The sequence below is a fragment of the Mustela erminea genome, chromosome X, assembly GCF_009829155.1.
Source record: "Mustela erminea isolate mMusErm1 chromosome X, mMusErm1.Pri, whole genome shotgun sequence".
NCBI classification, from domain to species: Eukaryota; Metazoa; Chordata; class Mammalia; order Carnivora; family Mustelidae; genus Mustela; species Mustela erminea.
This window is the reverse complement of record NC_045635.1, coordinates 13,210,604-13,695,297: the sequence shown is the minus strand read 5'-3', so window position 1 is coordinate 13,695,297 and position 484,694 is coordinate 13,210,604. Positions and strand designations below refer to the sequence as shown.

At 46.1% G+C, this 484,694-nt stretch overlaps 3 protein-coding genes, 2 long non-coding RNA genes and 1 pseudogene across 15 annotated transcripts; 2 read left to right on the top strand and 4 right to left on the bottom strand.

Moving 5' to 3' along the window:
- Positions 1-21,382: 21,382 nt before the first annotated feature.
- On the bottom strand, positions 21,383-34,865 carry SCML1 (Scm polycomb group protein like 1). Of its 5 annotated transcripts, none has more exons than XM_032331765.1 (8): positions 31,653-34,865; positions 30,658-30,806; positions 29,336-29,416; positions 28,779-28,853; positions 25,757-25,861; positions 24,817-25,357; positions 24,517-24,668; positions 21,383-23,062 (listed from the first exon to the last, which is right to left on the bottom strand). In XM_032331765.1, exons 1-8 carry the CDS (start codon positions 31,675-31,677, stop codon positions 22,928-22,930), a joined length of 1,263 nt encoding a protein of 420 aa, XP_032187656.1. In that variant the 5' UTR covers positions 31,678-34,865; the 3' UTR covers positions 21,383-22,927. The 5 variants fall into 5 exon arrangements, with proteins under 5 accessions (XP_032187656.1, XP_032187655.1, XP_032187659.1 ...); XM_032331764.1 differs by having other exon boundaries at positions 28,779-28,856; positions 31,653-34,864; XM_032331768.1 differs by having other exon boundaries at positions 28,779-28,856; positions 34,248-34,860.
- A 1,145-nt stretch (positions 34,866-36,010) lies between these two features.
- Positions 36,011-371,161, bottom strand: NHS (NHS actin remodeling regulator). Of its 6 annotated transcripts, none has more exons than XM_032331757.1 (9): positions 370,043-371,161; positions 91,461-91,613; positions 86,879-87,012; positions 52,886-52,948; positions 50,696-50,888; positions 47,896-48,027; positions 43,921-46,902; positions 43,283-43,409; positions 36,011-40,125 (listed from the first exon to the last, which is right to left on the bottom strand). In XM_032331757.1, exons 1-9 carry the CDS (start codon positions 370,590-370,592, stop codon positions 39,516-39,518), a joined length of 4,944 nt encoding a protein of 1,647 aa, XP_032187648.1. In that variant the 5' UTR covers positions 370,593-371,161; the 3' UTR covers positions 36,011-39,515. The 6 variants fall into 6 exon arrangements, with proteins under 6 accessions (XP_032187648.1, XP_032187652.1, XP_032187651.1 ...); XM_032331761.1 differs by lacking the exon at positions 370,043-371,161 and adding an exon at positions 142,175-142,783; XM_032331760.1 differs by lacking the exon at positions 370,043-371,161 and adding an exon at positions 142,067-142,168.
- On the top strand, positions 58,664-65,291 carry LOC116583451 (annotated as a pseudogene).
- LOC116583662 (elongation factor 1-alpha 1-like) lies at positions 79,240-80,743 on the bottom strand. Its single transcript, XM_032331763.1, has one exon. It carries the CDS (start codon positions 80,683-80,685, stop codon positions 79,297-79,299), a length of 1,389 nt encoding a protein of 462 aa, XP_032187654.1. The 5' UTR covers positions 80,686-80,743; the 3' UTR covers positions 79,240-79,296.
- Positions 108,103-121,155, top strand: LOC116583665. The gene is made up of 4 exons (XR_004282828.1): positions 108,103-108,332; positions 111,291-111,485; positions 112,982-113,095; positions 118,002-121,155. It is a non-coding gene; the product is annotated as an uncharacterized LOC116583665 (long non-coding RNA).
- Positions 371,162-393,587: 22,426 nt separating the features above from the next.
- On the bottom strand, positions 393,588-462,360 carry LOC116583296. 2 transcript variants are annotated; one of them, XR_004282672.1, is made up of 4 exons: positions 462,232-462,360; positions 400,146-400,273; positions 397,252-397,347; positions 393,588-395,171 (listed from the first exon to the last, which is right to left on the bottom strand). It is a non-coding gene; the product is annotated as an uncharacterized LOC116583296 (long non-coding RNA). The 2 variants fall into 2 exon arrangements; XR_004282671.1 differs by lacking the exon at positions 462,232-462,360 and adding an exon at positions 402,333-402,477.
- Between the last annotated feature and the right edge of the window lie 22,334 nt (positions 462,361-484,694).

Below are 484,694 nucleotides of genomic sequence, written 5' to 3'. Positions count from 1 at the left end.
CGAACACGAACAGGAGGAAAAGCAGTTGCGAGACTGTTCTTTTATTACCAGGCTCGCCGTGGATAGAGTTACCGTTTCAGCGGGTCCTGGGCTCTACCCCTAGAATGGATTTTGTTTTTCCTGCTCTTTTCCCGCGCTGTTAAACTTGACTTTTCCAGGCGCACCGTGGTGGTAAGGGGCAAATAGATGCTGCTCGCCGGGCTTGACTGGTCCTGTTCGTGGCCCTGGCTACACCCCGTCCCTTCGGCCTCCACACAGGGTGCTCCTTTTCCCCACTTGTACTGCCGTGCTGGTTTCTGGCCACGTTTCCTGAGCCTGTGTGTTCTGGTCTCGGAAACGACAATCCAAATGTGCCCAGGGACTTGCTGATGTCTGTTCCCCGTGTTCGCGCAGAACAGAATTCTCAGTCTGGCCTATAGAAGGAGCAGGTGCCTGAAGCCGAGTGATATACAGGGCATGACTGGGGGGCCTTTGGGGAGAGGCGCCATGGCATGGAAAGGCCTGCCTCCTGAGGTCTGTGAGGCCTACACAGAGTGTTGTCTAGTGACCAGGCTCAGGGTAGTGCTAGGGGGACAGTGACACCCTCTGCCTGCCCCCATTTCCAGCCTGTGATGGAAACTGGAATCCACTTGGCTGCCCGCAGGCCAGGGGATGAGAACAAAGGGCTTGTTGCTGTGGCCAGTGTGAGCCTTCCCACTCGGAAGTTTACAGCCTTTCACACAACCTGATGTAGGAGTTATCAGCCTGGGACCACAGTTCCTAGCCTGAGGCATGTGACCCCCACCAGGTCATGGAGGGGGCCACTGGCCACGTCAGGTCCCTTAATTTTTCTGCTTGATTCAGAGAGCTGCGGTCACTTACTCGCCCACCCCTCCCAGCTGTCTCCAGCTCACCTGCTTTCAGGTTTCAGCAGGATTTGTATCAGACTCTTTCTCGTGACTTAATTTCCCATTTCTTCTCAAAAAAAAAAAAAAAAAAAAAGTTTGGGCCAACCAGCCAAAAGAATAGCTTCTCAGAGTCTTTTAGGAAATAAGGTTAGTCCCCAGGAATGTTGATATTTGCTCAGACTTGTCAAGATGGCTTCAGCTGGCTTCAGTTCAGAAATGATAAAAAATTGGAACAAATCACAAAGATCCATATTTGGGGGTAGTTATCCTCCTGGCAAAACAAAAACTGGATGGAAAATGAGAGACTTAAAGATGATACAGTGACTAGCCTAGCCAAGGAGGTCCTTCCCAGTGAGTAGACAAGTCTAAAGAGAGGTCAGAGATTTGTTTAGATTCAGATGCAAAAGTCTCATAGTTTAAGCATGAAAACCATTTGTCTGCGAGGGTGAAAACTCCAAACAAAAGGAGGGAGGAGGGGGTTAGAGGGAAGGAAGGTAAGAAGGAATGGAGGGAGGGAATGGTAGCCAATTACCGAGAGGGTATGTCAATACAGTGATTATCTTCATAAATGCCATAATTAATAGAGCAGGAAAGGATTTAGATTCCATTTTATAAGTGAGGAAATTGAGGCTCAGAAGAGTTTTCTGTTTTCAGTTTTTAAGCATCAACCACTTAAAAAATATGTACTTTGCAATGATTCTTAAATATTGGGTTTGAAGCCCAATGAACCCACAGGAATTTGGATCCTTTGGGGGCAAAAGCCAGTGTGAATTAGTGACGAGTTCTGAATTACAGAATTTTTTTCAATTATTTTTGAAACCATTCCAATTAACTGGAATGGCCAGAGCACTCGGTACAATTATAAAGGGGTGATTTCAAGCTGAAGGGTGGCAATGCCAGGCCTTTAAAACCCACACTCAAAAGCTGCTAAGCTGAAAACTTTAACAGCAGGGAAAAAAGCGTTAGAGGTCATTCTGGCTGACTTTACTCCTCATTAAATAAAAAAGGCAATTTTCCAGAACAGCTCACTACCACCAGGTCAAATAACTGACCTCCCACATCAGCGAAACAAAATAGGGTGTATTTGAGGTCCTGAGGGTGCCATTTTAATAAATTGGTATTTATTTTAATTAACGTATTGGTTGATTTTATAGTAAGTAGCATATATGAGCGCTGGAAAGAACTAGTTCCAAACCATTGCAAATAATCCATCTGCAGCTGTTATGAGACCAGGGGATTTCTAAGCAAAGTGAGATTGTAGTAATGCCCTGCTGAAACTGCACGAACAAGGAACAAGTTCAAGTTAAAGGAGATGAACTCGTGAGGTTTACTGTATTAACCCAACTTGTAGGTTATCTTCTGTCCGGCTAGGTTCTGGACACTCAAAAGTACTCACTCTGCTTGATAAAGATGGCAGGTCACCTGGAAATGGTCCTCCTGCTAAATAAATTTTTTTAAGTCTAAGGTTTGGTAACCCAGTCAATTAGTAAGAATGTGACGAACCCTTTACACCAGCAGTCCCCATGCTCTCAGTCCCCAACGGTACTGGGAATTCAGTTTTATATATAATCGTTTCAAATAAGGAACTTGGAGAGTTTCTGTAAATGCAGAAGTTTTCATGAGGTCACATTTCAAGCCATATTAAGAAACACTACAATGATCAGACTTAATTCTTCAAAAACAGGGAACGAACCCTATTTCTTGACCTCAAGGTTTCTCCACTTTGGCTGGATTCTCTGGATTCTCTGTTGTAGGGTGCTGTCCTGGGCACTGTACAATGTTTAGCAGCACCTCTGGTCTTTCCCATGAGATGCCAGCAGCATCCCTCCCGCCTGCCCCCCATTACCCTCGCTGGGACGAGAAAAATGTCCACAGGCTTTGCCAAGAGCCCCCTGGGAAGCAAAGTCACCCCTGGTTGAGAACCACTGCTTTATTCCCAGGGTTTGTCTTCCTGTACCTGTTCCCCAGCAAGAGCTCAAAAACTCTGAAGAATGAATTAAATCAAGAGACAGGAAGAGAGAGCTGTAGCTGTGGTCTCTGGTACCCCACTCATACCTTCTGGCTTATCACCACGTGCTTGATCTGACCGGGAAACTATCATTTGGAAACTTCATTCATCCGTCCAAAGGGCCATCACTCATCTAGCATGTAACAGGGCCCTCTAGAAACTTCTCCCGAGAAAACCAGGTTCAGCAAACCTAGTCCACCTCACAGAAAGGGCAGGCACTCAGCCAGTTCTGAAGGGATGCCTCGTATTTTACCAGCACCATGAAGCTGGAAGGACCCGTTACTCAAACCCTGCCCACCCCCCCATGATGGCATTCATCAGCCTTATTTGCAAGGGCAGCATAACCCAGGAGTTTACAAATATTGCCAGGAAGTTGGGTATGGTTTTTCTTCCTTGTGTTTGACCTCAGTCCTTCTTGATGGGCTTGAGCCTAGTTTTTTAGTTGGTCCTTAATGGAAACAAAGGCCGAATCTCCTCCTCCTAGCAGTTCCCTATTTAAATACCAGATCTTTCCGCAGCCTCCTTCCCTTGGACTCAAGAGTCCCATCTCCTCTCGTGCTCTTTTGTCACCTTGGTTGCTCTTCTCCCAGTTTCTCCATCTACTTTGTAGAGTCAGTAGCTCCAGGTAGGTGATGGAAATATTGTGAAATCGATTGTGGCAGTGATGATTGTCCAACTGTGACCATACTTAAAATTAAAAAAAGTAATTGTATACTTTAAATGGTTTAATTGTACAGTATATGGATTTTATCTCATTTATTGAGCTGTATGCTGTTATCTTTTTTAAAAAAATAATGGAAGAACTCCAGATAGAAATTGGGAACCAACTGTGGGTTCCAGCAAAGCGTCCTAGAACTCAGTAGTTCCTTCCCATCTTTGGTCAGTTATATATTTCTGGTAACATATCTCCAATTCCCAATGGGGCCTGACATCTTTGATTCGTTATTTCCTTTTTCTACATCCTCACTTCCCTTTGGACCCAACCTATCTGACTCTCCCAAGTTTCTCTTTACGGTCAGAATTTTCCTTGGAGCCTCATCAACCCATGTCTTATTTCTTTGAATCCGGAATCCCTTCTTCCAACTGATTTGCCCTGAATAGGCCTCCCTAGGCCTTTGGCTTGGTCCTCACCAATTCTCTCCCAAATTATATTTGGCTACAGCCTCTTAATTCACACAAAATCACACAAAGAGGACCAGAGTGTGTGTGCGTGCGTGTGCGTGCATGCGTGCGTGCGTGCGTGTGTGTGTGTGTGTGTGTGTATAAAATCACACGACAGCAGCCTCTCTGCTCTGGACTCCCACCCTCCTGCCCCCGGCCCTGCAGGGCCTGCCTGCACGATTGAGGAAAAGCTGCTCCACGGTGGTGGCGCTGGACTGGCCCAAGCACTGTAGCTGTTGCCCCCACACCACCACCACCACTGCGGCCGAGTCTTCTCCACCAGATCTCTGAATGACAGGGCAGTGTGCCTTCTACTCTCTCATCTTAATCTTCTCCATGAGTAGAGGGGACATTCAGGGCACACGTGGTCCAATGAATGACCGGTGAGCTCAGAATTAGGAGACCAGGTTCCTGATGATGGTTCCCTCCTCCAGGAGTGGGGCAGGGTACCGGTGCCAGAGAAGCAGTCAAGGACCCAACCACTGTCCTCTCAAAGCAAACACTCATCCCCTGATTACAGGTTGTCCGCAGGTATCAGTCCCTGAGGCAGCCACAATGGCAATGGAGACAATGGAAATGCCCTCAGGAATTCAGTCTTCCTTGAGGCGAGGCCAGCGTACAGAGTGCAAAGTTGGTTGTTAACAAGTGATGTTTGTTTGAATGCGGCTTTATGATCTCAAGTACCAGACGGATGCAAACCAGCTAACAAGGCCTTACCTGGCAGAAGTGCTTGGGCAAATCTTGTTAATACTGGGATAGCATTATTGGTAAGAGCTATCAGCGATTTGCTAGTGAATGGGTACTTCTGAGGTCCTTGAGGGTGGATGAGAACAGTGTGTTTTCTTTGTGTGGCTGGGGAATGAGCCTAGGCAGGCAGTGGGAGAGCCACGAAATGGAGGGCTCATTCTTTAAGCTCTGAGACCTTTTTACTGCCACTGTTTTCAATGGGAATCTTTTCAAAATGCATCAAGCACCCGGCAGGGGAAACCCCTCCTTGACTCTGTCATTGTTCCGGCCATTGGTGACTGGCCTGAGCTGGAATGACATGATGCCTTACAGGGTGCCCAGGGTCAAGGGCTGGCTTTGGCTGTCCTGTCCCCAGTACCCACTCCATACTGGTGACTTTCTTCTTCATTTTCTTGAAAATCTCTTCCAGTCATGTCCCCTCTTTTCTTCCATGACAGAAGGTCATGCCTGCACGGCCATCACTGGCCAGCAGGCTCTTGCCCAGAACCTGGCCCACAGCGTGACGTGGTCCCCTCTCCCCTGGCAAGGGCCTTCGGTCCATGGCCCACAGTGCAGAGGAGCTCAGAAAGCTTCAACAGTTGCTTATCGACATGAAACACAGCGTGCTGTCTTTACTTCCTCATTTATCACCTCTTGGCTGTGCTGGGCCCTGCCCTGGACTCGGCCACTGATGGGCCCTACTGCTTTGGGCCGATTCCAGACCCCAGTCTCGCGTGACCCGCGCAAGCATCAGATGAACCTGACACTGTAGCTTAGAACCTTCCCTTGGGGCCCGCCCGTCCTATTTAGTTACTCTTCAGACCCCATGTTGCCACCATGAAGGTTAAAATTCAGCAGAATCCCTTTGAAAATTTGCAAATTTCCAGAGTAATGAAATTTTAATCGACGTTTTATTGAAGTAAGTTCCTTCCTCCCTCCCTCCCCGTCTTTCTTTCTTTCTTTTTTTTTTCTTTTTTGTAACATCTAGAAGTTCTGCTACTGTTTCATGTTCCAAGTGACAGTAATTCCCTGGGGAGCCATGACACCTCTCAAGCCCATGTGGCCGACCGCGCGGGGTGCTTCTACCCCCGCCCCCCAGCTTTCCTGGCCCGCCTCTCGCCGCGTTCTTCCATCTCCTGACTGTGGCATCCTGTGCCCTCCCTGGACAACGGTGCTGATGTTCCACTGCTCACCCACATGGCCTAAAACTTCACTCAGCATCCCCCTTCCCCACCCGGGCCCCAGACCCAACTGTGTCGCACCCTCTCTACAGCTGCCTCCTTCCGCATCGCCCAAGCAAGAAATGTGAGGCTGTTGTCCATGGCTCCGCCCCCTCCTTCTCCTCCCACATCCCATCTTGTTCACTTCGCCTCCTTGATGCTCCCCAAATCCACCATTCCTTTCCTCCACACTTACTGTTCGCCACCCAGGCCGCATCCTCCTTTGCCTAGACGGTTAAAATGGGCTCAGCGCTGGCTGGGGACCGTGCCTCCCTTTGTAGCCACCCCCTCCGACCTCCTTTCTAGTCTTCCACCAGAACAGTTTTGGTAAAAGTCGAGCCTTACCATGTTCTGCTGCTGCACAAAAGCTCCCGGTGTTGGCTATATCCTTAGACCCTGAAGAGGCATCCTGCCTCTGGCCTTCTGAGATCAGAGTGTGGACCACCTCTGTGACGGGAGCTGCCCCCTTCACCCCCATATGCAAGCTCCAGGAATAGAGAAGGTTAACAGTTCCCAGCATAAGCTTCTGTGGGTCTACTCTTCAGGCCCTGACACCCCCTCCCCACCTTCTTACTCTGGCTAATGCTTCAAGATTTAGCTTAAAATAACATTGCCTCCAGAAAGCTTTCCGGGATGAGCCCAGCATAAGCCGCGAGTTCTGCGTCCGGCCCTCCCATGGCAGTGTGCACACCTATGTCATTTTGTCAACCTCCTTCGTTTGCAAGTATGACTCTGTCCATCCTACCATACCATAAATTGCTCTAGGGCCAAGGTTAAGGTCATTGTATCTCTCACATCCAGCATACTCTATGGCATTTAGGGAGCCCTCCGGGTGGCTAGGGACTCTGGGTAGAGAAGTTAGGAGAGCCAAATTTAGAGCTGCAGAGTCTGGATTCAGGCAAGTCACTCCCATCTCTCTGCTAACCCTCACCTGGAAAATGGGAGTAATAAGACATCCATGAATACATGACGTGATGCATTTGGGGCACCAAGGACGGAGCGCTCAATAAATTAGTTTGTGTTATACTTTGTTTATGGCTAGTGATAGAGACCAAGGCCACCAGGGCTCACCGAAATTCCCCATTTTATAAAGCATTTCATGGTAGCTGGCATATTTGGGGGTTCTGCTTTGTTCCACAAAGGGAGGTTTCAAGCCAAGACCCGTGAGGGCCTCCTGCAGACTACTGACTAATAGTTGAAGCGGCTAACGTGTCCTCTCATGCTCCATCGTAGCCTGAGACAGGACCGATCGCTTGGCCATCAACAGGAAAAGGGACTAGTTCGGAAAGGAGACCAAGAGTCCCAGGTGGGGAGGAACAAACCTCAAAGGCAAGATTGGCCATGGAACCAGAGCGGTGCACGTTCTTAAACTTCACTCTCCCTGAGTTTTCTCATCTGGGGAACCATGACTCAGCTGCCTTGCTGTGGGGATTGATGACATAAGGCATAAGCCCGGGGGGCCTGCCGGGACAAAGCACGCACGGGCCACCATTCCCTTCCTCTCCTGTGGCAGATAGGCTCCCCCTGTCCAGAGGCCACTGCTCAGCCCCATGGCCCATTGAAGGCCGTGGCCCAGGAGAGGCTCTAGAGTGGCGCTGGGGGCTGTGCAGCCCCAGAAGCCTGCTGTCTGGTGGACAGGGCCATGGGGTCTTCCTCTGAGGTAGACATGTAGAGCCATTCTCCCATTTATCAAACGCTTCTCGTGGCTTAGAGCAGCTAAACCTTTATTTGAATTAGATATATAAATTCATGAGGTTCCTGGGTGACTCAGTCAGTTAAGCATCTGCCTTTGGCCCAGGTCATGATCCCAGGGTGCCGGGATCAAGCCCTGCATGGGGCTCCCTGCTCAGCGGGGAGCCTGCTTCTCCCTCTTCCTTGGCCTGCCGCTCCCCCTGGCTGTGCTCTCTCTTTCTTGCAAATAAGTAAATAAAATCTTGCAAATAAAATATGTGTATGTATATATATATACATATTTTTTTCGCTGTTCGAGAGATAAAGCAATTTCTTTTTCCAGTAAGAGAGCTTTCTTGGGTGCCCTTTAAACAAGCTCTAAAGTGTGGGCAGCCTCCCAGGAACACAGCTACTAGACAAATTGAGGGCAACTGTATTTCAAAGAACTACAGAAAAGGGTTGGTGAGGTTAGTGCTGAAAAGGAATCCCTCACTCCTCCTGTGTAAGAGCTGCTGACCCCTCCACCACGGAAACAGGAGCCTTTGCAGTTAATGGGTTTTCAAAAAGTCAGAACAGCCAGTGCTTCTCCGCAGTCCTGCTGGAGAGAAAGCACCACATCCCCACGACCCCACTCTGTCTGCGCCCGGAGGACAGCGCCGCCTGCTGGCAGCCACCGCCACAACCACACGGCGCTCACGCCCGCCGTGGTCCTGACACCCGCACCTGGCTAGTGACGTTCTTCTGGAAGCAGCTACTCTGTGAGCATCCTAGGACATCCGGGGGAAGGATTCACATGGAAAATCCCCAGGACCCCAAGTTCTCAGGAAGGCGCCACCTCCCCCTTTAGTAACGGATGGAAAACGTCATTTCGGCAAAGCTGGGGAGGGAGGCTGAACTGCAAGCTGGGGAGGACCGCACGGGCTGGGAGCACATGGAGCCCAAGTGACAACCCCACCTTCGAGGGGAGGAGAGAAATCCAGCAGGTGTGGGGCGGTGGGGCTCTCAGAAGGCAACAGGGAAGGGCAGAAGGTGAGGTCTCCAAGAGAGCACAGGCCCCAACCTCGAGCCACTGCACTCGAGGGAAGGGGACAAGAAAGCCACCCATGTCACAGCTGTCACAGGTAGCTCCTCTGAGTGCCCCTTCATCACACTGCCCGCACGCGGATCCACCAGGGGAGCTGTGCAAACGGCTGGGGCCCAGGCCCGGGCCCTGGACGTTCCCCCGGCACTGGTCAGGGGAACTGGGGTGCTGGGCTCCGTGGGGCTGGGGTGTCTCACGGGCATCAGGCCGAGGGGTGCTGCTCTGTACGCTTTGTGGAACCGGTCCCGGGATTGTGGCACTCGACTCGCGTCTCTCAGGCAGGCTCACATCCCAGGCCTGGTTTCTAGGCAACAGGAGAGGGCAGGCCATGGCCACGGCAAGGAAGAGGGTGTGAAGTGACCGTAAACGTGACCTACGGGACCATGACCCACTCTGCCCATGAGACAGAAGGGGTGCGACACTCACAGAGCAGCACGACTGTCCTGCAACGCAGGACATTCTGCCGGTTTCATTCAGCTCCGTGAAAAGTGCTGCCACGGGCTGGACTCACGAGGCGCGATGGATGACGGGTTGCCACTCCAAGAGGGGGTGCACAGGGACGGGTCTGTGTGTGCAAGTGAGAGAGAGTGGGGGTGAGGTACAGAATGTGTGAGAGACACAGGGAAACACGCAGAGATGGGGGGGAAGTGGGGCTTTGGTGGCGGCAGAGACTAGGAAAGAGACTCGCCAGAGGTCCGTAAATACAAGGGGACACGTCCCCATTGCTGTGGGAGTCTGACCACAACCAGTCTGCCTTCCAGGCCGAGTCTGGCCTCAGAGCCCTGGGAGGCTCCCACCAGGGAGCGCTGGGGACAGCAGGCTGGCGCTGCTCTGGGGAACACCATGGCACAACCTCCCCACACCACCCTGCTCCGGGCTGATACCTTGTCCTAACCAGAGGCCACGCGGTGGCCACCCGCTGCAGAAGTCAGAACCTCTCCTCTCTTGCCTTTTTTCCGGTGCTGACGCCAGCCCCACATTGTCGCCTGGCTGTGGTCCCAGACCTCGAGCAGCCTGAACGTGATTCCGTCTCCCATTCTAAAGACAGAGGTGGTTGTGCCTGACCGTTTGTGGCTATCACAAGCCCAACGACTCGGGCCATCCTCAGAGGGACACCTCCTCCTCTAACAACAGCCCAGAAAAAGGTTACCATGAAATTGTTGGAGTGGCCGCCCCAAAGCATACCAGAATGGGATTCCGTCAAGGACGCTGTGCACGCTGGAGGATGGATTCTGTTCACTGAGAGCTCGCCCCTGACCCCCAACAGCTGCCAGAACGATCTGTCCAGAATGCCCACAATGCTGGTCTTCTGTGTGACACCCACCCCCGTTCAGAACTCCTTAACTGCTTCCCTTGGACCTTAAGACGCCATCCGGAGGTGACCCAAGGGCCTTCCTGTCCAGGCCTCGTTCAGCTCTCCAAGTTCGTAATGACTCCCCAGTGTCCAGCCCACGCTGTGGTCTCTCTCAACACTCGTGGTTTACCAGATGCCTCGGGATCACACAGCCTGGCAATGACCTGGGCAGAATAAGGGACTCTGTCCTCCTTCACGTGTGGCCCCAAGTGCCCCTGTGGCCGGCTGAGCAGGGATTGTGGTCAACACGGAGGATGTGAACGGGAACCAAGGTGGACAGAGAGAATGAATGCTCACAGGCAGAGCCAAGATTCTTCTTGGAAATGTGGGGTCAGCTTTACCTCCCAGAGGAGTAGAGGGCTGGCCACTCGAGATCCCAAGCTCTGAGACCAAAGGGCTAACAAACTACACTGACAACACAGAGGTCACATTAGGCCCGCGTCATACACATTTTATCTGGCCTGGGTTTTCGTATACTTAGGCGTCCGTCTTACAGTTGGGAGATTTCCCATGAAAACCTGTATTTCTACTTGCTTTGGAAAAACTGGAAGGTCTGGGGTGTAAGACTCAAAAGTTTGCATGTCCACAACTGCCAGGACGACTACTCTCCTTGGGGGCAACAGGCAGGCTCCAGCCAGACTCAGTCTCCTGCCACCCCCCCCCCGTCACCTGTGCACACATCGGAACTGCACCCCTACCTTCTCAGTGAGGCCGCCAACCCGGCCCAGCTCCAACGCCATCTGCCATCACCCTCACCTGGAAACACAGGAGGCACAGCCTCGTGGAAGAAACGATGCTACATGTTGTCCAAGCCTTCCGTTTCCCTCTTCTTTTTTTTTAATGACTCAAAATATTTATTGATAGAAAGATTATGATGTAAGTTTTTGAATATTAAAAAAAACCCTAGAAATAATTTGGGCAGGAATGATCCCTCTTCTTGAGAAAACCACTCTCTCCCTTGAGTGGGGACACATGCTCGTCTTACCAGTGAGCCCTGAGAACTACCACGGGTCACCTCTGGGCTGAGGCGATGAAAAGATCCTTGCAGGGGCACCTGGGTGGCTCAGTGGGTTAAGCCTCTGCCTTCGGCTCAGGTCATGATCCCAGAGTCCTGGGATCAAGCCCCGCATTGGGCTCTCTGCTCAGCGGGGAACCTGCTTCCTCCTTTCTCTGCCTGCCTCTCTGCCTACTTGTGATTTCTCTCTCTCTGTCAAATAAATAAATAAAAATCTTAAAAAAAAAAAAAAGATCCTGCAGGCCACATGTTCTAGGAGCAGCGGAAAGACGTAGCGGCAAGGGAGCATCAGACCTCGCCTGGGAGAAAGGGAGGAAAAGCAAAGGCACGGAGCTGTCGGGGTCTGTTTGTTACTGCAGCAGAGCCTGGGGTACTCGGACCAATCTGAGCACAGTGACCAAAACCACATCTGCCTCAGGCAGTTTGCTTAGTATGACATAATAACACAGCTGAAGATTCTCAGCACTGTTGTCATCAGTATGTCCAGTTAGCAGGCAGTCCAGACATCTGGCGGCGTCCACAGTGGAACGCAGGGCTGACTGCCAACCCTCCCCGCTCTGATCAGTGTCTCTCCACAGTCCGCTGACACTTTCAGGAAAGGGGTGCACTGGAGCACTTTCCTGACCAGAATCGTGTCTTGTGTACCAGCACTTTTCCTAATGGCACTATTGCTTTCACTTTTGCCAGCTTTCATGCTAACTTCTGAAATATATTAGTGCATAAATTAATACAGAAAGGTGCAGCGACTCCTGGGTGGCTCATTCGGTTGTGCGTCTGACTTCTCAGGTTGCGATTCCAGGGTCCTGGATTGAGCCCCTTGTCAGGCTCTCTGTTTAGCGAGGAGTCTGCTTCTCCCTCTGCCCCAACCCCTGCTCCTGCTCTCTTTCTCTCTCTCACTCTCTCAAAGAAATAAATCTTCTTAAAAGACGCTGCAAATTAGAAGCAAGGAATTCTCACTCGGTGACTATTTCCAAATGGCGACAGTCATATGCTGATTATACGTTCTAAATACATCTCCCATATAGAATGACATACAGACTCCTTGTTTTTCAAGACCCTGCACACCGTCCTCTTCGGAAGGAAGTCTCTGCATGGCCCACACTAGGGCGTGGGCAGCGGGGCTCCACCCCCTGGAGTGAGAATCTGCATGACTTGGGCTTCTTCTGCACAGGTGTGTCTATTGTCCCCCATCTCTTCATTCCTTCCGTCACTTGCTCACAGCAGTTTGCTCTCATGGGGGGTTATTTTACGCTTTGGGATCTGACCCAATACTACTTTACTTACTGTTCAAATTGTTCCAGGCTGAAGCACCGGGAGCCCTTCTGGTCGGCTCCCTTGTCCCTGTGAATTGCCCCATCCTTGCGCTTTTTAGAGCACATCCTTCTGATACGACAAGATGCTCCAGACTCATCTGGAATTTTCCCTGCCCTGGTCCTAGAATGAGACATTTCTCCAAGAAGCCCTGGTTCCTGTCATTAGAGAACAGTGTCAGAGACACTGTCAAGCATGACAGCAGTATGGTTCCTTTAAAAAAAAAAAGTTTCTTTATCCTTTATGCATACTGACCTATTTAGGTTAAATGATCATTCGTATCTGCTTCAAGACAACATGGAAATGGGGGGTGTGGGTGCGTGTATGGACGCAACAAGATTGGCCGTGAGTTCGTAATGACTGAAGCTGGATGATAGGTCCGAGCTTCCTTTCACAAGTCTGTTTTTGCAGGAACAAATGTACTATCACAGAGCTTTTTAAAAACATAGTCACCTGTGATCAACAGAATAACCAGCCCCTAAAAAGGAAGTAAGTCACTGAAGGTGTTATCAGTGGAGACGTTAAAGGGACTGGTTAGCTTCCTGTAAGAGACCAACCCTAGAGGCCCTCGTTGACAGCCCTGTCGGGACCCCTCTCACTCTTGAGACCTTTTTCTGTGTCTTCACTGAATAAACTTCAATCGCTTTACTCAAAAAATAAATAAATAAACTAATTAATTAATTAATCTTACAAAAGAAAGGAACATTTGGCAAAGCCAGTGGAAACAGGTGTTTTATGGGAAATATGGGCAGCAAGAACAACTTTGACCTTCGATTTTTTAAATTATTTTTTAAGACTTATTTATTTATTTATTTGAGAGAGAGCCAGAACAAGTCAGAGGAGCAGGAGGCAGAGGGAGAGGAAGAAGCAGGCCCCCCCTGTGCAGGGAGCCTGGTACGCGACTCGATCCCATGACCCTGAGATCATGACCTGAGCCAAAGGTAGATGCTTAACCAACTGAACCCCCCAGGTGCCCATATATTTTTATTTTTAAATTCCAATTGCAAAGCACGAAAAATGTAGCCTCTAAATTGTGGAGAAAAGTATTAGCCTGACTCAAGAAAAAAACGGCATCAAACCAGCCTTTGGTTTGGAGATACAAGATATAAATTGTAGGGTATAGGACAGAAGCTCAGTGTTTACAGGCCATAGTTAGATCTTCAAATCCTAGTTACACACGCACACACACACTTCCGCTTACACATGCACACCCAAAACACTTTTTTTGTTGTTGTTAAAAAAAACACACCATTTTTTTTTAACGCGCTTGGTTTTTGTCTTAGACAAATCGTTCCGTATGTGCACACAAGGTCAGGACTTCAGTTCTCCTGCAAGCACTGTCTGCCTTTGCCACAAGAATCCCTGGGATTATTCGTCCTTCATCACTATTCAAACACCTGTGAGATGTGTTATGGTCGGTGGGGGGGGGGGACTGCGTGGATTAGTCAGGTACAAACATCCATAAAAATGAGGGTTTTGTTAAACTGGCAGATGTACTGGAAATGGATATGTTTTTCAGAAGAAAGTCTGCTTTTGTTTATTCAACCAACGTTTATGTATCTCTTACGCAGGCGATACTGAGCTAACCCCAGAGAACCCCAAATAAAGTGTCAGCCGTGGAAGTGCTCCTGGGGCAGAAATTTAACTGACATGACCTCTGGCAGCCAGCTCAGGGAATGACAGACCGGGGGACCCAGACGACCAGAGGGCTGTGGGAGGCGGGATGTGCGGGAGCTGGTGACCTCAAGGCTGGCGGATAGTGGCTGCCACCCCGTCAGGGGCCTGGCCGCGAGGGCAGGTGACATGCTGTCAAGGATGCAGGACTGCAGAGGGCTAGATTGGCAAAACGGAGACGGGGAAAGATTTAGGTGTGACGAGTAGGAGATGGGCCTAGGGGCTAGCAGGTGCAGGCACCCTTACCCGCGGCGGATACTTTCCGAGACACCTAACGGGCGCCTGAAACTGCAGAGAAGACCCCACACTACATGCACCATGATTTTCCTGTACATACATGTCCCTGATACGGTTTCGTGCATGGATGAGGCACAGTAAGAGATGAACAATGGTCACTAACGAGAAAATAGAGCAATGACAGCAGAGTACTGTAGTGACAGTTCTGTGAACGTGGTCTCACTCTCGAATATCTTAGTGACCTGTACTGACCTTCTCCTTCCTGTGATGACGTGAGCTGGCCACGTGCTGAGATTAGGGCAGTGAAAGACGTAGGCGTCGTGACGCAGCATCAGACTACTCTGGATGTGATGATGCGTCAGGAGGATCATCTGCTTCCAGAGCTGGGCTGACCTCAGGGAACCAAAGTTCATGGATGAGGGGAGATGACTAGATAGGCCTAGTACTCAAGGAGAATGTTCAGGAAAGAAGCTGTACCTAGAAAGGTGGGGACGATTATTGTTTTCATTATTAGGGTTTCAGAACTGTCCCCTTAACCTCTAATTTTGTCTCAGCCTGTAGCCTCTACTAACTTTGCTTTGTGTAATTCAGAGGGTACTTTGTACATTAGGATGGACTCGATTTTGTGAAAGTTCCATAGATTCCTGAATTCTCTTTCCAATCTGACGTCTGTTCCTAACACTTTTTTCATTATATCAATACCTGCCCTTAATTTTGTTTACTTATGTCAAAGGCTAAAAGATACAGAGAAGTCTTTTTTTTCCTATTGGATTTCTAGTAAATCATCTGTATGGTCTATCAGATGTGGCTTTTTACTTGTTGATTCTGTGTCATTGGTTATCTGTTCCAGTCCACGGTCTCTCTCCCCTGTACTCAAATCTCTCACCATATAAGGACTCCTGATGCGTTGACTGCTTTTTGTGTGTGATTCTATGGTGCAGGGATCGATAGATTCACTGGGTCCTACTTTTGGTTCATCTGCAGATCCCTTTCTCTCTAGCCCTTTATTTTTAAAGTTGAAAACAAGTGACAAGGTAGGTAAAAGCATGTAATTGTTTTTAGAATCCATCTTTGAATTTTTAAAAATATGGATGTTTAATCTGTTTTGACATGCCATTACCTTAAGGTGGCCTTCTCACACAGGTGATGCATTTTTCTTACGGTTTTGCTGCTTCTGCCTCCCGGTACGTGGCAATGTGTTACTTCCTTTTATCTTCCACCAGTGATTTGAACATGCTATGGCCTGTGTTTTTGTAATGAAACAATCATTATAAAAGCAATATGCTGTAGCAAGATCAGAAAGTAAAGATAAGCAAAATGAAATGAAACAGACCCTGAATCCCACCTACCCAGAGACGCCCACTCTAAGCATGTTTCTATCTATCTTCCGTAATGTCTTCTAGATATGTAAACACATCTGTGTATAAACACACAATAGAATCTGCCGAGGATGTTAGGCTACATGTCTGCTTCCGTGACCTACTTGGATCGACATATAACACATGACTTCCCATGTGAATAAATCTCCACTTAATTTTGAAAATCCCCTTGTCGTGGACCCAGTCAGGCTTCTTACAGATATTTTCAAACTGCCCTTTGGATAAGTTTGTACCAAATTTGCTTCTCGTCAGCATGAATAATTAATTCTGTTTTTCATCTTCACTGGTTTGATAAAAGGGAAGGAATAACACGCATCCTGTTTTCATTAGGGCTAGTTTCATCCCTAGGCAAGTTGCGCGTTTTCAGGTTTTCTTAGCATTTCTTCATCAGGATTTAATAGAGGGCGAAGGTGATTTTTTGGAACCCATTGGGAAGGGAAGCAGTGTTCAGCAAATGATGTGGGAACCACTGATTTACCATGAGGACAAAAGCTAAAGGTCCTTGATAAAATGCTCACCAGGTATATTTATGATGTCTTCAAAAGAGCCACAGATCTCCTAGAAGAGACATGGGTATGCTTCTAGCAGTTTACCCCTGCTCGCTGTCGCTGGCCTAAAAAGCCCACTGCCCTGCACCCCTCCCCACCACCCCACCCCGCCCCTCCCTCATCCTTCTGGGCTGGGCTACAGCGACCCTTCCTCCGGCAGGGGCTCCTCCTCCACCCAGCAGGCAAACATCATCTGGTGTATCTCCTGCCTGCTTGAGCTTTGCCACATGTACGTTTCTAAGGGACCCAAGTCTCTGGAGCTTTCTCATGCTCTCTTCCCGCATAGGCGGGAAGGTGCCTCAGGTCAGGGATCTCGCCTCTTCCCTTCACTCTTCCACGCCCAGGAGGCTGCCTGTCGTTTACCCCCCTTCTGGGGGTGCTTCCTCCCACCTCCACTTTTTAAAAGACTCATTAGAATTTACCAGAAATTGCCAGGGCTCTTCCTGTTTTGGCTTCCACCTGCAGTGCTCGGCCTATGGGGTCTTCCGCAGCCCCCTCCCCAAAGAGCGCCGCTCCTCTCCGCCTCCTTCCTGACCACGGTGCACTGGCTGTTTGGGAATGGATCGAAGTGAAGGGAAAAGCAAGGGTAGAGCGTGGTAGAGCCTCGAAGGCCCGTGCTCGGTGAGCTCTGCCTCTGCCCTGGGTTGTAACGCGCGCCCAGAAGCCAGACACGCACACGTGTCTGGGCCAGGGGATGAAGGATGTGTGGAAATGGAAGTCACAGGGATTTTCTTACAGACCTTAGAGTGAGTAGGAATACTTCCCAAGCCCCAGCCGGTGCAAGCCTACCCATCTTTGTTTTCAGGGCCAGTGTGTATTTTCCTCATTTTCATTTCCTTACAGATATTTCGTAGGAAGGCAAGCACGAGGGACTCAGGGCTGCTAGAGAAATGCCATGTTAAATTAGATAACTGCTTGGGAATTTCAGTGTTTCACTCTCTTCAGAGGCACACTGTTCTCCAGTAACTCACTCTTTCTCCCTGGGCTTCCAGTGCTTGGCACTAGGTATGTAAAACCAACCGGAAAATGATTTAAAGGCCAAATGCATTTTATAGTACTAACTACCTGGGGGAAAAGGCTCGGGGTGAATTTGGTGCCAAGAAAATTCAAGCCAAACTTGATTCCCCAGGGGGAGGAGTCAGTCCACAAACAGCGGGGCCGTACTTCCGGTCAAGGGCCCTTCAGGACAGACACTGCTGACGCACGAAACAAGCGAGTGAGGCTCACTGTCCTTAATGGAGAGCTCCTTCCGGTGGGGAAGACAGCCAGGGCACAAATAAATAAGATGTCAGCAAGGGCCTTGGTTACATTCCACCCTATTTTTGAGCCGCGGTACTGAGTCCCCCAGACCCAGGACACTGTGCACATTGACTTCTTAGGGACACTCTCTGCAGGAGGCACGGCATGGCCTGGCCCCACCCCACAGGCCTTCTTGCTCCAGAAGCTGGTCTGAAGATGCAGCCCCTGGGTGGCATGCGCTGGGCTTGCAGCAGAGGGGAATGAGAGAGACAGATGACCGAGAAGCCACCGGAGAGCTTCTGCTGGGCCTTGATGTGCCTTTGGGCCACTTGTGTGTCAGCTAGAGCAAGGTTCAGGGCCAACAGGGGCACAGGCAGTAGGTTTTGCCTGTAAGACTGCCTGTAAGACGGAACCGTAAGCCCATGCCGATAGAGGAAACGCAAGATCCTATTACAGGCAAAGTTGGAGGCAAGGACTAGGAACGATAATATAACCAACCCCACGTGTAAGGGCTACGGAGAAGTCAGGGGAGCCAGGTGTGTGAGTGGAATGCGGGGAGGGGGGGATCCAGGAAGACCAAGACCAAGGAGGTCTTGAGTGTCTTAGGTTTTGCCATTAGGATCACGATATATGGTTGAGACTGCTGGCTATTTATCAGAGATCCAATTTTTGGTCTTCTTGGGCACAGACATTTCTGGTCACCATCAGTCTGCTGTGACCACATTGTCCTAAAGGAATAACTCTTTACACTCATCTAATATCCACTGGGTACCTGCCTTTCCCGGACTGACTCATACACGCCTTTTTTACTGTTGGCTTCTCTTAGGCCAGATCTAAACAGGATCCATGCACGACATGTGGATGACATGTCTTTAAGACTGTGTTCATCTACGATCGTGGCCACTTCCTCTTTCTTTTCTTTGGTGGGTGCAAGGAAATTGTTAAATGACCTGCTAAATGTGACGGCTTCTGTCCGGCATCAGCTGATGCCTAAAGACAAAACAGACGCTCGTGGCAAGAGCTTCTGCTTATGCTGTTGGCTACACTTTCACATTTCAGAGTCCCGAGAATTGCAAATTTCCGGCAGATCTGATTAGGTTGCTCCGTTTTCATTTGTGCTGTGGTTGTTACTGAGCTCAGACCAGGGCTGCCCTTTCTCGCTGGGCACTGGGCTCACGTGATCAGTCTTGAGTTCTCTGCTTCTTTGCTTTATCCTTTTCAAATAACCTGTTCAGCTTTTGAGAGCTAAAATTTTATGCCTTAACCCACTCACTTCTCCCCACCTCCTAATATCTATGGAATTAGTGACAGGGATGCCCATGGCATCTGATTGAATAGGCCACCTTCTTCTCTCCCATTTGGTCCATTAAATGACGGCCGGTCTTATCGCCAAAGGAGGCTCAGATCTGATTACATAAGGCCCTTCACTGTGGAACTTCTACTCCTCCCTCCCAACAGTGGACAGCTTCTCTGGGGCAACCCGCTGAAGGAGGTAGACAAGTCCGGGTTTTAGAGGGCATATGCAACGTCCTACGTCTTCAGAACAGAAGTGGTTGGGTACAGAACCAGAAGCTCCTGCAGTCACTGGAGGGCAGGGGGCCAGGGCAATAGACGTGGCTCCCAGAGATCCAGGCGTGCAAGGGTTGCCAGGAAGCACCCCTGTGGTTTCAGCCTCCTGTGTGCCTGACATGGGGAGGTCTCCAGATGACATCTGGTGGCCACTGGCCAAATGCACATCTGCCTTCTGCTGTGCCAAAGGCCTGTCCTGAGTAGCCACCAGAGGAAAACTGCTTCTGTTTACTCTCTGCCTTCTCCCTGGTGGGGGACTCTAACCCCCACTGCTGGCAAGGGGGCCTGGGAAATGCGGCCTCCAGGTCACAAAGGGGAGAACTCAGCAAGGCCGGGGCTGCGGGGCGTGTCAACACCAGCCAGCGCTCCAGAACACTGCATGTTGGTCAGTCCGTACATTCAAGGTGAAGGAGCTTCATTTCTCTCACCTTCTCTAAACATAAAAAAGGTGTAATATATTCTTCCCTCTCTGACTGGATTGACTGCTGTGCCTTAGGGAGTCTACAGACCCCAGCCCCTGACATCAGTGAACTTGAGCGCCACAGGCCCACCAAAGGCAAGTGCAACAGTGAGGCCAAAGGTGGGGTGGGGCTTCCTAGGACCGTAGCCTGCCTTGCCTGCCCCTTGCCCCTGAGGGATTAGTTCTGCGAACAAACAAGCTTAGTTAAGTGCTTTGGTTCTTTAGCTGAAGCGCAGGACACAGTCACTGGAGTGTTAGGACACTGAGCACTCGCAGTCGCCAGGAACTGGCTCACGTGCGCTATCATGAGCTTCCCGAGGCTCCTTTCCACGAACGCTGGGTCACCAACGTATGGTGGAAGCAGCTTGCGGCAAGGAGTAGGTCTCTTGCTCCTTATGGCGCACCCCCCCCCCGGGGTTGCCAAAGCCCCTGGAGCCGAAGCAGGTGGTCCCGTGTGTCCGGAGTTGCCTCTAGAAGAGCAAGGAGAGTGGGGACGCTCGGGCTGAGGACTCTCCGTGGAGAGCTGCTTTCAAGGTTCAGTTTCATCAACCTTCAGGACAAAATGGGAAACGTCGGGGGGTCGAGGACGGAACCCCGTCTGCCATGCACTCTGAACGTAGGCCCCGGGCCGCACGTCTCCTGTGCCCGAGAGCCCTCCCTGGTTCGCTCCCTCGTTCCCTGGATCAGCCTCAGAGGACTGCGAAATACAAGCGAGTCCCAGCATCCCAGCGAACCAGCAGCCCCGGAAGTTCAAACGTACTTCACTCACTCAGCCGACTGTGAATGCGACCCCTTCGTGGCTTGGAAAGCGGGGCTTTTCCTCCCAACTACATCGTTCCTCGTCATGAGGTTCAGTTCTTTTCTAGTCGTATTACAGAAGGGCATGTCTTTTTCATGCCTACAGAGGGGGCCTGGGTTTCAGTCTGGGAAGTCCCACCCTGGACACACACTCCGGAGCCGCCGCAACGATAGGAAATCACGCAAAGACTAAAGCAAACGCTCCATGCGCCCAGAGGGCTGCCACAGTCAGCTTGCAGAATTCCGCCCGCTGGTGTTGGAAGGATGGCCTGAGAGGCAGAACCAGAGGAAAGATCATTTTAAAAGCCCGGAGAGTTCCCGAGAGCCTAACGCGTTAGACGGTCCCTGGACTATAAGTTGACAAACCGGATGGCCGAGAGCAAGCGGGTCTGAATCACCCAAGTCCCAGACAAGCACAGTGACACCCTATTCCCGCCACTAGAGCATCAGCCCTGGAGGCTCGGTGGGGACCGTGTCAACCGGCAGACGTGCTGCTGCAGTGGGAGGAGTTTGTGGGCCTGAAGGCGTGGAGCAGAAGCTCCTGGCATAGCCGAGAGGGGCAAGGGGTCAGGTGCCGAAGGCGACGCAGCCCCCATCCTGAGCCTCTAAGGCTTTTGCACCCCGTAAGCTGGGAGAGCTGAAGGCAGAAAGGCAGTGTGGCTCCTGGCCTCCGGTGACAGAAGAGCAGCCAGACCACCAGGCAGACGTAGGAGCTCGGGTACGGGGACAAGATGTGCGGGGGCCCTGGCCTCTTCTAGTGCACTCGCATCCTCAGTACCACTGCGAGCGGCAAGTGCTGAGCACAGACACAGCTCGTGGATGGAACTCCCCTGGGGGCTTGTTTAAGGTCCTACAGGAGATCAGCCCTTCGCTGCTAGCGACCTGCTTACCTGTAGAATGAGGGCAAGTGTTAACACTCGACTATCTGGATGTGCACATAGACAACCCACAAGCTTGGTATAGCGTTTCTTTATCAACTCTAATACATTCGTACATTAATGTCATGTAGTGAAAGCAAACAAAATCAAATCTGAGGCTTTAACATTATTGTGGTTTTAAAACTTTATTGTATTTTAAAATCTGAAAACTGTAAAACATAGTATTCATATAAACACCTGAGGACTGTTCAACTGGGCACAGCATCTTCACACAATTTGAGAGAAGATCAAGTTGAAAATAGAATCTTGTCTTACAAGAAACAACATAAATGAGTAACATAAATAAAAGCACCTTTTAACAAGATGCTTTTAAGTCACATATGCCCAGTAAAGAATTGCATTTGTTTATAAAGCACACTTGGTTTTTGAAAAGGAAGATGTATATTTTTGCCCCTGGTGAACATTTTATTGGCATTTATAACAAATGGTTAATACACTTAGCACCAATTCTCACAGCTTATAAATATTATATCAAATGTTATATAACATAAAAAGGTAATAAATAAGAAAACAATGAACAGGTTTCACTTGAACATTCTAATTTTCTAATTCTTAAAATAAAGTCCAAAATGACAAATCAGAGCTAATGTAGTTTTCAAAGTTTAGTAGGATAAATGGCTCAGAAAGCAAATGAACTAGAAACATTGCACAGGACAGAGAGCTTCCCTGTATGGAAACGCTGAAGAGTCAGCTGAGAGGTACTAGTGATGGCAGATGATGTGAATATTTTTAACAGAATAAAAAGATCTCACTGGATATAGTTCATCTTTACCTCTGTGAAGTGCAAAGTGCTATCCTTAAATTCAAAAAGAAGACTTACTTGTGTGTATACTTCAGCTATAGAATAAAATATAAATATGAAACAGTATCATTATGAACACAGACAATAAAATTTTATCTTTCAAAAATTTGGACATAGGCATCTTTATAGAGAGATGGGAACAATGAGTGCCTAGTGAAATGTCCAAGCTTAGGTAAAATATGTTAAGTTGTAAACTAAGTATCTCTTGCATAAAATAACCGTTCTAACAATTTATCTAAAATTTGGTAAAAATACTTTAAGAAAGCTTGTAAGGTTGCCTTTTTTTTTCTTTAAATAGAAACAAATACAACATATATAGAAATAATAACAGAAAGGAAAATACTTTATATGGCTTTCCCTTTTGGGAAGCTGGTAGAATATGAATAGAAGCTTGCAGTAACAAACATAAAAGATTTTAGAAAGATGCTATCTATAGCTGCATCTTTAAGTTTTCTTCTAAGGAAAATCCATGGACTTATTAGAGAACTTTTCAGGCCCTGACATTTTCTCTTTGGGATTCAGCTGTTTTGGTTCCTTAGATAAAGATGAACAGAAATTAGAGGTGTTTCTGTTTCCTGTGTGAAGTACAATTGTAAACTATGCAATAAAAATAATAAAAAGATATAAAGAAAAAACTCCCAATCTAACAAACTTCCAACACTCACATGTTAAATGGCTTCTGAAAGAGTAGACCAAACTATAGTGGAGTTCTGAAATTCTGGACAGAACATAGTTTTAGAAGAACCTTCTACACAACAAAAACTTCTAAGGGCAGAAAAATGATTTTACACCAAGATGGCACTGGTCTCCCCTGAATGAAGATAGAGCTAAATTGACACAAACATGTTTTCAGTTGACAAAGAATTTTTCTTCTTTAAGCTTATCAATGTAGTGGCACAACTTCACGGCTGTCCCCAGCTTCAGCCCCATGTACTTAATCATCATGTCACTCTTAAGCAGTAGCAGAGCCTTTCCGTCAATGTCCTACAGACAGAAGGAGAAGACAGTGATTAGTTGATAGGTTCATATTTTATCAGAATGGTCCTTTCTTCGTATTATATGAACATGTGATACCAATAATAGAGCAGCTCCTTCCAGATGTATATTCTCTGAGTATACACCTGCTTGAAGGAAACTATTAAAAATATAATTTGTACAATGAAGCATGGTTTGATCATTTATAAATTTACCTTGAATTTTAGGAAGAAAATTTAACCTAATATCTTTTAAAAAATGTATATATTTATTTGAGAGAGAGAGGGTAAGCACAAAGTAAGGGGGGGCAGAGGGAGAGCAAGAAGGGGAGCCAGACACAAGGCTTGATCCCAGGACCCTGGGATCATGACCTGAGCCGAAGGAAGACACTTAACCAACTGAGCCACCCAGGCGCCCCTAACCTAAAATCTTAAAAATGTCCTAAGCATCAAACTACCTACCTTTAAATATTGTGTTGAATAAAATACTGCATATCTATGACAGATTAAAAACTGTGAATGGTAGAAATGGATTTCAGATGGCCATTAGTTATCTTAGAACAGCCTGGAATACGAGGGTGTTAGCATCCATACGAACTATATGAGTGCTATAGAGTGCTGTCTTGATGTTGAAAGCTAATCAGTTAGCTGTCTGAAGTTGATTAGATGCTTAAAAACTATTTTCTTGCCATATCAAAGAGGGTATGGCTACTAATTTTATTCATCAGGAAACACTACAAAAATATGATTTCATAGTCACAAGGCATCCTCCTCAAGTTCTTTACTAATAGTCTGACTGATGTTGCTGAAACATATTACTTCGTTTTTACAAGTTCTGGTCTAAAAATAAAACTGTACTATCTGAAAAGACCTGAAACCCCTTACAGTGCTGCCTTTCTCAGGCACTTTCTGTACTTTTCCTACTAAGTACAATAAAAATTAGAACTTATAAAAAATGTAACCCATGATGTTACTTTGTAAATGGCATGAGGCTATCAGCACCCCAAACCATCAACAACCATATAAGGTTAACAGAATTGAGCCAAACGGGATCAGTTGCTGGCTTCATTGGGCATCATAACAAAGAGGACACCCTGTCACACTGTTCCTATTTAAATCCAGCCTCTACCATTTAAGGAGCTAAAGGTTACTTGGGCCAAGTAACCTTTCTCACACATGGAAAATCGGTTGCTAGGGTTCCCCTACCATCCACACTAATCGGTACCCAACTGAAGGGCCTGCACAGAGGTCATTCAAAAGCATTATGGCACGGGCACCTGGCTGGCTCAGTCCTACAGCATGCGACTCTTGACCTTGGGGTTGTGAGTTCAAGCCTCCCACTGGGTGTAGAGCTTACTGAAAGAAAGAAAGAAAGAAAGAAAGAAAGAAAGAAAGGAAGCAAGCAAGCAAGCAAGCAAGCAAGCAAGCATTATGGCAGGAAAACCAAATCAAAATATACATTACATGTTGCCTGAAAAGGTCAGCAATGGGGTTGAGTGTCTGAGGATCTGTTTGTTTCAGAAACTGGATCACTTCCTCCACAGACCAGGTTGAAGGGTCATCCGAGAAGCTTTGTTTTAGGATACCTGGCTCAGTTCCAATTGGTGAACTTGTAGCTTCAATGGGAGAAAAAGACAAATCAAAATTGACCTGATCATTATCCCAAAAGAAGAGATGTTAGGTAGGGAGAAATGCCCTTGCATCAAGGACGTTGAGGATTATAGATCAAATAGTGCTACTTGTCATGTGTCATTTCACACTCACCAAAGTTGGGCGGGATACAAAGAGATGAGGCAGTATGGCCGAGGCACTTATTTTCCATTAGAGCTGGGTAAGTCATCATCTCAGGGTTATGCGTCGGACTGGGCTCACCTTGACCCAGAATGGATCCGGGTGCTACTGTACAAGCTCGAGTAGGTGAGAACATGTGGCTGGTATTGGGCCCTGGGCTGGGATAGTAGGGCACAATGGTAGAGGAGCCCTGAATTGGATCATCAGGTGTGAAATATGGCTGGTATGAGTGTGATGAATACACGGAGGGAAGTGTTGGACTCTGGCTCAGATTCGGCTCCTGCTCCTGGAGGTATGACTCTGGATCCCGTTCTGGGGACCCCACCTCTGAATGGTAGGGTGATCCTATAGGATTGCTCGGGGAATCATTTGGGGGCCTTTCCACCGGCATAGTTGGGCTATAACTTTCAGGGTAAGAGAATGAAGAAGGAGGTTCCTTCTTCCTCATTTTCTGCAATCTGATCTTTCTGGAAAGCAGGTAATTATAATTTTTATAAGCATATCCAAGTGGCTTCTGAAATGACACAAACCCAGCATAAACTAACTGTCAGTGAGTAAAAAAGGAAATAAAATAAGTAGTAAATATAAATTTTTTTCAGGAAATACTGCTTTACATTACTAAATATATATGCTCTATTTTGATTATATGATTTTTGTTCCTCTTCAACCCTACATTTTAACTGAATTTTATACATTGTGCTTATAAACATAAAACTATTCACTGTCATACACTTCTCAAACCTAAACTTAAGCATTTTCCCAACAAGTTTCAGTCTCCCATCTGCTGCTACAGCAAGAATCATTTGGCCTTGCTAATCTCATAGTTAATAGTTCTCTCTCATTTCTAACTCAATGGCATCTTTAGAAGCAAGAGGTCTATTGCAGTTGTGAAAATATTTTTGTTAATACTCACGCGATTCTGCCACAGTGATTTCACACGAAAGCGGTGGATTTTTGAAACTTTTCCATGAATGACATCAAATTTCTTATCCAGGTTTTGAATAGCATCATAGATGACCTATTATAATATAAGCTATTAATAATTTCTATTCTAAAAGTAACATAAGAATACCAATAAGCCAAATTTTGACTGCTAGAAACAAAGAACAGTTCTCAAGCTGTCAGAACCAGATGCCTGGTTTTGGTGACACAGAGCGGAGCTGATGGAGATAAGGAGCCCAACCTCCTACTCAACAACTCCAGGCCATACAGGCATTTTAAAAAGCTTTAATACTGGAAAGTCAATGTACCACCATTCTTATAAGCCACCATATTTATGAGGGAGTCATTTTATATCAAGGAAGGGGCTATTTTAGGAAAGAAAGCTTCAAATCTGCTAAAAAGGCCAAAGAGCCTCTTTCCATGTAACCATGGTGAGAACTCAGAGGCAGTGGGCATTCTGTGCTGGAAAGAACAGTGAGCCAAATAGAACAGACGTGACTTTTGGCTTCAAAGTATTTCAAAGGTAATCAACAATTAACCTTATAAAATCTTCCAGTATATGTTCCCTATTGGCCAACCAGGTATGTGGCTAAAAAAACCCGAGAATTTTTCAAATACACAGAAATTTTATTCAGGCCAAAAATACACTTAAGCAGGAGGCCAGGACCATTTCCTTATTCATTCACTCAAACATTTATTGAGGGCCTACTTACTACCTCTTGGAACTACTTTGCTAGGTGCTGGGACTGTGGACAGAAAGGAAAACAGGAAAACAACGAGAGCCTGCCCTAAGGAACAGCCAGGTGAGTCAGGGAGAGAGGATTTCAATAAAGTGATGGGCAGCCTAAAGCAGTGGTTTTCAAAGTGTGGTCTTGGACCAGTAGCATCCATGTCTCCTACTGGCTTGTCGGAAATGCCCCATCACCCACACCACACCTGCTAAATTGGGAACTCTGAGAGCAGGGGCAGCGATCTGCTTTCACGAGCCCTCCAGGTGGTTCTGGTGCATGATCAAGTGACCCAATGACCGACAGCACTGAGGTGAACCGTGCAGGCTTTAGGGGAACACGCCTGGGTGCAAGGACTAGCGTTCTGCAGCTTATCAGCTGTATGACCTTGGGCGAGTCACTTAACTTCTCTGTGCCTTAATTTCCTCATGTATAGAATCCAGATGAGAATCTCAGAGTTCTCTCAAGGACAAAGTGAGGCGCTGTGGTGTGTTAGTACTCCCATCCTAACAACAATACTACATGACAACGCACCCAGTAGTGCTCAACCATCCATCAATAGTCATATTATTGCTGTGACTCTGATGGCTACGACACAGGTAAGAATGGGAGGCCACGTGTGCACAGAACAGGAAGACCTAACCCAGGCTACCGGTCGTGGCAGTGTTGTCAGAGGAGATGTCCCCATTGAGGACTAAAAGACGAGACGGTGTTCACCAGGAAAGATGCACGGAAGGGCAGAGAGGGCAGAAGGAACAGTACATTCAAAATACCCAGAGAGAACACAGAAGTCAGATGTGTAGACAGTGAACATAAATGACGTTCAAAGAGCCGGGTGTCCTAAGGGAAGGAGAGAGAAGGCGTGACCGAAAGAGGGACCGGAGGCCCCACGCGGACGTGAAGCTGTGGGAGGGATGCGGAGAGTGACGGAGACGGAAGCCGAAGGGCCAGCACGGGGCCACTGACCAAGGGAAGCGTCCCGGCACAGGGAAAGAGGCTCAGAGGCAGAAAACTGCACCGCCTTCGCCTTATAGAGGGAGATGCCCGAAGGACAGATCCCAGCCTAGTGGCTGGCTGTGGGGAGAGGAATTGCGACTCAGAGGGATTTGGGCCTCACGCTCCACCCCACCTTGGCCTCCCTGAAATAAGCAGCGAGGGCCGGGCCCTCCGGGGCTTGCGGGGGACGGAGAGGGAGCTGACCAGAGTGCTGGCGAAGGGCCACGGGACAGTGGAGGGATCCCGGCAGGCGCCCCCTCTGCTTCCCAGCCTGCACAGGGCTGGAATCTTCCTGAAGAGGACACTGGGCAAGGACAGAAGAAGAAAAGACAGAAGTGTACAGCGACCGGTCTCGACCGGTAAGGGAAAGGGTTGAAGAAAGGAGAGAGCTCGCACGCCGGGAGAAACGGGGAGGATCCCCGATGGTCCGTTTCGGAGCTGGGATGGGACACTGGGCACTTCTCCTCCTCCACGTTCTAGCTCACCACATCTGGCACCATCGCTCAGAAAGAAGGCCCTGGCAGAGCAGTGGCAGCCCGGGGGTCGTGGGTGCTTACATGAGGCAGGCCGGGAATGGCCCCCCTGGAAATCCGAACCCCCCCCCACCGCCCACCCTCCATACCTCCTTCCCCAAAGACCTGCTATGTTCCTTTGAAGCAGTCCACTTCTGCTCTCAGCAACAGTGATAAAGACTCACCTAAACATGCTTTACTTAGGTGGGGTAGCTCATCTTAATCCAACAAACTTTGTATGTTAACCACTTTTTAAAAAATAAACTTCCATTACCTCTAGAGGATGCAGCTCACAAAATCCTTGATAATTACCCCCATCAATCTCTACCAGCACGCTAACTTTTAAAAAATCCCCTCAAAACTACGTAAGATATACTCTTTAAAAAACAACAGTATGCTGCCATTTTTTCAATTGAGAAATCTCAACAATGTATTTAGACACATACTAATTTTTTTCTATATCAATTTCTTTCAAAGATTTTGTAAGGAAAATTAGTCAATATCAAATAATATAACACACATTTCTTCAGTTAATGGCTTTTAAAACAAAGCTATAAAACGTACATATTGGTATTTCAAAATTGTCACCTGGAGGTGCTATTCTAACTAGAAATTATTAAAAATTATTACAATGAAGGGATAATGTTAGGTAATTTGATACAGCAAAATTTCAATTAATTGTATACTTTTACATGAGATAAAGGGAATTTTAACTTAGTATTTCAGTAAACTACATTTGAGAAACAGAATTTTGTACCTGACAATGGTTGAGGACATCCATAATAGTTTTTTGTTGTTCTTCATTGTAGGATGTGTCAGACATCACGGTTTCCTGCTAATATTTTAAAAGTTAAGTAGTTAATGCTTTACTTTTATAAGAGCCAAATTCAACACCAGGAGGAAAGAAACACTTTACATTTATTTATTTAAATTGTTTTTATTTGTCACCAACTTTTCAAAAGGATCCAGAAGTCTTAATCTCAAGCAGAAACAAAATAAAGCTCACATTAATACGAAAACGAAAATGACAACTGCTAATTGAGAGAGGAAATAAGAATTGATTATATCAGAAGGACCTAGGTTTCAAATTTTGTACTAAAAATGAGTATAAGCTGCTCTGAACTTCCTACTACCTAAGGAAAAGGGAAGTAAAATGGTTATATGGTTACTGTCTAGTGAAAGGAAGCAGACAAGTTCAGGAGAGACCTGGGTTTGAGTTTAGAAGAACTCCACAGTATATGAAGAATTTAAACCTTTTTCTTTAAAATGGTTAAGTGTTAATATATCTGGCAAGTGGCAATTAACATTACTTACATTATTGACATATGCAGTATTTGGTTCATATGCATAAAGAACAGTGTTATCATCATCATAAGCAGGTATTCGTGTTCTTATCTAAGGAAGATGTATTAACAAATTAAAAGGAAAGATGAAAGATAGAACTGAAAGAAAAACTGAGGACTTCAATTTCACTTCTAAGATGCTCCAAAAGCTATTGGTGAATATCAAAGGACCTTCGTCCACTGTAAATACTATGACTACATGAAAAGATGTACTTGCAAAACTGTTTTCTCATTATCTAAACTTAAGGGATCACTGAAGATATCATTTACATTTAAGATACCATTTTCTATTGAGCTTAGCCTCTTGTGTAACTCAGGGTTGAAAGACTAGTCTAGGAACCTGGCAAGAGAACTGCTGCAAACCTAAGTATTTTTAACCATGAACAAGGAAGCAGGTTACATGGCTTTTGATTTTTAAATAATCCAACAGTGCCACTCTGTGGACAGAAGAAGAAACACTTAAGCATCTACTTTTCTTGATAAATTAATCACCTTAAAACTTTTTTAATAGGACAGTTTATAAATAAATGAATATACAACAAGTAAGAATTAGATTTCATTTAAATACAGTGTTCTAAGAATGAATTATAAACTATAGGAATAATGTTAAAATAAAGACAGAAGCTATGTAGTCTTTGTTTCAAAAAGGATAACCAAAACAATATGGAAAGGGCTATAGATTAGTTCTATTACCATGTATATTGGTATATGCCAACACTATACAAGTTGATAAATGCCAACATGTATAGTGCCTTATGCTTTTCAAACTTCTTTCACATACTTATGTCAGAAAGCAATTCTCAATAGGCAGTTAACATTATGTCCAAAAATGAAAAGATACTGGGGCTGACAGAAGTTCAGAGAATTGCCCACAGCACTTAGGTGGCATTAATAACCACATCCTTATTTAAGTAAAGAAATGCTTTTTCTGGTAAGCCAAATTATATATAGTTTAATAATCTGTATTTTTACTTACCTTCAGGAATCAAGAAACAACAGAATGTGACAGAATTATACAACAGCACAATCAAACACAATCAAACAAACAAACAGCACTGTTTGGCAAGATTTTCATAGAGTTACTTAAATTAACCCTATGAGCTAGCAGAGCAGCTCCTGATAGAAATGCTAGTTCACAAAAAACTTGTACATGAATGTTTGTCACAGCTTTATAGATCACTGTCAAAGCTCATGAAGTTATTTCTGAATTCCACTCAATGAAATTAAATTCCATTTAGAAAAGAAATAGAGGACAGCGAAAAGAACAAAGACAGATTTATTTGAAATACAAACCACATCAGCTTCACTGGAGCCGCTAGACATCTTTTTTGAGCAACAGCAGCATTCCACCTCCTCGGAGTGGGCCCTACTTGTATTTAAACTTGCTGGTGGGTTTATTTGTGAAATTGCCTGGTCACCCAGGGCTGGTAAACCACCTACTCCTAAAAAGCAAGACATAAAAAAGTTACTTCGCACATTACCATCCTCAACTTAATAGGGATATGTTCTCCAAATGCCAACTCAAACTGAACCGGAGTCTTGGCTGAATTTTAGAGTAACTCTTCCAGGAGTGACTTAGAATAAACCTTTAAAAACTGAAGAGCTATGTTGTCACACCTAGATATAAGGATCAAGATCACGCATAAATTCTAAATTGTGAAGTAAATACTTTACAACTGAAAGGCTACAGAGTAAATGCTGGAAAAAATGAACAAGAGAGCACAATTCCTAACTGCTTTTTGCAAGGCACTGAGGGGCACTCGGGTGGCTCACTCAATTGAGTGTTGGACCCTTGGTTTCAGTTCAGGTCATGATCTCAGAGTTGTGAGACTTGAGTCCCGTATCTGCTTGGGCTTCTAGTGCGTTGCCCCTCCCCCCGCTAGTGCTGTCTGTCTCTCTCCCTCAGATAACTAAATCTTTAAAATTTAAAAAATATTCTCTTTCTTTCTCTCCCCCCCCCCACATTTATGCTCTCTCTCAAAAAAAAAAACAACAACCCCAAAACCTCCAATTTCAGGTATAACTTCAATTTTTGTTTCTTAAATCATTTGTTTTATTCTGATTATAAGATTAATAATAAATAATGAAACTGTTGTGTTTTCATACAAAGGAAGCCTACAGAGCAATGAGAACGAACCAACTCTTGCTACACATGAGGAGAATCTCACAACCATAAACATGCGTAAAAGTCAGACACAAAAGAGAACATACTATATGATTCCATTGATCTAAAGCTCAAAAACAGGCAAAAATAATCAATGGTGGGATAAGTCTTCCCAAACCAATACCTTTAGATATACTGTAGTCACTCATCTCGTTTTCTATCTTGCAGATGGGCCATGATCTACGTAAGCAGTCCCCAGTTAACAGATATCTACAAAGAACACTGTGGAGCAGTCTCGCACCTCTACCTGAACTCTCAAGGAGTAAGAATATTGAATTCAAATTTCCCAACTCTGATACTATTTCCTATAATCTCATTGTATTTCTAACAATTTTGTTTGATATTTTATACGTGTAATTTTTCATTACATATGTTTTACTATAGAAAATTTAGAATATACCACAAGGTACAGATAGTAATACCGAACAGATTTTATAGCCAACCCTGTGCCAGGCAAGGTTCTAAGCACTTGTTAACTCATTAGTATTCCTGACAACCTTGTGGGGCAGGCTCTGTTATTTTATCCCCATTTTTCTTAAGAGAAAATTGAGGCTAAGCAAATTTAAATAATTTATCCAGGTCTCATAGCTAGTAACTGGTACCGTTTGGCTCCAGAATCAATAGGCTTTACTTACTCATTATTAAAACCACCTGGAATCCCTTCTCTAACATTATCAAAATAAAACCCGAACTCCTACAATAGCCTCCATGGTCCTTACACAGTCAGAAGTCTCCACACCTTCAAGTGAGATCACCTTATACCACTTGTCCCCTTGTTCTTAGCCTAAAATATTTACTTTCTGGCCTTTTATAGACAAAGTTTGCCACCACCGTTATAGACTCTTAAAATCAGACAATTCTCTACTGGATAATTACACTGCAGCCCAAACTTGGCTGTAGTTAGACACAGATGCAGCAGTCATTGAATCCACGACTAGACTCCAGACATTTCTACCTCTGTGGCACATTTATAAATCACCAATGTTGCACTCTTTGAACCTCTCACTCCTGTCATGACCTCTACCCACAATACCCTGCTGGTTCTCCACCTAGGAAAACCTATTCAACTTCAAAGCTCAACTCAAGGTCCATCTCCACAAAGCAAAGGTGCTAAGTCATCCCATCCAAAAGTGACACTGCTTTCCCCAAAGTACCAGAACACTCACACAGTAATGCTTTTGAGGTCATCGTTACTGAAAAGGAAACATCAAACAGCCTAAAGACCTTAGGTTTGGGGCCAGAATACCTCAGTTTTAGATCCCAGCTCCTCCACTTATCAGTTACGTGACTTCCCTGTGCTTTTTTTTTTTTTTTAAATCTGTAAAATGGCGATAATAGTACAGACCTCACACGGAGTTATGAGGATTAAATGAATTAATACACGTCAAGCGCTCACCATCACGACCGGCATAGCAAAGGCACCCACTGTTCGCAACTGTTATTTCATTATTTGGGTATTCATAACCTCCTCCCAAAAGAACTATTTGTCATGGAGCACACGGACAATAAATACTCAGGGTCAAAACATGTAATTTTCATTCACATTGCACCTGTATACTGCAGATACACAACAATTTCTAGTAAACAAATTTTAAACACCAGGACATAATGCAAAGTACTGGACTTTAAAAATACTTTAATCCATATCCAAATTGCAAATTTTGCTATTTTGCTTCAAGCAGGTATTTAACCTCTCTGTTCCTCAATTTCTAAACTCGTGAAGTTGGAATAATTTCGACTTCACAGAGCTGTTTAAGAACAAATCATACAGTTAAGCACTGAGTATCATGTCTGGTTCACAGCAAGCACAGCATCAATTTTAGTTCCTTTCCCTTCTTTTCATAAAAAAGTTTCTGCAACAATTTCTTAGAGCCCAATCATGACTGGATTATGCAAAACTAATTAAAATAACTCATTAAACTCAAAATCCCGCAAAATGAGTTTACTTAAAATGAAGCTCGTTTGTATTTTATCACAGAAAACCTAAACTCTTGATAACATAAGAACAAGAAGCCATCTGATTTTTAAAAAGGCTTTTAAAAAGGCATTTTTAAAGGCATCTCAAAGGCTTTTTAAAAGGCATTTTTAAAAAGGCATTTCAAAGGCATTTTTCAAAAAAGTCATTTGAAGATTCAGCTTCCAAAGTTCCAAAGCATTCACTTATCTCATCAACTGACTGAAAATGTTAAGGCTTCAAAAACAGCGTTTCACCCGACAACTACTCTACTGTCCGTATCGAACTTAAGCGACCACAAAGTTGCCCGATGGAAGATAATGCCGCCCAAACTGTATCCCATCACCCAGCACTGAATCGAGACCATATCCTGTTTTTATGGAACGCCATGAAGAAAAACTGCTTGTAAAGTCACTGTTTGTAAATATTAACGTAGTTTAAAACTCTAGAGCAGTCCTAATTTGGGGAGAGCGAGAGGAGGGAACGAAGCGATCACTAACGAAGTTATCAAACAATCATGCCTTTACTTTCTTTTGCCTCGGCGTTTATACATATATATTCTATATGCAATAAACCAGGAAGACTGCACGGTCATTGATCAAACGAGGTTACCAACAAAGCCTCAAAATCAACGTTTCAATCTCAAAAAAATGTTCCAACGAATCAACTCGCTAGTTCATCAGTTCTTTAAACTCAAAATTCTATATAAAGTCTCAAAGTCTTGGTAGTTCCTCGCTCCGCGCCCCGCGCCCCCGCCCAACACACCTTCGCTGAGGCAGCGAACGGACGGAAAACGAACTACTTCTCTCAGAAAGTCAGCACAAAGTACTCAAAAAGCCGCCAAATCTCAAAAGCACATAACCGTGGCTCTCCGGGACAGGAGGTGGGAACCACCCCGAACCACCCCCTCACCGCGATCCCGAAAATCAAGTTCTTTTCCTTCCCTCAGGACAAATCCTGTCCGGCCCCGCCCCCCCTTCCCCGCTCCGCCCCGGAGCTTCCCAACCGTCAAACCAAACCGTATCTCAGCGGTTTTTCGCGCACAACCGAGGGGCAAGAAAGTTCAAGGGAGGAAAAAGTGCCACTACACAGACCTGTTCTGTCATCAGCACCTGCCACACTGCCCGCCGAAGGGCCCGAGGCCCGATTAATGTCAGCCAGCTTTCCGGAGTATCAACGGCCTAAGACCGTTAACTTCCACAGCTTCACCAACCGTCCTCCCACCGGAAGTCGCGCTCGACCATATGAGGCGCTTGCCTCGAGGACCCCGGAAGCTCCGGAATACGCGCGCATCCGGGAGCACGCGGCACGCTTCGTGCTATTCACACGGCTCTTAACCAATCCGGCAAGCGCCTGCGCAAAGTTGGGGGTTGGGGGGAAAAAGGAACGTTGCTAGGGAGACAGCCGAGGGGCGGGGCTTCGCTTCCCATTGCGCGTCCAGCAGTGCCCGCCCCTGAACGTCTGTAGCTGGGCGTGCCAGTTCAGATTTCCGCCCGCAAAAGCTGGTGGGATTGGGACCCGGCACTAGAGCAGAGGCGCGAGCCTCCGACGCTGAGAGGTGTTTCTGCGGCTGCGCAGGGGTGTTGGCGCGCAGGCGCGGGCTTTTCCTTCCAGCGCTGGAGAAGCTTCGTGCAGAAGGCTTTGCGGCGTGAGGCTGCCGGTTGCCTGGCCTGCCCACTGTCATTGGTTGGTTTTCGAAAATTTTGTTTTTTTAAATGTAATTCTGTCTCTCTCCTTACCATCACAGATGTCGACTTTGGCTCTGTCTTAGGTGTTCTTGTCTTTGCTGGAATTCGAAGGAGACGGGCTGGGGCTTTAGTTGTGGAGGCTTGGTACAAACGGGGGAAAGTTATTTTAAAAAGTTGTTACCTCGTGGAGAGGTAACATAGACCCTGGAGCCAGATTTCCATGGCTTTGGGAGAGTCAGGTAACCGCTCTGAGCTTGCGTTTCCCCGTCTGTAAAATGGGCACAATGTGGGGAGTACATGAGTTTGAGTAAGCAAAGCACTTAGCACACTATCCAGGACAATAAATTTGCTATATAATAAAAGGCACATGACATTTATTTAGTGGCGTATTGTAATATGTATATCGAGGCTGCCCATCTTCGGAACAAGGCACAGTCTTGAGTAATTATTAGAAGCAAAGCAGGTGAGTGTTGTAAAGTAAAGCCATAAATTTTTTCCTGGCTCACAGAGGAGCTACAAGGAAAGTATAGTAGCTATTGGAAATTTATTCTTCTCTCAAATACAAAACGAGATTAGAGAGGCACTTGGCTGGCTCAGTCAGTAGAGCGTGTGTGATCTCGGTTGTGAGTTAGAGCCCCACATTGGGTGTCGAGATTACTTTTTAAAAAATCTAAAAAAACCCAAAACCCAAAATGAGATTAGAGCTCATTATACATTATTTATTATTTTTTCCACCTACTTTTGCTATAGCAGTTACCTTCCTTTATGTCCAGTTCCCTATAAAACACTTGCTGTTTGCGAAACCCCAAGAATACAATTACATAATCCAAGAGAAACTGGTTGTTTAATTGCAGTCACGTTTATTTGCAGTTTCTATACACACTTTCTAGGTAATCAAACTTTTCTGGTACATTTTTTTGAGAGGGGTTCACAATGAAACTGTCACCATTTTTACTAAAAATAAATACAAGACTTAAAGTGTTGCACAGCTCTAAAATATACAAAGGCTTGAATTGAATGTAAACGTTGAAAACATCTTACAAAAGAAACCATTTCTGCAACAATTTAAAAAGTTCATATTTACAAATATTACAAAAATACAAAATGGATGCAAGTCCATAAACCATTGTCTTTTTGGCCAGCACGAACTGGTTCTAGTACCAAAATAGTTACACTGTAACCTTCTTTATAGTTTTAAATCTTTGTCATGATCTAATTCTCTAAGTCTGCCATCTCTGCAGCAAATGTACTCACTCACTGACCTTTGGCAAGAGCAAACAGTGTGTTTTGTTTGCTACAACTAGTCCATGTCCTCTACTTAGCCAAAAACAAAAAAAACCCCAAAACACAAACAAAAAGGAAAAAAATTTTCCCCCACACAACATAGACATGTTGCATAAACATAAAAGAACAAAAAATTAGCATCAGTGCAAACAACAGAAGAAAAGTTTGGATTGATGTTTTTCACAATACCTAATGTGTGTACCCTGCTTCAAAACGGCAGTGATGTTGAGGACAGCCCTCTAATTCTTGGTCTTATATGCTATGTAATAAAGCCATGTAGAATATTCCAGATTAATAAGGAATTCCTTACTTTTTCTTTCCTTTTTTTTTTTTACTCAGTTTGTTACTCAATACTCTTAACACAGTGAATTTAAAATCCATCATTACTTGGGTTTTTTCTTAAATCTATGAAATATAAAATAGAGAAACTCTGCTATAGATTTTTAGAGTAAACAAAATAAGTAAAACTATATTATAAGGGTTAGTTCTGTGATCATTACATATAGAAGGAATCTTATTGCCTCACAATTCAAGTCAGTATGTATTTTAAAAAATATATGGTACCATTACTTAAATTGATGTCAATAATAAAAAGGTGACATATTTATTAAAGCCAATTCATGTGTTTCCTATTCAAGATTTAGAATCACTTTAAAGCCCACATACCTTTCTTTACGCTTAAAAAACCCCTAACTACACAAAAGCCATACTGCAAACGAACTGCTTTTATGAAAATTACAAAAGATCACCTATTGTGACTGGAAATGACGGTTTCTTACCGCATTTGTCTAAAAACTTTCTTTTAAAATTTTGCCAAGTGTACTTTTCAAAGCATGAGAAAAAGTTATTCATGTTCCCATGTGTCAAACCATGCTGGTTTTCTTGACTAATGGGTTCCAATGAGAAATGATGGTCCATTTTTTTCAAACCCCCAAACATTTTTCTTTTAATAAAAAGTATAACACTTTGTAAATGTTCAAATGTACCCTTTACCAGGTAGCTTATCTATCCCAGCACAAGCACCCACACACACACACACACACTCACATCCACACACGCACGTTCTCCCTCTACCCCACCACCCCCAGCACATATTTTACATACAAGGATGACAAATTAAGAAATACAATTTGATAGTGAAAACAAATAGTAGGAGACAGACATTTTTTTTCTTTACAAACAAAAACCCAACAGCAATCAGATTCTCTAATTCTCAATCTATAACACCTTAGAAAGTGTTTCTATTGAAAGACAGCATCCTCTTAGACCAGGCTTTCTCCTTCATATGGTATGAATTAAACCAAAGCCACAACCCCCCTTTCACACATCCTACTTTCCCAAATACCACTTGCATAAACTTAAAGCCAGCTGCTTATCAATTTCTTGGTAACTCTGGTCTGTTCTATCATTCTAATCACATTCTATTCTTTTATAGGCCATATCCCTTCTTAGTTCTCTCTACTTTCTACCTTGTCCCATTCAAGACATATTTTAAGTACATAGCTGCTTATATTTCTGACATATTTCAAACATTAGTATCAGTTCACGTTAAAATCAGAGGTGTAAGAATCATTTACAGATTTCAACTTGTAACTACTTTTTTTTTCAGTTTTAAGACAAGAAAATTCAAGTAATTTCAAGTAATTCAGCTTGTTTCCCTGCCTTCATTGTATCAGAGCACTCACCCTGACATTTCCTTTCCCACCCACCACCCTCCCCTTTTGCCATCAAGCAGATATAGTAAAATCAGACAAAAACTCATTTGTATGTAGCATTGTGAACCAGAGCTGTTCCCCATTCCCAGTTTAACAGTGAATATAAATAATGCCTATACACATACCTATTTCCCAACTATATTGTTCACAGTGTCATTTCTGTTACTTTTTTTTAGGTAGCATGAATCTCATCAGCACAGAGAGAAAGCTTCACTGAAAACTCATTGCAGGTACTTACTGATAAATCAATAGCTCTGTGGCATGCTTATGTTTTATTTTTGTTAGTTAAAGACACTGGAGCTAATTACTAAACTGTTTAAGGAGTTTATAGTCATTAGATGATGACTGTTTATGTCCCCAGTAGCCTAATATAAAACATAACCTAAATTAACTATTGTTTTCCCTATTCATTCTCTTTAAAGCAATCCACTGAAAAATTAAAAATCTAAAAGACACTGTCAGATGTTCTTCAGGGCTTTGTGTTGAGAATGTTGATTTTTCTCATTGATTAAAAAAAATCAAAAGCATGCTTTTCATTCTGTCCAAATTACCACATGGCAAATCATAGCCATGTGTTACTATTCACTTGTTTGGTGCTGCAATTTGTCACAAAAATGGCTAGGTCTGAATTCATTATTTTAAATTAATCACATTTCAGTATATGACCTCAAGATTTTCTTTATTTCACCAGTTTAAAATTCATAATTGAGGTTTATCTATCACTCAGAAAATCATATTGGTGGACATTCAAATATGGTATTTTATATGAAAATGGTATTCACAGAATACAGTTATTACACTTTATTTGTTGTGTTCTATAAACAGTTGGTGTGTGGTAGATAATTGGCCACATGTCCACTCGTCATTGATAAATCTATTTACACATTTTTATCAAAAATATGGTATTTACATGTGTGTAGTTCTTTCTTCTGAATTTTGCTTTAGTTCATTTTAATGTAAAAAAATACCAAACCTCCAGAGTAATTTCATCTTCTTAAGAATTATGACAGTGAGGGCTTTGTTTTCTGAATAGGCAGCTCTGGGAAAACTTTGTCTAGGTTTCATGAAAAGCAGACATTTTCAAATTCTATATTATCAAAAGGAATGAGATTGGGTAAATCAAACTAAGCTAAAGAAAAATATGAAAGACAGTGCAGCTACTTAAAAATGTGGAAAATAATCAAGAAGGACCATCTTCCATTTCCCCAGCCAATATTTAGGAATTCGTTGGTAAGCGGTGATGGTACCCCACGGTGTGCTGACTTCTCCTCAGTCCTCTCTTCTGTTCCTACATCCTCATACGACTAAGGGTTTTGGCCTTGGACAGCCAGCCTGGCCCGGGCCACCTATGTTGAGCTCTGGGAGGATCGGTCGTCATGTGGGCTCCCATCAGAATTTTCTGTCTCGCCCTCAGAGATGGCCTGCATGGGCGCATTGTACAGCCTGCAGCGGACGCTGTAGCGACTGCTGCTGGCCGCAGGGGGTGCTCGGGAGCGGCCAACCCTCGAGGAGGCCGAGGTGGCAAAGTTCTTTGAGGAAAACCCTTCCGCATTAACTCTCGGGGAGCAGGGAGAGAGTGGGGACAGGGCCTCGGCCCCGGGGGCCCCCTGATGAGCCTCATGGGTGCTTTGTGGGGACTCAGCTGTGAGCTCTCCAGGAGGTTTGGGCAGGATGGGACTCTTGAGGATCTCAGTAGCAGACATGCGGTAACTAGAATCCGAGCGACTTCCTTTCTTGAGGAGTAACAGCTTAAACTCTTCGTTGGACGTGTTGGACTTTTTGGCATTTCGGTAGATGAGGCCCGGGGACCTCTGGCTGTTTGGGGTGGTCACGTTGCTGTTGGGCGAAGTACCAGAACCAGCGCTGCTGCTGCTACTGCTGCCAAGAGAAGCCCTCGATTTGCTTCGAGCTGACATATCCCCGGAGTCTTTTCTTCCAAGGACTTTTCTCTTAGACCTTTCAAGAAAAGGAAAAGCCTCAGTCCACACACATTTTTCTGAAACTGGAAGTGTTAAGTCACATTCATGCATTGTCCTTGAAGAGCAGTTTGGTGTGCCCTATCTGATTGGCTAGGTGGCATTAGGACACTGGAGGTGAGGAGGGAGATACATTCCTTGCCCTTATAGCACTCACGGCCCGAGGGAAATTCTCCAATAACCAGTGGACTGAAATTAGGTTCTGTAAATGACCTTCTCACATAATGACTCATGTGGAGGCTGGAGCTAAGAGAGGAGGACTTACTGGGATGTTTTACAAGAGCATGAGAAGATATTGCTGTCTGACTTCTGGTTAGAGCGTAGGCAGTGAAGAACTGTAGCTTTCTCGTATTAAATCTGTCTCCGTATTACCTATTAAATGCTCTGATGTGTGGGGTCAGCTTCCAGTGAGTACCAGAAGAGCAAAGCGGATAGAGGTGTGGATGGGGCAGGATTAGCCGTAGGTTGATGGTGGACAGGCTTGGGTAACGGATATGTGTGTCTGGGGAGGTGTGTTATACTATTCTGTCAACTTTTTAAATTTCTCCCTATAAAAAAAATTCTTACATGACTTTTTAAATCAGTCAATCCATTTTTGGCTGTAAAGACAATTTTCTGTAGCTGCTTAGTAACAGCAGTGTTATCACTCAGTAAATCAACTTTCTGTGAGAAGCTAAAAACCTAGACTGCCTCTGGAGCTCTTAAAGCTCTCTGTATTGTAAACCCTCAAGAAAACAAGGTAAAAAAAAAAGTGTCATACACACACACACACACAAAGGCAAGGTCATTTTTGTCACTGTGCTACACATAAATAAATCCTATACAAATGCAAATCGAAGATTACCAAGCTCTGTAAGTCCACCAAACATAGGGATCCATCATCATATTATTTCTTTTGATAAGTATATAGGTGTAAACTTAGTGAATCTTTGCATGATTCAGTATGTTGATAAATATTGGCAGCATGCTCTTTCACCAACCTAAAAGTCCATAGAGTAGAGAAAATTTCAGCTTTGCAGTTGGAGACCAGCCTCATTTTGGTTCACCGAAACCTTTGTGGTTAGATCACATAGGCCAGTGTCTGGCACTCCAGTAAGGTAGGAATTCCAAACCAGCATTTGCTTTTAACATCTACCATATTCTAGACACTAAAATGTTATTTTAGCATCAAAATGGAATATGTGAGTATAGGTATTTCCACTAACAGTCAGGGAATGGGTAGAGAGGTTTTAACTGACAAGACTGGATACGAAGTGGCAGCACTGAGATTCAATTCCAGATGATTCTGACTCCACTACTTAGGTTCTGTCCACTATTCCAGATACTGGCATTTGGTCCTTTGGGGTAAGGACTTGACTCTTTAACTTAGGTAGCATTTTAGTAACTTGTCCTAAGATAAAGTGGGGTGTGGGAAGTATAATTGGATCTTAGACTACACACAGAGCAAAGAAAAAAGTAAACTGATTCTTCACTCTCTGAGTGGCGAGGTGTGCCTGGTAAGGTATGTACACACAGAAAGGGTTTCTCATGGAGTCTTTTAAAAAAAGCTGTTGAAGAGCTGTGCTCCTTCTTTATGTTTATGTGGAAAACCACATCAACAGAAAATGCAAGTTCCCTTTAAAAGTAGAATTCCAGGGCGCCTGGGTGGCTCAGTTGGTTAAACAGCTGTTTAACCTGGCTCGGGTGATGACCTCAGGGTCCTGGGATCGAGCCCTGTGTTGGGCTTCCCGCTCAGCAGGGGGTCTGCTTCTCCTTCTCTCTCTGCTCCTCCCTCCGCTCTTGCTCTCTCCCTCACTCAAATAGATAAATAAATAGATCTAAAAAGAAAAAAAAAAGTAGCATTCCAGGAAAAATGGCAAAGTTCTTGCAAAAAACTTGCTTCAAAAAAGTATAACTTCAGGGGTCCTGGGTGGTTCAGTTGGTTAACCGTCTGTCTTCAACTCAGGTCATGATCCCAGCGTCTCCCTGCTCAGTGGGAGTCTGCTTCTCCCTCTCCCTTTGCCCCTGCCCATATGCACACGTGCTCTCTATCTCTCTCTTGCTCTCTCAAATGAATAAATAAAGTCTTTTTTAAAAAGTATAACTTTGCGGGGCGCCTGGGTGGCTCAGTGGGTTAAAGCCTCTGCCTTCAGCTCAGGTCATGATCTCAGGGTCCTGGGATCGAGCCCCGCATCGGGCTCTCTGCTCAGCAGGGAGCCTGCCTCCCCCTCTCTCTCTGCCTGCCTCTCTGCCTGCTTGTGATTTCTGTCTGTCAAATAAATAAATTTTTAAAAAAAGTATAACTTCGTAAGGTAGAAAAGGCAGTTTGCAAGTTGTGTCCCTTGGGAATCCCATGTAGGTCCAAGGCCTAGTGGAAGAAGGTAGTCGTGGTAGTGAAAGGAGCAGGCACAGCACGGTTGGCTAGCTCAGTGCAGTCTGGGTTCGCCTCTGTGCGAGTTCCTGCTCTGTTTGTCAGTCACACACTGCAAGGAGGATGTGCTCTTGCAGACATGGCCCTTGATCGCAGGGGGCAGGTGAGAGAATGTGAGTGGGCAGCCTGGACACCACAGTGTCCTGCAAAAACAGCGCAGAGGACATCCTCTGTTTGTGGGATTTGGAGTACTAATTTTAGAGAGGACCAGTGTTATTAAAGAAGTTTAAGTTTTAGGACGGGCAGGGGGAGCCCTGAAACGGGCAGGTTCCTACACTGTCTTGTCTCAAACTTGGGCTCTGACTGTTCAGTGAAGCAGCTTGCATCTCTGCTAGTGGAGGATTACGGCTGTGAGCAGATTTTTTTTTTCCTTTGGTTCAAGAAATTATTTCCGTCAGAGGTTACAACAGACTCTGAGCTTTCACTCTAAGTTACTTAACCATAAATTGTTTTCAAACGGAAACTTGTTCCAGGATGTCTTTCCTGTGGGAAACCCCCGTCCGTTCCGCAGTTCTTACGGAAGGCCCTCCCTCAGGTGAGGTTGAGCTACATAGAAAGGCTCACATAGCTACATAGAAAGGCTCAGTTTGATTCGGAAAACAAGGTTGGTTGGTTTGTTTGTTTTTGCTTTTTTGCTGAACGCACCCCAAGTACCCAAGGCTTTCCCGCATTTGCATTTGATGAGACGCATGGAAAGAAGCGAAGCGTTTGGTATTAATTGCCTCACCTGTGAATGACTGCAAACAAATCCTCAGTTGTACGAGGTTTGTTTGGAGACACGAACACACCTTCTGCTTCGGCCTGAGAGTCTTCACTGAGCGGTGAAATCATAGAGTCATCACTCGGTGACGATTCTTAAATGGAGAACAGAAGCATCTTTAGGAAGAAGTTAGCAGGCACACCGCTGCCTTGCACTGGCTTGCGGCAGCAACAATCAACAGATACCTTACTGCTGTTTTTAAGAAGAGAGATTATCGGGGTGCCTGGGGGGCTCAGTGGGTTAAAGCCTCTGCCTTTGGCTCAGGTCATGGTCTTGGGGTCGTGGGATCGAGCCCCGCATCGGGCTCTCCGCTCAGCGGGGAGCCTACTTCCCCCCCTCTCTCTGTCTACTTGTGATCTCTCTCTCTATCAAATAAATAAATAAAATCTTTAAAAAAAGAAGAAGAGAGATTATCTGTCGCAGCTCAGTCAGTCCCTCAAAAACAAAAACTGTTATCTCACTCGTTTTAATAAGTGGGAAAAAAAGGGGGAGAGGAGGGAAACTGACACCCAGGGCTGCACTGTGTTACGGGGAACATAAGAAAAAAACGTAGTGAAGTGCCGTGAGACACCTCTCTACTTATGACAAAGCCATCAACAACTGACCTTTCAGTGAAACCTCATCCACGCTTCCTTGGGTCTCCTCTGCTTCGCTGTTGTCAGAGGCACTTTTGGCGGAAACACCTGAAGCGGTATTTTCCTGCTCAGAACATTTTTCAGGGCATGAATTTGCAGTTGATAGCTCCGCTTCACAGCTGGTATTCCCAGGCACTTTGTCATGGTGGCGGCTCATCCCAGGTTGAGGCTTGAGTGGATTGCTTATGTCTGTGGGTCTGGTTGGCGAGTCTGACTGAGCCGCGAGCGCATCGAGAGACTCGGGGTACGCAGCTTCCTCCCAATCTGCAGAGGATGGCTTCTGCACCTGTGCCAGGGCCCCGTCTGGACCCGCTCCATATTGTCGTACTTTGCCATCCAGCTCATTTGGGCGGGCACCAGAGACCCTCTGAAATCCCTCTGTGGGAAAGTCAAAATTCTTACTTGCCGTACTTTCCGGAACAGGCTCATTCTCCGTATGTTTTTGGTCTTTTGTGACACTCGAATCTAGAAGATTGCTACCAGCTGAGGTCACCGTTTCTGGGTCACAATGGTTCTTTACATCAAAAGTACGTTTTTTCTCTAACTGTAGTTTATCTGGTCCCATCTCGACTGCAGAGGAGTCTAAGAAGGACAGTATGGTGTCTTCAGCGGAGTACTGACGTGATACTGATTTCTTAGCCGCATGTGGCTTAATCTTACCTGGAGACAGGGCAGCCATTGCGAGAGTGCTATCCTCTAAGTAGGGGAGATCTGTATTGTTGCCCTCTTTCTGCTTCACTTCTTCAGACTTGCTGATGGACCTCAGGTTAACAGATTTCAGGACTGTTGGTGTAATCGCAAGGGACGGTGGAGGGTTGGACCGCAGTGTTTCTCCTACTGGGTTCTGCTTACTATGAGCAAAAACATGCAGTGGGTGACGGTGGTGGAATGGTTTATTCAAGACACTATGAAGAGCACTTAGGTCAAGATGGGTAGGAGGTATAATTGGAAGTTCAAGGTCTTTGCTCAGTGACAGAGCTCCATCTTTTAAAGAGGGTTGCTGTAGTGAGGATTTCCTTTCTGGGACTTTTGGTTTTCTTTTGCTACCTCCAGGAGACAGCGGGCCAGAAAAGAAAGCTGTAGGGAAAGAGGAAGTTGGTGTTTCAGACTGGCTTGAGTAGCCACTTGATGGAGATGCCAAGCCGGCCAGCTTTTCTGGTGAGGCCAATTTAAACTCATTGTCAACAGAAGGAAGGGATGGGGTGGTCGCTCTTGATTCTGACTGGGATGTTTGGGATTCAGAGCTCTCTGGAGATTTGATGCATTCAATAACTGTGGTACCCGTAGCAGTGCTGGAATTAGATAAAGATCTGTAAGGATCATTTGTTTTCAAGTCATTCAGAAGCCAGAGATCTGCATAGTGAGCTGATTCAGCACCTTCATCTTTGAATGGCGGAATATCTGGAGTGTCTAACTGAGGCTCCTTAATACCATGCTCACTCTGGTTCATCCAAGAAGATTCTTGCTTGGTGGGAAGGTTGGCATTTTCCATTCGAGAAGGTGTGTTGGAGAAATCTAGAGGCAGCTTCATTTCCCTGGAACTGTGAGGCAGGAGCTGGCCGCTGCTTATCTTTGGTTCTTTCTTCTCAGAAATGTCTGCATTTCCATCGGACTTCCTCAGTGATGAACTACGTTTAGGTGGGGTCGGCTTTGCCTTTGGTTTCCTGAAAGAGATGCTTGGTCTCCCCTGCCTCCTGTGGTCTAAGTAGTCCTGCCAGGCACAGTCGGGAAGAGTAGGAGGAACCCCAATGCCCTGGCCATTCTCTGGGCCCAGGGCTGCATAGTGACAGACGTAACTCTTACTGCCTTTGAGACCACAGTCAAAGTGCATGGAAGTGTAGTATCCTTCTGTGTCCACTGAGAAGTGAGAGCTAGTGTCTGCTTTGTCTGATGGAGACTTTTCCAGAAAGCTGTCATAAGTGGCCATGCTTGTGAAGCTTGCGCAGCCCAGGCTGTCTGCCTTGGGGCGCTCAGGACTAAAATCCTGGCGGCAGGAGGCATCGTGATGGTGGTGTAGGTAGTTCCACTCACTGTCACTGGTGTTGCTGTTGTTGGGGTCATCCAGCAGATCTGCCACAGTGGACGTAAAGGAGTTTGCCCGGTGGCCTCTCACTTTATCCAGGTGGTCATTGTACTGCTCTGTCACGAAGACATTGGCATCCTCATTAGCATGAGGGGCTGTGTTGAGTGACAACTCCGAGTCACAGTGTGAAGAGCCAGTTAGGGGAGGAGAAGCCGCAGGAGGGATTGTCTCTGAGGTCTGTGAGGGGCATGTGGAGCTGCTCCCACTCCAGTTGCCACTGGATGATTGGTGGTCATCTTTCTGGTCCATGTGGCTGCTGAGGAGGACACCAGCTGTGGAGATGCAGTGGATGGGGCTCCCAAAGGTGTCTGAGTTGGAGGAGATGTCACAGCTGCCAGAGTCGGCAGCCACTCGGGACAGGCGTGACCTCCCTCTCTCATTTAACTTGTGCTGAGGGCTGTGAAGATGTTGAGAACAAGCCAGGCCCAGAGCAGGCTGGTGTTCCTGTGCACTTGGGCTGCTGGGGGCCTCACTGCAATCATTTGACGATCTTTCTCGGTCGCCCATGAAGGGCTCCCCCTCTTCATATGCTGAGGGTTTAGCACCAACTTTGGGCTCAGCATCCCCACCTCTGTTGCCCTCCCGGGGAAGGCTCCGAGATCTTGTACGGCTGCTCACTGCAGTGGTAAACATGGTGTCGCCTTTGTCTGCCAATGCAGAGATGTTGCCAGCGGAGTGAGAAAGGGAAGCTGCGATGCTTTGACCCCTTTGAGCTCTGATTCTCCTTCTGGATGGAGCAGCAATCAGAATATCTTCAGTTTGGCACTCGGAGTCCCTGGTTCCAGACCTCCTATTCACAGTGTTGGAAGGGTCTGGATTTGTGTGCACGATCACATTCCTTTCCCTGGCCACAGGGGATTCGTCAGAATCTAGGGCACATGGAAAGCATAGTGAGATATTTCATACATCAGCAGACTAACAGACATTCTGAGAGATATCCACAAATCTGGTGGTAGCATGTTGGATCTTTGAGGAAAAAAAAATCAGTGTATAAAATTAGGAGAAAGTTAAAATGCTTTAGGGAATCTGTCCCTTTGCTGCTCTGTCTCTGTCTCTACACACACACACATATCCACAGGTGCACATGTGTGTGTGAGTATGTGTGTGGATATTAAGAGAAGATGTTTTTAGATCTTCTGTGAATTTTCTCTCTTCACTATCAAATTACTTTGCCCCAATAAGTGACTACTATTTTTTAAAATTAAAGTGCATTTTGTCTTCTTGGCCACTATTCTTTTTTATTTTGTAATATATGCTCAGCAAAATGAAACTTAAAATTCATTATAAGTAATGAACGAGATGCTATAGTAATAGTAATAAGAATAAGAATAAGAAAACAGGAAGAGATTCCTAAACACATGGAACAGAAAAAAATGGGAAAATAGTCATATAAAGGGTAACATGTTATCAATATTCAATATTTAATTGAATATGCTTAAAATTTACCTTTTTAAAATAATTAATGCCATAAAAGTATATCTGTCTTTAAGTAAGGGTATAATTTTCTAAAAATAATCTTTCATTGAATCTTGTTACTTTTTTTTCCATCTTAATAAAACTTTAAAAATTTACTTACTTCCATCTTAATAAAACTTTAAAAAATTTCCAAAATATTACATTTCAGCCATAAGACCTGAACATGTATACCTAAATCCCTAAAGTTAAATCTTCACAGTCAAAAACAGAGATTCAAAAAGTAATACCACCCGGCCTGCTGAACACAGAACAAGTACATGCCATTTCAAAACCTTTACAAGTTACAACACTGTCTTTAAGGAAGCTGATGAAAAGGCCAACTTCCATTTCATCTCCTTCTAATTGACACCCAACAGAATGTTAACCATTAACAGTTTATACTACACCTATTTCTTGTTGGACTCTTCTGGGGATACCCGAGATGGTTTTCCTCCTCCTCAGTTTTCGTCTCCGCTGTAGTACGGATTGTGAATGAACAAGGGAGCAGCGTATACTAGCCTCTCTGTCAAAACCAACTCCTGCAACCCACAAATAGGTCTCATTAGCCTTTAGAAATGGCAAACAAATTTTCATTTGCTTGGAACACAGTGATATTTATTGATTGGAAGTAAAGGAAGAGTTTGGATTAAGCCTGTGAATAAATATAAGGGAGCCCTTATTCAGCTCCTATTTAAATTACTCTGCAGTACATTAAGCTTTACTTCTAAATGCAGCTCTGCACGACAGCTTGCAGTGCCAAGAGTAACAAGCAAAGAAGGAAAATCAAAAGAAAGAGGAGAGAAAAATAACATCAAAGAATCACTCTCGCACAGAAACAGCTCCTGAAGGACTTACAGCCTTTAGTTACTACTATCTACCGGTCTATTTCTGGGCTCTCTGAAGCTGTCTTTGCATAGTAGATCCAGAGCCAAGATATTAACCTGAATTAGTTCAGCTAACATATCCTGACCTGTTCTTCATTAAAAACATCTTTGTGAGGTTTTTTTCTCTCTCCATTACACCCCAACCCACAACACAACACAACACAACACTCTCTCTCTCACACACACACACACACTCTCTCTCTCTCTCTCCCTCTCTCTCTCCCCCGTGAAGAGAAAATAGCCTAGAGATTTGTTTTTAAATGAACATGTAACTCTTTCTACTTTCTTCTGCTGACTCAGTCGGACACTTCTTGGTATGGCACCAGTGTCTTATCAATATAAAATAAAAATACAAGGCAGTCCTCAGTTCTCTACTTAAGTGGATCTACCTTCACTATCAGCTATGAATGAAGCTGGAATTCCCAGTCTTTACAATGCGTGTCTGTTTGCTTTTATAAATATAGGGGCCAAACCATGATGCTTGCTTGTTTCTCTCTCCATAATCACATTACTGATACACTACATGCAGTCTTATCAAAACTAGAATGGCGAGGAAGGAGGTGAGGAACTCACACCCCTGTCTGGCACAGGCATGTGCCATGGATTTTTCAGATTGAGCTTTGCCTCAAAATCAGGATGCCAAAAGTGCATTGGAATCTGGTTGCCTTATCTATCCTGACTGTTATACACAGAATAGGTTGGCCTGTTAAAACCTTGACTTAGCTATAAAACGAAGCAGTTTGAGTTCTGCTTATCATCAGAGTGACAACAGTTTCTAGAACTCACGTTAAAAAAATCTGTGAGATATCACATGATGAATAATTATAATATTATTGGAGAATTCATACTAATGGAATTTTCCTTTATTAGCTCCAACCAAAAATTAAGATCTTTCATTCTACTCATAATAATTACAGAACACATGGCACACAGACACACTTATGTTATATGGACAAAATTAGCTTTCTCATTAAAGCTCTTGAAATCAACATATAATCTGGGCTTTAGTCTGAGAGTTCCTGAAATAAAGCAGAAGGAAAGATCTTCCCTTTTCCTGAATCACAAGACCCATAATCAAAGAACTAAATTTAAAAACAAAATTTACTTACAGTGCTGTGAAGAAAGCAGGTGCTGCTTATAATCAAATGTTCCCAGAAGGGAAAGTTAGTTTAAGAGGATGCCAAAATGATACATTTTGACATCTACCAACCCCAGCCCATTTAGATTATGGAGATCAGATAAAGTATGCATCCTTAGAATAATTTCTTCTGCAAGTTGAATAGGTCATCAGGAAAACTTCTCCTAGCTCATAACCAGCTGATCAACCAGAACTCCTGTTTTTCAGGAAGGAAATAATATCTATACCAGATATCTGGTCATCATTTGCTCCCCACTGTATGTGAGAGAAATCTGAGTGGGATTAATAATAGCCATGTCCAAAATGCATCTCGAGTGACATGCCATCTTTAGTCACATGGTACCAGGATAAAAGTAATAACATGGCCATTGTGACATTTTCAATATACAAATAAATCAAAACATAACTATCAGAGCTGTTTAAAGAAAGCTCAATGGATAGATTATTTTCTGTGTATCTTTGAAAGTGAGAATATTTCATAACATTATTTCACTTGCAGCTAAGATTAGTAGATCGTTTCCTGGCATCTACGGTCACTACAGATAAACTTTTCAAGAAAAGTCTGGACAGGCTTGCGTTCAACCTAGGCTAACATTTAAACCCTCAGTACACAAGAAGAGGAAGGCAGAGAGGAATGTAAGCCAGGCTGGCTAGATTAGAATAGAATTCAGCTTTCATCTTTGAATCTGCATATTTTTAGGTCAGAAATTGCCAAAATCAATGCGGAAATCTAAACGATCTTTGAAACAAGCCTACCTTCATCCAAAGAAGCCTGAAAACAGATTTTATAGTTGGTCTACAGGATCATTACTTGGCAGTTTGAGAGACCTGGGGTTTGCTGTTTTCTTTTTTGCTGTGCCATGCATCATTATCATGTGACTAATCACTGCCGCTTTCTCCATTATTTCAGTCGGCTATGACCAAAGAGCTATTTGGTGACTTTTTTCAAAAAGAAACTGTCCATCATTTACATAACAAGCAGCCTAGCAGAACATATGCAAATGGATGTTCAAAACCTGACAAAAGCATATTGAACATCTTCTGGGTTGTATTTTGATGAAAAAGGTATTGCTTGTTTACAAAGCGGTATTCTTAACTGGCCCGCCCAGCAGCGCAGGTTTTGAACATATTTAAAACACAGAATATTGTGACCCGACTGCCCGTAAGAAAAGAACAGAACGGTACCAGTGACATTGATGGGAATAATGCAAGAAGAAATCACTTGGGCGTCTTGTTTCATCTTTTCCTCTGGTGTTGGGAGAGGCAGTGCTTTGCTCCAGTTGGTCTGCTTGTCCAGTGTCGAGGGGATATTGTGTACTGGGTTTTTTGGCCTCTGCCCTAACATGACATCTGTATCTTCATCCTCCGGGGGATGGGACTGCAAATGAAGTACATTCAGACTTAGCCAGCATGGTTTATATGTAAGCAACATATCAAGGAATTTCACAGTTGAGTTAAGAACAGTGAGGTCAGAAATAAGCTTTTAGGTCAAAGGAAGAATTCCTAGAAATAGTTAGTGAGCACCACTAATTGAAAGTTACAATTTCAATAGTCAAGCGACACAAAAGAAAAAATGGACTTAAGGAGCATGCTTTTCAGGTTAAATGGAATTAAGAGGAGAGACAGGGTAGCCATGGGTTCCCCCTGCTTGAAAGTGAAGGAAAATCTTAGTTTCTAACCCAGTGACAGGTAGATTCTGGATATCTATCTCCCTGTATATTCCTAATGAAAGGCTTGAGAGCCCTACATGACTGGAATCAAAGGGAGCAGATGATTTAGATGCCTATGAAAGGTTCAGAAAATGTGCCAGAAAACCTAGAGTCAGGAAACATTCCAGAACATATCACCCGAAGGACAAGCCTATCTACTCTGAGAGGCTGGATGAAATCACAAGGAGTTAATTTTACTGTAGAACTGTGGCATTTGTGAATAACATTTCAAAAATGCAGTTTCATCAACACTGTGTGCACACGGAAAAGCAGCCCATCTCCCCCGCTTACTATAGTGGAAAACACAAAAGCAGTTAATGGGGAAAAAGATCCAAGAGGTTTTCTTTTTCAAATTCGGAAGAGTAAAGGATCTTAGTTTCTTTCAGCTTTTGCAGTGGGAAGCTTTTCTTCTAGCTGTGGAGTTAGAGGCCTTGACTTTGGTATGACATTTGAAACTTCTCCATCCCAGCCCTTGAGAGATATTAGTATTGTCTACCTTTTATTTCAGGGCTGGGCTCCTAACCCAGGTTATTAAAAAGGCTCCACTCCGATTTTGATTTCGGGGTTGGGCTTCTAAACCAGATTATTAAAAGACCCAGTTTTCACCACTGACCCTAGTTTTCTTTCTTTCCATAATTTGGAGGAAAGTGAATGTTTGTATAAAATAAATACTTTCCCTTCTTATTCCAATTAAGTTTTAATAATATTCTGTCCTAAAATCATGAAAAAAAATTTCTCATCCTCACATTTGGAAGCATCATGTCCTGCTGACTCGGAATTCACATATTGTCAAACTGTTCTCAGGTCCTCGTAAAGAGAAGATTCTAGAGCCATTTGTTTAAGTTAAGCCCCCAGCATTTGCTTACCTTGTCAGAGGTATCTGCAAAGCCCCCCAACACACCCAACAGGATATGACTCCCCCCACCTTGAGAAAAATGTGTTCGGCATGAACATTTTAGTAAAACATAGCAACCTTCTTTTCTCTTCAGCTTTTGTGCAGATTCCCAGCGAAGCGAATAGCTCAAATAAAGTTGGAGCACAAAAGACTTTGTTTCCTAGGTAACTTCCAAAAAGAAAAAAAAAAAGTTTGGTGCATTCGAAAAGAGAGACAGAAAAAGAGGGAGAAAGAGCAAGAGCTGGAGAGAAACCCCCACCACCAGAGGCCACATTTTGTAGGCGATTCCTTCCTTGAATAACAATGGACTGGGAAACAAAGACAGAATAGTGACCTGACTATAGGCTCTGACCAGCAGCCAAAAGCCTGTTTTATTTAATGGCGACAGGGACAACTGGCTGCCAGAGAATCCTTTTGTCCTGTTCTCTTTTTTGATTTGAGAAGCTGAATCTTTACAGTTCTGATAAATACAGGGCAAACTGGAAATTTCTCTCCTTCGAAGTCTAAGGTCCAGGAGTGGCATTAGGTGATGTCCGTCTTGAACAGAGCCTTCGTTGTAATTTAGAGGGGGAAGGTAAGTGAGAAGGAAAGTCAATGACAGGGCTGTCTAAATCACATTTTATTTAATTCAAGTTAGGAAAATATCACTCTTGAAGTGGACTTAAAAGAATACCTGTTAGTTAGAAAGAACAGTTTGCCATAGTTAAAAGAGAGAAGAAAGTCTGGAGAGAATGGGATAGGGCTGTGATGTAATGTTCTCAGAACCAGTACCTTTCTACTCCATGGGGTCATGTGGCAACACTCAGTGGGGGAGGGCGAACGGGTGCTGTTAAACTATGAACATGAAATGCAAAAAAAGCAAAAATTAAAAACATGCACACAACACACAGTATACCCTGGTTAAGTCAAATCTAAGATAGTAATGAATGAGTATACCAGGATGACTCCCTCCCTTCCTTCCCTCCATATATGTCTTGATTTCAAGGACAGATTAAGAGCACAAACTTTGGAGCTATACTGTCTGACTTCAAATCCTGGTTCTACCATTTATTCACTGTGTGACCAGGGACAATTAATGACTCAGCCTTTCTAAGGTCGGTTTCCTCATCTGTAAGATAGGGAAATAATAGCATCTATCTGCCCTCCAGGGCTGTTTTGAGGATTAAATGAGCAGTAAGTTGACAGAATTGACTGTGAAAAATGGTGGCACTTAATAAGGTCTGTACATCTGTCAGCTGCTACCCGTGCTACTGCTACTGTCATTATTACATAACCTTACCGTGTAGCTGTGCCGTATCTGTGACATCGACTTTGCAAATGGTAACTTTCTTTTAGAGCCCAGTCCCATTTGTTAATTTGGAAAAGACAGAATTCTTTTCTTTCCTCAGAGTGAGTTTATTTTCCGGTGAACTACTTGGAAGAAAATTCCCTGTGTGCACTTTCTTCATCCAGGCTGCTTAAAATCTGCCTCTTCCCCATATTCACAGACTGTATTTGAAGACAGGGTCAGGTTTAAGGGCATGTGACAGGGTCCCGCACTCAGAAGGACACCATGCTTTTTTGAGTAAGGGGCCCTGCGTCTTCATTTTACTGGGCCCCACAAATCATGTAGCCAGTCGTGTTTGGAGAATAATCAGGTAATTAGAATCCCCTTTTCAGGATCTACTGAGTAGGACATTGAAACTCTCTTAAACTCTAAACCATGTCAGCTTTAGATTCAGTTAGGCCTCTATTACAGCACTTTCCCTATAGCATTGCTTTAACGTAACCTGAATTCTTCCTGGATGTGTCTTTTTCTTCTATTAGGTTATAAATTCTTAGGGGTTAGAAGCCACATTTGATTTTCTTTTCAGTCTTCCATGATGCCAGCAAAGTGGCTCCTCCTTGTAGGAACTCAAAAAATTATTGGTACACTTGAATGATATGAGCCTTGTGTGTTTTAATAGTGATGAGAAACTCCAAAAGAGTAAGGTTTGTGGTCAAGATCTCAGGAGGAAGCAGGCACCATAGAATCCAAGGGCACTGATCATTTTAGTGCAAGTAGGTGAAAAAAATAGAGGAAACCACAAGCCGTGTTTGGTTCCATCAGAGGCTCAGTATTCCAGTTCTGATTTTTCTTAAGCCTATGGCAGACCTCTGTTTTGGAGGTGGAGCACTCCAGGTCTGATTCTCTTCTGAGTTTCTAAATTTTAAGTGACAGGGTTGCTCATTAATTTTTAAGCAAAGCAAATGCCATCTCCTCAGGCCCAGTTAACTTTGATCTGGATGTTACTTAAGACAAAGGATTTCATAGGGTCTGTGGCTCCTCACTGAAAATGATCATTTTGACAGATGTGCTGTATGTGGCCTGAGTTCAGACGTTACCCCGCTTCTCTCCTAGCCTCCATCACAGATAGTGATGTGTAGGTCTCAAGTAAGACCCCAGGGTATGCCAAGTAGAGAGCAAAATCATGGAAGCAGGAGAAAGGGAGCCTGAAAACAAAGCCTGTATGGCGAAGGAACCCGTTTCCAAGAAACCAAAGGCTCTGGTGTCTCATGAAAGAATTTAAAGAATTACACAGCAGAAAACTGCAGGGAATAAAACATATTAATGATATTAATATATTAATTCTGGTAGTTTGTCTTTAACCTTCTAAGTCAGCTCTCCTACTGAGTGTTTTTTCCAGGAGTGACGGATGAGGAGTGGTTTTTAGTTTTCATCAGTTTGAGAACCCGCCTTGCCCCCACCATGCCATTAAATAAGTATGAGGTAACATTTGGAAATGACTAAGGACTCCAAGTCCAGAGAGAGACTTTTCTGTTTTGGTCAACCATCGTTAGGTCAGGGTCTCTGCAGGTTACACTCCACTGAAGATTCCTTCTCAACTGATCCGCCTCTCCGCTGTTTTGATAGGAGCTCAAGCCTCCAGCTCGTTAGGCCTGAAAGTAGGTGCTCTGGAGCTTGTGTGTGGAAGGACTTTGTTCTTTGGTTCTGATTATTTCTGATTCGACTTTTATATGGTGATATAATCAGGTCATAGGATTTTTTTTTCTAAAACTACCTAAGAAATAAAATGAAACTGAAAGAGCACTGTTGCCTCTGGGCATCTCTGTCCAGCCCAGCATGCCGGTCCTTAACCCTTGCGCACGGATAAGGTGAGGAAAAGCTGCATGCTGGCCAGACTTGTATGGATTAAATTATCCTTTAAGGACTCTATTTAAATGAATCCTTCTGCTTATTCTTAGTAAGACCTACAAGGGCAGAAACCATTTTTTGTTCATAACTGTATTCCTACTGCCTTGGTAATGCTTAAGTAAAATCTGTTGCACTGCTAGCTAGCACCCCCATGTGCCTGGCCCAAGCAAACAAAAATCCTCTCAAAAGAAAGAATATCAGATTACCTCCACATACAATTTTGCATTACCACATCCAACACAAAGTCAAAGATAACAAGGTAAGGAGGAGACAAGACAGCATGAGCAAGAAGCATCCAGAACGGTAGGCAGAACAGAAGCAGAGCCATACGGTGTCCTGTTTTTGGAATTACCACCCCATGCAGGAGTAGCAGTGAACAACCTTGGCTTCCCTGGAATATGTGGGAAGCCTCTTAGACCACTCATTGATTCATTCAAGAACATTTCTTGAAGGTCAAAGATAGCACCCGGGGAACCAAAGTGTCACCTGAAAAATGATCTCTCTCTCATCACTATACAGTTCTTTTGACTTTTCTTTTTTTAAAATTTTTTTATTAGCATATAATATATTATTTGCTTCAGGGGTACAGGTCTGTGAGTCGTGAGGCTTACACATTTCACAGCACTCACCATAGCACACACCCTCCCCAGTGTCCATCACCAACCACCCTCTCCCTGCCCCCCTTCTTTTGACTTTTCTGTACTTTCAGATTTTTTCATAATGTTGGACAAACACACACACATAAAAGTGTCTCTTTCTTTTTCCAGGCTCCCATTCTGGCCCTCTTACCCCTGATTTTAAGAGGCCTTAGACTCCGAGATGAGACCATTTTAAAATCAGCCACTACTGGTCTTGCCCATCCTGTCACTGACAAAATATGCCTCTTTGATGCTTTCACCCCATTTCTGTCCCTGCTGGCCCATAATTTACACTCTCAGATCCTTTCCCTACCTGCCCATGAAACTGCTTCAATGAAAGTTAGAGCTACATACTTAGGGTCAGTGCTCAGAACAAGAAATAATAGACACTATTCATTTCTTCAGTTTTGTGGCTGTGAACAAGCATTTCTCCAAACATCTCAAGATTTTCCCCAACCTTTCTCTTACTGCCAAAAGAAAAATATAATCCCTCCGCATTTTACTTTCTTTGGGGTTTTATTTTATATGCTGATGGGAGCTTATTTTGCCTCTAGACTCTCCAAAAGACATCTGTTAAAATGTTGTGGGTATTTCAGCAGAAAATGTTTTGAAAATTCGGCTTTAGTGTGTGATCTGATAACACATGGCATTTATAGCAGCTGACTTTCAGAGCTGATTCATTACTATCATGCTGTCTTAAACATGAGAAATATTCACTAGAGAATGGATGCTGTGGTATGCTTGAATATAGGAATAAAACCTTAGAGCGAAGATGCCCATTACAAGCCACATGGGTTCCTAGTCAGGGGATCTGGGACCTTACTTTCATTTCACCCTGGGGCCCATTTGTCCTTAGACCAGGTCCCTGCAATTCTGCACAAGGTTACGGCCTATCTAGGAGACGGAGGGGACCTTGTCTGCCTCAGATTTTTCTTACTGGAGTGTGTGAATGTGTTGCACATAAACAGAAAGTGCCTCGATCTTTCTGGAAGGCTTAAAGGAAGCTGGTGATACCTTCTTCACTCAGCACTCTTCCTGCTGCAGTTACATAGCACTTTCTTTCCATGACACTGTCCCAGAGCCTCCTATTGGCTGGCATTGTGCTCTTCCAAACATGCTTAATAACATCGTTTCTGACTCATTCTGTGCTTCTCCCTTTTCTATCTCCTCAACTCCAACATTTACCAAAGTGAATAGCTGTGGGAAAACAGAATGAAGTAAGTAAAAGTTTAGGGTCTTCCTGTGTCTCTCTCTCCTAAGCCTTTCTTCCCTTTCCTGGTGTTGCCTTTTCTACCACTCCCCCAGGAAAGCCAGGGCCTTCATGCTTTCCCCAGAGGGCCTGAACGCAGCACCCCCAAGTGCCCAAACCCTTCCCACTGCACCCCCAGCCAGCTGTGAGGCTTGACAGAAGCCCACAGATGCATTCATGTTAATGTGCTGAGAACTCCTAGTGAGAAGCCCAAAGGAACACATCTCTGAGGCAGAATTATGGATAGTGGTTATAGGCCGGGAGGGAGATATTCAGGAACAAGTGCCAACTGAGTTCTTTTAACCACTTTATATATTACTGTCTATTTAAAACACCAAAATGCAGAAATATTCAGATCTGGGAAAAGTGGCCTTATCATTGATAAGTCTGTTTTTCCAAATCATACCTTTATTTCTCTTCCCTGCCAGATATTGCCACCACCACTTCCTCAATTCTCCTGAGAAGCACTTGGCTAAAGGAAATATACAAAAGGCCAATAAGGATATGCAAAATCCCTCAACATCATTTCTCATTGGGAGAATTCAAATGAAAATCCCAGTCACATACTGCTGTGTACTGGAGGGGCTAAACTTAAAAAGGTCAATAATAACAAGTGCTGGCGCAGAGGAAGAGCAACTAGAACTCTCATAAATTGATGGGGTGCATGTAAAATGGTCTAGCCACTTCAGAGACTGGCATTATCTAACAAACCTAAGCAGATGTCTGCCTTCTAATTCCCTCTCAGGTATATGGAGGTAAGAAGAATGAGTATGTCCACAAAAAGCCTTGCACAAAAATATTCATAGCAACTTAACTTGTAAAAGACCCCCCCCAAAGTCCTCACAACTAGAAACACCTCCATTATCTACCAACAAGAGAATGGATAAACAAATTGGGGACTACCATATTCATATAACGCAGTATTACCCAGTCATAAAAAAGAACACGGTATTGATACATGCAACATTGACCTCAAAAAAGTATGTGGAGTGAAAGAAGCCAAACACAAAAGAATATGTGCTCATTCACTCAAAAGTGAATCCCACCCTCTTGATGGTCTGATAATGTCTTGGGTATGAGATTGGCCCCTAGTGAGCAGAACTTGAATGCAGTGGCAATGGTGCAGTTTCCACCGCGAGAGAGTCTTTGTGAAAGACAGCATGTAGCCGCCAAGAATCTCTCTCTCCGTTTGATCTCAGCTGGAACCAAAGGAAAATTCTTTGGGTGATGGAATGCAAAATGATTTTATGTATTTTAAAGTTCAGGAACACTTTGTTTAATGGTGTTCTATTAATGAAGTGATTTAAATGTGCTGAGCATAACAGAATTCTACTTTGAAGCCTGTGTGGACGGTAGTCCCCATGTGAATGGAAAAGAGGGCTCCAGGGAGACCAGGAGCGAGACCACTTCCTGCTGCTGCTCAGTCATTTATTCACAGGAATTGCTCTGGACTGTCAAGGAGAACACAAAACAAGGCCCACTGGACCATGATCAGTGTGATGTTGATGCCAGTGAGTGTCTTATTCATCCCCTGTGGCCAGCTTTGCCAATTAGTGGGGTCACTGCCAAGGGCCATTCAGTATCAGTCCTCAAAGGTCGCTAGCACCAAATAAAAGACATGAGTGGGAAAAAGGCAGGCCAGGCTTTGAAGTGGAGGGAAGAAGGAAGCTTTGAACTGCTGCAGATGGCACAAATACCCTCACCCAAATCACAGGAGCAGGCAGCGTGAGTCCCACAATGGCCCATCGGTGCGGGGAGAGTTCCTCCCTTGCCCACCTGCCTTGCCCTCAGCTGGAGGCTCCAAGGTGTGCAGTAACTGAAGACATGTACATTTGGCCTCACTCCAAGGGACACTTTTCCCTTGTAACTCACGCCAGTTGTGGCAAGAGCTCAGTAGGGTCCTACTTAACCTTACCACAGCAAAGTTTTCAAAAAATAAGAAAAGATAAAACCTTCCTATGCACAAGCCATGCATGTTCCACCTTTATTTTTTACCTTTTCCCCCCTTTTTAATTGACTCCTTTTTTAGTATAGCTCTATGAGTGTTATCACACGCCTAGACTCATGTAACCCTGCCACTATTAGGATTCAGAACATTTCCATTACCTCAAAAAGGTCCCCTGTGCTATCCCTTTAGAGTCATACCCGCCCCCCCTTAGCCCCTGGCAACCAAGAACCTGTTGTCCATCACTATGGTTTTGTCTTTTTGAAAGTGTCATATAAATGGAATCATACCTTTTGATACTGGCTTCTTTCACTCAGCATAATGCCTCTGAGATCCATCCAAGTTGTTGTGTGTGTCAGTAATTCATTCTGTCTTATTGTGAGTGCTAGTCCATTGTCTGCTTTTACTTAGAGCAGCGGAATGTCTCAGGTGTGCAAGAAAACGTGAACCTGAGCATATTCTGGAATGATGTGTACAAAGCAGTAATTTTATTCACTGTTCCACAGCCAGGCCCATGTTTTCAAAAGAAAGAATTCCAAAACTAAACTCTGCAGTAAGGAGTTTTCTTTATTTCTCACAGTATTTGATATTAACGGGGCTCGTGGGCTAAGGCTGTCATTAGCTATTGTGCTGCCTGTTCGGCTGTCGTCTGTCAGCTGCACATCTATTCTTCCGCACTCTGCCCGGACTCTGAAAGTAACATTTCTCTCTCACCAGCTGCTCCCTGTTCGGTTCTGTCCTAGGTGTGTCAGCTCCTTTCTGCACTTACTGTCTCTGTTGCCTCTGATTCCCGTTTGCTACGTCCGTTTTGCAGTACCTTCCCGGTACTGAGTTCTGTCTGTTAAAATAACTGCTGTGGATCAGTCTGTGTTCCTGGCTGGACCCTGACTGCTGAAGTGTGTGGTACCAGGCTTCCACCCCTGGCTTGCTTGTGTCTAAGGCATCTAAAGTACTTGCTACCTATGCTTCCTCACTTCCTGAGGAAAACAGGAACCAGTGTGATGGTCCGTGGGACGTCAAGGTCATAATGATGCCTGCATCTTATGGCGGGGAACAGGAGAACTGGTGGCGTCTCAAAAGCAAACTGCTTCTGGTGATTCTCGAAAATGGGTATAGAGGGGGAGAACTATCTGCCAGGGTCAGTAGCTGTATAGTTGCATGTCGTAGGTGCTGTGCTGACTTGTCCCAAGGATAGTCCCATATCAGAACAGCAGCTACAAGTAAAGTCACAAGTTACTTAACAGCCAGTCTGTGAGAGCTGACAGCTGAGTTAAATGGAGCATGTGGCAGGCCTCACCACTCCTGTAGTCTTACATTTGAAACTAATGTCAGGCTCTTCCAACCCTACTATACCAAGAAGAAACCTCTAGAAATTGAGGAAGTTAACCCTATACACACATGGCGTGGTATCTTCATAAAGCACTGGTCTTTCTGACCATGTTATTTCTGTGCTCAGAACTCTTCTAATTTCCCGTGTCTGTGTAACAGATTCATACGTTTTAGTCTGACATTCAAGGTCCTTCAAGATCCGGTCTACTGGAGCACTGCAGCCAAACCAAAATATTTGAATTTATGTATATGCACTTCATTTTTTCCTGCCTGTGTAAGCTTGCTCTCATGGTTTCCTCAGCTTATAATCCCTTTCCTCCCAGTTTACACATGGAAATTCTACCCCATCCTTCAAGGCCTTTTCAGATGCTCCCTTTACCATGAAGTTTAATCCTAACATCCAGTCCTATTCTAACACCACATACCAGTTAGGTGCTAAAACCTTATACTTAATAACATACAATTTTCTCTACTATCCCATGTACTCTATATGGTAGAAATTATGTCTCTCATTTTTGTGTCAGTTAATTTTCTTCAAAATGAATAAATAAGAGGCCACAGTGGGAGAGAGGGCATTCCAAGTGGAGATATTGTTTTGAGAGTGCAGGATATTTTCTCAAGAAGCACATGTAGTTTGGTTAGGCTGAGGTCTAGGTCTGTGCAACGGATTTGTGGGCAGTCCATCTGGAAAGGTATGTTAGGACCAGATCATATAGAGGCTGGAGAGTTGGGCTAAGGATTTGAACTTACTTCTTTAGGCAGAATGAAGGAATTGAAGGTTTCAGGATTAGGGGAGAATTTTTATGTCAAAGATTCTCATACCTATGTTAGAATTTTTGGTAATTGATTTAAAGGAGCAAACTGGATGAGATAAAGGAAAGCACTTAGACTGAAGCAAGAGAGACTTAATTGGATGGATAGAACCATTTTGAGATGGGCCATAAAACAACAGAATATTTCTGAGAGAGCTTGCAAAACTATGAAGATATTTTAGAAAACCAAAACACGACCTGTCTAGGACACTGTGGTATGTGTAATTCTTTTACAACAAAGGAAAGGCTTGGTCAGCATTTCTCAGTCTCGGTCTTGTAAACCAACAGAATTATCAGAAATCTCCAGTGAGGACTCATGGAGAAAGAAGGAGGGGAGAGGCTGGATGAGAGGAGACAGAACCGGGGATGGGAGAGAGACTGAGGCAGTGAGAAGGTCTTTATCCCAGGGCAGGTCAAATACAGCTGAAATGCCCCTCCTGCCAGCTCTAGTCTTTAAGCCCTCTCTTGGCTCAGAACTCCACTGCTAGACTTGTCATTCTTCTGTAAGACAGTTTCGTTGTTCTCAGAAGCTGCTTTCCCATAAAACCTATTTTCTTCTTGATAGAAAATGGAAGCGTGAACGTGGTCATTGTTTATAGCTCTGGACTAAGACCAAGGGGGTCTGGGTCTTCGTTTGAGTGATTGCCTTCATTTACTTCCCAGTAAGGCCATTGGAGTGTCCCGTCTTTCAGATGCACCTCCTCGGTAAGAAGAAAAGTATGATTTGACAGACTTTTACTTTAAAATCCCTGGATGCATAGTGTGATAAGTTAGAAAACTACTATCAGGCTATGAAATGACAAAGAATACCTGATATTCTTCCCAGGCTAATTTTATGAAGCCTGACACAGAGGATAACTGTTAACACCATATGGTGGAATGAATTAACTGTCAGTCCTGAAGGTCAGGATTTAGGCTTCGGTGTTCCTCGGGAACCTGATCAACCTTTGCCACAGCGCTGCATCTCATGTCAAGCTTCGCCATCCACTGCCACAGACACTGTTAGATATTCTGGCCCCGGACCACTGACAGAAGCTGGAGAGGGACGCTTGGTGAAATTGCTGGCGCATCTTACCACATTTGAGGAAGGATGATTTCCGTGCCTTTCCATCTAAACCTCAGAATCTAAGCAGGGACTTAGACTCCAAGGGTCCCCATGGACCTGCCTGCAAGCTGAAAGCAGCAACAGGAGATGTTTCAGCTCAAGTGCTGACTCTGATCAGTAGTGGCTCTCTGGACCGTGTGGGAAAGGTTGGCTGTGATCCAACAGGAATGCCTGCCTTAGACTTGCACAGGGGAAGAGCAGGTAAATGTCTTGAGTATTTGTGGCCCATACCAACGTAACTTACTGATGAGAACAGATGAGCTGGACAGCCCATTCAGCAGAGGGCGAGGGTGAGCTGCACCCCCTGTGCAGTCCGTCGTAGCAGCTCACCCTCAGATGGGAATCTGTGCCATGAGGGGGCCCTAGGGGTTAAAGTGTCACATACCATAGCAATTTCTAATTATCTTAGATTAGATTCTCTGTGGTCTTCTGAATTTTGCTATTTAAAGAAAAGAAATTATGAACTAAGTTTGTCCTGGTTGAACTTACTTTCTCCAGAAGCCATATATCTATCATAGGCACTGGGGTACAAGTCCCAACTCAGGAACTGTGTAATATTTATGGCTGTGTGTGTGTGTGTTTTAACTTTGTATTTTGAAATAACTGAATATTTACACAGAAGTTGCAAAAGTAGTAGAGAAGATTCCCATATACTCTGTCCAGCTTTTCCTAATGTCAACATTTTACATAACCGCAGTATATTTATTGAAAGCAGAAAATTAACATTGATAAATATTATTTACCAATTTATTAGCTTTATTTGGCATTTACCAGTTTTCCCACTAATGTTCTTCTTCTGGTCCAGGATCCAATCCAGGATCCCACATTGCACTTAGTTGTCAAATCTCCTTAGTGTTCTTCAGTTTGTGGTAATTCCTCAATCATTGCTTTAATGACCTTGACACTTTTGGAGAGTGCTGGCTGATTATTTTCTAGAATGTTCCTTAATTAAGAATGTCTGACATTTTTCTTATGGTTAGATTGAGGTCAAATATTTTTGTCAAGAATCCCACGAAAGTGTCATCTCATTGCATTGTTTCAGGAGGTTCATATACAGCTGTGCCCTATTGCTGCTGATGTTAATTTTGATCACTTGGCTAAGATGGTGGCTGTCAGCTTCTGCAGCTAAAATTACTATTTTCTGTTTGTAATCAACAAGTATCTTGTGGGGAGAAACTCTGAGACGATGCACACATCCTATTTCTCAACATAATTTCACCCAACTAATTTTAGCATTCATCAATGATTATTGCCCATAAAAATTATTACTATCATATTTGGCTAATGGTGATTTTTAAAATTTGTATCAATACTTCTACACTTATTCATTAGAACTCTTCTGTAAGGAAGAACTACCCCCCCATACATGTATTTATTTATCCCAATTTCCTTATAGCAGTATAGACTCAGATCTTTATTTTCTGAGTTATAATCCATTACTATCTTTATTTTATTGCTCAAAGTGTCCCAGATTTAGCTATTGAGAGCTCATTCAGGTTGGCTTCTGTGCCCTTTCAACATGCTTCCTATTATTTTTTGAGCACTTTCTTGCTTTTGAGCATCTTAAGATATTCTAGGCCTATCTTACATTTCCCCTGGCCCAGTCCTTGAATAAATTTCTCCAAGGATCCCTGGTTTATCTTTTTAGGGAATGGCATTTAGAAAGATGTAAGCAGGGCGCCTGGGTGGCTCAGTCGGTTAAGTGCCTGCCTTTGGCTCAGGTCGTGATCCCAGGGTCCCAGGATTGAACCCTGCATCAGGTTCCCTGCTCAGCAGGGAGTCTGCTTCTCCCTCTCCTTCTGCCTGCCATTCTTCCTGTTTGTGCTCTCTCGCTCTCTGTCAAATAAATACATAAAATCTTAAAAAAGAAAGAAAGAAAGAAGATGTGGGCAGTAGATGTATTCAGGGTTACCAAAGTATCATTGTTTCTAAGGCCCTCTCAGATGACAGAGCTAAGAAATATGTTCGGATACTCATACATGCACATAGACACATGTTTATTTTATGCCTATCCATCTGCAGATACATGTGTATATCTGTGTGTTTGAGAAAATATGTATGAATTTATACTGATATTTTAGATGTAATCCAATACCAAAGGATTCATTCTAGACTTTCCCCATTCCTCATTTGTAACTCCTCTCTCTAGCAGTAACAAACTCATTGTCATTATCTACAACATATTTGCTCAGTCCTATCCTGCACATAAAGTAGTTTTGGAATTTTTAGTTCATTCTCTTGTGAAGAATAAATTTTCCAGCGAGAGTACAATATTTGTCTACAGATCCTTTTGTCTTTAGCTTTACACTTGTTGCTTCAGGTACAGCTGCTCCTAGGGGAGTTTGGGGTTGGAGCCTCAGGCCTCCAGGTTACTGTGGAATAAAGAACTCGAGGAGATCAAGGAGAACAGCCTTTCCCACAGTCAGATCACCCGCCTCTACAGCCAGTTCACCGGCCCGGACAAAGGTGAGAAAGGGGCCCTCAGCTGGGAAGATTTCCAGTTGATGCCAGAACTTGTCATCAGCCCACGGGGAGATGGCTCATTAGTGCCTTCTTTCCAGAGGGAAGAGACCAGGTAAACTTCCGCTGATTCATAAAAACTGGCTCATTTCCATCCCACTTAATATAGTGCTAAGAGCAAAGATGAGAGTGGACCAGAACCACTCAACTCTGAAGCAACGAACTATACTTTGCTTTTCAGCTATATGATTTGGATAAAGATGACAGGATCTCCCACAATGAGCTGTCCAGAGGCTGTGCATGAAGGCTGGAGTGAATTTCCCAGAGCAGCAACTGAGCAGCATCACAGGGCCATCCAGGAGGCTGATCAGGATGGGGATGGTGCCTTATTGTTTGCAAAATTAGTTAGGGTTTTGGAGAAAGTGGGCATAGAACAGAAAGTTAGCATCCAGTTTCTTGACTAAAAAGTTCCTCGTTCTCTAGTATTTAAAAACTGGAACTTTAGAGTCCTCCTCCCAGCCCCACCTCCACCCCATCAGCCCCTTTCGGCCAAGACACCACTGTTGCAGGACAGCCCCACGTGTGCTCTGTTAACACAAACCTGCCTCTGGGGCAAACAGGACGTGACAGAATGGCACATCCAGCCTATTTCTCTTCAGTATCCGTTCAGCTGTTCCCCATTTGCAGAGACCATCTCCCCCAGTTATGCTGCTGAATGCTGTCTGTCCATCCTGTCTGAGAAAGGGAGGGATGGAGGGAACGACTCTCGCCAACCGGCCAAGCTAGCTTTCCCTGGGTGTAGACTGCAGCCATGCTGCCTTCCCCTCAGCTCGGTTTCAGCATCCTCCTGCGAACTCTCCCATATGTCCTTTGCTTCTCGGTCACCCGGCATACCATTCACTTGATCTTTCAGTCTTCCTGCTTTTTATTATGCCTGAGTTTCCTCTTTTTTTTTTACCTGGCACCCCAAGCTGTGCCTGTTAAATACATATCTAACTTGGCGAGGTTGTTCTATGGTCTGGTAGTTTTTATCTACTTTTGCTCATAAATAAGCCTCTGGGATGTTATATACCCAGGAACTTTTGGGGAATCAGCATTTCTGTCAGAGAATATGACCATCTCTTGGTCTCCTGCAGTCTGCTCTGTCATCAAAGGACTGCTGGATGGAGATGTTCATCTTAAAAGGTGAAAGGTGTCAAGCCAAACTTCTCGGTGGTTTTCCCAGGTCCCTCAACGTCTGGCATCTGATTCTCCACACACAGAGTACCCATATGGCTACTCTTCCTCTTCAGAAAATAGCCACACGCCTGCAGGTTTACTCAGCTTGAGGCACGGTCAACCACCAGAGTGGCTTCTCTGACAGTATGCTTGGGGGGCCTTCTCATGGGTTTCTGAACAAGGAGCTAGGGCACCCTAAATGCCTCCTGTATTCCCATCTCTGCCGCATGGTTTATGCCTAATTTATCTGTCCAAGAGATTTAAATATTGTCCTCAGGACCCTGAAGGTTTTTGCAGTTGCCAAATGATTACGCTAGGAGGTCCAAAGCATTGACTGTATTGTCCCTTGAGCTGCCTGGTTACATTGACTACGTATCTCCTTGTGTAGATTACTGTTAACCTCTTAGAAACATGGGATCTGGCATTGGTAGCACAATACGATGTGGCATTATAGACCTTTCTGCAAGCCAGAGCAGCTTATTTGCCCAAGTCAGCTTAAAGACCTCATTGAATCACGCAGTCGCCATCCTAATGTCCAAATCTGTTCATTCATATATCTGCCCATGGCTCACTTCCCCTGACTCATCACTTGCTTGCTTGCTTCCTTGCTTTGGAAGGAAGATGTGCACACAATTCCTTACGAAAGGAATGGCTGAAGAATATCACTGCAAAGGAAAGGGAGAGGAATGAGGAACAGAGGAGCAGTCAGGTGGGATGGCTGAGGTATAAATGAATGAGAAATTCTACGGAAGTATCATTCTGGCTTTGTGATCAAGTGATGTAATACAGGAATCGTACAAAAGGGAAGAGTTGTCTGGTACTTATCTATTCAGTACCTCAGAGGCTCTTTGAGTTGAATATTTTAAGTTCCTAAGTTTATGGCTTTTCCCTCTTTTGGTGTTTGAATACGGTTTGAATTCATGGTTGTGCCTTCTTATTCTATTTAAAATTATATTCATCAATCCATCAGTAAATATTCTTGGATAAAATGAAACAAAACAAAAGCACTTCTTTCCGGAGTTACTTAGGTTTGCCTATTTCCTTTCCCACCTTCTTCAGTGTGATTATGCTATTCATTTGAGATATAGTTGGGTTTATTTGTTGCTGTTTGCTTTCCATTTGGGGTTCTCCTCACATTCTGATTCATATTATTTATTTATTTATTTATTTATTTATTGGGGGGGCTAGTATGTAAAACATTACCTGGGTTCTAAGAGTTAGACCTACCCCAAAAATATACTCAGAAAAGTGTCACTCCCTTGACTCTACTACCTCCTTCCCATTCCCCATTCTTGCTAGTCTGTTCCCACTTACCGCCTGTTGGTAAATCAATCTCATTACTTTCCAATTTGTCTTTCTTGTATGGTTTTGCAGTAATGCTTGTTTTGAAAAAGCAGGTTTGTGCCACCATGATTGATATATCTTAGAAAACAGTTGGAGTTTCATGTGTATTTCGTGTTTGTTTATGGACAGTTTCATGCATGAGAAATTCTAGGTGAACCCAGAAAGTATACCCAGCTGACCTGAGCTGGGTAACAATACGTAAAATGCACATACTATAGACATCTCTGAGTCCCCCTGGTTCACCAGTGTCTTAGAAGCCACGCCCATCCATACCTGGGGCTACAGCCTTCTTCTACCCCTTTGCACCAGCCGTCCTGCTCGCCATTCCACAAGCAAACTTCAAGGCTTTTTCTAGGTTAAGTGACATGTTTATTGTAGTACACTTCTTAACTACTTAATGTTGTAAAATTGTGTTGCTGCTTTTTTAAAAATTAGGTTCCTATCTCTGTGTGTGTGTGTGTGTGTGTCTGAGGTTTACGGAGTGTTGTACCCCATGTTCCCCCATAAACCTTCTGGTTTTTCTTGTGGAATTTTGCATAATGTGGAGATTTTTAGGTATGAATATATTGTGTTATAGCAAAATTGACTCTTTTTTTAAAGACTATTTCTTTTACACAAATAAATGGATACCTGTATATTTTCTTCCGTATCCTTTTTTTCTAACATGAAGGGTAGCGTACAATAGATACTCTTTTGGGCTTTACCTCTTTTTTTAAAAAAAACATTTAACTTCATGTTTACATTTTTTATTTGAGTATAGTCGATGCAATGTTATATTACTTCAGGTGTACAACATAGTGACTTGACAAGTCTATACATTATGCTGTGTTCACCACAAGTGTAGCTACCATCATATCATCATATTGCTCTTACGGTATCATTGACTGTGTTCCTTAGGCTGTCCCTTTTATTCCTATGACTTACTCATTCCATTACTGGGAGCCTCTATCTTCCTCTCCTCGTCACCCATTTTGCCCAACCCCCCCAACAACCCTCCCCTCTGGAGACCTTCATTTTGTTCTCTGTATTTATAGGTCTGATTCTGCTTTTTGTTAATTCATTTATTTGAGGGTTTTTTTAGGTTCCACTTATGAGTGGAATCATATGGTATGTGTCTTAGTCTTATTTCACTTAGCATAATATCCTGTAGGTCCATCCATATTGTCTCAAGTGGCATGATGCCATCTTTTTTGTGGCTGTGTAATATTCCATATAGATGGATCTTGTTTATATCCATATAGATGGATCTTGCATGCTGTTTTTAAAAATTTTTTTTAATTTAATTTTAAATTTATTTTAATTCCAGTATAGTTAACATACAATGTTATATTAGTTTCAGGTGTACAATATAGTGATTCAACAATTCCATAATGACTCAGTGCTACTCATCATGCCAAGTGCACTCTTTCATCCCTTCACCACTTTCACCCCTGGTCACCTCCCTTCTGAGAACCGTCAGCTTGCTCTCTATAGTTAAGAGTCTATTTTTTGGTTTTTCTCTTTTTCCTTTGTTCATTTGTTTTATTTCTTAAATTCTGCATATGAGTGATATCATATGGTATTTGTTTTTCTCTGACTGATTTACTTGACATTATACCCTCTAGATCTATCCATGTTGTTGCAAATGGCAAGATGTCCTTCTTTTTTATGGCTGAGTAATGTATATCTACTACCTCTTCTTTATTCATTTGTCTATTGATGGACGATTGGCTGCTCCCGTAATTTGGCTATTGTACATAATGCTGCCGTAAACAAAGGGGTACATATATTTTTTCGAATTAGTATTTTTGTATTCTTTGGGTAAATATCCAGTAGTGGAATTACTGGATTATATGGTAATTCTAATTTAATTTTTAGAGGAACTTCTGTAGTGTTTTTCACAGTGATAGCACCAGTTTGCATTCCCAAGAGTGCACGAGGGTTTCTTTTTCTCCACATCCTCGCCAAAACTTGTCATTTCTTGTCTTTTATTTTAAGCCTCTCTGACAGGTATAAGGTAATTGTGGTTTTTTATTTCCATTTTCCTGATGATTAGTGATGTTGCATATCTTTTCCTGTGTTGGCCATCAATATGTCTGCTTTGCAGAAATGTTCATGTCTGCTGCTCATTTTTAATTGGATTGTTTATTTTTTGTTTTTGAGTTATGTAAGTTCTTTATATATTTTGGATACTAGCCCTTTACTGGATATGTCTACAGATATCTTGAGTAGGTTCTTTTAGTTTTGTTGATTGTTTCCTTTGCTGTGCAGAAGCTTTTTATTTTGAGGTAGTCCCAATAGTTTATTTTTCCTTTGTTTCCCTTGCCTCAGGAGACAAATCTAGAAAAATGTTCCTACAACTGGTGTCAGAGAAATTACTGCCTGTCCTCTCTTCTACGATATTTATGGTTTCAGGTCTCATATTTAGGTCCTTAATCCCTTTGAGTTTATTTTTGTGTATGGTTTAAGAAAATGGTCCAGTTTCATTCTTTTACATGTAGCTGTCCAGTTTCCCAGAACTATTTGTTAAAGAGACTTTTTCCCATTGCATAATCTTGCCTCTTTCTTTGAAGATTAATCGACTGTATAATTGTGGGTTTATTTCTGGGCTCTCTGTTCTGTTCTGTTGATATGTGTGTCTCTTTTTTTGCCAGTACCATGCCATTTTGATTCCTGTAGTTTTATCATATATCTTGAAATCTGCGATTGTGATACCTCCAGTTCTGTTCTTTTTCAGGATTGCTTTTGACTATTCAGAGTCCTCTACAGTTCCCTACAAATTTTAGGAATGTTTATTCTAGTTTTATGAAAAAATGATTTTGGTAGATTGATAGGGATTTGTATTAAATCTGTAGATTGCTTTGGGTAGTACAGACGTTTTAACAATGTGTGTTCTTCCAGTCCATAGGGATGGAATATCTTTTCATTTGTGTCATCATCAATGTCTTTTATTAATGCTTTATAGTTTCCAGAGCACAGCTCTTTGAACTCCTTAGTTGAGCTTATTCCTGGGGATTTTATTATTTTTGGTGCAATTGTAAATGGGACTGTTTTCTTAATTTCTCTTTCTGCTACTTCATTATCAGTGTATAGAAATGCAGTGGATTTCTGTATATTGATTTTCTATCTAAAACCTTACCGAATTCACTCATCAGTTCTAGTAGTTTTTTGGTGGAGTCTTTCACGTTTTCCATATATAGTATCTTGTCATCTGTAAAGAGTGCATGTTTTACTTCTTCCTTACCAATTTGGATGCCTTTTATTTTTGTGGTCTGATAGCTGTGGCTAGGACTATATTGAGTAACTATAGCTCTATATTGAGTAACAGAGGAATAGCTCTGTTTTTTCCCATTGCATATGATGCTGGCTGTGGGTTTTTCATATATGGCCTTTATTATGTTGAAGTATGTTCCCTCTAAACCAACTTTGTTAAGGTTTTTTTTTTTTTTATCATGGATGGATGTTGTAGTTTGTTGGATGCTTTCTATGCATCTGTTGAAATGATCATAAGGTTTTTTCCCTTTCTCTTGTTGATGAGATAATATCATATTGATTGATTTATAAATAGTGATCCATCCATGCATCCTAGAATAAATCCCACTTAATGATGCTGAATGATTTTTTTAATGTATTGTTGGATTCCATTTCTTAATATTTTGCTAAGTATTTTTGCATCTATGTTAATCAGAGACAGTGGCCTATAGTTCTCTTTTTATGTAGTGTCTTTATCTGGTTTTGGTATCAGAGTAATACTGGCCTCACAGAATAAATTTGGAAGCTTTCCTTTTTTCCTCTATTTTTTGGAATAGTTTGAGAAGAATAGGTACTAACTCTTCTTTAAATGTTTGGTAGAATTCACCTGTGAAGCCATCTGATGCTGGACTTTGGTTTGTTAGGAATTTTTTGATTACACACTCAATTTTATGGCTGGTAATCAGTCTGTTCAATTTTCTATTTCTTCCTGATTTAGTTTTGGAAGGTTATATGCTTCTAGGAGTTTATCAATTTCTTTTAGGTTGTCCAATTTGTTGGTGTATACTTTTTCATAATACTCTCTTTTAGTCCTTTGTATTTCTGTGGTGTTATTGTTTCTCCCTTATTTATTTCTGATTTTGTTTATTTGAGCCCACCCACTTTTTTTATGAGAATGGCTAAAGTTTTATAAATTTTGTTGATCTTTTCAAAGAACCAGCTCCTGGTTACAATTATTATTATTATTTTTAGTTTCTGTTTTGTTTATTTCCATTCTAATGTTTTTGTTTGTTCTTTTTCTAGCTCCTTTAGATGTAAAGTTAGGTTGTTAATTTGAGATTTTTTTGCTTCTTTCTGTAGGCCTGTATTACTATACACTTCCCTTTTAGAACAGGTTTTTCTGCATCCCAAAGATTTTGTACTATTGTGTTTTCATTTTCATTTGTCTTCATGTATTTTTTGATTTCCTCTTTGACTTTTTGTTTGACCCAGTCATTGGTTAGTACCCTATTATTTAACCTTTATGTATTTCTGTCCTTTGCAGATTTTTTCTTGTAGTTGGTTTCTAGTTTCATAGCATTGTGGTCAGGAAAGATGCATGGTATGACTTCAGTCTCTCTGAATTTGTTGACACTTGTTATGTGGCCTAACATGTTATCTATTCTGGAAAAGGTTCCATGTATACTTAAAAGAATGTGTATTCTGCTGTTTTAGGATGGAATGTTCTGAATATATCTGCTAGATCCATTTGGCCCAAGGTGTTATTCAAAGCCACTGTTTTCTTTTTCATTTTGTTTGGATGACCTATCCATTTTTGTAAGTGTGGTGTTAAAGTTCCTTACTATTATTGTATTACTATCAATTATTTCCTTTATGTTTGTTATTAGCTGCTTTATGTATTTGGGTGCTCCCATGTTGGGTGCCTAAATATTTACACTATCTTCTTGTTGGATTGTTCCCTTTATGATTTATAGTGTCCTTCTTTGTCTCTTGTTACAGTCATTGTTTTAAAGTCTGTTTTGTCCGGTATTAGTATTGCTACCCTGGCTTTCTTTTCACTTCCATCTGTATGATAAATGCTTTTCCATCACTTCACTTTCAATCTACATATGGTTTTAGGTCTGAAATGAGTCTCTTGTAGGCAGCATATAGATGGTCTTGCTTTTTTATCCATTCCGTCACCCTATATCTTTTGATAGGAGCATTTAGTCCATTCACATTCAAAGTAATTATTGACAGGTGTGTGCTTATTGCAATTTTGTTACTTTGTTTTATGGTTGTTCTTGTAGTTCGTCTCTGCTCCTTTCATGCTGTCTTCACGCATGGTTTGTTGGCTTTCTTTAGTAATATTCTTGGATTCCTTTGTCTTTATTTTATCTATTACTGGATTTTTGTTTGTGATTACCATTAGGTTTGTATATAACATCTTCTGCATATAGCACTGTATATTGAGTTGATAATCACCTAGGTTTGAACCCATTCTTTACTTTATTGGCCACCTCATTTTGGGTAAATGGTGTCATACTTTACGTCTTTTTATTTTGTGAGTCCCTTGACTGATTTTTATAGATACACTTATTTTTACTACTTTTGTGATTCCTACTTGTTTTACTCTTAGGGTCTTTTGTTTCCACTCTAGAGTCCCCTTTGACATTTCTTATAGTGCTGGTTTAGTGGTCATGGTTTCCTTTAATTTTGGTCTCTTTGGGAAACTCTCTCTCTCCTTTTAGTCTGAATGATAGCCTTGCTGGACAGAATATTTTTGGCTGCAGGGTTTTTTTCTTTCAGCACTTTGAATCTACCATGTTACTCCCTGCTGGCCTACAAAGCTTCTGCTGAAAAATCAGCTGACAGCCTTTTGGGGTTTCCCTTGAATGTAACTGTTTTCTTTTCTCTTGCTGCTTTTAAAATTCTCTTTTTGTCACTACTTTTTGCCTTTTTAATTACTGTCTTGGTAATTGGGTTGATTTTGTTGCAGGCTCTCTGTGCCTCCTGGATCTGGATTTCTGTTTTCCTCCCTAGATTTGAGAAGTTTTCAGCTATTATTTCTTCAATAAATTTTCTCCCCCTTTTCTCTCTTCTCCTTCTGGGACCCCTCTAATGTTAATATTACTAGGCTTGATGGTGTCACTGAGTTCCCTTAATCTATTTTCATGTTTTATTCTTTTTTTCTCTACTGTTCTGCTTGATTGCTTTCCATTACTCATCCTCCAGGTCACTGATCTGTTCTTCTGCTTTCTCTAGTCTACCACTTATTCCATGTAGTGTGTTTTTAATTTCAGTTATTAAGTTCTTCATCTAGGGTTGGTTCTTTTTTATGTTTTCTATCTCTTTTTTGAGGGTCTCACTGAGGTTCTCCACTCCTTTCTCAAGTCCAGTGAGAATCTTTATGACAGTTTAAAATACTCTGTCAGACATATTACTTATCTCTGTTTCATTTTGCCTCTTGCTTCACTTTTGCCCTTTTCTTTCATTCAGGACATATTCCTGGGTCTTCTCATTTTGTCTAACTCTCTCTGTTTCTTTCTCCATGTTAGGAAAATCAGCCATGTGTCCTCTTATTGGAAGTAGTGGCCTTATGAGTAAGAGGTCCTGTAGTGCTCTGCAGCACAACATTCCCTGTTCACCAGAACCTGGCACTTCAGGGGTGTCTCCTATATGTGTTGCATGTGTCCTACTGTTGTGGCTGTGCTGTATTTGCCTTCAGTCCATTTGTCTCTAATGACTCTCTTTGCCTGTTACAGGCAGGTTTTGGTTACTATGTTGTTAGTGGGCCAGTCTGGGGCCACCTTGTAAGTGGGCCAGTCTTGGGCTTAAGTTGAGTTAGATCAGGCTTTTTCCCAGAGCTGTGGTAGCATCAAACTGCAGGGCACTTTCCCTGTGTTATGCCCTGAGAAGCTTTCATTCATGGGTGGGGCCTGCAGTCAGACATCATGTCTGCCCCCAGCCCATTGCTGGGGCTGCAGTCATATTGGTATGTGCAGTTATTTTCCCCAGGAGTCACTTTGGAGTCCTCCTGTCTCCTGTCGGGGCTGCTTGCACACAGCCAGGCTTTGGCATGCTTTGGGTGGGCTCCAGCCAAGGGCATATTGGAAGGGGTATGTCTGTAGGGAGAGCAGAGGGGCCAGGTGTGCGAGCCAACCTGCTGTGGGTGGCGAGCGGCAGGTGCCCAGGAGAACTCCTGTGAAATCCTGATGGATTGGAGGGGACAGATCTGCAGAAGAGCATGGGAGCTGGACACAAGCTGTTAACAAGCTAAGTGGAGAGTGTTGCGCTCTGGTGGTTCCACCAGGTGTCTGTTTATCTAGGCTGGGGGGCACAGGAGGGAAAGGGCACCTACCAGGACTTTTGTTCTTGGAAAAGTTTCCCAAAGTTCCCTGCCCCTGCAGCACATGCTTTGACATTAGTAAATAAATCTTTCAGTATATCTCGGGAAGTTTTCAAACTATTGCTTCTATGCTTTATCTCAGTGGGACTGTTTGTTAAATGCTGTCTCTTTAAAGGTGGGGACTTAGTTCCCTGTGACCTTCCCAGCTCCTGCAGAACTGAGCCTGCTGGTTTTTAAAGTTCCAGGTGTTAAGCCCTACTGATTACGAAAACTTGCAAAGCCAGGCGCCTCTGGCCTTCAAAGCCAAATGTTACGGGGATTCATGTTTGCAGTGCAGTCCCCATGCCTGAGGTGCCTCTCCCTTCATTGTGCCTGTGGTGTCCCTCCCTCCTGTGGGCAGTCCTGCTAGTTTGTCTGGCTCCCCACTGCATCTCAGTCCTTCTGATCCTCTTTGATGTGGCCTCTTCTCTACATTTAGCTGTGAGAGAGTGTCGTCAGTCTTCTAGTTGTTCTGGTTTATTTACACTGATGTGGGTATTTCCTAGTGGTGTCTGTGGGACAGATGAGCCGGATCCTCTTCTCCTATTCCACCATCTTTCCTGGAAATCTACATGGGTCTTTTTACATCTATTCTGCCCACCGTACATCTTTTGACTGCAGCATTTAAGCCATTTATATTTAAAGTAATTATTGATAGGTATGTACTTACTGCCGTTTTAAAATTTGTTTTCTGGTTGTTCTTGTAGTTCTTTGTTGCTCCTTCTCTTGTTCTCTTTCTTTGTATTTGATGAGGTTCTATAGTGTTGTGTTTGGCTTTCTTTTTATTTTTTGTGTATCTGTCATAGGTTTGTGTTTGTGGTTCTCATGAGGTTTGGTCATTTAAGTTCAAATACAGTCTAAAAAAAAGGGGGAAAAAAAACCTTGATTTTCTTTTACCCTTCTCTTTCCTTTTTACTCCCTCTCCACACTTAATGCATGTTTTCATATTTTACATTTTTCTATTCATAATTTTTTATGTCTAATTATAGCTATTTCTTTTCCACTTAAAGAAGTCCCTTTAACATTTCTAGTGAGACTCATTTAGTGGTGATAAACTCCTTTATCTTTCATTTGTTTGGGAGACTTTAACTCGCCTTCAACTCTGAATGATAACCTTGCCAGTAAAGTATTCTTGGTTGCAGGTTTTTTCCTTTCAAGCACTTTAAATATATCATGCCCTCCCTTTTGGCCTGCAAAGTACTGCTGAGAAATCAGCTGATTAGCCTTATAGGTTTTCTCTTGTAGTTAACATTTTTTTTCTTTCCTGCTGCTTTTAAAATTCTCTCTTTAACTTTCACATTTTAGTTACTGCGTGCCATGGTATGGACCTCCTTGGGTTCATCATGTGTAAAATTCTGTGCTTCTTGGGAGTGGATATCTGTTTCCTTCCCTAGGTTAGGGAAGTTTTTAGTTATTATTTCTTCAAATAAGTTTTCTACACCTCTCTCTCTCTCTCCTTTTAAGACCCTATATCATGATGTTTGTTCACTTGATATTATCCAAGAGATTGCTTAATCTAGCCTCATTAAAAAAATTATTTTCTTGGGGAGTATGGGTGGCTTATTTGGTTAAGCGTCTGCCTACGGCTCAGGTCATGATCCCAGGGTCCTGGGACTGAACCCCATGTAAGGCTCCCCGCTCAGCAGGGAGCCTGCTTCTCCCTCTCCCTCTCCCTCTGTTCCTCCCCCCAGCTTATGCTCTGTCTCTTTTTAAACAAATTATTTTCTCTTTTTGCTGTTCAGTTTGTGTACTTTCCATTATGCTGTCTTCCAGACTGCTGGTACATTCTTCTGCATCCTCTAATCTACTACTGATACTCCCTCTGGTGTTTTTTTTTTTTTATTTCAGCTGTATTCTTCAACTCTGACTGGTTCTTTCTAGTATTTTCTATACCTTTATTGAAGGGCTTACCAAATTCTTCCACTTTTTTTCTGCAGCCCACTATCTTTATTATCATTATTTTAAATTCTTTATTAGGCATATTGCTAAAAAAGGAGGGGGCGCCTGGGTGGCTTAGTTTTTAAGCATCTGCTTTTGGCTCAGGTCGTGATCTCAGGGTCCTGGGATCTAGCCTGGCATTGGACTCCCTGCTTGGCAGGAAACCTGCTTCTCCCTCTCCCACTCCCCCTGCTTGTGTTCCCTCTCTTGCTCTGTCTTTCAAATAAATAAACAAAATCTTCATTTTAAAAAAGGTGTATTGCTTATCTCTGTTTCATTTATTTCTTTTTCTGAGGTTTTTATCTTTTCCTGTCTATTGGAGCATATTCCTCTCTCCTCCCATTTTGCTCAACTTTTGGTGTTCCTATGGATTACACAGAAAGGCCACTTCTCCTAAACATGAAGGAGTGGTCTTGTGTATGTTGTCCTCTCTGTAGATTGTGTGTGTGTGGTGACCTTTGCTGGCTGGCTGGAGCTGTGGCAGTATATGTTAGTTACTCTTTTTAAACTGTAGCTTTTTATAGAAAGAATAAAAAATTTAAAAATTTTAAAAAGAAGGGGAAAAGAAAAAACAAAACAAAACCCAAAGAACAAAAATAAAAACCAAACAAGACAAATTTTTAAAATAAAATATAAATAAAATTTTTTTTAATTAAAAACAAAAATATTTTCTGTGCCCCAGCACCACAGGATAGTTGTGGGCTGTTGTGGGCTTGTGGACATTAGGCTAGCTGAGGTTGCAAGCTGTGAGCCAAACCCTGTTCTGGCTTGGGCTTTTAGGGTGGAGGGGGAGAGAGGATCCCAGCTGTTCCTCTGCCCTTTTAAACAATGGCTCTTTTTTTTTTTTCCTGTGTCCCATTGTGACCAGGGTTGGTATGGTCTTGCAGACCCTGGGCTTGCTGAGGTCAGAAGCTCCTGGTGATGACCAGACCTGCCAGTTATGGCATCCAGACCCACCACTTACAGCATCTGGATCCCGTTCCCATCTGGGCTTTTTTTTTTTTTTTCCTCCCCATTATGGTTTTTTTTTTTTTTTTAATTCCACTTGCTTTACTCATAATTCTTTTTTTTTTTAAATAAACATATAATGTATTTTTATCCCCAGGCCGTCTGGGCTTTTAAGGTGGAGGGGAAGAGTGTTCCTACAGTTTTTTGGCCCTTGTAAACTTGGCTTTTTTTTTTTTTTTTTTCCTGTGCTTTAGTGCAACTGAGACTGGTGCAGGCTTGTGGACCCTTGGCTTTCTGAGGTTGCAAGCTCCCTGTGAGGGCCAGACCCACCTGTTACGGAGGCTGGACCCTGCTCCATTCTAGGCTTTTAAGGTGACATGGGAACATAAACTGTGTCTCTCTCACCTGGAGAACATTCCCACAGCTCCTTCACCACTCAGCAGAGTTCTAGGGTTGTGTCTTTTATATGCTACTTGTTCTTTAAAACTGTGGCTTTTATTTTTCTGTGCCCAAGGACAGAGGGATCTGTTCCCAGTTCCTCAGTACTCTCCCTCCCAACTCTGTTCACAGTGAGTGTAGGGGTTCCCTTTGGTTCTCTCTCGCTCGCTCACTCGCTCACTCACTCTTCTCTCCATCTTTGGTTGCTCAGAAGCTGTTCGGTTAGTCGTCAGGTCTTCTTGAGGAGGAACTGTTCTATCAATAGGTGCAATTCGCTGTGTTCCATGGGGGAGGTCAGTTCAGGGCTTTCCGATATTGCCATCCTGTACTGGAACCTGGGGCTTTGCCTTTTTCAGTTAAGAATATGTCCTGGAATCACTCCTTATTAGTTCATAAAGATCTTCCTCATTTTTCTTACAGCTGCATAGTACTGTATTGTGTGGTTGTCCTGTAGTTTACTCTGTCAATACAGGTACATGTGCCACAGAAGGGCTAATATCACTCATAGATAAATAATTCTTCAATGTATCCATCTGTGTATAGCTTTTTGGTTATTTACAGTATCTTTGATTTTAAGCAATACTGCACTGATTAATCTTTTGATAATACTGGAGGTGTATGTTTAGTGGGATTGCTAGGGTGAAAAGTAAGGGTATATGTCGTTTGGTTAGATATCGCCAAATTCCCCTCCAGATAGGCCGTACCAAGTTTGCTTCTCACCAACAGTGTTTGTGAGCTCCCCCCAGTTTCACCGGATTATATTGCCATATTGTTTAATTTTTGCCAGTCTAATTAGGTGATGAGTGATTTCTCAACAGAAATGTTTGCATTTCTCTAATTATGAGTGAATTTGTACACTTTTTCTTAAGTGTAAGCAACATTTTTATGTGTTTTCTGGATTGTCTGTTCAAGGCTTTCCCCCCATTTTTCTACCATGTTTTTGTTCCTTTCTTTGTCCCTCAATTTTTTTTTTCTCATTAAACTTTTGTTTTAATGGTCTCAAAATTCTGTGACAGATTTTTGGTCAAGTTGTTTCCATTAAAAAGTACTGATTTTAAAAACTAATAACTTAAAACTGCCACACACACACACAAAAACAAATGGTCCCCAAAGCATTCTCCTTTCCTTCTGAAGGTTTTACGATGCATTGTTATCATTAACCAGTCTTTTACTATTCAACTTAAATGGCCAATTGACACAAACAGTTCTGAGACCATTCTTCCACCACTGATTAAGACTGGGGTGGCAGGTATTGGGGATAATATTCATTTAGCCTTCTGAGCTTTCTGGGCAGACTTGGTAACCTTGCCAGCTCCAGCTGCCTTCTTGTCCACTGCTTTGATGACACCCACAGCAACTGTCTGTCTCATGTCACGAACAGCGAAATGGCCCAGAGGAGGATAGTCAGAGAAGCTCTCAACACACATAGGCTTGCCAGGAACCATATCAACAATGGCAGCGTCACCAGATTTCAAGAACTTGGGACCATCTTCCAGCTTTTTTCCAGAACGACAATCTATCTTCTCCTTCAGCTCAGGAAACTTGCAAGCAATGTGAGCTGTGTGACAATCCAGCACAGGTGCATATCCAGCACTAATTTGGCCTGGATGGTTCAGGATAATCACCTGAGCTGTGAAGCCAGCTGCTTCCATTGGTGGGTCATTTTTGCTGTCACCAGCCACATTGCCATGACGAACATCTTTGACAGATACGTTCTTGACATTGAAGCCCACATTGTCCCCAGGAAGAGCCTCACTCAAAGCTTCATGGTGCATTTCAACAGACTTGACTTCAGTTGTAACATTGACTGGAGCAAAAGTGACCACCATGCCAGGCTTAAGAACACCAGTCTCCACTCGGCCCACAGGGACAGTACCAATACCACCAATTTTGTAGACGTCCTGGAGAGGCAGACGCAAGGGCTTGTCAGTTCGATGAGTTGGTGGCAGAATGCAATCCAGAGCTTCAAGCAGTGTGGTTCCACTGGCATTCCCATCTTTACAGGTGACTTTCCATCCCTTGAACCAAGGCATATTAGCACTTGGCTCCAGCATGTTGTCACCAGTCCAACCAGAAATTGGCACAAATGCTACTGTGTCGGGGTTGTAGCCAATTTTCTCAATGTAGGTGCTGACTTCCTTAACGATTTCCTCGTATCTCTTCTGGCTGTAGGGTGGCTCAGTGGAATCCATTTTGTTAACACCAACAATTAGTTGTTTTACACCCAGTGTGTAAGCCAGAAGGGCATGCTCACGGGTCTGCCCGTTCTTGGAGATACCTGCTTCAAATTCACCAACACCAGTAGCAACAATCAGGACAGCACAGTCAGCCTGGGATGTGCCTGTAATCATGTTTTTGATAAAGTCTCTGTGTCCTGGAGCATCAGTGATGGTCACGTAATACTTGCTGGTCTCGAATTTCCACAGGGAGGTATCAATGGTGATACCACGTTCACGTTCAGCTTTCAGTTTATCCAAGAGCCAGGCATACTTGAAGGAGCCTTTTCCCATCTCAGCAGCCTCCTTCTCGCATTTTTCAATAGTTCTTTTGTCAATCCCACCACATTTGTAGATCAGATGACCAGTAGTGGTAGACTTGCCCGAATCTACGTGTCCGATGACAACAATGTTGATATGAGTCTTTTCCTTCCCCATTCTGGTTTAGGATGAGCGGTGGTTTTCAGGACACCTGTGTTCTGGCGGCAAACCCGTTGCGAAAAAGGAGTCCCTCAATTTTTAAAAAAAGATTTTATTTATTTATCTGAGAGAGTGAGAGAGGAAACACAAACAGGGGGCGTGGGAGAGAGAGAAGCAGGCTTCCTGCAGAGCAGAGAGCCCGATGTGAGGCTCGATGTGGGGCTTAATGCTGGGCTTAATGCAGGATCATGACCTGAGCCAAAAGCAGACACTAACAACTGAGCCACCAGGCACCCCTCTTAGCCCCTCAATTTTAAAGAGGTATTTATCTACTTAGTGATATTAGTCCTTCGTGGTATATATTGCACATATTTTCTCCCAACTTTGGCTTATGTTTTGACTTTATGGTGTTTGAGCACACAAAAATATTTACTATTCAGATTTATCAATCTTTTCTTTTACTTCCTCTGTATTTTGAGTCAGAGTTAAAGACTGAGGTTAAAGAATAATTCACCCCTATTTTCCTCTAGTACTTGTGTGGTTTCAGTTTTTATGTTTAGGTCCCTGATCCATTAGGAGCTTAATCTTGTGTTTGGTGTGAAGTATGGATCTAATTACATGATTCTCAACTAGGGGCAATTCTGTCTCCCTAGGGAACATTGGCAGTGTCTAGAGACATTCTGGATTGTCAAAACTAGGGGGAAGAGTGCTCCTGGCATCTCTTGGGTAGGGGCCTAGAGTGCTGCTAAACATAGCACACCGCACAGGACAGCCCCCACAGCAATGCCTTACTGGACTCAAAATGTCAATAATGCCAAGGTTGAGAAACGCTAATGAAATTTTGTCTTTTACCAACTGGCTACCCAGTTGTTCCAGCATCATTAAAAAAAAAAAAAAACATCTTTTGCCTCAGTGTTTTGGGATACTGCCTTTATCATAGACTATGTGTTCATATATATTTGGGTTGATTTCTGGCCTTTGTATTTTTTTTTCTACTGGCATATTTTTCTATTCATATATTAGTGACACACTATTGTAATTATAAAGGCTTTAAGGATATTTTAATGCCAGGTAGAGCTACTTACCCCTTATTGGTTTCCTTTGTCAGTGTTTTCCTGGATATTCTTGTATGTTTTTCCATAAGAACTTTATTATCAATGGGTCTAACTCCATTTAAAAGAAAGCTTATTGGTATTTTGAGATTGTGTTAAATTTATAAATCAACTTAGAACTTACCTACTTATAATGCTGAATCATTCTTTCCAAGAATAGGGGACATCCTTCCATTTGAGAAAATCTAATTTTGTGTTTTAAAAGAATGCTGCCGTTGCTCTCATACAGGTTTTGCACATTCTGGTAAATTAATTCCTAAGTATTTAATCTTCTTTGTTATTGCTGTAAATGGAGTTTTCTCTACTAGTTGGTCTTTTAATTGGCTATCATTTGTGTAAATGAAGGCTATTGATTTTTGTGTGTGTGTATCCTGCTACCTTACTGTGTGTTTGAATTACTTTTATCATTGATCCTCTACCAGGAAGATCCTATAGTATCATATCATCTGCAACTAGATATACCTTTACTTCTTCCTTATCAAATCTTATGCCTATAACTGATTTATTTTGTCCAGTTGCATTGATTAATCTCCCTAGTATAATATTAATTAGTAGCAGCGATAGATAGTGAGCATCTCTGCCTTGTTTCTGATTTTACTGGAAATGCCTCTAGTGCTTCCCCATTAAGAGACTGGCTTTAGGACTAAGATATGTATATTTTATCATGTTAATGAAGTACCACTCAATTCCTATTTTCTCAAGTCTTTTTATAAAGAATATGTGTTGATTTTATTTAAGGCCTCTCTGGCATCCATGGACATAATCATATGTTTTTTTTTCCCCTTTAGATAGTATATGATTAGTATATGAAACCATATATATATACACACACACACACACACACACACACACTAATACTAATCTACTAATACATACATATTCTAATATATATATTAGTATATGATACTAATATATTTCTTAATATTGAACCAACCTTCTATTTATAGAATAAATCCCATTTAGTCATGGTATATGAATTTCTTAATGTGGTATTCTATTTGCTAACATTTATTATTTCTGCATTAATAACCAGAGTGATATTGGTCTATATTTCCCTCCCCCGCTTCCATGCTTTATCAGGTTCAGGTGTCAAACTTTCATAACATGTTCATAAAAGAAATAGGGAAGTTCTATTTTATTTTCAATGCTCTGAAATAATTTATAGAGCACTGGTATTATCTGGACTTGGAAGGTTTAGAATTCCTCTGGAAAACCATCTAGGCCTGGGATCATCTCCTTTCCCACCCCTGAAGGATGAGGATTCCTAAGATGGGCTTTACAATTGTGAGAGAGACCTTGAATTTTCAGCTGACAATGGGTTTTAAGCTAAGTTGGCTGGTCAGTTTCCCTTGTGTTCCTCTTGGAACTTCTGATTTAAATTACATGTCAAGAAACCAAGCAACCCCTCTTTCCACTTGCAAAATCTATGAGGCTACTTTGGAGCCATCATCAGGTAGAAACAGAGGACACTGTACCTCTTGATAATGTAAAATATCCCAGTGCACCCTTCGGATTTCACTGCAGTGCCCTGGAGGACCCCATCACACAGTTTGGGAAGCACAGGTACAGAGCCTTCCAGCCTATTTTCCTATGCATGTATGTATGTATACTCACGTACACACTCATAGACACCATACACAATTTTTACAATACTTAAAACTCCCTGATGATAAAATATATATTTTCCATGTCATTGAATATTCTTTAGTGACACTTTTTGATACCATAGTCTATCCTATGAATATATCAGAATTCACGAAGTACCTACTGTTGGATATTTAAGATATTTGTAACTATTTTTCCTATTCCAAACAGTGCTTTGATGAACATCCTAGTGAAAATATCTTTGCATTAGGATAAATTCCTAGATATAGAATTGCTGGATCAAAGGTTAGGAATATCTTATAGGGGGGTTTTTTGGGTAAAGATTTTATTTTCTTAAGTAATCTCTACATCCAGCGTGAGGCTCAAACCCACAACCCCGAGATTGAGAGACACACGCTCCACTGACTGAGCCAGCCAGGTACCCCATCTTGTAAGGGCTTTTTTGCCCCTTTTATTTATTTTTTATTGAAGTATAATTGAGAAATAGTGTTACATTCAGTGATATGACCAACCTATGCTATATTATGCAGTGCTCTCCACAAGCGTAGCTCCCATCTGCCACCGTACAGTGCTATCACGGTATCACTGACTGTAGTCCCTATGCTGTACCTTTCATCTCCGTGACTTACTCATTCCATGACTGGAAGCCTGTACTTCCCAATGCCCTTCACCCCTTTTGCCCATCTCCTCTTCCCCTCCCCTCTGGCAACCATCAGTTTGTCCTCTGTATTTATGGGTCTTTCTGCTTTTGTTTGCTCATTTGTTTTGGTTTTTAGATTCCACATACAAGTGAAATCATATGGTATTTGTCTGACTTATTTCACTTAGCATAATTTAACATCTTATAGTTTGATAAATATTGGGAAATTGCCCTCTAGAAGAAGTACACAACTTATATTTCCTCTAGTCTTATTAGTGAATATATGTTACAGGCTTTTCATTTGATGGTAAGGGTTTGATTTTAAGTGTTTATGAATATAGATTCAGATATTTGTATGTTTTAGGCACTACACTAGGGACTTTTTCATATATACATGATTTAATTGTATTTATATAACACTTAAATCTTCTTAACAACCTTGTAAAATTGAAGTTATCATCCCCATTTCACAGAAACTGGGACTCAAAGATTAAACTTTTTCAAAATCATGCAACCGAAGAAATTGTAGAGCTGGGATTGAAACCTAGTTAGACCCATCATCTTATTACAATATCAATGATACACCATGAACTTGATTGGCTATTAACAATGATGATGATGTCTAATACATACCGAGTGCTTATTATGCATTAGGTACTATCTACATGTATTAACAATGTAATAACACATTCAGTCTTTGTTTCAAACTTATGAGGTACTATCACTATTATCCCGGAGACACTGAAATGATTAACTTGTTCAGGGTCACACAGCTAATAAATGGTAGAGCTGATATTCAAATCCAGGCAGTTTGACTTCACAGTCTATACCCTTAATGACCAAACTACAGTATAACAGTTTGCAGAGTTGTATCAGCATCTCACTATGAATGCTTTTTTCCCTGTTGCTCTCTAAGAAAATGTCCAACAATGTGGTTGCCCATTTCCTGTCCCTGTCCCTGCAGCCTCTTCTCTGGTCGCAGGCTACGGCTCCTGTAAGCTCAGCGCACAGGACTGTGTTCTGTTCTGAATCACCTTCAGGTCTGAGGGATAGAACTTGAATGGAAGATCTTCCAGTGAACTTGGTGAACCAAATTCAATCAAATAAATGAAACAGTATTCCTAAGTAATTGGGGCGATTTTAATTATTATCATTTGAGATGGGTACACTTTCTGGTTTACGTCAGTTTGCTCTAGACTCCTCCTCTTATTGAAGCTTGCTCGGTAAATGAAGCACCCTCATTGTTATTCATTATTTTTGGCTTTTTCCTATAGTCTTACTTTGGTATTTAGACATTATTAAAAATTATGCAGATTATGACAAATGGCGATATTTTTATGTCATTTCTGTAAATGCTCAACATTATTCTCTCCCATCCGCCCCCCTGAAAAAAAACAACTTAATGAGCCACAAAACATGTTATAATGAATGGAAAAATATTTTTAGCATTTTTATGCAGAAATGCCTCATTAAAAGCAAATGCTTTTGCAAGCACATTTGAGCTTAATAAAACTTTTGTCGAGCAGGGGCTTTTATGACAAATCACTAGCATGTGTAACTGCTCTATATAAAGACCTAGAAAGCCTCAGAGTCTCTCACCTTCCTTTCTCATCCCTGGGCTGCACTGCAGCAGCGTAGTTGAGTGTGACACGGCTCTGAGGAGCCTCGGTGAGCCTGAAGGACATGGAGCCCACAGTGCAGCCACAGGTAGGAAAAATATCTATGTCTTGGTCAACATCACTTACTGTTGTATCTGGGTATGTTAAAGCATGCAGATTCATTTAGATGAAGTCTGTTCTCGGCTGGATGTTTGGCATCCTGCAGTCCAAATATTTTGCATCTGTTTTGTGTATCGTAAAAGCCAGAAGGGCGCAGGATTTATTACCATACACAGAAGCTTAATTTCAAGTAAAAACCTCAACTTGGACCCACACTTGTAACTTCTTAAGACTTTGGGCCTCAAACTGTACTGACAAGGGAGCAGGGATCCAGGCATGTGGGCTGATTTGGTCATAGAAATCATAGCCTCTCACTTAAATGCTGCCCTCCTCCTGGGCACACAGCGCTCACCTCTCCCCGCCGAGGCCGTAGAAAGTGCACTCGTGCTGGTGATGTTTGTAGGTGCTCCGACCTGGGCTCAGCTTCATCTGTCATTGGTACTTGGGGGCTTGGGCTGAGTTACAACCACATCCACCCAGGCAAAGCTGCCATCACCAGCAGTGATGAGGACCCTCGGGTAACTGGTGACCCGGCAGGCCTAGCCTCCCTTATAGAATGGGGAAGCATAAAAGCATGACATGGCTCATCTTCACGTGGTGATTTTTCACATTTTTTTCCCAGCCCACCCCACCGAGTCATCTGCACTAGCACCTTCCCAGTAAGAGTGAACATTTACTGAGGTCTTACTCCGTGCCAGGCACCGTGCTACCTTCTTTCCAGGCATTATCTCGTTTAGCCCTCAAACTTTATGAGTTAGGTGCTACTCATATCCCCAAATTACAGATGAGGGGCTGAGGACACCGAAGCCACCTGCTCTAAATCTTTCTGCTTCTATACAGAAAAACTCCTATTTCAGGCAAAATTTTCCCCCTGATTTCAGAGTCCTCAATTATTATGGCTTTACTACATTGTGCAACCAGTTAAGTAAAAAAAAATACTTATGTACTCCTACTCTATTCTCCAAAGGACGCATGAATGAAAGGGGGAAAAAAGTCCAGTCACTCTCAAATGCCCATGACTTGGCTCTCTTAGGTGGCCCAGGCTCTTCCACTAGGAGGAAGGAAATGGACTCCCAAGACCCATTCATGGTTTCTGATGAGCAAGGCCAGGGCTGCCGGCTGGCCACCAAGCTCACCGTTAAGAAGTGCCGGTCCTTAACTTCGCGCCTCCTCTGGCTGTGAGCTGGGGGGTGGGCTGGCAGTGGAGGGGCCGCTATGGAAAGAGGGGCAGCGGCTCTCTGCTCCCGGCGATCACTCCGGCTCCGGTGCTCTGGGGGCAGAAAAAGCAATAATACGGACACATCCTTGGCATCTTCCATTTCTCCTTCCCCCTTGGGAGGGTGAGCAAACAGCTAGAAAAAAGTGAGTTTCTCCTAATCTAGCTCATCCTTATACCAAATAAGATTTTCAGAACGGTTCCAAGCTAAACTTTCATTTCACAATAATATGAAAAGGGGCCCTTACATTTTAGTGGGTCCATCTCATAATCTTTGTACGAGATGGCTCAATCTTGAGTTTGGAAAAAGCAGTGTATTTTCAACATGCTTCATTTCAAAACATGAGCAAAAAAAAAAAAAAAAAAGAAAGTCTAGAACAATAGCTGACGTTGATGCTGGAGGGGATGGTAGGCACAGCCATGCCAGAGTCTCCTGGGGAGTGGCAGGCACGGATGCTCCCAGCCATTCAGTGGGTGAGGGAGTTGGCTTGCCCTGACTCAGGGCTGCTGACTGCTACGTGGTCAGGAATTTTGCAGGCCAGTTTTTAAACTATTGGTAGCTTGAAGTAGGCCATGGTGGAGGTATTTACATCACAGAAATTAGTGAGTGTTACACATTAGGGCTTTTATCTATCTTTCCACCAGCTATCTAGTTCTTTATCTACATTTTCTTTTCTAGAGAGCCTGTGACCAGCACACCATTGCAGCCTTCTAAGCTCTGTCATGCCTAACACTCAGAGGGCTTTGAAATCCTAGCCTCCTAGAGAAAGTAAAGGAATCCCAATGATGACAGTTGTCTGATTTAGAAATAAAGCTACCTCTGAGGAAAGCCAAGACATTTCTGTTCGTGGGATGAAGTGGTCCTGACTTCATAACAAGAATCACTGAGAGCCCAAGAGTAGTTTAGCTTTCTGGGTGTCTCAGTGAGCTACAGAGCACACCCTGCCCCATACACTGGCCACACTGAAGGCCACCAAGCCTGCGGATCCAGCCCACATGCATGCCTGGGGCCTCGTCATCTAACCAAGACACGAAGTCACCGAAGAGGTAGTCTGTGCCAAACTGCTGCCCAGCCAGTGGTTATCAGAAAGCCTTTGGAGATAAATGTCTTCTTTGTTGAAGACATTTCCTCTATTGCCATCCTCTTTGCTCTCTGCAAGCCAACAATAGGCTTTTCTAAATGGGCAGCACAAGGAAAAAGTTACATTTTAAAATACATAGTGAGGAGTAGAATACAGGTGTCACTGGTTAGGAAGAGGTCAGAGGAAGGGAGTCAGGAGGGAGACATCAACTCAATTTCCCATTTACTGGTTGCCTTCCTACACGTTCTGAAATCTCTTTCATTTGCCCCAGGCTGGGAGGAGACAGGCTAGATTAGTGGCTCCCTACTAATATTTTTTCTGGTGCTATGGTTGGGAGAACATTCATCTGTTAGAGTCTGGAACTGCAGTAGACCCTTGGTCCATATTCCTTTAGACCAGTGGAACGTAGACCTCAGCCCTGAAACTTGGAAGACAATATAAAATATAAATGTCTCTTTACAGCCACTTGGTAATCTCTCTCCCTGTCTTACAAACATAAATGATGGCCTCACTTAAAGCCATCATTGGCTCTGAGTATAAAGAATTGCTAAGAAAAAGGGGGGAAGGGGGAATCCAATTCTAAGTACTCCAAAAGCCAGTGAGGTGTGACTTGCTCCGGGAAGCCTTCTCTAAAGCACCCTGGCACAACTGGTGCCTCCTCTGAGCAGCCACGGCGCTGCGCCGACGTCCCCTGCTTACCTGTCCGGCTCTGTCACCAGACAGGCATTCCCTCTGAACAGGGACCAAGCGGTAGTTACTGCTCGCCGCGTCCCAGGTGTGGCGCAGCACTTGGCCTCAGTAGGCTATGTTGAGGGGTGTGCTATTGAGCAGATCTTGAAAGCAGCCAATTTCTAGGCTCTGATCCCAGCCCCCTGCTCTCTCCTTTTAGCCTCAGCTCCAAAAGGAGCACAGTACTGCTGCCACCACAGCTTTACTCGTCTGGGCTTCATTATCCCTAGTCCTCTTGGAAGCCAGGATCTTCCACCTGTCCAGAGAGCCTCTGGGGAAGCTCACTGCCCTGTTTGCCGAGCAGGGCTGTCGCCTGGTCGGTGTTAGTCACGGCCACCAGATGGCAGGAGTGGTATTCTGATGGATGCCCTGCTAAGCTGCTGTTTCTTGGACAAGGTAAAAAAAAAAAAAAAAAAAAAGTCACTTTCTAATTTTAATTCCACACTGCATGTTTTTAATTCTATGATGCCTATAATTCCTGTTTATGGCTCTCTGCAGTGCTATTAAAACTACTACACCCAAGATTTGCTGTTGAGAGAACCTCAAAGAAAGCCAGTCTGTGGAGGACAAGATGCAGCTCCACAATCTTCCTTCCAAACCCCCAGGAGGCCTTATATCCCTCTCTCAGCCCCCAGGAGGAAGTTCTGAGAAAACTGATATTGGCACTTGCTGTTCCTCAGTTCCGTCATTAAGTCCAAACCCGACAACACGGTGAAATGTGATAGCTTACCAAGCAGCTTAATGTTATCTGGTCGAATCTGGAAAAATCTAATCAGGGATGACTTATGAATAATAATAAAGGGATAAAAATAATTATGCCTAAAGGGCTAACGTAACTCAAGCTCTCTGATGATGGGATCAGAGAAAGTATTTAGTGAGAATGATCAGATTGCTCTGTCATCATTCTCTGCCCTCAATGCTCAACCAGTTTTCTATAGAATTTGATTTACTTACGCATACATTCATTGAGGACCTACTCTATGTCAAGTTCATGCTAAGTGATTTGAATAAAAAAATTAATAAGATGCTGTCCGAGCTCTTGAGTTGCTCATGGATTAATGGTGGAAGACAGGCCTATCAGGGGTTAGTGATGATATAAGTGTATAAATGACATGATTGGGCGGATGCAAAGGGCATTACTCTGGGAAGGGCGCCTAACTGTGGCCGCAAGGGAACGGTGAGTATGTTACGGAAGATTTCCAGAAGGTGCTTACAGTCAAAATTTGGTAAAGAAGGACTTTTTAGCCAACTACAAAATTGAAGTGACTCAATTTAAAAAATCAAAGTGATTAGTAAGAGTGCCAGAAATACTTCTAGAGGATACTGGTCATCACTCTTTTTTGTAAGTGTCACAGTATCAGCTACCAATAACCAAGGGCAATTTTTACAAACACTTGAGTTAGGGATATTAGTCGGTTAATTCTTTCATTAAAGGGGGAGAAGACCAGGGCTATGGGGAAAGGGAGAAGTCATAAACATGTGGAAGAACATAAACTGAAAACAAAGTGTCATTTCTCCATCCTCATGGTGACATTAAAGTGTTTAATTTGAATTGTAATACTTTTGGAAAATACCATTCCTTACAGGAGCACAGGGAATTTGGAACAAAGGCACTGAAGGTGCAGACATCACCATCTGTCTCCACGGCAAAAATCTAAAGGCTAGAAAAGCTGGCATGCCAAATTCTGATACCCAGTTTAGGGGGGGGTCTCTAAAAGGATAATGCCAGTTTTTAATCTCCTTGTCCCAACTAGAATGGTTTTAAGCCACCAGGAAGTAAGAGAAGGCTGTTACCTTCTACCTTGCCTGCTTTGTGCCCATCTCTGGCTTTTTCAGGACTGAGAGAGAAAGAGAAATAGAAATATTTATTTTCCCAGGACACTGTGTGTAGTGAGGAGGAAAAGAGCTCTGGCTGGGGGTCTGGAGGCCTGGATCAGGGTCTTGGCAGTCTGCGTAATGGGCTGTATGTGACTCTGAGCAAGTTGGCTGACCTCACTAGGCCTCCACATGCTCTGCTGGAGAATGGACCACGTCACTGGTTCTCAACAGGAGCACACCTCCTGAGGGAGGGTCTGGCTGTTAGATGACTAGGCGGGAGCCAAGGATGACAGCTGTCCTACAAGGCACAGGAGGGTCCTGAACAAACAGTGCCCTAGGTCCCACCTGTGTTCTACCAGCATTTCTTGTGGGGGGGGCATAGAACCTACTTCTGAATCAAACCTAATTCTCTTTTAACTATAACCCAAAGGCGTGGGCTTTTTTTTTTTTTTTTGCTGCTCATGTTTAATGTATGCACAATGCACCAGTTTTTATGGTTGTGTCCTCCTGGCCCCGAACTCCTTCATTTCCCTCTACTTTTTGTTCAGAATGGCTTCTGATTATCTTTACTTAATCCAACCTATTTGATAGGCACAAACATATGACTGCTTTATGATGTCTTCAAGTGTCGTCGTGCCCAGGCATTTATATATTGCAAATATAAATAATTTTCCTTTTAAATTCTATTACATATTCAGACCATAGTGCTATTTCTAATTACATGTATAAGCAGGTTGTATTACCCAAGAATTTGTTTTCAGTGTAGAAAAGGGAGCATTTCAAAGTCGTTATAGTAAGGTGAAGTGTTAGAACTGATGGGACAAGCTCTGAGTTCTCTCTCTGAAAAGCCCCCCAAAGCCCAGGACCAGTTACCTCTGCGCAGGGCTTGTAGGCTCTGCCGGGCATGGCGGTGCAGCTCTTCCACGCAGGGTGGCCTTGTGGCCGGGAGGAAGATGTTTCTCTGCTGGTGCCATGGCGCACGGTAGTACACGCTCAGTTTACTCTCAATGTCCAGGTTGGAGACGGCTGCAAGACAGAGAGAGAAAGGGGGCGTTATACATCACAACTTTAAATTATGCCTCTGGCAGAGCCTGGGTGGGGGTCGGGTGGGGTCTGGGTGGAGTAGAAGTTCAGAGAGCTGCGTTCATATTAGGAATGCACTCAAGGCTGGAGAAAGGTCTGTGGCTTACAGTATAGAAATAGACCACCTTCGCCCCCAGGCTAAGGGATGGGAGACCCCAGGACACCCACCATCTGCCTGGGACCAGCTAACTTTCTCTCCACACCTCTTTGCACTCTCTGGCACAGTTGCTCATCAACCTGGACGGACTCTTGGCCATCCATGCTTGGGAGTGGGATGCGGGGGGTGGGGGTGGGGGTCCTGCCTTCCAAGAATACAGAGAAAAGCCTCAGGAATGAGTAAAAAAGGTCGCCCTAGCTCCAGTCTTCTGGCCGCAGGGCCTCAGAATTATAGTTCTGCACACCTGCTCCTGAAACCCAGCTGAACTTTACTTTTCCCTTGCTCTGCTTCCTGTCTCCTGTGACCCCTGGCCCCCAACCCTTACTGTTTTGCTTTATCTTGCTCTCCACCTGCCAACTCCATTGCCTGCCATCTTTCAAAGTAGTGCCCAGCTTCCTTAGTTTCATCTAGGGGCAAGGACAAGCACTGAAGAACCCGTTCCCGGGGTACTGGGGTTCGGTGAGGAAACCACAGACAGTGCAGGTAAGGAGAGGGGTGCCATCCCTGCAACTCATCCAAGAAACCAGGGAAAAAAGCCTCTTTCCCCCAGACACACCCCAGGTCTTCATGTACACACTGAGCCTGGGATGGAGATCACCTACGAGTGATCCCCAAATAAACTTAAGACAAATTCTCATGGGAGAAGCTGGTCCTAAGCAGGAGGATTCTGGTCAGGAAATTGCTGCACAGAGGAACTCCTGAGCACCTGGGCAGCTTGCCAGCCTCAGGAATAGTGAGAACTGGCCCAGAGGGCCTCACCTGCCATGCCAGACCTGCTATCCCAACCAGACCCCTATTCCTGCCCGTCTCATTGTTGCCCTCTTCTCCTTCCCCTCTTCGCCCCAGTGTACGATTTGGGCATGTTCTGCCCAACTGTTTATTCCTGTGCCCCAGACTTTTTTTTTTTTTTTTTGGTTCTCCTTCGATCCTTTTGTTTTTGAAGTCTGGTTTACCATTTCACTTTGTCTGGGAAGACTTACACAGAACAAGATACTCCACAGATAAAGCAGAAAGACAAATGGAAAAAGGAGGTAGGGCACTTTTGTAGAAAGGAAATAGAATAAAACTGGGGAAAATACAACATTTTGATAATTAATCCCCACCACCACCCAGTACTGCATTTATGGGAATTAGTTTTGGTTTTTTCTTTTTCTTTTTTTAATTTTATTTTTTTGAGAGACAGCCTGTGCCCTAGTGGAAGGGAGGCAGAGGGGCAGAGAGGAAAAGAGTATCTCAAGCAGGTTCCACACTCAGTGCAGAGCCCGACACAGGGCTTAACCCACAACTCTGAGATCATGACCTGAGCCAAAATCAAGAGTTGGCCACTTTAACTGACTAAACCACCTAAGCGCCCCTTGGTTTTGTTTTCTAATGCAGTCTTCAGTAGTCTTTTTTTTTTTCTAGAATAATGCATCATAATCACAAGAACCATCAATAGAAACAGACATATTTCCAAAGATGCTAAAGAAACATCACATGGACAGGGTCAAAGGAACAATGCTGTGCCCGCCAAACAGTGCCGTGCAACAGAAATTTCTGTGACAATGAAACGCTCTATTAGCTATGCCATCCAATGTGGTAGCCATTTGTATGAGAACCAGCCACACTGGCTATTAAACACTTTTTAATTTTTAAAAAAATGTAAATTGCTTAAATAGCGATAGGTAGCTATTCTGGACACCCATGATCATGAACACTCATCACATTCTCTCACCTCCAGCTACAGAGCATATTACTCTCTTTGACCTAGATTTTTTTCTTCCTTGGTGTTCAGTCTCTAAGAAGAATTCAGGCCCAAGGGTTAGAGACCCCAGAATTATCTTCCCAGGTAACCCAGGGGAGAGTATTTTTAGGGCAGAGTTCTATGGGGCCAAGCATAAAGACAGCAACTTTTCTTTTTCTTTTTTTTTTAAAGATTTTATTTATTAATTTGATAGAGAGAAATTACAAGTAAATGGAGAGGCAGGCAGAGAGAGAGAGATAGGGAAGCAGGCTCCCTGCTGAGCAGAGAGCCCGACGCGGGACTCGATCCCAGGACCCTGAGATCATGACCTGAGCCGAAGGCAGCGGCTTAACCCACTGAGCCACCCAGGCGCCCCAGCAACTTTTCTTTATTGAGTTACTCTATAACCTCAACCCTTTCCTTGGAAACCGTAAGTGCTTGGTGAACCAGTCAGGGGTCACTGAGTTCGGGGGGACAAGAATACCTAGGAGGATCATGGGAGGGCTTGGGGTGGAAAGGTCAGGCCGTATCTAGATCAGAGCCTCCCTTCTCTCCTGGGTTAAGTAGTGGGGCATGCGAAGACCGAGGCTTTATTTAGCCGCCCTCGGAGGATCGCTCTGGTTCAGTGACCAAAACTGACTAAAAAGTCAGCCCCTGCCTGGTGGCAAAGGTCAGCTGCCATCTAACAGGGCAAAGGTCATTATCAAACTTAGCAGAGGTTGGTGAGAATTCATGGGCTGGTGACAGCTGGGAGAAGGTCCTGAACAGAGAGCTTGCCAGGGAAAAGAAGAGGCCAAGATGTTTAGGGGGCAGTCTGGGAGTAGAGGGGCTCCTGAACACCTCTTCTCCCAGGCCCATGCCTTCAGGAGGGTGGCAGCTAGGATTCAGGGCTGAGCCCAGGTGAATGGGAATGGACCAGAAGGCTTTGATAGCTCCTCAGCAAACAGGTCAAGTGGCCGTGGCTCCTTAATCTGAGTAAAGGGAATTGCTGTTCTCGTGCTATTTATCTCAGTGTTCTTCTGAAGAAAAGACTGATCAGAAGGGCTTGTCAAAGACAGATTACTGGGCTCCAGCTTACTAGGCCTCTACAGGCTTCCTACAGAGACCTAGTCATCTGTATATTTGAAAAGTGCCCTCAGATTATTTCTTATCATGAGGTGTATGTGAGAAACACAACATGTTATCTGCTGATGCCTTGGGATCTTATGTGAATAAAGGGAGATGGGCAACCTAGTGGGCCAGAAGAGACTGCTGACAACAGAAATCTCTATCCACACCTGGAGTATTTTCCAAATAGCTCTTATGTCCTAGGCACAGTGCTGGGTGTGGAATATAGCACAGAACAAAACACAGGACACTCTGCCCTCCTGGAGTCTATGTTCTCTGGTCCTGTGCGAAACGTGTTTATATGTGATGGTGCCTGGAAGCAGAAGGTTGGGAGAAGAGCCCTCTGGCTGAGTCCTCCGTTCTGCTATTACACCATTCCCAAGGGTAGTCCAACACCTCGACTTCTGAAGGCCCTAACAGTAAAAAGACCATAGCCTCCACTCCTCCATCTCTGCCTTTCTGCAGTGGGTAATCTCAAATGAAGCCATGAATTAGCAATCATAACATAAATGTAAAGAAGTTCTGTAAAATTCTCTTTCCTCACTATTAAACATTAAATATAAAGTTACTTGAAAAAAAAAAAAGCATTTTTTGGCACCACTGCTTTGCTGATGCCCAAAACATTCTTACTGTTCCTACAGCGCAAGCCAATGCTGAGTTTCTGGGCTGCAGAACTCTGCCTGCTGCTCAGGCCTGTGGATTTACAGATGCAAAGACTAACACAGGCAGCCAAGTCACGGTTGCTGGGAAGAACCAGCGCTCTCAGTGACAGCCTTCAGGGCTAGGAATCCACACCTCTCCCCATCTAGTCTTTTTCTTTATCTGCTGAGAAGCTATAATGAATTTCTGCCATGCATTAGCAGGTGAACATTTCACTCATCAGTTGCCACAATTGTGTTTATCTCTTAGACGAGGAAGGGAAGGAAGACTCTTTAATCCCTTTGCTTTCAGTTTTGTCCTTTGGTTACAGAGCATTAACTAGTATTATGTGACCACTGGAGGCAGACACACAGGCACTAATGGAGCTCTTCCAGGGAAAACTCCCATTTTCCCTCTTAAAAAAATTTTCTTTCTTTCTCTGAGGAACAGTTCAATGAAAGTTGAATACACTCATTCACTCATTCATAAGCTCATTGCACTACTGCCACTTATTGCAAAGCTCTCCCACATCTTCAGGTTCACCCTGCCCCCTTTTCGTTCCCGTTTAACAATTACACCATGGCTCAGCCTTGAAAGCTAGTGGCCTTAGTATTCACAGAAATGTTTGTTCTCATAAAAATGATACAGAAAGCAGCAAGAAGGTTTCTCCTCTGCTTATTAGGATACATCCAGCCTCCTGGCCCATGCTAGACAGAATTCTAGAATAGCCCCCAAGATTCCTGTCCTCTCTTGTATGTACCCTGTGTAGTCCCCACCACCTTGAGTGTAGGTGAAACTTGTGAATTCTGTTACATTATATGGCAGTGGGGAGTTTAAGATCCCTACTTAGTTGACTTTTCAGTTCATCAAAAGGGAGATGATTTTCTTGAGCAAATCTGGCCTAATCAGCTAAGCATTAAAAAAAAAGAAAAAAGACCAGAAGCAGCAGAGACATTCTCCTGTTGCCCTTGAAGAAACAAACTGCCACACTGGAGAGATGGCTATGTGGCAGGTATGGGCGGACAGCCTCTAGGAGCTCAGCCCCAATCCAAACTTTGATTGCAGCCCACAGAGACCCTGGGCAGAGGACCCAGTGAACCTGTGTCGAGACCTCAGATCCACAAGATAGTTGGAATACGGTGTTACACAATCACAGAAAATGAATGCCCCCTCCCACTATTTTATCTACTCCCCTAGAGCCAGTTGCCTGCCTTGCCTGGTCATGTTCTCTCGTCCCTTTGTTACTGCTCAGTAGAGAGGTAAATACGGGCATGGGTTACAATGGGAAATAGGGCTATATGTCTCATTTTTATTTTCCACAGAAGAAAAAAGGTTTTGTGGATGTATGATTTCTCCTGTCCAACTATAGGCTCTCGTAGAGAGCTCCGGCTACATGCCAAGCTGTATGTACATCAGGTGTATTACATTCTTCGTATCTTCACATTACCCAAAGATGAAAGTACTGCTCCCATTTTACAGCTAAGGAAACTTCTAGGTATCCTAGAAGTACAGAAATTTCCAAAGTCTCACATACCTGGCCCGTTGATGATCTGGCACTAGAAACCTTCTCTGTCTGGCTTCCAAGCTGTTGCTCTTTCCCAAACCAGGACTGAAATGTTTGCCTAAATTAAGGCTGATTGGGGGCAGGTATAGAGTAGGCCGTCTGCCACATTAAAAGTATCTAGTGCTTCTCAAAATCAAAAGATTCAGAACTGCTACTGTTTGCATCAGCCACAGGACTAGGTGTAACCAAGAACTGAGTGCATCTTTCAGAAAGTACCCAGGAAATTTGTCATACGAACAGACACCATAAAACCAAACTGCTGAAAGAGAATACCACTGTAGGAAATGTCCACAGGGCAGTGAAAAGTCTTTATAGAATGAACTTAGTTCATTCCCCTGTCAAACTCCGGATATAACGGTATTGTCAGGACCTTGATTCATAGTGATATATTGAAAGCACAGATCTGGTCACCAGGTACAGCTGAAATGAACTGATTTGGAAGTTGAGGAAAGCTAGTGGCTGCCATTCTCTTGGGAAGGCTGGGCCTATTTCTAAGGACAGGAGGAGGCTCGTGCTTAGGGACTGTTGCAAAGGGGTAAAAATCAGGGGGGAGGCATAATCTTGCCCTAAGCTTCTCCCATCCTGCGAGGGTTGGTCCTTATTTAACACTGCCTTCTCTGGCCTGGCCGCATGAACTTTTCACTCCCTTAAAGCTTGCTTATCCCTGGGAGGAGTGCAGGATGCTTCTTCTCAGCCTGGCTTCCAAGCCCCTGTACCTCAAATCCCCACCCCTGCCACTGTCTCTCTCCATGTGCTATTCCTCCTTCCTTCTCTCAGGCTTTCCAGAATCTAAGAGGGGTAACGTGGTAGCTGAAATCGAAGTATGAATGTTTCGTGTGGCGAAAATGGCAGAAAGATGTGCAAAGCCATTCAGAAACGGAATTGTCTTTGGGATTTTTAAATGTTCTTAGCGTGCCTACAGGTCAGACTACCTCACTAACCTCCCTTCCTTCCCTTCCACCTGTCCCACCCACCCCTGTCACAAGGATTCCCTGCCAGAAACCATCCATTCTGATGCTCTGGGACAGAAAGCAGCAGGGAATGTGTTAGCACATTAATATATTAATGAGCATCTGAAAGAGTCTGTGTCACAGATACGGAGCCAGTTTGCTCCCCAGGTCCCTGCTATGCTGAAGCCAGTGCTCAGCCGTCATCAGCTTGGTAAGCAGAACAGAAATCGACTCAGGGTATCTCTTGCTACCGCCTGAGCTCTCAGATCTGTTAAGGAGGAAGGATGGGATTTCCCCAAACGCAACCATTCATTCCCGCCTGCCCTTCCTTCCTTGGTAGCCAGCCCTTTGCCCATTCTATCTGGCAGTGTGGCGGAGGGAGCAGAGTAAGGAGCACTGAGACTCCTGCCACTTGCGGCATGGCCTGACGCCGGCGCCAGGCTCCCAGTCTGTCCCTGTTGGACTGCCGTTTCTGTAGAACCACAATAATTCAGACCTGTTCACTGCTGTGGGCAAAGCATCCCCTCAGCATCAGAAAAATCTAGGTTTTCTGACAAGTTCCAGTGTCCTGAAACATTCCAGCACGCACAGAACATGTCTGTGTGTTTATTTATAGACTAAAAGGATCTAGAATGATTTTTCCCTCTAGAAATATTTCCCCAACTTCTAAAACAAACTGACGCATCATACTAGGAGTACTGTTTAATTATTGCTGTTACTGTCATTGCCATCTTCATGTCTGACATCCCATGGAAAGACCACTAGAGGCATGGGTTCTACTTGCAGTTCTGCACCCTTGTGCAAGTCATAGAACCTTCCCAGGATCCACCTCCCTATCTTTACAAATGAGGATTTGGACTCTCTTCTCTCTGAGTCCTGTCCTGCTCCATTTATGCGTCCGTTTCCTACCGCTCATCAGAATAAGTGAGGCTGCATCATCCACCCAGACGGACTCTGCCTTTAAGCAGTGGCAGGCTACTCTGCGGGGAAAGACCCTGAGCTCCGGGCTGGCAAGATGGAAGTTCATTACAGGAGCAATGGATCAGAACAAGTGACTGAACTCTTTGGGCCTCTGTGCCCTCCTCTGTGAAGTAGGAATCCTAGAGCCTTCCTGGAGTGGCTCTGAGAGTCCAATAAAATGATAACATCCTGGCCATGTCCCTGCTCACTACATATCATTCCCTTTCCTGGACTGGGAACAAAAGAAGACCAAGAGGCCATGATTGGGGGTCGCAGTACAAAAGAGGAAAGTCTGGAGCTCTCGAAGTTTCTTGTTTCTTTATTTGCCTGTCTTCTTGGTGAGTGAAATGTGTACAAAGATGAGGCCATTAGAGATTAGTCTTTGGGGGACATTATAATCTGGAAGCTAGAAAGAAGGCTGCCCACACAAAAATGAACTACTGGGGCTTCATCAAGATCAGAAGCTTTTGCCCAGCAAAGGAAGCAGTCAACAAAACCAAAAGACAACCGACAGAATAGGAGAAGATATTCGCAAATGACATATCAGATAAAGGGCTAGTATCTAAAATCTATAAGGAACTTATCAAACTCAACACCCAAGGAACAAATAATCCAGTCAAGAAATGGGCAGAAGACATGAACAGACATTTCGGCAAAGAAGACGTCCAAATGGCCAACAGACACATGAAAAAGTGCTCCACATCACTCGGCATCAGGGAAATACAAATCCAAAGCACAATGAGATATCACCTCACACCAGTCAGAATGGCTAAAATTAACAAGTCAGGAAAGGACAGGTGCTGGTGAGGATGTGGAGAAAGGGGAACCCTCCTACACTGTTGGTGGGAATGCAAGCTGGTGTAACCACTCTGGAAAACAGTATGGAGGAGGTTCCTCAAAAAGTCGAAAATAGAGCTACCCTATGACCTAGCAATAGCACTACTGGGTATTTACCCTAAAGATACAAATGTAGGGATCCAAAGGGGCACGTGCACCCGAAGGTTTATAGCAGCAATGTCCATAGTATCCAAACTATGGAAGGAACCTAGATGTCCATCAACAGATGAATGGATAAAGCAGATGTGGTATATATATCTCCAATGGAATACTAAGCCATCAAAAAACCAAAATCTTGCTATTTGCAACGAGGTGGATGAACAAGAGGGTATTACGCTAAGTGAAATAAGTCAATCAGAGAAGGACAATTATCATATGATCTCTCTGATGTGAGGAATTTGAGAGGCAGGGCATGGGGGGTAGGGAGGGGAAAAAATGAAACAAGATGGGATCAGGAGGGAGACAAACCATAAGAGACTCTTAACCTCACAAAACAAACTTTTGTGGGTTGCTGGGGGATGGGGGGAGGGATAGGGTTCTGGGGGATGGACACTGGGGAGGGCATCTGCTATGGTGAGTGCTGTGAAATGTGTAAGCCTGACGATTCACAGACCTGTACCCCTGGGGCAAATAATACATTGTATATCAATAAAAAGTTAAAAAAAATTTTTTTAAAGACATATAAAGAAAGAAGGCTGCCCACAGTCACGGAGCCTGTGGTCTCTCTGACAGGTTGCATGTCTCCAGTGTCATACTGGTTTACTGACTGGGGCAGCATTTAGTGTATTGACTTGGAGATGCTAATTGTCCAAGTGGCTCTCGGAGCTCCAGCACTGCACTTTCTCGGAAGCTATGTATAATTTATGTGTTTATCTTTAGGTCACTCTGCTGCCATGCTCTACACCATGCACTTCCTCCAGAATGTAAGCACACAGCCATCTGTCGCAGCTCAGCTATTGTTTTAAGAAAATTCCTTCAGGCACCTAACAGAGTCATTGAATACTGCTGGGAGGGACCTCGGGAATTACAGAGTTCTGTGTTTTTTCAGACCAGAGGGCATGACCCATTAGTGGATTGTGAAATCCATTCAGCAGGTCAAGACTAGCGGTTTTTAAGACAAAGAAACAGAATATAGTAGAACAGAAAATACCAAAACGCACTGCATGTAGTAAATATTGTTTTGTGAAGCTGTTGTTTCTGTCACATGTGTGTGCCTGCTGGTAGAAATGTGTTTCTGGCTCTGGGTAGCAGTCAGCACACCGAAAGCTACTGTTTAGCCCACCCCTCTCATGTACTGATGAGGAAATCAGTATTCGGAAATTTGACCCAAGATCCCAGACCTGATTTTTGGCAACCCCGCCGCTCAGGTCTCCTGACCCTCACACTTCCCTGGGCGACCCCTCCTCCCTTCCTTCGCCTTTCTTCCTAGTCCTTATTTGCCACCTGTCAGGTTGTACTTCCAAAACAAAACAAAAACCCCAAACACTTCTCATCTGTTCGCCAAGAAATCAGCCATTCTTATTTTAGGATTCCAGAAGCACCTCAGCCAAGTGAGCAAAGAGCAAGTTCCCTGGGGAGGCTGGCGCTGCCTGTCAGGAGACCACGTATGGAGCAGCACTCGTTCAAGGAAGGAGAGACGAAGGCAACGAGGTAGGTGTCAGCGGGAACAATGTAAATCAGTGATAGCCAACTGTTTTGCTCTGCAAAAACTATCTGAATAGCCCAATTTAATAATTAGGTCGACTCCAAGATTAGGTTTGCCAGAAAGGACATCATGTTCTTAGTGGTAAAGTGCTCCCCTTCCAGCAACCTGGACTGAAAATGACCAGCCCGTCATCAAGAAGTGACATATTTGTTCCAGTTTTCAAGGCATGGGAGCCTGAGCTTAAATCACAGGCGGGGGATGGGGGGGGATAGGAACTTGGCTCAACACTTGCTTCACGAGCCTTGCACCCCTTAAAGAGACAAGGACAGTTTTACAAGTTTGCAAACAGGTTTCAGTGGAGAAAAGAAAACACTGTTACGACATACTTCCAAGATTTAGAAAAGGGTGAAAGTCACAAATCTATTGTCACTATTTGCAAAGAACCAGGTGATGTTGGTTGCCGGGAAGACCGTGACTATCATCCTTTGGCAGGCACTCTGCTTTCCTTGAAATTCAAGCAGGAAAATGGAGGGGAAAGAAGGCACTCTGTCCACAAAGATGAGTATGGGGTTTTAAAGTCCCTTCACTTCTGCTCAAACTACAGATGTGACGTCATGACCGCTGGCACCTCTGACATTCCAGGGAAGAAAGTGGAGCTGGAATGGGAGAGGCGGGTCAAAAAAAGCATGTGCAGGTCACTTTTCTGTTTCAGGAGACATTGCACACAGCCACTGGATATAAGAAAGGTTTCTGTTTTCAATACGGTGCATACATGGAGGCCCTTGTCTTCCTGGACAGATGCCCTTGGCTTATTTAAATGGTGAAGCAATAAAGTATTTAGCACGTGACACCCAATTATATATGCTAATAAATCTCTTCTCCTAGGTAGAGATTGGCTCTTAAAATTTACTCAGAGATCATCAGTGACAGTGGCAAATTTAAAAATACTTGCAAAAGGCCCCACATACCACCTCCACTGCACTTACTTAGAGTTATTATTTGCTAATTAGTATCTTTATAGGTAGAGGAGAAGTAATGGCCTTTATTGGGCCAACAAGGAAGCTATAACTACATGAGCCTGCAAGCCAAAAGGAATTATTTTCCAAGGACCCTTCCACTCCAAAAGCCTAGACATTTATAATGAGTTCTGTGCTCTCTATAAAAGACGAGGCATGAGCTGTATGAGTGGGGAACACTTAATGCATGATCTATTGAATCTGGTCAGAAAAGATGTGTTCTTTTGTGACTCAGTTAACCTTAGTCTAGCTGAGTCTGCCGTGACACTAAGGGAGGCCTGCTCTCCAGGGGTGGTGGCTCCTTCCCTCTCTATTTGCCCATGGAAGACAGACTCAGAGAATGAAGAGTTTGGGTTTCGCCAGGACAGGCACTAAGACAAAAGTTCAGGTCCACATTTATTTAGGAGGTAATTCCAGGAAGCTGCCAATAGGAGGTATTAGGGGAAGTGAGAAAATGAAGGGAAGAAAGCCAACAAACGGTGACTCTATGGGTAACTGGGGGCTGGATCCTTTGGGAGTCAGCGTGTAACACACACTTTAGAGGTGAGGGAGTTGGGGTGTTTATCTACCACTTCCTGTCAATCATTGGTTGAGGGCTGCCTAGGCACCAGAACAATATTTCTCTGGGATTTCTAGAAAAGCAGTCTCCCTGGCCTGAGGAGGCCCTCAGACAACAAATGCAGTTCCTGGGAGCTATAAATCAGGCTTCTGTGCATGGAAGTGATAAGGGTGAGGGAATATGGCCAGGGTAGCAATAGTCTTGGGGGATTTAGGAATGTAATCCTCACAGCACACAAACATGTGCATTTCAAATGTGGGATGTCTTGATTGTGCTGCTAGCTAATTTTAAAAGTCCCCCAATGCCGAAATAGCTCAGAATGGATTTGTTGTCAAAATCCCTCAAGTGTGGCAGTGAGGAATCCTGGCCAGACAGCTTTGGATTCTAGTAGGAGCATTAGCTGAGAGGGCTGTGGCTTGGAGGCCTGTCTGGAGGAGGCTGCCTTGGCTATTCCCTGGCTATTCCTAGGGTCCTACCTGCTGTGTGGCATTGAGTTGGACCTCTCAGGTCTATTTCCTCCTCTAACAGAGTTTCGGGTATAATAAAGTATTTGAGGTTCATCTTGTACGTTTTTTGCCCTGGACCTGGAATCAGCCTTTCTCCAAAAAGGTCTGGCTCCCCTCAAAGTGAACAGCTTTAAGAGACCACGTTCTACATGCCAGGGATATTTATTGTTGCTGGGTTATCACTGACTCTAGGATTCTTCTGTTGAGCTAGAGAATATATAAGCTTCAGAAGATGAAGCTAAATCACGAGTTCAAACTGCTATTTCCAATTCAAATCTAAGATTACAGGTTTTAATTTAAGTGTCTTGATTTTATAATTGATCTCTTTTCTCTTATGCTGAAAATCTTGATTCTTAATGATAGTGGCACAATTTCTTATTTGAATAGTCTCAAAATGACTACAATAAGACAACTCAATTCAGTTTTAGATTTGTTTTTATCTTTAGGATATTTTCTACTGGAAATGGAGTCCTTTGTTTAAAAGTCACATGAAATGATTGAAGGTATTGAATAACAATGATTGTTAAGGTCCTGTATATTCTTCTGGGTACATAAAAAGAAACTGAGAGACTCCTGGCCAGCCCATTTGGATGGATCTAGTTCATAAGTAAGTGAGTCTGTAAGTTTCTGTATTTTTAATTTGTAGCTTGAGAAAAACATACATGCCTTCTTGTTCTTATACTCATCTGCCCCATGGGGTGCAATATTTAGAAATCTGGGAGTTCCTTCTTTCCCTCCCCCCCCTTCTCTCTTGGGGACTTTGCCATTGGCCCTTGGAGGAACTGGATTGGCTTTGTTGAGTAACAGCACAGAGAAACCCATGTGGTGTTGAGGAGAGCCTTTGATCTCCAGAAGACTTGAAAACTCAAGCCTGGAGGTCTTGGCATCTATCCCAGAGATCAAACACATATGTTGGCACCTGCAGGGAAAAGGGAAATTAACTAGCCATTTTTGAATCCGGAGCCTATGACAGAAACTCCATAAGCAATGGCAGAACCTACTGAAGGCCACAGGCCCATCAGAAGCTATGCATAGCCACTCCAGGGATCTCTCTACCAACCATTTGGGTAAGCAGACCACACACAGGGATCAGACCACTTCACCTATGAACAACTGTGAATAAGTCCAAATACCAAGACTAGCCTGAACCATATTAAACTAACAGTTGGATATTATCAATTTCATATGGTCCAACTTTATATCTCTTAAATAGGCAAATGAGGATCCGAAAACGTCAGTAATCTTTCAAAATAGATAAATGACCCTTATTTCTCCCTCTCGGGTTCAAGGAATTTGTCTTGTTTCTCTTCCTCAGGTTGATTTGCTAAGGAAGCAGTCAGAAGTGAGAGAAGAGAGAAAAAAGTTAAAGCAGGCAACTGATTCTAGAGGGCTCACATTAGAGGACAAGGGCCTTGGGCCCCAGTGCTGGCTGGCATGGTTCAGAGGCTCACCAGCAGATTTCAACTCCCTCCAAGTGTACTGGAGTCCCTGTCTAATCACACTTGGGGCTGGGAAACAGAAAGTGTCACCTCTTACTAAGTTCAAGGTATTGTGCAGATGTACTTTAAGGAGAAAAAGAAATCATTGGTGCCCTTGGGAATTTCTAACCTCATAGCCACATTAGACAGATTCGATGATGATCCCACGTGGGATCAGGTGTGTATCGTAGAGAGGCACTGAGTGCGGTACAGGTTCAACAGATACGCTCTGTGGTGCAAGAGGGGTAGAGGGGAGAGGCACGAAGTGAGAGGAGGGCTGATGGATAGGGTTAGCAGCGAGGTTAGAAAACACTGGAAGAGAACCACGTACAATTTCCATTTTGAGGGAAAAAGGATGTGAATACTGGCAGTTCCTATGAGGCAAGCCAATATGAAGGCTGGAAAGAGTCAGTGTGGTGTGAGTCCCAGGAGCAGCTCTCTGCAGCCAGGCCAGGAGCTGTGTGAAGCAGCGGAGGGCAGGTTAGGGGCCATCAAGGAGGGAGACACCACCACTCAGGGAGCATGTGTGTGAACTGGGCACTTGCTTAGGCTCTTGGTAGAGGTAATCTCATTTGGTTCCCCCAATAAACCCAGGAAGCACATTTGATTATCTGCAATTTACTGAATAAGTGCAGAGAGATTACGGAACATGCCCAAGGGCCCAAAGTTTATAAAGTCCCAAGACCTAGGACTTGGCAGTGAGTACATCTGATTCCACAGCCCCGCACTACTTCCTGCCTCACTATCCTACTTTCTAACTCACATTGCTACTCCGCACAGGAGCAGACATCCACGTGGGAAAACTATGGTCACCCCAGAAAGGGAGACTGAAGTCATTCAGTGGAACGCCCTGGTGGCCAGGATGAGGGACCTGCTATATGACCAGAAGTATCTTAGTTGCCCCCAAAGCAGAGCTTAGCACAACCTGTTTGAAGATAGAGATGGGCTTTATTGTGTATTTTTCGCATCCTCTAACTAAGCACCGGTCTAGCACACTGACCTGTGTGTTACAGGAGCTCAGCTATGTGGGTTGAATGGATGTGGCTCAACTGTACAAATGGCTCAATCTATACATCTTGGGGCCTCTTCTGTCTCCTTTTAATCAGTCTCCTTTCGTTCCCTGATCTCTCTCCTCTCAGATAAATTCTATTCGATATCCAGCCCAAGTCGTATCTCCTCCATGAAGCTATTCAAGACCCCCATGGCCCAGTTGGTTCATTCATTCAGAGCAGTGAGTGATTAAAGACCTCCCACGTGCCAGGCACTGTGTTAGGCCCTGGGATACAGTGGTGGACCTTAGAGACACGATCCTTGTCCTTGTGGAACTTATATCTAGGTAGGAAGAATGCCAGGAAGTAAGTACATTAATAAGGAAGGATGTAATCAGATAGTAATAAGCACCTCAATAAGATAAAATGGGGATGTGGGAGAAAGCAAGGCTAGCGGAAAGCATGGCATGGAGGAAATGACAGTGGATATCCTCAACCAGGCATCAGAGACACGGAGGTAAGGGAGCCAGAGGGTCACTGACCATATAGAACTGACCCTTAGTGGATGACCTCTTCCTCTAGCTCAGCATGGCAACCTAGTCTAGCTGATTATCAAAGTCATTTCCTCTTCTTCCTGGGCACAAAACTAGACTGTATTTCCTAGACTCTCTTGCAGTGAGGTGTGGTCAAGTGTGGAGGTCTAGCAGTAGAATGTGGGCAGAAGTCACTTGCCCCACTTCCAGCAGAGCCCCGAAAACCTCCCACACATTATCCTTCATGTTCTTGAGACCTTCGAAGCCACATACTGAAGATTAGCTAGACTCATAAGACAGAAGGGAGCATGGATCCTTGAATTCTAGCAAGGAGAGGAGATAGGCGCCAATGAAGACAAACCAACTTCAGTTATTACGCGAGTTATGAATAGTCCTGAATTTTATTAAGCCACTGAAATACTGAGGGTTATTTGTTATAGCAAGTTTGCAGTACTCTGATTCACTGAAGTCACTGTCTCATCGCTGTGGCTACTCATTTAGCCCTTTCTTGGCTTAGGACATGGTCCCTATTGTATTACCATTTACCTTCATTCTTTCTGTTCACTTTTCCTTTGTGTAGGTCCCATTCCCCTCAACTCATATGGCAACAGTGCAGTCAGAGGCTTGCCCTTCTTAGGTGAATGTTTTGATACCTTATCTGCTCATTAAAGTGGGATTCTGTTTTTATTACTATAACGTGTTGGTGGATGCTTTTATGGCTTCTTAAGTCATTTGTACTTTTAGTTAGGGGAATGATCAGTGCATTCATCTTTTCTCTTTTAGTTTGCTTAGAAGACCTGTTTCCTAGACTACCACGTAATGCAGTATTGTGTATTTTTGTGTATTGTGATAATGATATGATAGGATAGGATAATGAAAATGATAATGGTGGGGCCTGAGTCAATGTGACAATACGATCCATACACGGCTGTAGTCGCGCACTTCCCTGTCAGACTGTATGCTTTTTCAGGACAAAAACTATTTCTTCTCTGTATCTCAGCACCAAGTACAGTATCAGGCATATTGTAGGTGCTCAATAACTGCCTGCTGGATAAATGAATAAGGTTATTTAAAGTTGTTAACTACCCTGGCATGCTATTGGAAATAACCTGCAAAAGTTTTTGTTCTTCAGAAACATCCCTGCAGCCATCCCCTCGGTTTACAGTAAGCATTAGCAGAAGCTTTTTCTCGAGAACCAGATGCACAGACATTAGGCTGAATGACGAGTTGCTTTGGGGCATCCACAAATGTGAGGATTGTGCAGGAGGGCACACTAAATAGGGCTTAACTTTCCTGATTACCTATGTGCTGGCTTTTTTTCCACCTTTGCTCTCACTTCTCAAACTCTACCTCCAAATTAGGAGTCTACAAGCAGTCACTCTTTGTCCTCACACACACCTCCCTAAGTCACCTACCCAGTGAAAACTGCAGGCACTGTGTCAGCCACAGCACCGTGCTCCATTCCACTGTGCTTCGGTGCCAATTCCCAGGCAGTGGAGGAGCGCCCAGGAGTGCCTTCCGTGGCTAGCCCACGCAGAGATGCCTTCTCCGTGCCCCCAGAGCAAGTCACCTGACCCGCATGGACTTGTGCCTTCAGAATGCCCTTTGGCTCTGAATAGTAACTTCAAGAGTCATAGAGCAGAGCTTCGCTGGTCAGAGACGCCAAGGCCAGATCAGTTTGGCCAAAGAACATGATCTGGAAAGGAATGGGCTGTATCATTCCTTTGAAGAGTAAAGAAATGCTTTTACTGTTTTTCTTTTAGAGCCTCGGACCCATGCAGCAATAGAAACCGAGGTGAAAACACAGATGCCACCAACCTGCAAACCGAACGGCATGAGTCAGTGACATCAGCCCCAAGACATGTTTTGAGCCCATGCAATGGTCCAAGTCACAGGGAGGGTCAGCTTACTTGTTCTACCAACACATCAACGTCAGGAAGAGGCATTTGTGCCAGAATTTCATCTACTGCAGAGACAGCTGGCTAATTTGATCATTCCAGTAATAAATGAGAACCATTTATTATTTCATTACACTCACACAACCTATAAAACACCTTCTAAACGGACTGTTTCCGAAAAGTTGACAGTGAATTCAATCAAAGGTATAGGTTCAGTCCTGTGTAGGTATGGGACAGACCTCTTTTGGTGGGCGCTCATGGGGTCCCTTCTGTCATTTCTCCAGGGAATTAAGTATTAGGGCATCGCATGAAGATGTGAAGATACTGGAGAGAAAGCAGCCAGTGCTTAAACACAACAGGGGAATCTCATTTAAGAATGAGTTTAAGTCAGTGTACTGACTTTTTAAAATACTTTTCTTCACAGACTGTCAAACCGATAGCTTTGGTAAGCACAACATTTATTTGCCTTTATTACTGAGCCAGGTAAAGGTTTGTTCTTTCCAGAACAAAAGCCACCTGGGACACGTGACCTGCAGAGGGGCCAGATTCCTGCCTCCCTCACCACTGCGTTGGCTCACTGCTGCGCCCTCCCACGCCTTTTTCAGATATCAGTTACTGGCTGAAGCCAATTCCAGAAATACCAGTGTCCTCTGTGGTGGAGTATTCTGCAAACCCACAGAGACCAAGCAGATGGCCATTACAGGGGTAACAAATTCCAGAAGTTCCATCCTCCCCGGGTGAATTTAAGCCAGTGGCCTGGAGCAGATGGTTCAGGTTCTGAACTGTGCGGCTGTCAGGGCCTTTTTAGTAACAAGTGTGGATGTGGGGCTCTGGAGTACGTTGCGTTTGTTTGGATACACCTCAAAAGGCTCATATCAAAAATTGAGAAAATCCCAGTTGAATGTGCAGCTGCTAGTGAGGACTCAAACTTGTCAAGCCCTTCCTTTGCCACCTTCTTCCCTGGACGGCACTTCATCAGTCTTAGCCCTCCTCCTCTCTCAGTCCCCGTCACACTGCTTTCACTGTTGTCTTGGGTGAGGGCCTGGGCTCTCTAACAGACCAAGACCAGCTTGACCTTTATGGGTATGATACATTTTCCATCCTATAAAGAAATGCTTGTTGGTGGTGGTTTTCTTCCATTTGGTATCTGGGGTAAAAGTTATAGCTATCATGGCCATGACAAGAATGAAATCCTTGAGTACCCAGGAAAATCAGACCAAGAAACTAGAATCATTCTCTAGTCTTCACTGTTTACGCATTAAAAAGCAAAAACAAAATGGGCACAAAAGCAAAAATACACTATTGGGACTAGATCAAAATAAAAAGCTTCTGCACAGTGAAAGAAACAATCAACAGAACTAAAAGGCAACCCGTGGAATGGGAGAAGATATTTGCAAATGACAGATCCAATAAAGGTTTAGTATCCAAAATATATAAAGAACTTACCAACACCGAAAACCAAACAATCCAGTGGAAAAAAATGGGCAGAAGACATGAACAGATATTTCTCCAAAGAAGACATCCAGATGGCCAACAGACACATGAAAAGATGCTCCACATCACTCATCATCAGGGACATGCAAATCAAAACCACAATGAGATGTACATCACACGTGTCAGAATTTCTAAAACCAACAATGTAAGAAACAGCAGGTGTTGAGGATGTGGAGGAAGAGGAACCCTCTTTCACTGCTGGTGGGAATGCAAACGGGTGCAGCCACTGTGGAAGACAGTATGGAGGTTCCTCAGAAAGTTAAAAAAAGGACTACCCTATGATCCAGCAATTGCACTACCAGGAATTTACCTGAAGCATACAAGAACACTAATTCAAAGGGATACGTGCACCCTTATGTTTGCGGCAGCCTTTTTTTACAACAGCCAAGATAACAGAAGCAACCCAAGTGTCCACCAGTTGGTGCGTGGATAAAGAAGAGGTGGTGTGTCACACACACACACATATACATAGAATGGAATACTATTCAGCCATCAACAAGAATGAAATCCTGCCATTCGCAACAACATGGATAGAGCTAAAGAGGATAATTCTAAGCAAAATATGTCAGAGAAAGACACATATATGATTTCGCTCATGTGGAATTTAAGAAACAAATGAGCATGGGGGGGAAAAAAAGAGACACAAACCAAAAAACAGACTCTGAACTCTAGAAAACACACTGCTGGTCACCAGAGGGGCGGGGAGTGGGGGGATGGGTGAGACAGGTGATGGGGATGAAGGAGGCCCCGGTCCTGGTGAGCGTCAGGGGACGGACGGCGGTGTGGAATTACTGTACGTACGCCTGAAACTAATACAACACTGTATGTTAACTGGAATGCGAAAACTTTAAAAAAGCAAAAACAACAAATATGAATCAGGGACCTGCCATGGCCCTCCCCTGTGCGATAATCACCTCTATTCCTGCAACGTACTTCTGCCCTGCTTCTCCCACACTTTTATGTGCTGAGGATAATAATGTCAACAAGTTTCCATCTTTCTCTGAATATTCACTCATCCAGCAAACAAACACTGAGCATTCCGAGTGCTATTCGTCCCCGCGGCATGGACAGACATGTGAAGCCTGTCGTCCTGGAGCTTGCTGTCCAGCAGGAGAGACACATAACGAGCATACAGATCTAATACATATCAGGGCGCCTCACAGAAGGAAGTCAGAAAGTGGGGGGTCAGGGGATCAAGAGCGATGGGGTGGTTGTTTTGCAGGGTGGCAAAGCAGGGAAGCTCGGTGCCTTGCCAGCATGCCCTTGGCCTTCACTCCAAAGGCTGCTTCCCATGACCTTCTGAGCCTCTCCGTCTGGGGGTGTTTTTTCTCCTGGGGACAGTAGAATGCTGCGTCACTAGCAGGGCCAGAAGTATGAGAGAATTCATGCCCCTGGGGGCAGCCCTCCACAATTCCAGATACTCTGCTCTGAGGTTAAGCTAACAGAAGTGCGGTCTCCACCCCTCCTGGATGTCCTCAGCAGGACTGAGTTCCAGCTGCTCTACGGGCGCTCGCGAGCGCGTCTTAAGATTTGTTCCCTCCTCTCTCCTCCCCACTCCGCAACAGGTGCTGCTGGGCTTGCCCGCACAAGTAAACCACTTGTACTCCAACCCTTGTCTCAGGGTCTGCTTCCAGGGGAACTCAAACTAAGATGGGCAGTGAGGGCAGGCTTCTCTCAAAGGTGCCACCGGAGCACATACCTAATCCCGAGAAGCAGGCAGCTAAGCAGGGGAAGAGAAGGAAGAAGCTATCCTAGCCGAGGTGGGATCATGTTTGAGCGCTTGAGTAACAGCAAAGCCCGGGTGCAGGAACAGAATGAGTGAGGAAAAGAGCAGTAGAAAATGGCTTTCTTACTTTCTTCATTTATAGTTACCGTATGTTTTTTAGCCCTGTCTTTCATGATTTCCTGCGGTTGGTTCACTTCTCATCTCTCTGGCGGCTCATTTTCTGAGAGTCTTGCCATTTTATTTGCATTTGTTATTTCACTCTGTTTAAATGGATCTACCACTGCTTGGTGCCTGGGAGCGGGGACACAGTCCACAGCTTAAGCTGCCACAGCTTAGGGAGGTGGCTTCCAGTGGGGGAAGCAACAGGCTCTCTGCAGTGCCTCCCCCCAATTCTTTTTTAAGATGGCAGACTTAGTTTCCCCTGTCCTCCATCATCACGATCAACAACAGCACCTCTTCCTGAGAACCCACTATGTGTCAGACTTTGAGCCGTTTGCTCGGCCTTCGTCATCTCGGACCCTCATACCAACTCCGAAAACCAAACAGGAACCACAGCCCAACCCTGAGAGGCAACCTTCTTTCTCCTGTTTCCCCCTCCTGCAGCAGACAGGGCGCTCCTGTCACACCTCTGGCTACACATGACACACCCCAGCAGCAGATCCCCTGGCTGCTGTGCCCTCGCCATGCATTCCAGGCTCTGTCGAGGTGGCTGCTTTGATCCTGGAACAGGAGACTCCAGATCACAGAGGATATAGAGTTCTCTGTAGGCAGCTGGCATGAGCTTAGCACAGACGACTCCCAGAGCAGGACTGCTTTGCTGCCTCCCGGGAGGTTCATCATCAAAACTTCCTTCCCTGACCCACATTGTGCCTCTCTCCATTTGTGCTTCTGGCTGGAGCTACCAGGTAACCGACAGCGGAGTCTATTAGTGCTTCGTTCTGTTCACAGTTCCTTCTGGAGGAGTTGGCATCTAAAAATTAGGTAGCAATATGCAGGCCCCGAGGTGGTAACTGTTAAGGCCTAAAAGGCAGGGAGACTGAGCTCTATTGGCAGAACTGGTGTGTGGTCTGTGGGCCATCCTCTGTAAGCCTCTTACTGTCTCTAGGGATTAGGTTTCTCCAGGCTGGAAGTAATAATAGTTTCCCCTTTTACTCCATCCTAATTGTCCTTAGTGCTTAGCAAATATCTGTGTGTGCGTCTGTATTCTCCGGCTTCCTATGCAGTTGGATTGGGGCCAGATAACAGAGTGTCAGCTACTAGCCAGTGGGATGCGGGCAGAAGCAGTGTACACCATTTGTAGGCCTGGTCCTTACAAGACCTCCCCAAGAGCTCGCTCGCTGCTCTCTTTTCCTCTGCTCCCTGGGGGCTACATGTTCTAGGCCTACATCAGACTTGGTGTGATGAAGAAATAGGACTTTTCTTGTGTTAAAGTGCTGAGTTTTGTTGGTTTATATGTTAACGGATCCTAACGTAGCCTATTCTAACTAATACGGTTTTTCTTTATTCTGCCTTTTGTTCTTTCATTCACAGATTCACAGTCCGTTTCAGATGTCCTTCATTCGCTTGGTATTAATTAAGCATCTACTCTGTGGAAGGCACTAGCACTTTAGCATGGAAAACCTCCTGAAGGTGCTGGATGTCCAGGTAAAGAGGTGGATATGGGAACAGAGGCAGTAACAGAGTGAGAGAAGTATATACAAGGTGCTTAACATTGTGTTGTGTTCAAGGAAATAAATATTCAGAGGTCTTTATCTTGAGAAAACTCAAAGCACTTTACTCTTCCCAGCTTTACGCTTGATCAGACTCCTTTCACTGAGCCAGTGCTCACCCCTGCACGCTGCGCCAGTTCTAAAAGACCTGCATGTACTGTCACTCTCTGCTTGCTACCAGTCCATCATTCCAAATCCATCTACCTGAAGTACCATTTTCTGGAAATCATCCAAGGCTTCTTCATTGCCTATATATAGTCCAAACTCCTCAATATGGTGGCATTGACCCATGTCTGAGCTATCTAACATTCTCCATTTCTCTTTTACCCAAAACTTCTCTTTCAACCAGATTGTTACAGTCCATGTCCAACAACACACGCCACTGCATATCCCACTTCATGTCGTTTCTCACACCAGTTTTTAGTCATGATTTTCCTCCTTATCTCCCTAAGTCCCTTCTCTTCAGGTAGCCCCTCAAGTGATATCTTTGGTCTTTCTGCCTACTCCAGGCTACAGGATTAATATATTCAACTACGTAGATGAAACAGCTAATTCCTTTAAAAAAAACTAGCAGGAGAAATAGAAAATATAAATAGTCCCATATCTCCTTAAGCGCTTGAATTCTTAATCAAAACCCTTCCCACAGAAAAAATTCTGGGCCCAGATGGCTTTGCCAGTGAGTTCCATGAAACATTTTAGGAAGAAATAATACCAATTTACGTGAATTATTTCAGAAAACAGAGAAGAAAGGAACACTTCCCTACTCATTCTATGAAGTCTGGATACCAAAAGCTGACAAAGGTCATCTCTGAAAAATCTATAACTACCACCATATTTAATGGTGAAACACTGACTGCATTTCCCTAAGACTGGGAAGAAATCAAACATCTACTCTCACTAGTGTAATAAAACATAAGAAAGAGAGTAGTAAATATTGTTGTTATCAAACATAATTGTGTAGATTAAAATCCCTATGGAATCTATAAAAACTGGTAGCACTAAAGAGTGAATTTAGAAAAGCCAGTGGATATAAGGTCAATATATAAAATCAACTGTGTTTATATATACTAGTAATGAAAAATTGGAGAATAAGAAGGAATTTGTATTTATAATAGCATCAAAAATATCAAATCCATAGGGATAAATCTAACAAAAGATGTGCAAGTCCTCTATATTAAGAACAGTAAAACATCACTAAGAGAAACTAAAGACCTAGAAGATCAAAAGCTATACTATATTCAGGGATCAGAGGATATTGTTAAAGATGTCCATTCTCCCCAAATGCCCTAATAGATTTAAATCAATGGCCAATCAGAACCCCAGCATTTGTTCTGAAGAAATTCATGAGCTAATCCTAAAATGTATATGGAAATGCATAGGTTGGCTAAGTGAATTTAAACAAAATTTAAAAAGGAAATGCATAGGTTCTAGAATAGCTAAAATAATCTTGAAAGAAAAAAAAACAATCTGGAGGATTTATACTGCTTGATTTTAAGACTTACTATAAGTCTACAGAGGTCAAGACAGTGTGGTTTTGGCAAGAGAGTATACATATAGATCACTGGAACAGAGAGTCTAGAAATTGACCCACAGACATACATTCGAGTGATTTTTTTTTTTAAAGGTGTTAGTTCAACGGGAAAAAAAATTTTTTTTTACATGTGGTTCTGGAACAAATGAATATACATGTGGGAAAAAACTGAATTTTGACCCCAACCTTACTCCATACACAAGAAGTAATTATAGAAGGATCATTGACCTAAACATAAAAGCTAGAGCTATAAAACCTCTGGAAGAAAATGCATGAGAAAAATCTTCATGAAATTGAGAGAAGCAGATTTCTCTGACAGGGCTCAAAAGGGACTAGCCATAAAAGAAAATATTGATGAACTGGACTCTGTCAAAATTTTTTAAAAATTCTACTCACCAAAAGAACACTACTGGAAAATAAATTGGCAAGGCAATTTACTGGGAGCAAATATTTGTAATCCACATATCTGACAAAGAACTTTCAGCCAGAAAATATAAAGAGCTACTACAAGTCAATAATAAAAAGACAAAGAACCCAATTAAAAATGAGAAAAGGGATTAACTAGACATTTCAGAAGAGAAGATATGAATGTCTAATAAGCACATAAAAAGGTATTCAACATTATTTGTCATCAGAGAAGTTCAAATTAAAATCACAGTGAGATACCATTTCATATCTGGAATGAGAGCTAATATACCAAGTGCTGACGAGGGTACAGAGCAACTAGAACTGTGATAAATTGCTGGTGGGAATGTAAAATGGTACAATCATTTTGGAGTAATCTCTGCCAGTTTCTTACAAAACTAAACATACATGTACCCTATGACTAAGCAACTTCATTTGTATTTACCCAGAAGAAATGAAAACATGAATTCACAAAAAGATGTGTTCAAAAATATTCTCAGCAGCTTTATTCATAATAGCCCCAAACTGGAAACAGCCCAGCAAAATGTTTAGATAAACTGTGGTATATTTCTACAATGGATTACTGCTCAGCAATTAAAAAAAGGGGGGGGGAATGAACTACTGATATTTACAACATGGATAAATTTAAAAAATATTTTGCTGAAAGATGCCAGACATTTTTAAAGATTTATTCATTTATTTGGGGGGGGGGAGGTGTAAGGGGAGAGAGAGAGAATCTCAAGCAGACTTGTGCTGAGCATAGAGCGTGATGCAGTGATCCATCTCACCACCCCGAAATCACAACCCGAGCTGAAACCAACAGTGAGACGTGCAACTGACTGAGCCACCCAGGTGCCCTGAGGCCAGACATTTTTAAAAAGCCATACTGTAGAGGTGCCTGGGTGGCAGTCGGTTGAGCATCCCACTCTTGATTTTGGCTCAGGTCACGATCTCAGGGTCCTGGGATCAAGCCCCGCATCAGGCTCCATGCTCAGTGGGGAGTCTGCTTGAGGATCCTCTCTCTTCCTTCTCTTTCTGCCCTTCCCACGGCACTCACTCGCTCTTTCCCAGATAAATAAATAAATCTTTAAAAAATCATACTGTATGAGTCAATTTATATGAAGTTCTTGAACGGGAAATTCAATCTCGGTGAAATTAGCGTAACAGTTGCCACAGCGGGTGGAAGATTAGAAAGGGGTACTAACAATTTTGGGGTTGATGGAAAGGTACTATATATTATTTCAGGAGGTGGTTACAGACATGTATATTTCAGAGCTCATGGAACTCAACCCTTAAGACCTTTATATAGTTTAATTGTATTTAAGTTATATTCAATATATAAATGTAATTCAGTTTTTCCAATAAAAAGATTACCCCCAACCCTTCCCCAAAATACTATGTTGGGTGCTACTCTATTGTATTGTTACTTATTATTTCCATACGTGGTTACCTACTTTAAACTTTCTTAGATCCCTCAGTAGGACCCACACAATATCTGGACTCCATATTTGTTGAATGAATGAATTTGTAATAATTGGACAGTATAAAAGGGAAAGGAAAGGGAAAGAAAAATTAGAATATGGCATGATACACATTTCCACTGTTTCTATTTTCCTGGGAGTCAACACCATTTCATATGCAGGTCCCTGTCTCCCAACAGAAAACAATAACCCAATATCTAGGACATCTTGCTTTTATTTACAATAAAAGAGGAGGCAGGGAAATAAGAGAAAGCTTTTGTCTCCTGTATTCTGTGGCAATACCACATAATTATTACTCTATTTCTTAACTCTAGTGAGATAGACCAAAAGACATCCAATGAATCACCTTTTCATTCATAAAACCCTGCTTATATCTTTCATCGCTTTTATCCTCCTAGAATAATAGGAGAGAAACAGTACTTGATGGGCCTGCATTATCAGACGCTATTGGAAAGGTCTAGATAAGAGTGCTGAACCACCTATTAGTATTCTGCATGCAAACCCTTCTCTATAACCCAGAGTCATCCGTTTCCTGGCAACCCTCAAAATTTCATTCTCATTGAATTGCTAGATCTTTATCAAAATATAATTATAGCCTTAATTTGAAAGATAAATTTTGATTGCCAGTGCCATGCCCAAAGGAAGAAATAATCAGGTGGGAGAACACTTAGGCGCAATTGTTAACCATATAATCAATGTCATGAATCACCCATCCCCTAAATACAAAACAATACAAAACAAAACAAAACAAAAAACAAACAAAAAAAACCTTGGGGGTGAAAAACTTTGTGAAGGGTAGAGTGAGGAGGGGAAAAAAAAATCATTGCATCATCAAACTTTACTTAAGACTGTTATGTTTGCTCATTTTCTCATATTGTTACTTAAGTACTTGTCTTCCCAGCTGGAAGAATTTGGGGATGACCTATGTGTGTCCTGCCTCTCTCTGTGTGTATCCACAGGAGCCCAGCCTGTAGTGCTAAGCAACACAGTGTACAAGCCCCCTACCTCAGGCCAGGTTCTCTGGAAGTAGACTTTGACATGGACATAGGTGTGCAAGAAGTATGGTACAAATGCTTCTGGGGTCAACATCTAGGAAGGAGCGAGGCACGACCGGGCAGGGAGACGGCGGCCGCGACACAGTCACCGCAGAGGCGCAGCCTGTCCCAAGGAGGAGCTCTGGAGCCGCCTGGGCCCTGCAGAGCCGCCCCGAAATGAGGCAAGGCGGCCGGTCATCAGAGTAGGGCTGCCGTGGGAAGGGGTGCGACCTTGGAACGGTGGCTCTCTCTCGAGTCAAGGACAGTTCACAGAGAGGGACTTGGCCGTGAGCTGTCAGCCACTAGTGCCCAGCTCTGACTGGTGCGGGCTTGAGACCTGGTGAGGGAGGGGATGTGGGCGGTGCACCGAAGTAGCCCTTTACCCCGCAGACTGCAGCGACTGAAGGACCTGAGGACGATGATCTGGAACGGAAGCGTGCAAGACTGAGCAGGAACACAGCTCTACGTCTGGGGGCAGCTGGGGGCGCCAGCCGTGCCTGCTAAGTCACCTAAGGATGTGTGACTTGCCAGGGAAGAGTAGACGGAGATCAGAAATCGTCTTGTCTCCTGATCCGACTGGCATGCTACCGACTTTCCAGCAATTATTCTCGGTTTTTCTCTGAAGGCGGGCACTGATACCTTTTTAAAAATTGATACCTCTGAGACAAAGTATGGGAGACGCAAGAGAAGTCACCCACTTCAGTTCCCTTTCCTTTTGGGTGGTGACATCTACAGCCTCAGTGCTTTCGTGGACCCAGATAACTGGTTTGATAGTTTGGGGATGGAGAAAGAACCAAACATATCTAACAGGCTTTTTCCACTGGAGTGAAAGGAGAGATTTTATTTAACCTGCATTTTAATGTACAGCCAGCTTCTCCTGAGACCTCTGGGAGTCCTCAAATCTGTAAACACAGAAGCTTCAGACTTCACCACTGGGTGGCCTGTTTCCACCCCGCCTGGTCCTCATGCCCTTCGTGAATTTCTCTGTCCGGGAGTCTGGGCCGGGCCTGTGACCCGGCTCATTCTGTCGGTAATACAAGTCACAGGCCCGGCCTTGAGAAGGCCTAGAAGCTTCTGCCTTTACAGTCTTGGGGACCCTAAACCACTAGGTAAGAAGTCCTATTCCCTTGCTGGAGAGACCATGCGGAGAGGCTGCTTGGAGAGGGAGAGGTCCTGAGACAACGCGGAAAGAGTGTAGCCAGCCCAGCAGCCCAGCTGAACCCAGCCCCCAGGTGACCCACTAGCAGACGGACTACCAGGGAGACTAGAAGAACTGCCCAGGGAGCTCATCCCAGACTCCAGCATCTTGAACCAACAGGTGGGCTCTTGTTTCTTAAGCCAGTAAGCTTTAGGGTAGTTTCTTATGCAACAATAAACAAAACAACCCCAATGAGCAATCACCTTGAGTCCAGTGACTGTGCTCACCTTGCCCAACCTCCACCAAATCACCAAGGTGCCTTTTAACCTGGCACTGTAGAGTCCCTCTCTCATTGCATGGCTGCTTTTCACAAGGAAATAAATATCTTTATTATTGCACAATAGTTACTGCCTACCCAGTGATGAGTAGACCAAAAATTTTTAAAGGAAAAAAAAAAAAAAGCCTCGTTGGCCTGTCAGAGCTGGAGATCGGGGCTGGGTCTCCCTTGAAGTAGTGCGTTCCTACGTATCAATTTCCTATGCTTGGGGCTCAAATTCATGCCTCAGCAAATTTACAAATGACTCCCTGTCATGGACCTTCAAGGTCACTCACTGAGAGAGGAAACTCCGAATATTAAAGCCCGAGTATCGGGCTCAGCGCTGATGGGACACACCCGAGAGGGCTAGACATGGAGTCCACCAGCTCAGAGAGGCAGTGTAGTTAAATACCCAGCGCCAGATTCTGGAGCCAGATTGCCTGGGATCAAGCCCCAGATCTGGCACCTGTTATCCGTACAACCTTGGGCAAGTTACTTAATCTCTGTGCCTCAGCGTCGTCATCCTAAAGTGAGGATAATAATAGTCCCTACTTCCCAGGGTTACCGCGAAGATTAGATGAGCTATTGTACGTATAGGACATAGACCAGTAACCTCGCTATTCTAAGCCTGACCATAAGTGATTCTATACTAAGAACTGAAAAAAAAAAATCTCACAGGGATTTTACATAATATGAATAGCTGTTTCTAGTGATTATACACAACGAAAGGATATCCAGGGACCGTATACCAACCAGCCTTCTGAAACTATATCCCATAGAACTGGTTCGGATCCTAGCCCTGCCGTAAACTAGCTGTGTCACACCAGGCAGGTGATTTATAACATGAGGATAATGACAATGACCTTGCCTAAAGAGGCTAGACCAGATGGTCCCTCTAGGAGCCTTTTATATCTCTATACCTTGCCAAATCCCTGCGAGACAGGAAAGGCCGGTGGAATTACCACCATTTGTAAGATGGAGATCAGTATTTAGCTACATGACTTGTCCAGAGCCAAACCCAAGTCCCAGGGGCGTCTTTCACCCTGGAGGGCTTTTAGCCATGGCACAGACATTTCCCAATCTCCCTTGTAGGTAGCCGTGGCCATGTGACTGAGTTCTAGCCAGCAGACTGTGGTTGGAGAGGAGGCGTGCTACTTCCAGACAATCCTCCATGCTCTCTTTATTGCCTTCTGCTGGCTAGATGCAGAGGAACCCAGGAAGGACTCCGAGTCCCTGTGAGATAGCAGAGTCACAAGAAGGCAGAAGACCAGGTTCCATATCATTACAAGCCAAAAGTTGATTAGACCTTATGTGATAAGAAATAAATGCATTGTGTTAAACTCCTGAGATTTGGGGCTTGTAATAGTATTTGGCTTTGCTGACCAATACGGATGCTCAGTGTCTCTAGCGGTTTGCTGGTTCAGGTTGTGAACTTCAAGAGGAAGCAGCCCTCTTTTGTGTAAGAGTGAGGTATTGTTGACCTCTGCTTGCTACAGGCAGAGCAAAGTCGGTGACGTTTTTGTAAAATCTGAATCCCACTCTGGGTCTTCCCATCTACTCTTCTGCGTCGCCAGACTTCGCTCCTGTCGCACTGGGCCTTTAGGCTACATTGAATCTGCAGTCCTTTTGCATCTTTTGTAGGGAACACAAAGATGGCGGAACATTTTAAAGATAAACTAGCAACTGGTTTTTAAGTCTCTACTAGATGACTAGCGGAATGAGGGATTTCTCAGACATGCTTTCAGTATCCTGGTCTGTTCCTTCCCCCAAATCAAGCTCTCTACCTTAACATTTGCCCAGTGATTACATTTATGATCTACAGAAAATAAAGGTAAACTTTTAAAAATCACAGTTCACTTTGGAAGGGAGGGGAGAATTACCTGGTAGGTTCCATCTTGAATAGCAAACTGGTGATGGGATTTGTACCTTCCCTCCCAGATTCCCAGGCTCTTTAGTTTCTTTCTTTCACTGTAGACAATTAGGCATTTACATTTTTCAGCGATTACCCATGCATTTTTCAAAAATAAAAAATACCATAGTTCAATCAATCAAGAACAGAGGGGGGGCTTTTTTCCCTTCAAGCTGGACTTTGCCACGTTTGCTTCCAAAGAAAAGGTGAACAGGGGGGAAGTGAAGGCTTTTGAAAATAAAGAATGGGAGAGGCCGAGCAGCTCCCAGAATCTCCAGCCCCCAGGAGAAGACCAGGGCTCCCACCCTCTACTGCAACAGTCCCTTCCTGGCTCCATTCCATGTGGCACCTTCCCCATCAGCTGGGGGCAGCCCCCTTGAGACAGAGCGGGCACCTCCCAAACGCCAGGAAGAGGTCCATCCCTCAGCTGTCCAAGGGTCGCCTGCTGGAAAGGAAAGAGTGGCACCCCAGCTACTGGCTTCACAGAGGAAGCTGGTCTGTGATGTGCACCCTGGACCTTTTGGTCCCTCTGTATTCTGGGCCAGACTCCTTTGGGGGTGGGGGGCGGAGTGGCCTGCTGGCCCCTGAAGCACCAAGGAGAGAGCCCTGTATGTATGGCTGGGTGGGACTCTTAGGGAATGTGAAGCTGCAGAGGCCAGTGGCTGGGGGTGAAGAAGGGGTCCCTGTCTGGGCTCCCATCCCCCAATCTTGCAGCCAGCCCAGTTGCTTTGGGCCTCACATAGGAATGGAGGAGCTACTGCCCGTCTCCCACAGACCAACACCACGGTATCCCTGCCCGGCCCTGAGAATGGATGCTGCGCTGCTCCGGAGATGTGTGGGCCTGGTCTCCTGCTATCTGGGAGCCCAAGTTCGGCTCACCCTCGCACAGCCGGGAAGGGAGACCCCATTCTTGCGACAGTGGGGTCAAGCTAAGCTGCATCTCCAGCCGCAAGGGCTATTTTTAGATGCTGTTATCTTTGCCTTGCTCACAAGCAGCTGTGAAAAACAAACTGGTGACCAGGAGGCACAAAACTGCAAAATAAAAACCTCGTAGAACAAGAGCTCCCAAACTCACAGCAGAGCAGACCACACTCTGGCTACAGCGCTGTGCACCATCATGGCCGGGCCTGCTTAACCTTCCCTTAAGGGGGCACCAGTTGGGGCTTTGCTCCTTTACCGCCCACACATTCCTGGTCCTGCCCGCCCACGGCAAGTCTGGCTTCGGACCACCAGACCTGGCAGGGCTCTTCAGCCCCGCAGCCCCACTCGTGCCCACAGATGGTGACCCAGGTGGACCCAGGTGTGCCAAGGGAGCGGGCTCCACAGGGTTAACGCTGCCACAAAAGGAAGAGCTCCAGCTCTCTCGCCTCTCTCTTCCAGCCCATCCTAACAGTCCATTTGCCTCACAGCATCACAGCCAGCTCCATGATGGTGAAACCCCTGCACAGCGAAATGTCACCCAACACCAAGTGGCAGGGCAGGAAAACAGGATGGAGCACCAAGCCGGATCCCGGACTTCTCCCTCAGCCCTCAGAGCTCCCAAAAGGCTCAGCTCCAGGGCGCACTCCCTCTCGCGGAGCCCTGGAGTCCCCACGCCCCCTGTAGGAAACCCCCCACCAGCCCGTGCAGCCCCCTCCGCTCAGCTGGTAAGGGCCTGGGTAGCAGCGTGGAAAAGTGCCGCCCCGCCCCAGAACCCGGGATGAGGGGTGAGGTGGAGGCGGCAAACTTCAAAGCTGCAACTGCAATATGCTTAAAATAAAAAGACCCCTGAAAGACGGAGCTGTTCCCCTCGCCCCTCAGAGCTATGCGTGGTCCACCTTGATCGCCTGCTCACCCTCACTGTGCTCTGCCAAGGGGACCTGACTCTCAGACCTGGGGGCAGCGACGGGCGGGGGGGATTTCCTCTTAGGCTGGCGCGCGGTAGGGCTGCGGCTCTTGCTTCCTCCGTCCCCCAAGTTCACCCACCACCCAGAGCTGTGAAAAATTAGTTTAAAATGATGTCACCTGCCCATACCCCTTCCCCATCACCACCCCCCTCCCCGGCGGGTCCCATCTCACACACACCCGAGTGGCCTGGGCTGCGAGTCGCGGAGCATCCCGGGGGGTTGCGGTGGGGCGCCGCGCCGAGGCTAGCTTCCCCGGGCGCCCGCTCGGGCTCGGGCTCGGGCTCGGCCCTGGGCAGCCCGCCCGCGCATCGTTCTCCGGGTGCAGAAATCCTACCGCCCGTGCGCCCTGGGCGCGCCGCCGGGCCCCGCGCCGGCTCCCCAGGAATGCGGCCGTCAGGTGAGGTAGGCATGCGTGCCGGCTCCGCAGCGAAGCAGCAGCTGGCTGGGGCGCTGGGCTCAGGATATGCCTCTTCTCCCTCTCCCCGCGAAGGAGAGGCCTCTCGGGGGGCTTGCCAGCGCCTTGTTGCGTTAGGACCGCATTCCTTCTTCCTTTTGCCTTTTATCTTAGTTTCGCCTTCAGATGCAAAAAGGGAGATCGCAGGAGTCCATGCCCAGCTCCAGCCTAACTCGGTCCACAGGCAGAGAGAGAATTATGAATGGATGCTGCCTTCTGATGAGGAAGTCGACTGGGGAGGTCTCTGCGCACGGCGTGCTCCATCAAAGCCGGGGCATTGGCCCCTCCACTGCTTCAGTGCTGCAGGCTGAGACACCTAATTGACCACTGGGAAATCAGGTGCCGGGAGACCTGGGCGGGACGCAGCCCCAGGGCCACGCTGAGATCGAGCGCCTTGCCGGTGGAGACAGCTTCGATTTACAGCCCAGTGAATGGAGGGGACTGCGGCAGCCAAACCTCCCGGGCAGCAGGCACGGTTGCACCAACGCTCTGCAGACAACCGCCCGGCTCCGCCAACATCTCCCGGCTCCGCTGGGCTAAAGGGAACCTGCTAAAAATAATCCGTCCCCTGCCGCCAGCCGCAGTGAGCCGCAGGACTCGGCCCCCAGCCCCAAACTCCGCGGTGCGCGGGAGCCGGCCACAAAGCGGGCCCTGCGCGCTCAGACAAGCCGGGGGTTGCGGAGGATCCTGGATCCGGATTTCTGGTACCTATGCGTTTGCTCCTCCGGTAGCGCGACGGCTGGTGCTGCGTGTTAGCCATGCCCGGAGTGGCAGTGGGCTCGGCACATCACCAACAGGCTGGACCGACCGCGGCTGCTCAGCACCGCACCCCCGTGGCTCCCTTCTCACCTCCCTTGTCCCCAGCCTCTGACCAACAGCCGAAGAATCAGACACGCCGATGGTGCCAACTCCTCCAGCCCCGACAAGAGGGAAGACAGAGACTGGTGTGGAGCAGGTGCCCGCGTGTGACAGGACTAGAGCAGCCCCCAAATAGTCACATCGCGTCCCTTCCCCCTATTCATCTCTGGTGGCTGAAACCTCGCATCCTAGATACAACTCACTCTGCCCAGGCTTAAAAACACTGCAAAGACAATGCCTTCACGGTGATGAACTCCTCTCCGGGGAAGGGTGATTTACTGAGCCAGCCGTGGGGCTGAACCAGGGTTAAAAACCCTGGCAGTGTGTGCCTGTGCCTTAGGCTGGTAGGCTGTATATGTAACAACGGCATGCAGAAGACAAAAAGCCATTTAGGGCCACTGCGACACTCCTGGGATATACCCTAATATATAACAAGGAAAAACCAGTGAATGAAATGATCCCAAGATGCCTTGTGGGACACAGGTTTCGGTAATCTGTCTTGATGCCTTGGAAACCCATTTCAGGAAAACTGGACTATTCTCTATCGGGTCATCTCTTTGCAAATAGGTTTCTGCCCCAGGGGCAGATTTACATGCGTGGGCAGTACGGAGTCCACGAGGCCCGTGACTCCTCCATAATTCACAAATTGTGGTGAAACACTAACTTGCCAAGGTCATAAGAAATCACAGGGTTTGCATGTGCACTGGTAGAGCATTTCCTAATTGGCATCACCATGAATTATGATTGTGGTCACATGAAATATCACATCGAACCCAAGTTAGTCTGGGTTGGCCGCCCTCCTCTGACCCCACTCACACTAACCTCCTGGGAGGGTTGCCAGCCACCGGGAAGGATAGGAAATCTGGCTGGAGTGCCCCTGAGAGACAGAGAGAGAGAGAGAGAGAGAGAGGCTAGCATAGGAAGGATGGGTGGTGGAAGTGCTGTGGCCACTCCCCCAGTGAGGGTGAGAAGTGAGCCTTGAATCCCAAACTTTAAGGGCAGGGTAGGCAAAGGAAAGGAGGCCATCAGAGAGAAAGAACGAGGTGAGTCAGAGAAACAGGAGACCAGGAGGGAGAGAGAGAGGGCCCTGTCTCAGAAACCAGGGGACAAAAAGGTTTCGAGAAGGCAGCATGATTGAGAATGCCAAATGTCCCCGAGAGGTCCACGGAAACGGTTCTGTCGGCCAAGGACTGACCTGGGCCCTTTAGACTTCGGGAAGGCCTGACGGATTGGACACTGACGGGAAGGCCAGTCAAAGCTTCAGAAAAGAGAAGGGAAGTGGGGGTGGGGATGGGGTGTGTGTGTGTGTGTGTGTGTGTGTGTGTGTGTGTGAACAACCTCCCAGACCTACTCTACTAGGGACACGGGCAGCCCCGCTGTGTCACACAGACTACTCAGGCCTTGGAATGAGAACTGATGTTTAGGTGAGCAAAAGGGCCGCCTCCTACAGCCCTCCCTGGCAAGATGGTGGGGAGCTGGTGGCCAAGTCACGAATCCTAGATCTCAAGAGTTGAACTGTGCTATTCCGGGTTTTCGGGGCTGCTCTGTCAAGGGAGAGCCTTGGCAGGACACCCGAAAGCAATGGAAATGGCCATGTCTTCTCCTTCACAGGGATCTTTACAAGACTGAGGCTATTATGAGCAGTGATGACGAAAATAAATGATAGAACTAGATTGCCTGATTTGAATAAAGTTTTCAAGATTCCCATGGTGTAGAGGAAAAGCCAAAACAAAACCCTGAGCTTTTGTCCCAGGAAGACCTGTGCTTAAATCCTAGCCCCTTCACCTCTTAGCAGTGTGGCCTTGGGAAAATAATTTGACTTCTCTGAACCTTGGTTTCCTCATTTGTAAAATGCAAACAGGAATGCCTAATTTATAGGCTTATTAGGAAGAGTAAATAAAAGAATAGTTACAAAGCACCACGACAGTGCCTGGCGTATAATAAAAGCCCTACAAAGGCAGTTCCTTCCTAACTGCTGGAGGTCTTCGTCGCCATGCTCACACTATAGTTTTGCTGGACTCCCGTTCCCCTGTACTGTGGTTAGGGTACCCGATGCTTCCTATGGCTGACAGTTCAAACAGAAGCACTTACTGAACCTCTCTTAGATGCCAGGTACTGTGCTCAGTGCTGGCGGGGAGAGAGCAGAGTCTGGGCCCTGTTGGAGCAGACATTCTAAGGGCAGAGTTTACAGCCCAGTCCAAGTGGGTATCCTACTTTTTTTACAAGGATACCGGGTCTCAAGAAGAAACAGTTGCACATGTGTCCGTCTTAGGACAGTGAGGACCTAGAGCAGGGATCGGCAAACCTGTTCTGTTGTAAAGGGCCAGGCAGTAATTAATTTAGGCTTTGTGGGCCACGCGAGCTCTGCTGCAACCAGTTCACACTGCTGATGTGTGTAGCTCAAAAGCAGCCACAGGCCAGGCATAAACGAACGGATGTGGCTGTGTTCCAATAAAACTTTATCCGCAATAACGGGCAGCAGGTGAGTTTGGGTCCGTGGGCCGTAGTTGGTCAGCCTATGATCTGTACTGTGCCTCAGGGCATAAACTCGCCCTTGACCTCGCACTGCCAGGAAATGTGGAAGTCTCCATAGGCGATTTTGCACGGAACTAACGTTTATCCAACCATGAGGAGTTTCTTGAAGCCCCTTATTATTTTAGAGCATTTTTTACACTTTCCTGGAAGACAAGGACTAGTTAGCTGTTTGCCAAGCTATCTTTCTCCTCCAGCCAGCTTCCCCCGCAGTTAGTGTGGCCACAGAACTGAGTGGCAGCCAACGGAATGGGGGCAAAGGGGTGTGTGCGCCCCAGCCTGGCCCGTAGAAACTCCTACCTGTCCTACACATGCTCCCTTCCCTCCCCTGCGGGCTAGACACAGATGCTCTGTGTGGGGGGCTGCAAGCCCAAGACAGAGGAGCCTTAGTGCCCAAATGACCGAATGCTGGCCTGCGTTGGCCTAGAGTATGAGAAATGAGCCTCTGAAATGTTGGGGATTTTATCACCAGAATTTAGCCCACCTCGAACAATTCACTTTCCTATCTTTGTAATCAGATGAGACGAAAACACAATTTAATGTTTCCTTGATACTTCACTCTCCACTGTCATTCCTCTCTCTCACCCTCCTTCTAGCTCCTTCCCCACGGTTTGAATACACAGTGAGCTGAAGAGAAGAGGCACCATGGCTGGGTAACATCTGTTCATTAAACAAGAGTTACTAATGGACTGAGCGAGAACGTTAGCAACGTTTTTCATAAAGTACACGGGCTTGCTGACAATATCTGCAGCCTGGGGAAGCTCCCTTACTTTCAGGCTTAGTGCTGTGTGCCAGAGAGGGGAGGTTGCTAAAAGCTCAGCATCTCCGGAATCAGTGGGGCATTTCAGTATGATCTAGCCTGTACACTTTCCATTTTTCCACCAGTCATCTTGGGGGAATCCATAATAAAGGTTCTGGTTCTATCTCTTGACACTCAAGGGCTATTCAGCTTTCGAAATACTGTCACTTTCTGATTTTTCTGCACACAGATTAAGCCCATTAAATGCTCCAAGTCTGTTTAAAACTCACCTTTTCTGTCTAATTATTCTGTGGACACCAACAGATATTAGTTGGCTCCTAGCTTATAGGAGCTAGAAGAATTGACTTGAAAAGCCTAAATAATTTTATTCCTGTTCCAGAGGCAGTATTCCCTTTATGACATGGAGAGATTTACCCAGAAAACCAAGCTGTGCGTTGGACCTGGTCTTCGGATTATTCTGGTAGGTGGGGATGTGGTCCTCTCCCAGAGCGAGGCCAGGCCCAGGAGAGGAGTTGGTGGGCCAGATCAATGAGACACCGTGGAGAAAGCCGACAGAGTCCAAATACCTTCACAGTCTGATTTTACTTTTTTCTTTTTTTTTTTTTTTATCAAGAACCAAGATGACCATGTTTAAATGATCCTCTTGGTCTGTTTCTTCCTCTGTGAAACAAAGACGGTAGAGATGATCTATCAGGTTTTCTCTAGGTCTGCCATTCTGGAAGTCTATCGTTCTGTGAAACCTGGAACCAAAGATACCTTCGGGAATGACTGCTGATCATCAGTACCTAGTTTTTCTTCCCATTTCTGTTGATCATCCAGGACTGATCACTCGACACATAAACTTCAGCATCTGCAAGGGCCATCATGTGTTCTGTGGTCTGTGCAGGCTGGGTAAGCGTTTTGCCCCAGAGTGACCTTGTTTATGACCTTGGAGATCCCAATTTCAGCTCTATGTTCTATCATGCACATACTCTCCTCATGTTTCTGGGGTTGGGGGGGGCCTTCCCTGCCTTATTCTTTTCAGCTCCAATCTTGGAAACCCAGGTTTGCCACCAAAGTTCACTTCCCTGAAGCAGGCTGGACATCTCCTCCATGGCGTTGGGCGTGGTGACCCACCCTTCCCGTCTCACCCTTGCAGCACAACCCCTGCTGTTGCCCCACCACTGCTCACAGGAGACCCCACAACTTCCAGAAGAAATCAGGGCTATAAAATGGCTCACTCGCTCATAAGGAGCTATGTGTTTATTCATATATATTTTATATCATAACAAATGTAAATTAATTTCAGGGTGCAACCACCCAAGCTAGTATCTATGTGGCTGCCTGTATAAAATTTCTCTCTCAAAATTCTCCAAACCATCTGGCATAAACTACTGTATTGTGACCTGTTAAAATAAGTAACAGCTGTGATAATCCCTCTCGATTTATGGCAAGCTATAAAGCTTTGCATATACTGGCAATGCATATAAAATAATAAATAAAACCATTATCATTCTGTGCTGTCTTGGTGGGAATTATGATGATTTAGCCAAAATGGAGCCCCATGGAATGCATCAGAGGAGAAGCAGAGGTTTTGCCCAATCTGGCCCCCTCTACCCGCCAAAGAACAACTTCACTACTTAGAGCTCTGAGGTAAGTTTGAAAACCTTCTCCACTGTACATGTGTCCTTTCTGAGAGAACATTATTCCCATCCATTGCTGCCCAACTTGTATTATTTCAACGCTTTCTTTTCTGGTGGTGAGTTTCCAAAATTCCACAATATATCCAGACTATAAAGAAAAAAAAAACATCTTTTTTGTTTTTTTTTTTTTTTTGCACAACTTGAAGATGTGAATAATTTGCAGCCCCCAAACTAAGAATCATCTTGGGATTGTTAACTGTAAGCTTATGTTTTTCCAAACACTGCCAAGATCCCAGGTTGCAAAAGACTGTATTTAAGTCATCTTTCAAAGATACGCTGTACGTGGAAAAAGAAAAGCCAGTATCTGGCAGGAAAAGCGATCGGGCAGCTTTGATTCTGTGTTGAAGAGAGTGACTATGGCCACTGCACATGAATTTCAAAAAATTAAGGAGACAGGGACAGAAACTAACAGGACGTGGCTGTTGACCACGTGCCAGGCTTTACACAATCACCTCATCTAATCCTCGCAACAGCCAGTATTGTTTCTGTTTTATGGTTGAGGACATCGATGCGTAGAGAGGTTAAGTTATGTGCCCAAGGCCATCCTGTTAACAAGTTGGGGAGATGGGAGTTTGAACTCAGGTGTCTGTCTGATTTGGAGGTTCACGCTCTCTCTGCCTCATCACATTATCTTGTGGACAGCTGTTTGCAACCTTTTTCTGCATGACCACACGGTAGGTTGATAGATAGTATGTACATGGGCTGCTCACCGTCCTGGCCAGGGACAATTACCTCCTCTTTGTTTCCCACTTACAGAGTCTACTTGAATGCAAGTGAGAGTCAGCTTATTAGTGGAAGAACTCCAGATCTTTTAATTTATATATTTACAAAAGGTGCAAATAAGGAGGTGTGGTTCTTATGGTAGATTTCAAAAACAGCCACGGTACTTATTAGCTCTTCCCATCAAGAGGTGGAGTCTGTTTCTCTACCTGGAATCTGAGCAGGCCTTATGGCTTGGTTTGGCCCACTGAATGTGCTAGAAGTGACACTGTCCGTGTCCTGAGCCTGGGTCTCAAAAAGCCTTGCAACTTCTACATTTGCTGATCTTGGTGCCTACCCATGCTTACTGCCACTCTGCCAAGAAGCCTAGGCCAGCCTGTTGGGTGATGGGGTACACGTGGCCCAGCTGCTCCCCTGACCGTGGCCCACCGCTTGCTAACTACCAGACATGTGAATGAGGCCACCCTAGGCCATCCAGCCCCAGACGAATGACAGACAAAAAGCAAGCCCTGCGGAGTTCAACTGAGCCAGCCCAGAGACTCTCCTACTTATTTTTAAGCCAGTAAATATCGGGGTGATTTGTTCCACAGAAAAGGTGAACTAAGGAAGTTACTTAAATTTCTAGCCACCTGTATAAACAAATAGTACTGGTTGAGAAATGTTGGTTTGAACACAAATTCCATAAACTCAAGTGAATGTAAGTAAAAACAAAATAAGTCCTTTTTGATGGCTCCAAAGACTGTCATAGCTCAGAGTCGTGTTCACGTCATCTCAGTTACGCCCCATGAAAGTGCCAGTTCAGGGAGGCTTCCTACAGACGGCCTTCGGTGCCAGAAGCCCACCGTCCCTTCTCCAGTCCTGGACTTGTCGGGCTGGTGTGGAGTCAATCATGTGGTTTTGGGAAAAGAATCACCAAGGTCAGTGGTCCAGAGCCACCCTCAAGAGACAATCAGTAGACGGAAGGCAAAGAAGGGTAGATGATGTGCGCCAGGACTATAAATGCCAACGCAGAACCCCAGAACCCCTCCAGGAGATGGAAGAGTAATGCTGTGGCAGAAGAACTACCATGATGTTAGCATGTGGCATCAGTTACATGATAGTCAACAACAGCGGCCATGCTGTCCAAAGAAGATAGGGCGTCCACAAGCTACAGCTGTAGCTACAGCTCTTCCTACACACTTGGGGAAACTTAGAGATGGATGGAAACCCTCAAAAGGAAGGAAGGAATAATTACAAACTAAATTAGGGCCAAATTGAACTATCTGAGGAGGAAAGAAAGAATGGTCTTCAACCTTGGCTGTACGTTGCAGTTTCAACAGAATGAAATCAACTCCTGCACTCTCCTTAATCACCACATTAATTACTAACTTTATTTAATAGGCAAAAAATGTTCAGCATTTGGAATTCTCACCAGTTTCAACAAAAGCTGTTTCTTTGGAAGAAAAGGCTGGTGAGTAACGATTAGTTCATTGTTCAGCTCTTTGTGCATGTATCTGCTTGGGCTTTTTTTTTTTTTTTCTTATTTTCTTAGTAAATCTGGGAACCTTTGAACTTTGAATAATTTCTTTCCTCTCTCAGTGCCCTCTAGTTATACAAACACAAAAAATAATTACAGGGGCAGTATTTACATCTATACGTCTATGGTTTTTTTCATTTGGTATTTACACTGCTGCTGAGTGAACGAATTTAGTTCATTTTACTTCTTGGGAAAAATGTATGTAATGAAAGGGGGCCCATTTTAGTTGACTCTGGCAAGGTTTTATAAGGAACATATAAAGGAGAAGGAGAGAGAAAGAAACCTTCTTTGTAGTCCTGAGAAAATATGCTGGTCTGTACCCTAAACAGTTTTTCTACATTTGTGGTTAAGCACGTACTCATTATGTTTCAGAAAGGGGGATGTTTTACTGGAAGACTGTATGAGTTTAAAAAAAAAAAACCCTCTCTACACCAGTGTTTGTAGTTTCTCCCAGTTCAGGCTCTGAACTCGCTTTCCAACAGTTTTTGCCAATCTGAGAATGTGGTCAAGACGCTGGTTTCAGGCTCTAGGCTGGGACTTCCCTAAGTTGCCCTCCAGGTAGAATCAGAAACTTCTAGATCAGAGCAGATCTAAAAAATAATATTACATGCCTGATCAGGAGGGAAGATTTCTTCACTTAAGGGTGGGGTGAAAGGGAACAGAAAGAAAAGCGACCAAGTGGGGAGAATCAGTGCCCCCCACCCCTCTCGCCCATGCAGGCACTGCACTACAGAAGCCAGGTAGAGACCTCGACCCTTCACATCAGAAGCCCTCCGACCATGTTTTACCACTTGGAGTGTGATGTAGAGGAGAACGGAGGCCTGGTTTAGCCTGTTCTTGAAGGGTTTGGGTTTCGAGTAATTAATTTCTAAAAGAAGGAAGAGGAAGCAGTGGGAGTTTTCCGAAGAATAATTTCATAATAAATAGGTCATGTGTAGAAAGTTGCTTTGCACATAGGAGCTCCTTTACTCATAAATATTTCTTTTGGTCCCCCAAGTTTGTACTTAAGTTCCAGCTAGTTAATCTACAGGGCGATACTGGTTTCAGGTGGATAATACAGTAATCCCACACTTCCACGCGTCACCAGTGCTTACCCCAAGCGCTCTCCTTCCTCCCCATCACCTGCCTCCCCCAACATCCACCCACCTCCCCTCCGGTGACCAGCAGTTCGTTCTCTAGAGTTAAGTCGGTTTCTTGGTTTGTCTCTCTTTCTCCAGGCCATGTTTATCCGTTTTGTTTCTTAAATTCCACAGGTGAGTGAAATCATACAGTATTTGTCTTTTCTCTGCCTGATTTATTTCACTTAGCGTAATATACTCTAGTTCCATCCATGGTGCTGCAAATGGCAAGATTTCATTCTTTTGATGGTTGAGTGATATTCCATTGTATAGATACATGACATCTTTATCCATTCATCTATCGATGGGCATCTGGGCTCTCTCCATAGTTTGGCTCTTGTCGATAATGCTGCTATAAACATCGGGGTGCATGTGCCGCTTCAAATCTGTACTTTTGTAACCTTTGGGTAAATACCTAGTACTGCAATTACTGGGGCATAGGGCAGTTCTATTTTGAACTTTTTGAGGGAACTGCCATCCTGTTTTCCAGGGTGCCTTGCCAGTTTGTTTTCCCACCAACGGTGTAAGAAGGTTCCCCTCATAAATATTTGCTTAAGATTTTTTAAATGGAGAGACAACAGATAGTTCAGGTGTTCATTTGTCTCAGAGAGGGGGCAGTTTTAGGATCATAGAGATGCAGATGTCAGGAGGATTTGTAAGAATGATTTTTTTCTGGCTTCCTGGGAAGGTTATGACACATCCAAGGTGGCCTGATGCCTGCCGCTGCTGCGGTCATCCCAGCCACTCCAGTGATTCTGGGATGTCGCTTTGTGCCTCTGGCTTTTAGACTTCCCTCCCCCTCCCTCTGACTGTGGGCTCTGAGCCACAATACTGAAGCTGCCAGATGTGGGGATCTGATGCGCGAATACAGTCCGTCCTCAGCCCTGGACTGTCCTAGAATCATTCCTAAGTTTTTCTTCTAAATTCGGGACACATATTCCCATGGAAAAGCTGTTACAAATGACATTCAGAGTTCCTTCCAAGTTTGTCCTTTAAGACTTATTTCCTCCATAATATTGTGGGGGAGATACGCTTTTGCAGCAAATGAGAGTAGGAAACAATACTGGTATCATGATAGTGAATTAATGTTAACATAACTCAAGAAGACGGTTTTAAAAATTCATCTTAAATGCTGGTGCCCAATGAAATGTAAGACTAACTAGAGAAAGAGCAGTCAGCTGACAGAGACCTTGGGGTCTACAACTGGAGTATCTATTTCTGAGGATTAATGACACTGGTTCTCTAAGACCAGTACCACTACAAAGAGTCACTCATTCCAAAAATAGTATTTTTTGAGTACCAAAAATCCTCTAGGCAATATGGTAGCAGAGTTGAAAGGCCTCGTCCCTACTCTGAAGGAGCTCATACAACGGCCAACTAAAAAGATACTACACCACATACGTGGTTTTCAGAGCAGCTCACACATCCTCCGGACCCATGCTGTGTTGTGCCTGGCAGTTCAGGGAGCCACAGGGCAGATATTGGGGGAGCTTTCTGGACCACTAGTTTTACTCACTGAGGGTAGATTATTTTATATTAAATAATGTAGAGAACTGTGCTAATTTTATAGGAATGTTTAGGCTGACGCACACAACTGTAAAGAAATCTTGAGGTCTACAGAAGGCTGTTTTGGGCCATAACTAACTGTACCACGCCCTCCTTCTCCACCATTTGGCTCAGATCCCCCTCAGGGGTACTAGTTCATCCTCTGCCCTTGGAGGTACCGCTGATACATGGGCGTGCACAGCCTGGGGGCTACGCAAAGGGAGGAGTCTGAATCACCTTGGGTGATGGCAGGAAAGGCTGCCCAAGGAAGGTGATGCTTAAGTCCAGGCTTCCAGTCCAACCAGGAGTGGGCCAGAAGACACACGACATAAAGCGTTCTAGAGAGAGGACAGTGTACACAGGCCTCAAATTGTGTAAGAGGGCCTGGTGTGATGAGGAAATGCAAGCAATCTGATGAGACTGGAACACCCACCTGACTGGCACAGGGAATTTCAGAGACGCAGGCATTATCATTTCAAAGCATAAGAAAGGCTGAGGAGTCCAGGACGTCTCTGTTCTAGCCAAGAGGTGGCGCTGTTGGCCCTGTGCAGCTTGGTGGCTACCCAGACCAAGTGGCCTTGGAAAACCCAGGAAAGCAGACGGCCTAGTGTAGAAGGGAGGCGTTTAGAAATAGGATTCTCTAACTCCAATAAGAGCTGTGATCGTTACCTGCTCCTGTTACTTTGCTCAGGAACTCTGAGTGACATCACGCATAACCCTTGCAAGCGCCTTCCACAGCAGGATGCGGAGATTCAGAAATGAGAGGACAAACCGTCCTTCCCTCGCGCTGGGAAACATCATCCCTGCCCGCTGAACTGCCCGGACGGGCAAGCAACGAGGTGGGCAAATCTGCACTGTCACCTCGTGACCTGCCACGCCCTCTGGCTCTGGCCACTCCATCACCTCCTGACCGCAGGAGACATTTACGACCCTCTCCTAGGAAATGAATATTTGAACAACAGATCATTGACAAACAATGCTGAGTAATAAATATAACAGTGACAGGCAGTCAAGTTAATTAGCAGAAAGTTCTAGAGTCGTTATTGCAACCTGAAAGAGAAAGGAAAAGGCCTTACCTCCCACCCCCCACTCCACCTTCTCAAGACCTAGGACACTATTGGTTCTGTCCCTCATCTGACACCTCTTTTGAGCTTATATTTTGGGGGGGTATCTCCACTGATCGGTTTTTGCTCCCTCAAATCAAAACTAAGTTCCCTTCTGCTTTGGCTGATCTGAGCAGAGGCCGCAGCCCGTCTTTTAACATTTAACCTGTACACCGGCCTCCGAGCACCCCCCTGCATTGCGTCTGGGGTCATCATTTTCAAACCACTGCAGGCAGAATCACCTGGAAGGAAACAGCCTGGTGTCAGACAGACCCGGGTCCACATCCGGCCCCTGATAAACCTGAGCTATAAGCCTGGGCAAGTTGTGTCACTACTCTAAGCCTCATCTTCCTCATCTATGATACAAACACAGAGCTGTGCCTGCCTCAGAGGGTCGCACTGGGGATCAGCTATGACAGAGCCATTAGCATAGTCCTGCTGAGCACATAATAAGGGGTCATTAAATGACTTTTCATATTAGCATCCTGGTCTTCCCCAACCGCCGGGCCTAAAATCTCAGCCCCAACTGTCCGTGGACAAGCTCCTCTCAAACACATAATACTAATCATTTATGACACAAAACAACTTGGCCTTACATGTTAACTGTCACACTTTAGAAGAAGTAAGTTCCATTGCTTCTTTCCGGAAACACCTTTCCTTTGTGACCTGCAGGAAACCACTGGAGGATAAACAGATGCGAAGGAAAAAAAAAAAATACCCCGAGTGACTATTTCTTGAAGCTGCTAAAATAAGTTGTTGGAAACAGGGACCCAAGAGAGATGGTAGCATAAGCTAGTGGTTTTGTATTTACACCTTCACTCAAACAGCCACCCACCACTGAAATTATCAGCCAGTGCGTGAGACGTTACACTGAGACACGGAGGAGGGTTAAAAGCATCTTGTGATACTTGGTTGAGTCTGCTTTCATTTTGCTGGAGGTGAACGGATATTAACCAAAATATGTCAACACATGAGAGATGAGAACCAGCCTCGGAAAAAATGGGCTACGAGCAGAGGGAACAGGGTTTTACTCCCGGTGACGGAAGGCATCCCTTGCCTCTGAAGGCCCCTGGAGGCTTCGCTCACACGCCTCCGACACCGCCTCTTAATGATGACAATGGCAATGAAGACAAGGGTGGTGGTACACGCTGACTCAGGGCCTAACCTGGGTCAAGCACCCCCCCGCCCCCCACTGTAGTTTTAGTACACCATTCAGCCTTCACAACAGGCCTAGGAGATTTTGCAGAACGAAGTGCAGCTTAGAAAGGTAAAACCCCAGAATGCTTCTGGCTACCAAATTCCTCCGTCTCCATCAAAGCCTGGCTCAGATCTCACCTCTTCCAGGAAGCTTCCTTCCTGTCCCTCTTCACCTCCCCCATCCCCCGTTCAGTTTTTCTTTGACCGTTTGGAACTCTGTTTGGTTTCATTTCCTTCCCTCCCTCCTTCCCTTTTTTCTAGAGCTGGAGATGTAGTCACGCACATTACATTGGGTCTCTGGATGTAGCGCCAATACCTTAAAGGTAGGGAAAGTCCTCAGTTTTGACCCCAATACATGGCAGGATGCAGGGAGATTCTGTACCCCTAGAATCTGATCTGGGCCTAACTTCTGTTAAATTGCAATGAATTGGATTTGGGGGCTTTCCCACGTTTCAGATTTCATAGTTATTTTCTACTTGATACTCTGGACCAAGGGCAGAGAAATGGCACTGTCCTAGAGAGCGCTCCATGCACAAGAATGTTGGGGAACAGGAAGTCATTTTTTTGGTCACAGAATTCAAAAGCGTCCCTTCTTATAGGGATCAAGGATGTATCTTATCTCCCGGCTATTCCTTCTGAGTCGCTCAGTGGCTGGGCTGCCACCCTCCTATAAAAGGCGAGGAGACGAAGAGAAGCAGAATGCGATTTGGCGGCAAAGAACATTTTTCCCCGGCAGAAAATGGAGTGACTTTTAGCTTATCTGCTGTCACCTTGTTAATGTGATCATTGTTCTTCAAAATAAAATCTCTTCTTACCCATGATGTGTTTCGTGCGAAAAAATTTTTTTAAAAGCAGCAACTAAATGCCAAGAAAAGAGGAGCAGAGAGAGGAAAATGAAAGGCTAATCAAGAGAAGCTACAAATCAACTTCTGTGCAAGGAAAAGCACTCAACATACAATTATCTTAATTCTCCCAGGTGGCCATTTTGCTTGCTTTCCAAGGTAGGTGTGGAACGTACTAGAAACCTGTGACTCCCTTCATTACCCCGGCTTTCAGAGCAGGAGCTAGAGGGCTGCATCAGTTGGGATGAGTAATTTATCGTCCATTTAAGCCACGGGCTCGGTGGCTGTTGATGTGTGCCCCTGGCCTGTTCTCAAGCACATCCTTATTTCAAAATTAATCATCCAGCTCTAACTTGCTGGTGAAGGTTTCCGGGGATAAAAACTTAGATGGAAGAGGGAACCTAGTTGTTAATGGCCAAACGCCATCCATGGCAAGCATAACACAAAGACAAGGCAGTGAGAGAAGAGTGATTAACTACTCTCTCGAAGAATAGATCAAAACTTCCTCTTTGCTCCATCGTGGGGTGGGCGCAAGAAAGGGGCAGAGATAACATTCCTAAGAGGCCTTCATTCTTCAAAGCTGGGGAAACACTGGCATCTTCCCCCTTATTGACATTTGGCCTCTGGATGCTGAAGAACCAGTTCTGTGTTTCAGTGGTGAGAGGATATAGCTGACATGAATTCCCTCCTGCCTCTCCTTTTTGCCATTTTGGGAAACCAGTGGTTGTCCCACACTCAACGTCAAGGAGTTACAACCACACACAAGGCCAGCACCCTCCAGGCGAGTGGAGTTTCTCAGTACTCCTGCTGACCCAAAAGAGGGACCCAGGGGGAAGGGAGCCATGCCACCCAACAGAACATTCAGAAGCACGGATGGAATTCAGAGAAGACTAGAAAACTCTGCCTAGGACACAGACAAGTAATTTCCGTCCAAGTTGACGTACAGAGGGGTTGCGTAGATAGAGAGAGTGTGGGCAGCAGACTATAGTGGTTTATAGCTTTGGGCAGCCTTAGCCCTTCCGGATCTTACTCTCTTTGGCTCCCCACCGCTTGACTTAGAGAAGGTAAGAATCAATCCAAAGCAAATCATCTTTATTTTTATGCAAAATATTGACTCTATCAAAGATGTTTCCCTTGGTTTTAGAGACCAGATACTTTCTTCTTTTTTTTTTCTTTTTTTCTTTAGTTTTAAAGATCAGCAGAGTGAGCTCATTCTATCGTGTTCTAAAAAATAGAACAAAATAAGACCAAAGGAAAAAACTCCACAAACAAAAATCCACCCCAAACTTGATACACCGTAACTTCTTTACCCTAACACGGTCAGTCCAAAGTGGCCTCCATCAACCTCACTTGGCTGGCCATACCACCCCAGGAGGGAGAGTTGCTCCCTCCTTCCTGCAGATGGGCCCCGAGGTACTCAGCCCAGCCTTTCTGGTACTCACAGAGCACTATCCTCCTGATTTGCAAGTCCCCAGGGGCAGACGCCTGCAACTGAGCCCAGTACTCGTCAGAGATGCCGCTTGGTCAAGCTCAGCTCCCTAGAGGCTGCCTCCTTCAAGGACAAGACCAGTAGTCCAGGCTCTGCGGAGTGGGAAGTAACCCAGTTGGGTAGCTGGGAAAGAGGCCAGGTCTGGGACAGAACAGTTCAAATATTCTACTGAGGAACACTCCACAAGAGACAAGGACTAAGAGACTTCAGAGGAATTTTTCAACTGTGAATTTTTGTGTTGTGCCGAGTTTTTTTTCTGGCTCGTCTCAACCTGCTCGTGTAACACTTGGCTGCATGCCCTCCCCTAGGTACACTGTTGGTATTTTCCTGTCCCATCTGCTAGTGCCTCTGGAGGACATCAGGATGAGAGGGTTGATCCAGAAAGGACACCCACTGTCCTGGCCTTCTGCCCAAGACATGCAAATGGAGAACAGCTTCCCAGCCACAAAGTTTTGCCTGTGCCAAAGGCATATTATTTTAAATATGATGCTTATTCATAGCTACTATGGACTGAGTAGCTACTAAGTGCACATGCTAAGTCCCCTGCCTGCATTCTTTCATTTCATCCTCACTTAGGGAAGAAGAAAGGCAGACATCACCATCTCTACTTTAGAAATAGGGAAGTTGCAATCACGTGACTGACAAACGGCAGAGTAAGGATTCAAACCCAGGCCTGGCAGACACCAAAGCCCATTTTCCCCATACCCTGCTGCCTCTCCAAAACCTAGCTGTCTCCAGGATAAAACTCCTACCGAGAAGCCCGCACAGTAAAAACAATGGAAATTACCAAAGCTGTATTCCTGAGGTAAAGTTATAGCTCTTGGTTTTCAGACCTGTCTTTTAAGCTCAGCATGCAACTTAAGAAATAGAAAAGAAGTTTAAAATCTCAAGTAAATGAACACATAATCTGATTACTGAAAGATAATAAACACAAAAAATGGACAAAACAGATTCTGCGGTAAGATGGTGGCAGCCCACACCTTGTTCCCTCTGAATGCAGAGTTCCCAGGAATGAATTAAGAGCCCTGAGCTGATAGTCACACTGATACGAAAGTTTTGCTTCTGGGGACGCCTGGCTGGCTCAGTCGGTAGAGCACATGACTCTTAATCTCAGAGTCATGAGTTCAAGCCCCATGTTGGGCATGGAGCCTACTTTAAAAAAAAGAAGAAGAAGAAAGTATTGCTTCTGGGAATTACAAATGCCCAGAGGTCTGGGCGTACACAGTGGCAGTAGATGCTGAGTGCCTGGCCTCTGACTGTGGACTGGCTTAAGGGTCTGGGCCCTGGGAACTTCGCCGGATCAGCGTAAACGGCTCTCAAAGCTGCCCAAGGCCCCAGGGCACCGCAGACTGACGGCAACAGAAGCCTGAAGCTCCAGTCCCGTGCTCCATGTTTCCTGAAGACCACCAGTCTATCAGCTATAAGATCAAATGTTTTTGGTGCAAGGCTATGCCTGTCTCCAAGTTGGGAAGATTCTGCAGGGGCTGAGGAGAAAAGAAAGCAGAGAGTTTTATGTTTCCCTGAGTTATTCCTATGCTTATAAGGCAATCGTATGAAACGATTGTTCCATGGCTTTAAATCTAGTAAATAAAATTCCCTTTGAGACTCTGGTTTGAAAGATGGTGAGGATCAGAGTAACTACTTTGTTTATGTAATAAACACACACCCCAAACTGTAACATTTTTATAATGAAACCTGGTGTAATAAAATTTGTGTTGAGGCAAAAAGCAGTCATTTTCCCCTCTGTGTTTACTGTGCTGAATGCAGTATCAGCCAACCGCATGCGGTGCCAGCAGCTTCGAGAAGGTCAAGCCCTCTGCCGTGGAGCTCCTGTAACCTTCCTTCCTTCCCCCTCCCTGGCCTGCCAGCCATCCTCCTGCCTTGGATCTCCAACTCTCCCAGGTAAACTGGGTCAAGCTTTTCCAAAGGCCTTCTCCCCATCTTCCTCCTTAAGCTCCAACTGGAAACTTCCAGCCAGCACCTGGAGGGGCTTTATTTCTTCGGGATTCTTTCTGATTACTTGGCCCTTCAGGCCCGATGACCACCACCTGGCTGTTGGACACTGTCCCCCAGATCCAGCGATCCTTCCGCGACTGCGTGAACTTAGGTCCCTCACTGTCTCATTCAGTCTCCTGAGGGCCACTGGGGGTCCGAGCGGGAGCAGCGTTCTTACTTGTTACCGAAGGCAGGGACTCTCACCCCTGGCCACACGCTGGTCTCCCTGGGGTGCTTTTCAAAAACCGCACTGATGCCGGGGTCTGTCCGCGAAGATTCTGACTTAAGTGGTCGGAGGCACAGCCTGCCCATCCCACAATGTATGATTTGGCATGAGTGGACTCACCTTGCCCACCCCCGAACCTGTGTGCCACGGTGTGCTGACGTCACTGACAGACATTCAGGGCCACGCATCGGAAGGGGCCTGGTCCTCGGGCATGAACCCTTCCCCTCCTAAGGGGTCTGCGGTAACAAAGGAGACACAAACCAGTGCCGCCCCATCACCACCCCTGGAAAGGCAACTCAAAGGGAGGCTTCTCCGACGGGGAGGTGGGACGACGCTGTCTGTGGGCCGGGCTGCCGCGGCTTAGGCCGGTGCTTGGCCCCCGGAGCACGGCCACCGGCTGCGGCCGTCTCCACAGAGACAGTGGAGGCAGATGTGCAAGAAGCTGGCTTAGCTGGCACAGGACAGTGGCAGGCTTCAACGCTCACACTGCCCGCCACCCCAGGGAGCGGAGGTGGAGTTTATCGCGAACTGTAAGGAAGCCACTGTCCCTGACGTTTGGGAGCCTGAGTCACTCTGGGACGGCTAACCCCACCGCAGGACTACAAAGACTTCAAGACTTTTCAAGCAGGGGCCAATGTGTGGCTGACCTTGTGCGGTAGAGGCTCGCAAATGGTTTAAGGCCACATCAGATGGAAAGGAAGCTGGAAATCGGAGAATCTGGCTCTGAAGACTCCCTGTTTGGGGCTGCCTGGGGGCCAGAGGGACATAAATACATCTCCCCGTGGACTCCCAGGACGAGGGCAGGACACTGAGGAATTCCCAGCAGACAGAGGGGGCAGGGCGCCCGCGGAGGAGAAAGGGACCAGCAGGCCTCTTCCCAGCCACCCCAGGCCAGAGCCCGAGAACCCTGTCCTGGGCCGCCCCCCACCCCCCACCTGCCCTGGGCTCCCCTCTGCGCCCTCTGGGAAGACATGCAAGTGTCGGGGTGGAAGAAGAAGCGAGAGAGAGAGGCCTGTGGTCTGTCTTAAGCCATCCAGCACCTCAGAAGGAGCACCAACTTGCAAACTTGGCCAGCCAGAATGAACTACCAAAGTCCCCAAGCTCAGGAGTCGCTGACCCCCAAATGTCAAGGTCAACCCTGAGGGTCAGGCACGGCCTCCCTTCCTCACCTCTGCTCCTGTGGAAGGGTTCCCTTTCTTCAGAAAGCACACTCCTCATTCCGCTCGCCACTGGGCCTGGCTTGTCCCAGTTCCCTCCCCCTCCTCTTGCCCAAATACCTGCATTCTTGGGCAGGCAGCAGGCGACAGGCATGCTCAGATTCCCGCTCTGCTTCTTAAGGACGGGCCTTTTCTTTCATCCAAAGCCCTCCCGGAGCCCCCATTGCTGAAAGCTGATCTGCTGAAGTCGGCAGGCAGAGCAGGGGGGCGGGAGGGCGCGAGAGGGCGACCTTCCACGAGGAGGGTGGCAGATTTTCACACAACATCTGCGCTGCCTCCGGGACTCCCCCCTGGAGGGGGAGATGGTCTCACCCAAGTGCGGGGCCAGCTGCTAATCCCTCGGGGCTCACCGGAATGGCAAATCAGGACTCCAGGGTAGCCTCAGACCCACCCTGTCTCCAGAGGAGGGGCTTAGAGCACTTTCTTTCCCAGCCCTGAGGAGCTCAGAATGCCCTGGTACTTTCCTGGGGGCCTCTCTGCTCCCAGTGCGGGAGGCCAGGAGGTCAGCAGCGTCCCCAGCACCTGGGAGCTTGTTAGAAATGCAGAATCTCAGGCCCCATCAGTTTGGGAAGCTCTGCCAAGTGCCCGGGGGCTACGGAAACCATGAGCCTGAGACAGGAAGCCGGACCCATACCACAGTCCCGGGAAGCCACAGCCGCCCAGCCCCCATGCCAAGTGTCCAGGCGCGAGGAGGAGGACACACATCCGTTCTCCACCAGAAGGAGTACAGACACCCCACACGGCCACAGCCAGCAGCCCAGCCTGGCCACCCATTCCCCGCACCGGGCTGGGGCCGGTTCACTTGGCAGTGAAATTTTAGGTCAGTGCGAGGGTGAGCTGCTCAACAGGCCTGCAAATATTTGCACACACACTGAAGGAGGGGCGGGGGGCAGGCCACAATTGGCGTTTGCTCTTTTCAGGTTGCAAATCAATTTCTGGTCCCCTCCCTGCCCAACGCACACACCACCTGTATCAACACGTCGGGCCGCCGGCTGCCAGGAACAACAGTCAAGTACACGGCAAGGATCCTTGAGTGCCTTCGCAGACAGCAGCCGTTCTGGAGCCTGTTCAGACCATCCTCTTGGCAGGAAGGGGAGAAGTCAGGGATGCCCACAGCTCTGCTCCAAGAGCCTTCGTGCCATCATGGCACACGCTTCACCTCCCCCCTGAACCCAGCAACGAATACATGTGCCAGAGCCGGCAGGGCGGAGACAAGGAAAGAACACAGACCCATGGAAGGTCAGAGAAGAGCTTTGCTTTCTAGTCCAGAGACAACGCCTGACATAACCCCCAGTGAGAAGAAGACCCTCTGAGAAGCCAGAGAGTCGCCTCCCTGCACCCTGCCCTGGGACCCCACTCCTCAGTCATGAGAGCAAGAGCCGGGACAGGTGACTTCGTGTCTGGAGAGCAAGAGAATGGCGCGGCCGTTGTGGGATGCATCAAGCCAGGCCAGATCAACACGGAGTCTGGCTGGAACCTTGGAGAAGCGACCCAGACAGAGTTTTCAGCCATGCAAGCATCTGTCAGTGGCCTCCGTGGACAGCAGGGCCACTGCCTCAAATACAGTGAATTGCAGAGTTCCTGCCCCCGCCCCTTGCCTCCCCTGCTCAGAGGGGAGGCCCCGAACTCAGCAGGCCAGAGAGAAGGTGCGGGGCCGGCAGGCCAGGGAGGAAGACCGAGCAGACAGAAAGCAAACAGGGTGGCCCCAGGCTCTCCTGGGATTTGTGTGGGCTCTCAAAAGCAATCATGGTGGGCTTCTGAGTAGAAAACCAAGCGAAAATAGTACTTAAAAATCTTCTTTGGAGCCCTGGTCTTGTCTCAAACAACAATCGCTCATAAAAAGACTCTCACGAATGGAAGGAAATGATGCCATTGTTTTATTTTCTATGGGAAGTCATAATAGTTTTTAAAAGGTTAATCTCCTTCTCAGCCCTGTTTTTTCCCTTCCAGTGACCCCAAGCTGAAAAGGAAAAATATTTGCACTCGGTGTTTAAAAACCACAGTGAATTAGCTTTTGTTGTTCATGGCAAAGCCAGTATTTAGCTGCCCAGAATCAAACCAGATGTCAAGGAAGAGAGAAGGCCCTGCAGCCTGAGAACTTGCCTTTCACCTTTCCAGAAGGGCCGAGAAGACAAAATGGAGGGAGCTCGCTGGTCAGCAAACCTGAGAGGTGGTTCCGACGCAAGTGCCGGCGCTCTTTGTGGGGTGCTGTGTGTGGCAATGAGCGTGCCACGGCCTTGGGACCCCAGATGCCTGATGCCTCTTGGCTTCTGGAAGTTTCCTCTGTGGACACAAGGGCCAGCAGCACAATTTCCACTATTTCCACTAGACCAAGGTGAGCAGTAGAGACGGACGGAGGGGAGGATAGGGCGCCAGAAAAAAAACAACACAAAGGTGATCAGCAGGACTTGCTGGAACACTAAATCTATCAGAGAAAGTATTTAAGAAAGAAGGAAGGAAGGAAGGAGAAAGACAGACAGACAGACAAAAGGGAGGGGGCAAGGAAGGAAGGAGGAAGAAAGAAACTAACTCTAAAAGAGTAGGTTTTCTTTCTGTGGCCTTCCAGGGAAGTATGAGGAATAGATTATTAGTCAGTCTTGTTTTTCTTTAGCACACCACCCACCACAAGTCACAGCTTAAATTAGGCAAAAAAAAAAAAAAAAAAAGGACACCATTTCCCCAGATGTGATCATGGGCCCATGGCTGTGCTATGTAGCATCTCATTTAATCCTTACCATAACCCTGCTGTACATTCCGTTTTATTATCCCCATTGTACAGATGAGGAAACCAAGGCTCAGAGGCTTAAGGAACTTGACTAAGATCACAGAGCTATTAAGCTGGCAAAAGTCTTTGTTTTTATCACCGATGAGGCCCAGGGGACGAGATCAGTGCCTGGCACAAAGCAGCTACTCCGTAAATATTTACTGAATGAAGAAAGCAGGGAAGGGCTTTGGGGGCACTGGTGCTGAGATCTGAAGCATGGTTAGGATTTATGCAAAGATAATGGTCAAGGCACACCAGAAAGAAAATAGGTAATGGACAAATGCACCTCTAAGGAAACAAAACTGTTTCACAAGATTGCAAAAATGGGCAGGAGGAAATAGCAGTTAAGAACACTCATGTCAGAGAGACTCCGGTCCTACCACGGTTCTGCCGCCTTAGGTTGTGTGAACACGGCCAAGTGACTTGGTCTCTCAGAGCTTTATTTTCCTTATCTGCAAAATGGTGATGAGACTATTACCTGCTGTGGCAGGAACTGTTAATTTCCTATCAAACCTTCCATGTTCACCTTGTCTTTCATATTGATAACACCTAGGTTTTTTAAAATAGGGTCCACGGCCATACAACCAAAAGGCTACATGCCCAGAATTCCCTTGGAGCTGGGGGCTGCTATCTGGCCAATGACATAAAAGCAGTTGTGGCATGGAACTTCTAGAAAGTCTCTTTAGCATAGAAAAGTCATCTCCTTCTTTCATCCTCCTGTGTGGGCCGATGATGTGATGACCGGCGCTCTGGCAGCCATCGTGGACCGTCAAGATGAGGGCCACAATCTAATGGTGGAATGAGGAGCTGGAAGGAGCGTTGGTCCTCACTCCCGCCGAGTCTCTATAACCACTCTGCACTTCTTTTACATGAGAGAGAAATAAAGTTTTGTCTTTCTGAAGCCTCTGTTCATCTGCAATGGATATATTTACCTCAAAGAGGTTCCAGGAGGATTAAATAATATAATGCAGACCAAGTAATTAGTGCTGGGTGCTAGACACAGTACACACACAAATCTAAGCCAACATATTTTGTTGCTCTTATCACTATTAGCATCGTTATCATTACAAAATCTAGAATACTCCCTTATTCAGCTTGAGGCCGAACCCTCTTCATTCAGTTATTTAACTCCATCTAGTCAATTTGCTTAAAATTACTCAAAATTGTGCCTTTCATGAGAACGTATCTACAAGACTTCCTACGAGGGGGTCCCTGATAACAAAACAAAATACTTCTCTTTGAAGTTCATCACCAAATCATTCATACAACCAATAATATTGGAAAATCTAGGCCTGTTCGTGAAAGGCGAGGGCGGACTGCTCGTAGGTTAGAACTTCTGAGCACGGAGACTGGGAAGCAGTCGGTGCCTCAGGAAGTCTCCCGTTTCCCACCCAGACAGACTTCCATGTCGGGACACATAGGGAAAAAAGGTGAAGATACAATTTGCTAAAAAAGATCTGAGCGTCAGCACGGTATGCTGGACTTCCAGATTTGCCAAAATCTGTGCATCCTTCAATCTCCACTTAGTGTCTTTGACAGAGTGTGTTTTTTTTTCCTGATTGATAAATGTTTCTTAAAAGACCTAAGGAAGGAAAGACTAATGAGCTGGCCACAGGACTGGCACCAACGATCCACTTTGGAAAACTATTGCATATCGGGTCCCACCCTAAACCCACTGACTCAGGATCTCTGAATGGAGGGCCCAGGAATCTCAATTTTTGAAGCTGTCTTCAAGGAACCTGAGCTTCAAGGAACCATGCAACCGTGCGGCGCCGTCAGGCTTTGGCACTGGGCTCCAATGCTCCCCTCCCCGGCCTCGCTCTAAGGCTGGGTTACCGAGAAGCAAAGTCAACCATGGCAATTCTTGTTCCACTGGTAAACGGAGGGGGTGCTCCCGGTAGCAGGGGCGTGAGGGCAGCGAGCCAGGACAGGGGAAAGGACAGAGCCCTGATGCGGCCTCTGCTGGACACGGAGATCAGCCTGACCCCGCAGGAAACTGCAGAGTGCCCCTCGTGCCACAGCGCTGGTCTCACCTCAAGGCAAGGAAGTTGGGGGGCTCACAGGGGGCAAGAGGCAATCCTCCCAGACAGCCGTGGAACTGGGCCTGCCAGGAGCTGGGGCACCCAGAGCGCCGGCCACCAGCATCAGCACTTGCGTGCCTGCGGCTTTGCTCTCGGCTGAAGCCCTCGTGTCTGCCCTGTCCCTGCAGACTCCGCCCAAGTGTCCCTTTTACGGGAAGGGTCTTGGGGAAGAGTTTAACCCTGGAGGGAGGTTTTCGAAATTTAATCTGGTCCTTCCGTGATCAGAGGTGCCTAGCCCAGGCAGGAGACTCGCCGCATCCGCTGGAGTGCTCCCTGGCGGGCCCACCTGTGCCTGGACCGGCCCCACATCCATGTTCCAGAACCGTTCTCCCAAGTTCCCGCCACGCTCACTCATCGACTCTGTAACAAGCGACTCGAGGAATCTGGCCGCCTGTGATCGGGATCCTCTCCCTGCTCCCCTGACACATCAAGATGCAGGCCACCAAGCTTCCTTTGGCTTATTCTCAGCGGCTCCTAAATAGGTCACACCACTTTGGAGACTGGCCAACAGCTAATTCCATATTCACCACTGACCTGTTTTATTCCTCTGGTATTTCAGGAAAAAGAAGGGTGAGTGCCTCTTCTCCTATGTCTGAGTCCCCATCCCCCAGAGCAAAATCTGTAGCCCAGGCCACTGTGGTTGGTCCCGAGCCACCAGTCCCTGTCAGTGGCCTGCTTCCCTGACCTCGCTCGCGGCCCATCTGCTGCGTTCCTGGACATAAGCGCACGTGTGTGGGAAATTAAAGGCCCAGCAGGCCCTGGCTGGAGCGGCCTTGGCCCACAGCTGGTCTAGCCACCACCAGGCTTAGTGCCAGGGCCTGCTGAAGCAGCCCTCACCACGCGGTCAAGAAATGGGGAGCATCAAAGATAAAGCACACCCCGGTCACCCACCTCTCAGCTTCTTTTCATCAGTACATCAGCCAAGTACAGTGTATGTAGCACTCTCTTCCCCTACAGAGCCCCACCACTACTCAGCCTCTGTACTCATTGAGGAAGTGCCGCCATCTTGATTTTTTTTTTTACGTGAGAGCAGAGAGGGACCCAGGAAAAGAAGCAGAGAAAGGAGTAAGGAGCGAGGGGTGCTGAAAAGGGAGAACAATATGCTTTCCTTTTGTGGTTCACTGAAATCTAAGAAGCAGCTTGATACTTCCAACCAAAGTCTGCAGCTGGAAAAAGAAAGAAACCCAGGCCTGTCTTGACTGTCTCATCAGAAGCTGCTCTGTAAGAAAGTCCGTCCCCCTCTCTGTCTCACCCCAGATTCCAGCATTTGTTTTGTTTTGTGACATTTAGTTGTTGTTTTCCCTTTTCCATCATACACTCGGAAATAATCTGCAGCTCAGTGTGCATGGCAATCTGGCCCTCCCAGGAGAACAGAAGTTGTGATTCTTAAAAGGGTTCTCCTCGCTCTTCCCACTGAATCTGAAGCCACCGCGTAAGGAAAGTCTCTGATACAATAATGATAAAATTAATATTCTGTTCACTCAGCAGATATTTACTGAGTACCTACTTCGTGTCAGGCATTGCTTTAAATGTGTTCCGTGTACAATTTCAGTTCACTCTCACAGCTACCCTATGAGGTAGATACTAGTATTACCTCCATTTTACAGATCAGGAAACTGAGGGCACAGAGGTTACATAACTTGCCCAAGGCACTGGAAGTGCTCAATGAGCCCCTCACTACTAGGCTGGGTTACCCCGACGACAGAGGTTTGGGAAATTGTTCTCTGCCTCAGAAAGCACAGCGTCACCATCTCCCACTGCTCGTGTCCCTACCCCACGTCAACAGTGAAGACCAGAACCGGAATCCCAGCGACCTACAGGAACTGTCATTTGCTTTGCCGAGTGTTTAACATCCATGGGCAGGTGCAGCTGTGTATGTGCGTGCGTGTGTGTGTGTGTGTGTGTGTGTGTGTGTGTAGGTCCGTGGGTGGCTATGTACATATACCCTTACATGATGTTCTCCCCGAAGCCTGGAAAAGGGGTTCCCGTTCATAATAAAACTGAAAACAAGATTCTGATCTCTCCACCTTGCATGGCCCTCCACTGCTATTGCCCCAAACTGGGATGAGAAAGGTATTCACACACCCTTCTGGCGGGGCTAGGACCCCTCACCCTGGGCCTGAGCTGCCGCTCAGCTCCAGAACCTTCTGCTCAGCAGGGGCTCCAGACTGGGCATGAACAATCACCAAGTTTCCTCAAAAAGCTAAAAATAAGACTACCATCTGGTCCAGTAGTTCCACTACAGGGTTTTTACCCAAAGAAAACGAAAGCCCTCATTCAACAAGATTACGTGCACACTTACGTTCCTGGCAGCATTATTTACAACAGTCATGACATGGAAGCAACCGCAGCATCCACTGATAGATGAATAAACAAGATTTGGAGTGTACACACACACACACACACACACACACACACACAGGAATATTACACAACCATAAACATGAGGAGATCTTGTCATCTGCAGCTACCTGGAAGGCGGACACAGAAGGTATTATGCTAAGTGGAGTCAGTCAGACTGAGAAAGACAGGTACCATGTGATTTCACTCATGTATGGAATCAAAAGATAAATGAATAAACAAGCAAAAAGAATCAGGCCAATAAAGAGAGAACTGAGGGTTGCCAGAGGGAGGAGGGATGGGGGGGACCAAGCAAAGTGGGTGAAGCGGAGTACGAGACCCAGGCTTCCAGGCATGGAATAAATAAGCCATGGGAACAAACAGTCCCGCACAGGGAGCACAGCGAGTGATACTGCAGTCGCGACACATGGTGACACAGGCGAGCTCCACTTGTGAGCGCAACACAACGTGTTGTCAAATCACTGTGCTGTACACCTCACGCTAATAGAATGTTGGGCGTCAACTATACTCCATTAAAATTTTTTTTTAAATAATAAATTACCGGGGTGCGTGGGTGGCTCAGTGGGCTAAAGGCTCTGCCTTTGGCTTAGGTCATGATCTCGGGGTCCTGGAATCGAGTCCCGCATCGGGCTCTCTGCTCCACGGGGAGCCTGCTTCCCCCTCTCTCTCTGCCTGCCTCCCTGCCTACTTATGATCTCTGTCCGTCAAATAAATAAATAAAATCTTTTTTAAAAAGTTACCAAGTACTGGGATCACCACAGAGACTCCGAAGATAAATTCATTCAAACACAGCTGTTTTAGGAGAAGGGGCCACAGTGTGTTGAGCCACAAGTAGGGCCCCCAGGTTCCCATCTGGATCCAAAAAGGATATAAAACTATCCACACCTTCCTCTGACACTTGGTCCTACCAAAGTGTTCGCCTTGCCTGTAACATTTGCGTCTTCAGAGCAAATCAGGCCTAATGCTGGGTGGAGAAACCCAGACCTGTGGAACCCGCAGCATTCAGTCAGCAGCTGGATGAGAATCTGGGCAAGGAAGGGGAGGCAAAACCATCAGGTCCGCTATAGTTCTAGAATGATCTAACACTTCACTTAGGAGTTCTTGAGGATCTCAGCGAAAGCAAAACTGCATTTTATCCAGAAGGGGAAAGAACATGAAAATGGTCTAAAGATCTAGACCATTCAGGGACAGAGAGAGCAGACGTTGACCTCCAAGGTCCTAATAGTTGCAATAATCTGGCTCAGTTCTACAGGGTGGTGGCCCAGCCGCTGTCTTAGTTTTTGTAAGTCCTGACTCTAAGAGATGAGTGGAGTAATGAAGGGCATTTTGTGTCTAGTCCATATCGTGGGGTCCGGGCTCCACAGACACTCTGCATGGAGGGGACCCGGAGACAGAAAAATTAGAGGATCCAGCTCAATAAGGAGCCCAGGAAAACCTCAGTCTTCACATGTCATCAAGCATGAAATCATTTCACCAAGAATGGTGCTGGCCCTCACCGAGCTCCTGATGGATGTGAATTAAGTTTATTTGGCTTGGCTACCTCAGATAAGGAAATTCCTGCAGCTTTCCAGTTCCTTTTAGATTTATTTGACATGACATCATGCACTCTGATGTGGGGTTCCTGAATGAGTCCAACACAAGGAGAACGGATATGCCAGAATGATAAGACTGGCTGAAAGCTTAAGGAGTCAACGTGGGTGCGGGAGAACACAGGAAGGAGATAAAAGTCATTTCTCATTTGTCCACTCAACGACAAGAATCAGACACTTGACCAGTCACAAAACTTGCAGTAACGGGACCACGTGGTTACACCTGGAATTCTAGTCTTTCATTCTGGGAGTCCAAGTAAGAGATCCCGCAATGTATAAAATGGGTTAGCTATCCATTCTCCTGAATCTGAAATGGTTTGGAGATGATGCAATTCACAAACAGAACGAAGTCTTTCGTGCCGGACAGGCTTGCTTTGGCCCTCTCCTTTGAAGCCGGTCAAATCACTCTGGCTGCCTTTGAGTTATAAGATGCTAACCTCCGTGCTGCATCTTTACCTTGAGTGTTTTGGGGCCTGGAATTTCATTCCATTGTGTCCTTTGCCTTTTGGAAAGCATACCAATGTTTCAAGACAGGAAGACAAAAGGCAAGAAGACCTGCTGTATCTTTCAGACACGGATGTGGAGCTCATCACTTAAAAACTTAGCCAGCTTCCCGGGGCTTGGTCCCAGGAAGCACGGCAGCCTGCTCTAAGTCCGTCCCGTGTCACTGTGTTTAAGATCCTGCCATGTCCAATCAGAGAGCGGTCCGTTCCAGGGACGGCTGGGGACGGCGGTGTATTTCACAGCCATATCAGTGACAGTGTGAGATTATTCCGTGTACATGAAGATAGCAAAAGAGAAAGTCCCAGAAGCCAAGCTGAAAGGGAACTTGCTATGGCTAACTGTGGCTGCACAGGGGCTCCCCACTTCCCAGTCTTCTGTCAAACATCCTAACCAGCCTAAGAAGAAACCCACTTGGCACCAGTTTTCTAGAAGTATCTTGAGAAGGATTACCTTGTCCTCGTCAGGCCGCTAAGCACTGAAGAACCAAGGGATGGGATGGATAAGGAAAGCAGAGGACAGAGATTAGATCTGCTCTGTCCAAAGTGGCAGCCACAAACCATATATGGCTACCGAGCCCTTGAAATGTGGCTGGTGTGAAAAAGGATTTTAATTTTAATTCACTTGAATGCTGATGCTCCTTCTAGTTATCGGAAGAACCCGAATATGCGATCTACTTTTTCAAATTTTGTGGAATTTTATGGAATCCAAAAACAGCTACTAAATATTTCAAATCACATAAATGGCTTGCATTATATTTCTAATGGACATCCCTGACTTCAAATGAACAAAATCAAAACATTTCAAACTGATGTTTTTACAAGTAAGGATTATAAAGTGTTGAGAAGAAAAATATGGGTTTTTAATCAGCTGAGAACTGAATTAAGTCACTGTGATTTGGAGTAAGTTAGCACGCCCCCCTCCCCAACCTCAAGTGGGCCAACTTGGGCTTGCCTGTTCACTAGAGACTGCCAACCGTACAGGTGGTTGGGGTGTTCTAGAGCAGTGGTTCTCTAATTTTTGGCCAGGGGATCCCTGAGATCCTCTCAGGGAATCTGCAAAGTCCAAAGTATCATCACAATGGTACCAAGATACTGCTTGCCTTTTGGACTCTTCCTCCCTCCTGGGTGACATGTGACACCATCACAGGTAGAATGCAGAAGCAGAGAGGAAGAGCCCCACAGCCTTCTCTTGAGCCACTCTTCTAACATTTTTGTCTCAGTGAATAGTTATTTTTCCTCAAACTATTTTATTTCTAAACAGGCAATGTATGTAATGTATAGTATGCACTTACTATTGTTCATTTTGAAATAAATTACCAAGTGACACTTTTTTACTTCTCAGGTTTAAGTCCTAACATGATCAACACTGATAGAACTCATAGGACTGTTCTAGAAGGACTTGTTAGCCCGTGCTGTTGATGGTCCTTCCCATAGCGCCTTGGCCCACTTTGGAGCCTTCCTGCAGCTGCTGTACACAGTTTCCCACCTCAGACACCCAGATGTCTCTGTTGTTCTGCCTGAGGGCTTTGCTTCTGCCGCAGGACTGTTCACGTTCGAGAACCCCAAATTAGCAGCAGCCAAATGCTAATCAATGGCAGGCTGGACAGATGCGTTCTGGTGCTCTCGTGCCAGGGAAAAACTACATGGCGGTGACGACACACCAGCCACTGGTCTATGCGGCAGCGTGGCTGAAGCTCCCGGATACAATGTTGAGTCCAAGAAGCCAGACACAGAATGGTGCATGCTTGTACGAATAAAAGTCAGGCAAATCTGTGGTGTGAGAAATCAAGACAACGAGTTGCCTTTGCGAAGAAAGAGTTGCTGCGGACGTTCTAGGTGCCCATCTGGCTGGTGGGTTCAGGGGTGTGCTCGCTTTTTCATCATTCGTTGATCTGGAGGGTTCGGGCACTTTCCTGGCTAGATGTTAGGCATCACTCAAAAGATTTTCAAATCAAGTATTATTATTTCCCCCCATGCTCTGCTAGGCACAGGAGCACACAGAATTGTCAGACATGGCTTTACATTCATCCTCCTGAGAGAAACAATGGTAGAATATTTAATTTGGTCGGAGGCCATTTGGGCTGGATTGTCTGGCTTGGACAGCGCAAGGATTTTTTTCATCCACTTTGAGGGCCTTTTCTTACTTGGAATGTGCACGGCATCTCAGTCCGCACCACTCCTTAGTGTCCTACGCTGGCTGTCCCGCGTGTAAGCTCCCGGCCTGACCCTGAAGGCACTTGACTTTGAGGCCTCTGACATCAACGATGCTTCCAGAGATGACTTGAGCCACCATGCACTGGAGACCCAGCTCACCACACGGACAGGGACGGCCAAAGGTGTGGCTACACAGGGGCACAGAGAGGGCACAGAGCCAAGGAAGAGGGGTTCCTGACAGGCCCTCTGTGGGAGATGGTGAGGAGATACCCTGAGAGGCCAGGACGTGTGACGAGGGCACCACCGTCTAGGAGGTAGGAACGTGACCTCACCAGCAGGCCCCTGGGACGATCCTTTAGTCAACATCTCTGTCACTCCCAGTCCATGAGTTTTCTGCCTGTCGGGACCCACAGGTTCGTGCGGGGCACTGAAAAGCCATCCCAGGAGACCCAGCACTCCAGCCCCCACCTTCATTGGGGCTAAGCTGTAGCTCCACACCCCGCCGCAGACACAGGCGCCCGAAAGGGAGAAAGAGCGCCTGGCTTCCTGGGCAGACCCGGCTCGACGAGACACAAGGAAATGGTGCAAAATGTAGGCTGGTCGTGCGCCCAGGAAGAAGGGGACGGTGTGGACACTGGGGAGCAGCGGCTGTCCCTGCCTCAGGTGGATCCCCTTCTCGCTGCCGGGAGGGCCAACAGCACGGGGCAGGGGCCATGCAGAGAGGCCCGCTGGGAAGTCTGTCCCTGCCCGGGCACCAGAGCTCCCGGCGCACCCTGCCTCCAGCCCTGGGATTCCAGACTCCCAGACCCCTCGGGCCTCGGTGAAATCCAGGGCCTCAAATGCACAGCCCGCTGGACTCCAAGCCCCATCCCAGACCAGGGCCGCTGAGACCCCTGCTCTGGGCCCCGCTGGCGAGGTGGCGTCTGCGGTGGAGACGTATCACGCCCCACCTCCATCTACCCGGTTCACCCAGTGTGCCCCAACGGTCCACAGACCGTCACCTCGGGCCTGCCCCTGGGCAGGGACAGACACCGCCTCGAGCCCATGTCCCTCAGGCCTGTCCCACCGTCACCCGGGCTGACAGCCGCCCGAGGTTCAGGGCCACGTGCACACGCTGGCCTCTCGAGAGCCCGCGGCTGGGGACGGACAAGCACGTACTGGAAGCTGCTTGCCAGGGGCTTCAGAACCGGGGTTCCCCCCCTTCCTCCCCTGAACTTTGAAATCTCTCCTGCCTCCCAGTAATCGCAACGCGGGCAGCAAGAGGCGGGGGTGGCCGAGGGCGGGCAGGGGGCTGCCCTCACGTGCACGCCGGAGTCTGCGGAATTCAGATGTGCTCGTCGGACAGTCAGGGTTTGAAGCTGAAACAAAGAGGGAGGTTTGTGTGTGTTTTTAATTGAAGCCGAACAGCTGCAGCCCCCCAGCCTCCACGGGGGCCCTGCACAAAAGAACGAGAGCCATTCTCTCTCCCGGGCACCGCGCGCCGTTACAGCGGCTCCCGCTGCTAATCTTGGACGCGGCCGCTGGCTTCACCAGAGGGCCCAGATGACTTAGCATCAGCAACCGTGAAAGCTCAAAGCACCCCCCGGTCCCGTCCCCTGGCTTTATGAACAAGGAAGAGGAGGCCTGGGCCCCCACAGCGGAGGCCAGCAGAGCTGGGACAGAAACCCAGGCCTGCGCTCGGACTCCCGCCGCAGCATCCTGGGCAGCCCCGGTGAGGGCAGGGGCCGCCAGCCACCCGGGGACTCGGTCCTTAGAGCTGCCGAGAAGCAATGCACGAGAGAGACCATGTAGCAGGAAGGGGATGGTCTCCGAGGAAGAAAACCAACGGGCAGAAGCAAAATGGAGACCAGGAGAAGCCAAGATTGGGGTAGAGCAGGTTGGAGGCTCAGGAATGATTCTTCAGCATCTCGAGAAGAAGGTAGGCAAGGAAGCCAAAAAAGAGGTCTGAAAAAATCAAGTGCCGAGGCTTCGGAGTCTGGCTTCCACCTGCCTGTCCACGTGTCCTTCCTCTGTGTCGGACGTGACTCCTTGCCCAGAATGCCCCCTGCCCGGCCCACTGTCTGCTCCCACCACTCCAGACACTCGCCTCTTCCTTGACGAGTTACTCGCTCACTTCGGAGCCTGATAAAATACTGTCTGCCCGGTACGTTCTCTCCTCAGATTTCTGTACGGCTAGCTCCTTTTCTTATTCAGGCCTCTGCTTACACATTATGGACAAACCCATTCCCCAGAGACCTTAGTGACCACTAACAAAATCGTCTTGATCTGGGCATTTATTTATTTATTTCAAACAGAGAGATGCAGTGAGAGAGGGAACACAAGCAGGGGGAGTGGGAGAGGGAAAAGCAGGCCTCCCACTGAGTGGGGAGAATCCCACGCAGGGCTCGAGCCCAGGACTCTGGGATCATGACCGGAGCTGAAGGCAGACACTTAACAACTGAGCCACCCAAGCGGCCCTGATCTGGGCATTTTTGATCACACTGAGCTATCTGAATTTTTTTTTCACAGAATGTTATATTCATCTGACACTTTCTTATTAGCTTGCCCCCCGCTTAACTGGGACCTCCTTGAGAACTGGGCCTTTTCTTACATTGTGCACCTAGAACCGGGCTCTACTCTGGAAGAAGCTCGATACATGTTTGGCAAATGAATGCATCAAAGAGTAAACCATCAAGATCTGTCCTGGGCCAGAAACAGGGCGATTTGGCTCTCACTGATCTTGTATTTTTGTTCTCAACTGTTTTCGCTAAGGGACTCCGGCCATCAATTAATTAAGTTTCAGTTCCTAAAAACTCACAGCAACTAATAAAATGGAAATGGATCTTGCTCTTGCTTCTAATACTGATTTGTGTTTTGACAGTTGATAAAGCTAAAGTCAGTTTACCTCCTAATTTCCCAGTGGAAGAGTGGACTTAAGCAGTCTGAGGACAAGCTCATGAATGAGCCCTATTACTCACACCTGATAACCAAAATCACCCCTGTCATTCATTCCCTTTCTCACGCAGTCAACAATTCTTACATTCCATGCACCGGCTGGATGCGACAGTGAGCCAAGGTAAAATGGCCCCTACCTTTGAAGATGTATGGTCTAGAGGGGAAGAGAGTCAAGATCAAGAGCTAGACCTTACCAGTCAGTAAGGTAAGAACTCTGAGGAAGGCACCTGGGTGACGACAAGACTATAGGGTAGGAGGCAGGAGAGGTGAGCAACCCAGATACCGCTGGGGGTTAGGAAAGTCTGCACAGAAAAAAAACAAAAACAAAAAACAAAACTAAAGCCTGAAGTCCTTGTTAATTCATAAGGATTTCTGCACCCTCCTCTCTGTCCTCTAGTGGAAACTGCTTACTTGAAATGATCACGTTTTGCTACGTGAAACTGTCCAGAGTTGCATCTGCCCCAGATAAAAGACTGACTTGAACCAAAAAATTACAGTAACCATGTGGCTTAATTAGACATGGTGATCAAAGAGCCACATGGCTCATTGGTTATGCTTTTCCATGACCTACTATTCCACACCAGCAATGTGCTCTGCACGTCCCATTCCTCCTTGAAATTTGTAAAGTGTAAGGCAAAGATTGATTCTCCACTACATCTGTAAGAATATTAGTTAGGGTAGGCTAACTTGTGTAACAAACAGCCCCCAGATCCCACTGACTTTGTACCACCAAGTCCAATTTCTCGCTTATGTCACACCCAAGACGGTTCAGCTGACATGCTCTACTCCGTGCAGTCGTTCAGGGAACCGGACTCCTCCTGTCTCGAGCTCTCACCGTCCCCCAGGAGCCTAGCTAGGTTCTTCCACCAGACAGTCTGTACCTAGCGAACAGGTGAAAGAAGAGAAAGAGTGTGGAGGACTGGAAGGGAAGAGTTCAAGCCCGGGGCTGAAAGAGGATTCCATTACTTCCGCTCACATACTATTGGTCGTAACGCAGTCAGAGGGTTCCATCTAACTACAAGGAATGCTGGGAAATGTAGTCTAACCGTGTATGGGAAGAAAAGAAAGTGGAGTTGGGCAAACACCCAACATTGTCTCTGCCACAAGCGCACTTAGGAGAATGTATGTAGTCAATGTAGTGAACCAAACAACCGGCCAGCTGACCACAAACAACTAAACCGTGAGCTAAGTCTTACGTAACTATTTTTCAGCTGGTGAGTTAATCCCGCTTAAAATCTAGTCAAAGCATTCTCTTTTCCAGGGACGATCGGAAACAGTTATTAATTGATGAAAATAATTTCTCCATCTGATGCACATGATGTAACTCTCTGCAAAGGCTCAAGTATGTAAAATTAGTAGAGTGAACTAATACTCAGCCATATTCTCAAGAGCGTAGCTGACTCTCTGTCTAATCACTTACTCAAGGGATATTTATTAAATATGTCAAGCCAAATTTAAGTCTGCACATCACATGTCTATATTCCAAAGTGAACACGTAAAAAGCCACACTTTTCCTGCCCATTGGTGGGGGAAAAACCCCAGCATGAATAAACATGCTTAAATATGTATGGGTCTCTGAAGATATTCATTTGCGCTTGGAGAAATAAAAGTTTGCAGAGGGCCCTGCAATTTTCTGATAAAAGTTGCTCTCTAAGCACAAAGCATTATTTGATTTGTCAGAACAAAAATCAAGGAGCAAGGTGAAAGACTGGAGACGTTGGGAAGAAGCCAAGAATTAATGATGTGGATTTGGCGGCCGTGTGCTAACTTCAAAAGTAATAATGATTAAATATACCGAGTACTTATATATCATCGATTCCTAAACAAAGCTGAAAAACCAGATAGTTCCAAGGGCAAAATCGTGTCAGCACCACACTGTCACAGATCACAAGCGCAGACCACCCTCAGGATGCTTATTTGGATATGTAATGAAGTAATTGACAAAAGCCATTCGGAGGGCCATGACTCAAATGTGTCAGCAGATCTGGACATCTATGGTTCATGCGGCTTGGTAGCACGGAGGCCCGCACACATTTTTCACATTAGGGAACAGATGGAAGCCGTAATTCCCGCCATAGCTGAAGGATGCCTTGCACCCAACAGCAGCAGAGAATAAGCTCATTTCAGGAGAAATGTGCCATTTTCATTCCAGAGCTCAGTGAACTGCCGCCGAACCACTCATCCGAGTGTGGACAGCACGCTTCCTTCCCCTGGGGGAGACAAGGGAAGCTGCACCTGTTTCAAAACCCTTAGGGTCTGGAAGCATTTCAGTTTCCCCTTCGGCCTCAAACATCACGTCAGAGCCAGGCGGCCTCACCCTCATGGGGTGCTGGGTACATCAATCCTGAAGCTCAGTTTCCTATTAGAACTAAGTAACACCAAACACTTTCAGGGCTTTGCAGGAGACACGGGCGGCTAGATACTGGGTTAAGTGACACACCTCATTTTCATTTGTTCCAGAACATTTTTGCTCTAAACTTCTCAAGCTCTAAATTGGTCTCTGGGGTGCCATCCAATGGGAAACTTGCAGGAAGGGGAAAAATATATTCAACTATTTTGGATTTGGAAAATATGCTCTTTGGCTGAGAAAGACGTTTTCCACATATTTGATCACTCAAAAGCTGTTAAGCACCGAAGCTTCCAATATGTTCAAATCTGATAAAAGCCGTGAGCATCTAAAAGCATGCCCCCCCGCCAGTGCTGCAGACAACAAAACGCACGATTCATACAGGTGTTGTCAATGCCGGTGTAGACTGCCACTACAGAAGAAAACATAGATCAGCATGGCGGGGGGTGGGGGGAGGGAGGGCTGCTGTGTAGACGGACTCCAGTCTACAACCCAACAAGCCTGGGAATTACATGGGCCATTTCATCCCTGGATTTTCACATGCTTCCCCAACAGGAGCCTATTACCTTTCATGGCAGCCCCCAAGAGGCCAGCAGCAAGGCCCCAATGTCACAAAGAACTTGCTGGCAAACCTGGCTGACAGGACGTGTCTTACAACTCTCCCCACCACACTTTTCTCCTTTCTAAAAATGACGTTGTAGGAGCAGAGGAATGAGCTACCCGATACTGAGAAATCTTTGTTTCCCTAGGGCTACGAATTCTGAAGTGGTAGCTACCAGGGAAACAAATGTGGCTACTGAGTCATTGAGAAGAGACTAGTGTGAATGAGGAACAGAACTTTGAAATTTTACTTAATTTTAATTAGTCTGAATTTAAATCCAAAAGCTCTAGTTAAATTCAGTTATCGGAAAATTTTTAAACACATTTGGAAGAACCTGGATATGTGAATCGACTTTTTCACCTATAAATTTTATAGAATCTAAGCACAGAGCAAGTATTTCTGATAAAAGCTGAGCATTTGAATTAAGAGGTGCTGTAAGCATATAATAAACACCAGGTTTTGAAGGCTTGGCACCGAAAACACAAATATGAAAATGATTAATCGTTTTTATTGGTTGCCTTCTGACACAGTAATAGTTCAGATCTACTGGGCTAACTAAAATATATTCTTAAAATTAATGTCACTTTCTTGTTGCTTTTTAAACTTGAGTACGAGAAAATTTAAGAATATATGTGTAACTCAAATTGGTTTTCTCTGGGACAGTGCTACTTAAGAGTGAAAAGTGTCACACACACAAAGGTATCCCCTACCTTCCCCCCACATTCCTGCCACAGGGGCACATACACACAAACCCCAGGGAGAAAATAACAATGGCAACCGAGTATCTAGTACCAAGATCGGCAACTGAGTATCTAGCACCAAGATTGGCAAGTGAGTATCTAGTACCAAGATCTCTGAAGGGGTGGCGTTACCCAGTAACATGTCCTGACTTCACTTGTCCTTTGAAGGACTTTGGGGAAATGAATCCACCTACTGTCCTTACAGCAACGGCTGCTGACCTCCCCTTACCTCCAACGCAGGGGTGTCCTTAACTCAGTTCATTTCCTGAGCTCGTCTTAGAGGCAGGCCACTTGCTCATAAGCAGGGCCAGGAGACCCTTCCTGGGCTCAAGGGGCTTGTAGTCTAGCTGTTTCCAAGCATGTAACTAACTAACTAGATCGTTTTCTAGTTGGTTAACTGTTTCAGGCTGAAACACATACCGAAATTGAGCTCCCGAAAAAGGGCTCCAGAAGCACAGGGTGCAGGGTGATGAGTTCTATCTCTGGAGATCAGAGTGGGCTTTCCATGTGGTAGCAAGCAAGATGAACATGGCAGATGAGGAGGATTTACTGGTGGGAAACTGGAAGGAGGGGCTGCAGACGACAGAAGCAGCCTGAGCCAAGGGAAGGACGTGGGTACGTGCGTGCTGTGCTCTGGGAAAGGCGAGGGGGTCAAGGGAGAGACGTCTGGACAGATGAGGCTGGTCCTCTCCAAAGAGACCAGATGATGAAGAACTGGGAATGCCAAGTGAATCCACTGGCAACAGCGAGGTGTTAGAAGGTATGTGTAGCAAGCTTACGGAGACTATGGCGATATTCCAGGCATGAAATGGCAAGAGCCTGTCCTGGGATGGGGCAGCAGGGGGCAAGAGGGGAACAATGGCAAATGGCAAATGGGGGGGAGCATCTGCAGAAGGCAGATGACTATTAGGCTGTCAAGGCAGGAAGGGAAGAGAACACGGAGCTAATGGTGCTGTCATCGGGCAAGGTTAGGGCGCCCAGGAGGGAGAGCAGATTGGACATGTGGTGGCGTGTAACACCTAGCACCGCCAGCTCTTTGGAGGAAAGCCTAGATCAACACAAGACACTGATTACAGAGCTCCAGACCCCCAGACCCGCTCCGTGCCCAGGGCCCTACTTGGTTGTCACAAAAAACCGTTATCACTCAACGGAGATGGGAAGTTGCCAAGCGGAGACATTTTTCATTTTGGGATTTCCCAAGTGAATTTTCCAACATGAGGTAGCATGGGTGTAGATTATTGACACTCAATCCACGAAACTCCGGAAATGAAACAAACACGTATGAAGCGTGGGTGCCGGAGTCCTAACACTACACCTATAATTGGTTCAAAGTCAGAGCTGTACCCTTGGAAAATGCAACCCGCTGTGATGAAAGGATTATGTAATTTTTGCAGGGTCAAAATTATCAGACGGTTTGCTTGTACAAGTGGAACAGACACCGATCCCCCTGACCGCCCACCCCCACAGCAACAGGAGCTCAGGTTTCAAAAGCAAGCCTTTTGCCTAGCCCTCGGGCCGAGGTTCTGTGGTTTCAGATTGGTTTTGGCTTTAAGCAAAGGCAAGTCCCTGCTTTTGCTCTCTGAACTAATTCCAGCATATACGGCTGAGCCTTGTGGCCCCTTTTCTGCTGACCACGTGGGTAGCTTCAAAGTCTTTGCGATGTGATTATTTGTTCTGTCAACAGCTCGGAGCCTCTGAAAAGCAAGGGCCACTGCTTCCAGCTATCACTCATCCTCTCTCTCTCCCCATATCACTTCTCAACAATGCAGACCTTCTTCTGAAGAACGCTCAGCATTTTCACACCACTCCCCCCATCCCGATCCATACTAAGTGATACCAGGCGTCTCTGAATCTCGCCAGGACAAACCGAACACTATGTTCCTGTTCCCACCCCTAGAAGAAAGTGCATATTGAGTGAAATAGGTTTACTAGTAGATTAACCACAAGCTCACTAATTAATTCCGTTTCATAAGAGCTGATGGATCTGATGCTTCTTTATGTTTCATCCATTATTTTCAGTTGTCTTCAATAGACCCATTGGTCAGAATGATCTAGTTGGCCATCAGCCAAAGGGCAAACCCCTAGGGTTTTGCTGCGTGCGTTCTTTGCTATTTATCCCGCTGCCACAGTCAATTTAAAAATAGGTCTTTGAAAGTCGGTCTTGAGAGGAACCAAATGAAGTGAATGTTCTGCAGAGGGGAAGGTTCATTCTCTATGGGGAAATGCTGAAACAGAAGCACAAGTGTGCTCGAAACTCAGAAGCACATGCAAGTCCCACACCAAGGACTGTTCCTGCGCCAGGAGACGCGACTCTAGGCGCTCAGTTTATCCAGCTCCAGGGAGGGGGGCCAAAAAGGCTGCTCTTGTCCTGGGTAAAGTCAGAAGGAAAGATGTCCTTCAAAAGTTCAAAAGACAGTGACCATCAGACCAAGGAGGAGGTCTAGAGGAAAGGAAGCCAGGCCCCTCAAATAAACGAAATCTGGGGGAGTTTGGTAAGAGTGGCCCTTCTGATCTTGAACCTAGAACTTGGGAGCACTGGCGCATCAGGACGGACGGATGGGGCAGGGCCGCCCTCCCCTCTCCCGGAGCACCTGCGTCATCACAGCGTCAGGACCACAGGATGCGTGGAAGTGCAATGCCACTGGCAGTTACTTTGGAACAAGAATCCGTGGACACGTCTACACAGCAGACCTGTTATGCATGTGCGGTCAAGGGGACCCTTTCCTGTTCGTGAGATTGCACGAGCATGTGGGGAAGAAAATGACTTGTAAGGCTGGCTTGAGGCGAACCGAGGGAGCAGCCAGAGCTATAATTTAAGGAGAGATCGCTTCCAGCTGTGGAAGCCAGGGCTTGCCTGGAGAAACGAGCAGCATGTGGATGGGCAGAGAGAAGAGGAAGGCTCATAACGCATGGGAAACAATGGTCCAGAGCTGGGGAAGATCCAAGGCATTTGCAGGGGGCAGTGGAGAACAGCACAGCAATCTGGACATAAAGTACTCTAGATGTATTTTCTCACCTGCCAAACAGGGATAGTAATGACCTCCCTCATTGGATTGCTGTGAGGATTAACTGAGATAATATGCAGAAAGTGCTTTGCATGGGGTCTGGCACAGAGGAAAAAAAAAACAAACCACATTTGTGATCAGTAGGACAGTGGCACCAAAAGGACCATAGAAGGCTGGGACAGCTGTCTCCACGGAAGACCTATCAGGACTCAGCTGGATGGAAAAGAGGACAGGAAGCACCAAAGGTGGCTCTGAAATTCAGTCTGGAAAGGGCGAGCACGGAAGGATGATTGACAGAAGCTGGGATGGGGGGTGGGGGGAGGATATGTCTCAAGCACGTGGTGCTCGAAGTGTCCAGAAGTGATGTCTATTTCAACAACACGAACAACCACAGTTTCACTAAAAAGCACCTACAAGTTCATGGGGGAAATACACAAACTAAATGTGGTGTCCCAATCCGTGTGATTCAAATGCCTGGTATTTGTTCCACTCATGTGATGCTGGGAACTTTGGAAAAACTGTGTTGTCTATTTGGAATTTTTCCTAATAAAATGCTGGCAGTGGGGTGGGCGGGGCAATCCCAGAAGAAACTATTGTTGAATTTCATTAACCAAACATGCATTTACGCTTTCTTGAAAGTTAAATTCTAGTTTACGTCAAATGCACAGGACCCAAACAGCAAACGCAGATTTACATCATTTGTTTCCCCGATGGTTCTCTAACTGGCTTTGTGTATACTCCTGGAGAACACACAAATCTGGCAAGGGCCCGGCTTGATGGCTGGACACTCTGGCTTTGTAGAGCCTGGATTTCACTTCCTAGGAGACACACTCTTGGCACATTAAGACAGAAACAGAGAAGCGCTCTCTGCTGCTAAAACTTAACCACCTGATAAAGGCTCACCGCCTTCTGTCTGAGAATGTGTAAGTTAGCTCTTGTTTGCTGAACATATTGAAAGTTTGAGAATTTTACCCCACAGCTGTCCCTAAATACCCCATGAATGGGAATATAAATGGAACTGACATTGCTAGCTGACTTTATTATGGAAAAAGCCAGCCAAACTTCCATTAAGTGAAAAAAGAAACTTTTAAAAATGTTTCTCTTTAAGATTTTTTTTTTTAAAGTAATCTCTACACTTAACGTGGGGCTTGAACTCACAAACCCGAGATCAAGAGTCACATGCTCTACCAACCGAGCCAGCCAGGCGCCCCTGTTTCTTTCTCTTTGATAGTTCTTCCTCTCGAATTTTTTTTCCCCCTAAACCAGGGAATCAGATGTTATGTTTTAGTAATGGAAGGACTAAAAGCCAAGGGCTCTGAGGGAACCCAGTCTGCCCACTGAGTGAGATCCCCGCAGGAGAGGTGCCTCTAGAAGAAGGAAAGGGGAAATTAAGGACTGGGGGTGGGGGGTAGGAATGCAGCAAATTGTGCGGATTTCCCCCTCCTCTCTATTGTGTTAGCTGGCTTCCCCCATATAAATGGAAGTCTGGAATTAGTTCTTAAATCTGACAATGTGGCTAATGACAGGATATGGTTTGAGATCAAATAACCAACCAAAACAAGGGGTCTGTTTCACCTCAGCCACTCAGCGTTTTGCTTTTATCTCCCCTATTTGTTTCACGATAACTTTCAAAGGAGTTGACTGATTCTGATCAAATGTGGGGCACGGCTAAAGGGTTTCAAGATACATCTTAAGTTCAATTTGTGGTTCCGCCAGCCATCCTGAAACAAAACAGTAGCCAGTAAAAGTTTCTAAACGGGCATATCTGCTGTAATCTTTAGCAGACTTCACCGAAGTTCATACACGAGTAGTGGTTACAGATCTGTGTGATTACACGGACTGGAGTTTGCAGATCGCAGACCCACAGAGGTCTCTAAATTCACTGCATACAATGACTTCTTACAGCCTTTCCAGAGGCGAGGGTTATCTCTGCCCAGGCAAGGGGGAATAAAAGCCTTGCTAAAGGGGGACAAAGTTAAATTACTTTGGCTATATCCTGTGAATGATTCATGAAAGAAATAGTTCCAAAGATGTAGAATCCAACCCAGTAGAAGCAAGTAGAGCTCCGGTAGCTAAATCCCTGTTGCTGAAACAAGATCTCCCAGAAAATGACAGATCTGGATGTTAGAGGAGAAACTGTTCAGCCCGATACCAGAATGAAGCCTTGAGCACTGCTATGGTGGCACCACAGGATGGCTTGGAGGGGTGTTAATCCCTCCAAGATGCCCATCAGACTCCCACCAAAACCCACCCAAACCAAACAAGCAAGAATTCTGCCTCTACCCGCTCACTCACTTAAATATCCTTTTAAATGAGAACAAAGTGTCGAGCTCCGCATTTTCATTAATCCTGCTCGTTTTGTTCCATTTCATGCTGATTAGTCCTCGCGGCGGATGACATCCCTCACGTGGCAAGGGAAGAAGTGTGCTTTGGTAATATTCCTGTAACGATCTGTTTCATTTTATATTTGCTCTTTTTCCTTGCCCCGCTTTTCTAGACCTGGCTTGTGCGATTCACTTAAATTAAGCCATGTGCTTCGTCAGCCTGACAGCATCCACGGGAGCCCCCCATGCAGCCAGGCGGTTTCTTTGGTAGAAAATCTGTGGCCACCGCCATGGGCCCTGGATCATCTGGCTGTGTAGGAAATATGGAAAGTCGACTGAAGGGCACAGACTGTTAACCCCTCAGAAAGAACTGAAAGACAGAGCCTTCATATGCCCGGCTGTAGGGCTGGCATGGTATGTGGAACATAAGCAATAGCACGGAGGACACTCGGAGAAGGAAGGGAAAATGAAAGCGGGGGGAAATCAGAGGAGGAGACGAACCATGAGAGACTGTGGACTCCAGGAAACTAACAGGGTTGCAGAGGAGAGGGGGGTAGGAGATGGGTGAGCCCAGTGACGGGTATTGAGGAGGGCACGGACTACATGGAGCACTGGGTATTATATGCAAACAATGACTCATGGAACACTGCATCAGAAACTAATGATGTACTGTATGGTGACTAACATAATAATAATAAAAAGTAAGATTCCACATATAAGTAATATGATAAAACAAATATGCTGATTGATTTCCAACTACCTTCTGGGATGAGCATCTCCGAAGTCTCCTGTCCAGAGCCGAACATCCCATTTCCACCCAAGCACTGCCTCTTGGTTAAGAAGGTCCGCTGAGCTGGCACTCTCAGCAGCACCCTCTTCTCCCTGTCTTCCACCTCTGGTGGCTCGCTGCCTTCTTCATAAGGCTCTCAACTCCATCCACTCCCCGCTTCCCAGGGCCTCGCTTCCCAGGGCCCGTTTCAAAGCATGACTTCCTCCTCTGGTCTCCCACAGCTTCCATCTTAGCATTGGCTCAGCTTTTTCGTTACGATATTTGTTGGTGTGTCTCCCTCACTGTCTGACTCAATTTGGTGTTAAATAAATCAATACAGGGATGGCTAGGTGCTTTCCCCCTGAAATAATTACATTTCCTGCAGGCTTGCCGCAGCCACAATATCCAGGGGTGGTATTCAAAATATTTAACAATGGTACAGCATGGGCACTGACCGGCCAAATGCACCGCTGGCTCATCCCAACACGTCAACCCTGCCCGTCGCCCAGCAGGCAGGATTTGCAAGGAAGGGTGCTCCGTATCTGATCCAGTCTGTAAAAACTGCTCAACTCTCAAGCTTATTGGGTCAGCAAGGGCCTGAGGCTCTGGGTTCTCTTTGCTAAATCCTTCAGGATCCAAGAAATTGCCCTGAGTATGGACAGCAGCTTAAAAAAAAAGTTACTATCATCATTATTTTTACAAAGACTGTTGCCAAGAAGGTGAATAGTAGCTAATTGTGAGATTTCTTTGCAGACAAGGGCTTCAGCACACACACACACACACACACACACACACACACCCAAGTCTTTTCATTGTCTCTGCAGTCACGGTACACGCATACAAAGAAGGCTTTCATTTATGTCTCCCTCTCTCTGCGAAGCCAGGCCAGAGAGTAAAAGATATCTTAATGTTCTCTTTCAAGGCTGCTGAGATTTAGAAACAAAGATTGGTAGGATGCTACAATATCGACCTTTCTTTTACTCCCCTCCTGCCCTTCCTCTTACCTTCTGCTTGCCTTGTTTAAAAAAATGATATTTAAGCAGCTCCTGTTTTACTTAGCTACCTGGAAATGTGTTCAAAGTAAGTAGCAGCGGGAAGAAATTCAACTCTGAAGAGAAAGACTGAATTTGGGGTTTTGTGGCCCATGTTCATGGATTTAAGTTTTAATCCAACAGGGCACATTTGAAAGCTGCAGCGCTGGCCACCTATTCAAACTTTTCCTGGTGACATTTAGGAACTTAGAATAACCCAGACTGAGCTGGGGAAGAGAATGCTTGATATCATGTTTAGGGTTGGAAGGTTCTAGGGCTATAGTAGTCTACTACAGGAGCCACTCATCACATGTCACCACTTCTAATTACATTTTAATTAATTAAAATTAAATAAAACTTAAAATTCAGTTCCTTGGTCGCACTAGCAACATTTTAAGTGCTCAACAGGCACATACAGCTAGGGGCTACCCCACTGAACAGCACAGATATAGAACATTTCCATCATCCCAGAAAGTTCTATGAGTGGCAGGACTTTGGCCCAGGGGGTGGGGGTGGGGCAGAGTCATGTTGGGAAACAGAAAACTCCTTATCAGGGGAGTCCCGAAATCCTTCCTCCTCTTTCCCGGCTTTTCTCTTGATTTTCCTCTCCCCCTATTCTCTTCTTCCTCATGTCTGTGGACAAGGGAGAGTCTGATGAGGGCCTACACCATGACAGAAACTCCTCACAGGCAGGGAGCTGGGGCCCTATGGTTCACTCCTATATCCTTGACAGCCACCTCAGTGGCTTAGTAAGTGCTTGGTGGATGAGATCCCACTGGGGTGGGGGTCTCCACTTTCCTCTACAAGGCAGACAGCTACAGCAGCCTCCACCTGAAGATCGGCTGGTAGGTGGTTCTCCACATCCACGGAGTCCACCAGGGACACTCTCCAACAGCCTCAGCCCTCAACTCCCCAAAGCTGGGCAAAATCCTGTCTTCACTAGGAGACTCGGAGGGGCAGCTCACCCCAGGGGGAGAAAACTCAACTCTCGGGGTGTGAACCCTGGCTCTGTCACATGCCAGCCACGTGGTGCTGGGGAAGTCATTTACCCTGCTCTGTGCCTCAGTGCCTCCTTGGTAAAATGAAGACAATCAGTAATAGTTCCTACCCCACAGGGCTGTTTACAGGTCCGTCTGCACTCCCTCAACAGCCACTGGACTCTTCCTGCCAAGCCCACCGCGCTGAAGGCGGCGGCTCCATGGGAACGGCTGCCCACGAGCCCACGACAGTGGCACAGCTGGCCGTGCTGAGCAAAACGCCACCCTGAAAATGGGCTCCAGCCCCCTGAAGCATGTAAGTCAGAAGGCTTCTGGGAGTGAGAGCCTTGTGAGAGATGTAAAAGCAGAATGAACCACCCCATTAATAGGAGACGTACAACTCCTAGAAAAACTGAGAGCGGACATCCTTTCCAGCCCCTTCAACTGGTCGCTTTTGTTCAAGGAAGATAAATCAGCAGGACTATTTTTAATGGAAATGGGCTTTGCCTATCTTCCAATGACAGAAATGCGGCTCTCCAGGAACCCAGCTTTGAAAAGCCAGGCCAGCGTGGGGGCCGAAGCCCGCCAGTTGGACAGTGCGTCAGAGTGGCTCCACGAGGCTCGGAGAGCACACCCACCCTCTCGGGACTCCAGTGTCTATCCAGGGCCTACCTCAGTTCAACAAAACATTTTGACTCCCAAGACTACCACAGGCCGCCCCTGGTGTGAGTCTACTCAGAAGGAAACTAGCTCAGAACCAGCCCTGGCTAGCACAGCAGTTTCAAGCATCCTGTTTCTGTGGGGGTCCTTAGGGGAGCCACCATGTCATCCAGGGACCCCCCCCCCAAGTGGCAGCTTAGGTGCTAACAGACACACTCGGAGAGTTCAGGGCCCCTCCTGGCTTGGAAGCCCCCGGCCCCAAAGGAGCTAATATTTCTTGTAAGCAACTCTAGTTTCCAGGGGCCCCATCAGGAACATGCCAGACCCATGAGTCCCACAGTCAGGGAAGCCCAAACCTGTGGCTTCCTGCCAGGTATTTAGACTCATTTACAATCCTGCTGCACCAGAAGCAATTTAACAATTGGGTCATTTTTACTATAAGCAATATTGCCTACTGACATCCCGCCTTCACCAGGTTTCCAGGGTAACAGAGCTAGAAATGAACACAAGGACGGATTTCCACAGAGAAGGGGAAGGGGTTATGTTAACCCTTTATCCACATACCTCCATGACAAACTCTTCCATGAAAGGAGGCCTGCCAGTCCCTGCTGACTGGATGCAGGGACAGGACGGAATGCAGAGAAGCTAGACGCCACCCGAGGCCCAAGACCAAAAGTGACCATTGCAAACCCAAAGGGGAATGGGGCTTCCTTGGCAATGAATGACTATGAGTGGGGCGAGAGCTGGTTGTGTGAGGGAAAGGCCACTTTTCGGGCTTCCAGACTCCAGAGGAGGTCAAGATGGCCGACCCACGGTGAGAAAGCATTGGGATTCACACTCCTGAGAAAACATCAGGAACTTCGAAGAAAGGAAACCCAAGTTAACCAAGCTACTCCTGGACCTGCACAGAAGGGTTTTAGACGAGCTCTTCACCCAGTTTGCTAGTTAGGCATCTGCTTGGAAGCTACGCTGCTGGCGCGGCACCCTCATTGTTTGTGTTCCAATAAGATACATCCAACTGATTGTGCATGCATGTACAGTTCCCAGTAAGCAAGCTGTCTTCTCTCTCACTCAAGAAAGCATATCAGAATGGGAGGTGAGCTGCCACCCTAAATCCACTCTAATTTATATTTAAATGTAAATTATTCCCAAATGCCTGTCGTTAAAAACAAAGGACTTGAGGCTTACGACTTGAGCTTACAAGTGACACACTGCTTGTGTGACACACCTGTGACACACCTGTGCCCGGATGGATCCACATAGATACAGAGAGAACACCCCTCACGCTGCCTCAGAGCCCACCTCAAAATGTAACCAGACCCGCTTCCATCAAGTCAAAGGGGGAGGCACTCCTGAGGGTTTTACTGGGATGGCCCTAAGAGTTCTGGGACTCCCAAGGTAAACCAGTTCCCCTATTTCTTCACTTGATTTGGTCATTTATCTAGTATAAGGGATCCCAGATCTACAAGACACATTTCATATTCTTCTCTGACCCTGAGTCAAAGGGTGACCAGTATCAGCCCTTGCTTGGCTTAACTCAAGCCCAGAGAAGGCGTTCATTCATCCATTCGCCTTAACGAGCAGGTGTCAAACACATGTGCTGTGTGCTGGTGAGAGCGACTCAAGGGGTCTTCATGGAGTTTCTGGCCTCAAGGAGTTCAAGACCGTGCTTGCTTATTCAGATACCTGATCATCCTCTCTCCCCAATTCCTCCCCCCTTCATCCCACTGAGAAGCCCCAGAAATTCTTTATTGCCAGAGGCATGGCCCATCTGAACTATAAAGGATCGCTCTTACAGAAAATTGCTTTCTAAAACAGCATCTCCTGAAATATGTCTCATGGAATCCAAGACCCAAATGTGTTAAGAGAGCTCTATAGTCAAATGAATTTGGGAAATACTTCATGCTTGATCCTCTTTTAGAGAATCACAATGTCCTTCAGGATATTAAAGGCTCTGATAGGTTCTGCAGTAAAGAAGCCCATTTGTGTGTGTGTGTGTGTGTGCGCGTGTGTGTGTGTGTATGTAGGTGTATAAACCTATGCAGTTTTCTCAAACCTCACTAACCACATAAATGTATGCGTGTGACCTACCATATTCTGAGGAGCCCACACAGTTTGGGAAATGTTTTACTAAAGCAATGCACCCTTGCCTCCCATTTGATAGAAATATCTCATGTCTGGAGATGTCTTTATTAACACGTTACCTGTACACACATAAAACCTTACCTTATATTTGTACACTATTGTTAAGTTATCAATAGCTTTTAGCTCTATTATTAAAAATAATATTAACAATACTTCATTATCAGGTCACAAATATTGCCTGAGTGACATTCGTAAGGACCCAGACTCGGATGACATGGGGTGGTGATAATAGGTCCTCGAAGAGGCAAATTTGTAGCCCTTAAGGACCATGTACAGTCTTCAGGGAGAGGTCACTGAAACCAAGCCAATTTCTTTTCCTCTTGGGCCATGAGCCCCACCCAGGGGCTTGGGCAAACAAAGTTCTAGCAGCTCATTCAACTAGGCGTCCCTCTCTTACTGGCACTCTAGCCTTCGATGTCCATCAGAATGAAGACAAAAGAGGCTTCATGCCTCGGCCACTGGAGCAGTAGTACCATTAGGGTGGTGCTGAGCCACAGTGTGAAGTCACAGAAACATCTTTTAGCACTTATAACTATATTTTATGACGCTCTCTGCTTGAACCATGAATAATGGCGATGTGAACGACTGAATACATGTCGAACATACACTAGGTTTGGCAGGCATTTGTGAGAAGCTGGAAAGAGAAAAAAAGAATGCAAATTCCTTTTGTTCTATTTTCCAAGCTCCGAAATATCTTCGAGAGAAGTTTGAAATGGTTACAAGTATCAATTCAATGTCCCCGAATGAAGCCAGCATGTTCTGTCTGAGACTGGTCTGGCACGTAGCCGACGTAGTTCTTGAATCCTGCTCTTCAGAAAGAAGGAAAGTAGTTTATCTTGATTTAAAACCCCCAAGCCTGAAAGCGTGGTTGCTGAAATTCCTCGGGAAAGAGGTGTGAGTGTGTGTGCATGAACGGAAATGGAAAGTGTCATCGGTTTATCATGCTCTCACTCGACGCTCGCCAAGTAGCCTTATGTTCTAAGGGACCCTCCACATAGAAGAAACCCCAGTTAAAGTAGTGTAAAGGATTTTCTTCTGTCTTTGAACTTTTTTCTTTCCTTAAACACTGTCCTCAGAGATAGAGAGGGAGAAGTTTACTTGCTTGGGCAAGCGGCATGGAACTTTCAGTGGCCACGCTGGGCCACTCTGGATGCTTCCCACGTAAGGCCACAGCCACCTCACTGGGAGATCTCTCCCATCCGCTGCAAACACATTGCCTTGCGCCAGGGGCCTCTCATGGCACCTTCCAGAGCCTTCTGTTGCCTATGGGCCATGTCCAGGTGAGCATCTGAGGGCACCTTCCTCAGAAGCTTACTTAACCCCCTTTCTGATGAATCCTGGCGTCCATAGTTGCTACCAAAGACCAGAGGCCTGTGTGGAAGGAAGCTGTGGCTCTTCATCCCTTCCCATGTTACCAAGGCCGGGTATTCAGAAAACTTTGCCTGGGAGGAGTTTCAAATGATTTCTCATCTTATACCTTAGTGCACCAAGGAACCCCTTGAGAATCACATAGGTTGGGTTCTCTGGTTGTATGTGGGTGTGTATATGTTGTGTGTGTGGAGAGAGGGAGTGAGAGAGAGAGAGAGGGGCGGGGAGGGAGAATATCCCAGCATGCATTGCGCAAGGGGATTGTGCTTGCTGTCTTAGCCAACAGCTCGAAGCTCCCCAGGAGGACCCGGGTTTTGGTCCCGTTTTCATGCTGGCCCACAGGGACACCTCACATTTGCAGGTCAGAGTCCACTTTGTAAGAGAACTGAGAGAAAACAACTCTCAAGGTTAAAGAGCAGCAGTTGGAAACTCAATTTGGGATCTTTAATAAGCTTTGTGACTTTAGATGGTGACTTGATGTCCCTGAGCTTAAATCTCCTTTTATGTAAAAGAGGTCCATCTCTCTTTCTCTTTGTGAGAAAGAGAGCTTACAGCTTGTCACTCCTTTCCCAGAATACGAGGGTGGGGTCAGCTAAAGTACCAGTTAACAGAAAACCCTTAAAAACCAAGGAGTTGTGTTCCTCCTAGACTAAAGGGTTTCTAGAAGTTATCATTCAGGGGACTGTGCTCCTTAGGTCCTTTAAAAAGCCCGGAGAGGCTGCTGTGGTCCCAGCCAATGTGAATGAGCTTTCAAGCGGCCAGATTTTCTGAGACAGCATAGAAACATCTTTTGAAGCTCTACGCCATGTTCTCCTTCCTCATCCAATAATCACGTAATGTTTAGGACAAGCGCTCTTTTCCATCCTCAAACCCATTTATCTCCATTCAAGATGTGTAAGCTGCCCATTGAGCAATTCTGCCCGCCCGGAGCCTTTTGGCGCTTCTGTTCTGTGATTCCTCTTTACTTTGAGAGGGAACGGATGTGGCTTTTCTGGCCCGTACCTGGGAGAGTGCACTGTACACCCCAGCCCCGCCCCTAGCCATGACAGACCAACTGCCCATGTGACAACCCTCCTGCTGCTCTGTGATTTTCCCAACAGAACTGTCAAGAGCCGGGGAGCCCGTTTCCCTGCGCCCCCACGCTATTCAGCCAACAGATCTGCTGAGTCTATGAGTTTGGGTTTTCCAAGCGGCTTTACAAAATTAATTCCATTAATTAAAATTAAATAAATTAAAAAATCAATTCAGCTCCTCCATGACCTGCCACCGCCCTCCCCTCCAATGTGACCGGCTGCCACGGTGTCACTGCCTCTTAATTAGCTACAACACAAGTGCGCACGGTGGCTTCCCAGGTGTCTCCACCAGAATTCTCTCTAGTTTCTGTACACTTCTCTGTACCCCAAAACCGGTCTGACAAATTGCCTGTTTTAGAGTCCCTTTACATTTGTTCCTGGGGGTTTGATCTTGATCTTGGCATTTATTATTACACGACTGGTGCGCTCGCCTTGGGGCCCATCATGACGGATAATATACCAGAGTGAAAAAGCTTGCAAGCTCCCACTCATGTTCTCCTTCTTTCTCTCTCCTGTCTCTTTCCCTCTTTTATGCCTGCCTCCCTCCCTTCTTCGCTCCCCATTCATTCGATTCGCTCTCTAAATTCCAGCTGTCCATGAATAGAGTCTGACAATACCAGACAGCTGAGATTACTGGAAAATACTAAAAATAATTGCCTTTTGTTATTAAAGTCAGGACCAGGGCTGCCGTTCCCTCCCAGGAATTTGTAGTTTCCTGCAGGGATTCAGAGGTCTGTACCCCAGTGCTTTTTTTAGAACATGAAGGACTATTTCAATAAGCACGGCACTAAATTGATGACGTCGTCTTAAATTAATGTGCATGGTCACTTGTCCCATCTAGCCCCGACTGCTGCTTTTCTGGAATTCGCCACTGGAACATTTTATACACTGATCTCTTCCCCCACACCCTCTTTGACATTAAAGTTCCTCTTGAGATTCCAAGGGGCCCAAGAGCCCTAACTCTATCTCAGCTTCCTTACCCACTGGGGACCAGCCGCATCATTTCTGTTTTCCAGTGCAATCTTTTTTAGTCAAGGTCTTGGGAAACCTAACTGGAACATCATTCTTCTTAGGGCTCTGGTATTAACAGGCTGCCTTTTAGCCCATAGGCTTTTATTGTTATTAAAATAAGTGCAATGTGAACTCAGCCAGTGCCAGCACTAGATGCCAGCCTGGAAAACGTCATGCCTCCTGGATTTGCACTGGGGTGCTTTTCTGTGTCTAGAAAACAGGTTATCAGATGCATTAGAACCACCTAAAGTTCCTTCCTCAAGAGGCAGGAACTTGATTCTTAGAGCGCGATGGGGTCCAAGAACAGGCATTTTAACAGGAGTCTCGTGTGTTGCTTGGGGCCACGTCTGGAGAACCCCTGATCGATAGTGACCATCGCAATGATCTACACCGGGTCACAATTTTCCCGTGTCAACTGGTGGCTTTGCCTTTATTGTTTTTTTTAAAGATTTTATTTATTTATTTGACAGATCACAAGCAGGCAGAGAGGCAGGCAGAGAGAGGAAGGGAAGCAGGCTCCCTGCTGAGCAGAGAGCCCAATGCGGGGCTCCATCCCAGGACCGTGGGATCATGACCTGAGCCAAAGGCGGAGGCTTTAACCCACTGAGCCACTGAGGCGCCCCTCTACCCACCCACCCCCCACCCTGGTTTGCCTTTATTAAGCAAAGGACTGCATTGGTGTCGCCGGCCCAGCCCTGGTCCATGTGAACCAGGAAGCCGTTACTCGGCAGTCCTCAACTGGACAAGGGGAGAAGACGCCGATACCTGTTCATTTCTCCTGTGCCTTTGCCAATTAACAAGCATTACATGAATAAAAGTATGTCAGTATCTTATAAGAAGGTAGCATACCAAGGTAAGGTATTAATACTAGGGGAAACAGAGTGTGGGCTATATGGAGGCTCACTGTACAACTGTCTCTGTCTAAAACTCTTCTGTAAATAGTCTATTTTTTGTTAAGTGTGATACACACTGCCTGCCAGAATGGCTTAAAATGAAAAGACAGAAAATTCCAAGTGGTGGCAAGAGTGAGAAGCAACTGGAACTCTCCCATCCTGCTGAGGAGACTGCGCATTGGTGCACGTACTGGGTGAGACTGCTTGGCAGAATATTTGTATTCGCTATGATTTTACACGGCTGGTATATACCCCACAGAAATATGTCCCTGAATTCACCGTAAGATGTGTACACAGCAGCACTATTCATATTCTCCAAAACAGGATATCAGCACAATGTCCATAATAAAAAAAATGCATAAGTCAATTGTGATCTGTTCCCACACTGAAATAATACAGGTGAAAAGAAATATCTTTGAACTATATCCAACAACAAAGGTAATGCAGAGGGAAAGAAAGGAAAGAGAAAAGATAGCAGTGTGTGATTCTATCTGTAAACAGTTCAAACTAATCTACGCCAAGCAAAGTCCGGAGAAGGGTAAAGTTTGGGGGTGGAGATGAAGGGCTTTTCCTGGACGGGTGAGATGCTGTTTAGGGCAGGGTTCTGGGTCCTTGGGTATGTTCGGTTTAGGAAAATTCATCGAATTCTATACGTAGGATCTGTGTTTTTCTGTATGGCTGTGTTATGCCGTTTTACAAAAGCAACCTACGATTTAACTGGGGAAAGAATGGAAAATGAGTCAGCCTCCTGGAGTTCTGACACAGACTTGGAAACTGGTCAACCTTGCTTGAAATGCCAGGGTTACCACCTATAAACCGCCTGACCCGGGCAAGTCATTAAACTTTTTACACCTACAACCTCATCTGTAAAGTGGGGACAATAATGGTACCTATGTCAGGGGCAGTTGGGAAGATCAAGTAGTTAGTATCTGTACAACACTTGGAAGAGCGTAAGGCCCAGAGTGAGCCCCCTATACGTGCTTGCTCATTAAATAAAGCCATTTTTCGTGGGGGAGCACTTAAAAAATTATCTTTCTAATAATGTCTCCTCTGAAGAAGGCTGGAGAAGATTTCAGAGAGGAAGAAAGGAGTGAACTTATTTCCTAGGCAGAGTTCTTGATTGTGAGGGAAAATATTATCTTGGCGCTTGGCCAATTAATTCTTGACTGGGAGTCTGGACTTCCAACAGGCTCCTGGGCACCGGTCCAGAGGCTTGACAACGAGCCACATTTGGGACTGCCAGAAACTGCCACAGAAGAGTCCGCCCAGAGGGCCTGTGGGAATTGCTGGGGAGGAGAGAGCGCGGTTCAGTCAGGAGCCGCAGCAGGCGCCCCGCCAGGCTGGGGTCCCTGACGCTACCTGCCGGCCAGGGCGGGGCCCCGGGCCCTCGCCTTCCCTCCAGCTCCCTGCCAGAACCTTCCCTTCCATCACGGGTCTCCTCCAAAGGCAGCCGACGCAGGGCCAGGGCTGCCTTCACAGGCAGGAAGAGCAAAGCCACAGAACTCGCAGCAACGGGCCCGGGCACCCTCTCTCAGGCAGGCCTGTTCTTCCCTGAGCATCCCCAGCGAACCGGGAGCCCGAGGAGCTGCCCTTCTCGGGCCACCGCCAGAGTCACCACAATGAGGTGCCCGCGGCGGGGCTTGACCCGCTCCGCCGCGCCCCTGCTCCTTTCTGAGCTGCCGGGTCCCCATCAAAGCTCTCCGCGCTCTCATCCAGTCCTTTGCTCTAGGAAGTTGAACTCCCGCTCCAAAGCCTGTGCCTGAACAAAACAAACCCGAGCGAGAACCATTTTGATCTCCCATTAGAAGGGAATCGACTCTGACTCGGCAACCCCCAGAGTACCCCACTCATTTTTAACTCGTTCCTTGCCTGGCTTCTTTCTCGATTTCTCCAGCTCTCTTCCAAATGTTCATGGAAGAGGAGACGAAGGGGCCTGCGTTGCCCAAAGCCATGTGGGCCACACTGGCTAGTGTGACACAAAACCATATCCTTTCACGTCTTGGGCACACGGACCCCACGTGGGGTCACGTGGCAGCTGGGCCAGAGTACGGATGTGCCCATAAAATGTCCCAGGCTAGTCACCAATTTTTTTTTTTTTTTGGCCTCATCTGCCAGACAGGTACAGTAGCTTGGGAGGCAGAGAACTCAATGGTCCCAGGGAAGAGTGAAGCCATCATTTGGAAGGAGTTTGGGTTTCTGAATGCCTGCAGGAACACAGGCAAGAAATGAATTTCATTTGTGCGCAGGCCTGAGACTTGCGGTGTTGATACAGCAGTTAGCCTGCCCTGACTTCTTATATGCCAAGTTCCAGACTCCCAAACTGCTTTCTGCAAGCCTGGACGTGCCAGCCCTCTCTCGCCCTCTCCCTCTCCCTCTCTCTCTCTTTCTCTTTCTCATTGGTTCCCAGGGGAGGCATCTTTGACCTGTCTTCATGGTAGCCCACACCTGGAGTATTAGCCTCAAATCTGACCTTCAGCCTCTAACCTTCGTTCATGTTTCAACTTTGAAATTGGTTTCCTGCCTGTTGATTAAAATGTACTTGTTGGAAGAGAACTGAAACTCTCAGAGATGGTGCCTATCATTCTCTACGCAGAGTCTTCAGGCCATATGCTCGGCATCCCTATGGGCCTGTTTAGGATCTCCGAATGAGACCCACTGGCTGCAGTGGAGACAAATAAGCAAAGAAATTAGAAGCTGCCAACTCCCTCCATGCTGGACAAGTTCTCCCAAGCCATGCTTCCCATTGGAAGGCAGAAAAATTACAAGCACATTACAAAGAACAAGCCGTTCAGCATCTTGGTTTTGCTTGAGTCCTGACTTGCATCTGTAATGACAAGAAACAGGCCGTTTTGTGGTAAACAGAGGCCGACAGACCTACGGACTAAGAAACTGAGCTGATTTATTTTATTTGACTTTCTGAGATTTGGGGCTGCCAGATTTCAATGAATAGTGGTGAGTGTAACACATCATTAGTGTTTGTTGTTGTTGTTGTTGTTGTTTTGGAGTGGGGAGTCAGTGAGCAAATCATCTGTAATTTAAGCCCAGCCGAGAGCTCTGAACATCCTTCAGCCCGTTCTTAACTTGGCAGGAAATTGGAGCTCGTAAAGCTACATAAAATTCACTTTTCCATTATTAAAGAACCAACACAAGTAACTGTTTGACTCAAGTTAACATTCACTCCTTGGAATAGATGATGAGTAAATATTTACCCACTGGCATAGCTGTTGAGTAATTGCCCATTAAGAAAGTTAAATGTTAATCACTTATTCTGGATTGAATAATTTCAACATGATCCTATGACTAATCCTTAATGTCTAAGGCAAGAAAAAAAAAGCCCACATCCGTTAGTTTCTTTCGATCTTGACCATAAAGAAAGGCGTACTCTTAGGAATGTCTCCAATTAGACACAACCAGTTTTCACTCCCTTAGCACTCAAAGCCAGCTTGATTGTTTTTTCATTATTCTTCACCCAAAGAAACTATGACCTCAGGTTAAGTATTAACAGGACCGGAGAAGGAAGTGTTGGATAGGAATCTAGCGGGAACGGTGGGGACATCTGAATTAAGAGAAATAAAACTTGGGGACAGAGGACAGAAGTTATAATCGAGATATGCTGGCTATCCTCCATCAAAGGGAACTATGCATGATAAATGCCATTAAAGTAAAAACCTTAGGCTACACTTCACCAAACTCTTAAGTTTAGACTGAGCCAGAGGGGGATGCCAGCAGTAGGTGGCCAAAAAAGGAGTGGGGAAAGTCTCTGGACTGGCGACTACATGGAAAGGATGCCTGCTTGGGGTCCCCTCTGCTTCGGAATCAAAGAATGAGCTTTCAGTTGGACTATCTCCACCCACCAAGTCGGTCCACATCTAGATGGGAAGGGCAGGGGCCTAAAACCTGCAGAAATTTGGTATACACTGCATGCCGGCAGGACCGCATCTGGGAGCTCGGCGGGTGTAGTGGATGCTGTTGATGCCCCAGATCCCAGACCCTCGTACCTGGGCTGGGACCCCCTCCCCCAGATGCTACGAGTATTGGTTGTTAACAGCACCCGACAGTTCATCTCTTCTCTGGAAAAGTGCCCTTGGTCAGTGGTAATTACATAGCCAAGAAAGTTATGCTCCCCTCCCCGGGGGCAGCCCACTGCTGATTCAGTGATTCGAAAGGCCAGTCCCCTTGCATCAAGGTGGGATCAACTCTGGTGTGATGCCTGCTCCAGACTGAGTTGAGACTGAAGCTCATGTCTAGCTGGGACCACAAACATGCTTAGGCCTTTCTCCCTGGCCCCATCTGGCTTCCCCGACTCCCCTGTTCCCGACAGCACTCCCTCGGTGAAGCAGGTGCACAAGACTGAGTGTCTATTTCTGCTGCCGCTCTTTGTCTGAGCCTGAACAAAGATAGTAGGACGGGCAAAACATTTGGTCTCCCAGATTGCCTGAGAATTTTTTTTGGCGGGGGGGCCAAGGTTGCCCTGTGGACAGATGAGGCAGTTTGATCCCAGGGGTACCCCAAGCAGAACGGAAATAGAATAACCTACCTCACTCCTTCCAACCTGTGACTGAGTTTCACTTGTAGGAGAAGCCTGTGAGTCTAAGACGGCCTGACACTTCTCTCCTCCCTCCACTGATCCGTGCCCTCACCTCACCTGCCACCTACCCTCCAATGTATATCCAAGGGAAGACTCCCTTTCGCCATTGGATTTTCTTCTGTATAGTGACCCCGTGCCTCGCAGAAATATATTGGGTTCATGACTCTCCTCACTTATATACTATATGGATGGGTTTTGCTATAGGTACACCTGCATTGCATGGCATACAGGAAAGAACTTGGACATCAATGGTGCGTGAACTTGGGCAAGTTCTTCAACCTTTCTGAGCATAGATTTCTCCATCCGTAAAATGATATTAATAAAGCCTACTTCAGTGTTGTGAGGATTAAATGATTTATAACTAGATATTCACTGGTATACAACAAGTGCTCGGTGATAGACTGTCTGGAATACAGTAGGTTACCAGTAGAAAAAAATTTAAAGATAAATAAGAATTTTTAAAAACTAAGAAATATAGCTCTACTCTTGGAACACAGAGACACACAGTACCCTATCTCAGGTCAGTTTCTACCATCCATCATCCATCCATCCGTACCCATCTACTTACGTACCCTTCCTTCCTTCCTTCCTTCCATCCATCCATCCATCAATCCATCCATCTATCCATCCAAAAAAAAGCAAACAAACAAACAAAAAAAAACAACAACAACAACCCTCAGTCCTCCTTGGAAGCCATATACTGGGGATACAGAAGCAAATTAGAAACAGACTCCCTGGGAGAAGCCCACAGTGCAATGCTGATGAAAGCTGCAGGCCACTTTCCCTGGGAATCCAGGGACATTTGGATGGAGGAAGAAGCAGGAGAGTTGGGGCTGAGTTCTACATTGAGATATTATTTATTTTAGAGGTCCTTCCTGTGTAAAGGATCCTTACACTCCCATATTCAATGAAACTAGGTATCTCTTGGGATTTGATGGGAAATTCTCCCCATTAAGTTGCTGTTGCCACCTGGAAGAAAGTCCCAAATCAAGTCCCAAGAAATCAGGACTTCTGGGCTGGTCCTCCCCATGTGACCTGAGGGCTTCTATTTGCCTGAAGACCAAAGGAATGCCTGTTCCCAAACATGCTCCCTCCCAGTGAGCCTACTGTAATTCAGTGGGATTTTTGATCCACTTATAATATGAACAATGAAAGCAGGGACCACTTTGAAGAAATGTCTACTAAGGGCAGGTACAGTTCTCAGTGCTTGATATTTATTAATTTCTCATGGTCCAAACAACTCTGGAAGGTGGGTGTTGTATCCTTATTTTATAGGTAAGGAAACAGGAGGTCAGTACTTGCTCACAGTTACAAATGGAGTAAGAGATGTGATTTATACAGGCACCCTACTTCAAAGTCTGTGCTCATTATAACCTTTGTGTTTTCATAAGTATAGTCTTGTATTAAGTATGCTGTTTCCTTTTCGATTTATTTGTTGAATGACCTCAGCAAGTTTAAGAATTTCCATACAATTTTACTGGGAGGAGGGAGTTAAAGTTCTAAAGGAGGATTTCTAAATTACCCCCAAAGTAGACAGAAATTTACAGTGAAACTCCAAACATTTATCATATGTACTTAACAATCACCTAAGGCCCATCTGCCCCATTTATGCCCTCATCCATTTCTTCCTCCTGGCTTAGCAATCCCAAGTATCAAATCCTATAGCTCTGGCTGGTCTTTTTGTGCCCCGAGCACTAGGCACCATTACAGCACTTCCCAAGGCCCACATTAAATGATCATTTCTTGTGTATATTTCTCTCCTCTTAAAAATTCACTGTCAAAATGAATAAAATGACAGAAATAAAATGACAGAATATTCCAATTGACTGCAGAGCATTTCGGAGCTTATCCTCAGATTTCCAAATGTGCAGCAGAGTTCTAAATTGCCATCTCTATGTTGCTACCTTGGAGATGGCTGAGCCGATGTCACAGTACAAGAAGACTGAAAGCACTTCTGCTCCAGCAAAAATTAATATATAACCAAATAATGGCTTGCCAACTGGGGAGTACAAGTTGTTCCTTTTCTTCCCCTTAATTACCTCTCAATGGAACATTCTAGAATACCCAGGGGGTAAATTTTCACTAATCTTCAGGCCTCTCTAAAAGCCAGTGCCAAAACAGAAGTTAAATACAGAACAATATCCTATAAACAAAGTCCTAAGTCTAAGGACCCAAATGATTCAAACATTATTTTCATCCATGGTTTACAAAGAAAGTAACATGAATTGTGTCAATGGTCCCAACACCTCTAGAGAATATTATACTGGAATACAAAAGATACAGAAGATCATCTTCAAGGAATTTATAATACAGCTGAGGGTATGGGATATGCCCAAATCAAATGATAGAGATACACAGAATACAGTGACAGTTATGCACATAGACTTAGGACCACACATTGTTACACACACATACACATGCACGCACATGCACACACTGGCTGACCACCCCATCTCAGATGCACACAGTCACAGTGTGATGCAAACACCGAGAAACACATGACAACCCAGCAACGATGATGGTCTGAAGTCCAGGTTTTGGTTTGAAGCCGGCTGTACCCCACATGAAGGCAGCCTGATGGAAACAGGGGAGGGGGGGCTGCTGGACAAGGTAGGAATAGGTTCCCCTCCCGCATCAACCAGTAATGAACCATTTCTTGAAGCCACTTGGCTTTACTGGAGCTCAGCCTCTTTGTTTCTGAGGCTCCTTCCAGCTCTAACATTCTATGATGCTACGGAAACCAGATCCGCTTGGAAGACAACCCAAAGAACAACGTCGCACAGCACGGACTCGTGAGACAAGCAATGCGATCAAAGCTCACGTGTTAGTTCACAATGATATAACATTTACTACAAAACCAAGCAGTGCCCAGTGCCTCGGACACGGGCCTGAAGGCAGAGGGGGCACAGCTCTATCTGACAGCTATGGAGGATTCCTTCTTTGTTAGGGACGTTGTGGGAATCGTGACAGAGGCTCTCCTAACCATGCGGAGGTCTTGGGGTGTAATCTGCAAGTATGCGGCAGTTAATGAACATTCTGGTTTGGCTAGTAGAACTTGGGTTTGGTTCTGAAGTACAAACGGGGCTGCGTTGACACCTCTTGGCCACCAGAGAGCTCCATGCATCTAGCCAGAGGCACCTACTGGCTCAGCGAACACGGTTTTTAAAAAGTGGGCTCCAAGCCCTGCAGCTTGGAGCACAGGGCCTATCGTCATTGCTCATACCAGCAAAATTCGCTCATCTTTCCCACCAATGGTAACTCTGGCCATGTCCCTCTGCCTTTTGGAACATGGTACTTGGAAGTATCCAGGAGGCAAAGGATCACCGTGGGTACCTGGTCCCCACACTAGAGGAATAAACTCCTAGCTGGGGAGGGGGCGGGCAGGAGAAGCCTGGACCCTCAGACTTACTGATTCTACTGGTGGCTGTGAGCACAGACAGCTACGTGTAATACAGACTCCGGAGAACTTCTGGTTATGGGCTTTATTTGCCGGTAGTTTCCGTTTCCTGCTCATAAAGATAACACGCGCCAGCCAGGGAAAAGTTGGGAGATACAAACTAATCTAAAGAAGAAAATGGCAATCATCCATCACGCCACCATCCAGAGAAAATCACTAAATAGATCTGGACACATTTCCTTCCAATCTTCTTTTTCTTTGGGGATGCGTGTGTATTCTTACATACTTGATTGGAGTCAATGTATTCTGATTGTTTGGGTGATTTCTCTAGCCTGACGTTTCCCCCTCATTTTGTAAGTGCTTTTCCATGTCATTACATGTGCAGTGCAAGACAATGTGGAGAAGTCAGAGCACCGCCGAAGAAAAGAAAAACCCCTTGTGTTTCCAGTACCCAGAGATAATCATTTTCACATTTTGGTGTTTTACCTTCCAGTGACTCTCCTCAACATGACAGTTAGTTACTTTTAAGTGGGGGACCATATCATCTATATGGGTTTGTAGACTGCTTTTTTTTTTTCACATAAATATTGTATCATGACTATTTCCCCCACATCATCAAATATCCTCCCAAAACATGATTGTTAATATCTGGGTAATATTAAAACCTATAAGTCGAGCTTAATTCATTTAATGAATTGCCTACTGTCGGCTATTCGTGCTGTTCCCAGTACTGACTCCCATCACCATCAGGATGAACAACTTCAAACTAACCCTCCGTGCTCACATCGTTAATTATGTACCCAGCGTAAATTCTTAGACTTTGAATTGCTCGGTTGAAGGGTTTGAACATTGCTAAAAGACACATTTCCAATGGCCACGCTGTCCCCTAAAGTGTCATTATCAGTTCATGGTCCCACCAGGACTGCCTGAAATTCCCGGTCCCATCTGCACTCACCTGGACTGGGGATTACTGATTTTAAAAGTCTTCGTCCACTTAATATGCAGACACACACACACACACACACACACACACACACACACACACAGAGTTATTCCTCATAAAACATTGAAAACCTTGTGTCTTGGCCATTTTAATCTCTGCAGTGAGTCACTGAGAACCTAATGAGTATGTAGGACCGGGCTGCATGTTTAATGACAATCAGCGCAGTCGTTCAGAGAGCCATACAGGTCAATACCATAATCTGTCTTACAGATGAGGAAACTGAGCTACAGAGATCTTAAGTGTCTTCTCAAGGTCACACAGCAAGTCAATAACAAAGTTGGCCTTCACATTCAGCTCGGCGAGTCCCAATCTCCCATCCAAGTACTAACCAGGCCCGACCCTGCTTAGCTTCCGAGATCAGACGAGATCGGGCGCGTTCAGGGTGGTATGGCCGTAGACGGCGAGTCCCAATCTCATACTCCACTTGTGATGCCACATTGCCTCCCTTAGAGATTTTGAAATGTATTTTTCTAGAGGACAGAAGATTAAAGCGTTCCTCCGCTCTCTGTAGAAGAAATGTCATGAGACCATCTCCTAGTGTGTCACCATCACAAGCCCACCACTAGTGTGTGAGCAGGGATGAGGAAGAAGACCGAATCCAATGACCTCTTGTGTACAGATAAGGACTCTAGGACCCAGCGGAGTTAGAGGACTTGCCAGATCTGAGATTGACCGCAAAGTGGGGGAAATACCAGAGCACAATACCCTGACAAGCTCTTTCTTGCTGCCCTGTCTTGGAGCACTGGGTTTCCTGTTTGGATTTCTCTCCCTCGTCCACCTGGTGACTCAGCGAAAAATGTCAGGTCCTCTACAAAACCTTGCATCATTTTTTGAGGCAGAATTAACTGTCTCTGTGCGCCTCCATGCTTACTGTATTATGAGCATTTGCTGTATTATGCGGCAGAGATGTCTAATTGCCCCACAAATGGTTTAAGCCTTTCCCTTCCATTGGGATCGGAGGGGTGGGGTTGGTGATGGAAAGTGGCTGCCAAGGGGGCACGGATCTCCAGCACTCGCCCACGTGCAGCCATGTGACTTGTCCTGGTGAATGGCACGTGAGCGGGCACAACCTTCTACAGCCCCTGCCTCGCTTATGGCTTGTGAGCTCCAGGATTTGAGAATGTGATACTTGGAGCAAGACAATCACATTGCAACCATGATACCACGGGCCCAAGGGACAGAAAACCAACACGGAAGAGCAAAAGTGGGGGAGGAACCGAGAGTGAACAATATTGTCCAGCTGTGGAAGCAACTCTAAAACCATCTGCCTTCTGACATTATTGTATCTTGTAAGATAAGTAAGTATCTTTTTTTTAAAGATTGGCTGATTGATTTTAGAGAGAGAGAGAAAAAAACATGAGTGCGGTGGGGGGAGGGGCAGAGGGAGAGGAAGAGAATCCTCAAGCAGACTTCCTGGTGAGCACAGAGCCCAAGGCAGGGCTCGAACCCAGGACCCTGAGATCATGACCTGAGCCGAAATCAAGAGTCAGCCACTTACCCGACAGAGCCACCCAAGTGCCCCAATAATTAAATATGTCTATCACTTAAGCCGGATATTCTGTCCTTGTAATCAAAAGCACCCTACTCCTGTGTTTGATTATTCACCTCTGGCTTCCATCAGATTATGAACTTTCAAGAGCATCTTTGCATTTAATCCATCTTTGTATCCTGTTTCTCAGGCCGATTACAAGGCTCTGCAGGGGCTCCACAAACATCCCCTGAATCGAATCCACCAATGGCATTCAATTTTGGTAAAAGACGGTGCTATTCCTAATGATTCTTGATTTCCACCGGCCAATTCCTGTAAGAACCTATTTACTTAAACCAAACTCGTCCAGCTGTGGCTCTATGGAGCTCCCTGCCATTCACACAGCCCCGTACAGAATCCGTGAGGCAGGGGTTCGTTTACGGCTTGTTAGTCGAGCGCTGAGCGTACCACATGACTCATTTCTACATTATTCGCACAATTGCACAATTAGCATTTTAAAAGGTTTTCTAGGAGGCTGGTCCAAGTAAGTTTATCTTGAAAAATGTCACAAAAGGGAAAGAGTGATTAACAAACCAGTCCCCAAGCAGGTTTAGTGGACCGTTGGCTTCAGCCTGCGAGGCACTGCATGGAAGACTTGCTTTGAGGACGTGGGCAAGGAAGTGAGTTTTGCCTGACTTCAGCCTAGAGGATCCTGGCCCTTCCCCGCAGAGCTGCGGACCCAGTGGGAAAGGACTAGAAGGTCTCATGCTCGGTGGTGGTGCGTGGTTTCTCTCTACTGCTTGGTTCAGCCATGAACTCAGGCACCCGTTCAATTGATTCCAATTCCTACTAACTGGACAGTTACCAGTTCGGTCGTTAGTTTTTGGAAGAAGCTGAAGAAGCACGTGAGAGGCATCTCATCTTCGTTATTAAGTGAAAAACAGAGTACATTCTTTAATAGAGACTGGCAGTTGCTGCATAAATTAATTAATCAATAAGTTAACATATGTCACTGTATGTGTGTGTTCCCCTAGAAACTCCAACAACGTCATCGACACTGGCTTGGGTATTAGGAAATCCGCTTCTTATGCTCCCCTCTGCGATTCACTAATACACAAGGTGACTCTAGGCAAGTCACTTAAGAAGTTAAGAGAAAAATCTCGTTATCATTCCCTGTCCTGTGAACCCCAGAGAGTTCAGAAGAGAGTCTTAAGAAGCCCACACAAAGCCCACAGCAGAGTGAAGAGATTTACGTCAGGGCCGGCCCGCCATCTTGGAGGCCAAGCAGTGGCGCAGTGTTTCTCCCTGGTGTGGCTGCCCTTAGTTCATAGCGTGTCAGCCCATTTTCCTAAGTCTTGGAGGACTGGAGGGGTTGACAAGAGGCCTGGGCTAAGGAAGTCATGGTCATGGTTTCTACTCCCATCAGGGCTCAAGCGACATTAGGGGCCCTCTGAGGCCTCAAGTAAATGGCTGTGTTAGCTCACAGAAGGCGGCCAACGGGTGTGCTACTAAAATGGGGAATCTGATCTCTTTGCTAAGAAAGCACCTGACAAGGTATGCTGTCACTCTGTCAACTCCCTATGGGTTTCCAGCCACATTTTCAGGCATCTATCTTATTATTATCAAATGCTCTTATGGGGATTCCAACTTTATCCTTTCTCTTCATAAGCGTTAAGGCAGCTTTTACATGTGGGCTTTGAGTTCTCTTTGGCTCAAAGTCCCTTGAGGACAGTGGCCTGTCTTCGGATTCTCTTGTAGCTGTTCTCAGTCCAGGCACGCCAAGAAGAAAGCTCACTGTATAGCATGGACAGATATGCCTACGCTCACCCAGCCATGTGACAGTGTGACCCGTTATCACATCTCTCATTCCCCCAGAATAGCTCTGTAGGGCAGGGACTTCTAGCCTCATTTTCTTAAACAGTGAGACACCTGGGCTACAGAGAGATGAAGTAACTTGCTCCAGGACACGCGTGGCAGAACCAGGACAAGGAGACAGGTTCTCTGACTCCCTCACTGGACTTTTAAAATTAAGTTATCTGATAACAAATCCCCTTGGTTGTGAAAGCAGAGAAAAAAAACTTCTGCAGTCTGGCCTTGCCTTTTGTCAGATGGCTGGGAGGTTCTTATTTCTTCTGCCCTCTGTGTGTAAACCACCACACAGATATATGCCTTCTTTTTAAAAAGATTTATTTATTTGAGAGAAAGAGAGAGAGAGAGAGAGAGAGAGCGCGCACACATGAAGGGGCAGAGGGCGAGGGAGAGAATCTCAAGCAGATTCCTTGCTGAGCCTGACGTGGGGCTCAATCTCATGCCCCTGAGATCATGACCTGAGCCGAAACCAAGAGTCAGATGCTTAACTGACTGCGCCTCCCAGGCACTCGCACCCCTGATCTCCTCTTACTATGGTTTTCATAGTGAAATTGGCAAAATTAACAAACTAGCTCTTTTTCCCACTCCATTTAAAAAAAAGGAAACAAAACTAAAAACCCAATTAAACTTCCATCAGCTCATCTACTAGGAGATTTTGGTTCCCTCTTCTATCTAACTCAGTCTAAGCTATTCTTTCGGCCATAAGTCCCGCCACCATATTCCCAGGAAGTGCAGCCTCCTCTGGGGTGATGGCAGCCAGATCAAGGACCCAGGGGCTTGCAAGAGAAGTACTGACCCTATCTGTCAGGTCCCCTGTGAGAACAAAAGGCCCATTCCAGTTCTTTTCCTCCACTATTTAAGAAAGCTTGGCATTTCTTCGAAGCCTTGAAAACTGAACCAACACTGAATCCCAAAACCAGCAAACCAAATCGAAGGCCAGACTTGTTCACTCACATGGGCCCCATCCTGATGAAAATGCTGTTGGCAAAAGGCTGCTTGGTGAGGCCTGGCCAGACCATTAAAGATCTGAATCCAGGGAAGACGCAGAGTCAGCACTGACGTATACAGAAAGTACATACTAATGACAATGGCAGCTAATACTGGTTTAGTCAGAATACACATCAGACATTGTACTTAATCCTCACAAAAACCCTATGAGATAAGTACTAATATCCCCCTTTTACAGATGAAGAAACTGAGGCATGGGAGTCCAGAAGTCTGCCCAAGGCCACACAGCCAGAGCAATAAACCATGGTTCACTCTGGACAATGATTTGGAGAGGGGTTTACATTCCAATTTTAAAAAAATTATACATATTACTGTTTTATCTTTATTACTTTTTTTGCCACCAGCAAATAACTATATTGCTTTTTAAATTAAAAAGATGTAGCCAGACTGGAAAGTGAGCCTAATTTGGACTAAATGAAAAAATGGCAAGCTCTTCTATTAGTGACAAGTAAAAAACAAAAAATCTAAAATATTAAAAGAAAGGACAGTTTTTCATGTGGAAATCCAGGTCAACCAAGGGCCATGCTGGATGGTTCCCTTGGGGCAACTATTTGTTTGTGAAGAGGTACTTGAAAGTGGGACCCCATGTGACTGGGGAGGCCTAAAATCCTCCATCTCCAGAAGCGTGTGGAACATTCTCTCAGCCCTCCCAGTGTTACTCTTATCCTGATTCTTAGTGACCCGATATCCCCAATTCCATACTGGTGGTCTTCTGTCTAACCAGATTTCTTCCTACTATGAAGACACAGCAGCTGAATAAAATTCACGGATTCCTACCAAAGCCCACATTTGCTTTAGTGCCCCCTCCTACTGCAAACCGGAACTGTGTGTGGCAGCCGCCTCATAGACACCGATGTGCACAAAGACCCATAAGAGGTCCACAATGGTGTCAGGCAAGAGGAAAAGGAGAAACTAGACACCCAGCTCCTCTGCCCAGGAAGCAGAGAAGTGGCTACCCGGAGCAGCCTGTAGGCTGGGTGCCCCCACACTGCACACCTACTTCCTCCCTCTCCAGAGGAGGGCCCGACTCCCCCTTTGTCCTCCCTCCTCAGAGCCTGGCTGGGGTGAAAGTTGAAACCCAGAGGAAGTTCAACGGCATCCGGATACAATTACTCAGGAAGGACAGACTTCCTTTGAGCCCCTGATTTTCAAATCAGAGAATCTAGAAAACTCGGCAACCTCACCTCTCATCACTGCCCATCATGCCCTCAAAAGGAAAGCTTCTTGTCGTCTTACACAGACACAGAAGAGCCTGTCTCAGCGACGGACTTATCCACTCTGATCAGGGCCTCTTCTGGGCCAACTTCTAACCCTTTCAGAAAACAGAGTGAGCAAGAGAGGAAGAAGAATCAGGGACATCTGCTGGTTGCCACATCCATCTGCGCAATTGGATCGATCGTCTCCATTTTGGAAGTGGCCTAAATATATTTTTACATGAATACTGTTCTAAACAACTCAGTAAGAATCAACTTACAGCTCACACAATAGCACAGGATTCTCACTAGAGAGATAATCATCCCTCGGCAAAACCAACAAAGGCAACACCACAGGGAAATCGGACAAGAATCTGTAGACACCAAGAGGGGCAGGCCAGGGCAGTGTGCCCTGGAGTCCCGTATGTGCTGGAAATCCCTCCCCCAACTGCCAATTGAGCTCTCGGCCCACAGAATGCACTCGTGGAATTCTTTTGCCGGAAGCCATTTGTCTGGGTGGCCATGCCTAGTCCAGATCATTCTGTTGAACACAAGATGACTCATTTAGGGAGGAAGGGGAGAGGAATGATTCGCATAAACACCCGGAGCTCAGGCAGCTCTTGACACCCTCAACTGCTCCATCAATACCTGCTGGGAAGAAATGAATGAGTGGATCTGGAGGCATTCGCTGTGGAGAGACAGATCTGTGGCAACTGTCCACAGCACTCACCACTGCCTGACAGTTTACTGGCTGACTCTCTTCCCTAGAACGTAAGCTCTATGACGTCAAGGACCGTATCCGAGTCATCATCTAGTGCACCTCCAGCAGCTCGAATTATGTAGGAAGTACCCCCATAAGCATCTGGACAATATTACTCATGGCCAAGATAGCCGTGGGCTATCACTAGAGAGTAGCACTCTGAATGGCATGAAGCGAGAGCCTCATGGAATGTTCCACTCCAGAGGCTATAGAACAAATGTTCAGATGCTTCTCAGCGCAATTAAACCCCAATCCGTCCTAGGAAGAGCAGTAACTCGACCAGTAGGTTGGCACATGACCCCAGTGGGAGTCAAGGCTTGGTCTCATGCTCACGAGATCCTGACTACGTTAGCTCAGACTCACCCCGACAGCTGCCCCCCCCCCCAGTCTAGTGGCCATCGCTGGTGCGCACACACATTTGGGTTTGTCTTCCAGTGGGCACACACTTTTATGGCCAGCTTTATCTTTTTTACAGAAGAGGAAACTGAGGCACATAGAGACTAAATGACTGGACCCAAGTCATGCAGTAGGAAAGCTGCAGAGTCAGGACCCACCCTGGAACCCTGAGCTGCAGCCATCTAGAGAGCAGGGCACCAGATGGTGCATCCAGGAGGCCTCTGTGTCCTGGGCCAATCAGGGCACAACGTGTTCGGAGTCTGAGGGGCCTTCGGGCATCCAGGAAAAGCTCCAAGTCTCTCTCTTCTTCTCAAAGCCACCAGAAGAGTAGCTCGTGTCAACTGCGCCCCGCCTCACTAAACATCCCGTTTTCCTTCTAGGCATGCATGGAGTCAAGAGAGAACACGGCTACACGCAACCTGTTTCTAAAAATCCCTTATGGTATTTCAACCTTTCTTGGAAAAGAAACACATCAATTCTCAGTCATCCCTCCTAAGTAAAAGAGTCTGAAGAAAGCCACAGAATGTTCTAAACTCTCCTTTCGGCCACCATTTCAATGTCACTTCATACCAAATCTTCTTCCCAGAAACAGCAAAACTAGATGGCTGACTAGACTTTTCTCTCTTCACCCCGTTTCTCCCATGATGGGTCTGAAAAGTGGGGAAATTGTCCCCAAAACAGGTAATGGGAGAGAAAAGAGGAAGCAAGTGAGAGAATGGAATGAAAGCAAGGCCTAAAAACCAGCCCCTAAAAAACCCAACCGAACGACTGAGCTGTGCCTGCCCAGCAGGTCCAGCCCAGGAGCGCCCCAGAAGAAGGGGAGCGGGTCCCGGCAACTCTTAGCAGAGCGAACAGCACAACTTCCTCACTCTGTAATCCTGGAATCTTTTTTGTTTTTGTTTTTTTTTCTTTTTGGAAGAGAGATTAGCATCACTAAATAATAGAAGACCTACATTCTTGAAAAATTAATGACTGTCCTATATCAAGCAGCTGTCAAATTTATTTGCTTGTTTTCCTGACAAAGTGTTTCATCCCAAATGTTCACAGGGGACCTTGTCTTCATCAGTCTCAAGTCACTAAGGCAGGGGACGGTGGGAGGCAACCCGAGAAAGCAGGAATTCCCAATTTCCTCATTAACCCGTTAATTCCAAAGACTAGATCAGCCTGCCTTTTGCCCTGTGATTCTGCAGAACTCACAGAGCAGAGGACAAAGCAGCAACAGTCTCCTTGTCCTCAGTTGGAATTACTAGCTGATGCCAACAGGATTCTAATGCAGGCCTTTGACTGCTCTCCATTACTTCGTTTTGCTTCAAGGCTGGCAGTCCTAATGCCCAGAACATACTCTGAGGTAGCTTCTTTGGCTCATCTCCCTGTGGCCCCCAGCCTCTACTCCCAGCTCTGATGGGAGAGAAGGGATTTCCGTTGTGGAAAATCTGGTGCAGAGGCCCAGTCCTTGCCCAACACCAGCTCTCCATCTTCCTCCTCAGTGGCTGACTGTGGCCGGCTCTCTGTCCACACTTTTACTCCACTCAGGAAAAAAAAAATAGTGGGAAGAGGCATTGTCCAGGTTACTTATGACCTGGAGCTCTGCCCCTTGTCTCCCTGCTAAACGCCTCCTCCAAAGCCGTGCCTTTGAGACCACCCCCCCCCCCTTAGCATTATGGTGACGTGGTCCCAGGAGGCAAGAGAAGGTAAAACTCAAATTTCTCCACTGTGCATGAGAGCCACCCCAGGCCTCTGAAACTAATGATTAAGCTTCATTTTTAATTACAAGGGAATTTAAACTAGGTAGGCTCTCCAATTTCCTCCCTGCCCTTCGTGCTCCAGTGGTCTTGGCTGTGGCAAGGTTGGCCATTCAAGTTCAACTGGATTTCAAACAGAGAGGTAGTTCCCGATGTGCACGCCCGATTCACTGAACATTCACCTCTCGGTGTCCGCTCTTCGCCGAGCTCCAGATAGACGTGAAACAGTCCGTGTGCGCGAAGAACGTCATCTGAGAGAAGACAGATATTTGTTTCCTGTCCTTAATGACCATGAACAGCATGAGCTTCTGCTTGGAGACTGATTGGGAAAATGAGAAGGGAGAAGGGGGGGTGCTACCGGTGGGGGCAGCCCATCACAGAATCAAGGAACACGGCCTCTCTGCAGGAGACAGAAAAGCGATGGACAACTCGAGTTCAAGCTGCAACCAGCGCCCCACACTTCCTGCCGCCAATGTCCCTCGCTCAGCTTACTTGAGGACAGAGCAGTCGCCACCTCCTAGCACCTAGTAGGTGCTCAGTAGGTATTTGTCGAATGAGTGAATGAAAACCAGCAGCCCAAGAAAAATCTTAGCTTCAAGAACCTAAAGAGAATCGTACGTCCCCAATTCAAACATGGCAGAAAAAAACCAGTCCAGTGCGTAGCCCACCTTTGAACAAAAGTCCCAACTTTAATTCTGGCACCCAGAGAGTGAGGAAGGGGCAGCCTAAGAAATATAACTAGGTTGGGGTGCCTGCGTGGCTCAGTGGGTTAAGCCGCTGCCTTCGGCTCAGGTCATGATCTCAGAGTCCTGGGATCGAGTCCCGCATCGGGCTCTCTGCTCAGCAGGGAGCCTGCTTCCCTCTCTCTCTCTCTCTGCCTGCCTCTCTACCTACCTGTGATCTCTCTCTGTCAAATAAATAAATAAATAAATCTTAAAAAAAAAAAAAAGAAATATAACTGGGTAAATATTTTTAGGTTCTTATCCTGTTTGGGGTTCCCCCCCCCAAAAGGGATGATTTAGGGTGTAAGAGGGGATTCTGGAAAGCCGAGCAGAGTGCGGCAGGGATGGGGAGACAGGGGAGGGAAGGAAAGCAGTGCAAGTTACTGTCAGTGATGGGGGTTGGGAACTCACTGGGAACCTGTGGAACACAGCTCACGACTGTCCCACTAAGGGGGAGGGGGCGTTTAGGCTAACCTCCACCCAATCATCCCACTCTTTGGCTGAGGGTTACTGTGGTGTGTATGGCGGCAGGGGCGGTTGTCAAGCACCCCTGCATTGCAGAGATAGGGCTCGGAGGGAGAGGCTACAGGGGCTATGCTTGGTGGGAGCTGTCCCCGTGCAGCACACTGTCTCCTGAGCCACAGGTGGCCCCTGGGGGGCACCTGGGGAATACAGCGTGGGCACACACAGCCATCTGCGACAATTCTCTGCTCGGCTTCCTTCTGAACCTCGTATACCTACACAAAGAGAGGTAATTGGTTTTGTTCTTTGTTAGATGTCACGTTGGTCTGTCTCTCATTAGCCTGGTTGCCTGATGTTTAGATTTTTCCTCTTCTCATCAATAAAAGCAATTGAAGTGTTTCCTTTGGGGAAAAAGAGCAAGAGAATGGAATCCTGTGGTGTTTGAAGAAGAAAAGAAACGAGGCTGCTTCCAAATCAGAATAGCATCAAGACAGAAAAGCAGGGGGGGAAATGCCTGCAGAAAGTTCCACTTTTTCTCATTCATTGTTAGCACTCGAAAACGAAGCAGTCTATTAATACGAAGCACTAGCATGTTTGGAGAATATCCGCCCTACCCCAGTTTAAACCATGACACACATTCCTGAGAAGCTGACTGTAAACTGTATCATGCGCTGAGAATTATTTTTTCACTTCTGACTTGCTTTTCAAATGCAAGATTTCCTGGCCCAAGTAATCCAATCCGAGGAAATGCTTCTTGCCTGGAAATGGCAAAAAATGTTTAAAAGGAATCTGAATTTCACCAGGTTTACAGATCTGAATTTGATTGCCTACACAAGAGCTTTGGGCTGAGATCATTTACTGAGCAAGTTATTGGATTTGCCACTAGCACACACCTTCTCGTCCGCTGGCTCGGCCAGACACACAGACACACGCACACACAGTGGGGCATGGGCCGGGTGGGGAGCAGCACGTTGGGGCTGCAGGAAGTGGAAGCCGTACAGTGAGAGAGCAGCTAACACCTACTGAATGCTTACTGTGTGCCAGGCACGGGTCTAGGCAGGTTTTTCTAGTTGGGGCAGAAATACGATGTACTCATGAAACGCCTTGGATGGACAGATCTAAGGACCGGCGACAATACCAGTTGTGATGATTTCATAACATCCATTGATTTTCTGCTGAATGTTGGAAAGCATCCCAGCCTCACTTGTAGATGCTAACGGCCGATATTAAATACGAAACTATACTGCTCATGCTCCGAACATTGCGACATTAGGAGCTCAACCCACATACACCGTGAAACTAGTTATTCTTCTGGCCCCATTCTACAGACGAGAAAATGAAGACAGAGATATTAAGCTGCCCGAGCTCACTCAGTCTGTAAGAAACAGAGCCAGAATTTGAAACCCGGGGTGCTGGGCTCCAAGCCTCCTTTCTTAACTGGTGACTACCCCCAATGCTGGAAAGCGGAAGGGCTGGGTCCTAGTTTGGTCTCTACCTTGACCCACGCGTCACCCTGAAGAGGAATAGAACCCTTCTGGGCCTCTGTGTCCGAGAGTGGTCTCCATAGTTACCGGGTGTCTCCGCTTCCCTGATCACTTCCATGAGCTTTTAACTTCAGTTAGTGAAGTGCTCACTGCATAGTTCATCCTTTCTCGGAAAAGAATGGTATCTCATTCATCTCTTGAGGGGCCTTAGGAACAGTCTGACATCACACTCCACTCCTGCCCCTTTCCAGAGATGAGGAAATGGAAAGTTCCATGAAGGAGAGGAGGTGGAGGAGGAGAGAGAAGACAGAATGAAGATAGTGTAGACAGGCTTCCAGCTCCATCGCGGTCAGTGTCTGCGTCTCCGCCATGACAGCGTTTGAAGCCAGCTGTCGGCACGCCGGCGACTGAACCAAGCACGCCTTCCAAAGTCAAATGTGAATGATTTCTGAGATATTGGTATTTGTGGGGCCACCTTCTAGTAGTATGAAAAAGTGAGTCTGGAATGATACGTAACTCACTTTAGACCAAATTTTGGAATTTACATGGCTACGGATACAGAGATGGTTGGGTCCAAGCTGTTTTAAGATATGCATCATGTGCTCTAATGTAGGCACACATTATAAGAAGTATTTAACCTAATCAAAATGAAGAAGAATCCACTTAAAACGGAAGCAGCGCACTACCAGTAAACCCTAGGAATACGGAGCACGGGATACAGTCCCTGTTGTTGGCATCTCCCAGGCTCGTCTTCATCTCCTGCCGCATCTGAACCTTTTCTCAAATCAGGTCCATGAAGATATTGGTGGGGCCATCAGAGGGGCCTAAGCTCCTCGTTAGCCTTCCTCACATATCCTCATCCTCATTGCGGCTCATCAAAAACGAATAAAGCCTCTTCTTGAGACACTGGGGAATTTGCTGGACCCTGGAGGTTTGGGGCTCAGGGCTAAGGTAGGAAACACAGATTCCGCTCAGCAGCTCTGAGGGATATCCGGGTTCATCCCCTGGGCTCTTCCCACAGGCAGGGCAATCAGCACAAAGAGGAAACCCAGAGAAGGATGTTGGGTCTAAAACCCCCATCTTGGGGCACCTGGGTGGCTCAGTGGGTTAAAGCCTCTGCTTTCAGCTCAGGTCACGATCTCAGGGTCCTGGGATCAAGCCCTGCATTGGGCTCTCTGCTCAGCAGGGAGCCTGCTTCCCCCTCTCTCTCTGCCTGCCTCTCTGCCTACTTGTGATCTCTGTCTGTCAAATAAATAAATAAATCTTTAAAAAATAATAATAATAATAAAAATAATAAAACCCCCATCTTGAGCAACTGACGTCCACCAGAAAACCTCCTCCTTCTTTCCTTGTTTGCTCGCCTGTCTGCACTGGGAGGAGAATGAATATACCATTTGTTTTCTTTGAAGATTTCCTTCTGATGAGAGATTCTGGGAATGCTTCAAGGCTGGATAAGTGCCCATCCCTCAAACTTAAGATGATGTAAATTGAGCAGACCTGGATGGGGTCCATCAAGTCGCCTCTCCTCGTCACTGCTCCTTGTGAAAGGGAAACAATCACGTGTTTATCCTCACCGCTGACAGTGTGCAGATGTGTTTTCTTAAGGGCACTTGCGACACGCTTCTCTACCCTCTTTGGTGCTTGGAGCCTGTGCTTTTCCATCTCTCCCAGCTGCACAGGGCAAGTCTGTTGGTAACCTCCAATTTTTTCAAACTGATTCTCTTGCCCTGGATTGTTTGTTTTGTTTTTTAAGTAATTTAAACCACACCAAGTAGCCCTTGGGAGAAGGGTTATTTAATCAAGAGAAAGTTGTTCAGAACACCATTCATGAGATCTTCCCAGAGTTCACCCTTTGGCCAGGACAAAGGTGGAGGGAGAAGGAAAAAAAAAATTGAGATTTGCCTTTACCGATCTTTCTGAGAAAAATTCGAGCCATGTCTGGAAGGCGGGAAGAGACGGAAACCTAACCACTTCTTAACCTTTACCTTCAATGATGCAAAACTAAGTTCCTGAATTCACATGCCATTTGTTTATTGGTTGACGATCTGTCATAGTAAATTACTTGGCGGTGAGTAGCTCCATGATTGAGTATGCTATGGGTCTTAGACCAACCATTTCAGGTGACTGAGGACAGTGAGGGAGCCCATCCTAGGTATTCTGCAAATGCCATCAAAGGAATAGCATTTCCTGGATCCTCCGGACAACAAGAGAACTACTGAATGTCCAGGATCCTTCTACATCTCTTTCTGCTCCGTGCCACGAGGCCAAAGAATCAGCTACAACAGACACTAACTCTTCTTGCTGTGCAGTGGATCTGGGCCTCTCTGCACTGAGATTCCCACGAAGGCTCAACTGTCTGGAATGAGAAAGGCCAATGCTCAGGTCTGGAGCACAACCTGGCACGTGATGGTGTGCAAATATGACCTGGCAGCCAAGAGAGTGAGGCAAGGTGATCCCTAGCCAGAGCCTACCCTGCGGCCAGATACTCATCTCAGACATTCCAGATACACCAGCCATCTGTGAACTAACAAGTTCTTTTTGCACACCTACCCTGAGCCGGGCAGGTATCCTGCTGAATGCTGAGGATACAAAGGCAAACAACACCGGACGTGGCCGTGGCCCTTCGGACCCCTTAGTTCAGTGAGGGAAGCAGAGAGACAGCAAGGGACTCATCAAACAAGACTTCTCCATTGTGAGAAGAGCGGCCACGGCCAAGGAAAAGAGGGTGTTGCGATACAGGAAGATGGGGGGACGAAGGGAGCCCTGAAGTCAGAGTCGGGGTCTGAAGGATGAAGTGAGGGGGACAAGAGTGAGGAGGGCGCTGCACGTGCAAATGCTCTGATGTAAGAAAGAGCGTGTGTGTGCATAAAAGCTGGCGATAGGCCAGTGTGGCGGGGGCAAACGGGGCCTGGGCACGCGTGGCATCTGTCACAAGGGGATGAAATGGCCTAAGAGTGTTCTAAGATTCGCTTAGACTAGCACTTGGGACGCAAGGCTAGAAAAATCGTTAGCTGTTATTATTGTGCTATCTGATAATCATAACTAATATTTCCCGAGCACTCACTATGTGCTATATGCTTGATACAGATGATCTCACTTAATTTTTCCCGTAAATAGTGATAACACACATGACAAACCACATGGGTTCTCCACGGCGCTGGTACCAACATTCGTGCAGCCTGTCTGGAGGTGGGGGAGGCCTCCCGGGACCGCTTTATAAATGGGACAGCTCCCCAAGACGCCGCTCTGGGGCTTCAAGAGCGGAGACATGGACAGCTCGGACCGGGGCGCCCAGCCACGAGTCGGCGTTCCTTGTGTGAGCTCACCAGGACGCCAGCAAGGCGGATCCCCCCTCCCCGGCCTCCCTGGCCTCGGTGGCAGCCAGGAAGACATCGGGCTGCTCTGCGGCCCCTCGGAAGGACCACCTGCCCTTCATGCTGGTGCTTCTTCAGTGTCGTCGGACAGCATGACTGGGTGGAGGGTTGGGGGGGGGGGGGAACTGACAACTATTTCTGGAAGGAAGAGAAGGGGAAACTAGGGAAGGAAAAGCATCCTTGAACAGCTCGATTCACACCTGAAACTGAAGGCCCCCATCTTCTTTCCATCTCTCCCTTCACCTCTCCCTCCAATTCCCTGCCTCCCCCTCCTGTTCCCCTGCTGCTCTCCCCCGCTCTCTCTGGCTCTCTCTGGCTCTCTCTGGCTCTCTCACACAAACACAACCAGGCACGTGCACATGCACGCACACAGCTGGGACCATTCTTCTCCTCACTGGCTGCTGGCTGGCCTCTCCCCGGGCTGGGGGTGGGGGGTTGGGGGGGAAGGGAGGGTAGCACGGAGGGGGCGTGGAAGCCGGGGAACCCATCCATTTCCTCCTGGACAAAGGGCAGGGCCAGACTTGGCTTGTTTATTTATTTTCCCCGTCGAAGCTATAGATCATTCCTGAGTAGATGAGACAGCACACGACCCCAGTGCGGTCTGCCAGGGATACAGCCTGTGCGTCCACGTGGGGGACCAAGGCGAGGGGGAAGGAAGGCAACTGTCTTTCTCATTTAGGTCATCACAGAAAATGAAGTGAGCGGCTGCGACAGGGGAGGGGCGGAGCTGCTCCTGTCCGGAGGGACTGCACAGAAATTCCGATCCAGCATTGCCCTCCGCCCCGGCCTTCACACAGAGGTGCCATGTTCTTGTTCTCTCGAGCACCCAGCACACAGTGGGTTACTGAGAAACACCGAGAAATCAGACCACTCTTGGCCCGCACTGGGACATTTCTTTTATGGCTTCTGTAATTATTTTTAAAGTAAATGAATTAACTATAAGCCTCACCCTAGAGGCCAAATCTTTAGTTCAGCGTTAAGTAGAATCAAGATGAGACCTATTATTAGCTTCGTATCAGAAAAGGCCATTTTGCTTTCACATCGGAGAGCAGAGAAAAGGGCTCGGCTTGACAGGCTGACGAGCAGTAATAAGAATGTGACTGTGAGGGCATACTTCTGGTGCCCACTCAGTGCCCCGGTGGGCCTGGCAGCCCTTCAGGGAGTCACGAGGCCTAGCGGGGTGGGCGGAAGTCGTCTCTCAGTGGCACGAGGCCAGCCCAAAGTCAGGGATATTCCTAGTCCATCCCAATGAGCCCAAGAAGGACTCCTCGGTTCTTCTTCTCCCATAATCACAGGCTGTGACAGATAGGATAATCGGATGTGTCAAGAGGCTTTTTAAAGGAATAAAATCCTGGAATAAAAAAAAAAACAAAAAAACAAATGCTAATTATCCCTGAATCTCAGCGTCCTCGCGCATCAAGCAGAGCAGGAGATGCAAGGAAGGCGGAGAACCGCAAGCTCTCCTCCAGCTCCTATAACTCATTCATTTCCTCATTCATTCATTCACCCACCAAATGCACTGAGCAACAGCCAGGAACCAATCCCCATGCTATGCGCTGGGGACGCCATGAGCAAAGAGAAAGACAGAACTGCTCCTCTCGCATGGGCAGAGTCCAGTGGGGTCTGGCGGGTGCAGCATTAAAGAAGTAACTCTGAAAGAATTATTGAAACGTGTACTAGCTACAGTTTTTCTTAGCTAATAAAGAAAGGGCTTCCTAAGGCATCTGCTATAGATCAAAGAGATGGTTCATGAAACCATTAAGGTAGAAAGTCAATTATTGGCCACCACTTGTGAGGAAATTCTTAGTTGGAAATACCCACTTCCAAACTCTAATGGTGGGAAATGGAAGCTTAAGACATCTTCAGTTATACAACCACGCCTAGGGAATGGGTCATGGGTGACCTGAGCATGGTGACGCCGGGTGTCTAGGGGTGACACCTCTGTGTGGAGCCCGACATGTGAGACATCCACCACACAGAGCTGCCATGCACTTGACCTTTATAGCTTTACTCACACATTCTTGACCCTTTCTTGTGGCTTCCAAATATAGAAGTCAGAGGGATTCTTGAAGAATGGAACTGAATGGTGGCCCCTGTGAGGCTGGGATGAGGGCCTGGGACACCTGGCTTGTGAGGGACATGCCAGCCAACCAGCTAGCAGTCCAGGGGACATGGCTTTGCTGCTCACTACTTGAAGTTGTGTTCTAACAGGTTGTTAAAAACCATAAAATTGCCACAAAATATGTATCAGCTATCTACTGCCTTATAACAAACCATCCCCAATCTTACTGGCTTCAAACAATGATTTATTCTTTCTCATGATCAGGTGGATCTGTGGGGTGGGTCTTCCATGGCTTTTGCCTGGCTGTACCCATTTGACTGGATTTAGCTGGAGGCTGGGCAGACATTTACATGTCTCATTGGTGGTGTTCGCCATTAGCGGGGGTGCCTTGGCTCTCTTCCCACATGGCCACTCATTCTCCAGGAAGCTACACCAGCTTCCTCACATAGCAGTCTCGGGACAGGGGTCAAGAAGTCCAAGGCGGAAGCTGCTGGGCCAGTTAGAGGTCTAGGCTCTGGATCTTGACTACCACCGCTTCTGCACACTGAACTGCTCAAAGCCAGCCACGAGGTCAGCCCAGACTCAGCAGGGTGGAGGACAGACTCTGCCTATTCATGGGAATCACTGCAAAGAATGTGTGGCCATATTTAACTTACCACAGGGTGAGAGAGAAATCTTGAGGGGGATTTTGCAATGTGGTTAGCCTGTGGTATGAGGCTCTACACGGACAACATTGGACTTGCCTTAGATATGGGACGGAGAAAAGTCATGAGCCTAAACAAACATTTCCACGTTCAAGAACTAGGGCATCTCAGAAAGTGTTCAGGGCATAACCCTTCAAGCCCGGTCTATAGGGGGAACCGTATAAAAACTGCTGATGGGCGGCTGGGTGGCTTGGTGGGTTAAGCCGCTGCCTTCGGCTCAGGTCATGATCTCGGGGTCCTGGGATCGAGTCCTGCATCGGGCTCTCTGCTCAGCGGGGAGCCTGCTTCCTCCTCTCGCTCTCTCTGCCTGCCTCTCTGCCTACTTGTGATCTCTCTCTGTCAAATAAATAAATAAAATCCTTAAAAAAAGAAACTGCTGATATTTGACCAACTGGGACACACACACAAAAAAAATATATGGCAATTTCATGGGCTCTAAGTGAACCCAGGCTGAAAAACCCCATGTGATTTAGAGCTGTGTGGGAACGTGGACCCCAGGAAGACAAACATTCTGGCCAAATCTGTATGGTAGCAGCCCGTATGATCATTCCATCTCTATGTGTGTACGGGACTCTGAAGCCATGCAGGAGTCATCATATGAAACCCCCAAGTCACACAGAGCACTATGGTGACTGCGGGACTCGGGAACCCACTAGGCTTCTATCTAGGCCAGTGGTTCTTCTGTGTAGGCTGCCTTTGCCCCTCAGGGGACATCAGCAATGTCTGGAGATATTTCTGATCAGAACAAGGGGGAGGGGGATACCAGCACCTAGTGGTCAGAGGCCAGGAATGCTGCCAAACCTCCCAGGACAGTCTGCCACAGCCAAGACTTAGCGGGACCCCAAATGCTACTCGTACCCAGTTAAAAACCCTGGTCTTGGCAGATGAGAGGTCAGTTTCCAGTATGAGCCTCCAGTTCCTCACTGGTAGAAGAAAATAATCGTTGCTTTCTAGGCTTCTATTTCTACCATTCTACTCATTACACACCTGTAATGTTACTGTACTTCTCCGAGTTTTATGATTAATTAGATTTTGCATGAATAAGGTGCCAAGGGGTGTGTGTGTGTGTGTGTGTGTGTGTGTGTGCGCGCGCGTGCGCGTGCGCGTGCATGCATATCTAAGTGGTCTGGTGGTATCAGCCCAAATGCCTAGATTAGATTAGCTTTAGGAACAAACACAGTAAGATCTAGACAATGAGTCTGGAAAAACACAACAGCTTGGAAAATCACACATGGATACCGAGCTCTGTAGCCACTGCCCTGAAAATGGGACTCTCACCTACACACCACTGTCAGCCTCTGCCCCTCTGCACGTGCCTTTCCCCTTCTGCCCCTCCCACCATCGCATGCACTTGCCACCCCAGAAACCACACCCCGCCCTTCCTTCCTGGCTTTCCATCCAACCTCTCATCACCCACCAATCCCAGAGAATGACAAAAATTTCCTTGCGTGACTGATCAACCCTGTGAGATTTTTGTGGTTAAGATATAAAGCCCCCCCCCCAAAAAACCTTTCTGAATCTGAACAGGACTGCAGTGACATCAAAGCTTTTCCTCTTCAATGCCTTTCATCTTTTCTCAGCCTCTGGCGCTCTACCCACGAGCATCAAGTCAATTAATTGAAAAGTCATTAGGAAAGCCCTCCACTGTGATCTGGATCCTTGGAGAAAGAACAGAATAGGCCGACAGCTTCCCTATTACAGGTGCCTTGCTCACCCCCACCCTGTCTGTGTGCAGCTGCTCCCAGGCGATGCCAGGGAACTGGAGGGGATCTACTTCGCCCATCGAACATTTATTGAGTGACCACTATACGGCCAGCATTGAACTCGAACCTGGCCTGGTGCCTAGCCTGAAACATCACCTCATCCTCATTTCCCTACCCAGCTGTGGCAGGTGGACTCCACTAGCTTGACCAGAGAGGTTAATTCGTAAGATCAGCCCCTTTCTCTGTCGATTTCTTTTGCACTGCAGATGGTCAACCTGCGGCCTCATGTATGGAACTACTAGCCATGTCCCTTGCAAAATGCATGCCATAGTCACAAGGAGAACCTAAGCGAGGGTGGCATGGCCCAAACTATGGCACAGAAGTAGCTGAAGGAACTGCTTTGTTACTGGGGAGTCACAACCCGGAGTTCAGTACACTGATTTGCCCGCACCCCATTTCAACATTGCCTGACTGACATTCTAGAGAAAAGGCTTCAACAGTTGGTCCACAATCCAGGAAGAATTGCAGGGCTTCGGGCAAGTATACCCCAAATATGCAGGAACTGAGGCAGCTACTGAAAGGTATCAAGATCTGGAATTTTATACCTGCTTCTTTTTAAATGTAGGCATAATTTGCATACAGTGAAATGCACAGGTTTTAAATATACAGTATGATTAATTATGACTCATGCATAGACCAGGGAACCCACACCACTATCCTTTGTGTTTTTTTTAAAGCTCTCTTTCTTTAAAACTTTTTATTATTCCAAATCTTCGATTATATTTCATTAAAGGTAGAAGTATTTATAGAGACCATAACTGGGGGAAAGTCTCTGTCCCCAACAAAGTACATGCATACCCCTATGAGACCACAGCAGCCACCAGCAGTGACCACTGGAGAGCTCTTGTACCTCTCACCCAGGTGCACTGCAGCTGACTTCTGAAGGCCACTCTCTAAATTGCTGTGCCTGGCTTCCTGCTCCCACCCCCCATAACTGAGAAAAGCTATGCTATCCATAGGCCTGGCCAAACATGCTGGGGAATTAGCAACCCCCAGCAGCATCTCTTAACAAACAACTCCTGAGAGTAGGAGTATTAATACCCCAGCTCCCTCACCCCTCAGATGGGAGCACTCTGAATGATCTACACTAAATCCCACAGTCTCCTTTGGGAATCAGCTCTAGTTGCTCCCAGAGGTAATTCACTTGATGGCTTTATTCCCTCCCCTAACACTCTTACCCCCTGCTGCCACTGTTTCCTTCACCTCTCAAACTACTTGCACTTCAACCCTCATCTCAGGGTTTACCTTTGGGGAAAGGAAACATGAAGATAGTCATCCACAATCCCTTTACAGAGTTTACCACTTGGGACGATACTATAGGGTTTTTCTCTATTATGCATGCACACACAGACATGTAAGGAAAAGGCAGAGAACAAGTAACAGGAAAGATAAAAGCCAGAAATTTTAGACTCTGGTTCATGTGGACTAGGATTCTGTTCCTGACCAAGATATACATTTAGACTCCCCTGTATCATTCTGAGACAAACGTGGCCCCAATCCCTAACATTCCTTCTCACAACCCTTGAGACTTTTCAATATTTATTGCACTATTTTGGGAGATTAACATCGTAGTTTCTGTCTATAGGGAAAGGGTCTCTTCCCTGACTGCCTCAGTGTCTCCTTTTTCTCATTAAAACTTCTCCTGTGAGCCTGGGTCATTTATTTTCTAAAAGTAGACACCGAGAAGTGGGGGGCTCTCCAATCCTGAACCCAGCCCTGCCAAGCCACACTTTGGGAAGGCACAAGATGTGTGTGTGTGTGTGTGTGTGTGTGCACGCGCGCGTGCGCTACACACGTGCTCACATGCACGCCTGCAGGTATGTAGACCACAAAGTGACTCTACCTACTGCCTGGAAAAGTCAAAAGCTGGGAATGCAGGAAAGAGGGCTCCACTTTGCTCTCCCTCCCCCCAAGGCCCTATAAAAGGGGACTCTGCATCTCAATATACTCTTGAAACTTGTGTGAACCCTCTTCCCCTTCCCAGACAATGGGAGTAGACACAGCACCTCTGTACCCCTCCCCAGTGGGTAATCTGGCAAAAGTAAGAGAAGCCCTCAAGCATTGGGATTGAGATACTTTCTATTTCTGCCTGCTTTATCACCACAGCTAGGTTTCTCACTACTACACAGCAGTGACATCTGTTCAGCCAAGGAATATGGTGTCAATGGGAAATTCAAGGGAATTCAAAGCAAGACAAGGCTGATTGACCTTATGTCTTGGATGACCAACTTGGCAGGGCAGAGGGATGCCCAAGGCTTTCTCTATAAACCGGGCCTCATTGGACCTCCCTTCGTGTCAGGTTCATTACTGAGAGAATGAACTACTTGTAAAGACATGGGAGTCGCTCTTGAGCAGGACCAGGGGATAGGCATGGGGTTGGGTGACATTCTCCTTGGATGAGTACTTTGAGAGATCGTTCTTAGGATGCTGAAGGCCACCATCATTTCAAGGCCACTGGGAGGCCAAGCGGGGAAAGGCCTCTGGGTGGGACTGTTAACCTGTGCTGTCGCTGGGCCTCCTTTAGCCAGGCTGAGGCAGCACGGTGGGCCTCTACAGTTGAATTCAGTGCTTAAGAACAAACTTATATCTGAATGGCTGAAAAATGTGATCACCTGAGAGACAATAGGAGGCTTTGTTCCAGGCAGAGAGAAAATAAGGGAGCATTCAGCCCTCCCAAATCTTTACACTGAGACCAGTGGAATCTGTTTTCAAGCCGAAGGCTGTTTGAAGTGTGTTTATATGCCTACACAGTGCTGAACTGAGTGCTGGAGTTAAAGCTGGCAAGTGAGAATATTTACGTCACCCCGATATCATGAGGCTGCCCATCATATAATAGCAGGATGATTCAAGATGTACACATTACACAGTCTTTCTTACATGAAAAGCTGAACTAAGAGAACCCCATAGGTTTCCCAAGGACAGCAAGGTATGGGGAGCTTTTGCCTGGTTCTGAACATGGAGATTCTTTTAACCTCACTGGAAGTTCAAAGAAGGGAAAGGATTCTTTCAGTTACAGAAGAATCTAGCAAACCCAATCCTGAGGCTTCCTTCCAGGGGCTAGCCTGTGATCCACAAGTCACTGCTACGAATCAACTCGAAAGTCCACCAAGCCACGCTGAGTAGGACCACAAAGACAGGTCTACATGGATTTCCATCCTGTGATGCTGCATTACCTTTAGGCCATTAGCTCCTCTCCTGGGCTAAGCAAAACTCCCCAAAGGCCAGCATCTCCACTTGATGGAACAGCTCTTCCAGGCAGCCACACCGGGAAGAGGTAGATTTGAGTCACCTCTGATGCTTTTGCTGAACTGGACATGAGTAACATCTCACAAGTAACTCAAATTCCCTTTCCTGCCCCTGGGAAATCAAAAGGCACTAGAGTTTTGAAGAAGACTAGTCTTCATTTTAAGATATACTGTTTATTGAATGAATGAGTATAGGAACGAACAAATGCATCAGAGAACAAATGAAACAAACTTCAAAGAAAATAATCTTGGGATCAAATGGGAAATCATGAGGAACACTCTCTTTTCGTGGCATTCCACACTTGTCACCTTCCAAAACACAGTTTGCCTAGCCCACTCATGAAGTAATAAATCACATGTGATGTAGGTAAGAGATCTGAAAGAACCTTTTCTCACCTTATCCAATCCCTACCATGTGAAGGGCACTGCCCTACCAACTCACATGTGTTTTCTCATGGATTTAATCTTCTAGGAATCTTTGAGATGGGTGTCATTCTTCTCATCATTCGATGAGCAGACTAATATTCAGAGAGTGTGAATAACTTTCCCAAAGTCGCCTAGTTGGTCAGGGGTAGAGCTGGAGTCAAAATTCGACTCTCTGGCTACGAAGCAGTAGGATACACATCTCACTGCTCTGGCCAACAGGGAGCCTTGGAGAAGAGACTTCTAGAATGTACTGTTATCACCAACATAGTCAAAGGTATAGGTGAAGAAAGGAAAGACACTTTTGGTAGAATACTGACATCTCTCTAAATCCAGTAATAAGAAAACACCCTTAATCGATTTTGTTGTTGATCATAATGGGCTGTGGAGAGAGTTAGAAGGGGGTGGGAAGGATAAGCCAAGATTTAGCAGCAAATATGTGAGTACCACTGAGAACCAGAGAGTTTATAATGCCAGCAATCAGCTATATTTTACTTGTAAATTGATTTTTTTCTTTTTAAGACTTATTATAAAATATTTCAGACATGTTGTTGTAGGAGGACCTGTAAGATGTCCCCATTGTTCCTCACCTCCTGGTACTCATGTCTTGGTGTAATCTTCTCCCTGAGTGGTCTGGACTAGTGACTGGCTTTTAATGAATAGAACACAGCACAAATGATGGGATATCTCTTTCATAAGTAGGTTATAAAAGACTGCGACTGTGACCCCAGCCCCCTCTTTGGCTGTCAGAGTCTTCACTCTGATAAATCTGGCTGCCATGTTGTAAGTCGCCCTATGGAGTGGGCCATAGAGCAAGGAACTGAGGCTGGCCTTTGGGCAACAGCCAATGAGGAATCGAGGCCCTTGGTCCAACAGCCCATGAAAACCCAAATCCTGCCAATAACTACATGAGTGAGCTTGGAAGTGAACTTTCTGAGGCCCTCCAACAGCCACACAAGTGAGCTTGGAAGTAAAGCCATGCCCAGTTGAGCCTTGAGATGACAGCATCCCCAGCCGAATGCTTTGATGCAGTGAAGAGGGAGTCCAGCTAAGCTGTGCCCAGATTCCCAAGTCACGGACACTGAGATCATCAGTGGGTATAGTTTTCACAGCCACTAAATTCTGAGGCGATTTGTTACGCAGCAACAGATAACTAAAACAAAAAGTCAAAAAGCATAATACGATGGATATGTGCGTAGTGCCCATACAGCTTAAGGAAACAATCACAAATGCACTCAAAGTCCTTCTTGTCTTCTACCTGATCACATGCCCCTTCTTGCTCCTCTGACGTAACCAGTCTCTCAAAACAGCCTCTGGAATGCATGTCTTTACCAATGTGTGTGTATACACACACACACACACACACACACACACACACACATACATACACACACACACACACACATATTTGGTTAAACCACATGAAATTGCCATATCCAGCCATTTTTTACCTATATAAAAATAGCTCTCTTGTGGGATTCCACCTAATAAGTCTTCACACACGCAACTACAGCTCTTTATTTATAATGCTACTGATGGTTATCATCATCTAAACTCACGCCTGGCCTGGCTGTGTGAGGCTCACAGTTGCGGGGCTTTGGGAAAACTCCTTTCCTTCTCTCTAGTTTCCTCATCTGTGAACTGGAGACAACTGATAATACCTACTTTGTGCAACTAAATGAAGATTTAATATGATGGTGGGCAGACAGCCAGGTACATGGTGAGGACCTAATAAACCAGAGCTGTTGTTACTGTTGCTTCTCTAGTCGTCTTTGTGAGAGGTTTAAACCTGAACTGGCCCTCAGCCACACAGAGCGTCTACAGAGGAAGCCTTTGACGGGTGGCCATTTGCAGGGCCGGCGTGACCTTCACACTGCTTGGGGACCTCTTATTCCAGCCCCCCTCACTGCCTTCCCCAGCCTGATCGATAGTTTGGCCAGGAATCCCAAAAGAATCCCCTCTTCTTCCTCAGATGAGACTTCTAAACCAGCCTCCTACAGAACAGACTCCAAAAGCTCGAAATCCTAGGAACAACCTCTCTCTCCTCCAGGCCAGATGTTTCTGTTACTCCAAACCCCAACCTAGGAAGTATTTCAAAAGAAGAAAAAGTGAAAATAATACCCAGGCTTGATTCTCCTTCATAGCTTACCCCAAAACCCCTTCAAATGCAATCTGGGACTGATGGCCAGGTTCAACAGAACATGTATTTTATCCAAACCCGTCTGCTCTTCTCTCTTGCCAGCAACACATTTTTAAAAATCTAATCTCTGTTTTCTTTACATGAATCTAGACCAAATGTGATTTCTCCCCTGCATGTGAAAATAAATTATTTCAAATGTAATTTTCTCTTCTGGTTTTGTTCCTGCACCTCCAGAGACCCCTGAAGGGCGTCACTCCGGAGGCAAGCTCACTGCTACCGCAGCACCAGGCGGGGCTCCCAGGACCCCAAGGTCCCCTGGGGGCAGGGGTGGATGGAAGAGCGAGTATTGGGGGCCGTCACACTACTCAATCCCCCGGCATATAGGACTCTTGCTTCATACTCCAAGACGGTGTCCGAACTCCCTCTGTAAATGAGGAGTCAGGGCAGGAGATTAAGAGTTAGGCTCAAGAGGAGAGGTGGACAACACGCCGAGTTCTTTTTTTTTTTTTTTTTTTTTAAAGATTTTATTTATTTATTTGACAGACAGAGATCACAAGTAGGCAGAGAGGCAGGCAGAGAGAGAGAGGAGGAAGCAGGCTCCCCGCTGAGCAGAAAGCCCGATGTGGGGCTCGATCCCAGGACCGTGGGATCATGACCTGAGCTGAAGGCAGAGGCTTTAACCCACTGAGCCACCCAGGCGCCCCAACACGCCGAGTTCTTATCCTGGCATGTTCCATCTGTGCTCAGGGGGACTGACTGAGGGTCAGGCTTTCTGGCACGTCTCTTGGACCAGTGCCCCTCAGAGTGTGGCCCCCAGAGCGGCCGACTGACATCACCTGGGAGCTGGTCAAAAATGTCCCTTCTCAGGGGCGGCCGGGTTGCTCAGTCAGTTAGGCGTCTGGCTCTTGATTTCAGCTCAGGTCATGATCTCGAGGTCACGAGATCGAGCACCACACTGGGCTCCGAGCTGGGGGTAGGAAGCTGCTGAGGATTCTCTCTCCCTCTGCCCCATCCCTGCCCCCAAAATAGAAATATCAATTCTCAGGCCCCATTCCACATCCACTGCATCTAAACCTCTGAAGGTGGGGCCCAGCCACCAGGGCTACCAAGCTTTCCAGGTGATTCTACGCATGCCCCAATGTGAGAAGCTTTGCCTCGGGTAGTCAGGAAAACACAATGGGGACCCACGGCCTTCATGCTCTAATCGGTCCCTGCTGTCTAGTGAGAGGACAGATGAACTATTGAATGTTGAACAAACCCAAACCAAGGTTTGAAAGGTAACAGTCCACCGCCAGCCCCTCCCACTTCACGCACAGCCCTCACATAGTCCTCGGTGACATCAACATAGTGAATGCCCTCAGAAGACAGATCTCCCGACTGGAAGACGTTTGACGGTTACCACAGGTGAAAACATGTGGTTCTAAAGGCCACTGACCATTTAGAAAGAGCTGCTCCTTACGGTACTACAAATAGAAATGCAGGTCTTCCACTTGGGCCACAAATTCTTAGAGACAAATACAACGAAGGGTCCAGATAACAGACAGCCCCTCATCTCACCGTATCCCAGTCAGCAACCCATGGCTCCCCCCAGGACGGTCCTGCTGGGCTGGCCATGCTACAGATTCTAGTTCCGCACAACAGAGGGCCTCCACGGTCCAGGGCTGAGACTGGGGTGTGTGTTGGGGGGGGGGTGCCCTTGTCTGTCTGCTGTTGGCAAATAGGGCCTAACGTGTCATCTTCCATTCACCTTGTCATCTGTGCCCTTTGTCACGACTGCTGACTCTCCACAGGCCTGGCCTGTGTCTGGGAATACGGAACATCCACAAGCTCTTTATACAGTGTTCTGAGAAAAGGCACTGGAGAAACTCAGGAACAGAGGCTTGGACTGAGGAATGACACTGATACCCCACAGCTGTCCTTGTAGGCGGCAGAAGGATCCAGAGCCACCCAGCAAATTCTACAGGGAGGCTCCTGGGTCTATCATTTCCCTGAATCTGAAACATCTCTCATACAATAGCGAGTGGCGAAGGAGGCCAGTGCAGACACACTGGGCCGTGGCAACCTGGCTTAACGCCCTGGGAGAAGTACTCTCCTTCCGCAGCAGTGTGGGAGAGGTCCGCGAAGCTCCCAGGAGCCACCAGGCTCACCCTCAGAATGACCAAACTGAAGGACCAAATCAACATTCTCAAGTTGCCCCAGCCGCTCTTGGATGTCTCGTCCTCTCCCAGGGGGAGCAGACAGAAGTTCTGGCACATTATACCGTGTTGCCCGCTGCGGGAGTCAGGCCCGGTCTTCTCTTTCCTACTCCATCCGGAAGGCCTGGGGCACGTATCTGTTAAAGGAGCACGAGGCCTGAGACATCAGTCATCCCTCGGGCCCCCCAGACAGGGCCTTTCAGGCAGCCGCGTGGGCTGGCCAGGGCATGAAAAAGGAGAAAAAAAGGCGGAAAAGGGAGGACTCACAGGAGGTTCAAGGTCAGGAAAAGCTATTTTGTTGTTGTTGTTTTGTTTTTCCACTAATACATCAGATCACTCCGGCTCATTCCTGTTGCTCTTGGCTGGCAGGACTAAAAAAGAACTCTGAGTCACCAATGCTACTCACGACAACTGCTTCCTGTGTGGGATTTGGGCATTTCTCTTTTGTTTTCTTGGCAGAAGCAAGAAAGAAACATGAAGGGGTGAAAGAAAGACATGAGGAAAGAGTTAATCTGCTGTGTTACCAGGTTCTTAATCCCAAGCCCCTTCATTCTGGCTGTTGATAGACTATTAAGTCCAGTAATGATACCTCTGAACCACCAGGATAAAAAGCCCACAGGGCTCTTAACCATCTCCTTGCCGGGAGGGCAGGGTCCTGCCATATTCCTAAACTCACCGGTCCTGCCTCAGGCCTTGTTTGGCCCCATATTCTAAAGGCAAGGCCTTCTGTCTGTCTTAGGCTGACTTCTCCAAGGAAGCTGTCTAGGCTTCCCACCTTTCAGTTATAGGCTGGGCCTTAGTAGAGGTAGAGGGAGAGTAGAACCCCACAGAAAAGAACTGACAGGGTAGTTTGCCCAGGACCGGGGCCTAGGGAGGTTCCCAGGACATGGGACTATCTATCCTGTAACCAGGACAGTCCTGGGCAAACCTGAGGTGGTCATCCTACAGCTGATGGCCGTGAGAACTTTGGCTGAAGTCAGGAAGGCAGTCTTATTCTCAGTCTATGTTCTAGAAACAGTGCTTCTCAAATAGTAATGTGCACACAGATCACTGGGGGGCTGTGCTAAAGTGCAGATCCCCATCTAGTAGGTCTGGGGTGGGCCCTGAGATCCTGCATTTCTAACCAGCTCCCGGAAAGTAATGATGCTTTGAGTACAAAGGACCTAGAATCACTCCTGTTTCAGGGAGTCACAAACCCTATCAGAACATCTTCCTACCTTCTGATTCCTCGTATGTACTTCAGCCCAGGAGGACAAATGAGTCCTATGGGCTCAGCATGGCCAATAAAGAACGGGTCACTGCTGGCCACAGAGTCTGCTAGAAACACTTCTGGCCAGGAAATCAAAACTACCCCTATGGCTACACGGTAGTCCCAGAGTTCCCTCCCCAACCCTCTCCTTTGCAGTCTTGCCCTTTCAAAGCCTTGAAATGTAAAATACTGTCTTTCACAGTCTACAGCTAGGTGCAGTCCTGTGACACAGCTCTGGTTGATGAATCAGGAGCAGAGATCTTATGGGAGGTGTAGATGGAGGTCTGGGAAAGTTTAGCTTTCATGATAAAAAGGGAGCAGAGGTGACTGAGGTCCCCCTCCCCGATTTCTTTCTCTTGGAAGACAGATGTGATGTTCAAGTGATTGCAGCCACCCTGCAACCATGAGGAAAAGGCCAAGAAAATTTCTGAGACACTAAACCCAGCATCGTTGAGCCGCAACACCAATCTCTGCAGCCACCTACCTCCAGATGACATTTGGCTATGTGAGAAAATGAAAACTCCGTTTTATTTAAACCCCCAAGCGCTCAGCCTTTCTATTCCTTGAAGTGTGATGCATCCTAACTGACATAACTGGCCTCCCAAGCCAAATACTACTGCCAGCAGATAAGGCAGCTATGTACAGCCATGCAGACTGTACATAGGAGGCATCAATCATGAAGCCTTCAGAGTTGTGCAGTGCACAACCTGCATTAGGTACATGGTGTTCAGGGCCAGACCTTGGCAGAAACCCAGTTCTACTATTACTTTCCTAATCAGCCTTGGACTAGCCCTGGAACCTCTCTGAGCCTCAGTTTCCTCATTAAAGAGGAAGAATTATGCCTTCTTGGGGAATTCCTATAAAGATTAAAGGTATGTGGGAAACACCTGGCACGTAGCAGATACTCTATAAATAGCAGATCTTGTTACAGAAAATGCCATATGACATGTGCTGCATCTGCCGGCATCACCCCATGTTGAAGGACCACAGTGATTCTGAGGGTCTCCTTCTCCCACAGCAGCACTGCGTCAGGCCCAGGCTACTGCCAGGGCCACCTGCGGAGGGGTGTGGGGAAGGGAGGTATGTCCGGATGTCAGGGAGGCATGCCAAGAGGCCACTGTACTCCACGGGACCACCTGCACGTGTGTGTGTGCTGTGCACTGCTATGATGGGGCAAAGAGCTTCATCTGCCCCCCAGGATGCCCCACGTGCCCCCAGGCGCACCTGCCCCCACTACAGTGAAGCTGGGACTCAGGCAATGTTCTGGGGAAAGCTTCTCACCACTACACCAGGGAGTTCTAATAGATGCCATGGAAACAGGCCACCCTCCTTGTTCCAAGAGGCGTGTTCATGGAAAGAAGAACGGACCAGACAGCTCTGGCCATTCCCAGGGGGTGGCTGTCGAAGCCGAGAGCCCTGGGGAAGGAGACCGCCTCCCAGAGCCGCGCCATGCAGCCTGTGCCAGTCGTCGGGGGAGGAGGAGTCCGGCTTCTGCGGCTCGGTGGGAGCACCAGGCTTGGAGTGACAAGTTCAACGCACCCCGGAATGCCTTCTCCGGTGTGGGTTCCTTCTCCCTGTGAATATTTTTTACCGAGGTCCTACTGTGTGCCAAGCACAGATCGACCAGGCCTTGCTGGTACAGGACTCAGCAAGAGAAACAACACCTCTGTTGTCACAGAGCTTACCCTCGAGTCCGGAAGGCAGACACTAACGCACATGCGCGAGATACAGCGTCTGTTAGCTGGCCATGGATGCTACGGGGAAAATGAAGTGAGGAAGGGGGTTCAGAGAACCTAGAGGGTGCTCAGGAAAGGAGGGCTTCATGGGGAAGGGGAGCAGTGAGGGAGACAAGTGGGGGATCCCTTCAGACGTCCAGCGGCAGAGTGCCCCGGCAGAGGAACAGCCCAGGTGAAGGCCAGATGTGCATGTGCCTGGTGTGTTCGGGGAGCGGCCGGAGCGCCGTGGCTGGAGCAGGAGGGAGTTGAGGGGGGAAGGTGGAAAGGCAGACAGGCGGATCCCCAGGGCCTTGTGGGCCACCCCAAACTGAAGGCTTTGGCTTTTGCCGGGCGTGAGACAGGTGACCTCTGGACAGCTTTCAGCAGAAGAACATGATTTGACCTCTCTGGAAAGGACTCTTCTAGCATCTGGGGGCAGAATGGACGAGAGGCGGGCTAAGACTGAAGGTGAAAAACCATTAGGAGGCTCTCGCTGTAATCCGTGGGACCAGACGGTGGCGGTCTGGGTGGCCTCCCCTTGCTAAGCTCCAGATCTCCAGGATGCTGGGTGGAGCTGGGGCAGAGGAGAGCCCCACGGACATCCAACCAGACCCCCTCTGCCCCCTAGGCGGCCCCCACCTGGCTCCATCTGGAACAGATGAGCTCCAGACACGGGTGTCCAACGGCCACCCCATGGCTAAGTGACAGCAGAAGCCAGGTGCCCTGGGCCACACCCTGCCTTTGACTGCTCATTGCTGCCACACCAAGGAGCCACTAGAGGCCAACCCAAGCGTCTAGCAGCCTGATCTTTAACCAGAACCTTGACAGGCACCGAACAATAAAACCTTGGCCTTGCTGGGGCCCTGAGAGGTGATGGGAGCCCAAGGAATGTTTATAATGCTCAAAAAGGAAGAATTAAGCATGTGGTCAGGCCCAAGCTCAGAACGTCCTGTAAGGGGAAATCCTTTCTGCCTCTGGGTGCTTGGGGTGTCGAGAAAGCATCTCCATAGCTTCTTCGCATTTCTATCCTCTTAAGAAAAATCATAGCTCCGTGGTTAGCCCTCCAAACGGCTGGCATCAAAACTTCAGTTTCCCACTAGCAGTAAATGAATTCAATCTACTCCAGATCCTTCGTGCTCTCTATCAGACACCCCTTCCGGACTCAAGGGGCTTTGTTCAAGTCCCCGCCTCCAGATGGGAGAAGCGGCCCATTCAAACACACTTGCTCCGTTTAGGGGTTTAAGGGTTTTGCAGATTCCTTCTCTCCCCACCCCTCCCACCCCAGCAACCCCCCAGCTGCTGTTTTCCCCCAGTGCCAACATCAGGCTCGGACACCCAGCCCCCGCCCCCCCAGCCACACAGGACCGAGCCATTGGGCTACCCCCGCTCGCACGCTCACTGCGGAGCAGAGCCCGCCGCAAAGCCTCTGAGTACTGGGATGGAAGCTGACGCTTCTGTCCACTGAAAACCTCTACACACAAACGTGAGGAAAGCCCTGAGCTGGTTGGGGCGGGGCAGGGGGGGGGCGGCGACAGCTTGTCTTTCTGGGTCATCCAGTAGGATGAGGCCCACATTCTCACGGATGCCGCGCCTGGGAACAATGTGTGTTGGGGACCGGGGTGGGACTCAGAGAGACTCAGCCCCTCGGGCAGGCAGCAAGGGCAGCTCCAGGGCCTGGCATCACTGCCACTCAAGTAACTGAGCGTGGCCGTGGCCACTGGTCACCATGGGCCCAGACAGAACGCAGGCACTGAAGTGGGTTGCTTTCCTGATGCTAATATACAGCCTGGCCTTTGTTGTTTGTTTGTTAAAGAGTGGCCTACTCATCTTACCACCTTTTTATTTATTTATTTTTTTAAAAGATTTTATTGATGTATTTGACAGAGAGAGAGACACACACACACACACACAGCAAGAGAGGGAACACAAGCAGGAGGGGTAGGAGAGGGAGAAGCAGGCTTCCCGCGGAGCAGAGAGCCCGATGCAGGGCTCGATCCAGGACCCTGGGATCAAGAACTGAGCCGAAGGTAGATGCTTAACGACTGAGCGCCCCCCCGGCACCCTTGCAACCTTTTTAAATAGGTCTTCTGCCCCCTTTTCTTCCCCCACACCACCCACTTTTCTATTAACCACAGGAAGACTTGTTTCCCCCAAAGAAGTCCATAGAGATGGGAAAATCAATTGAAACAGACATGTGTCAACATTGTTTGTTTTTTGTTTTTTGTTTTTTTAAGTGGGACAAGTAATGATGTACAAAAATGTACTTTGGGTCATTAGGCAGCTTGAGCATGGTGGTATCTTGATCCCACCTTCACCTTGAGGGCAGAAGGAAAGGTTTTCCCTGGGGCCACTGCTGGCCACCTCCTTCTCTCCACAGCCTGCTTCCTTTCTGGCAGCTCACAGATTCCCTAGGCGGGGCTTCTGGAAGTCCTCTGAGGTTGTGTGGGAGACCACACATGTGCCATGTGCCTCTGTATGTGCACGGGTGTGCGTGCACGTGGTGCCTGTTTGACTCTAGCTCTTAGCAGAGTCTCACAGCTCTTCTTCACCTCTTTTCCCATCATGCCCAGGTCAAGAAGTCATACGTTTCTACTACAGGAGCCGCCACCCCAGCCGCTGCCCTAGGGGATCCGCAGATCTGGCATATAGATGGAGCTCACGAGGGGCACCTGGGTGGCTCAGTGGGTTAAGCCTCTGCCTTCGGCTCAGGTCATGATCTCAGGGTCCTGGGATCGAGCCCCACATTGGGCTCTCTGCTCAGTGGGGAGCCTGCTTCCCCCTCTCTGCCTGCCTCTCTGCCTGCTTGTGATCTCTCTCTCCCTCTGTCAAATAGGTAAATAAAATCTTTAGATAGAGCTCACGAAATGTGTATTGAATGACCTTGAGTAGTCTGTCAGCAGGCTGAAACCACTGGCACCTCCATCCGCACAGAACCAAAATCTTGCTTGTCAAATCTGGTCCTGCCTCAGATTTCCTGGTTCTCGATGGTCTCAGCATTCGTTTCACTCAGTTCCCTGCCCTGGACACCAGCACGGCTGGCTCCTCTCTTGCTGCTGCTCCCCACATGAAAACAAACTGCCCAAATGCCCTGGCATCTGCCAGCTCCTGTGGAAACTGTGCAAAAATGGCCTTTGGATTGTGTCCCTGAACACACACACATACACACACACACACCCGCCCCGCATGCTGACTCTGGCTGGGCCTTGACACTTGCTTTGGTCCAAGAGACAAGAGCAAAGCAGGCTCAAGCTGAGACGGGCAGACGCCCCAGGGCTGCCAGCCTTGGCCTCTCCTGCTGCCGGGGACCCTTCCACTGCAGTGGGAACAAGCCCAGCCTGGCCTCCTGGAGGGCGAGGGACTGCGTGCTGAAGGAACCTAGGCAACATGCTATCCAGGCTGGCACACCAGTCCTGAAAGCGAGGCCATCTGAGAACTTCCAGCCTGGGCCACGCCGGTCCAGACCAGATCTGCTCTCCCTGCCTGACTGACCACAGGGTCATCAGCAAGATTAAGCCTACATGGTTACAAGTGGCGAAGTCACAGTTACACTAAGTTAAGCGAACGGATACACCTGCATTTCAGCCCCATGGCCACTGCCTCTTTCACACCTGATCTCACGGTCTTCTGACTCAGATAAGAAGTCTACAGAAAATAGAAAACATTAAGTCACATTTGGTTATATGTTTAGAAGTCATCTTTACCGAGATGAAGCAGATTATATGAAGTCAGGACTATCTCAGAAATGCTAAATTAAATGGGTCACCGGTACAGCCTAGAAATAACGCAGTGCTTGGCATAGAGGGAGCCCTCAATCGACACTGGTTGGACTGCTTTAACCTAACGTGACTCCCCATTTCAAAGATGAGAGGACACAGGCCTGAAGAAGTTCTATGGCTTCTCTCAGTCCTATAACTAATGGCAGGCCTTCTCTGCCTCGTGACGCCTGTTACATGTAAAAAGGGGGTGTCTGGATGACTTCTGACTTCCGCGGATCGGAAGGATGGGGTGAGCCTCAGATATATACACCATCCACTGACTAAAAGCCTTGGGGTCTGCCTTGCTCTTTGTCACTGGCATGAGGTAGGTGCTCAGTTAACGTCGAATGAGGACGTGAGTGTGGAAAACTTGCCACAAAAAACGGCCATCTCTGCAGCTCGTACCTGCAGGGCCTCTCTCTCTCCTCACACAGAACTACAGTGCATAGAGTGCCTTCCCAATGTGTCAGAAAAAGTTCAGCCTCGGCTGTTTTCCGGCAAATACCTAAAGGTCTCAAAGAGAAGGAGAGCCCCCACCCTCCACGCACCCAGCGAGGAAAGCAGAGGTCCCTGAAGGGCCAACATGCATTGACTGTCCTCATTTATTTTACACTTTTCTCATTGCATTCGGTCAAGGTCAACCTCCTCTTGACACACCCCGATCAGGAAGACTGCTTGCTGGGAGAGCAAATGCAGGCAGCAGAACAATCGATGATCTCCATGCCAGGCCAAGGACGCGGTAAATGCCACTTTCTCCTCCTTTCTTCTCCAGCAAGAAAAGCTACAGTCATTTCCACACCATCCTCCAGCAGGGGTGGCCAAGAAGAACAAAGCTCTCCGCTCTCAAGCCCAGATGGCTCTCAGCGCTTCCCTAGCGCCCTCGTTCACCGTGTGTGCACGCCAGCGCGTCTGTGCATGCGTGTGGGTTGCATATGCGTGTGTGTGCGTGTGTGCATGCGTGTGTGTGTGTGTGTGTGTGTGTGTACGTGGTAGGAGCTCCTTGTAGGCAAGAACTGCTTCATTCAAGGCTCGTCCCCATGACCATGCACATGCCCGGCATCCAAAAATACGTGTTTAGTGAAGCCATGAAGGAACGAATAGATCGTACTCAGAGGTCTCTCCGAGTGACCCTTTGAGATTCCACTGTGGCTGCAGCACATAATGGGAACACAAATCATGTGAGCCTGAAACCAAAGCCCCCACACCGGCTATGAAGTTGCTGTCTCTTAGTTCCAAAGCCACCCTTTCTATACACTGCTCTGTGATGCCCCAGGGCCTTGGCATTCAGCCTTCCTGCCTTGCCCACGGCTCCCTGTTGGGCTCTGCCAGTAGGGGGACCTAGAGGGAGACGGGGGGGGGGGGTGTAGAGGCAAAAGGGGAGGTGAGCCTTCCTTTTCTTCCTGCGCCCTTGAGTCTCCCCTTAGAAACAGCCCTTCCTTCATTAGGGAGCGGCCACCCTTTCCAGAATCCAGCTGTTTTGTTTCTGGTTTTTTGTTTTGCTTGGGTGTTTTGCAATCCCAGAACCTGCCTCACTGTTCCCCCTCTGCGACATCAGCACTAGCCAAGCAGCATTTCCTCCTCCAGGCTCTGCGTCCCAGCCCTGCAGGGTATCACCTCCAGATCCCTAAGTTTTGAGAACCTCGTCCTCGTCCCCTGCTCCCCCGATCCTGGGGGTGATCTCTGCTTCACTGCTCTGTTCAGTCGCCTACTGACAATTTACCCAACAGCCTCTGTGAAAATAGCCAGCATGGCTGCACGTCTCCGGGCTGAATCCTGACGCATATGGGAACCAGGGTGTCTCTGGGGGCAACACCACCTTTTACACTCCTCCAGAAGATTGAAGTCAGGCACAGTGACCTCCACTTAGTCTAGAGTAAGACCCTCCAAACTGGGCTCTGACCAAACAGACAAAAGACAACACTGCCTCAGGCCTACAGCAAACAGGATGCAAATAGCATCTATGGGCCTGATGCTCCAAAATTATCCATTCAACAAATGAACGTGCCTGCGGCCAAGGCTGCTATGTGCTCCCCAGGACCCATTGCCTTTTCTGGCTCAAAACACAGCTGGACTACATTTCCCAGCCTTCCTTGCAGTGAGGGTGACCACGTGATGGGGAGCTGGCCAATGGCACCTATGTGCAGATGTGATAAGCACCACTTCCAGATCTGGCCCACAGACATCTCCCTTGGGTGAAACTTCCCTGTTGACCCGATTTAGAGGCTCCAACAGAAGACTGTGAGGCACAACTACAAGGTGAAGAGGCCTGGTCTCAGAATGACCAGGTGGCAGATCTCTTGCCAAACTGGGAAATAGGAAACAACAGAATGAAACCGTTAGCTGTTCTCACAATAAATACCTTTTGTATTAAAGCTGCTGAGATTTGAGGCCAAGGGCATGAGCCTGATCTCTAGTCCCGGCCATCCAACTCTCTGCAGCGGGCGTTGGGTCATGAAGCTGGGTAAACGGGAATTTGGACGATCAGCAGAAACTCGTTTCAACAACTGGAGGAACAGCTCAAAGGGCAGAGGCTCCTGAGAGCAGGTCCCTGCTCAGCAGGAGAGCACATGATTACAAGGAGTCCTTCCATCCAGATAATGGAGTCAGCCACTTTTGGGGGCCTCATGTAGGTAAATCTACAAAATGATTAACCAAATTGACTAGCCCCTGCAGAGTCTGTGTCCCTGGGACTCCTCACAGAACAACAGAAGATCATCTGCCTGAAATGACTTTCAACATTGAACTAGGAAGAAAGAGACTGGACTGAGTGATTTTTCTTTCAATTAATAATAAGTAAAGTGTATTTTATTGTAAAAGCAATAACAGATGGTCACTAGGAAAATAATTCGAGAATCAGTACGGAAGAAGAAGCGCATCACTGTACCACTGCACCATCCAGGCAAATCATCGTCAAAGGCTGATATATTTCCTTACAAAATTTTTGCCCCGCTTACATATTGTACATGGTCGTGATTATACACAAAGCATCATGGTTAAGAATGTCAGATTTGAATTCTATCTCTGCCGCTGCCTAGCCCTGCAACCTTGAACATGGTACTTGGCCTCTATATCTCCAGCTCTTCATCTGTAAAACAGGGACAATGATTCGAATCTCATCCAACCTGTGACAAGAATTAAATGACATTATGCAGGAAAGCGCTTAGCACGGCGTTTGCCCAGCTGAGATGAAGCACTTAGGAAGTGCTAGCTATCATAGTCTAGGTCCAGAATTACCTCTCTTGACTGAAAGAAAACAGTAGCTAGGTTCTCTGATTAGTGCTATTTCCTCATTGCAGGCAACTAGGAAAATGTGGAAAGAAATCACGAAAGAGAAACCATGCTTTCTGGATGTCCTGCAGCTCCTTGTCTTTTGCATTTTGGGACTCCCAGAGTCCAGGCAGCTTTGAGTGAAGGAGGCCAAGGAAACAGCGTGGGGAGGCAGGGCCATGAAGAAGGGAACAAAATCTTGATCTGTGAGTGAAGGCACCAACATACGAAGACGTCAGGGAAAATTGACAAGACACCGGGGGCAGTGTAGCCCTTCTCTTGATAGCAACAGTATTTGATTTTCCTGTCTCATAACTACAAAAGAAAAAAAAAATCAAGAACCGCTTAGAGAGTATTTCTGAAACACCCTTATTTTGCCCTCTGCACAAGCACTCTGCAAGAGAAGCAGACAACGAGCCCCTTTCCCTCCATCATCAGCTCCATCTGCCTCCCTGGGGAAGGGGAACGCACCCTTCATGACGGGAATACACGCTGACTTCTAAGTAGTGTTCAGATTTACCAGTGATATCAACCTTCAAGCTCCAAAGCCCTTCTTGGTGATGCCAATTTTTGCAGGCATTAGCTTCTGCCTTCTTGTCTTAGCGATGCTCAGGATAATGTGAACCATTAATTCTGCGGCCTAATGGAATGGGAACTGCAGTCAGGTAAAAGGCCCATGATTCTATGTGGAGGTGACGACAGCAGTTCACACTCCAACACTTCAGAATGTCTGTCACAGGAAGGATGACGCTGTTCTGTGGTTCATACCAGTGCTGCTCAAAGTGTGGTCCGTGGACCAGCAGCACCAGAGACCTTGTTAGAGACAGACCCAGGGAATCTGAATCTCTGATTTGGGGGCGGGGGTGGTTGGTGGCTCAGAAATCTGTTTTGCCAACTCTCCAGATGATTCTTACCCACACTAAAGTTTGAGAAGCACTGGTTTATACCACCTTTCCTAGAAGACCAAGCTCTCGTGAGACTATTATTAATAATAATGTGTAAGTAATAACAACACCTAGCATGACTCAAATAGGTACTATGTGCCCAAAACTGTTCATTGTGACTCATTAGCCCCTGTAGGCCTCATCACAATCTCACAAGCTAGACACAATTATACCCATTTCATAGATAAGGAAACTGAGAATTAGAATGATTAGGTAACTTGCCCACGGTCATCCAGCCTGGAAGTGAGGGATCCTGACCTTGAACCCAGGGCTGACTAACGCCCAGCACTCTATGTCTCAACCTCAGCCTCCACCTCGCCCACCTCTCCTACCTCTGCCTGTACGTCTTTCTCTCTCTCTCAATTCAGGACTTCCACAAGGAGAAGTTCCCCGGGTATCACCGTGTCAGAGCCGCAATCCCTTCTCTGGACTCAGGCAGCTAATAGATGCCCGTGAAGCTAACCCACGGCATCACCACTGCTTGGAGACAGGAAGCTGCAAGGAAATGTCCAGACCTGTCCAGGGTGTTCAGCATTCATTTTTAATGACAACCGAGCAGGTTCACGCATCCTCGGGCCACCGCTGCCGTGGAGCCACTTGGCACAGCCATGGCAGCATGCTTGGCACCGTCCCTGTTCCTGCTGGCACAGGCCAATGCCAGGAAGGAACAGGCCTCTGTGCCAGGCAATGATGCCAGGCCTCCCCGGCGGGCTGCTTTGCCGCAGCAGGTCAGGCAAGTGGCAGAAATGTAAAAACTGCTTCTCGCAACTGGGGAGCAGGCGTGCAAGTACACTGAACCCTGGCAGGCTCTCGGTGGGCTGCTTCCAAAGGCTCTGGCCGCCCCGCACGAGGACACTGGCAGGGAGCCAGGGGTGGGGGGTTGGGGAGGGGAGCAATCTGCAGCAGGCCCAGCTCGGTCACGGACGTTGGACAACTAGTGCATGATGACCCACCAAGCCCAGGGGGGATGCCCTCCCCACCGCACCTCTTTCAAAGGCTGAGATGCCCCTACCAGCTTGTTTTTCTGTGCTGCCTCTTCTTGCCCTTTCGCAGTGAACATGGGATTATAAATCACCGGACAGAGGTGTTTTCTACCCCTGGTACTTCCCTCTTTAAGACGTGTTCTATGGAACGCGGACCCTCGAAAGATCCTGAAAGGATCCATGTGCGTGTTAAGCATCCCTAACCACACCATCGCAACCAGAAGAGCTCCCCCTGACTGAATGGTGCTATGTGCCAGCTCCTGGGGCTTCAGTAGGTCACCTGAGTCAACTCCTGTCACCCTCTCCACACTGCGAAGAGGTAGGCACTGCCACCATCCCCATTCCACAGATGGAGAATCGAGGCAGAGAGAAGTCAAGGGGCCTGCCTGGGATTAAGCCCCGAGGTCGGGATTCAAATGCCGACAGTCTGGCTTCAGGGTAAGATATGAAGGGGGTGACAGGTAACACGTCCGGGGACTGCACGAGGCTTTGCTGAGAGATGCATAAAATGCTTTCATGGACAAAGCTCTCCCCCTTTCCCCCTGGAAGATGGGTTCATTGGTGTTTGTCTTCCATTTCCTTGGATGGTCACAGGAAGATGAATGGGGACTCAGCACCTCGACAGAGGTGGGGGGAAATGCGTGGTGCTTTGCCCTTAACCAGGGTCAGAGAAAGTGAAACTAATGTTCCAAAGCTCTTCTGAGAGTTGGCTGTTCAAAAAGAGCTAGGCTGTGCGTTTCCTCACTTCTCTTCCCTTCTACCCACCCTCCCTCCAGAACCTAGATCAGATGCTCGGTACTCTGGGTCTGGTCAGTTCCTGTCTCCCTCAACCCAACCCAAATCCCCAGCCCTGGAGCCCCAGAGCTCACAGCTAACTGTGCTAGCATCTCTCATGGACGATCAATCAGTCCTACCTTTTCCTGGTGACGCATCTCTTTGCGCTAAAAATCCTGGACCAGGGCCCAAATTCACCAAGAAACTCCCTGATAGCCCCAGATCGCACAACTGCTTTCCTCTTCTGACTCCAAAGGCAGCCTGCCATGTCTCCCCGGCCCAGAAGCTGCCATTCTAGAGAGGCCAAGCAGACGAGCGGCCATGCGACATGAAACTGAATGAATGGATTATATGGTGTGCCACAGAGCACTAGGGACTCCGGAGAACAATAAGGAGGACAGAGCAGGTGAGTGGTTGTGTCCTTTCCTGAAGGAAGTCGTTGGGAAGGGCCTCCCTGATAAGGGAAGACAAGAGGAGACCCACCGAGGCATCAGAGTCAAGTGAAAAGTAGGAGGACTGTGTTCCAGGCACAGGGAACCGTAGGGGCAAAGGCCCTGAGGCAGGACCTTATGTATTGCTGTGTATTGTGTATGCTTGAGGAGTAACAAGGAGGCAGGGCAGTGGGGATGTGAGGAAGAGCATCGGCACAACCCGGGAGGGGTGCGGGGACAGGGCAGGTGCTGAGCACAGCGGCATCAGTAAAGTGTGGCTAAACAGGATGCAGGGAGGCAGGGCAGTGGCTGGAGGGGGAGTCCCTGTACATATGAGGGGAACAGCAAATGCACGCCCAGGAGGAAAAGAGAAATGGGCGTGTCTAAGAGCAAAGCCAAGCCTTTGGTCTGTGTGAAGCTGAGCACCCACAGAAATGCGTGCCTGGGCTCAGACAGTCTGGCCCGCCCGCTCCCTAAAGGGGTTGCCAAGGGGCTGGCAAGAGCTTGGTCCAAAATGCCCCAGGTTGGAGTCCCTTCCCCGTTCCTCACACGTCCTGTGGCTTCCTGCTCCATGCCCTTGTGACATCCTGCCGGAGGGCGTGCTCTGGCCTTGGGAGCTCAGATGGGCCAGGGACTCTGCCTCCTCACGCACGGAGGGGGCAGGAAGGACCCTGAGCCCCGGCTCCTAGCATCACCTCCTAAACGCACAGCTCGCACTCCATCGCTCGTCTCGTGTCTGCTTCTAGAGGACGCCAACTGGAGACCCCGGCAGAATCCAGGAGCAGCACTCCACCTGCCTGGGTCTCATTTCCTACATGTGAGAAGGGGACCGTCTACCCGCATTAACCAGGAAGCCGCTTTGCGTTCTAGCCACCGAGGAGTCCCGGAACCTCACCAGGCAGCACTTGAGGCCATGGCACAGATCTCCCAGCCCCACCGGGAGCACCTGCACCTCCACAGCCCGCCTTGCTCTCCTCTCGGTGAGATCACAAGCCCCGGGCACGGGGGCCTCCCTTCCTGCCGGTGGTGGGCTCTGCAGTCCCCCTTCCTGTGGATGTGCTGGGAACAGCTTCCCCTTTGTTCAGCCGCCTGATCCCCATCTGCTCAGCAACTGCCCAAATCCTGTGCAGGCGTCGCGTGCCTCCAGCCTCCCGTCGCGACGCGCATTGTCTCTGGGCCATCACCCCAATCCCCCCAAACAAAGGCCCTCAAATCTGAATAAACCCTCTGACATCAGCCTGGCGGGTCAGGACGCTGAGCATGACAGTCCCCAGGCCTGCCTCTTTGAAACCCTTTGGCTCTGCTGACCTTTGTCTCACCCCCTTGTCGCAATGCTCTCCTCTGTCCCCGCCAGGCCAGACCGGACGCTACATTTCCTGGTAGACTTAGCTACTGTGCTGAGCTGACAGGACACCTCCATTTTCTGATGACCCAAATTCATCTTTTTTTTTTTTTTTTTTGTTTTATCCTTTTACAGAAATTCCAGAATTTCGGTAGGGTCTGGTTTGTGAAATTGACTTCATTATCAGGGTACCCCCGGACAGGACCCCGTGGTGGCTTCCGCCTGGGATGATTTAGGCAGCCTAACGGCTACATATTCTTCAGTGACATCTATACTTTTCACTCCCTTTACCTTCTCCTCCTTAGGTAAAGAGAGTCTGTCTCCTTCTAGAGGTAGATGTGCCCAGGTTCAAGCCTGTGATCACAAATACTTCATCATCGTTATGCTTGGAATCTCAGTGAAAGATCAAGCCATCCCCTGGTGGTACTTGACAGAGGTCCGCTAGGGGAGTTTGGCTTATGCCAAAGCCTAAAAGAACAAGAGAAGGGGTCTAATGTCTGCCAGAAACTTCACTTCAAGGTTGACGCCATGTGCCTGCCTGAAAGATGGAAGCCAAGGCCCCATTTTCTTTCTTCCTTCTTTTGGATGGGTCCTTGTCATGCTTGGACATGACAAGAGTCTTGGCTTTGCTTCCCATCTGGCAAGTCTCTGCTGCTATGTCAATACATTTTTATGACTCATATTTCACTTTATCTCCATAATTCTATCACCTCGTGGAAAATCAAGATAAGAATTCTTCTAAACTTTCATTTCTGGAAAAATTAAGCTCACTACCCACCAAAGAAGCATGGCAGTAGGGTCTTCCAGTGCCTTCTGAGAATGGGAAAAAATTTTTGCAAAGGAAAGTTCTCAAAGGTTTCACACAGTGAACAAGAACAAACCGTTGATTTGTGTCCAACATGTCAGACAGTGGCTAGGCATGTAACATAATGAGATCAATCTTTACCTCGCAGGAACATATTTTTAGATTTTCTTCAAGAAAAAGCAATTTACTGGGCTCTTTGAACCTTTCTAGAAGACACAGAAAGGAAACTTGTGGTGGCCCCAAATCACTCCAGTGGTAGAACAATAAATGGTTTAGGACTAAATCACAAATCTGACTGTCCAAGACAGAATCAACTTTCCAGAACTTTTCTCCTTCTCTCTTGTTTCATACTGTAGGAGTGGGTCTCTGACAAGGTAGAGATAACCAGAGACACCATTACCAGGGATAAACCTGCTCTAAGAAAGAACCAATCCTTTCAGAGCACATAAGTGCCTGGTGGGTTCTTGACGAGAAAGTAATCACAGAACGTCAAAGCTACAGAGGACTTCAGAAATGATCTGGTAGCGGTTCCAGACCAGGGACAGCGCTGCCTCTTGAAAGGGATGTTTTCTATTTCACCATGACTAGGGGAAGACCCCTCTCACTTGTTTTAGTGGGCAGGGCCAGAGATGCTACATGACTTGGAATTCCCAGTTCATCTCACAGAAGTGACTGTCTGACCCACACTGCCTAGCCTACCCCAGCCCATGACCCTCATTTTATAGAAGAGGTGCCATCTCAAGAAATGAAGTTAAGTGGGGTGCCTGGGTGGTTCAGTCGTTAAGCATCAGCCTTCAGCTCAGGTCACAATCCCAGGGTCCTGGGATCGAGCCCTACATCAGGCTCCCTGCTCAGCTGGAGCCTACTCCTCTCTCTTCTCCCTGCTTGTGCTCTCTCTCACTATCTCTGTCGCTATCAGTCTGTCTGTCTGTCTCTGTCTCTCTCTCAAATAAATAAATAAAATCTTAAAAAAAAAAAAAAGTAAAGTGCCCAAGGCCAGAGGCAATGATGGCGCTGGATTGATAACCCAGGTTTAATATTCTTTTTTAGGGACACTCTGAAATGCTGCCTTAGGATGGATTCCTCCCAAAGCTGACCCTGAGACAAAGATTCAAGTGTAAGTAGTGTATCTGGGAAGCATGGGAACAGAGTGAGGAAATGTGACAGGGAGGGGAGGGCGGTCCTAAAGAGAAGGTTATCAAACAGATTCCCGCTATCGGTGACAGAGGTTTGATTTTGTTGGTAGACTCTGGGGGATACTTTAAAACACAGCTCAGAGTTGTCCCAGCTGAGGGGGGAGGAAGCCGGGGTACTGACCACCCAATTTCATTCTTCACTGACTAAAGAATTCCCAGGCCAAGAACTGTAGCTACTGGGAGCAGGACCATGCCCGGGTATACACACCAACTGTGAATGTCAAGTGCACACAGGTGGGCATCGGTAGCATCTATCAGACATACGAAGACCTACACCGAACGGTGAATCCAGTCACTTACTTGGTTCATGAGTCAAACAACCTGAGCTTGTAGAAACTGCTTGAAATTATTTTTAAATACTTGCCTTTATGTTTGGAGCAGTTTATACCATAAAATTTTGGACCTCCAAAGCAGATTTGGCCCAGGGTCCCTCATGAAGCCACAGGCCCTGGGGAGTTGCCATTTACGGGGCAGCAAGAGGCAGAACTACACTCTGTCTTTCCCTCTTTGAAGTGGCTGCCGCTTTCCCAGCCCCAGTCCCTAACCTTCAAAACAGGAGAGCCAAAGCAACCCCAAATCCACCAAAGGCCACCAAGGTCTCTAACCACAGTGATTTCTGAGGGTGTGTGCCGGAGAGCAAAGGTAGCTATGGGCCCTGGGGGAGAAGAGCGCAGTGTCACTTCCCAGAAGCCAGTGGGTCAGGCACCACCAGCCACGTTGGCCTCCTCGTAAGTTTCTCTCTCAGGCGGCATTCTCTAACGTTCTGTCATTGGAACATCCAATTTTCTGCTCCTGAAATCAAGTCATGTTCCCCCATCCTGTGAATTCCTCCCAAATGCCCATCAGCTGCCTGGGCATCATGAGTGTGACCTGGGAAAAATGTTTTAACGCGGGGGCAGATGCACACCAGAATGACCTCTCAGACTACAGACTCTGAGAAGCCTTCCTTCCTCCGCAGAGGTGAGAGAAATCGCCATCAAAAGAGGAAAATGGTGAAATAGCACAGTCACAGACTCCCTTAATGTGGCTTTGGAATTCTTTCTGGTAAGTGCTGACAAGACTTTTGCTCAGAGAAAATGCATATTAATGGGAAGAAAAGGGAAAGCAACAATTTACTGGACCACAGTGACACACTTTTGTATTGGTGCCATTTCACCTTCAAAGGGGCCCTGGAATAGGCATTACTTTCAGCCCCATTGTATGGACTACAAAACAAGACTTTAGAGAGGCCCCTGGGGCCTGCCCAAGGTCACAGAAGCCAAGGCGCAGTGTCAGTGACCCTCAGGCCGCCCACCTACCATTCAGTACTCAGAAGTGATGACTCCCAGACTGCTTTAAACAATTTTTTTTTTAACCTGTAATTTAAAAAAAAAAAACCCAGCAGCCTCATAAAAAAAGGTTGTTGAAAAATATGTAAGGGACTTAGAGTAATAAACCTTCTAACCACATGGACTCCTGCACTTGAGAAAATCCCATATAAAGCCACTGCCGGGGACCTTCACGTTTGTAAGCGCTTTGACCCACCCACACTCCTTTCGTGGCAGACACCTGCCAACAACTTCACAGGCTGTTTTGGTGACGGTCGTTGCTCATTATAAAAAATTCCACAGAGGTCTATGGCAGGCACGGCTCTGCAGGCCTGAGACTCATGATCACAACAGATTCGTTACTCCCATTTCACAGCTAAGGAAACTGGAATCTCAGCGCGGTTCGGACAGCAGCCACCCTGGCCCAGCGGTGAGTGGCAGGGACAGGGTTTGATCCTGGGTGATCAGTGTGCTTACCCCAGCCCCCAGCTCCAGCCCCAGCCCCCAGGCTGGGCTCTTTCGGACAACGCTGACATTTTCACTGAAGTACCCGAATCGCACCCCGTCCCTGGAGATGGTCTCCAGAAGCTGCCTCATGGTGCCGTCTCAACCTCTCTGAAAGGCAGGGTGAGGGGGAGCCGTGGAAAGCAGGCTGCTGGTGCCAAGGGCTGCCCGCCTGCCGGCCACACCCCTACTGAGTCCTCCCCCCCCCCAAGTCAACTCTCCAGGGACCCGCTGTGTGCCGCCTGTCCCCTCAAGGGCAGAAACCGCATCATTCATCTCTGTTTCCTAGGGCTGCAGCGTGGTGGGGGGGCGGGGGGAATCATGGGGCTGAAGCAGTGTGCCTGGATGGATTGATTAATTTACATAGAGATGGCTTCCGCTTTGTCCTAATTAAAGCCAGAGCAAAGAAGCCTTCCTGACCTCGAGGGCTGATTCATGCTACCAATTACGGAGACATTCAGAGCTGAATTCTTATATATTTACGACAGTTTTGAAAAGGCAATTGTTAGAGGTTTGGAAGGGAGTCTGGTTTTTGTTTCCCGGTATCGTATTTTCAGAGACACCCCCCCCCAATTCCCTACACTCCCTAAAAGAGGTAGACAACGCGCATAGGGCGCGCCCGGTGTGTGTGCCAGTGCGTGGAATTGCAAAGGACGCCAGGGGGCTCATCAGCAAATAGTTACAGGGTGCATTCTAGATGCCCGCCCCTGATGACACAGGGATCAACACAAATGAATTGGGTCCCTGCTCTGCGGAACTCCCAGTCCAGGAGTAGAGACACGTATCAATTCCACCACTATACTTCGAATGTAGAAGTGCGAAGGGCCAAAAGCACGGCCAGGAAGAGAAAAGCGGATCGCTACCACAGGAGTCTCACCAGTTAGGGAGGGGGCAGAACAGCCGGCCCCCAGGAAGCGGGACGCGTCATCTGAAGGCACTCATCAGCTCTAGTGGGGGGGGGCGCATTCAGCAGGTGCGGAAGCCCTGTGGGGAGCAGACAGTGGCCTGTGTGGTTGGAGCAGAGCACAGAGCAGTTGAGGGCGGCAGGGGGACGACGGAGCAGGCCCACGCCCAGCATCCCCAGGGCCAAGCTCAGGACTACAGGCTGAGATGGATAGCTTACATCCCCCTTTCACAGATGAGGAGAGAGGCACAGAGAGGTCAAGCAGTCTGCCTGAAGTTAAGCGGCAGAGCTGGGATTCCAACTCAGTCTGGCTTCAGAGTGAGCTGTGAAGAGGCCCACGCTCTGTAACATGTCAGGTGACCCCACAAAGGCCTTGCTACCAGAGTGTAGGTTGCTTTTGGGGGCAAAGCTCTGGAGAAGGACTTGATTAGTCTAAGCCAATTATCAGCCATTGAAAGGGCTGAAGTAATGGTGGGAAAGGAGAGGGTGTGATGGAGGGGGAGCCGCGCGTGGGTGCGGGGAGACAGGAAGTCAGAGCTGCTGGAGGGACCGGGGATCTCAACTTGAGGTCCTAGCCCCTCCACCATCACCAGGGACCTCATTAGAAACTGCAGATTCTCCGATGCTGTATCATAGAGGCGAAATGAGAGTAGAACTTAAATATTCTCACAAAAGAAAAAAAGGTAATATGTGAGATGACGGGCATGTTCATTTACTCAACGGTAGAACTCTTTTCACACTGCACATGGCTATCAAATCATCCAGGCGTGCACTTTAAATACATGACAATTTCATTTGTCACTTATACCTCAGCGAAGCTGAAAGCAAAGAATGAATGAGTGCAACTTCTCTGGCTTCGCCTGGACCGTACTCCAAGGAGCGAGGGTCCAAGGGGTCAAGGGACCATCCATCTCGCTGGTGACAGACAAGCACTCGACAGAAGGCCAGACCGTTAGCTCTCCAGAAACCTGAAAAATGTCATGCTCCTTAAGTAAACTTCTTCCAGACAAAGCCCCGCACAGGCCCCTCACTCAGCAGGGCTGCAAACCTAGTGGGCAGATAACCATCAACCACTCCATCCAACAGCCAGAGACCACTGAGCATGATCCACAAAAGTCACTTTAAAGTTCTCCTCAAGCTGTTTTTAAATCTTAGCTCTTCCGGGGCACCTGGGTGGCTCAGTGGGCTGAGCATCGAAGTCCTGACTTCAGCTCAGGTCGCGATCTCAGGTCCTGGGATTGAGCCCGCGTTGGGCTCCACACTCAGCATGGAGTCTGCTTGGGATTCTGTCTCTCCTTCCCTGTCAACCCCTCCCCACCACCCCGCTCACGCTCTTAGTCAATCAAATCTTTTTTTCAAAATTTTCAATTATTAGCTCCTTTAAGAGGGGAGCCACTGCATGGCATTTTGTTCTTTCCTCTCTGTGTCCCAGAAATAGATCCCAGCTGCCACCAAAGAGCCAAGGGCCACAAAGCAGCGTACCCGTCTGGGGGGTCGCAAGCACAGTTAAAGGCACAGGTCAACAGGGGATACCCAAGGGGGAAACAAACAAGCAACAAGAACAAACAGAATGCCCTTGGCTTTTAGCCAACGTCCGGTCCTATGGGCTCTGGACCATACCAGCACCTCCTCGATGTGAAATCCCAGGCCAACAGAAAACCCAGACGTTCTCTCTTGGAACGAATCAAATCCTGATGAGAACGCCCTCCTCGTGTTTTCTAAGAGCTACTGTGAGCTGAGGATTTTTTTTTTTTTCTTCTAAAGGCAAATGTGCAAAGTGGCAAGAATTGAATAAATAATTCAAAGACTTTGAGCTGGAATCTGTGTGGACTCTGGGCAGCTCAGGCTCATTTCTGTTTTACGCTGCTTGTCTGCACTGGGAATGTGGAGGGAGCGAATTTTTTCCCCTAGAAAACCAGCGCGTCAGCTCTCTTTGCCGGCTCGGGACGCAAAAGGCAGTGCAGCGTTAGCCAAACCTGAGCCAAATGAAGCTCACGCGCTCCTAGGCAGGGTCAAGTCAGGCACCGCAAGTGACACTTCCTTGTCCCCCCACGGCCTGGCATGTCTCCTGTGATGGCTCTTCCTGGGTGTGCCTGTGTTTTCCTGTGTTTCAGAGGCGTGCAACATGTTGACTCCTCATGAGCGATTTCAAGCTCTCTGATACATAATAAAAGCATCCATTTTCAGCTAAATCAGGCCTTCTGTTCCGAGTGTTTTCCCTAGAAAATACGGCATCTCCTAATTAAATAACTCACCGGGCAGCAGGAAGGGGTGATGTGGAAATTAGAGCAGCATTCCGGCTTACGCTGCATCCTTCCTGACAAGCAGCCCACAGTGGCTGACGGCTTCAGAGAATCAAGCTGTCTTACCTTTCTGAAGAAAGACGGAGGGGTGAGTGGGATGGAAGGAGAAAGGGAGGAAGGGAAGGAAAACCCTGCTAGTCCCAGTGGGGGTTCGTGAAGAACGTCTGGTCAGGGTGGGGTGAGGCGGTAGGGTGGGCAGCAAAGTCTTTATTACCGCAGGGGAGGGGAGGGGCCAGCCGTGAGAGGGTCATGGCAAGCCGAGGGGGAGACACAGGGATAGGGAAAGGGGCACAGGGAGAAGAGAATCTGGGGGGTGATAGGTGAGGCCTTTGGGAGACCTCCCTCAGGCCAGGCCCTTCCCTAGGAAGATGGAGACAAGGCCAAAGTCCTTGTTCTCCCGGCTCTAGAAACTGGTTCCCCTCAGGATCTTGGGTGGCTCTCAAGATGTCTCAGTCTACTGCAGGAAGGCGCGGTGAAAACGGGCGGACTGTAAAGGGGGACTCTATCTCCCATAATCCCATCAGCTGGAGGGAACCGGCAACCAGAAGCACACTGGGCGTGGAGAGAGCCTGGCAGCTTGAGAGGGTGCGCAAGTCCAAGCTGCCAGCATCTCTCTCTTGGATTGTTGCAGTGCCTCGGTCCTGGCCCCTCAGTGTCTAGTCTCCACATGGCCCCACAGTGCCCCTGTTAGGATGTACGGCAGGCATGGCAGTGCCCAGAGGCCGGTGATATGGTTTGTCCCCAGAGCGCCTCGCCTTTCCTCTGTCTTCTGCATTTGGACCCTCATTCACTTCTCTGCAGCCCCATCAGCCTCCTTGTTCCTCCTGAACTGCCAAGCATGTTCCCAGCTTGGGGCCTTTGCCCCAACTCTTGTGGCTTCTAGAATGTTCTTCTGCAGAGAGCCACGTAGCACTGGCTCCTCTCCCTCGTCAGGTCTCTGCTCAAATGTCACCTCCTCTGAGAGGCCTTTTACCCCTCCCCATGACATTCTATCTCTGTACCCAGCTTCATCTGTCTCTGCCCAGCACCCACTACCCGTCGTCGTCTTTTCTGTACTGTGTGTTGCTCCCGCTAGAATGTCAACTACAGCGGGGCAGAGGGACGGACGACTGCGGACACCGCCACCTCTGCAGTGCCCACAACCACGCCTTACGTGCCCCAGGCACTCAACAGTTGTAGCTCCGTGTTTAATGACATGATCTTAGAACAGAAGAAGCAGCAAGAGCCAGAAGGAGGCACCTTGAGAATGGCCATCTCACAGACAGTATTCCCGCAGGGCCAGCACCAGGAAAAGCACGACTCTGGAAGGATGCGTGAACTGCTCGAGGTCTCAGTTCCAACGCCTCCTAGGTAGGGTGGGCCAACCCACCACCCCTACGGGGCATCACTCAGCTGTCCGTCTGGTGTTGGTCAGTGTGCACTGTGCTTATGAAAAAGGAGGGTAGCCCAGGGCTGTCTAACTTGCCCAAATGACAGATCTGGAACCTTCTGAGGAGACCACATGTTTATAAATATTTGAGAAATGGGGCATTTCCAGTGTAACATATATTCATAGGGGTTGCCTTGAAGTGTGGGTGTTTTCATTTACTTTTTTCTCCCCGCCCCCTTTTTGAAGCCAGCAAGCCTACCCTAAACCCACACAAGCAGGGTGTTTGAAGAAGGGGTGAGTTAGTCAGCACCCTCAGAGTAAACTACTCCTCTAGAAGAGTCAGAGCTTAGCCGTGAAGCTTCCCATGGGCAAAGCCAGCAACAGATGCCAGCAAAGCCACCCACACCCGGGGCCAACTCTTTGGGTCAACGCGGCGCCCCCACTCCTCATAGGTACTCGGAGACCTGGGGGTCAGTCACATTCTTAAGGACAAAGTCTCTCTGTCTGTGGGTCTTAACTATTGAAAGGCAGGGATGGTGCAACCAATACCGGATGGGACCCGAGAACAGTCCTCCCCAGAAAGGAGGGGAGGGAGGAGCCACACCGGAAGTGAGGGCAGAATCAGCCCCAGCTGAGAACCATGGCCCGAGACAAAAACCACAGAAAACCAGAGGGAACAGCCTAACAAGTCACCAGGCGCCCGATTCATTTGGGGGTGGGGTGGGAAAAGGAAAGAGAAGAAAGGAAGGAAAATGGCGACACAAGAGCAGAGACTTCGGCCAAGAATTCAAACACGAGTTCCACCGGCAGATAAGACCAGGGGGGGTGCGTCTTCCCACCCAAGAGCTCACCAAGCCCGTGGGCCGCTTTGAAGGTAGCAGCGAGCCAAGCCGGCCAAGGGGCAGAGAAGCCTCATAAAATGGGAGTGTCCCGAGGCTCTGCAGTTTATCTTATCTCCCTCACTTTACAGATTCAAAGCAGTAAAAACTCCACATGCCACCCCTGAACGGTCCTTTCTTTCAACTTAAAGACTAACAAAACTTTGTGTCAACACAGAGGAGCCTGAAGTGATTAAAGCAGAAGGGAGCACTCCCTCTACTGTGTCTGCTTTTAATCCTCAGAGAATTTTTCTTCTAGACACACATACAAACAGCTTGGGAGCTGTTTATGCGAACTGCAGAGGGGTGTGGGCAGGGAAGGGGGCGGGAGCTGCTAAGAGAAGGCCAGAGAATGGGGAAACAGAGGCAAACACCCGGAGGCAGGGGAAGCCTTCCATCCCCGCACCGCCCCCCCCCACCCTCGCCCCCTCCCCCGCTGGGGTCAAGAGCAGGCAGAATTCAAGGCTGTGGGTGGACTGCTCCCCCAGGGGGCCTGGAAGGGGCAGACACAGCGAAGCAGGCAGGGCCACCCCCACTCCCTCCCTTCAACATTCAGGAGCCAAATCAGTCACTGGAAAGTTAAGTGCTGCCTTTATCATATAACAAAGGGCACTGGAGAGTGCCTCCAAGGCTCCCCTGCACTTAATAAAGGCGAACTAAATAAACAAAGAGAAAGTCTTGAGAAAATAAAAGTCTTCACACCTGGGTACCCTCTTTATTGCCGACTCCACTTTTAGCAATAACCCACCAAGCTCTGACCTTACGTCCAACACGAGCCAAACCCAGGGAACTGGTCAGAGAAGGTCAAACTGGACCCAACTTCCAGCCTCCGGTCCCTGAGGGGGAATATGACGGACATGTCTGCCTGGCACTTAGACCCTCTTTTCAACTTCTTTGACCCATGTTGTGACTGTCTCCAAAGCTTGGTTCCCTGGACTGTTGAATTCATCCTCAACAGGCATTATTTCTAAGCAAGGCCAAGGACTTCAGGAGACATACCCACTCAGGGTAATAGTAACAATAGTTCGTTGTGCTTTACGTGGATTAACTCATTAAATCCAAAGCTGAAGTGTTGTTGTTTTTAATAACTTCCACAATTATAAATTATCTGTATCAAATTTTCTTCCTCCCTGTCAATAAGGGCCAGTCACATATTTAGGGTCTCTGCACTAGGCCCCCATCACCCCCCTTTTGTATCCCCACCCCTTTGCTATGAGACCTTGCCCTCCCCTCCAGAGAGAGTCCAGTTGCTTCCACGGCCTGGGATCTAGGCTTGGTCATGGGACTTGCTTTGGCCCATACGCTGCAGAAGTGGCCTCGTGTGAGTTCTACACCTGGGTCTCCTGCTCCTAATGCACAGGCTCGGCATTCCATGACCACCGCGGGACCAGGTCCTGGCTAGCACGCGGCATAGGAGAGAGCTCCTCTAGAAGAAATCCCCCGGAAGAGGCCAAGCCAGATCAGCCAGTCCCCAGCTGACCTGCCAGTTCACTGCAGACCTGAGCCAGAGCCCAGGAAAGATGGGAGCGGGGTGAGCTCAACCACAGACTAGATCCGTGTGTGTTGTTGTCAGCCCTAAGGGCTGGGGTGGCTCGCTCCCCGGCAAGGCTGTACCATTCAGAGCACTGGCGGCTCCCTTTCACCTTGGGATTGTCCAAGAGGGAGTTAGCCTCTGCAGGGTTTTTGAAAGTTACTCAACTACAAACCTACTCTCTTTCCCTTTTCTCTCCTCTCTGGGTGTGCATCCAGGCACATTCCAAAAAGCACACACACGCAGGGAAAGACCATTCCAGATCACACATCACAGGGGTAACTAGCATTTGTTCATTTGTAGGTTTTATGGAAAACAGCTGCTTTTCCTTCATGTCCACTTACAGTTTTCACTGCTGTTCTGAAAACAGTTACCTTAATGGGACCTGTAACAACCAGTGTTATAATAACATATGAGAGCCGCGAAACCTCTCCAACAGTCCCCGCGGTTCCCTTGGTCCTACTGTGGGCCAGAGAGAACATACTTGAAAAGACTCAAACCAAGACCAAAAACGTAATATTTCAGCCCCAGTAAAAAAGCAATCAGAGGGTCTCCCAAAGAAACCCCTTCCGGAAATAGCAGTCAATGGCTGTAAGAACTAGACCAAAACAAAGTGGCTAGAAACTGGTTACGGATTCATTTTGAATCAGATCAACAGATAACCAAGATTCCAAGCAATACGGTTCGCTGCTTTACTACCACCACCACAATCCACGCCCCCTACACAAACAGCTCCCACACAAGCATTTTGAAACATTCTGGAAATTCATGTTTTACTTAATTCATCTGCTTCCAATAGTTCATTTGCCCTTTCAGTCCAACCATCCTCCTCAGGGTTCAAATGGTGTCTCTAATTTGCCCCCCTCCTCTGGAGCAGGGGTCAGATGGAGAGAAGACATTAATACTCTCAGCACGATCAGCTTTCTGTCGATCAACACTGTGTAAAAGACCAAGGTGTGATTTTTCCAGCAGACGCCACAAAAACAAATTATAACACATGTGATCAAAATCCCACCTTTTTTTGGTAAAGCGTGTCAAAGGTTATTCCAACTTATACAGTGACATATGTCCATCATTTCTCAGTAAACCTGGGGATGGGGGAACGTTGCTCAAAAGTCATCCAGTCAGGGTGCAATACGTATTTCCAAAATGAGTTACGATGAGTTACAACGTGCAATACGTATTTCCAAAATGAGTTACGAGGTGTGTCAAAGCCCACACCCAACAGCCCAGGACAGTTTGGCAAGAGCTGACTAGGGGTCCAAGTTGCATATCGGGACCCTTCCTCCCTGTGAGTTCATCTACCAACCTCAGCAGGGGGGATATGCCTTCCCACCCAATCACAGGCTATTTTGGACTCACAAATATGGAAGGGATGATGGATGCAACCATGAAAGTAACCATTATCCAAGCGAGAATCTTCTGTGAGTGCTAAAACTAGGTTGGGAGAGTCTGCTAAGGAAGAAGATATGTACATAATATCAAATTTACCTATTCATTACCAAAGGAAAAAGGGTGACCACACAGAGACCACCTTAAGCAAGGGATCAAAGCTGACATCTCCAATAGGGAGGCAAATGGAATTCTATGCCTCCTGATAAGGCCCCCAGAGAAAGACAAATCCTTATGCTAACTTAAATAGTATTCCCACCGAGGAAACATAGAGCTGAATCAAAACATGAGGAACCAACAGAGACACCAAAATTAAGGGACATTCTATAGCTGGCCAGCATTCTTCAACAATGCCAGGGTCATAAAAGACAAAGGAAGACTTTTAAAACTGTTCTGGATTAAAAGCAACTACAGAAACAAGACACTTGAAAGCGGTGTGGGATTCAGGGCTCGCTTGTGAATCGTAATGAAATTGTCGCAAAGGGAATTACTGGAACAAAACTGGAATATGGACAATGTCTTCGAGAAAAGTCTTAAATCAATATGACATTTCCTGAATTTGATATCATTTGATATCTGTTTGTAGCCATGTAAGGGAATATTCTCGTTGTTAGAAAATACAAAGGGTAGAGGGAGTTTGGTGCCAATGGCTTACCTGCAAATTGTTCAGGAAAAAATTTATATATATATATGCGTACACATGTGTGCACTGCGCATGCATGTGGAGAAAGAGGAAAGACATAAAACAAATGAAGGTAGGAGTTCTTTGTATCACTTGGGCCACTTTCCGGTATGTTTGGATTATCTCAAAATAAAACTCACCGAAGCAGAGGTTCACTCGTCAGGGGGCCTGGCAAGGCCAGACCCAGAGAGGGGTTGGTCGGGGAGCACACCCCCTCTCCAGCTACCTTCTGCAGCACTGTCTGCAGCCTTCCCCCGGAAAGGACCCCCTCTTAGCCTCTTCTGAGATGGAGCTTTTGTGACCACAGGCCCCTGGCACTCTGGGACAGTGTGTGTCTTGCAAATCAGGAAACTGAAACCACTCCAGGCCACAGTTCAAGTCTATTTGAACATTTTCTTCCTGTGGGTTTTCGTTTTCCACTGTGGTGGTTGGAGGGTATCTAGTTCCTTTGCTGGCTCCGTCATGAGAGAGACCAGACTGTGCTTCTGCTGAGGCACGAGAGGGCCCGGGGAGCCAACAGAGACACAGGCAGGAAGTCATGGGTTCCAAGATGATCCCTTGGGGTGTGGGATGCTACCCTGTCTCCACGGTCTTCTCCCTTTTGTGGAAAGACCTGCTGAGGTGCTTGCATCTGGACCGTTGGGGCCTTCGGGTGTGTCTCAGGGCTGAGCTCTGGGCCCCGAGCCCTCAGCTCTGCTCAGTGGCCATGAGCAATCCTGCTGTGGGGGCCCTGCCCTCTCTGGGTGCTGTGGGCTCTGGAAGGCCATTCCTGGCAGGAGCACCGGGTCTCTGTCCCTCGAGTGCCACTCGCTGCTAAATGTCCTACTTGCTGTTGTACCTGCCCAGTCACATGACTGAGTTGCTAACCTCAGTTTCCTTCCCAGCACTCCCGTATTCTAGAATCCTGCTGGGCCCTAAGACTCGGCCCTAAGACTGCGGCCTGCTGTTCTCCCTACTCACCAGATCCCACCTCTCTGCCTACTCGCCACACCCACAACTCTCACACCTGGCGACAGAACCATCCTGCCAAAGGCCAGGGACAACTCCTCAAAGGGCGGTCACCAATGTGAGTTCTCCTGGCTAGAGTCTCCCCTAGCAGTTCCTTTCCCAACAAGTGCCGGCTGACGTAACCCCAGAGATGGGCTCTGACAGTGGGAGCCACTCTCCAGCTCAAACCTGCCTTCCAGATGTGAGCAGACAGACTGGGGGGAGGGGGGGTGCAGTGTCCATGCTAACTTGTAGGGGGGGGTGCGGGGCGGGGAGCACATCAGTTTCCCAAACGCAGCTACTGGGCCAAAGCCACTGGATTCTCACGTAACTTTGAGAGGAATTGTTTTAAGAAAAGGAAAGAAAGATGAGGGGAGAGTGTCACCTGATGGCCGACAGCCAAAGCCAGAAGTTAACATCTGGGCCCCTGAGGCAACAAACAAACGCTTCTCGAAGAAAGGCTCCCTGCTACCGCCCAGCTCCCCTCCGCTCGGGAGTCCCGCCTGATCAGAAATGCAGTCCAGGTTTTCCAGAAGGCAGCACCAGGAACTCGAGAAGATCTGCCACACCCTGGCTGTGCAGCCCTGAAAGCTGGGCCACCGAGGGGTCCAGGCCGCTTCTCAGAGGTTTCCAGCCTCTATTTGAGGGAATGTGCCAGAGCCGCCACAGGGGGAATGGTGGGCCTGGCTCAGAGCCTCCCTCCCACCCCCAAATGGGTTTTTTCAGAGGCCACGGCACCCAGCAGGCCACACCGTCCTGAAAAAGCCAAGGCCAGAACACACCCCAGGCAGCTCCCCCCACGGCCCACACACCCAACAGGACAGTCGGTGCCTGGAGGGGCGGCTGCATTTCTCTGAGGCCACACATGAGGCCTAACATGAGGGCTTGCTCCAGTCGACATGAAGCATCTGGAAGGATGACCTTAAAATGCCATAGAGAATAGCGGACGCCACCTTCCGAGTGGCCCCAGGCCCATCCCATCGTCCCCCACCCCCACCCCAGCTCCAAGGCTGGGCCTCCCTCCACGGCCCCCCAGGGAGCAGAGGACGAGGTGTCCTGCCTTTGATGAAACTGGGTTATGGGCTGAGCATGTAGGCTGCTTCCTCTGCCAAACCAAAACGCAGCGGCGAAGCAGTTATCCAGAGGTCTGGAGCTACACCCACATTTGTCAAGGTCATTCAGCAAAATGGAGGCCATTTCTTAATTTTCCACTTTGCTTCAGCTATGGCGACCTGGCCTCAGCCAGCTGGAAATTCCAAATGAAGTACTAGCAAGTCCAAATAAGTTTGGTTTTGCAAAAGAATGAATGAACGAAGGAATGAATCAAGAAATGAAGCCAGCACAAGCACCCTCTCTTCCAGAGAAGCGCTTTTGGAAATACAGAAATGCATCAGACATGTTTGCCAGGCAAGGGTAAGGGGATGGTGAGCAGGGGGCTGAGGCAGAATGTACTGGAGATTTCCTCAGTGGCAAAAACATAGAGAAGTGGGAGAAACCAGTTGAATGCTGCAAGGTCTCGCAGGTCATAGGTGACAAAGACAGGATTCTCAAACAGGTCCCCTGCCCCCCTGCCGTCCCTCCAACCAGACTTTCTGAAGCTTAGCTTCCTATTTCTACCACGGATGTGAGATTATGGAGCACAGAGCCAGGCCCTTGCTTTGCGCTCCCTGGGCAGGGCCAAACTGGGCGCCTGCATGTGTCATTACTGGGTTAGAGGGAGTAGACCCAGCAAGAGAACGGTCTGTGGCTCTTGAAGAATCCCAAGAGTAATGCTTCCTAGACCTTGCGGTGCACAGAGACCACCCACCCTCTTGCTGGCGTGCAGATTGTGATTCTTGCGTTCTGGCTGGTGCTGACGGCCTCCCAGGGGATGCTGATGGGGCTGGTTCCACGGGCCCCACTTTGAGAAAGGAGGCTCTAAAATACACCCACACAGGAAGGGGCTGAGGGCTGGGGGTCAAGGCAGTAAAGCACCCTCTCCTTCTGGGCTCCTCCTCTTGAAATGAAACTTTCAATAACAAAAGAGGGGTCATCCCAGCAAAATCTCATCCCATTAGTGAGGCTGTGACTCAGGATGCAGGGAAACGCATTTCTGCTTTCCAGTTGTCCTTAGGAAAATTCCATTTGCAAGTTACTAAGTCCCTTCCATCCACCATCTCGCTCTCTTCCCCTGTGCTCCTCTCAACAGCAACCTTAGACGTGATGCCCTGCAGCCAGCCCAGCTGCGGGGCCAAAATTCTGGAAGCAATTCCTAAAAGGGGTAAAATGCTTCGGGTGCAGCAGCTCAGCTTTCTGTCTCAACAGAATGAGAGCAATCCAGGCTCTCCTTCGAGCCAGCCCCCAATCCCTAGGGAGCTGGCTTTCTTGGCAGTCAGAGAGACGGTCACTGTCTGTGCTTTCATGATCCACTCTTAGATCTTAATCATTCGGAGACATCCCTATTCTCCATGTTTAGGGGTGGGGGACAAAAATGAAAAAATACCTTTCTCATCAAAACCCCACAGAAAGCAGAATGGGCAGAAATGGCATTTTATTGGTCATCTGGCCTGATTCTCTGGGGACCGTTGCAAAAATTACTCCCTAGAGTGGATTCAATGGGTGCAGCCAAGTTTTAAATCTCTACAAAGATGAGATTTCCCATAAATTCACAAACGTCAAATGGAACGAACTCTCTGATGTGTGTGTCATATGCAAAGAATTAGGAATAATCGGGAAATGGTTCCTGGAAACAGAAATGTAAGTCTTGACATTTGCTCATTAAATTATTAAAAACTCTGTAACCAAAATGAGGACAGGGGGAGTCTTATCTCAGGAACTGAGAGACTAAGAGGCAAGGAACTTGCCAAATAAGCATTAAAAGGCTGAGTGGGTCTGCGTGCTTATTTCAAGATAACGGGGATTGGACAATGGCAGGTATCCTGGTGACAACCTCCCCCAGAAGGGGGTCCCAGTGGGTTATCTTTAACCACAGAGAAACCGCAGTAATAGCAGAAGCCAGGGGTTAGAGCTCTTTTGAGCTGGTCGCAGCCCAGCCCCTTCCCACAGTTCCCCTGCTTTGTGCTTAATTTCAAAGTGAAAGGCAAACAGACGCAGGGCAGGGACCACCGGGAGGGCGGGAGGGCGGTCCAGCACAAGCGCCCCTCCCCCCACTCGGGCTCAGCCCCAGCTCAGCCCCACGGGAGCTCCTAGCAGGGAGAGGCCCCCGGAGGGATCTGAGCAGGCTGCTCATTCGTGTGGGCAAGTCAAACAAGCAGCCAGGCAATGGAAAGACAATTTTGAAATTGTTGCTTTTCATTCTTCTTCTGTTTTGCCATAAAAGCTTGCCCCGAGTAAGCCCTTCACGCGGCACATGGAAGAGGAAGTGGGGAAGACCCAGTGAGGTCCCGAGCTATTCTCCTTCTCTGACGCACCCCCGAGAAGTCAGGAAAAGCCAAGAACTCCATTCCTGTAACCTAGACCATGGAGAAACACAATCACGGTTAATCACACCGTGTGGCCCTTGCAACACACCATTTCTTCCCCGGCCAGCCTCTTAGATGGGCTGACTTCGGGAGGCACTGGGACAGCACAGCAAGCAAAATAACCATCATTACAGTAGTCACAGGAATCAACACACTTCCCCAGCTCCGACCAGACCTTGGTGCAGCGCCTACCGCTTTCTCGGCCTCTCACAGAACCATCACAAAAACCATCTACCAAAGCAGCAGAGAAATAAAGCAACCCAGACACAAGCAATACAGCTGAAATAGCGGAAGCCAAGTTCTGAACCCAGGTCCCAGCATTAGAATCATCCAGGCCCAGGCTTCTCCAGAGACGAACTCAATGAGACTCCTTGGGGTAGAACCGAGACATCAGTATTTTTCATATCTCCCTGGGTAACTCTACGGGGCAGCAAAATTTGAGAACCAGTGTCGCCCACCACCATTCTTCACTGCCTCTTCAGGAAATAAAGGACAGCTGGATAGGCTGGGCTCAACCTAGGTCTTGGTTCAAGTCACCAGAAAATCCACATGAAGAGCTGACGCACATCTTTCAGAAGATGGAAGGGCCCAAGGTCAGCAGAGGCCAACCTGTTGGGACTTACTGCTACACTATGCCTCAAGGGCTTGTTTGGTGTGTTGGGAGTGAAAGCAAACTCCCGTAGAAAAGAGAGGTGAGCCATTACAGAGTTAACCTTGGACTGTGTCTCTTGGGTACTCCCTGGGTAGACGGGAGTCTTTGACACTATTTAACGCAGGATCTTTCACTGCTGTGGGAGACTGCATTATTGTTCCTAACTTTATCCTTGTAGACAGTTCACACATCCCCACCAAAGTTGTCTTGGCCGCATGACTTGCTTTGCCAATTAAGTGTAGGCAGAAATGTTGTGCCATTTTTTGAGCATAAGCATTAAAAACAAGTGTGTGATTCACCATTTTCTCTTCCCTCATCAACCATCTGGACCAGCAGTGTTCTAGAGAGAAACTCCCCCCATCAGCCTCAGCCCCGGAATGAAGGAGATGCAGTACATTTTTCATGAGCAGGAAATAAACTTCTGCTGTTGTAAGCTACTGAGATTTGGGGGGGTCATTTCTTACCAGGCCTATCCTGACCGATACAATCAACTATTCTCAGAATACTCTGATTTCATCTGTGCCCTAGAGTGAATGAACCACACCAGAACATTCCCTTCTCTATGAAATGCTTCTCAAGAGGGAGGGATGGAGACATCCAATATCAGTTCTCCTCCCCTGATACCTTAAATCCTTTCTGAGGCTAGAAAGGGCCTAACTGAAATTAAATTAAGATAAATGGATTTTCTCTCTCTCTCTGTCTCTCTATTTCTCTCTCAAGTGCATTACAAACAAACAGCATTTGAAATCAGATACTTACATGTCCACTTCTCTCTCTCTGGGTCTTCTAATTTTCCACCAAAAAAAGGGAGAGGTCATTTACAACACGAACAGCCTCAACCCCAGAGATTCTGAATTATTTCGTTTAGAACGGGCCCCGGGTGTCAGCATTTTTTAAAACACTCCCCAGTGACTCTACTGTGCATCGTGGATTAAAATCGAATCCTACTTCCCCTTTCTTACTGCAAAGCCCAGAGGAACGGAAGGCATGGAGCTAGTTAATGGCAGAGGTCAAGACTAAAATCTTTCATCCGTGATCTTCTCACTATAGTGTGTTGTTTCTCTGATTATGCATGTTTTTCCAGAAGAGCCACTTGTCCCCGTGAATTTAATTAACAGAGAGATGACAACACCCATGGCTAGTGTTCTCGTTGGCCTCTTTGGGTATTCAAGGGTACCTCTCTGCATTTTGCTCAGCAATCAGGGACTGCTGTTTTCTACCAAAAAGACTCACAAAGCACGCTTGCTCTTCAAGACCTTAAAACAAGCCTGTATTCTTCTGAGTCGAGTTGCTGTCTTTTATGAAGCTCAGTGCCATTATCAGACAGTTGTGGGAGCTCTGCTGTGGTTCTGAAATAGCCACACAACAAGCTTGTTTGCTTTTAAGGCTGGAGATCCATGCACCCCCACCACTGGGTCAGAAACAATACATATACATATATATGTACATGTATTCCATTTAAATTACACTGGGACCAAGATGGCGGTTATGTAAATGATGAGAGGTCAGCTAGACAAAGGAAGGTATCATGCAGGCGCAAATAAAACATCTCTCCCTTCCTGTACCCCTTGCATTGGATCCTCAATCCAATGAAATAGATATACTGACAACAAAGATGGCGTGTGTGTGTGTGTGTGTGTGTGTGTGTGTGTGTTTAAGCTAAATCCCCTTTCAAGAACATTTGTTAAATATTGTTGGGTGTGCCAAGAAAAGTATAATTGTTTGGGCCCACTAGTAAAAGCCCACCATGGACAGAAGTAGCTACAGAACTCTGTCACAATCTGGAGAAACATTTGAGGCCTCTCGAACCTGAGCTAAGCAGGACTGGAAAAACATCTTTCTGTCTCTCAACAATCATCCCAAACTCTGTTCTCAAAGCCTCACGTTTTTCACCAAGTATCAGTCAAGACTGCACTGTCCCATACAGTGGCCACTAACCACATGTGGCTTTTGGACACCTCAAACATGACTCGTTCAACTGTAAAAATACTCTGATTTCGAAGGCTTAATATAAGAGGAAAAGGTAAAATATTTCAGTACTATTGGATAGCAATCACATGCTGAAATTAGAATATTAAATATACCATCCAACTAATTTTCACCTGTTTCTTTTTACATCTTTAAAAAACTTCGTTCTGCGAACATCTATAATGGCACATGTGGTTCATGTCCTGTGTCTACCGGACAGTGCTGGGCTAAGCTAATCATTTTAATGATTTTAAGGATTAGTCTACTTGGTTTGAGTTGGAGGTGACTATTGTTGACTACGCCTGAAGAAGTGGAGGCAGAGTCATGCTCTTGTTAACAACCCACACTGCCTGGGCTCCCAGGGTAGTTTCCCACCTGGACATCTGTGTGTCCCTGTCATTTAACCTCATCTATAAAATAATGATCATACTTGGTCCGCACAGAGCTGGTGTTGAGGATTCAGTGAGCAAAATAAATGTACAATGCTCGGAACAGCATGTGGGACTTGTGGGCACTCAGTATCTGTTAGGTATTAGAATACTTCCCATCATGTTGGCATTTCAATAGTTTTTAACAGACCCCCAAGGATTTTCCAGACTTTAACAGCCAACAGATGAAAAAAAGGTCCCACATTTAACCTAGAGCATCCATAAAACATTTTAACAATACACATGAACTGGTAAAAGACCACTAATTAGCACTCAAAACGTCCTTCTTTGTACATTATCTGACAAACCTTATCATTGAATAATAGCCTTATAATGTAGATATATATTCCTTGGGATATAATACAGACCCTTGGAATTTCAGCCCTGGAAGTGGAATTACCATTTATGCTATACACGAATTGCCAGTTTTCAAAATTTCACGGCACAATGGAATGCTCCCCATGTTGAAAGGATACCAACCACTCTAAGCCCTCTTCGATGATTTAGAAGGTACTGCCAGATCTCTCAGTAAGCAAGGGTCAATAATAAATGAAGCATGGAAATACCAGTCCAGGCACTGTCCCAGGTGATGAACAGGGCGAGCTTTCACTTTATCATGTACCTATCAGTTAGGTCATAAAAATTGAGTATGCTTGACAAAAAATCTACACACGCTGGCAGAAAAGCCCATTTCTGCATCTCCAAATTTGTGTTATTTGCTCCAACTCTGCAAGGCCCTTAATCTCTAGGATGACTTGAGTGGCTCTGATTTACTATTCAATGCCCGGATGGTGGAGGAGGCATTTTAAGAGAGCCAGCTATCACCCTCACCGCCCTGAGCCCTCCAGTGAAGGTGCCAATCTGCCTAGCTGACACATTTCAGCTTCTGAACCAGCCGGATGTGAAGAAACCAAGGAAAATAATGACAAAGGAAACAGCCCTGTAAGTGGGCAGCAGACTCTGGAGAAATCCCCAAAGGTCTTAATCAGGGTTGCCCAATCTCAGCACTGTTGACATTTGGAGCCAGATCACTCTTTGCTGTGGGGCTATTCTGTGGGGCCTTCTAGAATGTTCAGCAACATCCCTGGCCTCTACCTGTTGGATGTCAGTAGCATCCCCTCTGAGTTGTGGCAACCAAAAAAGTCTCCAGGCACTGTTACATATCTCTGGAGGTGGGGAGGGGGATAACAGGGCACAAAGGACCCCTGTTGAGACCCACTGGTCTAAACCTTTGAGTTTCGATTTTGAGTACACGTAAGCATCATCCCGTAGCTTGTAAAAGGCAAAAGGCAGATCCCTACCCCCGCTTCCAAGATATTTTGATCCAGGAGTCTGGGGTTGACCCCAGGAAACTGTGCTTGTAACAGGCTCCTTGGGGATTCTGCTGTGGGTGGGCTATAGTCCACACTCCGAAAAACGCTGACCTTGTATCCTGGGTGCAAGCCCCGGTCAAAAATCAAGGCTATGCAAAGTCTGAGCTTGACACTGAAGCAGACCTGGTTAAACAAATGAGTCAGGCGGTATAGAAGTTGCTTGATTGTGTACAGGTACACATGGGAGAAATCAGGTATTGAGATTAAAGAAGTTGTAGAATAGAAAAGAACCCATTTGTAATCTACCATGGGAAATTAAGAATGAGCTGTGCTCAGGCTGTAATTTTACCTCCTGGGAAGCACTGAATGCAGGTGAATAATATATCTACCAAGGTTCTATGTTAATCTCTTTTTTTTTCCTTATAAAAGACAGAACTGAGCATTTACAGAATTCTGCTCCAGCTCATAATAACAGACATAATCTGACATTTGATTTTAGGTTTACAGCAGTTCCAGGACTGCAAATAGGCAAGTGAGATTTTCAGGATTTGTACAAGGTCACAGTCCCCGAGGGAGTTACAAGATAATGAGTGGGTGAGACCGTGTGGCCTGGGGTGCAGAGACCCCTGTAGGAGGATATTTCGACTGGAGACCCCCAATTCTAACATCCAGCTGGTCACTGTTCAACCTATTTGGGTCTGAAGAGGCTTCTGGTTTGCTTATTTGCTCTGTTCAACATAAGAAAAGCCCAATCAAAGAATAAAACCACCCTACAGCCGCCATTATTAGGGATCTTACTTTAGGTTTAGAAAGAAGCCCTACAACAAGAAAGCCTACACGAGTACAGTCAGTCCTGCTCTAACACTTATGTTAGAAACACAAATTTGTTCCAATGTGATTGATAGATTAGAGGAGAATTTGAGCATCACATGAAGTTCGCGTTTGCTTATATGCAATTCCGTCTGTAAGAAACTGTAAGTGGGGGCACCTGGGTGGCTCAGCGGGTTAAGCATTTGCCTTAGGCTCAGGTCATGATCTCAGGGTCCTGGGATCGAGCCCCGCTTCGGGCTCTCTGCTCAGAGGGGAGCCTGCCTCTCTGCCTACTTGCGATCTCTATCTGTCAAATAAATAAATAAAATTAAAAAAAAAAAAGAAAGGAAGAAAGAAAGAAAAGAAACAGTTAGTGATCACAGCTAGGCACACACTTCCGACACCTCCCAGCCACCCCCGTTCACCTTACGAGCCCCAACCATCCACACCCAGTGTGACAGCTGTCCATTCGGTTTCTACGGACACTCCTAGCAGCCCTTCACAAGTCGCCACCCTTCTGATGCCCACGTCTGCAAGCCACTTCCAGGGCTTTCCCTAGGTAGAGCTCCACAGCAGTTATTGTATTTATGTATTTCCTAACCACGTGACGTGTCAAACCGTGCTACCATTTTTATTAGGTTTCCGTCTTATTTTTCTTATGCGCTCCTAAGTTTTTAAGTGCTGTGCCCCTAATCTCATTTATTCCATAAGCCCTGTGGTTTTTATTGCATAGCAATATTTTGCATAGCACGGTGATTTTCTAAAAGTCATGTCATATTATAACAGAACTGACTGTAGTTTATTTGAGAGACGAGCGAACAGCGGCAAGGAAATGAGGAAGCAAGACGGGAAGGAAAGGCTCCTTAGGAAGAGTGTGCCTGTCAGACACATTGCTACTGCGTGGGACCAGAGTCCAATCCCACTGGGAAATTCTGGGAAATGCTGCAAGACATGGCTCAACTTGGTCCCACCAGAGAGGCGAGGGAGCTGGGGTATTTGTACACTAACTCCTGTCTGCCTGGGTTAAGGGCTGCTCCTGGGGGTGTTAATTCCAGCCCGCTGGGCCCTCAGGACAGCAAGAAGATAAAATTACTGACAGATGGGACCCCCCCTCCCCGGAGCACACCGAATTGGTGAGACCCAAAGGATCTGAGTCATCTCCCTATACGCATCTGCCACAAAGGCCGAAAGAAGGCGGGGAAGGGGGAAATATGGCAAAAGAAAATAAGACAAGAGCAATGGCTGTGCCTTTCAAAGTCTCTTACTCCCAAGTGTCCCTTTAGTAGGAATCCCCTGAGGCTTGGTAAAACACTGATTCCTGGGACCTACCCCACATCTGCTGAATCGAATTCTCCAGAGGAACAGCACACCTTTTCCCCCTCCAGTGCCAGCCTCCAAAGGTAAATGTCTCATCTGCCAAGCCCAGGAAACACTGCCAAAGCAATAACCCCGCAGTTCTGCCAGACTCTTACTTATCACAAGAGAAGTTCTCCCACTGAGCCCCAGGGGCAGAGGCCTAGGGCGGTGCTGAGCCCCTCCCCCAATCACACCAGGCCCCGCACAAGACAGAGGGCAGGCCAACTGTGGTCTTTCGTCTCCTCCTTTAATCTTCAGGGGCAGTTAAGTGGCTTATGGAGAATGAGGGGTCAGGGGCCAGGGGCCAGGCAGGCAGGCCTCCCGTCCGAGGTCACATCCCACCCACCCACAAGCGAGGTCTCTCCAGGCCCCAGAATAGCTTCTCTCATCCCAGAGATAACTCGGCTTCAGGAAATGGCTGTACATTTAATCTCCTAGAGCTTAGGGCCAAGGCCATCCAGCCTCACTGGCCACGGTAGAGCCCGAAACCACAGTTCTGGATACCAGCGACCCATCGGCAAGCAGGCTCCCACCCCTGTACGTCGGCCTCATGTCCTTATTTCTCCTTCACCCAGAACACAGCTCATTTCAGAGCCTACCCCACTGAACAAAGTGTTCAGCTATGAAACAAAACGAAGAAACATGATGGGGAATGTTGCTCTAAGGTCAGTGAGTAAATAAACGTATGTCGTCAGTTACACTGGCCACTGAAGTCCTACGGTTGCCATCAAAAAAAAGTCCACAAATAAAATGTCAGGGTAATGAGGCTACGGTTTATTTTTATATGCAACAATGCATGAATCAGAGGGACAGGATCGTCCCTCGTGACCAAGGGGAGATGGAGAGACCAGCCACTCAGGCTCCTTTGGGAAAATCTAAACAGCTTCAGCACTCGATTTATAATAGCACCACTTATGTACCACCTCGGCTGCTGCTATAGAAACAGTGCTAACCTCGGACACGTGTTTGTATTTGGCGTCGTCGAAAGCAGTGCTACCCCCACCACTCGTCGATGGGCGCTCATCCCAGGGCACGCGTCTCCACGGGTTGTCTTCTGGACAAATGTGCCACCAGGAAAAGAGGTGGGGGTCTGCACACCAGTAAACCTACGATGAGGAATGAGACGGCGTGGGAGGCTGTGCGAATGCCCAAATCCTGTACCCAGGGCCAAGCACTCTGGGACTGGCCCTCCAAAGGAAGGCAAAGCAGTTTGGAAAATTCTAGAAAGGCACCCAGAGTTCTGAGCTCAGCTCTTACTGCCCACCTGATGTCTTGTCCCTCATTTCTAATGTCCTCTTCTAAAAGGGGGAGATGGTTCCTGTGACCTGAGAAAATAGGAAGATGGGGGAGGTATTTAAAAAGAAGGAAAAGAGATAATAGTACCTACTTGGAGTCAAGGGTCATGTCGCTTGAGGGGGAACACATGCCAGAGACTGACTTTGAGATAGACTCTGGGGTCTAGGGAGTAGACCTTTCAGGCTTGAAATTTTTAGGATGCCTTTTCCAGATACGAAGGTGCAAATTAATGAACAGTGGTAGAAAGCTACAGTGTACTGGACTCTAGCGGCACAAACACACACAGATGCGGGGACGGTCGGTGCCACTACTGTTGCTGTTATCACCATCACCCCACAGTTGATTTAAACTAACATTCCTCTATCACGACTGGCTTTTGCTTTAAGGAAGGCAGTTCGTATAACTGCCTTTTGTATCACTTTTTTTTTTTTTTTTTTGGTATAACCTTTCTAACCGCTTCTAATTGCTGGGGGGAGAGGCAGCATGGCACAGTGGAAAGACCACGAACACCCAGCACAAGCTCGGGATCACCTACCTTTAAGCTGTGTGACCCTGAGCCAGTTCCTTAACCTCTCCGAACCTGGTTTCTTCATTTGTAAAATGGAGATGTGAGGTATGAAGCTTGCCCTTCCTGCAGGTCAGGAATAAAGAAAGATGCCTCCTAGCAACACTATTTGCTGGAGAGCCCTGAATGCTTTAAAGTGATTCCTCCTGAACTCCAGCCATGGCTGGTGGCCTTTCAATGTCAGTGCTAAAGAGACACTGCTACGTTAGTCCCCTGGGAAGAACCGTAGTGCACATATAGGAAGCGGCATAATATAGAGCCCAGAGGTACATCACCAGATGACTCGATAAACCAAATGTGGTCTGTCCACACAATGGAACAGTACTGGCCATAAAAAGGCACCAAGTGCCGACACAAGCCACAGTGTGCAGGAATCTTGAAAACACGACACTAAGTGAGAGGAGCCAGATGAGAAAGGACACATACTGTACGAGTCCGGCTCCATGAAATGTCCACAACATGCCAATCCAGAGAAACAGCGGACTGGGGGTGGGTGCTAGGGCTAGGGGAGGGGGGAATGGGGAGCAACCGCTCCCAGAATATTCTTCATTTTCATACTCCTCATATTCTTCATATTCTGGAACCAGACAGCAGTAGTGGCTGCACAGCATGGTGAAGGACTAACTGTCACTGAATTGTTCACTTGAAAATGGTTCCTTTGCGGTCAAAGAAAATTTGCCTCAATGAAAAAAACACAATAATAATAACCATGATAATACTATCACCAACCTCAGGCTCACTCTGAGGGTTAAGGGAACTAGTATTAGTCAAACACTCAGCACTCTGGCCAGGGGACAGAAACAACCCCTGCCCCCATCTCTCAGAGAAGGAGGGTGAGGGGCTTGGGCAAAGCCACGCTGCGAGAACTGAAGGAAGTTAAGACTGAAGGCTGTTCTTGGCTCCTAAGAATAAAGACTCATCTGGACGTCTGCCTTCGGCTCAGGTCATGATCTCAGGGTTCTGGGATCGAGTCCTGCATCCGGCTCCCTGCTCGGCGGGGGCTCTGCTTCTCCCTCTGTGTGCAGTTTCCCCTGCCTCTGCTCTCTCTTCCCTATCTGACAAACAAAATCTTAAAAAAAAATTTTTTTTAAAAAGGCTCATCTAACTTGTGCTTTAAAAACAGTCGAATCTACCCCTTCACCTCATTGAATGCACCCCGAAGTTCTGCGGCAGTTTTACCTGTCCCTCAGGCTTGTGACCAGGAAGCCCAGGAAACCCACAGGGAGAGCAGGCCGGGCCTTTACTACAAAGCCCCAGCCACGGAGGGGGGAAAAAAAAAAAAGCAACTGTGTTCTACATTCTAAAGGGGAAAGCCCTTTCTGGCAAGAAGCTCAGAGAAAGCCCAGGGGCGGAATTTTCTGGAGATTTGAAGACACACCTGGGATGTCTTGCCATTCTTCATTTTTTTTTCACTTTGATCTTCATTACAGTGTGGTGAGGTGTGGTTTGAGGTATTTGTGTTTTTCCAGCTCAAAGCAAAAATCCAGCACCACTGAAGGCCGGGAAAGGTGTGACAGACAAGTTCACAGGAGCGTACAAGTCACAATAGAAAAGATGTCATCACATAAATACCCCAGATGTCAAAACAGCAATAAAAGCATCTCTTCGCTCATTTCATGATTGTTAATGACCCATGAGCTAAGTATCCATTTATGAAGCCCATAAAATAGGGCAGGTGACGATGTCACCTTTTTAAAAATGAAAGCGTAGAGTTCTTGTCCCAGTTTTGTTTGTTGGCTACTGGGGGACTGTTCTGGCAAAAAGCCTGACAAGCCTGGCCAATGCGATTGCAAATACCCAGATACAGGCTGAAGAGAGCCCAACCATAAAAGACAGGAAGGAATCTTAAAAGCCGACGCTTTGAAATACACTCCATCCCGTCAGATTGGTCATCTCAGATGAGTGGTGTTTCTTCCCAGCCTTAAGGGTGTGCAGAGGAAAACATGTCACCAATTTATTCCCTACCAACCAGTGAACCTGAAAAACCTCTAGTCAATTCACAATGGCACAGCTACAACTACTTGACAAAAATCTAATTTCTAAGCAGGACCTTCCTGCAAGGGAGGTTGGGAAATGTAGTTTCCAGCTTTCCAGCCTCTCCAGCATAGCAGATGCCAGAAGGAGGTGAGACTGGATGTCAGGTGCCAATCCACCATCTTGTCAAGAATTAGCAAGACAGAAATTCTTGAAGTTCTGTTTACTCTCAAGGGATTACCATCAGTCACAAAGAGAGAACCATAGAGATTTTTAAAAATCCCTGAAGGTTCTCTAGTGCTGTGAGCCCACGGACAACACGACTTTAATAAGCACCATGTGTAACAGTCCCATCTTCCTGGTGACTCTGTCTGGGGGAGGAAGAGAAGGAGAGGCAGCCTGTTTACGCTGCTTCTAGGACAGAGTGCTTTGGCCATGAGTAGTGACAAACAGAAAGTTCCTACCTCTAATAACCTATACTTCCTATGCGGCATTTCATTCCATACCCTCTGGTTCTCACTTCAGTGGGATAACGCCCCACATGGGGATCCCATGTGAATTCTGCAGGGTGTTGAGGGGGAGATGGTTCAGAGAAGAGAAAGCGCCTATACACGCAGTGACCTTCCCTCCTCAGGTCCGGGCGCCCCCCTTACGCACACATGTGCACGCGCGTGCGTGCACACACACACACACACGCACGCACACACACACACACACATCTCCACACGTTTCCACCCTCATCCTTGCTGGGGCGACACTGCAACTGAGGGTAAACAAATTAAATCTCGAGTCAGGAAACCTGGTTTTGATTCTCCGGTCCCGCACTGCTTGGCTCTGGTTAAGTCACTTTCCCCCCGCTGAGTCTCAGCTTCCTTACATGGAAAATAACCCCAGCCCCAGTGCCACCGCTCCTGAGCACGTTAGATAAGAGAAAGTAATCTAAGGTGATTCTAGAAAGGAAATCACAAAGAAAATGATAGCTATCCTTTTAAATCACTTAAATAGACCTTCTATTGCCCATTTCAGATGAGCAAAGGTTAAAAGCTTGGTAATGCCCTGAATGGTTGCAGGCTGGAAAAACACGAAGGTTCTGGCAAAGAGGGTAGAAGCATAAAATAGTCCAGCCTAACTGGAGGGTGACTTGACGGTAGCACTCCAGCTACAAAATGTACCACTCTTTGAACTGAATTCCCAGATACACTTGCAAAAGCCCACCGAGTTATTCGTAAAGGGACATATGTTACAGCAATGGCAATGGTACAAAATGGAAAATCCTTTGTCTATCAGTGGGGACTGGTTCAGTAAATCATGGTCTGTATTTTTTTTTAAGATTTTATTTATTTATTTGACAGAGAAAGACACAGCAAAGGGGGGAACATGAGCAGGGGGAGTGGGAGAGAGAGAAGCAGGCTTCCCCCTGAGCAGGGAGCCCGATGTGGGGCTCAATCCCAGGACCTCGGGATCATGACCCAAGCTGAAGGCAGCTGCTTAACGACTGAGCCACCAGGTACTTCTAAATTATAGTGTTAAATACTAGGCATCCAGTGGAAAGAATGAGTAGCTCATTTGGAACTGGAAAAATTTCTAAGGTTTGTTATGAGGTCAACTAAAAAGCAAGATAAAGAATACTATGTCTAGTAGGAAATAGACTGACAGAGAGAGAAAGTCACGCAAACACACACGCAGGTGATTGAATAAAACCTTTCCGGGATGATTCGCATGAACCTATCAGTGTTTCTCTCTGGAGAGAAGAACTGGAACTCAGGGTAGAGGAAGACTTTCACGTTTCACTGCATCTGCTTCCTTTCTTCACAGTTGAACGTTTTATTTTCAATCCTGTGCATTTTTTATTAATCTAAAATTACACACTCTAAAAGAAAGCTAGAAAATGGAGTAAAGAAGCCCTTTTCCTGAGTGGGTGTTGTAAAAAAATAAAGGAAGCAGTAAATGGAAACACCAGAATGCCGCACGAGGTGGCCGAGGCTGTGTTTAAGAAATACTGCTGTGCGGGCTGCCAGTCCTCTCTCTGCTTGATCCACCTCGTCTTTGGGGATCGTGCAAGGTGGAGGGAGCCCCAAAATAAATGCAGAGAAAATACAATATAAGAGGAGGGTGAGCGTATGTTGACACGGACGCACGTTCTCAAGCTAGCTTGGAGAGGTGAAGGAAGAGACGCCCGGAGGGTCACCCTCGCATCCCACTAAGCACAACTGGCATTTAAGTGAGAATTTGCACCATCGGGAAAATGGGGCTGGGGGCGAAGCATACATGTCCGGTTAGCGGAGAATCCCAAGAGGTGGGAGATACGTAACCTTTTTACAAAAGATTCCTGTTGTTCCTAATGTTTATCCAGCTATATATACACAGATGGGTACCAGCACAAAAGAGCTAAACTTGCAAATCACGGTAGATTCAAAGCTGTAAACACTAATTACAAAGAACACACGAGCTGCCGTGTCCCCGGTGTCTGCGGGGACCCCAGCTCGAGGGGCCATTAAAAAAAACGCTACCCCCGAGAATGGATTCTTCCATGGGGAATAGGTTTCTCAGCTGTGGACTGCCTAGAACCCTTGGGCAAGTTCAAGCACACTGTGAGTTCCAAGAGCGTGGGGCATGGCTTGCAGCGCCTCCCCCAAATTATTGGCCGAGAAACCTCCCTTCCAAGCCCGGTGCTGCTGACTGGTGGACCTCAGGATGTGCTTTGGGAAATCAGTTCATTCCACGGTTATTTCTCCTCTTCAATGTTGAGATTAGGGAACGGCTGTAGGAAGCAGAAACTACACCACAGTACACTGACCCCAAGAGAACTATTCCACCCTACGGATTAGGGCAAAAATTCCAGTGAAGGGTTGTGATCAAAGAAATAATAGTAATACCAATTAGTAATTAGTATTAATTAGTATTATTAATTAGTAATTCTAAATTGAGAGAGAACCGAGCTCCCTAGCCCTTCAGAGCTGGGACTCGGAGCCGGAATGCCTGGGTTCAAACCTCAGCTTTCTGCAGGACCCAGGACAAGTTTCGTGACCTCCCTGGGCCTCTGCTCCCTCATCTGGAAAATGAAGACAACAGTCTCTATCATACAGAGCTGTGAGAGTAAGTGGGCTTGTATTTAGAAAGCATGTAAGCCAGTATGAGCACACGGTGAGCGCTAGGTAAGTTTGTCTTTAAGGAAAATAAAGTTCCTGGGGCCCTGGAGTCCTAAACGGAGGCATCCTTACTCCCACATTCCTGTTCTTACACAACACTTCCACTCTAATAAAACAGTAATTGAAAAAGGGGAAACCAAAGGGATGATGGTCCGACCATCATCCAAAAGTCAATGTTAATGGGAAGTTAATAGGCCCAACACGGCCAGAGCAAATCTCAAGAAATCAAATAACACTTCTCCCGCCAGAAACACATACTGTGTGATTTAAAAATATATATGAGCCAGGAAGGCAAGGGATACATTGCTGGGTTTTTCCCGCCCTTGCCAGCCTAAAGGTTCTAAATAGATCAGGTCATTTTTTTAAAGGATGTTCACAGCCAGCACTGCGGAGGAGGGCAGGCGGAGACCGCAGACTCAGAACACAGGAGGGGCGCGAAAGTGGGCTATACTGGAGATCGAAGGCAAATGGGGGTGTTCCTGCGGCAAAGTAGATACTATCAGGATGGAAGGGTGGGCTGGGGTTCCTCTCTCCCCTTTAATTTGTTTTCAAGCAGGTGTGGTGGGCAGAGGAAAAAGCTCTGACTCCTTAACTACAGGCCGTTCTCAGGTCCACGGGCATGAGCTGCCTTGGGCCGGATGGCACGTGAGTTTCAGCCTGAGTGCCGAAATGCGGATTTGCTAACTAGGGCGTAGAGAAGGCTCTCGACAGACGAGGGGCGGAAAGGAGGGAAGGGAAGGAGACGGGCCGCCCGTCCACCGCCAATCCCAGAGGGGGATGTTGGCCGCGGCCGACCACCCACCCCTCCTTGGGAAACGGGACCCTCCCACGCTGTGGCAGGAAATTTCCAAACATCCCGTGAGGAGAAGGTGAGTGTAACCAATGCGGGCACAAAAGGATGGGAGAAATCCAAGGAGAAAAATGTGGGATTTTTGCCCCCACATACTGACATAAGCATCAATTTAGAGAGGTGTTTAAAAGGTGATCCTGTACATTTGGTGGCCAACGGAGATGGAATACGTGAAACTGTAACTGTCCTGGAATGTTCGAGACACATGGTCACCCTGCCCACACATCTTGATGGGATGCACATGACCTTGCCTTTCCTAGCTTTTTTTGGCTGGGGTCTCAGGGAACGAAGTCCCTCAAAGTACCCTAACACTAGCTCCCACAGCTGGGAGGTGGTGGAACCAAGACACCTGCCCCTTTTCCGCGCTGCTCCCAACCCTTGTCCTTGTCCCCTGGAGGAGAGGCTGAGGGTACCTGCAGACAGAGAAATGCCCCACGGGATCTCCATGGCAAGCTCATGGACTCCTGCCCCTGGTTTCCCGGAGAAGAGAAGCAGCGGCGGCCTTAGCGGTTTCTGGGGCTGCTTCTTCAGGCACAAATTCTGAACAGACACCCCAGGAGGCAATGTGGCCAGACATGACAACGGGGAACGAGGGGATCACGGCCGGGACATTTCTAGAAATCCTTTCCTCCTCCTGCACAACCTCCAGGTGACAAACAATCGATAAGGCACAATCAAGGAAGGCTCCCAGCAAAATAAAGCCCAACCCCAGCCGAGCAAACATTCACTTACTTTACTCACCTGGACTCCCCAGGTTTATGGCTTCAAGAAGCAATTGCATCCCAGGCTCCCGGGTCTGCTGTTACCTTTCTAGGCATCAAAGCCCCAGCCTGGGAATCATCTCCGGGGTCCGGACTGGGAAAGGTACGGGTCTTCCTTTCCCATCAAGTAGAGGATTTAATTCATCGTGCCACTTATCCTGGCCGCCAGTTCACACATGGGCCTTACGATGCTTCCCAACACAGACCAAGTGGCTTCCAGGCCCTCTGCGAGTCCCAGGCGCACTTCCGGGACTGAGATTAAACCAGCAAAGACAGTCTCAGACCCGCAGCCAGGAGAATGATGTTTTGCTAAACACAGCGCTTTCAGGGCTCGCTGCATTGCTGGAAACGATGCTGATTATTTACCCACGGGCAGGAAGCCCCTGTCTTTGCAGCACCTCTTGCCAGCCTCCCCCCGGGGTGTCCCAGAGGGGAGGAGGAATGGTGGTGCTCCACCCAGATCCCCTTTGATCAGGCCTGGGGCCCCTTCTCAGGAGAGCTGCCCTTTTTTGATGGGAGGCACCTTGCCCAGGAGGTTAGGCCCATGTCATGCCCTCCCCACGGCCAGCCGCAACCACTGATGGACCCACACGGTGTCCGAAAGCCCTCTCCCTGCAGATCCAAGCAAAGCGAGGCTCTACCTGAGACCACGCCGCGGATCAGCAAGGTTCTTCACGCCCTTGTAAGTTTCTCCTGAGTGTTCTCCCAATAAGCCCCAGGCACCAGAAGCCCTATCTCCAGCCCTGCCTCCAGGAAACCCAAGCCAAGACACAAAGATACATGGAGAGTAAAACAGTGCAGTAAGGCACCCCACAATAAGAAGATTCTGCATGTAATGCAACTGGTGATGGGTTGTGCTTTCAGACAGGTCCGGAGTAAAGTTCGTATCGGCGGGAGGAGGGAGTGTGCAGGGGAAGGTGAGGCGGACGAGGAAACGGCAGACAACCGTGTCGCAAGCGCCACAGGGAAAGAACGTTAGCCTCCTGAGTCCCTGGCATTCTCCTGGCCCCATCGCCCAAACGGGCCAGTGAGAGGTGCCAACTCAACTAGGAGATTCCTAGAATAGCCTCGCCAGCCATGGGACCCAGAATTATCCTTATGGACGTTCAAGGCTGACGGCCAACCCCACCAGGGGATGCCCCGCAGAGCCTGCGCCAGGAGAGATCCGGATCCCGCCGTCAGACTCCCAGCCCTCCTGCTAGCTATGCAGACTTGCCCAAGTTTTCATTAACCTCATTGGCCTGGCATTTCACATGTTTGCACCACTGTTTGATCCCCACTTGCAAACTAGGACGGAAGCTCACTGCAGGAGGGTGAAGGTTGCTAGTTTCAAGTGTAAAATGATTACAGCCTCACTGGTTTTCATCTGCTCCCTTTTCTCTACCTGCACACACACACACACACACACACACACACACACACACACACACACACACATGGGGAGAGGAAACAGAACACGAGCTTTCAGTGTGTGAGGTTAGAAAGCCTCACTTAGCTGTCCAGAAGGTCCAGAGAGAGAGAACACCAGGTTCCAAGATATTTCTATATGGTTACGGCTTGAGTAAGGTCCAGGCCAAACCCTGCCACGGAAAGATGTTTCGACAATCCCAAGCAGAACGGATGGCAGGAACCTCTCAACTACCACACCTTGGACTGTAAAGTGATGCGGTACCAGGCGCCCCAAGCTTTGAGTTAGGCTTTGTGAGAAACAGTTCCTACTCTGCAACCTTGGGGCGAGGCAAGATTTTATCAGGGGATGAATCAGGTGGAGACAGGTGTGGGAGGCCATCAAAGGAGAGCCCGACACCTCCTTTGAAATCCCCGCAGGGACAAGATCCAGAAAATTTAGGGGAGGAGACGATGCCACAGGAACACGAGATCTCAGACTCTGCTGACAGCGTTGTAGAGAATAATTCGGCAATATCCAAAAAGCCGAAGAAAAACAAACCCTTGGACCCAGAAATTTAATTTCTAGCTGTATGCCCTAAAGCAATGGTTGCTGATGCCAGCTGCACAGCGGAATGATCTGGGGGGAGGGTGCTTTTAAGAGATACAGGTGCCTAGTTTCCACCCCCCAGTGATTCGGATTTCGCTGGGCTGGGGGAAGCCTGCTGCTGGACCTTTTAAAGGCTCCCTTGGCTTTTCTGATGTGTAGAAAAGGTCGCGATCCACTGCCTAGAGACCTTCTTCCCCCATGGGCCATAAGGACATTTGATATAATTGTTTGTGGCAGCACGGTGTGCAGGAGCAAAAAACTGGAAGTACCTCAAATACCCACAGATGGGAGAGTGCAAAAAGAAATTGCACAGTATTCCTTTAAGAGCATTCCTCGGGGCGGCAAGAGATGAACACGACAGAGCTGTGCGGACCAGTGTGTTTCAGTCATAAAAGCAAGCTACAGAATGACACATACAATATTCTATGACTTATGCAAATTTTAAAACCTATCGATTCAGGTTGTGAATATATACATATGCAATTATACTACTGAAACATATTGAGGTGAGGGCTGATAAGCCCAAGAATGAGGGTAATAGTTACCCCTGCGGGGCCAGCGGGTCATTAAACAAGGAACATGGGGGCTTCCGATTCCAATGGTAACTCGACATATGTATGAGCCTCAAATTCATCATAAACTCCACAGTACAGAGAGCGGAGGTAGTAACTCCCATAAAATGAACAAAACCCCAAAGACGGTTTATTATTTAGCCTTTGTTAAGTCCCCAGAAGAGCTCCAAGACATTAGCTGCCTGCTCTCAAATGCTGCCATGTGTATTAAAGACAAAAAGGCACCTGTCAAAGGAAATGAACGGGGTACTGTACATTTTGCATGTTCCCATCCATTCAGCGAGCGTTTCTTTCTTGAGAGGCTTTTGTGCACTCAGCCCTGAATGAGGTGTAGGGTTTCCTTTTCTCTCTTCCCAATCGTGAACCCAAATGACCATGAGTTTCCCTTTCCATTGGTAAGAGTTCACAAAGACGGAGCCATGAACCACAGAAATGATTTTTCTTATTTATGCCAAGGTTTTCCCATTTCTTGTTGAAGGGCATCAGATGTCTCCAATTAGCTACACAGAAGGTTGTAGAATGAGAGGAAAAAGAATCCTACAAACACAGGCGGGCAGTGAGCAGAGGGAGACAATACTACCAAGGCTGAAACGTGGATTTTCATCAGGCTAATTCAGTAGTAGGCAGAAGAATGAGTGACAGATGCCCGTCCTTTGGGTCTACCAGCTTGTTGCTAAACCAGTTCTCCTGGCGGGCCAGCTGGCAGCGTCCAAGATACTCAATGACACAGTCCCTTTGTTGGTCCCCGGAGCTTTGGTCTCTGTGGCCCAAAAGCAACACAAGGTTCTATCTGGGCCTCAGATGCGTAACTGGACCAGTTTAAACCACTTTCTCTCACCTTTGCAGACTCCTGAGTAACTTTTTTTTTTTTTTTTTTGGTTCTGAAAAGTGGTCAAAAATGAACTGCGGCCAAACTTGTTGGAGAGGCAGGGAGGCAAAGGCGGGGTGGGGGAGTGGCCATCAAGGACCCAGGCGGGAAACAGCGGTCCTCAGGGGACGAGGAAAACCCAAAGGCATGAAGCTAGTTCTGGGAGCGTACCCACACCTAGGAGCCGAAGATGTCGTGCTGGCCCTGGGCTTGTTGCCCCAGATCCACGCATCGCCCCCTCTCCCCTGCTCTGCTGTAACCTCCAGGTCCACTAGCTTCTAGCTCGACTCAGCCAGTGGGATGCACTGAGAGCACGTCGCAGGGTGGGAGGAAGGGATAAGTCAAGGTATTTCCTCCCTTCACTCTTAGTCCACGGCCATGTCTCCTCGGGGGTTCTGACTCCCACCAGGCCGGCTCACCGCTATTCCAGCCTCCTTACAGAGCCTCTAGCCCCTGGCTTCTGGAAGCATCGCTCCTCCCCACTCCCCCTTCAGCGTGGTACCAGCTTCCTGCCACTGCTCAACTCTGGCCTCCTTTGCCATTCTCTGGCTTCTCAGCTCACCCATGGACAGTGTAACTAATTCCCTGTATTAAATCATCCCTGTGTGAAATTCCTAGAGTGGTTCCACTTTCCCGGTTAAATGCTGAATGGTACAGGCGCTCTGAGGCAGTTGGGTGCCAATGGGTTGATACCCGGCTTACATATTACTCTAGGCTGATACGTGCCAATAGGCATCAGTTTGGTTTTGAGTCGCAAGACCTACACTCACTCATATCCTTGCTCTAACACTGCCTAGGGGTACAGCACTGGGCATCTACCCCAGCTTCCTAAGCCTCAATTTTCTCATTTTTAGAATGGAACTCACAGTGTCCATTCCAATGGATTGCTGGGAAGCTTAGGTGAAGTGATTATGGAAAAGGGCCCATATTAAACCAAAGTAAGCAAGGATGACTGTACTATCAGCAACATTACTGTTATTAAGTTTTTGGTCTACAGGTAACATTTTTATAAAATGATTCATTTCATAAATATGGAATGTTTGCTCTTTCCTATCCACTCAGCTCCAAAGGGCAATTTTTATAAGATATTTTAAAGAGAATATTTCCCTTTCTTTTATAGAAATGTTTACCATGTAAATACACAGCCAGGCCAAGAGAGAAGGAGGATTGCTGAGTTCTGTTGGAACAAGCCCCAGGTAAACACAGTGTACCATGTAATGGATGTGTTAGACATGCTAGGGAGGAACATTCACCTTCGCCGTCACTACTCTCCATCCGTAGTTATTCAAAAGCTCGAGTTCAGTCTCCCGGCATGGTCTAGTTGTTTAGAATCCCTCCAGACTAGAGCAAGGAAAAGTGAGTTACCACTAAAAGACGTGGTCATGACCACGCCCAGGGCCGACGCAGGCACCTGTCCATGTGACATGATGCCAGAGGCACAAAGAGATGCAAAGTTTTTTTTAAAAAGATCTCCCCCAACCCTGTCTCCTGATGCCTACATCAAGGGAAGAAGAACTTCTATTCCACAATCAAGGGCCCCCAATTCTTAGGGAATGGAATGCTTTATCATCGTATTGGATGTCCTACCTAGGAGCAGGCTCTCAGGAGACAGGGTGTGTGACACCCCAAAAGGAGAAAGATGCCCCCAGAAAGGGGGGATGCAAAGCGAAGGGCTGGGGGCCCCCCAAACCACACCTCCCTCAAGTTTCCCAAGTCCTCTTCATGATAATGATCAAAGATGGGAGCAAAGATTTCCAAAACAAGTCCCAATTATCAGAGCTTCTGGAAGACTAACAAGCATCATTCCCTCATAGTTTAGAAAGGCAGTCATGAGGCATCAGCCCAGGAGGTTTCCAGAACACACATGGTACTCCACAGTGCAGCCATTACCTCATTTAATACTTCTCTGATGCTAGGAGATATGGCTCACTCACCCCACTGTTCAGGTGAGAAAACAGAGGCCTACAGAACCAGTATGTGGCCATACCAGAGTTCACACGCAGGACGCACCACTCACAGTAAGTGCACGTCCGGGCCTCGCCCTGCCCTCCCGGTCGGTGAGGCCCCTGAAATCACAGTGCGAAGCTCTCCCTGGCTGACATTCTCGCTCTTCTAGGCTAAGGGGTGGGGGTGGGGGGCAAATCAGGGCTCCTTAAACTGTAATAGGCCTACAGAGTCAGCCGGACATCTTGTTAAAAGCAGATTCTGATGGGTGGGGTCTGAGACTCCGGACTTCTGGCAGGCTTCCAGAAGACACCAACGTCGCAGTCCAGACACCCCCGCTGGGAGTAGCAACACATGCCTCCCCATGGCCTACCTTTCTGCTTTCAGTCAGGCGCCCGTTCCAGGAGCCTTGCTTACCGGGCACACACTATATGCCACACATTGTGCTGGGAGCTGGGGGTGCGGCCACGGGGGCGGGGAGATGGACAGAGACAGACAATGTATGTGGAAGGGAACAAGTCCATGTGACATCATGAGGCTCAGGCTGGCAAGACCCCCACAGTGACAGGGAACAGGGTTCTCGGACACAGGCCCACACCCTGGGGCCCTGATCCCCAAAGGAACTAGAAAGGCATTTGTGAATTAATCTGATGGCCCTTATCAATCAACTCCCCCACAATCCATAAAGACTTAGTGACCCGTCTGCTATTTGTAAATCAAAATATGGGATGAAGTTACAGAAAGTCTGGGATTTGCTTCAAAATGCTTCAGGAAGGGGAAGTAGGTGAAAAAAAAATCAGCTGTGAGTCGACAGCAGGTAAAGCAGGTGACACACCTGGGGGAGAATCATCATATTGTTCTGGTTACTTCATTATATGCTTGATGTTTTCCCAAAGTCAAAAATAAAACCAAACCAAACAAAAAACCCCGCCAGAATTCAAGTATGTAAGATGTATGAACCTAATACCTTCCCTCAAAGAACTTACAGACAATTGCGCAAACTGATTCTCTATCAGGGGTCCGCCACCTCGCATTCAGGGGGTCCGAGAACTCAGAGGGGTATTTTAAATTGTATTGCACTTGTCTATAACAGAGACATAGATTTTCTTTCAGTTACACAGGCTGGTGACCAACCATAGCCTATGCCTCTGTCACCAGTAGAAACCACAGGCATTTTCATATCATAATAACCGGTGTTCCAGGTGTCACAAAAGTCCACCACTTCAACCCTTCAACCAGGGCTTGACAGTCAGTGGGTTAATCCAAAGCTCACATTTTACTAGGTCGCAGATTCACAAGTTAGTATTTTTTAATAAAGATTTGTATTTATTTATTTGACAGAGATCACAAGTAGCAGAGAGGCAGGCAGAGAGAGAGAGAGAGGAGGAAGCAGGCTCCCCGCTGAGCAGAGAGCCTGACGCAGGGCTCGATCCCAGGACCGTGAGACCAGGACCTGAGCCAAAGGCAGAGGCTTTAACCCACTGAGCCACCCAGGCGCCCCACAAGTCAGTATTTTAATAACTATTTCTTCACCAACCATATTTAATAACAGCTGATCCTTTGTAATTCTATGTATTTTCACGTTTTCTAATCCTAGTCTGAGAAGGGTCCAGGCGTCAACAGTCCACCACAGGGGCCCACGTCATGGGAAAGGGGGGAATCCCAGCTCTGGGCAGGTTTGCGGGACACAGAGTGAGTACATGTCTCCCCCAACCGCCCGCACCACTGTCTGCCTCCTGCAGTCCTACAGGAGGCCTCGCCTGCCCAGAGAGGCAATGAATCTCTCATTCCCTCCTCAAAAAAAAAAAAAAGGTAGCTCTCAAGACCAAGTGTCCTCCTGAGTGAAGTGCTCAGAATGGGGGGAAAGGGCCTGGAAGCATCTGAAAGTTTCCAGTGTCTCAGAAACAAGCCCTGACTTTAGTATGAAAGAGAATTCAGGCAATGGGTTAAGAAATGCTGGGCTATGGGCCAAATAAGAGTAACATTCTTCTCCGCTTGTCCTTTCTCCGTCACTGGTGCCCATCTACAGGAACCGACCTTTAGCACAGGAAAGGCGCAGGTAAGAGGACAGAATTCAGGTGAGGAGAGACACATTAACCACCATTTCCGCTGCCTTGGAGATGTTTGCAAACCAGTCCCCAGGATGGGAGTATATATTGGCCCAACTCTCCCCATGATGCTTGCTGATGTTCAGAGCTGTCGGTTTGCATGTTGTGTGGGGGTTGGGAACATTCAACTCCCCGGAGCGCCCACAAACCAGTAGCTCTGGATCCTCCTGTGGCTTTGGGGTGAAAAAGTTGCTCCCACCCACTTTGTTCCAGTTCTGACTTCCAGCGGAGGCTCTCGTGTCTGTGCGCAGCTCAGTGTCCCAGGCTGCAGGACACGGCGACTCGTGGCTTGGGAACACCTGTTAACAGGGCCCAAAGAGCCCCCTTGGCTTGCCCTGGCCTTTCATCGAGGGCTAAAATTACAGCCACGGAGCCGGCCTCTCCCTTCGGAGCCTGTAACTGGACACCGCGGGACGGCCACAGCACTCCGGGGAGGAAGAAAGGGTGTGCGGGGGAGGGAAGGGGACACTTGGGGACATGCCATGTCATGAGAAACTAAGGACTCAGTGACCGTGAGAACTAAGGCGCAGCTACCTCGCCATGGCATCAATCCCATGCCCAGGAACCAGGGCGCAAATCCCCTGGCCAGAAAATGAGTAAGTAAGAAAAGTCAGGAAAGGCAAAGGCTGCCCTGTGGGGTGGGAGCCCTAAATTAGAAGCCTCCCAAGGCCCAAAAGCAGAATTATACAGCAAAAGCAGCTTGGTAAGTGCTGAGTGGCTCCTCATTCACAAAGGAAGATTTCCTGCCGGGGAGCAAGGCGGGGACCCCAGGCTGGCCCAGCCACTCCCCAGCTGTGGGATGCCGGCAAATCCCTGAACTTAGTTGGGCCTCAGTGTCCCTCTCCATAGTAAATGCAGAGAGCGAGCCTTGCCCCAACTGGGCTCCCACAAAAGTTAACCAAGCAATATCTGTGCTAGCCTGTTGCAGACATGAAGCTGCTCCCCGGGCGTTGGGCACACTTGCTAGCTGGAGTGGGAGGCTGGCGTGGTTAAGACAGGAGGTGCTGAGATCCCACTGCTGGGTATGAATCCCTCTTTGGCTGCCTCCTAGGTGTGTGTCCTCCAGCGAGTTCATCAGCAATTCTGTGCCTTGATTTTCTTATCTGTAAAATGGACCTTCAACGTGACAGCACCTACCCCCTGCCCAGGGCTGTCAGGTTAATAAAATGAGCTTATTCACCTAAAATGCTTGGAGCAGTGCCTGGCAACGAGCCACATCCAATAATCGTAGTTCTTACACGAGTACCCCTCACCGCCCGTGGCTTTGGGGCTTGGTTTTATCACTTGTGTGGCCAAGAAGACGTTGGAAAGTCTGATGGGAGCTAAAGCTTAAGGTGTGCTTGTGCGGTGGGACTTCGCCTCTTATGCTTCTGCCCCCGGCATGAAAAGAATATGCCCCGGTTGGCCTGCTAGTGCCAGAAGGACAAAAGCCACGTGGAGCCGACTGGAAGGAAAGCCCAAGATGAGAGCCAGACCCAGACTAGATTAGTCAACTTGCAGGAAGAGTCACCACAAAACTAAAAGCCTGAGGATAGATGTTTTCTGTCATATGTTACTGAGTTTGGGGGCTATTTGTTACACGGCTATGGGTGATGGATAGTTGCTATGACCATCATCATCCTCATTATTATATTACTATTATAATACAGCCTGGACACTTTGAGGGTTTTAATACTAAATCTTAACACACATTCTGTTCCATTTTTGGATGACTGTCATTATGAAAAAAAGAAACAACAGGAAGGATGGCTGGCTTGCCACTGTAGGATATATAAAACAAGCACTTGTGTACTCACTCAACTACCCTTCACTGAGCACCTACTACATGCAGACCCCAACCAGATGTTATGGAAGCATATGCTTCAGAGCGATCTACATTTAATTCCTGCAACTAAATCATCCCCCACTGCCTCATAGGCCGATTCTTAGAAAGCCAAGTCAGGCCCTGTGATGCATCAGTCCTGGCCAAGGGAGGAAGGCTTCCACGCCATGATCACCACTGAAATCCACCAAAGTCTTTAACCAGCCATGTGTCTGCTCAGCAGGAAGGCTGTCACTGCCCAGGATCCTCTCAGGCCTCGAGAAAGTTCTACAGCCTCCAAATTGCCACCGATGTTCAGAATCCCAAGCACTGTCATCTTTTTCCTGGATAAACCCCAGTTCACACCTAGCATCGGAAAGGCAGTGAGTCGAATCTCTGTCTCCCTCGGGCTAAAGCAATCCTGGTCTTTAACAGCCAGCTGGTTTTCTGAGGCTCAAGGGAATTGAAAAGCAGTCCATCTGGAAACTCGTCCATGAGCTGATGCTGTTTAGAAGCTGGCAGGGGCAGGGATCAAGGGCAGGGTCGCTCTTCTCTCATCCCTTCGATGTAGGCCACCTAAGAATCCATTATCCAACCAGGGCAGCCCACGTGAGAGGCAGAGGACACCCCAGCAGCCGTTTCACCCTCGTGCCTCTCTGCCTCAGCCCTGGGGACAAAGAAAGGGTTCAATCTGCACATTATTCCCTCTGGCCTCCACCAAGAGCCATGAAATAAGGAACCTTACATGTAGAATGTTTACAACTCTCTAGAAGGCATATTTCTTAAGTGCAATATAGAATGTGCTAGCATAAAAATAACTGGCAAGTATTTGTTTTTGCTAAATGCTCACTTGGTTTCCAGAAAGTGAAAATGTATGTCCTCTGAAGTTTGAATTCATGGAAAGAGGACCGGTGCTATGCAGGTAACCTGGGGGCCTCTGTCGACCTGTCAGAGCACTGTTACCTCAAGCTTTAAAGTCACCATAAATCTCAGCTTTGACTTTCCATCCCGCTTCTTCCAAGGACAGCTGTAGTTGCCGGTACAGGCAGCAGGAGATATTCTCACCATCAGAGCTAACGGCAGCAGGGGGCATCTCACACGACCAATTTGGAAAGCACTCTAACGTAATGCTGCTACGTTCCGCTCTTAGAACAGCATTGGCTTCTGTAGTGATCGGGTCCTTTTATTCTGGATTTTTGATAATTTCACACTGGGGCCACTGATGACCCCTGGAGGGACGGCCTCACCCCAGGGCTAGCTCATTCCTAGAGAGACCAGCAACTCACCTGGGAGCGCATCTCTCCCGTGCAGGTTGGCCAATCCATGACCCAGACTCCCAAGCACCTCCTTTCTGAAGCTCTCAGAGCCCCACGCTGCTAGCCACCTGACCCAAGCACCCCAGCTCACCCAGCAGACAGCTAGGGAGGCTCCTCTACTCCCTCCAGACACAGCTCACTAAAACTAGTCAAGCAGCCACCCCAAATCTGCACTTCGTCTCACCTGGTCCTTCCCCCAAAAACCACTAAATAAATAAACAGATAGATAGACAAATATATAAATAAAAGCAAGCTAGCTCTTGCTACAGTTCCTCTACCCGACCCACCCCAGAGCTCCTCCGTGTGCCCCGCCACCCTGCCCCATGGCATGGCTTGGTCTCTCTTGGCATCTGAGTAATAAAGTATCTTTTCAATGGCACTCACCTCCTGATCTGTTGGTGTCCACAAGTCTGAATAACAACAAAACATACACTGAGCAATAGCTTCAGTGCCCAGGAAGGGGTGAGGGGAGGGGCGACAATAAGCAAGTAAAACCAAGACCTTGTGTCACCAAGGCAAATGGGCTCCTCCGGTTGTGAGGGGTTGTTCAAATCCCTTCTTTTGAAGGGATGAGGACTGGGAGCACAGGAGGAACAAAGGAACATGTTCAAGGGCAAAGGCTTAACAACTCTTTCTAAGTAAAAATGCCCGGATTAGGAGCGCGTAGGAGTTCCATCACGTAAGCATTCCTACCATGGCGGATTCCAAGCTACCACAATGGAAAATCCAGGAAAGAATGCGCCCCTGGCAAGGAGTTCTAAAAGCCTTTGGGTGTCCCTCCCGCCAGCAGCCCTCAGTGGAAGGTGCGACTCAGGGGATGTGGGGACAGAGAACCTAAATTCTGTTGTCACAAAGGCTTGTTGTGTGACCTTGGGTGAGTTAGTCGGACCCTGAGCCTCGGTTTCCTCACCTGCAAAATGGGAATAACAACTCCGCCATTGCTGGGTTGGATTAAGGCTGGGACTAATGTTTCTTCCGAGTTTAGCCCAATGCCCAACACAGACAGAGTTCTTAGCTGGGGAAAAGAAGCACATGTAGCTTTCTTCCATCAACTTGTAACTGGAATTTAGTATTTCCTTTGATTATGAATGAAGGCAACAGCCTGCAGAGACACTAGTAGTAGTAGTAGTGTCTGTTGTCAACAGAAATTAGATATTTTCATGCCACATTACAGTTAATGCTTGAATTACTATTCTCAGCACACCACTACTTCAAGTTAGGACGGTTATTGGATTCATCACTAATTCTTACTTAATATAGTAACAAAGAAGCCTATATCACAACATCACAATTTTAAAAATATTTTGATAACTGTATTCCAATACACTTCACTTCTGCTGTAATCTTACGTATTGTATTTTATGCACTGAGAAACATTACTTTGGAAAGGGATCCATAGATTGGACCCCATTACCAAAGGGGTCCGTGGTTCAAATAAAAGTTCAGAATTCTTGGACCGATGCTGTAAATGGCAGCAAGATGATGATGGGGATGGCGGCTCTCATAGCTGCGGGGACAGCAACAGCCTAGCCCCATGGGCCCATGAGCTGCGGCAGCACTGAGAAAGCCATTGGCTAAAGGGTCTGTGCTTGCCTCCTGGTGTTCTCTCTTACCCCCTGGAGAGTCCAGCCACCATTCATCTGGTCCTAGAGAAGCCTCTCTAGTCCACACTGGCACCAGCTGGGAATCCCAGCTCCATGCCCACCGACTGGTGTCTCCTAAGCTACATGTGTGCTCAGACTCCTGCAGGACTCTGCCACGGCTACTCCTGGAGCCTGGGAAACATGGTTCCCAGATGGCCTCGCCAAGTACCAGTTGGTATTACCCTGCCATGACCTGTGGTTCAGAACACCTACACGTGGCATCTCCAAGACTTCGGGGTGGGGGTGGGGGAGGCAGACCTAAAGGCCCTGAGACCAGATTGTCTGCACCTGTGAGCTGTTTTGCAGCTTGGGAAAATGTTCAGAAAGTAAGTTTACTGGTTAGGTTCAGCACCGTGGATGACGTGCAGCTTACTTGGCAGAGAAGGACTGGGGATAAGTTGCCTCTTGGGCAGCAGTACTGTGTCTCCCAGCTAAGGCAGTTTGGGAGCTCCCTACAGAATCACAGACTGGTCTCTCATCCTCCCAATCGGCAACAAGTGAGCACCTGATGTGGCGGCCAAAAATGCCACGACCGGAGCTCCCCTGGCCGATGCTAAGTACTCAAAAATGTATTTGTTGAATGAAGCAGCTCTCTCATTCCTCTCCATGGAGCTTTGAGTTAAATAGCATTCTTCTGTCCATTTTAGAGAGGAGAAAACGAAAGTAAAGATATTTGCCCAAGGTCACCCAGGGTGTAGGTGGTAGGAGCAGGACATGAACCCAGTTCAGTGTAGCTCCAAAACCTAGATTATTAGCCACTACTCTAAATACATGGATCCTCAAAGAGCCAGAAAGACTGAAGAGCTCACTGGATCATTAGGCACATTTAAAGCCCATTTGGGGTAGTGGTGACTTTTGATCTTGGATAACGCTCTGGCTATCGTCAACACATCAGCCTTGGGTACTGAACTTGAAGAGATGAAAGCTCTGGTTGATTTGACAACTGGGAGCAAAGGATGCTTTGTCAGCAGAGTCACCATGGCAAGGGCACCAGCGGCATAGAGACAACCCTTCCTAGTCCCTTGTCACCCTGTCTTTCTCATAGAGGGATGTGTCAAGAAGGATCATTTCTGCTGAACTCTATCCTGCTCCATGGCAAAGGCTCCCACATATAGCCCTTGGGTGAGAGCAGGCTTTCATGTTTCTTGTTGCAGCAGAAAACTCCAGACTCCTTTCTCCCAGATGATTTCAAACAAACCAGGAATGTTCATCACAATGTTCAACCTTTGAGTTTTCCGGTCTAGAATTCTAGTAGATCCACTGTTGTTCCCAGATCAGACATAAGCACTAGCTGAAATTTTGCCATTTCACACACACCTTTGAGTCTGCAGAACACCTTGTAATCATTTCCATAAGTCTCTCTGAACAGTCGCATCTATTTTGACGTAATGCCCTCAGTACCCCCAGTATGGTAGTAAATGTTTAAAAATTGACTTTCCATGGGGAAGGGAAGCCCTGATGTGTAGTATTTGCTAGTTTCTGTGGTATAAATACTCACCCCTTGGCTGATTTTAAGCTATGGGCTCAATGCACTAAACACGGAGTTGCTAAGACTTGCCCAGTTGGCTCTTGTGAACTAGTACCAGCTGGCCCCAGCCCATCACAGCCCAGGAGCCAGCACCCAGACATCTTATGAAAAAAACCATCTTTTAATAGTTCTTGGAATACCCCAAACTCACTAGAGATCCACGATGAATAACAAGTGATTAAGGGTATTTGAGACCCAGCTGAGCATTGAGATCTAGGGAGCTGATAGCTTTGTGTCTCTTCTATTTAAAGCCAACTACGAGGGCAGCAAATGCAGAGACCAGGCAAAAAAGACAGGGCATCCCCTCCTCAGGACAGCCATACACAGAGCAGAGAAAGCTCATCCAACTACACAGCTCTCAAGCCCTCTCTACCTAGATGAGTGTTATCCCGTGATTTTGTTCTGCAACAGACCCGTGAGGCTGGTCAGTCTCACGCCTCTCTCTTCTCCAGTGCCCCTCACATGAATGTCAGCTCAGGATAGATGCATGAGCTTGGGGTATACATTTCTGGGCTTCGGCTTTGGTTTCTCTTTGATTGTATTTATTATTTATTGACATCATCCTATGTCAATTTTTTTTGTCAATTCTTTCAAAACCGTCTAACTCCATTGATAGATAAATGTATAGAAATTGAGTGAATGGATAAATCACATTCCCTGTTAACCACACAGAGCTGTTGGGGCTAATAAGAGCCTGCCCACCATATACCGCTGCTCTCAGGGTCAGCCTTCACAGCACTCACCTCCACAGCTCTTACAAGCGTCCTAGACAAGCAAAGAGAGCTCAGGGTCCTCGTCATCTTGATGGTAATGGAAACAGCATTCCCTGAGGGCCTCTCATGTGACAGATGATTGTCATATGGTACAGGGAACACTAGCGCAAACACTAATGACTGCCAAAAAATCATGGCGTCTTTCCCTGAGATTTACTTGAGCAAGAGGAAAAGAGTGAAGATGGAAAGAAATGGGAAGAGGAATGGCAGACAAGCAGCCACAGAGGCGGCGTAGTGGAAACAGGGCTGAGTGAGTGTGGGAGGGCTGAGAAGAACTGAGGGCAAGGAGAGCAAAACCTTCCAACGTGCTCAGGTGGGTTTGAGAGATGAAGTGAGATAAGGTGTGTGTGTGTGTGCGTGTGTGTGTGTGTGTGTTTTGAGAACTCCCACTGTAAGTTATAAATGGCATCGCCTTTAGCATTTTGAGAAACAGGAAGTAGATTAAGTCACTTCCGGTGGCTAGATGGTTTTGACTGTGACAATATATCATGACTGGACCACATGGAACTCCAGCTATACTGTGTGTAAAATATATTATCTCTGTTACTTAGAATAGTTCTTCAAGGTAGTCATTTTTATTCCCATTTTATGGACAATGAAAGATAGGCTCAGAGAGAATAAGCAAGGATTCCAAGACCACACAAACTGATAAGCAATGGAGCCAAGAGTCAGTCTCCTTCTAAGGAAATAATAATTGTGTTGAAAATAATAAGAGTAGTAACATCCTCATTTCAGAATATTAAAAACAAACAAAAACAAATCAGTTATTGGGGAAACATCTGTATACACATGGTAAGTAAACGACATCCACACTTAGTGAAAGAGTTTAGGACGGTGGCTGGTGTAACCACTCCAAGGAATCCAGAAAGTTCTCAGAGGTTCTCCTGATTTAAGGAGTAAAAGAGTTCAACACTGACACCTGCATGCCCACTCCTTCAAATGGGGACTGTACCAACCCCACGAAGTAAGCTGTGGTACAGACTTTTCATAATACCCCATATCTATCCCTCTTTTCTTCCACATTTCGGTGGGCACAAGGCTTCTCAAAATAAAGATGACCCCTTGCCCTTTGGGGGAAGTGTGGCTGTGAACCATGTTCTGGTACGTGCAGTCTCAATGGAAGTGAGGTACCCCAGTCTCTGGAGATTTGTCTTTGCAAGGAAAGGGGATGCTGTAAAAACTTCTCTTTATCCTTCTATCATTTGGTCTGGAAGGTGAACACGGTCATCAGTCATCTTGGACCATTAAAATAGAGGTATCATCCTAGGAATGACAGAGCACCCAGACAGAGAGTACCTGGGTCTCTGACCCACGTATGAGGGAGAATTAAACTTCTACCTCATCTAAACCTCTCTTAGACTGGGTCTTTGTCAGAAGGACAGAACTTTCGTTTTAATCTGATAACCCAGCAGAAGCACTCCTAGGCATATACTAAACAAAGGGAATGAAAAAGCCTATCACAAGACAAGTGCAAGAATATACACGGCCACTTTGTTCCCAACAGTCACAGGCTAGAACCAACCCAAACATCCATCAACAGGAAAGCAGAAAAATCAATCATGGTATATTCATAGAATGGAATATTATACATTAATTAAAAACAAAGGAGTGATTCACACAGCAACAGGGATGAATCTGATGGACATGATGAAAATACATCGTGGGTGATTCCGTTTCTATGAAGTTCAACAACAGGCAAAACTAATCTACGGTGACAGGGGTCAGAAGAGTGGCCTCTGGGTGGGATATTCAGACTGGTGGGGGCCATGACAGGAGGCTGGCAATGCCCACGGTGTTCTGGTATCTTCTTCTGGGTGGCAGTTACAGATACATATTCATGGTTTCAGTTGTAGTTATATATGTACGCTTTTCAATCTGCTTTTAAAAAATTTCTTCCATGTGTTTTTCTTCTAAACAAAGTGGAACAAATTCCATGTCGAGGAAAAGCCCCCATGCACGCATGTAACACACATGCACGCGTACATTCCTTCATTCAAATATTGTGCAAAACAGACTTTCCTCGCTACGAATGATTTCACCATCAGATACACAAAGAAGAAATTAATTTGTGGCTACATGTTGAAAGAAAAAATAAATAAATGACTTCCAAAACCCAACATATACAACTGCTCTCTCTGCCTCCCTCCCTCTCTCTCTCTCTCTCTCTCTCCCTCTCTCTCTCTCTGGAAACAAAGTTTCCATGGATGCAGGGCCAGAATCAAGAGGAGAAGAAAAAAAGCCACTGTTAGAAGCAGCAAAGTTTGTCTTTCCCTCTTCAAATGTCAGTGCCCACCGATCACTAAATCACTCCCACGGCTTATTAAAGTAAATGTCACAGAAAGTTACGGACAGCACCTTATTCATTAAATGCACTTGAATCGCTTTCTGGGGGAGAATTTTCTTTTAAATCTCATAGGAGGTTTGCATTGCATTGAGAGGGTTATAACCCACACCAGCTGGGAGGGCATTCTTAACACCAAATGGGTGCTGGGTAAGATGTTTTCATTCTCAGACTACACTAATAACAGGAGCAATGTAAAGTTTAAACTCTAAGCCAACATAATAGCCATGCCGTTATCTATGGCAACTGCCATTTATACACCCACAGCATATACAGTAGCACGTGCTAAGGAAGTCTGGGGTCCATTTCCCCAGACTACCCATTTTGTTCCATGGTGGAGCATAGATATTATAAAGAGCAAACTTTCACATGTAATCAATGCCCAGTCATCATGCATTTTTCAGCTAAAGCTTGGAACTCATTCTGTACTTGACACTTGCACGCCAAACCATCAAGGTATTGCTTCTCTTTTCTCTACCATCAGGAGCACTTGAGTGGGAAAGTTGCAGAAGTAATATCTAGAACTGCTCGGTCTACCACGGCATTCAAAGTTAAATTTAAATTCATTAAAATTTTAAAGACTTTTTTAAATTATTTACTTATTGGACAGAGAGAGCGAGATCACAAGTAGGCAGAGAGGCAGGCAGAGAGAGAGAGAGGGAAGCAGGCTCCCTGCCGAGCAGAGAGCCCGATGTGGGACTCAATCCCAGGACCCTGGGATCAGGACCTGAGCTGAAGGCAGAGGCTTTAACCCACTGAGCCACCCAGGTGCCCCAAATTCATTAAAATTTTAAATAAAATCAAGGCATCAGTTCCTCCTAAATAAAATCAATCAGTTCCTCCATGCACTAACCACATGTTAAGTGCTGAATAGCCATAAGGGGCTAGTGGCTACCATGTTGGAGAGCACAGATATGGAACATTTCTACCACTGCCTAAAGTTTTACTGCACAGTTCTGGTCTAGATTACAAAAATCTGTTTTATTTATAGAGATGCTTCAAGATCCTTCCCTGCTAGCTTGAGAAGAAGAGGGAAAGGTCTGAGATATCAAATAGACTACTGTAGACTGACCTTAAGTCCACGGTCATGTTAACTGGGAGTCTGCCAGCTGCGAGCTATTGAGAGGAGAATCAAAGAAAGAGGCACATACCTTCGTTCCAAGAAATATGCCCATCAATTACTCTGCTACAAGAACATAGTTACCAGAATGTTGTCACCACCACATCAAGAATACCAATCTCCACGCAAGCCACAGAACCTAAAATAGTCCCCAAATCAAGCCCATCCATTGGCAAAGCAAGTAGAGAGTGAGTATTAACAACCAGCACAGAACTCTTCTTGGGGGTTAGGGTTGGGGGATCCTGATTTTGATTGGGAAAATCCCTTGAAAGCTACTAGAAATCAACTGTGAGTTCAGCGCTAGTGGTCAAGAGCAAGGTTACTCAAGATCTGGCAAAGCGTTCTTCATGATATAAGATATGAGTGTTTACTCTCAAGAAAGAAGACCTTGGAGGGCTGGAAGAGGCATAGTGAGAAGGGAAAAAGAAAGCTGACAAAAGGAGAAAAGTAGTCAAGTGGGAGTGCTTTCCCAATGGGTTCCCACATCTCTGGTTGGCAAATGCATACCCACTGGCATCGACGGTCCGCAGGGTTGAAGATGGACATGGTACATCTTTGCGAACCTTCAATTTTACTCCATCATATGAGGTGGAGTGGTCTGAGGATATTTTAAGAACAGGAATATTGGAAGTTCAACTGGACACTCTTTGCCATGATAGACCATTTGCAAAAACTGGCCACAATAATTTCCCTTCCTATATCCACATCCCTATGCACAGTGACTTTGCAGCTCCTCCCATTAAGAGGGGAGTCTACTTCTCCCTCCCTTAAAGATAGGCCTGTTTGCAGACCAGTTTTAACCAACCAAAAGTAGCAGACATTGTATCATCCCTGTTTCACCTGTAGGCCTCCAGAGGCCTGTCCCCACTGTCACTTGTTATTCCTCCACTGTGAAGTAAAGGGGAGGGTCTTAGAAGACATGCTTCCTAATAGATCTCCCTGCTTCCATTTACCACAACCCTGCCTCACCATGTCCTCAACACCACGATGCAAGCCACAACAGGTCCCTTCTTTGTTACAAGCCCTCCAGGGACACCCCATCTCGTTCAGAGTAAAAGACAAAGGACCTACAATCACTACCAAGGTGCTGCATGATCTGCTGTGTCACCCCACCTTATGGCCCCTCGGAATTCGCCTCCTGCCACCTCATGCCTTGCCCACTCTGCTCCTGAGCATGCCAGGCCCACACTCCTGCCTCAGGACCTTTGCACTTACAACTTCCTCTGGTTGCAAAGTTTTCCTCCCAGATAGCCCCATGCTTCATCCCTGCCAGGTTTTACTCCCATGCCAACTTCACACCGAGGCCTTCCCTGACTGCCTGATTTGCTATGGCACCTCAGCAACACTGGGCCTCCGTCTTTGTTTCACTGCATTATTGCCACTTAACAGGCTGTGTAGAGTTGATGCACTTTGTTTCTACAGGTCGCCTCATGGCCAAGTGTCCTTCCTAGACAGCAAGTTATCTGAGGGTAGAGATCTGTGTTTTGTTTATTGCTGTACTCTCAAAACTTTTGGCAGTGCCAGGAATATAGTAGCAGCTCAATAAATATTTGCTGAGTGAATGAAATAATGAATGAATCTTAGCTACTGCAGCAGACACTGTCAGTGCCTCTTGCGTAGACTTCAGGCATTTTGGTTAAGCTCCAGATTTCCATGTGCAAGTGCCAGCATCTCTGTGTGGGGTTGGGGGTGGTGGGGGGGGGGGGAGTCTTCCCCAAACAGGAAGGCCACTCTGGCGGTACATGAGCTGAACAAGAAATGCTGGGGAACTAATGCCCCCAGGTGCAGCGCCCAACCAATGACTTGGGCGGCTGGAGTACAAATACCCCAGCTCCCTTGCCTCTTGGGTGGCCTGATTCTCCTGTAGGATTAAGCCTGCTAATGTGCCTTTATTGGCTTCCCTCTCTCCTGGAGCATATCTTCATGACCTGCTGGTGTTCCTGAATCCCCCAATGAAACTGCCCACACTTGGCTCACTATCTCAGGGTCTGTTTCTGGGGGAACCAAAGCAAAGGCAGCTGAGAGAACTGGCTGATTACACATGGAGGAAGCATTTCCTGAGCCCCCACTATGTGCCACGCCCATATGCTGCGCTCAGCATAAGGTGTCTAACTCCTGCCGGCAGCCTCACGAATGGGGCAGAGAGAGACTGATGAAGGCTGCTAAATAATCAACTGTAGGACCATAGTCCCCATGTCCCACACTCCAGGAGTAGAAGAGGGAGGATTAGAAAGCCCATTACAGCTTTCCTCGGCAGCGGGCCCGAGTCCCAATGACAGGCCCCCAGCCCATCTCTAAAATATACAAACACCGCCCTGCCTCTTATGCAGGCTTCTGAGAAAATGTGTGCTATTTGTCACGTGACCCAGTACAACTCATACAGGCATCCTAAAGCTATCGCAGGTCTGAAAACCATGGCCCTTGCCTGCCAATCCTTCCCCCACCCTTCACTCCCTTTCTCGGTCCCACTCCCCTTCCCCTCCCCCACCCGCCCCCAGAGTCATTCCCTCCGGCAGATACATCAGAGCTCGGAATTCTCTTGTGATGTTGTAACAAGCCCGCAACGGGCATGACTTGTAGCCGGGGAGGGCAGAGGACCCCTAAATCAGAAATAATGAGATTTCTCTCTCAGAAGCAGCGTGAAATGAGAGGCAAAGAGCAAGGTGGCTGGAGATAGGAGGAGGTGGGGTGGGGGGCGGGCAGGAAGGCAAACGAGGTGGCCAGGGGCAGTGTTAAGCCAGCGTGCACGAATGTGCTTCTAGAAGTGTACCGAAGTTAAGGAGTGTGTGCATTCCCCTGTGAGCACGGACACGGGGGACACATGACTGTTCAATTACAGCTAACTGGCTGAAGAAGGGGCTGATGGGAGAACAGTCCTGCCCAATGAGCACAGGCTGACGGGCATCGCTGATGAACCAGCGCTTACCAACAGGCGGGGAAGACTCCTGGGAAGTAGTAGCAAGATGTAAACCTGGCCTGAGGGACTAAAGGGCCAACGGGAAACAGAACCACCAAACGGATGGATAGACACACACACAAGAGACACGAGAGCCGAGCTTTCAGGGATCAAGTGGCTACCGAGCTCTTACTTCCTGTGAGGCACCCGCAGGTCACTTTCTGGGCAAACTGGGGCCGGGGACGGGCTCTCTTTCTTGGCTTGTTATCTGAGCGCCATTCATTGTCCATCTGAGCGCCATTCATTCGCCAGTGGAATACTAGTCTATCCCGAGAGTCTTCTTTCTAAATTGACCCGGGCAGGGTCTCTGTCCGGAAACCAGCTCCCATCTCGCCCCTCCTGCCGCACGTTTCTGAACAGCTGCTGGGCCGTGGCTTCAGCCCCATTCAGAAGTTAGAGGAACATAAAATGTTAACACATGTGCGGATTTGTGACCGGTTGTGTCATACTGATCTCTCCTCTTTTCCCTCTCCATTCTTCTCTCTTTTCCCAATCCCTTTATCTTTCCATGTTCTAGAAATGATGGCTCATTGCAGGGCACCAGGGAGAGGGATGCAAGAAAAACACGCGACCTACTCCTCGTTCTCAGGCACAGGGACAGTTTGATGATTAGAGCGAGACTGACATGTCATAGTCGATAGATGCTATCGCGTGCTACCCAGATACCCCATTGGAGACTGAAGTACTCTTCTCCCGGGGACCTCTCGCAGCTGTTTCCCGTTCTGCGACCTGCCTTCTGCGGAAGGCAGCTGCCTCCCTCCGGGGTCAGTCCCCCACCGAGGCACGGCCTGCATCCAAAGACTAGTCATTTGGAGGACACGACAGTCCAACCTCCTCACCTCAATTTGGAGCCACTCTGAAGGGCCAGCTCCCCACCAGAGCTGAGGTAGCTATCTGTCATCCTGTACGGCCATTCAACTCCTCCTCACCCACTGCCACTTCCCTGGCTCCTGTGTTGCTCCCACAGACGCCCTCATTAAGCTTCGTGTACACAAGACCGTCGGTGGGAGGGTCCGTCCAGCCTAAGACAGCTGGAAGGAGGAAGCGCGCTGTCCTGAAAGCACGCACAAACAAGATTCTGCCCTGAGCTTAAGGCTTAAACAGAACACATCAGAGGTCAGTAGAGCCCAGGCTTCTCAGCACACAAGACTGACAAGAGACAATCCAGCTAGGGGGTGGACTCAGGGAAACAGAAGGAGCAGGGATAACCTGAGTCCCACAGAGGCAAGAGGGCCTTTTCTTAGGTCCTAACTCTGTTCAATCTTCAGTGACAAACTCGCCGGAGCCACCAATGGAACTCTGATGCAAGAAGGCAAGCCACATAGAAAATTTTGCTCTTTCCAGGAGCCATAGTCTAAAAAGTAAAAGGGAAAAAACAGGAAAAGGATCAGGTGCAATCAAGTTTAATCACGTTTAGCTTGGGTCTAAAATACGATCGTTTTATCACGTGATCAATGTAAACAATCACTAATGAGATGTTTTACATTCTCTTTTCGATAGGAAGTCTTTGAAATCCCATGTGCTTTTTACACCTTAAAGGCATCTCAATTTGGGTGGTAAATTTTTATCAGAAATACCTGATCTGTATTTTGATTTCATCAAATAGAAGGTTGGAGAGTATACTCAAAATACCAAGAGTGTTTCAAAGATACTAATGCTTTTCCAACAACCAAACCAAATATCAGTTTTTAAATTTAAATTAATTAAATTACATTTAAAAATCAGCTCACCAGTCACACTAGCCACATCTCAAGGATTCAGTAGCCACCAGAGGCCAGTGGCTGTCATGGTGAACAGTACAGCCTTAAGAGTTCTTTCTTGACAATGGAATCTTCTGAGTTGATAATAAACTGGTTATTTCATTGAGGAAAAAAATCAATCAGCCCACTCTTCCAACGGGAAGACGAGACCTCCCTCTCAGTGATCTCTCTTGTTCATATACATCAAAAGAGAGCTTCTGGTACAAATGGGCCACCCTTCGAGAACACTACACTTATTTCTATGCGTGCTCTTTAAAAAGAATTCCATCTACCACGACTTACTCTTTCCCACCACTTAGGAAGTTGGGTCCTCATTTTTCTTCTGGTATCTATCAAGATTTTACTGGCACACTCGTGTTTCCTGGCTTGGCTTGATAATCTTGATATTCTGCGGTAAATAAATCATGTGTGTTTACATTCAAACTGTGCACTTTCTGCACATCATTGGAAAATTTGAAACTCCCTTACTCAAACTTGTACCTAATACATGGTCTCCATTACTCTGACATGTTTAAAAAAAAAAAAAAAACCAGAATGTGAACCTTTTCCTCCTGCTTTAGCTGCTGTCTAGAACTTGAACTCCATTTGCTAAAACAAAACATGCCTTCGGTGTCGGACCCTGAGGGACCCAGCAGTGACAATCACTCTGCGTGCAGTGGCTACACCATTCTAGCCGATCAGTGTCCTTGGGGACCAAAGAAGCCAGACTGACTCCCACTGGACTCTACAGAGTGCCTTATCCTGGGTGTACGAGTGTACAAACTGAACCCGATGCCTCCGGCCACAGGATTTGCAGGAAACGAGTCCTATGCTCACAGGTGAACAGCACTTAGCGATAATCACTGAGCTCTGACCTCTTAAAGGATGTTGAAAGCTTTCCTACTTTGCAGAAAACATCTGTCCTTCATGTGTTTAGAATCCAAGGGGGTTCCAGCCAGAAGGAACATTAGGAATCGATTCATTCCTCACTGTGGACCTCAGTGATGGGAGACTGAAAAACTGGGCTGGGTGAAATTTTCACCTTTAAGAGGGCAGCACAGGTCTGCTTTTTCATTATCTTCACCGGCCACTGCAGCTCTTCATCTCTGTCTCCCCCTTTCACTTTCTCTTTACTACTTGCCCCAATCTCCTTTCACGGCAGAGATGATCCCCCAACATGCGGAATCCTTGGGGGCTTCCCCCGATCACATTTCACATACCAACCACATGCCCTTGATCTTAAACCAGTGGACATGGCATCGGGAGACTCCCTGGGAAAAGCGAGCCTATCGGATTGCAAACTAAAGCCAAAACGAGACACGAGGATCTCCGAACAAATTTACGGTCACCTCTCCACCACTTTCTAAGGCAGGGTTCATCAGATGACATCTCATTGTGAAACCATTCAGTGTTCTCTGGACTAAGATTTCGGCCCGGAGGTTACGTGCTTTAACTAGATGCTAAGCGGCCATCAATCCCTTCCCTGTCCCCCAAGCACACATTCCCACCACCTGGACTCTCTGGTTCACAAAGGCTCTTTTTCCTACTGGCTTATCTACGCACTGGGAGAAGAACCCCTCAGCGACGCACCTTCTTATAGTCTGATGCCAACTCTGCTAATTTCCTAATTATAGAGATAGATTTTCTGTCTTGTTATTCTAACGTAGTTAGATTTCACTTAGACCAGGAGAAAAAAATAAAGTCCCAAAATGTGGTTTGAACTTTTTCATTCTAGCGTAACCTTCGTCTCCCCATGGTTTTAATTACAGCAGTAAAATAATATGAGTAACACTGGAAACAATAAAAGACATTTGTTAGATGGGAATTAATAAATGGGAGTGTAACAGCAGTCATAGTCCCAGGTTAGAAACCAATCCAAATCAATTGAAATGTTGTTTTTGAAAAAGCTTGGTTTAGATGCACCTGGGTGGCTCAGTCAATTGAGTGTCCGACTTTTGGTTTCTGCTCAGGTCATGATCTCAGGGTCCTGGGATCGAACCCCGCGTCGGGCTCTCCGCTCAGTGGGGAGCCTGCTTCCCCCTCTTTCTCTCTGCCTGCCTCTCTGCCTACTTGTGATCTCTATCTGTCAAATAAATAAAATTTAAAAAAAAACAGACATACACAAACTGAAGTAAATAAATATAGAGCTAAACAAGAAGAAAAGCATAAAATAAAAGGCTCAACCAAACCAAAATCTGGTTCGTTGAAAAGACTAATGGAAAGATAAACCTCTGGCAGAATAATCAAGAAAAAAAAAGAGAAAATGCAAAAATAAATAATATTGGAAATGTTAGAGGATACAGCACCTCCAAGTTTCTCCCATTAAATACCAGCTCCAGCTACCCAAACTGGGTACCAATTTTCTGAATTTTAAAGCTGGTTTCATTCATTCAACCATCCACCTGCTCATTTCATTCAGTATTTACTGATGTGCCAAGGATATACAAAGAACAGAACCCACCAGCCCATGTGAAGCCGACTTTACCTGTCAACAGGTATAAAACACACAAAGCAAGTCAAAATATCACACGCCAGGTAGGAGAGGTAACCTTAAAGAAAAGTAAAGCAGGTTGGGAAGTGGAAAGTGAAAGGTAATTTTACATGTGCAGGTGAGTAAAGGCCTCTTTTAACCAGATGACTTTGAGCAGAGCCCTGAAGGAAATGAGAAAGCCAGCCGTGAGAATTTGCAGGAAAGAACATTCCAGCTAGTGGGAACAGCAAATGCAAAGGTCCTGGGGGCATATTAAGAAGGCCAGTGTGGCTTGAGTTTGAGGGAATCTGAGCATGAAGAAGGACAAAATAAGCGCTAGTGATGCTTATGGTGCTTATCCCACAGGTTTCCAGCAACTATCACAGGAGATTCATCATGTGGAAGGGCAAATACAAAGGGTTAAATTCTGTTCTGAAGTGGACTTAGTAGCAGAAGAGACAGGAGAGGAGGATCGTTTTAATTTGGGTTATTCCACAGCGGCTTCTTGGGCAATAGCGTCACCAGAGAAACAAAAACTTGGGCCAGAAGGTATCAACCACCATCACCACAATGCATCACGCGGGCCCTTGACCGTCTGTGAGAGATTGTGAAATGGACAGTGTGTGGGGGCAGAATATTCCAGTTTGGATAATTAAGGAGCGGAGCCCTGGAGGCAGATGGCCTGAGTTCACCTCTGTTTTAGACATGTGTCCTTTGGAATGTCACCTCACCACTTTGCCCCTCAGTTTCCCCAGTTGTAAAACAAGGATAAGGACACGGCTGCCCTGTAGGGTCGATGTAAGGGCTGAGGAATGTAACACCCATGCCACGTAGGCCTGTTTTCTCCTTTCTCAAGTAAAGACAATGAACTCAAATCACCTGTTTTCAAAGTTCTTTTTTAAACTACAGAACTCATTCTTAAAATATTGTGTGGCATTCCAACACCGTCTATGAGCCAGATAAATGGGGGGCTGTTCTGGTTGAAGGCAGAGAGCCCCAAAGCCCCACCAAGCTTCTCTCTCCCCTCAGCGAAGACCCCTGATGTCTTAAAGTGAATCAGAATTCTGGCTAGGTATATATTCTGTGAGGCCCCCTCCAGTCCTAAAATCCCATAACTACCTTCACATGTAGACAATGAGGGGGCAGAAACAAAACAATTTCTGCTGAGATAGTCTCTCTCGAATGATCCAGAATTTCCTCTTTTGGATATATGTCCAACAGAAATCCAAACACACATTCTCCAAAAGTCATCTACACGAATGTTCGTAGAAGCATTATTAGTAATCGCCCTAAACTAGGAAACACCCAAATGTCTATGTACAATAAACAAGATAAATCAATGTATTGTGGCCTAGTTACAGGATGGAATGCAGTATAGCCCTGAGAATTAATGAACCACAGCCATACCTCATGACAGGGCTGAATCTCACACGCACATGTGAGGCCAGACCCAAAAAGGCACGCACTGATTCCATCTTTATGCAAGTAGGAAAACCAGCAAAAATTGGTCTATGGCGTTAGAAGTCAAAATAGTGGTTATCCTGGGGCTGGGGTACATAGAGATAAAAAGGGCCTCCGCGGTGTGGGTAAAATGTTCTGTTTCGTGCTCTGTCTTGAGCTTCCAACGATTCACCAAGCTCTACAGTCCGTGATGGTACATCGTTTCACAGGTATGTTATGCTTCCATTCAAACAGGTATTGTTGGAGAATTCTTGGCGAGGCCAAAGTCTGCTGGTGAGATATGTGTGTGACCCCTGGTTTGGGTCCCATAGGCAGGATGTTATTCTCTGGAAATCCCTTTAAATCGAGGACCGGAGGAGCGAGCCCCACGCTGAGACACGCTCCCTTCTCTTGGGCCACCCGCTATACAGCTGACCCTGCCAAAGGCTCATACCTCCAGCGGCAACGGAAAGGTTTTTAAAGTGTTTTACAAACTAGGATGAACGGTGGAGAGCTTTATTATTTTGGATGTCATGGCGAGCTTATTCCTTATCTTTTTTTTTTTTTTTAACCCTGGCAAATAGCACTACACAAAACCCAGCAGCAGATGATGCAGGTAAGAAGAGTGTAAGGGTTTCATGCCGTGCCCAGAAATTACATGGCTTTGTTTCCTTTGTCTATTACAGCGGATTAGCAAGTCCGCTTTTCTGTGCTGATCATATAAGCAGAAACAGTCCATTCCCAGACGCCCAAGGGGGCAGTGTGGTGTGGTCAGAAATAAAAATCAGTGTGAGGATTTATATTAATGTGTTCAGATCCACAAATGTGTCCTCTCCCATGAAGAGCCCGTAAGTGTATTCCACACGCTTTTAATGGTCTGAATTTAAAAAAAAAATCCAATTAACTCGGAACCTTAGCTCTTATCAGTGACATGATGTGACTTTCTTTCCATGTTGTATCCCAGTTATGTCCACATACCACAGAGCTGATCATCTGATCTTTCAGAAATACTTCTGGTTAAGGAAAAAAAAAAATCCTTGTATGGTTTTTTGCTTGGTTGGTTTTTTTTTTCTTTTTTTTTTCTTTTTTTCTTTTTCTGTTAAAATCCAGGCTACCCAAGTATTGGGTTAAGAGGCAATTAGGAAGGTAATTAAATTAATTTAATTTCTACAAAGCAATATCTAGGGGAGTAAGTAAGAAAATTCAGGTTCTAGAAATAGGATGAATTAGAGTGGGCAATATGGTCACTACAAAGAAAGAACGGTAACCTAAAATCCACTTCTAATCACTAGGAAAGCTGACACCACCCCTCTATGAGCCACACCCTGAAGAAAGTGTCCTCAAATAGTAGAAGCCCAATACGCCCAACTCTTGGGACAGGGCAACCTTGTGAAATTCATTTGTTGAGTTTGAAATGAATCCAAGAGATGAAACGCTGTGCTTGACACTGAAAGGAAAGAGCAAGAGTCTGGGAGAAACTTGCTGCGTCCCCCATCGAACGTGAATGTACATTTCTGTGTCTTCTTTTGCAATTTACAAGAAAGAAATGGCAGCTCCAACAGGACCATGTTGGTCCACCAGGAACATCAAGGGAAAGCAGGGGACAAGAGGAGCTAGGGATCTAATGATGGGGAAGAGAAGGCTGGCCTAGGAGTGTGGCTGGAGCCCCAGGGCTGTCGTTTCATGACACCATGACTGAGGACCAGAGCTCTGAAGCTACCCAGCCTTCTCGGCTCTCACCCCGGGACCAGACGCGGATCGCAGGGGTGCCACTGACTTCTTCAACAGATGCCCTCAAGAGGAGCCTATGAAGAGCGTGCCCAGTTTCTGCCATCGTGGCATCAAGCACATCACATGAGTTTCCATCACCTCTAAAGGTATAGCCAATGGCATCAAAGTTGGAGGAGGGCATCACCTGGGGCGGAAAGGTCTATGTTTTTGGTCTACGCATCAAAAAACTCCCTCAGAGGTGATCATAAAAAAATAAAAAATGAGATGTTAGGGATCTGACCCTGGATAAAAGATCTGCCGAGAGCTTCTTTGCCAGACGAGAGATGCAAAGAAACTTTCCGTTCCTCCTTCCCATTTTATTGTTGACGAGATTATAATAATATTATTTTCAGACTCTTCTCTTTCCATGAAGAGGTGCTTGACTACCAGCCCTGGCCAACTCCTTCTGCTCAAACCCAGCTGGATACCCAGACCTCGCCTTTCCAGTGACTGCCGAGCCCTGGGGTAAACATCATTATTCACAAGATGCCAAGCCTACCTGCAAAGCTGCTTTGTATCCTCTCATTCTAACCTGTCTTGAGCACTAAAATCCTAACACCCTCATACCGAGACATTCCTTAACATACCTAAAGACAACAAATTGGGTTTTTCCAGACTTCCCCCATCTGTTTTCCAACCGCTTCCATATGCTATCTCTGTCTCCCCCTCCCCAGCCTCGCCTGCCCACCCGCCCCACTGCGGCTCCCTCCCAGTCAATGAAGGAAAGAGGATGCCCGCCAGGACAGGAGGGCAGACCGTGTTCGCCTGCTCCCACAAGGAGCATGTCTGTGCTGTTTGCATCTGTAGGAAGGCACGTGCTACCCAGTCAATATCACAGCTGATCGCCACACGCCAGACATGCAAATTCCGTTAGATGCCAAGGGCAGGCCCATACAAAAGAACAGACTGCTCTCCTTGGGGCCAGGAGGGTGGCCCTGGCCAAGCACCGAGCCAGACTGAAACTCCACCAGGAATGTATACAAACGGCTTTGGCAGGTGGGACATCACCTGTGATAAACCCGCATCGCACTCGGAAGACGCGATGCTTTAAAAATAGACAAGGCATGCGTCCGTCAACCAATCAATCTATAGTAGTAGGGGCGAAGAGACAAATGAAAATTGCTGCACATGCAAGTATGAAATGGTGAAAAACAAAAACACACCCCAAAATAGCGTGTCCTCAGAAGAAGAGAAGGTGCACTTGTAGCCTAGCTTCTGCTGTGTCGTGACTACTTTTTTTCTTTTTTCCTGGAAGAGCAGATTCTTCTAAGACGCACACAACCCTATTCTCGCCCCTTCATCTACGGCTCCAGCAATGGTAGAAACTAGTAAAAGGGAATCTCGTTCTTTTCCTTCTACTCCACCAGTACCATTACCACGACTAACAATGAACCAGCTCGCTCCCATCCGAGCCCCACACTGACAAGGGCACAAAGAGCCCTTTCCGCTTACGCTGTCTGCTGCTGTCTTAACCACATAGAACACAGGGAAAAGACATTTCAATGGAGGCCTCCGAAGTGCTACTTTAATTCCTTCCATATTTTTTGCTGTGGGGCGTTTCCAAAGACTTTAATGAGCCGAGCCGTCAAGTGCGTCGTTGACTCGCCCCGCGGTATCACCGCACTCTTCACCAAATCTACCCAAAAGCTCCCGAGCCCGAGTCAACCTCTGCACCCCGAGTACCTATGATCCACATGTGTCACCACTCAGACCACCTCACCTTGAAACACGGGTCTCCTGTCTGAGCGCTGCCCCCAGCGGCTCTCCTAGCAGCCTGGCCACAAGGAGCAGGCTCACCATCAGGCAGCAACTTCCCATCGTCTGTTCTGCATCTGTCTTCCCGGGAACTGAAGGCATTTTGCAAACATAATACAGTGTCCGAATGTTGCCAGCTAGAGCATCACGGACTACAGCTGCCTTGGCTGGGCAGGCGAGCATTTCCATGCAGCTGGATCTCCCACTGTCCGTGCCCTCCTCCTCTTCCATCCCCACAGCTCCACTGCCACCATGCCACGGGGGCCTCTGGCCTCAAAACAGACCCTGCTACACATGAGAACTGGAGACATTTTGCTCCAGTATTTTCCTCAAATTTCTCTTAAAGTCAGGGCGGGCGGGCGGTGGTGGGATAAAGGGAGGACAGAGCTTTCAGCTGAGCCTGCGCTGAGATATTTTCTAGTAGACCATGGAACTGGGATCGTCCAAGTTGTTCCTGGCACCTGGCTGCCGGGCGACCCCAGAAACTCAGAGCAAACCCCTCTCCCGCCATCTTCATTTTCTTTCTACCACCTGAACTCAAGAGTGCTTTGGAAACAGGAGCCATTCTCCATCACTGAACTATGAAGGAAGGGGTGCGTACTGGTCAAAGACAGATTGGGTAGTTACGTCCACACGGTGTCAGGCATTGGCTCATCTCCCAAAGCCCCCTGAAGACAAGGGGCAAGCCCTCCTGGCGGGGAACCAGCCACCTCTTGGGTCAAAAAGCTGCTCTTTCAGAAGACTTAAATGGTCACTGGGCCGCCTCCTAGATCCCCAGCGTCCTCGCTTTTCTTCACTTGGAATTACACCAACCCTACACCAACCAAGAGGCAAAACTATGACAAGTCAGGGACCCCGAGAGGCCACCGCAATCCTAGAATATCAGCTTCAGTAACTTCATTTATGCGGCATCTGAGGCTATGAGGTGTTATACCCAAGAAATACTAATGGCATCCCCGTCCTCATCATCTATGGCAGTGTTTCCCAAATGATTTAATTCCCTCCCCTGATCAACAGAGCATATGAACATAATCTAACCTTTTTTCCTAAGAACCAACTCCAAGCCATACCAAGTATGAGAGTGACCCCCCTCCCCCCAGGCTCTATGGAGCTTTTTGCGGGCTCTCTTTCCCCACACCAACACCCTCCAACCCTTGTACTTTGAGCATTTGTGCTCTTGGGTAAACGAGTTCTCCAGAATCTTCTTTCATTGTCCAACAGTAGTGACCGTATAAGCCGTCGTCAGGCTTTTTAACCTAATGCCGTCTTATTTGCTTCACGAATCCATCCGATGTGGAAAACCGTATGAGTGAGCCTGTGTAGACGGCGCCACCCGGAGTGGGATCCATGCCCAGCTGGCTCGGTCGGATCCTAGGGGGTTGACAAACCAACTCCCCAGGCAAAAAGGCACTCACTCTGTGACAGCAACTCTAGCTGTGTCTCTAGATGTCTTTTTTTTCTTCCCCTTTTCTTTCATTATCATCTGTGTTCTGGAGAGTTCCCAGAGGCCCCTCCCCCATTCCTGTGAATGGAAACTGCAAAAATAAGTCTGGGTGAATGAAACGCTGCTGCCAACCAGGCACTGGCCCTGGGCTAGCCAGATCTGGCCTCGAATATCAACTTGCATGCTACAAGCCACACAGCCCTGGACCCCTCACTTTCTTCTCGGAGCTTCAGTCTCCTCATCTGTAGAATTGGGGGGAGATAAAAGCCGTCCTCCGTGGGGTCAGACTGCTGTGGTACTGGAACGCCACAATGTGGGTGAACGGCTGGGAACAGAGCCAGGCACACCCTAACCCTTCCCTACCTGTTCCCGTGTGTCAGTCCTAGTTCCAGAATTAGCCGCCACACCACCCAAACCTCAAGGTCTGTCGTGGGTGAGACAGCACAGGGGTTAAAAGCCCACAGGCTCTAGGGTCAGCCTGCCTGGATGAGACCCTGGGGCTCCTTGTCACTAGTTGGGTGACCCTGCTGGGCAGAGTGCTTAAGCTCTCCGGGACTCGAGCTGCTGCTCTGGAAAGAGGAGGGGAACAGTAACTCCTAGCGCTCAGGGCTGTCAGGTCACTCCAGTCACGAGCCTTTACGAAGTACTTCCAACACTACCGGCAGCTTGTAAGCACGGAACAGAGGCTATTCCATGCTCTGACTTTGTGGATGAGGATGAAAATGGCCACAGGGCTGTCCTCTCCCTGCGCTCACACCCTCCCCGCAGGACGAGGCAGATTTCCCAACAAGTGATGGAGTTGGGTTCCCCGCCCCTTGAACTGGAGCTGGCCTTGTCCCATGCTTTGGCCAATGGGACATTAGCAAGCATACCACAGCAGAGGCTTGGGAAAGTGCTTGGGAAGGGGGCTTGTCCTCTGTTGCCGCCCTGGGAAGCCCTCTGTCTTGGAGATGCTGCTGGAGGGTGGGAAGTCACGGGGGAGAGAACTAAGGCCCTCGAGCCAACAGCTGTGCCCTGCCTCACAGCCGGCCGAGAGCCAGTCTCATGGCCCAGCCAGCAGCTAACGTGCCCACTGGCCACGGGGGCATACATGAGCCCCCCCAGAGAGTAGCTGACCCTGTCCAGAGCTGAAGAACTCCACAGAGAGCCCACGGAAATAGGAGGCAAGTAAATGTGTTAAGCCATTCAGTTTGGGGGTGGTTTGTTACACGGCACAAGCTACCTACAACAGACCATCTGGAGCCTACGGTACAGTTGCGTGTACCATTCTAACTCCTGGGTGCTTGTCTGCCAGGTTTCTGTGGCCAGCCTGAGAAACGTATGCTGTAAAGGCACTTTAAAATAAACACACACACACACCCCACAAGCCCTGTGCCTTGGCTAACCAGTTTTTCTAAAGAGAGCAAAACCCCCTCAAGATATTTCTGTTAAAAACAGCTTAAGAGGAAAAGCTTCTTGGTATAATTATAGACACACAGATGGGATCTAAAAGCTGGAACATAACAAGAAGAAAACTTTGTGGGTGGAAGGGACATTAAGACACAGGGGCACGCTCTCAACAATCACAAGATTCTTCTCATGCAACTTGGGACCGATTAGGCCAAGGGGCTAGACCCTTGGAAGGCCAGCTCCTCTGGAAACTTCTCCTCAGCTCTTCTCACTGACATCCACGTCTTCTGGCTGACTTCTTCCACCCACAGTACACATTTAGGCTTGAGATCACCTACGACCCCACAGGGCCCTAGAGGATCAACCTCATGCGCATCTGCGTCTCGTGGACTGAACAAAATGCTAAATTCTTTGACAGGAGGAACCTGCCTCCACCCGCTCACAACACCAAGCAAAGTTCAAGGCACAAATTAGGCACTCAAGAAAATCTCAGCAGACTGCATAAAACTAAGCCGTGCATTTTGAGAAAACCAGCGGTCATTACATGAAGCAAACATGCCAAGTTAGAAATGAATGCGTATTGTGTACCCATGGGGAGGCAGCACGAGCAAGAGGGCCAAGAACACGGCCTCTAACGCCACACTGGCTGCTGCCCGGGAACCAAAACCCTCCAAATTACTAAACTGCACCTCTGTTTCCTCATCTGGAAACAGTGGTAACAAAAGCAGCGATCCTGTGGGGCTGTCAGGACAACGAGCTGTGGTAAAAAATGTCAAGTACTGTATCTAGAGCACGAGATACTATCTAGCAACAAAAAGGAGCAAACTTCAGAAACGTTACCCTCCGGGAAAGAAGCCAGTCAGTCACAAAAGATGCCCTGGTATACGATACCATTTCTACGGACTTCCCAGAAAAGGCAAATTCACAGAGGCACAGGAAGGAGCTCAGGGGCTGCCTGTGCTGGGCTGGGCTGGGCTGGGACGGGGGAATTGACTGTAAACGGGCAGAAGAGGTGAGAGAGGGGCGCCCGGCTGGCACAGTCCATTAAGTGTCTGACTCTTGATTTGGGCTCAGGTCGTGATCTCGGGGTCATGAGATCGAGCCCCACGTCAGCCTCCATGCTCAACAGGGAGTCTGCTGGAGGTTCTCTCTCTCTCACACTCTGCGCCTCCCCCTGCTCACACAAGCTCTCCCTCAAATTAAAAAACTTAAAAAAAAAAAAAGAGGTAGAAGAAATGTTCTACAGATCAGATTGAGATGATGGTAGTAGTATGCGGTTAACCTACCCCAAATCACCCAACGGCGGGTGAGAACAGGTGAATTTTACGGTATGTAAATTATACCTGAATAAAGCTGCTTGAAAACCACGTAAAGGGTCGGGGCGCCTGGCTAATTCAGTTGGTACAGCACGTGACTCTGGATCTCCAGGGGGTGAGTTTAAGCCTCATGTTGGGTACAGAGACTACCTTAAAGGAAAAAATAAACTGTCAAGGGCTTACAGAAGAGTGTGTGGCCCAGAATAAGCACCATAGAAAAGTGTTTATCAGATCAAATAAATAAGCATTGTTCTTGGGAAAAGTTGGGCACAGCCCAGTCCCCAAGGATGCTGAGCCACTCTGGTCTGTCTGACCCTTTGTTCACCCCACCTCCTCATCGCGGGGATCTAAAGCCGGGATGCTCTTCCCATGAGTCCAGGTTGCTGCTAAGCCAGCCATATGTGTCTCCTTTGGCTCCTACCATCCCTCCGACTGCCAAAACGCTACGCAGTTTATTAAATGCCTCTTGTTTATGTAGCTCGTGATGCCAAGCTGTACTTTATTATACTGAGCCAACTGCTTTTATGCAAGGTTTTTGGGGGTTGGGGGGGTGGAGAGGAGAGGTGTTGGGAGGAGGGAAGGATCACACTATTGAGGGGGGGAGATTCCTTAAAACCACGACTCCAGAAACGGCTGCTGATTACTCACAGAAGCACACACATCCCTGCCCTCGACAAATGTCGTGCCCTGGGTTGTCTCCGACCCTGCTCAGAATCTGGACAGCATTCCCTTAGGTGGAAAGGAGGAAGGAGCTTGGGAGGGAGGAGAGAGCAAGAAACAGACAAGAGTCCTGAGCACGACGTTCCTGCCAACGCGTGTCTTTACCATCTCGCCCCAAATCATCCGCGTGGAATCCTTCACGTGGTTAAGGTGAAGCTAAAACTTCACCGTGTTTTATCTCCTGCCCTGCTTCAGGAGCTGGCCCATTCGCTCCAGTCCCATCAGGTCCCATGCTCTGATGCTCCCCGTTTCCCACATCAGCGCTGGTGGAGCCTATCTTCCCAGCCACCTAAGCACACCCATCCCAGTTTTTTGAGAGGGCATGAAATAGGACTCCATCTCCCCACAGCCTCCTCAGACTTGGCAAAATGGCTGCCTGGAGTCATGCCCAGACCTCGTAAGACCAACCCACATCCCCCACTCGATGTCTGTGTGCGCGCGATGATTCAATGATTATTTACTGAGTGCCCACACGTGATGAGACTTGGGTTCCAACCCCAGCAGCGTTTCTCAAACTTGAGCATGCGTTGGTATCACCTGGAGAGACGTGACACCCAAATTTCTGAGCCCTACCCCCCCAGAGCTGCTAATTCAGTAGGACTGAGGGTGAGGCCTGGATTCAACATTCCTAGGAAGCTCGCAGGTGATGCCAACGCAGCTGGTTCGTGGACCACCCTGGGAGGGGCACCGTCCTGGAGATTATAGTGAGTAACAGTGGAACCTGCCTCAGGCGGCTGATGACCCCTTCCTGGACAGAAGACACATGTGAGCATGCGAAAACACACCGAGCCAAGCTGTAACACCGCGTAAAACCAGGTAAGTCTTAGCCTTAGGAGAGACCCAGACAGCAGGTAAGGGAAACTGAGGGATGGGTTGGACTGCATATATCTCCACGAAGGACTTCTTCGTGGGCAAAGACCTCACCTTACTCATTTTTCTGCTTTTAGCACCTAAGACAATGCCTGGTACCCAGTAAATGCTCAATGGAATGTTCAGGAAATGAGTGAGCGATGGAAGAACCACAAATGTAAGCCTTCGCCCATTAAATTGTGTGAAATAAAGTTTCACATCTGGTAGCATGTTTCTCTGCCTTACCAAAAATCAATGATCCTAGGAAATAATCATTTTAGTACTTAAGATTTTGATGTCAGGCTATTAATTTGATTTTGCCTAAAATATCTAACTTACCAAAAAATGTACTAAAACTTGCTTTTTAAAAATCAGTGAGTCAACAAACACTGAAAGACCACAAGGACTGCGCCTAGAATATTCTGTGCCAGATTCCACAGTGAACATGACATATGTGGTTCCTGACCTCCGAAAGCTTTAAGTCTGAGTTTCTTCTGCAAATGATATTCTCCATACCCGAGTTCAAAGCCCACTGGCTAGTCAAAATACCAAAGTCTCTGGCTCTGAATCCTAGTTTGCTGGCTACGAGTCTTGGGGTCAATTACTTAACCTCTCTGGGCTTCTTCCTCATCCTTGAAATGTGGATAATAGTGGAAGCCCCATCAAAGGCCCAGACGGAAGATCAAGTTCACTGATGTCACCCACTTACAACAGTGCCTGGCACATAGGAAGTGGCTGTTAAGCGTTTTTATTACCATTTTTATTACCATCATCATCACTACCATCTCCATCAGCACCAAAAGCGAACCCTCCCCTCCAAGGAGCACAAGACGCTATCAGCTTATAAAGTGTTGACGTGAGAAGCGAGGAGAGGAAGCAAGTGGGCATCTGACCCCTCAAAAAGCCCGGCCCGGTCTCACAGCTTCTCATGCCACCCCGATTTTTCCTGCTCCCCTCCAATCTGTTTTCACAACAGCTTCTTGAAACATCCAACCCATTTACACATCAGGGCCATCGCTGTGATGGCTCGAGTCCAGGACCAAGCTGGCAGGATCAAGAGAAGACAGGCCCTTCTCATTCAGCCACACACAGTCAGCTTGTCACCCTTTTGGAAACCAGTGACTCAGACATAACTCTCCTGCAAGGTGGCAGCTGGTGGGCTTTGGCAAAGCACACAAAGGGAGCACATTCTCTCTCCCAGCGACCCAGGGCACCAAGGAGAAGGTCTTAACACAGTTCTCATTCACGCTTTAGCCTAATTAAAATGGCATTACCAGTTTCAATGGAGGGTTTCTTCTGCCAGCGGCAACCGGTTCTCCTCTCTATAGTTTGTTCTTGTTTTTGGAGTTTATTGGTCCCCAGCGCGGATTTGAGGAAGCTTGGATCGGGGGATAGCAGTTCGGCTCTCTTTCCTCTCTCCTCTGCCCTGAGATCCCAGGACTGACAATTATTTGCGGTCTCTGTTTATCTAAACTGGCTCAGAGCCCTCACAATGGGCACATCTTCATAAATCCACAGCCCGAAGTCTTCTGGGTTAACAAACGGACTTCATTCTATAATTTGGCCAGAGACTTCCCAGGGGTCAGGAACCCACATTTCATAAAACCCAGACCCCCTTGGCCTGCCCACCTCAAAAATACACAGTGTCCACTCTGGAATGTGGTGGGCTGGCGGTGACAGGTGACAAGCTGGATCTCACGTCCCCTCCGCAAATTCTTCATTTCCTCCTGTCACGAGAGGGGTACTTGTCTGCAACAATCTCCAGGAAATCCTGTGAATAACTCAGTTTTTCCTGCCTTGTTTACACACCACGTGTCACCTTGCAGTCCATGGCACGCCACCCCTTTGAAGTGACACGGTGGCATTTAGGGAGGGGTTCAACCGCCCCACTGAGCCAAACAGTTCAACTCCAAGGTGAGATTTACAGGGACAGGGTTTGGGATGGGAAGCAGAGAGACAGTAAGGGATTAAATGATACCCCAGTACATCTACTACCATGACCCCCTGGCTTTTTCTCACCCTGTGGTCTTTATTCTTTTATCCATTGGCTCATGTGTTCATCACACTCTTACCGAGTACCAAAGCAAACCGGAAATGGCATGCTGGCTACGGGCGTGGGCTTTGCGTTCAAGCAGACCTGCTTGATTTGCAGTTCTACCATTCCACTGGCTCTGAGGGTGGCCAAGTCACTGGGCTTCTTGAAGCCTCAGTTGTCCACTGCCACTGAGCATGGTGGTTGGAGCCAAGTGAGGCCGCATATGTAAACCAGCTGGCAAGAGGGATGAGCTCTGCGGTACGTGATGATCGTGATGGTGACCTGATGAGGAGGACATGGAGAACCACTCTTGGGTCTTGGGAGGTAGCCTGTGATAGCTACTGAGATGGTGGTTCGTCTAGATCAATAGCTACATTTCTTTCCTAACTCCACAATCCCCGGCCGTTTTAGGGATGAGAAACTGCATTTGATCCCTCCAAACCCTTGGGATTCCAGCTCCCAGTTTGTGGGGAGGCCAGCCCCTAACAAAGGAAATCAAGGAGGGGATTCCATTTTGCTTTTCCCTCAAGATCCCCTCTCTCCTGGGATCATCTAGAATGGCCAAATTGGACCCAGGAGGAAGGAAATCCACATATTCTCCAGTCCCTCATCCTCAGGCTTGGAGTTCAACCTAGCAAGTGTTGGAAACCAACAAGGACTCTGTTCCAACTGAGCATAAAATTAAGCATTTTAATTGCAACTGGGCAGGTGACCAAGTCTTGATCCAAATATGCCAGGTACACCCAGCATAAAACACACCTCAACCCTTCTTCCCTTCCCGTCAATGAACATTCAGTGGAAAGATAAGAAGAAATCACCACGAGGCCCTGGTGATGGAGTCCACAGGGGCCTTATGCCATTCCCTTGAGCTCTCACAAAGTTTTTCTTCTCTGCATGTTTTCATACCCTATGACACTCCTAAGAATTCTAAGGAGGGCACCTACTGAACTCACCTAACAGCTCAGGAAACTGAAGTGGACAGAGGTAACATGGCCCGCCCAAGGTCACACATCTGTTGCCGGAACAGTAAAAGTTAGCACCTCAGTCTCCTGATGCCAACCTTGGGCTCTTCCCCTGCCCCAGGCTTCAAGCCAACATTCAGCTGCTGAACTGAGCTTACAGACTCCTTGCCAGCAGAGGAAGAGGATGGACTGCTTGTTACTCGACTAGGGGTGGAGTCAGTCGTCCCGAGTCTAGGTATGGAGGGAGCTAACCTACATTAATGTCCATCTGGAATGGGATTGGCAGTAGCTCAGGACACTGAAAAAGCTGGGGCCCAGGAAGAATTCTCCACTCATCTCCCATCCGTGTCTTCTGTGGCTCCTTCTGTCCTGAGTTCGTCCCTCCATTCCATGCACCCAGCAGCTGCTCTTACTAGGCTCTCCAATGGGGAAGGCATAGACAACCCAGCCCAAATGAGCTCCAATGGTATCAAATGACCCATAAATCCACAGGGCCCCAAAGACTCAGACTTGGACCCCTACACAAAATAAGCCCACTCTACTTCCTCTTAAACTAGGGAAGGGAGGCAACAACTTAAGCTTGCCAGCCTCCTAACAGTCCATAATACAAAAACACGTGGGGCCAGATCGATGTCACCCCAGAAGACATGCACCCCACGGAACACGTTCATACACATATCAGGGGTGGGTGTGACACAGTGACTTTAACTGAAAGCCTCCTGCCACCATCCTCTTTAAATTAGTGTTTTATTCCCTGCATACCTTTTTCCCTTGACTACAAGGCACCTGAATCACTCTCCCCAGGACCGCGATAAGATGTCAACCTCAGGATTCCGTCCTTCAGACTAATTCACACCTGGAGAGCTCCAGTGAACCACAGACCCCAGAGTGAGCAGTGGCTTCCATAGTGAGTACGTCCTCAGCAGATTCTTTCCTCGAGCAGGGGTTCCTAACCTTTGCCGTGCCATGGCCCCTTTGGCAGGCTGGTGAAGCCTGTGGACCCCTTCTCAGAATTCATAATCCATGAAATGCGACATACAGAATTATCAAGCAAACAAGCAGTGTCAAAATGCAGTTATCCAAACACTAAACAGAAAATTGGTCATAAAGTATCACGTGTGCTTACTGATACATGAAATAACAAGACCTAGCAGCGAATCTAATAGACCATGGGTTGTGAAGTAGTGAGCCTATGTTGAGATCTCTCTAGGAACTCTAAGATGATCCAGAAATGCCTAGGATTCCTATTAGCGACCAAGGCACGGCTACAGGTAAGACAACTATGGTCTGTGTCTCTTCAAAATTGAAGGAAATATCTAAGTTTAGTTAAGGTTACTGAAACTAAAGAGGTCATTTTTTTTTTCTTGGACTTAATGAATTCTACCCACTGACCATACTTGGAGGAAGGGAATTTTCCAGGTTAGGATCAATCCTTGTCACAGAGCAGAGCTACCTGGATGGACTGCTGAAGAAGAAATGAACGAGCCATCTGGATCACTGAGGGCATATGTCAACAACTAGCTGTTGCTGGGGAGGGTAGAGGGACAAGTCCTAAATACTGAAATAATACTCTGAGCCCCTAACAACAAAGAAATGATGGCGTTCTAGGGCATGGCATTAAGAAGCATGCTGAAACCACAACTGAAATGGTCCTGTACAAGGGATCCATGGACAATGGGAAAATGAAAATGACAGGGCCCTGGATTTTTCCAACTTGCTCACTTATTATCCATTATATTACTTCTCTAGGTAGTAAAAGAACTTCCTAGATCAGTCCTGCCATGCCACACCCTTGGATAAACTGTCCCACCTACCACAGCCCAGAAAAGGGCTGTGTAGGACAGTGACTTTGGCAGCCATTTTTAGTATCCTATGTATGTCCCTGCCCCACCTCATGCCATAACTGACTGGACCAAGGGTGAGCACCAGACTCAAGAGTAGTCTAACTATTGACTGGTCAGCAGCCAATGGTGTGGATTGATTTTTTTTTTTTAATGATCTGGGTCAAGCAGGCTACATGCGCACTCATTCGCATGTTATCTCTCTCTCTCTCTCTCTCTCACCTTCTCTTCCAGAAAGGGAACAGAGACACTGCAAGGAACAGGCACTTACGGGTGGAAGTCAAAGCTGAAAGAAAATACAGAAGAAACCCAGACTTGGATTCGGGGTCATAAGAGGAAAGAATCCAAAGTGAAGCTCAGTCCAGCTAATGGTAGAGCACTGGCTGCCCTGGAGACCAGGAGCCCTGACGATGGGTCCCTAGGTCGGCTTTGGATTTTTACTATCTTCCACTTCCTGTCTTGGTAAAGCCTCCACTTCCTGTCTCCACAGGAAAATCTCTTGAACACGATTCAGAGCATCTTTGGAAAAAAGTCGCACTTTCATTTTCACGAACTTGGAACTCACACTTAGCATTTCCTTCTCCTCCTTCTGGGAAGCCTTCTAGAACCTCTAAGATTGGATGAGATGCTCCAACAATGTGCTCCCAAGTCCCTTTTACGTACTCTTAACCACTGCAGGAACAATGTTCATTGTAATGCTTACTTACATCTCTCTACCTCACTCAAGACTGTAAGTTCCTTGAGGGCAAGAACCCTGTTGGCCACCTATGGATTCATGGGGCTACGCCCAGCAAATGTAGCAGACTTCATAAATTTTATTGAATCAAATAGGGAAGGAAACTTCTACAGGAAGCCACGGGGACCCTATAAATAATAATTCAATGATGCAAGCTTAGTGTCCTAGCCATAGCGCATGAAAGGGAAATAATGGAGCAGATACCAACCCTTGTAGGAGAATGTTAGAATTGAGGCCTGTCATACAACTGGATTAAGGCAATTCAGGTCACTGAACATTTACTGTGACCTACTACGGGTCACACCTCCTTCCTATTAGGATTTAACAAACACGAGAGAGGTAAGGCATGCAGAAATATTTCAAACGTAATGCAGAATAAGACACATACGAGGCAGGTCAGTTGGAGGAAAACTTGTCACCTGAGCTGGGATCTCATGGCCTATATATATCTAATGATCTAATCTATATCTATTCTGATGACCACTTACCAATAGCAACAGCAACATGTTGCTAGACTAAGTCTCAATTTTGCTATCTATAAAATGGGGCTGAGGATTTTGACTTCATAGAAAAGTTATGAAGATTAAATGCCACCATTACATGGAAGGACCTGGTACTGCAACTGGTAGCTAACGATGTTCATTAAAGGTCTGGATCTTTCTTTCAGGTGTTTAAAAAAAAAAAGGTTTAATTGTACACTATTGGCAAGGTGGTGGCTGTAAAAGATAGAAATTTGATCTGTGACATGTCACTCCTAAATCCATTTCAACCATGACTGTGCTGGAAGAAATTTTTACTGTATTTGGAGCCGGTTCAGCTCAGCACTAGCAACCAAAACAGAACTATAATGTAGACACATGTAAAATGTTCACTTCACCAGTAGCCACGTTAAAAACGAAAAAGTAAAAAGAAACAGGTGAAATTATTAATAGATTTCACTTAACCCAATATCCCTAAAATATTATTTCAATATGTAAATCAGTATAAAAATACAGTAACGATATATTTTACAGTCCTTCACTTGCATCAGGTCTTAGAAACCCAGCACGTGTTTTATACTCAGAGCGCCTCACGTGGCGAGTGGCTGCCGTGCGGGATGGCCCAGGTCCAGCGGGTGTGGCAACAGCTGTGGGGGTCACCACCGAGGAAAAGGATTCTATCTTTTTTAAAGATTTATTTATTTATTTATTTATTTATTTATTGAAAGAGAAAGAGAGAGAGAGAGAGAGCGTGCGTGCGCACTGAGATGGAGAAGGAGAAGCAGACTCCCTGCTGAGCAAGGGAGCCCAGGGTGGGACTCGATCCCAGGATCCCATGACCATGACCTGAGCCAAAGGCAGATCCTTAACTGACTGAGCCACCCAGGTGCCCTGAAGTAGATTCTGCTGAGACAGTGGATGAGAGCTCAGGCTCCGGAACCAGTTTGGGTTCAGATGCTGCCTCGTGACTCACCAGCTGTGTGACACTGGGCAAGTGACTTCGTCTCCCTGTGCTTAACATCTTCATCCCTACCAGAGGAAGAGGAGTAATGCCAGCTTCTGGAGCTGGGGAGGATGAAATGAACTACCGTGTGCCAAATGCTTAGAACCACGTTAGGCACTCAGTGAGCTGTCAGTAAATGGGAAAGAGCGTGATTAAGACAGCCCCAAAGGGGAGCAGGGAGGGAGTGGGAGAGAAGTCAAAACCCTATGCAAGGATTAGGGTTCTGCTCCTTCCTGTTCGGAATCATCCACGCTGATTAGACCACAGCGCTGTGCCCCTCGCAGGCCAACGGGAGGGGGAACCGTGGTACACAGCAGCCCAGCATGCATCAGTCCCAGAGGGTGGCAGGCCCCCGAGTCTGCAATCCAAAAGCCATCTGTGGAGCTATGGTTCCAATTAGGAAGGTAAAGCCGCCCCAAGACCGCTCCCCACAGCTTGGCAGGAAAAGCCATTTGCAAAAAACCAGACCATGTCTCCCATTTTCTGTCTTTGTTTCTCTGTTCAAACATTTGTAAGTCGTTCCGAATTTGGGAGAGGCGGCAGCAGCAACTGTTTTAAAAGGCAGAGTCAGGATCAAATACAGGCAGGCCGAACACACAAGTGGCCAGGGGTACTGGAAGCCAGAATACAAGTCATGAAAATAAAGAAGAAATTAAGAGCAATAAAACTCACATCTGCCGAACACAGGCAATTATGTCTTCCTGGAAATAACTTCTGATTCTTACAGATTAAGCGCAATCTACGTCTCTCAACCTACGGCTAATTTTTCTTTTAAATCTCACCCAGACAGGCCTTCTTCTCTTTCCTCACACTCCCAGCCTGGCTCACTATAGAAGCTTCCATTCCTATTTACTGTGTTGCAGAGGTTTCACAGGCATAGAGTAAAATGCCTCGCTCTGAAGCGTACAGGGCTGGGTGAAAATACGGACTCTTTCGACTGTCTTGGGCCCCTTCCAAGAATACCCACCCCCCTCCCAGGATGACCACTCTTCTACCACTCTGTAGATTAGCTGTGCCTGGGCTTGAACTCCAGATAAATGACATGCCTCCCTTTTCTCTGCTTGTTCCTCAAGCACGTACTTAACCATATTATAGCAGAGACGCAGATGGAAGGGAGCACAGGAAGTGGTGTAGGACGCGAGATCTGTCGCATTTATACAGTCTAATACTGCAAAGAGGCACCAGAAAAGCAGCCCTCGAGAGCATGACAGGCCCCCTGTGCACACCAACATGCTGTCCTCGGGGCCTCCGATGCTAACACCAGAATGCTACCGCCCTAGGTTCCCAGATGTCCAAGTGTGCCTCGGGTACGGCTGGGTAAAATATCAGGCCCACAGCCACTGTGCACGGAGCTGAGTCGTAATAAGATTCGGCTTTATCAGGAAAAAGGTGAGGATGTCTCACTCCCTCCAGGGACGTCCTTCTCAGTTTCACATGCCGAAGTAAGAGCTGGAGACGGCCGGCCTGGGTTTGAAGCCCAGCCTTGCCACTTCCTAACTGGGTGACCCCACGCAGGTTTCTTCACCTCTGTGTGCCTGAGTTTCATCATCTGAAAAATGGAGATTACAACAGTACCGACGTCATTAGGTGCATTAGAAGGACTAAATGCCGTAAACAGTGCTTGAAACATGGTACTTCGTAAAGATCAGCTATTGTTATCACTGTTAAACCTAGACAATATCCCTAATGCCTTCGGAGACATTGGGAGGGCACAAGATGGACCTAAGAATGCGTAGCACGCACATATAAACACATGCTCGCAGGTGCACACACACACGTGCACACAGGTGCATGCGTGCGCACCCAACGAATACACACGTGTGTACATATACGTGCACATATTTGCACACGTGAAGGCATGTGCACACAAATACATGTGCACCGTTGACTCTTCTCCCCTCAGTATGCAGATGACAGAAATTCTCCTCATCTTCCTAGAAAGCTCCTGCTCATTAAAACCCAGAGGTAAGAGATCAAAGTAAAGGAAGTGTGAAACAGGGAGAGGAACTTCATTCATGAGGAACGTATTTGCCACAAGCAGGTCTGGGGAATGCAAGCGTGTCACTCCCTGAGTGCATGTTGGGTTCACACATCCTGAAATGACATTGCGTGAGCTGAAATTCACAAAATGGCCCCCAACCACAGCGGTACTCACGGGAGGAGAAAGGGAGTTGGGTTACTCTCGTTCTCAGAAGAGCAAACACAGAGATCTAAAATCACATCCTCCTGGAATATCATCTCAGAAATGCCATCCACCTCTAGAATTACATAACACCCATGAAATGCTCCCAAGCCCCAGGGCTGGAGAGAGATAGCTACGTGGCACTAGGCAGTACCGCAGTGCCCTTGCCTCTAAATGGAATATCTAACAACTCGAAAGATTTTTTTTTTTCCCCAGAGAACAATGAAAACTTTTGGAGACACTGTTATCACGGTACAAAAATTTCCTCCTAAAACGTTTTCTAGTAGAATTACAAACATCCTAGAACCTATTTCTCTCCAGCATCCTACCCGGAGGGTTGCCACGAATGAAAATATACTGCTGTACTTCTCAAGAAAGTCAGAAAGAAGCAACTCAAAACTCAACTCTAAACATCACCTCAAGAAGGCTGGGGACAAGTGGTGTTCAAGCTTCACTGCTGGTCCAGCCACTTGCCCCCAGCACTCCCAGGAAGGCCAATAATTTACTGTACGAAATCAAGAAAGACCGTTCTAGGCAGAAGTAGTTCTATCTCTTCAGGGCACACACAAGGAAGGACCTCAAAGACTTGCAGATCTAGCAGTTTCTTCTTGTTTTATGATTAAAAGACAACTAGAAAATTCTCCCTCCCCACCCTGTGTGTGTGTGTCTGTGTGTCTGTCTGTGGCCAAAGTCCAAATTTTACTGTTGACTCAAAATCTTGCTAATACTGTGTCTGTTGTCTGTTTGTTCTTAAACTGCTAGCTAGCAAATGTTGATATGAGCCAAAATTACTTGGACTTCAGCCATAGCATGTGTATGAAGACAATGAAATTTTATTTCCTTTTCCTCCTCATCAATGAGCTTATTGGCTCCAAGTGCTTTAAAGTTCTCCAAAGTAGTTCTGTGGTTTATAAACACTCCAATAGTATCCCCATAAAAACTACAATGTCCACCTGTCTCTTTGGCCCTCAGTTAAAAGATTGCATAAGAATTAGGGAACTGATTACCATTTAATCCCTTTCAGTAACAAGGAAAAAAGTCAAGCAATGCCCACAGGTGCTAGTTAACAGATTATTTCACAAAATTTAAAAGGTGTGCCTTCAAAATTAGAATCTTACGTCCCTAATGCCTAGTGGGCACAGCTTGACTTTTTTGGCAGGCAGGAAAGACAAAATTCCTAATTCTGACCTGAAGGGGAGTTAATGAAAAACCACCCCCTAGCTTCTGATTTGCTGAAAATAACCAGAGAGGAGGACCTTAAGCCCCTGATACTGGCCTTCGTTTCAGAGGCATGTGGAGACATTCCCATTTTTGACAACTCTGCCCACCCAGCTTCTTAGCACCCAGCAGACACCAACTAGCCCCCGCAAGCTGGGGGCAGTCAAATACACCATCAGGACAAAAATTAAAGCCTGTTTTCCTTCAAAAGAGTTGGCAATGTTACTGAGTTTTTATGACAATAAAAGCTGTTTAAGGCAGCTCATAAATCTCACGTTAAAAAAAAAGTTCAGCCTGACTTTGCTATGCAAAGATCAACCATGTAACCATTAAAGGAGACGCTGCAGAAGATTTGGTGACACAGTAAGATAGTCTTGTCCTAATTAGCGAAAAAAAAAAAAAGCATGGAGACTACACATCCATTTTATTAAGACATGTACAGGGGAGTAACCTGGAGGTCATACACAAAAATACTAAGACTTTGGGTGACAGATTTAGAGATTATTTTTATTATTTCTATTGTGTTCATCTTTATTTTTCCCAAATCTTGTTCACTGACCAGTTCTTGTGCTTCTAGACTAAGAAAAAAAATAATTTACACTGCTACAAAACTTCGTTTGACTCAGGTCCTAACTCTGCCAAGAGTTCAAGATCACCATTTGGTCAAAATCCTTTCTAACAATAATCCCCAACCACACACAACCACAGGGGTGAATTTCACAAACACCACCCCGGGCAGAAGCAGCCAGAGAACTGAGCATTGAGCGATTCATTTACCGGCAGCACACAAAAGTGACCAAACAACAGGAAATCAGAAGTGCCCGTGGTAGTTAGCCTTGGGCGAAGGGCTCAGCATTGGAAGTCTCCTGCGACCCTTCCAGGGTTTCTAGCTGTGCTCGGTGGGGAGAAGCTGGAAGAAAGGGGTCTCTGCCAACCAACCCCCTTGCACTGCCTGAACTAGGAGACCTGTTTAAGAACACCTTACCGGGCCCCTAAACAAAGATGAGTGTGGTGTCCACATGAGATGCTCGTTGTGCCCAGGGGGGCTCTGACGTACCCCAGGACCAGCAGTCACACACATCCCAAAGTCCAGAGACACAACATGAGTCTGGATTCCAGCACAAGCCCCAGGAAGGAAATGCTTCCAAACTCATTCTTTCCCACACTTGGGCTCCCACCCGCCAGCAGTTCCAAACAAACAAGCGAACCAGGATTAAAACAAAACAAACCAACAACAGGAACCAATGAAGCTCTCTGCACTGCTGCAAAATCACAGAGACAGTCAACCAGAGAGTTCTGGATGAAAATAGTGTATAAGGATTTCCCAAACCTTCTTACCATCCATTCCCAACATTCTCTTACTTGGGACCAAAAGAAGGGCAGAGGGAAATGCAGGGAAAGCTAACAGGAAGAGGGACCTCCCAGGGCCCACTCTACGCTGGCTGGTCCAGGGTTACCCCCTCCCCGCCCAGTCCTCCTAGCCACCGACTGATCAGGCCCCGTAATCTCCCCTAAAAAAATGGGGACAGGGAAGCACCTGGGTGGCTCAGTGGGTTAAAGCCTCTGCCTTCAGCTCAGGTCATGATCCCGGGGTCCTGGGACCGAGCCCCGCATCAGGCTCTCTGCTCTGCGGGGAGCCTGCTTCCCCCTCTCTCTCTGCCTGCCTCTCTGCCTACTTGTGATCTGTCTGTCAAATAAATAAATAAAATCTTTTTTTAAAAAATGGGGACAGGACCAGAGGTACTGCCCGTTAGAGTAGCACTTCCTCACCTTGGCTGCACATTAGAATCGCCCGGGCAGCTTTTAAAAATCCTAATGCCCAGGGACATTCCAGACCAACTGCTCTGAATCTCTGGGGCTGAAATGCATGCACCAGCATTTCAAAACAAAACAAAAAAACAATGAACCCTTCCTGATGAACCCAACGGGCAGCTACGGCTGAGAACGATGGTTTAGAGCAGCACATGTTACATTTTCAGGCACACGCACTGCCCTCAAAGAGTCGGGTTCTGATTCAGTAGATCTGGGGTAGGGCCTGGGAATGTGACCCGGGCGCCCTTGGCGCCCCGATCCCCGCTTGGACGGGTGAGGGTTACAGACCGCAGCCTTTCCAAGCCTGCGCAGAGCCTAACCAGCATGCAATTCAGAAAGGGGCTGGGATGTTCTAAAATAGATTTTCTTCTGGCCCTTCATGCCCACTTACACACCACAGGATTCCAAATCTGTGTCCCTTTGTACGAAAGCAGATGTGCTGGCCTTCCCTTTGCCCCCCCTCTGCTTTAGAGAGAGCCCAGTGGAAGCGCAGGACACCGAGTTTCTGGAACATGGATTCAGAGGAAGGCAGCCAGCTGCCCCCACCCCCGGCCCACCCCATTAATCACTAGAGGCTGCCGAGAAATAATGGCTCCCTGCCGCTCGGTGGTTCAAGAGGGCCTTCTAGGAGCTCCCCTACTTGACAAGATATTAGGCACAAGCCATACCAGAGTGTGCATTAACGAGACCCACATGTAGCTGCTGAAGAGTAAACACTCACTTAATCCCATGTAACTGAACGGCCTAACAAACGAATTAGCTGGTGGCACCCACTTAGGATATATGATCCAATCTATATTATGATTTCTTTCTAAAGGCTGAACTGATTTTGACACATATAAAAATGTGGTTTCAATCACCCAGAATTGCCCCGTTTGAACAGGGGGAGAGAAAGGCTTTTAAAAGACCCAGACCTAAGGGGAGCAAAGAAGAAGGTGAAATGAAGGAGATTTGCCCTGGTGCTGGGACAGCGGGGGTGGTGGTGGCGGCGGGGCAGGGGGGCCCTTCAGGGCCTTAGGGCTGCTGTCAAGGAGCCCAGGAGACTTTTAGCTCTGTTGCTAGGTCTGCTCAGCCAACATATAGGCACACCCCGGAGAAAACTCACCAGAAAATTCCTCACCACCTCCCCTCTCAGACTGTGTTCATGTCCCTCAGCAGTCCAGGGACTCCAGAATCACGGAGACTAGAGCTCTGGGGGGAGGACGGGGCTCGGTCAGGCCCGGCATGGCCATCCTAAGACCAAACTGGGGATAAGGGGTTCATACGCTTGAAGAACCTCCATATTGGCCTCAGCTAATGACACCAAGAGGGAGAAAGGGCAAGTACCACGAGGGGCTGAAAAATTCCTGAGCGTCTATCCAGTACTTCACAGCACTTAATTTCTTCTCAGTCCCGTTGTCGTAACAACCCTATGAGATAGCTACTAGGACTTGCCCCTTTCCACACATGAGGAAAACTGAGGCACAAAGACCAACTACGTAGTGGTGTTGCTTCCAGAAATGAAGGATTTAATGAATTTTGCCGTGGTCTTGGACCTGGGCTGCTTCCTTGGGCCCTGCTGGGCCAGTCCGATTCCCTGTGGTACGTCTGAGGCAGAATGCTGCAGCCTTTGGGATAGGCAACTGCCGGAAGAGGGCTCGCGCCTGTGTCCTTCAGCCGATTCCGACAGCTGTCCACATGAAGGAGCTCCCAGTGCCACAACAGCTTAGCTATGTCTGTCCATCTAAGTGCAGAAAACACCAAAATAACTACTCTGTTGTTACATACTTGGCACTGGGCTAGCAATTTTCATCTATCTTATTCCAATTTTTATAGAGGGAAAAAAACATCAAGTACTGAGAAGTTATGTAATTTTACAAAATCACCTATTCAGGTTCTCAGTGAAGAGCATCTGGGCCAAAATCTGGTGATTATTTTTCCCACTCTACAGCTCCACTACAATGATGCTAAATAATGACCTGAATTGTCCACAGTATATTTCCCAGAAAAAGCATGAAACATTCATTTATTCTCTCAACATGAATGTTGTTCTCTAGTCAAACTGAACCCCTTGTGGATCGTCAAACAGGCTGTGGCAGAGACTGCTACATATTCATTCTCTGTTCTCTTTTCTACCCCTGCACATGGCGGGGATACATTTCCCAGAATCCCTTGCAGTTAATGGAACTGTGTAACCGAACTCTGGCCAATGCCACATGGGTAGAAGTGGCGGATTTCTCCTTTAGGCCTGGCACATAAAAGCCTTCGGTACAATCCTCTAATTCTCTTCCCTCAACTACTGCTAGGTTTGGGCGCTATAATGGAGGACACGAAGTCCCCGGGGTGTGGCAGAGCCACAAACAGAAAGAGCCTGGGAACCTGAGTGCCTGTGTGGAGCCAAGGGCTCCCCTATCAACACACACTGGACTGTAACATAAAGAAGCAAGAAAACTTCACTGCATTATGCCGCAAAGACTATAGGGTTTGTTTGTCGTCACAGTTAACCTACTCTCATGCACAGATCCCACTTATTTCCTTTTGCTTGCACTTTTATAAATCTTACCTGTTGTTTAAGTCAGTGATTTCTCAACTGTGGCCCCAGAAGCAGGAGCTTGTTAGTAATGCAAATTCTCAGGCCTTATACTCCTATCCTACTCAGTCAGAAACTTGGGGGGGGGGTTGGGGGGAAGGGAGCTGGAGTCCACCCATTTGTATTTTAACAAGTCTTCCAGATGATTCTGACGCATGCTCAAATTTGATATCTACTGTTTAAAGTGAACCCAGATCTACCAATGAAATCCACAAGGCCATCCCCCAGCAACATCCAGCTCCTCCCCTGATCTCTGTGCCATTCACTGATCTCAGCCCTCAGCCCACTGTCATCGTGACCACATTGTTTCTCCTCTATGGTACATGCTTGTCCCAATTCCCAAAGGCAGAGCCCATTCCCCTTACCTATTGGTAAATGCCGGAAGGAAGGGAGGGAGGGATAAAGGACATACCTAAAATACATAAGAGGGCAGGATCCCCATTCGACAGATGGAAAATGTTAAGTGCCAAAAGACTGGGTGACTTGTCAGGCAATAACTCAGCAAACATGCTCATTTGATGTCATCACCTACACGTCTGACTCTCACAGACAGAGGATTGTAAGGAGTAAAGAATTTGAGTACTAAAGCCAGAACTAAAGTTTCTGGGTTCAAATATGGGCTTTTGCACTCAGTGGTTACGCAATTTTAGGCCAGTTAACCCCCTGGTGGCTCCATCTCCTCATCTATAAAGGTGGGATAATAATGGTACCTACCCTTATGGGGATATGATGAAGATTTAAAGGGAAAATTGTATAAGGTGCTTAGAATAACGCCTGGCATACAGAAACGTCTCCATAAGGTTAGGAATTCTATCCTATTGGATGAATGACCTGGGGAAGTCAACTAAACTCTGAGTCTCGGTTTTGTTGTCTGCAGAAAGGGGTGTTGCCAGGATGACCTGAGATGATGAATGGTAAGTGTGTTGGGCACTGGCATGGAGGTGGACCCCCAAGCCTACCTTCTTCCCATCTCTTGGTCTTGCTTGTGCAGTTCACAGAGAGAGGGAATACACAAATACACATGTCTAGGAAAACAGGGCCAAGTCAGACAACAATCCACTCACACAGGGCTTTGGCCTTCTGGGGGGTTTGGGACTAGAGCAGGAACTGCCCAGGCCCCCCAGGGAGATGAACTATGGGAGGATGTGTCCTTGGGCTCTCCAATTCCATGCTTCATTTCTAAATAAGAAACGATGGTACCGCTGACTGATCCCGAGAAATCCTTGTCCAACTTTGAAAAACTGCCCACAGCAGCTAGAGAGCAAAGGTTAGCCACAGCTCTCCTCAGACTTGTTATTAATGGATATCTCCTTCCAGCTCACCCCTTCCTGAACTGAAGCGAGAGAGACAGGAAGATGAGGAATTTCCTTCTAAGCTTTTTTCTGTTTTAAGATTAAAAGCAAATTTACAAGGTCAAGAAAACCCACAATGTTTACACAGGGTTAAGAGGAGCAAAGAAGGTGGAAACTTTAAGCTTTACTCTTTTTTTTAATTCTCTAGCTTCCATCTGTCCTTGGGGTCTATTTCTTCTACCTTTTCAACATAAAAACTCATAGAAGTGTGAACTAGTACACTTGGGAGAAGAATCTGGCAAGCTCTAGAAAAGCCAAAGGTACCCCCAGTCTTCAACTCAACAAGTCCATCCCTAGGTTGACCTTAGACTTGTTTCAATTATATAGTAATAGGGTGGTTAAAGTAAACTCTGTCACCTTGTCATTGAAATAAGTTCAATGAAACAGTCAATCCTCTTACCATGGACAGCATATTCTGGTATTTTCCAATGTATTCTATTCAATTTTTTTTTCCAATGTAATTGCAACCCACTGGTTTGAGTTCATGACCCACAAGATGGTCACAACACCCTCTGAGAAAAACACCGCCCTGAAAACTTCACAGGTATATGCACAAAAGTGACATGTTCATTGTAGCACTGCTTGGGAGAGGAGACACCAGAACGAACTGCCACGTCTATCAACAGGAGAATCGATAAATGGAAGTATTTTCATATAATGAACTACACACTGCAAGTAAAATGAATCAAGGAGAGCTCCAAGTAACAGTGTGAATAAATTTCCATGTATAATGTTGAGCAAAAAAGGCAAGTTGCAGAAAGATACACAGAGCACAGAACAATGTATGCAGATTTTAAACCAAGCAAAAAACAACACTCAATATGCTTAGGAATACACCCATAGATATTAGAACACAAAGGCATGCCCGAGAGTTATTAAAAGGACTTTTCAGGATATGATTGTAAAAGGTGATACAACTGAGAAGGAGTCTGTAATAGAGTTTTACTTGTAATGGTGTATTTTTTAATCTAAATGCTGTTTTTTATATCATTCTCTGTCTTTCCTGAGTACCTGAAAAAATTTTAAAGATATTTATCTATTACACACACACACACAAACACACACACATGTGTGGCTTGATCCCACCACCCAGAGATTACACCCTGAGCCAAAATCGAGAGTTAGATGCTTAACCGACTGAGCCACCCAGGCACACCTCTGAAATTTTTATAATTAAAAGAAAATTCTCCATGGAACTAAACGCTTGGGACAATTTTGTTTCCTCCTTTTGGAGTTAACAGGATAAAAGTTCTCCAGTTTTAGTTCCAGTTCCCATCCGAGAGCAGGGGAGCCCAGAATGTAGATGCGTAGAACACATGCCCACCCAAACTCCCAACCCAGCCAATGTGCACCAACACGGAAGGAAAATGGGGGAGGCCAGGTCTGGGGAAGTTGAGGACACCGCGCTGCCGTTCACTGAGGGCCGGAGAAAGGTGCGGCTGCTGGTGGAAGTCATCACTCCAGGGGCCACAGCTGAGAGGAGTCCCAGTATCTAAGCCAGGAAATTTGTTGTTTACCAGCAGCAACCCTAATGGTGTATCTGGTTTGCTACTCTGTGGGGATTCTGATCCTCCAGCCCCTCCAAACGCGGGGAACACTGGCTCAGAATAAATTTTACTGGTTTGACCTTCTATGTAAATCACCAATATTAATGTTGGAGAACTTAAAAAAAAAAAAAAAGATCTTTCTTGATGAAGACATCCCCAATATATAAATGGAGTGATTTGGGGGCACCTGGGTGGCTCAGTGGGTTAAAGCCTCTGCCTTTGGCTCAGGTCATGATCTTGGGGTCCTGGGATCAAGCCCGCATGGGGCTCTCTGCTCAGCAGGGAGCCTTCTTCCCCCCCCCTCTCTGCCTGCTTCTCTGCCTACTTGTAATCTCTCTCTGTGTTAAATAAATAGATAAAATCTATAAATGGAGTGATTTGTTTCTGAGATTGCTGTCACCAGAGCTCAAGTCAGAATGTACCAGATCAACAGAATCTTCTAGCAGGAAGGAGTCTTAAACCAGTGCTTCTCAAAAGTTAACATGCAAGTTGTTAAAATGTGGCTGGGGGAACTTGTTAAAATGTGGGTGGGCACAGGAGGGCTGAGGCAGCCCAGGATGCAGTATTCCAAGCTGCTCAGGCTGAGGAAGGGAAATAACTTACTCACTGTCTCTTGGTGCTTCACTGGGACTAGAACCTGACCCTCCAGAGGTGGGTTTCAGTATTTCTCTGTTCATCTCCATTAGGTCTCAGCTGCTAGATACACCAATACAGCAAAGCGGCCACAGGGCTGTCAAGTTGCAGGTTGTTCTAGACCAAGATCCCGTTTTCTGACCAAGAGCTGGACACTTAACCGACTGAGCCACCTGGGCGCCCCTCACTCTCTTGTCATAGGCACAGACCGCCACCCCACTCACTTGGTTTCCCTCTCCCCTCCCCACCTCTTTCCCTCTTCAAAATGCTCACACACACGGCCACACACAAAATGGGCATACTCAGCTGACGCCCCTTCAAGGGCTCTGTGTTTGTGACTTTAAAATAATAGTGAACAGTTACTGGTCCCTGGCCAGACACACTCTATGGCTTATGGAAGCCTCACGACATTCCGTGATGTGGGAATGACCACTCTATTTTACGGATGGGGAAACGGAGGCTTGGTTCACTTGGGCAACTTGCCCAAGCCTTCCGGGAAGCAGAAGGGGCGGATGAGGAAAAAGTGAATGTCAGTCGCCCCCAAAAAGGTGATCCAAAATGAAGCCTGGGAACTGGGAACTCTGACACTGAAAACTGGCCTGTCCCTTGGAGAGGCCCCAGGGCTTGCTCTCTTGTCCTGAGGTGGGGCCCATTCCCCAGGGAGGGAAAGGCAACACCTTGGACCCTTAGCCAAAGAGTCTGCCTCCCAGGGAAATGGGATGTGGGACGGAGGACAAAGGGGAAGAGGAGAGGATAATCCTAACCGCAAGTCCAAGTGTGAGGCCCATAATTCTTCTCTTGATGAGAGGTTTTCCTGGTGTTCTTGGACCATAGTGTGTGTGTGTGTGTGTGTGTGTGTGTGCGCGCGCGCACACGGGCGCCACTCGAGTAAGCTCCCAAAATGATTGCCTGCCTTGACAGCATTGTTTCTAGGGTCAGGAGTTCTGATGGGCCTCATTCAGAAGCATCAAGAGAAAGTGCCCAGGGCTTCCCTACAGGGGTGCCAAACACCATTGTCATCTGAAGAGCTAGGGCTGACGCTAGCAGAGAAGTGTGGGCAACAGGAGTTCTAGAACCTACTTTAGAACCTACCTAGCATGGTCTAACATCCAGAGACACACAAGAGGTATGGCAAATTCTCCCACCGGTACCTCCAGGAAGACCACGCTAATAACTTACAGAACTTCTGAGTAAATATTGGGCTTCAGAGTCGTTCTCTACACAGTGATTCCACAGCCACATCCCCATGAGGAAGACCAGCAGGCAACCAAAAACCTGCCTTCCATCTCTGTGGAGGTAAGGGGCCTTTTCTACGTTTCAGGAGACTGGGTCTCTAGTCCTGGCTTGGCCACGAAAGAATTGTGACCATGCACCAGGAACTTGACCCCTCAGGCCTTCCGCTTTCTCAGCTGTCAAATTAAAGAACTGAGAGGTAAGAGCCCTTGAGTTGGAGAAGGGGGTTGTTCCTGGCAGAGATCCCAAGGTGACTCTCCTGGACATATGGGATTCTACCAGGTTTTCCTGTTCTCACAGCTCATTTTTTGTATGTGGCAATGGGCATTACATTCAAACAGCTGAGAAACTACCAATCCAGCCACATACAGCCATGGCGGCTGATCACCCACACTGGAAAATCATGGGGCCAGGTGGGGGGGGTGGGCTTGATTTTTTTCCCTAAATGTTTACCTGGAATCTTCTGGTAAAGTGGCTGCAGTACATAATCACTGAAATAATCACTACAATTTTATTTTTAAGGCAATATCTAGCTATTCATATATATCTATGAGATAAGTACCCAAATAGAAATCATCTCCAAATTTTTGTTCCCACACTCAGCAGCCAGGATGCCTAGACATATGCACGCCCAAGACAGTTCCACGAAAGGACAGAGTTCTCACACAGAGGAGACATGACTTTTTTTTCCCCTTATCTCTGAGGAAAACCCAATGACCACAGTTTTTTTTGTGACGAAAATAGTAAAAATGGATCCAAACTTTTCCTTCAGTTTTATTCTTAAATAGGCTATCCTATTTGGGACAATTACCCCCCAACCTCATAACCTTCTGAGAGACACAGCCCGACTTGGATTCAATACTGAGCTCTCTGATTTTTTTACGCCTCCCTCCCACTGGGACTTCTCCGGTCAGCCCAGGGTCCTGCAGACAATGGCGGGATCTAAGGCTGCGGGGCCCCAGGGAAACGCGGACTCCTGCCAGCTGCGAGCAGGGCCTGCACTCTGGCTCCTTCCTGCTCACGAAAGCAGAGACGCAGGTTTTTATATGCTCCATCCTTGCTCTCAGCCTTCCTCCCCAAACCACCAAAGGCAGGCAATGAGATCAGGAGACCCCGCAGGAGGAGTTCAGGGCTGGTGGCGCCCTGCCAGGCTGAGAGCTCCGGGGAGAAGGGATTTCACCCCCACACTCCTAGAAGAAATCGCTCCTGGGAAGTGGTTCCTCCCCAGCTCTGTCCTGCTCCCCAGCGACCCCAAGCTTCTGCGTGGAAGCGACTTCATTCTGCAAAGCATTCAGTAACGCACACACACACACACACACACACACACACAGGACGCATCCTCTCCTCCTCCTCCTCCTCCTGGCCTCGCTTTGAAGCTGCTAGTCCGGTGGTTCTTGACCTTGGCTGTGCACCAGAATCATCTAGGAAGCTTCTTTTTTTAAAAGAACAGCGCGGAGCACCTGGGTGGCACACTCAGTTAAGCATCCGACTCTCGATTTCGGGTCAGGTCATGATCTCAGGGTCTCGGGACAGAGCCCTGTGTCTGGCTCCGGAGCCAGTGTGGAGTCGGTTTGAGATTCTCTCCCTCCCTCTCTGTCTGCACCTGCCCCCACTTGCACACTATCTCTAAATAAATTAATAAAATCTTTAAAAAAAAAAAAAAAAGAAGAAGAGTCATGCCTAGACCTTCCCCCCGGACCCCCTCCCGACCCCAGGATTCTTAATTGGCAAGTCTACCCCAAGTGCTTCCAAAGTGCAGCCAATGCTGAGAGCCACTGAGGTAAGCCCTCAGCCTCATACACACTTCCCCATGCCACTTCCCTGCCTTCCTTCAGCTAGCAAAGTCTTAGTATCCCTGCCCTTTAGGTCTCAGTGTAAACGTCATTTTTTTTTCTAGAAACTTCTCTGGCTCTCCCAAACTGGCCTAGGTCTCTAGCTATGTGCTCCCATAGCACCCCTACTCTCCCTCACACCACCCTTATATTAAAAGAAATTTGCACATCCCATCGCCTGTCCTCTGACAAAGGCCCACTCGAACGCGACAGGGTGCGCTTCTGGTATCACTTGCCGTCCTAGTCCCTGTGCCCAAGATAAGGCTTGACCCAGGGTAGATGCTTAACAGAAAACTGTCTGAACAAACAACTGCCCCTGGCTTATTCAGGGCTGGCCCCTTCTCTAGAACACCCTGGTAGCAATTTTTAAATCAAGCATTTTCCCAGTCACAGTAAAATACCCTCTCCCTCCTCACAGCAATGGAGACGGGAAGTTCCCAGTTTGGTTTCTGTGACAGAGATGAACTACTTTTTCTCCAATCCATTTGCCATTCCTCTGGACACACTGCTAGACCACACCTCCCAGTCTCCCTGAGCCTAGGTGTGGCCATGAACTGAGGCTGGCCGTCGGAATTTGGGGGAGGTGACAAGCACCATTTCCAGGCCTCGCCCACGAAGGCGGCCTTCACATCCTCCCTCCTTGCTGCTGGCTGGACCAGGGAAACCGGCAGAAGACTCCGGGGCCCTAAAGGAGGGTGGAGCCACAAGACAGAAAGAACCTGGGCTCCGGAATAACCACGTGTATGTACAGCAGCCCCCGGCACCCTTTGCCAACCCACATCACTCGGTAGTGTGAGTGCAAAACAAAGGTTTACTGGGATAAGTCACTGAGGTTTGAAGCTGTTATCACAGCTCACCATAGATTATCTACTTTGAAATTTTTTTCACCAGGGGCACCTGGGTGCCTTAGTCGGTTGTGCATCCAACTCTTGATTTCAACTCAAGTCATGATCTCAGGGTCGTGAGATTGAGCCCCGCGTTGGTCTTCGTGCTGGGCGTGGAGCCTGCTTAAGATTCTCTTTCTCTCCTGGCTATCAAAATTTTTTCACCAGTTTATCAACACTTCAGAGGACATATAATCCATAAATTCAAAGGTCAAAGTGAAGAAAAATTGTCTTGACCCTCTCCATATCTCTGTTTCGATGCACATGACTTCTTTCCACAGAACACAACTCACTGCTCCCCTCCCCAGCTTGGCCACGTATTACCTGATCCTAAACAACATGATGAGATCGCTTTAGGACCCACCTCCGTTTGAATTGTCACCTGTCCTTTGGGCATCCAGGCAAAAGCCTGGTCTGCATGTGCACCAGCCCTGCTCTATTCTGGACCACTAGCCAACTGACCTCTTGTTCGTTCTCACCAGCCATGCACGAGAAGAGACAGGCCTCGGGCCTCAGCTCCCCAGCAGACAACCAGGGCATCCCCAACCACGAACCCGAGCAGCCCTGTAACGGTGACTAGCTTTGAAATCCAGAACTCACTGCTAATAATCCATCATGTTTCAGACAGAACCAAAGGGTTTTTGTGCACTTTTATTTAAAACACACACACACAACATTTGAAGGAGTTCAAAGCAGAGTGAAACCTATATATTTTCTAAAATTGTTAAACTCCAGTAAAACTTTACCATCAATATGTTCTTTGAACTGAACTCACATTTTTATTTATTACGAGTCTCTGGCTCCCACTGTCGCCCACCTCCTTAACTTTTACCTTTATCACTTCCTTTAGGAAAAAAGAAAGCCACATGCCATGAAGTTGTTGGGGAGACACTCTCTCTGAATGTCTATGTCTCTGTGTTTGCATCCAGTAAAAAACACTCAGCAATTTAACATTTTAAGACCACTGTTTCCAAAAGGGATTAATTATTTACCAAATATTTATTGCCCTCCATGCAACGCCTTACAGGAAATACCAAAACGATTGACCCGGGTTCTATTCTCCAAGGACTGAGCATCTGGATAAGGGAGTTGCATTTAAAGCACAATTAACTTCAATGAAGGTTAAATGGTAAAACTCCATAAAAGAAGGTAGAAGCCAAGTCCTATCAAAGCCTGGAGGAGAAGTAGATTGCTCCCAGATGGGAAGATGCATCCACTCATTCATTCATTCATTCATTCAACAAATATGTATCAAGCGCTTCTTCCATGCCACCCCAGGCATGGTACTGTGCACACAGTAGTAAGCAAGACAGACATCCACTCAGGCACAGCTGTGTAGAAGACATGGTGTCTGAGCTGAGCCAACAGCCATAATGGATGGGGCATAGCCTAATAACAACAGTAAACTGAGTTAAACACTTAGTAAGAACCCTCCAATTAGAGGGTATGACATCCGTCAACCTACTTAATATGCCTACCAAACTGTATGAGGTAGGTACTATTCTTATTCCCATTTTACAGATGAGAAAACTGGGCTCCAAGAGGTGAAGTTCCTTGTCCAGGGTCATTCAGAGCCAGGATTATCCCCAGGCAGTCTTCTTCCATAGGCTTCATTCTTCTCCGCTATACCGTAAACTACAGACAGTTTTGAATTCTAGGGCAGGACACTTGAAGCCCAGTCTTTGCCATGATCAGAGTGACCGCCACACACAGGAGGGAGACACAGCCCGAAGCCACTTGTAGGGTCAGTCAGGGAAGGAATCCCACCCCAAATTCAGGCCCGTCCAAAGCAGCATTAGAAAACAGTTCTGAGTGTCCCAGGACGTAAGTGACGAAGGTCTCCCCTGGCACTGCCAATGTCCTGGAAATCCACACTGGGGGGCCATTCATCAGTGACATTGCCCTATGTCATTCTAGTCATTAAAGCCCCTGGGAGGCAGGGTCCTGTATAGAAACTAGCTGCTTTTCCAGCCTGATGTGATTCTGTCTTAAGGGTAACTTCTCAGTGTGCCACACTCTTCCTCACTACACACATACACACACACACGTTCCCCCCACCTTCTTCATAGAATAGATGAATCACTAAATTCCATCAAACATCTTACTAAACTGTTGAGTTAAAAACAAAAACAAAACAAAACAAAAAACAAAAAAACAAAAAAAAAGCATGACCCTCCAGTCAAGGCCCGGACACCAGCACACAAATACCAGACTGCGAAATGAAAGGCCCAATTAAAGGGGGCTGGCAACTGCAAGGCTCTAACTTGGGCCATTGTTCGAGGGGAAAACCTGCGAGTGGCGGTTCCAGAGGAGATGGGGCTCACGGAGCTCCGCAGCTGGTTTACGTCGCCTGCAGATATGGGGCTGACAGGCCGCCGTGCCCTCTAGGGGCTCATGTTTCACAAGCATCCCTCAAGAGGGGCTGGAAATCAAAAGTCCCTCGTTCTGGCCAGGGTCACAGACCCAGGAAGGTCCTTAGCCCCTGGAAAACAAAGTCAGTAGTGGCTGAAGAAGAGGAGCTCATTGTGCCCATAATAGTGGCACCGCCTGGCTGGGCCCTGCCTAGACCACCCCTGTGACCCACCCAACAACAAACCCCCTTTCCTTCCGGCAGGCCTCAAAGTACAATAACAGGTCAAAAATGCATAATCTATTCCCACAAAGGCCATAGAGATTTCCCATACGAGCCCACCGTTCTGTCCATAGGCATTTCTCAAAAGGAAAGAAAAAATCTATGTTTGCACAGAAACTTGTGCACAAATGGTTCTGCCTTTATTCATGACGGTCGAAGGGTGGAAACAACACAACTGATGAAAGAATCAACAAAACGTGGCAGAGCTGTACAATGGAAGATGACTCCGCTATAAAAGGAACGGGCTGCTGACACCTTGAAACCACGACACTAAGTAAAAGGAGGCAGACATGAAGGGCCACGTGATTTGAGCTCCCATTTCTATGAAATGTCTAGAATAGGCAACTCCATTGAGACAAAAAAATCAATTAGCGGTCACCAGGGGCTGCGGGGAAATGGGGAGCAGCTGCTAATGGGTGCAGGGCTTCTTCTGGAGGCGATGAGAATCTTCTCAGTAAAGGTGCTATTTTTTAACATTTTGAGAAGCAAGCTCCTTCCTTAAGTAATGTTCAGCACTCGATAAGTGGGCGGACGGACAGATGGAACATAGGAAGAAAGGAAAAGAAAAGGTGTATAGTCAGAATGGAACCAGGCAAAAATGTCAGGCGAACTCAACATAAGAAAAATTCTACAAAGTAACTGGCATGAACTCTTCAAAAGTGTCAGTATGATAAAAGGCAATGACTGTGTCACGAAAGGCCTCTCTGTACTATTCTTGCAACTTTTCTGTAATTTTGAAATGATACAAAAATTTAAAATGACCAAATGGAAGACAAAGGGGCAGGGAGAGACCTGGTCTCTGGGTATTTGACGACGCCCACACCTCTGTGCTTAGAGCCTTGAGTGTCGTCATGAACATCCCAGCCTTTGACACAGCTACACAGAGCAAGTGCCACGGTGACAGGCATGGAGGGCAGGGGATGGTGGCCAAGGAGCCCCCAAACAGTCCTGATGAGAAGTTCTGGGATCCCAACCAGAGAACATTCTCACCACAAACACCCAGAATGACCTCACGTCAGGTAGGAAAGGGAGGTGGCATTTTACAAGTAGTAACGCTGATGACACCTCAGCAAGAACCCGGCCCCAGGACCAGAGGCAACAAGTTACCCACAGGTCACAGCTCCAGGAAGGCGACAGATGCACAGACCATGGGCTGGGGTGACTGGCCGGGCCATGGGCACGTAAGGGCTCTGCTTTCTCCCCATCTGCTTATTTTTCTCATCTTCGGTCTTGTGATTGACAGGACCCAGGCCTAATGGGTGATAAACAGACCACGTGCATGTGCGTGTCGGACAGAAAACAGAATGAAATGATGAGACCGGCCTAAAAACCAATAAAGTTCCCCTTCTCCAATTTCTCTGAAGGTCTTACTCGATTTTAATTTCCAGCAAGTCTCCTCAGACGCCTTGGAATTGCCCGCAGAAACACTTGATGTTGCTGCGGACCAAATCAAAGGGAATTAAACATTAAAGCACTTGGATAACAGTGCAGGTCTGTGATGGCCTGGGCTGTAAGGTGCGCGCACAGACAAAGGCAGACGCATCTTGTCTCTAACGGACTTTGTTATCCTTCTCTACGAACTTCCGCTCTAATAAGGCCGTTGAGCTGCTTGGTTAACACTGGGAGTTGCTTGCCATCCCCTCATCCCAAATCCTATGAAGTCCCCTAGACGAATCCCCCAACTGTCTACGTATTGGTTACTAAAGGTGACAGTCACCTTTAGTATCTGCGTGGGCCACCTCTTTACACCCCATGCCGGATACAGGGCCCGATGCCCACTAGGGGTTTAATAAATACTTGACGGGTTCAACTGAACTTAGAATTCAAGAGTAGATGAGAGCACAGGCGCAAGCTTTGGTTGTGGTGACCTGGTGCGAAATTTCTTTCGCTTAACGTACGTGGGCGTGTGTGCATGGGCACGTGCACACGCTGTGAGTTCAAGAGCAGAAAGAAGTTTTAAAAGGCTCACATCCCAGAAGTTCCAGATCTTTAGCTTCCACTAGTCTGCCTCCCTCAAGCTCGCCTGCTTCTTACTCCGCTGTACTGAAGAAAAGTGTGTTGGCTACCTACCCTCCGTGCTACCAGGGTACCTTATCCCAAAGAGTGAAAAATCTCCTGGCACCCAAACAAAGGGATACTTTCAGACAGCATCACCTCAGAGGGACAGTCCCAGGAGTGAAATAAAGCCAGCTTCAGTAGGAAATATTCAGGTGGGAACTTGCCGGCACAGCTCTGAGCCCTCTACATTTATCTAGCCATGCAGCTCCCCATCCCTCCTAGGAGAGGAGATTGGCCAAGCGCCCGCCTTAATACATTCACTTGAATCAATGAAGAAAAGTCCATTCTTTTTACTGAAAGCAAGTCTGGTGTGGCTGATGGTTTGTCAATAAGAAATGGTTTCTCCAATTAGGGCACAGAACAGACCTTTCTTCATAAATGGAAAGGTTTTGATGAAGATATGCTTAAACTCTGTATATGATATACACCAGGGCTTCTTAGACTTTAATGCATACATAAAGCACCCAGGAAGCCTATTAAAATGCTGATTCTGAATTAGCAGGGGTTAGGGAAGGACTCGAAAATCACATTTCTAACACAGTTCTAGAAGATGCTGATGTGACTGGTCTCTGTGTCACACTTTGAATCGTGAGATTACACAGTATTCTGGAAAATGCATTTTTTGTAGCAAATTTAACTTTTTAAAAAATTCAGATATCAAATATAAAATGTACAAGAGGGTGCTTAAGTTTGTTCAATATAGGGATGCCTGGGTGGCTGAGTTGGTTAAGCAACTGCCTTCAGTTCAGGTCATGATAGTGGAGTCCTGGGATCGAGTCCCAGGTCGGGGGGGGTCCCAGCTCAGCAGGGAGTCTGCTTCTCCCTCTGACCCTCCCCCATCTTGTGCTCGCTCGCTCTCTCTCTCTCTATTTCCCAAAGGAAGGGACTTCTTTGCCAGCCCGTCACACAGCTTCTGCTTCCGGTGTGGCACACTCAGTGGCCGAAGCCCTCAGGTGTGGGGATCGAAGCCGCAGCCACTGAATACAAACAGCTCCGTCGGGATGGAGGTTGAGGGGAGAGAAGGCGGTTTGGGGGGGCGGGTGGTAACCAAGTCTGCACAGTCAGCAAAGCCCTCGGGATTCCTGATTCAACAGGAAATGTCTTCATCAACACGACCACAGCGACAGCTGGCCATGCCTTGGCACGGGTTGGTGTGCACAGTCGCGCAGACGGCTTACCCCGTGGATACCCATCTCTGCAGGTGCAAAAAGAGGGGCCTGTGCGTCTTGACCAAGCCACCAAACTGCCCAAATCCAGTCAGTCCCAGGTCCCTAGCAGAACCCCTTCTCCTTCCTGGCATCCCGTAAAGGTGGATCTGATCTCTTTCACGTTCCAGGAAGTCCTCCTTCAATCCTCAATACAAACCCAAATACAAACGGCTCATCTTTTCATTCTAAAGAGAACGCTTTATTTAAACATGCATTCTGAAAGCTTCTGCACTGGCCACAAGCTCGTCGGGGGGATTTCCGCTGCCCGGAAATGGAAAAGACAGAGAACCCCGCCAACAGGTTAGCAAGGCTGAGCCTGCCAAGTCAGCTGGGGTTACATACAGTGGATGAATCTCAAGACTAGAGCTTCTTTAGGACCAGGAAGCAGCCTCTTTTCCGCTCAGAAGAGAGAAGTCATTAATTCCAGAGCCTTGGTTCACCACCGCGATAAAATAGCCTTCTTTGCGGCGTGACCATGAAGGGTACTGACGGCTGCCTCGAAAGCGCTTTGACACCTCCAGATGGAGGGAACTAATTAATGTTGAGTCTCGCCCAGGGCAGGGGGCCCATTCATTCGTGCTGGAGGTGGAAGTCTAGAGAGGAGCGCAATTATTGGCAGCCCAAGATCCAGAGAGGAAAACGAGAGCGCTCTGAAGGGTCCCGATCCTTGAAAGGACACGACATTTCCCGGCAGCTAAGCACTCACTGAATCACAGAATATTAAAGCCAAAAGGAAAATGAGTGATCATCTAATGATCCAAATTATTTTTACTCTACTGAGGAGGAAGCTGAGATCTGGAGAGGTAAAACGACTTGTCATAGAGCTTATTAGCAAAAGGAGCAGAATCGTCACGCTGGTGGTCCTCTGCCACTCCGCACCCCCTGCCAGGGCTCACTCTGGGGCTGAGTGTAACAGAGGAGAGAACGCGGGGCGGCCTGCCTACACAACGCAGGTACACACAAGGAAACCCCGGTGCAGCGCGTCTCTTCCCTTTAAGCTGAACAGCTCCATAAATGAGGCCGTGAGCATGGGAGGGGTGAGGATAACTCAATGACTGAACCACCAGCTTGGGGGATGGGGAGCCTTGATCTGAATCATTTGACCATTTCCACGGTGTAAATATCCCACCGTGGCAGACTCCAAGCTACCAACATGATGTCGCTTAACCCAAGCTGGGGAGAGATGTTTGCAGGCAGCTCTCAAGGGCTGGTACAAGCAGACTCCAGACACCACTGGGATTTCTGAGAAGGCCGAGTCCCTTGGGTTGGAGGATGGAATGATCTTTGGCCTCCTAAAGAAAAAAAAACAGCCAGATCTGTGAGAAAAACATTAGCCAAACATCCCCCAATCACTGCACCCTGAAGTCTCCAGTTCCAATGCCCGTGGGACCCAGAGAGAATCAAAGTTTTGAGAAGTCACTTGGTTCAGCCTGCCTGCATCTCTGACGATTCCAGGCAGGAGCCATGAGAGGTAGAATCAACATTCCCTATCTTAGCGCTCTGGGCAACCAAGCGCTCCTTCCCCAGCAACACCGGGATCCAGTTTCCAAGGTGACGCGTGAGCTGAGACCTCCATCTTTGCCAGCATCAATGGAGGTGCCTGAATTCAGCTTCGGGCAGCCCTCCACAGGTCTCATAAACAGGATGGGAAACATGAGCCACCGAATTCATCCTCAATTTCCTTTTGTGGAGATCGCCAAGGCTGGGGAGGCAACTCAACAGGGAAAGTTCTGAGCCTGTGCTTTCTCTTTGCCAAACACTGATTGGCTAATGGAGGGAAAACTGGTGTATAAACAAAGGTGGCTAATGACATCCATGGGTCTGGAGCAATTCCTCTGGATTGTTCTGACAGCGAACAAATGGAAAGAGCTCCTAGGGAGCATGTTTCAGCAACAGCTGGAATATGTAATGGACATTTTTCTGTGAGTCTGACAGGTTGAGCTCCATCACAGTTGAGCTAGACTCACTGGACACTGATCAGAATGAACTCTGCCATTCCTCGGAAGGTTGCCAAGAGGCCTTGGAATAGAGGGGAATCCAGGAACTCAGTTTCAGAAAGCAAGGAGAATAAACACCAGACAGATCATAAGCTGACCTGATTTAAAGAGAAAGACCTATGAATGCCACTCCCTCTGCTTTCTTCCTGGTTTCTTGACCATCACTATGTCATTTTGATACATCCCACCAAAATGACAGAAGTACAACCCTTTCCAGAGGGTCACTTGAGGGGGGGAGAATCTGTCACCTGTTGCCTCTTGGTCTTTAGTTCCATTCCTTCCCCTCCTCCCACCACACACACACACACACACACACACACACACACACACACGCACAACTTGATAAAATCAACAGATTTAAGTTCTTGAAAGATATGGAATATTCCAGATACTTTACCTTACACCAGGATTCACTCTAAGCATCATTTAAATGACAAGCTCCCATGGAGTCCTTAAGATAACCTGATTTATCAAAATCTGGTTTGCCCTCAGCATTTTAGCAGCACACCCATAGTCTAAATAAGCAAGGTGGTTTTCAAAGCACCTGGGTGGCTGAGTGGGTTAAAGCCTCTGCCTTCAGCTCAGGTCATGATCTCATGGTCCTGGGATCAAGCCCCACATTTGGCTGTTTCTCCCTCTCACTCTCCCTCTGGGCTCTCTCTCTCTCTCTCAAATAAATAAAAAACTTTAAAAAAATAAAGCAAGGTGGTTTTCAAAATCAATGACCAAAGAAACTTCTCAGAAGAAACAGAATTTTTAAGATTACAAGATTCATTTCTGCACAGCAAATAAAATGTTCAGCAAAACAAAAAGACAACCAACTGAATGGGAGAAGATATTTTCAAATGATGTGATAAGGGGTTAGTATACAAAATATATAAAGAACCTATAAAATTCAACTCCAAAAAACCCCCCAAATAATCCAATTTAAAAATGGGCAGAAGATATGAACAGACATTTCTCCAAAGACATCCAGATGGCCAACAGACACATGAAAAAGTGCTCAACATCACTCATCACCAGGGAAACGCAAATCAAACCACAATATCACCTCACACCTATCAGAATGGCAAAAATCAGAACATGAGAAACAATAAGTGTTGACAACAAGCGAAGATATGGAGAAAAAACTGTTGGGCACTGTTGGTGGGAATGCAAACAGGTGTAGCCACTGTGAAAAACAGTATGGGGGCTCCTCAAAAAGTTAAAAATAGAACTACCATATGATCCAGTAATTCTACTACTGGGTATTTACCCAAAGAATACAAAAACATTAATTCAAAAAGATATATGCAGTCCTGTGTTTACTGTAGCATCGTTTACAACGGTCAAATTATGGAAGCAGCTCAAGGGTCCATGGACAGATGAATGGATAAAGAAGATGTGGCATGCATGTGTGCACACACACGCATACACACACACAGGTATATTACTCAGCCATGAAAAAGAATGAAATTTTGTCATTTGCAATAACATGGATGGAGCTAAAGAGTACAATGGTAAGTGAAATAAGTTACAAATACCATATGATTTCACTCATATGTGGAATCTAAAAACCAAAACAAAGAAAGAAAAAAGAGACAATCAAAAAGACAGACTCTTAAATATAGAGAAGTGGATGTTGTCAGGGGATGTGGGTGAGGGGATGAATGAAACAGGCAAAGTGGATTAAAAGTACACTTATCATGATGAGCACTGAGTAATGTACAGAATTGCTGAATCACTAGATTATACACCTGAAACTAACACCATGGTTAATTATACAGGAATTAAAAAGAAAAAGATTACAAGATTCAAATCAACAAATGATTGAATATTCCTGGTACCTTTCTTTTTCTTCTTTCAGGCTCAAGGGAGTTATTACAAATAATAACATGCCTAGGGAAGATCCTGAGAAGGTATCAAGATCTGAAGAAGCCACCAGTCCGAGAGCACTAGACGCTTCCCAACACAGCGTGGTATCCGACCCCCCTCACTGAAAGCTCCATGCTAATACACACCCCTTAGGGCAGCAAAGGATGAGTTGATTAGCTGCAGTCGACACGCCCAGTCAGTCCACCATCATGGTATGGGGACCCATGTGGACTCCCACTTTTAAGTCTGGGCTGGGCAGCAGAAATTCATTTTACGAAAGACATCATCAGAAGGCATGACAGCCTAGAGCAGCAAGCTACCGCTAAGATGGTGGAAGTCCTATTAAAAACAAAGAGAACAGAGCATCTTCCGCTCAGCTCTTCCAAGTGACCCCCATTTTGAGCGATCCTTCCCACCGAAGGCCATCTGGCTTGACCTCTTCCGACCCCACTTCCTCCCTCCGCCTCCAAATACGTTGAGCTCACCTTGGACAACCACCAGAACCTGATGACGATAAGCCAAATTAGTACTGAGGCACAAAGGAAAGCGGCACTGTCTTTGTTCTCCACCAATCAACACATCGTCCTGCCCACCGTGCCAGCACTTTGCTCCATGAGACACACTTAAAAGTCAAGAGGAACACAACTGCTGAAAGCGAATGAGGAAAATCAGGGCACGTCCAGCAGGCACTCGCTGTCTTTCCTAATACTACTTAGCGCTTCCACAAGCCTTTTCATCTTCAAAGCACTTGAGGAACATTAGCTAATTAATCCTCCCAACAGCCCTGCAAGGTCACGAAGGATTATCTCCATTTCACAGATGGAGAAATGAAATATTTTGAACACAGGCAGAAAACCCAGTGACAGACGGAATTGCCAGAAACTGGGCTGGGCTCCTTCCCGGCGTCTTTGATGCCCACTGAAGCCTGCCAAGGTATCTCATCCCCAACCCGAGCAGGTAGCCAAGCAGACAGAGGGCCAGAGGCAAGACAGACAAGGCTCTCCTGCTAACCATTCCAAGTCTACAATTAATGCGTGATTTCACCTGATTGTCTGGTTAGGGGAGGTCATTTTTGAAAGTTAGATGGAGGAGGAGATGCCCTCTCAAGTCATCTTCGAGCTATGAGCCTGACGTTCCTCCCTACACATCTCCACTTGGTTGATATTTTAAACCAACCCCAAGGAAAGCACATACAATCATGGGCAACCACTTTAAATCCTTCCTGGAACCGAGGCAAGTTCTACACAAATAAATGAAAAGCCATCAGCATGGTGCTTTCATTATTCAATTTTTCTCATATTTTAGGACAAGACTTTCTCTGATCAAACCCCAGCTGCAAATACCAGTTGGAACCCTGGTCAAAACCTCGTAATTAAAAGCAGTATAGGAACTTTACGTCTAGCCCAGGCCTATGACTAAAGGCATAATTCCAAACTGTGGTGGTCTTAGAAGTTCTTGAATTTTTCAAAAGCTACAGAAATCATTTGGAGATTCAGACTGCCAGCACATTCTTCAGAACTGCCACTTTTGAGTTTGACCATTGCCCTATCAATAGCTACCATTAAAATTGACCAATTTCTACCTTCATGCCTTCTTTCATACGCTTCTCCACCCCAGCAGTGACATGTGTATGCCTCACACATCCGGGTACAAAACAAATGGAGAACTTGAAGACCACCTTCTCCACCCCCCAAAGTGTCTCTAGGATCTCCCTATCAGAAGCTCACAGTAAGTATCCAAAAAGGTTTTCAGTGGGGGGTGGGGATTCTGCCCTCACCAAGAGCCACCTGGCAATGCTTAGAGACACTTTTGGTTGTCATGGCTGGGGTCAGGGGTGGCGGAGGGAGAAGATGCTATCAGCACCCAGTGGGTACAAGCCAGGGATACAGGGGAATCACCCGGCTCCAAATGTCTGGAGCACTGAGGGTGAGAAACGGGATTAGAAAAGAACCATCTAGATCAAGCACATACTGAGCCCACAGGAAGAGGGTTTTCAATAAAAACTGACAGATTGAAAAAAAAAAAAAAACTGACAGATTGCTGGCCTGAATCGTTAGTTGCTTCTATCACTGGGACCAACCCCTGTCGCCAGAACAGAACAGTCAGACAAACCAACTAAGAGCAAGTCCGGTAGCAATTCCACTGTTGTAGAACCTGGGCAAAACCTCGATCGTTTCATCCGTGAGTAAGAGAATAAAGTTTATTGACTTGCAATGAGTTCCAAAATATTCAATGGCAGGGACTGTGTCTCATACTTCTTTTATCCCCAATGATGCTGTCTACCTAGTAGGTGTAAAAAAAATTATTAATTAATTGATGATCATGGACCTCAATTATATCACCAGGGAGGGGGCAAACAACGAAATATAAGTAGAAAGGAAATAGAATATTTTAACTCAATCAGTCCCATTATGGCCTTAAGATAACACAACTGGAGAAGCAGTCGAAAATAAGTCATTATAGGGGCGCCTGGGTGGCTCAGTGGGTTAAGTCGCTGCCTTCGGCTCAGGTCATGATCTCAGGGTCCTGGGATCGAGTCCCACATCGGGCTCTCTGCTCAGCAGGGGGCCTGCTTCCCTTCCTCTCTCTCTGCCTGCCTCTCTGCCTACTTGTGATCTCTCTCTGTCAAATAAATAAATAAAATCTTTAAAAAAAAAAAGAAAGAAAATAAGTCATTATATAAAAAATAAAACAGCAATTAAAAAAAAAGCAAAAGAACAGCTCTTCGATATGTAACATAGATGGATATCATAAGCATAATACTGACCAAAAGAATCCCCAGAAAATATATATACTGTCTGATTCCATTTGTATGAAGGTCAAAACTAAACAAAATGAATCTATGATAGAGGTCAGAATAGTAGTTACTGTTGCAGGGGCACGAGAGAACTTTCTGGAACACTGGAAATGCTCTGGATCTGGATCTGGTTAGTGGCCATATGTGCGTGTGTACACACATAAGAATTTATCAGGCCATACACTTAACATTTGTTCACATTAGTGTATGTCAGCTATTTCTTACTTTTAAAAAGATAAACATTAATTAAAAGTGCAAAGCGCAGAAAAGAAAGAACCAGCCATGGCATAAAACTTTAAAACTATGGTTCTAAACAGGTAGGCTTGTGTTAACAAGCCTCTTTCCAGCGGTAAATATTCACAGCTTTCATCCGAATTTCAGCTGCAAGAGTTGTCTTCTTTCTTAATTAAAATGCAAACACAGACTTGAGTCAGAAAGAACACACTAACTTATTTCCTATTCAAACAAAGAAATTAAATGCAAGTCTGACAGACCAGGTCTGCCTTCACAATCCAGGCCAGCAGAGCGCGCATGCACACACGCGCGCGCGCACACACACACACACACACACACACCCAGATGTCTTTAATGTGGCTGCCTGGGGCAGCTCACAACAGGAATAAGACTACTTAAAAATCCAAACAATTGCATTTCACAATTATGAAACCACCCCTGCCCTCTCCCTCCCAAGAAACAAAAAATCATTAGTTTCCTGCTCCTGCAAAAAAAGATGGCAAATTTGACACCAGGATATTCTCAGCTAGGTCTCCGACTGAGTTCCCGCACCCCCTAACCCCTCAGGTCCACGGAGCACCTGCCTTGTTATTCCTTACTTCCATTCTCAAAGTATACCATTATACACCATTATCAAAATGCTATACTTATAAATCAGAGGTCAGAAAGTACAGGAAGAAAACATTAAGTTGCTAAAGTATACCTTAGCATTGTCTTTCAAAACAGCTAGGAACGCCCAATACCCATTTACTATGATTAAGCTGCTGCGCAGTTAAGAATGCTTTTCTACCAGGAAGTTCAAAATCTTTGTAAAGAATTTTTAGTTAGCCTGTCTCTCCACTCAGATGTTGAGCTTCTGGAGAACAGGGGTTATTTTGTTGCCTTTATAATTTAAAATACCAAGACGTGTGCCAGAGCATCATAGGCCTTCAGCATCTGTCTGATAAATGATTGATGGACGCGGGGACGGCTAGATGGGGGGAGGGAGGGCCGAGAGGGCAAAGAGATGAAGGCGTGGGTGGGTGGATGAACAGCTGGGGGGGCCTGAGTGGATGAGACAGCAGATAGGGAGAGGAGAAGATGAAAGTCAGGTTAACGGGTTAATGGCAAATTATTTTCAGTTCCTAAAACTGTTTTCATTAGACATCTACTTATAACCTCACTCAGAGTCAGGTGCACAGTAAGTTATCAGTTAATACTTATCAATTTTAAAATTTTAAATACAGCCTCATCTTAAAAAAGGCTACAGCACAGACAGATTAGAGCAGAAGCGGGGGTATAGCTCAGTGGTAGAGCGTCTGACTGCAGATTAGAGCAGAAGCCCACAGCCATTCAGCTACCAGATTTGTGGAAGAAAGCCAAAGTTAATACAACGAGAATCCATAAAGCTGCGAAGCACACAAGTAAGGGGAATATGGATTCGCTCCCAATATCTAGAAATATTAGGAAAGATATACAGAATTACTTATTCCCCGAGTATGTAAAAGCAGGACACTTTAATCATTAAAAACTCTCAAGTGTCCAGGGAAGAGGCTGTTGTGACATAAATATGGTGCCAAAAGCAGCAAACCACGTTGGAGCAACAATCATGTAAGCATGACCACTTCAAGCCAGAAATGTCAGCCATCTCAGAGCTTTTTTGAAGTGTTACCATTTCTGAGACACACGCTAGACTGTGGAAGTTTATGTCCAAGTTCAGAAAGTGCACTTGAAAAAGGGAAAAGTTTCAACAGAATTTTCATACAAACCAAACATAATAGTTCAGAATCCAGTTTTAGAAGGTTCCTAGGGCTGATGGCAAAGTACTGGAGGTTGTCAACATAAAATCTGTCCATCAGAAGGATCGTGCCCTTTAGATTTATAAAAAGGGAAACCTGCTTATAAAAGTCTACGGTAAGGGGCGCCTGGGTGGCTCAGTGGGTTAAAAAGCCTCTGCCTTCGGCTCAGGTCATGATCTCAGGGTCCTGGGATGGAGCCCCGCATCGGGCTCTCTGCTCAGCAGGCAGTCTGCTTCTCCTTCTCTCTCTCTCTGCCTGCCTCTCTGCCTACTTGTGATCTCTGTCGAGTAAATAAATAAAAAATCTTAAAAAAAAAAAGTCTACAGTAAAACTTGATTCATTGTTGAAAGAAACTGATCTGCGCTGAACCATAAAGATGGGAAGATAAAACTGTAAAATAAAAAGTATTTAGAGTGGAATAATCCATTTGTGGTCCTATTCACAAAGACAATACACAAATCGGAGGGAGGGGTCTCTGCTCCGAAAGCCTTCACTGCCCTGCTTACGCTTATCAGTCCCGGGCTGGACCGTCAACCTCCTGGCTTTCCTCTTCGCCCTCACAGCTGCCCTTTCTTCCGCCTCCCCTTCCCCCTCCTCGCCTCCTCCTCATTTTCCTTGTTCATTCTCTGACCCTCTCTCAACCTCTTTCTGTCATTCCAGTATCAGATGGGCAGGATGAACATCATCACAAAGGTAAGCGCGAACATGGAAGAAACAGGGAATTTCTAAGCATTGGTTTAACAGCAGCCCGGTGTGAGGAGAGAGAAACTTCTGGCCTGTTTGGGGACAGACTCCAGGCAGGCCCTGCTGAAGAAACTGGAGGGCTTCCGGGAGTCATGGAGGAAACTGGGCCATGGGCCCTGGGCCATGCAGGATGAGGGCCGTGGGGAGAGGCGGCCAGAGCACAAAGGGCAGGAGGGGTCAGCTCCTGCCAAGATGAAGAAGACAGCATCTCTATGCTGCCAGCCTTTTTTTTTTTTTCTTTTAACGAGCAATAATGAAAAGACCCCAGCATTCAGAGAATGCGTGAATTCTCTTAATGCCTCATCTAGCTTTCTCATAACATTAAGGCCTCAACAGGTATATTTGCGATCAGCTCATGGTTGTTCGTCTTTTCTTTTTGCGCTGATTTCTCACGGCTTAGTCTTGTCGGATAGAGTCCTTGACCGGCAAGAAGAGCAGCATACACTCTTCCCGATATTATGCCGTGGAACCAACAGGCTCCACGATTCAGCGGAGGTCTGAGCCAGCCCGCAAGAAAGAACAACGAAGCTCATGCTGAGGTCGGACTGGGCAATTCCAGAAGTTCTTTCGTGCATGCGCTCTGTGAGTGTGACCGTAAAGAGAGGCCATCCCTGATGAAACGAAAAATTGCAAAATTCCGCAGCCCTCTCACAAAATACATAAGGATCCTGACCACACGGTAAATTCTCCCAGTAGATTTTTGACGCCCAGTTACGACTGGCTTGATCAACACATCGCCAAGACGGAACAGTCATCCTCGCTGGAAAAAAAGTTGTAAGATAAAAATCATCATTGAATATTTACTGTTCAAAAGTAGAGAATTTGCATGCTCATGTTAAAATACTTTATTTGTAAAAATTGTGTAAATTATGGACTGTCTCTGGTTGCCCTCTTGCAACAAGGCAGGCCTGAGGGATTATAAAAATGATTAAATGTCTTGTGAAGCCTAAAATATTTACTATCCAGCCCTTTACAGAAAAAGTTTGCTGACTACAGTACGTAGTAACTCAGTGGGAAAAAAGAAAATCTTAATTTGTGAGTTTTTAAAACCAAGATCGTGTGCATGTATATGAGTGTGTCTTCTGAAACTCACGAAGACCCACAAATCTCAGTAAAATGCAGAAGAATTGTGTCATAACAATACTGCGTGTTTGTGCAGAAGGCTGATAAAGAGGGTAGATGTAATTATCTTGCTATTTCTTGAAGGAAACATCCCCTCTTTCAACACTCATTTCAAGAAAACTGTGACTCTTTTATAATTAAGTAACAGCAATTGCAGTAACTGTCCCGCTTTCCCTCTCTCTCTCTCTCTCTCTCTCACACACACACACACACACACACACACACACACACACACACAATTTCACACTTTCTTCACGGACCCCACCCATTCATTCAGGTTCCTAGGGGATGCCGGGTACTGTGCTGGGGCCCCAAGAACACAGAGCAGGATAAGACACGGCCCCCACCCTCACTGGGCTGGCAGTGGAACGCAACAGGCATGGCACAATTCATAATGGGACCACGCAGTAAGTACTGTTCAGAGGAATATATGAAACGGGAACACATTTCCGCAGCCAAATCTTGGAGCGAGCGGATACTACAGTTGGGAAAGACTTCACGGAGGAAGTGACGTGTGGCTTGGGGTCTGAAGTCTGAGTAGGAGTTTGGTGCCCATGGAGAGAGAACACAAGCTAGGCTAAGCAGTGGGAACAGCATCTGCGTCAAAGTTAAGCGAACACAGCAGGTCCAGGGACTTGCACGCTGCCTGCACGGGATGGAGTCCAGGAGAAGTGGGAGGGCATGAAAGCATGAGCCGGAGAAGCGGACTGCGCCCAGACCTCTGCTTTGCTAAGGAGTCTCAGCTTTTTCTGCATTCCTTAAGCAGTGCAAGAACGTGCTCAGATTTCTGTTTTTAAGATGATATGGTTGGAGGGGGGATGGCTGCAGGATGAGGGGGGAGAGAGGCTGGAAGCCACGTCTTCCCAGTTCTATCCGTGTGTGACCGTCCGTGAGCCCTCCCTAGTTACACCAAGTGAACAGAGCCTCCAGAAATGGAAGGCAGCCTAGTGCTTGAATGAGCCGAAGAAAGCGCTCATGCAATCTGTTTGCTGGAAATTACAGAACAGTCATAGCATGCCAATTTTACTTCACAAGAGGCAAAAACCCTCCCCGTCTCTACTGTTGCCTGTGTGTCTGAAAATCCCCAGTATCTGAGCAGCGCCCAGCAAATGGCAACAGAAGTACAGAGAAATGCTACAGTGACCAGCTTTTGTGCCCGTGGTCAAAAAAGAAAGAAGACTCTGTTTCCAAGTCCAGAAACATCGATTATTACAATATTCCGATCACAGCCCAGACATCTCCAACTTGTGGAATGTTTGCTCCATACGCTCCCTTCAGAAATGCCTCCTCATTATAGAATTCTTGCAAAAGTGAAATAATTCCAGCTACTGTTTTTCCCATAAAAGGGACCACTGTGCTTCTGCTACTTTCCCCCAGCATGTTTCTGTAGGTGGTCATTTTAACAATAGAGGAAGTTCAAGGGTTCAAACAGATTTCCACTGTTCCAGCCCAAAAATTTGAGGTTTTTTCAAGGAAGTCCCCCCTACCGAGCAATTATGCTTGAATTCAAGGCTGGCTCTTTCTTACCAAAGCTGTGGGGAGAGGAGGGCTGAGGGGAAAGGGGTACCGTAAGGGGGAGGGAACAGGAGAGAAGCCAAAGAAACCAGAGCACTCAATCAGAAGTAAATGGTTGCAACCAGCCACCCGATACCATGGCGACCCGGGAAGGGGGAAGAGAGAGGAGTCTGGGGGGTTGGTTCATTCCCCACTCTTATTCTTGGCAAATTTCTACTCTGATGAATAGATACACTTAGAGAGGAAAAAAAAAGAGGACATACAGGGGCCATATAGGGACTCTAGCATGCCCCAAGGAAGACGTTCAGAAGGTGCTAGAAGGAACCGGTGGAGCTGCAGTGTCCAGTAGGGAACATCTGTTTGTTCAGGGCGCAGTCGTGTGCTCACCACACCCCTCAGCCTACCCCGACGAGGTCCCCAGCTCTGCGTGACATCCATGACCTTGCACGGCAGAGCAGGCCACTCCGAGGATGCGGATCTCCCTGCTGACCCCCCCATAGCATTGCCTAAGGCAACAGAGAACCACTACCTCGCCGGTTTCCCTTCTGCCTCTCTGACCCCCACCCCAAATCGCTCATTTCTTTCCTTTACCTCGGGTTGGGGGGAGGGTGTGTGTGTGTGTGTGTGTGTGTGTGTGTGTGTGTTTGCCATCTCAAAGTGGAATTCATCATGCGCACGTTTTTCAGAGTGGATGTATGAAACTGGCAGAGGCTAGAAAAGCCCTTATTTCTCTCCTCCCCTTCTGCTAAGACTGCAGAGGCCCCGACCACTCAGTCACCCAACTCCCAGGTCCCCGGGCAGTCTTTCGGCAAAGCCGCTAGGGTACCAGCTCCTTGCTACCGCTAAGGAGGACACTGCAAGCAACTTCTTAGAGAACACACAACCAGCCAAGAAGAGGCATTCTTTGAAATGTATTACCCAATTATTTCACCAAGGTACTAAGTATTTGCTCATTTTACAAAGGAGTCATTTAAGGGTAAGAGAACTTGGGTGGTTTGGCAGAGATGCTGCGACCCATCGCACAGAAGGCAAGGAGGGGAAAAAACTTCTCATCTGGACACTGGGCCGCTCTCCCCCAATTAAAACCTGGTGGATTAAATGCTCAGAGGAAGTAGCTGGGCCCCAAATGGTGCTCATATTTGAAAAGGTTGGACCAGTGTGTTTTGGGGTGGCGCTCCACACCCGCAGTGTAGATGTGGGGTGGACCAAAAGGAAATGAGAAGGCAGATTAAAAACATTTAAGAGAACTTTTCCCCAGGCGTTCCCAGGTTAAGAATTGTCTGATTGTATTTATTTGTTTAGATTTTGCTAAGATGAGCTCTCTCCCACTATGAAGTGATCATTGCGCTTTCCTGTGTCTGTCTTCTTTTTTTTTTTTTTTAAAGATTTTATTTATTCATTTGACAGAGAGAGACCACAAGCAGGCAGAGAGGCAGGCAGAGAGAGAGAGGAGGAAGCAGGCTCCCCGCTGAGCAGAGAGCCCGATGCGGGGCTCGATCCCAGGACCCTGAGATCATGACCTGAGCTGAAGGCAGCGGCTTAACCCACTGAGCCACCCAGGCGCCCCTTCCTGTGTCTTTCTATATGGATTTTGAGGTTGGGGGGGGCCTCAAATGTCTATATTGATTCTTCCTCTTGCATTTTTTTGACGAGTGGGGTGTGCTCTGTGCTGTCTTAGCTGTGACGGTTTCCGAGGCGGCTAAGGGTGAGGAGGGGCAGAATACCCCTTCTTATGGGCAGGTGGTCTCCAGAAAAGTCTTTGAGAAAACAAAATATCATTTTCTGGAAATAAAAGGTAAATGATCTCTGCATTTTTTATTTGAATTTCTAAACTTATATGCCCCAGTGTCATTTATCTAAGTGCAAATCATTTTAACTTGAATTCTTTCTATTTAGGAAAGATCTGTTAGGTCTTCACAGATATGTATATACATAGGAAGGAAAGAAATGTTTAGCCCAAGAGTTAGAAAGTTAAGACCTGGAGCCTGACTCTCTAGGAGACAGAGCTTATCAAATCCAAGGCAGGACCCAGTCACAAAAGGCCATGGCTCTTGCTGTCTGCCTGCCCCGCGGAAGGGGTGTTCCCAGCCGCTGACCCAGCGAGCACCCCAAGTACAAGAGGCTTTTTTTCCCCCCTGTGCTTATCAGCTTTCTCTGGTCCAACTTTTGAAGCTGTCTATCATTTCAACCTTTCCAGTGTAAAAGGATTTAGAAAGAGTGATCGTTCCCCTGAGGACAGACAGGTGAGCAGATAGTACAAGCCAGATTTATCGTCCCAATAAATTCACTTTTCAAAACAGACAGCCTTACCATTTGGAAAAGCCTTGTTCTCTCCCATTTCTGGGCAAATGACTACAGTTTTGTTTTGTTTTTTGTTTTCTGGGAAGAAAGAAAAATATTCTGAATAGAGTCTGAAAGATTGATCAATCTGACCAAACCTGTGGTTTCATTTCAATTAATGCCTAGTTTAAAACTGTATAATGACATCAATAGAGAATGACTCATATCGAATGCGACTTGCAGAACCCACATTAAAAAAAAAAACTCCATGTGAATCGCATCGTTGCCGCTGAAGAGTATTAATTAAGTAAGCCCATATGACCATGATGCAATGAACTTGAGAGGAGAAAAAACAATGACAACACTGAAAAACTTCAGATGGATTAGGAAGCCACAATCCCAGAGAGTCAGAATACTTATTCACAGACTCGAGCATATTCATTTACCATAAGACAAAATTACATATACAGCAATTCCAGATGGATCTGAAAACGGCACATTAAACGCTCCAACTCATTCTTGCATGTACACACACACACACACACATTGGTGCGGACACTTAAGTGCTAAATACAGATGTATTTACATATATATAAATTGTTTTTCAATTAGGCTGTAGTTAAAAAGCTTCATAGTTGAGATCAGGATTTGACAAGGCAGCCCACAAGCCAAACTGGCCCATATTCTGTTTTTATAAATAAAGTTTTATTGGAATACCATGGTCTCTTATTTCCATATTGTCTATGGCTGCTTTCCCATTAGAGAGACAAAGCTGAGTAGTTGCAACAGAGACTGTATAGCCTGTAGGCTTAAAATATTTACTGTTTGAATCTTTACAGAAAAAGTTTGCCAATGCCTGATTAAGATGATGAATACTTTCTAAGTCACACCTAAGTTCAACCACCTGTGAACACGTGCTGTTCGGGTGTGATTGAACAAGCTCTGGATTTTTTCTAACTATTATTATTTAATAATAATTTTAATTTAATAATAGTTAATAATATTTTTCAAATATTATTTTTTTTCTAAATATCACGACCCACTAAGAATTCAGGGAAAAGGAACTTTGGGGGCTTAGTATAATTACTCTGTTTTGAGCCTTAATTCCTTTGCAAGCATTCTTTAGCTTGATATGATGATATATAATACATATATATTATTTTGATATATACTATGTATTATAAATACATTATTTAAGTAATAATATTATTGAAATGAAGCAACACACCATCTGAAATCCCGTTACCAAAAGTCTGAAGCTACGTGCAATTCTAATCCCGTTGTGAAATACATTGCCCACACACATCTCTCCTGGATATAGAAATCACTGACTCCTTACAAGATGAGATTATCCAATTTCAAAAAAAAAAAAAAATTACTCGTTCTTGTTTCTCATGCGCTGTGTTTCAAAGTGAATTTGGGGTGAATATAAACATGGGACGCAGTCAGGGAGGGGAAAATCTTACACAACATGGTCACGGATTATTCTAATATTCAATACTATCTGAGAAGATTTCAATGAATATTCTATTTTTGTCTCTATCTCTAAGTTCAATCATTCTGATTTCATTTCTCATGTGGAACCTATTCATCATTCCTAGGAGATATGAAATTCTCTTCTTCTGAAAAAATCTAAATGTAAAGCTTTTACTGTCTGAGGCTAAGGACTGAGCACAATACACATCCTTACTGTCATCGTCCTGTCAAACCCACGCCATGAAGATGACAGGCACAGTGACGAAGTAGAGTAGGGCAGCAGTGACTGGGTTATTCCGTATGGAGATGCACACTGTCGCATTCATGATTTGGATCAAGGATTCATGACCTCATTCCATAGCTAGTCAACCTAGAGCAAATGTAATTTACTGGAGCCAGGAGGCCTCATTATGATCTGGCATTCAACACGGCCCATTCCTGTTACCAAAGTAACTCACGAAGAAAAATGATAGCCATGTAAGAAATCCATATTAGTGGTCTTCATTTTATTGACAAGATTTCCAAGAGAGCAGGAAAAAAATATATTGCGCAGGGCTTGCCACTCCATTACAGAACATACATGTCATGTTAAAAATGATTATACAGAATGAGTAGGGAAAATCATTCACTTGAAATTGCACTGGAAAACCCTGGCTTTGGGGGTAGCACTTTCATGACACATAGCCTCAGTCACCACCTCCCCGCAAAAGTTTAACTTTTTTTTTTTTTTCCCTTAGGATTCCAAAATATCCTTAATGTCTTGGAAGCCACTTATAACGATCATCTGTCTTTACAAGTGGAAGGACCCTCATCCCCACCCACATGCTTCCTCGGTCTCATACAAAGACAACAGGGCACACGGACTCCTTCCAAAGGATTCCTAAGGGGCTCTTTTAAGGAAAATTGGAAGGTATAGCCCGAAAGGCAGGAGTTGACTTTGGCTAAGTGACAGCATTTTTGTCTTTTGAGGTAAAAGGCAAAACTTAGGAACAAGGAAGAGGTGTTGAGTGTGTAAAATGGAGGAGATGCAAGCTAGTAACATCAACTCGTGGGCTACTTTGAGATTTTTCCAGGCAAGGTCCATTAGAAGTAATTTAAGCAAAGGCAACTACTCTGAACCTAATAGAAGTCAAGGCCTGTGTACTGGAAAGCCTTGGGAAGGGGAAGGAAGGGTGACAAGATGAACACGGATTTCCTTACTCACTGGCATTCTAAGGTCTGTTTAAAAAAAAAAAAAAAACAGAGCAGAGAGTTGCTGTCAGAAAGGTCAGTCTGGTCTCCTTTCCATGCTGTTGCTGAAAGCCTGTACGACCTTTATCTGGGCAGATAATGAACTAGTTATTATCTCAACGGAAGGTCCTGACTCCTTCTACGCTCCCCATCATCAACTCGCCATGCTTAATTCAATCTGTGTTTATGCAGCTCAAACATATTCCCATCAGATTCAGTCGTCCCCTTTCCAGACAGTGATACTGTTGCTAACATCAAGCTGGTATCACTTTCAGGAAGGATGGGGAGAAAGCTTTATCATTACAAGGAGACCACCCTCAGACACAGCCATTTTTTTTATACTGTTTTTGTATGGTTGGGGGTTTTCATTTCCCAGAGGACCTGAGATAAGCCACCTGGAGAATTTTTAATTGTTTCTTTAAGGGTATTGTTTTTTATACTGTGTGGACACTTGAAAGGCGGCTCTCATAGTCTCAGTGGAAAGTGGTTTCATTCTCTGAATCTCATTCTAGGCACAGAAATACTCAGCCAGGCAAGAAATCTTAGCTGTTAAATCTATTTTGCAAACAGGGGTTTTTTTTTCCCCCTAACAGAATTCTTTTAAGAAAGCACTAAGTAAATAAAACTTCTCACGTGTGTCACAAATTTTGCTTAAGTTCCATACGCATGTGCCTAAGCCCCACTATTTCCCCATTATAGTAATAACCGGTGCCCTCTGTACTGTAGCTTTCCTCAGTGAGGGCGCGTTTGAGGGTGGGTGTGGTCACGTGACTTCCTTTAGCCAATGAAGGATGAGCAGAGAGTGACACGTGGTACTTCTAAGTGAAAACTGGAGGAGCAATTGACTACATTCTCCTTAGTGATGCATGTGTCCAAATGTAGCCTCCCTCAGTGTAACTAACACCAGCAGAGCTTCCCTACTGACCTGTGGGATAAGAGAAACATAAATATCTGTTCTATTGAGCTGCTGGAATTTCGGGGATGTTTAACATCACAGCGTAGCCTAGCTGATCCTGACTTTCTATTCTACCTCCTTTCCTATTGCTGTGCTGTCTCTAAAACATGAATACCTTTCTGTAATAGACAATGTTCGGGAAAATTTCCATGGAATAGAAAAAAAATATCATGTAACAGAAGGAAAAGACAAGAGCGTGGTAAAAATCCACTCAACTGACCATAGATTTTCATTAAGTGCTGTGACCTGACGCCTTTTAAACTCTTCACGCACAGTACTAAGCTTATTTACATGCAGAGTCTGGTATCATGTTGATTTTTTAATCACTTTTTTCTTGATCAGGAAACTCTGGATATTACAGTGGGTAACAAGTACATTTATGTTATGGACTCAATGTTTGTGCCCACCCCCCCACCAATTTCTATGTTGAAGCTCTAACCGGCAGTGTGGCTGTACTCAGAGATGGGGCCTCTGAGGAAGTAATTCAAGTTAAATAAAGTCATAAGGATGGGACCCTGATCCGATAGAATTACTGTCCCTATAAGACACCCCAGAACTTGCTCAATCTCTCTCTCAGTATCTCTCTCTCTCTCTCCCCCTCACCATGTGAGGACACAGCAGGGAGGAGGTCACGTGCAAGCAAGAGAATTCTCACCAGAAACTCAACTGGCCAGGACCTTGATCTTGGACTTCCAGCCTTGAGAATGATGAGAAATAAATTTCTGTTGTTAAAGCCACCCAGTCCGTGGTCTTTTGTCACGGCAGCCTGAGCTGACAAATACACGTTATAACTAGTCAGACAGGTATACAATGAGGTGAGTTGGTCATTAAATGAAAGGAGTTTCTCTCAGGACTAAGACACTAAGATAAAAAGCTCACACTCTCAAAGAAGGGATCTGAAAAATCCTTGACAGATGGACAGGTGTTCTGTGGGAACACTATAAATACACACTACGTGCCAGACACTGGGCACACAGCTGAGGACATAAAGGCAAATGACACATGGGCCCTGACTCCAGAGAACTCACAATCTCCTGGGAAATACACTGCATAAACAAATCACTTCAAGACCACAAACATTCACCAACTGCCTACCATGAGCTATGAAACACCAGGCTGGGAGATGAACCAGGCAATATGTTATTATTGATCATCTGATTATTCTTCATGGAAGTGCACAGACTGCTCAATTATGAGCAGAATCAATAAACAGGGCGGTGGGTTGGGACAGACGAATGCTCCACGGCCTCCCCACCACACCAGAGCACTACTGTCTTCTGAATGTCGCCATCTTGTTCTGGAACCGATCCTGGTCGGGCTTCCTTACCACGGGGGATCTCAAGAAGAGTCCGCCAGAATGGTGTCTTCTAAGGAGCAGCTGCTTGCCAGAGATGAACCAGTACCAGCCCTATCCTCTGCTCCCCCAGACACATGCTGGGCTCGCAGAAAAGGTCATATGATGACATGACTTAGTACTGCATTCAACGCAAGCGGCCACTGCATAGCACTGTATCAGAACTAAGCACACCTATACTCAGTGGTCATGAGTAAAAACAGAAGCGAGTTTGAATGCTGACCTGACCACTGGAAAAATAGTCCCCTCCACAAAACCAGTAGCAGTCCTCCTCAGGGAGGAGCAAGCTTTTCCGAGCCTTTCCTAAAACTCTAGGGACCAAGAATCATCTTTGTCTCAATCTCACTCCCAGGACCTTAGGCCAGATCATAGAAGACCCACAACTTCTCTGCTGTAGCAAAACTGGGTTATCTTCCCTAAGAGAGGGAGCACAGATGCCATCCAAGATGCTTGGGCTTTTTATTATGATTCGGAAAAGCAAGAGATTGGAGAAGGACTTAAAAATATGGTTTATAGGGATGTGAGGGGAAAGCAGAATAGGAAAACAGAAAACAGTGTGAATAGAAGAGAAAGCGCCACCATTTCTCCCAACTCTGGATTTACTACATTCATCTTTTAATACAGAAAGGGATTTGCCAACACAGATAGCCACACAGATACTATTAGGTGGCGGTCATGGTCTGCTTCCAAAAAACAAACATACCATGCATGGGAGCTGATGCCAGAAGATGTGGGCTTCCCAGGAATACCTGAGCCAGCGGGAGGGAGGTTGGTTTAGGAACTGACGTTCCCCAGTCTTTCCTACACAGGGTTACTTCCCTTGCGCTAGAAATTGTTTCAGGTTCTGTGGGGTAAGGAACTCATCGTGACCCCTGCTGCTTCTTCCGACATCCTCCCACACCGCAGCCGACCTTTAGATTTTCCCTCCTCCTCTGCACTAGCCAAACCCATAAAGAAGACTATGATAGACTAGGGAAACTATAGCCTTCTTTAATTAGGCAGGATGGCGAGGTGATGTCGGCGCTCTGTCTGAGTGGGGCAGGGAGCATGCGTTCAGGGTTCTTGGCAAGGCCACACTGGTGCTGGGCAGCGCGCATGCACATCATTTATTGAAACATCTTAGCCCTGGGCTTGCTTTGTTTTGTTTTGTTTTAATAAAAAAGAGTCCCATGGCCCAACTCCACCTAGACCCCGCGGTAATTAACTGGAACGCGGGGCACTGCCACTTGGAAACCATCTGCGCGGTCTTCGGTGGTCTCCGCCAACACTCGGAAGGGGGACAGAGATCCACGGCACAGTCAGAGCCGCCTGTATAGACAGGAAAATAAACAGCCAGTGTTGAGAGGTAAGCCCAGTCCTCCGACATAGTTTCCAGTCTCGCTAATTGAAAGCTAAGGGGGAATCTTCTGGAAAACAGTTTGCAGATTCCAGCGAAAGGGCTTGGGGGTAGAAAGAGCAGGAGTGGAAGAGCAGCCACGTGGTCTTGGGAAAGTCCTACAAGTCACTTTGAGCCTTGCTTTCCTCATCTGTAAAGCAGACATAATAACCCTTGGCTTTCTTACCTCACCACATTGTTACGAGGATGAAATGAGATAAGGTGTGGGTAGAGCCACCCACAGGCAAGGAGTTATTATATCCCAGTCCATCTAGAAGTTGAGTCTTTGGAGGCTCATTTTCAAACAAAACTGTCGGTCCCCAGTGGTTATCACCGTGTGGCTTCACTTGCTTCTTCTTACCCATGTGAGGGATGAGGTTTTCGCCTCCCGTACGGGGCTGGATTGTGGCACAGGCCTGGGTGGACGCTCTGACCGTGGAACTGAGGACGGACAGGTCACGTGCACTCCGCACACCTGCCCCCCCCCCACAAACTGGCAGCCAGCGCACGCGCAGGCAGGCCCCACACTTTTCCAGGGACCGGGGAGCAACGTGTGAAAAAGCTGACCCCACTACATGCCACCGAATACAAGCAACCGTCCTCACGCCTCCTCTTTTACCTCCCTCCTTGTGCCCTCTGAAAAAAGAAATTTTTCTGTTAATAAAAAGCTCCTCCCCCAGAGGACTTGGAGGGCGGCCCCTTGCTGCCTGGGCGCCCCACTCCCAGACTACAGGGCTCTTCCTGCTGGCACTATCTGTAACACTTGGAAGGTACCCAGGACCCTGGGATCCACCGGGCATTTTTTCTGTGACCCGTCATCACATGTCCCTCCTGCTGATTAAACTGAATCCATAAGAATCAAGATGGGGCCTAGCATACAACGTTCACTCACGCGACGAATTCAACAACTAAGCATTCACTCGCTTCCTACCGTGTACCAGAGACCCGCTACCTGCTCACTAAGCCCGCTCACAGCTAGAGAACATTTCCCGGCATTCCCTGCACTTCCATGTGCTCATATGAATGAGCTTTGGCCAACGGAAAGCTGGTAGAAGCTAAGTACACGACTTCAGGCACAGCCCATAGAAACCCTCCTACAGGACCCCCATTCTCTCCTCTCCCATTTGCAGACCTGGAAAGAGATGATGGTCCTAGGGGATGAGAGCGCTCCAAAATGTAAGAGGCCTAGGTCTCTGCTGAACTGTGTAGAAAGCCACCTATCGAACACCCACATCGAATTGCCACGGTGGGGGGTGGGCAAGAAATAAGACCTGTGTTGTATTTGGTCATTTAGACGTCTGAGGTTCTTTGTTACAGAAATTAGCCTATCCTGACTAATGCAATTGAGAGTCAACTAGGGAACGAGACCTGCTCCCGATCCTATGAAGTTCCCGGTTTAGTGGGGGAGCACAAAAACCACCACAGAATTACAACACAGCGAGATAACTGCCACGAAGCCGAAGACAGAGTGCTGTGACAACTTGCCCAGGGAGGCTCATGGGGTTACTGGGGAGGGCTGCCGGGAGAGAGTGCCATCAAGGGCAGGGCCAGGGGAAGCTAGAGGAGCTAGATAGCATGGCACGAAGAACCGGAAGACTCTGAGAACAGGGGCCGCAGCAATGAGTTTAGGGAGGCAGACAGAGACACGAGGCAGGAGAGAGGGTGGGCCCAGCCTTGGAGTCTTGAAAACCAGTTCATTTCAATGTCATCAGAAGAGCAGTAAGAAGCCAGAGAAGAATGTCAACTACAGAATAATGCGATTCGACTTTTGCATTGTGAGGGTCACTGTGCAGGAGCCTGGAGAGTGGATTAGGGGAGAACAAATCAGGCAGACACGACTGAGTGGAAACCTCTCCCATGCACCAACGCAGTGCGTCAGACTCTTGGGCAAGGACACTAGCCCAGATCCCACACCGTGGTCACTGTCATTTGGACTGCTGGCCATCTTCTCTGAGAGTCCCTCCTCATGCTCCCCCTTCCCTCTTCATGCCAAACCTGTCCTCAGGGTCCCAGCATGGCTGTCGGCAAAGCCCATGGGAGGTTATGTCCCAGGGATGAAACTGTACTGTACTCCATCTCCCGCTCCCCATAAACAATGCTCATTAAACATCTAGCATTCTACCAAGAGACAGGTGCCCCTGAAAACAGGGACAGGGCAGTAGGCGACAGTCAGGAAAGCATCAGCAGCCAGACACAGTCTCTCAGAAGGTGGCAGCAGATGCGAAGGGCAGGTACCATCACTAGAGAAATGACACTAAAAGAGCTGCACCTGTTAAGACGGTGCTGAAGACCAGGGAGCTTCAGTCTGAGGGATCCACTCATGTGAGCTGATCCCGGGGAGAACTCGGGCCCCTCGGCCACAAAGGGAACAGGTCTGGCCTGGGAGTAAAGGACAGTTGGAGATGGGGAGCCAACAAGAAAAGATCAGGAAGGGCCTAGGGTAGATTTCTATTTAAAGCACAACCTTAAAGGGGGACAGATTCCTATTTATATCCATAGCATGTCCCCGTGGCAAGGAACAGTAGCTTATTTCCCACATCGGTCTTTTGGTGCCCCTTTTAATGACAGCATGGACAGCGTGGTTACACTTGCCACACCAGAAGTGAGATGCTGAAGTGGTCAAGGTTGCTCTGGTCTGGATTTCCCTCCCCAGCCACCACTAATGGAGACCACGTCACACTTACCAGTGGCAACATGCCCCACAGCAGGACTTTCAGTTTGGGACTATGCCACCAAGAATGGTGGGAGGAAACGCCCTACCCCTGCTCTCAGCAGTGACCACACACATATGAGGCACCTCTAACTGCACTTGGACCCTGTCGTTCTGCTCCTCGTCCTTGGGAAGCCCTCATAGCAGAGGCTGGCGAGCTGTTCTACAATCCTGTTGCCTTTCTCTTCTCGGGATACAGGAGTAGACAGTCCACACTCATCTCCGCCCCCCGCAGGGAGGCATGCTCACGTGACTGAGCTCTGGCCAAAACCACATGAGTGGAGGGGAAGCAAGTCACTTCCGGGCCTACCATGAAATCGTCCCACGCTCTGTCCTCCACTGTTTGCCCATCTGGAGGCTGCATGGAGGGCACCAAAGAGCTAGAAGAGGGCAGAGAAAGAAGATGAAAAGAACCTGGGTCCCTGAGTCACCACCTGGAGGAGAGCCCTGAAGACAGTCACCTGACCAGGATCAGACAACTATGCCAGAGTAAAACACTTTTAGTGTGCTCAGCCACTAAAAGTCGGGAGCTGTTTGTGATGACAGCTAGCCTAATGAAAATAGCTCCCCCCGCCACCATTTTTTGGAGCAAGGGGTCCAAATCATTAATATTTTTCTTCAGACCACTAACATCCCCTACTCTTGGCAGAAGACTTCACCTTGCTTTTTAACAGCTTAATTGAGATGTAATTCACACAGAACAAAATACACCCTTTAAAACACACTTCAGTGTTGTTTTTTAAGTATTTCACAGAGTAATGTAATCCTCACCATCAGATTTTAGGACATTTTCATCCTTCCTAAAAGAAGCCCCTTACTCAACAGCTTTCAATTTCCATTCCCACCCCCATCCCAGCACTAGGTAACCACTAACCTACTCCATGTCTCAGTAAATTTGCCTGTTCTGGACATTTCGGATCACTAGGATCATACAATGTGTGCTCCCGTGGGACAGGCTTCTCTCACTTAGCACAATGTTTTCAAGGTGTACCCACACTCTAGCATGTATCGATAATTTGTATGATCTTTTAGCACTGTTTATGGCCAAGCAATATTCTACTGTATGGCTATGCTACATTTTCTGTACCCATTTGTCAGCGGATGGACACCTGTGCGATTTTCATCTTTCGACTATTATGTGTAATGCTGCAGTGATCATTCACGTACGTGTTGTGTTGGAATGCAAGTTTTAGATTCTCTTGGTTATATACTAAGGAGTTGAATTCCTGGCTCATATGGTGACTCTGTGTTTCACAACTTGAGCAGCTGTCAAACCATTCTCCAAAACTGCTGCCCCACTTTACAGTCCTCCCAGCAATGTGTAAGGAGTCCAGTTTTTCCGCATCCTCCCCAACACTTTTTTATTATAGCCACCCTAATGGGTACGAAGGGATAGCTCCTTATGGTTTTGGTTTACCTTTTCCTGACAACTAATGATATTGAGCATCTGTGCGTGTGTGCACGCGCACGCGCGCACGCACGCTTTTCTGTCTTCTTTGGAGAAAGGTCTCTTTAAATCCTTTGATTTAAAGGATTGAGTTCTCTTTTTTGACTTGAGTTCTCTTTTTTATAGTTCTCAGTATAAGTCTGTTATGGGTTGAATTGTGCTCCCCGCTAAAAAGTATGTTGAAGTCCTAATCGCCAGCACCTACGAAGGTGACCTTATTTGCAAATAAGTTCTTTGCAGATGGAATCAAGTGAAGAGGAGGTTATATTGGGTTCGTGTGAACCCTAACTCCAATGACTGGGATCCCTGTAAGAAGACCATGTGAAGATACAGGGACACTGAGACACACAGAGAGGAGAGCAGCATCTGAAGATGGGGACAGAGTGCAATTGTGCATCTCCAAGCCCAGGAGCTCCAAGTATAGCTGGCAAGCACCAGAAACCCGAAAAAAAACAAGGGAGGACTCTTCCTTAGAGTCCTTCAGAGGAAATATAGCTCTATTGGAACCATGATTTGGGACGTCTAGCCTCCTGAAATGTGAAATAATGACTTTGGCTTAAGCCACCAGTTTGTGGTAGTTAAGTTACAGCAGCCTTAGGAAACAAAGACAAAGCCCTTTCTCTGATATAGGACTTGCAAACATCTTCCATTTTGCGGCTTGACTTCTCACTTTCTTGTGATGTCCTTTAAAGGAACGAAACTTTTTTGGGGGCACCTGGGTGGCTCAGTGGGTTAAGCCTCTACCTTCAGCTCAGATCATGATCTCCAGGTCCTGGGATCGAGCCCCACATCAGACTTCCTGCTCAGTGGGAACCTGCTTCCTCGAAGCCTGTTGGTCCTCCCTCTCCCTCTCTCCCTGTGGTTCTCTGTCAAATAAATAAATAAAATCTTTAAAAAATAAAGGAACAAAAGTTTTTAATCTGATGAGGTCCTATTTTTTCCTTCATCTCTTGTGCTTTTAGTATCGTATCTAAGAAATCACTACCTGATTTAAGGTCATTAAGTTTTATTTCCAAGTTTTCTTCTAAGACATTCACAGTTTTAACTTCAACTTCATATTTTGCATGTGGATATTTAGTTGTCCCAGAACCATTTTGTTGGAAAGATGATAGTTTCCCCCACACTGAGCTGCCTTAGCACCCTTGTCAAAAATCAGTTGACCAGGGGCACCTGGCTGGCTCAGTCAGTAGAGTGTGCAACTCTTGATCTTGGGGTTGTAGGTTTGTGCCCCACATTGGGTGTGAACATTACTTTAAAAAAAATCTTAAAGAAAACCAATTGACTATAAATTTAAGGATTTGTTTCTGAACTCACAATTCTCTTCACTGATCTACTTGTCTATCCTTACACCACTACCACACTGTCTTGATTACTTGATTATTCTAGTTTTGTAGTAAGTTTTGAAACTGGGAGGTGTGAGTCCTCCAACTGTGTTCTTCTTTTTTAAGATCGTTTTGGCTATTTGAGGTCCTTTGCATTTCCATATGAATTTCAGAATCAGCTTGTCAATTTCTGCAAAAAGGCAGCTGGGAGATATGGATTGAACTGACCCTGCATATCCACATGGGAAATACTGCCATCTTACCATAGAAAGCCTTCTGACCCATGGACCTGCAATGTCTTTCCATTTATTTAGGTTTTCTTTATTTTCTTTCAATGAGGTTTCATACTTTTCAGTATACAAGTGTTGTATTTCTGTAAAATTTATTCCTAGGTACCTTATTCTTTTTGAGGCTACTGTGAAAGGACTTGTTCTCTTAATCTCTTTTTCATTGCTCCTTGCTAATGTGTGGAATACAACTGACCTTGTATCCTCAAAGCTTGCTAAACTCATTTATTAGTTCTAAAAGTTTTTATGTGTGTGAGGATTCCTGAAGAATTTCTATATACAACATCATGTCAGCTGTGAACAGAGATAGTTTTACTTCTCTCTTTCCAGCCTGAATGCTTTTTTCTTTCTTTCTTTAATTGCTCTGGCTAGAATCTCCAGTATGATATTGAATAGAAATGGCAAGAATGGACAGCTTTGTCTCATACTTCATCTTAGGGGGAAAGCATTCAATGTTTCACTACTAAGATGATGTCAGCTGTGAGTTTTCCATACATGTCCTTTATCAGGTTGAGGGAGTTCCATTCTGGTCCTAGTTAAGTGCTTTTGCATGAAGAGGTGTTGAATTTTCTTGAATGTTTTTTCTATATCTATTTAGATGACAGACGATCATGTGACTGCACCCTCTGTTACAAAGGTAAAAAGGACCACTGAAAAGAAATCAATTTCCAGCCCTCTTCCCCATCGCATTTCAATGTATTAATCTATTTGCCTTGCTTCCTTCCCTTTCAGACTGTGAGTTACCTAAGGTAGGGGCCCGCCTTTGACATAATTGTATCCTCAGTATCTAGCTAAGTGTCTGATTCATAGAGGTCACTCAGTAAATGTTTGTGGAAATGATGAGAATGAAGTCATCCCTCAGAAGCATCTAAAAGAATTAGGACAACCAAGAGCTGAAGGGGCACTTCCATGGAAAGGGCTACTCATGAAAAGACTGACTGGGAGTATAGCAGGGATGTTCTCAAGGTTCAGTGTCCCTGACCACAAGCAAGACATACCATCTGTCTCGAGCACAAAGAATTTGAAAACTCAAGAGGTGAGAGACCTCATGGTTTATAGAAAGTCAGGGCTGTGGTCTTCTGAGAAAGATGGCTTTGGAATGACACAGCAGTTTCAAACACCTATTTTTCCATTGCCCAAATTAAGAAAAGGACACATGGTAACAACTCACTGTTCTTGGGGTAGACAGGAGAAAGGGCACCAATTCTTCCCTTCCTGGATCCATAGTCCTTGTAATTCTCTATTTGAGAACTAGAGTCTTTTTTTCTATCTCCTGAATCTGACCTGGTCTCATGATATGCTTTGACCAGCTCCAAGCCTAGCTTTCAAGAGGGTACAAACACGTCCCTGCTATGTTGGAGTCCTGCAGATAATGAGAGATTCTAGACTCACTTACATGATTACCCTAGCCAACACCAGCCACCCTTCTGATGTAAGGCCATCTTAGCCCAGCCAGTTCTCAGGTGACTTTCCAGCTGAACAGCAACTCATCACCAAAATGAGGGAGCCTGGCTGAAATCAGAAGAACCACCCAACTGGGTCAAGTCCACATTGCCAACTCATAGAATTATGAGCTAAACAGTGCTTGTTTTAAGCCACTTAATTTGTTATGCAGCAAAAGTTGTGACACAGAAGTAATGTCCACATAAATTGGAAGACCAGCTCTTATTCCTGGAATATTAACAAATCAATTTTACAACCTCGGGCAAATTGCTTCACCTTCTTGGGCCCTAACTTTTAAACCAGAAAAACAAGGGAAGATGGTGGACTTGCCCTGGGCTTTGTAAATATCAATAAGTGGCCAATGCCTTTCCTCAAATGATACTCCACAAGGAACCTCAGCATAGGACACAGATGAAAAGTCACCTGCTCTGGTTCTCGAGGAAGCTAAACGCCATCTGTTCAGCTTTCCTCTCACTCCTCCCTCCTACTCCCACCTCCACTCCCTGGAATGGCCCAGAAATCTGTGGATAAAATCTGGTAAGCACTGTGCCATTCAGTTTTTCTAAGACTTCTTTCAGACTAACATTCCAGGATTCTAGGCCTGAAGGGGACACTTACTTTTGCACGAATCAAGCCAGGTTGGCAGCTCTAGTAGCTCCGCCCACACTATGTGCTAATTAGTAGTTTGTTTGTCTGTCTGCTCCCAGCAGATGATGAGCAGCTCAACTAGAACTTCTCTTCCTCCCTCTGGAGCTCCTCCCCCCACCCCAATGATTGCCACATGCCTCTCAACGCCATGCCATCAACTCAAGAAATGCCATGGAAGCAGATGCCTGGATGAATGGGTGGGTGAAAGAATGAATGAATGAACCAATAACCAATGAATGGATTATTATTGGATACTAAATGAATAAATAAATGGGCACGGGAATAACCTTGACAGGGAATTCACAATGTTTCCGAGACAGAATGAATTTAGCCTTCTCCCTGAACAGAAGGTCCAGACTCCACATTACATGCTCAACATTGTCAGGTTACTCTCAGCAAAGAGTCTGAAACAACAGTAACTAAATTAGTACCTCTTGGAAAGCAACCCCAGTTATTTTCTAAGCCTTCCTATCATTAATTCCTTGCAAGGACAGGAAGCATTTCTCTCCATGTCCCTCCCTTGAAAATGCCAGCCAGCCTCTACCCAGCCCCAACCCAATGTATCACCCCCCCCCCTCCACTCTTTGCAGTTGGCATGTGTGCCCAGATTTACTTGGACTCTACACAAACAGAATTTTCTGCAGAAATCTCTGCCCCACTTGTCCATCAATGGTTTTCCCAGAGGAAAAGGTTTTTCATATGCCAACCCCCGCTTTGCTTATGTGGCCCTGATGGGTGCAGGGCTCCTGGGGCTGCAGATTTCCAGCTGTGTGCTAAGAGCAGGAAGCCCATGGAGAAGGGCTCTGGCTCAGGCCAGAGATTCTTCCTGTCCTCCCGTAAAGCTTCTGCTTCCTGCTCTAAGTTCTTAATGACTACCTTCCATTTAAAATCATCTTTAGCTTTAAAGGAGGCTAACTTTGACAGTACTGTAAGCCAAGATAATCTGGCCAGAAAGTACTCTGATGAATTTAATATCCTTTTTCTTTTTTAAGGTGGGGAATGAGCATGAAAAAATGCAATCTGGAACAGAAATATAAATAAATTCCAGAGAACTGATGCAACATACTGCAGTAAAGCAGTAAGTAGGGATGCTTGGTGAACGTTTGAGTTTAAAAAGGTAAGGTCACGTTTCATCTTCTTGTCGTTCTATTATTTAAATGATGTGTCTCCATGCATATATTTTTTCTGCCGTAATGTTAAGGTTCCCAGAAAACTCCGAATGCCCAATTATTGTGGTATAGGCATCGTATTTTATACAATCGTACATTCCTAAAAAGTTGCAGGGTATCAACTTGTTTTTAAATAGAATCATTATATCATTTTAAAATGTTCATTAGCCTTTGTATTACATAAGTAACATAGAGAAGCAAAAAAAGACAGCCCCCCTCCCCCGCGTCTAAAGAAAAAAAGTTATCTATAATCCCACCTGCCAGAGATAACCACGGTTAACATTCTAGAGCAGTGTTTTTCAAACTGAGGCTTGAGGCCCATCAGGAGATCATGAAATCAACTTAGTGGGTCATGACCAGCATCTTAAAAAATGTAATAGAAGAAAGGAAAAAAGAAGAGGAGTAGAATTTCAATGAAGTAGAATAGTGTAGGGAAGATCGGATAAGGTTGTATGGTAACGAAAAGAAAAAGAAATGTATCAGAATGCATCACACAGAGAAAAGCAAGTGTTGTCAATAAAACTAATGTTCCCACTACACGCACGTACTGGGGTCACAAATGCAGAGTGTATTTCTCACTGAGGGTCATGAAACATGTTTTAAAAATACTGATTTGGTGGGGCGCCGGGGTGCCTCAGTCAGTTAAGCCTCCAACTCTTGATTGTGGCTCAGGCCATGATCTCAAGGTCATGGGATCGAGCCCCATATCAGGCTCCACACTTGGCATGGAGCCCGCTTAAGATTCCCTCCCCCTCTGCCCCTCCCCTGGGTTACATGTACGCATGTGCCTTCTCTCTCTCTAAAAAATAATACTGATTTGGTATATATCCTTCCAGACATTTCCCCCTCTATTCCTGTATCTTAATAAACACACCCTAATCTGCAGACTGGTAGCAAGTCTATTAGACTTTGGAAAGTAACCCAAACATACTTTGAAGTCAGTAAATGCCCATTTGCACCATTTTAATGGCAGGAGAGTATTTTGTTGTACCAATCTGTAGCAATGTTGCTTATCAACCCACTTGCTATTATTAATCATTTAGGATATTCCCAGTATTTCCTCATCATAAGCAACGGTAAAGCATCTATTCATTGTTTTACTTATCTGATGACTTTTCTTAGGTTAAATTCTCAAGTGAAATCTCTGGTGTATAATTTTTTTGTGTATTAATTCCATAAAAGCCAACTGCCTCCCCAAAAACGTACACACCCCATGCTCACCCCTTCCTCACTTCCACGCCAAACACGATCATTATCACATTTTCATTTTGGCCTATTTGAGGAAGCAGAGGAGGGGGGGAGGCAATTTATTTTAATTCAGGGTGATTCGTTATCTGAATTGAGGTCATCCAGGGTTGATCTCCATCAGCCTTCGAGCAACGTTATAGAAGACAGAAGGACGACCCCTGAGCTACAAAAGAAGTCTCTGGATGGGTGAGATGAGTCTTCTGGGTTTAGACAGTAAAAGCCTTGATGTATAATCTAACTCCTGCTACAGCAAACAGCGTATTTTACCCAATCAGTGCGTTCCCCCAAACTGTTAGGTTACAACTGAACAACTCATTAGTGACAGCCACACAGGCAGCCACGGCCTTGCCCAGGTCTATAGGCGACCACCTAACACAGCCACCTACCTCTGCCAGACACGCACCGGGTACTTCTTGGGTCATGGGCTTTCTCGTCCAGCGGTCCCAAGCCAGCCCTTCCGAGAATCCAAGGATGCATCCAGACACTGTCCTTGGGTCTTTTTTTTTTTCCTACCTCCATTTCCCCATCATAAACTGGGAGGCAGAAGGCTAGCGGGCGGTGCTGGGGTGGTCGGAGGGGGGGCATGTACCAAGAGCATCTAAGTAAAGTAGATGGAGCGTCGAACTGTGGACAAAAGCCACACCGAATCCCAGATTCACATTTTCAGCGGTGTGGTCTCAAAGCCACTGAGCTGAGCCTCCGTTGCCTCATCTACCAAAAGACTAGAGTTCCAGCGCAGACTTTTGAGGGGCTTGTGAAATAACAGGGGACGAGACTAGCGCACAGCAGTCACACCACAAATGTTAGGTGACGTTGGGTGGGGGGGGTGTGTACGCATGTGCTTGAATTTGCTTGAGGTCCACCTGAACCTGCTCAAAAGAATACCCTTGATACAACAAAAATTCAGCCACCTTTCAAACACTGGGGGCAGGGCTGGCTACAGCAAAAAGTCGGAGTGAAGAAGAAAACACTATAGGCCGTGCTCTCAGCAGCGCCCCCACAGAAAAGAAAGGCCGCTTGCCATGAGCGAGAGATACGCACGTCCTCAGTACGTCTGGATTCTTAAAAGCCTCATTTCTGATAAAGCCCTTTTGCATTTCACACCTGGTGAGTCAAGAAAAGCTATCTTCTGCCCCCCAACCAACCTGCGATGCCTGCCTTGACAGAGCTGTCTCACTAGGCCTCTGGTTTTTATAAAAGCCAAAAAAGTCAAGTCACCTCTGTGTTTGAAGAAAATCTGGTTAATGCTCCAAAGCGGTCTCCTCATGAAAAAAAAAGATCAGCTCACCTATCCTTTAGTTAGGAAAAGGAATGAAGCCAAGTATAGTAAAATTCAAAGCCATTGTTCAAATTTATTAGAAAACCCCACTCTCAAGGGCCCAGCTGTGTGTCACACTGCGGCAGGGTCCCCTGGGTCATTTTTCAGGCTCCACTGCAAAGGCTTCACCCACCTTCATATCCAAAGTGAACCCAATATTCCATCAAAACACAAGGCAGCCGTGGGGCTGCCTGGCCTACTCTAAAGAGGTCGCAGATAGTCCTAGGATGCTTGGAGTGGAGGGCCTAGACTGAGACATTCACCCCTCAATTCTCCAGTCATGGTCATTTCAGAACAAACAGTGAGAAAGCCCCTGGGGTTGGGGTATGGGGCGGGGGAGGTGTGCACCCCTCACTGAGTCCAGGATCTCAAACCTCCGCAAAGGAGTCTGGGAAACTGAGCCTAGGTCAGGGGTTTGAAAGAAAGTCCCCAGGGCAGTTTTAGAATTTGCATGAGGCCTTTTCAACCCCCAGAATCTACAAAGCCCCATCGAGCCAGGGTTGCTACTGTGTGGATCAGATATCCAAGTCCCTGAAAGCAGAGATCCAGAAGAAATCCTCTTGGGGGAGGGGGGCAGAAAAGCCTCCTCTCTTCTTTGTCTCTTGCCCTTCTGAGGAAACGTTCTGTTTTTTGCTTCAATTTTGCATAAAACCTCGATGGTGGGCAATCAGAGAAGGCAACTCTCCAATAGCTCTAAGGTTAATCCAGCCAAGCGATTAGAGAACTCGCTGGTCCTCTCCCTTCCCCATCCAAGGAAAGGAAGCAGTCTGAACATCTGACAGGATTCTCCTCACAGAGGAAGAACCGAAGCAGCGCCAACCAAGATTCCAATGTCATACTCCAAAGACACGGACTTCACAAGTGATGTGAAACATGGCTTCGTTAAGAGCCCTTGTTTGAGAATCAAAAGTCCCCATAACTACGCTTTAATTTAAAAAGAGGGGGAAGAAGGGTCCTTTTAAGTAGATCACATTTCATCCATTTTAGGCATCAAAACTTTGCCACTGAGCATCAGTGATAATCTTTAGAGAAAAATAGAGCAAGACTTTGGCTTAGTCTAGAAGCCAAAGGACAAGTGGTAAGAACAGTCACGGTCATGGCCTCCAAGTTTCTTGTTGAGGGAGAAAGTTTTGTAAAATTATAAGGCAGGGAGTCTTTACCAAACAGAAATGTGTAGGTATGTTGAGCAAAAGACAGGAACTGGGATGTTCGTAGCAACATTACTCAAAAGAGCTAAAACTGAAAACTATTCACATGCCCACTGATAAGTAGAATAGACAAAGCAGGGCGCCTGGGTGGCTCAGTTGGTTAAGCGACTGCCTTCAACTCAGATCATGATCCTGGAGTCCCGAGATCGAGTCCCACATCCGGCTCCCTGCTTGGCGGGGAGTCTGCTTCTCCCGCTGACCTTTGTCCACTCACTCATTCTCATTCTCTCTCAAATAAATAAATAAAATCTTAAAAAAAAAAAAGAATAGACAAAGCATGCTATATTTATAGAAAGGAATACTATACAGCAATGAAAACAAACCATAGCTATATGCAATATGAATGGGTCACATAAATATAATTTTGAGCAAAAAAAATCCAGATATAAAAAAAAGCACATGGTGTATGATTCCAACATAAGCCAAAACAATCTATGCCGTTCGAAGTCAGGATAACGGTTACCCTTGGGAAGGTATGACTGTACAGGAGCATTGCTAGAAAGCTGCAAATGCTTTTTCTTATTCCGAGTGCTGACTACAGAGGTATGCTCAATTTGTAAGAATTCACTGAGTTGTACACTTAGGATTTGTGCGCATTTCCGTATTTGTGTTCTAATGAGATCTTTGAAGTTTTGCAAATATATGGATATCATTTATACACGGGAGTGGAGGGGGAGAATTCTTTCGGTTCCAGGTAGCAACATTTCTCCAGAAATTGGAACTCTGTCAACAAGTTTTTATTTCCATTTCCTTACTTGAAGAAGGGTGCCACACTGCTCTGGTCACCCAGAGCAACTCTCTGTCTCTCAGGAAAGATCCTACAGTTCAGTGCCTCTTTTACTCAGTTAAAGAACACTTGGGAGTGTCCTTTATATGTTCTTTATACTTGGGAGTACTTTCATCATCAGTGCATTTTCAGGAAAATCAGTCCTTTTTAGGGTCTGTGTTAGGGTCTGCTGACGCTAACTGTCCTAACAGCTCCTAAACAGAACGATGAAAGTGTACTTCTCCCTCATGTGCAATCCAGCCAGGTGTTGGCAGACAGCCTTTCATGTGGTGATCCAGGGATCTGGGCTCCTCCCATCTGGTGGCCCTACCATCATCCCTAAGGGGCTCGGAGTCTTCTGCTAAACCCTCTGCATGCAGCCAGCAGAGTGAAGAAGAAAGAAGCCGCAGACGCTTATGTAGGAGCTTTTATATTTCCATCCTAGGGCAAGGCAGTTATCCCTCCCACAGCCATTGGACAGAAACTCAGTCATGGGGTTCAACCTAACTGCAAGAGAGGCTGGGAAATGTAGTCCAGCGATGTGTCCAGGAAGAAAAGGGAAGAGTTGGTGAACAGCTTGGCCATTCTCTGCCATGGTCGGCCCAGATCTATCATCTACTCTCTTCTGCTAGCCGTTCCATTGTCTGACTATAATAAGCGGAGGACAAATCTATGGACATGTCATTACGGGAGAAGATACAGACAGTTCCAGAAAGTAAGGGCATGGGTGTCTACACTCGGCACCACTTCCACAATGGCACACATCCTAAGCCAGGCCTTTCCCCGCCCCTGAAGAATGAGGGCCTAATGGCTGCCAGATGCTAAATTGTTCCTGCAGTGTTCCAACATGAGTTAGGCCAGCCAAGCCAGAAAACAGGGTGGCATTCTTCTGTCCTCACTTTTACCACACATCCAGCTGCCCAGAATATTTACACTGGTTGAGGAGCCGTGGGGACTGGGTTTTATCCATTTTTATACCTATTTCCTTTTCCCAAGCTCCTAACCATCATGATAAAACAGTAACAAAAATAATAGCACCCACGGCACACACACACTTTATTCTGTGTACGCGTGACGCGTCTCCATGGACGGACTCACTGCACCTTTACAATGACTCTACGCGGTGAGAACTAAGAGTGTCTCATTTCACAGATTTTCCTTACTTCACAGATTTTATTCCCAATATTCCCATATTTCATGAAATATGTCCCATATTTCACAGATAAGGAAACTAAGGCACAGAAAGAATGTGTCTAAGCTCGCACAGCTGGCAAGCAGTCGAACTCGGAGAATCAAAAGGCAACATCCACTTCTACCGGAGAAGTGACCAGGATGAGAACAGGGCCAGGGATCGTGACAAAATTCCAGTCCTTCAGGGAGCAAACCTTGAACCTAAGCTTCCTAAGTGGAGGGCTTGATCCAACCAAGCTGAAGGCCACAGAAAAGCATACAGAGCAACTTGGAAAGAAAACGAAGTACAAGGTAAGAAGTCAAGGAGAGACTGTGGGTTTTTTTTTTTATGTTTTGTTTTGTTTCTTACCTTTCCTTCTCACTCAATAGCCATTAAAAAGTCTCTGCTGACAAATCAAGAAAACCTGAAAGGGCTTCAAATTTACACTGACAAACGAATACATTGAAGAGCTGCTCGCTGTCTTTACTCAAGTGACTTTGTAAGCGAATCCTATTTCTCAGCATCTCTTCCCACCCTAGCCCCAGCCTGAGGTTCACTGGTCTCAGGGTGTAGGGCAAAGAGTTCATCTAAAGCTACACAAGTGGCAACCTTATGCGATGTATTTTTCTTCACGCAATTTGATTAGTTTTAATTAGCAAAGGCTAAAACTTTGCCAGATGAGCACTCGTGACATCTGATACCTGAGCAGAGTTCCAACGTCTCTTGTCTCACACAGGAGGCATTTAAGCCAAGTGAAACTCCAAGGAAACCTCTCAGGGTCTCTTCTCGGTCTGCCCACCTTCCCCCAAACTCTGAAGCATCCATCCATTGCTCCGGTTTGGGAAGCAGAGAGCCCCAGGACTTCTCATGGGAAAGAATTTCTGCGGTATTTATTCATACCGCACTTCCCCCCCTGCCCCAAAGTTCTTCTCTAGACTCGAACTCTCAACAGACATGCGCCATCTTGCAGTTGAAGCACTGTAGGGGTGAGGAGGGGTCGGCTGAGGCAGAACTCTGATGCGAAATTAAAAAGGAAAATACAGCTTTACTTACATTATTAAAATATAAATACAGGCTTGAGGAACAGAGTCCAGATGCACGCTGGAGAGAAACATAAATATTGATATTAAATTCTAATGAACATTATGTCTCACTGGCTGTCATCCCTCCTCAGAGCTGCTAGCTCCTCCGTCCCTCAGATGTCTGGCATTAAAAACCAAGAGTAGCTGAACTCCAGAATAGGGCTTCCTATTTCACAAACCTAAATGCACTTGGAATAATCCGAAATCAGATCTTAAAGAACTTTCTTTATCCTCCGTCTAGGCTTCACGCATCAGCATTAGCTGGAAACACACGTACAATCAGTATTCCCTGCTACTTCAAAATTTGTCAGAGATGAACACATTCTTTTTGTTCACATCCTCTAAAATGTTATTTTAGCTTTATCTTAGAAAAACTCCAACTTCTACGTTAATCCTGGGGCCTCTGAGGCCAGATTCTGATCCGTGTCCCAGTTCCTCCCTAAAGCTCAGCACCACGATGTCATAAACAGCCAGTGCCATGAGACCGAGAGAACTCCACCATCGCAATTTGTCTTGAAAACCTGGGGGCGCCTGGGTGGCTCAGCCAGTTAAGCGTCCAACTCTTGGTTCGGCTCAGGTCATGACCCTGGGGTCATGGGATCGAGCCTCACATCGGGCTCTGCACTCAGCGGACAGGCTGCTTGAAGATTCTCTGTCTCTCCCTCTGCCCTCCCTGCCCCACTCATGCTCTCTCGTGTGTGCAGGTGCTCTCTAAATAAATAAATAAATCTTTAAAAAAAGAAAAAATCTGATACATGGAGTCATTAGTTCTCAGTCTGCTCCTACTGAAGAACCCCAAAGGCCCCGTGGAAATACTTCTCTTCTGTGCCCACAGTCATAGAACAGGCCCTGTAGGGGCTAGTGTCAGGGCACCAGAGCTCAAACAGTGCTCTCCTAACTCCAACCGGTATTCTCTATTTGGAGCGAGGAAACGGTCTGTATCTTAATAGGGGTGTGGGTTACACAGGTGAAGCTCACCGAACCACACACTTGAGAGCTGTACATTTCATCATATGGAAATTCAACCTTGATTTTTTTTTAAGAGTATCAGAACATCTTTTAAATTTTTCCTAGGTAGCAAAATAAGATTTATCAACAAAACTCTAGAAGTGCCGACTTCCTGGACATTCAGAAGTGGCTTTACAAAAGGCATTAAATGTATGTGAGAATTTGCTTGTGCTCCTCCTAGAAGGAGCACAACACGTTCTAACATGGTTTCCTTTGAAGCCAGTCTGGCAGGGTAAGAGGGGAGGAGAGCTTTTCATTCCTTTTCAGTTTTATGCCCCTCTGTATGGGTTGCATCGCCGAGCCCTAAAACACGAAACAAAAAAATGTCAACAGCTCTAAAGCTGATCCAACCACGTCTCATTCCTTCTGCCAAACCACCACCACCACCTCTCATCAGAAACACTGCCAACAGCATCCCACTTGCTCCGCCCGCTTCTACTCCTGCCTCCCCGCGCGCCTCCCATCCCACACAGCCTCTTCATATCACAAGAGCCAACGTGATCCTTTTCAACTCTAAGTCCATCATGCTACTCCTAGGTTGAAAACATTCCAGTGAGTCCCCACTTCACTCTGAGTGGAAAGCAAGATCCTCACCACGGCCAGCTAGACCCTCCCTGAGCCGCCTCCCCAGCCTCCTGGCCTCCTCCTCTTCTCCTTACTCACTCTACACGGACCACACCGGCCCGCCCGCCACCCTCCACCAGGCCAAGCGCCTTTTCCCTCCACTAGAGCCCTCTTCCTCCAACTGCCCATGTCATTAACTCCGTCACCTCTTGCCAATCTGCACTCAAACACTGCGTCCTTACTGAGGCCCGCCCGACCACACCATGGCCAACAGCAACCCCGGGGCCAGTCCCCTGGCTGGCCCTCACCCTGCTCTAGTTTCTGTTTGCCCAGAACACACCTCCTAAGATGCTTTGTAAATCTGCTGAAAGGTATGTTTGTTTCTTTAGGTTTGTTCTTTAGGTTTTGTCTCCCTCCTCTGAAAGCTGTTGGTAACTTTTTGCTCACTGATGCAGCTCAAGTGCCTACAGCAGTGCCTGGCAGAGAAGAAATGCATGAACCTAAATGATAAGATCGCTGGTCAAATGGTTTTTATTTCTACACTTTTCTGCATAACAAAAAGCGCATGAAGAGCTCGGAGATCCTGGGAGTCCTCTGACGGTGCACGGTGCACGGGGACACAGGGCTGCTTGCCCAGAGGTCTCCTTGCCCCCAGACCAGCCAGGTTACAGATTTAGGCACAGGTTTCACCTAGTTGGACAAAATTAACACATGCCTCCCACTCTGCATGATCCAATTATAGCAGTGATAAAATAAGAGCCAATAATTAGCAGGGGCTCACCAGGTGCCAGGCACCGCTCCCAGCGCCCATGCACCCTGGCTCCTTCCATCCCGTCAACAACTGGATGCGATAGGTACCACGTTTATCTCCATCCCATAACAGACAGTCAAAAAGAAATACTCAGAAAACTGCCCAAAGTCATACAGCCGTAAGGGGGTGGAGCTGGGATTTGAAGCCTGGTGGTCTGACTTCAGAGCCCAGGCTCCTAGCCACATTCTCGCTTGCTTCTCCACAATTAGATAAACCGGACACTTGCCAACCTCACTCAAATTGAGCCTAAGCAAATGCTAAAGGTCATGAATCCCAAACCTTTCCTTAAGGAACAGATGATAAGGACACGAGCTATCATAAAAGAAAGAGATAAGCTCTCTGACTCTCTGCCTTTTACAAAACCAGGCACTTTGGAGTCCGAGCAATGGACGCTAGGACCCAGAGAGTCCCCTTGCAGTCCAAGGCTGCAGTCGCTCTATGACCAAAACACCAAAGCAGATTCCCCCAAATAAACTCTTCATCCACTCTATACAAGAAAACTTAAATGGCCCCTCTGATGGCTGCAGGCGAGTCCAGTTTGCGCCAGACTAACCTCATTTCCCTTTTGAGTAGGGTTATTAGACTGCGAGATCAAAGGGATGCTAGAGACATATGGTATCTTGATTTCAGCAAACCATTTGACAATTGCTCATGATGATAGATCTTGTGGGCAAGGTGGAGAAATGTGGTTTTAATGGGAAGGTGGGGGGTACATTTGTGGCTGCTGCAACAATGGTACCCGAGGAATGCTGTTGAACAGAAATCAGCTTGGAGGGACAATGCCAGTACTGCCTGCCAATGGACCCTGGCCTTGAGTCCCTCTGAACAATCATTTTATCAGAGATGTGGATGATGGGCTAGAATCATGTTTATGATGTCTGCAGAGAGCAAAATGCTGTGGGCAACAGCTGACACAGTGAATCAAGACTTTAAACCATCACCACTGATTGGAAATGAAAGAGCAAAGCAAGCAAGATCCAATTCAACAGAGACAATGGGGGAGTCTTGTGAAATTTAAGTTCAAAATCCCAAGTGCACAATAGAATAGGGGAAACCTCGTGTAAAAGAACTGCTGCTGTAAAGCAAAGTCGCGGGCCATAAAAGCAATACAACAATGCAGCGACAATGTCGTGCAACGGATAAAATAGCAGGGGCCTGGGCCACCTTCCTCCTAAGAGGGCATCCATATGAACAAGGAATGAGTCCATTTGTGCTCTGCAGCTCTGGGCAGGAGGTTGGATTTGATAGATACTTAGGTCTTTCCCCACTCTGGGATCCAAGATTCTCCTACTCTTGGGAAATTCATTTTATTCGTGGTTAGTTTCACATTCAAGGACTTAGGTACTTATAATTAAGTAATCTCTCAGCGTATGGATGTCCAGGTCCTCAGATTCCTGTTTCCAGACCCACAAACCTTCTCATTTTCATCAGTGAATTGAGTGATGGACATTAATGTCAGAAACAAAAATTGACCACGCCTGTCTCACTCATTCAACAAAGTTGAGCCAGACGGGCTCTCTGCCCTTTGTGGCCTTGTGGTCTGGTAGAAGGGCTCTCCAAAACCTTTTTTCCACAAATTCAGACCTTAGAATGAGAGCCTTATATTGGAAAACCACTCTTATCTCATTATTTTTTTATTTCACTTATTATTAGGATAAGATTTTTGAGGGATTCTTGATACAAAAAGAAATTTCAGGAATCTTGGTGATTGATGGTTCTGTCCAGGCATACTCTTCCCATGATTTTTTAATAGAGTGTCCTACAAAAATCTCATGTTACACGAGTTTTAATAGTAAAAAGTCACAAAAGAAAAAAATAAAACTGAGCTGTCAAAATAAAATTCCAACTACATTTAAAATCATCTTTGTCTCTAAAATTTCAAAGTATTATATGAAGTCAATGACTCCTTAAGACTCTTGGACAATAGGAGAGATTTCATATGTCATTGCAATTTAAAGGTAATGCTCATTAAAGGTAGACCAGAAGATCTGAGACTCCAGACATTTCTGAAAGCTTATGTGGAATTTACACTTTCCTGATGGCATTATGTGGGAAAGGCCTCCACAAACAGGAAGAAAGAAATCTTTTTTGTTACCGTCTTAGCATTATCAGCCCCAAAGAATCTCAAGGATTTCCTAGGTAAAGTAGTTCAGTAGTTTTGATTTAAAAGCCCAATCCAGTACAAGAAAAGTCTAGAAGGTAATGTGTTGCTGTTACGAGTTATGAGGAAATTACAACCATGAATTATTAACCTTTGAAAGATTGCTTTCTTCTCAGTTGTTCTGTGATGGATTTAAAAGCAGCTTTCAATGGAGCTGTTAGGATCTCCTAATGCATCAGAGAAGCTCACTGAGCAGAGACAGGAGGAAAAGAAATCTAACCACAGTTACTCAAACATCCAAAAAAAACGCATTAACCAGACTACAAATGGTTTTGCAAGTGGTAGAATGAAAAGAATGGAAGAGGGAAAGGATCATCCCCCAAAAGCAGAATGAGCCCAAAATGATGGAATTACCCAATGTGTTATTTCCTAGTATCTTTCTGGGTTTACCAGTTTCTGTGACTGCTCTGGCTGAAATTATGCTTCCCAAATAGGGAGCTGGGATCTCCTGGGGCCGTCACTGACTCCATTCACAGGACCGTGAACAGTACTCTCAAAGGGCGCCCAATGGAACACTGAAGAACTAAGCGGATGCATCTTCATCATAGTAGACTTGAGTTCCTTCCATGTCTCTTCTCACCCCTGAAGCACTGCGGATATCCTCTAAAGGGTAAGAAGTTATCTCCAGACCCACTGGAGAGCATCTGGGAGGGGCTGGGCATGTGGCGAATATTAATAATCCAGGGATACATAGTTCAAGGAAAAAGAGTGAGAAATATCACCTCTACTATACTCCTGGCCCTAGGTCTTTGCCTTCATAGTTCAAAAATTAAACAGATTGTTTTGGTCTGGGTGCCCCCAGATCCAATGAGTGCAAGTCTAAGTTTCTGTGGAAGGCAACCCCAAGAACCACCCACAGAGATATGAGAAAGTGAGATGGAGAATGGAAGACAGAGAACATATATAGTTCATTATCACATAAGTCAGCACTTCGGGGCCACTAGAGCTCAGTTCTACTGGGGAGCCCTGAGAGATGGTGTGCAACATGCAATGGAACTGGAGCATTCGTCCACGAGTGCTCCATCCATCATCGGTCAGCTACTGCTGCAGGGACATTTAACTCACTGTCACTTCTGGCTTTCCCCCTGTTCAAGACCAACCATGGTCCACTGGCCAAGGGGAAAAAGCCCTAGGCAGAGTTAGGAGTTTATACTCAGTAGCCTTCAGCATGGCGGGGGGTCGGGGGTGGCCGAAGGAATACAGACAGAGCACCAACACTGTCTGCTGTTCAGAATGAGAAAAGCTATGATAAAAGTTAGCACACAGTTCTAGAAAACTTGTAGGTGGAGGGGTGGTAAGCAAGCAATCAGGTTCCACTTCATGGAGAAGATAATATGCTGGTGAGTATCAAAGAATGAGTAGGAATTAATCAGTGAAATGTTCCAGAAGGAAAGAGTAGTATACACAAAGGCATGAAGAATGAGAAAACCTGGCAAGCTGGGGAACACCCAGTAGTTCAGTATGGCTGGATTAGGGTAATAGATGCAGACGGCGGAGAGGGACACGGGGAGAAGAGCAGGAGATGGAGCTTGGCACAGAGACAGAAGCATATTGAGAAGGGCCTTGACTTTAATATAGTAATTCCCCTGGATTTGTGTGGTGGTACATGGGAGAAAAGTCTAGTACTTGAAACACAGCTTGTGAACTCAGACCTGGGTCCTAATTCTAGGCTCCAGTACTTTCTAGCTGTTGCTGCCTAGGGCAAGTTGCTAATCCTTAGTAAAGTGGGAAAATAACAGTACCTCTCTCACAGAGTTATTGTGAAAATTAAATAAGGTAATTCATATAAATGCCTTAGCATAAAGCCTGACATATAGAACTCAATAAATATCAGCTCAAAAATAAAATCAATCCACTCAATATAGGATAAATGTTTCACTGCAGTGCAATGGAGAAAAGGTCCTTTCGGTAAGCGGCAATGGACTAATTGCACATCAATAAGGAGAAAACTAATCTTGACCTCCTACCTCACATCTCTTGCAAATATCAATGCCATATGACTTGTGGATGTAAACGACAAAGGCAAAACAAAAAAAAAATGTCTAGAACATGGAAGAATATCCTTATGAACTTGGGGTCAGTGAGGAATTCATTTACGAGCAAACAAAACAGAACACAAAAACGCTAACCATAGAGAAAAAGATTGATAAACCTAACTATGTAAAAATAAGAATGTTTGCTCACCAAAAGATAACACTAAGAGGGGTGCCTGGGTGGCTCAGTGGGATAGAGCCTCTGCTGTCAGCTCAGGTCACGATCTTGGGATCCTGGGATCGAGCCCCATATCCCCCACATCGGGCTCTCTGCTCAGTGGGGAACCTGCTTCCTGCTCTCTCTCTGCCTGCCTCTCTGCCTACTTGTGATCTCTGTCAAATGAATAAATAAAATCTTAAAAAAAAAAGATAACACTAAGAGAGTAAAAAGGCAAGCCATGGAGTTAGGGAAGGTATTTGCAGTATCTAGAGCTCATACATGAAGCTTATCCACAGTATATAAAGAACACCTTCAATTTTAAAAGGTACAAAAAAAACTTACCAAAAAATGAGCAAAGGCCATGAACAGGCAGTTAACAAAACAACATATCCAAAGAGCCAAAAATATATCTGAAAAAGTGTTCAATCTCACAAGCTATCAGAAAAATGCAAATTAAAACTACAACGAGAACTTTATTACCTACCCACCAGGGTAGCTTTCATTAAAAAGACAGTATCAGTGTTGGTGAGGATGTGGAGCAACTGGAACTTCCCTATACTTTGCAGAGTATAAACTGGTACCACCAGTTTAGAAAACTGGCAGGTGGTAACTACTAAAGCCAATACCCATCCCCTGTGCACCAGCAATTCTACACTTAAATATATACCAAACAGCTGTGGCAACATTAGCTCATCAAAACACATGTGAAAAAATGCAACAGTCCTAAACTGGAAACAACCCAAATGTCCACCATCAGGAGAACAGATCAATGAATTGTGGAGTACGTACACGATGCACAATTCTTTTCAGCAATGAGAATGAGCAATCTGCCGTCCGTGCAACAAATTGGAAGAATGTTATGTAATCTTGTATCTAGCAGTTAACCCAACAAGTAGATAGGATGTGACTCCACTTACATAAAGTTCAAAACCAAGACAATCTCATTGAGGGGGGTGGAAGTCAGAATAGTGGTTTCCTTTGGGGGGGGGGGGTGGTGGCAGCGGCAGGACCAGTAAAAGGCCTGTGGAAGAGGTTTTAGGAAAAAGTAGTGCTTTCTTTCTCAGGCTGGATAATGGTTACAAGAGTTGTACATTTATGGTCTCTGCACTTTTCTGTAGGAATGTTAAAGTTCATTACAAAACCTCCTTTAAAACTCAGTGACAAATACAAGCAACGGCAACCAAAAAGCCAACGACATTAAAATGTCTAAGGATGAATGGCTTGGGGTCGAGGCTCGTGAAGTAATTCCAAAGTCTCAGGTTTTAGTGACTGAAAAGCTGGGCGTACTTCAAGTTTATGACCATAAATCTCAGAGGGCTCTCAACACAGCCAGGTAATCCCGCTGCACTTCCTTACTGCATCCAGGTTCCCTCCCTGAGACAACATTAACACCCAGCCTGCTCTCCTCACATTACCAACACCATCTCAGCTGGGGACCTCCCTATGCACGCACTGAGAAAAATCAATGTAATCGTGTGAGAGCACCCCCCCCCACCAGCTCAGCAGCCCTCAGCCATCCCTACCCCTATGTCTCACACTCATGTCTCCAGTCTGGGTCTCTCTCTTGAGCTCAGAACTCACACATCTAACTAAGACACATAAGGCATCTCTAGTTGATATGGCAAAAATACAAAACTACTGATGTCACGTGCATGTGCGCGCACACACCCAATAAAATATCCACTCTTCACCAGCCTTACCCATTTCTGGAAATAGTACCATCTTAAGACAAAAAAAAAAACCCAAAACTAGAAGCCATCCATAATTATTTTTTTCCAATGATACCTTATACCCAATCCGATTAATAAATCCTGTCAATTCAGAGGGGCTATGGGTGGACTACCAGTGGCATCTACTACATTATACATCTCCCTTTAGCACTGGCCAAAGCCTAAGGGAGTTTCAAAGGGAGAGAAAACCTAGAAGTGACTCACACTCCTTTTTCTCCTCATTTGAAGGTGTCTGGGTGCCTCTATACTCCCTGGATAGCCTTCCCACACCGGCCATCTCGTCCCTTCGTAGTCTGCATGCCGCTTCATACACGCACAGCTGCCGTCCCCTGCCTAGAGCCAGGCTAGGGTGGCTTTTGCAGGGGTGACATGATCGGACATACACTTCAGTGAAATCACTCCGGAGGCAAGGCTGGAGGCTTGTAGACCAGTTAGACGGTGTGACTGGTGATGGTCATCAGGACTAGGGAGTTATCTATAGGACTGTGAAAAGTGGTAGGACTCTGAATTGACAGGATTTATTAATCGGATTGGGTATAAGGTATCATTGGAAAAAATAATTATGGATGACTTCTAGTTTTGGGGTATTTTGGGTGCCATCCAAAATTTATATAGACAAGAGAAGAGAAAGGTCTGGACACAAAGTGTGGAAATAATAGTTTAGAAAAATTCAAAAATAAGAGATTTTAAGTTCATCCCTGGGTATTAATTAGCCCCATCTTTATTTATCTATTCATGTATAAATGCGTATAAAGAGTATATAGCCATCAAAAATCCTTGCTTTTCTCCCTCAATCATTAGTCTGTAAAAGGGCCTTAAAGGACTGTGTTAAATGCCAGATACGTGAGGGCCCGTTGCTCTCTCTAAAGCAAGAGGGGAGAAAGGAGCACATTCCCTTCCAGCACGGGGGTTCACTTGCGTGAGATCTAATTTAAGGAGTGATGTGCCCCCTGCACACACGCACAGAAATGCATGCACCACTCAAAAGTCTGCAAAACTTCCCTCCAGTTCTTCTGAAGTGAAATTACCACTCACCCCAAACGCACTCCCCAGATATCAGCGCTGTAGAAAGTGAAGGGCTTGTCCCTGCCCTGTCGTTTGGGTTTCTTTTTTCTTTTTTTTTTTTTTAAAGGAGGCAGGATTAAAGCGCTCATTTCAAGTCCCAAAAGTAAAATACGACTTGGCCTACGGCAGTCCTAATTCTTTCCAGAACTCATCCCGGAATTGCCCTTTTAAACAACCAGTCATTAACCCAACTCTGGGTCTTTTATAGCTGCGAAAACCGATCGCGCACATCATTTACTCATTACGCTTATTATTATCGTTATTGCAGAAAAGCAGCGGATTCCCGGGGCGCGGTGCAAAGGGGTCTTTGTTGGGGGGGAGGAGGTGCGCGAGTGGGGGCGTCGGGGAGGAGGCTGCGGCTGGGATGCAGGGCAGAGGTGCCCGGAAATCCCCGAGGAAGGATGCCGCGACAGCGCCCCCGCCTCGCGCGCTCCGCGGCCACCGCGCTCCGGCGCAGCTGCCGCAGCAACCGAGGAAGCTTCTTATGTAAGTCAGAGCCGCTGACATCACCTTCGCGGCGAGCGTCGCAGCCGGACTAGGCGCCAAAGGACCGGCGCGCCGGCCTAGCGCCCCCGCCCACCGTCGGTTCCTTCCTAAAGGATGCGGCCGCCGCCTGATTCGACCGAGCGTGCGCCAAGGGACCCTGCTGAGCGCCCCTGGGAGGGCAGATGACACAGAACGACATTGACTGGGAGCCCTAGGGTGTCGCCAGAGTGAAGTTAAAGGGCAGCAAAGATGCCCAAGGGTCTTCCACACGCGGGGAGATTGGGGCGACAGCACGCGGCGGGGGAGGGGGGACGGGGACACGCCTCCCCGATCCTCAGAAGGCGGACGGCTCGGAGAGCCATTTAGTAGGGCTCCGGTGCTGGCGGGCGCAGGAAAGATGCCCGGGGCCTGGGACACTCCTGCCTCCACGCCCATCCCCGCGGCGCCGCCGGGCCACAAGGTTAGAGCAGAGGCTTCCGAGTTCACTCGCTCCGCGAGCGGCGCCGCGCTACGCAAGCGCAAGGCGCAAGTTCGGGGCTCGGCGCAGACCCTGAGGTAACAGCGAGAGTGACCAAACCGCTACGACGTTCCAATAGCCCTAAAAGGACGCGCTCTACTCCTCGAGCCCCCCCGCCCCCAGCACGCATGGAGGGCACTACGGGGCTCGGGGCTGGGCTGCTGGAAACCACGGGAGTTGCACCAATCCCCCACCCCCACCCCCGGGGAAGGCGAGTCCCGGGAATGAATGACAGACTCCTCTGTCTCCCGTATCCCCAACACTCTCCTTCTCAGCCCCCGGCTGCCTACGAGTTCCCAGGCCGCCCCTTTAACTTTCTACCCCTCCCCGCCCCCCCGCCGCGGCCGCATCCCCGCCGCCAGCCCAGCGGGAACTCCCAGCTCCGGGAGGACTGGGGTGGGTCCCAGGGGAGGGGAGGGCGGCGTGGGGGTGCGGGGGGGGGCGAGAGTGAGGCGCAGGCTGCAGCGGGCGCGGCGCCGCGGGGTGGGATTGCGGCGACCGGGGAGGGCGCGAGGGCGCGGCGCCGGAGCGCCGGGCGGGCGGGCGGCGCGGGTACTCACGCACTGCCTCCTGCTTGGGGTCCAGCGTGCCGAGGACGCGCTGCACGCCGCCGAGCTTGCCCTGCAGCGCCCAGACGCGGCGGTGGGTCAGCTGGATGTCGCTCTCGAGCTCCTGGAAGAGGCTGCACGCGTGCCGGGCCACGTCCGAGAGCTGCCGGAGGACGCGGGCCAGCGCGGCGTTGCTGACCGCGCACAAGTCCAGCATGAGCAGCACGGCCGCGGCCGCCGCCGAGGACGCCTCTCCGGCCGCGGCCGCCGCCTCGGCGACCCCCGCCGCGCTCTCCTCGCCCGCCGCCGGCGCCTCTCCGTGCGGCGGCTGCGCCTGGTCGGTCGGCGCGGGCAGCGGCGGCGGCGGCGGCCCGGGAGGCGCGGGGGGCGCACGGGCAGGATCCTCCGGCCCCGGCGCCACGGCCTCGTCCCGTCGGCCGGGCGGCTGCAGGGGCGGCGGCGGTTCCGCGCTGCCTCCGTTAGCGTCCTCCGCCGGGCCGGGCGCCGGGCGCCGCTGCCGGCACAGCCACTGCGGCTCCACGATCCTCTTAGCGAAAGGCATCCCGCGAAGCCGACTTTCTGGTCTCCTCAAAGCGCCCCTTGCGAGCGGGGAACCGGGCGCGCCCACCTGGGCGGAGAGGGAGCAGGAGTCGGGCAAAGGCTCCACCGGGCGGTCCGGAGACGCGGGGGCTCCTTCGCTCACCTGGTCTCCTCTTCTTCCCCGCCCCTCTCGCAAATCAGTCCACCTGGTCCACCTCCGGGCGCACCGTTCCCTGGGTAGGATGACAAGAGCGGGGCACAGAAATCCCGGGGTGCGCCTGGGCTCTCCTCACTTGCTTCCAACCCGGGTCGGCTGGCTCAGCTCCATCATTCCTGCCTCGCCGCCGCCGCCCCGGCCGCTGCCGCCGCCACCGCCTGTATAAATGGGCGTGTATATGTGTGTGTGTGTACGTGCGTGTGTGTCTGGGTGTGTGTGTATGTGTGTCTCGGTGTGAGTGTGTGCGCGCGCCTCAGTTTGAAAGTACCCCGGCGCAGGCCTCTCCCCGCGCGCCCCTCGGCCGCTCCGGGGAGCGACTGCGCCCGGGATCTCACTCCCTCTCTGGGCGGGGAGGAGGTTTCGGAAAGGCGCTTTGAAAACCCGGAGAGAGGAATCCGCCTCCAGCCCAGCGCAGGAGGCGGCGCGGGGGCGGCGGGGCGGACGCAGGGCGGAGGGAGGCCGGGGCGAGGGGGGCGCAGCGCCCTGTGCGGCCGCTGGGAGTCACTGGCGGCCTCGCCGCGCCCGGCGCGCTCCGACGCAAAGGCACTCGCGTCCAAGGGGTTAGGATTGAGACTCTGAGCGTAGTGGGGGCGGGGAGTCCTCAAATTGGGGTTGGGGGTGTGGGTAGCAAGCGCAGAGGCAGGAGGGTGGGGTATTGGGGGTGTGGCAGATTTGGCGTGTTGAAGCAAGTTGCCTCGCCGAATTCCAGCTCTGAGCAAGTCCTTTGGGTTCTTAGCAAGAAAAACGGGGCTGCCCCTCTGAGAGCCCGGGGCCCTAGGAGCTGGTGAGACAGCTGGGGTGGGAGGTGATGAGGCTTGCGCGCTTCCCGGAGTAGCCGGGGTGCTGTTGATGCCTCTTCCCAGGCAACTCTTGGCCGCCTGCGTTGGGCCAGGTGGCTAAAGAGTGTCATGAATGAGGCCCAAACCACCAATGAGCGAAAGCCCGGGAAAACTGCTTGCAAAATTCATTGGCACCTTAGGTGAGATAAGCTGGATCACCTGCGTGTTACCCTACTGGGCTAATCATACACGGGGATTTTCGAGTTCTCTATCAGAGAGGATTCACAGAAGAAAGTTTTCCCCTTAAGTTAACTGAAAGGTATAATTTCTAAAAATGCACGTATTTCGATTGCTGCAGTCCACAGGCTGGATGCTGTCAGCCTAAAACCTAAAAAAAGAGTTTGGGAAATGTTAATAAAACACATGCTTTCATCCCTCCAAAAAGAATACTGTAAAAATATTTTTTTATTTTAAAGCCGCAAGCCAGATCTTGGGAATGCAGCCTTCATTTCATGTGTCTAAAGAGAACATGGAAAAAATATGTTTTATGGCAACAATAAAGTTCTCCAGCCCTGCGGTGGTGCCTCCTCTCTTCTCTCCCTGCCTTTAGTGGAAGCCTGCACAGAGCCCCCACAGTCAGCACTTTGGACTGGCCCACACTTTGGTTATAAAGGCTTCGACAGACCATTCCTTCTCTTAGTCTACCAAAAAAAAAAAAAAAATTAATAACATTCTGGCAAGGGAATGTCCTTGTTCATAAAAGATCCAGGGTGGGAATTTGAGGGTAAAGGGTCATGATGTCGACAAGGTATACATAAAGGGTCCGGTAACATCAACAAGAACAATGATGATAATAGTCATGTGTATGTCCAAAGACAGAGAAAAAGAATATGGCAAAATGGGCAAAATAATGAGTCTAGGTAAAGGGCATTTTTGGAGTCGTCATACATTTCTTACAACTTTACATTTGGTTTTGTTTCCAAACAATAAATGAAAGAAGAAAATATTTTGAGAAAGGGTCTTTACGGAGTTGTTTTTTATCTCACAAGTCTCAAAAGCTTAGAGCTTGTTGTTTTCAAACTCAGCTTGACTTTTAATATGTTCAAAATTCTGAACATGAGCTCTGCTAGGTGGCCAAGCCACACACTCCTCCCTAAACATACTGAGGCATAAAGAACAATGAGGAGATTTAAATGCATCCAGTTAGCAAGGCTTGTGGCAAGTCTGCCCTACCTCTCACTGGCCCTCACCCGGCACTGTCCTATTAATAGCACTCAGGGGGATGGGGGAGTGGTCCCTGCTGAGCACTGACAGGGACCATGAGCAGCTTGGGCTGTCACTCGAAGAGGAACTTGGGATCATTGGTGAGCTCCATCTTGGGCCTCAGGGCCCCTGCAGCACACTGCCAGGCTTAATTGAAGGAGAGGGCAAAGGAGTCTGGCAGGAGAGGAAGAGTCTTCGTCTTCCTCCAGGTCCATGAGGAGGAGGCTACCAGGGGGTAATTAAGTTCAAGAACAGGCTAGGGACGTTGGTGTCTGCCCGGAAGTGGTCAGCATAGACTGGAGTCAAGATTTCAAAATGATCCAAACAAAGCACACTTCAACTATCCAAAAAAGAAAATTCTCTCTGTAATCTCCTGGACTCCTAGTTGCGTGCTAATAAAGCCATTTGGTTCAAAATTAAAAGCTTTGATTTGGGCGTTTGATCCCCTTCGTTCTTAGTCCACTGTAAAGTATGGATAAAGGCACCTTCAGAAAGGTGATCGCTCTACATCTGGAACACCACCTAAATCAAAACTGTGTGTTAGCTATGCAAGGACAGCTTCAAGGTAGCCCCCCAGCCTCACTGTACCTCTTTCCATTTTAAGCCCCTCCTATGTGACCCACCTTCCCCACGTGCACACACACACACCTTCTTCAGCTTAGTTCCTAATGTATAGAACTGAAATACTGAAATCAATAAAAGTGTAGCAACCACATGTAATCATGATGAGATGTATGAATATCCTTTTTTGTTTGTTTTTGTTTTAAGATTTTATTTACTTACTTGACAGAGAGAAAGATCACAAGTAGGCAGAGGCAGGTAGAGATGGTGTGGGGGGAAGCAGACTCCCTGCTGAGCAGAGACCCCCCCCCCCACCAATGCCGGGCTTGGGACCCTGGGATCATGACCTGAGCCGAAGGCAGAGGCTTTAACCGACTGAGCCACCCAGGTGCCTGGAGATGTATGAATATTCTTAACGCTGATGAGTTTTCCGCACATCCAGGACCTGTACCTTCCCTACTCAAATCCCTGATCGCACCATTTTACTCCGGCGTTTCCCACAAAAACCTGCTGAAATCAAGGCTGGTGTTTACGGCCGACTGCTGTACCTACTTACATGCCTGCTCATCTCTCCTGATCACATACCGCTCCCGCATGTGCCCCTTTACTAGCATGAACTTGGAGCTAAATGGAAAGGAAAGGCAGCATTTAAGAAAAAAAAAACAAAACCCATGGCCTGATCCCCAGCAGTCTAATTCATGCAGCTCAAAGGCCAGCACACTTTCCCCCATAGACACTAATGTTCGGTCAGTATAAACCTAAGACCATTGTAAAATGAATGAAACACCCCATCTATGTCACCACGCCCCAGAGTCACGCTCCTGCTGGCTGTGGCCCAGTGGGAACCAGTGCCAACAGTTGAGTTCCTCTAGAGCCTCCCAAGCAACAAAACAGATTCCTGAAACATTCTTCACCAAAAATGTCTGCTCTGTTTCAAATATCCCAGCCCTGATGCTGCACCGCCATTACTTCTGCTTGAAAAATATTTCTTTTGTCTAAGAAATTCCAGGAGATACATGGGCTTGTTAGCACAATCACGTAATTACAGGGACTGGAGTCTCCCTTCCCCCACCCAGTTGCACCTATTCCGCTCCTAATCACTCTAATTCACTCCTAAAAGCCCTGCCGCTAAGTAGAAAGCTGTTAAAATAAAAAGTATTTCCATTAATTTTATTGGGGAAAATTATGAGCATTCCATCCCAACCCAGGTTACCCAAACCACTGTACAGATGGAAAAATATATTAAGTTTAGATAAGTAAAAACAACAACGTTGGAGTAAATGAATATGGTATGTCCATAGCACGTCATGTTGAAATGTCTCGGAACGGAGGTGCATTGTCCTTGCCGGAGCGGGAAGAGCGGATCTGAGAGTGGGCAGCAGTGGCTGGAGGAGGAGGAGGGCGAGGTCGCCATTCTTGGGAAACTCTCGGAGAGTCATATGGTTCACATTCAAGCAGAAACCTTTCTGGAGCTCGTGGCTATCCTATACTTGAACTGCACCCACGATAAAGTTACAGCACAGGAAAACAACTTGAGGGCGAGATCAAAGCTAAAGATGAGACAGCCACGGAACACACGAGAAGAAGGCATGCGCACAGTCAACAGAAGGACTGCAGGGGATGCTATTGGCCCCTCCCTTTCCCACACCAGGAGGCCACACTTCACGCTCTCCCCAGGACTTTCTCCCAAGTTTGGTATTAGCTGCTGAGCTCTGACATTCACCGACTCCCTCTCTCCTTTGGCTTCGCTGCTTCATGGGAGGAAGCCATCTTGTTGGAGGGAGCATGCATTCTCCCGGAGCGAAGACTCACAGCATAAACATTGTGTCTAAAGACTCCAAGGCTTCGTTTTGGAAACTCAGAAGTCCAAGCTCTTCTGGTTCAAGAACCTTAAATTTGGCTTTGTGTACCTATGTTCCCAGGAAAGATCGTGGGAAAGGATTCGTTAATATATCAAAATATGAAGCCACCATACACAAAAGCGATACTGACAACTATCACGTGTGTAGTTTTCAGCGGGGATAAAGACTATATACCACTCCCAAAGGCTTTCCTTTGTTTCAGTTTGTGCTTTTCTTCCTCAAAAATCCTCATTTAGCCTATCAAGTATGAAGGACAAGGGCTTCTCTCTTCATTTTACTGGAAGGGAAACATGGGCAGAAAAAAAAAAATAATGCTATTTAGTGATTTTTTCCAAAATGCCTAAGACTGTAAATCCAAAGACTATTCTAACCAGCTTTTTTATCTTCCCTGCAAAGAACTGTTGATTGCTCACATTGTTTCCAATGGCAGAAATTTTGATTTCTTTCTTATCTTCAGAACTCCTAGCCTCACATTTTACAACTGAATATAATTTTAAACATGCCAAATCTGGATCTAGTCAGAACTGCAAATACATCAAAATAACGGATAGAGTTAAAGCAGATGGTGATAGCAAACAGGAAAGTTTCATTCACTGATTCGTTCCTCTGGTTATGCAACAAACATTTACTGGAAGCTTTATTTACTAAGTGCAAACATCTATTGGGTGCTCAGGCCTCTGTTGGCTGCCAGGGATATAAAACGAAAGAAGACAGAAACACTGCTATCAGAGGGTGGGGTCTAGTAGGGTAAACAGACAGGTAAACAAGACAAGGTAATACATGGCCAGCAAGCTACAAGAGAGAAGAAATAAGTGCAGTTCCCAATCCCAGAGCGATTAACGCAGTTGAAGTTTGGGCCGGGGAATACACGGATTCTAAACACAATGCAGGCTTCAGGGCTGGTTCTTCCAGCTTAGAAACAGAAAGACTAAAGTGAAGCCCAGGCATGAGGACATGGTTGAAAGCAAAACAGTGGCGAAAATGGAGAGACCCTCCCGCTAGCTGCAAGAGAAGATGGGCTTTTCCTTTTTTTAAAGATTTTATTTATTTATTTGACAGACAGAGATCACAGGTAGGCAGAGAGGCAGGCAGAGAGAGAGAGGAGGAAGGGAAGCAGACTCCCCGCTGAGCAGAGAGCCTGATGTGGGGATGTGGAGCTCCATCCAGAAGGCAGAGGCTTTAACCCACTGAGCCACCCAGGCACCCCAAGAAGATGGGCTTTTGATTAGAATCATGAACTGGCACTTCCAACAAGTCTGTCAAAAATCCTGGAAACCAGTTAGTAGGAGAAAGAATGTAGAAATTAGGGGGGTTTTCTAAAGCTAATCTGTCATTTTCACTCTTTGGCAGGGCTCAGTTTATAAAGAGGAAGTCGATTTTTAATATATTTACTATAAAGGAAAGTCTTCAGTTGAGTAAAATGCAGCCCAGTCTCTCGAGCACATGGTTCATAAGCTCCCCTCACACCTCCCTTTTTTTTGAACTGTGCAGAACTTGCTTTCCAAGCACCCTTCTGTGACGAAAACACCCGGCGCTGGCCTTGACCCAGAGGAAGTGCTTTTGACTGTGGTGGTCCTGAAATAAATCAGCTCTTTTTGAGAGGAACTTGAGGGAGTGCAATCTACAATCCACATTATCAGTCTGGGACAGAGTCCTTGTGAACAGCAGAGGCAGCAAACTGCAAACTTTATCAAGATTGTAGTGCTCATTAAGGAAGTGAAATTGAGCCAGATTTGAAGGAAAGCGCTGTAGTAATTACAGAGTTATGAAGATTTAAAGGCTATGCGCCTGGGCATGCAGAGTGCTACGTGTTTCCTTTGGGTTCAGAGACACCGCAATTACAGGGCTTACGGGGAGCAAAGCACTGAATTAGAACTCCCCATTAGTTTGATGATTCACTGATGTAAGTGCAGGCACCGGAAGCCTGACTTCTGTCCCTTCTCCAGCTCCCGGTCCACTGTTCTCCCTCTGGCTCGTCTAGTCTACAAGATGAAGGGATCGGGGAAGAACAGAAGCTTTGGATTAATAATAAGAAATTTGGCACAAGAAAGTTAAAACTTTCTGAAACGTAATGATTTCCGTACACTGGTGTTGGCTTTGCCAAGAGTCGTATAATAGCTTGTTCTTTCTTCTTCCTGGGCTGTTACGTGGTAATGTACAACAATGACATGGTAGTAAATTGAATAAGAAAACCAGAGAATACGGGCACCTGGTTGGCTCAGGTCATGATCCCAGGGTCCTGGGATCGAGCCCCATATCGGGCTCTCCGCTCAGCAGGGAGTCTTCTTCCTCCTCCCTCTCTGCCTGCCTCTCTGCCTACTTGTGACCTCTCTCTCTCTCTGTCAAATAAATTTTAAAAATATTTTTAAAAAAGAAAGAAAGAAAAACCCAGAGAATAGAGTATTTTATTTGGGTGTAGAACAAGTTACCATCCCCACAAGAAGTTCACTGAGATAGTAACATATGATATTGCATAAGACACGCTAGAACAAACAGACAGACAAACAAACAAACCAGTGACCAGCCAATTAGCAATAGTGGGCAAGAGTCTGGTTCTTTGGAAGGAAGGGTTCGAGCCCTCCAATCAACCTAACAAATCTACTTGCAGAAATGGTGTCTTGCCCTGGAGAATGATGGTGCTGTTGACTCCGTGACTCCACGTCAATGCAATCAAAGAGTACAGCCAATTAATCTTTTTTTTTTTTATGAATGGGGAACACACTAATTCCAACCCAGCATGACCACTCAGAGAAAGAACTCTGTGCCGGAACTCATGGCACAAACAGACGATACTGGATGGGCATGCTTGGTGAGAAAGGGGATTTTGTTCAGCAGATTTGTAAATTAAAAGTGTCACCGAAATTTACTTATGTGGCCCTTTTCATATTTGTGCATGAGCTACAGGGCTCCTGGGATCAAACGTGAGACAACCGACCAGCCATGCCTCTTAAATTATTTTTCCGGAGATGTTTTCTTTCTCCACCTCAATTGTAAAGATCCAGGAATAACAGCCCAGTGCACAAAGTAGACATTTTTATTTCTCATCCTGTCTCAACGGTCTCATAATGGTTCAATAAGAGTCTGGAAATAATGAAAGCTTCTCCATGGAGAAGTACAAGACTCACCAGAAGGAACGATAGCACCTAGGAATCCCCTGTAGTAACAGCAGCACGAGAAGAAACATTCCAGGAGTCCAAGTTTCCTATTTGAGAGAGAAGAATTTTAAAAGTGTCCATCCTATGTGCTCACTAGTGTACAGATGGAATATCAGGCCACTAAGACGAAAATAAACAGTTGAACTTATTTTGAAACATGCTTAAAGTATTTCCATTAAAGTATTTCCTACTGGCTCTGGGGACAACTTCACCCCTGGTTGCTAGGAAAGTCCTAATAACAGGGGGGAGAAAGTTAAAAGGAGGGGGGGAAGGATTTGAGTTTTTAAAATTATTTTCTATTTTTATTTTATTTTGCCTTTATTTGCTCTTGGGTAAGTGTATTCGTTTTGAATTCCCCGTAGGACTTGGGTAGTTCTGCTACAGTGGCCCAAACCGTCCTTTTCTGACCCACCATCCCTTTCTTCTTTTCTAACAGAATGTCAGTTTCATCCCAGGTGGCACTGACACCAGCCAATCTGCTCATCATCCTGAGTTCCTTCACATTCAGGCTTGACCAGATGATGCAGTTCTGGATAAAAACATCCACGTGGACAGCTGCTAGAGATTTCGAGGAACTTTTTTTTCCCCAAGATGCTGCCCTTCCCAGTTCTTCCTCTCTCTTGTTGGCCCTGGTGACGGACTTAGGGCTGAGATGGAACGGCTGTCCTGTGACTGTCACATACATGAGCATGAAAGCCTCATGCGTAGAGGTAAGGCTCCTGGCGTATCAAAGAACAGACTGTTCTGTAGACCTGGACTCCCACTCCTTCCAAATTTCTTGTATTGTGAGAAAAATAACCACTATTTGGGCCAGCTACTATATACATGCATTCAGATGTATTTCTGACTGACAGGAGTGTCCATTCCTTACAAAGCAATCCTCTGAAATTCAGAATACCAGGGTTCTAGATCTTCCTCATTCATTCATTCCATAGACATTATTTAACAAAAACCTACTAATGTGTCTGCAACTATTCTAGGAAACAAGGAGCCACCTATGAACTAAACAGAACAAAGCAAAGACTTGCCTTCATGGTGCTTACTTTCCCGTTTAACAATATTAAATAATCATCATCCCATAACAAAGAGTTTGTGTATTGAAAAGACAGTTCTATACTCTGAAAGCTATAGAACACTGATGAAAGAAATTGAAGAGGACACAAAGAAATGGAAAAGCATTCCAGGCTCATGGATTGGAAGAACAAGTATCATTTAAACGTCTCTACTAACCTGGGCACCTGGGTGGCTCAGTTGATTGAGCATCTGACTCTTGATTTCAGCTCAAGTCATGATCTCAGGATCCTGGGGTCGAGCCCCATGTCAGGCTCCATGCTCAGTGTGGAGTCTGCTCGTCCCTCTCCCTCTGCTCCTATCCCCACACTCGGTGCTCTCTCTCTCAAATAAATAAATAAAATCTTTCTTTAAAAAAGTTTTTTTGGGCCCCTGGGTGGCTCAGTTGGTTGCGCCACTGCCTTCGGCTCAGGTTGTGACCCCGGAATCCAAGGATCGAGTCCCGCATCAGGCTCCCAGCTCTGCGGTGAGTCTGCTTCTTCTGACCTTCTCCCCTCTCATCTCTCTCTCACTCTCTCAAATAAATTCGTTTTAAAAAAACGAAATTTTTAAAAAAATAAATAAGTAAATAAAGTTTTTTAAAATTTAAAATGTCTGTACTACCCAAAGAAATTTACACATTTAATGCAACCCCTTTCAAAATAACACAGCATTCTTCCCAGAGCTAGACCAAACAATCCTAGACTTTGTATGGAACCACAAAAGACCCTGAATAGACAAAGCAATCTTGAAAAATAAAAACAAAACTAGAGGTATCATGATTCCAGATTTCAAGCTGTATTACTAAGCTGTAATCACCAAGACAGTATGGTCCTGGCACAAAAACAGACACATAAACCAATGGAACAGACTAGACAACCCAGAAATGGACCCTCAACTCTATGGTCAACTAATCTTTGACAAAACAGGAAAGACTATCTGATAGAAAAAAAAAGTCTCTTCAGCAAATCGTGTGAAAACTGGACAACAGGCAAAAGAATGAAACTGGGCCACTTTCTTACAGCACACACAAAAATATTCTCAAAATGGATGAAAGACCTCAATGTGAGACTAGAAACCATCGAAATCCTAGAGGAGAACACAGGCAGCAACCTCTTTGACCTCAGCCACAGTAACTTCTTATTAGACATGCTTCCGGAGGCAAGGAGAGCTAAGGCAAAATGAACTATTGGGACTTCATCAAGATAAAAAGTTTCTGCACAGCGAAGGAAACAACCAACACAACTAAAAAGCAAACTATGGAATGGAAGAACATATTTGCAAATGACATATCAGATAAAAGGTCAGTATCCGGAATCTATAAAGAACTTATCAAACTCACCACCCCAAAAACCAAACAACCCATTTAAGAAAAGGGTGGAAGACATGAATAGACATTTTTCCAAAGAAGACATCCAGATGCCAACAGACACACGAGAAGATGCTCCACATCACTCATCATCAAGGAAATGCAAATCAAAACCACAATGAGATACCACCTCACACCTGTCAGGATGGACTCAACAACACAAGAAACAACAGGTGTTGGCGAGGATGAGGAGAGAGGGAACCCTCCCACACTGGTGGTGGGGATACAAACTGGGGCAGCCACTCTGGAGAACAGTATGGAGGGTCCTCAGAACTACCGTATAACCCAGCAATTGCATCACTGGGTATTTACCCAAAGGACATAAAAATACAGATACGAAGAAGTCCATGCACCCAACGTTCACAGCAGCGCTATCGACAGTAGCCAAACTGTGGAAAGAGCCCAAGTGTCCATCAACTGAAGAATGGATGAGAAACTGTCGTAAAGGCCAATACCATACGATCTCACTCATATGTGGAATTTAAGAAAGAAATCGGATGAACATATGGCAAGGGTAGGGGAAGGGAGATAGGGGTATAAACCATAGGGGCCTCTTAAGGACAGAGAACAAACTGAGGCTTGGTGGTGGGAAGGGGCTGGGGGCTGGGGAGCTGGGCTAGATGGGTGATGGGCGTTAAGGAGGGCATTTTTGGGGATGAGCACTGGGTGTGGTATGTAAGGGATGAATCTCTGAATTCTACTCCAGAGACCAGCATTGCACTGTATGGTCACCAAGTAACATTTAAATTGAAAAATTAAAAAAATGGTGGCTCTAGTGGGTCTAGGTATTTAAAATAATACAAAGAAATGATGTCTGTAGTACATCACAGGGATTCCCTTCCGGCTGCCTTCCCCTGGCAGGCACACTGAGCCCCCCACTGCTGAGCATGCTCGCTGTCCGCAGCCGCAGCCTGCACTGGGGGCTTCCCCGTATTTCGCTGGAGCTCAAGTCCCTCCTGAAGGGCAGCCCATTGCCAGTGACTCAGTGGGACAGTGCAGAACAAACTCTGTGCTGATACTCACACTCCAGAACTCTCCATGGGATCACGCTGAGGCTGCCTTCTCCTGAATCCTTCCCCTGCCTGCCCTGCTTCCCCCACACTTCAGGGGTCCCTCCGGGGCGCTCTCCCTCACTCAGATCTGCAGCAAACATGCCCACCGCAGCTTCTGCTAATGGGAACCTGACCTGTCTGCCTCCATTTTTTTTAATTAATAAAGAATATAAATTTTTCATTTTCCCCTTTGAACTAACCATCTAAAAACTTCCTCATTTGAATTAAAGTTCGTCGAAATTAGAGGGGCTTGCCCATAACCCGCACAGCTGCTCGTCATTCAACTCAGTGCAGCTGGCCAGCGCATTAGTTCTCACTCCTCTAACGGCCTAATTGCGTTAACTAATAATAATAAATCATTTCTCTTACACCCTCAATTGATCACCGGGTAGAAAAAGATGCATAAGAATTCTTAATATTGAAATAGAAGTTCATGAGACCCATGAAAGCAAAAATAAAATGATCGTTTCCTCTAGATCAGTATTCAACTGATCCAAATCTTAGGCACACATCAGGATGGTAGCAGTACCTGAAAAACTAATGCAAGGGTGAAAGTATTCTAATGATTATGCCCATTTTGCATTCCCATTTTGGGGTAATATAGACTATCTGAGACTTGTTATGCTCATAAGTAACAGCACCAGAACTTTCCTGGCATGCTATGCCTTCATCCACTCAGGCTGCCGTAACAACACACCATAGACAGGGTGGCGTAAACAACAGACACGGATCTCTCACTGTTCTAGAAGCTGGAAGCCTGAGGTCAGGGAACTAGCCTAGCTGGGCTCCAGTGAGAGCCCTCTGGTTTGTAGGCCGCCTTCTTCCCCGGTGTGGAGAGAGAACGGACTTCCTCTGCTTGGAAAGGCACCAATCCCATCATGGGGCTCCTCCCTCGTGACCGCGTCTAACCATGATCACTTCCCCAAGGGCCCACCTGCAAATACCACCACATGTTATTTTTTAAAACCCCAAGATAGGTCGCAACTAAAAAGCACAAAATGAAAGAATTATTAACATCTTCTCATGAGAATAGTTTTGTCTCTTTTGATCCCTGAACATAAATTTAAACGGCCACTGAACTTCAATATACATTCAGTCTGTGACCACATAAAATATGTGAATTTAAAATCAATCTGTTGACATATTCTAATGCTTTTTTTAAAAAGATTTTATTTATATTTCAGAGAGAGAGAGAAAGCACGAGCAGAGGGAGGGGCAGGCTCCCCTCAGAGCAGGGAGCCCAACGCAGGACTTGATCCTAGGACCCTGGGATCATGACCTGAACTGGAAGCAGATGCTTAACCAACTGAGCCACCATGTTGTCCCTATTCTAGTGTTTCTAACATAAGCAATTTAAAGCCAATAAAATGCATCCCTTGTTAAACAGACAAATATCAAGATTTGTCTTTACAGATTGTGAATAGCAGTAAAATTGAATTAAGATGAATTTCTTAGTAAAACTTTATTACTTGTCAATCCAAAATTCATCAGTATTTGCTTAAAATCAGGTTCTTTTCTTTATCATTCGCTATACAAAAATGATCAAATGATTTTTTAACATGTTAAGGGATTGAAAAGATGGCATGTCACTCTCAAAGGGGTTCACCGTCTCCATAAAATAGAAATGCTGAGATAGTTGATCTCTGGCGTCACATATGATGTGAATGGCTATAAGTCATTGGCGGGGCTGGGAGCTCTAGCATGCCGGGGAGCTTCACCGATCTCACATTATATTACTAGGTAGTTGGGTAATAGTCCTCGCTTATTTAAAAGCAGGGCGCTGCCCCCCTCTGCTCCACTCCGTCACTGTCCAGCTCGAAGGTGCCCCCTCGCTGGTGTCCCACAGCCCATGGAGCCTGTCTTGTGATACTTTAGTGTTTCTAAACAAGAAGTATTGGGCTCAACCAAGGAATAAGTGTATGCTAGGATGGGAAATGAACCAGAGAGTGTAAGTTTCTGGACTGTAGAAACCCTAAACTGAGCTAATAGATCCTCCAGGCCTAGAGATCTTTTAGAATGTCTCCAGGGGCGCCTGGGTGGCTCAGTGGGTTAAAGCCTCTGCCTTCGGCTCAGGTCATGATCCCAGGGTCCTGGGATCGAGCCCCACATCGGGCTCTCTGCTCGGCAGGGAGCCTGCTTCTTCCTGTCTCTCTCTCTGCCTGCCTCTCTGCCTACTTGTGATCTCTGTCAAATAAATAAATAAAATCTTAAAAAAAAGAAAAGAAAAGAAAAAAGAATGTCTCCAAACTCAATATCTTGGTGTGAAATATTCAAATACCTAGAGGGGAGGGACTGAACTAAATGACTGTTTCCATTCTAAACCTCCATGTTTCCAAACACTGGTGTTCAGTATTAGTCCAAGCTGAGCCCGTGCACACTGTTTTATTGTTCTGAATTTTAAAAACACATGAAATGCCCATCGCAGACTACATCTACAGCACCAGTACAGAGCAGCATGTACGACAGCAATGACCAAAGAGAGCTGTGTGATCTGGAGGATAAGAGAAGATACCCAAATCAAGTCTCCATTTGGACCAACATCTTTACAACAGCTTTACAATGACTGCTTTGGTTTTTCCCACCAAAATCAGAGAAGCCCATCTCATCAAATCCCTGAAATCTGTATGACCTTTCTGCCTCCTTAGTCTTGTTCTCCCATCTATTTGTGGCTAAAACCTAGAACTAATTGACAGATCTGCCCAGGCCTGCATCTTCATGGCTCAGCAAACCCCCCTGGCCCAATTCATTGTAAACAGAAGTATTAACCATGTAAAGATAGTATTTTAGTTAAACATTATATTGAGTTATAACACCTAACTAGTTTATAAGAGCTCTTACATATCAATGTTGGCATCTATTTATTATGTATGTTACAAACAGAAAAAAGCAAGTCCTATTCTGTGTTATTGAACTATGGTTCGCTGTGCTGTTTCCTCATATTTTAAGAACTCCTGTCATGAATTTAAGAAGTTGTCACTGTAAGGAGTTGGCTTGGATGAACTTGGCCCTCTGTGGTTAGGGTGGCCCCAAAAAGGGGAGCCTGGGGCCCAGAGTTGGGGACCCTGAGCACGGCACTCTCTCCCACTTAGAGCATTCCCTAGGCATTTTCCTCACTTCTCTTTTAAATCATAATTCCCAGCTTCACATGTGGCAGTTCTGAAAACAGGCCTCCACGGAAGGGCTTAGCAATTTGGGGCCGAAATGAGCCACCAGCCACTGCTGTAGCCTGCACGATGTTTTTCTTGGGGAGAAATGACTCCTATGGCCTTTTCTCCATCACTGTCCGAAATGGTTTCCTTGGCAAACACAGCCAGAGACTGGTCCATTTTAAATGGCACCAATGAAGCCTCCTCCCCAAATCCCTGGATTGACTCCTCTGTGGTCTCAGGGGATTCTCAGAGAAGAGCTTCCCGGCAACCAGGCTGGCATACATTGGCATTACTTAGTTTCTCCCAGTGCCTCCAACCACCTCACAAAACCGTTTCTCTGCCTTTAGGGTTCACTTCTGGAGAAGAACACATGCTGGTTGTCCACACGGGACAGTCCCGACCCAAAACAATGATGTGTCCCCTCCCCCAACAAGCAGCCACTCTTTCCGCACATGTGACTAGAACGTTCAGTTCGTTCAGCTAGGCTTCTGATTTTTCTCAAAGCTTTTCTATTAGATGCAGTGTGAGAAGTACGAGATAACCTGAGTCCTGTTGCATTTCTTCGCTAAGGTTCCTCCTGTGCCCTGGTCTCTGTCTGGGGAGAGGCTTGGTTCTCAACCTTGACTGTACACTGGAATCATCTGGAAAGTTTTTAAAAATCTTGATACTCTGGGAGCTCCTGGGTGGATCCGTTGGTTAAGCGTCCAACTCTTGATTTTGGCTCTGGTTGTGATCTCAGAGTCATGGGATCAAGTCCCATGTTGGCCTCCATGCTGGGCTGGGGGTCTGCGTGGGATTCTCTCTCTCTCTCTCTCCCTCTGCCTCTCCCCCACCTCTCTCTCTCTCCCTCTTTCTCTTTCCCCGCCACTCAAAACGATATTGATACTCTGGTCTCCACCAGCAACCCCACCAAAAATTTCTGGTTTAATTGGTTTAGGGTACAGTCTGGGCATTAGGATTTTTTAAACTTCTCAGGGGTTTCTAACACACAGCAAAGTTTAAGAATCAATTGGAATTAGGAGCCTTGATTTAAATGTAGCCACTAATTAGCTATGTGGCCTTGAGCAAAAGAAATATTCATTTATCCACCAGGTGTTCCCTGACAGCTTGCTGTATGCAAGACAGCACTAGAAGCCTAATCTCTCTTGCCTCTGAGATAAGGAAATTGGGCTCAACAATTTGCTCATTCATTCAGCAAATCAGTATTGAGTGCCTACTACCTTCTAGGCCCTGGCGAGGCACAAGGTGTGCAGCAGTAAATCAGAGGGAGAAGCCCCCTGCCCTCATGGAGCTGACAGTTCAGATGGGGGAGGCACAACCACATACAAGTAGTGAAAAGCAAAGACTAGGGGTACCTGTCCGGCTTAGCGGGTAAAGCATATGACTCTTGATCCTGAAGTCATGAGTTTGAGCCCCATGTTGGGTGTGGAGCCTACTTAATGAAAAAAAATAAGTAAAACATATTTTTTAAAGTGAAGAGGGACATCATATAAAGGACAGGATGGATGATGAGAGGGAAGATGACGGGATGGGCAGCCAGTGTGGAGGAAGCAGCGGGCCTGGTGGAGAAGGGGGGTAAAGCCCACGGATTCAAGAAAACAGTCAAGGAGATCACATCTCAAAGACTTGTTGTGGATTTGATAGAGGGAGAATGAAGAAGGCCAATTCGTAGCTGGCAGGATTGTTGAGTCATGCACTGGAACAAAAAAAATGCATGAGAAGAACCCCAGCACGCCCTCCCCCCAGGGATTATGAGGGTCTAGAGCGAAGGTGTAGGAACCTGGGTCAAGGAACCAAGTCTCTCCCCTGACAGAGCCCAGGGAACAGGAGGAACCTTAGCCAAGAAATGCAGTGGCTCTCACAGGTGGTTATTTCAGCACCTGAACTGGGTCTTTGTCTAGCCAAAGGGGGAGCCACTAAAGAGCCTGTTCCCAGAGGCCCAAAGCTGAACAACTTAAAAGGGAAAACTGGCCAGAAGAACCCATCACAATTGTAAACAACGTGAGGTACCACGTGCCCTGTGAGAGGGGTCTTGCATATTGCAGAGGCACTTGAGAAAATTGTTCTCTTCCCCCTTCTGGGTGTAGACTGTGTTGGCTCTGAGAATTCATATCCGTCCTTGGGAGATCCCTGTAAGTGTGTGTTGGGGGAGAAAGAGAGAGAGAGAGAGAGAGAGAGAGAGGGTGAGAGACAGAGAGATCCATAGCTACCGTTGGACAATCTGGCAACATCAACGGGCAGGTCTGGAGAGACCGTGGGCAGAACAGCAGCCCCAGGAGGCTGCAGAACTACCTGTTGACTGATGTGCGCTGGGGGAAAGGTCCTGCTGGAGGAAAGGGTGTACTGTGGGGTGAGAACAGCTCTAGTGAGTGACCATTTCAAAAGGGAGATGCACAGGTGAAGGAGGAGACTCCACAGAGAGGAGAAGACTTGAGGGCAGGGGACAAGCACAGGAACTAGAGTGTGCCTCTAAGAGCCCGGCGGTGACCGCCTAAACTCCTTAGGGTCCTGAGGTTTCACAGTCTTTTCTTCACATGTGGTTTTTCCCCCTTTGATGCTCCTCAAACTTTAGCACAGGCTGCCAGACCCACATAGCTGTCTGGTTGTGTGAGGGAGGAAAGTGAGAGTGGGGACTCCCAATTACCCTGGAAAGCTCTCCGAGATCTTTCCAGGGGGAACAGCAACATACAGAGGGGAAGGTCCCCGCCACAGAGTTCCCGACTTCCACCCACAGAGACGTTTGTAGCGCCCCCTGGTGGAGTCGGGAGTAACACACGACAGCGGAGAAGCTGAGTGATGCAGGTGGACGACTTGAGACCGGACCGGGGGTCCAATCTGTCCCTTTCCCAGATACCGTGGGGAAGCAACCCTTAAGAGCAAGATGGAAACTTCCATTTGATTTACAGAGGCAAAACACCAGGCGCAGTGCCTGGTTCAGAGTTGGCACTCAGTAATTGGCAGCCATTACCGTGATTATGATGATTATGATTATTGAGATTCAGTTGCTATAGATATCCTGTGGCCTTAAATGATCTGAGGATGGTTCACGGAGTAAGAAGCCCCACGGGCTCAGCACAAGTTGACGATGATGCGGAGGGCTTTGAGGGCATAGTGGGCGATCCAGCCCCGAATGCACCCTCGACCTTTCTTCCCTGCAACTATACGTTGCTCAGCTGATGTTCATGGTCGTCACACTCAGCCCGGAAGCCCGAGGATCTCTCAGGGCTGTGCTTCTTGCCTCCAAAAAGTTCATCCCTTTCACTGTAACCCCTTTCCTGCCATTTCCCAAAGGGTCAGCCGTTGTATTGAACGGCCCACGATGAGTCACGCTAGAGGCCTGGGGAGGCCAGAAGATGCCACAGGAGGAGAGAGAAAAATCGGAGCAAAGGAGAGGGAAAGATAGGCCAGTCAGGGCCCCAGCAGGAAACAGATGGCACATTCCAAAGAGGAGGACTTCAAGAGGGTTCTTTCATAAAGGGACTCATTACACAACGGCAGTGGGGGGGAACATGCTGGACCTCGGGGTCAGCAGAGGCAGAGCAGGCCTGCCTTCAGGGGTGAGGGGAGAGAGAGGTGATCAGAAAGAGAGACTCATGTAGGCTTCCTTGAAAGAAGCAATGACCTTAGCAATGACTGAGCAGAGCAAAGACCCGCATCAGTATTGGAGTTTTTGTGTTTGTTTGTTTGTTTTCCAAAATATAAGACCGCAGGCCCATCGGCAGTGGGATAGGCAGAGCATCGTTATCCTGGAAATGACGGATGGTTTATATTTACCCACCAAACTCCCTCTTTGCTCTTGGAGCAAAAGACAAGCCTCCGTTTAGAAACTCCCAGTCGTGCCTGGGAGCAGGAGTAGGAAGAGAAAATCCCAGCAAAGCCATCGCTTTCCCTTGTGGCTACTGACGGGACCGCAGGGCACTAGAGAAGGCGTCGTGAGGGGACAGGAACAGGTGCCAGGGGTAGGAGCTGGGGAGAACAGAAGAGCTCAGAAAGGAAACCAAACATTTGGCAGAGAACAGCACACAGTAGCAAGTGACTATACCAAGTGCTGTTGGGGTTCCTTTATAAGAAGCTCTGGCCCAGGAAGCCGGAGCGAGGTTGAGCGTGGGTCACGATGCCCAGGCGACACATCCCATTTGTCATGGTCCCACATTCTACTTCCTTTTCGTTTCACCCAACGTCCTCCTGGAAGTCCTACAGATCTTCCCCTAGGACCATATGCGCGAGTGTTTTTGCTTGTCATGAAATGATCAGCATTCAATGAAATGCTTCTATTTCGGGGGCATTACCATCTCTAAAACAAGACACAGAAAAGCAGAGGGAGGCAGCTAGGGGCTGCATTTAATCTTCTGTAATATCGCAGTGGGAAGGAAACTGGGGAATGAAAACATAGTCATTTAGAAAATGGTTGATGAGTCACTGATTGGCATCGGGTAGAGAAAAGGAGAAGTCATTACACATTCAGAGTATGCCTGGTCTTTAAAAATAGGCTCCTCACTCTGCTCGAGGGGGCGTCTGGGCTTCAGAGGAGGGAGGGTGGCCGAGGGCACGGGGCCGAGGGCCGGGGACTGGGACCGAAACTGCCCACGGCATGCCGCGCCCTCCTGTTGGGCCAGGTTCTCCTCAGCCCTTGAAAAGCCTCCAGCTTGAAGACACAGAAAGACACTGTCTTGCCTCCTTGTTCCTCCTCTACCTCTTTCCTGAGGCCTTAATCACACTTTGGGGGAAACTTCAGCTTCAGGGGAACCAGGCCAAGTAGAAGAGACAGCACTTCGTGCGACCATAATTTTGGATCGGCCGCAGAGCTCCTGGCCCCGGACGGCCCAGCTCTCTCCTGGTCTCCCTGCTTTTGACCTCCTTGTTGTTTATTCGTTGTTCTACATTTTAGTTGGGGCTAGTGGGAGGGATTAGAATCCGTCAGATTAGAACATGGTGTAATGTTTGCTGGAGGCGGGAAAGTAAATCTCCGGTAAGCAGAGGTTCAGAGACAGCCTGGGAACGTTCTTGCTGCCGGTGTTCTAGAAAAACAAAAGAAAACAAAATAGAAACGCCGCCTGCTAAGGGCTTTACCTTCGCCGGCTAGTTCTTGGGCCTCGGCGTGCAGATCTGGGCCACGGGCGAGGCGCTGAGCCAAAAAGAGCTTGACTGCTTTAGAGTGAGAAGGGCAGAGAAAAGAATAGATCTAGAAGGTAAAAAATGGCAAAGGCCAGGTCAGGCTGAGTTGGAGAGAAAGCCTGAGGACTTTTCGAGAGCCAGTGGGAAGAAGCGGGGCAACTGCTGGGTTGGAATGAATTCGGGCTTTGGGGGAGAGGAGGCGCGGAGAGGAACTCGGTCGTGTGGTATGAATGGGATGGCTTCTTTCCCTGTTGTCGATTCCACAGGCAAAATCGGAATCGTTTTTCAGTTGTTTTGAATTGTTGGACTGGCGTTTCTTCTGAATGCAGAAGCTGAGGCAGACCACAGGGTGGCCCGGATTTACGCAGGTTACGAGCATGAAGTCCATCCCAAGCATGCGCGTGTCCCCCTCCCCCAACACACAACTGTCACAACATTCCCGCAACTTTCTTACGTTATATTTTGCCTTGTCACTTGTTTAGTGTGTTGTCTTTGGTCATACTGGGATAAATTCACCCACCCTAAATAGAGACAAAAGAGAAAATTCTGACACTGGGACTAGTTTCAGAAAAGTAGACAGATCTGCAGGACCCTGATTTATCTCTGCTTGGAATTCTGTGCTGAACACGCAATTGGGGATATCCAGAATCTTCCCACTTTCAGCCTCTCTCTTCTTCGAGAAACTGCTAAGGTGCTGGAGATAAAAGAGAGACTCAGTGACCTGTGGACTGTTGAGGGATGTTCCCATTTCGCTGAGAGCCGGCAGCCACAGCTCCCTCTCATACAACATTGTTTTAAACATCACCGTATGCACAACATACACTTTCACTCTTACACATTTATTCTTTATCAGCCTTAATCTTTTGCATGTTCACTTTACACACTCGTTTTGGTCCCTCAGCACCCTGAAAATGACTCTCAGGCATGCACTCACCTTTAGTCAAACTGAGATACAATTTCTCTAGAAAAAAAAAAGGTAAATAAATATACTTTTTAAAACTATGCATCATGATCCGGCAGAATTTATTCCAGATTGTAAGGGTCTCAACACATGTCTAAGAGGCACTTGATAATGTATAAGGCCCGTTCCTGGTAGGAATTCTTAGTTAAGGGGCACCTGGGTGGCTCAGTGGGTTAAAGCCTCTGCCTACAGCTCAGGTCATGATTCCAGGGTCCTGGGATCGAGCCCCATGTTCAGGCTCTCTGCTCAGCAGGGAGTCTGCTTCCTCCTTTCTCTCTGCCTGCCTCTCTGCCTACTTGTGATCTCTATCTGTCAAATAAATAAATAAAATCTTAAACAAACAAACAAACAAACAAAACAAATAAAAGAGTTCTTAGTTAACTAAGAGTATGAGGGCACTTCCTTAACAAGACAAAGAGTATCTCCCATTAACCAACAGTCACCTTCAGGTTTAATGTTACCAAACAAACAACAGAAGAGCTCATAGCATTTCCAATAAAGTAAAAGAGAAACATAGAATTCCTGATCTCACCGCTGTGGTTCCATTCTTTGTTGTTGTTGTTGTCCCATTGTTGTTTAACACTGCCCCATAGGTTCTAGACACTGTGATAAGATGTTAAATAGCGACAAGAGGAAAAACTTACCAGTGGTCCCAGATGATTTACTTGTTTGCCTGGAGAAACCAAAAGAATCTAATGAAAAACCAATGGGCCAAATAATCAAATTCATTAAGGTGGGCCAGTTATAAAACGAACACACAAAACTCACTTGTATCATCTTTTCTAGAAATTAGAAATCCAGTTAGAAAATATCATGGGAAAGGATCATATTTTTAATAGTAACATGTTTTGTAGACGTTAACGGCCACATGCACGAGGCGCTCCGCTGCACATTCATCTGTGACTCCCTGCAACAGAGACCAGTATTTTATTGAGTATTTACTATGCTCCAAGAGCTGAGCTGAGACCCAACTTTCCCAAGTGTATATTCTAGAGAAAAAAAAAAATCAGCCCTTCCAACTCATGATTTCCCTGCTTAGGATGAGACTGAAGAAGTCTCTTTCTTAAAGTAAATATGTTTCAGCTCCTGAAAGTGGGGGGGGGCAGGGGGAAGCTCACGCAGAGGGAGTGGGGAGGGGCACAGGCTAGTGAAGGCTGTGTGCGTGACTGGTTCCCTTTGCCCATGTCCCCACCCAGCCACTCTCTCTGTTCCCCCTCCCCGGGAGGCTGGGTTTCATGGGTCACATCATGGGCTCCCTTGCTTCTGGCTGAGCACAGCCAATGGGGATCCCCAGCAGGAGATGGGGGCGGGAGGAGAGTGAAGCTGGGGCGCTTGCTTGGTCTTCTGCAGCGCCAAGGTCTTGCTGCCTTCTCTAAACACTTCCCCAGTTGGGCCCACACTCGCTTCTTTTGCCCCCTTCAGGCCTGGCATGCTAACAAGCTCCCCAGGATGGATGGATGGATCGCTGGCCTTGGGTCTCGAACCACCCCTCAGCTGCTTCCCTTGAGCCTTCCTCACACTTTTGTAACAGATCCCTTTACTGAACTTTCCTCACAATGACCCTGACTGGTAAGTGGAGAGGTGAATGGCTCAAGTTTGGGGAGCCAACCCGTGCTATTCGGTCATCAGGACAACCTTTTCAGATGAGAACTGTCAGCCCCACTTGATGTGGGAGAAAAGCGCCGCTGAGAGGGGGAGGGTAGCTAGGCCAGCATCCCCCGCTGTCCAATGGCGGCCCGGCTGCTCCAGCACTTGGCCATGCCTCTCCTGTGAGTCTGAGGCGGTGTCCCCCTTGCTGCTGAGCCTCCACCTCTATGTAGTTCCTCCCAAGGAAAGTACAATCGGAACTCTGGCCCACTGTGATCTAACCCCTCGGGCTGCTTTTCTTCAGGCCAAATGTTCCAGAAGGCCCGTTCTCACATGTCAAAGCTCTTCAACCGGCTCCCTTGTGGTTGGTTTGGGGACTCAGGGAAGAAAGGGAACCTGCTATTGATCTTTAGGCTGCCATGGAATTGCCCCTGCTGTAACTGGCTGGGTCCCACAGCCCCCCAGCAATGGCACACTCCTGAGGTGATTCCAGTGCTTCTGAACCGACCCGAGTCTGCCTAAGATTTTAGCCAACTAATGATGACTCATGCTGTTCTCTGGCCTTTCTCGGGTTTTAAACGTTTCATAAATGACACTACCCTTTATAAAATTGTTTTTCTGAGGGAGGACAAGGATTTTCTCTTTTATTCTATGTTGATAAAGGAGATAATAAATTTTAAATAATTTGTTGAAGCTCATTTAACTTTTTACTGAGGAAAAAAAAAGCTCATTTAACTTTTTACTGAGTGATCTTAATGATTTGTTTAGTGTTTCTTTTTTGCTTTCTTTCTGAGAGGACAACTGTTCTTACACACTCTGATATCTAATTGTTTTTTTTTTTAATAAAAACGATCTTGTCAGCATTTAATAGCAGTGAAATAAATTCAAATCCTCAGATGGTCCTTGGAAGGAAGTCTAGGCTTGTGGGTATGAGCTGGAAGTCTGGCATTAGCAGCCCTGAGACGGACTTCCCAGCTGTGTTATCTTAGGCAAGTGTCCTAACCTTTCTGTGCCACAGGTTCCTCGAGTATAAAATAAGACTAATGGTGGGTACTCATTTCACAGGGTTAATGGGAGAAGTAAATGAGCTGATTCATGTCAAACTTTAAACGTGGTACTTAACACATAGTAAACACTCAATAATTGCCAACTACTATTATTACTATGTGGAAGCTTCTATGACACGCACTGAGGAGGGTCAAAGAGGAAAGAATCTCTGCATGCAAGTGGATTATAATTTTATAGAGAAATATGAGGGGAGACCGAGGCCCCGGAAGAGTGGACAGGGACTGGATGGGTAGGAGGAGACGGGGCAGAAGACAGGAGGCAGGTGGGTGAGCATGTGGGCGTGAAAGAAACAGAAGCCCAAAATGCAAGGAGACCAGGAAGGGAGGCAGAACCCCGGGGCTCCTGCCCCTGCCTTTCTGGTCATTGGGCCATGAGAATGCTGGCTTCAGTTTCTTCATTTAGGAACGGGGGGCACCAGACCAGATCATTGCCAAGATCCTTTCCATACATTCCACTGTGAGATACACGCCTTAGGAGCCAAACTCACAAGGGTTTATTTTCCCTTTCATATCTTCCCTTCTCCTCTCTTTCTTATCCTCTGGCTCTTCTTTCTCTCTGCCTGATCTTCCATATAGCTCAACATATGTCAGGCTGTCAACATACGGCATATTTTGCAAACAGATAAACAGTGGCACATATGCAACCATATATTCCTGGCATGCAGATGCCCCAGCTTGGCTTCGTCAGCCTCAGCAGAAAGCATTTGGTAAGTCTCTCTCAGAAATTCCAGAATGCACGAGCCGCCCATGGAGCCTCTGACAAGCGGTTAAAATAAGTCGTTCCATGTCCTCTCTGGTGCAAAAGCCAGAACACTGGCTCCCTGCCCTTTCGGTTCCAAGGCATTTAATACCAAAGGCTCTGTCCCTTCACTCAACTATCTGGGATGTTCTGACCAGGGGTCAAACTGCCCGTTAAAAGTTCTTTTGTTTTTCCAGTGGGCAGTGACTCATCGTGTCCTCCACACCAGACGAGCGGCCCTTCTCGGACCTGGAAAGGCTATACTCTGAGACCCCTGGGTCTATTTTGTCCACTCGAAAATAAAAATAAGCTTGTGTAGCTGACTCCGTGAAGTCCACCCCTGTCCTCCAACAGGCCCCATTTGTCCTTGCATGCCCAAAGTAGGCCCAAAGCGTTCCTCTACGTGCCCTCCCCTGACATGCCTCAACCAACGGCTGCTGATAAAGGGTGGATAAGTGCCCCGGCTCTCTCACCCTCCGGCGGGATATTTCTGAAGCCGTGGATCCCAGAGTTGTGTCTGAGAAACTGGCCTGAGAGCATATCTTCCCTAGCTTCCTCGCTTTTCCTCTCTCGTGCCCACCACCTGGATTTCTGGGAGTTCCTGCATTAACAAAGTGCTTGCTCTTGAACCCTTGGGTCAGCGTCTTCTTTGGAGAGGACCCCAATTAAGGCAATCTGTAACTCAAGTTTGGAAAAAAGGCGATCAAGGATAACACAGGATCTCCTCAACCTCAGACTTTGCAACTGGGGCCCCCAGGGCGATCTGCAGTTTAAAAAAAATGCTCTGAAATGTCAACAAAAGCAACTGTGGATACCAAGCTTTTGGCAATACTCTGCCCCAATTCTACCTGGTCACTGGGTCTGGTCTGAAGCTGTCCAAACATCGGAGTGGGATTGTCCTTCTCTGGCCACGTGAAAATGGGAGATGGCAGAACAAGGGAGAAAGTTAGATTCTGCCACATTTTCCACTCCCGCGTGGCTTCTTGCCTCCTCCCCCTTGAGATCAAATTTTGTTCCTTGTAAAGATTAAAATGGACCCGAACAATAAGCTAAAGGAAAACAGCAATCAAGGAAGAAAGTGTACGTGACTGGTTGGTTGTTGTAATACTCACTGGAAGCTCAGTGTGTACTGAATCTGAGTTAACATTTAACCACTAAAAACTCAGGAGTCAAAGGTCATTTAACGAAGGTACCTCCAGACAGAAAGTTTAAAAAGTATCACCATACTATTGTCCTTTAACAAGCTACTGCAATGTTTTCAGGGAAATCCCATGGGCAAAATTTGATTTGTTATGAGCTGAATCTGGAGAAGAAGAAATCAAGAGTTTGAGATGCAAGTGAGGCCCATTACATCTCAAACCTTGACCCATTCAGTAAGCTCTAGGTCAATGCTGTCCAACAGAACTTTCTGTGATGATGGAATGTTCTAGAGCTAGACCGTCTAATACAGTAGCCACTACCCGCATATGACTATTGAGTACTCAAAATGTGGATATTGTGTTCAATTTATATTATGGTTATTTAAATAATTCATTTACTGCATTATCATTTATATTGTACAATAGAGTTTTATCTGGTATTAGGATTATAATAATGGCTATTCCAGTTCTAGGTGTTTCCCCCCCATCCCCTTCTCTTTCCTCTCCTCAGTGAAGCCCTGGCCTGAGCTCATTTTTCTGTCTTAGACCCAAGTGCTTCCTTCAGGATTGGTTTTCTGTTCTTGCCCTCCAGATCTGCTCATTGTCCACCACCTCCCAGACTTCGGGGACTATTGGTGGGCGTGCCCTCACGAGGCAAGTGTGACAGAGTTGTCCATCTCCAGTGTAAGCTCCTCTTAGACCTCATTCTACTGACTCAAGCTGGGGGGCAGAGACACCAAGGCAAATAGGGTGACTTGCTTCAAATCTTTTGTCGCCTACATAGAAACTCCTTCCCTTCATATATAGGCTTGCTCTGAATTCGTGGAGAGACCCTGACATATTAGGCCTTGTGGAACAAGAAGGCGGACGCTGGCATGTGTCTCCACGTCCCGCCTTTCAGAGCCCTTCATCACCTTCACACATACACCTGTCACGGCCCTCACCACACCCGGCGGGTACCTCTAGCTCTTTGTTGTAGGACAATCCACAGGCAGACAGAACCTACTTTGTCCATGCAAGGACATCCAGAATTGCCTAGAGATCTATGCTACACTCTCTCGATCCACTGATTATCATGGGGGAGGGCGGTTCTGCAAATACTGCAGCTCCCTTTTCCCCTGATGAAGGCTTACACTGTCCCCAGAGCAGGAGAGCCCAAGCCACTCTCCTGGGGGCTTGGCATGCTACATCTCCCTTCTCGGTTCTTCCCTTTCCTGGTGCATTTCCTTACTGGTTTTTATGAACCCTCATCTCAGAATCTACTACCAGGAATACACCAAACCCTAAAATTCACTGAAGTTTTTTGTTTTGCTTTGCAGGCGATCTTGTTCAAAAAAAAAAAAAAAAAAAGCTTTTTTTTGGGGGGGGATGGGTGAAACAGGTGACAGATATGAAGGAGCGCACTTGTGATGAGCACCGGGTGACGATGGAAGTGCTCGATCGCTACGTTGCACACCTGAACCTAATATTACGCTCTATGTTAACCAACTGGAATTAAAATGAAAACTAAAAAAAAAAAAAAAAAAGCTTGTTTTTAGCGGGGCCAAGAGGTAGCAATGTTTTTCAGCTGAACCTTTAAAAAGTATTTGGAGCCTAGGAGAACAGATCGGTGTTACCTTAAAGTCTTGACAACGTTATCTGCCCAACAGATACGTTTGTAAAGGTCCTCAATCCAAACATTTCAATCAGTAGCTCAGTGTCAGACCCTCAGACTAGGAAAGAGAAGGACACTTTTAGATTCGACAGATATTTGTGGCGGGTACCCCAAGCCCCTCTCAAGGTTACACGGTTCCAGAGAAGGACTCCGTTAACCACGCTGCTACTTTTTACCAACATACTCAGCAACACAGACTTACTTAGTAAAGATGAAATTGGGCTCTTCAAAATCTTTTCTAAAAAATTCACCAAAGGGCTATTTCATGACCTAGTTTCTTTATTAAGTAATAATGTAAGGAACGTCTTGTTTTCAGTCCCCAGCAGCTGCCAAAACCTGAATGTATCAAATCCAACAGATCACAGCCATCCCGGAGTTCTATTAATAGCAAGATAATTTTCAAATCCACTGTACCGAGTAGCATTTTGTTTTTTGGTTAGGCATATAATACATTCCATATCACGTCTGGTGCGTTGTGTCTTGAGGTCGCGTTTTTAAAAATAAATCAGGCTTGTTTTAAATTAGGCAAACAATACATCCATCACTGTTTGGTATTTTGGCTTGGGCCCTTGTGGTGCCATGGCTAATATCTAGGTTTGTGGAGCCTAAATTAAAACACACTTGTCTCTTTTATGTTCTTGTCCTGTGTTTCTTGGTGTTTATTGGGAGCCACAGAAGTGTAAGAAAATAGCTCTCTGGCAAGGAAGCAGTTGCAATGATCCCATGAAGAATATTTTCTAGATGGGCTCTGGTCTGTCGGTGGGGTGGGGCATCTCAAATGAGGAGGAAGAACCGTATAACATTTTGCCCTGGTTCAAACCATTTATCAAATCAACCTCTCTTTCTATCTCACTTTGTGTGTGTGTGGCTTAAAAATCTTTTCCTACCACAGGGTCATAAAGCTACTGTCCGTGGTGGTTAATTTTCTTTGTCAGCCCAGCTAAGCTATTGTGGTCAGCTGTTGGACCAAACACCAGTCTAGATGTTGCTGTGAAGGTACGTTAGACGTGTGATTCGCATTTACAGCAGCAGACTTAGACAAAGCAGATCACCGTCCCGAGTGTATGTGGGCCCCACCCAATCAGTTGAAGGCCTTGAGAGAAAAGTCTGAGGTCCCCAGAAGAGGAAGGAATTCTGTTTCCAGACTTCCTTCAGACTCAAGACATTAACTTCTTGCTGCAATTTCTAGCCTGTGAGCCCGCCCTGCCGATTTAGAACTTTCTATTGCCTGCAATCAGATGAGGAAATTCCTTAAAATCTTTCCCTCTCTCTCCCTCTCTCCCTCCCCCTCTCCATATGTATATTCTTACTGGTTCTGCTTCTTTAGAAAACTCTAATACAGATTTCAGATATTCTCCTACATGGTCTTCTGTAAGTTAAGATTGGGATTTCACAACTAACTTTTTAACCCATCTGGAATTGATCTCGTAGATAGATTCTTAATTTAGTATTTCTTCAATTTCACATGCCTTGAGAAGAAGAGCTAAATGTGTCCATTTACCAGTCCTCTCGGACTGTAAGTTTGTGTATCTCTTTAAAAGCATAAACATCTATCTCTCACTGTAGATATCCTGATTCAACAGGTCTGAGTTGGGGCCTAAGCACATATATGTTACTAGCACAGGCAATTCTGAAGTTCTATATAGAAGAAAATGAACATAAATATTTTTATATCCTTCTGATAGGGAACATCTGAGAATGCTATTAGAGACAAAACCCATTAAGAAAGCAGCTTGAGATATTTGACCATATCAAAGATTTTTAAACTGTGTAAAATTATCAGTTCTAAGACGAATAAGTTCTAAGGTTCTAATGTATAACATCATGACTATAGTTGATAATACTGCATTATATAATTAAAATTTGCTGAGAGTAGAACTTCAGTGTTCTTGTCAAAAAAAAAAAACAAAAAGTAAATATGTGGGGGTGATGAGTGTGTTAATTTACTCGATGGGGGTGAATCTTTCCACAGTGTACATCATACCAAATCATCATGGTGTGCACTTTAGATATATGACAATTTTATTTGTCAATTAGACCTCAAACTGAAAAAAACAATTCACACAGAAAAGTGCGTCTGTAAAATTTTCAAACACTTATACAGTAAGCGATGCCATAAGGAAAGTTCGAAGTAGAAGGACAAAGTAGGGAAAATGTACAAGATGTATTAAAACAGTGACTATCCGTATGTAAAGAGCTCTTATGAGTAAATACTGCAGGAGCAAGAGAAGAGGGTCAGAATGATTAAGAACATCCGTCAGAGGATCTAACTGTCTGGATTTGATGGTTGGCCCCAACACTTACAAACACTATCCTGGTGGGCACTTACTGAATCTCTGGGATTCTATTTTCATGTTTCTAAAATGGGAATCGGAATAACTCTACATGGTCACGGTGAATATTAAAATAGGTAAGGCCTATTAAGAGCTTAGCGTAGTGACACACTGTAAGGCATCAATAAATACTAGCTTTTTAATGAAAAAAAAAAAAAAAAAACCAATGCCCCCTACCCTCAAAATGGGCAGAGGCCATAAACAAGCAAGTCATCAAAAGCAACAATAACAACACAACAGAAGTGGTGATGAAACCTTAAAAAAATGCCCTCACTTATGGTTAGAAAGATACAAAATAAAAGATAATATTTTTGTTGTTATCATGGATCCAACTGGCAAAGATTTAAAAAATAGACACCCGCTCCTGTTGGGGAGGGTGATGGAAAACAGATCGCATACATTCCTCCAAGGCTGAGATCCCTTGTCATGGAAATAAGATATCCCACCACAACCACCACTTTTGAGAACCACTCAGCTGCCGGCCCTCTCTCCTGCCACCTGAGTCCAGCAATGTAAGAGTTACCTTGAGGACTGTGCTCTATGCAGAGGTCAATATCCATTCTGTTGCGGAGTATTTTGAATATCATCTCTGGATAGTATCTTTCCGTATTCTTGCAATATGTCAGAGGTTGAAACATGTTCACCAAGGAACTAATTAGAAAAATGAATAGAAGTCCACATATTGAGAAGTTCATTGCAAAATTGGAAACACCCTGTAAGTCCTACAAGATACTTTGTTTAAATTTGTCATGGTAAATCCATACAATGTATTATTATGCCCATCTTAAAATGAGGACATTAAAATGTCCCAGGATGTAATTAATGGGGAAAAAACACAAGGTACAAACATCATGTTTAATATCATCACTTAAAAAAATATACAGAAATCATTAAAAAAATACCACTTTTGTTTGGGTGTATATTTTTTCATGTAAAAATATATGTGTGTATGTATACATATATACACACATATGTATTTACATATATATAATTTTTAAAAAGATTTATTTGAGAGAGAGACTGAGAGAGAGAGCGCAGGGGGGAGGCTGAGAGAGGGGAAGAGAGAGAGAATCCCAAGCAGACGCCCTGCTGAGCAAGGATCCCATGCGGGTCTCGATCCCACAACTCTGAGCTCATGACCTGAGCCAAAATCGAAAGTTGGACGCTCAACTGACTGAGTCACCCAGGCGCCCCTCTCTGTACATAATTTTTAACAGTATTTATCTGTGCTGAACTCCAAAATCTCAGCACAAATTATTCCCATCTCTATTTCTGCACCTTTGCATTATGGCTTTGGCTCGCCTCAGATTAAAAGGTGTAATCTGTCTCTCGACCACTTAAATCTGCGCTTAGCCATGTAACTGGTTTGGCCAATGGGACATGTGCATATGTGGTACCTGCAGAGGCACAAAAATGTTTGGGTTTCGGGGCTTTGCCTCCTGTTGCTGCACTTGGAAAACTGAGACCACCATGTGAAGAAGGGAAGAGCCTGTTCTCCAGCAAGGGAACAGCCTGCTAGAAAGGTCACGTGGGGGAAAACTGAGGTGTCCTAGTCAACATCCTGTCAACTATTAACTGTGATAAGGTCTTGCTCAGCCACCCAGTCCAGCCAAGCATCCAGAAGACTGCAGAGATCCATGGAAGCCAAGCTAGAATGATGAAGTCATGATCACTGCTTCCAGCCACTAAGTTCTGGATTGTTCATTATGTTACTTCAGGCCAGTCAAATTTGGATACTTAAAATTTGAAGGCAATTTTGTATAACTCTGCATTTTCTAAACATTCACAAAGAACATGCATTACTTTTTTAATTCAAATTCAATTAGTCAACATATAGTACATCATTAGTTTCAGATGAACACATATTACTTTTTATTAAATCAGAAAAAAATGCTTTTTCTATTAAAAAATTTTTAAATTACTTAAAACATTTTTAATTAAAAAAACTGAAAACCTCTACCGGATTCAAGCTGTTTGGCAGAATAACAATATCAATAACTAACAACTAAATAGCACTTACTATGTACCAGACACTGTGTTTTTACATATATTATCTTAATCTCCATAATAATTCAATTGCAAAGAACACTATCATCATTCTCTTTTTCCATTTGAGGAAGTGAAGGCCGAGAAAGGTTTAATGACTTATCCAAGGTCACACAGCTACTAAGATGGCAGCTCTGAGCTTGATCCCAAGCAGTCTGTTTCCTGAGTCTAGGCCCTTAACTGACCTCAGACAGAGACAAAACCATACGTAAATGTAAAAGGTCATTTCTAAAGGATTTGGTATCTGAAAGTTACAGCTGTGAGATATCCAGGATCTCTCTGGTCTCTCTTGGGTTCCCTAAATTCATATGACTTCGTCAAGTAAATCACTTTCAGGGTGGACATAGCGGAGATGGGCTAGGACTCAAATCGTTCCATTTTGCTGCTTGTTATCAACTCTTACAGAGATCCGTTGAGAGAGGTGGAGGGTGTTAAACTCTTAACTAAAAGCAGGTTTGTCAATTGACAAAGTTCTTTTAATTTATGCTTTCCCTCTCCACCAAGGCTGCCAACTAGAGAGAGCTATTTATAAGCTTGTTTATCCCACGTTCTATTGTGCAAGAGGCATTTTTATGCCACACTTCCAGCACAGCTCTGCCCACACTACAAACAGTGAGCACTCAACAAAAGTATAGATGACGATGATGGTGGTGCCCAGACATACCCAGCAAGTTCGCCTCAAGGTGTGGCAGGGCTGAGTACTTAAAAGTGGAACTTTAGAATCAGACCTGGATTCAAATCCTGATGCCATCATGCACAAGTCATCGGTCCTTGGGCTGGTTAGTTAATTTCTCGGTGGCTCTGGCTTTTTTCCGCCATCAAACAGAGATGGGGGTGGCTGTAAGGATTAAATGATACGATTCTTGTTCAGAATTTGGCAACGGGTGCTACTCTATCAGCATCACTATCTTCTCAACTTCAAAAGTTTAGACAAAACTATGACTTGATCGAATTCTATACTGTCTACAGACTTCAGTGTCATCCAAAGCAAAAAGTAGCACATCTTAACTATGGGTAACCAAACTGAAAGTCTAAAATTCTTAGTGACAGTCTTTTCTTGTGGTCTTGATAGTACAAAATCAGCACAAGATGGCGGCCTTAAGTGGTCAAACGGAATAAAGATTGGTATTCCCATCTGGAGTCACATGATGATCCTTGCTATCTGCTGAGACAGATTGCCCCCAAATACTGATAGGACTTGAAGATGGGAGACCCCTTCCTACTCAGCATGGCCATAGCCGAAGACTATCAATGCCTGAAAACAACAGAAAGCAGACTTGGGACTGTTCTGCCTTTTCATGACTGCCTCCCACAGCCATTGTTACCCAACAGGACAGGCTTTTGCTCTTCCGACAGACAAAGTTCATATGTCCAGTCTTAGATAATAATTCCAAGTCTGCAACAGTTAAGTTGTAAACATGACAGAGTCATGTTGAAAAAAACCAAGGAACAGATTTTCTTAAATTAAAAACAAATGGAATTAAAGGAAAAGTCATCATTTTTGTGTTTCTGTAACAAACACAATCTAATGATAATCCATATCTGCTATAATTCCTGGGGTTTTTTTAGATTATAATTAAATTTCTCCTTGAATAATCATCTTGCACACTTTCCCTAGGGGGAACTATTTACATTTCATCATATCTTTGAAAATGTAATAGATCTCTATTTTAATCAGCCTTTCGTATTTGGATCATTCCTTGAAAAGACAGATGAACAGGTTTGTTTTTAAAAATACAATTCAGCAGTGAATTTGATGGTACCAGAGATGCCATAAGTCAGCGAAGTTTTAGAGACAGTTTTGATCATGAATGGCTATGACGCCAGAAATACCTTTGGCAGATTGATTTAGTAATGGCTGCTGATTTGTTCCATCTCCCTATATCCATACCCTTGTGTAGGCTCCTTCTACAGGCTCCAGACTCCAGATTTGGCCATGTGATCTGTTTGACCAATAAGGTATTAACAAATGTGATACTAGCAAAGATCTGAAAAGCACTTGCCCATTGGGGCTATCCCTCTCTTGCCATTCCTGTTTTTGTTTTTTGTTTTGTTTTGTTTTTTAAAGATTTATTTATTCATTTGAGAGAGAGAGAGAGCGCGCGCGCATGGAGGGAAGGGGCAGAGGGAGAGGGAAAATCTCAAGAAGACTATTGAAAGGGGAGCTGGGTGGGGATGCTCAATCCCAGGACCCTGAGATCATGACCCGAGCTGAAATCAAGAGTCCGATGCTTAAGCAACTGAGCCATCCAAGCGCCCCTCTTGCTATCCTTAGGACTCTTATTAGAGCTGCCATGTGAACAAGCCCATCCAGGGCTGCATGATGGATGATGAGAGAAATCCATGTCTGGAATTAAAATGGCGGCCTCCAGTATCCTAGCTAACTGCCAGCCAGTGTCTTGGCTGGCCCAGCGGTGGCCTGTGGACACATAGATGACACTCAGTTAAGACCAGCAGAAGACTCTTCCATCTGAGCCCACCCCAAATTTCCAGAGCATAGAATTATGGTTGTCGGTTTAGGCCACTTCTGGGGGCGGTCATGCAATGAAAGCTAACTGACCTCATGCCCTGGTGAGTGCAGAGTTAGCGCACCAGCACTAGGACGGCTGTGGGATCCCATCAGAATGATTTTGCTTAGAAATTGACAGAAGCATAAAACAAGAAGGAAGCACATATAGGTTGCTCCATCCATCCACGAACAAGGATCAATGTAATGACTAAGAAAACTGGAGCAAGCGTGGCAGAAGGTATGGGTATGGGTGTGGGCTGACCCCTCACTATTCATTATTTGGGGTCAATCGAGTAAATGCCAGAAATTATGAACATTTTAAGAACAGTGAGGGCCTCCAGTGCAGCACAACTTAAAACTTACTTTGCTTGCTGCTTTGCATTTTAGGCTTTGTATAAAGCTCTTGAGGCCCTGGGTTGGACCAGATCAACAGGCTCATAAAACCGGGTCTTGCTGTGTGGTTTTTTTCCATCCCTTCCCCTAACTATATGCTCTGTAAAATGTCCCTCAGGAAAAGGGCTCCATGGTCACATAAATCAGGGCATACACTTGCTTCCTCTTGGAATGTCACAAGGTACCTTGGCATATTAAAGACCTATTCATCCTTATTTATGCTTGTGCTGCATTGTATTTGACCATGGAATCCTTTCTGTGAGGAACTAAAATCTCATTAACCAATGTTTCTTAGAGCATACTTGGAGAAAGGGTTTTCTTAAACTTTCTTAAAATGAAATACAACACACAAATGGAAAGGTACATGAAGTACAAACATGTGGCATGATGAATTATTGTAGACCAAACACTCCTGTAACTACCAGCCAGGTCAAAAAATAGAACATTGTCAACCTCTCCCCTAGACTCCTCCTGGCCCATTACAAATTCCTCCCTTCATTTCCCTGACTTTATGGGAATGACTTCCTTGCAGTGTTTTATTGCTTTGCCACCTACATATGCATACCTAAATTATACACTTGTTTCGTCTGTTTGTGAAAGCTACATAAATGGAATTATACAGTATGTATTGGAGGGGCTTAGGGTAGAACTATCTTGAACTTCAACAGATAATGCCAAACTCTTTTCCAAATCGAGGGCACCACCTGACACTGGTCCCAACAGTGTATGACAGTTCCAGTTGCTCTAACATCCTAGGTCATATTTGATACTGTCAGATGTTTTCATTTTTTGCCCATCTATTCAATGTATAGCAGCGATTTTGATTTGCATTTCTCTGATTAGTGCTGAGGTTGAGCACATTTTACGATGTTTATTGGTCGCTTGGATATCCTCTTTTGAGCAGCTCATGTTCAAGCTTTCTGCTCATTTCTCGACTGAGTTTCTATTTCTTTCTCAATTTGTAGGAGTTTCTTAGTCTATTCTGGATAAAAGTCCTTTGTGGGGTATAGGAGTTGCTAATATCTTCTCTTGCTCTATGGCCTGCTTTTTCTCTTTCTTAAGGGGTCTTTCGTTGAACAAAACTTCTTCATGTAAATGTCATCAAGTGTCTCACTTGTTTTCCCTTCGTGCGGAGGGCGCGGCGTGTCTCCTTTCGTCACACCTGTCTCGGTGTCCAGCAGAGTTCTGAGGAGCTGGACTTTGAATGGTCAAGTCTTTCCTTTAGTACCGCTGAAGGCCCCAAACTGCAGGCCCACAGAGAAAAGGGGAGTGGGTGGGAAGGGGAAGGGCAGAAGGCCAGGGGGAGGAGCACTAGGGACTGGCAGGAAGACAACAGGGGCCCTGCCAGTATCGAGAGGCTAGGACTGAAAATGGATTAAAGGTCACATTCACCACCCAGCTCCTCACGCATGTGAAGGAAGTTGGCAGCATCATCAGAAAGAAAGGAGACTCGATCAAGATTTGTGGGGACCGTGGTGCACATATCAACATCTGAGAAGAGAACTGGCCTGAGAACTACAACTTTGGCTGGAGCCACTAATGCTACCTTTAAGTCCTTAGCTACGATGACTGACAAACTGGAAGGGACAACAGCACAATAGCACAGCTGGCAGGAGACGTCGGTCACCCTGAGCCTGATGAACCCCATATCGGGGCGGCTCTCTCACTGGGAAAGGGAGCTTCAAGATCAAGGAAATACTACGAGAGAGCGCAGGGGCCCGGTCCGGGTGACCGGAAGTACACTTCCGTCCCAGCTGAGCAGGGCACAACACCCGCCCGAGCTTGGCAATCCATCACTGAGGGTGTCAGACGGACCAGTCTGGTCACGTTGGAGTCACCCCAACCCGGGAGGTCAGCCAGGTCTCTGGTCATCCTTGCAGGCGGTCAGGAGAGCAAGACACTGGCAGCCATCGTGGGAGCTTTTCTCACACGTGCCCATCCTCTGCCTCCACCCCAGGCCGCAGGGACTCCGTCCAGAGCCTTACACCACTCAGGGACAGCGTGGCCTTCCACGGCCACATGGACCAGGCTGCCCCCATTGGCAAACTTCCAGTCCCTCTTTCCTCTAACGTTTGGCCACCCTGGATTCGGTGACATTGAATCCACCCTCTAGAGGAGAAAGGCTATGGGGCAGGTTTGGACGCAGCTACTGGGAATGCCAATTAAATTTTAAATTCCAAGCATTTTAATTGGCTGCCTGATGGGGTGTCAGAGTGCCCCCCAATCACCAAGATGCACCAGGTGTCCTGGGTAGAGATCAAAATCGCAAGCCCCATGAAAGTACCTGGCAGCGGACAAGCTACCCCCACCTCGGCCCCGGCCCGGGCCTGCCGCCAGCACTAGCCCAGCCCAGTACCTAGGTGCCAGGTTCCCCTCAGAGACGGGCAGCACGGGGAGTGGCGGAAACCATGCAGATTCATCGCTACGCTTTTTCGGCTCTTCACCCCTCTTGATCCGTCTGGGTAGTTTCTGAACACTCAGCAATTTCAGTTTTTAAATAGTCTGTAAATGTTCAGTTTCTTAACACTTTACCATAAACTTGTGATTTTTAAATTATTTTAATGCCTTTCTCCATTCAGCTGTTAGAGCTCAGTTCCATATTTAGTTTTATATGCTTCTCTGTGTTTTGTTTTATTTTGGGTTTTTTTGCTCATGATTTTTTTTTTGTTTGCCGTCGTAGAATACAAGAGTAGAATGTTAATACAATTCAGCTTAATCTCTAGCGTCAGAATTTTTAAAAAAATAGTTAAAAAAGTGGACTGAAAAAAATTTTAGCCAGATAAGGGTTTCCTCATGGTTATCTTTACCATTGTTTGGTAGTCACAGAAAGCTCTCCGATCTTGATGTATTCTTGCTCTGGGTCTCTGTTTTATTCTCCTGGGAGAAAAGCTACAAGGACAGGAACATGGAGTGGTGCTGCAAGAGGCTGAGAACGACCTACTGGAGGGGAAAGAACTGGCATGTACTGGTTGGCTACCACATGCCAGGCTCTGGGCTGCGCTGTTGACCTACACAGTTATGTCATAGTTAACCTACTTAGTTAATGCTCTTAATAATTCTGGAGGGCGATACCATTATCCCTCTTTAAAAGCGGGGAAACTGAGGTTCACTGAGGCAATAACTTGAGCAAGGTCACACAGGTCAGTCAGCCAGTCCATGGCAAACACAGGATCTGAACTTGGGGCTTTCCCGCTGCAAAATGCCGCCATGCCGCAAGAGCAGGGGACTTAGCAAAGTTGCTCTGTGAAAGGGAATTTTTTAAAAAAATTTATTTATTTATCTGACAGAGATCACAAGTAGGCAGAGAGGCAGAGTAGAAGAGGAGGCAGGCTCCGCGCTGAGCAGAGAGCCCGATGCGGGGCTTAATCCCAGGACACTAGGATCATGACCTGAGCTGAAGGCAGAGGCCCAACCCACTGAACCACCCGGGCGTCCCTGTGAAAGGGAATTTGAAGTGTTGCCTTTGCTTCGTGATAATTGGTAGGGGGAGAAAAATCTTTACATTCACTTCCTGTCTTGCTGTGGGTTACCCTAGAAGCAGAACCTAAGAGCATGATTTTTGAGAATTCTTCATTTCTTGGGGGGGGGTGATTTGAGGAAACAGCAGTGGGGGAAGTGGGGCCGGAAGGGAAGGGAGCCAGTAAAGGGCATGTTATGGACCCCTGGGGGTCACCAGCGCTCAGCCTTGCTGGGGAACTCCCAGAGCCCGTTGTTGCCACAGACCGGGGAGAGTCAGCCCACCCCAGAGTTGCTGCCGTGGAGGGGAGAGGCCGCTGGGCATTCATCTCCCCACTGGCCTCCGTCTAGATGCGGACAGCTGTGGAGGGATCAGCCCTCCAGCACCCGGGGCTTGCCCTGAGGGCGGGCCCAGGCGCTCGTGGGGCTCCAGAAATTCCCCCGGCTGCTGGCGGAGCTTTGCAGGTGTTTGCAGTAAAGAGACTTTGGCACAGAGGTGGATACCAAGGGGATGTGGCAGAAAACCGATACTGTCTGCTACACCCTCTGCTAATAAAAGCCAACGAAAAATAGAAATCAACATGAGCTCCGGTAAAGGCGAGAAGGCTATAGAAGAGCTTAAAATCCCTCCAAAGGGCTCTGCAATGTAATATTCCTGAGATGTTCACCCTTGCACCTCCAAATCTAATTTGCCACACTAAGGAAGGGGCACCCCCCACACTACGATTTAATAATTTAGCTATTATTTGAGAGCGATCTTATTAACAGTCCATTCATTTTCTCCCCGGCAGCTCAGTCATTGAAATTCACCCACTGTGTCTTGTGACTATTAGTGATACTGCGGGTAGTATTATTTATGAGTGTGTACAAAAAAAGATTTGACAAAGATTTCACGTGCAACCTGATACGAAAGACAAGATTTCCAAATCTGCGGAAGGGGGCGGAGGAGGGTGCGGGGGGAATGGGCTGGGCTGGGTTTAGTCTAGGGCGTCTTATAGCTGGAACCCGTGCCCCCCCTTCCCAGTCACCATCTGGGGGGAGGGGTGGATAGTGGTGGTGGTATTTAGAGATTTTAAATACCCGCTAAATAAAGGGGCTTTTTAATGCAAATTAACCCACTTAATCCCTTTCAGAGACTAGCACTTTCACAACAGCTTTTAAAAATAGAAGAAAAATGTTCTAACGGGGAGGAGGAGGGAACGTTCAAGGAAGCAACAACTAGAGTTAGCTCCCCGTGGAGAAGCTGTGATGCTGGCCGGATTCGGAAAGCAAACATTCAAAAGGAAAACGACAAAATTGAGATAATTTTCAGTTTCAGGCCCTCGTTGCATGTACAATGAGTGCTCTGCCTTGTACAAAGGTGGTGCAATTTAATTCATCTACTCTGGTACAAGTAGTTTTACACGCAGGAAGAAAAGTGCAAACAGGCTAAGTTGTTACCGAAACAGTCGCTCCGGGGGAGGGAGGGTGCTGATCGTTGGGAACGCGGTGTGTTGGGGGAGGGCGGCCACGGGCTGTCTGGGAAATCTCTGTACCTTGGTGCTCAATTTTGCTGTGAACCTCAAAGTGTTCTAAAAATTGAGTCTCAAATTAAAAAGATATCTATTTAATAATGTTAACTCTTTAAACCTTTGCACAAAAATCGTGAGGAGATAGGACAAATAGAGTATCTTCATATTAACAGACAAGAAAAGCTTCGAGTAGTTCAAGTTCAACTCACAAGTGGAAGAGCCTTCTGGTTTTAGGTTCAGTGTGTCCTTTGTGGTACGAAGTTTTAGGGAAGCTGATGAAGAAAGCAAAGAGAAATTTTCCTGTTTTGCATGTAGGAGTGGACCCTACTTAATTCTGGCCAACAAAGTGTGTCCCAGTAGGAGGGTGAGTATGTGTGTGTGTGTAGGGGAGTCAGCGATATGGACATCACTCTCCATAACTCTCCACCCAGAAATCTTACCTGTTGAGGTGGTTGTACCTTGAGAGAGCCTCATTACATTCTACCCCAACCCCCCCCCACACCTGCCCCACCAGTTGCCCAAGGGCAGAATGGTCTACAAGTATGCCCGGCCTTTCCCTCCCTCTGAAAAAAAATCCTTTCTCTCCTCTACCCCTGCCTACCTCATCTTCCTCTTCAGGGCTTCTTTTTAAAGATTACTTCCCCCAGAGATGCCTTGTCCGGCCCTCAGTATAAATCAGGTTTCTCCCATTATTCTTTCCCCTGTGTCTTGTTTTTTCTTCAGAGAGCTTATCAGAACGTGTGATTGTTTAGACATTGGCCAATCTGTTTTCTCGCTGGAGCTCCCCTCTGTAGACTATAAGGGTCATGAGAACTGAAACATCATTCGCCATCAATAACCCAGCTTTCAGCACAGGTCCTGACATGGAGGTCAGATTAAATGGGTGTCAAATAATGCATGCATGAATAAGTGAGTTAAAGAAATTAAAGGAATGAAACTAGTCATCCCTTCTAACCTCACCTAATGGCCTTCTCTACCTCCAGCCAGACTATGAGTATCATGATACCAGACGTAGATGAAAGCACTGGGGGATCCGGACAGATCGGACAGATGGTTCTAAGGACGTGGGCTTATATTTCGAGTAATATGGGAAGGCACTGAAGGGTGGGAGACAGCTTTTATTCTGTCCTCTACTTCCCCTAGCACTATCTCCCATCCCTAGTGACTTCTAGAAGGCACTCATTTGTGGAATAAATGCCTGTGTGCACGCATGAATAAATGAGTGAATGAATAAAAAAATATTATCTCTATCCCTAAAGAACTTAATGAGCATTGGGATAAGATACAACTCATATCCATGTAATTATCGGAGAATTCTAGGAATGAGAGGAGGGTGTAAATCACATGCCAGACTTCAACCAAATATCTGGTGAAAGAAACTTGGTAATCATGTTTCCGTATTTCGAATTGGCTCACTGTCCGACCAGTCTCCACTATTTCAATTATAACAGCTGCAGAGAAGTGCCCAAGCGATTCAGACCCCTGGGGGCCTAGCAGAGAGCCCAAGGGCATGAGGTGTGCCCAAATTACTTTTCCAGTTGTCATGATGGTTCAGAAGGTTGGATTAATTTTGTAATTTGTCATTTGTAATACAGTGCATTTCACACACCAGCCCCCTAGCTAGACCCTGGGTAATCCCTGTCGGGGAGCTACCAACTGTGGTTCTTATCGTCTAGAGCAGCCAGAGGATAGCTCTAAAGATTCTGGTCTTTCCCTTGGTTGTCCTGACCCTCCAGACCTCCCTGGTGATGGTGGCGAGACCAATGGTTGTGGTCCGGAATCACTGGCTCTCTGTACAAAGAGCAGGGCTGGTGTTCCGGGGCTGTGGGAAAAGCAATGAACTTCTTTCTAGATTCAGCCCACTATCGGTGTGTCCATAGACCCATCATTTCATCTCCCTGTGCCTCGGTTCTCCTCACTCATACAATGAGAGGGTGTAGGGTGGGTAGAGAATGTTCTTCTAGGACTCTAATTCCTGATGTGACATGAGAAAATGATTCCTTAAATGGCCACAATCCATCTTCTAGCTTCGAGAACATTCCTAAGCCATATATTTGCTGTATCTCTGGACCATTTCCAGAGAGCTCAGATTTTGCTCATCTGAGAGGCTCTCTTATTTCCGAAATGCCAGGCCCTGATCAGTTTAGTAACTGGAGCTTATTTTTATTTTTTGGCGTTGGATTTCTGACATCTGGAACAACTTCCTGTCAGATCCCAGAAGGTTCCCTCCCAGACTGTCTTCAACAGCAGCAAACAATTTACACCCACCCAGGACCCATCATGCCTAAGATGTCTTAGGGCATCTTATTGCAATTAGGAGAAAATGAAACCAGGAGCTCCGTCTAATGAAAACTGAGGTTGGAAACTAGCATTAAAATAGAAATCATGAATGCAGGCAAAACGTAGCTCAAAGTGCCAATTCATGGGAGGGCGCGTGTTTGGGAGGGCAAGGAGAGAGTGCCAGTAGTCATGTCTGCAGTCCTGTGGAACGGACAGATTCAAGAACGACAGTAAGCATCTACTTGTTGGTTAATGTACCAGAGACTCTGATGAGCTGATAAAACAGGAAAAGCCATTGAAAGGCTCCTGGGACAGTGCCCTTAAACTTCATTACCTTATTGGGCTAGGAGCTGACTATTTTCGGTTGCATCTACCCAGACGCAGGCTTTAAGGATGGAAGTATAGGAGTTTACTTAGGAAGTGATTCCAGAAAGCACTTTAGGGGAAAGGGGAAGTGAGACAGGGAAAGGAAGGAAGCCAGTAAAGGGGGTATTAGTGAGAAGGGTACCATTGTGGGTGCTGAGGCGCAGTCCTGCTGGGGAACCTCTGGGAAACTGTAGAACTTGGCCTAGAGTGTGCCAACCAGGGCAGGGGACATGGAAACTGAGATGTTTATCCTCCAACTCCCACCCCTGACTGGGTGTGCGCTGCTCTTAGAGGCATTGCTGGCCTCCCCTCCTGCAGGCTGATAGGGAATCTTAAGGAGAAAAGCTGGCATGCCCTCAGATGTTCTAGAATAATAAGTGCTGAGGGGATGTGAGTGCAGCACTGATTGTGTCTGCTCCATTAACCTTGACCGGGGCTCGTGTTGCTAGGTAGTCAATTCACAGTTCGTCAGGCATCGGGGTGGGGGGGAAGCATAGTGTCTTTGAGATGAGTGTACCTTACCTCTCTTTGGTCTATCCCCCTCATTTTCCAGATAAGAAAGCCAAGGTTTAGAATAGCACTGTCTCACCAAAATATAATGCAAGCCACATATGTAATTTTAAAAATGTTAGTAGCACAACAGAAAAATAAAATGAAACAGGTGAAATTGATTTTAATAGCATATTTTGTTTAATCCAATATATTCAAACTATTGTATTTTTTTACTCTTTGTTCCAACTGCTGTATTTTTAGCACAGAATCAACATAAAAATTATCACTGCAATGTTCTGCATTTTTTTGTACTGTGGCGTTGACATTTTCCACTTACGGCGTATTTCATCCTGACTGGCTACATTTGAGGTGTTCCGCAGCCACTTGTGGCCAGGGCCTACCATATCAGACAGCACAAATTCAGAGCATTTCTATCATTGCAGAAAATTTTAATGGACAGTGCTAGTCTAGTTAGTTTGTCATTTGCCCCACGTCACACAGCTCGTGGGTAGTAGTGGCGGTTGACAGGAAGCCAGAAGAGAATGCTAGGATCCCTGGGTAAGCCAGAACTCTGAGCTTTAAATCTTCCAAAACATAGGAGGAGGGAAGGAGTTCTTATGGGGCCTCAAGATGTTGAGTTCCAAGATCAACTTGGCTGAGAGCACAACCTCCTCGATGTTAAGAAGACCCTGAGGTCAAGTTCAGGTAGCCCTCTGAGGGAAAGGACTGGGTCTCTCTTGTTCATTACTGCATTCCCAGCCCAGGACTTGGCCCCTAGGAGGCCCTCAAGAGAGCTCTGTTCCATATTGATTACAAGCATGCTTTGGGTGGCTGTCATCGAGTCACTAGCAGGTGAGAGCTGGGGAACAGCCGTGAGGTAGTCGTGAACACTGTTACCATTCAGGAGGTTACCTGTGTGAAGTCGTGAGCAAACAAGTAAAGGGGAAGTTGGCCCAAGGAACCCAAAAGAGAATCAACTATCTTCCCACTCACCAATCCTCACTTAACATGCTGTTCTGCAAGAGAAACAGGGACGCCGAGTGGTTGAGAAAATTTTCCAGCAAGATCACTGCGATTGCCTGGAGTGAACTGCTTTGACATTGGGGCCAACACACACATTTCACAAGAGGCGATTTGCCCAGGGTTTTATTCCCACAATAAATCTTATCATTTTCTGCTCCTTACACTGCTTGTCTCCTCTTCCCTGGCATTACACTCCCAGCTCCCTTTCCCCGCAGCCGGGGTAATAAATGGTGTACTCACAATGTAGAAGTTAAGGTGTCAAGGTGAAGCCTTTGGAAGCGATTCCTTTGTAATTTCATTTATGGCCGTGCCATATTTTATGGCGCAGCTCACTAACTCTGTGGGTGGCTTCGTGTGTGTTCCAGAGAAAGGGAGAGTGAGAAACATCCCCACCGTCCAACCCTCACATACCCCTCCCAGTGGAATTTGGATGTTAAAGCACCTCCCAGGTTTTAAAGGGAGATGTTAACCTCTCCTGGTGATCTGGCCGACATGCTTGCTATCCAGCCAGCCGTGACAAGAAATGTTGGAAATGTGGCTGCTCCAGGAAGCTTCTCTTCATCCCTTCGGTCTACCTTGAGGCCCCTTCCCTAGAAATCCTACAGCACTAATTGTCAAGGCAGATCTCTGGCTTCCGCCCACAACTGGACAGCCATTTCTCTTGGGCGTGGCAATCACAGAAGAGATGTTACTTTTCTGCCTCCTTCCCTGCTCCAGACACACATCCAAACCCACCGGAGCACTGGGAATTGGTTAACTGACTAATGAATGATTGGCAACCTCTCTCTTTAGTGTACAAAAATCATTCAATTAGTATGGCCTTTATAGGGGGCCAACAATGCAGCATGATTGGTCCACATCCTCCAAGAAGAGGCCAAGAACCCTGCATGGAGAGAAGACACTCAATATATATGGTTGGTTCTAGATCAGTTTCAAGTTCTGTCTAAAGCCAAAGCATAGCCTGACTTTCTACACAGATCCCCCCCCCCCCCGCCACACACACACACGGTGAGAGATCCCTTAGGACTTCTTGAGGATACAGTCAACGTATCCTTTATCTGGTACATAGTGGATGTTCAATAAATACTTGCTAAATAAAATCAGTGAAGGTGGCTGCCATGACTTCGTTTATCTTGGGAAAGCTACATGATCAAGTGAGAGAAGCATGGGAAACAGACTTGAGATTAAATCCTGCTTCTGCTCCAAGCTATCTGAATGGCCTTGGTCAAATACCTTAACCTCTCAGAGTCTGAATTTCCTAACTGTAAAATGGAAATGATATTATCCACCTCCTAGAGTTGTTTTGATGATTAGATGAGATCTTCTCAATAAAACTTCTAGGTACTTACTGGGCACATGGGAAACATCAGTCACTTTTCCCTCTGCCTGGAATGTTCTTCCTCATTGGGCAGACTCCCTGGCACCCTCTAAGGCTCACCTTGAATGTAATAGATCAAGAGGAGGTGATGGCTCCTTCTGCCCTGCTTCCCTCGTCTCTCTTTAGGCAGCTGCCATTGCACTTCTCAGCCCAGATTGCGATGATCTGGGACATTGCTCTCTATCCTGGAGGTCAAGACCAACCTTCCACCATTTTATGTCCTCATTGCTTAGCATGCTGCCTGGCACGTAGGAAGCATTCAATAAAAACTTTCTTTTCCATGTAGGAAAAGAGATTAAGAAGGGTATATACCAGAATCTAACTGTGGTTATCCATCGTTGGTGAAATTACGGGTGGTTTTCCTCTTTGAGGGGCTCATCTACATTTTAATATTTTTAAAATGTTTCCCCCTACAAGGGTCATGTTTTATTTGAATAACAAAATGATTCTGTAAAAATGCATGTATACTCAATGAGAAGATGGATGAATGGATGGATGGACGGACAGACGGACGGATGGAAGGATACGCGTATTTAATAAATGTAAATAGTTTCCATTCCTCTAGATTCTCAGTAACTGGGTCTGAGGTTGAGTTCGCTGCAGGGTGAGAAAAGGTATTTCCACTCCCCATGAGCCTGCTCCTATATCCTGCCAAATGGCTTTGAAGCTCTGCTCCTGTTCAAACTCACATTTTCTGAATACCCAAACCAGAAAGGAAAAATCACCCCCCTGCTTCCACCTTGGTCTATGCCAGGACTCAGCAAACTCTGTATATAAAGATCCAAACAGTAAATATTTCAGTCTTCGGGGCCATACAGTTTCAGGTCACAGCTTCCCAGTTCCACCCAGACAGCATGAAAGCAGCCATCAATAATACATGAAGGAATGAACATGCCTGTGTTCTAATCAAACCTTATTTACGAAAAGGCGGCAGGCCAGATTCAGCCCAAGGGCCACAGATTTTGCCAGTCCCTGGCCTATCACTTGGCCGGTGTTGTTCCCCTTCCGGGAAGGCCCTGAGGGCCCCGAAGGCCCCTGCCTGCCCGCTTAGATTCTGTTCACCCTCTGTCTTCCAGCTAGAGCATTGCTACTTATCATCTGTGGCGTTAACCTGCTGTCATTACACTGTAATTACATGTCTACAGTAGTAGATGCTAGAACAATTTGCTGAGAAGCTTTCCACTTTGGGGGAGATTTTTTAAAGGGGTATGTGTTGGAATTATGCTTGCGAAGAACTGGAATGGAAATAATAAATATTCATGATAACAGGATACAGGGCATTAACCTTATAATGATGTGGTCAGCCTAGTGATACCCATCTTGGAAGAAAAAGACATACCAAAAAAAAAAAAGCTAGGCAGCTCTACAATGACCTAATAGCAAGCGACAGGGGAGCCAGGTCCTATGACTCAATGTCTCATTCCTTAAGAAGTGTCTTTATTTCTAAAATCTACAAGAAAAATAATAGCAAGTCCTGTTGGGGAATCTGAGATCCAAGTACAAAGGAGCTTGTAGCATCTTGAGACAAGCTGGGGATAATGAATCTAATGTCACCACTGGAGAGGCTGCCGTTTCCCTTCTAAAGTGGCCACCAGACAGTCGTCTGTGCAGAATTCTGGCTTCAGCTTTCGGCTTTCCTTTTTTTTCTCCCCCCACCCTGCTCTCCTGAATGCCCAGCCTGTGCTGAGATGGGCTAAGGTTTACGCTTAGGATCACGTGACAGCCCGAGCAGCTACCCGCAAGTGCGACTGAGTAGTCCATAAACGGTCCTTGTTTGGTGGCAAAATGCTTGGCTCCCTCTCCCTAAAAAGGAAATTGTAAAGAAAATGTACAGTACCGACCATAAGACAATTTCCTGGCTCGCAGACCGCTTGCTGACAGAGCAGACCCTTGGAGAGCAGAGATGCAAAGCCGATGGCTTCACACTTGGGGCTTTTCTGACACCAGACGACCCTGCCCTCACGGGTGGCTGGTAGCAGCTCTTTCTGTGAGCAGCCACCATCTGCCCTCCCCGCCTGCCCCCCCAGCCCCGGGAACTAAATGAAGGGAATACCGTTGAATAGAGCTTTGACCTGGGGCTTTAAGACACGCCTCCTATGGCTTCCTTTGGAATTCGAGACTTAATGACTTCTCCTTTCCTTCCCCTGCAGCCATTCCAAGCGTACCACATCTTTTTACACAAAGCTGGTGTAGTCAGCCGTAGACCCAGTCACTCGCTTCCTCCCTCATTCATTCAGGAAGCCAGCATATATCAAGCCCTTGGCAGATGCCAATACTTGAGACACGGCACTAGAAAAGTCAGACACGGTCCCCATCGTCCCGGAAATTACAGTCGAGTCGGCAACACAGACGTTAAACATTGGCAGTGAATGGTGAGGAGGGTTACGCATGGGACAGTATGGTGCTGTGGGTAAGCTGACCGTGTCATCGGCCATCCGAACCTGGGTGCTTTCGAGAGAAAAGGAGGTGCTGTTCATAACTCTTCCGAAAGAGCAGGTTGAGCTAGCATTGTCCTGGGCCAGCCGGAGTCGTAGGGCTCCTCTAGCTGTGGCCACACAGCAAGGGACCTCAGAGTACACGTCACTTCCGCCTCTCCCTTCATTGCTCTGTTCCCACCTTCCTCTGCCCACCTCCTGCTGTGGCTCCTTTATAAGGTAACAGAAGTAGGGCGCATGGAGGGACAGAGCCCCTCAATGGCCGATGGCGATGCTTTCAATATAGCATTCATCTGTCACCATTTCCTCCTACTCCGGGTTGCTTGAGAAGAGCCTTCCCCCAACAGAGGCTTTAAATCTTGACTCCAGCCTTTGATTTCAGCCCCCTTCCCAGAGGTCAAGAATGCAACTGGCCCTCTGACTGTTATTTAGCTAAATCACAGGGCTGACCTGGGATTCTTGCATATTCTTCAGCAATATTAGGAGTAGGCTGGCTTTGTTTTTTCTGGAATCTCCTTCTATAGGGATGATGAGCTTCCCAAAGCCCAAAGCTCAGTGGTACAGCAGTCACCTAGAGGGCATCTCACCAACAGCCTATCATTTTGTTTCTCCTATAAGTCCAAGCTACCAAAGAGTTCTCTTTTCATTATCAAGGATGGACCAGCAAAACCGCATCGCCTTTGCCAGCTTGCACCATGTGGCACACGCTCTATCCCCCTAGTCCCTAGGACCACCTTTGAGTTCACCTACAGCCACACTGGACACTTCCCAGCAGGCTGGTCACTTCTCGCCACAAACACAAAGGCTTTACCAGCCCCTCCTCGAACTTGCTCAACCCACACAAGGCAACCCTCAACCAAAGAGGGACAAGGAGACAATGGATGGGTGGTCAAGCTCCAAGATGACCCCAATGATCATTGATTTCTGGTATGCATGCCCTTGTAGAGTCTCCTCCTACAATGGATACTGCTGATGTCTGTAACTAACAGAATAGAGTGGAAATGAGGGGGGTCGACTTTTCAGGCTAGATCATAAAAGGCATTGCTGCCTCTATCTTACTCTCTTTTGGATCACTTGCTCTAGGGGAAGCCAGCTGCCATGTTATGAAGTCACTCAAGTAGCCTTATGGAGAGGGTCATGTGGGGAGAAACTGAGGCTTCTTGCCAACAGCCAGCCCTGAGTCGTCAGCCAGGTGAGGGAGCCGTCTAAGAAGTGCATCCTTGGGCCCCAGTCAAGTTCACAGATGATCGCAGCCCAGCCAACATCTCTACGCAGCCTTATGAGAGACCCCAGGCTGACCGCTCAGCTAAACCAACCTCAAATTCCTAATCCTTAAAACTACGAGAGATAATAAATGTTAATCATTGCTCTAAACTGCTGAGTTCAGGGTAACTTGTTACACAATATGAGATAACTAGTATGGTGGGTAAATGCCCCGGCTCCCCCAGAAGCACGTTCCACATGTCTCCTCAGACAATCCCCAGCAGGACTGAGCCCCACTTGTCCACAGAGGTCACCTTCTCACTGTGTGAGAAACTTAGTGGCTCAGAACAACCGTCGTTTCTTTAGATCATGATTCCGAGGTTTGGCCAGGTAGCTCTCTCGGTCTGAGCTCAGACTTCTCATTTGCCTGCAGTCACCTAGAGGCTGGGTGCTAAGATGGTCACACTCAGGTCCCTAGTATTGGCAAGATATTGGTCAGGGCAATGGGGACAACTACATGTCTCTCATCAGCCAGCAGGCAGTCCTGGGTCTCGGGGTCCCAGGACCCACAAAAGAACAAGCCCGAGTACACAAGCGTGTTTCAAAGTCTCTGCTTGCTTCAGGTTTGCTAATGTCCCATTGGACAAAGCAGGTCACACAGCCAGACTAGACTCAAGGGGTGAAGAAACAGATTTCACCTGTTTTTTTAAAACAAATCCCAGCTCTTGATGGGAAGATTTGTGATGCTACAGGCAGGTGAAGTACTTGGGACCATCATTCATATAACCTACCAAATCTGTTTGTTTTGTTGTTTTGTTTTGTTACAATTCTCTTCTGAGATCTACAGGTTATCATTCTTCTCATTTGCTGGAGAATGTGTTTTCTTTAACAGCTGTTCTAGCAGCTAGAAAATATAATGTATTTTGAGATGAACCATTTTGCTCTGAGATTAATTAAACTCTAGCTCTTTCTCTTGGAGAGAAAATTCTCTGTTGCCCTAATCAGCCATTGACTGCCATATAGATACCCCCAGAGTCTGGTTACAAGCCAAATATAGGATGCCATCCCAGGGAACCTGTTGACAGTGTGGATTTGGCTCACAGGTCACGGTGGGCCTGAAGTAAAGAAAAATGGCAGTGTCAAAGTCATGAAGGAGGAGATGGGGAGAGGGAGTAAGAAAGTGAGAGGAGAGAAAATGCTCGGTTAATAGAACTGGTGTCACCATGAAGGAACACCCAAGCATATACCACTCAACACTTCAGGAGGAATTTGTAGCCTGCAGACCTAGCTGCATCTTTTTAAGGGTGATTCGAGTGCATCTGGGGTAAACTTTGACTAATCACAGCGGAGGGAAAATGTTCTGTGTTCAATTACAGACTGTCATAGCCAGTCAACACTGTTGGGGTCTGTGAAGGACAAGGGGAGAGAAAAGATTGTTGGGTAATGGAGGCAGGTGGGGAAGGGCACATCTGGATTGGGAGGATTTTCCAGGAAAAGAGAGAGATTTGAGACTTCAGTTTCAGCTCCCCACTGTGAGACAAACATGCAGGGGAAAGAACGGGGCCCTTCAAGTCACTTCCCTCCCGCTTTACTCAGCTCCTGAAGCACAATCAGCTCTGGCTTAACTTGCTGTCAGGCAAGAGTTCAACAACTAGTAAATAATAGTCCTGCCCGAAGCTCATCAGGCCACGGTATAAGGTATAAGTGTGCACGCTCGCACACGCGCGCGCGCGCGCACACACACACACACACACGCGCACACACACGGCAGATACAGGAAAGGCCACAGCAGGAAAAACTATCCATGAGGCCTAGCGAGTGTTGTTCTTCCCTCAAAGCATGGAAGAGCAGTTCCCTAAGCGTCCCTTGGGGGGTTCTGAGGGCTTGCTTTTGGGGGTGAAGGCTGCCAGGTATCCATTAGAATCAACTACTGGGCACACAGCTTGAGTCCATTTCCCAGACTCCCTTGTAATAAGGTTTGGTCACGTGATTGAATTCTGGCCAGTAGAATGTGAGGGGAAGCAACTTAAGCCACTTCCAGAATGAGGATGTAAGACAGTAGACATGTCTCCTCCATGTGATCTTTCTCCTTCCCACTACCCGGAACCCATCACAATCTAGTTTCCACCACACAGATAACAATACCTAGGGGATGGCAGAGGCACACAATAAAATGAACTTGGGTTTCTGACTAACTATGGAGCAGAGCTGCTTCGTCAGTCAGAACCATGGACTCTGAATTATTACCTGAAAGGCAAATACACCTCTTTGTTCTGTAGGCTATACTGTTTTGTTAGGTCTCTTTGTTACAGCAACTTAGCCTTTTACCCTAATATTTTCATTCATTCAACCTAAATGTTGTAGGTCCCGTTGGGGAGATTCTCCTATATCTCGAGGTCATCACGAAGCCAGTCTTAATCACCAATAAATTTTTTAAAAAAATATATATCCAACTCTACAAAGACTATAGAATGATGGATGCTTTCCCTGAAAGTTTCTTGAGGAGAGGGTGCAGAAGACGTGTTGATGTTGCACATGACTCAGTAAAACTGCTTCAGAACATCTTTTTTTCTCCCCAAAGTTCATTCCCTATGGCAGTTAGCATCCTTTGTGTCTCATTCTTTCTCTTCCTCTTATGTTCTACACACACACACTCCTCCTCCTCTTGAGCCTCTCCCTTCTTCTCTGCTCTACATCTATAGCCTCCTCCTCCTTCTAGTCTTGTCTCTCTCCGCTCCCCCCTTTGTAGTCGTAATGACCATCCAGGTTATAAAAAACAAAAGATCACCCTTAGCATCTACTCTTATGAAGAGGCAGGAAAATCCTCAGGCTCAACTTCTAGTCCCATGCTCTTTCCTGACACTACCCTCACTCCTTGCTCGGAAACTTAGAGGCAAGTATCTGAGACCCCTCCACAGAATGCTTGCCAGAACTTCCATATACTAGACCCCCCCAGAGGGGGAGGAAGGCAAGCCAGTCAGAGGACTGGGGAAACTGAGCCAGTCACAGAAGCAACCAGACCAAAGCCTTCACACCTATCCTGTGATCTACCAATTTCACTCCTACATATTTACTTAAGAGAAATGAAAATACACATATTTAAGAATACTTGTGCATAAGGGAAGTGTGGAAGCTTTGTTCATAATAGGTAAAACAGGAAATAATCCAAATATCCAACATGAGAACTGATGAATCAGTTATGCTGTAGTCATACAATGAAATGGGGCCCAGCAATAGAAAAGGAATGAACTGCTGATACATACAACAACACGGATCGTCTGAAAAGCATCATATTGAGTGAAAGAAGTAAGACCAAAAGAGAGTACACACTGAAAGACTTGATTTTTCTGAAGTTGTAGAACAAGTTAAACTGATAGATGGTGATAGAAATCATAGCAGTGATTACCTCTGGCAGGGGCGGAGGACTGGCTGCCAAGGGGCACGGAGGAATATTCTGGGGAGACTGAAATGTTCTGTATCTCAAGTTGTAAGGTTAGGGTTGGGTGTATACATTTGCCAAGCTCACTGAATAATACAGTGAAGAAATGTGTATTTCACTATATATAACTTATAACACAGATACACACATATGCACACGAATAGTATTGGGAGAAAAAAGACTATATAAGAAAAATGGATACATTCAAGTTGCAGCTTTTGTTTCTCGGCATGTAGTGTTACAAAGCAGATCTCTCCCCAGCGCCGCTGCTCTCTCATCTCTTGGCTTCATCTGTTCTTCACTTCATCCCATCCCTGATAATCATGTCAAAAGCTCTCCCCTTATCCATCCCTATGGAATGCAAACCTATAGCTTCAGCCTGGAACCAAGCCTACATGAGTACCTAGGCTCATCCTTGGGTTCTGTACTTTCAGGTCAGTTGTGTATGAAAAACGCCAGGGCAGGGAGATAATGGAAGCTCTTTACCACCTCTTAGAGCTCAATCTCACTGGGAAACTCTGGGAAATAGTATGGAATGACCCCACCCAGGTGATGTGGAAGCTGGGGAATTTACACACCAACTCCCATCAGTCCCTGGTTGAAGGTGTTCATTCACCCGAACTTTTAATCTACTGTGTGTACTGGCAGGGTGCGAGCTGGCAGCTAGGGAAAGCCCTCAGGCAAAGAAATGTGTAAGCTGGCCGCTGGAAGTCAGAAGTCAGATAGATTTGTACAGAAATGGTAAGGCCTGAGGGTTAAGGGTTGGATATTATAACTGTCTGCTACAAGACCTAAACACATAGGACTGGATTTTGTTCCCTGATTAGGTCTGGTGTTCTAATCCAGCACCACCCCCCACACCGGGCTGGCCAGCTTCTGCTGTGTAACAAAGTACCCCAAACCACAGTGACTTAAAACAATACATATTTTATTTAGCCCATAATTCTGTGGGTTGACCAGATAATTCTGCTGATTTGGTCCAGCTCAGCTGATATCTGCTCAGCTCTCTTATATGTCTGTAGATGAGAGTTAAATGAATGGTTGTTCTAAGCTACTATATTTTAGGATGGTTACATGGTTAAGGCAAATTGATGTGTGGGGTAAACGAGTGAAGTTACATTTAGGTGATCAGGTAAAGCGAAGGGGGTGTTTAATCTGAGACTTAAAAGATGGCAGGGAGGGGGGTGCCTGGGTGGCTCAGTCAGTTGAGCGTCTGCCTTTGGCTGGGGTCATGATCCCAGGGTTCTGGGATCGAGTCCCGCATCAGGCTCCCTGCTCAGCAGGGAGCCTGCTTCTCTCTCTGCCTCTGCCTGCCGCTCCCCCTGCTTGTGTGCTATCTCTCTCTCTCTCTCTGACAAATAAATAAATAAAATATTTTTAAAAAAAGATGGCAGGGAGATGGTGATGCTAAGAGGAGGGTAAGTAATTCAAGGCACAGAGAACAGCAAATGCAAAGGTCATGACGGAAAAGGGCTTGATGTTTTGAGGGAACTGAGAGAAGATGAGGAAATGCTGGTAGAACTGAAGAAACGAGTGAGAGAGAGAGAGCAAGAGCAAAAGAGAGAAGGAGGGGGAAGGGAGGCGAATGTCGAGGACAGACCGAAGAAGACTGAAGGGCACAGGGAAAATCTATTCATCCTCTGATTCATAAAAGGAAAGGAGTCATAAGAATATGTTCCTTATTAGTATCCTTCATTAATAGAATCTTAGTCAAAAATACATTCTGGGGACACCTGGGTGGCTCAGTTGGTTAAGCAGCTGCCTTCGGCTCAGGTCATGATCCCAGCGTCCTGGCATCGAGTCCCACATCGGGCTCCTTGCCCTCCGCAGGGAGCCTGCTTCTCCCTCTGACTCTGCCTTCCACTCTGTCTGGCTATGCTCACTCTCGCTCACTCTCTCTGACAAATAAATAAATAAAATCTTAAAAAAAACATTCTGAATATGCAGCATTTATATATATATTATTCATAGAGAATATGCTAATACAAATTATTCAGATTCTTTATACAGTTAGAACTCATGCTCTTCGCTCTCCCCTTTCTCTTCTCCCCAGGCTCAGATACAGGAGGAGGGAGCTGTGGCAGAGGCAAATGGCATAGTCCTTAACATGAAGACAAAATGAAAATCCATTGTCTAAACAAAGAATTCACAAAAGCAAGACAGTGGTGTGATTCGGCCATTCAGCAAATTGACCATTTGGCAAACTGGTTTCTGGAAAATTGGCTTCCAGCTTTGCAACCCTGAAAACTTCCAGCCCTTCTCTCTTTGTGCTTTAGTCTTCTCAGAAAATAGACTGGATGAAACCGAAGTCCCTTCCAGCTCTAGTGTAATGAGGTTTTATGGGACCCATGAGTTCCATGGGGTTGTGTGTGGGTGTGCATATGAGTAAGTAGAAATTAATTAATCTCAGATGCCTGAAAAGTATTAAAATAGAAAGGGAGTGAGGGACCTTGGAGGTTGAAGAAGGAGAGAGAAGCAGGGGAAGGCATTCACTGGGTCATCTTGAATTGCACCAGATTTTGGTTCAACAATAAACTAGTCCTCTAATTTCAAACTCTAATGCTTGGGCACGAATGTGTTATAACAGCAGAATGGATGTGGAAATAGACCAGAATTGAAAGTCTTGCCTCAACAATCAATTAAATTCACCAGGCAAATCCCCAAATAAGCCTTGTTTAGTTTTGTTTTCTTCAGTGAAGGAAGGAAACTATATCATATCTGGCATAGAAGCAGACTCTCAAACAAAAAAGGGAGCAAATGTGGAAAGAAAATTAAAAAATACATCGTGCTTAACGTACTAATCAGAAGACCAAGGACGTAGATCTGATTCTGCTATTAACTGAGTAACATGGAGAAAATCACATCATCCTTCTGTGCTACAGTTTCCTCTTACAAAGACATGACCGGATCACAGATGGCAAAAACCTAGCATGCATGACATCACCATCTCTGTCCAGGTCAGTGAGAGATAGCAATAATCAGTCATAGCAATCTTTCCAGGAATATCTAGAGATGTCCACAGAATCCACTCAATATAGTGCTTCTGGGAATCATTGCCAAATTAATAGCGTTGACTTTCAAAGTTAAACTTATCTACTTTTCTGATCTAGCCCCGCTGGTTCCCAACCTATGGGCTACAAATTTCTGGTAGGCTGTGAGGTTACTGAAAAATGTCTGTTAAGTCATGTGCTCACCAAGCCTCATCTGTATTTTCAATAAAGTTCTACTTTATCAGTATCTTCATTCCAAAAAGAGATCGGGGGGTAGCTGGCCAAGGGCATTTCAAACTCTTTTTCTGCTCTGGTATTTTCTATTCCAAGGCAGATTTGCTTTCTGTCTTAAACCCACTTCCCCTCTATTTCCTTCCCCCTACCCAAGATTTTCTAACACTAACATGGACTCTGGTCAGGATGGAATTTCTCAATGCTCTCTGATAAGGGAATGAATTGGGCAGCATAGGTCAGCAGATGAGCCACAACAATTATCATTGCTTTGTCCTTGACATGGGATGTGACCAACATGAGGGTCATCTGCTCAAACTGGCTCTGGACTTCAGCCTTTTATTTCAGGTCATAAGACCAGAGTCTTTCTTTTCATATAATTTCCCAGACTTTCCTAAACATTTAATACCATCTCAGATTCAAGTTTAGTTTCTTCTTCAGCATTTTAGGGTAGAAAGCTAAGACCCAGGGTGACATGGAAAACAACCTTGGGTACCATCACTTACTAGTTAAATGACCTTCAGTAGTTTTCTTCATGTCTTTGAGTCACAGTTCCCTCATCTGTAAAGTGGAATAGTTGTGTTGATTAAATAAGACAATGTATGTGAATTGCCTAGTAAAGAGCCGGCCGTGTGTTCAATAAATGATGATGACGATGATGATAGAGAAGTGTCACTGGACAGTATAATGCCGGTTACTCTGTTAAGCATGTTATAGACAACCCGTTTAACCAAATACATTTCTTTTTTGTGATGGGTTGTATAAAAGGCCACAGCTCTTTGTAGCTTCTACATCTCTACCCTTTGATTCTGGGTATAGGCCAATGTAATGTAACAGTAACTACACTGTCTGAGTTCTGAGACTGGGCCTCACCAGGCTCTTCAGACTTCTGCTCCTGCTTTATTGAAGGGTGAGAGACAAATGGAGCAAAGTCATGCTTTCCCAGCTAAAGCCATCCTAGACCAGCCAGTCCCCAGCCGACACAGCAGCTGGCCACGTTTGCGCGGGTAAGCACAGTCAGCTGATCAGATAAGCCTGACTGAGATCAGCACAACCGTCTAGCAGATCCTATCCCAAACTGCTGCCCCACAGAATTCTGAGCTAAATAAAGGATTGTTGTTTTAAACCACTAAGTTTTGTGATGGCTTGTAATGCAGCAATAAGTGATACACTTTTCTTCTTGAGTATACACCTAGACTGCATTTCCCATACCCCCTTGCTCCTAGATTGGCCACGTGACTAGTTCTTCCCCATTGAATGTGATGAAAAGTGACATGTATCACTTTCACGTCAAAGTGGTTTAGAAACAAATGTGTCTTCTTACTTTTTCTCCCCTTGTCTGCCCACTGGATGCAGAGGTTCCAGCAGAAGGCTTCAAGGCCTTAGGGGATATCGAGCCAAAATACAGAAAGAACTTGGGTCCCTGAATCACCACCACATGGAGGAGAACCACCCACAAAGAAGAATATCCACTTGGACTTTACATGATCAAGTAATAAACTTCATTTGTGTTAAGCCACTGAAGTATGAAGATGTCTCTGCTATAGTACTTAGCATTGTGTTAACTAGCACATGGATTATAGAATTAAATTATCCCCATTTACCAATGAAGAAACTGAGGTAAAAAGAAATTAACCTAATAAGAACTGGAATATGGGGCGCCTGGGTGGCTCAGTGGGTTAAGCCTCTGCCTTCGGCTCAGGTCATGATCTCAGGGTCCTGGGATCGAGTCCCGCATCGGGCTGTCTGCTCAGCGGGGAGCCTGCTTCCCTCTCTCTCTCTGCCTGCCTCTCTGTCTACTTGTGATCTCTCTCTGTCAAATAAATAAATAAAATCTTAAAAAAAAAAAAGAACTGGAATATGAACCCAGGCTGTCTAGATTCACAGCAACGCCACATCTTATCTCCCCAAGGTAGTTGTAATAGTCATTGCTGTCAACATTCCTTGAAGTTTTAATTTACTTAAATGGTCAGTGTAGAGACATAACAATGTAAGCCTTTACCATTTCTTGCCCTTCCCTCATTCCCTAAGCTGTAGAGGCTTTGAGATTGTTGTGGAGGGAAGAATTCACATTGGTGTCCCCATCTCTTCTGACTCCAGCTAGCTGGTCCGTCACAAACAGAATGGCCTGAAGTGCTTACACCTATGGGACTTCTTACTAATGAGGGAGCTACCTTCATCCACAGCTTTCTGCAGAGCTCTGGGTCCACCACAAGCTGCACGCTCCTATGCAGTTCAGCCTTCTCCCCTTGGTTCCCCATGCTTCTCATTTTACCCCATAGTCCCTCTTCAGTCACAAGGCTAAGTGCAGTGGAAGGGACAAAGAAATGTTTGTTCCTTGTGCTTCCATTCAACAGCTAGTGGGCCATGTGCTGGGCTGGTCACTGGGAATACAATGAAAAATAAAACTGATAGAATCCCTGCCTTCACCAAGCTTCTACCGGAAGGAAAAAGGAAAAGGAGTAGTTAGAATGCTGATAGGGGTGTGAATCCGCTTAGATGCAAATGAATATCCAGAGCTGATGAGTAAAGTTATATATGGTGATTATTTTGCCAACATCTAGGGCAACAGATCTTCAATTTAACTTGAATGAGAATCAGCCAAAGAGGCTTTAGTTTAAAAGGCACGCCATGTCCACAGAGATTTTGATCTGGAAGATCAGAAGTATGGATTCAGGAATCTGCATTTTTAACAGACTCACTGGGAAATTCTAAGTCAGTTGGTCCTTTGAGAAACCCTAGTCTATGGTAGGGTGTGGCATTTCCATAGAACTTCACAGATGTTTTACCAGAACTCATGGGCAGATCTAGGCAAGGCCTCTGAAGCCAAAAGCTGGGGGCACTGGGGAACAGCATGATGGGGCATAGAACTGCTAGCAAGTCAGCACCACAGAATGCCCACAAGAACAGAGAACAAAGAATCCAATTAAATCCATTGAGTCCCCATGAAAAGACAGAGAGAAAGGGCAACTGTCATCACTAAAGTGACAAATAACATGCTGAATGTGAGTACTTTGCCTGAATTAAGTTAGCAGAAGGCTTTCAGGGAAGCAGCTTGTGGGAACATATTAAAATAGCACAAGAGACAGAAGCACTTTATGGGAAACTCAGATTTTTCTTACCTTAAATCAAATATTCATTGAAACGAAGAATTCCTACCCAAAATAAGCAGACTGAATTGTTTCAAGAAGGGGTGCCAGTTATAGCTGTGTTCATGGCCAAGGCCCAGCTAGGGAAACAGATCACTGCCCTCTAATAAGAGATTGGGTTCCTAACGACACAACGAAGACAAGTGGGTAGAAATTACAGGAAGGTAGAGTTCAGCTTGCTGTGAGGAAGAAGTTTTGAAAAACTGAAAAATGGAATAGGCTGCCTTATGAAGCAGCAAACTGTCTGTGATTTGAAGAACTCAAGGCAAGCCCAGGTGTACTGCTCTGTATTTACCAAGCTGTCTTTGTATCTAGCGATACAAAGAACAAGATTAAGACACAGTCCTTGGCCTCAATGAACTCATACTCTAATGGGGGAGGCAGAAAAAGAAGCCCCCAGTTGTCATGTGGTGCAATGACACCGTGACTATAGTATACCTGGGTACTGCAAAAGCCTAAGAGAGGAGGTTGTGGCTCAGATGGAAATGACGGGGAAGGTCTCCTAGAGGAAGTGACATGAGATTTGCCTGCTAAACCTCTCAGAGAAGGAGAAAGAATGGCATTCTGGGCAGATGGAATGGCATATGTGAGGGCATAGAGGCAAGAAATAGCCTTATAGGAAGCTCAATAGGATGAAGTGTAGGATACTGGAGAAAGGAAGGAGGTAGGCCAAAAATCTAGAAAGGCAGGCACAGACAGATCAGATCATGAGGAATTTCTTTGGCTAAGATGAGAGGGTTAGCTTGAAAATGGCGAGGAGCCATCAGAGGTTGACCCACTTGACTTCTGAAGCCCTTTTCAATAAAAAAAAATTCTATGAGTCTAGACAACAACTTGCTTCTTCTAAAATTATTTTATAAATCGGACACATACATATAAAATCAATGCCATTTTAGTCACAATCAAACATTTATAGGATCTTGGTATGTGAATGATGTGGTATTTTAAATCAGTAGAGAAAGAAGACACTATTAATAAATAGTGTTGGAACAACTGGCTAGCCATAAGGCAAAAGATTGATTTAGATCCATCTGTACATACATCACCCACAAGCACAAACTCCAAATGGATCAGGGATCTAAATGTAAAAGAAAAAACGATGAAACCAATGTAAGTGCTGGGAGAAAACACAAGTGAATTCCTCTATAATGTGGGTGTGGAAATGGCTTTTTAACTATGTCTCAAAATTCAGAGGCAATAAAAGAAAAGGTTGACAAATTTGATAACTTAAAAATAAGATTTGGGGTGCCTGGCTGGCTCAGTTTGGTGGAACATGCAACTCAATCTCGAGAATTCTAAGTTTGAGCCCCATGTTGAGTGTAGAGATTACTTAAAAATAGAATATTTTTAAAAAGAAAATAAACTTCCCATGACCAGAAACACTATAAACGAAGTCAAAAGGCAACTGACAAATGGAGAGAAAAAATCTGAACTATACCACAGAAAAGGCATTAATATTCCTAATATAGAAATAATTCTTAAAAATGGAAAGCCAAGGGGCTATGGGAAGGGTAGAGTGAAGAATTATTGCTTTATAGTTATAGACTTTCTGTTTGGGGTGATGAAAGTGTTCTGGAAATAGATAGTTGTGATGGTTGTATGACACTATGGATGTACTTAATACCAGTGAATTGTACACTTAAAAATGGATAAAATGGCAAGTGTTATGTTATATATACACTTTTTTTAACCATCATAAACTTTCTAAAAAATCTTTGAAAAAACCCTGAAGGACAAAGGATCAAAAAACTTGATTTAAAAAATCTGAAAAAGACATGAACAAACAATTCACAAAGAAGTTATAAAAATGGCTCTTACATATAAGAAATATCATTCATAATTAGAGAAATAAAAAATAAAGCAACACTATAATACCATCTCTCACCTACAAGATTGGTAAAACTTTAAAAGTATGACAACAAAGTTTGCTGGCAAGGCTGTGAGGAAAGAGTCACTCTCATACATTACAGGAGGGAATGCAAACTGGTACAACCCTTCTGGAGTTAAGTTTAACAATATGTACAGAATTACATACGCAAGTTAGAAAATACGTCTAACAATACAATTATATATATGCACAAGATTATTTATTGTGGCCATCATTTGTAATTGTAAAATGTTGGAAACAACCTAATGCTGCTAATGGAAGAGTGGTTGTATAAATAAATGGAAAATCAGCACAATGGAGTACCACATGCATGTGTAAAGAAACAAGGAAGATATCTATGAACTGATAGAGAGTGAATTCCAAGACATGACGCTGAGTGGAAAAAAAAGAAACAGTGCAAAAGATTACCCACAGTATGCTCCCCTTCATGTGAGAAACAAGGCGATATGAGAAAACGGACATGTATCTGCTCAGTTGTGCAAAAGAAATCTAGAAAGGATAAGCTAGAATCTAAGATGACTCTAGGTGATGAGTGGAAATGGAGTGGAAAAAATGGGGGAAGGGAACAGTGTAGTAGAGATGAATGGGAAGTGACATCCTCATGAGTATACATTTTTGTTTAGATCCGGCTTTTAGAACTGTGTGAATGCTTCAATTACCCTAAAACACAACAAAACAAAAGATTAAATCCAGGATATAAAGAGAGCTCAGGATGATATATAATCAGTAACAAATGAGTCTACTGTATTACAAGTGAACAATATAAGCACACTAAAGGGAAAATAATGAACCTAAGTAAATTTGTTAAACAGTAGTTTGTATACCATAAGGTTAAAGACATAAAGAACTGCATATTGTTCTCTACTTAGTAAGGTTCTCTAGTTAGTTTTTCACAGGGGTTTACTTTAGCAATTCTGAACTATGGGTGTACTAGCATGGAGCAAATACATAGATTTATCATGAATAATGAGAACAAGGTTTCTCAGCATTGGGGAAAGGCACTGCAAATAAGGAAAAGAGGAAGGCTGAAATAAATCTTGTAGTGTTGGACTGCAGAGAGTATCAGTATGAATTCATGATTTTTAAAACATATGTACATAGGGAGGGGCAGAGAAATAAATACAGGTGTGTGTTATCCATGTATGAGCATACATGCATATATTCCCTTGCTCTGTTTACTGACAGCACCAGAGAGTAGCGACACTGCAGTAGCAATGAGCACACCTAGCACGCACATCTTGGTTTCTAAACACCCTTCTCCAAGAAAAGGAACCAGGGCTCCTCAGAAAAATGGTGCCTTCAGGTTCAGGGCTGGGAAAGGAAAATGTAAGAAAAGCCTGGTACATCTCACGGAGACAGAAAATAAGGAAGTGTTCAAAAAATGATGGGTCGTGTTGAAAGGACACCGAACCAACACAAAGCAGCTCCCAGGAATCAAATCCAGGGCAATTTTAATAATAGAATAATAATAGTAATGGATTACAACCCACAGGGGGAAATGTCTGTACAGGCATACCTCGTTTTATTGTGTTTCACAGAAGGCATTTTTTACAAATTGTAAGTTTGTGGCAACCCTGTGTCAAGCAAGTCTGTTGGCACCATTTTTCCAATAGCATTGATCACTTCATGTTTGTGCCACATTTTGGTAATTCACACAATATTTCAAAGTTTATTATTATTATTATTATTATGATATTTGTTATGGTGATCTGCAATCAGTGATTATAACTCACAAAGTTCGGATGATGGTTGGTATTTCTCAGCAATAAAGTATTTTTAATTAAGTATGTGCATTGTTTTTTTAAGCATAATGCTATTGTACACTTAATAGACTAAATATAGTATAAATGTAGCTTTCCTATGCACTGGAAAAAATGCATTTGATTTGCTTTAGTGTGATATTTGCTTTATTGCAGTACTCTAGAACAAAACCCGCAATATCCTTGAGGTGTGCTTGTACCGATAATAAATAAATAAATAAATAAATAAATAAACGAACAAACAAGCAAGTAAGTACGTTCAAGAGCAGTTCTCCTTTCCAGGAGATTCTAATTAATAGATGTAGAAGAAAGCATGGAAATTGAAAAACACCATTTGGCAACACCATGGTAACAGTCATTGGAAGCAAGAATTATTGATGGATGCTGTTACGGACTGAATTATGTACCCCCCCAAATTCATATGTTGAAGCCCTAACCACACCATGACTGTATTTGGAGATAAGGCCTTTCAGGAGGGGACACCGCACAAAACTTGGAACAGCGCACATTTGTGAAGCTGACAGCCTCCTCTGTGGCCCATTCTAGCTGTTCGGTGCCTCTATAATCCTGTTGAGAGCTGGTTAATTTCTGACACCTGCCTTTCCACCAAGCCATGGGCCCCTCCTGTCTTGTTCATCTGTGTATCCCCAGTGCCAGGACCACAGTAAACACTCAAGTTCTTTTTTGAATTGGCTAAAATTGACACTGAAACGGAGTAAATTAACACGTCATCCATTGCTGGCTCCCTTCTACAGAAAATTCTTTGGCTTTGTTTCCAGTCAGTGGATGCCATGTTGTGCCTCCTCAGTCCTCTCTTCGGAATGAATTAGTCATTTCCCCAGCTGACTGGAGCTTTGGCAGCCAAGTGCTCTCCGCTTGGTGAGAGAGAGCTGCCTCAGCCAGGGTGTGCCCTCAGACCTCCCCACAGGATCAGCGGAGGCCTTGGTTGGGACCACACTCGTTCAAATGATGTCCCGTCTGATCCTGCTACTTCCTCTTCTTTCTCAGGTGCTGATCCTAAGAGCACCCCTAATAAACTCAGCGAATGGCTCTTTCTGCTGTCTGCTTCTCGGGGAGCAGGGTGGGCAACACTCTTTAACCTCTGTTTTAGATGTGCCTTTCTCGGGCCTGATCTAGAATATGCCAAATGCCCTTTGGAGCCCAGATCCACTTGTGGGCTAAATCATCACTGAAAGAAGCCTAGAGGGTAAGGAGACAAAACCAGTCTCACTTACCAGACACTACTCTGTTCCCCTGCCCTGCCTCCTTCCCACTGCTCTACAAATGCCTCTGCACCCCTCCTCAGAGATCCTGTTATGATCCAAACAGACAAAAACTCCCTCTTTGGGTCCAAAGTAACTGTAAACTGAACACCGTTTAGTTGAAACTGCATCCCTTTACAGGAAGTGTCTGCTTCCAGTATCTTTTAACAACTGAGCACGTCCCAAGTTCAAATCCCAGCCTCCCTGCTGAGAGGCTGTCCCGCCTCCAGCAGCAAAACCCTCAGCTCAGCAGAAGCACCCCTGCACAGACCAGCTGCTCTCCCAGCTCCATCTGCGGAGCTGCTGCTGCTCGGGGTTGCCCCCACCTGGAACTCCTTGCAGCTGGGAGAGGCTTCTGGACTCCTGTGAAGGACACAGTTCCCACTGCCTCTTACTGAAGCTCAGCCTGGATCTTTCCCAGGCTCCGTGAGTCCCAGGCCAACCAGCGATGAGAATCACTTAGAGGAATAAGAAAATGATGGGAACAATCAAACACAGATTTGACTTGACTGGTTTTGAGCTGACAGCTGATCTAGAAAGTCCCTTCGTTTCTGCCCTGGAGCTACCTGCCATCTTGCTGGCATCAGATGCCCACACCAGATGCTGGACCTTGGTCACACAGTTACCTGGACACTGCGTTGCAAATGTCTCTTTATTGGCAATATAGGCCTTTTCATCTATTTTTCCCTCCGTCTGCGAAACATTCTCCCTTGCCCACAAAAAAGAAAGGCATCTCAGGAGGCTCTAATATTCCTCTTTCAACCATCCCCCTCCCCAGCTATAGTTTTTTCTTTGTATTTGATAGAATCAAAATCAGATGCATTGCCATCAGGATATGATAAACTGTACTCTTGGTGTTTCATCATAATAGTAGGGTTGGGACTAAAGCCAAACAGTGGCAATTTCTTTCCTTCATAGAAAAATTGCTTTTAAGAATTAAATGAAATCCTCCATCTTTGCACCATCCTCAACAGACCCTTCACCAACCCATGGTACAATATCTTATGAGGGAGACTTTTTTGTAGACTCTCTGGAATATTTCTGTATTTCAAATCAATCCATTGGACACCTCAGACAAAAACAAATAAAGTTGAGGCTTTAGCAAATCATTTCAGAGTCACAGGCCTGACAAAACAAAGGTGAAATCTGGTCTTAAAGAGGAATGTTTAAAACAACAACAACAATAACAACAACTAGAGGTAGAAGAAAGACGACACGGCTTTGCTCTGTAAGCAGAGAGAATTGATCTGAAGCGGAGATTTGATGGACTTTAATCTTACCCCTGGTATTTGGGGGCCTTCCAGCACCCACACATTTTTGTCAGGCAGTGTTTACAAAGAACTAGAGAAGCAGCAGCAATTCAGAAAAAGATTTTGTTTCAGTATGGAAAAGATTAATCATGAAGTCACGTGGTCTATTATTATGCAACAAGGAGTAAATGGACTTGTAAGCAAGTGGTGAAAGAAATGACTTAGTAAACAACCTCTTTTCCCTGCAAGAGGGTAAGAGGAAGAAGAGCTAGAGACAATTTCAGTGGGACTCTGGAGGTGAAATTCGAGGTTTGATCATTTCTGCAGACCTCCAAAGGACAGGGTAGCATTTCTAAAGCTGTAGAAAATATTGATTGTATAATTGCTATAGATTTTTCTCTGGGGCCCTTAAGAGAAATAATTTTCTCAGATTGAGGTTTTTCCCTTGCAACAAGCCTACTAGGAGAAAATGATCATTTCTTCTGCTTCCTGTACTGCAATTAGTTTATTGAAAGTTGTGAGCAATCAGCGTTACCGTCCGGCATCATCATCGAATGGAGATAATAGTGACAGTGATAGTGATGATGAGGACAGGGAGGAGAGTGATGAGGGGACCGGTAGTAGACATGGCATGACCATGGAAGTGGTGAGGGTGGGCATAGTGTTGGAGGTGCTATGTTGTATGTGGTAGAGGAAGTGATGGTGCCAGCAGCCATCATGGTAGTGGGGTCAAGGTGATGATGGCATAAGAGTGGCGGTGGCAGTGATGGTGTGGTAGAGTTGGTGGTGATGTTGGTGCTGACGTGGTAGAGGTGGTGACAGGAATGGTAGTAATGGTGATGGTAATGGTGATTGCAGTGGTGACACTGATGGTGGTGGTGGTGGTGACAGATTATAATGGTGTTGCTGGTAATGGTCACATGGTGCTGACCATGGTAGTGATGGTGATAGTGCTGATGATCATTAGAAGTCATGGTGATATAGCTGACAGAGTGACAAAGCCAGTCTGTTGCAGAGATTATGTCCCTATTGAGGAGGCTGCAAGATTCTACTGCAGTTTATTTCCAAACTTCCTTGACCGAGTCTCTACAACAATAGGGCGACTTACTTATTCTGTCATTCAAAAAGTATTTACTCAGCATCCATTCTGTTCCGGGCACTGTTCAAGGTAGTGATGACGCAGCAGTAAACAAAACAAGCAGAACTCCGTGCTCTCAAAGAGCCACCACTGTAGCCAGGGTGGGGAAAGTAGGTAAGTAAAACATGTCATTAGGTAGGGTGATGATAAGCCCTAAAGAGAAAACACACAGAAGATGAAATAGGGAGTGCTAGCAGGTGTGTGTGTGTGTGTGTGTGTGTGTGTGTGTGTGTGTGATAGTTTGGATGACTGTTCAGCAAATATTTTCTCTCTTCTCCCTCTCCTCCCCCAATGTGGGCAGATTATACTTCCCTAACTCATTAATGTTGAGTTTGGTCATGTGATTTCCTTTGACCAATAGAACGTTCATGGAGTGTGATGCGAACAGAGATCTTAAATTGCTTATGTTGCCTGGCTTGGCTCTTGTGGACTGATGATATACCATGACAAAAGTATGCTCTGGGTAGCCACTGCCCCTTCATTCTGGGCCTCAGCATAAGCACACGAGGAACAGATCTAGATCCAGCCTGCAGCCTAAAGCAAAGTTAACAAGTCAAGCCCATCCTAGAGCAATCCGGCCTCAGCCACACCCATGGGTCTGGAGACAAATGCTTGTTGTAGGCCACTGCGTTTGGGGGTGGTTGATTATGCAGCTTAATTATGGCAATAGCCCGCTAACACAGAGTAGGCATGATTTTAAATAAAGTGAGCATGGAAGAGCTCATTGGGAAGACAGCATCTGAGAAAAGAGCCAAAGGAGGTGGAGCAACCTGGCATAATGCAGGTAACCCGTGACAAATCATTCTAGGCGGAGAGAGCAGCAGGTGCAGAAGCTCCGAGGCAGAAGAGCAATGACGTGTCTGAGCAAGAAGCCAATATGTCTGGAACAGAGTAAGAGAGGGGGAAAGTAATAGGAGGTAAGGTTACCGAAGTAACCCAAGTGTAGGGCAGATTATGTAGGGCCCTGTGAGCCACAGTAAGAACATTAGGAAGCCATCAGAAGGTTTTGAGCAGAAGAGTGACACAATTTACCTTGCATTTTGAGTGTAGGTGAATAGTAAGCTCTAGGGAGGTAAGAGTGAAAGCTAGAAAGGCAACTGGTAAACCCCCAGTGAGAGATGATGTTGGCTTGGATGGGGGGAGGGGTGGGCCTTATTGTCCCAGGCCACCTCTGTGGGATGGCCCGGACTCTTCATCATCCCATCCCGGTAGCTAAGGAAACTGAGGCCGTTGGGGTTGGCCTCAGTGGCAGTTACCAGTGAAGGAGCCAAGATGAAATCCCGCACAGCCATGTCTCCAACCTGTTGCTCAGCACAAGGAGCGCCCCCACTCCATCCCGCTATTGTCTGGGTGGCTGGGGGGTGGTCCTCTGTGATTCAGGAAAGGAGGATCTTTTCAGAACAGCTCAGGCAGACACAAATACAGCCTGACAGCCCAGCCACAGTCTCTTGTGCGCGTGGATCCTCCACTTTGTCTCAGTTGGCAGCATGCCTGTGATGCCGAGCCTCACATGAAGAGCTGGCCTGCATCCTGGGGGCCCCCGGCCGCTCTTTGTGCTTAACGGCGGCGACATACCAGGCTAGGGTGCCTGCATCCTGAGCTTCCTTATTCTCGTAGGCTCCCCTGGAAATGAGTGTGCCTGGCTCAGGCACTCCAATAACTGGCCCCCTCCCCCACGGGACCACACTGCCCTTAACCAACTGTTTCCCTACTTGGCCTGCATCTGTGGAGTAATCAAAAAAGGCAGACTTAGGCCTCTTCCAAGCTCTGTAGGGGAGAGCACTCTTTTCTCCAAGTTCATTTGATTATGTGGGAAGGTGGCTAAGGCTATGTGTGTGTGGTTGTGTGTATGTACGTGTGCTAGGAGGGGGATACCACTCAGAATATTTAGTTGAGTGTTTTCCTCGATTACTTTTATCTAAGTATTATCAGTTATTTAAGCTTGTGTCCCCTGCCTTTTTTTTCCCCTGGGTCAAGTTCAAGCAGGACAGAGTATGTTTTAGAAGAGAAGATCACTTTTTCCCCATCAAAAGATAGCCTAAGGGGTGCCTGGGTGGCTCAGTTGGTTAAGCGACTGCCTTCAGCTCAGGTCATGATCCCGGAGTCTCGGGATTGACTCCCACATGGGGCTCCCAGCTCCACGGGGAGTCTGCTTCTCCCTCTGACTTCTCCCCTCTCATGCTCTCTCTCACACTCTCTCTCTTTCAAATAAATAAATAAAATCTTTAAAAAAAGATAGCCTAAGATAAATGCATCTATCTGTAAGAACGGTAAAAAAAAGAATTAGCAAATTGAAGCAAAATGGCCCCGGTCCACTCTTACTTTGTCAAGTGACCTCTAAGGAAAAAAGGGGAAAACTTGTGAAAAATTCTCGGCATTGCTAAAATACTTTGTTTCTTTGTAGCGAATCATCAGATTTAGAGAAATACTCTGTCCTGACCTTCTGTGGCCATGGGTGTGAATCCATTTGGCTGGACCCGGTGTTGCCCTTGGAACCTGTGGCTGTGGGTTCCCATGACAACAAACTCCACCCCAGTGAGGCAAGAGGGAGGAGGTTTTCAACAAGAGAACAAAGGCAGGCATCACAGCTGGAAGAGGCCTGGAGAGGGGACTGTGGGATCTTCCGTGAGCCAGCCCATTTTACAGATGTGGAAACTGAGGCTCAGTATTTGGAGGTTGTCAGATCTGATCCACAGTCCTGTCTTTGGAAGGTGGAGGTAGGCTTTCTAATGCAGTTCGGTTGCAAACATAAATGGCTGATCAGAAGGGTCGAAAAACTGCTCACTGAGAAATGAACTTACTGTAAAAGACTGCTGTGGGGTGTCAACACGGTCTTGTGTTCACAGAGTGTGAGGATTGGATTCAGTGTTGAAGCAGGGCCACCGCTCTATTTGGATGCCCTTCAAAGACTGCATTTGAGGAGGAACCAAAAGCACAAAGTGGGCTGAAAAGGAAACAGTAATCGAGTGTGTGTTGTGTGCTCTCACACTCCTTCTCTGGCTCAGCTCTCCCAGCCTGACTTCCCAGGCTAGGCTGTGGACTTCCTACCTTCCTGCTTTCTTGCCTCCCGTCCAGCCGCATCTGTCTAGCTAGGTGGCCTTCGGTTATTTGCTGTCATTGCGACTGACCCTAAGGTTTTCAGGTGTTCTGTCATTCTAATCACTTAGCAAAATGCTTTTTGGGGGGGGGACAAGTTCAGTGATTTACCCAAGGTCACAGATCTTGTAAGGAACAGAATCAGGTCTCTGGGACAATGAGTCCACTGCTCTCTCCACCAACCAGACCCTTCCCCCATCAGCAAAATGTAACACATTGCTAATTGGATGGCACTACTTTATGTTAGAAATTGGTTAACAAGTATAAATGCCACAGAAATGTACAGGTGAGGGCAATCTGTAAGACAAGCGAGGGAAATAATTGGCGGAAGCTAGGAGAGAGACCAAACCATCAACAAAAGGAAAAAATTAAAAGCGACTGGATTTTCTGGAAAGGCAGGCAACAAAAGGGGAACACTGAGTGGGGCCAACCTCCACTGCTGTTAGATCACGCATCTAAGATGGTAAAGCAGAGTCGAATGCCGAAGTAAGTACAGAATTTTGTAAGGGAATGACTTCACCTGCAAAAGGCAAGACAAGAAAAAAAAAAAAAGCCTGGGTTTGAAATGGGCCTCTTTTATGAAAAAACTTACACCCATTCCCATATGAAGCTGAGTAAGAGAAAAAAACAACTGGACCCCTCTGCCTTCCATGATGAGAATGTCAGCGGGAGGCTGAAACGGCTGTTGCCTTCCTACTAAGAGCAGGCACGATGGGGATGTGTTAATTAAGGCAACACTAATTGTGGAAACACCCCCAAGGCTGTATTCCACACGTAACTGTCCGACACAGACATTCCCAGTTGGCCGTGAACCTTCCACAGGATTATTCACAATTCAGGCTCCTTCCACGTTGTGGCTCCGTCCTCCTCTTGGGCCTTGGAGTCCTTTCCATTCAAATGGAGGATGGGTAAAGAAAATAAAGGTGCGCCCACCACTTAAGCTTTCTGACCTAGGCACGACGTACATCACAACTGTTCCTGGTCCATCAGCGAGAACCAGTCCTGCGGCCTCACCTCCACGTAAGGAGGCCTGGGAAATTCAGTTCCTCGGAGGCAGAGGCTTTCAGTCAATGATATTACACTCTGCAAGAGGGAGTCTGTCTGCATTTTCTATGGCCAAAAAGTTGTTTTTGGTATGGGAGACCTCCTGTGTAGAGAGATGGGGGCCAACAGGACGGGACTGAATAAGATGTATGAGAGCCAAAAGCCAACATAAGTCTGTTACAAAATATATTTCCAGACAGTTGCAAGGAAGCCTCCTTTTAAATTTTAATGAAGTTGGCTGTACCTCCTTCACCAGAGTTTGTGACTCTTAAGGTCAGATATTGCCCTGAGAGGTCCACCTGCCGCCCAGGCTAGAGTTTCCCTCTGGCATCCCCGATGACAAGGCAGCATTCCACCCGCATTCCCAAAGCTCCTCCAGGGGAGTGTGTTAACCAGGATGTTTCAAGCTAGACGTAACAGAAACCCCACCTCAAAGTGGCACCCAGAGGTAGAAGAGTCATCGGTCACAGGATGGTCAGCAGCTGAACGGACAGCTTCCTTCCATCTCTTGGCTCTGCAATCTTCGGTGACAATTTCACGTGCAGGCTGGTTCGCCTCATGGCTACAAGATGATGGCCAGTGAGCGTCAAGACTAAGGAGTCCTGATGCACGTTGACCAGGAGAAAGGGCAAATCTCTTCCCCCAGCCATAGAACACAAAAGCTTCCTGTAAGTCTGACTGGGCCAGCTCAGGGTAAATATCAAGCTCTCGACCACCAAGAACTACTAGAGAATACCATGTGCTAAACAGCTTGGACTAATCCAGATGCATCCCTCCCCATGATCACGTGAAGATGATACTTCAACAACTTCGGGGTTCTGTAGTCAAAAGCAGGGGATGGGAGAAAGGAGAATGGCTATGAGTGGTGCGTCCGGACCATCCACTGAAGATGGAGGAAAGGCTTGCCCTTGTAAGAAAGGCCATTCCAGTCTGGGGCAGTGCTGATTATGAGCAAGTTCTCTATATCGAGCCCAAACCTTGCTCCTAGCTTTGCTCTCTGAAACCCCACAGCAGAAGCGTAAACCTTTCCTGGGACATACTTTCAAAACTTTAAAGGCAGATATTGTATATCATATATTCCACACCAAAGTTTTCTTTCGGCGGAACCCCCTTGCTTTTATCCTTCTCAGTATAGCAGTCCCCACCTCCGCATCGCTCTTGCCTTTCATCTATATACATGTCCCGGTTTGCCAAAGTCTCCCTTACGGGGTACCGTCCAGGAAAGAGAAGCAGAGCTACCCCCTTCTTTGTTCTTCCTACCATCCCTCTATTAATACAGCCATGGCTATATATTTAATTAAGTAACGAAAGCTATTCTAACGGGAAACCCAACTAGAATATTGCCTTAGCACAATAACAGTTTATTTGTCACTCACACATAGTCCCGATTGACAGGTGGCTCTCCTCCAGACAGTGGCGAGCCATGCCTTTTCCATCTCATGGTTCTGCTCTATTCAACACACAGCTTCCAGAGTCACCCCCACCCTTTTTTTTATCTGACAGAGAGAGATCACAAGTAAGCAGAGAGGCAGGCAGAGAGAGAGGGGGAAGCAAGCTCCCTGCTGAGCAGAGAGCCTGATGCGGGGCTCGATCCCAGGACCCTGGGTTCATGACCTGAGCCTAAGGCAGAGGCTTTAGCCCACTGAGCCACCCAGGTGCCCCCAAATTCACCCTTTTTGCCTGTGTCAAGCTAGAAGGGGAAAGAAGGTGAAAGATCATGTGGGGGCAGTATTCACAAGCCAAAGCCGAAAACAGAGCACCTTGCATTCATTTGGCCAGGACTCAGTCACATGACAATATCCAAGTGCAAGGGAAGCTAGAAAGAGTAGCCTAACTGTTTCTGCCACAGGTACATAGCCTGCATCCCATGGATGGTTCTTGTTGAGCTTGCTGTCACCCAGATGCCACCAGATTCTATCTAAATGAGTTATTACTAAGAGAGACTCCTGGTCATCCTACAGTCACAGAATTCATCTTTTGAACCTAGTGGTAGGTCTCCTCATGGCTCGCCCTCACAGCCCATCGAGGCCTCTCATTCTGCTCCCTGCTTCTACTACTTTCCTTCCTTTTAGGAAGGTGTCTTTGGGCATGATACAACTAAAACCGACCTGGAGACAAGCAAGTCTTCACTGAGGTTGTTGTTGTCATTGTTGTCGTTTCTGGACTGCCAAGTAGCTTTCCAGATCCTCTGTTGGTTCGTTCCTCTGTGTCTTAAGTGCCATGTGAAAAAGAGGGAAAAAGTGTATGGCTGGCTCTGCTCTGCCATGCTGGGAATTTTGAAAATGACCTTGAAGTCTATGTTGCTTTCATTGCCTTTTGAGGCTTTGTGGGGCCAGAGCATTTGCTTGTGTATCTATTTCCAACCCATAATGCAAGACATGTAATTAGTAGTGCTTCCGCCTCTCCCTGCGAGCTCAAGCAGGCAGAGCCCATCCAAATGTCCTCCATAGACTCCCCTTCCACAGCAGACCAAGGCAGATGTTTCTTACTCCAAAACACCATTTTTAAACAATTCTCTAGTCAAAAAATCATCACTGGGAGGTCACTAAATGGTATGTTCTCTGGAGCAGCTCCTGTTAATTCATAGGGTTATTAAATACTGGACATGGTGTTGAATGTGGCTAGAATTCTGTTACAATAAAACATCAAAGGAGTAAATACCACATAGGCTGAAAAAATATCTTAAAAGACCCTTTCCAAAAAGCCAGTATGTGGCTCATCTTCATGGTGACACCGGTTTTGTTTGTTTTTTTTTAACCTAGAAGAAAGCCATAGCTTCATTCACTCATTCATTCATCCAAGGATTTACTCAGCATCTACTGTGTGCCAGGCACTGGAGTATTGATAGAAATAGAGATGAATCCTTGGCTAGAAAGCTTCTAGGCCAGTTAGGGAAGACAGACATAAACCACCAATATGATACAATAGATTTATAGAAAATTCAGTGGAAAGATATTAGACCTGGATGAGGTCACACAGATCATCAAATGCAGTCTTTCTTAATCTTTTAGAATCAATACTCTTCAATACTATCTCCTTTTATATAAAAACAAAAATCTCTAGGCCTGCTCTCAGGAAACTACAATATGATCCCTAACTCCGGGAGATCTTTTAGGTACAAGGAGTTGTCTTCTGTGAATCTTGGCCAACTCACAAGATTTCCTCCTACTTTGCTTTTCTGCGTATTATTTTTAAAATTTTCAATGTTTTCTAAATATTAAAATGCTATTAAAAAAAAAAAAAACCTCCTCTGTCCGCTCCTCCCCTGATCCACCACTCCAGCTCGCTCATCTAATCCAGGCCCCACCTCCCCTTGCTTTTTGAAGATGAAGACATTGAGGTCCAGAGAGCCAAAGACCAAAACTCAGGGAACCTGGGGCCTCCAGTGTTGCTTGGGGTTAATGATGATGTGGGATGATGAAAGAAAAAGCAGGACTGGTTTAAAGAACAGTGTAGTCTTTGGTTCTCGAAATGTGATTTGCGGACCAGCAGCATCAAACATCATCCATGAGCTTATTAAAAATGCAGAATCTCAGACACCACCCAAGACTTACAGGATCAGAATCTGCCTTTGAAGAAGCCCTCCAGGGGATGCCTGGGCACACCGACGCCTGAGGGGCAATGCTGTAGCTGTCACTGTTGGGGCCCCCACGCCGTTCCCCGCCCCCCCACCTGAGTTCATCAGCAGGTACGGTAGTTGCCAACATGCCAGTCGCTTCTCCCCTCACATGCCTGCATTTCAACTCCTTGTAAGTATGGGGGAGTTAACGCCCCAGGGTAATTCCTCGACCAGTGAGGGACTGAAGCCCGTGGATAAATGCCCTATTCCCCCCATCTTTTAACCAGGGAGTTGACTCATCCTTAGCTGGTATGATTTGTCCAGTGATGCAAACATCTCATCAAAAAGAACACCGAGTAATCCTGAAAGATTTTGTCCCAAAGCTGACTAGAGGCTCACACACTCTTATCAAGATATACTTTGTTTGGGTGATTGTTTGGTTTTTCCCTGGCTCCTTGCCCTTCCTCCACCTCCTAGTCGTCTCCCATGACTTAGGATTACCGCAGGCATGGGAAAATAGCACCCAGTAATTTCTGGCAAACAGACTCCGCCCTCTTCTCTCATACAGGTTCCCCACGTTGCTTTGGGAATTCATTCAACAGTCTCTGCCTTTCAAAGCCTTGAATCAGACACCAATCTGACTGAGGCTGGAATTTCAGGGCACTGCTTTCTTTATTTGGATTGGGTTTTAATCATAGGTTTGCCCTTCTCATGTCACACTGACCGTAGTCCCTCGGGGTCTCTAACTTACTTCTTTCGCTTAGCATGAGGCACGCCTTCCACGGATGATGAATGTTGATATTCTGCCACCTAGTGGAGGAACTGGATCTGCAGGGATGGAGCCCACAGGCTGAAAAGTAGGGATTCATAATTTAACACCCACCATGTCCTTATTGAACTTTATTATGTACAGACTGCTTCATAAATAAGAGCTCACTTATATTTTTAGATGTTTTTAATTAAGTAGGTCCCATGCCCAACATGAGGCTCGAACTCACAGCCCCGAGATCAAGAGTTGCATGCTCCCCCAAATGAGTCAGCCAAGCTTCTCACATTCGTTTTTATATTTACAACTTTTTTTGTTTTGGTAGTCTCAAGTTTTCATTTAAATTCCAGTTATTTAACATATAGTGTAATATTGGTTTCAAAAGAAGAATTTAGTGATTGATCACTTACATATAACACCCGGGGCCATAGGCACTCATGTAATCTTCATAACAGCCCTATGATAAAGATGGGGTCCTAATTTCCCAGGCTTAAGAAAATTAAGCAATGTGGCAATAGTGACACGGGGAAAGGATAAACCCAATAAACAAGCTTGTTAATGAATGGTTTATAGCTCTGGGCAGCTGAGGCTCAGCTCTGCTGGGGATCCTTTGATATACTATGTGGAACGTGCCTCAGAATGCTCCCACTAGAAGATGGAGATGTTGCAGTTTATATGGATTCCTGTTCTTCATTGGTGATGGCTTCCCCCGTGGATGTCAGCTCATGGGGGATTCTGGGTTGCACCTGCTTGTGACGGAGAATGCTCACTGGAAAGAAATGGAGACTCAGGCTCTTGAGGTGGGAAGCTGCTAGCGCGCTGGAAACTGAGAGAGTGGTAGAATAAGATTCTAGTCCAGGCATGTCCAGCTCTGTAATCCATCTCCTAACCTGTCCATCATATTGTCTCGATAGCTCAGCCACGTATGAATCATATCACTTGTCAATTTCTTGACTGGAAAATTCTTCCATGTAGTCAGAGCTCTAGGCATTGGTCAGTGAGACCTGGAGTTCCCTTATCAGTTCTGGTTTGGGCTGTGATATGAAGCCAGCATCCATGTTTTCTACAGATCCCCTGATTCACTATGGATGGTTATAAGCCTCGATCTCCTTCTTTTCACCACGCTCACATACATGTATGTTGCATCAGCTTCTCGAGTTTGAGCCTGAAAAGGGCTGGGAATCGGAAATCCTAAAGCAACCAGCTGCCACCTAGGGCAGGCTGTGGACATGGGGTGCAGCAGCCCCATAGTCCTTGGCTTTCCCCAGCCCCTCCGGCCTTTGCATTCATGTCGTATTCGAAATTACGAAGATACAAATTGTTGCTAGGGAAAGAGCATGGGCTTTCACCAGACAGACGCACATTTCAATCTGAGCCGTACATTCACCAGCTGAACAAACTTGAGAAGATCACTCGACCCGCCAGAATCTGTTACCTCATCTATCAACCGGGGCTCAGAATACCGACAGCCCTGAGGGTTACTGTACTGATTGGACAGGACTACGTGTATAAAGTAGACCGTGATAGCAGGCTTCGGGTGCAGCTAGTTTATTTGGGAGGTGCAGACAAGTCTGGGAGGGCGGTAGGAGAAGCAGAGCAGGGGAGAAAGGGCAGCCGGGAAAGGGGGCATTGTTAAGCTAGCTGCCTCCGCGGGCAACCGGAACCTCATCCTGCAGAAGGCTCGGAAACAGTGTAAAGCCCTCGGCTCAGAATTTTCCTGAAGGTTGAGGGGACTGGGGTATTTTTTTTTTAATTTTTAATTTATTTTCTTTTTCTAAATGATGTTTTTAAAGATTTTATTTATTTATTTGACAGAGAGAAATCACAAGTAGTCGGAGAGGCAGGCAAAGAGAGAGAGAGAGGGAAGCAGGCTCCCTGCTGAGCAGAGAGCCCGATGCGGGACTCAATCCCAGGACCCTGAGATCATGACCTGAGCCGAAGGCAGCAGCCTAACCCACTGAGCCACCCAGGCGCCCCTCTAAATGATTTTAGTTATTTATTTGAGAAAGCGAGAGAGAGAGAGAGCATGCTGGGGCACAAGAAAAAGCTGAGCAGGGGAGTGGAAGGGGGCCGACAGAGAGGGAGAAGCAGGCTCCCTGCTGAGCAAGGAGCTGGATGCGGGGCTCCATCCCAGGACCCTGGGACCATGACGAGAGCCAAAGGCAGATGCTTAACTGACTGAGCCACCCAGGAGCTCCAGAACAGTGGTATTTATATAGCAATTCTTGAGTCATTAGTTGAGAGCTACCCCCAGGAGGGTGTTAATTCCCCCATCCTTCCACAGTCATGGGGACAGGAGGCAGCCTTCAGACATGTACGTGCACATTGGCAGCTGGAAGTAGGCCAGAGCATCCTGGAAGGACCGCGGACCATAAGCGCGGCATCACAGCATCGGCTCTAAGTAGGCAGCCCGTGCTAGGCAGAGCTGCTGCTCCATTTGGGGTCCAGCACTCTCGCCCCTTCACCGACCCCGCTGCCCTTCCAAGTCTCCCTTCTGCCATTTTGCTGAACACAACATGTGCGACACTTGCCATTCTCTTCCGCTGTAATCGTGTCCTTACTTCATCCTTAGGCCCCGTGCTAAGGCGCTTTGCTGCCGAACCTTCACGCTTCCGCCCAGACTAGATCACTACCCTCTTCTACAACTCTCTTTTGCTCAAGGCCCTCATTTGAGCCATTATCCTTTGGTTCCCCCTCTCTGGCGACATCAGCTCCTTTCCCGCCTCTTCCGTAGGCAGCCTTTGTGACATCTCAGAAGTCCCTTCTCCCACGACTTACACTAGCAAAAGCATTTCTTTCTCTCCTGCTCCATAAAAGGGGCAAGGTTACCCTTTCAAAAGGAGCGTTAAGGAGAAGAGCTGCGCCGCCGCACGGAGTCGCCCCGCCAATGGCCGCTTGATCCTCCTCTTCTGTTTTACCAAGAACTCACAGATTCTTTTTTTTCTCATTTGACAAGAAGCCATGTCTCTCAGAGGAGGCCAAGAACAAAGCAGAACTATTTTTTTTTGGTCTAAGTCAATCAGGGCACTAGTCTTTCTTTTGCACGTGACCCATTCAGACGTTGTCAGGTTAGGTGCTGGCCAATGAGGTCTAGGGAATACCTGGTGCAGGTCTCTGGAAAGGTTTGCCGTACTCATATAAGGGGATCTTTTTTGCTTCTGTTTCAGGATATTGTCACCTGCGTGTAACACCCAGAAGTGCCACCATCCTCTTGGAACCATGAAGGAAATACAAGAGAATATTATAGAAGTGAAACTAGAGGCACCTGTCACTGACTCACTGACTCCATCAACCCAACGGCAAACCTATCTGATTGTTTAAGCCTATTTTAGCTGAGTCATATGTCATTTGCAACCAAAAGCATCCTGAAAGGATACGAAAAAGCCTTTAGACTTTAGAACTTGGTTTTTAGAAAATAATTACAAGAGAATGATTTTAATGCACAGGTGATCTGTTCACAAATGTTCTTAATGGCCCATATATTTTCACTGGGCTTGGCCACATTCTCTAACACAGTGCCATTATGTATGTAAGGTCTATAAGAATCAGCCTGAACAGACAGAGGAGCACATCTAAATGGGCCCATCTGGCCTTTAATTAACGCCACTCTTGAAAAGTCGGGTGGAAACTGAATTTTGCCTATATTGAAGAGCGAGCTGAGTTGAATAATGTTTTGGGAAGCATTCTGGATAAACCTGAGGTAGTGGAGCTTATGAATCGCTTTAAACAATAAGATTTCCTTTAAATAAGCAAGTCCATGGCAAATCCTTTTGGGTTCAGAGGAATTCCTTCACAAAAGTATGTATTCTCCTTGTGATGAAAGGTTCCTTAACTTGGGGTTTGCCTTCAGGGAATTTGTGAATCCCATGAAATTATAAGCAACATTCTGTGTCTGTGTAAATGTGAATTTCTCTGGGGAGAAGGTTTCAAGCTTTCCTTGGCTTCTGAAAGAAGGTTGTAACTACCCACCTACCTCCAAAAAAAAGGAGTTAAGAACCCCTGCTAATGTAGGTGTTTTTCAAAGCCTGGATTTTCTTAAGGAAGCATATGCTTATATTTGAAGGCAATCAAAGGTAATATTTTGAGGAACCAGTGTTCATATCCAATTTGTGAATTCTCAGATGTTGCACCAGATGTCCTTATTTTCATGAGGGCCCTTCGGGAAAAATATGTGAGGGGGACTTGGGATCTAGTTGCCATGTGCTACATTCTCAGGAGATGTAGCGATTGCTATAGCAATGGCCTCCAATTTTTTTCTTCATATGTCTCTGAATCCAGCCCTTGGACAGTCACCTCCCATCAAAGTTGGCCATGTGACTTGCTTTGGCCAGAGGGACGATGTGAATGTGACAGAAGCAGAATATTGAATATTCTTGAAGAATATTCAAATATTGAGGATTTCCTTCTTTCACTGTTCCTGGAGCCCCTGCCACCATCTCCGTATGAAGAAGTCCAGTGAATGATGAGAAACATATGATCCATTTCCCCACCTCCTCCCAGTCTACAGCCAGTCAAACCTCAGAAGCACAACCACGCGTGTGGGGGGCAGCAGGCATAAGTGCGTCATGTTGAGAGAGCAATGGAACCACCTACCTGAGCCCGGCCCGAACTACCAACCCTGTAAGCTGAGGAAATAGCTTGTTGTTTAAGCCATTCAATATGAGGATGGTTCTTTGGGCAGCAGAAGCTAGCTGATACAGGAGGTAAGGGAACAGCTGCTCCCCCCAAGCAGCGGCATCGGTTGTGGGTATGCGCGCGGGAAATGGCAGGGAAGGCAGCCGGAGTGGCTCTAAGGGCTCCAGACCACAGGCAGGCTTGGCGGCAGCCCCTAAGGCAGTGGTTGGCAGGCCGGTCTGAACAGGATGGGCACCAGTAAGCAGAGAGGAGAGAGGATCCCCAGACCTGGTCTTCGCTGACCTTGGCCTCACTGGAATTACCTGGGCCCCAGAAAGAAGAGACCTACTGCGCTCCTTCCTTCAGACACTCTTCCACCAAAGAAGGGCCTGGTAGGTGGAAGTTAGAAAAAGGGTTTTAAGGGTTCCTCAGGCCCTTGTTTTTTCCCATTCTTGGCGAAATGATATGACAAAATCATCTGGCAAAATGAGAGCGTTAGGAAATGAATCAGGAGATAAGAACATCAGGAATCAAGAAGACCAAGAAGAATCAAAGGAATCAAAGACCAAGAAGGCAAACAAATCATTATTATGTTCAGGGGCTCGCACGTCCAAGAAAGCTGTTCAACCTTCCTAACTATCCCGAGACACTGAGGCTCATGTAGTTCACGTGAGGTGCTCTAGGATTACACTGACCCAAGGTGGGAGGCCCAGGACTTGAGCCAGTACTTGCCTCAGCGAGAAAAGAAGTCTTGATGTGGAAAGTGGTAACAGACAACACTTCGGGGTGCTTACTGTATGTCACGTATTATTCTAAGGACTTCACTTGGTTAACGGCTTTGACATTCAGGACAGCTACGCGCCACGATGATCATCATTCCCATTTCACAGATGAGGAAACAAAGACTCCAAGAGGCTAAGTAACTCGGCCAAGATTACTTAGCCAGCAAGTAGTGACGCACAGATGGGAAGCCATATGGTCTGGCTCTGGACTCGGCACTTACAGTGACTACACCAGAGTGCCTATCAGAACGCTACCTGATTCCAAACCCACTGCTGTCCCTGCCATTCTTGGGGCTCCCAAGTGGGCCAGGGAGGGGTTTGTGGTACCCAGACAGGGCCCAGATGAGGACGGATCACAATGTGGAGATCTGTGAAGGCAGAAAAATTCAAGTGAAACCGTCCAGGCCTTAGATCGAAGCGACAAGGCTAAGGACAAGGCCTGGCTGCCTTCTGCTCCTTCCAGAGCCCAGCACACCCCTGGGGTACAAACATGGGTACAAACATGGGAGCATGGGATCTGAAGTGCACTGAACTGCCTGAGAAAGTGCCAGGAATGGCTTTCTCTCATTTTGATATCTGGGCCTTTGGAAGCTGGAAAGAAACTTTGCTGAAAACTGTTTGAAGAAAGAAAAAGGGCTTGCATAGGGGAAGGTGAGGGCAGAGAGACAATACTCGAAAGACAGGCAGAGCGGAAGGGAGCCATAACAAAGGAGGTGCTCGTGGTGGTGGTGGGGGGGGTGTTTCTCCGTTACTGACTGCGTAGCTCGTAAATTTATTTTAAGTCCATTGGGATCCACAGGTGGATCCCAGGTGTACCCAACATGAGTCTGTTTCTGAACATGATTCTCTAGAAGTCTCTTGCGATTTAGATCTTAGCCAATAATCCCAGAAGAAGAAAGGGTGGAAGATTTTAGAAAGTAAAATTTCATTCAGCAGTCTGTTTAGTTTTTGAAGTTCTTCCCAATCTCCACTAGCCTTCCTCTTTTCTTCAGTTAACATATTTAAGGCACCACAAGGCCAGATGCATCAGCCATAAGTTCAGCACGGAGACTCGTTTTGAAAAAGAAGAAAAAGAAGAGAGGAAAGAAAAGGCTTTGGTGATGGTGGCAACGTTCATTTTTGTGGTATGAATCCAATTGGAATAAGGAGTCCGTGGCTTTGGCAACGTAAGAAATCATTTTGTCTTTTTTTTTTTTCTGGAAATCTCTGGATCTCTGGACTTTAGGGGGTTTCAGCATCAAATCATCCAGTCCCACTCCACACATAATAGAAGAAAAGGAATGTGAAGTCCTTGATTTTTTTTTTCCTCCGTGGTTTGAACTGTTTCTAGGGAGAGTGTTAACACTCTCGAGAACCCTAAGGTGTGTATTTAAATTTCTGAGATGGAAGTTAAAGGTAAGGAAAGAACACAAGGTTTCCAAAGAGAGAATTCCAGAAGAAGTAACCATGGAAACAGTACCAAGGTCTTCAGAGTAGTGTCACATTGAGCCGAGAGACAGCAAGCCCCATTAGTGGGAAACCAAACCCTAAAGCAGAGAAGCTGAGCAAAGGAATGAAATGAATTGAAAACGAGTGAAGCCATTTTTAATAACCAAGTAAATCAGACTCAGTAAGCAGTGAAAATCAAGGTAGCAGAAATCATCTGCCTCTGTAAATGAAAGACGAAAACAGAGGGATGCTTCTAGGAGCCCTTCTTCCTGGGGGCTGTATTCCAATCATATGCATAACCCTGGGCTTTGCAAGCGTACCAGGGCCAGATTTCAAGACTTTATACATTCTCATGCATTTATTCATCAGCTCACTCTTTCATTCAACAGCTGTTATAAGGTATCTGATGCCACATTTACTCACTCATTCATTCACTATTTATTGAGTACCTACTATGTGCCAGATACTCTACGAGGTACTAAGGATATTACAGTAAACAAGACAGCTATATTACCTGTCTTTACAGAGCTTACCATCTAGCTTACACTGTGCTCAGCAACATGAAGCAAAAAACTGAGTTTGCTAACCTCAAGGAACCCACAATTTCCTTAGGAGAAAAAAATACAAGCATAGTAAGAATTAAACATTTATACAAGAGCTAGATCAGAATTCCAAGTGAGAATACGAGCAATGTTACAGGCAAATAGATTTCCATTTTCCCATTGCATCACCGCCCAAGATCATTCCCAACTTTGTCTCCAGCTACTTAATACATCGTGGACTTCCTTTGTGAGGCGAATCCTTAAAGAGGTGACTATCTTTTTTTTTTTTAATGTTTCAAGATTTATTTAAATTTCACTTAGTTAACATACAGTGTAATACTGGTTCAGGAGTGGAATTTAGTGATTCATCACTTGCATATAATACCCAGTGCTCATTATAGCAAGTACCCTCCTTAGTACCCACACCACCAATTCAGCTCAGTCCCCTGCCCAACTCCCCTCCAGCAACCCTCAGTCTGTTCTCTATTGTTAAGGGTCTCTTTTGGTCTGCCTCCTTCTCTCTTTTTTTTTTCCCTTTCCTCTATGTTCATCTGTTTTGTTTCTTAAATTCCACATATGAGTGCAATCGTATGGTATTTGCCTTTTTCTGATGGACTTATTTTGCTTAACACAATACACTCTAGTTCCATTCATGTCATTGCAAATGGCAAGACTTCATTCTTTTTAATGGCTGAATAATACTCCATTGTATAACACATCTTCTTTACCCATTCATCAGTCGAGGGACACTTGGGCTTTCTCTGAAGTTTGGCTATTGTTAATAATGCTTCTTTGGAGAAATGTATGTTCATGTCTTCTGCCCATTTCTTAACGGGATTATTTGTTTTTTGGGTGTTGAGTTTGATAATTATAGATTTTGGATACTAACCCTTTATCAGATCTGTCCTTTGCAAACATCTTCCCCCATTCCATAGGTTGCCTTTTAGTTTTACTGATTTTTTCCTTTGCTGTGCAGAAACTTTATATTTTGATGAAGTCCCAACAGTTCATTTTTGCTATTGTTTCCCTTGCCTCTGGAAATGAGTCTTGTAAGAAGTTTCTAAGACTGATGTCAAAGAGGTTGTTGCCTGTGGTGTCCTCCAGGATTTTGATGCTTTCCTGTCTCACATTTAGGTCTTTCATCCATTTTGAGTTTATTTTTGTGTATGGTGTAAGAAAGTGGTCCAGTTTCATTCTTCTATGCATTGTTCTCCAGTTTTCCCAACACCATTTGTTGAAGAGACTGTCTTTTTTTTCCATTGGATAGTCTTTCCTGCTTTGTTGAAGATTAGTTGATCATATAGCTGTGGGTCCATTTTTGGATTCTCTGTTCTATTCCATTGATCTATGTGTCTGTTTTTGTGCCAGTACCATGTCATCTTGATGATTACAGCTTTGTAATAAAGCTTGAAGTCCAGAATTGTGATCCCTCCAGCTTTGCTTTTCTTTTTCAAGATTGCTTTGGCTATTTGGGGTCCTTGGTGGTTCCATACAAATTTTGCTTGTTCTAGCTCTGTAAAAAATGCTGGTTGTATTTTGATAGGGATTGCATTAAATGTGTAGATCACCTTGGGTAGTATAGACATTTTAATAGTATTTGTTATTCCAATTCATGAGCATGAAATGTTTTTCCATTTCGTTGTGTCATGTTCAATTTATTCCAGATGTGTTCTATAGTTTTCAAAGTGCAGATCTTTCACCTCTTTGGTTAGGTTCATTCCTAGGTATCTTATGGTTTGGGGTAGAATTGTAAATGGGATCAATTCCTTGATTTCTTTCTGCTACTTCATTATTGGTGTGCCAAAATGTGACAGATTTCTGTATGTTGATTTTGTATCCTGCAACTTTACTGAATTTGTATATCAGTCCTAGCAAATTTTTTGTGGAGTCTTTTGGGTTTTCTACATAGATTATCATATCATGTACGAACAGTAAAAGTTTGACTTCTTTGCAGATTTGAATGAGTTGTATTTCTTTTTGTTGTCTGACTGCTGAGGCCAGGACTTCTAGTACTATGTTGAATAACAATGGTGAGAGTGGACATCCATGTCTTGTTCCTGACCGTGGAGGAAAAGCTCTCAGTTGATCCCCATAGAGGATGATATTAGCTGTGGGTCTTTCATTCATGGCCTTTATGATGTTAAGGTATGTCCCCTCTATCCCTTTTTATCAAGAATGGATGCTATACTTTGTGAAATGCTTTTTCTGCATCTTTTGAAAGGATCATATGGTTCTTATCCTTTCTTTTGTTAATGTGGTATATCACATTGATTGATTTGCGGATATTGAACCATCCTAGTAGCCTAGGAATAAATATCACTGATTGTGGTGAATAATTCTTTTAACGTACTGTTGGATTTGATATGCTCATATCTTGTTGAGAATTTTTGCATCCATTTTCATAAGGGATAGTGGCCTGTAATTCTTTTCTGTGGGGTGTTGGTCCGGTTTTGGGGTCAAAGTAGTGCTGGCCTTGTAGAATGAGTTTGGAAGGCTTCCTTCCATTTCTGTTTTTTGGAATAGTTTGAGAAGAATAGGTATTAATTCTTCTTTAAATGTTTGGTAGACGTCCCCTAGGACACCATCTGGCCCTGGACTTTTGTTTGTTGAGAGATTGTTGATTACTGATTCAATTTCTTCACTGGTTATTGGTCTCTTCAAATTTTCTATTTCTTCCTGTTTTAGTTTTGGCATTTTATGTTTCTAGGAGTTAATCCATTTCTTCCAGATTGCCCAATTTGTTGGCACATAATTTTTCATAATATTCTTTTATAGTTATTTGTATTTGTGTGGTGTTGGCTGTGATCTCTCCTTTCTCATTTGTGATTTTACTTATTTGGTTTCTTTCTCTTTTGGTAAGTCTAGCTAGGGGTTTGTCAATTTTATTAATTCTTTCAAAGAACCAGCTCCTAATTTCATTGATCTGTTCTGCTGGGGGGGGGGGGGTTGTTTGTTTCTATATAATTTATTTCTACTCTAATATTTATTATATCCCTTCTCTGGCTTTAGGTTTTATCTGCTGTTCCTTTTCTAGCTCCTTTAGGTGTAAGGTTAGGTTGTGTACTTGAGATTTTTCTTGCATCTTGAGGTAGGCCTATATTGCTATATACCTCCAAAGAGGTGAATATCTTGAAGTAAATACACTCAATGCCTGTCTACATTTCATTCATCCCTTAATCTGTATCTCTAAAGACAATCTGGTGTGTAGGAGATTTTATCAATTCACCTGATGGAGTGATATGGTGAGAAGAAATACATTTCGAGTATAGCTACTTTGAGGACACCGAAAACAGTTGGTCTGCTTTGAAATATGACCCTGACCCAGCTCTCAGCCTTTAGGGAACACCAAATGAATCTTCACTCTCACCTTTGGGGTTGGGCCAGTACTAGACTACTCTGCAGTATTCAGAACAAAACCTTAGGTTCCTGCCTTCTAGAAGACCAGGAAAATGTATGAGTTTTATGAGAAGAGAAAAAATGGAATATGAGTACCAACCTTAACCATTGGTTGCACATTGGTGACCGTGTGAAAATGGGGCAAAGTCAGTGCAGGTGGAAAGTAGTCCTGCTCTCCTTCCTTTCACCTGGCACCTGACGTGGTCCCCTCCCCTTTTTGAATGACACAAGGTGACTCATTCCACTTGGGAAGACCACTACGCTTACTCCAAGAAAGGGACCACGGGGTTGTAGAAGAGAGACATTTTTTAATCTTTGGCTGTATAATTATCAAGATGAGCCAGTGGGAAAAGCTATGTGACATGTGAGGGAGACTACTTGGGGAGGGAATATTCCCAAGGGGTGTGTTTCTATTTTGTCTCTAGTTTACTTATCACTGGCAGAGAAACAGAATTTAGTGAACAAAACCAAACCATGTTCCTGGCCTATCATGGATCCAAGGATGGCTAAATTTGAAGAAAATAGGGGTGGTGGTGGTGGAGGCGTGAGTTCCAAGAGTCTCTGGCAAGGCAGACTGATGGACTGTTCTCAGGCAAAACTATGACCGTCTTGGTGAAGAAAGCATACAGACTCTGGTTCACTTCAATTTCCTTAAATTTCTCAATGAATCAAAATCATTTCCACTTCACTGAGTTATGATGGTATTTGGGTGATGAGCTATTCATTTGTCAGAATTTTCTAATTAGAACAGAAAGAAAAAGAATCTTCAACATTGCTTGTCTTGTTTGCCTTCCTCTAAGGCAGAGGTCATAAATGGATGTAGTTGGCTACCTTAATCATGGTTTTTTTGTTTTTGATTTCATTTTAGTTGATAGAGGGAAGGCAGGAAATAAGAGCTCCAGTTCTGACCCAGGCTCACTTTATACCTGCTTAATTCTTACCATTCCAAAACTTGCCAGCTTAAAACAATAATCACTTATTAGCTTATGATTCTGTGGGTCAGCAGTTTGGCCTGGGATTAGCTGGAGAGTTCTTCTGGTGGTCTCATCTGGGCTTATGCATACTACTGCGCTCAGCTGTAATTGACTAGAGTCTGGTCAGTCTAGGGTGGCCTCACTCACATGTCTGGTGGTTGGTGATGGCTATTGGTTGGGACAGTGTGGGTAATTGGGTTACACATCTTTAGCCGGCCAGCTGAAGCTTATTCACAGGGTTCCCAGGAGCAGCAAGAGAGGACAAGCCCAGTGCAGAAGCACGTCTTAAGTCTCTGTTTCCATCATGCTTTCTAATACCTCACTAGTTAAAGCAAGTCACATGGTCAAAACCATATTCAAGAGATGGAGAAATAGATTCCATATCATGATGGGAATTATTGCAAAGTCACATTATAAAGGGGGGCTGCATGCAGAGAGGACAGGAGTTATTGTGGCCACTTTTGCAAATCATCTACCAGACCTTTGCTGCCATTTGAGATAGCAGCCCATGCAAGGACTCTTTTGCATCTGGCAGGCAGTGTTACAGGCTTGGTTGGACCCCATGTTTCATGTTTTTCCTGTGTTAAAATGAAATGGTTTTGAGGAAACAAAGGAAAAGATGTGAAGTGTTTAAAGTTGCCAGAGAGTATTGTTTCAATTACATTTCCATATCTCTACAAGAACAAAATCACACACATATGTATATTTGATGTATGTGTATATACACACAATTTGTTCTTTTGTATGTTCTTTTGGTAACTATGCATGCAAGTACAGAGCTTGGGCATCTTTTTTTTTTTTTGTCAAAGCAATGTTGATCATGTCTAGTCAAATAAATAATAATCCCAATCTCAACATACTCATTTGATAGAAATAGAAAGTTTTCACGTCAATTTGTAAACTGATCCATATAATCTCCTATAAAATACAATCATTATAATTTCAAGCTAAATAATAAATATTTAGAAGTGATAAGATTTCTTCTTACTTTCTTACTTTGATGACATCTATTGATCCACTCCTGTCATTTTGTGTAAGAAGCACGTGCTGGAGATTACAAAAATGACAGTGATGTGGGTGTGAGAGGTATTGTATAATTTATCTAGGTGGGACTACTACACACAGTATATACATTTCAAGTATATTTAACCTACAGGACATAAAGCACCGGTGGAACATGTATTTCAACTGTTTAATCAACTTTATCATGGAAAGCAAACAAAGGAATTATACAACACCTGTATCAGTCAAGGTGTGGTCTGAAAATCAGAAACTAGGTATTCTAAGAAGAAGAAGATTTAATTCAGAAAATTAGATGCTTAGGAAACCATGGGAGGGACTTGGGAATAAAAGTCAGGAAAAGCTGCCCCTAGCTTTTAAGATACAAGGAACTTGCAGGAATTGTAGAAAGCTGCCATCAATGGTCTCAGCTGCCTGCCTCACTGAACTGGGTAATTTACAAGAGAATGCCTGGAAGCTGCTGAAAAACCTCATACCTACTGTCTGGTGAAGCCCACACACCTTCCCGCTGCTGTCTTAATGACCTCTTCTTTTCTGCTTTTTAAATCTTGCAAAGGAGCCTCTCATCAGAGGACTCTATCCTGGAAGACGGCTGGCAAGAGATTCTAGGAGATGTAGCTTCTAGGCTTCTAACCCCTCAGTAGAAGGGAGATCATAAAAAGAAAGGGGGAGGAATCCTTGTCAAAATTAAACCATCCAGCACAGACCCCCAACCACTTTTAACCTTATAGTATCTGGGTTTTTTTAAATTTTTTCAGTGTTCCAAGATCCATTGTTTATGCTAAGACTGTGGCCCCATATTGTACAAATACGTTTTAACAAAATGCCACCAATCTATACATATACTAGTTTTGTGATCTTTTTCCCTAACCTGAATTTATTGATGTATCCATATAAACTATCAAACCCATAAACTGATTATTTTTGTGGCAATGATACATTTCTTTAATATATTTAAGCACCCTTGAGCTCTTATGCAAGCAGATTTCTAATATTTTCCTCTGTTATAAAAAATGGCTACTTTATACAAATAGCTATTGTTTCCCTTTTTGAGTTAATTTCTTAAGTGTTATTCCCCAAATGAATTAATGAGTCAAAATGCATAATCAGTTCCTTAAAAAATATTGTCTTGTTAAATTAATGTAGAATAATAAATTGTACTAGCAAACATTATGCAGTGTAATCTTAGTCCATATGGCATTAATCAATCTGTTACTAGCTTTTGTTTTCTTCCGGGTATATAAGGGATTAAAAAGTACAGCTTCACACCAAGACATCTGGCTTTAAAACAATTTAAGTCACAAAGAAATACATATTTTTTGCTTTCTCACCATCCTTCCCTGACTCTTACAATCCCACTCTTGGAATTTCTGGCTAATGCTTCCCCAGAAGTCCACCTGCCAAACTTGTGATTACTCTTTGCCTTCCATAATTTATCCAGTGTAACCCCACGTTGAACTTTCTATCACGGAATGGGGAGGGTCTCTGGACAGGATAGGCCACATCTCAGGGGTCCTTGAGAGGCCTTGGGAGTCAGCCCACACTCCAAAATGACCTTTTGCCTGAATGTGGGCCAGCCCTCCTTACTCCAGAACCTCTTGGGGGAGTGATGAGGTCACCACCACATGTCAACTTCTCCATGGAGCTCTCTTTTCCTTCAGCTCTTGACATCTTCAACCACTCTGCTAAGAAAGACTGCTCTCTCTTAGCTCTTCAGAAAATCAAGATTGCGGCCGTGATTTAAAGCTATACTCGAAGACCACCTCCTCTAAGAGACCTCCCTGATTTCCCTAATAAAAGAGATCTCACTGCCCAATGGCCAAGAAGCCATTTGCACTACTTTTTGTATCACTTTAATTCTTTTCTCATTTGTGAAGTGATCTGTGCTCATTGTAGAAAATTTGAGAAATATGGGAAAGATTAAAGAAAGCATCACTCATTCCCACAACACAGAGAGATAATCATTGTTAACATTTTCCCATGTTATCCTGTTAGCCTTTCTGATGCTTTTTTTTAAAACATAATTGAGAGCATACCATGAATACAGTTTATTTTAACTTAACATTTTATCATGAGCATATTTTCATGTTGTTAATTTTTGATGTCTCATTTCAACATGAACATAAATTTCATTGTGCAGATGTACTATAATTAAATAATTCTCAGTTCAATATCTGGGTTGTTTCCAACTTTATATTATTATACATTATGCTATAATAAACACCCTTAAATGTAAATCTTTGTCTATATGCCTGACTATTTCCTTAAGATGGGTTTCTAGAAGTGGGAGTACTGTAGTGAACTCAACAATGCTTTTGTTTCAGAATTAGAAGAAATTAAGAATCCTCTCCTGAGAATAATGCAATCAAACACATAACCACACTTTTGCATACACTTGCAGGAAATTTACCTGAAGCTCAAGTATGGATTTCCTAGGAGGCCAAGGATCCCTAGGTTGAATATATTTGAATTATTAGTTCACAGATATAAAAAAAATTTAAGGATATTGATAAATACTCCTAATTTTTCTCTTCTGTCCCACTTTTACGGTATAGATACTACTTTATACCTTTTACCATTGTTATGTATGTCTTATCACCTCTACTAGACTATAAGCTCTTAGAGGACAGGGTCATGTCTGATTTGTCTCTGAATTTTCCACAGGACCAAAAAGAGTACCTAACCCACAACAGATGCTCAGTAAAGGGTCTTGAATCCACAGCTCAATTTCAAAGTCAGCGAGTCCAAGGAAAAGAAAGTTTCAAGTTTGGCCATCTAGAAAGTGATTTGGAGTATGCTTCATACTCATGATGAATGCCATCATGAGATCGTCAAGGGAGCCTTTATCAAGCGTGATAAGCAGAATGGGCATGCTATTTTGGATAGCTAGAGGGAAAATGCTGCAGACAGATCTTCAGGTTTCAAAGTTAAGTGCTGAATGCTCCATTCTCCGCTGTATGTAGGTGGTTATTGCCTGTCACTGAGATACCAAGGACTCTGCACCAGCAATTGGCCGCCAGTTGCTTGCCAGTGAAGTATTTTTAAGAACCAATGACCTATATTAACTCTGTAATTAAAATCATGTAACAACTGTATTACCAACCTTAGTTACCTTTTTGCACAATAAGCACTTTCCAAGCAACATGGAAGGGAACAGTTATCTTGTGGCAAACAGGCTTAGTGGCCAGTCCAATAACCACCCCCCACTTCTATGAGAAGATACTCACTCTAATTTGGTTTGGGTTGGCAATGGGCCCAGGCTTAAAGGGTGACTATGATAAATGAGAAACCAATTGAGACAATTCCATTTCCCCTTTCCAGGTACAGACTTAACTCACATAATGATTGTATAGTTAATGACTTTTTATCATATAGGTCTTGAAAAGCTGTACCACTTTTTGAACGACTCCCTTTCCCCCCCAATATATTGACTTTTTCACCCCTAAAACATACTAAACAGATATGCTCTGAGGGGCAATATGACATCATTTCTGCTCAGGCTAAGTCACACTCACCAATTTACTCAACACACATTTACTAGTCAGAGCAGATCATATGGAATAAATTTGAATTGAGCATCATGCTTGAATGAGCCCAAAATGTTCTGTTTTGCATATGGACACCAAGTGAGAGTGATGAGGAGGCTATCATCTATATTTCTGTAGTCTTCATGCATGTGCAATTTTACACATTTCAAAACACTCTCCTGTTTATCTTTTATTTTGTCCTAGAGGCAATATCTAGGCTATAACTTGATATTTAAATGCAGTTAGAGTACAAAATAACCGTGAACCCTCTTTCTAAACTTGGAAAGCTGGTGAAACAAGTGGTGTAGACAAAAAAAAAAAAAAAAAAAAAAAACCCTCACCTTCCAAAACATGACTCCCTCGCCCTCTTGGCCACCATTCCTATTGAGTTTACTCCTTCTACATTATTTTGTGTACAAACTATATTTATGTGCTTTCAAATTGTGCTTCATTTCCTATGTAAACTTGTTTTCATTCTTTACTTGATATATTTTCTTCTCTGTGAAAATTGTGTTGGTATCTGGGATTGGGACAGAACATATTATAAATTTTCCCATTAAAATTAATGGAATTTTTTAAAATTAAGAGCTTTCCACTTTAGTGGCAGAGCTTTCAAGAAGGAGTTAAAGCCATTCAGTGAGGGACTGGGGGACTCACTTCTCAATCCACCTTGTAGCTATGGATAGAAATGAGAGTCACTTCCCGCCAAAGAGAGTTCATGTCTCCTGGGAAAGGTTCTTCTCCCCATTATAAGGAGAACAGTTTTCTCCATTCCTCATCTTCCTACCCTGAATTTTGCAGTAGTTTACAGAATGGTTCACATAGGGCTAATGACAGTCTTCATGTGAACTTGAGGGAGAAAATGACCGGAGAATCACAGTGTCAACCCAGCACCCTGACTTGGTAGAGTTAAAGAAATAGTCCCAGAACCATTCACCAAAGACATTTGTATGTAAAACGGACTCTACTTAAGGATCAAGTTTATATCACAACAAAGTCAAAAAACTCAAAATTGACTATCAGACATTTTTATCATTATAAAATATTTAGGCTACCCCTCTATGTTCTTTAGCCATGTGACTTGTCTACTAAAACTCTTTGCTTATGCAGTTTGGGGATCATTGTCTCAAGGCCTTCCTGAGAGTCACCATGTGATGCAAAGTCTTGTGGTGCTCTACACTTCTACCTAGGTGGGCAGCCACTTCTGCACAGTGTTATTCTAGATTTTGTTATAAGGTGGGCCAAATACTCGAGTCACTGGCAGAGGTTTTGAACTATCCATCCTTGCCTCCTCCCTCATTCCACAGTCCCTCTGATGAAGGGAGCAGAGATTTAGTTCACTGCAGTGAATTATGGCACCACTTCAGAATGTAGACAAACAATCAGTTTGGGTTTTAAATAATAATTTTTTCTGTTTCAAAATGTTAGGGTTGGGAAGGACACTGTGCTTGTGTATTTGAAAGAACATAGGATTGGAACTTGGAAGACCGACATTTCAATCCAACTGAGCTATTTATAAGCATCTTGGGGTCCCAATGGTTTTAAGTGTGAAAACATGGGAAAGGGACACACTAGAGAATTCTGAGGGCCCATCCTGCTTTAGCAGTTTCTACATGAGGAATATGGGACCTCAAAAGCCAGGTGACGTCATATTTAACTTACCACATGTGATCAGGTGTCTTTCAAATTTTACTTCTGAGGCTTGATTTTCAAGGTTAATTGTATACTTGATATTTGTTCAGATGCTCTATTTCCTTCTATTGCTTCCAAAGTTATACAGATCTTAGTACCAACACTGCAGGCAAAAGGAAGAAATGACAGGTTATGAATTAAACCGAGTGAACAGATATACTTACACATGAGGGGAAAGTATGTACAGAGCTATTCATTGTGGCTTTATTTGTAATAGCAAGAGAGTAGGAACAACATAAATGTCCATCACTAGAAGACTGGTTTACCAAATTATGCCATCTTCCTAAGATAGAATACTAGGCAACCATTAAAAAGAATGAGACAGATCTTCATGTACCAATATGAAATGTGCTCCAAGATAGAGCGATAGACATACAGACATGTATGTCTTTGTCTATGTATACTGCATATATATTTATAGGGTGGTGTGTTATGGTGCTCAATAATGTGTATATTATGCTGTCATTAATGAAAAAAATATATATATTTGCTTGACTATATATAGAGTATTTCTGGAAATATACACAAAACAAATGATAACAATAGTTGTCTTCTGGGATGGGAAATAAGAATCTGGGGGATAAAGACAGGGAGGAAAATTATGTTTTATTATTTATTTTTTGCGTCTTTTAAACTTTGTACTATGTGCATGTATTGTCTGTTAAAATACAAGTTACATCATTTTTTAAAAGATTAAACAATCTTTTAAAGAGAACTACAGAGTTAAATGGGGTGTGGCCACACTGGTGGGTTTCAATTGTTCACACGTTTCCTATTCTGAACTGCTAACAGTCCCCTATGTCTCCCTGGGCCTAGATTACTTTCTGTGTCCTAAAGCTGTGATGATGAGTGGAATTCTGCTTTGGAAAAGACCTGCTCCTGCCTGAGTCTCACACTTCCCACAGGTACTCATTAGACCTTGGGTGCTGACTTTTGAGCTCATTAGAGAAGAGCCTGCTTTCCCTTCTTGGAACGAGCAACCATCATTGGGCAATTGCTCTTGGACATCTTTGACTTTTTCTGGCCTAAGTAAGAAGCAGCCTGGATTTGTGGCAGCAAGAGCGTGGGTATTGGAGTCAGACAGACCTAGGATGGATCACTAGATCCACCTTGTAATAGTGAATGCTAAACTGTGTTCCCAGCTTCTCGTCTACACAACAAGGTGATGGCTACCTCTTCACAAGGTTTCTGTGACACATTAATGACATTAGCAAGATGCACAGCAGCGGCTAGATAAACATCCATTCTTCTTCTCCCTACCTCTTCACTTGCTTCACTGTCACCCATTCATCATCACCCTCCTCTGTTTTCACAGTGGTACCTCAGTTGGTGTTTCCTGAACAGTTTTTCAAGAATGGTGATTTTCAGCCAGAAGCAATTGTGCCTCCAGAGGACACTTGACAGTGTCTGGAGACATTTTGTTGTCACAATGGGAGGAGGATTGTCACTGGCATCTGTGTGTTGAGACTAGGAATGCTGTTCAATATCCTTCAAAGCATTACCAAGTCCTGTTGAGTTTCCTCCTGTATATTTCTCCCACCCTTCCACTTCTCTCCATTTGTATCTAGTACAAACCATTATCACTGTTCATCTCAATTATTAGCCCTTCCAGGCCATTCTGCATACTCTGTAGCAGAATTACCTTTTCAGTGTAAATATGAACATGGTAACTTCCCTACTTAAAACCTATCAATAGGGGCACCTGGGTGACTCAGTGGGTGAAGCATCTGCCTTTGGCTCAGGTCATGATCCCAGGGTCCTGGAATCGAGCCCCGCATCGGGCTGTCTGCTTGGCAGGAAGCCTGCTTCTCCCTCTCCCACTCCCCCTGCTTGTGTTCCCTCTCTCGCTCTGTCTCTCTCTGTCAAATAAATAAATAAAATCTTTAAAAAATCAATATTTCACATGGCTTCATGGGTCAAGGCAAAATTATTTGACATGGCCTAAAAGGTCATATAGAGTCTAGTCCCTGTCTATCTCTCCAGTCCCTTCATGTCTTACCCTCCCTCTTCTAGGCTCCAACCACACTGACCTGATTTCAGTCCCTTCTATTTGAGATGCTCTGTCCAATCCCAGGGCTTTTGTACATGTTGTTCCTCCCACCTAGAATGCTCCTATGGTAGACTAAGTATCAGCTCCCCAAAGATGTTCATGTCCTATCCCCAGAATCCATGAATATGTTGCTTACATGGCAAAAGGGACTTTGTAGGTGCGATTAAGCTAAATATCTTCAGACGGGGAGAACATCCTGGATTATCTGGGTGAGTTCAATGTAATCAGAAGTGTCCTTATAAGGGAAGGAGGTAGGTGGAAGAGCCAGAATCAGAGAAGAAGATGTGATGATGACAGTAGAGATTACGGAGGGAAGACATTGGGAGATGCTATGATGCTGGCTTTGAAGATGAAGGAAGGGGCCAAGGGCCAAGGAATGTAATGGAGGTAGCCTTTAGAAGCTGAAAAGGCAAGGAAATGGATTCTCCCCCTAGAGCCTCCAGAAGAAATGCAGTCTAGCTGAAAAGCTTGGTTTTAGAACTTCTGACCTCCAAAACCATAGACAATAGATTTGTGTTGTGTTTTTCTTTTTAAGATTTTATTTATTTATTTGACAGAGAGAGAGAGATCACAAGTAGGCAGAGAGGCAGGCGGGGTTGGTGGGGGGCGGTGGGGAGCAGGTTCCCTGCTAAGTGGAGAGCCCGATGTGGGATTTGATCTGAGGGCCCTGAGATCATGACCTGAGCTCAAGGCAGAGGCTTAACCCACTGAGCCACCCAGGGGCCCTAATTCGTGTTGTTTTAAGCTACTAAGTTTGTGGTGATTTGTTATAGCAGCCATAGAAAATGGATATTCCTCTCCTCTTCATCTGATTCCTACTGTCCATCAGATCTGAGCTCCTCAAAGAAACCTTTTCAACATTCTGACTAGATCAGATCTACCTAACATAGGTCCTTCTTTTCAGCTTTTGTCACAGTTGTGAGACTGTTGATTACCCCACCTAAAAGCTCCATGAGGGTAGGTACCATGTCAATTTTTGCCCATCTAGTTTATCCCCAGGACCTAGCACAGTACCTGGCATACAATAACCCTTAATAAATGTTTGTTGAAAGAAATATAATAAAACTCTAAGAGTAGTTGTCATAAAATGAGCTTCCCAAAAATGAACAGAAGTGGCAGTATTAGACATTAGGAACAAGTATCAAAATCTCTCAGAACCAGTTTATAATAACAACCTCTCCCTGGGAAAGCTTTCAAATATACCTTTATTTCTTCTGAAAAATGGGGGTATTCTTGTTGAAACTTTGGTTATCACACCGTCCTTCAGACCAAATTCTGGCACAAGTTTACATAAATAAATCACTGTAAGGTCCTTTACAATTTATCAAAAAATACCACATATATATTTTACTTAATCCTCAAAACAATCCTGTGAGTCAGACTCAACCAAATGTTGAAAACTGATGCTCCTAGGAATTAAGTGAATTGCCCAATGAACCACAACACCCAAGAAACAAAGCTAGATCTCAAACCTGGCCCTTTTGCCTGTAAATGCAGCATGAGTCCCATTACATTGTGCCCTACACTATGCCCCAGTGTTTTGAGAGGTTTCTTCCTTTCAGTGTTGAGCACACTATACGTGGGTGTTGTTCTTCTCTGTTAAGCAGCTCCTAAATAAGCTGGCCAACGCCATTCTGCATTAAGGGCATTGTGGGTAATTTTGTAATACTCCAGCTCTACTTTTCATAGAATCAAAAGAGTTGCTTGGAGTTGGTGCTTTGGGAGAACAGAGATTATGAAAGAGATGAAGGAATTGGAAAAAAATTCCAGAGTATGGCTATGAGAATTTGTGGCTGAGGAGGGGAGAGCCAAAATCACTGGAAGAAGGAAAGTCAAAGTACAGAAAGGCAGAATATTGGAAAGGTTATTGACACGATATGGAAATCCCCAAGAATCAGGACAGGAGAGTATTAGAGCAACAGTACAATGTTAGAGGAGAGAGAGAGAGTGGCACAGAGTTGGCAGATGACTGTAATTGGGAAGAGTGGTGGGTGGTGAAGTGGTCAAGCTGATGACTTGACATTCAACGATGGGGATGGGGTGGTATTAGTGAGGAATAAGAGAGAGTGATTTGGGAAACTGGAAATAAATAGCAAGGATAGGTACTTATCCCACCCTCCAGTCTGGGGATATGAGGAACATGAGAGAGAATACAGCCACCATCTGAGAGGGTATCAGGAAAAGCTGTGTCCTCAAGGGAAAGTCAGGTATCATGTAAAGCAAGAAGCTAAAAGTAACATTCAGAGATTTATAACAGAAGGAATTTTGTTTATGACTAAATAAGAATTCCAGAGGGTGCAGTAGAAAAGTTTAAGGAGTTGAGGAAAGGTGGACAAAAAGTTCAGGAAGGGGTATGTGTAAGCTTGTCTCCAAGGATTCCCTAAATACCATCTTCCTGTATGCTGACCAAGAGGTAGGGAACCTATTTCTCCTTCCCCCGAGTATCAGTGCTGTCCCCTGACCCTTGGACTACTTACTCCTTTCTGGGACCCAGCTACCATTCTGTGAGAAGTCCAAGCCATATGAAAAGGCTACATGGCTACATGGAAGGCAACCAAGGAACTCTGGTCAACTGCCCATTGGAGCTTTCTGCCAAAAGCCTGCATCAACTGCCAGCCATATCAACAAGCCATGTTAGATATTCTTGTCTAAGCAAGCCCCCAGATGACAGCTGTCCCAGTTGACATCATGAGCAGAAGAACTCTCCAGCTTAGCCCATTCAGCCCACTGAATCATGTGAAATCATAAAATAGCTGGTGTTTAAAGCCATTAAGTTTTTGAGAGATTTGGCAGATTACTGAAATAGGAATGCAAAGTCATCCAGGACCTAGGGTAAGTGTGAGGGATGGCCAAGGAACCCGGAGTTTCTTTTGTGATTGACATCATCTGGGATAAAGTCTTAATGAGTTAAACTTTTTTCTCTACTGAAAGAATGGGATTGCCTTGGAAAGTGTGCCTTCTCCCTATAGTCTCTGCACGGAGTTATTACAATAATGACTTCTTTCCTGCTTTCAGACACAATCTCTGCCAGTGAGACATGCACATATTGCAAGACACAGAACTCCAACCCCAGAACTGAAGAGGAAGTCTCCAGATGAACGGGGATTTCAGGCTGAATCTTAAAATTTGTTTCTGCTTTGGAGGTGTCTTCATCTAAAACCATCACCCAGACCCCTGGGAATTAGGACTGTGTCTCACCCTTCAAGTAAGATTTCCCTCCCCATGCAGGAGAACCTCTGAGTGGTTTTCAGGTTAATATGAAAGAAGCTTAAAGATGCAAATGAACTGAGTAACCATGGCAACAAAGAAGGGAAGAAAACAAAACAAGCCAATTACGCCTCTGCATATCCCTTCTTGAACCATCAAGGTGAGAGAGAACATGGCTGTCAGCAATAATGTCTAATGGCCAATGACCAGTGCAGAATGAGTTGGGGCTACTGGCACCTGGGGGGCAGCTGTGGTAGGGAAGGAAGGCCTTCAGAAGTAACTGTTACAAGCCCATGTTACCATGATGACACATTTGTGGGTAGTGTGTGTGCATGTGGTGTGTGTGTGTGTGTTTTAGTGTTTATTGAGCAGCTGTATATCAATGACTCGCCATAAGGTACATTGTATTTTACTCCTGGATTTTGCTCTGAAAGCATCTTAGACATAGCTCCACTGAAGCCCTTAACTTAGCAAAGTCCAATTGGCATGGGATAGAGCAGTCCTTCAGCTGTAATATACATATACTTCACCTGGGCGTTGTGTTAAAATGCAGATTGCGATTTAGGAGGTTTGGCAGAGGGGCACCAGGATTCTGCACTTCTTCCTTTTTTTTTTTTTTTAAAGATTATTTATTTATTTATTTATTTGAGAAAGAGTGAGCATGAGCAGGGGGAGCAGCAGAGGGGGAGAGGGAGAAGCAGACTCTCTGCTGAGCAGGGAGCCAATGTAGGGCTCAACCCCAAGATCCCGATATTATGACCAGAGCCAAAGGCAGACGCTCACCCAGCTGAGCCACCCAGGCACCCAGGATTCTGCACTTCTAACCAGCTACTCCAAGAACCACACTTTGAGATGTGAAGGTGGAAAAGCTAAGAGTGTGGGTTCTGCATCCAGAACAACGAAGTTCAAATCCTGGCTCTGTATACTAACTATGTGGTCTTTGACAAGCTACTTGGCCTTTCAGTATTTCTCTATTTGTAAAAGTACCAGAGAATAGTGTTTATCATTAAGGGTTCTGGGGTGACCTAAATGAGTTTATGCATTTAAAATGTTTAAGCAGGGGCACCTTGACAGTGCAGTCAGTTGAGCAACCAACTCGATTTTGGCCTGGGTCATGATCCCAGGGTCTTGGGAGAGAGCCCCCTGTCAAGCCCCACATCTAGCCTTGCAAGGAGCCCCGCATTGGGCACCATGCGCAGCAGGGAGTCTGCTTGAGATTCTGTCCCTCTGACCCTCCCCCCTTGCCCTGCTCACACTCTCTCTCTTTAAAGTAAATAAATCTTAGGACGCCTGGTGGCTCAGTCAGTTAAGCCACTGCCTTCGGCTCAGGTCATGATCCCTGGGTCCTGGGATCAAGTTCCACTTTCTCTGCCTCTGCCTGCCACTCTGCCTGCTGGTGCGCTCTTGCTCTCTCTCTCTCTTTCTCTGACAAATAAATAAAATCCTAAAAAAATAAAGTAAATAAATCTTGAAAAATAAAATAAAATGTTTAAGCAGTGACTGACATGCAGTAAACACTCAATATGTATTAACTATTTTAATCCTCTTATGTCTTACAAGCCAATTAAACATTTTCTATGTACTGGGAACAATGTCCTATATGCTTCATCTCAACCATTAGATATTAATTCTCAAACCATGTGAGGAAATTGGTCCCACCTGACAAAGAAAAACAGAAGTTTAGTGAGGTCACAGAAGCTAATGGAGGTAGAATTCAAAGCTCAGCTGTCTGACTTCAGAACCCACAACATCTCTGCTGTGAGTATCATGAAGGAAGAAACTATTCGTGACAGTACCTCAGGGAGCTAATACAAAACCAGCATATATTGGGTGCTCAAAAATATTTGTTGAATGAAGTACCTAACTGACATTTTGCCCGGAATTTAGAGACAAGTGAACTAAAGAATTTTAAAACACGTCCGGTTATACCACAAATGGGAGGATTGGGATTGAAACTTAGATCTCTTATATATAAAGACAATGGACAATTTTCATCACAGAAATACTTTTGACTTTATCTACTGGGAGAGATGAAAGTGGGTAAAGAAGACAGGCCAAGTAGGGCACCAGGGTGGTTCAGTCAGTTAAGTGTCTAGCTCCTGATTTCAGTTCAAGTCATGATCTCAGGGATGCGAGAATGAGCCCCGCATCCACCCAGCACGAAGCTGACTTGGGGTTCTTTCACTCCCTCTCCCTCGGCCCCCACCCCCTACTCATGTTCCATCTCTCTCTAAAAGAAAAAAAAAAAATACAGGCCAACTGGCAAGCAAGCTCTCAAAAACTACCAGAATCAATACGGACTGCTTGACTTGTTCTGAGGATAACTGATCAATGGAAAGAGAAAATTAATGCATTTCCTCATATGAAATTTGGCCAGTTTCCCCTTCTCTGTGAAGCATGTAAAGGGTATCAGAATCATTAACCTTCCTTGCACTGTCAGCGAATGGGTTAAGGGAAGCTTCCTTAATAGTATTATATAGCTTTTAGAGGGTATCTTAGTAAGGGCTCCCCCAATATTGCAGTGCAAGTAGTTTACTTGGGAGGTTTTAGGGGCATGAATAGGAGAGTGGAAAAGTGATTCAGAGAAGAGAAACCATCCAATAAGGAGTACATTATCAAGCCATCTACCCACAATCGATAATTGGAAATTAATCCCAAAAGACAGCTCTGGGGAATGGTATAAAATACAGGTCTCAAAATCTATTCCACATGAGGGGAAAGGGAGCTGAGGTACTCATACCCCTACAGCCAAGAAACATGAGCTGAAGGCTGTTTTCAGGGGCATTAACTCCTTGGCACTATAGGAGTGTACTGGCCCCAGTGTCCCAGAAGAGGTCATCAGGCCCAGAGATGTAGATGCTGCCATTTAGAAGGCAGTGGGACCACTCTGAAATGGTAGAGTTCAAGAGAACCAACAGAGTCTGCTAAAAAGGAGCTCCTTTTGCTGCCTCCCACTATAGCAGTTCCCCAAGAGGGGAATTACATGGGGGAAAATATTACCTACTTGTCCAACTGGGGTTATTGGGAAAGGGAGGTCCCTTTAGAGACTAGGCATTGCACAGTCATTTCCAAACAGTGGGATGCAGGAGATAATGGATCCTATCTATTAGGCTGATTGCTGATAAGCAGCTCACGTCTGTCATCTTAAACCCTGAATTCATTCAAACGGATTTATGAATTTGGTTGTGGTAAAGGGGAAAAGAGGATCAGTACTTGGGGGTTGGGGGGATGGTAAGAGAAGGCTCAGAGGAGGCGTTCTTTATATGTTATTAGATTTGTTCTTAATCCCAGAAGGAAAGAGTATATATATTTTCTGAAATATCAGTGTTTTCCAAAATCAGTGAGGTCATGGAAACCGTAATCTTTGCCATGTGCTCTCCCGGCCACAGTTATGCTAATTAAACCAGGGGGCTCTGGTGAACATGGTGAAATCAGACTTCAGTCTGCGGGTTGGAGGGGGATGGGAAAGCATGTGGAGGCTTCAGCAGTTGCTTTTCCATTCAAGGTTTAGGTATGAAGCCAACTGACCCCCTGATCTTCCTTTTCTTTTCCTGACACCTGGGCCTTGGAAGCTGCCCATACCTCAGAGCATTCAGTGGCAGACCACAAGAAATATCATCACTGTTAATCTGATCTGTCATCACCAGTGACAGGACGGAAATCACTCTAGGATGGTTTTAAAAGTGGATTTGGGGTCTAGGGGACTTCAGATGTTGTTGCTATCTTATCCAGTTTCTTCAACAAAGGGGCTCTGATGCTACTGTGGATTTCCAGTAGTGTGGACGTCAAGAAGCCACAACAGACATTCGCTAGCATTTGGAGCTCTACTTCTAAAGGTGGAGTTAAAATATCAAATATGCTTCCAAATCATCAACAACATCTATTCCAAAGACATTTAAAAGAGTCAAGGGAAGGTAAACTTGTTCTGTGTGTCTGAGCAATCCTGTCTTTCTTTCTGTTCCCTCTCCTTCCTGCCACCCCCAGTTCTCCATATAGAAAATGTCTTTAAAGCATAGAATGGGTCTGTGTATATTTGCATAACAGCAGTCCTCTATATAAAAATAAATCGTGAATAGATTGCTCCATTGTATATATGTGTTGGTATACATGTCACATACACAGATTTATTTTTCTAAGAACAAATGTCTTAATGTTTCTTTTCCTTGAGAAAAATTACCAACTGCCAGATTCTCAAATGCCATGTGGAACTTTGCAGTAACAGAGAAAATATATGTAAAAAGCCACAAAGAAATCAGATACAGCGAGGAGTCAGATTTTTGTTTCAAATAGCCCTGAATCTCCAAAGATTTCACAAGCCAAGTAGAAGGCTATTCTTGGCGTGACTTTGTGCTCTACAGAAGTTGAACAGTGACTGAGACATGGCACAGTGACTAAGTAACCAAGGCTCATTCTTTCCCTGAAGCAGAGTAGCTACAGCCACAGGATTGCTACAGAGTGGGAAAACACAACTTTGGAAACAGACTGTCCTGAGTTCAAATCCAAACCTTTCTACTTACGTGGGCAAGTTTCTAAACCTCTAGGAATCCGTTTCCTCACCTAGAAAATGGGGCTATTCACACCTCCATCACAGGGTTATGGTGAAGATTATCTATATTGTCTGTGATAGCACCTTGACACAAAGTGTCAAGAACTGCAAAAGGTCTAAAACTTTACCTTTACAGGATTAACAGTAGCCAGATTATCAGCATTTTTTGCATCAGTTTCCCAAGCTCCAATTCCTATAGGGGAATGTGGAGGAGGCCACGGGATTCCTGCATATGCAAGTGGGTTTTATTATAGGAGAGGAACGCGGGCAGGTTGAGTGGGGAGTGGTGGGTCAAAGGAATGTATGGGGAAGTTGGCCCTGAGAGATACAAAAAGAACACTCATTTTGGAAGAGGAGGGAAAAGGGGAAGAATGTGGAATAAGACACTGGTAAGATGAGGGGGTGAAGAAGAAACAGGTTGAAGCATTCTAAATCTTCTACTGAGAAAGGGACTAGACCTGTGAAGCAGATGATAGTTTCCAAAAAATGGCCTTAACAATATTTCTGGTTCCACATGCTTTTCTAGAACCTTCCTGCTCTCCCGTCAAGAGGTGGAGTCTATTTTCCCTCCCCTTGAAGTTGGGTGGGCCTTTGTAACTGCTTCAACAGACGGGATACAGCAGAAATGGTGTGTGGTTTCTAAGATCAGATTAGAAAAAGCAATGTATCTTCCACTGGGCTCTTTCTTGGGAGGCTCATTCTTGAAACTGAGCCACCATATTGTAAGGAAGCCCACACTACATGGAGAGGCGATGTATAGGCGTTTCAGCCAATGACCCCAGCTATGGTTCCAGATATGCTTAGTGGTCAAGGCTCCCCCAGCTGTCAAGTCACTACCAGCCTCTGGGGCCCCACTGTTGTAACAGAGATAAATAAACCATTTCTGCTGTGCCCTGTCAAAATTCCTGACCCACAGAATTCATGAGCATAATAAGTAGTTGTTTTATGTCACTGAGTTTTGGGGTAATTTGTTATGCATCAATAAATGACCCCAGCAACCAGGCTGGGGAGTGGGAAAACCTTCTTATACAGACACTGTAAAAAGATACTCTCTAAAGATGACATCGTCTAGGGAGAAATGAAAAGCTTTCCGTGGAGAGAAGTCTACCTGAGGAATGTGAAGTACAACCATGTGGGGACAATAGGCTCAGTGCGTCAATATCCTTGAGCCAAGGGCAGACCCCAGAAATGGTGGATGGCTGTGTGAGACAAGGATAGCAAAAGAAGACCCCCACCTCCTCAGCATCTCCAACTCATTATCCCAGCAGCATCTTCAAGCGTAACCCCAAACTAACGGCCACACCCTGTTCTCCTGACAATCTGCATTCTTCCTCCTAATTTCCTGACTTAGGAAGGTCAGCAGCACTGGCCAGCTACCCAAGCAGGAAACTGAGGAGTGACTCTCTGAAACGGAACCCTTCTCCTTTGCTCCCATACTTTTGCCACGATTCCTTTCCCCATTCTTCTTTGAATAAATCATACTTTTTTAAAAGTGTGCTGGCGTCAATATCTACAACTCGCAAACTGGGATGTACAGAAATACAACTTTCTTTATTTCTTGCTCTTGATCTCCTATCTTCATTGATGATGTTAATTAAAGACATTTTTTAAAAATTTTTTAATTTATTTATTTTTTTCAGCGTAACAGTATTCATTGTTTTTGCACCACACCCAGTGCTCCATGCAATCCGTGCCCTCCCTAATACCCACCACCTGGTTCCCCCAACCTCCCACCCTAATTAAAGACATCTCTTCTTGCTTTAATAACTTCTTTCAGATAGCTACATAGTTTTTCAGAGTTCTGCCTCTCTATGAAGGATTATTCCTCTTCTTTTTCCCCCAATATGGTGACTAGGCACATTTTTGTGGTTGGGGGAAGATGGCCTGGTCCTCCTACTGTTCTCTGGGGTGGCTTGGCCCATATAGCCACTTGGTATCCTGCCCTGGTCTACACTGAGGGGCAGCTGATCTTTTGGTCATTGTGCTGTTGATTGTGGACCTTGACACTGCCTCCCCAAATTCCGCAAATTTCACTCAGGCTTTCTCAAGTATATCTGCCCTCTCAATGCTTCCATGCCCAAGTCAGGGGCCCAGGAATTCTCTCCTGCTTCTAGAGTATGCAAAACTATGAAGCAGCTGTTCCTTCACTTCTCCCTTACCAAGGAAGATGAAACACAATGCTATTGCAGGATTTCCTGAGATGCTCATATTAATTCAGGATGTGTCTGATGAGGTAGCCTCTTACCCTGATGCTTTTATATCCTCCCAAGCCTATGTGGGTGTTTCTACCAGCCCTTACTCCTGCCCCTATGTCCTATTTGGAGAGTGGGAAGCGTGGGCAGATAGAGGGACATTTGATTCTTCCTTTCTGTGCCAAGCTACCCCTCCTAGAACTGGAAGGGCATTCTCTCTCCTGTGTGGGAGCTTCCCTTACCTGCACTGTGTCCTCATCCTTCCTACTCTATGGCTTTTCCATGGTCAACCTTCTAAGCTTTGGTTTCTGTCATGTAAGAGACCAATTTTGGGAATTCTAAGAAAACCTTTTTCTTTCTTGTGTTATTCTGGCTTTGAAGACTATTGTCCCAGTAAGGGTTTTTAAAAATCTAGTTGCAATTTAAAGCTAAGCAATGATTAATTTGTCCTATGCTGTGTCTACCTCCTCCCAGGACAGCAAGCCTACATCTTATGGCGTAATCTTAATGAAAGAACAGCACGTTATTCTTTTTCTTTCTTTAATAAAAACTACCTATAAAAAAGGGAAAACGCATTGGGATCATATTTTAAAACATTATTCTAACATCTAAGCTAAGTTGAAAAAGTCATGGGAAGTTGTGGCTTCTAGTTTTAATTATTTCTACTCTAAGAAAATAAAAATTGGTTTGCCAATAATTAAAATATTGAGTTATTTTTATTGTATTTTGCATAAATCTGAAATCAAGCTGATTATTATTATCCAAGGGGAATTTTGATGCTAAGGGGAGAAATCTTTAAATATTTCCCCCAAATACACCCTATACAACATTTTTTTTAAGTTTTTTTCTTTTTAAGATTTTATTTCTTTGACAGAGAGAGATCACAAGCAGGCAAGAGGCAGGCAGAGAGAGAGGAAGGGAAGCAGACTACCTGCTGAGCAGAGAGCCATATGTGGGACTCGACCCCAGGACCCTGAGATCATGACCTGAGCCGAAGGCAGCGGCTTAACCCACTGAGCCACCCAGGCGCCCCCATATACAACATTTTTAAAGTGCTTTCCCAGGATAGAATAAGCAAGATCATAAATTTAGAATTGGAAGTCAAAATTTTCATCATCATCATCTGATGGATCTAGAACACCCACCGCAAGTCACATTTGTGTTAATGACAATTTGATTTCCCAACATGTACATGCCCTTAACGATTTTAGGCTAATTCTTTAAAAACTTGGAACCCAGATTTGGGAAAAGATAAGCTTTGTGTGTAGATTAGATTAGAACTGGGCAGGAACTTCTGATGCTCTATTTGAACAGAGCCAGGAAAGGTCCCATTCCAAATTCCCTTCCTCAACCAGGTGCCAAGGTGATAAACATTTCATTATGGAGTTATCTTCTATCTTAGGAATTACCCTAAGTAGTAATCCTCTTTTAAAGTCCTTTCATTAGGGGTGTCTGCGTGGCTCAGTGGGTTAAAGCCTCTGCCTTCAGCTCAGGTCATGATCCCAGGGTCCTGGGATCGAGCCCCGCATCGGGCTCTCTGCTCAGCGGGGAGCCTGCCCCCTGCCTCTCTCTGCCTGCCTCTCTGCCTACTCTCTCTGTATGCCTCTCTGCCTGATCTCTGTCTGTCAAATAAATAAATAAAATCTTTAAAAAACTAAAGTCCTTTCATTAGCTTCACCAAATATTTAATGAGAGCTATATACAAGTCACAGTACTAGGGATCCAAGATGAGTTGTAGCGGGTGGGCAAATGAAGGAGAAGCAGCAAGTTAATTAATTAACTAATCAAGTTAGCAACACCTTAGTGTGACTTGGTTTTTCTTTTCTTTTGGGAATTAGGCTAAATGAGAGCAGTGGGTATCTGAAGAAAGCAGGAAGAAGGAAGAGAAATAGAAAATAGAAGTTGGAGAGAGGGTAGAGGAGCTGCTAGAAACTATCACATTTCCTTGATTTCAGTTGTAATTTCTCCCCCTACACACACACACACATACACACACACACATTGGAGTATTTCTCAAGTCAGGATTTATCTTGCAATCTATAAATAGATTTAATGAGGCAGTGTATTTCTTTTTTCCTAAGTTATTAAATTAAGCTTATTATTAAACAGTGCTTCTTGAAATCCAGTGTAATACTTACAGATTGGTAGTATTTTTAGTTGAAATTTTTATTGAGATCATTGTAGATTTACATTATGTTCTAAGATATAACAGAGATACCCTGTCAATTCCTAATCCAGTTTCCCCCAATGGTAACATTTTATAAAACTATAATACTGTATCACAACCAGGACATTAATATTGATACAATCCACAGATCTTAATTGGATTTCTCCAGTTATACTAGTGTGTGTGTGTGTGTGTGTGTGTAGTTCTAAGCAACATTATCACATGTGTAGGTTTATGTATCCACCAACACAGTCAAGATACTGAACGGTTTCATTACCACAAAATTCCTTTAATTTTGCCCTTTTAATTTTTTTCAAGTAGGTTCCATACCCAGCATGGAGCCCAATGTGGGGCTCGAACACACAACCTGACATTGAGCAAGAGTTGGATACTTAAAAACAAACAAAGAAACAAAGAAACAAACAGATATTTACCTGACTGAGCCACCCAGGTGCCCCAGCGTGTCCTTCTGTGACCACACACACTCCTCTCACCCCTCCATACCATTCCGAACCCCGGCAGTCATTAATCTGTTCTCCATTTCTAGAACTTTGTCATTTCAAAAATTTGATATAAATGGAATCATATGTGATGTAATGGCTAACACTAATCTTGTAGAATATTTTTTCAGGTATGCCTGGGTGGCTCAGTGGGTTAAGCCTCGGCCTTTGGCTCTCTCAGGGTCCTAGGACTAAGCCCGGCATCAGGCTGTCTGCTCAGCAGGGAGCCTGTTTCCTTCTCTCTGTCTGCCTGCTTCTCTGCCTACTTATGGTCTCTCTGTCTGTCAAATAAATAAATAGATAAACAAACAAACCAAAAAGAATATTTTTTCACTCGGCATAGTACTCTGCAGATTCATTTATGTGTATCAGAAATTCCTTCATTTCCACTGCCCATTAGTTTTCCATGGGTTGTATGCACCATGGTTTGTCTTACCATTTACCTGTTCAAGAAAATCTGAACTGTTTCTGGTTTTTGGCTATTAGATCAATAATATTTATTGCACACCTACCGTATATATTAGGCACTTTTATATCTATTGCCCCAACTAATCTTTACCCAAAAAGTCCTGTGAGATAGATATCAGTATTTGTGCTTTAATTGAGGTTCTGGAATGCCAATTAGCATGCCAGTGTCATACAACTGGTAAGTGGCACAGTCTGCATTCATGCCCAGATCCTTAATTCCCAAGCCCATGAGTGCCACTTGCTAGCAGTTTGATGGGTTTTCCCTTGGGCTAGCACAGGTATGGGGCCCAGGCTGGCCAAAATGAACCCAAAGAGCACTCTGGGCTGTTTACACATCCCCAGGTTTCTCAATTATTTTCCCACCATAAATAAGGACTGGCTTGAGGAGCTGGGCAGTAAGATGCCTGGTAGGTCACCTGCTTGATAGATTTCTCTTTTAGAGATGCCTGTGCTCAGAAGGGGTCATCAACAAACCAAATAAGAAGGTGAAGGTGAGATTTGGTTTCCCCCATCTTGATAAGCATTCGTTTCTTGGGCTTTTTCTACTTTCTCCTCCAATTGACAAACGTATCAAGGGAGTGGTACTTAAACTGACACATTGTCATTCTGAAAACAAATGACTGGAAATGTCATGCCAACTCATATAGTTCCAAAAAAAGGTTCAGAGCAGCCCATCTGCCCAGGGGACGGACATATTCTGTCTGTCATAACTCAAGCACAGTCTCTTGGAGGAATGAGTATGCCTGTCAATAATGAGCCAGCTCTCTGAGGGGACAGCTTTCAAGAAAATAGACACATAGGTGCTATCCCCTTTTGGATTGAAGTGCTGGGACAATTCCTAAGTCCCCTCTCCTAATGAAAGTGCTTCTTCTACCAGCCCATCACCTACAAGTGCCACTCTCTCTCCATACCCCTGAACCAATAAAAAAAAAACTGGAAACTGTGGCAACAACAGCTTCTATCAGAAACTGTGGCAACAGTAAGGGAGCACATGTACATTTCAAAGGAGAAATTAAAACCACGTGAGATACCACCACACAACCACCACAATAGGCGACACTAAAAACACTGACAATACCAAGTACTGACAAGATGCTAAGCAACAGGGGCTTTCATACACTGCTGAGAGAAAGACAAAATGGCATTACTGCTTTGGAAAACTGTTTGGCAATGTCTACTCCTATCATTCAGCTATCTATTCCTGGGCATAAACTCAAGAAAAGGAATGATTATGTCCACCAAAAGACATGTACAAAAATGTTCATGGCAGATTTATTCAGAATAGCCCCAAACTATCAAAACCCAATGTTCACCAATGGGACCGTGGATAATTGTTAAACATTCATGCAATAGAACACTAGCCAGCAAAAAGTTACTGATATACACACATGAATAAACCTTACAGAAGCTGAACTCAAGAGTACAGACTGAGTGATACTATTTATATCAAGTTCAAGAATTGGCGAAATTAAGGTATGGTGATAGCAATCAGAATAGTTTCCCCTGGAGTGAGTGGGAGATGGTTACTGACTGAAAGGAACATGAGGAGCAATCCAAGGTGCTAGAAATGGTTCTATGACTTGATCTGGCTTGTGGTAACTCGAGTATATAAACAGGTAAACATTCATCAAGCAAAACAAGGATTTGTATACTTTATACCCTTTACTATATAAACGTCATATCAAAAGTTTTAAAAAGTTAAAAACAAATACAAGGGAGAGTTGCTCCCCCATTGGGCTCAGGGAACACTGGAACAGGCCACTCTTCTTTCCTGTCCTCCTCCCCCTCACTTATGGATTTGTGGACACCAGGACATATGACAGAACCAGCTGGATACTCTGCCCCAAAGGATTATTTGGGGGAGCTAAGCTGATACAACAGTAGGCATAATTAGTGGAAAACCAGATGAGAGATTGGCACTGCAGTCTGAGGCAGGATAAGCACTTCAGGCTAAAGTGCCTCCGGAGACTTTCCTTGTCTCCTGTTAACAAAAGGGTGACTCATGCTGAGGCGGAGATGGAGGAATTATATGAGCACGGATAATTTCCGCTCCCTTGGAAACTTGAGTTCAGGAGACAGAAACATACACATACACACACACATACACACACACACACACACTCCTACTTCCGACAGGTACAGATTCCAGAGGAATTTTAAATACTCAAAGTGAGAGGATTTAAGAAAAATTAGCAGGGTGTGCCAAAATCTATTTCTAATTTATACATAAATTAGAAATAATTTATGTATAAATTCAGTCTTTGTGGTATATAGATGTATAACTTAAAACAAATGCAAATGGTTGTGTAACCACCATTACTATTAAGACACACAACAGTTCTATCACACCCAAACTTTCCTTTGATGTGCTCCTTTGTGATCCACTTCCCTTGTCCCACCCAACTCTGATAACTGGATCAGTCAGGATAGGTTAGGTTTTGCTGTAGTAACAAATAACCCTAATATCTCATCAACAAATATCTCTTCCAACAAAGTTATAAAATCTTGCTCATAGTATATGCCCATTATTTGCCCATTTTTCATTGACAAAAGGATTCTGCCCTTTGTGGCCTCCTAGAAACTCAGATAGACAGACAGGCACTGTCTTAAGTGTTGCCTGTGAGTGTGCCAGAGCAAAGGAGAATACCAGAGAATTTTTCACAGAAGATTCATTAGTCAGGCCAGCAGTGACTCACATACATTCTGATCACAACCATTGACCAGAACAAGTCATATGATACCGCTCTACCAGAGGGGGGCTAGGAAATGCAATTCTACCATATGCCTGGAAGTGGACAGCCAGAAATATTTGCTGAAGAGCACTGATGACTGTCAAGGCACACACATGCACACAGACACACACAAACACACATGCACATATATACACACAAAGGAAGATAAGACATAAAAATCATTCAGATGCAAGCTAGAAACTGGTATACTCCTTTAAAGAGGTATAGAGAAAGTGCATTTGGAGTTAGGAAGAGTTTTCTCTTGTATGAGCTCAGGGGAGGATCCTGGCAACAGGAACCCTTGAAACTAGGCCTTGAAAGATGTTTGAAATTGGAAGTTTAATACGTTTATATTGCACAACACGAAGTTGTAGTTAAGCGCAGGGGTTCAGGAGCCACATTGTCTGGGTTCAAGTCAGACCTGTCCATACTAGCTGTGTGACCTTGGGCAAGCCACTCAACTTCTCTGTGCCTAAGTTTCCTCATCTATGTAGTGAGGCTACTAACAGTACCTCCTTCATAGGTTGTTGAGAGGATTAAATGAGTTAATATCTGTAAAACTCTAGAATAATGCCTGGAACATAAGTACTATAAATAGTAAGTGCACACACCCCCCCCCCCCCACCAAACATCCCTGTCTTCAAGCAATTTGAAATCCTTGAGATTTTTTAATGCAGAGACTAGATAAGAAATGAAATTGGAGGGGCGCCTGGGTGGCTCAGTCGTTAAGCGTCTGCCTTTAGCTCAGGTCATGATCCCAGGGTTCTGGGATCGAGCCCCGCATCGGGCTCCCTGCTCAGCAGGAAGCTTGCTTCTCCCTTTCCCAATCCCTCTGCTTGTGTTCCCTCTCTCGCTGTGTCTATTTCTATCAAATAAATAAATAAAATCTTAAAAAAAAAAAAGAAATGAAATTGGAAAAGAAGTTACTTCTGGTGAAATCTACCCTGATTCCAGCGAGCAATGGCTGAAGACTGACAAAGCATTCCTTTCACGGTCTCTGTGACCCTGAAGCACCAAGGAACTCCTCCTTTCACTTCACAATAGAAACTCAGATCGGATTTCTTAGCTATAGGTCAGCATCTCCTTTCCTCATCCAAAGCTACAGCAGGTGAGCCTTTTCTAGGAGATTTTCCTCTCTAACATTGGAGACTTAACCTCTGTTTAGGAAAGTCTTTTCACCAAGCTGTGTGAAAATAAACCTGCATTCTTCACCTGCCTGGGGATGTAGGTACACCTCAGGACAAACAGGCATGCCACAAAAGGGGATTTGCTCAGAGACTCTCTTCCAGGAAAAGGATAGAACCAGCACTCAAGAGACCTCCACATCTCTTTGAAGATGAGCAAATAGAGACCTATTTCTACTATAAATGGGAAAACAATAAATCTCATAAGTAGAGTGAAAATGAAAACTTCTATTGGTTGAGCTTATTTGAATGAGTTACGCTCTTCTGGTCATCTTCTCATGTCAGTTCTCATGACGGCGCTATGGGGAGTGCAGACAGGGTGCGTGGTGTTCACTCTTACCCCACAGATGAGAAAATGGACACACAGAAACGTGAAGTGACTTGCCAGTGACATGGCAGCTGGTAAGTCACAGAGAAGAAACTTGAACCCAGAGCTGCCTCTCATGGTTCCCTCTAAGTCCCCGTTTCAAAAAAAAAAAAAAAAAAAAAAAGGTGGGAGGCATACTGCCAGAGGGGTACAAATGCTTTAATTTTATATGTGACATATTTATTAGCAAAATGTAAAACCAGAACAAACTAGTAATTTGAAACTTCCTTTTTCAATAAATTTTATTTGCTCAAGACATTAGTCCATTTTAAGAAAATCTTAAGTGAGCACAGCACGGATGGCATGGGGATATGGCAAAAATTGTGAAGATGGTCTGCAAAGGTCAGGAAGGCCAGAACCCCTGCTGTAAGAATAGTGCCTTGGTCATGGGTGCTCTCGGCCAGGCTCTGTCATAAAGGGCTATGTGACCTTGTACTAGCTGTGACCTCCCTGGGCTTCAGTCCTATCCTAAGCAGAATGAGAGGGTGAGTCGCAGCCTTTCCTGGAGCCTCTCCAGCTGCAGTCAGCTAAGATAGAAGCTGGTGTTATGGCCATGATGTGTGTAGGGCTGAGTTTCCTTGGCCCCCTTCTTCTGTAATCAGCTTTCATTTGCCTGAAGTAAAGCGGACTGGAGGCTGCAGGATTCTGAGCACGTTCCTGTGTTAGCTGCTCAAGATCTTTTCTCAGGAGCTTCTAAGGAGGGCCCCTCCGGCAGCCTGGATTCTCCATGGCTATGTGCCCTAGGCCCCGCATACCGCTCAGGAGGAGAGACTATGAAGGACGAAGCAGGGAGGCGGTTTCCACAGAGCCATCCTCCAACAGTGAAGGAGCTAAGGGGAAGGCTTATAAGGACTCCAGCAGGGTGGGGAGCTAAGGAAACCTCGAGGAACGGAATTCATGATGGGTCCGACCTGAATGGCGTCAGGGCGAGTGGGAAGGGTTTATTGGAAAGAGCCAGGATTCTCACTGAATGTGTCTCAGAGGTACTTATGGGGAGGTGGCAGTTCTCCTCCCGAGGGACCAGACCAGCACCCGGAATAAGAAAGTACAGAAGGGTCACAATCAGCTCATGAAATTATGAGGAAACCCAGGGCCACCCTGACCTGCTTTTGACCTTGAGCAAGGACTTAAGATCTCCCCAAGATCTTAAGATCTTGGTTTCCCTATCTGTGAAATGGACATAATAACTGTAACCATCTCCTAAGGCTATGCTGGGGATTAAAGAGAATACATGACACTGAAAAGAAATTTAAAAAAAAAAATGAAAAAATTTTAAAAAGAGTACATGAAAATCCCAGCATGTGGTAATAATAAATGTTACAAAAGAAGAAGAATAAGAAGAATAAATGTTACTGTTCATGTTTCTTATTGATAATCTTACACTGGACAGCCAAGATAAAGTTCTAGCTTGGAATTAGACAAACATACATGGAAATCCTGGCTTGGCCTCTAATTAGTCCTATAACTTTGAGCTTTAGCTTTCTTTCTTTTTTTTTTTTGAGTTATTTATTTATTTGTCAGAGAAAGAGAGAGAGAGAGTGAGCACAGGCAGACAGAGTGGCAGGCAGAGGCAGAGGAAGAAGCAGGCTCCCCAATGAGCAAGGAGCCCGATGTGGGTCCCGATCCCAGGACGCCGGGATCACAACCTGAGCTGAAGGCAGCCGCCCAACCAACTGAGCCACCCAGGCGACCCGAGCTTTAGTTTTCATTGATAAAATAGCAACACTAATAGTACTCACCTCCAGAGAGGCTTATTGTAAAGATTCAACTGGATGTTAGCATAAAGCACTTAGCAGAATGCCCGCGCTTCTGAATTGTTCAGTAAATTATAGTCAGGATAGACATGGAGGCGCGCCTCACCAATCCTCCCCTGAGGAAACCCTGATGGCCCCAGCCGTGGGGAGTGCCACCAGCTGACAGGCCCACTGTCAGCACTTTCAGGGCCTGTGTGTCCCCCAGTAAGTGCTCTGAAGGCAGGATCCCCACTTCCTTGATGTCCCCAGGATATTTAGCACTGCAAATCTGGTAGGTCAATACTTACTGATGGGCTGGCTAATTTAATGACTTCCTTCAGAAACACAGAATATATTTGGATGGAGTCCACTTTGAAACGTGTCAGGTGAGAATGGGGAAAGTCTGCAGAGCCTAATTCCGAGCCCACAGCAAAGATGAAGTTGCCCTTGCCAGCATCCCTCACCAAACTGACGGGGGTTCTTTTTCTTTAGGATAGGATATAGGGCCTGGCTTTGGGGACCCAATTTAGTTCTTGTCAAAACCCTTCCCCTCGCTCCCTAGGCCTGGCTGGGAGGCAGGACACTAGCTTCCTGCTGACCTCGTTTCCAGTCAGCGCTGCCTGTGAAAACGCAGTCTTGGCAGATGTGCCCTTTCGAGAAGAGTTTTATCTTACAGAACTTGACAGATTTTCAGCCTCACTCTTTAATTTGAAGTTTCTCATATTACCCCTCTCCCCTCCCATCATTCCAGCTTGGGTAATTTTTCTCTAAAGCGACAGTTTCCCAGTTGGTGGTTACATTCCAGAGTGGGTTAATATGAAAGGCAGAATTGCCACATCTTGAATAACTTAAACCAAAGTGACGAATGAATACGGGATTGACCAGAATGTAGCAAGTCCTGGGCTTTTGAGCAGTATTGTCCAAGCAGCAGGGCCAAAGTCCCACTCCCACAGAGCTCCAATCCAATGGGTGTGTGCTGAAATGCAGTAAAGGCCACCATACTTTGCAGCAACTCTCATCAAGAGGAGGAGTCTGTTCCCACATGCCTTGAATCTGGGCTGGCCTTGTGAGTTCCTTGTTTGGTCAAGGAAGGTCACAGAAGTGACAGTGGTCGATTCCTAGCTTAGAGTGCAAGGAACCTTGAAACTTCTGCACGTAAGCTCTAGGGATGCTACAACCGCCACGTGAACAAACCTTAGCTAAGCTGCTGGAGCATGAAGGATAAAAAACATGAGGCGAGAAGCCCCAGTGCCCCAGCTTTCCCAAGAAAAGCCATAATAAAACCAG

Bases quoted from the DNA above. Each gene is read 5' to 3' on its own strand.
- LOC116583662 (XM_032331763.1), bottom strand. From the start codon at position 80,685: ATGGGGAAGGAAAAGACTCATATCAACATTGTTGTCATCGGACACGTA.
- SCML1 (XM_032331764.1), bottom strand. From the start codon at position 31,677: ATGAGTGACTACAGTATATCTAAAG. The intron at 25,862-28,778 runs GTACAAAATTCT...ATATTATAATAG, and splicing joins ATGTCCTCAACCATTGTCAG to GTCATCTATGATGCTATTCA. The intron at 23,063-24,516 runs GTAATGTATATT...TTCTGTCTGTAG, and splicing joins CTGACCTTTTCAGGCAACAT to GACATTGACGGAAAGGCTCT.
- NHS (XM_032331757.1), bottom strand. From the start codon at position 370,592: ATGCCTTTCGCTAAGAGGATCGTGGAGCCGCAGTGGCTGTGCCGGCAG. The intron at 91,614-370,042 runs GTGAGTACCCGC...TCTGTCTTGCAG, and splicing joins CCCCAAGCAGGAGGCAGTGC to CCGTCTCCAACCTGGACATT. The intron at 40,126-43,282 runs GTGAGGCAATTA...TTTTCTTGAAAG, and splicing joins TTGTTTGCAGTCATTCACAG to GTCTAAGAGAAAAGTCCTTG.